Here is a 576,716-nt window from a genome sequence, read left to right on the forward strand (position 1 = left end):
AGAGAAGATGAAGTTACTAGCAATGATAGTGTGCATAGATTTGAATCACAGCAGATAAAGTAAGAATTATAATGAAGTGAGATTTAGCATTTACTACTATCCTAATGAACATAGATCTTCAGCACAAAAGAAAGTGCTAATTACAAGCTATTCAGAAAGCATAAAGATATGAATGATATATTTTCTCTTTGCTTCTACACCTACTTTACAGGCTGGGCTTCATAATGATTAGTCCTTGACAAGACATTTATATCAATGCTACAATCATATGCCAGCTAAGGAAGTTTCTCCAAGGTTGATAAGAAACAGGAAATAAAGGCAGATACTAATAATCATATTGTGACCTATCAGAAACCCATTTAGAGACATCCTCCCTCCTCAACCCTCCCTGCACCTGATCAGCTTCTTTTGTCTCCTTCCTGGTTCTGACAAAGGGTCTTCAGCCTGAAACATTAACTCTGTTTCTCTTCCTACAATTGCAGTCTGGCCTACTGAGTAGTTCCAGCATTTTCTGTTTTTATACTGATCATATTGTGCTTGATTTTCTTACTGATTGTCCAAGTTAAATGAGTTTGCATCCAAAGACTTATAGAGCCAATGGGAATAGTGATGTGAATTGTATTAATTGACTCAACAATAAAACATGGGGCAATTAATTAATTAATTAGCTTGAATAGGGCAGCAATGGTTACCAGAGTTTCACAGCAAACAGATGAAATTCCTTCCACATCTTATTGAACGGCTGGCTTTGCCAGTGATGTCCACCTTCTAAGAATGATAAGCCAGAAATTAACTTACTGACTGTATAATTCTACATTAAACAAAGGCTCAAAGTGTTTTTTTTCCCCCAAAAGAAGTATGTTTGATTACTGAGCAAGAAGATTTTGATTGAGAAATCAAAGGCACAATGAAAGGTTATTGAAACCAGAAGAAGAGATAAAGTATTTTAGGGAAGTTTTTCCAGAGGGGAAGGCCCTAGTACTTGAGGGTTCTGCTTTAAGTAGTGGAACAAAGTAATGGCAACAAATTGTAGTCTACAATTGAAGAAGAGGAGGAAGAATATGGACAGAGACATATCATGAAAGAGTGTCCTTCAAATACAAACAATTGATGTAATATGAGGCATTCAAAGATGAGGACAGTGTCTCTGAAACGAACCACTTGGAGAAAGTGGAGCAGCAACAATACAGAACATAGCATAGGATTCAAAGCAGGAGTTACCTGGTTTGTGATATGGTGGAGTTTATGGAAGTTATGGCTACGGAGACCATGAAGAAGGTGATGAATGGAGAAATTATCCCTCAAATTGATGACAATTAGGCTTCAACTCTAGGCCTCAACTCTTTTATCACAGAAGTTCTCAACCAGAGAAAATCTGTGATGAAAGAAAGAAATCTTGATAATAAACGAGTCAAAACTGAGATTAAGGTTGAGTTTTTGTGCTACTGAGTTTAGTTTGAGATGACTGTTGCAATTCAAGCACATTCCTGTCTTGTTTCTTATGCATGCATTGCACTGGAAAAGCTGCAGCCTGTGAATTAAGTGAAGCATGACCTTATGCAGAAGTAACCAGGGACAGCAGGTTCCGGGCAAGTAACAAACCATGATTTGATGTTAGAAAGTATATTGGAATTTCAGAAAATCTGTGTTTCTTAAGAAGATGGATAATTCGAATATGCCATGTACTTTTCCTAACAAAGTTATAGAAGTTGGGATGTGGTGACACAGGGAAAGTATTTATTTCTCATTTCCCAACTGTGAGTAAAGCAAAAAAATCTAAACTATAGACGAAATCGAGTTTTCACAGAAGCAGTAATATATTGAATCCAGAAACTTGTGACAATCCACCAAGAGTTAAGCAGACAACCCAGTGGGCCATGACAGGAGAGGGAATGGCCCTTGGCAAGAGCAGTGAGTGGGTTTGGCAGGAACTCATTAATGTGGCCTTGGATGGTACTGAGCTGCAGGATATTGTGATATATTGATAGGATTCTTGGAAAAACAAGTTGTAGTCTTGCATATTGAGACCTACAAATAACTGAATTTTAGTATGGAAGGCTAACTTGCGAACTTCAATTTTGTTTTCAGCAACCACCTCAGAAGAGGCAAGTTATTAATTTCCATATGCTAATCACTCAATTAGAGAAATATGGATACACTGTTTCGACTTTAATGTTGGGTCCACAAGTATCTGAGCTTCCTGAAATTTGCCAGTGAAAGCTGGCTTGATAAGTAATAATCACAGCTGTATTTTTACATTGTTCATTTCACAGTGTTTTTTGCTGAAAGATTGCTTTGCACAATTTAGAGGTTATAATCTACATGCTGCAGTAACATATCAGAACAGGTGGCACTTATGACGAACAGGTTCCATGGCAGCCTGCCGCTCACATCAACCGTACAGCAGTTTACCCATGAGAAGATAAGATATCTTTATTAGTCACATGTACATCAAAACACACAGTGAAATGCATCTTTTGCATAGAGTGTTCTGGGGCAGCCCGCAAGTGTCACCATGCTTCTGGCACCAACATAACATGCCCGTAACTTCATAACCTGTACGTCTTTGGAATGTGGAAAGAAACCGGAGCACCCAGAAGAAACCAACGCACACACGGGGAAACAGGCAAAGTTCGGTTTCCTCCATATATCTGCACATCAGTGTCTTATGAGGCTCAGGATATCATGTCAGGTAGAGTCAGAAATGTGCAGAACCTTCTAAGAAAGCTTGATTGGGGACAAAATGTTACCTATGGCTGTCAAAGGCATCACTGCCCTCAATTTTTTGCAACTGCATATTTTCAAGACTGCTACAAATATATGCAAGATTTCAGTTAGCCAAGCTCAACAGATGGCTAATTGGTTGTTTGCCAAGCCAGCAAATTTATTTAACATAGAGCATAGAACAGCACAGCACAGGAGCAGGCCCTTTGGCCCACTATGTTGTGCTGAACTAATCAAACTAATAACACCCTTCTGCCTGCACACAGTCCATATCCCTCCATTCTCTGCACATTCATGTGCCCATCTAAGAGCCTCTTAAGTGCCTCTATCATATCTGCCTCCACTACCACTGCTGGCAGCGCATTCCAGGTACCCACCATTCCCTGTGTAAAAAAAAAACTTGCCTCACACATCTTTGAACTTTCCCCTTCTCACCTTAAATGCATGCCCTCTAGTATTAAACATTTTGACCCTGGGAAAATGATACTAGCTCAGAATCAGGTTCATTATCACTGACTTATGTTGTTTTGCGGCAGCAGTACAGTGCAAGACATAAAAATTACTGTAAGTTACACAAATAGTGCAAAAGAGGAATAACGAGGTAGTGTTCATGGGTACATGGACTGTTCAGAAATCTGATGGCAGAGGGGAAGAAGCTGTTCCTGAAATGGTGAGTGTGGGTCTTCAGGCTCCTGTACCTCCTCCCTGATGGTAGCAACGTAAAGAGGGCATGTCCTGGGTGGTGAGGCTCCTTAATCATAGAATCATAATACAGTACAGCACAATACAGGCCCTTCGGGCCACAATTCTGTGCCAAACTTTAAACCTTGCCTAACACTATCTAACCCCTTCCTCCCACATATCCCTCTATTTTAAATTCCTCCATATGCTTATCTAGTAATCTCTTGAATTTGACCAACGTACCTGCCTCCACCACCGCCCCAGGCAGCGCATTCCATGCCCCAACCACTCTCTGGGTAAAAAACCTTCCTCTGATATCTCCCTTGAACTTCCTACCCCTTACTTTAAAGCCATGCCCTCTTGTATTGAGCTTTGGTGCCCTGGGAAAGAGGTGCTGGGTGTCTACTCTATCTATTCCTCTTAATATTTTGTACACCTCTATCATGTCTCCCCTCATCCTCCTTCTCTCCAAAGAGTAAAGCCCTAGCTCCTTTAGTCTCTCCTCATAACTGCATACTCTCCAAACCAGGCAGCATCCTGGTAAATCTCTTCTGCACCCTTTCCTGTGCTTCCACATCCTTCCTATAATGAGGCGACCAGAACTGGACACAGTACTCTAAGTGCTGCCTTCTTAAGGCACCGCCTCTTGAAGATGTCCTCGATGGCAGGGACGGTTGTGTCCGTGATGGAGCTGGCTGAGTCTATAATCTTCTGCAGCCTCTTTCGATCCTGCACATTGGTGCGTCCATACCAGGCAGCGATGCAACCAGTTAGAATGCCCTCCACTGTACATCTGTAGAAATTTGCAAGAGTCTTTGGTGACGTACCAAATCTCCTCAAACTCCAAGTGAAGAGGAGCTGCTGACATGTCTTCTTCGCGTTTGCATCAATGTGTTGGGCCCAGGATAGATCCTCTGAGATGTTGACGCCCAGGAACTTGAAGCTGCTCACCCTTGCCACCACTGACCCCTCAAATGAGGACTGGTGCGTGTTCTCCCGACTTCCCCTTCCCGAAGTCCACAATCAATTCCTTGGTCTTACTCATGTTGAGTGTGAGGTTGTTGTTGCAACACCACTCAACCAGCCAACCTATCTTACTCCTGTACGCCTCCTCACCATCATCTGAGATTCTGCCAACAACAGTGATGTCATCGGCTGCGCTGGGGACGAGACAGTCGCCCACCTCTTTGCGGGCTGTGGGTTTGCGAGGAGGGTGTGGCGAAAGATGCAAGGGTCCTTGTCACAGTTCATCCTCAACAGCTGCGTAACAGGATTCTCTGATCTACGGGCTGTTCCCGGGGACACACACAGAGACGGACATCAACTGCTGCTGGAAGGTCATCAACTCGGTGAAAGACGCCCTTTGGTCAGCCTGAAACTTGTTGGTCTTCCAGCACTGCGAGATGTCCATAGGGGAATGCTGCCGGCTGGCACATTCCAGGCTGCAGGAGTACGTGCTGAGGGACGCACTGACGCTGGGTACAGTCAACGCAAAGGCTTGGTGGGGAAGACTACAGTTTAAGGTTCTTCTGCCACTGGAGAGAGGGAGGGGCGGGGTCAGGCAAGAAAGCCCCTAAATATTGTATATACGGGACTGGGTAGCCCCCAGGGAGCCACACGTGTGGCATCGGTGCTGTGTTTTTTTATATAAAAAGGTAACACTAATGAATGATCTGTACAAGAACGTAAAGGCTTGCACTGTTTTATTGTTGTATATAGTTTGTCTTTTAATATGAATAAAGTTTATTTTGGTAAAAAAAACAACAGTGGTGTCATCGGCAAATTTATAGATAGCGTTTGAGCTGTACCTAGCAAAGAGAGTAGAAGAGTGTACTAAGCATGCATCCTTGAGGTATGCCTGTATAGATTGTCAGGAGGAGATAATATGACGGATCTGCACTGACTGTGGTTTCCTGATAAGGAAGTCAAGGATCCAGTTGCAGAGGAAGGTACAGAGGCCCAGGTTTTGAAGCTTGTTGATTAATACTGTGGGGATGATGGTGTTGAATGCTGAGCTGTAATTGATAAACAGCAGCCTGACATGTGCTTTGCTGTTGTCTCAGTGCTCCAAAGCCAAATGGAGAGCCAGTGAGATTGCGTCTGCTGTAGACCTGTTGTGGTCCAGGTCCTTGCTCAGGCAGGAGTTAATTCTAGCCGTGACCAACGTCTCAAAGGACTTCATCACAGTAGATGTGAGTGTTACCGGGCAATGGTCCTTTAGGCAGCTCACCCTGCTCTTCTCGGGCACCAGTATGATTGATGCTCTTTTGAAGCAGGAGGGAACCTCTGACTGCAGCAGTGAGAGGTTGAAGATGTCCTTGAACACTCCAGCCAGTTGGTCAGCACAGATTTTCAGTATGCTGCCAGGTACACTGTCGAGGCCTGATGCCTTGCGAGGGTTCACCCTCTTGAAGGATGTTCTGACATTTCAGAGTTGCCAGATGCTGTGGGGATTCACACAGGTGTAGTGTTATTCTCCCTTTCAAGGCATGGATAAAATGCATTGAGCACATCAGGGAGTGAAACATCACTGTTAGGTTTTGCCTTATGGGATGTAATGGCATGCCAACCCTGTCACAGCTGTCGTGCATCCGATTGTGTCTCTAACTTCACACAGAATTGCCTTTCTGCTCTCACGATGGCCTTCTGTAGGTCATACCTGGACTTCCTGTATGGTTCTGGATCGCCGGTCTTGAATGCCACGGATCTAGCCCTCAGCAGACTGCGAATCTCCTGGTTCATCCAGGGCTTCTGATTTGGGAAAACTCTGTTTGTTCTCAACAGCACACATTCATCCACACGAGTCTTGATGAAGTCAGTGATGGCCGTGGCATATTCATTCAGATCCGATGAGGAGGCCCTGAATATGGCCCAGTCCACCAATTCAAAGCAGTCCTGTAAATGTCCCTCTGCCTCCCTTGACCATACCTTCGCGGTCCTCACCACTGGTGCTGTGGTCCTCGGTCTCTGCCTCTACGCTGGGAGTAGAAGTTCAGCCAAGTAATGGGACTTGCCAAAGTGCGGGCGCGGGATGGCACGGTAAATGTTCTTGATGGTGGTGTAACAGTGATCAAGTGTGTTGGCTCCTCTGGTTCAACAGGTAATATGTTGGTGGTAGTTTGTCAGACACTTCTTCCAGCTGGCCTGGTTGAAGTCCCCCATGATGATTGGGAAGGCATCAGGGTGCGCTGTCTCGTGACTGTTGATCACGGTGCTCAGCTCCTCCAGTGCCAGCTTGACATTTGCCAGGGGTGGAATGGACACTGCTACCAGGATAACGGCAGAGAAGATAAAACAGATGACACTTAACCCCCAGATGTTCCAGGTCAGGGGAACAGGACTATGATAGAACCACCACATCTGTGTCCCACGATGAGTTAATCATGGAGCAAATGCCGCCGCCTCTGCCTTTACCTGATGCCACTGTCTGGTCCGTGGGGTGGATGGCGAAGCCCTTGGGCTGGGGCGCTGTGTGCGGAGTGCTGGGGGGTGGGGGGGGAGCCATGTCTCTGTGAAGCAGAGTACACAACGGTCCCTGATGTCCCTCTGGGACTGCAGCCTTGCTTGGAGGTCTTCAGTTTTATTTTCCAGAGACTGTACATTAACCAGGAGGATGGTAGGAATGGGGGGCCTCAGGACCCTGCATTTCAGTTTTACCTGCAGCCATGTTTCCTGAAACAATGGACAGGTTCCCTGAGCTTTCAACTGCTGCACTCACTCCCTGGGAGTCCAGAGTCTGTCGGTTCTGAAGATCGCCAGTTTTTTTAAATGACTTGAAACACTGTTGCTTACTGCAGCCTCTGTGGCTGCAGATTTCAGCCATAGTGGTTGTAAATGGGAGTATTTGATAATTCCCTTGGGAGCTGCATGCAAAAAGTCGCCTTTCTCCAGAGCCATCTTTCTGAAGTTGTCAGATACCAGCTGTCTATACCTCCCATGATCTTATAAACTTCAGTCAGGTCTCCCTCAGCCTCTGTCGCTCCAGAGGAAACAAGTTTGTCCAACCTCTCCTTGTAGCACATATCCTCTAATTCAGGCAGCCTCTTCTGCACCCTCTCCATAACCTCCACAACTTCCCTATAATGGGGTGACCAGCATTGAATGCAATCGTCCTGATGGCATTCGAAAAGCAACAGGCAAAATGTTATTAATGAACATTAAGTTTGGCAAATTGAGTATAGTAGTATTTTGCCTGATACTCAGTTGGTGGAGTGTTGGAGACAGCAGGTAACCATGTGTAACTGTAGCTCTGATTATCAGGTATACTTTTATACTCAGGTGGCAGGAGCTGGAAGTCATTGACATAATGCTAGCATAGTTTGAGACTATAAACAATTGTTTCACATCTGGAGGTACTGTAGCATTTGCTTCACCCCTGGTTTCAAGCCCTAGCTGATCATTCTCATTACACCATTGATTTGCCTGTTGATAAGTTTTATACATGACTGTTACACCAGAGTGGAGAACAATATTCTGCCATTGTTAGCAGAGGTGCTTGTGTTGAGCATCCAGAGAGTCTGAGACTTCTCTCCCCCTGTGTTGTTCTGCTCGATGTTGTTTCTTACCCATGTTGTTCCTGTTTGCTTCTGAAAGATTTCACTCAAGACTTCATCTTGTTGCTAATGTTTGCAAAGTCATAGAGACATACAGCAAGGAAACTGGCCCTGCAGCCCAATGAGTCTGCACCAACCATCAAGCACCCATTTTTATTCTAATCCTACCCTCACCCATTCTTTTATTCTTCCCCCCCACCACCACCAAAAATTCTACCACTCATCCACACACTAAGGATAATTTACAATGTTGAATTAGGCTACCAACTCACACATCTTTGGGATATGGGAGATAACTGGAGCACCCAAAGGACACTCACACAGTCAAATGGAGATCATGCAAACTCCACACAGACAGGGTAGAAATGAACCCATGTTGCTGGAGCTGTGAAGCAGCAAGTCTGTTAGGTGCACCTCTGTGCCATCCCAAACTCTTGGGCATGTGCGAGCATCTGAGGTAACATGGTAAGTAAGTACTTCAGCTTATAAGTTTGTACAGGAGGAACACCATAGAATCTATATTGAGCAGTCAAGTGGCCCTGGAGTTATTAGAGGGAATCAGGGAGACCAAGGTCTTAGCTGCATTGGGTTTCAAGTACCAGTTCTTGAAGTAGCACACTGGCTCCTACCTCAAGGGAGGACGTGTGCCTTGCAAACAATATATCACCCACATAAACAAATTTGCATGAACTGACTGTGGTGAAGTTGCTAGTGTAAAGATTAGAAAGGATTTGTGCCGGGATAGAGCCCTGCAGCAGACCACTTTCACAGCTGGTCTTGTTCACCAAGTAGAGGTGGAATTTCAGTCAATCAACATGTTGTTAAGTAGATTGACGGCTGAGGGCCTCCAATAGTTTTGGCAGCAACACAGAAGAAGTCAATCAGTGCCACAGCTGTTTTTAATTTGCATTGAACTCTGATTTGTATCTGATTCATCAGCATTGGCACCTGTTCAGAGCAGTTACAATCATTTCTAAAGCCAACTTGTTCCTTTGGGATCTTTTCCAGGTGGAGCTGCTTCATGACTATAAAGAGGAACTGAGGAGTGATTTGCCAGTAGTATCATAGGTCAGTGGTGTCTGTGCTTGGTTTGAGAAAGGCTCCTTTGGTACTGCAATCTTGTCAACTTTACCTACCTGCAACTGGAATGAATAAACATTTGGCCTTATAACTTTGTTTGGTTTTCCACTGGTTCAGAGCATCATCAATTGAACACACTGGAAAGCTAGGCATCTCCAAAGAACAGGAGAATTTGGCAAAAGCAAGGGTTTCCACTGTGTTAATGAGCAACCGGTGTGCAAACACAAAATGATCTTTAAGCAGATGCGCACAAGATTACCAGGCAACTATCATGAGACATATTTCCTATGGTAGTCTGAGCTTCTTGCAGACCTAAAAGGTAGCTGCCACTTAAAATGGGACACCCAGTGTAAACATGGCTCATATCAAGATGCTTTGAGCAGTGTTCTTATTTCCTTGAATTTTTCCATTATTCATCTTGAAGTTCAACTGCACTTCACTCTTCCATTTTGCTGGAGAACATTTTGGTACTAGTGGAGTGTTGAAGAGAACTGACAGAAATGCTAGCACTGTGGAGTTAATTGTAATGCTGATTTGTGAACTTGAATTTTGTTTTCAGCAACCACATCAAAAGAGGTAGGTTATTAACTTCCATATTTATGTAGGGGGGAGGGAAATCCAAGAAACTGGATACAGGTCCTCCCCAGATACGAACACGCGACTTGTGTACAGCTCGCACATATAAGATATCTTTATTAGTCACATGTACATCGAAACACACAGTAAAATGCATCTTTTTGCGTAGAGTGTTCTGGGGCAGCCCGCAAGTGTTGCCACATTTCCGACTCCAACGTAGCATACCCACAACTTCCTAACCCATACGTCTTTGGAATGTGGAAGGAAACCAGAGCACCCGAAGGAAACCCATGCAGACACGGGGAGAAGGTACAAACTCCTTACAGACAGTGGCCGGAATTGAAACTGGGTGGCTGGCGCTATAATAGCGTTATGCTAACTGCTACACTACCGTGCTTGATTAAGCATTCGGGAGACCAGAAGGATGGATTTACCAGCTGCTGCAGGGCTGTAGGCATCTTTTGGCGTGTGAGAACTCAGTTTGCAGCAATATCTGAATGGCTGAGTTAAACACCCTGGTTTAACTACACATTGCCCTTGTTCAACCTATGTTTTTTATTTAAATATTTTGCTGGGTGGACACATTTCTGACTTGCGAACTGTTTGGGTTAGGAACCGTTCTCAGAACAGAGCCCTGTTGTAACCTAAGGAGGACCTGTACCAGAAGTCTGAAATAAAAAACAGATGATGCTGGAACCATTCAGCGGATCAGGAAACATCTGTGGAAAGAGAAACATTTCAGGTCCAGCACCCTTCCTCAAAAGGGAAAGATAGTAAGAACAAGTTGTCTATCAGTAGCAGAGAAGGTGGGGGAGGCGTGGGTAGAACAAAGAGAATATTTCTGATAGTGTGGGACCAAATGAGCTAATGTAGCAATCAGAGTAGCAGTTAGGATCAGATTATATTTCTCTGTGTAATGTTTTGCTAACAGTGAGGCTGTGGGACATACCCAACAGGTCAGGATGTACAAATAGTAAAAGAAAAACTGAGCCAAAACGAGAACAGGCAAAAGTGGCCAGTTCTGATATCAAGAAGAGTGAATTACCTGAAGTTGGAGATTTTAATATTTAGGCTACAATGTGCCCAGATGGAAGACAGGGCTTTGTTTCTCAAGCTTGCTTTGGGCCTTGTTATAACACTGTAGCCTTGCTATTAGCAACACAGTACACAGAGAAGCATAATTTAACGCTAATGGCTAATCCTCCTACTACACTACCTCATTTAGTCATATCCTATCAGAGCTCTTCCTCCAACAGAAAGGAAAAGAACAGACTACTGAGTGTCTGAATGAGCGTAATGCTATGGCAAGGATAGAGTTGCCAGCAGTCCTATATTGAACTGTGCTTTTCTTTCACCTAATGATCTGTTCCATATAAGATCAGTGAAAATCCCCTATTATGATTTTCCTGATGTGGATACTTTATCCAAAACATGCTATAAAAGACTGAATGGCCACTGTCAGAGAGTGTTGCCTGCCTCCCATACACCTACTGCAAAAGTACACAGAAATACTGCAAAATTCCCAGAGAATCTTGTACTTCCTGGTGAAGCACACGCCCTGACAGGCATCCTGGCCTCAACTTCAACCCAGGCAGCTGCCAAAGACTGATGGTTGATGCCAATGCTGCAGAGAAGAGAGGAGAAAGTGTAGGTGAGTGGGGAAGGTAGGGAGGTGCAGTGACTGTAGGCTCTTTGGCATTGCGCTTGCAAAAAGACAAATAAATTGAGGAAATGCTATCAACTGATGTCTATTGAAGGCAATACACTCCCAATTAAATTGCAGTGCCAAAGTCCAGTATTTTCAGGCAGTGATTCCCAGCAGTCAATGGGGATATAGCATTCTTGCAAGGGGTCTTTAATCATATCCTTGAATCTTTTCTTCTGTTCACCTGGGATCTCTCCCCTTGACAGAGCTCAGAATAGAGTGTCTGTTTTCAGAGGCTGATGTCAGGCTTACAAATGATGTGGCCTGCTGAAGGAACTGACAAAGCGTAGTTCGGACCTCCAGGCTGGGGATGTTGTCCTTGGAGCAAACACTGATGTTGGTGTACTTAGTCCTCTGATTTGTAGAGCTAGCATAGTTGGTATCTTTCCATTGCTTTGAGGTACCTGCTTTAGGTAGTCCAGACCTCTGAAGCATGTAGGAGTATCACTATTGCCCAGTAAATTATGGTAGGTTTGTGTCCTTGATCTTCTACCTTTCCTCAATTGACCCGTGCTTGTATATTGAAGGTGATGATCAATTTATCATCGACATCTGCCTTCATTGAGGTTTGGCTCCTGGATTATGAGAAATGGTCCACGTTTTCCTGGGTTTCACCATGAATCTTTATTATTGGAGGACAGTGTTGTGCAGCAGGGGCAGATTGGTAGAGGATCTGTGCCTTGCAAATTTTGAGTGCAAGGCCCCTCATGATGTACACTTCAGTAAATTCATCAATGACAGCTTGGAGCTCAGCCTCCAAGTGCACACAAACTCAAATATTGATTGCAGAGGTTTGGGCAACTCGACTCTGGAGTATAATCGCGAACATTTAACAGTTTCCGATTGATTCTGAAGATTAGCTCCACTCGCATGGAAGTTTCTGGAGGAGAGGTGCAACACTGTAGTGAGAAAGCTTGTAAAAAAATGTTGGGCCAGTGACACAGCTGGGTTGGACACTAGTGTTCAATTGATACCACTTCACAACTGTATCCATGCAAAGCCTTTTACTTTTATTTCTGTAATTCTTGCAATAGCTCAGCTATTGTTCAGAAACCTCTGTGAAGTGGTTCTCCCTCATTCTGTTTGAATGGTTTATGGACTCTTCCTCTGAACTGTTTGCATCAAAGTTTGTCAATAGTCACATTGTTTTGAAGTGGACAAGTAATTCTCCAAGTGATGCTTTTGGAGTTGAGCTACTCATCATTAAACATCTTTCACCGGCCTAGAGAGAGAGAACATCTTTCCTTCAGGGACACCTCACCCAGCCTAATTTTTTGGCCAGCATGTAACTACGCCTTGTGGGGCTGTTTCTCAATTTTGTAGTTTCCTCTGCCAGCAGCATCTTTACCATGGTCTTACTGCTGTCATTATGCAATACTGGCTTTACTCATTGAACAACAACAACATTGCAGACTTGTGCTTTGAAACTCTGGGGACAGATAAAAATGCCAGAAATACTACAGGCAGCTGTGAACAATGATGGTTTGGTGCTGATCCCAAATAATGCCAACTTATCAACAACAACGATGAGTTGGAGTACAGGAAGGAGATAGAGAGCTTAGTAACATGGTGCCATGACAACAACCTTTCCCTCAATGTCAGCAGAACAAAAGAGCTAATCATTGACTTCAGGAAGGGGGGAGGTGCAGATGCTCCTGTCAACATCAACAGTGCTGAGGTCGAGAGGGTGGAGAGCTTCACGTTCCTAGGAGTGAACATCACTAACAGCCTGTCCTTGTCCAACCACATAGATGCCATGACCAAGAAAGCTCACCAGTGCCTCTCCTTCCTCAGGAGGCTAAATAAATTTGCCATGTCCCCATCGACCCTCACCAATTTTTATTGATGCACCATAGAAAACATCCTATCTGGATGCGTCATAGCTTGGTATGGCAAGTGCTCTGCCCGTGACTGCAAGAAACTGTACAGAGTTGTGGACACAGCTCAGCACATCAGCCTCCCCTCCATTGACTCTGTCTACACTTCTTGCTGCCTCGGTAAAGCAACCAACATAATCAAAGACCCCACCCACTCCAGACATTCTCTCTTCTCCCATCAGGCAGAAGATACAAAAGCCTTAAAGTACATACCACTTGGCCCAAGCACTTCTATCCCGCTGTTATAAGACTGTTGAACAGTTCCCCAGTACGATAAGATGGACTCTTAACCTCACAATCTACCTCGTTTTGACCTTGCACCTTATTGCCTACCTGCACTGCACTTTCTCTGTAGCTGTTATACTTTATTCTGCATTCTGTTATCATTTTACCTTGTACTACCTCAATGCACTGTGAAATGAATTGATCTGTATGATCGGTATGCAAGACAAGTCTTTCACTGTATCTTGGTACATGTGACAATAATAAACCAATTTCAAAATTCCAATTCCAACCTTGGAATCTTCCTCCCAACAAACTTATGAATCTGTCCCTATCTGGCAAGTTGAGCTCTGACGACAGACTTTCCCTTTTTGTTGAAGTGTGTTGTTGGTGACAGTGATTGACGGTAAGGGATGGAATTGCTTGAGGATATCTGTCAGTAGAAATGGTGGATGAATAGATGGAGACACACGAGGAAGTGAATAAAAAGAGAAAGTCCTACATGCAAAGAAAATGGGTCTAAGAGTGATCTGCTGGAGTAGGCTTGAGAGAGTGACGGGGTGGGGCCAAAAGTACAGCAGGATAAAAGTTAACGAACCACTATACTATGACCTTTCCCGAACCAAAGTACTCGTTGCACATGATTCAAGAGCGTGGCCTTCCCCTCCTGCTCTCTACAACAATGACCTGTCTCCACAAAAGGTTCTACTTGTTTTTGTAGAAAATAATTCCTGCTGGGGTCTGAAGAAGAAGGTAGCAAGCTTGGGCATAGCTGCCCCTTCCCCAGTAGTCAGTTAGTAAAGTTGTCAGACTGTGGATAACAGTGTACTGAGCACTGCACAATATTAAAGATGTGTGCATGTTCTCTCCAAAAGTTGGCAGATTTAAATTGGAAGTCTGAAATAAAAACTGAAAATGCTGGAAAGACTCAGCAGGTCAGGGAGCATCTGGGGAAAGGCAAACAGTTAATGTTTTGGGTCTGTGACCCTTTGTCAGACTGGAATAAAGAAACATGCATTAGTTTTAAGTAAGACAAATGATGGGGAAGGGGTGTAAATAACAAAGGGGATGTCTATGATAGGCTGAGTCAAAATGGCTCATTAGGAGTAGCTATCAGCACATTAAGCTTCTTGGTCTGTGCAAGGTGAAGATTGTGAAACCTGCCCAACAAACCAGGCCTAAAGGAGGAGGTTAGGAAAAACTGAGCCAACATGATATAGAAACAGAAAATGCAAAATGCTGGAAAAACTCAGGTCAGGCAGCATCAGTGGAAAGCAAAACAGTTAATGTTTCAGATTATGCATCCTCTTCAGACCTGAGAATGAGGGAGGCAAGTTAGTGTAGGCAGCAGCAACTGGGGATGATGGAATAGAAGGGATTTCTCTTAGATGGTGAAGCCATGTGGCAGGTAGGATCAGATTAGGTTATTATGTGTAATTTTGTTGCTAATGACCAGCAGGCTAGACTATACACAGAGAAAAAATGAAAAAAAAGGATGGCAGGCAAAAATGGTTTTGCATAGGCAGGACAAAAGAGCAACTTACCTGAAGTTGGAGAATTTGATATTGAGTCTAGAAGATTGTAACATGCCCAGATGGAAGATGAGCTGTTGTTCCTCAAGTTTGCATTATAACAGTGCAGGAGGACACAGACAGAGGTCAGAGTGAGAGTGGGATGGAGAATTAAAGTGGCAGGCAACTGAATCTGAGGTTCACTCTCGCACATGTGCTCCACAAAGTGATCACCCAATCTGTGCTTGGTTTCTCCAGTGTAGAGGAGGCCACATTGTGAACACCAAATGCTGCACACTAGACTGGAAGAAATAGGCATTGCCCAATGAATCTCCATCAGCTCTGTACACTCCTCACTAAAACGTCAATGGAATAGACCAGAACCTTTATTCTAACTAACGCTTCAAATTGCTTCTCAGCTCCAAACTCCTTAAACTTGCAAACATGGAGTTGAGATCACTGAGTGTGTCTACATCAGACCAGCTGCTGTTGATTCAGGAGAAAGTCCAGAGGTAAAATGATACGGTTAAAATGCTGTTAGCAGAAGTGGCTTACTTAATTCTGGCCTTCCTTATGTCTGAGCCACTGTTGCTGCAGTTGTAGAATTAAGATCAATGTCAAGTGACTCTGGATCAATCTGCAATCCTACCTGGTGCTACAGAAATTGCAGGTAAAGTTGGGCTGAGTTATTTTCAAACCATGGAATAGCCTATGGTCAAGCTCTATATGTAAATAATGGCTTAACCCAATGCTGAACATCTCTTGTGGTTCCTGAACAACTGTTGTAACTTTAAATCTTAAGCAGAGCTCTCAATTCAAGTGAAGTACTCCTACTTTCATTCCCATCTCAAAATAAAGATGGAAATGGATATCGTATTGTTCAAATAAAGCACCATAAATTATAGATTCACACTTACTATTGAGACTCTTACATTTATTCCATGTTCCTCCTGCCCAGGATTCTTATTTTCCATTAATATATAATTAAAACCTTTCAAATGATCATTTTAATCTTGATTTTTATCTCTCTGCCATTCCATTTTTATGTGTAAATTGAAGACAAAGTCAAACAAATAGCTTCCTGAAACCTATCCATGATTTTGAAGCATGCTTTCATTTAGTTGGTTAATGGTCCCATCAGAAAGAGCCAATCTGTTTACTTTCTTCACATTATTGACCTATCAGCAAGGTCCCAGCTCCAGTATAAAGTAATTCATGGTACAGGGCTGGAAGTCACCAGGACCCAAATAATACAAATGGTCACAGTCATTTAAAAAAAATACACACACATGCTGGAAATCTGAAAAAGAAACAGAACTGTGAAAATACCCAGCAGATCAGGCAGCATCTGTTTAGAGAGAAAAACAGAGTTAATGTCTTCAGAAGGTCAATGATCTTTCTAGCATTGTGTGATTATTAGTTGATTGCTTGGGAAGTTTTGAACCCTTAAAGTCACCTTATGTTTCTTCTACCTCCTTCAAAAACCTCAGCTCCATCATCCTTGCTCAGAACCTGCCCATTCTCCCTATGACATGCTGTTGCAGGCCCAGTCTCCATGCCTGACCTAATAGACTTGCATCCTTTCCAAAATAATGGTTCATGTTCAAAACAAATCATGGACTTGATACACAGATCCAGACGTGACCTTTAAGGATGAAACATTAGCAATTCCGATATATTGTCAGGGAAAATAATGAATTGCTTAGTACTGTGAATGAAGATAATGACATGTTCTAATTGACTACATATTATGAATAAATTATACTTATAGAATTTGTTTTAGAAAAACAAACACAAATCTGCAAATCCCTGTAGGCCACTGACAGCATAGGTCCCAGACCTACTGCCTTTTATCTCAGAGGTTTCAGATGACAGCAGGCGGGAGAGACTGGATCAACCATTGACCTGGTTGAGCAGACAAGGTCAGTCCTTTCCATCGAAGCAAGTAAGATTTTTGGAAGCGACAGCTTACCAGTGGAGTTGTACTTCTCATATGGGGCTGGATCAGCCCTGACCTCCTGATGGCCTTTGTGTCTAGCTATGCTTCTAGCTGGCAAGTGTCAAAATTTGTGAGGAAGGGCATGGGGGAGAGAGAGGAAATCAGAAATTGTTGACCCATCCCTGTGGGTTACAGGATTCTGTCCAAGTCCATCGCAACGGAGTCATGGTCTCTGGTTCTGGATTCATCCAGAGCAAAATGATGCCATACCAGGTAGGAAGGTCTCTGACAGTCTTCCACTGCTCAGGGATATGATCACCTACATACTGGACAGAGGGCTGGGCATTTGCCTGGTCATCTTATACCAGGAGAAGCTGTTTGTTAGAATATTGCATATGTACATGATGGACATGCACTCCAAAATGTGCTTTGGGGAGGGAATCTATAATTGGATATAACTGCTTTACGCAGACATCTGTAGCACAGTCCCAATCAATCAATGGGAAACAGAATTTTCTGATCATAGATTTAAGACAAGGCTGCCCTGTCTCCTCTGTCTTCTTTGTGTGTTGCGTAGACCTTTTTGCCAAGTCCATCAGGAAGGATGCAGGTGTAAGAGGGATGACAATCATGGCAAGTGGAAGCAACGAGGTTAAAGCCGCCCTACACAGGAATGGCATTGCCACCTTCTTTTCAGACCCACTGTCGGTATACAGATTGATGGGTATCAAAGTGACCAATCTGAAATGGCCTCAGAGGCCAGAATCAATCACAGCAAAAGCAAGGCCATGTTCTTTGGCAACTGGGCCTACCGATCCTTCACTCCCTTCACCATCAGGTCCGATTACCAGGAAGGTGCTGGGAATTTGGTTCAAAGGAACAAGGATATGCAGCTGGGTGGAGAGTATAGATACGCTAAAGAAAAAACTGGTATGCTAGCAATAGCACTCACTCTTGATCACAGGAATGAATGTGGTCTTCAGGTGTGAGGTGCTCTCATTGCTGTAGTTAGTGTGTGTGTGTGTGTGTCCTGTCTACCCCACAAATTTGCTGCGACAGTCATCTGAGACCATTTCCAGAACCTCAGTGTATAAAGCATCAGCCAACGATGGGAGAAATATATCCAATGTGGCCCTCATTCTGATTGCTACCTTTCTGTGTGGCTACTGGGCATGTAAACATCATGTGTCACTAAGTGGAAATCAAAAAAACTGCTGGAAATACGAAATAAAGTCAGAAAATGCAGAAAAAGCTCGGCAGGTCAGGCAGTTTTTGTGGAAAATGAAAGAGAATTAGATTTTCAGGTTGAAGACCCTTTGTTCTGACCTGTTGGGTGTTTCCAGCATTTTCCGTCAAGTTTTCACCATGTATTGAGATTCTATCTGTCCACAATGCTGCAAAGGATCAGACACATTGCCTGCGAATGTTCCTTTTAATTGGAACAATCCACACCACCTGTTTCTCATAGAACATGTTATCCAAGTCAGTCAAGTAGTGATTTGCATGAAATGTCATCAGAGCCCTGCAGTAAAAGATGGTGCCCTGAGTTAACTGTCAAAATGATTTGTAGAGTGCCTTATAAATAAAGTTTTCAAACAAGTCCTGAGAAAAGCCTCCCTCATCAGATGCTGGGGGATGTGCCAAAGCAGGGCTACAGTTTAGGGCCCTCCTGCCAATGTACACTAATTAGCTGAAAGCTGTGTTAAAATCCCACAAACTATTTGCTCAGGGGTTGTGTATAAATGTTAACTGATGAGATGCTAACATTAAGCATTGGTAATAATATCATTTGTGATGAAAATATTGACTTAAATGTTTTGTATTACATACATTTGGACTTTTATGAATAAAGTATGTCTTGAAATAAAAATAAACATGAGGTTTAACATTGATGGAATATTTGGGAGTATATTGATGCTACATTAACATAATGTAAATATTATAAGTGAATATATTTGGTAGGGTGAATGAAGCCAATGCAATGTTTCATGTTGTATAACTATATTTTATGTATAAAGTAGACTTTTGGTTAAAAAAAAACACATTTCAACATAATGATTCTCAAAAATTAAAATGATTTTAAACCCTGTGACAAGGACATTTGGACTACTTACTGTTTCAATAAAGAGCAAAATTGGCATACTATTATTATTTATAAATAGCAAATCATTGCAGGATATCCAGAGAAGCATTCTCTCATACCTATTGACAGGAGTTTTTGAAATGATAGAAGTGGCAGTTCATCTTCTTCCCATGTAGCTCAGAAAATCTTTTCTATTCAATGATCTTTTGAAAGTTTCTTTTGAAGTTCATCCCTGTTGAACTTCTAAAACTTGGAGGAGTGGAACTTTTGATCCAAATTCACAGCTTCATTTCCCTCAACCGGGCCAAGTATGACATGACAAAGGAAACCTCAGAGATGTGGTAATCCTGACCATCAACATGAAAGGAGACAACTCTGATTGTAGAAAGTACAGAGGGGTCTCCCTGCTGTCTGCCAAAGGTAAAGTCTTTGCTCAGCTTCGTAGGTATTATAGGGATCAATTTGTAGGCCTTTGTAGGGATCAATGTCCTTTCCATCTTAAATAATGATCATTCCGTAAGACAGCTTCTACTAATCCTCATCAAGCACAACTGCTACATTTCTTATATACATGTATAATTAGTTTCTTTAAAAAGTCAAATAAATTTGGCAGATGAGTTGTCTCTATTGATTTTTTTCATTATTATCTAATTTTACATTAAATTTACATCCTGAATTGTGCACACTATAATTTTGACCATGGAATCAGTCATAATCATAGACTACAGAACCAAGATAAGAGGATGTTCAGTTCTTTATGCTTGTGTCGTCTCTTTAAGAAACATTTATCTTTAAGAAACATTTGTGTTTAGTCCACACACTTGCCTTTTTGTTTTCTATAACCCAGTAAATTCCTTATCCTCAAGTATTGGTACAATTGCTATCTAAAATTTTTTTGTAGGATTAGCTACCACTTCCTATTCTGGTAGAGGATTTGAGATGCAGTCAAGTTTTCAAGGGATAACAGACTAATAATCAAATAGGCAGGATGTGACCAGTGCTATCCCACAAGTGTCTACATTGCGCTGCAAGTATTCACTGTATTTATAATTTGTAAGATCATGGGATAGATATGAGTTTGTCAATGACATAAAATTAAAGCATTGTTAGTAATAGATGGAAGCAAAGAAAAGATATTAATAGACAAAGGAACTAAGCTGTGGCAAATGGATTTCCATATTAGCAATGTGAGACCACACATTTCAGAGTTAAGAAGAATGATTTGGAGTAGCCTCTGAAATGGAAGGGTTGATTAGGGGTTGCCAGCATAGCTTTGTGCATGGGAAACCTTGTCTTACAAATTTGATTGAGTTTTTTGATGAAGTGATGAGGAAGGTTGATGAGGGGAGGGTGGTAGATATGGTATATATTTATGGATTTCGGTAAGGCTTTTGATAAGGTTCCACTTGGTAGGCTGCTCTGGAAGGTTAGATCACATGGCATCCAAGGAGAGCTAGCAAACTGGATACAAAATTGGCTGGATGGTAGGAAACAGAGGGTGATGGTGGAAGGATGTTTCTCAGACCGGAGGTCTGTGACTTGTGGTGTGCGCCATGGGTCAGTGCTGGGCCCATTATTATTTGTCATCTATATTAACCATTTGGATGCAAATATATGAAGAATAATTAATAAGTTGGCAAATGACACTAAAATAGGTGGTGTCACTGACAGTGGAGTATCAAGAGTTGCAGCGGATCTTGATCGGCTGGGTAGGTGTGCTGAGGAATGGCAAATGGAATTGAATTCAGATAAGTGTGAAGTGTTACATTTTGGAAGGATATATCAAAGTAGGACTTTTACATTGAATGGAAGGGCCCTGGGTACTGCTGTAGAACAGAGAGACTTTGGAGTACAGGTGCATAGTTCCCTTAAAATGGAATCATAGGTAGACAGGGTAGTGAAGGCGGCTTTCGACACACTGGCCTTCATCAGTCAGGGCATTGAATATAAAAGTTGGGAGGTTATGTTGCGATGGTACAAGTCGTTGGTGAGTCCACACTTGGAGTATTGTGTTCAGTTTTGGTCAGCCTATTATAGGAAGGATGTGACTAAACTGGAAAGAGTGCAAAAAGAGATTTACAATGTGTAACCAAGATTCAAGGGACTGAGTTATAGAGAGACATAACTCAGGGATAGGGGTAGGGAGACATAGGGAGAATAATGAGACAGGCTGCGCCTTTACTCCTTGGACCGTAGGAGACTGAGAGATGATCTCATAGAGGTGTATAAAATCATGAAGGGCATAGATAGGGTGAACGGTCTTTTTTCCAGACTGGGGAATCAAAAACTAGAGGGCATAGTTTTAAGGTTAGAGGTGAAAGGTTTAATAAGAACCTGAGGGGCAACTTTTTTACTCAGCAGGTGCTAGATATATGGAACCAGCTGCCAGAAGAAATGATTGAGGCAGGTACATTAGATACATTTAAGAAGTATGTGGACAGGTACATGGATGAGAAGAGTTTAGAGGGATATGGACCAAGTGCTGGGAAATGGGATTAGCTTGAATATACATCTTGGTTGGCATGGACAAGTATGGGCCAAAGGGGCCTTTTTCTGTGCTGTACAACTTTATGACTTTATGTGAAAAACTAAAAGCAATGGAGGTCAGAAGAGAGTTGTGGGTGAGGACATTTTATATACACAGCCCATTTAAATAACATGGAGAGGTCCAGAAAATAATCAACATTGCTAATGAAAATTTCCCTTTATATCTAGTGCAAAGGGGTAGGAGTTCTGCTATCGCCACAGATTCGACTTCACCTGGACTACTGTGGGTGTTCTGCATGCCACATCTTAGGTAGGATTTTGGTGTAAGAGTAGGATTCCTTTTAAGGAAGCTTCAATTTACTGCAAAACATCAGTCTGAGGAACAGATAGGGGAAAGTTGAGCTTTCAACTGCAATAGGATGTTTTCAAAATTTGACTGATTATTTAACTACAAGAAATACCATACGAGTTTGCAGTTTCCCTCTCCTTGAATTTAAAAAAAATACACATATGCAGCACTCATCCTCACTGTGACACTGCAATATCTGCTGGTTAATTTTATAACTAGTCTTTTAAAACAGAGTTCTGCATTTCCGCAGTTGGCTTTTCATGTGACAAGTTCCAGACCTAACCTTACATATGTGTAAGGTTTATGAAACTTGTATTGGAATCTGCAAGAAATAAACTGAAGTTTACCAGTTTAACATGGACTTACTGTTAAACCATCAGCAGAACTAATTGTTTGACCACAAATAACTCTATGTTGCTGTTTTGTTTGGAACCTGTTCATCCACAATTCTTACTGAAGCAAATGATTTGGACACAATTTCAACAAGAAGGCTGAATTCTTATGAACTGAAGCTTACACTTTTTGCTGAAGTTAGCCCACGCTCAGCCTAAGCATTGGCTGAAAGGGTCTTGGAAAGAAGATTTAATACATTCCCCACCTCTTTAAATAAGTTATTTAAATAACTTTCTAAAAATGATTACCATTAGCAGTTTGCATTAGCATCAGATAGCACAGAAACAGCCCCTTTAGCCCATCATTCCATACTATCAAGCACATATCTGTATTAATCTCATTTACCAGCACATTGTCCATAGCCTACTCTGCCCTGGTGGTTCAAATACTTGTCCAAATGTTTAAGTGTTGTGACAGTTTTTGCCACCACCATCTTCTTACAGTGCATTCTGGGTGAAAAAGTTCTTCTTCAGATCCCCTGTAAACTTCTTATGCCTCACTTTAAATCTATGCCCTCTGATCTTAGACACTTCTGCCGTGGGGAAAAGTTTAGTAGTGTCTACCCTCTCACTGTTTTGTATACTTCTATCAGATTCTCCATGTCAGCCTCCTCTGTTCTATCAATTTAAAGTCTGCCAATTACAGAGTTTTAAGTGCTTTGTTATTTTTATGGAAGACTTATGCAATTCCAGCTTTTTTTTACATTAAACTTAGCAAGGCTCAATTTCTTTTGCTGAATTCTTATGCAGCATTTTTACCTGCCAAGCAGTTATACAGCCATACAATGCAGTGTGGATACAGGCCCTTCAGCCCAACAAGTCCGTGCTGAGTTCTTTGAGAAGATTATCTGCCAGCTGAGCTTCACCATGTTGCACAGAGACATGGGTTGCAAATGTACTGACAAGATCCACTTGAATTAGTGGCACATTCAATTCACATGCCTTCTATGTTTCACAAGTTGCTTATTTACCACACATGTATGTGAACTAAGGATATGAATATAATCCTTAATCAGCAATATCCAAACCAGGGCTCAACATTTTACTATGCAAAGCTATACATGGAGTTTTCAAAAGTGTATGATAACTGCACATGGTATAAAACTGGTCAGCATGTTTACAACAAAATCTGAACCTGCTTGTGGCATTCTGTGCAGAGTTAACCTTTCAGATCAAGTCTGATCTGATGAAAGATCATTGATCTGAAATGTTAACTCTGTTCCTTTCTCCACAAATGCCACATTGTGCAATGAGGGCAGATTGTCAGAGGAGTTATGTTTTATGCTTGTTTAACATAAGGCTTAATGTAATGAAAGTGTCAGCTTCCAAGTTTGGTGTTGCAAGCATTGTCGTGTACTGCAGCTCGATGACCAAGGTTGGGTGACTGTGATGCTGCAGTAGAGATGATGGGAAATTGAAGAGTTTTTCATTTGTTCCACAGACTAGCCCCATTCCAATAGGAACCTTATTGAAGATAAGGTGAAATACCGCAGTGAAAAAGATTAAGATAGTTGAAGCAATGACAATCTTGTTTGTCCCCAGCACGCACTGGGATTGGGTCTGCCTACAATCATAGCTAGTATGTCATTAGGTGTAGGATAGAGATGAATCTCTGATGCATCCAAATTTGGGAAGAATTTTGCACAGTTTTCCTAAGTTGACAGAGTGAAAGGTTTTAGTAAGTTTCAGAAAGGTCATGCATGGTGGTTGATTCTAGTCTCTAGATTTTTTTGGAGTTATTGTGCAGTGAGGAAAAGGTGCACTGCACCTCCAGATTGAGGAAATCCACATTGTAAGTTTGGGAGCAGCTCTTTGGCCACTGGAAGGATGCAGCTCAGAGGGAAACATCTTAGAGTCATAGTTTTTTTTATATATAGGGAAGAACAGATACCTATTCATTATCTATTGCAGCTTTCTCTGTAGACCAGATTAAAGCAATCATCTCTATAATTGAGCAGAAATATTTCAATCACATTATATCTGTCTGAACCTTACGCAAGAGAGATGATTCACATTTTGTGACACTACTGATGATGTGGGAACAAGGAAGCTTCATAAATCTCACCATGATTACTAAACTGGATTAAAGTAATTTGAACTAAGATCCAAACAAGCAATTCTGCTTTCAATGTCCCTTTGAATCAGGTATCCAGAAATGATGTGGAAACAGTACAGTTTGTATTTTAATGAAATTTACAAAAAATATTTGCTTCCACAGGGAGCATGGTTTCTGTTTTAGTGAGAAAATGATGTGCATTATTTCAGATAAAAGTATTCTAAAATATTGTTTCAAACTATTCTTGTGAAGATCTCCCCACATTTAATCCTATCATTGTTATTCAACTTCAGGCCTCTTGCAAACAAAAGTGGTATTTTTAATATTGATTCATGTTGCACTTTTGAAGAAACTACCCAAACTTAGCAACTGAGAATTGATTTTCAACATTTGTACAGAAGAATACAGGAAGCTGCAGTATTAGTAATTCAATATTTTTTAAGACGAGCTGAATCTTGATATTCTGTTGCATTGTCATCTGGTGCATGCTCTCTTCCCAATAACTTTTAATGCTTTGGAACTTCTTGTATGACCTGTGTTACTTGTAATGAAAATCATTTTCAACTTCATTTCTTCCCCAGTTTTGAACATATCCAGAGGTTAATAGATGGATTAAAATGAAGGAAATTTTCAATTAATGAAAGCAGAGAATTGTGGTGCTTAATATGTTGAGTTTATCTTTCTTCATGAAGATTACTGTTTCACGGCAGCATTACTTGGAGTAAAACACGCAGACTTTCGACATTGAGATGGCAGCTATTTCTTAAAAAGTACGTAAGACCAAAACGCTTAATTCATTTCAATGCCAACCACAAACTTAAATGAGTAAGAATGTTTTGGAATAACCCATTGCCATCTGTTGAATATGGAACATATAGTATGAGTCATCTCCTCAGTACTATTAAGCATACTGGCCAAACCACAAAGACATATTTTGTAAAAATTCATGGTTTTCTGTTTTGTGCAGAATAATCAATACCAATCTGGATTAATTGTCCCATTTTACCTTTAGTTGTACTTTACTATCAATGTGCTCAGTGCACAAGGCTGATGGGTTTATCAATCCACAGCTGACACAAATTAGTGGGAGTTGGCAATCAGCAATGTTCTCCACTTTTTCTTAAAAAAGCAGAACACACTACACACAATTGTTTTTTTTTTGTTCTAAAGCCAAAAAATGCTGTTTCTGATCTCTAAAAATGCTAAAGATCTTAGAATATACTTTGGGCATGAAATCTCTACTCGTTGAGACAGCTGGCCTTTTGTGATCATCTGCTCTCAATTAAAAGGGAAAATTATAATTATTGCAAGCAGTTTGATTTATATTTCCTTTACTATTTAAATTTCAACTGTAAAGTGATTGTTTAAGTATGTAGCTCCACACATGTAAATAATTATAGAAGGTCTACAACTTAAAATTACACCCAATTTCATAGCTACACAAGATCTGAACCTATAATTACTAATCAGCATGGTTCACATATGAATATTTATCACATTCATGTAGGTACAGTTTTTATAAAGCTGAATATATTTATATTAATTGTAACTTTCATATAGAAAGTCTGACCCTCTAGTAAATAAATGCTGGGTGTATCTTATTGCTGTGAATATTGCAGTAAGTCATAGTAAAATTATCTTAGTCTGTTAAACTCCTGCTGATCTACATCAATATGTTAAGTAACTAGTAAAAGTTAAACATTCTGAAAGTAAGATAATGTTACAGATCTTGCAGGAAAGGAGCACAGCTTATCCCATTGGTTAGACTCTTCCAGTTCCCTGCAACTTAAGAATGTTTTGACAGTGCAGGGGGACATCTGACACCCTAGTGAATGGACGGACCAACATTATCTCCTTAACCAAAGAGATTTAAGGACTGAGGGGGAACTAGAGGAACGACAAAAAAGTGAAAAGTCTGGGTAGGTCCTAAATGGAGACAATAAATTGCAGCTGGAGTTGGAGGCCTTCACTGAGCCAACAAGAAGGAAAAAGAAATAAAAGGAATTTTTAAAAAATATTTGCAGGAATAAGATTGAACATTTTGAATTGCTCCATATCTGGATGATATTGGTTGATTGGTTTTTGATTAGCAATTTTCACATTAAAGTAGCACAGTATTAATTATCAGGCTTAACTTGTTGGTGATTTTAATTGACAATTAATCTGCATATACAACAAGTTCATGAAAATAATGGGGAGGCGGAGGATGAAATGCCACCTGTGTGAACCAAAGACAAGAGCAGCTGTAATAAGTTCTGCAAAATTCATAAGTCACAGCATACAGTAATTCTTAATCCCCTGAATAGGTCAGCTGATTTACCAGTTAATAATAACATGCATCTTAACATATTTTCCAGCAAGATCCAGTCCAATACATTTACCGTAAAAACACAAGAACAACTTTATTTATTAGGCACCTCTTTGTTATCGAAATAAGTTAGTAAATGATACTCATTGATATTGCTGTGACTTGGTCTAAGACAAACCCACTTGCTCTACTTTTCAGCCCCTCTCCCTTTCTTACTACCTCTCTCCACAAATATTTCTTCTACTCTCTCCTAGCTCTGACCATCTCTTTTCATTTCTTTCTTCTCCAAACTCATTCTTAAAATTTTTCATTATCTTATCCTTCCTTGCTTTCTCTGGTCTAACCCTCCCTGTCTTTCTCGTTCCTCCCCTATCTTTTTTTTTAATTTTATTTACAGCGTGGTATAACAGGCCCTTCCGGCCCAATGAGTCCGCGCTGCCCATTTTAAACCCAAATTAACCTACCCGTACGTCTTTGCAATGTAGGAGGAAACCAGAGCACCCGGAGGAAACCCACACAGACACGGGAGAACGTACAAACTCCTCACAGATAGCAATGTGAATCGAACCCCGATCGCTGGCGCTGTAATAGCTTCGCGCTAACCGCTACGCTACCGTGCCGCCCTTTTCCACCTTTTCTTTAAAAGAATCTCTCATTCCCATTTTCTCATACAAACCATTCTCTTCCATTTTGTCAGTTTCTTTTGCATCGTACTGCCTTTGGTTAACTAGTTTAGAACTTCCTGTGCCTTTTTTGTCTGTTCCATTCATGTTTTCTTAACACTGCTGTCATCGTCTATGACTTACACTTCCAAGTTTTAAAACTCGAACTACAAATCTGGTTTAAATAACTATCAATGAACTATTTCAGGGTACATAATGATGAATATTAATAGTGTTGATTATTCCACAACAAAACATAGCCCTATGTTTACAAGTGCTTTACAAAGATCCAGTTTCAAAGAACACAATTATACAACTGGAAATGCTCGTTAAACTGGTCAGTCAATATTCAGAAACAATTGGAGGATAATTATGATATTTTGAGCAGTATTTTCCAAATAATAGGTTTTTTCAGCTCAGTTTTGGGCAAATGCAATTCTACAATAGTGGGACAAAGGCTATTTTCTTCCTATTTATTCCCAGGATGTGATGTCCATGAGAAGGTACAAGTCAGTCTCCTTCTTGAACCATGGTGAAGAGTCTCTGAAAGTCAAGAGGGAATTTTAAGATTTTGATGCAGTGCTGATGAGGAAATGGAGATAAATTTCCCAGTCAGTGTGATGTTGAACTTGTAGGGGAAATTACAGGTGGTGGTGTTCCATGTGTCTGTTAGCATTTTGGGCAAGAGAGATGCCAAATTGCCAGAGGAGCAGGTTACACTTGGGTTCTCCTGCAGAAGACTTAGGTGAGGTCTTTGGTGGGCCAGGCTAGAGAAGGAACACACCATACATTGAAATATCTGTACATTAGAAAGCATCCCCCCCCACCCCCTCCAACCAGGAACCTTGTAATCAATGTCAAGAATAAGATATCTTTATTAGTCACATGTACATCGAAACACACAGTGAAATACATCTTTTTACGTGGAGTGTTCTGGGGGCAGCCCGCAAGTGTCACCACGCTTCTGGTGCCAACATAGAATGCCCACAACTTCCTAACCCATATGTCTTTGGAAACTGCAGCACCCGGAGGAAACCCACGCAGACACGGGGAGAATGTACAAACTCCTTACAGACAGTGGCTGGATTTGAACCGGGTCGCTGGCGCTTTAAAGTGTTACGCTAACCGCTACACTACCGTGGCAGAAGCCAACACTAACGTGGCACAGGGCTTTGCAGAGAGCTTGGATCCCATCCTTTCCTGTGTGGAAGCAAACACAACCGTGAGGTGGCAATCGCCAATGTCTCTGCTTCACTTGTAACAAAAGAAGCAGCCTTCAAATGTCCATGTCCTGCAGCGAAAGCCTGGATTCCTGCCATGCAAGGCCAGCTTATTGCCTTGCAAGCCCAGAAGGCTGGCAGCATGCATTCATCGTCTTTCGTGATGCAAAAGGAGCTGCAGGATATCACAGCAGGTGGCAGTCCATCCTTTAACAGATTACCAGGATTGGCGAGGGCTCTCTGGAGGGAGTAAGTGGCCCAACGGAGAATGGGCATGCAGTTTTCATTCAGGGAAACACATCCCCTCCTCCCCCCCTCCCTAACCACTCTGCCAATGGCCTTGCCAGCAGCTCAGATTGCTGCCACCCTTGCGAGATGGTTATGTTGCCACCAAGCCTTCTTCACCTGGAGTCAGCTGCAGTCACATCCACTGCAAGTCAGCAGGCTTCCATCACCAGACTCAAGAACAGCTGCTAGCCCACTGTTATCAGACTCTTGAATGGACATCTCATATGCTGAAGACAAATTCTTGATCTTCCAATCCACCTTGTCACGGCCCTTACACTTTACTTGTTTACTGGCTCTGCACCTTCTCTGTAGCTGCAACACTGTATTCTGCATTCTGTTTTTCTTTTCACTACCTCAATGTACTTATGTATGGCATGATCTGTCTGGATGGCACGCACACAAAAGCCTTTCACTGTACCTTGGTACATGTGACAATAAAAAGAAACAATACCAATAGAAATTAATCAACAATGACAGGCAAAGGTAGACACAAAACAGCCACTAAAGCAATGCACAGGAGTCAACTTTTATACACAATATCGTATGGTTTTACTCACTTTGGAAGGTCTATTTTGCAGAGGTTTTACTTTTTGCCTTGTACCCCAACAGGCATTATCAACAGAAACAGAGGGAAGGTAACAGGGCAAAACACAAAAATTGCTGGAGGAACTCAGCAGGTCAGGCAGCATCCATGGAGGGAAATAAACAGTCCATGTTTCGGGCTGAGACCCTTTATCAGGACTGGAAAGGAACAGGGTAGAAGCCAGAATAAGAAGGTGGGGGAGGGGGAGGAGAGGAGCACATGCAGGCAGGGGATAGGTGAGTCCAGGTGAGAAAGGGATAGATAAGTGGGTGGGGGGGGGGGGAGATGTCATAAGCTGAAAGGTGATAGAAGAGGCAAAGGGCTGAAGAAGGGCAGTGGACCATGGAACAAAGGATGGGGGAGGGGAGGAGAGGAGATGGGCAGGTCATCAAGGCAGGGGAAGGGAGCCACAGGAATAAGGGAAGACAAAGGAATGGGGAGGGAAGAAAAAGAAGGGGAGGGGTTACCAGAAGTTGGAGAAATCGATGTTGAGGCGAGACCCTAAAGGCGGAATATGAGGTGTTGTTCCTCCAATCTGCATCTGGCCTCAATGTGGCAGTGGAGGAGGCCATGGATAGATATGTCAGTACGGGAATGGGATGTGGAATTGAAGTGGGTGGCCACCGGGAAGTCCTGGCTATTGCGGCGGACGGAGCGAAGGTGCTCGACAAAGCGGTCACCCAATCTGTGTCAGGTCTCACTGATGTACTGGAGGCCGCACTGGGAGCGCCAGATACACTGACACCCTTGGACTCACAGGTGAAGCGCTGCCTCACCTGGAAGGATTGTCTGAGACCCTGAATGGTAATGAGGGAGGAGGTGTAGGGACAGATGTAGCACTTGGTGCAGTTGCAGGGATGAATGCCGGGGGGTTATCAGTGGGGAGGGACGAGTGGACAAGGGAGTCGTGGAGAGAGCGGTCCCTGCAGAAAGCAGAGAGGGGGTGGGGGAAGATGTGCCTGGTGGTAGGACCCCGTTGGGGGTGGCGGAAGTTGCGGAGAATGATGTGTTGGATACGGAGGCTCATGGGGTGGCAGGTGAGGACAAAGGGAACCCTGTCTCTGTTATGTCGGGGTGGGGGAGGGGCGAGGGCAGACGTGAGGGAAGTGGAGGAGATACGGGTAAGGGCAGCACTGATGGCGATGGAAGGGAAACACTGGTTACTGAAAGGAGGACACCTCTGATGTCCTAGAATGGAAAGCCTCATCATGGGAACAGATGCGGTGGGGGCAGAGGAACTGGGAGAAGGGGATGGCGAAGGTGTCTCCAAAGGTAACAGGGCAAATGGGGAATTGGTATTGTAGTTACTTGGTTAACACTCAGAAGGTGCCAGCTCAGGTATAAAGGGTCTGTCATCCTTTCCTCCTCCTCTTTATCCTCATGGCCCTCTTCCTTGTCATTATTTGCTTGCCATATATCTAGTAGCAAGGGCTGATCCCTCTTGACAGTGAAGTGGGCGCAGGTGCAGAAGAACCTTTGTGCCCATTCTGTCAAGGACAGCAGGGTTGCTCTGCAAGCGCAAGTGTTGTTTTAACATATCCACATTTCTTTACAACATTTGCCCCATCAAGTCTGTGCCAGCTCACACAGCAATTCCATTCCCCGCAGCCTATTCTATTCACATTCGCATTAATTCTCCCACTCACCTACACACTAGGGGCAATTTACAGTGGCTAATTATCCTACCAACTCATACCTTTGGGTTCTGGGACGAAACTGGAGGAAGTCCGTGCAGTCGCAGGGAGAATGTGCAAATTCCACTCGGACAGCATCAGAGGTCAGGATTGAACCCACATCTCTGGATCTGTGAGGCAGCAGCACTACCAGGAGCATCACTGTGCCACCTATGTCAAGCTTTTCTGTAAGATTGTTGTATAGGTGTTTTGGAGTCAACAGCCACTGCTTCAGCAGATAGCCATTTTCACTCAGTAGCCACCTTTCTGTTTGCTGTGGTGACTCAGTTGTGGCTGGCATGGACAATACCTGCAGAATGAAGGCACTGTGACTACTGCCAGGATACCCAGCAGTGACGCGCAAGTGATCTGCTGCCTATAGTTACATGCCAGCTGGTGACGGATGGACTGGAACTGCTTTTCTGGCTTATGGCAGAATTGGCATGCACCACCAGCAAAGTAATGCCCATGCAGTCAACAGTACACTTACCTTGGGAAGCATGGAGTAGAGGAAGCTGTGTGCTCTCTCCAGCTGCAGGTCTCTGACAAGAGAAAATAAAATGTAATTAGATATCCTTGGAAAGAATAACTTCCCATAAGCAACAGAAGACTGAAAATCATTGCAAATATCCCCAGGTCAAGTCTGGAATGATCCAGACACAATACTGCGGTGAACTTCATGTCGACTGGCGATTCAGTCAGAGTTCTGCTCACAGTTGCAGCAAGTGGCAGATTTCAAATGGGGACATCTCACACACCATTCCTCACTGAAGTTCAGGTAGAATTGCTTCCCAGAACCCTTGATGGATATGACCTTTGCTAGAAGCACTCTCTCCATTTCTCTCAGACAGTTTATCTTGCTCTGCATACACTCCGCTCGTTATGCTGGTCCAATGGGAATGTCTACTAATCAAACCATAAATGAGAGAAGCAGCACCTGCTGCACCACCTCTCATGAGCTTTTCCAACAAAACTATTTTAAAGTAAAATCTTTTGTGGAATTATAGCACTATCAAGCCATTAATCTTTAAATAAGAACATAAGAAACAGGAGCAGGAGTAGGCCATCCGGCCCGTCGAGCCTGCTCCACCATTCAATAAAAACATGGCTGCTCTGGCTGTGGTCTCAGATCCACCTACCTGCTTTTTCCCCCGTAACTCTTAATTCCCCTACTATGCAAAAATCTATCTAACTGTGTCTTAAATATATTTAATGAGGTAGCCTGAATCTATTCCCCTGAATCTTGAGGCTATGTCCCCTAGTTCTAGTCTCACCTACCAGTGGAAACAACCTTCTTGCTTCTATCTTATTTATCCCTTTCATAATTTTATTTGTTTTGATAAGATCCCCTCTCATTCTTCTGAATTCCAGCGAGTATAGTCCCAAGCCACTCAATCTCTCCTCATTGGCTAACCCCCTCATCTCTGGAATCAACCTAGTGAACCTCATCTGCACGGCCTCCAAAGCCAGTACATCTTTCCTCAAGTAAGGAGACCCGAACTGCACGCAAAACTCCAGGGGCGGCCTCGTCTGTACCCTGTACAGTTGCAACATAACCTCCCTGCTCATAAATTCAATCCCTCTAGCAATGAAGGCCAACATTCCATTTGCCCTGTTGATAACCTGTTGCACCTGCAAATCAACCTTTTGCGATTCATGCACAAGCACTCCCAAGTCCTTCTGCACAACAGCGTGCTGCAATCTTTCACCATTTAAATAATAATCTGATCTTCTATTTTTCCTTCCAAAGTGGATGACCTTGCATTTACCAATATTGTACTCCATCTGCCAGACCCTTGTCCACTCACTTAGCCTATCGATATCTCTCTGCAGACTCTCCACATCCTCTGCACAAATTGCTTTTTCACTCAATTTAGTGTCATCAGCAAACTTACATACGCTACACTCTGTCTCCTCTTCCAAATCATTAACGTATATTGTGAGCAGTTACGGGCCCAGCACCAACCCCTGCGGTACCCTGCTCACCACTGATTGCCAACCAGAGAAACACCCATTTATCCCAACTCTCTGGCTTCTATTGGTTAACCAATCCTCTATTCATGCTAATACATTACCCCCATCTCCATGCATCCTTATCTTATGGATAAGTCTTTTATGCGGCACCTTATCAAACGCGTTCTGGAAGTATACAACATCCACCTGTATCCAAGTATACAATATCCACCTGTTCCTCTCTATCCACTGCACTCATTACATCCTCAAAGAACTCCAGTAAGTTTGTCAAATTGGATCTGCCCTTCCTGAATCCATGCTGTGTCTGCCTGATGGAACCCCTTCTATCCAAATGTCTCACTATTTTTTTCCTTAATGATAGCTTCAAGCATTTTCCCGACTACAGACGTTAAGCTAACTGGCCTATTCTCTACATCCTTTTTTTAAACAGTGGCATGACATTCACAGTCTTCCAATCCACCGGGACCTACCCAGAGTCCAGACAATTTTGGTAAATTATCACAAGCATATCTACTATAACTTCCACCATTTCTTTCAGTACCCTGAGATGCATCCCATCAGGACCAGGGGACTTTAGGCCCACTAGTTTGCTCATCACTACCTGTTTAGTGACAGCGATTGTATAGAGGTCCTCACCTCCCATCGCATCCATAACATCTCACTTTGGTATATTAGATGTGTCCTCCACCGTGAAGACTGGCACAAAATAGTCATTCAAAGCCTTGGCCATTTCCACATTAGCCAATATTAATTTCCCCTTCTCATCTTCCAAGGGACCTATGTTCACTTTAGCCACCCTTTTCCATTTTATATAATTATAAAAACTTTTACTGTTTTTATATTTTGTGTTAGTTTACTTCATAATCTATCTTCCCTTTCCTTATTGCTTGCTTAGTGGTTCTTTGATGCTTTTTGAAGTTTTCCTAATCTTCCAGTTTCCCACTACTCTTGGCGACTTTGTATGCATGAGGTTTCAGCTTGATGCCTTCTTTTATTTCCATAGTTATCCAAGGCTGGGTCTCCCCACCTTTCCTGTCCTTGCTTTTAACTGGAATATACCTTTGCTGAGCACCGTGAAAAATCTTTTTGAAAGTCTTCCACTGTTCCACAACTGTCCCACCATATAGCCAACTCCTCCCTCATCCCGTTATAGTCTCCCTTGTTTAGGCATAATACACTGGTTTCATATCGAACTATTGCACCCTCCTTTTGTATGAGAAATTCAATAATACTATGATCACTCTTTCCAAAAGGATCCCTAACTACAAGATCATTAATTTTGCCTGTCTCATTGTACAGGACCAAATCTAAGATAGCATTTTCCCTAATATGCTGTTCAAGAAAGCTATCAAGGATGGATTCTATGAAGTCCTCCTGAGGACTGCCTTGACCAACTTGATTCACCCAATCTATGTGCAAGTTAAAGTCCCCCATGACAGCTGCCATTCCATTCTTACATGCATCAAATATTTTTTGGATTATTGCCTGTGCCACTGTAATGTTATTATTTGGTGGCCTATAGACAACTCCCACCAGTGATTTTTTTTCCCTTTACTCGTCCTTATCTCTACCCAGATGGACTCACATTCTGCTCCTTGGATTTTATATTGTCTCTTACTATTGCCCTGATCTCATCCTTAATTGAGAGTGCTACCCCACCTCCGTTACCTTCCTGCCTATCCTTCTGTATTACCTGATGCTCTTGGATATTTAATTCCCACTCATCTCCACCTTGCAACCACGTTTCTGTAATGGCCACTAACTCATACCCCTTTGTACTGATTTGTACCACAAGTTCACTGACCCTGTTTCGAATACTATGGGGATTCTGATACAGTGCCCTTACATTCATTGTCCTTTTAGAATCTTGTAAAGTTTGTGTCCTTTGTGTTTGACTTTTCTGTACTCCACTCTTACTTTTCTCTTTTCTAATTTTTGCTCTGGTCCCTGCTTTGGTTCCCTCTGTCTTTCTGCATGGATTCCCATCCCCCGCCATATTAGTTTAAACCCTCCCCAACGGCACTAGCAACCAATCCCACTAGGACATCGATCCCAGTCCTGCCCACGTGTAGACCATCCCACCTCCCCCAGAACCAGTTCCAATGCCCCAGGAATATGAAACCCTCCCTCCTGCACCACTGCTCAAGCCACATATTCATCCTAACTATGCTGCTATTCGTACTCTGACTTGCACGTGGCACAGGTAGTAATCTGAGATTATTACCTTTGAGTTCCTACTTTTTAATCTAATCTCCCTAGCTCCCTAAATTCGGCTTGTAGGACCTCATCCCGCTTTTTTCCTACATTGTTGGTACCTACATGCACCATGACAACTGGCTGTTCACCCTCCCCTTCCAGAATGCTCTGCAGCTGTTCCGGGACATCCCTGACCCTTGCACCTGGGAGGCAACACATCAACCAGGAGTCACGTTTGCAGCCACAGAAGCTCCTGTCTATCCCCTTACCACTATAGCTCTGCCACTCTTTTTCCCGCCCTCCTATGCAGCAGAGCCACCCACGGTGCCATGATGCTGGCTACATGCCTGCCTTGCCCTGATGAGCCATCTCCCCCAACAGTATCCAAAGCAGTATATCTGTTTTGGAGGGAGATGACTGCAGGGGACTCCTGCACTACCTTCCCTGCTACTCCTTTGCCCGTTGGTCACCCATTCCCTATCCTTCCCTAGGCCTTTAAACTGCAGTGTGATCAACTCACAAAGTGTGCTATCCACAACATTCTCAGCATTGCGGATGCTCCAAAGTGAACCCATGCGCAGCTCCAGTGCTGTCATGCGGTCTGTCAGGAGCTGCAGCGGGATACACTTCCTGCGCACGTAGTCATCAGGGACACTGGCAGCCTCCGAGTTCCCACATTGTGCAGAAAGAGCATAACACAGGTCTGAACACCCCTGCCGTGACTAAAAAGCTTTGAGGGAAAATAAAGAGACAGAAAATATGAATAAAACCTACCCTCACCTTACCTTAGTGTTGCTCGCCCTCCTCATTGAAGCCTGGTATTTACAGGTTGGTATTCACTCTCAAAATGGCCACTCCGCTTGACGCTTACTTCTTTTTATTGGCTGCTGTTAACTAGCCAATGAGCCAATCAACTATTAACAACTTGCAAATGTGCCACTTTTAGACTCCTGCAAGGCAAAACTCCCAAGCACAAGCATAAGCACAGAGACTCACCTCTTTTCAAATCTCCTGCTCCAAATCCTGACTCCTGCAAGGTGAAACTCACTAGCATACAGACTCACCTCTTTTCAAATCTCCCACTCCAAATCTCACTCCAAAATAGTGATAGTAGGAGCCCTTCCTTTTAAATATATGCTTGCCCAGTGTGGACAACTTATCTCCAAAACGGCAACATATAATCTGCTATCTCTGTAAATTTACAGCAGACAAGGTAAGAGCACATGGGTTTGGGCCATTATGTTAGCATAGATTCCCCCCTTTCCCCAACCTCCTCCCTCACTCTTTCAGTCTCCCACCCACCCTCATTCCCCTTCCCCTCTCTCTCATATCCATTTCTCCTTTTCATATTCCTTCCCTTTTCCCATCCCCACCACCATGCTCTGTCGTCCCCCTCCTCTTTCCCACTATTCCAGCCCCACCACTCTCTTCAACTCAATCTCACTCTGTACTCCCATCCCTTGTCCACCGCTGTTCTCTCCCCTCTCTAATGGACCCCCAGCTCTCATGTCCTTGCTGTCCTAGACCTGCAGCCTTGTAGAGCAATTCCATTCCCCCACTCATTTTTGTACCCCAGGCCTCTGCAAATTTTTGGAATAGCTGGTGGGCTCTGGTAGCTGTGACAGTGGGTTTAACACAATATGTCCAGTCTCACTGCTACCAGAGCCCATCAAGAGGTTGAAAAGGCTATGTTCGCTGGAAAATAAAGCCTGTGGAATGGATGGTATCCTGTTGAAATTATAAAACTTACTGGATAGGAAATTCTGACTCAAATTCACAGCTTTGTCTCCTCTTTTGAGAAAAGGACATCCCAGGAGAGCTCATAGGTGCTGTGGTTGTGACCATCTTCAACAATGGAGACATATCTGGCTGCAGTAACTATAGATGGGAAATCTCTGCTGTCTGACACAAGGAAGAATGCTCTTTAATTGCTTCTCCCCATGGCCACAGAGCCACTCCCTAAATCACAGGGTGGATTCCATCCATCTAGAGGTACAATGCAAATAACTTTCACTACATGGCAATTCCATGAAAGCTGCCTGGAACAGCTCAAACACTTGATCTCACAAAAGCCTTTGATTCCCTCAAACAAGGATTATGGAGAATGCTTCTCAAATCTGGCTGCCCTCATGAATTCATTCCATTCTACACCTGCTGTGGTCTACTGGGCAGTATTAATCCCACCTCCCTGTATGCTTTTGGACACAGACCATCTGTCACACCTAGTAAACACCTCACAGCACTGGAGAGGTGCCATCAAACACTGTCCCCACAAAACTCTTTCAATGTTTTGACGGGAGAACCAAACCAAAGTCAGTGTCTTCTCCCAAGCCAATATCCCCAACATCAATAATAGATACAGAAAGCACTATGTGGATAGAGGTAAAAAAAAATAAAGGATCAATCAGTAATGTATAGTGGAATGGAGGCTGCACGAAAAATATGTAGACAGATTAGGGAAAGGTACGAAAAACATAGACTAATAACGTAGGGAAAGTTCAACTACCCCAATATTAATTGGATGGATGAGATAGGTAAAGGGGATAAGGGAATGGAGTTTCTACAATGTATACAGGACAGCTTTCTCATCTAATATGTAAAAAGTCTATCAAGGGAGGGTTTGCTCTTGAATCTAGTATTGAGCAATAAAGCAGAATTGATAAATAAAACCAGGAAAACATTTAGAGAATAGCAATGATTCAAAGATGAAAAAAGGGTTTATATTAAATAAGCTAATCAAACTCAAATAGGCTAAAATCCTTGGCTGGGATCCATTTTATCCAAGCATTTTCACAGGATCTTGGGAACAGAAAGCAAGAGCATTATAGTATATTTTTAATAACTCAGTAGAAAAATATTTAATGTCAGAAGATGAGGGGATAACTGCTGTAGTAACTATGGGGACTAGAACAAATCCAGGGAATTAGAGAACAGTCAGCTTACAATCAGTGGTAGGAAACATAATGTAAACCTACCAAAGGAGATAATGGAACATCTAGCAAGATATAATAATAAGTAGTTGTCATGGATTTGAGAAGGGAATATCATACATAACAGATATTATTAAATTTTTTAAGGGGGTAACAGAAAGAGTAGAAGCGATAATGCAGCAGATTGAATTTATGTAGATTTTCAATAGGTCTTCAGAAAAGTAACCCATAATAGATAATTAATTAATGAATAGATACATAATAAATGAATAAATTCAGAATATCTGGAGTCAGGGGACAAATAGTAGGATGGATTGCTAACTGACTTCAAGATAGAAAATAGAGAGTGGGAGTAAAGTGTGCAGAAGGTGGGTAGTCCTGTTCCATTGGAATCAATAAACTTCACAATTTACATTAATGATAGTGCCTCTTGAATCAAAGACACAGTTTCAAATTTGTGGATGATGACATCAAATTGGGGGGAGAATGTTAATACTGAGGAAGACTGTAACAAATTATAGGAAGACTTTAATGAGTAATTTGTTAATGTAGTTCAACACGGATAAATGTGAGGTCGATAGATGCCATATCATCTGCATATGTGACACCAAACTCCCATAATACGCACTCTGCTCTAAGCTCTGTCATGGCAAGGGATTTTCAGGAGGGCAGAGGAAATGCATCAAGGATGTTCTTAAAGCCTCTTTGAAAAAGATACAATATCCTCCCTGAGTCATGGGAATCTCTGGGACAAGAATGATCAAAATGGCGAATGAGTATCTGAGAAGACACTGAGTCTTTCTTTTAAAAAAATAATGAAGGCAAGACTTTTTGCCTTTATTATTTCCTTAGTCACCCAAACCATAACGTCATCCTGGTTTCATGATTTTGTGTCATCCCTTTCTATCATGCTACGACCATTATTAATTAACAGAGCCACTCCTCTGCTTTCTTTCCTCACTTTTTGTCCTTCCTAAATGTCATGTAGTCTGCAATATTTAGGCCCCAATCTAAGCCATGTGTCTGCAATAACTATCAGATCATACTTATTGCTATTTGCACTTTCAATCCATCTGTTTTGTCTTGAATGCTCTGTGCATTCAAATACAGAGAGTTCAGTTTTAACCTTTAATTATACTTGTAATATCTAGGCTCATTTGTTGATTCACTATTTCCCATATTAATAGCCCGGCCTCTAGCCATATTTGATTTACCACCTCTTTGTTATATTGACCCTTTGCTCCCACTATGTTATGCAGCTTGCTTCAACACTAGTCCCAGGATGGTTCAGATATAGCCTAATGGTACAGCTCCCAGTTTTTCTGGTGCTGTGTCAATGCCCTATGAACTGGATCCCACTTTTAGCACTTGATTCTTTGAGCCTTGCATTCTTTTCTCTGACCTTTATTTGCTCTATGCCATTTTGCACATGGCTTAAGTAATAACAGAGATTATTACCTTTGAGGACCTGCTTCTTAATTTGGTGCCCAGTTCCTCATACAGAACCCCTTTCGTTATCCTGCCTACATTGCTGGTGCTGACAGATACCACAATGACTGAATCCTCCCCTTCCCACTGAAGGTTTCTCTCAGGCCTGACCAGATATGAGGAACACTGACACCAATCAGGTAACAAAGCCTCCTGAACTCTTGAAATGTGCTATGGAGCACTGTGAGGTTATGTGCTTTAGTTGGAATAATAGAAAAGCAGAATGATAAATGAAGAGAAACTACAGAATGTTGCTGTACAGAATAATTTTGGTGTACATGAAACAAAGAAAGTGATCATGAAGACACTCCAAGTAATTAGGAAACCAAATGGAATGTTGGCCTTTATTGCAAGGTGGATGAAATATAAAAGCAGGAAAGTCTTGCTACAACTCTCACAGTATTGGTGAGACCATTCCTGAAGTACTATGTACAGTTTTGGTCTCCTTATCTAGAAAGGGCTACACTTATACTGGTGGTAGCTCTGAGAGGTTCACTAGGTTGGTTTCTGGCCTTAAGGTGTTGCCTGATGAGTCTAAATTGAGCAGATTGGGCCTAATTAGAGTTTAGAAGAATGAGAGATGATTTTGTTGAAAAAAAATCGACGATTCTGAGAGAGCTTGTAAACATAGATGCTGAGATGTTTTACCTTGTGGGAGAATCTAGAAAAGGGGGCATAGTTTCACAATAAAGAGTCAGTCATTTAAGACTGAGAAGAGGAATTTGATGAATATGAAATTTTCTACTCAGTGAAGGCTGAGTCATTGTATAGGTTAAGAAAGACAGATCTTGGGGGCAAGGATTGTGGGAACAGTCTGGATAGTGGAGTTGAGGTTTTACTGAATGGGGGAGAAGGCTCAAGAGGACAAACAGCATGGAAACTGGCTCGTTGGCCCAACTGGTCCATGCCAACCAAGATTCCCATCTAAGTTAGTCTCATTTGTCCACGTTTGGCCCATATCCCTCTAAACCTTTCCTATCCATGTACCCATCCAAGTGCCTTATAAATGTTGTTAATGTATCTGCCTCAACCACTTCCTCTGGCAGCTCATTCCATATACAGACCACCCCCAGGTGAAAAAAATTCCCTTAGGTTCCTATTAAATCTTTCCCCTCTCACCCGAAACCTATGACCATTTTCCCATTTCCTATGTTCTTCCGTGGACTGTGCAGGTACCAACACCTTCAACAATAAGATGTCGATGCAGACACAAGAGACTGCCGATGCTGGAATCAGAGCAACAAACAATCTGCTGGAGGAACTCGAGCAGCATTATTTGGGGGGGGAAGGGGGCAGGGTGGGGAGATTTGTTGACATTTTGGATCGAAACCCCTGTGTCCTGCTGTAGGGTTTTGACACAAACCATTGACAGTTCTTACCCCACCTCCCACCACAGATGCTGTTTGTCCAACTGAGCTCCTCTAGCAGAGTGTCCATGCACACATCATTGCTTTCCTTTGGATGCTCTAATGGTAGTCATAGTGTCCAGTAATCACATGCAATTGATCCCATTTCCCATTGAGTTCAACTTACTCAATTACTTCTTCATAGCCCTGTGTTAGGTGAAATAAGCCTTTCCCATGTTCTCACCGTTGACTGTAAAGATCCACACACACCTTTCCATCAGTCAAACTTCAGGTCTTACCTGCCCAAGTTTAAAGAACAATAAACTCAATCATTTTCATTGGGGAAAATTAAAAACACCTACAAAATGTAACAGGTCGTTGCAAACACAACAACGAACACAAAAGATCCGGGCTGCCCCGTTATTCCATCCAAAAACGAACAGCAGATGACTCGTGAAAATGCAACACGCTTTCATGCACGTGTAGTTTACAGTGGCACAAATAACTCATTGTTAAATAATACGCTATTACGATACTAAGTTACAGTCAACACCACCATTAAATAATTAATATGAAGGTAAAAGAAACTGGGTACATCGCGATGCAGCAACAGAGCGCGGACAATTGCAGCAGGTTGTTGTGTGAGCCCAAAGTCGATTTATTGTTTCACTTTTGGTCCTTTTGAAGCACCGGGTAGTGGATTTCCGTTTGCAGCTTTCCAACCTTCAGGGTCATGCAATCAGAAGCCATTTTGTTAGTAAGCACCGCCCTTGAGCGCAACTCTTGCCTGAGCTCAGGAACGGTATTGTGCGGGGAATGAGGAGGAGGGCTTAAAATGAGCGCTTACTACGACCCAGAGCAGGACTTTGTGGTTGTGGCTCTCGGGGCTCAGCCGTGTGTGAATGAGGTTCTGATGGAAAAGCCCAGCGGAGGAGCAGCAGCGAATGCTGAGTGCAATGGGATCCCAGAGACAGGGCACCGGGCAGCAGCCAGGGAAGACTTCAACTTTGCTGCTTGCTGTCACTCTCAGAGAGTCGGACACTCAGCTGATGAGGAGACCTCAAGTGACCCGCCAGGTACTGTATTCAAGGACTTCTCTCGTCCCCCACTCCCATAGACTTTTTGAAACTCTTTTATATGGTTTACTTGTCTGGTGTGGAGTTAAACACTTGTACTGCTCAAATTACTGCTGTGAAGTACACTGCTTCAAGGAAGCTAACTTTTATATTTTAGGATGACTAGACAAAACACGATGGATGAGTCATGAGGTTTGCAGGGTTAGGTTACTTGCCAACAGTGATGCGTGTTAATGTATTCATCAGGATGTTCTTTGTAGGTGAGTGGTGACTCAAATAGAGTGTAAGTCTTATTTTGCCAAGTGGCAATTACTTTTGAGGGTGACTTAACACAGAAGGCACAGAGTATTAGTATTAGCCAACAGTTTTCAATAGTCTTTCATAATTTGCCATATGTGGAAACTTAACTTTAAAATGTTCTAACCCAATTTTTCATGATCACAACTAATAAATGGAAAATGTTATCATTACAGAAAACTTCCCTTTATTCCATGGGCCACTGTCCTCTCCCGTTGGATTCCATCTTCTTCAGCCCTTTGCCTCTTCCACCTCTCACCTCCCAGCTCATTCCCACCTACCCCCCCCTCTCCCCCACCTACCTACCTACCTACCTACCTACCTTTTACCTTTCACCTGGATTCGCCTATCACCTGCCACTTCACGCTCCTTCCCTTCCTCCTTTATTCTGGCTCCCGCCCTCTTTCTTTCCAGTCCTGGTGAAGGGTCTCGGCCCGAAATGTTAACTGTTCATTTCCCTCCATAGACGCTGCCTGACCTGAGTTCCTCCAGCATTTTTTCTGTGCATCATTAAAGAAAACATGTTTTTTCCAATGTCTGTGAATTGATATGGTAGGTCTTAATGAAAAGTCTTGAATTGATTAATTAGCCAAGCTAACAAAAATCTGTCCAAGGAGGTGTTTTATGTAAAGTTATTACAGATGTTGAGCAGAAAAGGTTTAAGGTTGGAATTCTAGAACATGAGGTTGAGATAGTTGAAGACTTGTAGGCAATAGCAGGATGGAGGAGGATCCATAAGAAGCTGATAGTAGAGGATTTTTTGTTTGAGGCTGGCAGTGGCATTGTTACAGGATTAGGAATGGGGGTGGAGAGGACACAGGGAGGGTAAAGGATGAGACACTGAGTTTCAAATGCAAGGGCAAGAATTTTCAATGTACATGCTGATGTGCATTAGTGTGAACAAACACTTCTTTATTAAGGACATTCATCTAAAAGTTGCAGTTTTGTTGCGTGGCCAGGAATTATAAATAGGAAATGGGCTTGAGTTTTGTGTTGGGAGCAGGGTAAAGAAGAATGGGTGATTGGCCGGTAAGTCATTTACAATAGTCAAACCTGGAGCTGATGGACAAGAATTTCCATAGCAGACAGGCTGAAGTAGGGTTGGAAGTGAGCAATGGGATGGAAGTTGGAATGTCTTAGTGATGGAAATATTGTGGTGTTGGCTTGGTGTGGAAGCACCTGAATTATTGATCTCAATCTTGTTGGCAAAGTACATTCTTGCCAGAGGTGATAGTGAGTAGGGTAATAGCTGGTAGTGGATCTAAATATCTTTATTAACCAGGGTTAATGGTTAGTTTTGGGAGAGGAGAGTGAATACCATAGGCATTTAGTCAAGCTAGACGTGATAGGTGACCAATCCACTTCTGTGCTCCACACAATGAAGTCTGTATTCCTTGCACTTGAAGGAGTGAAGAAGAGGGTCATATAAAGTGGAGTGAGCAGAGTATGAAACTGTAAAGGTTTAGCTGAGTGCAAGAGCATCAATGGGAAGATATATGGTTGAGAAAATAAGTAACTGCAGAAGTATCCTGGCCAACTGCAGTTTGAGTTGTAATGAAAATCTTTATTCCTGGGGAGATGCAGAGGAAGTGAAGGTGAGAGGCAAGAACTTCAGGAAATAGATGGGAAGTGGATGGAGTTGGAGACTGCAATCAGTGAGGATGAACAGTTGGGTTGGTCCCAGAGCTGGGAGAAACTTGGGATGAGATTGGAGCGATTGTTGGAAAGGATTTTCATGAAGGTTGGAGGAAGTTGATATTTGGTTTAAAAAAAGTCACATGAGCAAGGGAAATAATGCAACTTGCTGTTGAGAGGGAAGTTATCTAGAAAATTAAATCTCAGCTAGCAAGGCTAGTTTATAGTGAACAGAGAAGGCAGAGAATTTCTGCAGGAAAGTTCATAGCAGGGAGCTGATTGTTAGCCAATGGTAGAGTTAACAGGTGGGGTGAATTGCCATCCTGGGGTGAGTATCAATCGTCATTAGGTAGAGGCAGAAAATTGGCAAATAAGGGTGGGGGAAAAATGGGCTTGCTACTGTTGGTGCCTCAAAGGACCATTTGGAGATTCTGGGGAGGCCCAGTTGGGAGCTGTGAGCTTATTCAGGTATCTGTCATTGGAAAGGTACAGTATATAAACAGACCCTTTGACCCACAAATCCACATCAACCACTGATTTACACTAATCCCATTTTGTTTTTATTCTCATCGACTCTCCCCAGATTCTTTCACTCACCTATACACTAGGAGCAATTTACAGTGGTCAAATAACCTACTAACCAGCACATCTTTGGGGAAACCCAAGCACTTGGGGCAAACCCATGTGGTTTCAGGGAGAACATGCAAACTCCACACCAACAGCACCCAGGATCAGGATTCAACCTGGGTCCCTGGTGCTGTGAGACAGCAGCTCTACTAGCTGTCCCACTGTGGTGCCTGGACTGAGGTCAGAAGTGTAGGAGGATAGAGCAGCAGTAATGGGTTAGGTTGAAGATTTGAAGGGGCAGAGTACATGAAGGGGGATGACTAGGAGAGAGGGGAAAATATTAATAAGCTTGGGCCTGCAGAGTTGTTAAGTTATTTTGGAATATTTCCTTTTCAAGAATCTTGGCCACAGTTTACAAGATACATACTGGTTGTTATCAGAGGACCTTCCCCTCCTGGCTGTTTGCATGGAATATTGTTATATCATGGTACACTGAGTACAATAAAGGTTACAATGTCAAATTGGCCAACTGTCAGCCTACAGGGTGCTGTACTCTACCAGATCTGTAAACTCCAAAGCACTGCACAATGCTGGGTGTCATTTTCCACAAGAAATCCCCCCCTGTCTCCCATCAATCAGTGAGTTTCTCCCCTGAAAGATGGAAACTGTGAACAAAGCTTCAAAAACCATGTTAACTGCATTCTGTGTGGTTAGTTTGTCTGCAAAGTGTGAGCTGGAGGTGACCTGTTGAAAGAAAATAGAAGATAATGTTCACTCAACAGACCTGCGATTAATCCTGGATCATTGATTAGCATTTAAGTAAAGTCTTAAAGTTAACACAGAAAATTACAGTTCCCTTAGGGAGCAAACTATCTGGCATTGCCTAGTGATCAGTGGCCTGAATCCTACAAATAGCAATGGCAGCCTTCATGTACTCTACAGTGGTTCATACTGTACATATGTGCTCCTGAGTACTTGGCCAGCCATCTCGTAAAGGTCATTGATGCACTTAAAATAACCCCTGTTGAATAGCGACCAACTGTGAGCCTCTTTCTACCTCCTGACCTCCAATGTGTTTTCCTCTCTGCCTCTGTCTTTCATTGAGTTTCTTCCTCTTCGGAAATAGAGGTGATAGACAGAAGCCTGATAACTTTCAGCAACCCTCAAAGATCACCTCATGGGCTCTAATTTGAAAGGCTTTTATAAACTTGCTGCTCTGGCACCTCTTCCTAACTCTGTGGAGTTGTATAGCATGAAAATGGGCCCTTCAGCCCAACTTGTACATGCCAACTTGAGCTAAGCCTATATGACTGATTTTTGGCCCATATCCCTTGAAACCTTTCCTATCCATATACCTGTCTAAATGTCTTTTAAACATCGTAATTGTCCCCACCTCTACCATGTCCTCTGGCAGCTCGTTCCACATACCCACCCCCCTCTGTGGAGAAAAACTTGCCTCTCAGGTTCCCTTTAAAACTTTTCCCTTTCGCCTTAAACCCCTGCGCCCCCCTACCCTGGGCAAAAGACTGTGACCGTTCACCTTATCTATGCCCCTCGTGATTTTGTATACCTCTACAAGGTCACCCCTCAGCTTCCTAAGCAGGGAATACGGCCTTAACCTATCCAATCCCTCCTTGTAGCTCAAGCCCTCCAGTCCCGGCAGCATTCTTGTGATTTTATATTTTTCTGCACCCTTTCCACAATTGGTATTCTAATGACGAATCTCAACACGGTCTATGAAGTCAAGTTATTGCTGTAGAGACCTTGGATCTTAGCAAAGTGAGTCAGATTTCCAATTTATTGCTGTTGTTCTATGAAACTGAGAGAATATTACTGTGGGGGGGGAAGGGTGTTCTCCCTTATCTCTGTCTTGTATGATACCAGCCCACAGTTGCATTTAACTTCAGCAGGCAACACAATGTATTTTAATATAATGTGCAAGGTAAACTTAACCCTTGATTGCCTGTGCTGGTGATACCAACTTCAGTCTGTCCCACCTCACTAACTTGCTACATTCCAGTTCACCCTCTTCTCTATGCCGACCTACATTCACTACCAGACAACGTCTTTGCTTTTTAAAATTCGTTATCCTTGTTTTCAACCAGCGCCTCAGCAGAGGTGTCAATCTTTATGGTAGTAACAGTGATAACAGAAGCTGAGGTGAGTAAGGATTCAGTTTATTATTTCCTAATCTCTGGAAACCCCTGTCTGTCTTCCCTCTTTTTACATTTATTAAGAGGCATCTATATGGTGTCCTTGTTTGTTTGATGCTGCCAATGTGAAATGCCTTGTGATATCTTACTGTGTTAAAATTGACTAAATAAATACATGCAAGTTCTGCTTTTCTGATATACTTCATACTTCCTTATGACAAAGAAGGAGGCCATTCAACCCCTTTGAGTCTATGACACCTCTTGGGTAATCCCATCAATACCATTTCCCACTTATTTCTTTGTAACTTATTCCTTCACGCACACCCATTCATACTGTCCCTGTTTTTTTTCCACCAGCTGCCAACACCAAAGTTGAGTTACAATGGCCAGTTAACCTAACAACCAGCACATCTTTGCGATGTGGAGGAAAACTTGCATGGTCACAAGGAAACCACAGCGGAGTGCTGACTTTTTAGTGAAATTACTTTTGTCTTGAGATCTTGGGCTCAGAGTACCAGAGTTGTGATTAGTAGAAATGCACTTTTCTTTTTTAAAAAAAAGACAGTGAGGCTTCACTTATGTTGATAATTTGGTAACCCAACACTCCTCCTAAAGGAGTAAACTAACTGGAATTGCCTGTCATGCTGACCAATCATGTTAATGTTGCTGTCTATGATTGTACTTTTAATCTTTCCATTATCACTGAGAATCACCTGCACCTCCCTTAATATCATCTACTGCATTTGGTTCTCCAAGTGTGGCCTCCTCTACGTTGGTGAGACCAAACACAGACTAGGTGACCATGTCGCAGAACACCTGCGCTCTGTCTGTAACCGTGACCTGCATCTCCCTGTTGCCAGTCACTTCAACTCCCCATCCCACACTATCACTGATATGTCAGTCCTCGACCTCCTCCACTGCCAGGAGAATTCCAAGCGCAAAGTGGAGGAACAGCACCTCATTTTCCTTCTTGGAACCTTGCAGCCTAATGGCATGAATATTGAATTCTCCCACTTCAGGTAATCCCACCCACCATGCTTCTTCTCTTCCCTTTCCTAGCCCCCTTTTTTTCCCTCTCTTCTTACTTTTGACCCATCCCCTGGTGGATCTGCTCTCTCTTCCCCCACATCTGCCTATCGCCATCTTGGTATTGGTTTATTATTGTCACTTGTACTGAGGTACAGTGAAAAGCTTGTCTTACAAACTGATCATACAGGTCAATTCATTACAAAGTGCAGTTACACTGAGTTAGTACAAAGTGCATTGATGCAGTACAGGTAAAAACAGTAACAGTACAATGTAAAGTGTCACAGCTACAGAGAAAGTGCAGTGCAATAAGGTGCAAGGTCACAACAAGGTAGATCGTGAGGTCATAGTCCATCTCATTGTATAAGGGAACCGTTCAATAGTCTTATCACAGTGGGGTAGAAGCTGTCCCTAAGTCTGATGGTACGTGCCCTCAGGCACCTGTATCTTCTACCCGATGGAAGAGGAGAGAAGAGAGAATGTCCCAGGTGGGTGGGGTCTTTGATTATGCTGGCTGCTACACCAAGACAACAAGAGGTAAAGACAGAGTCCAAGGAGGGGAGGCTGGTGTCCATGATGCGCTGGGCTGTGTCCACAACTCTCTGCAGCTTCTTGTGGTCCTGGGCAAAGCAGTTGCTGTACCAAGCTGTGATACATCCAGATAGGATGCTTTCTATGGTGCTTTGGTAAAAGTTGGTGAGAGTCAAAGGGGACAAACCAAATTTCTTTAGCCTCCTGAGGAAGTAGAGGTGCTGGTGAGCTTTCTTGGCTGTGGCATCTACGTGATTTGACCAGGACAGGCTGTTGGTGATGTTCACTCCCAGGAACTTGAAGCTCTCAACCCCCTCGACCTCAGCACCATTGATGTAGACAGGTGCATGTACACCGCCCCCTTTCCTGAAGTCAATGACCAGCTCTTTTGTTTAGTTGACATTGAGGGAAAGGTTGTTGTCATGACACCATTCCACTAAGCTCTCTATCTCCTTCCTGTACTCCGACTCATCGCTGTTTGAGATACGGCGTACAGTGGTGGTATCATCTGCAAACTTGTAGATGGAGTTAGAGCAGAATCTGGCCACACAGTCGTGAGTGTATAGGGAGTAAAGGCTGAAGACGCAGCCTTGTGGGGCAGCAGTGTTGAGGATAATCGTGTCGGAGTTATTGCTGCCTATCCTCACCGATTGCGGTCTGTTTGTTAGAAAGTCAAAGATCCAGTTACAGAGGGAGGTGTTGAGTCCTAGGTCTCGGAGTTTGGTGACAAGCTTGCTTGGAATTATTGTATTGAAGGTAGAGCTGTAGTCAATAAGCAATAGTCTACCGTATGTGTCTTTACTGTCCAGATGCTCCAGAGCTGCGTGTAGGGCCAGGGAGATGGCATCTGCTGTAGACCTGTTTTGCCGATAGGCGAATTGCAGTGGGTCCAGGTTGTCTGGTAGGCTGGAGTTGATGCGAGCCATGACCAACCTCTCAAAGCACTTCATGATGGTGGATGTCAGAGCCACTGGTCGGTAGTCATTGAGGCATGTTATCTTGCTTTTCTTTGGTACCGGAATGATAGTGGTCTCCTTAAAACAGGAGGTAACCTGAGACTGAAGCAGGGAGACGTTGAATATGTCCACAAGTACTTCTGCCAGCTGATCAGCACAAGATCTGAGCACGCGGCCAGGGACACCGTCTGGGCCAGGTACTTTCCTTGTCTTCACTCTCCGGAAGACTGATCTTATGTCCTCCAATGTGATCACGGGTTCAGCTGCGTTGGTGGCTGTCAGGGTGGATGGTGACAATCCACTTCCCTTTTGTTCAAAACGTGCATAGAATGTGTTAAGTTCATCAGGAAGGGATGTGCTGTTGTTAGCTATGCAGCCTGTCTTCGTCTTATAGCCTGTTATGGCATGTAAGCCCCGCCATAACTGGCGGCTGGTCAGGGACTCTATTTTGAGTTGGTATTGCCTCTTGGCATCCCTGATAGCTTTCTGAAGTCATACCTCGATTTCTTGCACAGATCAGGATCACCAGATTTGTGTGCAGCAGTCTTCTCCTTCAGTAGGGAGTGGATTTCCTGGTTCATCCATAGTTTCCTGTTTGGGAACACCCGCATTGTCCTCTTTGGTACACAGTCCTCCACACACTTGCTGATAAAGTCTGTGATGGTGGTGGCATACTCATCAAGGCTGGCAGCTGAGTCTTTGAACATGGACCAGTCCACTGTCTCAAAGCAGTCACTTAGGAGCTCATCTGCTTCCTCAGACCAGCACTGCACGACTCTCTGTACCGGATCCTCCTGTTTCAGTTTCTGTTTGTATGCAGGGAGAAGGAGCACAGCCTGGTGGTCTGATTTCCCAAAGTGAGGACGAGGGGTGGCTCGGAAGGCATCTTTGATGGTTGTATAGCAGTGGTCAAGGGTGTTGGTGCCCCTGGTGGAGCAGGAGATGTGCTGATAGTATTTTGGTAACACATTCTTGAAGTTGGCCTGATTGAAGTCCCCTGCGATGATGAAGAGGGCCTCAGGGTATCCTGTCTCAAGGTTGTTGACCATGGAGTATAGCTTATTGAGTGCAGGCTTCATGTCTGTCTGTGGTGGTATGTAGACTGCCATCAGGATAGCTGAAGCGAACTCCCTTGGCAGATAGAATGGTCGACACTTCACCGTTAGATATTCCAGGCTGGGTGAGCAGGAGCTCGCCAGGACCGTCACGTCTGAGCACCACAAGTTATTGACCAAGAAGCAGACCCCTCCACCTTTAACTTTGCCTGAGGACTCTGTGTGGTCCATTCTATGAATTGAGAAGCTGTCAGGTTGAATAGCAGAGTCAGGTGAGGCAGGTGTGAGCCACGTTTCAGTGAGGCATAGTACACAACAGTCCCTCAATTCTCTTTGGTAGGTCAGTCTTGCCCTTAGTTCATCAACTTTGTTCTCAATGGACTGGACGTTAGCTAGTAGTATGGAGAGGGGGGTCTTGTAACCACACTGTTTCAGCCTCGTCTGCAGCCCAGCCCTCTTGCCACATTTCCGAGATACGCGTCAGCGACTCTTCGTTCTTGAAGAGATCTCTTACCTGCGTCTACCATCACCTTCCTGTGCCCACCCTGCCTCTCCTCTTTTGTCCACCTATCACTACTCTGCTTTTCCCTCCTATGTACTGGGCTTCCCCTTTTCCTATCTTCAGTCCTGAAGAAGGGTCCTGACCTGAAACATTAACCGCCTGCTTTTCTCCACAGTTGCTCCCTGGTCTGCTGAGTTCCTCCAGCATCTTCATGTTTTTCATCTAGATTCCAGCAGCTGCAGTCCTTTGTTTCTCTTTTTACTGAGATTTATCTGTTCTGCTAAAATTTAATTTCCTTAAGTTGTTGGAACTTGGATGCTGCAGCTTCCCTGATTTCACTTTACCAACTTAACTACAACTCCTCTGTTCTGCTTCTTAGGCAGCCCCTCAGGTCAAGGATGAGTTAATTCCACTCCTGCTCTGCGATGGCTGATGTGTGCGCGGTTGTTTGGGAGCTTCTGTGCTCCTTCTGCTGTTTTTGCTCGGCCTTCACGTGCTCATACTGAAGAAAGTTGAGATGCTTCCTTCCCTGATGTTCCTCCTCCATGTTGATAAGTCATGGGCCAGGGAGTCCCCTGAGTCACTGAGGATGTTACATTTATTCCAGGAGACTTTGCCATATTTTGAAGAATTTGCTGGAAACCTCTTGCCATTGATTAATTCTGGAGCCGATGGCTGATTTGGGCGTCTGGTGTGGGCCATGTAGATGACATGGACTCTCTGTCAGAGCATAATTAATAACTCCATACTGGAGATTTTGGTCCAGGAAAGGATCCTGATGTGGGTTCATTTATCCTAATGGATTGGGAGGATTCTGTTGCATCGTTGGTACCCCTCCAGTGCCCTGAAGTGGCTGCCATAGATAGTCCATGTCCTTGAAGCATACAGTGGGACAGAAATTACTGCAGTAGAAAATAAGCTTGATACCAGATTTGGGGTCTTCATCTACAAATGTGTTTCTCTTTGAATCATGGAAGGCCATGCTAGCACATTGCAGTGATGAATTTCCTCATTGATATTTGCCTTCACTGAGAAATTATTCTTGAGATGTTATAGAAAGTGGTTCAGGATCTTGTGAATATTTTAGCAGGATGATGTTGTGCAGACAGCAAGAAACTGCAGAGTCGTGGAGTTAGCTCAGCACATCACAAAAATCAGCCTCCCCTCCACGGACTCTCTCGCTGCCTCAGTAGAGCAGCCAGCATAATCAAAGACCCCACCCACCCGAGTTATTCTCTCTTCTCCCCTCTCCCATTGGGCAGAAGATATGAAAGCATGTACTACCAGGCTCAAGGACAGCTTCTATCCCGCTGTTATAAAACTATTGAACAGATCCCTTGTACGTTAAGATGGGCTCTTAACCTCACAATCTACCTCATCATGGCCTTGCACCTTATTGTTTGCCTGCACTGCACTTTCTCTGTAATTGTAACACTATATTCTGCTATTGCTTTTCCCTTATAGTACCTCATTATATTGGTATGATGAAATGATCTGTATGGATGGCATGCAGAACAAAGTTTTTCACTGTTCCTCGATACATGTGACAACAATAAATCAATTTACCAGTGGGGACATGTTGGCGGAGGACCTTTTGTCTAAGGGATGACTAGTATGAGGCAGATTCTCTCATGTGCATCAGTGAATGTTTTAATCATGACTTGGAGTTCAGCCTCCAGGTTTGTACATGTGCAAGCTCAATGACTGAGGTTGGGGTGGCCTTGGTTCTGGAGCAGAAGTGCTGGAGGTTGAACTTTATCTGTACATTAGGCCAATTGCAGTGGAGGCTTGTTGGAGGTCAGATGCAATATTAGAGAAAAGTATTGCAGAGGAATTAGGTCTGTGGTGGACCCTCTGGTTAAAATTGCAGCTTGCCTATTATTACACAACAGGTGTAGAACTGTGAAGCCACATTTGGTAAAGATTCTCCACAGACCCCGGCTGATAGAGTTGGAGGCTTTTTGAGGTCAAGGAAGACAACGTGTGGTCATTGCTGCTTTCTGCATTTTACTTGGATTTGTCGTGTGGCGAAGATGGTATATGGTATCCAAGTTGCTGTAAGGAATCTGCATCGTGACTCAAAGGGCACAGTGAGATTGAGATGGGGACATTGACAGGCAGTTGAAGTTTGATAAAGTTTTTTTTAAAAATCTATCTATGTCATTGGTATCGATTTGCATCACAACATTTACACTCTCCCTCCAGAATGTGCTGTGGCTGGTCAGTGATATCCTTGACCTGGCACCAGGGAGGCAATAAACCGTTCTGGAACTGCATCTGTACTGCAGAAGCTTCTGTTTGCTCCCCTGACGACAGGATCACCTTTCACTTGCTATCTTGATCCTTCTCCTTCCCTGAAAAGTTGAGGTCCCCGTGGTGCTTTGGGATTTGGCTGTCTTTGAACTTCCTGGGCGAAACCCTCTCCTCTATAACTTCTCACAAGAACTTCTCCCCAGCTTGTTCTGGCTTCTGCCCTCTTCCTTTCCAGTCCTGAGGAAGGGTCTCAACCTGAAACGTCGACTGTTTATTTCCCTCCATAGATGCTGCCTGACCTGCTGACTTCCTCCAGCATTTTGTGTGTTGCTCTTACAAGAAAGTACTTGGAGCATGATGCTCTGTGGGAGTGAGAGGGGCATTCCAGAACTACCTGCTGCCTATCTGGTGATTGCCCATTTTCCATCCCTGCATTTTGATCAATGGGATAACCCTCTCCCAACATGTACGGTTCCTAACAATCAGCCTCATGGATGGTCTGCTGTGGGGACAACTGTTACTCCAGCTCCAAAACCTGATCATGCTTCCCCCACCTGTGGTGCCCAGAATGTGGGAAGCATCCTGGGAGTTCTTGCTTGGCATGGGATTCGTGCTCCCGAGCTCTGAAATGCTTTGCAATGTTACTAATTATTAGACCGATTCACAAAGAAGAAATTCTGTTGTTGCATTAAATTGCTGCACTTGCTAAAATCACAAGCTTTGTTGCTGTGTGGGGTTGGACTCAGCACTGCTTCCTGTGTGTGTTAGTTAAAACCTGTGTTGAAAGCAATCAAGAAGTAAAAAATTGCAGATATTGGAAATCTTATAAACACAAAAATTGTGGGAAATACTCAGATGAGGCAGCATTTGTGGAGTTAAAAAGTTATTTTTTTCCAGGTGATTGATCTTTTATCAGAACTGGTAAAATTTTAAAAGGTTACTTTAAAAGCTGTAGAGAAGTGTGTGTGTGTGTGTGTGTGTGGCGGGGGGGGGGGGGGGGGGGGGGGGCAGCAGTGCGGAGAACAAAGGGCATGTCTGATGTTGTGATGACCAAGAGAAAGTGAATGACATGGGCTGAAGAGTTAGCAAAAGTCTGTTAACAAGAAACCCAGAGTTTAATACTCTGTAAATTCAAGTATGAAACTTAGGATGAATGCTTTTCAATCAGTCTGGAGGGGGTATAAAAAGAGTAAATGAAATTGGGGGGTGCGGGGGAAAAAGCCTTGCTGGAATTGTATGATACAGAAGACAATAGTTGCTGGAAATTTGAAATGGAGAATATTGGAAAAGTCCAGCAGGTTAGGCAGCATCTGCTGAGGGAACAATTGAGTAACATAATGTCTGATGTTTAATGTAGAGTTTTGTCCCATGTATTTGCAGATTTGCACAACTATTGTCCCTAATTCCTCCATTACAATCCTTGGTTTGACCTATTCCAGGGCAGGACAGATGCATCATGAGTGGCTGTGCAGAGGTATACAGTTGGAATGGAATGGCCCTGAAAGTCCTCGCCCTTGATTCCTAGTGTCGGGTCAAACACTGGCAAAGAAATCTCATGTTGAATACAACTACTCCTCTTAGCTGAAAAATTAGAGAGCTATATGGTTTTTTAAAATTCTGATTCCTTTCCTTATTTTCATAACAAATTAAATCTTTATTTTTTCATTATTGTCTGCCTGCACTTTTGCTGTAACTGTAAAACTATGCTGCATTTTGTTATTGTTTTCCCTTGTACTAACTCAATGTACTGATGTGATGAAATGATCTGTATGGATGGCATGTAAAACAAAGTTTTTTTTTCCCACTGTACCTTGGTACATATGACCATAATAAATGAATTACCAATTTTAGTTTAGCAAATTCTTTCAGATGTAAATGTTCTAAAAATCTTTAACATTTTTTTAAATCCCCTAATCTCTTTTTGTAGCATTCATCAATTTACAATCTCTGGTCACCTTACCAAAGGTCTTCATTTGTTCAAATTTCTTATCAGACCTGCATAGTTACTGTTGATCACTTTATCATGGCTTCTGTTTATCACTTGACTGATTACTAGAAATTTTATTCCAATATGCACTTTGATTTATGGGGGAAAATGCCTCTTGAGTTGGAAGATTGTATGTTTAAGTCCCAGACTTCTGCACGTATCAAGCTTGTTTCTTCTGTGCAGTACTGAGGGTGTGCAGCAATACTAGAAGTGTTGGTCCGTCCTCTCAATATGAAAGATCCTACAACACTTTTTGGAGAAGCTCTCTCTTCTGGCTTAGCCAAGGTTGATCTCATAACCAGCTCAATGAAAACATATTAGATCATCATCTCATTGCTGTTTATAGGATCATGTGCAATTTGGCTGTTGTGCTTCCAAGCTACCCCAGTGTCTATATATAAAAACCATTGAAAGCTCTTTGGTATATACTGAGTATATGAAGGATGCAATGTGAGTGTAAATCAAAATAAACTCCCAGATGCTGGAAATCTAAAATAAAAATGAAAAACGCTGGAAATACTTGGGTCAGGCCACATTTGTGGAAGAGAAGTGGGGTTAACATATCAGGTTGAAGACCCTTTGCCATGAGGAGAGAAAAGAAGTTCATTAAACTGTAGGGAGGTTTGGGTGGGGGGGAGGTGGGAGGAGAAGGGGGATGATTGTGATAGGATAAAACTGGGGTGACCAAGGGAATAAGCTGTAACCACAGTTATCTGGTCAGTGAGTGAATTGGGAGCAGGTAGAGAGTAATAACATAGACAAAAGAAGACAATGGAGTGTAGAATTTGTGAATTGTAGAGCAGGAATAGAGATCAAGCTGGGTATGCTCTCCACTCCCAGAGGTAAGAGGGGTGGGGCTGTGTGGAAGCATGAGCTAAGCCAATAATCACAGATGGACAATTGATACGGATGGAGAAATCAAGTTACCTGAAATTTTGCAGAATTCACTATTGAGTCCACAAAGCTGCATTGTGCCCAGATGGAAGATGAGGAGCTGTTCCTCAACCTTGTATTGGGTCTCAATGTAATAGTGCAGGAGGCCATGGACTGAGGCCAGAGTGGGATGGAGAATTAAAGTGTCAGGCAACAGGAAGTTCCAGCAGCCCTATGGACCGAATGCAGGTGCTCTGCAAATCTGTGTTTGGCTTCTCCATTGTAGAGGAGACCATATTGCGAACACTGAATGTAGTTGCCTCAGGTTGCTTGTTTTCTTCTCCCTTTTTTTTCCTCTGGAAGTGGAGGACTTGCTGAGCCTGACCTGCCGGTCACATCTTCCTGCTCTGTATTTTGCAACTCCTACATTGTTTTGTCCCTGTTCTCACTCTCTAATTGCTCCCATTCACTCTTTGACCAGATAACCTTGTTTACAGCTTATCCCCCGGTCACCACAGTTGTACTCTGGCTGGGACTTTTCCCCCCTCCTCTCCTCCACCCTCCCTGCAGTTTAACAAGCTGCTTTTGTCTACTTCCCGGTTCCAACAAACCCTTCAATGTGTGATGTAGCTGAATATAGAAAATTAACATTCTGTGTTTGAGTTGCAGGATAGAGACTGGTTAATATTAACCAGTCTATGGTAGATTGTTTTAGTCCCTCGGAGCCATAATAATAGGAATCGGTGACATTGAACCAGGCAACACTTCACATATCAAAAGTTGTTGGATTACTTAACTTGGTTCCATCGGTGTCATAACTTAGACTTTAGAGGGTGAGGATAAAACTGACATGATTTTAATGAAAAACAAAAATGGGACTTCATTCACAGCATTTTTACCATGCGGCTCAAAGGTTTAGATGTTTGGCTGCTTATTCCAGAGAGAAATATGGAGGAAGGATTTTTAGTAACAAACCTTAGTTGTCCTTTTCCAGATGCTCTGATATATTTGTTTCAGAGAGAAATGATTGGATAAATTGACAGTTTTCAAGACAAAAACAAAGCGGTTTTAAAGTTATTTTACATGAAAATAATACAGCACTTAAAGATTGAGAATAAACACCAAGGATGAGGGGTGTAAGTTTTGGCTTCATTATTGTCAGTGACTGGAAGGTAAGCAGAATATGAGGTCAGTGAGGGTAGATTAGACAGAGAAATGACCTTCCTGGTGAGGGACAAGGCAGCAGCCATAATAAGGCTGAATAACTGGGTGGAAGGGAGATGGCAGAAACAAAAGTAATGATTATTGTCAGTGACTGGAAGGTAAGCAGAATATGAGGTCAGTGAGGGTAGATTAGACAGAGAAATGACCTTCCTGATGAGGGACAAGGCAGCAGCCATAATAAGGCTGAATAACTGGGTGGAAGGAAGATGGCAGAAACAAAAGTAATGATTAGGTAATGTCCTACTTTTGGAGATGCCATCAATTAATGTTTCATGTCCATGATCATGTTGTAAGTGATATGGAAAAGTAATTTATAAAGAATGAAGAGGTTGCAATAATTGGAAATTTCCAAGAGTGATTGAAATAATGAGCCACTTCCTTGTGTTTATTTAGGGCAGGTGTCAATGGTGTTTAGTTAAACATAGAATATTACAGCACAGCACAGTACAGGCCCTTCGGCCCACAATGTCGTGCTGACATTTTATCCTGCTCGAGGATCTATCTAACCCTTCCCTCCCACACAGCCCTTCATTTCTCTATCATTCATGTTGCTCTCTAAGAGTCTCTTAAATGTCCCTAATGTATCTGCCCCCACACCTCTGCTGGCAATGCATTCCACACACCCATGACTGTGTTTAAAAAAAACACAAAACACTTACCTCTGACATCTCCCTTATCTTCCTGGGGAAAGTCTCTGTCCACTCCATCTATGCCTCTTATCTTGTACACCTCTATCAAGTTACCTCTTATCCTCTTCCTCTCCAAAGAGAAAAGTCCTAGCTTACTCAACCTATCCTCACATGCTCTCCAATCCAGGCAGCATCCTGGTAAATCTCCTCTGCACCCTCTCTGATGCTTCTAAATCCTTACTACAATGAGGTGACAAGAACTGAACACAATACTCCAAGTAAGATGAGATAAGATACCTTTATTAGTCACATGGTACAGTGAACTACACCTTTTTCATAGTGTTCTGTGGGCAGCCTGCAAGTGTCACCACGCTTCCGGTGCCAACATAGCATGCCCACAACTTCCTAACCTGTACATCTTTGGAATGTGGGAGGAAACCAGAGCACCCTGAGGAAACCCACACAGACACGGGGAGAACGTACAAACTCCTTAGAGAGTGGCTGGATTTGAACCCAGGTCACTGACGCTGTAAAGCTTTATGCTAACCGTTACACTACCGTGCCTGGGTCTAACCAGAGTTTTATAGAGCTTCAACATTACCTCGCGGCTCTTGAACTCAATACCCTGACTAATGAAGGCCAATACACCATACACCTTCTTAACAACCCTATTGACCTGCGCGGCAACCTTGAAGGATCTATGGACGTGGACCAAGGTCCCTCTATTCCTCCACACTGTTAAGAGTCCTGCCATTAAAGCTTTATTTAGTTTAAAGGCAGGTGGAATGTTGGTGCCAGTGATGTAATAGCATTGATTTAGCAACCGAATGTAGATGAGTAATTATCAGGTCTCACGATCTATTAATGCCTCAGAGATTCAAGGTTTTGGAACAGACTTTGGGATGTTGAAAAGTTTGAGAACTTTTCAAGTTTATCACAAGGGCTTCAGAACGATATGTTTCCATATTCTCCATCTGACTACGTGGGTTTCCCCCCACATCCCAAAGATATGTGGATTGGTTGGTAAACTGGCCACTGTAAATTGCACACAGAGTGTAGGTGAGTGGTAGAATCTAGGGGGAGTTGATGGGAATGTGGGGAGAATAAAATGGGATTGGTATGGATAGGTGCATGATGGTCAGTACAGACTTTGTGGGCTGAAGGGCCTGTATGATTCTCTGACTCTGTGACTCTTTCTTGAGGAAAGCATGACTCCAGGTTGTTGAATACCTCAGTGCTGTACAATGCTGTGTTGTCAAAGCAGTTTTGAGTTGCTTTCTTTTGGAGTTTGTTAAAGGTTCTATCTTGATATTTGAAGAAAAGCAGGAGAATGCTCCTAGTAAACCTTTCAATCAGCATTGAAATAGAGTATCCAAAATGCCTTTTTAATACTTTGAATCCAGCTGTGTAAAATTTGGCTGCTAGATTTCTATAATTCACTGTTCAAAAGCTAGCGCCCCCCCACCCCCCTTGCTGTAAAGTGCTTTACAATGGCAAGTCAAAAAAGTGCTTCCAAATTTCCTTACCTTTCTTGCTCTTGTTCCTTGACATTTCCTAAAATGACTAAAGTTACAATGCTGACTCTGTTCTACTCCCTGCTACAAACACCCCATGATCCCATTTGCCTACTTACTTTACGCCTGTACCTAAATAAGCAACAGTCAAACAATGTGGTCCACTGTAGGCTGCAGGGGAAAAAAAATCATACTGTAAACAAGTTGAACAGACTTGCAATTGGAAGGATTCCTGAAGTTTCCTGGGATTTTTTAAACATATGACTCTTTGACAGCTCTCTACTTCTGTAACCTAAGTCATTTTTTTCTGAAACAGCAATTTTTCAGTGGGCTTTATTATTAGGTTGTTGATTGGTAACATGATAAAACATGCGCCTTTTAAATTTAAAATACTTAAAGAAAGTAGCAGAATACTATGCTAGTATTTGATGCTAGCAGACTCGATGGGCCGAATGGCCTACTTCTGCTCCCTTGTGATCTTGTGACTATGCACGTCTTAATGTGATTTAACTCCGTGCAGCTTTGTATTGTAATAGCAGTGCTGCCATTAAATAGTTTCTGTGTAGCTTGGTGAAAACAGTATATCCAGGGAGGAACCCAGACACCCATGTAGAAAACTTGGCTCCACATGTACAGATGAGGTTTCATAAACCAATGAGCTCTTAGAGTTCTTAATGTTAAGAATGTGGTTGTGCCTTAAGTATAGTACTTTGTTTACTACACTGGTGTGGAAGTCTGGGTGGGAGAAATGATTTACTGCAAGCCAACTATATAAATAGATTGTGAAGTTACAATTTACTCTGCATATTAATGACGCTGCTGGAATAAAGTAGAAAGAATGATTATAAGCCAGTTGCTGTGAATGGCCTGTTCCTGCACTGTAAATTCAATGATCCTGCATTGCTAAATTATTCTGGTAAATGTAGTTTTCTTGTTTTGCAGCAACAGAGAAGAAACCTAAGTGGGTGGGCCTTGGGTTATGTTATGCGTTGCTCTCCTGTTTATTCTTTTCGGTCCTTGCTCTTCTGGTGAAGAAAATTGAAGGAATCCATGCTCTGGAAATCAGTGGGATTCGATGTTTATTTCAGTGGCTATTTACATTCCCAATTATTATCTACAATGAGTAAGTATGAAATGTGCATCTTGTAGCTTGCTATGTATTGCATGCATTAAGCTTGAAATTGCCACAGCATGAGGCACAGAATCCATTTACCCAGAGTTAAGAGATTCCATTATGTTTCTCAGTGTATCTTGTAGGCCATCAAGTGAAAGGGCAGATTTAAATGTGCAGGAAAATTAGAGATACGAGATCAATAGTGCAGTGAAACTGCAGCAATTCAGTTTGAGAGTGTTTATTTTCATTTAAGGAAGTAAGTACGAGGTCACGGGCTTTACAAATAAAGGCAAAGAACACAAAAACTAGGAGTTTGAGTATTGCATCCAATTCTGATCACCTCAATATTGGGGTAGATATAGGGATCCAAAAGAGGGTGCAGAGTAGATGTTCCATGGCATCAAAGGCTTCAGTTATATGGATAGACTGGAGATAGATTGTTCTTCAGTTGGTTGAGGACTTGGGAAGGAACATGATCTTCCAGAGGAAACTCCACATAGAGAGCACCAGAGGTCAGGATTGAACCTGGGCCACTGGAGCTGTGAGTTATAGCAGCTCTATTAGCAGTGCCATTGTGTGACCCATAGCTAATCATTAATTTATTCCAGCAATTGGCAAGAGCAAGGAATTGGTTCTTCTCAAATGTTGAGATGTTACTGATGCACAGGCATGCTTATATTTCATGGAAATGGAAGGTTAATTTTTAAATATTTTTTGTTAGGTTTTTAAAAGAATTGGTGGGTTGGATAGAAATATTTTCTGCTACTAGGGTTGTCTTGTAACCTTAAAATCACAAGTTTTAAAAAAAAAATACTCAAAAGGGTGGAAGAAAAGCTGCAATCACACTTGTAAAACTCTGGAGTCAGTAATTCAATTGATAACTTCATTGGGTGATGTAATAAAATGATGTGGAACCAAAGTCTGAATGTTGGGATAATGATCAACCACAGAATGGCAGAAAAGGCTTTAAGGCTGAAAAGCATATTCCTGTTACATTTGCCTTTACTTTTATTTATTAAATGGGTTTTGTCCCAAGGAAATAGGAGAAAAGTGTGGGTAAGTGGTCTTCAATGATGAATTGAGACATGCAAACCAAGAGTATCATAATGAATAATCCTGAAACATGTCAAGTTGCGATGTACGAGAATTTGTCCTTGTGTCATGCACTTGAATAGTATTGAACTGGAGGTAACTTTGGTTTTGCCCTTTCCTCTGCACTCATGAGTTATGTGCTAGCATCTGCTGTGCGTGCTTGGACATAATGGCTGCTGACTTGGATGGGACCAACTTTGTGTGATACCAAATGCAGCGTGAGCCAGCACTATTGACAGTGCAGGCATTAAAACTGAAAAATTAGTAGAGGTTTTTTTGGGTGGATTCCATGCTTTCCATAATTTCATTTGAAAACAAATTGGCCCTTTTAAGTAATGCAGAAAATATTTCTTATTTTATCTTTCAACTAAACTAAGTAACTGAAAAAGGCTGTAAATATGTACTTGGGCTGAGAGATCTGCTTTCTTCGTACTTTAATGCTTTTAAAAATCTGTCACATTGTTTTGCAGAGAGGATATTCTGGGACCAAAAGGCCTAAGACTGTTGCTTTTCTTACGAGGGCTCCTCGGTGCTACAGCCATGATGTTGCTCTTCTATGCCATTCAACAGATGCATTTGGCTGATGCTACTGTCATTATGTTTAGTAACCCAGTCTTTGTCTCTATATTTGCATGGATTTTTCTGAAGGAAAAGTGCACTTTGTTGGATCCCATCTTCATCAGTTTTACTTTGGTCGGCGTCGTTCTTATTGCTAGACCACAGTTTCTCTTTGGCTCTCAAATTTCTGGATTTGAAAATAACTACAAGGATCACATCAGGGGAACGGCTGCTGCTTTTGCAAGTGCAATCTGTGTGGCATTGACATTGATAGTGATTCGTAAAATGGGCAAATCTGTAAATTATTTCCTCTCCATCTGGTACTACTCAGTGGTTGGATCGGTCCTGAGCATGAGTGTGGTCTTGATAATTCGGGAATGGAGCTTACCCTTCTGTGGGATGGATCGAGCGTTTTTAATCCTGATTGGCATACTGGGGATAGGAGGGCAAGCCTTTCTCACAAAAGCTTTGCAGATAGAGAAGGCTGCGTCTGTGGCTCTTATAAAGACAATGGAAGTAGTCCTAGCCTTTATATTGCAATATTTATTCCTAAATCGTTCTCCTACCTGGTGGAGTTTGGGAGGAGCACTTTGTGTGACAAGTGGCACCAGTGGAGTTGCTATTCAGAAGTGGTACACCAGCACCAGAAAAGGAAAGAAAGATCAAAATTAACCAAAGTCTTTGATATTTGAAAATGATGGAGATCTGCTCAGGAACATGGCTAAAATTTGAATATAGTTATTGTTCATTGATCTGTTTTCCGAACGCTGACTAAATATTCAGAATGATAACCCCAGATTTTCTCAGGATAATCAACAATTAAAACACAATTATTTAAATTGTGCATATTTAATTTGGAATTGTAATAATTTGGACTTCTGACATGTAAAATCGAGTTGCGATAATATTGTGTAAGTAACTGTCAGATTTTGCACTACATACTAAGTTTGAAAAATGATTTGCATTCTCTTTCAGATTCCAGAAACTGGGCTGGAACTCTGTTAATCCAGTCATGGTTCAGTTTTGACACTGTTGCCTCCAAGTCAGCAGGCCATGGTTTCAAGCCTCTCTCCAGGGACTTGTGCACACAGTCTGTACTGAGAGAGAGCCTTGTAAATGAGGCAATAAACTGAGACCCTGGCTGCCCTCTCAGGGATGTAAAAGACATGAAAGGTCTCATGATACTCCAAAGACAATCCAATTAAATTCTCATTGTGTCCAGGTCAACATTTATCCCTCACAAATCAAAAGCTGATTACCTTGTTCATTTTATTTTCTACATTGGAGACTTATTGGTGTTCTGCCACTGGTGATTACACTAAGTAACTCCATGGTTGTAAAGTACTTTAGAATATCCTGGGATTATGAAAGGTGCTCCATTTATGTACCATTTCTTGCTTTGTATCCAAATGAGGCTGCTGAACAATACTGACCACGTACTTGCTGTGGGTGATAGATTTGTAATACTTTCTTTACTTAGTTTCTAAAACTGCACTTGTAGTTTGTAGTTATGCAATAATTAATTACAGAATATTTATAAAAATATTTAATAGAAGATTTATCTCATTTTGATATTTGAAAGTAAAATTTCAATTTAGCTTGAAGATAAAATGTTATGGTAGAATATTTAGTTGATGCCTTCTTTTGTTTCTGTTGCATAATCATCTGGCAACATACTGATTTTTATCAAAATAATAACTGAAAGTGTTGCCCCAGAGATCTTCTGTACCAGATCCCAAACAGTGACTGGAACTGCTGAGTCTATAGCTGGCTTGTTCCATGTGGAATACTAAATATCATCAGGCAATGTGGTACATCAAATTGGAATTATAGCCTGCATGTTAAAGGATTATTAAAATTTGTAAAAGATAATTCACTATTTTTGACCATTTGTGCAATTAGCTTTTTGGAGCAGCTACCAAAATGTGCATGTGGAGGGTTTAACATCATGCCAAGGCCAAATATACTTGTTGCTGAGTATTTATTCGTATTGTTAAATAATTACAGTTTATATGGCATGAAACAGAAGAATTCTATGTAAAGTGCAATGATATAAGAAGGTTTCAAATTATTAACAGACTCTGGTATTGAGAGTCTTTTTGCCTTTTTCCCCCAAATTGAAGTGGGGAAGTTGTTGTAATACCAACACTTGACATGTTGCATCAAATTCCTCCCACAACTATTTTTGTTGAATTGTTGTTCCTCCAAAATAAACAAAATAGTATCTCCATTCAAGAAGCACTGAGAAGAACTTGACACGTATTTGCTAAGTTGCTGCATGATAACATTGCTCACAGGAATGCCTGGGCTTTGGTCTCTCTGCTTCTCTTGCATCTTACTACTGCCAACTGTTTCAAATGCAATCTAGGCTACAAAATAGTGGCATATGTAAGTGAGAAGAGTCCACGTGATGAATATTGAGGGGAATAAGGTTCTGGTCACTAAAGGTACTATGCAATCAAATCTACCTCAGAGCAAATGGGAAATATTTATTAGGTGTTTCACTCAAAAAGTTGACCAGACACGAGACTGCAGATGCTGGAATCTGGAGCAAAAAAAATCTACTGGAGGAACTCAGTGGGTCAGGCAGCAACTGGAGGCAAAGGGATAGTCATTTCTGGTCGAGACCTTGCATAAGTATTTCCTGGTGTGAGTCACCCGAGCAACTGGTGTAATTTTAGCAGCAAGGGAACACTGGGTGATATCAGTGCAGTACTCTTTTTGAAGTATACGGAACTTGTCCTGAGGGCTTACATTGTTGGATACACTCGGGACAACAATCTTACTTCAGTCTTGCTTGCATGTTACCAGCTGGGAGGCCCACAACACAGGGAAAATACTTGCCTAGATCTGTGTGGACCACCCAGCCCCCATCTCTAGGTACTGAAACAAACCCGTGGGTCACCCCTTGGTGTATTGCCAATTCTGTTTTAGTTCCTTTTCCTGCCTCCTCTCAACCACTCCAACATACTGCCAATATCCTGCTTTCTTTTTTTTCCCCTCCCTCTGCAAACAAACACATTCTTCAAAAAAAAGTTGGTTCCTCCAATAAGATAGTAGGGAGAGCTCTTTAATATACATTTGTTCCACAATAATATTGCTTACAGTAATTCCTAGGCTTTGGCCTCTTGCGTTAGTCTGCCACCACTGATTACACATGTAAACCAAACTAGAAAATGACCTCATATTTATGAGGGGAGAGAAAATGGGGCTTGTGAGTTGGTCTCCTGAGCTTTGCTTGGGTAAGGAGAACTGGGTGGAATTGGAATGAAAATGTGCAACACCTGTTCTGTTTTGGCCTCGGGTGCAAGTTTTCCTCAGAACATCACCAACCCATAGTCGCTGATGCTCTGCTACTGCACCAGCATTTCTCCTGTTTCATTGGCTTTAAGCCTTTGTTCCTTTTTTTTCCTGTAACTTTCCACAATTTTCTTTGAATTAAGGGACATAAAATAATAAGAGTTGAGGAAATGATGCTGTTGACCTTCCACGTCTTTTGTTTAACAACAGGTTTTGTTGTCCCTGTCTCCTGTTTACTGAGCTCCCTTTTCCATTTCCTCTGGGAATCAAATGCCCCTCCTCCTAGTCTGGCTTCTTGCATATCCCTGACTCTTTGTTTTCCCCAGTTGTTTGCTAGTGAAAGCCTTGCTGTCAATTGTCTCAGCCTTTTAAATTCTGGAATTCCACCCATTAGCTGCCTTTTTAACTTTCTTCTTTTGAGTGACTTCTTAAACACAGCAGTTTGATCTTTTAGTCACCTGGTTTTAATATTTCCTTGCATGGGAGATGTCAAATAGTGTCTGATAATCACACCTGTGAAGCATTTAAATATAAAGCCTATAGTACAACTACAGTGTTCTAATGCAGCCTCTTGTGTGATGTATCTGTACCTTGAGGCCTTAGGACAGGGTACCTGTGATATTCACTGGTCAGCTTAGGATCGAGATGAAAGTAACTTCAATTTTTTTTTACCGGTATGGTCATATCACAAACATACAATTTCAGCTGTTTCCTCAAGTACACCATACCGGCTTGCTTTTACCTTTTGGCTTTCAGTCTACAGGTACTGTGAGTTGCTGCGGGAAACTGTCTTTTGACATTGACATAATTATGATATCTACATTGAATTTATTTATTTTGTCATAAGATTTTATGTTTAATTATATGATAGAGTTTGTACTTTGAGGCCATACTTGTGCAGTTGTACAGTGAGTGTCCTCTGTTTACTGAAGCATCTTCTGATAGGCAAGACAAATACTTGCCAACATCTTTAGCAATCCATTAAATATTTGATGTCTTCCCTTGAATGACCAGTCATATTTTCTGTCCACTTATGGAATGGGATTGCATTGTTTCCTGTTTTGTTTTCATTCTTGGTCTGTGGGGAGGAAATTTTTGACCCCCTCCTATCCTTTACTCTTGCCTTCCCCTTGTTCTCTCCCTCTCTCCTCTCTCATACAACAACATCTAGGGCATTTGTATTTCCACCCATGTGTGTGCAATTTTACTCGTTTTTTCCATAAACTCAATAGATTGTGAACAATATTTGCGAAGTCTCTTCAAAGATCGTGAACAGGATTGCCAGCACCAACTTCGCCAAAGACATGGAATGCTTTGTGTGGGAAGGGAGGCATGTGCTTCTGATGTAATGACATTCTCACTGCTAGCTTACTATTCTGTGCATCACCAAGTCCTGTTTGGTGTGAAATTAGTTAATATGATGTACAAGCATAACACTATTCATTTGCTACAATAAAAGACATTTTTCACTGGATAGTTTTCTGGTAAAGGTGTCTGGTGTTGTGAATTTATTGTGAGAAAACTTCAGTGTGGTTGGGGAGATCACTGTGGATGTACTCTTGGATGTGTAAGGTTTGCACTTGCTGAAAACAGTTGGCGATGTGTTTTTTAAATCCAATTGTAATTAATGGGTCATGGTTTAACAAAAACTGGATAGTTAATCCTTCTCCACACCATGTTAAAATTCAGTCTGGATTGTATACATTGCCTGATGTTTGAGGCCACAAATTGCCAGCATCTATCACACTTAAACTTTTATAGTTCAGTCCTCATGGATTGGAGAAATAATTTTTAAAAAAACTCATCTTGTGCTTAGATGCTCCTGGGACATTTCTTCCGCATCCATGAGTGACAGCCCTTGCTACAATGCCCTACTGCCCATCAGTGCTTGGTGTGTTGGCCTCTCTTGGCACACTCCACCCCATCTCCTTCCCCCTCTTTTTTTTTAATGAGTTGCTTGCCAGATATACACACTCTCACCTCTTACCAGCATAGATCATCCAGTCCAAATGGTTTCTAATCTTTGAATAGTAAGTTTTATGTAACATCCACAATCTCACAGGCAATCTTAAGAGTTCAAAATTATATTAACATCACATCTAAGCTTGTATTTTAAAGTGGACACAAAGCCCTAAGAAAAGGAGATGTCTGAGGAACATGTGATAGTGGGGGGGGGGGGGGGGGGGGGAGATGATCAATCAGTGGAACATTCAGTGTGAATCCAGGGTGGCTGAAATCAGGACTGAGAAACAGCAGGATATGGGGGAAAACCGAACAAAATATCTGCTTCGTGCCCTTTTGATGTGACTGAGTACAGTTATCTTTAGATTACACAAAGCTTTTTAACATCTCATAATTTTACAATAGTACAATCTTGCAAAATACAAAGTTTTTAAATCATGGCCCAGATTTTGTTAAATGAGGCTTGTCTCCCATGCTGGCTGCTGAGATCTGCACTTCTTGTGTTTCTCCCTGAAGAGGAGCTCACTGGCCAAGAATAGCCTGGACCTGAGCAATGCCAGGGCCCAGTGCAATGTAAAAGGGTTAGCTTGGGCAATATCAGAATAAGCCCTCCCTAAAAAATGACTCAGAAAACTGAATGGATGGCAAGCCTGAAGTCCCATACCACCTGGTTCAAGAACAGCTACTTCCCTTCAACCATTCAGTTCTTGAACCAACCGGCAAACCCCTAATTACCACTACAGTTTAGCAACGCTATGACCACCCTGATCACTTTGCACTAAAATTGACTTTGTTTTGTTTTTGTTCTACTTGTGTATTTTTTTCTTGTAAACATTGTGTATAATTTATGTTTCTCTTGTGAAAGCTGCTTATTTGATGCTATGTGCCTGTGATGCTGCTGCAAGTAAGTTTTACATTGCACCTATGCATACATGTACTTAAACTGACTTTTTTTTACTTTGTGGTTGGTCTGTCAATGCTATCACTGAAATTCTGAAGCACTTAAAAATTAAAAAATCAACTTATTGAAAAAAACCAAAATCATCTGGAAACACGAAAAGCACTTAAATAATATTACTGCACATTGCAAATAATTAAACAATATGCCTTACCCTATTCTTCCTCAGAGCAATAAAAGCTCCATTGAAATGCAGACCCGGTGTCAAGTCTAACCTGGTGTGGTAATTGAGAATGATTCCTAGGGATAAATGTTGGGGAGTTCCTGCAAGTTTCTGTTGTACCACTGGACTCCATACAAAGCTCCAATAACGGAGCTGGGAAAGTGTTAGTCGAGCTGAGCAGGTTTGGGATTTCTATGTTTATGCAGGAGTCAGAACATTGCATCTCTAGCCAAGGTAATGAAAAATCTAGGTTCATGTTCTACTTTTAATCCTCACACTAAAGTTATTTTAATGTTTCTCCAATGGTGTATTTAAAAAATATATTTTCAAAATTTTTGAATAACTGACTTCATGACATGGTTAGATTTATATTTGAATTCAACTTTTCAACACACAATGTAGATGTAGTTGAGGAAAACCAAGAATTATTAGGGCTATAATGGTGGGGATTTCAACTATCTTAATTGGGACAGAAAAATTATAAAAGGTTTACAAGGCACAGAACTCTTTAAATGCTTTCAGGAGAACTCTTTTTATTCCACTAATCTGTAGCAAATTGAACAAAAGAGGTGCCAGTTCTGGACATGGTTTTGCAGAATGAAACTTGGCAGAACATTTTTATGGTCATGATTATTTTAAAGTTAGGTTTGGCATGGTCACGGAGAAATACAAAAATAGACCAGGAGTTAAAGATTTCTTCTGAGGAAAGGACAATATTTCTAGACTTACATGATTTAGCAAGAGTGAATGGTAAGTTGCCACTTGGTAAATCAATGGCAAAGTAATGATAGCTTTCAAGGATATGATGAGAGGTCAGATCATATAGGACTCCCAAATCTAAAACACTAGTGGATGTCAAGGAACATACAGGATGAGATATGGCAAAAAGGTCAACCTTGTGTCTAATATTGAGAGATCAATACTCCAGAAAGTCTAAAGTATAGAAACAGCAAGAATGAAAGTAAAAAAGAAGTTAGGGAAGCAAAGTGAACATGAAGTCATAAATCAAATAGAGGTAAGTTTAAACAATTAAAGAGCAAAGAAATGTAGGATGTATCAAGGATCAAGAGGGCAAAGTTGGAAAATGTGTATATGGTTCTTAATTTGTGATAGTCTTCAAAAAAGAGGAACAATGAATACATTAGCTGAAAGGAGAATGAGTATGAAATACTTAACGGGATAAATATAATCAGACAGGAAATATTAAGTGTAGTTAAAAACTTTAAAAGTAGCCGAGTTGGCAGTGATGAATGAAATGTATTCTAGGCTGTTAAGAGAAGCAAGGAATTAAATAGCTGAGGTCTGACCATTTTCCAATCGTTTCTGGCTATAGTTATGGTACTGGTAGATTGGAGTGTGCTAATGCTGTACAGAAAAGAATGGACTGTGTTCTTATAGGGCAATCAGCCTAATTTCAGTGGTGAGCAAATCATTTAGAAAATTCTGATGGATAGTTCTAATGATCATTTAAAAGGATCAGAAGCCACAGTAGATATTGCAAGAGAAAATTGTGTCTTTTTATCCTGATTTGAATTTTTGAGGTGGTAATGAGCATGGTTGGTAAAAGTGGCATATTTGATATGGTGTATGTGGATTTTAGCAAAGCTTTCAACAAAGCCCCACATAACTGGCAGGTGAAGAAATGAAAAGCTTGTGGGATCCAACTGAAGGTAACAGTTGAATCCAAAACTACCTTAGTGGCAAGAAACTGCAGGTTAATGGTCAGTGGGAAGTTAATGGCAGAATGTTGTCGGGTTATACATAGTAGTGGTAGGCCCCTTTTTTTTGGTGTAGTAATACAAATGATTTAAACTTGTCAGGATCCAATCAAGAAGTTTGCAATAATACACAAAATAACCATATAGCTGATATTAAGGAAAATTACTGAAATAGATCATTGGACTGTTTAGGTGGGCACAATAGTGGCAAATGGAGGTCGATCTGTCAAAGTGTGGGATAATGCATTTCGAGAGGACCAGTAAAACCAGGGAATACACAATAAACAGTGAGACACTGAGATTTAGAGGAATCGGGGGAGAACGTCCATAGATAGGAGAACTGGTAAATAATGTGGTTACGAAGGCAAGAGGGAAACTTTCTTTTATTAAATACAGAGGCTCCCTTGCTAGAACGGTGTAAAGCACCAATTATGCCATGGTTAGGGTTCAGTTCTGCTCACTACAATACAGAAAGGATGTAATGGCATTAGAGAGGATGAAGAGTATATTTGCAAAGACGTTGTTGTTTGCTAGTCCAGAAAAGCTTGTGAATGAAGCATCTTTTCAATTTTGCCTGTTTATGAACAATCATGAGGGCTGACAAAGTCTGGAGATGTGAGGTTCATTTATGCACTACTAACACTCAACTCTATCACTCACCCACCGTTCAACCGCCTGGACACGGGTTCCTATCCTCACCTGTGCAAGACCAGCAACCAGCATTACTGTGAGCCAGAGAGAAGGCAAAGATGATTTATGGTTAATGGCTTGTTTGTAAATTTAATTTCAATTCAATTTTCTAATATCTTTTTCTGACCTAATTTGAAGCCAGCCTTTGAAACGTTTGTTGTGGGGTTGCCATTTTCTCCACCGAATATTTTACACAAGACATGTTGTAGTTTCCATTGGGAATTCTCTTCTTTTGTTGCTCTTTTAGAAGAAGACAGGGGAAGCAGGAAGCAGAGGCAGTACCAGTGGTATGTGACACTAACCACCAGAACTGCACAACAGTATGCTTACAGCTGGACGTTCATTGCAGCATCACCTGCTTTACCAAGGACACCACATTTGTTCACACCACATGTCAACACATTTTAAGCAACAGGATCATTCCAGACTGTCATGAAGGATGTCACCAGGAACAATTGGCAGCATCATACAAGGACATTGTGCTTTCACAGAGTGGCAGGTGTCACAAAACTCCAAGGTGCCATGGATTCCCTTTAAAACCTCTTTTGCTTAATAACATGACCTATGTCTAGAGTAATGTATTTCAGTCGGTGTTTGGTTAGCATCACGTACAACTGAAAGCTTAGCCCCCCGCGAGTTGCCACCAGGCCTTTACTGTCAGGCAGTCCCATCTGTTAGCCTTCGTCAAGACAAAAAAGTCAGTTGCCGAGCCGATGCTTGCGCATATCCCAGAAGACATCGCATCATGCCGCTCTGAAGAATGCCTTTTGAACTGAAAAGTTAACTCCTGTTTCTCTTTCCACAAATGCTGCCTAACCTGCTGACTTTCTCTAAGTGCAGTGCAGGTAGATAATTGCGTCTTAATTATCTACCTACACTGCACTCTCTCTGTAACTGTAACACTATATTCTGTATTCTGTTGTTCTTTTTCCTTTTGTACTACCCTGATGTACTTATGTATGGAATGATCTGTGTGGACGGCATGCAAACAAATCTTTTCACTGCATCTCGGTACATGTGACAATAATAAACCAATTAATTCATTGATCGTTTGTCTTCTCCATTTATGCCTCAGCATGTCTCTAGATGGCGCCATTGATCATGTTACTAAGGCAGTGCCACAGTCTTGATACCAGATGTTTACTGGTGGCAGTAAAAGATTATAACAATGTGACTTCGAATCTTCTTCAACAATGACCACACTTCACAAAGTCCTACATTGGCGATAAAACACTTTGGGACATCCTGACTTTGTGAAAAAATTGAGTGCAATTGTTTTAATTTTCAAATACTCTGTCCAAATGAAGTAAAATGATAAACTTCAAGTAAATTGAGAAACTGAGTTTAATACTTATAATTTTTGTTTTGATTCTTAACTTAGTTTCACTTTGTTAATTTCTGAAATAGGACTATAATCGTTTGAAAAATAAATTGTTTTTTGCTGCATGCAATCACTTTCTCTGGTATTTTTTCTCAAAATCTCTCCACAAAAGTCAACAATCATCTTAACTTGCATATGCATTATATCCCTATTTGCATTTAGAATTAATCTGTTTCCGTCACATAGCCTGAAGTGCTCCTGATTACCTGCTGTTCCTCTGTTTCTTAAGGAAATCAAGGAGCATGGGGTTAGTGAAGGGAATGTGGTGCTGAGATGAAGATCAGCCATCATTTTATTGAGTGGTGATGCAGGATGAGGGATTGAATGGTTTATGCCTGATTGAACTTCTGTTCCCCACCCCTCTATTGTCCTGTGTGGTTTATGAACCAAGGGTAGGAAAAAAAATGTAAAAAAGGCCAAGTAATCAGGGTAGAAGCTGGACAGCTTGCTGGATAGGTGTTGTAGGAACAGTTGGAAGCTATTGTTTGACAGAGGGGTGAGGGATCCTGAAGTTTAGCAAATATACTGGTTATGCTAAAATGTATTTAAAGCTAGGGGACTTGTGATAATAAAGCAACAAGTTGTTTGAAGAAAAACCCTGGTTCATTAGTGCCTTCTTGGAAGAAAGTTCTGCTGTGTTTACTTAGTCCAGCCGAAATGTGACACCAGTTACATACGCATGTATGATCCTTCTCAGCCTCCCGAGATGGCACAACAAGCACTCAGTTTGACAGAGCATTGAACATAAGAATATATAAAATAGAAGCAGGAACAGGAAGGTATCTCCACATTGCTGTTGGGTAGGGAGTTCCAGGATTTGAAGCTAGTGACAATGAAGGAATGACGATATACTTGTGTGACTTGGAGGGGAGACGGTAGTGATGTTGTTTCCATGCATCAGAGGCTCTCATCTTTCTTGGTGGTAGAGGTTGCAGGTTTGGAAGGTGCTGTCAGAATAGCCTTGGGGAGTAACTGGGGTAAATGGTACACACTGCAGCCACTGCCTGGTGGTGGAGGGAATGAATGTTCAGAGTGCTGGACAGGGAACCAATCAAATGGACTGTTTTGTCCTGTATGGTACTGAGCATTTTGAGTGATGTAGACCTTTATGTAGCTTGTCCATTTAGTTTCAGATCAATGGTGATCCCCAGAATATTGATGATGGGGGAACTGGGCAATGGTAATGCAATTGAATGCCAAGGGTAAGCTGTTAGATTCACTCTTGTTGGAGTTGATCATCCACCTGGCTGCTTTGAATAGCTGTGATGCTTTGGATTGGTATAGCTGACAACACTGCCAATGATCAAATGTGACAAAATGGCTAACTTCTGCATTATAATTGTAGTTTAGTCATTGTGATAAATAGATTGATAAATTTCTTAATGCTCAAGGGATATGGGGGGATGCAGGAACAGGGTACTGAAGTGGATACACAAGAGACTGCTGATACCGGAATCTTGTGCAACAGACAATCTGCTGGAGGAACTCAGTGGATTGAGGAGCATCTGTGGGAGGAAAGGAATTGATGTCAGGAACTGTGGGAGGAAAGATCCTGATGCAGGGTTTCAATTCCTTTCCTCCCACAGATGCTGCTCGACCTACTGAGTTCCTCCAGCAGATTGTTTTTTGCTACCGGTGGATGATTGTCCATTATCATACCGAATGGTGTAGCAGATCTGAAGGGCCAAATGGCCTACACTTGCTCCTATTTTCTATGTTGCTGTGGAATATAAAATTGTGCCTAAAAAGGGAATTTTTTTTTATATAATACTTGAAGAAATTAATGGATTTTTAATTTCTTGTGATGGTAAAATGGTAACTACTTGAGTGGAAATTCCTAATCTGTGCTGACAGGAGAGAAAACCATTGGAATTACAAATCATTATATGCACATTTTGCAGTACCGATGGTGGAAAGCCAGGAGAAGGTAACTCATTCTCTTGAGTGACATGTGATATATCATGTTGTGAACTAAAGAGAAAAAATGTGATAATCAGAAAACAAGGAAACTTTGTGGAATGGACAAGGTGGATTTTAATGGATTTATATTTTCGTGATGACATTTACAAAATCACGGAAAAGTTGAAGCAATATTATAAAACACATGAAAATGCTCATCTAATTCCAACCCTCTTGAATAACAATATGGATTTTTCTCTTTATTTACACAGGAATTCACCATGTTACATGTAGTATGTGATGATGTCTTTGCATTACTGATATCATCATACTGCTGTTATCCAAACAATGGAGTTATTGGCCCCAGAAGAACGGCTAACTTACAGGAAGATCAAGCCAATGATCTTAAGAAACCCAGAGTGTTCAGCTGGCTGTGTAAAGAACTAGGCAACAATAACATAAAAGTGACCATTGACAGAACGTGGCACGGAACAGCAAGCATAACTCATTCCAAACAGCACTTCCATAATTTTAATAATCTACAACAATTTCCTTCCACCTTCTAAGTAGGAAAAAAAATTAATGAGTTTACGCAGCTGCTGTTTATAGATTTGTTATTAAATAGGGCTCATTGTATGAATCAACAATAGATATTCGATTCATTTAAATTCATGGCATACTCAGCATAGTGCTTAGTATTATAGGGTCGCCTCCCTTCGAGACAAGAAAGTTTAATGTCTGGGGCCTTTAAACTACACTCAGCAAATGTCAGCCTTTATTTTATGTGATTTAAAGTGGCCACAGCAAAACCAGGTTTTACAAATGATTTTAGCAGACGTGACTCTGAGACATCTGTGTGAAGTATTTTGCTGTGTGTCAATGTTAGTCTGGAGGTAATCATTGAATTTCGCAACAGTACCAAGTATAAGCAGATAAAATGTCTTTCCATATTGCCACGCACATCATGCAATCCATTTATTTCCTGCCTATGGGCTACTCTGCGCTGCTGCTTTGTCTTTGCCTGCTGGTTGCTTTCTCAAATGTAATTTCCCGTTTTCTCAGAGTCAGGAATGGGAAGGGGTGGAAAAGTGTGGACGCAGTAGAGATGGAAATCAGTAATGATGACTGAAACTGTCAGACTGCTATTCCTTTAGTGAAAGAAACCTGCCGCACTTACTGTCTCTAGTCTTTAGGTTACACAATACTGACAATAATTGGCTAATTTTTAACAAACCTTAGAAATGACCCATTCACTTGTGCTGAAGTGCTATGACACAATAATAATTCCCTATGTGCACATTTTGAGAAGTGTAAGTAAGTGAGAGAGCTGTACCACATAGTCAAACAAAAGGCTGATATGGTCAATTTCTCAATCAAACTTTTCACCCATTCTCCTAGACCCATCCTTCATCATCCCAAGTATGTTCTGTCCTAACATTCAGACAGGTCCTGCAGGGTTGATGGCATTATGGCATACATAGTGACACTGTGAGTCTTCAACTTTGGGTGGACACTGCTTGAGCATCTCAGGAAGTTGCATGACATTGGCCAAAGGCAGGGCAGGAAATCTGCTAATTACCACATACTACCAATTGGTTAGTCAGCAGTATTCCTCTACGTTGAACACCACTTGGAAGAAATGTTACTAATATTCACGGGCACTAGATGATGAATAATATTCACCATGTGTGTGCACCATCACTGACGGAGTTGGCAGAGGTCTGAATGGCTTAGCTACCAGACTGGTAGCAGGCAGTGAGAGGCATCATACAAGAAAAATCTATTTGATCTTGTCCTCACTAACGAGCTAGTGCAGATGCATTTGCCCATGACAGTGGTGGTAGGAATGACCACTGCACCATCCTTGTGGAGATAAAGTTCCACCTTCACATCCTGATGTTGTGTGGCTCATACTAAAGTTAAAGAGGGTATACTCAATAGATTTAGCAACTCAATGCTGGGCAACTACCTGGACATCAGCAGGTTTGGTTCAGCTCACAAATCCTACAACAAGCTGAGACACCCAGTCATGAATGGTGGTGGCAAATTACAGTTCATGAGAGGATGTACCACTGATGATCATGCAGCCCATCACATGAGTGCAAAAAACTAGATGAAGTGTTTACAATCATCTTCAGTTGGAAATGCCAAGTGCATGATTTGCTGGCCTTCACCTGGAGTGCTCACCATCAAAGAAGCAAGACTTTGATTCTTTCCACAAGATGTAAACAATTGGCTGAGTGCACAGAAGAAAAAATCTATGGACCCTGTTAGTGTCCTAGCTGTATTGCTGAAGTTTTGTGTCCCTGAAGGAGCCATACCCCCAGCCAACCTGTTCCAGTACAATTGTGAAATCTCCGTGAAAATGTAGTAAAGTTACCAGGGTATGTCCTGCCCAATGACTCTCCCATCAATCTACTCTTAATCACTAGCAAAGTGTTGGAAGGTGGAGGTCTGCTCAAATCATAAAGCTAAAACCTGACCCAACCATGGTGAATTCAATCCCAATTTAAGCCTGGTATTTACGATATTTTCCATACCCAACAGAACCATAATTACTCCAAACCTGACTCAAACCTGAGTATTCATAACACTTTCCATACCCAACCCAACCACAGCCAACCCAAAGCTAGCTCAAGTCTGAGTATTCATACCATTTTCCATACCCAACTCAAACTAACCCAGTCCTGAGGCATTTAGTGAAAGGTGGAAAAATAGATGGAATACATTGCAGAAGAACAAAGGACAGGAAGTAGTGCTAAGTACAATATCGACATCTGGATAAAGTACTGAAGGGGCTGGAATGGCTTGACCTTACCTGAACTTAAATGTTAAATCAGAATTTGCACCCAACTTAACCCAAACCAGGCATATATCATTGCAGTTACATCGGGTAGATGAGCTGTGATAGAAGGTAACATTGACAATGCTATTAAGTAACACCAACCTGGTCACTGTTGTTTAGTTTGGGGTTTCACCATAACTACTCAGCAGTTATCATTACAGCCTTGATCCAAATACACACCAAAGAGCTGAATTTTAGAGCTTAGTCGAGTGTGGGTACCATCAACATGTAAGCAACATCTGCTTAAATGCTGTTCATGGAACACTAATAAAATTATCCAGCACAAAGGAAGAGAGTTGTGATTGTTGGAGGTCAGATTATAGGACATTTTTCAGGTTATTGAGTTAGACCCAGCAATATTCAACCACTTCACCCATGATCTGCACATTGTAAATTTAAAAGTGGAATGTGTTCAGTATCCAGTGTTCAAATCCATTTACGATGCCTCAGATGAGAAGCAGCCTTTGCCTCGTGTGCAGCAACACCTGGAAATTATTTAGGCTTGGCCGAATAAGTGAACAGCAACTGGAGTACTTCCCCTCATTCTGCAACCTAATACCAACAATAACTTCCTATGTGTGCGTCATCAGCAACCAGAGATTTAACCGGACTAGTCATATAAATAAAACAATAGCAAGCCAGTTACTCTGTGGACGGTGATTCACCTCCTGTCTGTCCAAGCCCCATTGATAAGAATGAAATACTCTCCATTTGCCTGGATAAGTACTGTGCTAATGACACTCAGGAAGCTCAACACCCAAAGAATCTGCTTCATTGGCATCCCTTCCATCACTTAACACTCATACCCTCCACTACTGCTGCATAATAGTTGGGGTATTTACTCTCTTCAAGATACATTGCAGGAGCTCATCAAGACTTCTTTGATAGCACTTCCCAAACCTGCAAATCAACTATCACAAAGGGCAAGGACTGCAATTACGTGCATATGCCACTTTCAAGTTTCCCTCCGAGTCATATACAAACCTCATATGGAAATATTCCACCATTCCTTCATTTCATTGCGTGAAAATCTTGGGATCCCCCAACCTATCAATGCTGAGGAAATGCTTTCACTATAATGACTGCAGTGGTTTAAGAAGGTGATTGCCACCAGTTTTCAAACCATTAAGGATGGGCATTGATTTCTCTATCCGTTGTATGAATAAAACTAACAGGGCAATACTGGTGCACATGTGCAACATGCCACTTTCTCTGAATGAGATTGACAACGGACAGCATGTAGATGAGAAACATGAGAGAACCAAGAATACACTCTCATGAGGTAGCAGTGGTAAGGATGCTGGAGTCGAAGAGAAAATGTTGAAGGTGATCTTCCGATTATGTTGTCAGGTATGTTGTAACGGAAGCAGCAGTCTCACCCAACAGAACAATGCTGGAGATGCATTGCAGGAAGATGGTGTAGTACACCAAGAGAGACAGTACTCAAAGAGAAACAACCATTAACAATAACAACTGATATGGGGGGCCACAGATGGAAGTTGTTCAGCAGCTTGGTAAGAATAGAGTTGATTGTTGCGGGTATAAAAGTAGATAGGAGGGAAACTAAAGAAAGCTGTTCGGGCAGTAGCAAGTCTTAGGAGTATAGTCTGGTGCTCTGTGATGGTGAGGAAGTCAGAGGTAATGGTGGGGGATATAGTGGAAGGTAATGTTGGAGTCACTGAGTACAGACACAGGCTCCTCAGCCCACCATCCCCATGGCAATCATCGAATACCCATCTATACTAATCCTATTTGTCAACTCTTGGTCTGTAGCTTTCTATACATTGGGTGATCCAAGTGCTTGCACACATATTTTGTACTTGTTGTGTGAGTACCTGCCTCCATCATCCCCTCGGGCAGAGTGTTACAGACACCTGCTGGCTCAAAAAAATTCTTCCTTATATCTGCTCTAAATCTCCTGTTCCTAATCATATACCTATGCCCTCTGGTTTTGGACTCTGCTGTGCGGAAGGCTTTCCTACCATCTACTCTATCTAAGCCCTCATAATTTTGCATACCTCTATCTGGTCCTCTCCCAGCCTCCTCTGCTACAAGGAAAGCAAATGTGATCTAGATATCTCTTAACTGAAAGGCTCCATCCCAGGCAATATCCTGGTGAATCTCCTCTGCATCCTCTCCAATGAAGCGAGGGAATATTCTTACATTCTGGGATCAGCCTGGAATAGTGAGCTATTTTCAAAGAGAAAAGGGCCCAACATTGTTTTCTCTACCTCAGCCCGATCTGGCATTGAATGGATATACATGTTCACTCTACACTTCTTGAACTGGGAGATGAAATTTGGACTGGGGACAAAGGCAGGGCAAGGGACACCCACAGTTTAATGGGACTAAGATAACAAAGATTGAAATTAGAGTATGATTAAGCAGATCAGTAGCTACTGAATGTTAGCTTAAATTGAGGATTAAAAGAGTTTCTTTACTCAGGCAAAATCAGGAGGAAGTAGAGTTGGGAGAGTAAAGGGAAATGAGGGTAGAGAGCAGTACAAGGGAAAGTTCAGCATTGGCTTATTCATGATTGAGATGATGGAGACATTGATGTTATGTAAGAAGGCAAGGTCAATATATCCCGTTATATGCGTTGGAAGATTACTTGGATGAAAAATAAAGGGAGGATGGGAGACAGTGAACTGTGAGGATGGATACAGATGAAGACTGAATCACCAAGAACAATTAGCTGCTTGGTGGAGAGGTAAAAGGGAAGGAAGAAATCTCAGTGTGAAGACTTTTTTGATTATGAGCGAGCAGCAAAGAACAAGGAATTTAAAGGAGGCAAAGGAGTGGAGAAGGGTGAGATCCTCAATGTAGGAGGGAGTAGCAAAGGACGACAGGGTAATGTGTCACACTACTACCATAAGGGTATAGCCAGGCTTTCCATTTAAATCAATGAAGAAGAATTATAGCAAGAAATCTGAATGCATTCATTTCAAACAGTCAAAGCAACTAATGAAATGCAGAAGTTTGCTTTCTATAGCGATGTACTATTTTAGTTTGCAATCTCTTTTTATCTTAATAAATCTGGACACATTTTTAGCCAGTGCACAGTGGCCAAGGGGATGCCACTTTTGTCTTCAATGGTACCAATCCTAGCAACTATTCACGAGGAAAGTTCCTGCAATTTTCAGTTAATAGACCTGAGCCATGCTAACCCCTGTTTGGTACAGATTAAGGATTTAAGCTTTGGTTTGTAAAAGACTTAAGGCTTGATTCCGTGTTTGGGTGACTCCCAGAAAGTTGTGGTTATCTTAGCATTTCCTTCCAGCTTCTGGTTTTCTGCCTCTGAATTTCAATGTATAGAAAAGCAGGTAATTTTTTTTTGGAGGTCTTTTTTAGGTTTAAAATTGGCCTTTCCAACTTGGGTGTTCCTTGCCCCCAGATTTGCTAAAGAAAGAAATATGTCACATGCCAAATTTCTGTCATTTGCATCTAATTTTAATACACCCACACATACCTAGGCAGATTTAATGCTTGGCATCAGTTCCAATGGAAGATGCCAGAGGTAGCAAGGGAAAATAGGGAACTGACAGAACAGCACTTGAAGACATTTCCATAACTGGAATGGAAAATCTGGGTTATAGTTTCTGAAATGTACGCCAAGTTTACTCCAATGTGTAACAGGAAGCTTAGCAATACTCATGTTTTCCAGGTGCTTCCTAATATCAAACCATTGTGACTCAAGTTTGTTCACTTTATGACACCCAGAACTGGCCTCAGCTTGGTCACATTGATTCGTCAAACTCGGGACAGTTGGAATATTGCATCAGTGCCACGACACGTAGGAGGTGGTAACAATGATCCACGTATCAATTGTCTGTTTGACACTCATCTGGAGAACACCTTTGCAGAGGTTCCAGTGTTGTCCTGGAATGGGCCATAGGTAGACTTTGCGTGCAGGGTAACCCTACCAACAAGAGCCAATGTTAGACCCTTTTGGCAAACGGCAAAGGGCTATAAGTGGCTCCCAGAGGAACCAATCCAACTAAACCAGAAATATGAGGATGCACATGCCAGGAAAGTATGAACACACTGGGTGTCTTTAATGAGAAAAGGGGGTGGAGGAGCAACATATAGTTTTTTTAAAAATTGAAGTCTTTAAAAATTATGGAAAGTTTTGACAAAATGGATACAGAAGAAATATTTCCACTTGTGGGGAAGATCATAACTAGAGACCAGTAATAACAGATAATCAACAAGAATTCTAACAGGGAATTCAGAAGGAACTTCTTTCTCCAAAGAGTGGTGAAAATGTGAAATTTGCTACCACAGGGAGTGACTGAAGTGAATAGTATGGATACACTTAAGAGATAGCTATACAAGCATATGAGGAAATATAGAATAGAGGGTTATGCTGATAGATTTAGGTGAAGATAGACAGCACGAGGCTCAAGTATAGCATAAACACCAACATGAACTGGTTGGTCAAAAAGCCCATTTCTGTGCTGCATATCCTACATGATCTGATGAAAAGCCAGTTGACCTCAGTGTTTTATTTTAATACATTAGTCTATATATGGTCTTGCTACATGAAGTAAACTTAACTCAACGCACAATTTGACAACATTTGTAATACATAATGTGGTTGGAATGCACCAAAATTGAAGGCAGGATATTCCTATACCTGTAGCTCTTAAAGGGATGATGGCTGGTCTCAAGGTTGTAATGGAAAATGGTTAAAATGACTGGGCACAATTGCACCATGTTGCTGAGTTCCCCATGGCAGTAATTCCCTCAGCAACTTGTAGCCCTAATTGAAGAGTATCCAGTTTCAGATTTCAGTCTGGACAGAATTTCCAAAGGTGATAGAGCACATTGATGTAGTTTTACCTGGGTGTAGGCAAGTAATAACTTCTTCTGCCTATATATAGGTGCCAGGAAACCTATATGGGTTGCAGTACCAAAACTGATTATTGTTCCCTGCTGTAAGCATGACACCAGAAACAGAGAATGCCAGGCATGCTGCCCACTGCTGATCTTCATGAATGCACAGCATGGTCATTGTTTTGCTTCACTGGCTAATGTTGCCATGACAGAGTACTTCTGTGTTGGCTATGAAATGGGTCAAGTAGTGTGCTGGTCCAAAGTTCCTTCCAACTTCATCTTATTCACACAACGTGCTTGCTGCCATTGACATTTTAATACGATTCATTCTATATACAGATTGCTATATCTGGTTACAGAAGATTGGTGCACCTGAGGAGACTAGTGCTTGCAGAGATTAGAAGTGTCAGCAGTGCTCACTTTTATTAAGACAGCTGTTGAGATTGTGAGTGGCATCAAGGGTAGGGGAGTGGGAGTGAGTCTAGGGATTGAGGATGTTGAATTCATTTCTTTATTGTGTGCTCTATTTATGGCTACAGGCCATTGCCAGATAACAAACGGATTCTGTTTTTACAGAAGTCCATAGTCAATTTTGTCCGTACATTGGAAAATACACAAAAATTATTCCATATGGTAACCAGACCTCCACAATATTGTATGGCATAAATGGCATAAAAAGTACATAAAACTGATAATAAATAACAATTACCAAAAGTGGGGAGAGAGGAAACTAGTTCTGTTGTTTGTAGGAACAAACATGTAGATACATCAAATTTTTTAATTTAATAATATTATAGGAGTTTATTCATATGTCCATTAGTCAGGCATTCTTAAAGCAGGGATGGTCTGTACATCATTATTTTAGAGATGGGCCAAAGGCAGGATTAATTGCTAGCAAAGAAAACATTTATTTCCTTTTTCATAAAGTTTTGATCAAGTCACTTGAATAACATTTTTGACAACTATTGCAGCAAATATTTTATCAGAACATAAGAAATGGAAGGTGTAGGCCATTTGGCCCCTCATGCCTGCTACACTATTCAATAAGATCACAGCAGATCGTTTACCTCAGTGCCACTTTCCTGCACTTATCCCACATTTCTTGATTTCCTTAATATCTAACTAATCAGGCTCTATCAGCTGAACACTCAATGTAAAATGCAGAGAAGGTAGTGAGATATTTTTGATTCATTTATAGACATGGCATTAATCCTCCTTGACAAAGTGATGGTTTCCATTGCAGCCCCATTGTGCATATCCACAGCATTGCTGGTGCAATCCCAGAAGACGGTTAACATTGGAAGTCTTTTCTCTTTGCAATGTTTTAATGCTGCACATTTCTCCTGGACACCATTCCTAGACTGAACAGAGGGAGTGACACACAATAGGAAATAACTGCTGATATTTATAAGCTGACAGTCTCAATTGTAGTACGTTACCCTATTTATTAGTTCACAACTTGTAAATTCTGTCTTTGTCATTGTAGTAGGAAATCCAGACATGGGGAAACGGCATGCAAGATTAGCTTGTGCATCATTATGTGATACTACATAGTAGGGCAACACAGATGAGGATTTGATTGGCATTTCTGGAGCCACTAGTATATGACAAACTTTCACAGAATTATCAGGCTTTGAGTTAATAGATCAATTTCCAGAATAAAGGCACTTAAAAGAAGTGGTATAGAGATCTCATTTTTTTCCTGAAACAATTGATCTCTGCAGAAGTGCATATAGATGGTAAACCTGTAAACACAGATGGTGGCTAGAAATAACAGGCCTGTTGAGTACAAATGACTTCCTGAGAGTGTGTATAATAAAAGGAACAGCTTGTTACGACGAAATATTGACCAGTCAGGGTTCTCCAAGTAACACTGGACTCACAGGGAAAGTGATATCAGAAGTAGCTGATCATGCACCTTATTGTTAGTTGTCAATTTGTTGTACCTCACCTCCAAAGACCTGTATAAAAATGTTATACTTTGCACAATTTAGTACGTGTTGACTGCACTATAAACACAGTTGGGCCTCTCTCTCTCTCCTGCAAAAGGAAGATGGATCAAATAAATATTCTTCTGTTTAAATGGAGAATGGACTTATGAGACTTATTCTTTTGCTCCACAAAGTCATTTTGTTGCTGAATAAGATTTTTCTAACTTTCTGCTTATTTCATTATTTTTTTAACCCCCTTTTTCTGATTCCAGTTCTTTCACATAATTGCTATTGTTGAATTGTTTCTGCAGCTGAAACGAGTACAATTTTCTTCAGCAAGCCAACTCCTCCTGTAGGATGACTTGCACTTCAAATTTCTCACTCCTCCATAGTCTCACCACAGCCCCAGATTACTGGGGATACTGGACTAAAATGGCTGAGTGAACAAGGACCAGTGGAGGAGGATACTGGTGAATGGGGATGGTGAAATAGAGGAAAGTAAGGACAGAGTAAGGAATAGGGTTGGGCAGGGTGGGGTGGGGGTGGAATAGAGTGGAGAAGGCTGTTAGTGCAAGGAGGGTTGTGTAGAGATAAGGGAATCAAAAGGGAGGATAAAGAAAGGGTTAAGAGAGTGGAAGCAAAGGGGGATTGGGAGGGAGGGAGGGAGGTAGGTAGAGCGAGAATGGATGGAGAAATGGTATGGGGAAAGGTAAATGGGGTGGACAGGGTACTTGAGGGGGATGGGTCCACTCAGAGTGGAGAGAAAAATCAGAGGAGCTCAGAAGGTTGAAATTTGGAGGCAGTGGCTTAGAGGAGGGAAATGGAAAAGACACAGGAAATGGTTAGAATGGTGTGGAGAGAATGGTGTGAAATGATGGAATGAGTGTGGGGAGAAAATGGGATATGGATGGGTAGTTGCTTGTCAGGGGCGAATATGGAGGGGCATTTGGGTTGAATGAAATCAAGAGAGGAGGTAGAGATGGAGATGGAGCTGAGGAAACTTGGGGAGACAGGGCTTGTCGGGAGGAAGCTGTGATTCGGGAAGGAGGTTGGAAGGGAAACTGACAAGAAAATTTTGCAGGGAGATTGGGGTGGACATTTGGAGAAAGGAAGTTGCAGGCAGAGAAATAGGTGGAGAGAAATAGGAATGAGGCATGATGGTGGGGGAGCAGGAGGAAAGGAGGAATTGGGTGGGAGGGGTCTTGGTGGGGGGAAAATTAATGGGGAGGGCAAGGATGGCTGCTAAATGGAGAGGTGGGGTTAGATAGGAGGGAATGGGGAAAAGAAAGAGCTCAGTGGGTGAGTGAAATTAGAGTCAGAGATAGATACAGCATGGAAACAGGCCCCTCAGCCCAACGCACCCATGCCGACCAAGTTGTCTACTTGAGCTAGCTGCATTTCCCTGCATTTGGCCCATGTCCCTCTAAACTTTTCCTATCCACGTACCTGTATAAATGTCTTTTAAACATTATAATAGTACCCACCCTGGCAGCTCGTTCCATACACACACCACCCTCTTGAAAAAGTTGACCCTCAGATCCCTTTGGGAACTGAAAGAAGTGGGAAAGAAATTGGAAGCCTGGAGGGAAAAGGTGCTTGAGGGGACTTTGAGAAGGCTGGAGTGAGACGGAACAGAGGGGCTTGGTGAGGCAAGTGGGGTATAGAGAGTGAGCAGTGAAATTGAGGGGGGCAGGTATTGAATAGAGGGAAATTTGAGTTGAGAGTGAAATGGCTGTAAATGGGCATGGAGGACAGAGAGATAGGGGTAGGGTGGCTCAGGGCAGGGAAATGGAGGGGAAGAGGATGTTTGGGTGGGAGCAAAATGGGAGGTGTTATCTCAGAGGGGATAGAAAATGGTGGGTGCGGTACTGAAGAAACAGAATAGGAAAGGTGTGAGTTGGGGATCTCCTCAGTAAGCGAAGTCGTTCATGCTTGCACGCAGCAAGACTTAGACATAGGCTGCTATGGCAAATAGCATTCTACCACAATAACCATCTGCAATAAGACAGAGTCCAACCACCTAACTATGACATTGAAAGGCAATAGTACTGCCAAGTCCCCCACCATCAATATCCAAGAGGTCATCACTGGCCAGAAACTCAATTGGTCCAGCCACCTAAAAAAGACATGGCCACAGGAGCAAGTCAAAGGCTGGGTATCCTGCAGTGTACAACTCTCAACAAGCTTGGTTGGCAAATTCTTTGGGTGCGGATTCCAACAATTCTGGTGAGTCTAGAGCAGCAGGACCTAAAAGCATGGTGCTTGGGTAATGCACTGTGGGCTTACAGTGAAGGATGACATTCACTAGTGCCAAATAAGTAAACAGTAATTGGAAAACAAGGATCCTCCCAGGAAGAATTAAGGGGAAGGAATGTTGTTAAACCAAGGGACCGTTGAATTCTTCACTGTGTGTGGGTACGTAAACCAGGACAGAAACATAATTGCTTGGACTAGATACATGAAGTGCAGGAATATACAATGATCTGGAGGGAAAAGGGTGCTGTATGTAGAACATTCTCATTCATTGAGAACTTGTATTTACTGACTGATGTCAAAATGCTGGTGCCGAACTAATCTCTTGATTCAGTCTGTGAATCTCTCTTCCTCCTCCTGCCTCTCCCTTCCCTTCTCCTCCCTGGGCTGACCTTTGCCAGATGAACAAAGGTATTCAATGATGGGAGACCTAATCTTTGCACATAACATCTGTGCATTTCATTTGATGAGATGTAATTCAACTAACCAATCCATTACTCCGGTGCAAAAATTATGGCAATGAAAAGACTCAGCTTACCTCCTAAAATCTTTTAAAAAAGGGTGGGATATTTCTAAGCATTACTGTTTACTTTAACCAATCAAATATTCTGCAGCAACAAGTGTATGGATATAGTGCCATTAACGTAGATAAAAATGCCAGATCAACGACAGGAGTTTTAGCTGAGAGTTTTATTTTAATATACACAGAACCATGAGTAGATTTGAGACAGGTAAATTAAAACTTGGTCAAAGGGACAGGTTTTAAGGAGCACCATACAGGAGAAGCACGATACAGAAGTTTCATGAGGGAATTTCAGAGGTTAGAGCCTAGGCAGCTAAAACCATGGTTACCGTTGCTGGAGTGATTTAAAACAGGGGAGGAGCAAGTGGCTGGAATGTAGAGTGCATTGATCTGTAAGACCTGTGGTAGTTGCAAAGGTTGCATGTTTAAAGACAGAAAAAACTGTGATAGGATTTGAGAATTTTAAAATTAACGTGTTGATGGACTGGGAGCTAATGAAGCAAAGGAAAGAAATATAATCAGCAAAGCTCATACATTTTAAATCCTGTAAAACTCCAATATATCCTGCCCAGAGCCATTTCTTTCATTCATATTCTTTGGTAACAGACTGCTTTGTCTTTCTACTTAAGCATTGATTAATGCACAGTTCATCATCCTGTAGAGATTGGGACACCACATTCATAAACAACTCACCAGGCCAGAAATATTGTTTAAAAATTCTGACATAGTATGCTGTAAAAACTGTTAATCCTGACTGATCAAGGCTGCAGTTATTTATTTATCTTTTGTGTGAGCAGTGGGCAATTATCCTGTGTACATCATTAATGTGATTTGTGCAGATTTCATTAGTGAACAGTTCAATAGCACTGCACAAGGAGGACTAGGTTATCACTGACTTCAGCCTGCAGATTTCAGTATTTAACTGCACCTACAGTTATCTTAAGTCCTTTTCCTTTTATCCCGTAATAAGTGATTGTTGATAACTTTTCTTTATTGTTCAACAAATTCCAGGTCAATGGATTGGCCCTGTGAGAAGACAGCACCCTATGCTTAGTGGTAGCACCCTTGACTCTAATTAATATGGGTTCAAGTCTCATTGAACATCATCTAGCTTTTTACTTGTTACCTGATACAGATGCTTCTTCTGGATGAAGCATTAAGCTGAAGCTCTGAAAGATCCCTCAACGCTGTACAGAGCACAGAGGTTCAGTGCACAGTCAGCATTTATCAACAAACCAGAGTCACAGAGCTTTGCAGCACAGAAACAGGCCCTTCGGCCAACTTGTCAATGCCGACCAAGTTGCCTAACTGAGCTAGTCCCATATGCCTGCACTTGGCCCATATCCCTCTAAACTTTTCCCAGCCATGTACTTGTCCAAATGTCTTTTAAATGTCGTAACGGTACTTGCCTCTACCACTTCTTCTGGCAGCTTGTTCCATAGACACACCAGCTTCTGCAGGAAGAAGTTATCCCTCAAGTCCCTTTTAAATCTTTCCCCTTTCACTTTAAACCTATCCCCTCTAGTTTTGGACTCCCCTACCCTAGGTGAAAGACTGTGTGTGGCTATTCACCTATCTATGCCACTCATGATTTTATAAACATCAATGAGGGCACCCCTCAGCTTCCTACACTCCAGGGAGAAAAGTCCTAGCCTATCCAGCCTCTCCTTACAACTCAAGCCCTCCAGTCCAAGTAACATCCTTGTAAATATTTTTTGCAGCCTCTCCAGTTTAATGACATTATTAACATCTTGAATTTTTATAAATGTTAAAATTTTGGTGGAATCTTGCAGTACACAAGTTGGTTGCTCTATTTCCCACATTATAAACATTATACATATTCAGTTTGGAGATGAAAGGCATAATGCAAATAAGGGTTCTCTTTTTCTTTTGTTACTTTATTGGAGGTAGAGAGGCAAAGCATTTCATCAGAAGGCAACTTGCCAGCAGCATTTGGAAACTTGTTGCCTGGTTGTTGTTTTCACTGGGGAATTGTTCATCAAGTAATCTAAGGAACCTGGAGAAAATAAATTATTCAGTACTGTAGATGAAGGGAAAGAGGAAAAAAAGTGCAAAAAAATTGCTGCAGTGATTGCTGAATAATTTGTTGAATAAGACCTGAACTCTGCACAAAATGTACGAGGATCTCAGAAATCCTGCAGCGAACACATTCACTGACAAAGACGTGAGGCCGTGGTCGGGCTGTGCCTGTGCAACATTAACTACTTTTAAAGTAATCCTCAAATTAAGTCCCTGTACTGAAAAAAAATTGTCAAATCCATCTTGAGATGGGAGCAATGGTGGCAGGTTAGTATCGTCCATCAGCTGAGGGTTGCCACTTGTAGTGATATTGTTCCCACCATTCTATTTAGAACATAGAACATTACAGCCCTTTGGCCCACGATGTTGTGCTGACATTTATCCTGCTCTAAGATCTATCTAACCCTTCCCTCCCACATAGCCCTCCATTTTTCTATCATTCATGTGCCTATCTAAGAGTCTCTCAAATGTCCCTGATATATCTGCCTCCACCACCTCTGCTAGCAGTGTGTTCCACATACCCACCACTCTCTGTGGATAAAACTTACCTCTGACATCCCACCCATACCTTCCTCCAATCACCTTAAAATATGCCCCCTCGTGTTAGCCATTTTCGCCCTGGGGAAAAAAGCCTCTGAATGTCCACTTGATCTATGCTTCTTATCATCTTGTACACCTCTATCAAGTTACCTCTCATCCTCCTTCCCTCCAAAGAGAAAAGCCTTAGCTCGCTCAACCTATCCTCATGAAACATGCTCTCCAATCCAGGCAGTATCCTGGTAAATCTCCTCTGCACCCTCTCTAAAGCTTCCACATCCTTTCTATAATGAGGTGACCAGAACTGAACACAATACTCCAAGTGTGGTCTAACCAGAGTTTTATAGAGCTGCAACATTACCTGGTGGCTCTTGAACTCATTACCCCAATTACTGAAGGTCAACACACCATACACCTTCTTAACAACACTATCAACCTGCGCGGCAACCTTGAGGGATCTATATGGACGTGGACCCCAAGAGCCCTCCATTCCTCCACACTGCTAAGAGTCCTGCCATTAACCTTGTATTCTGCCTTCAAATTTGATTTTCCAAAGTGTATCACTTCACACTTTTCCAGGTTGAACTCCATCTGCCACTTCTCAGCCCAGCTCTGCATTCTATCAATGTCCTATTGTAACCTACAGCAAACTTCTACACTATCCATAATACCACCAACCTTTGAGTCATCTGCAAACTTACTAACCCACCATTCTACTTTCTCATCCAAGTCATTTATCAAAATCACAAAGAGCAGGGACCCAGAACAGATCCCTGTAGAACACCACTGGTTACCAACCTCCAGGCAGAATACACTCCACCTACAACCACCCTCTCTTCTATGGGTGAACCAATTCTGAATCCACACAGCCAAGTTTTCCCTGGATCCCATGCCTCCTGACTTTCTGAATGAGCTTTCCATGAGGAACCTTATCAAACACCTTAATAAAATCTATGTACACCACATCCACTGCTCTACCTTCATCAATGTGCTTTGCCACATCCTCAAAGAATTCAATCAGGCTCATGAGGCATAATCTACCCCTCACAAGGCCATGCTGACTGTCCCTAATCAGTTTATGCATCTCCAAATGCCCATAAATCCTGGCCTATAATTCCCAGGGTTATCCCTACTCCCTTTCTTGAACAAAAGAACATTTGCCACCCTCCAATCATCTAGCACTACTCCTGTGGCTAGTGAGGATGCAAAGATCATCGCCAAAGGCACAGCAATCTCTTTCCTCCCTTCCCGTAATAACCTTAGATATATCCTGTCTGGCCCAGGTGACTTATCTATCCTAATGTTTTCCAAAAGTTCCAGCACATCCTCTTTCCTCACATTGATATGCCCTAGCTAATCAGCCTGTTGTACGCCATCCTCACAAACATCAAGGTCTCTCTCACTGGTGAATACTGAAGCAAAGTATTCCTTAAGGACCTCCCCTACCTCTTCCAACTCCAAGCACGTTTCCTCTTTTATCCCTGAATGGTCCTATCCCCACTCTAGTCATCCTCCTATTCTTCACATACATGTAGAACACCTTGGGGTTTTCTTTAATCCTACTTGCCAAGGCCTTCTCATGCCCCATTCTAGCTCTCCTAAGCTCCCTCCTGGCTACCTTGTAACTCTCCAGAGCCCTGTCTGATCCTTGCTTTCTAAACCTTAGGTAAGCTTCTTTCATCCTCTTGACAAGATATTCTACATCTCGTCAATCATGGTTCCTTCACTCTACCATCTTTATCCTGCCTCAATGAGACAAACCTATCCAGAACCCCATGCAAGTACTCCCTAAACAACCTCCACATTTCTGTAGTGCACTTCCCCAAGAACATCTGTTCCCAATTTACGCTCCCAGGTTCCCGCCTAATAGCATTATAATTCCCCCTCCCCCAATTAAATACTTTCCCATATCACCTGCTCCTATCCCTTTACCATAAAGTTCAAGGAGTTATGGTCACTATCTCCAAAATGATCTCCCATTGAGAGATCTGAAACCTGATCAGGCTCATTGTCTAGTACCAGGTCCAGTATGGCCTCTCCTCTAGTTGGCCTGTCCACATAGTGTCAGGAATCCCTCCTGGACACACCTAACAAACTCTGCCTCATCTATCCCCTTTACACTAAGGAGATGCCAATCTTTATTAGGGAAATTGAAATCACCCATGACAACAACCCTGTTATTTTTGCACCTTTCCAAAATCTGCCTTCTAATCTGCTCCTCAGTGTCTCTGCTGCTATTGGAGGGTCTGTAGAATACTTTCAATAGGGTGATCGCTCCCTTCCTGTTTCTGACTTCCACCCACACTGACTCAGTAGATGATCCCTCCAGAACATCCTCCCTTTCTACAGCTGCGATACTGGTATTGGTATTGGTTTATTATTGTCACTTGTACTGAGGTACAGTGAAAAACTTGTCTTACAAACCGATCTTACAGGTCAATTCATTACACAGTGCAGTTACATCAAGTTAGTACTGAGTGCATTGATGTAGTAAGGTAAAATAAACAATAACAGTATTGTCCCTGATAAGCAAAGCCACTCCCTCACCTCTTTTACCTCCATCCCTGTCCCTTTTGAAACATCTAAGCCCCGGAATATCCAGCAGCCATTCCTGCCCTAGTGACAGCCACGTCTCTGGAATGCCCACAATGTCGGAGTTCCATGTACTTACCTATGCTCTAAGTTCATCAGCCTTGTTCCTGATACTTCTCGCATTAAAGTAGACACACTTCAGCCCATCCAACTGACTGCAATTTTGCCTCTTCAACTGCCTATCCTTCCTCAGTCTTTCCATACGCTGCATCTACCTGGACACGAAATGCACCAACCTCTGACCTATCACTCTGGTTCCCATCCCCCTTTTGGTAGGAAATTCCAAAATATTGATGAGGTGATCATCAAGGAACAAGGATATACTTCCAAGTCTGAATTCTGTGTGGCCTGAAGGGAAACCAGATGTTATGGTGATTTTGCAACACTGCAGTTTTATTTTAATTTCTCACGATGAGAAATCATGCAAGAAGAAACCCTGTCAAAGTTACTGTGGAAATGAGTGAGTGCATCCTTTAGAGCATGGATAGTAACAAAGCAACCACTCTGTCCTTAATGGTGTTTAGATTTTTAATGTTGGATTCAACTTGGAAAATGGTGGCAATGTAATCATTTTTCTGCTTTCAGTCTTGTTTTGAAATTGTTGGTGTCAGATTTAAAATTAATAGTTGACCCTGTATTAAGTTATGTCTTGTGTGCAGAAATGTTTTTCTAAAAAAATATCCATCAGGTCAGCCAGTAACCATGGAGAAACAATTTTACATTTCAGGTCATTTTTCCTTATGACGTAGGAGGCTGTTTGGCCCATCAACTTCATATCAGTTTTAAGTGCAATCACTTCAGAACCATTGTCTCCATTTCCCTGTATAGTATTCTCTCTTAAATACCCTTAATTTCCTTCCAATTCTCTTTTAATTCCACACCAGTCTTGATTCGTATTTCCAGTTAACCTAGCAACAGATCTTTGGAATGTGGAAGGAAACTAAGAGCAGCTGGGGGAAATCCACATCATCATAGAGAGGAAGTGCAAACTCCACACAAACAGCACCAGAGGTCAGCTTTGAACCCAGGTCTGGAGCTATGAGGCAACAGTGTTAGGGGAAGCAGCCATAATTAAAGATTATAGTGTAGTGGCCATTAAAACAGCAAAGAACTGCCCTTACACTGCTTTCAAATGTAACCTGCAAGCAGTAATCAGCTTTGAAATTACAAAGACAACTGAATAAATAAACACTACTGTCTATGAAGGGAGCTGGCTACTAGATCACAGCAGGAGGCCACATAAGAATTATGCTTTGGAAACTGACAGGACAATGAGACAAAAACAGAAAAATGCTGGAAATACTTAGCAGGTTAGGCTGTATCCATGGGAAGCAAAAGTTAACATGTCAGGTTGAAGATCTGGGAAAGATTTTTTTTAAAAAAGCAGTTTATTAACTGCAGGGAGGGTAGGGAGGGGGGTGTCTCTGATAGGGTAAAACTAGCGTGACCAGGGGGATAACATGATTATCTGTTCAATGAGTAAATTGGAGTAGTTAGAGAGTGAGAACATAGAAAAAGAACATGGAGAAAAGAATGTGGGAGTTGCAAAATGCAGAGCAGAAAGACATGCCCAGCAGGTCAGGCAATGCATGTCCTGAACTCCCAGAAGAAAGGAAAAGAACAAACAAGCTGAGCCAACATCACAGATGGATGACTGATACAAACAGAAGTCAAATTACCCGAGATTATAGAATTCAAAATGGGGTCCAGAAAGCTGCACAGTGCCCAGGCAGAAAATAGGGTGTTGCTCTCCAAGCTTGCAATGGATCTCATTGTAACAGTACAGGAGGTCACAGACTGATAAATTAGAGGGGGAGTGGGATGGAGAATTAAACTGGCAGGCAATGGGAACAGCACCTTTTCTTCCAATCAAATTCTGACTGAGATTGAAGCAAATTATCTGGGTACATGTCTTCTGGCCTGATGTGTCAGAGTATTTTGAAATTACACATCAGTTTTAAGAATGATTGATTCAAGGCAGAGACAGTTATTGTGGGAATATTCAAGTGGGCAGTTACATGCTCCAGAAACTCCTACATTCTCCAGTTGAAACACATAGCCTGCTGTGACTTACATATTATTTATATTTTACTTGAGTGGCATGACATTCTTAAATTAAACTCACATTTTTACTGAGCTATAAATATTGACCAAGCATTAAAGTGCTTACTGAGTCACGTTTATAAAAACCACAAGCATTGTAGACAAGTAACAGCAATTCTTTTCTTCCCCTATTCCAATTTGCTCTGACTAAATTCTAAATGACACAATTTATGAAGGAACTGTTCAGATGTATTGCTTTTCTATAGAAACTGTTTATATACCACTTCGAGCCATACCCAAGTCATGTGATAACTCAGTTCTTTGTTCACTCCCTATTCAGACAGCATTCATCGTTGGTTATCTGCTAACAGTTGGAGTTAATTTGTGAACAGTGCCCACAACAAGCCACAGATATCTTGACTGTATTTTGTCCCACTCTAAGTACTCCATTCCATTGTTCTGGTTTCTCTATCCGTTACCACCTTACCAGTGCTCTGATATGTCCTCCTGTTTTCCTTAACCAAGGAATCCCCTCCACTATAGTTGAAAGTGCCCTCGATTATGTCCATTCCATTTCCTGCGCAGTTTCTCATTACTTCTTCTCCCTTGCAGAACCAGAATGGGATTCCCATTACCCTTATCATCCACCCCAAGTCTTCATATTCAACAGATTATCCCCTGCAACTTCTGATATCTCTGAATACATTTCTCTCTATTTTAGCATTCCAAAGGGACCATTCCCTCTAAGATATGCTGGTTCATTTTTCCATCACCACCAGTGTCCACTCCCTTTTTCCCCATGCAATCACAAGAGTTGCAACACTTATCCTTTTATCTCCCTTCAAGGCACCCAGGGTCCAAAGCACTTCTTTCTGGTGGAAAAGGCTATTGGTTTATTGCCCCATGTTCATTGTTCATGATGCAATCTCCTAAATTGGAGAAATTTGTTTGCTATTCCACATCTATGATCACATTAGCTTAAATATCCATCCTGCTCCCTTTCATCTCTCCGTCCTCAGAACCGAAAACATTAGAATATGCCAAACATACCACCACAATTCATGACCAGTGACATTATAGCCTTCCAGACTCAACACTGAATCCCACAATTTCAGATAATACATACTTTCTGCATTTTCTGTTTCTAGCACCTTCAATATTTTCCTTAGATAATTTCACATAAAAATTCAATTTCTCCCATTTGCACTGCCTCAGGACTGATCTATTGTTTCTTCATCTGTCTTATGCCTTGTACTATCATCCTTTCCGTCACTTAATCCTGCCTTCTATCATAAGACATACCTTCCCTTTTAATGTCCTCCCTCTATTTGAAACTGTTTCTTTCCAACATTCCCAATTCTGAGGAAAGCTCATTAATTGGAAATGTTAACTATTTCTCTCTTTGTTTGCTGTCTAATCTACTGACATGTCCAGTATTTTGTGCTTTTAAAAAATGTTTACTGCTTTTGGAGTTCTAAGTTAAATATTGTCCTAAATCCTTATGAACTCCCAAATTAAATTTCAGTTACCACTAGCCCGTGAATTTCCACACTTGATCAAATTCTCAACTCCACATTGTTAAACACACCGGTTTGAACACTCAGCGTGACTACTCTCTAGCTGGATGGGACTTCCTTTACCTAATTCCATAATTAACAACAACTAAGCTGTGGTCAGAAAATTACCCGAAAAGTCTTTCCTTCTCGTTCCAGCTTTATCGCCTCCGGAATCTTCCAAGTTCCTATATCTGTTCCCCTTCAACCTTCTGTGCTGTTCGTTAGCACCACCCAACCATGCATCATTTAATTTATTATCTCCAATTTCTCAAACTGCTGTGACATTCCTCCTGCATTGGAAGGGCAGAAATTTTCTCCATTCAATTACTACAAAGACTGAAGCCTTAGTCTTTGGTCTTCACTATAATCACCAGCCCTTGACTCCACCTCTTTCCCGGTAACAGTCTTGAGCCTCAACAGGGCCGTTTGCAACCCTGGTGTCATATTTGACTTTGAGATGAGCTTCGATCACCACGTCTGCTCTATCAACAGTAACGCCTACTTGCAGCTTCGTAGCACAAAAGTTCATTGCATCCTTACCTCAGCATATCTGCTAAAACAGTCCTTGTTATCTCTTGACCCTAGCAGGCTTTTCAATGCCTTTCCTGTTCAACGAGGGACAGCACTAAACTCTTGCTTCTTGCATTCAATCTTTCACCAGATCCCATCCACCTGCCCCAATAACATGGGCATCATCCGGATGTGTGGGTGGGTGTTGACCGGACCAGGTTCCAATTGCGTGTCACTTTTGTTTTACTGACTTTCAACCTATGCCATTTGGTCACCTCGGGTAACCAGAGCATAGTGAAAGCCCCAGTGTTGTTTGGAGTACTGCGAAATGTAACTGGGCGCACGAAGTGTGCGCTGATTGGCCACTCCCGTAATAGATGGAGTTGGGCCATACTGATTGGTTAAGCATAGGTTCGATTGCGAGATGCCAAATGCCTCCGCTCCCGCCAACAGCTGTCAAGGTGGGTATGTCCTGTGTTCTTCTAAGTAGACAGGAGACTTTGTCCTTCCATCCTAGGGATGGGCGAATGCCACAAGCCATGCCCGGACGATGTGAGGAAGAGAAGAAACCGAGGGAGGAAAGAGCTGCTCGTCTCGGTTTGGTCTGACTTCCCCTTTCTATTTTGACACCAACTCTATCCCCATCCTTTTCCTTTGGTACTGGCTCCTGTGCTAAATTGAAGTCTAATACATTCCGTGGACTGTGTTTATAATCCGTTATTAATAGTGTTGCATCTGAACATTAAGATGAACTGAACATGATGATGAGAGAATCACAATAGTTACAACATTTATGGTGGATGAAGTGGGAGGCCTTGTTTCCTTGCACGATTCCTCAGCCAAGCGATCAATGTGCTGTAACTTAAGAAAGCCTGGAGATTTGGAAGGATACAAATCGTTGAAAGACATAGAAGAGATTGTTGCACGGTAACTTGTTATTAATCGAGCAGCTTCACATGCAATGAATTTTGAAGTGCTGTGGTTACACTGGCAGACACAAAACGTTGGTGACGTTGATTCAGAGCAGAATCTGCACACCAAGATGTGCCATTGGATGTTAATGTTCACATGAATCACAGAAACATACAAGGCTTTTAATTTCGAGAGGTGCCTCTGATAACATCATAGTCATTAACTGATAATTTATGTGCTGAAGTCCTTCTTTGGGACTTAAGCTATAAGACCATAAGTCACGACCAACAACGTTACTAATTGATCCAAGTTATAGTGTTCTGAGGACGTGGTGTTGGTGGGAACATTCCCAAAAGACAATTTACTCTGTGTTAAATTTTACAAATATGAAGGCCTGGGCAAGTGCTCATTATTTCCCAGTGGGCAAGTTTTGCAAAACAAGGAAAATCACTAAACTGGCATAGGTAATTTTGGACCCAAAATACAAAGGGCTGTTTAGTAAACAAATCAGTATCCTGTAGATAATATAATTACAGTAGAATTGTTGAACAATCATAGTTATCAGTTTTTTGAAATTAGTGTTCATTGTGAATTTAGATTGAGACTTTTCTAAACAGGCATAGTCAGCAGTGAAACATATAGCCAGAAACAAATATCCTGAAAGACTACATTTATTTACTCATCCTTCACATCAATATTAACTTTCATTTCTTTCATAGGAGATTTACTAGTTGTTTTTCAGAAATCCCTCAACAGAATGTTTATTTGTTTCTTTTGCTCAGAAGTAATGCCCATTCATCTCTTAGGAAAGATGAAACATTTTCCCTTCTCTTGACTGATATTGGCTATTTTGCCACAAGTGATAATTGTGAATTAAAGAACAGTTTCTGGCATGCTTTTGTAGGATAATGCAAAATAGAATATTTGTTGCTTGGAAACGGAGATGAAAAGCTTTAATCTGCATAAATGAATTACTCAAGAATGCATGTGTGGGTGTACAGAATAATTAATTTCACTGAAAATGCCAAAGTGAAAAAGCAGTTTTCATGTTTCTCTCTTCTTTAGTTCCATTTTCTTCAAACCAGTCTTAAGTTCTCTCCTAGTACAATTATTACACCGGCAGATAACAGGTTCTTTAAAGAATCCCTTAAACTCAAACCTTTGATTGTGTTGGCCAGAAGTAGCAGGAGAGTGCCAAAACTTGAAAGTTCTTTGTCAGCTGCTTTCTCACTTGTAAGAGAATTGAGTCTGTTTTCTCTGCACTGAAAGACTTTTATACCTTTTTTTCTTTCAATGGCTTTACAGACATGATTTTTACTGTTGTAATTGTCTAATTGAAGCTGGCTAAACACAGAAGTGTTTGTTTCACTGAAGATTATGCTTAAAGCAGAATTTCTAGGAAAAGAAATGCATGGAAGGAGCCAATTTGTACCTAGCAATTGAATTTAATCAGAAGTAATGTGAGCCCAGAGCCAAAACATACTTTGCACAATAGTGAATGGAATTTTTGAATATGCTTACCTTCTTTAGGTGAAATGGATTCGGTGCAGTTAGCCTGATTGCTCAGAACACTGGATAAAAGGAACATTCTTTCTTCAGGTCTTGTTAATTGTGTCTTTTAATGCTGAGGTCAAGGAATTTTTGGAAAAAAAGTAAGGAATAGAATTGTTTAGAACCTATTATCTGCAGAGTGAATGGGAACCCCATTGGCCTTATAAGATTTCTTGCTTGATGAAGCTTAACTCGAACAGCAATCTCAAAGTAATTATTTAACATAGAGTGGGAGAAATGCAAGTGATGCTTTCCTCTTATGAAGTGGTTTCATCCAGCACATCATTGACATTTCAAACAGAAACTACAATAGCCATTTCCTAATAAACTGTAAATAAAGTAGCAGGCAGGCTTAAATTACAGCTGTTCATGTTTGTCTAGTTTGGCTACAGCCAACAATTGGCTTATATTGGAAAAAGCATTGAGACTAATAGCAGAGCTATTAAAATGACTGCAGTGGAGCTTAGCTTTATGGTGTTGAGGGCAGTTGTACCTTTGAGCCAGATGGATGTGGGTTCAAAACCGTTTCAGAGAATATCGGTGGATATTTCAGAGCACTGTCAGAGATCCTACCTTTCAATTCAGGTTTAAACTAAGGCCTATCTTTTCTGTCAAGTGGATAAAAGATCCAGTAACACTATTTCAAGCGGAACAATGACATTCTCCCCATTGAACCTGGCTAATATTTATCCCTTGATCAACATCACTGGAGAAAGTGCAGGGAATATTCACCAGGATGTGGCCAAGATTGGAGGATTTTAGTCATGGAGAGAGACTGGATAGGCTGGGTTTGTTTATCCTGGAGCAAAAGAGGCTGAGGGGTGACCTGATCGAGGTATATATTAGAAGCATAGATAGGGTAGAAAGTCAGAATCTTTTCCCATGGTAGGGGTATCAAAAACAGGAGGGCATAGGTTTAAGGTGAGAGGAAGGTGCTTTAAAAGGGATCTGAGGGGTAAGTTTTTTTTATATGGAGTGTGGTTGATATCTGCAATGTGCTGCCGGAGGAGGTGGTGGAATTGGATACAATAACTATATTTAAGAGATATTTAGATCGGCACGAATAGGCAAGGCATAGATGGATATGGACTTAATGCAGGCAAGTGTGATTAGTGTAGATGGACAAAAAGGTTGACATAGACATGGTGGGTCATAGGGTCTGTTCCTGTGCTGTATAACAATGACTCTATTGTAAAAAGATATTACAGTAATACTCTGATAATCTGGCATTTGATTGGAAATCCTGATATTCTGGCAACTGGCTTGCTCATTAGTCCAGAATGTGAGCCAGGGGTTCGGAGTGCAAGTGAGCTGTGCAGCCAGATCTGTGGATCTGGTGTGCATGTGGGCTAGGTGCATGACTGGATCCAGGGTTGAGGTCCAGAACACCAGGCATCAGGACATGGTTGAAGCCATGGTCTGGAGAGCTTGTATATTTCCAGGTCCCTTTACACTCAAATTGGAAAATTTATTATATTACTGTGTAGCTGACAAAAAAGTGAAATAAAAGTGTGTGTTGTGTGTTGTGTGTTAATAGAAGCAACATCCCATCCAGTAGTCCAGAAACTCACTATAGTCTGGCACTACTAAAGTCCTGAGGGCACTGGATTATTGGAGTTTTACTCTATTTAGTTATTATCATGTTGCTGTTTATGGGAGCTTGTTGTGCATAAATTGGTTGCCATGATGCCACAACAACAATTGCGTTCAAAAGCCCTTTGTTGGCTGTATGACTCTTTGGAAGCATAATAATAATTAAACACACTGTACTGGAGCATCATGAGGTTGGCTTCTGACCTGTAGTGGAATTAACATGCTGTCACATGTCACAATGGCTTAGTTTACTCACAAGTGGAATATTGCATGGAGGGAATGACAAGAAATTGAGAACAATATATATAATTAAAGTTTAGTTCACTGGGAGTTATACTTGCATTTCTAAAATGTATTGCTTGTGCTATTTTTGAAAGATGGCCAGATTTGGTGAAACAGAATACAGTTATATGCATAGATATGGTAAATTAGCAGTCTCCTCACAAAGTCCATCTTACCAACTTGCACTAATTTGTTATCTGCAAATTTGGACTATGTGGGAAGTAAATTTCCCAGACTTGAAGTTGTTAAATTCTCTCAGGCCAGTTGTATTATTTATCCACAATTAACAACATAATATTAGGGGATATTACAAATACCAGTAAAGTGGTTATGATCTCAGATTTGTTCAGGTCTTATAGTCCTTTATGTTTTTAATCGGCTAGTTACTAGTTTCCTGAACTCTGCCCTATTTCTAGGCTAATTAAACTGGTCAGCTGCAACTCGACTCTGTGTCAACAACTTGAAGCTAGATAATGAAAAGAGTTTTCATTTTAATTCTAACCAAAATTAGCTCAGTATTTTTCTCTCCACCAATGCTGCCTCATTTGTTGGGTCTTTCCAGCATTCCCAGATTCCCAGCAACCACTACATCTTGCAGTTCTGGCATGTCTCTTATATCTTTTCTCTCTTTAATTGCTGGCACCTCGGACAGCTTTGGATTCCATTCTATCACAGACATTCACTTTGTTCTTTCACTGCTCCCCCTGTCCGCAACTTAAAACATGCTATCCACTATAACACTTTTCCAGTTCTGATGAAGGGTCTTTGACTTGAAACTTTGACTTTGTTTCTCACTCCGCAGATGCTATCTGCCCTGCAGAGTGTTTTTATTTTCCCTTTATTCTTGATATATTGCATTGTAAATCTTTGTTTTGCATAGTAATTGTGAACTGTTTTGATTTCCTAGTATTGATGTCAATCAATAAGTTATTTTTCTGTATGAAATAGTCACTTTTGGTGCCACAAGGTAAATTATATTTGCTTCACTTTATAGATTATATAATGATGATAGGACTTATGTATTACAATTCTTTCAGAACTGTAGGTTAGATAGTTCTCTGGACTATTTTAAGAAAAAAACTTCTGAGCATTCAACAATTCTAATCATTATAGAAGACATTTTGATAAACCATGCCTCTTACGCATTCCTATCTCTCCTTTCTTGGTTATCAAGTTCCAATGTCACTTGCAAGATTGAAGACTTTAGATTATGGATTACACCAATTTTGATTTAATTCATAAGAACATAAGAAAATCGAACAGAAGTAGATCATTTGGCCTTATGAACCTGCTCTGCTACTCATCAAGATCATAGCTGATCTCCCTCAATACCATTTTCCTGCACTATCCTCACTGCTGGAGGAACTCAGCGGATCAGGCAGCATCTGTGGAGGGAAATAGAAAGTCAACATTTTGGATCGAAACCTTCCATCTGGACTGAAAGATAGAGGGGAGATAGCCAGTATAAAGAGGTGAGGGGAAGGGGTGGAGCAAGAGCTGGCAAGTGATAGCTGGATCCAGATGGGGAGGGGTGATAGGCAGATGGAGAATGGAGGAGTGGAAATAGTGACTGAGGCTGGGAGGTGGAGGCAACAAAGGGCTGCAGATGATGGAATATGATAGGAAGGGAAGTTGGAGCATGGAGCCAAATAAGGGAGGTTGAGGGCAGCTTCTGATGCATTGCTGCGCAGCAATTACATATGGCTTTTGCCCTTAAAGACACACTCCCCTTGGCAGCCAGACAGCAGCAACTCCACAGTGGATGCCAAAGAATAGAGAGGAGCTTCAGTGGAAGGAGATCCAACATTCATTCTAAGACCATGGAAGTTCTAGTCAACAGGATGTGGGTCCTGTGTGATAAAGGAGCAGATAGACTTACCAAGCCATCATATGAAGAGCATGGCAAGAGGTGACTCTAGCTGTCTCCTCCAGGAGCAGTGCAGGAATATAAAACTTTGATTAGGCCACATTTGAAGTATTATGTGCAGTTCTGGTCATCACACTATAGGAAGGATGTGTAGGCTTTGGAGGGGGTGCAGAAGAGGTTCACCAGGATGTTGCCTGAATTGGAATGTATTAGCCATAAGGAGAGGTTGGACAAACATGGATTGTTTTCTTTGAAGCGTTGGAGGCTGAGGGACGACCTGATAGAAATGTATGAAATTGTGAGAGGCCTACATGTGATAGATAATCAGTCTTTTTCCCAGGGTGGAAATGTCCAATATTAGAGGGCATAGATTTAAGGTGAAGGGGGTGGGGTGGGGGAGGGGTTTGGATGTTTAAAGGAGATGTGCGAGACATGTTTTTTTTTCATAGAGTGGGAGGTGCCTGGAACATACTGCCAGAGGAGGTGGTAGAAGCAGATATGATAGCAAAGTTCTGAAGCATCTAGACAGACACATGAACAGGCAGGGGCAGGGAACAGAGGGACACAGACCGTGTGCAGACAGATGGGGATTTATTTGATTGACCTCATGATGGGTTGAAGGGCCTATTCCTGTTGTACTGTTCTGTGTATGGTCTGTGTTATGTCCTTACAAGATATGTCACAGTGAACAACAGACAGTTGAAGACACTCTCTCACATGCATACACAAGTACATATATGTACTGTATATACACCTTGAATTGCACTAACAATTACTCATCTGCAGTCCCCCACACACTTCCTACACCAACCCTCACCTTATCCTACCATTGATAATCTACTATACCTAACCTGATAGATGCTGCCTGAGCTGCTGGATATTTCCAACTCCCACAGAAGTGTCAGGTAGGCCCTCCCACCAGCTTATTGGTGTATGATTTTGGTGGTTAGAATTGAACTTGGAAAGGATCACTTGGCTTCCATTGGAGATTGATTTTGTAGACTTCTTACGAGATGTGACTCTCTATTAGGAGGTCCCCATCACCTGTATGACCAATGCCAGCCTGTTCCGATCAGCTGGGAAATGAATAGGGATGGTCCCCTGCTAACCTTCTTCCTCCTTCTGGTCCTCTTTGCTCCTGCTGCTCTTCAGGCTCCACCTCACAGCCCTCAGACTCTGATTCTCTTGTTGCTCTTGCTCCAGAACTGGCAGTTGTCTTCAATTGTTAAGGTGGTGCAGCATGTAGCAATCAACGGTGAAATCTCCACAGCTACCTGGCTGGTACTGCAATGCACCCATGCACTGCTGCAGGCAGCAACATCTTGCCTTGCGAGCAATTTAGCACTGCTTTCCTGGTACTTTTTATTTTGCACTTGCTGTGATAGGTCAAGAGTGAACTGGAGTGATCAACCAGGGAAGAAGAGAATAGTTCTTCTCTCTCAGAATCCAACCCTCAGGGTAGTGCCAGATAATGAAAATGTTTGTCAGTGAGGACTGCCTCAGGGTGAAGTTGTCTTGCATGGCATCTACCATGTGGACATTTTTTGTCATGATCTACAACAATTTGCCATGTGAGGAAATAGAAATCTTCCTTGTTTATGAAAAGACTTGGGTTCTTAAAGGGTCTCAATTGCCACCTGCACTCATGGGAAGCCACCATAGCTGGCAAATCCCACTGCCTAAGCTATCACTTTCCCCTCATGGAATTGAAAGTAAATGAAATTCCTTTTGTGAGTGCAGTGACTTCTCTGTGGCAAGGAATTTAAGAGGCTAGGTGAGCTTGTTTTCCACAGAGATAGTAGTCCAGACACAAAAGAGTAGCTGAACATCTTCTCAGAGCATTTCACACACCTCAGTGAGAGCAGCGTGAGCCTGTGGATACATTGTTCATCAGAGAGGTCCAGACAAGATGTGGTATTTCTGAAGACTCTATGGGGGTAGGCTGTTCATCAATGGACATCTCTTTGCTACCTGCTCCTAGATCCCTGAGCCAACCTGAGTAGCCAGTTAAGGCTTCGCTGATATCTCTAGTGATGAGGTGCTGCCAGTGATGTGGAGCACCTGTGCAGAATATTTCAGCATTAACTGCTGGAAAAGACACTACTAGTGGACTTTGGAAAGTGGTTAAACAGTCTCCTGTCAGGTCGCCCAGTATCAGCAGAGTATCCCTTTAAATAGTTTAAAAAAAAGACAGCAAAGTAGCCCAATGTAGTCCTAGTTTGCACGAGACTGTTCCATGATGGTTGTAACATGAAGCTCAGCGCTCCAGTTTATGTTACATGAACAGTGACATCATAAGGTGTGTGCCTGATGCTGGGAAAATGTCAGATGATTAATTGTGCATTGTGACCAGAATTGTCTGATACAATTTCACCACATGCTTGATTTCACCCAGAAAAGATAGCTAATGTGAATTATCTGGTTAAATTGAAATTGGATTGTGTAGCAATGAAGAAAACAGTGCCATAAAATACAATTTCCAGGAGGAATGAGTGCTTTATTTTCCAGCAATCTACTGGTTCCTGCATTTGTCCTCTTCAGTATTTTTTAAGCTTAGTTAGCCTCATGTATTTGATAATTGGGCAGTTTTATCTCTGCATAAAATTGGCTTATTTGAACATTAGTTATTGAAGTAAATTATTCTAAATCATTCTGAACCCTAGACCAGACACAACACAGTTTTCTGAAACTATCTGCAATGGATTCATAATAAAAACATAGCGTGCACAAATTCCCTGACAGAAAACAATATTGGTATTGATACAGTGGAGCTGCTAAACAGTATATACATAGAGAGGAGAGTTTCTCCCCACTTCAGATGCAGGTGCGGAAATCCTGATAACTTTCTGCTGAGAACAGATTTATGGGGTATGTTTTCCAAATTGACTAACAATAAACCTCTTGTTCCAGGCAAATAGATCCTATTCTGCACCAGAGCACAGTAAAAATATGCTTTATTCCGTGCAACTGTGCAAACAGACTGCAACAGATAAGTTCATTTAAATACTGTTTTTTTGCGGGTGCCAGTAAAACAAGACTGCAGAACTTGTTTCCTAACTCATAAGGCTTTCCTCTTCCACCCCCCCCCCCTCCCACCACCCTCCCCAACATCACGTTTTCTTTCTTAACTTAAATTCTTTCTGTCAGGAGAGAATGGTTGGCAACCCTGAGCAGAGTAGAGGTTGCAGCGTTGTACTTCTGAGGAAACTGTTGAATCGAGGCATTGTTTTCTTGAGATAGCATACATATTTCACTGGACAGGGGAAACAGGGCGTAAAAAGGCACCTTGTGTGTGACTGCTGGCAGATCATTGGAAGTGAATAAAATGCGAACAAGGTCTAGGCAACCCAGTGCAAATCACTATTCAAAACCCCTCGCAAGTGGAGTTAGCTCAGACATTCCAAAGTTCTGACACAGCCCAGGGAACTCTGCTTCACAGCTTATCTGAGGTTAGCCTGGTATTTCACATGCTGAATCTGCCACTGAACTTTCACTCACTGTAGTGCAATGGCTGCAGCTCACTCTGCACAGTATCGTCTGTAACAAGCAGAGCACTCACCCCTGGACAGAGGCACACAGCAGCAGCTTGTGTGAAATAGGTTACAGCTGGAAGGTAAGAGAAGGCTCGTGCACGATGCTTCTGAAGGGATCATGGGTAAATAAGATGTCTTGGGATGGAACTTTGTAATGTTCTTGGATTCTGGACTTATTGCCTTACTGATTGATGCTGACTGAGTAGGGTGCTAGATTGCAAGATGAATGAATCTGGATAAATGCACAATAGGAACTTATGGATTTTTAAAATATTGATAACAATACCTTATTAGGCATCTATTTAATCAATATTGTTGTCAGAGAAAAATTGCCGACTTACAATGCTGAAAATTGTAGCACCAAATGTTAATGCTCCAGTTCCTTTGAATATTAATAGTTTGACACGCACTAATCCATATACTTCATCACAGGCACCATGCTTTTTACACCAATTATTGTTTGACTGCTGCGTTCATTCAGCCGCTTTTCTTGCAGTACCACTTGTTTCTTTTACGACAACTGAAAGGTTATAGCTGAACCTTTTTAACTATGAGTGCAAATTTTCTGTTTGTTATTCTTATCAAATCACAGCATTACTTGGAATGACTTTGCAGTACTTATCAGGATGTATGAAAAGTATGTCATTATCGCCACCCCCCCCTTCCTCAATTTTGACTGCTTAACTGCAGAAGTGATAGAAAACAAGAAATGTTTTTTTTCTGCATTCTTGGGGTAAAAAGTCACATGAAATATCATATAACAAAAAGGGAAATTGAATGTAGGAACAGCCCAAAGAGGAACAGTTGGAACTTTTCAGAATAAATTTCAGGTTATTCTTTGGATAGATTCACATTCACCCCTCAGGTTTTGCACATCCACATACATACAATTTCCTAACAACTATTGTTTTCATATTGGTAGCTTCAATAATGTATAACAGTTATGAGCTAGTACTGGTTAATTACCAAATACTAAACAATTAATACTATGCACACATGCCAGGGACTCTTTATTTCAGTTCTTAAAGGGGCAATGTATATATAAGAACCTCTTCAGTCTTTTACAAATATCTAAAGCAGTGATGTTGGGCACATTATTGTGCCACATGCTGGTGATGCCATTTTGAGGAAAAACTGCATATTTCCTGTAGTTATTTTCCTTCTTGAGCAAACATTAGAAAGTTAAATGGTTTGAATGACGATGGTGCCCCTTTTAAATTTTAAGCTTTGCTCTGCAATTAATTAGTTCATCTTGGTGCACAATCAGGAAATAGATTAGGATGTGGCAGGTAGATGATGGAAGTGACTCTCCTGTGGCAGTAAGTAAAAATGATTGCGAGGACTATGCTTGTCATATCTTGATGTGTGCATAGTCACAGGAAGGTAGGCTGTGCTTTAGAAATCTGAGGGAAAGCAACTGGTTATTGGTGTTGTAGTAGTTTGAATAAGCTCTTGTTTCTAACTTGATGTTCCAAAGTGAGAAGTTATTGATGTAGGATTTGTTAATTTTAAGATAGTTAATTAGTAAAAGAATGAGATTAGAAGTGAGAACTTGATTTTTCAGTGGTGAGTTATGAGTTGAATGAGTATGGAGCACATTTAATAATCCTTATGAAGGAGTTGGCATATCACTAAAAAGAATATAATGGAATAGAGCGGAATAATTGAATACTTCCTTTCAAGTGGAAAGGACGGGTTAAAAAAACAAATTGATTCCTCTTGTGCTTTATAATTATACACATACGCATGTAGGGCTTTCCTTGTAAAGGTTCTGGGTTCTTGTCTTGACTGCTGTTGTGATTTTTTTCTTTTTGTTCAACTAATTTTTGCTCGTTAATTTGCAATGTATTGTCCTGCACATACTGCCCAGCTCGCTAGTGTAGTAGCCATTCTGTTACACAGGCTTATGATTATGCAGCCTAATCAGTGTCTGGAATGTAAAGTTTGAGGCACCACTGTTGCTAACTCTTCCAAAATTGTTATGTACCATTGTTTAAGCCCACACAGGGAATTGGGGTATTTATCAGTCTCTATTGTAGTCACAGCAGATTTCCAACTACTCCTCGTCCCTTTTCATCACTGACATGCCACTGACATCACCCAATTAGCCTGTGGTTGCTAGGGATTGAGATGAACTCTTTGCAGTGCTGGAAACTCAGAAAAGGCCTCTTAGCAGCTTTTGCCTTGTTAGTGTTTACCTTTTAAGGAATTTTAAATAGTATAGTCAACATAAAATACCCCTTTTTTTATGTGGCAAGCAGTGAAGAGATTAAAATTTAAACAATTTTTTTTAAGGCACGTGGGATCTACAGAGTCTTGGAAGATTGAATTCAAAATTGGCTTTGCCATAGAAGATGGGATAGTGATGGAGGGGTGTTATGTTGATTGGAGGTCTGTGGCCAATAGTGTTCCACAGGGATCAATGCTGGGACCTCTGACTTGGGCAAAAACCTAGGTGGGCTGATTAGTAAGTTTGCAGCTGACACGAAAATTGGCAGAACTGTGGTTAATGAAGAAGTTTTCAAAGGATGAAGTGGGATATGGATCACTTGGACATATAGGTAGAGAAATGGTAGATGGAGTTTAAGTTGTGTAATATTATCCACATAATATGTTCAATATTACCCAAGTGTAAACTGTAAGAAGCAAGTATATATGCCCTTAGGAGCATTGATGTACAAATGGATCTTGGGTGCAAGTCCATAGCTCCCTGAAAGTGGCAACACAAGTAGATAAGAGGGTAAAGAAAGTGTACGGCCCTGAATATAAATGTTGGCAAGTCATGTTGCAGCTGTATAAAATTTTGGTTACACTACACTTGGAGTATTGTGTCAATCTGGTTGCTGCATTATATGAAGGATGTGGAAGCTTTAGAGACTGTGCAAAAGAGGTTCACCAGGATGTTGCCTGGATTAGAGAGCATTCTCTGTAAGGAGAGGTTGGACAAACCTGGATTGTTTTCTCTGGAGTATTTGAGACTGAGGGTGACCTGATAGAAATGGATTAAAATTATGAGAGGCATAATTTTTTCCTGAGGGTGGAAGTGCCCAAAACTAGAGGGCATTTAACTCGAGGGCTTTAACGTGAGAGGAGGAAAATTTATTTTATTTTCACAGAGAGTGGTAGATGCCTGGGATACTTTTGGGTGAGGTGGTGGAAGTAGATGCGATAGCAAAGTTTGAGGCTTTTAGACAGACAAATGAACAGGTGGGGAATGGATATGGACCATGTGCAAGCAGATGGGATTAGTTTAGTTTGGGATTGTGGTTGGCACAGATATCATAGGCTGAAGAACCCTCTTGCTGCCTCGGTAAAGCAGCCAGCATAATCAAAGACCTCACCCACCCTGGATATTCTCTCTTCTCCTCTCTCCCATTGGGCAGCAGATACAAAAGCCTGAAAGTGTGTACCACCAGGCTCAAGGACAGCTTCTATCCCACTGTTATAAGACTATTGAATGATTCCCTAGCACCATAAGATGGACTCCTGACCACACAATCTACCTCATTTTGACTTTGCACCTTATTGTCTGTCTGCACTGTACTTTCTCTGTAGCTGTGACACTTTAGTCTGCATTCTGTATTGTTTTACCTTGTACTACTTCAATGCACTGTGTAATGAATTGATCTGTATGAATGGTATGCAAGACAAGTGACAATAATATTCCAATTCCTGTGGTTTACTGTTCTGTTAACTTATAATGTAGTGTGTGGGCTTTTAGTTAAAATGAAGCTACATATTTAGAAGAAAAATCAGTCTTCGTAAAGTATAAAGATTTCTTTATTTGGTTTAAGAAATAATTACCATCTTTGAATTGATTTGAATCTTTTGTTTACGTGATTTCCTGTTGAATTGAGGTATGTTTCCAATAGGCAGAAAAGAAGAGGCATCTGGAATAATAATGATAGATTAAGATAGGGTTTTGGTATCCCTTGATGTTGTGAATTTTGAAGAGAGTGATGATAAGTATGAGGCTGCTAATTTGTCTTATCCTCGATCATGTTAAAAGGTCTGTGCCTTTTATCATCGTATTCCCATGACAGATAAGCTGTGTTTTGTATGTGGGTTCTTGACTGTAAATGACAGATAAGACCATTTAATGAGATGCATCAAGCCAATGTCATCCATCTGAAACTAGGTCCTATGGTTTGCCATTGTCTGATATCTTTCTGCAATAATATGTGAAATTCAGAAGAGCATTTTGAGTGACAGGATTTGGATGGCTCCATAAGGCCCTGGTGAACAGGAGCCTCTGATAGCAACTTGACAGAGATGTACTATCTTTGTTCAAACACTTTTTCAAATATTACAATTCAGCTCTAATGTAAAGGATTCTGTTGCCTTCCTACAATGGCTTTCATTAATATAGTGCTTTTCGCATGGCAGAACATCTCTAGGCACTTTGCATTACAAAACACAATTTGATTCTGACCAATGTAAGATGTTTGGGCACAGGATCAAAAAGGTGGTCAAAGAGGTAGACTTCAAGTAGCATCTTAAAAACCAAAAGAGACAATGAGGAAAAGAACTTCAGAGTGTAGGGCCTTGGCAGCTGATGGCATGTCAATCAATGGTGCATTGGTTATATTTGGGGGGTGATCAAGAAAGCAGGATTGGAGGAGTGTTGATTCACTAGAGGGTTAAATAACCAGAGGAATATGCACAGGGAGATGCTGAAAACTGATATGTTAAAAAAAATTAAAAATTCACTTGCATTTCAAAGAATTGTCAAATTTTGAGCAATGTTATTTCACTTTCTGAAACAAACTCTGGTAGTTTATTTGCAGAAATATTAGACTTGGAAACTATTTGTAATCTTTTGATGCTAGTTTCCTCCATGTTACCCTTTTATAAAGGAGTTCTATCATTGCTAAAGGAAGCTGGCATTGTAGAAAATTGGTAAACTAATTCTTGATATGGCCATAAACATAAATTTCTTTTGAAAAGTTGCCTGTTAATGCCACTTGTGTTACAGGAGAATTATACAAAGACAACATTTGTTCAGGCACAGATTTACTCAGTGTAAACGTTAGAGAAAGAAAGGCTGTCCCATGGGAACATTTTAGTCCATTTGCCATATGGTTATTGTAAGGCTGACCATATAACCTAGAGTGAATACTGAAAGTTCTTACGATTGCTCTCAGTTGTTTGTGGCTGGGTATTTGTAGTACAATTATGCAGTATAAACCACTTTTCAAGGGTTTGAATTTTTATTTTCTATATATTCACATGAACAAATAATTTGTGCATTTTTAGGTTAAAGTCCATTTTGTTTTTTGTCTTTTAAGCATACCATTGGAGCAAGAGCTTGTTTGTCTGACATTGTTGTACATACAGTTTGTACCAGGTTTCTGGTATGACTTCAAGTTTTCTGTATTTCATTGTGTTCCTGGCACTTCCTGGGATCCACCCATTGAGACCCAAGTGACCTCATTAGTACCATAACTAGATAATTAGGAAGAACCATAAAGTATACAAAGGTAGGTAAAGAATGCATACATGTAAGTGCACAGTGTTGTGAATAGGGTTGTTGAGTTCCAAGCATAAATGTGTGGGAGGATGATGTAATGGTAATAATGAAAACATAAAAGTAGCAATTTTTGAGGGGACAAAGTATTTGCCATCAGGTTTAACCTGGTTCTGAGCCAACAATTCATCAACATCTCATCCAGTGGTAGAACGGTGTGTTGTCTGACACATCAGCAGGAAGATTACAATTTTGTATTGCATGGGTCTGTCTGACTTGTTGTTTAACAACTGTTTTTATAAAATCTCCTCCATGGGCCAAACTAACCATTCTGCTTCTGCATTCAAGGCAGGCTGATATGAATATGCAAGATTACTCTATGCTGCTGTTGTGCATAAATTTCCCAAATTGGTTGGTACAGAACTGTAGCCCATTGTCTGAGATTAGTACTTCTAGCAATCCAGACATAGCAAGAGGAAGTGATAATGAACAGAAGCCATTTGCGAATAGAAGAGAGCTATTTATTTTAAGTAGGAATAGGGGTGAATACCTACACAATGCTAGTTAATTTATTAGCACCTCGTGGGACAATTGATACATTATTCAATGAAGCTATCCTGAGCAACACCTGGGTTGGAACAAAAATTTGTCGGAAGGGTGTCAACCCATGGGTACAAGCAGAATTTGAAGAATGGGATGTACACTGGTTTCTTCAGATCTCAGTGTTGGGATCGCTGCCACTTCTAATTTACATGAATGACTTGGATTCAGAAACTCAGTTAAATTTATCAATAGTGCTAAACTAGGAAGATCTGGAGGATTGGAAGAAATACTTAGACATTGTTAAATGAACTTGGCAAGACAGGCCAGCTAGACAAGATCTAAAAATCACATTGATTAATGTTTTATAACATCAATTTGTGTTTATTTGTTATTTTTTTTATTTATTAGTCACATGTACATTGAAACACACAGTGAAATGTCTTTCTGTGTTACTGAGAATGTGTTGTGGCAGCCTGCTAGTGTCGCCACTCTTCTGCCGCCAACATATCATGCCCACAACTCCTAACCCGTACGTCTTTGGAATATGGGAGAAAACCAGAGCACTCTGAGGAAACCCACACAGTCATGGGGAGAACATACAAACTCCTTGCAGACAGTGGCGGAATTGAACCTGAGTCGCTGGCGCTGTAATAGTGTTATGCTAACCACTACACTACCGTGCTGCCATTGTCATATTTGCCACTAAGTGCTATGGGTTTTTGTTGATCTCACTTACAGATTTCATTTTAAGAGAATGTATAACTTATCTGTGTCTTCCCTGGTGAATGCGGTCTCCACATAATTTAGAGTTGTGTGCAAATAACACTTTAGAATATTAATAAAGGTGCACATTGCACCTTACTGCACCTGTTAAGGAAATGTGACTCATCTTATTTAACGGTGCACCTATATGGTGTGAAAGGTATGTGATGATCTCCAGCAGTGCTCTTGAGGCTTGGCTGTAAGACAGTTGATGAAAAGGTTGCAGAAATGTACCCAGCAGATTAGATCATCTTGGCCTGGACTTGTTTGATTTGAGTGTCAGTATGACCTTGATATTAAGCTTGGTCATGCATGTTATTCAGGCTTGGCCTAGGCTTGTTAATCCTGCTCAGTTTTAGTCTGGGCTTGTGTATGATTGTTTCTGCCTTGTTCACAATATGTTTTCTTTTCTTTTAAAAAAAAGTCCATTTGACATTACAGCTGTTTACTAGGAACAAATTGGATTCCTAAGTACCTATTATGGTTTACAAAGTGCCCAAGTGCATTTTGCTTGTAAATGCCCTGCCAACCTCTTAAAATCTTCATTGAGAAATGGGATGTATGTATATCCAAAACAACTAATGTAAATTTACAAGACAACATACTAATGTTGAGTCTCTAAGCTCCTGGTGTAAACTGAATGTCTGTGAAACTGTTACATCGCTTGAGGATCAGGCACATATGACTCTGCTGTCTGAAAGGATCAAAATACAAATATTCATAGATACCAAGAAAACACTGTTCCATGCTTAAAAATGCATTATCAATGTACATAAATGAACAACAATTATAAATTTAGTTTTATAACTGGTTTTCAGAGTTTGAGTTCCTTTTGGATTTTGGTGTTCAGTCCACTCTTGGGCTGTCTGTTTCTGGATTTGAACTCTGATTGATTGTTCTGTTCCTTCATCAGACATGCTTGGATTTACTGCATCATTTCTTGATGTTTGCACTGGATCCAACTCGAGCACAACTTCATATTTGGTTGCTTCACTATCCAGACTTGGTTGGCTTGTAGCTGAAATCAAGTGATCTAAATGAAAAGATTTGTCACTAATTTCAACCATGTAGTTCTTGGTTCTGGAAACTTCTAGTATATTTTCCAACTTCCACTTGTGTAAGTTGGACCTGCTGATGTTGGGAGGAGGGTTTGGGGTTTAAGAATACAAACTCAGTTGTTATACTTAAAACTGTTCCTTCTGATTTAGTGAAGTGCTGTATTTTTACTCCATGGTGTTGTCCAACTTTAGAAGCCGGATTGGGTTGAACAAGGCTCAAGTGTGTTCTCAACCTTCCTTCAAGAGTTCTACGTATGTACCTGTGGTAGTGTGTGGAGTTGTTCTACACTTAAGCAATTTTTCATCCTGAGTTTTAAATGACCCTGGAACACTTGCTTCTTGACAGCTTCCTTACTCTGCTGACTGACCTTTTGGCTGCTCTGTATGAAGCTGGATGATGTGAAGTAAATTTGATGCCATTCCACTTGCAGATTGAAGTTCGGGGCCATTGTCAGAAACAAGCACTTCCTGCAAGTTACGACATGCACAGATGGACCTTGAATCTTCTATTGTACGTTTATTGATGGTACATGAACTTCATTCTTTTACTTCAACCCACCAACCCACTTTGAGTGACTATTGATCAGTACCAGCATCACTTCACTAATCAGAAGGAACAGTTTTAAACATAACAAGTAAGTTTGTATTCTTAAACCCCAAGCCCCACCCCCAACACCAGTAGGTCGACCTTGAATCTTCTATTGTACATTTATCAATGCTACAGAAACTATAATAGAAGTTTCCAGAACCAAGAACTACATGGTTGAAATTGGTGACAGAAGTCTATTTGACTATGACTGCAAAAGTGATTTTTGGTTTGTTCCCACAGCTGAGAGAAATACTGCATTTGCTTGCCAATCATTTTAGTCACTATCCAAACAGGGTAGTAAACCGTGCTGCTTAGAGTTTTCGTCATATTGATTTATTCCTGTATGTTCAGTGTGAAGTTTGGCCAAAATCTTTTATTCTCAACATGGTATGTATTTGCATTCTATGATCCCATAATGCAGGCTTGCTCACATAACCTTGTGGTCTTGGATAGATGAAATTCTCTAGAATTTTGGACATCATTTGCTTTGATGCAACAACTTCACTTGCAAGCTCAAATATAAAGGTTTGTGCTCAATATATTTGACTGAATTTGTTCATCTGTTAGTTCATACACAGATCTGTTATGTAGGCCTGATCCCAAAAAAAAATGCATCTAAATTGCAACATGAGAATGTTTGTTTTTTAATGAAATGATGTCTTCACTAAACGCCTCACCTTGTTTCTGTCTCCTTGTCCCAAACTAGCTTCATAGAGTTGTACAGCATGGAGAAAGGCTCTTCAGCTCAATCAATCTATCCTGACCAAGATGTATATTCAAGCTAATCCCATTTCCTGGCACTTGGCCCACATCCCTCTAAACTCTTGTCATCCATATACCTGTGCAGATACTACTTAAACATGTCTAATGTACTTGCCTCAACCACTTTGTCTGGCAGCAGGTTCCATATATCTACCACCCGTTGTGTGTTTTATTTTAAAAGTTGTTCCTCAGGTGCTCTCACCTGTAAACTTAAAACTGTCCTCTAGTTTTCAATTCCCCAACCCTGGAAAAAAGACTGCTCACTCTACCTATGCCCCCCCATGATTTTATATACCTCCAATGAGATCCCCACCTCGGCCTGGACTCCTACACTACAAGAAATTAAAGCCCAGTCTGTCTATCCTCTCCCTATAACTCAAGTCCTGGCAACACATTGTAAATCGTTTTTGCACTCTTTCCAGTTTAGTCACATCCTTCCTATAGCATAGTGACCAAAACTGAACACAATACTCCCAGTGTGGCCACACTGATGTCTTGTACAACCACAGTATAACCTCCCAATTTCAATACTCAATGCCCTGACTGATGAAGGGCAGCATGCCAAAAGCCACCTTCACCATTCCTATCCTACACGCTTGTATTCTAAGGTCCCTCTGTTCTACAATAGTACCCAGGGCTTGTCTGTGCAATGTAAAAGTCCTACCTTGATTTGTCCTTCCAAAATGTAACACTTCACACATCTGAATTAAATTCCATTTTCCATTCCTTGGCCCACCTACCCAGCCAATCGAGATCCCACTGCATTTCTTGATACTCTTCTTCACTCTTTACGACACCACCTATTTTAGTGTCATCAGCAAACTTGCTAACTGTTCCTTGTAAGTTCTCATCCAAATCATTAATATAGATGACAAATAACAATGGGGCCCAGCACTGACCCCCGGGGCACACCACTTGTTCCAGACCTCCAGTCTGAGAAACCTCCTTCTACCATCACCCTGTTTTCTACCATCACCCTGTTTTCTACCATCCAGCCAACTTTGTGTCCAGTTTGTTAGCTCTCCTTGGATGCCATGTGATCTAATCTTCCAGAGCAGGCTACCATATGGAACCATTTCAAATGCCTTGCTGAAATCCATATATACTACATCTACTACCCTCCCCTCATCAACTTTCCTTGTCACTTCATCAAAAAAAACTCAATCAAATTCGTAAGACAAGATCTCTCATGCACAAAGCTACACGGGTTACCCCCTAATCAACTCCTGCCTTTCCAAATGCAAATATATCTCGTCCCTCAGAATGCTCTCCAACATCTTGCCTACCACAGATGTTCAGCTAATGGGTATATAATTGCCAGGTCTATCCTTGCAGTCCTTCTTAAATATCAGAGTGATCTTCCAGTTTCTGCAAGTCATCTTAAGCTTTCACCTTTCCCTTTGTGTGGTGAAGGAAGATTTGTCAACTGCCTGTGCTTCTGGCTCAAACCCAGTAAGGAGCAATTATTTTATATTTATCATACATTTCACTGTGAGAGCCTAAAATGATGCATTGCTTCCTTCAGCCCTGGGACAACGTCGGTTTCTTAGAATGTAGATCAGCTGAATGGTCATTGAGCTGGGTCATGTATGCCAAGGCTCCCAATGTAGCAATTTAGGGCAGATGTTTCACCCAGTCCATTCAACAATGATATAGCTGACTTTTTTTCCCCATATGTGACAGTCCAGTGAGAAGTTGTTGCAGCTGTTCCTTGCCACTTTGTTCTGTGAATCATGCAAAGATCTTCAATGGATTTTTTTAAAAAAATTGTTTTTGTACTATGAACTCACCTAAAATGTGTTCACTGAGAGTTAATAATGTTCTTTAACAACCTCACTTTGCACTTCTAAGTCTCAGTGGAAATGGATTGTCTGTAAACTTGCATTGTTGGGGGAAAAAAAAAACAGGGACACCACGTAAATGCACACATGCAGAGAAAACATGTTCTATACTTAAAGATGTATTACAGCCACATTGATTTAAAACAAAATTTAGGTGTCTGGAGATGGTGCCTGCCTATTCTGGGATCTCTTACTGAAACTGGGTTGTCTAGAAAAACGTTGGCACTGGGTCAGCTACGTTAAGGATAGCCAAGTCTGCATGTGGTTTCTGAAACTAGGAGCTGGAATGGTCTTCCAAGAGTCATTGTTGGCTGCTACTTGGTTCAGTCCCAATAGCTTTAACCGCCCCCATACTTCCTCCCAGGACCACGTTATCGGCAATATAACTGCCTTAAGTTTGCATCTCATTTGCCCACAAGCAGCCAGAAATTGCACAGCAAGTGTCAGAGGTTTTTATGGTCTAATTTAAATGAAGCTTGGGGCCCAGTATTGAATTTAGCCTTGGGCCATATGTTCTGTTACAGTGATTGAACCATGCCTAGTTCAGGCTACTATTAAAATTCACTCCTGATACACTCATGAAGTAAAGTCAGGGTCCAGATTTTTCCCTTTTTTAAATATATTTTTTAATTTTTTCTTTTTTTTTGTGTATTGCTTCTGCTGTTGTGCTTTCCCAATGTAAAGCCCTCTGAGATTCAATGTGAATGGTTCATTGAATGGGCCAAATGCTTTATTCCTGTTCTTGTGTGTTCTTTCTGGCCTCAATTTTTATTTTCATACTGCCAGCAGCCTCCAGTAAAAGTGATGCATAAAGAAGGAAAAAGAAGCTTAATTATTTTCATCAGTGGGATCTGGGGCAGGATACCAGAGGAATCTTCACAAAGATGGAGTAAATACACATTAATATCCACATTTTTTAATGAATCTACTGGCAGCACTGGCATTTGTCCATCTCTAATTTCCCCAGACTTGAGGCAGTTAAGCGTTGGCTACAAATTACAACCATTTCTGGGAGTTTTGGAAGTGCCTTGTAGTGGGAGCCAAGTATAAATGGCAATATAGCAACATGACTGCTGCAAGGGCCCTGACCACCAACATGCATCATCCATGGTGGTGTATGATCACGCAGTAGCTGGATGCTGGGGGGGTGGGGGGAGATATTACTTAAGAATGTAGGATCCAGAGTTGGAATATAGTGTGAAATTATGTCCTCTTTAGAGCATTTGATGAACTAAGATTAGAGTTGGGTTTTGGAATGGCCTAAAATGAGATTGTCTGGATTGGCAATGTGAGTAAACCATGAGTTCAGGTATGCTGTTCACGGGGGTGTTCATGAGCTACATTGGCCCAGTGAAATCCAGACTTGGCAAGTGTCCTGAACATCCAAATAAGACATTTAAAACATTAATTAAATTTTCAAACACTTAATGATTTACTACCTTGCTCAGTGGCTGCTAAGAGTTAATGGGAATCATTGGCCAAAGAACTTGACTGTGTTGCCCCTTGCTTGGGTGCTATAGTGCCACTGGGGTTCCACTGTAACTGATGTGCATATCTGTAGTTAAGGTGTGCAGGCAGGAAGGAATTTAGTGGGTGTGACATTAAAACCCACTGGATGTGATAATGATGCCAGATTACTGCCCTTTTGTTAATCTTGAATGGCAGCATGAAGACTTTTACCCATAGAGTTGTTCAGCGCAGAAGCAGGCTTTCTGGCCCACTGTGTGAATGCTGACCATCATACCCATCTATACTAATCCCACTTGCCTGCATTAATTTCATATCCCTCTATGCTCTGTTCATTCAAGTATCTGTCAAGATGCTGCTTAAATATTGTTATTGTTCCTCCTCTGGCAGTTCATTCCAGATACCAAATACTCTTTCATGTGGGAAGAATTTACCCCTCAGGTCCCCTTTAAACCTCCTCCCTCTCACCTTAAACCTATACCAACTAGTTTTAGACACCCCCCCTCCCCCCAAATAGGAAAGAGACATTGCTACCTGTCCTACCTATGCCTCTCATAATTTTATGTACCTGCTATCATGTCATCTCTCAGCCTCCTTCCCTCCAGGGAAAACAGACCTAGCCTATCCAATCTCTCCTGATGCCTCAATCCCCCAAATCCAGGCAATATCCTTGTGAATCTTTTCTGCACCCTCTATAGCTTAATTGCATCCTTCCAATACTGCTCTGATGTTCTCACTAATCAATAGTGCAACACACCCTCCCCTCTAGGCTCCACCTCTATCATGCTAGAAGCATTGATACCTTGAACGTTGAGTTGCCAGTTCTGCCCATCCTTCAACCATGTTTCCGTAATGGCTATAATATCACATTCCTATGTGCTGATCCATGCTCTGAGCTCGTCTGCCTTGCATTAAAGTTGATTATTGTTTAGCCCATCAGACCTTCTGCACTCTATCCTGCCCCTGTTTACTGGACTTGCTTGCTCTAACCTCCATACTTGCTTCAACTTTCTCATCTATTAGACTACTGCTTTGGGCCCTATCCCCTAGCCAGACTGTTTTAAATGCACATGAGTAACACTAATAAATCTTCCTGCAAGGATATTGATCCCTCTCCTGTTCAGATGCAACTATACCTCTTGTACAAGTTACCACTGCACCAGAAGTGTCATCCTGCCTGCAGTAGCTCTTCAGCTACATGTTCATTTGCTTTATCCTCCTACTTCTACCCTCATTAGCATGTGGAATAGGGAGTAATCCTGAGATTACAACCTTAGAGGTGATGCTTCTTAATTTTTTGTCTAACTCCTGATATTCATTTTGGCAGGGACCTCCTCCCTCTTCTTGCCTTTCTAATGAATGCCATGTAATATTACAGATTCAACAAGCAGCAGGCTCAAATGTGATACACCTGCAGGACTCTTGTAGCACTCAGCAGGGTAGGGCTCAATATTTGTGTAGCATGCTGTGTGCTGCGTAGCCTTTACCATGGTGAGGACTCGGACTTGCAACCAGCAAAAAAGGAAGAAAGTGCAGAGCAGGAGAAGGGTTTACCCTTCTCTGGCTGGCTGGATGCCAATGACCAACTCATTAGGTTTGTCCTACCAACAAACCCAATTCTTCCCCTCTGCCACTATAATAGTGCCCCCTTGACCAGAATGCCTGAATAAACCCAACACCAAACCATCAATTCAATTCACATCAAAATACACAAAACAGTACGCAAACATTAACTAAATATCTTTGTGCATTCCTGTAAAGCCTTATTATGACTTTAAGCAAAGGAGATCTGGTTGCCTTGGAGATTGATATTGAGCAGCTCTGGGTCAACAAGGCTCAGCTGCACCTACTCTACATGAGTGACAGTGGTCTGGGCTGGCAACACCAAAGGCACTAGTGGAAGGGAACTGTTGGGATAACGCTGTCCTCTTGAGAGAGGTATTGTATGACATAGAGCCCCTTGCTCTCTGGGTTTGGACTGGTGGAGGGATTGTGTATGCTGAGCAGGGAAATGCCTCAACAATCAAAGTAATCCTTAATGCCCGATGATTATCCATGTTTGATAGTTGGGTCCTCAAGTGTGCTCATTTCACTGTCTCACATCATACAAACCCTTTCGCCTGTATTTGTGGCCACCCCATTAAGTTTGTTACCTTGCATGACCTTGCTAGTCCAAATGATGGTTTTAGCCAGTTCCTTTTTTTTACTTTCAGTTCCTTGTATATTTTACTTCTTTAAACAAAAGTTACAAATTTGAAATTGAAACTTGCAATTAAAATTATATTTAGGAAAAATGCATATGCACAGGATTGCCCTTAATTCTAATGTAGTTGTGGGTTTCTATGTACTTCACTGTAATGTCATTATTGGGAGTTGTAAATTGAAAAGAGATGTACATCTGCAATAAGAAAACTAAATCTAATATAAGGAGACACAAGATTCTGCAGATGCTGGGATCTGGAGCAACACGCACACAATGCTAGAATATTGTTTATTTCCCTCCATAGATGCTGCCTGACCTGCTGAGTTTCTCCAGCATTTTGTGTGTGTGTGTGTAAATCTGATATAAGATATGCAAAAGTGCTGGAGAAGCAGAACAAATGAGTCAGAGTGGGAAGAAGAAAACCAAGTTTGCCTTTCAAATGTGACTCTTCACTGAGGCAGACAATTGAGCTGGAAGAAACAATTGTATAGAATTAAAACCAGAAAGTGCTGGAAAAACTCAGTAGGTTAGGCATAATCTGTGGAAAGAGAAATGGTTAATGTTTTGGGTTGAAGACTTTTATCAGTTCTGATTTTTTTTAATTCTTTGAACATCTGCAGTTCTTTTGATTTTCATGTACTATTGTATAGAATTTACATGGAACAGTACAGTACTGGACAAGCCATTCGGCCCACGATGTTGTGGTGATCTTGATGCCAATTTATATGAAATGTCCTCCTGTTTATTATCCATATCCCTCCATTCTTTTCATATTCATGTGTCTATCTAAAAGATTCTTAAACTCCACTAAATTGTCTGCCTGATTCCACTACTACTCCCTGGTAACCCATTCCAGGCACCTATCACTCTCTGTGTACGTTTGGGGGGGGGGAAAAGAAACTTGCTCCACACATCATCTTTTAACCCCCCCCCCCCCAAAATCTTAAAGGCATGTCCTCTGGTGTTTGACATTTCTACCCTGGGGAACAGATTCTGACTGTCTGCTCTATCTATCTATCTATGCCCCTCATAATTAAAAAAAAACTCCCATCATGTTTCCCCTCCTCCTCTGACGCTCTAAGGAGAACAACCCAAGTTTGTCCAATCTGTCCTTTTTAGCTCATACCTTCTAATCCAGGCAGCACCCTCCCCACAGTCTCCACATCCTTCCTTCCTATAGTGGGGCAATCAGAACTGCACACAACACCAAGTGTGGTCTGATTAAAGGTTTATATTGCTGCAGCAAGACTTCCTTACTCTTGTACTCAACACCCCTACCAATGAAGGCAAGCATGCCATATGCCTTCTTTACCATCTTATCCACATGAACTATGGAGTTGGACGCCAAGATCCCTCTGTACCTTAAGGGCCCTACTGTATACTGTATGCTTTCTCCCTTCATTTAACCTCCCAAAGTGCAAAACCTCACACTTGCCTGGATTAAACTCCATCTGCCACTTCTCTGCCCATATCTGTAACTGATCTATATCACATTGTGTTCTTTGATAGTCCTTTACACTGTCCACAGCTCCACCAATCTTGGTGTCATCTGCAAATTTGCTAATCCATCCATCTATACTTTCATCCAAATAATTGATATATTACAAACAACAGGGGCCCAGTACAGATCCTTGCCGATCACAGACTTCCTGCTAGAATATCAGTCTTCCACCCCTACTGTGTCTTCTATGGGCAAGCCAGTTCCAAATCCAAACCTGCAAATTACCCTAGATCTCATGCATCTTTATCTTCAGAATCAACCTACCATGAGGGGCCTTGTCAAATGCCTTACTAAAGTCCATTTGGGTAACATCCACTGCCTTACCCTCATCACGCACCTTTGTCACTTCCTCAAAAAAAAACTCAATCACGTTTGTAAGTCGTGACCTGCCCTACACAAAGCCATGCTGACTGTCCCGAAGTAGGGCATGCCTTTCCAAATGTGCATAAATCCCATCCCTCTGTCCTCTCCAATAGCTTCCCTACTACTGATGTGAGGCTCGCTGGCCTATAATTACCTGGATTATCCCTATTACCCTTATTGAACAAAGGCACAAACACCTGCTTCTTTCAATATTCTGGGATATATGCCATCAGGCCCTGGGGATTTATCCACCTTTAATGCTTTTCAGAAGACCCAGCACTACCTTCTCCTTAATCTCAATGTTTTAGCACATTAGCATGCCCCACTCTGTTTTCACTATCCTCCAAGTTCTTCTTCGTAAATACTAACACAAAGTACTCATTTAATACCTCAGCCACTTCCTCTGACTTAAAGTACAAATTCACTCCTTTACCCTTGAGTGGACCTACCCTCTCCTTAATTATCCTTTTTCTAATATAAGTATAAAGTGCCTTGGGATTATCCTGACACTTCATGACCTCTTTTGGTCTTTCTAATTGCCTGCTTGAGCACTTTCCTGCTATCTTTATATTTCACAAGGGCCCAGTCTGTTTTTTTTTTGCTTCCTAAACCTTACTTGTGCTTCGTTTTGTTTTCTTGATTAAATTTAGGAGCTCTCGGGTCATCCAAGGTTCCCTTACCTTGCCATCCTTTTCCTTGATCCTTACTGGAATGTGCCAATCCTGAACTCTGATCAGCTGGTCCTTGAACAACTCCCACATGTCAGACATGGACTTGTCCAACAGCAGCTGCTCCCAATCAGTGCCCCTAGGCTCCTGTCTTATCCTGTCGTAATTTGCCCTCCCTCAATTTAGTACCTTCCCACAAGATCCAATTTTTATCCTCACTCATTTTAAAACATAGTGAGTTGTGGTCACTATTCCCAAATGTTCGCCCCCTATCAGGTCTGTCACCTGGCCTGGTTTATTTCCCAAAACCAAGTCCAGTATGTTCCCTCCTCAAGTTAGACATTCCACATACTGTTTCAAGAACCTCTCTTAGATGCACTGAAGAAATCCTGCCCCATCTAAGCTGCTTGTATTAAAGAAGTTCTAATCAACACTGGGGAAGTTAAAGCCCCCACTATGACAACCCTATTGTTTCTGCACCTTTACATAATCTGTCTACATATCTGTTCCTCCACCTCTCAGTGGCTACTGGGGGGGGGGGGGGGGGGGGGGGTGCGGGCCTATAGTATAATCCCATAGTGTAACTGCACCTATCTGGTTTCTGAGCTCCACCTAAATGGTTTCTGTGGATGAGCCTTCCAGTGTGTCCTCTCTGAGTACTGCTGTGACATTCTCCCTTATCAGTAGTGTAACTCCTCCACCTCGTTTTACCCCCCCCCCCCACCCCCCCATCATGTCTAAAACAACGAAACCCAGGAGTGTTTTACAGCCAGTTCTGTCCTTCGTGCATCCGGGTCTCCATAATGGCAATAACACCATAATTTTATGTACTGATCCAGGCTCTAAGTTCATCCTCCTCACCCATAATACTCCTAGCATTGAAATGAACACATTTCAGCCCATCAGTCCCACTGTCATCCTGAAATCAATTTTCCCTTTCCGTCCGCTGTAAATAACACAGTGCCACAAGGTCGATTCGAACAAGTACCTTTATTAGCAGTGCACCGCTAGGAGAATTCTCTTCAGCACTCACTAAGAGTCGCTTCCCGAGTTCTTCCCGAACAAAGGGCAGACAGATATTTATACAGGAATTGTCACGCACATCCCATGCAAACGGCGCCGCGAGTTTCGGTCAAGCTATAGAGATCCCGAGACAGCTATCACACCTTTGTCTTAGTATAATTGAGTTATAATCAAGGCTTTCAAAGGCAGGTATCACTCTTCATTGTTCAGACCAAGTCTTCACCTTGATGTTAATTACACTCAGTATCGCCACTGTCTGACATATCGGAATGGTTTGTTACCCGAAACAAAGGCAGTTAACATCCAACCTAACTAGTGGGTCAGCAGCTTGCTAGTCCTTGCAGAAGAAATATAAATGCATATATTAAACTAGAGCGGCACTGAGAACGGGGCCGAGAGCTTATTAATAAGGACCTTGCAACAGGTATTTAGACAGGCCAGCACCACAGAGCATACTATTATAGTCACGATTAGTCCCACAGCTCCATGCAGCAGGTATGATGCCCACGACCCTCCTAGCAGCCACCCCAACCAACTTGTCCCTCCTGTAATTCCCTGCCTAAAGCTATCTACTTGCTTCTGAATGTCCTGAATTGCATGGGAGATGTAGGACTCGTCTCTCACGTTGGTGATACATTTGTCCCCAACTATAGCACATACTCCTCCTTGCTGAGCCAACTGGTAGTCCACAGCATACCAGGTCTGCTGGGCATAAAGTTGAAGCTCTGCCAGTTCCTGGTTCACCGCCTTCAGGCCCTCCACAGTATTGTTTCCCAGTGCAGCCAGTCCACAAATAAGGTAGTTCCAGTTTTTTGCGGCTATAGTTCCTGCCGAACCCCCCAGAGAGAGAGTACTCAGGAATCCATAGCCTAATGATGCTAAGGGAGATCCCAATAACATAGGATCCCTCCAATCCTCACAGAACTCCTCACTAACTGACCGCACCACAAGTCTTCGTCGGACATGAGCCTTCTGGGGGCAGGGGACCGTGACCGGCCCGATCGTTCCTATTGCAAACCAGGCTGGCAGAGTGGGGGTGGCTGTGGTGTAAGTGCCATTAAAGAGGAACACATACCCTTCCTTAGCCCGGTAGCATGTTACATTACCCGACTGCTGTGGACTGAGCATTTGAGAATACCAAGAGATCCCAGCAACATTTCTCCCATGCTCCCTCAGGTAATTCTCCCTGGTTAGCCTTTCTAAAGAGACATTAGACAATCTCACGTGGGTCCCGTTCCCTTCTCCACAAACCCATCGCTCTCCTGCAAGTAACATAGCACACCTAGTGGCAGCGCACTCACAGCTAAACCATCCCCCTTTAAACCCGCAATTCCTCTCTGTACAGGTAGTGGTGGCACATGCTATCGTATGCTGTACAATTGCTAGCCCACAACCCCACCCTATGCCGATGAAACAGTGGGAGAAGGACTGGTGGTGGGCTGTACTACTAGGTGCTGTTACTGTTCCTTGCAAGCATTTACCCGGCAGCACCCTCCTGTAAGTTCCCATCTGTCCAACACACTTTGTTTTTGAAAATTCATACTTTAAGAGGGCCCTGGGGCTCCAGCTTGGTGTGGCTATAAAAAGGCCTTCCACTGACTCTGCCAAGGGGTAACAAACGGTGCGATTCCCATGTAGCTGCATATGTATTTTGTAAAACAAATTATCCTCTAACGCCCACACAAGAGTACTGGTAATGGTGAGGAGTCCGAATTTAAAAGGTATTAGCTTTCCTCCGGTGGCCATTGTTTGCAGTTGCTCAGATGAATCCAACGTTCCTGGCCTCTTACTTTCATGGCTGTCGGTGTTTGGAGTAGTATCTGGAAGGGGCCTTTCCACCGAGGTCCCAGTTTAGGGCTCTCCCAATCCCGTATCAGTACCGAGTCTCCGATTTCCAGGTCAGGCAATTCCGTGTTCTGCTCTTCAGGTGGTTAAAAGGCACTCTCCACCTGCGAATGAAAAAACTTTAAAGAGGACGTAGGTTGTCTGAAATACCTTTGTAGTTCATCCCCCATGATATTAAGGCCAACCTGTGTGGGGAGTTGGGTGGTGGCGTCCCATGGGGTTCTTCCCAGACGCCCATAGACTATTTTTGCAGCCGATACCCCGGTGGCTGAGTGGGGGGTGATTCTCATATGGTATGATGCTAAGGGGAGAACCTTCAACCAGTTTAGACCTGTCTCTGACACTAATTTGGTTAGTTTATTCTTAAGGGTGCTGTTAGCTCTCTCTACTACACCCGCTGACTGAGGATGGTAGGTGCAGTGGAACTGCTGTTCGATATGCAGTGCCTCGCACAATTCCTTATTTATTTTCCCTATGAAGTGGGGGCCATTGTCAGAACTTATCTGTCGGGGTACCCCAAACCTTGGTATAACCTCTGTGAGCAATAACTTTACCACCGTTGAGGCCTTATTGTTGGTGGTTGGAAAAGCTTCAATCCATCTACTAAATACATCAACAATAATAAGACAGTACTTGTAACAATGTACACGCGGTAATTCAATAAAGTAGAGTTGTATGCATTCAAAAGGACCACCTGGCAAGGGGGTTTTGCCTGGGGTGCACTTCACCCCTTTCCCAGCATTGGTTTGTTGGCATATCAAACACGACCGTATTTTGCGTTGTGCTGCTTCCTCCAATCTGGGGTGCCGCCAGGTACATAGTAAAATGTTACTCATTCCCTCCTTGCCAAGATGGGTGTCAGAATGTAGGCAGTCAATAAGCATTGGTAACAAAGAATCAGGTATACATACTTGACTGACTGGAGTAACCCAGAGGCCGTGTAGCGCAGAGTGCGTACACCCGTGCACCTTCCACATGTGCTTTTCTGAGTCAGGGGCGTCTCCCTGTAAGTGCTGCACAGTGACCGTGTCTGGGGTGCCCGGCGTTGCTATCTTTGGCTTGCAAACAACTGCTTGTTTTTCCATAGTAGAAACGATTTTAGACCCCTGGCGTGCTGCCAATTTCGCTTCTGTATCTGCCCTGTTATTGCCCTGGGTTATTAGGGAGGCATCTGAAAGGTGAGCGGAGCATTTAATGATGGCCAATTTGTTTGGGAGGAGGATGGCTTGGAGGAGGTTCTTTACATAAACCGCATTCTGTATGGGGCTACCTGTAGAGGTCAGAAATCCCCTGTGTGCCCAGAGTTGGCCAAAATCATGGGCAACTCCAAAAGCATAGCGGGAGTCAGTGAAAACATTAGCTACTTTGTCCTTGGCTAAAATGCAAGCTCTGGTCAGGGCAAAGAGTTCTGCTTTTTGGGCAGAGACTGGGGGCTGCAGAGATGCAGATTCCACACTCTGGGAGTCGTTTACCACGGCATAGCCGCTAAGGCGGATGCCCTGTTCAGAAATGTAGGAACTACCGTCGACGTACAAGTTTAAGTCGGCTGACTGGATGGCCTTATCTGAAAGGTTCGGGCGGGGTGCAGTTAAAAAGTGGCTACACATTAGACAGTCATGAGGTGGGTCCGCAAGATCCTCACTTGGGGCCTCTAGGAAGGTGGCGGGATTAATGGTCGTACAGTAGGCAAAAGTGAGGAGTGGGTTATTCAGGAATGCTACCTCGTATCTGTTTAAGCGGGCCTGGGTAAGGTGTTGCGTCTGGTGAGAAGTTAAGAGTGCCGTTACGGTATGGGAGGAATAAACCATCACTGCCTGTTGCAGGGTTATATTGGAGGCTGCTGTTACTAGGGAATAAATGGCTGGAAGCATTTGTGAGCATGGTGGAAGTCCCCTTGCAACTGGGTCCAGCCGAGTTGAGTAGTATGCCACCGGTCTTTTCCTATCCCCATGGGTTTGAGTAAGGACGGCTGTAGCGCAGTCCTCTAGCCCATTCACGAAGAGCTGAAATGGGTGATCATACAAAGGGCGTCCCAGGGCCGGGGTGCTGGCAAGGGCCTGTTTGAGGCTATCAAAGGCCTCCCTTTGTTCCTTGGTAAGTTCAAAGGGTCCCACGGACTGGCTTGAGGCCAAGGGTGTGAGGTGCTTAGTAAGGAGCGCCACGTTAGGTAGCCACTGTCTGCAGAAATTTACTAACCCTAAGAAGGCGCGCATACCCTTTGGGGTAGTGGGCGGTGGGGTGGCAATGATGGGCATAATACGTTCAGGAGTGAGCCGTCGCTCGGTAGCTCTTAAGAGGGTGCCCAGAAATTTCACCTGGCGCTGGGATTGTTTTACTTTCTGTGGAGGTATTACGTATCCCCAAGAGTGGAGCACGTTAAGTAGTCTATTTGTGTCCGCGATGTTGGCAGGCTCCGAGGGGCTTGCTAGTAAAAGGTCATCTACATACTGAACAACGGTGGATTTCTCAGCAAGGTGCAACCCTTGGAGTTGATTATGTAAAACTTGGGGGAAAAAATAGTTGGCGTGTGTATAAAACCTTGCGGGAGGCGCGTCCAAGTGTATTGCTGACCTTGGAAGGTGAAAGCAAACAGGTACTGCGAGTTGGGAGAGAGGAATTGCGAAAAATGCATGCTGCAAATCCACAATGGTAAAAATGCAAGAGTTGGCAGGGATATTGCTGAGAATGGTAGTTGGATTTGGGACCACGGGATGTAGTGGCTCCACTACCTTGTTGACCTTGCGTAGGTCTTGTACAAGGCGCCACTCTGTTCGTCCGGGTTTGGGGACAGGTAAAATGGGGGTGTTACAAGGTGATTGGCAACGAACCAGGATGCCCTGTTTGCAGAACGAATCTATTAACTGAGTTATTCCGTCGACTGCCTCTCTCCGAAGGGGATACTGTGGGACGGAAGGCAGTTGTGCTCCCGGTCTTGCACGGATCTGGACTGGGGTCACTGGGGTGTACCCTACCTCGGACTTCGATGCGGCCCATAAATCGGGGGTGGGTTCATCCGAAGGGAATCGATGGGGCTGGTGATGTTGTAAACAGCCCGTCACCGAGAAAGGGACGAGGTAATAAGTCAGGGTCCCCCCTGGCAGAGCCTGAGGAACCCTGAAAAGGCCTTTGTCTGCCTGTACCTCAAGCCGGTGGGCTAGGAATCCCAGTTCCTTTGGTCTATGTCCCTCGTTAACTGACAGGGTAATGTGAGGGGACATCAAGCCTGACTGATTCCACAATTCATTAGGCACTTGAACTAGAAGTGCTGCCCCCTCCTTTCCCACTACTTCCCCTAAAATAGTGACGGTCACCATGCTACCCAGGAGAGGAGCATAGAACCCTTCTAGTTCCCTTGAGGCCCCGGTGGGGTCGTAAGCTAGCGTCACATGAGGGTCAGTGGTTTCCAAGGGTGGGTTAAAATCACTGCTCATGAAGTTCACCGTCCACCACTGAGGAGGCTGGTGAATCCAGAGGATCCTATGGTTTTTAGGACCAGTAATGGTAATACCGTCATCCAGGCATTGTATTTTGAGTTGGAAGGAGCACAGCAGGTCCCTCTTGGCTAGGTTAACCCCCAGGTTTGTGGTTACCGCAAACTGGATCAGGCATTCCCGATCTTCAAATTTAACTTGTAAGGGTTCAGTTAAGGGGTAGGATCTTTCTTGTCCCTCCAGTCCGCTCAGTGGAACTGAAGCAGTGGACAGTTTAAAATCATGCTGGGTAATACAAGGGGCTTCAAGGGTCGAGGTATTTGCTCCCGTGTCTATCATAAAGGGAATCGGCTTTCCTTCAACTAAGAAATTGACGATGGGTTCATCGTCCGGGTTATTGGTGAGGGCAGGGTACATGGAGAGGCTACTCTCCACGTCTAGTCAGGCAGAAAACGGGTTGTTGGTTGAAAAAGGTTGTCGTCTACCGGGGGTCTGGTCTGCCGATGACGGTAGTGGGGGCAGTCCCTCCGCCAATGGTCAGGTGCCCCACAAAGGTAGCATCCCGTCGGCCTGGCGCTCACCGGTGTGGGTTGTTGGGGTCCCCTGGATCCTAGGTAATTACGAGAGGCTGGTGGTGGTGGCTCACAAGGGGGCCCGTACACTGGGGCTCTTAAGTCATTGGGGTACAGTGGGTATCCTTTACCGGACCAGTCAACCCCTTCTGGAATGCAAAATTGCCGCTCCATTTGATAGCCCGTATTGTCGGAGTAGGAAGGTTGGGGCCGAGGGGGTCTCTGCACCATTTCCTATTTTGCCTTTGTGGCTTTCGACTTGCGCCCGTTACTCCAGAAGTGGACTAGCGCCCTCCTCATGGCTTGTCGTGTGTGGTCAGGCCAGTTCATGTCATTAGTGCGAATAGCTGAGGCCACTCCCACAGGGATGCATTGTAATAGGAGGGCGTTAAACTGGGGGGAGGCATTGCCTCTGTTGTAGGCATCATCCCCCGCATAGGTACTGTAGAGTGAACAGAAACGGTCCCAAAAGTCTGGGCCGTCCTCACCTTGTTTCGGTCGGCATTCTAAAACTTTAATTATGTCAATAGGCTGTTGGAGGGTTTTTACGAAGGGCAGTTCTAATAGTGGCCACCTGGTCCTGAGGCCGGATGGCTGCCTGAAAGGCTGTCCAGTCAGCATAGTTCCCCAGGTGTTCTTTCCACTGTGCCACTTTATTAGTCATAAGGGCCATGCAACAAAGACTGAAAAGGTCTTGGGGGGCGGCCTGATACATCTGAATTGTTCCAATCACATAATCTATGAAATCCTCTGGGTTGGTTTTACGGTTGGGTGCCTGACTCATGATTAAGCACATCTCCTGAGGCTTCCAAGGGGTGTAAATTTGGATCGTAGGATTAGCGCTGGCTTGGGCTGGATCAGGATTGGGAACACTCCTGTTGGGGAATTGTTTCTCAACCTTGGCTCCCTTAACCCCGTTCAACATGGTTGGTAGGCTGGGATCTGTAGGATCGCCATAATCAGTGGTAGAATCAGAGTCGGTGTCCGTCTGAGAAACTATTGAAGGACCGTCCCTTGCCAAAAAGCTTCGTCGTTTGTCTGTGGCCTTAGAGCCACCTGTCTGTGGGCTTTCCCTTCGACTAAGCCGCATCCTGGTTCGGGACGCAATAGGGCCATGGACTTGTCCTGTGGGCGGGACTTGGCTAGCAGTCGCTGGTGGTAAGGGCGGGATGGCTGGGGGGCTAGCCGCATTATATGGGGGCGGCAATGAAACCGGGGGTGGGGGGGGGCCGGGTAGGTAGGGGCTGTGGGTCGGACCATCCAATCCTCCTCCTCTTCGTCCGTATCATTACTTTGGAACAACAGGGGCACGCCAGACATGTCGGGAGGTACCTCCACTTTATCCTTACTACTTTTATTTTTATTTCTGCTCTTCTGCTTATACACCTCATTTACCTCTTCTCTTTCCCTTCTGCTCTTTTCAGCATCATGGTCTCCGCACTGAGACTTCAGGACTTCCCAACTCTTAGGATTTCCCTGTTCATCACACACTAATTCCCCTTCTGCGTGCATTATGTTCCCAGCTAGCCTGCTTAGATTTATTTGTTAGGTCTTCGGCCATTTTTCTCCAAGTGGACATTAATAATTTCCATTTTTCCCCTGTATTCCGCTCCCAAATTGCCTTTTCTGCCTTTAGGCATTTATCTACATCCCAAGTTTTCCCCAATGGCCATATTTCGTTTCCCAATTTCTTATTGAGGCATGCTGATAATTTACGGAAGTTACTCTTGTTCTTCGGATCATCTTTACATAACTTAGATAGTGGGGTATTGGACCCAGACTTAGAGAGTTTGTCCCATTTTTGTATTCTACCCGATCGGACTGTACGAATCGCTGCGATTACCTATAAGATCAGTCTCTTTCCTTCAACCACTTCAGGTTCCTGACCTTCCCGTGGGGGATTTCCCCTCTTAAGAACTGGTCTATGGCAGGGTGGTAGTACCGGAGAACCGATCTCAGAACTTAGAGCTCAAAACCTTGAAATTCACAACTTAAAATCCCAAACCCAAAACTGGGGACTCGAACCCCGAACAGAACTTAACTTAACTTAACTTAACTGGGGACTCGAACCCCGAACAGAACTTAACTTAACTTAACTGGGGACTCGAACCCCTCCTTACCTGTGGCACTCGGACAGGTTCGCGAGGAGTCCGTCAGAGGATTGTCGGTAAGCGAAGGGATCGATCAGGTGTCCGACTGTCTGAGAGGGATCAAGGTGACTTGTACCTTGTGGGCCCGTCCGTCTCAGGTGGCCGTTATCCCCGTCGGTCGCTCACGCCGCTTCCGAAACCTCGTCTTGGACTCCTGGCTGGCTCGCCAAATTGTCGTCCCGAAATCAATTTTCCCTTTCCGTCCACTGTAAATAACACAGTGCCACAAGGTTGATTCGAACAAGTACCTTTATTAACAGTGCACCACTAGGAGAATTCTCTTCAGCACTCACTAAGAGTTGCTTCCCGAGTTCTCCCCGAACAAAGGGCAGACAGACATTTATACAGGAATTGTCACGCACATCCCATGCAAACGGCGCCGCGAGTTTCGGTCAAGCTATAGAGATCCCGAGACAGCTATCACACCTTTTGTCTTAGTATAATTGAGTTATAATCAAGGCTTTCAAAGGCAGGTATCACCCTTCATTGTTCAGACCAAGTCTTCACCTTGATGTAAATTACACTCAGTATCGCCACCGTCTGACATATCGGAATGGTTTGTTACCCGAAACAAAGGCAGTTAACATAGTTAACATTCCAGTTTGCTAGTCCTTGCTAAAGAAATATAAATGCGTGTATGTATGTGTGTGTGTGTATGTGTGTGTGTGTGTGTATGCAGATATTGATTTTTATCTGAAAACTTTTGCAGATTGGGCATGTGATTCATATATAAAATATTTTATTTGCCAGTTATAGGTATGGTTGCAATTCTTAACCCTTCACTTCCTCACCACCATGTTTATTAGCCTGTCCCTTGCTGTCCTTCCTTTCAGTCCTGCTTGTCACACCATCTTTCGCACCTCATTAATATGTAGTACAGGTAGTAATCCTGAGATTACAACCCCAGAAGTCCTTATTAACTTTCTACCTAGCTCCCTAAAATCATTTTGCAGGACCATGTCATTATTCCTGCCTATGTCATTGGTACCTATATAGACCATGACCTCTGGCTGCTCACCCTCCCCTCTTAGAATGTCCTGTACCTGCTGTGAGACATCCTTGACCCCGGCACCAGGGAGGCAACGCACTAATGTCCTGTACCTGCTGTGAGACATCCTTGACCCCGGCACCAGGGAGGCAACGCACTAACCTGGAGTCGTTCATTACAGCCACAGAAATGACTATCTGCACCCCTTATTATAGAGTCTAAAATGAAATGGAAAGAAATGCAGATATTGATTTTTATCTGAAAACTTTTGCAGATTGGGCATGTGATTCATTGTCATAAGCTTGGCTGTAGTGGTTTCAATGCTGTATTTTTTCGTGTGGCTCCTTTGTTATGACAGGACATTGATTGCAGCTTCTGTATAATGTTTTCTCATTATGTTAATGTCCTTATTGTTGGATGACTGGATTTATTTGAACTTTCTGATTCAATGATCTATTTTACTACTTACTGATTTATTCTTGAAGGATCTTAATGTTCCTCATCAGACACGCTCAGGTTAGTGTGGCTTCAGGTCACTGTTCAGGGGAATGAGGGTGAATGGACTGTTTTCCAGTCCTGTTGCACATGGTGAAATTATGTAAGTACTACTCCTAACTCCATTTCCGTCTTGAACAATAGACCCTTGGCCACATGGTGTAGAGGTCAGGGGGAAAAGGTGAGACCAAGTTCTGGTATGTCTGTGCCTGGATCTGGCTACAGTGACCTGCAAATTCAGGTTGGATGCAGGCCATGGGTATTTGGACTGCTCGCCTCTATTCCATAGTATTTTCTATGTCTGTATCAAGTGTATGATGTCTGCCTGTACTCCTGAGATCTTTTATGACCTAGGAGAACCAAGGGGGTTGGATTCAGGACATGAAAACATGCAGAAAAATTGGTTATTCTTCATCAGTTGTTCCCTTCCACCTCCACCCCTGAAGGGATATCTTTTTTTTTGTTTGTTGGTATTACAATTCCAGTTTCTGAGTTTATTTAGGCATGATTTATCTCTGATTTGCTATTTAATGGAGTGTAATTGCACGTAACTGATGCTTTTCACAACTTAAGGATGTCAAGAACACTTAACAACCAATTAGTACTTTTGAAGTGTAGTCCTTATTATAATGTTGAAAATGTAGCAGCCACCTGGCACATAGTAAGCAGCTAAAAGATAGATACTGTATCTTTGTGTTGGTCGATTGAATAAGTATTAGGACATTGGAGAGAATTACCCTGTTCCTCTACAAATAGTGTTTGGAACCTTTCACATGGACACAGCTGATTTAGAGTTCCAAATGAACCAAATGTTTGTAGTTATGAGTCTCGCTTACTGGATGGCAGTACACATCTTGAAAGTGATTTATTTCTTGTCCATGCTCCTTTGAGTAGGTGAAACCATCTTGCCTCATAATCAAGTAGTTTCAAGGAACTTCTTAAAATCCTTCCCTGAGTCAATTCACTGCTAACTCAGGTTGAATTTAGGTGTAATTTTGGCTCTGAAACCATGCGCAGAAGCTCTTCACACACTTAATAAATCAGGAATTAAGATTCTTGTACCCTTGCATCTAGAGGGTCTTTGAAAAGATAACAAGAGCAATTTCTAATTAAAATCATGGTCATAAAGGTAGGTTAAAAGGCATGTATTAAGAGGACTGAGAGGTAGAGGTGGAGAGGATAAGGGAGAGCATTTCAGCACTTAATGCCTCAAGTTTTCAGAGTGTAGAATGAGGGAAGCTGACAAGAATTGTATTGGAATAGTCAAGTCCAGAGATAACAAAGTCATGGCTGAGAGTTTTCGTAGCACGTGAGCTGAAGCAGAAGAAAGCGAGGCGGTATCATAAAAGTGGGAGTGAGATGTGGGGGAGTGGTGTCCTTGTGTACAATAAATTACTGTTTTCTTTCCTGTGTACCTATATCAGAATGTATGTAGATAATTTCAGAAATGCAGTTATAGTTGAATTCCGAGCTGAACTTGAAGCTCCGCATCCTAACCTTTTTGACTAAAATACCTCTGCTCTAAGTCTGCAAAAATATACAATTGTAATACACCCTCACTTCAGTTGCTACTAACAACCTTCATTACACCATTGCTTTTCTAAATTCTATCCTTTACAAACTTCAATATGGCCAAATCTCCACTATTATATTGATATCTTGTCTTGCATTAATTACTGTTCTCTATCAACTCTGCCCATAAAAAGCCTTCATTGGTTTTCTATCACTCAGACCATTGATTCCAAAACAATTTTCTCTTTTAATTTTCTCCATAACCCCATTCCACTTGAGCTCTGTATTTTCAACTTTTGTGTTCATGTATTATAACCTACTGACTTCTGACTGGGGCTTTTTATTTTGGAATTTCCTCTCTGCTTTTGTGTTGTTTCGAAGTACCTTGATATCCCTTCATAGGTGTCAGGAAAATGCTGGAATCTGAGCTAAAGGGTCTGTAGTTGTTTTGCTGCTTGTTCCTTTCACTTATTTCTGGTAATGGACACTTCAGCTACCCTGCTTCTGCATGACAAATATTCATCCCATAAGATGTGCAGACTTGTGGAGTTAAGATAAAATATTAGACGGTGCAATGTTTTTGAAGGATTTGGTTACATGGCATTGCCAATATTTGCAATGAATGGTTGCTGGCAGATTAGTGAGGCCAAATCTAGTTCAAGAACTTTCTCTTTGAAACAGGCAGGTCCTGTACCAGAATTTCTTTGCTTTAGCCCTGCCCCCAGATTTAGTGACTATCAAGGAGGTTGACTGTATCTAGAAAAAAATTACTATGTCAATTAGTGGGATTAAGGGCTGACGTATCTCTGGACCTGATGGTCTACATCATAAGAGTTTTTTTTCAAGAAAAAAAGTGGTCAGAAAGTTACAGAATACCTTGCTTGGCATCCTCCAAAATTCCATAGATCCTGGAAAGATTTCAATGCTTGCAAAATAGGAAATGTAGTACTGCTATACAGGAAAGCAGAGAAAAGGAGGGTGGGGAACTCTAGGCCATTTAGCCTAAAATGATTAGGAAACTGCTGGAATCTACGATTAAGGAATTCGTGACAGACAGTGCAGTTAGAAAAACATAATGTAGTTAGATAGAACCAGCATGATCTGGTAAAGAGGAAATCAAGTTTATCAAATTTAATAGTTCTTTTGAAGATAAAACTAATGGGAGAGATGAATGGCAGCCAGTTGATAGAGTATTTGGATTTTGAAGAGGCATTTGATAAAGTGCAACATAAAGTACAAATGCATAAACTCAGGGCTTGAGGATAATGTATAGATTGGTTAGCAGACAGGAAGAGGCAATATGTTATTGAAGGGCACTATGGCCTATTGTTCCTATTTCTTGTGTTTGACTTTCCTTTCACTCTTGTATTCTGCTGACCATATTGCTGTCCTCTGCTCACTGCAATTTTCTGATGAAATTAATTGTTTTATTTGAGAGTTGAAAGTTCTGTTTCCTCTGCTGTGAAATGTATTCTGTATTCCAACCAAATTGACTTTAGTTTCTGTGAGCCCAAATATGTCCTTCCCTGCTTCCAACTGATTTGGCTGACACAGTTTACAATAAACACTGTTATTTTATGCATTGTAACATTTGGTTTTCTATGTGCTAATTATATGCTTCCCCCCATTCTATTAAATTCAAAACTCCTGAGGACTTGTGGTCAGTTGTACCAACATGTGAAATTATTAGAAGCAATAGAAACGGTTTGCTAAATTTAGGCTGCGGTTTGGGAAGGGTATTGGGAATGGTGTATCAGCATTGTCACTAGATATTCAATTACTTAACACTGTTTTTGACTTTCCAGTGTTTGCCACTGAAATTTTACTTTTTTTTCTTGGAGTGAAGTGTGATGGTTGTGCACAGAGATTGGGAAGCTTGCTGGAAAAATGAAATAATTTGTGTTCGTTGTTGGTCCCCTACACTCTGCATACTCCCCTCACCCCATCTCTGTGCTGTAACAGCAGCTCCCTCTCACATTGCAATCTCCACTGCTGTCCTGACATCATAGTGCCACTCTACAACTGCTGGTCTTCTGATTTCTTCCAAGCTTGCCCAAATACCAGACACTTATTTCTTCCCTTTCTCATCCAATCCCACTAATCTATTAGAAGCCCAACTGTCAATCTTCTGATTTTTTTTTCCTCACTGCAGCTCCCACCCCACCTCTGCACTGAATTGGACCCCGATGTCAGCTCTTTTCACCCTGGCTACAGCATAAATACAATTAGGACTATAGCTACCAAACCTCTCTGCACATCCTCAATCAGCCTGGCTCACTACCCTGCACCTGATCCCAGCCTCCGTGGGGAGTATTGGGAGGCATATTGTTGAATCTGAAAATGAGGCCTTGGGCACATATGAAGTTTCTAGTGGTTAGGCCAATGACTGGAATGGAGTTGTTGCCTCCATGTAGCACACTAGCTTGGGTGCAGTAGAATTTTAGGCATTGATGATCCACTACTTAATGTAAGTTTGGCTTGTGTGATCTCCTGAATTAATTTTGATTGTTCAAGGGTCACAAAAATTTTCCAAATGTAACTTGTTTTGGATTCGGGTTTTCCTTTGTGGTTTTTCTTCTTTTCACTCATTGCTCAGGAATTACAAGATGACTTGGTGTATGGGATGCGGTTGACAGTCTCTTGTTGTGACATTTCCAATATCTTGATTTGAGTGAACTGGATTGACCAGTTGGTCCTTTCGTGCCCAATATTTCTTTTTGGTGAAGTGTTTACTTTATTCTTGGCCTCAAACCAAATTTGTTAAAATTTAAATGGTGCCAAAAGTACAGAACAGACTGAAAAAGAAGCTCTTGTAGCGGCTAGCTACACTACTACAGAATAAAGACACGGAGTCTGTTGCTTGGAGTCAGAAGTGGATTGCTCAACAGGGGCACGGTGCGCCTTTTAATCCTGAAACTCTTCCTGTGCTTCAGTTCCCACGTTGATGTCATGCGCGGGTCACCTGACCCTCCCACGCGCGGGCTTTCCTAGCCCAACAATGGAGAAGGAGGGCCCCGCACCATCTTGAGTCGGGGCCTCTAGCGACACTCGATCTCGGGAGCCAGTTCGATACCAGTAAGGTGAGTCGCCACATAACCTTCCCTGCTCTTCCCCCCACCACCCCCCAGAACTGGCGATACTGTCGTGAAAGCCAGAATTAAATAAACTATGACTTGGGTGGCCTGCCCCTGCGTCGCGCTCGCTGGACCACTACTGGTTGGTCCAGGTCTAAATGAGCTGGCTTCAGCCAGTCAATTGTAAAAAAAAAACATCTCCTTGCGCCCTCCAATGTCCAGCACAAACGTAGACCCATTGTTCTTGACGACCCAGAATGGCCCTTCGTACGGTCGCTGCAGTGGTGTTCGGTGCGTGGCCCTCCTGACAAAGACAAACTTACAGTCTCGGAGGGACGTTGGCCTACAGGTTGGGGTCTATCCATGTCACGAGGTGGGTATCGGGGCCAGGTTGCCAAGCCAGTTGAGTGTTGCAGCAGGTTCTTCCTCTGGCCCCTGAGGGGCTGGTAGGAACTTGCCTGGACGACCAAGGGCATTCCGTAGACCATCTCCGCGGACGAGGCATGCAGGTCCTCTTTTGGCGTGGTACGTATCCCCTGCAGGACCCGGGGAGTTCGTCCACCCAGTTGGGCCCCTTAAGGTGGGCCATGAGTGCTGACTTCAGGTGTCGATGGAACCTCTCCACTAGCCCATTGGTTTGCGGATGATAGGCAGTGGTGAGGTGGATCCGGGAACCCCACAAGTCGGTGTTGGCAGACCACAGGCCAGAGGTGAATTGAGCTCCCCTGTCTGAGGTGATATGGGCTGGGACACCGAAACGGGCCACCCAAGTTGACAAAAGGGCCTGTGCGCAGGACTGGGTGGAGGTGTCCGCGAGGGGAATGGCTTCGGGCCAGCGGGTAAAGTGGTCGACAATCGTGAGGAGGTACCGCGCTCCTCGGGAGACTGGGAGGGGACTGACAAGGTCGACGTGGATATGGTCGAACCTCTGGCGGGTAGGTTGAAAGTCCTGCAAAGGGGCCTTGACATGCTGCTTGTACTTTCGAGGTTTGGCGGTGTGTGCAGGACCAGCCCAGTCGGAAACCTGTTTACACAGGCCATGCCAGACAAACTTGTCGGACACCATCCGGACAGTAGTCCGGATGGATGGGTTTGCCAGGCCGTGGATGGAATCAAACACCTGTCGATACCAGCCAGCTAGAACGATGGGGCAGGGTTTACCAGTGGAGATATCGCAGAGCAGGGTGTGCTTACCGGGGCCTACCAGTAGGTCTTGCAGTTGCAGGCCCGAGACTGCAGTGCGATAGCTGGGCATCTCCATGTCCGTCTGTTGTGCCTCTGCCAAGGCGCCGAAATCCACCCCCGGGACAAAACTTGGATGATGGGCCGTGAAAGTACATCTGTGACCACATTCTTTTTCCCGGACAGATGGTGGACGTCAATGGTGTGCTCTGAGATGTACGACAAGTGCCGCTGCTGCCGTGCTGACCAGGGATCTGAGACCTTGTTGAAAGCGAAGGTCAATGGCTTGTGGTCAGTGAAAGCTGTAAATGACCTGCCCTCTAAGAAGTATCGGAAGTGTCTGATGGCCAGGTACAACGCCAACAGCTCGTGGTCGAAGGCATTATATTTGAGCTCTGGTGGTCGAAGGTGTCTGCTGAAGAACGCCAGCGGTTGCCAACGCCCTTTGGTGAGCTGCTTTAGAATGCCTCTGACCGCTGTGCTGGAGGCGTCGACCGTGAGGGCAGTCGGGACGTCCGTACGAGGATGTACCAACGTGACCACGTCCGCTAAGGCCTGCTTGGTCTTGACAAACGCGGTGTCAGCCTCCTCTGACCAAACCATGTCCTCGCTTCCGCCCAACAGGAGAGCAAACAATGGGCACATGATGTGGGCCGCGGATGGTATGAACTGGTGATAAAAGTTTACCATACTGAGAAATTCTTGCAGGCCCTTGATGGAGGTGGGTCTGGCAAAGTGGCGGATGGTGTCGACCTTTGCAGGCAGGGGCGAGGCACCGTGTTTGTCGATCTGATGGCCCAGGAAATAGATTGTCTCGAGCCCAAACTGGCATTTGGCTGTGTTGATGGTCAGGCCAAGATCCCTCAGGCGAGAACAGAGTTGGCGGAGGTGCGTGGGATGTTCCTGGCGGCTGCTGCTGGCGATCAAGATGTCGTCGAGGTATATGAAGATGAAGTCAAGGTCGAGCCCGACCGCGTCCATCAGTCGTTGGAAGGGCTGAGCAGCGTTCTTGAGACCAAAGGGCATCCGGACGAATTCAGAGGCCGAAAGGTGTCATCGGTGCCGTCTTTGGAATGTCGTCCGGATGTACTGGGATCTGATGATAGCCACGGACGAGGTCGACCTTGGGGGGGGGGGGGGGGGGGAAGAAATGGACTGCCTGTGCAGGTTGGCAGTGAAGTCCTGAATATGCGCCATGGGGTACCAGTCCGGGGTAGTTATGTCGTTCAGGTGTTGGTAGTCGCTGCAGGGTCGCCAGCCTCTGGCTGCCTTGGGGACCATGTGTAGTAGAGAGGCCCATGGGCTGTCCAACCTGCAGATGATCCCCAACTCCTCCATCTTCCTGAATTCCTCCTTCGTGAGGTGGAGCTTGTCTGGGGGTAGCTGTCGGGCGTGGAGGGGTGGGCCCTGGGTGGGGATGTGATGCTGGACGTTGTGCTTGGGCAAGGTGGTGGAGAACTGGGGCTTTAGTACAGGTGGGAACTCTGCCAGGACCCTGGTGAACTTGTTGGTCAACATGGTGACTGAGTTGAGGTGTGGGGCCGGTAGCTTGGCCTCACCCAACGAGAACATTTGGAAGGTCCTGGCATGTACCAAATGCTTACCCTGCAGGTCAACCAGCAGACAGTTAGCACAAAGGAAATCTGCCCCGAGGAGTGGTTGCGCAACGGCAGCCATGGTGAATTTCCAGGTAAAGTTGCTGGTGCTGAACTGGAATTGAACCGAATGGGTGCCAAAGGTCCAGATGGCGCTGCTGTTGGTGGCTCTGAGGGCGGGGCCTGGTGTGCGATTGAGAGTCTCATGGCTGTTGGGAGGCATGACGCTGGTCTCGGCCCCGGTATCTACCCAGGAAACGACATCGGCGGCTGGCCCTGGTGTTGCCCAGAAACCTGCATGGTGGCCGGAACTTGCAGGTGTCTGTGCCCCACCGCTGGTGGTAGAAACACCATTGGTCGGTCGTTGTCTCAGACCTGGTGGCGGGTGGGGTGCAGTTGATTGCCGGGTCTGGCCTGCTGGGCCGCTGGGTATGTGGCGTGGCAACGCGCTCAACAGACGCCCCCGCTCTCCTTCGCCCACTAAAGGACATCAGCCTGGAGCAGGTGGATGTCGTCAGGTAACTGCTCTAGAAAGGCCTGCTCGAACATCAGGCAGGGCTTGTGGCCATCTGCCAGGGCCAACATCTCGTTCATGAGCGCAGAGGCGGGTCTGTCACCCAACTCATCGAGGTGGAGGAGGCAGGAAGCCCATTCGCGTCGGGAAAGGCTGAAAGTCTCAAGAAGGAGGGTCTTGAACTTATCATACTTCTCCGGGGGTGCCTGGATGAAGTCCTCAACCTGGGCTGCAGTGTCTTGGTCGAGGGCGCTCACCACGTAGTAGTACTTGGTGTCGTCCCTGGTGATCTGACGAATCTGGAACTGGGCCTCAGCCTGGTTGAACCAGACACGTGGCCGGAGGGTCCAAAAGGTGGGCAGTTTAAGGGCTACTGCCTGTACCTCTTGTTGCGCAGACATCGTGGGTCCAAAAATGTTTGGGCCCGTCGGGGTCACCAATGTAGCAGCTAGCTACACTACTATAGAATAAGACACTGAGTCTGTTGCTTGGAGTCAGAAGTCGATTGCTCAACAGGGGCGCGGTGCACCTTTTTAATACCGAAACTCTTCCCGCGCTGACATCACGTGTGGGTCACCTGACCTTCCCGCGCGCAGGCTTTCCTAGCCCAATGATGGAGAAGGAGGAGGGGCCTGCGCCATCTTGGGTCGGGGCCTCTGACGCTCGCGATCTCGGGAGCTGGTTCAATACCAATAAGGTGAGTCGCCACATTCTAAAATTTAAAAGTTGACTAAAAGGTGAGAGTGGACTGAGCGATTATGGATCAAATACAAGGAAACGTAGCGTCCTGCGATCAGAGGAAAGAATGGGACGTATATGGTATCAATAAATTACTGAAAAAATGAATGAAGTGAGCATTTCTAATAGACTTAAGTAGGATAGTTCCGAGGTGCTAGCACGGAAGCCTTGTGTGCAGAAGCAGGTCATTAATTCTTCTATGTCCAGCAAATGCTTAACAGTAATCAAGACCAATAGAATGTCAAATCTACATGCTTTAAAAAAAATAGGGTACATGTCAGAGGAAATCAAAGAGAATGGTCACACATAATGGTTAATGCTTCACCACCTTTGTTCAGGAGGTAATGGTTAATTGAGTTGAATAACAAAGGCATAGGTCCAGGTAACACTATGGCCTGAATTTTCTTTTTGAGTTGTGTTTTAATACTGATGACTTGAGCCATTGAGCATAGTGACCTGCTCAGTTATAGAACCTAAATCATGTCTGATACAAACCCAACTCCATGTCCAGCACTTAGAGTTTTATTTACTTATTACAACACAGAAGGAGGCCTTTCTGTCCATTGGGTTCATGTGGCTCCCAGCAGAGCAATCTCATCAATTTCTATCTGCCCCCGTATTTCCCTGTAATACTGCAACTTGTTCTCTCATCAGTTTCCCCCACACCTTCCTTCCCACCCCCCCCTTAATTGTTTTGTCACTTGGGGTAATTTACAGTAACCAATTAACATACCCCACACTTAACCCAACCCAGAGACATATGTAGAAAAACAGGAAGAGAGACTTAAAAATACTGCAAGAACATTGCTATTGATCAAGAATGGAGACATTTGAAATAGTAAGCAAACTGAATAAAGTATTGATCTGGTTCAACCTGGTCCAAACCCAAATGTTTTAACAGATCATGCACACAACAGACCCAATCGCCATGCATAGCTTGAGGTAGGTAGCCAGGCTCTAAATAAGATGCCTTTTCTGTTAAAATGAGGCCAACCTTTAGATCTGGGTTTCACTGTCGGCATGCAAGAGAAGCAGTGTGTGGGATTCTACATCAAACCAATATAAACAGAAGAAGAATGCATGTGGATGACATTTTGGCATGATGAAACTTAAAAGAATCATTTAAAAATGTCATTATACACTTCATTAGGTAATATGAGCACGTCTAAACAGTGGAAAGCAGTAGGTGTCTTTGTAACTGAAATTTGTATTATAGTAATAAATCTTAGGGAATTTTCTGTTTTGGAAAATGCAAGATATTCTTTTAAAGTGTAGACGTGTGTCTTTTGGAGACTACAGCATTGAATGTTTAGTAAATGTTTGGGGAATCCCTATTGATATGTAGAATGAAGTCCTTCCTTTATCTTTTTCAAAATTAACTACGTTGCTTTAGTGTGACACACAAGTCATAGCACAGGAAAAGAAATTCATTCTGTGGGTATATAATAAATATGTTCCTTATCATAGTCACTTGTATGATACTATTGATTGCAGTTCTCCAGAAGTCAGTAGTAATTAGATTTTTAAAGATGAATTGGCCTTTAATTTCTCAGTTCATACAACAATATAAAAAATGTACTAGAAACAACTTTAACTCCCTCTGTTTGGTGGGAATGAGGTTGTAGTAGAATTACAAACTCAAGTGGCATTGCTCTTAGGAGATGTACTGTAGAAAAGAGTGATGCACACTTTACCAGCAAGAATTTAAGAAAATAGTCATACAACACTGAAACAGGACCTTTGACTCACCATTGAAGCAGCCAGCATAATCAAAGACCCCACCCAGGTCATTTTCTCTTCTCTCCTCTCCCATCAGGCAGAAGATACAGGAGCTGAGGGCACATACCATCAGGCTCAAGGAAAGCTTCTATTCCCACTGTGATAACACTATTGAATGATAATACAATGAGATGGACTCTTGACCTCACACTCTACCTTGTTTGACCTTGCACCTTATTGTCTACCTGCAATGCACTTCCCTATAGCTGTGACTCTGCATTGTTATTGTTTTACCTTGTACTACCTCAATGCACAGTGTAATGAATTGATCTGTATAAACAGTATGCAAAACAAGTTTTTCACTGTACCTTGGTACAAGTGACAATAATAAACCAATACCATCTATACCAATCCCATTCACTAGAACTTCTATGCCTTAATGTTTACTAACATTTCTTTGGAGTCAGCAATGTCTTTTTAATTAGTTGCTGCAATTTACTAACTGTAAATTTAAAAAAAACAAAAGAAATGCAAATTGTTCTGTCCACTTAGAATCTGTAACAAATAAATACTTTGCAGTTCAGCCTGGCCATTTCTAGTGGTCTAGCACAGGAATCCATGCTGGGCCATTACTGTTTTTTATGTACATTAATGACTAGGATATGAATGTAGGAGGTATGATTAGTAAATTTGCAGTTGGTGTTCTAGATAATGAGGAGGGTAGATTTAGGCTACAAAATGATTGATGAGTTGCTAGGTTGGGTAAAACAATAGCAGATGGAATGTAATCTTGATAAGTGTAAGGTGATGTATCGGGTGGTTGAATAAGGGTAGGACATGAACAATGAATGATAGGGCCCTCGGGTGTATTGAAGAACGGAGGGTGCTTGGTATACAAGTACACCGATTGGGGAAAAGTGGTAGCACAGGTGGATGAGGTGATGAAGTCATTCAGGATGCTTGTCTTCATTAGCCAGGCACAGAATATAAGAGCATGGAGATCATGTTACAACTTTAAAGCTTTGGTTAGGCCACAGTTGGAGCATTGTGTGCATTGCTGGTTGTCACACAACAGAAAGGACATGATTGCACTGGAGAAGATAGAGGATATTTACCAAGTTGTCTTCTGGGATGGAGCATCTTGGTTATGAGGAGAGACTGGAGAAGGTAGGTTTGTTTTCCATGGAGTAGAAGAAATGAAGGGTGGATCTGATAGAAGTGTACAAAATTTGAGGCATGTGGATAGAGTAGAAAATAGGAAGTTTTCCCTCAGCAATGGTATCTAAAATAGAGGACATAGGTTTAGGGTTATTGATATTGGTTTATTATTGTCACTTGTACTGAGGTACAGTGAAAAACTTGTCTTGCATACTGTTCGTACAGATCAATTCGTTACGGAGTGCATTTAGGTAGTACAGAGTAAAAACAATAACAGAATACTGGGACTGGTCCCGCTGCTCAGAAGGGAAGGGAGGAGAAGAGGAGGGCAATAGTGATAGGGGACTCAATAGGCAGGGAAACAAACAGGAGGTTCTGTGGACGTGAGCGATAATCCCAGATGGTATGTTGCCTCCCAGGTGCCAGGGTCCAGGATGTCTCTGATTGGGTTTACAGCATTCTTGAGTGGGAGGGAAAACAGCCAGAAGTCGTGGTACATGTTGGTACCAATGACATAAGTAGGAAGAGGGATGAGGTCCTGAAAAGTGAGTTTAGGGAGCTAGGCAGAAGGCTGAAGAACAGGACCTCAGGGGTAGCAATCACAGGATTGCTGCAGTGCCACGTGATAGTGAAGGTAAGAATAGGAGGAGATGGCAGATGAATGTGTGGCTGAGGAGTTGATGCAGGAGGAAAGGTTTTAGATTTTTGGATAATTGGGATCTCTTCTGGGGAAGGTGGGATCTGTACAGAGTGGATGGGTTACACTGGAACCTGAGGGGGACCAATATCCTTGCAGGCAGGTTTGCTAGTGTGGTTCAGGAGGGTTTAAACTAGTTTGTAAGGGGGATGGGAGCCAGAGGGGTAGGTCAGTGGATGAAGTGCATGGGGTAAAGTCAGATCTAACATGTAGAGAGGCTTTGAGGAAGGAGAAGCAGAGCATAGGGTATAAAAGTAGAAAGGTGGATGGGCTAAAGTGCATTTACTTAAATGCAAGAAGTATCAGGAATAAGGGTGATGAACTGAGAACTTGGATAAGTACCATAGAACAATACAGGCCCTTTGGCCCACCATGTTGTGCCAACCTTCAAACCACTCCTAAGACTATCTAACCCCTTCCTCCCACATATCCTTCTATCTTAAATTCCTCCATATGCTTAACTAACAATCTCTTGAACTTGACCAACGTATCAGCCTCCACCACCACCCCAGGCAGTGCATTCCATGCACCAACCACGCTCTGGGTGAAAAACTTCCCTCTGACGTCTCCCTTGAACTCCACACCCCCACCCATTACCTTACAGCCATGCCCTCTTGTATTGAGCATTGGTGCCCTGGGAAAGAGGTGCTGGCTGTCTACTCTTCCACTCTATCTTAATATTTTGTATACCCCTACCATGTGTCCCCTCATCATCCTTCTCTCCAATGAGTAAAGCCCCAGCTCTCTTAGTCTCTCCTCATAATCCGTACTCTCCAATCCAGGCAGCATCCTGGTAAATCTCCTCTGCTCCCTCTCCAACGCCTCCACATCCTTCCTATAATGAGGTGAACAGAACTGGATGCTACTCTGTACGTGGGACTATGATATTGTGGCTCTTGCAGAGACTTGGCTGTCACCAGGGCAGGAATGGATATTGAATATTCCTGGATTTCAGTGTTTCAAAAGGGATGGGGGGGGGGTGCAGGAGAAGAGGAGGAGGGGTGGCGTGAACTGGTCAGGGATACTATTACGGCTGCAGAAAGGGTGGATAATGTAGAAGGATCCTCTCTCGAGTCAGTATGGGTGGAAGTTAGGAAGAAGAAAGGAGCAGTTAATCTGCTGGGAGTATTCTATAGGTCCCCTGGTAGCAGTAGGGATACTGAGGAGCAGATTGGGAGGCAGATTTTGGAAAGGTGCAAGAATAACAGGGTTGTTATCATGGGGGACTTCAACTTCCCAAATATTGATTGGCACCTGCTTAGTACCAAAGGTTTAGACAGGACAGAGTTTAAGTGTGTCCAGGATGGATTCCTGTCACAATATGTTGATAGGCCGACTAGAGGGAATGCCATATTAGATCTAGTATTAGGTAATGAACCAGGTCGGGTGATAGATCTCTCAGTGGGTGAGCATTTGGGGGACAGTGACCACCACTCCCTAACATTTAGCATTGTCATGGACAAGGATAGGAGCAAAGAGGACAGGAAGATATTTAATTGGGGAAGGGCAAATTATGAGGCTAGAACTTGCGAGAGTAAATTGGGATGACATTTTTGAAGGGAAATGTACTATGGAGATGTGGTCATTATTCAGGGATCTCTTGCGGGATGTTAGGGATAAATTTGTCCTGGTGAGGCAGAGAAAGAATGGCAGGGTGAAGGAACCATGGGTGACGAGAGGTGGAACAACTAGTTAGGAGGAAGAAGGCAGCATACATAAGGTTTAGGAAGCAAGGATCAGATAGGTCTCTTGAGGAATATAGGGTAGCAAGGAAGGAACTTAAGAAGGGGCTGAGGAGAGCAAGAGGGGGACAAGTAGGGTTAAGGAGAATCCCAAGACTTTTTTCACGTATGTGAAGAGCAGAAGGATGACGAGAGTAAAGGTAGGACCGATTAGAGACAAAGGTGGGAAGATGTGCCTGGAAGCTATGGAAGGGGGTGAGGTTCTCAATGAATACTTCTTGTCAGTATTCACCAAGGAGAGGGGCCTTGATGACGCTGAGGACAGTGTTGATAGGGTTAATATTCTAGAGCATGTAGATATCAGGAGAGGATGTGTTGGAGCTGTTAAAAAATATTAGGACAAATAAGTCCCCGCAGCCTGACAGAATATTCCCTAGGCTGCTCCGCGAGGCGAGGGAGGAGATTGCTGAGCTGTTGGCTAGGATCTTTGAGTCCTTGTTGTCCATGGGAATGGTACCGGAGGATTGGAGGGTGGCAAGTGTTGTTCCCTTATTCAAAAAAGGTAGTAGGGTTAGTCCAGGGAATTACAGACCAGTGAGCCTTGCGTCTGTGGTGGGCAAACTGTTGGAAAGGATTCTTAAAGATCTATGATCATTTACAGAATCATGGACTGTTTAGGGACAGCCAGCATGGCTTTGAGGGGCAGATCATGTCTCACAAGCCTGACAGGATTCTTTGAGGAGGTGACCAGGCAGATTGATGAGGATAGTGCAGTAGATGTAGTCTACATGGATTTTTAGTAAGGTGTTTGACAAGGTTCCACATGGTAGGCTTCTTCAGAAGATCAGAGGGCATGGGATCCAGGGAGGCTTGGCTGTGTGGATTCAAAATTGGCTTGCCTATAGAAAGCAGAGGGTTGTGGTGGAGGGAGTGCATTCAGATTGGAGGGCTGTGACTAGTGGTGTCCCACAAGGATCTGTTCTGGGATCTCTACTTGTGACATTTATTAGTGACTTGGATGAGGGGATGGAAGGGTGGGTTGGCAAGGTTGCAGATGACAAAGATTGGTGGTGTTGTGGATAGTGTGGAGGACTGTTGAAGACTGCAGAGGAATATTGATAGGATGCAGAGCTGGGCTGAGAAGTGGCAGATGGAGTTCAATCTGGAGAAGTGTAAGGTGGTACACTTTGGAAGGACAAACTCCAAGGCAGAGTACAAGGTTGATGGCAGGATGCTGGGTAGTGTGGAGGAGCAGAGGGATCTGGGGGTTCATATCCACAGATCCCTGAAAGTTGCCTCACAGGTGGATGGGGTAGTTAAGAAAGCTTATGGGATGTTAGCTTTCATAAGTCGTGGGATCGTGTTTAAGAGCTGTGAAGTAATGATGCAGCTCTAGAAAATTCTGGTTAGACCACACTTGGAGTACTGTGTCCAGTTCTGGTCACCTCATTATAGGAAGAATGTGGAAGCATTGAAAAGGGTGCAGAGGAGATTTACCAGGATGCTGCCTGGTTTGGAGAGTATGGATTATGTGGAGAGACTAAGGGAGCTAAGGCTTCTCTCTTTGGAGAGAAGGAGAATGAGAGGAGACATGATAGAGGTATACAAGATATTAAGAGGAATAGATAGAGTGGACAGCCAGTGCCTCTTTCTCAGGGCACCAATGCTCAATACAAAAGGGCATGGCTTTAAATTAATGGGTGGGAAGTTCAAGGGAAATATCTCTTGAACTTCCCTCTGTTTTTTACCCAGAGTGGCTGGGGCATGGAATGTGCTGCCTGGGGTGGTGGTGGAGGCAGGTACATTGGTCAAGTTCAAGAGCTTGTTAGATAAGCATATGGAGGAATTTAAAATAGGGGGACATGTGGGAGGAAGGGGTTAGATAGTCTTGGGTGAGCTTTAAAGGTCGGCACAACGTGGTGGGCCGAAGGGCCTGTATTGCACTGTACTGTTCTATGGTAAAGTGTCACAGCTATAGGGAAGTGCAGTGCAAGGTCATAACAAGGTAGATTGCCAGGTCAATAGTCCATCTCATCGTATAAGAGAGCCGTTCAATAGTCTTTTCACTGTGGGATAGAAGCTTTCCTTAAGCCTGGTGGTATGTGCCCTCAGGCTTCTGTATCTTCTGCCTGATGGGAGAAGAGAGAATGACCTGGGTGGGTGGGGTCTTTGATTATCTGAATGCTTCACCAAGGCAGCGAGAGGTAAAGACAGTCCATGGAGGAGAGGCTGATTTCCGTGACGTGCTGGGCTGTGTCCACAACTCTCTGCAATTTCTTGCAGTCCTGGGCAGAGCAGTTGCCATGCCAAGCCATGATGCATCTCGATAGGATGCTTTCTATGGTGCATTGGTAAAAGTTGATGAGTGTCAAAGGGGACATGCCAAATTTCTTTAGCCTCCTGAGGAAGTAGAGGCACTAGTGAGCTTTCTCGGCTGTGGCATCTGTGGGTGGACCAGCACAGGCTATAGGTGATGTTCACTCCTAGGAACTTGAAGCTCTCAACCCTCTCGACCTCAGCACCATTGATGTAGACATGTGCATGTACACCGCTTCCTTTCCTGAAGTCAATGACCAGCTCTTTTGTTTAGCTGACATTGAGGGAAAGGTTGTTGTCATGACACCATATCACTTAGCTCTCTAACTCCTTCCTGTACTCCAACTCATCATTATTTGAGGTACAGCCTACTGCGATGGTATCATCTGCAAACTTGTAGATGAGTTAGAGCAGAATTTGGATACACAGTCATGAATATATAGGGAGTAGAGGGCTGAGGATGCAGCCTTGTGGGGCACCAGTGTTTAGAATAATTGTGCCGGCGGTGTAGCCATCTATCCTCACTGATTGTGGTTTGTTGGTCAGAAATTCAAGGATCCTGTTGCAGAGGGAGGTGTTGAGTCCCAGATCTTAGAGTTTGGTGATGAGTTTGCTTAGAATTTGTAGTATTGAAGGTGGAGTGTAGTCAATAAACAGTAGTTTCACTTTGGTGTCTTTACTGTCCAGATGCTCCAGAGATGAGTGTAGGGCCAGGAAGATGGCATCCACAGTAGACCTGTTTCGGTGCTTGGCGAATTGCAGTGGGTCGAGGTTGTCTGGGAGGCTGTAGTTAATGTATGCTATGACCAACCTTTCAAAGCACTTTGTGATGGTGGAGCCACTGGTTGGTAGTCATTAAGGCATGTTACCTTGTTTTTCTTAGGTACTGGGATGATGGTGGTCATCTTAAAAAGGGAGGGAACCTCTAATTGAAGAAGAGAAAAATTAAATACATCTGCAAATACCTCCACCAGCTGAACAGCACAAGGTCGAAGCACACGGCCAAGGACACTGTCCAGGCCAGATGCTTTCCTCGGGTTCACTCTCAGGAAGACTGATCTTGCGTCCTTGACGGTGATCATGGGTTCAGTTGCATTGGAGGCTGTCAGGGTGGGTGGTGACAATTCACTCCCCTTCTGTTCAAAATGCACATAGAATGTGGTAAGCTCATCAGGAAGGGATGCGCTGTTGTTAACTATGCTGCCCAACTTTGTTTTGTAGCCTGTTATAGCACGTAAGCTCTGCCACAACTGATGGCTGGTCTGGGACTGGTATTGTCTCTTGGCATTCCTGATAGCTTTCCGGAGGTCGTATCTTGATCTCTTGTAAAGGTCAGGGTCACCTGATTTGAATGCGGCAGTCCTTGACTTCATTAGGGAGTGGCTCTCCCAGTTTGTGCATGGTTTCCAGTTTGGGAGCAAGATTTTTTTTCCCCCCTCCATTCCGGTGGTTAGAATCTGCCTGAGTGAGAGGTGGAGGCAGGTACTCTTAGATACTATGAAAACATTGAATGAGCATTTGAATTGCCAAGGTGTAAAAATGCTACAGGCCACATGCTATAAAATGGGATTAGTATAGATGGGTACTTGATGGTCAGCTAGGACATAGTGGGCCAAAGGGCCTGTGCTGTATGTCTCTGAATCTATGATTAGTACTCTCTCCAGCACCCTAAACATTTGCTCCCTCCGCACTGTCATCAGGGGACTACAGGTTGCAATATTTAAAAGAGTGCACTGCAACAATTTAGCAATGCTTCGACAACATCCCACAGTCCTTACCAACAGTTCACAACATCCTGTTCTGGAAAGATATTCTTGTTCCTTCATTATTGCCAGGGCAATACCTAAAACTTCCTAACTCTCAGTGCTCTGGGAGAACCTTCACCACAAGTGTTGCAGTGCTTTAATAGGGAGATGCAACATCAAATCATCATCAGTTTGGGATGGGCTGTGAATGAGATGAATACCTTTTTTAAAAAAAAGTTGGAACTATATGATATGGTTTTAAAATGGAGACTGAATTATATCTGCAAACCCTGGTCCAAATATCCTCTTTCAAATCGTGCTACACCTCATTTACCCTTGGTTTCCTGGGAAACTAGCTTGTGCTAGGGCAGGTTGTTTTTGGGTTTTTGCGGGGGGGGGGGGTGGTGGGTGTGTGGCGGCTAGTGATTGCAAATGTGTAACCCATAGGTAGGACAGCTTTTTTTAAGGGTGTCATTCCTGAGCTGATTTTTAAAAAATATTTACTTTTAAAGTGTTGTTTTACAAATACTTCACTGTACAATTTTAACCTTGTGTCTGTTGGATTGCCATTAAAGTTCAGTCAGCCATTCAATACAGACGAACCCATTTTGAAGCTAGTGACATGAGATGCTGAGTGATGTGAGTTTTGTTTTTGCTGTATGGAGATGTGCTATGAAATCAGGCAAATAGTGGTTATTGGCTGCAATCCAGGTTCTTGCTTACGGTTAGATTGGTGAATGGAGTGTTGACACAGCGACAGCCTACCAGATGATGAGTTCCAGCATTAGAGATATTGATGAATTTGCTGTGACAAGTTATTACAAAACACAGCTGGATGAACCATGTGGATTGCAATTACTGCTGTGTGAACTGCAACCCATTGTTGGAAATCCAAATGTGTTGTGAGCTGTTGCTATGGGAAATATTATTTACAGAGTACAGTACACCAGTGTTCCTACTCCAACAGAGTCCCTCCAATATCTTTAGAACAATAGATCATATTTTCTATAGCTATAATATTTCATTTTATGGCAATGTCTACTAAAAGTTGAACTTGTAGCCAACAACGATGAATCACGTAAAAGAATGACTGATTGTAATCTGGTTTGATCCATTGGAATCTAAATTGCCAAAGCACACAAAAACCAAAATGCGAAAAGTCAAATCTTTTGAATAGTTAAACCTGATACTTTTTAGATCTGCCATGGTAAGGCTTTTTCTATCAACCATACAATTAGTGCTTCTGTAAGGACAGTGATCAAGCTAAAAGATTGTGAAGATCACAAAATAATTGTGAGGAAAACGATTAATCCATCCAGAAAGACCCTAAAAATGTACACTCCCACTTGCCCATCCAGTTGTTTCTGGCATGATTATAAGGCTTTGAAGTCCACTATTCTATCCGGCAACACTTTGTTTCCATGTGTCGACAACTGTGTGTGGGCAGCTTCCTGATTATTTCCCCTTAATTGACTTCCTTCAAGTTTTAAATCTGCGGATTTTTTTTCTTACTGTGGCAATTTGATTGAATGTAATTCTCCAAGGAGATCTTTTCCATTTCATTTTCTGTAGATTTTAAGTTCTCCTGGATGTTTCCCTTAAGGCAAAAAAGCCTTGGTGTATCCTGAGGTTTCCTTGTAAATCACACTCTTGACACTGGGGATTAAATTCTTCATTTCTTCTCTGCACTCCAACATTCCCTTGATCTAAACCAGACACTGTATTGAAGATGTGCCCTGACCAAAGTCTTGTACATTTGATTTCCTCTGTGTATTTTACTGTTTTGGCAATGTAGTTTAGAGGTAGTTAATATGTTATTAGCAGTATCAGCATGTCAAAATTCAGTTCCATAATGGGGATGAATTTCTAAGCCTTAAGTTTTTCCAAAAGTAAACTATCATGGATGCTGCAACTCTGAAATAAGAGCAGAAAATGCTGAAAATTGTCTGTAGATCAGGCAGCATCAATGTAAAGAGAAGCTAGCATTTCTGGGTCAATGACATTTCACTAATGCTATTCTATTTATTTTGTTGCATGCTACTCCATATTGGCTAGACATTGACTTCTGAGCTTAGTAATTTCTTTGGCCTATTTCATCTTCCTCCTTAGTTACTTTAGCCTTTCCTCACTGCTTCTGGATCCTTTTGCTGTAACGTAGCTACTCTAAATCCTTAAATAATTTCTCACATTTGCCTGGTATCATCACAAGATAAGATTAGTCGCGTGTACATCAAAACACACAGTGAAATGCATCTTTTGCATAGAGTGTTCTGGGGACAGCCCGCAAGTTTGCTACGCTTCCAGTGCCAACAAAGCATGCCCACAACTTGATCAGAATTAATTCTTTAGTTCAAATATTGTTCTTATCAGCCTGATTTTTTTTTTAAAAGATCAGAATAAAGGATGAAAAGAAATTGGTTTTGTTCTCCATTTTTATGCTCATCAGCACAATCTTTTTGGTTTTTGAGGGGCCTGACGACTTCATTTCTGAAATCAACCAAACACCCTAATAGCAGCATATGGTTTTCCTTTTGTGCACAGAGGGAAGATTCCTTAAATGTTATGATATCATTGATAGATCAAGTGATGCTGATGATTTTTTTTGATTATTGTATTAGGTTGCAATTGTATTGCAAAGCCATATTTGATTTTAGGAGGTTCAGAAGCTTCATGTTTTTCACCCTTTCCTGACTTCAAGCCTATGCCTCAAATGTATTAGGATTTGCAGTCAATGTGGCACTCAACTAATGACACGCTGTCAAAACAAGTAATTTCAAAGCTCAGTACTTTGAAAGTACTTGTTATGAGAGTAATCTGTCTGGGTCCGAACCATCTACCATAGGTTTGAGTTTTGGCATTAAAGCACAAAATGGAAAGTGTCAGATGGAGCTAATCTACTTTGAGGCAGGATGAGCAAGGAAAGAGTACACAAGGTGTTAATCTGTGTCATGCACTTTGGTTAAAGGCAATTTTTTTTTCTTTGTTTTATTGTTCAGAAATGGCCTTTTGAGTAAATTGTGACAATCTCAGTAAAGTAAAGAACCTAATTTTTGTTTTGTCCTGTGTAGTTGCTGGAGAAACTCATCAGGGTATGCTGCATCTGTGGAGGGAGAAACAGTTAATGTTTCAGATGATGAACATTATCAGAACTGAAATTTGCATGTTATGTTGCAGGGAAGAGATGGAGAGAACAAGGGAATGCCTGTGATAGGGTGGAGATTGAATTTGTCTAGGCAACACAGTTCTTTATAATCCTCATTTGCTGATACTGCTTAATCAGTGCAACTCAGTTTCTCACAACCTTAGCCCAAGAACTTGGTAAGGACTTTAGAAGAATCAGACTAACCTACTGGCTGTACTGATACATATCATTCATATAATGTGTTGCATTGTAGTTTATGTACTACAATCGATATTAAAGCTCATTTACAGTTTTAGATTGAAAGCACAATTCAACTATTTAGCAGATGTAAATATGCTTGAATTGAGTGAATTATGCAGCTTGCTGTGCTACATCTAAATAGTGGAGAGCCACTTGATCACTGGTTTTTGGTTTAAACTAATGGTTTCATATTTCATGGTATTGCACAAAACAAGTTTTGCTTTTTGACAGGGGTGTCCCTGTGAAGAATCGTTTTTACTTTGCAGGTTAAGTTGACTTTGGTATCCTGACCCAGCATCCACTGAAATAAAAACGCTACATAATTCGTAAACAATGAAATGTTTTGAAAGGAAATTGGACTAATTGGTCCCACCCTAACAACCTCAAAACAAAACATTGGTGCTGCTGGAAATAAAGTGTTGTTCACTTGTGCAGATGTAATTTGCATATTTAACAAGGGATATCTATTTTGAAGTATGTTACTCAACTATTAGATGCAAAGTGATCAGTATGCCAGTGAAATTTAGATAGGATTTACCTTTTGATTCCTAAAAATATGTGGTTCCCCATATTTTTAGTCTAGCATGGATCTGAGGGAAATATTGGTCAGTTGTACAATGAAAGTAATACCCAATCAAATTATGACAAACTGAACATATTAGGGAACATGATCTCCATTCTTATCCGTGCATCACCTACTGATGCTCATAGGAGTTTAGTGTTCCAATCTGTCTACTGCTGTGAACTTGAATAATTTTTCTGTGTTATTATACATACAAACATTCAACTTTTGCAATACACAAATAATCACAATGGAAGTTAAATCTGGGATATTTATTTACAAACAATCATTCCAATTCAAGCTCTGCCTTTCTAAGCCACTTGCAATGTTCTAGGGTTGTTTTGTAAGGCACATTTTACACTACTATTGTAACTTTGTGTATTTTACTACTGTGGCTATACATTTTCATTAGTTGTTTTAATAGCTGTGTTCACCTTGTAAAGATGTATAATGTGATAAGCTTACTATTATTATGAATTTGTCCCCAAGCCATGTTCCTTCTGTTCTTTGCAATTTGTGCTTCACTTGTGTCTTAGAATTCTATTTCACTTACATTTGGTCCTCATTTGAATAACATTGCAAGTTAGTGCACGAGAGCCAATGGCAACAAGTTGTATTTATGTAGAGCCTTTAATGCAGTGGTATGTCTCTCAGCCCTACCAAATGACTGGTTCTGGGACAGGTTCTAGCCTTATTAAGGAACCCTGTCCTTTGCATCTCTCTTGAACATCAGTGAAATTTTGCTAATGGATCATGGGAACAGGTATTGAGGACTTTTGGGATTAGAGGAAGGAGGGCCTGTGGCCATGGTCTATTTGGGACCAATGGGGAGGAGGAATAGGTATGGACCAATTGGGGTCTGTGATCAGGTGTGGGAGATGTCTGGATAGATTGGGGGCTGTGCTGAACAGCAACATAGAAATGTCTGGGCTGATCAGAGCCTGTAATCAGAAGTTTTCTACATTTAGTCTATATTCATAAAAGGAGAGAGAAACAAATAACAAGTAACCACAAGTAAGTTTGCCTGACATTTGTTATTGGGGAAAATGCTAGAAATCACTATTGATGCTAGGACCAGGATATTTAAAGTTGTAATACAATTGAAAAGAGTTGGTATGGTTTTGTGAAAAAAAAATTCTGTTCGTTAACTTTATTAGTTCTTTGAGAATGTAATATGCAGAATGGACAAATGGGAGCTAGTATGTACGGTTGTTTTGGTTTTCTAAAAGGCATTCATTTAGATGTCATGCAGGTAAAAGTTCTTGGGGGATTGGGGTATAATATTAGCAGGCATGAGAGATTGGTTAAGTAACAGTCAGGGTAAATATATAATTTTCATCTTGAAGTAATAACTAGTAGGGTGCCAGAAGGATCAGTACTGAAGCTTCAGCCACTTATACTCCATTTAAGACGAAGGGATTGAATGTATTGTAGTTGTATTTGCTGATGATGCAAAGATGGGTAGATAAGCCAGTTAGGAATATGTAGAATCTGCAAAGGGATATGTAGGTTAAGCGAATGGGTGAAAATTTGGCAGGTGGAATATAACATGAGGTCATGCAGTTTGCTAGAAGGAATCGAAAAGCAGAATGTTATTTGAATAGAGAGAAACTACAGAATTCTGCAGGATGGAAAGATTTGGGTGTCCTAGCCCATGAAACAGAAAATGATCATGCAGGTACAGCAAGAAATTAGGAAGACTAATGGAATGTTAGCCCTTATTTCAAAGCTGATGGTGTGCTTTTCAAAAACAAACAGGGAAGCCCCTTTACGGTTGTATAGAGTGTTGGTGAGACTAATTCTGAAGTACTAAGAACAGTTTTGGCCATATTTAAAGAGGGACGTATGGTAGGTTGATTCATGGATGTTACCTTTTGAGAAAAGGTTATGTGGGTTGGATCTAAACACTAGAGTTTAGAAGCTAGAGGGCCGCTCTTATTGAATTGCACAGGGTAGGTCCTGTGAGGATGTTTTTTTTTCATTCATGTGGGAACATACTTTCAGAGTACAATTGAGATGAAGAAAAAATTTCTCCTGGTATGAATTTATGGAGTTTTGTCTAAAAAAAATCTATGGAGAGAGTCATGTATGAGAGTTGCAGATTTTTTGGTGTATTTCAGAATGGGCTAGAAAGTAGGCAGAGGTCAAGATTGGATCAGATGGTCTTGTGGACTGTTTGATTTGTATTTCATATGCGTCATCTGGACCAGTCAGAGACTGAGCTTGGGTGGGTGGAAGTTATTTGGACCAATCGGTTACTATGACTTTGAATGGCTTGGTAAGACTTTGAAAGAATTGGAGGTGGTGATTCTATGAAATGTATTGTGGCTGAATTTTTAGACTAGTATATTCTTATGTTTTGGTCTGGTCACCCTTTGGATGTTGTCAACCATTCAAATAGCCCAAAATAATTTTAAAAATGTTACCGTAAAGTTGTGTTTGAGGCAGTAATAAGATAATATGGTCTCTCTCATGCACTGCTGTATTTCTTAGTTTTTATTCTGAACAAGAAGGTGCAAAGCAAGCGAAAGTTTGGGAAAAGAGCACTAAGGATCCTTATCAGGATTATTACTAGGGTGGGGGTGCCTCAGTTATGAGGTGAAGCCAGAACTTGGAACAGAGAAGATAGAAAGGTGTCTTAATAGAAATATGAAAGGTAATGAGAGGTTTTGAATAGGGGGGAAAAAAAATATTCCCACTGACTAGTAGGCCGGAAACTTGAGATTCAAAATTATCAGTCAACATTCTAGAGGAGAGTAGAAGAATCTTTATTTGCTCACTCTTTCGGCTCACTTTTTTGGCCTACTGGAATGCTTTATCTGGAAAGGAGGCGATTCCATCCCTTTTCCTTTTGAAAGGGATTTGGACATGTACAATAAAATTCCAATAATTTGGCATGCTCGGGACCTTGGTGTCAAATTGGCAGGTTTTCTAGACTTATTGAATGCTATTCCAATTAATACTCCAGTACACTTTTTTAATTTAGATTTTTTTTAAGACATTGCACAGTACATAATAAATATTCCAGCAAACCTGGACCCATGCCCTAGGATACCAATAAAGGCCTTTTTAAAGGTTTTTAAATATTAATAAAAATACTTAAAATGGCTATTGTGTATTAGTGTACCTGGTTCTGTATATTTCAAAATATTTTCAGTTATTTAAAACCATGCTGTAGGTGGAGGACTTGGATTAAAAATGCTTATTTTGGTTACTAAACTACTTTCCAATCTTTAAAATTAAATAACACCAAATTTCCTCTCTTTTTTTAAAAAATGAAGGAATATTTCCAGAAGCAAAATTAAAAAAAATACAATCTAAATGCTGCCTGTGCACTGGTTCATGCAAGAATAAGTTTGAGCAGACACAGGAACAAAAAATTAATTTTGGGGAAAACCAGCACAGGTTGCACCCTGATTGCTGCTGATTGTACTCAACAAGCCTCACCTTGTACTGTACTATGCACTGGCATTCCGTTTTTGAAGATGTATACCTTATAACGTCTATAACTTATTTATCTTTTTTCTTGTTTTTACAGTGATAATTTGAAGATTGCAAAAGGAAAAATCACTAACTACCAAGCAACAGAATCATTTTCACTAAATGGTTTATAATATCCATCTTGAAGGAAGCAATATGAATTTTTAGAGCTGCAAAACGGCTGATTTTGCACAGTAAATGATCTCTAATATACTGAGCAGAACTCTGTTATGTCATACAATACTTGAGAGTCCAGCTCTTCACAGTTTGAATGATCATGGACTTTATCAACTGGTAGTTTCTCTGGCTTTTACTTAGACTCCCACAAAAGGGGTAGACTCTAAGTTCAGCCTTTCTATTATTACCGGGCTTCAGCAGGGATATCTTGAGAACCGCCACTGCAAAGGCCATGCTATGACAGTCAAAGAAAAGAATCAGATGAATACTGAGAGTCGTTTTTTCAAGATGACCTCTGAAGAAATAGTTTCTCCTGTGTTTGCAACCATGGGATCAGGAAAGATGATATCGGCCCAGTCAGCTGAAGATGAAAATAGGTTGGGTAATTCAGGCTGTGATGTTAAAATAAGGCATGTTGTCAATGAGGGAATGCTGGCTGCAGATCCTATGTCAGTCCTTCAGAGTCCTTCTGAGGCTCCTACAGAGTTGCAGGGGATAGCACACAGCACACGGCCGGCAATGACTGTGGCACAACTGACAGCAAAATATAATGCTGCGAGTGGAATGGAACTTAAGGGTAGTGCAATGGGAACTGCAAGCTCAAACATGGGGTGCCACAATGGAAATGGATGCTTATCTAGACAGAAAAATTGTGATTCCAGCTTGTTTTCAGAGAAACTCAAGCCATGTCAATTGCAAACAGATGAAGGTGTACACTGGAACCCCAAGATTCGCCCCTCATTCTTGGGTGAAGGGATCAAAAGAGGTGAGAATGACTCAACAGAAGAAAAGTCTTCCGTAGATATGCCATTATTGTGCAGCCAAACAGCAATGGAAGACAGTTGTTCAAATGGTGGCTTGAAGATAAAGCACCATGCCAGCTGTGAGAATAAGCAGAAACATGTCTTTTATCCTGGACAGTGTTCACAGGAGACTTCCATTTTCCATGTTGAAGATGACTATCAATCCTCAACCTTTACTTGTGCATCAAATATGTTATTTCCAAAAGACTACATTGGAGAAGGTGTCCACAACAATAATTACAGTTGTCCAAGCTTGAATGTTACACAAGCAGGATTAGGCACAGACCAAAGAAAGCTGAAGATGAAACCCTTGACTGTTGCAGGCCATTTGATCGATCGATTTCCTCTAAAACCTCCCAATAGCTATTTTGAAGATTCAGATGATGCCTGTGATGAAGGGATGGAAGATGAATTTAACCGAAACAAAAAAGAGCGGTCCACTTTGCTGTTTAGAAGATACAATAAGAATAACCGAGAAGTGAAGAAATCTGTTTATACAGGATCCAAAGCACGGACAAGGAGGTTACCATCAGGACACATAGGTGCAAAAGCCAGGAAGGCTGTCAGCCAAAAGAGAAACATTAGTCATGATGTCAAAGTTCCTAAGGTTCCCAGTGAGAAACTCCTGATATGCCAAGCTATGCTTCTGATGGATAACTGGACCAGACCCAGCAGGTACAAGGTAAGATGCCACAGATGGTGCTACTTTAATTTACTGTATTTTTGGGTATTTTTTATTTGAGATGAGAAGCCATGGATTCAGTTGGTGGGTTGACAAACAACATTAAGAAATAACTGCAAAGTTTTGGGATGTTAACTGTTGATAACCCTGACATGTTGGCTGATGTAAGATGTTTCTTGTCTATGTAGTTGGAATTGAGATATTAATGTTGGCTTGGTCTTCAGAAATTCCAATGTTGGAATCTGTAGTGAAGCATTCACCAGGCAGACTAGTCAGAATAGAAATGTTGATGTGGGCTTGAATTGCATTTGATGAACAAGTGCTAACTGCAACAGAGTTAACTTTTGTTTTCCATATATCTACACTTGCCATAAAACACCTGTGTAAATATTGAGGTGAAGCAGGAGAATTGGTGTAGAATGTATGTGAAAGACTCGGGAGTGACTCTGCAGGAATACTAAACCAGCAGCAATTGTTTGTTATGTGCAATGATTTTTAGGAATGTTCAATCAGCTTCACATGTAATAAAATCATGTTTTGTGACTTTCCTGGTGATTTTATTCCTTTTTATTCAAATCTAATGAACTGTAAGTAGTAGGTAAGAGGAGATTTTGATTTGTGGTAGCTGAACTTCAACATAGCTGAGTTGATTACTGGTGGTGGTTTAGAAGATGAAGGTAATTATTTAACAAAATTTAACTGAGAATTGTACATCACAGATGGAGACTATAATTTCGTATTATTTTCCCTTTCAACAGAAATGTTCTTTATTTGGTTGCTTTAATTGCTTTCTTCCATTGTACCAAATTAAAGAAATTATACAGAATTAGAGCAAAGTGAGAAATATTGCCCTATTTGAGGCTGCCACCTCCAGCTTCCATCCCTTCTTTTTCTCAGAACCAAATCCTCCCTGACCAAAATCATCCAAATGACTAATCTGGATTATACGTTCATGTGCTAGTCTGGTACTTGGATCACCTGACCTACTAATACAGAGGTGAGGGAGTTCATATTGATCCATGTAGACACAATATAAAACTTGTTAATGCTACTTGGATAATCTATGACCTCAGTCACAATGTAAAGTGTATAAGTGTAAACTTGCTTGGCAATGGAAACACATACTTCACATGTAATTTAGTGCTTCATCACATTTGGAGCACTTTGATATTATCAGTAGGTATAAAGGTTAAATGCTCTATTCACTACCATTGTTATACAATCCGAGCAGGGAAAGTTCAAGCTCAATTGCACGTAAATAAAGCAAAATTTATTAGTGTTAGTTCTAGATCACTGTAGGACATCTGTTAAAAGGGAATTATTTTTGCCTGAAGGAGCAAATATCTTTAACAAATAACTTCCAGTTGCTCCGCAGGGTGCATCCCTGTGATCCAAACAGGCAACAGTGATGACAACAGCCTTAGAACTCTTCTCTTTGTAGTGAGAAAATCAAGTTTTGTTTTTTTTCTCTGTTCAAGTTTGTTGCTTCTCTGCTTCATTCTCAAGATCTGTTTTTGATAAAGATGAGAGCAAAATGTATTTTGTAATGGTTAACAGTATAAACATGTTGTCATGTGACTTTCAGAAGTTTAAGAAATGATTGAATATGAATAAACATGACAGCTGTGTGATAGCTGCTTTTATGGAAGATACAATAGAAGTACAAACTATATGTCTGTAAGGGCTGCAGGTTCTACATTACTATTTGTAAAGAAGGTAACAAGGAGAGCTAAACAAATATCAGTGCAACAATGTGCTTAAAAATCATCCGCATGGTTTTCATATTCCTTAAAAGTGCATGCATGCTCAATATATACCACTTTCCTCTTTTTTAAAAAAAGTTACAAAGCCATTTTAACAATACCAATCTACTTATTATATGATCAATTGGCTATTAACATTGTACATCATATTCTTATGTAAATACTCAGTCAAATTTAATCTGTGTACAGATTTCTTTAAACTCTCAGATCTCCTTAAGCGAAAGGTGTTTTTGTTACTCCCTGAAGTGTTTGCTCTGAACATCCTTGAATGACCTCCTCTTGTAGGCTGTGTCTCATCCTGATTTTGGATCTCCAGTGTCTCCTGACTGGTGTCTCATCCAACATTTGGTTGCATTGTAATTCCAATCTTTTCTGCACAGTTCCTCAGTCACCATTCTGTTGAGGTGCTTTTCAACATAGTTGCCCATCTTCACCATGTTGTTCCTGACTCCCACTATTTCTATGATCACTCTCCAGCCTGGGAGTCAGAGCACTCATGACCCCACCTGAAACCAAATCTCCTGACCTTGTAACTTCTGCCACCCATTTTGGCTCCTTTTCTTTCCCTTCACCTGTACTCTGTCTTGGGATGTGCCAAACTTTGCTGCAACCAGTGACTCATTAGCATCTCAGCTGGGGAATATCCCATGATGGAGTAAGGGGTGGTTCCATATACTTAGCAGGAATAATGCCAGCCAATGACATATGGTTCACTTGGGACCCTTTTCCAGTAAATTCCACTTCGCTGTCTCTGATCACTATGCAGATGAATCATTCAACCTCCCTGTTGGACTCTGGGTGATGTGGATATGTTACAATATCTTGGATTTCATTGAACTGGAAGAATATGATAAACTGTAGCAACCTAAACTGTGACCTGAATTAGAACCCTGTTCCTCCCACTGCTCATACATGTCACAAGCCAGTAATGGAGCGATCAAGTCATTTCTCAGGAGTGGTAGAGGCCAAGAGGAGACCTGATTTATTAAAATTGAGAGGCATAGATAGGGTAAACAGTCAGAATCTTTGTCCCAGGGTAGAAATGTCAAATACTAGAGGATGTGTAGTGAGAGGGGGAAAGTTTTTGTTTTTGCAGAGTTGTAGGTGCCTGGAACAGACTGCCAGGGACAGTGGTGGAAGCAGATATGATGATAGTATTTAAGAAGCTTTTAGGCACATGAATATGCAGGGAATGGAGGTGTATGGATCATGTACAGGCAGAAGAGGTTTAGTGTAATTTGGCATGTTCTGCCCAAACATCGTGGGTTAAAAGGCCTGTTCCTGTGCTGTACTGTTCTATGTGCTAAGCTCTATACATTACCACCAATAGAATTGCCCATTAAGTATGTTGGACTTTCACCAACACCCCACTCTTTGCTAACTTGCCTTGATGGCATGGAGAATTAGTTTTGGCTATTGTTAAATGGGCTTGGCCTCTGGACAACTGTGAATGTGGGTCTTTTTCAATGATACAATTGAACAAGTCAGTAAAAAGATTATTGCACAGCATCCAGGGCTTATGCACACTTATTGATACTGTGCCAATGTTATAGAACTTCACCGAGCCACTATGTGGTCCCTCCAGTCAGTCCTTCCCAATTAATATCCGCATCACTTGGAGTTCTTGACTGTATCCTTGTACCGGATGGTGCACAACAATTCACCCAGAAGTTGCAGTGCTTCTGGCTAAGCACAGCTCCAGTGCCATATAAATTCACTGATGACACCACTATTGGTGGACCAATCACAGGTGATAAGTCAGCTTACCAGAGCGAGACAGGACACCTAGATGAGTGGTGCCGCACTGACAACCTCTTGCTCAATGTCTTTAAAACTAAAGAGCCGATTCGTTGACTTCAGTAAGGGGAAGGAGGGTGAACATGTGCCAGTCTACACTGGGGAATCAGCAGTGGAGAGAGTCAGCAGCTTTAAATTCCTGGGTGTTAACATATCGGATGACCTGTCCTGGGCCCAGCACATAGATGCAATCATGACGAAAGAACACCTGTGTCTTTACTTTCTTAGGAGGTTTGGCTCATCACTGAACACTCTAACAAACTTCTACAGATGTACTGCTGAAAGTATTCTGACTTGTTGCATCATAGTCTGGTACGGCAATCTGAATGTCCAGGAACATAAGAAGCTGCAGGGAGTAGTGGACTCAGCCCAATACATCTTGGGCACATCCCTTCCCACCATTGGTAGTATCTACAGGAGGCGTGGCCTCAAGGTAACATCCATCATCAAAGATTCTCACCATCCAGGCCATGCCATCTTCTTGCAGCCACCATCAAGCAGAAGGTACAGAAATATGAAGTCCCACACCACCAGGTTCAAGAACAGCTACTTCCCTTCAACCATTCAGTTCTTGAACCAACTGGCAGAACCCTAATCACTGCGGTTTAGCAACACTATGACCACTTTGATCACCGTACACTAAAATGGGCTTTTTTTTGGTTCTAATTGTGTTCTTTTAAATTTGTTTTTCTTGTGAATGCTGCCTTTATGATGCTATGTACCTGTGATGCTGCTGCAAGCAAGTTTTTCATTGCACCTGTACCTACATGTACTTGTGCATATGACAGTAAACTATGACTTTGAGTACATTGCAAAACAATGCTACATTTTCCCAGTGGTGTCTCGTAGGACAATTCTTATGTGTCACAAGCCAGTGATGGAGTGATCAAGCCACTCCCCTGGAGCGCGCAGGCTGAGAGGAGACCTGATAGAAGTGTATAAAATTTAAGAGGCATAGATTGACTTAGACAGAGAGTATCTTTTTCCCAGGGTTGAAATGCCTCTGTACTAGAGGGCATACTTTCAAGGTGAGGGGGAAAGTTTGAAGGAGATGTGCAGGGCAAGTTTATTTTTGCACAGGGAGTGGTGGGTGCCTGGAATATGCTGCCAGGGGTGGTGGTGGTGGAGGCAGATATGATGGAGGTGTTTAAGAGGCTCTTAAATAGGCATATGAATATGCAGAGAATGGAGGGATATGGATCATGGGCAGGCAGGAGGAATTAACTTAATTATGCATCATTATCTTAATTAGTTCAGCACAACATTGAGCTGAAGGGCCTGTTTTTGTGCTGTGCTGTACTGTTCGATGTTCTAATGAGTGACCATATTCTGTTCTGTGTTCTCCTCTGGGACCTCAATGACATAATTTGCACTTGAGAACAATGCAATTTATTCTATGTACAGGGTAAATAGTTGAGACATACTGTACTTTTAAAGATCACCATATCCATTACACACACTGCCTGACAAGATCATCACTCTCTACCTTGAGAATCCTATCTTCCATTACTTTGCACTTGATTGCTGCCACGCTGCTTCCATCTTTGTTCCCAATGTAGCATCCATGGACTCTTCTTTTTGCTGTCAGTAAAGCTACTAACAAGGCTAGAATTTCTCAACAAATATTCTCTCCTGAATGCAAACACTCAACTAACAATCACTGACACAACAATGAACACCACAACAATGAATAAATGTGACACCACATGGTACATGTCGTTCTTGTATATAGCACACATATTTCATATATAGCACACATTATATGATCTTTTTCCTTCTCTTGCCTCTTTTTGATGTCTCCATCCAACCCTTTTGAATCTCAGCTGCACTCTTGAAGCATGCAGTCATGTGATCCTGCTGTCATGAGCGTGAGATCCCTTGCCGAGATCCCTTCAAGTTAGATTATCATTTTACATTAAAAAAAAATTATGGTCTAGATTTTGCTGATAGATGCTGGCAGTTCTGAGGTAGTCAAATACAGAAAATTCAGCATTACTGAACAGAAGAGATAGCCATATATGAATATATTCCAGTGAGTGCAGGGGTGAAGCTCCATCTCACTGAGGTTTCCTGCACTTACACAGGGGAATCAGACCTTGGGTTCTGCATCATGTTAGATCTGATACAGGATCTATGACTCCATTGATTTCATTGGGGATTGTGAGGTTATGGAAAAGGAAAAAGGGAAGATGTATCCTTTTTAATTATTTTTGATTTCATAATGTTAACTTCAGGCTAAGGGAACTTCCGATATGAATGATTATGTTCTGTTGATATCATTCAAGGCATGTGTCATTTTCACTGAGCCATACATTCCCAGACCCATCAGTGAGAAAAGGCAGCCAATGTCATTCTCATCTAGATAAACTAAAAGAAAAATTAATAGCTCTCCCACTGCCACTAGCTGCCCTCTATATCATCCCCATTGGCTTTGGACAAAAGTTGATGTCATGAGCTGAAGGTGAGTCCTTGAACTTAAAAGCATGCTTGCTTCAGCTCTTTCAGCTTCAATTCTTGTTCCAAGATAGAATTGATTCCTTTGTAAAGGTCATCTTGTTTAAAAATGCCAGACAACTTCTTTGTGCTAAAGAAAATTAGGAAATGAACAACAAAAGGGCCAGTGAGAAGAGAATGTAATAGCAGACAAGTCAACTGAAACCTACTGGCTGTTGACTGATCTACACACTCTCATAATTTTGGATTTCTCCATATTGTGATCATGCTCTAGTTAAATTCTTTTGAATTGCATACTGCAGCCTCCAGTAGTGCATTGAATCATGTAGTGTAGAATCAGCCCAGTTTTGGTGGAACTACAGCAAATATTTTTATTCCTTATTCATTCCACTGCCTATATTTTTTTCCTTTGAAATACGCCACCTATTCTCTTTTGGGAGGTTGCTCTTTAATCTGTTTGTTTTTACCATACTTTCAGGCAGTGTATTCTGGGTCATAACTTGTTGACTAAAATTGTTTCAGTATTTTCCTCGTGTGGTTCTTTTTAGGCCTTCCAAATACCGTAAAGCTCACATATTTTGGTTTTAAAATGTTACATTTTCAGATTCATCTCACATTTATGTTGAAAAGAAATACAGTAAGCAGACTTGTGTATTGTGGGTCCAGGGAGTGCTGAACTGTCAGAATGTCTGCTCTCTCAGGTGAACATAATGCATTCCCTGGGTATATCAGTAGAAAAGTGGAGTATTTCCCAGCGCCCTTTCTAATATTTATTCCCTAACAAGCAAGTAATTTGGTTGTTATCAAATTTGTTTGTTGAACCCTTGCTTGACTATACTTCAAAAGTGTTTCAAATACCGTAAAAACACTTTGGGATATCCTGAAATGTTGAAAATTACTTAAATGCAATTATTCCTTTTAACGTTTTCATAGTATTTCTGATTTGCTTTGATTTGAGTCTTGGTCCTGATACCTACATAATGTTAAAGGCCTCCTTTATTGAAATGAAATGTAGCATTCAAGCTAATTTACTGTTGTAACTTGCCTATAATTCACCATGGGCTGCACTTTTTCTGCTTTGCAAGCATTATTTTTCTCCCAAAAGAATGCTCTAATCATGTTTGAAAGGTAGCACAAACTCTTTGTGAATTTCAACTAGTTATTGAGCCTTTTGGGCAAAGCTGTTTGCAATTGCTGTATAGTGACTTTCTGAAACAAAAGGGCATTCAATTTTTATTAATGTAAGTTATTATTAAAAATAAAAATTGGAAATCCATGCAGCTCCTGCCATTTATTAACAAATAGACTGCTTATTGTATGTTTTGCAAATAGGCTTTTGTCATTCTTTCATGTGACCTGAAACTTGACTTCATCTCAATTAAAATCACAGTAAAAGCAACATAAACCATTAACTATCTCTGGCAGTTTTCTGTATGAGTGGGGGTATCAAACAAAGACCAGTTACGTATGTTTTGGTGACTGGTCCTTTCTTCGTAGAATGGATGTGTGTGCAATGATGATCAATTGGGTCATGCTGTAGATGTTTTTATATATTCCATTTGAGATGGATGCTGCTGCCAAGCTCAGCATTTGTAGCCCTAATTGCCCTGAGAAGTTGGTAATGCGAAGCAGCCTTCTGAGTTACTGCACTCTATGATGAATGTAATTCCTCAATGCTGCTCAGTTGGAGGTTAAGATTTTGCCCCACTGACGGTGAAGACATCGTTTTCAAATCAAGAATGTGTGCAAATTGAAGATGACATTGTACCCATGTGCTTGCCTTCCCAGGTGGTAAAGGTTGTGGGTTTGGAAGGAGCTGTCTGAGAACCTTTGGCAAGCCATAGCCATGCATCCAGAATGCATTAGCAGTATGCTGATAGAGAACAAGAGAGCCTTGAGGATGTTGAATTGAGAGCTAATCAAATGTTCACTTTGCCTCGTATGAGGGTAGAGCTTTTTGAGTGTTGTTGATGCTGTACTCATCTAGACAATTGAATGTCATTCCATCAGAATTCTGACATGCCTTGAAGGAAATCAAATGTTTTGAAGTCAGGAAATGAGTCAGTCACCACAGGATAACCTGGCTCTGAGCTCTTTTAGCCATAGTATTTATGGCCTGGTATGGTTAATGTTCTGGTCAACCGTGACCTTGAGGATGTTGATTGTGGAATATCTGATGATGGAAATGCTGCTGAATGTAAAGATGTTTGATTAGACTTTCTCTTGTTGTAAATGATCATTACCTGGCACTTATGTAGTACAAATTATTTGTTGCTTACCAGTTCATTCCTGAATGATGTCCAGGTCTTGGTGCATACCTACTCTGTTTGCTCTATTGTTTGACGTGTTCTGAATAGGAACTATTCAGTAAATGCAAGTCCACATAAAAAGAAACAAATTGACAAAATTATTTTGGAAGATTAAAGGACAGGATTTTCTTAAAATTCATCTCACTTTCCCAGAGTAATAATAAAATCCAGTGTTTAAAATGAGTTGAAAATGCATTCTGTTGCAGTACTTTAGTGCACACTTCAATTAAGTTAAAGCACAAAGTAGTGTCTCTTAGAGTTTTGTGACTAAACTCCCTGAGCTCCAGAATGATTTGGTTTTGGCTGCAGTGGAAGCCATTGCAGAAGTGATTGGATCTTTCCAGAAGACACTTAGCACAGTACAGAAGGAGGGTTTCACAAATTTTGGAAGAGGTGGAGAGGAGAAGAGAAGAGGTCTTGTATCCCAAAGAATCAGGAGGCCCTCTAGTTAATTGACAAAGTATGTGAGAGGACTTAGCTGTGGCTGCCATTGTTGAAAGATGAGAGTGCTGCAAGATCTTTGACTTCATGCATAAAGATAAGTGATGGCATCTTCAAATACCAACACCAGCTTCATTACTTGCATTCCATAATAAACAATGTGCTATATCAATTGCTCACCCACCTAAAGCCCTATCAATCAGGACTTGGTCCTTACTTGTACTCTACTAAAACCTTAGTCAACAACTTAATCAATTGAATCATCTTGTCCTTCCCTCTTGGAAGGAAGAGTGTTTACCATCTGAGTGATCCAAATAGCAGATTTGTTATTCAAAGCTGCCTATTGTACCAGAATATAGGTGATAATATGGCATTTGTCATTTTGTGAAGATCATTGACCTGAAATGTTTTCCTGATGCTGCGCAACCTCCTGCAATTTCTGTCCATAACTTGTTACGTGCAAATTGGTCCACGTGTGGGACGTGGATAGCAGTAAGTCCTTGTTGTCCAGCAACCACCATTTCATTTGCTATAGAGCTCAAATACAGGTGGTAGAGTGGTGGTGGACTGCTGCAGAAGGAAGGCATTGTGACAGCAGCCAGGATGCCTGGCAGTGACGTGAAGTACAGAGACGTGAAGCCAGTTGAACATTGAGGTGGAATTCCTTGTTACGTCAACAAGAGGACCTATGCTGCCCGCAGTGGGACACTTGAAATCAATACACCACTGGAAAAGCTGCTTTGTAAGCTTATTCCTTAATTTGTTTCCTGCTCTGAGGGAGAAGGATTGAAAGCATTTTTGACATCCTCCTCCAAGTTTGTAATCTGCTGTTACGTGTATCATGGACATTCTGCTCTTCCACCAAAGGAGCTCTGTGCATAGATGTCCTTTCTGAAGCATGGATGCTCATGCATTGTCATTTGTTGAGGTTCATAGAGAAAGAGTGCTTGCTCAAAATTGCTTCAGAGTACTTCTCTGCACTGTCTCCCCTTCCCACTCTTCACCTGTGTCCGGCTCTGAGAACCTGCTGCTTATTTTCTATCGTGCTTTATTCCAGGGAGAATGCCTACTAATGCACTCATCTGGCAAAAGCTTTCAAGTGAAGACAAAGCTGCTGGTGCACCTCTGTAAATTCCAGCACCAGATTCTCAAGGAATATAGTAGAAATTAAGTTGGCATCTAAGCTGCAAGTATTTGGTTGCATCTCTCCCTCTCCTTCTGATCTTCCCCCAGTGTTCCCATTTTTTTTTGGTTCTCTTCGCCACCTCCCTCCCCCCACCCCTGGCCTCTCTTCACCTGTCTTGGTCCCCCTCTGCCTCCTGGTTCCACCCACCCACCCACTTCACATACAGATTCCCACCCCCATCCCCACCCCAATCTGGTTCCAAGTGCAGTTCATCTCTCTCCTAATGGTTCCCATTCTCGCCTCCTTTACTGATCAGAATCTAGCACTGGTAGCATGTTGTGTTCCTCTCTCTCTCTCTTTGTCTGCCTGCATCCATAACTCACCTGCCACTATCTTCCAACTCAACCCCTGCTCGCCTCCCCTACCTGGCACTACCTGCCTGTCATCTTGTACCCCTCCTCAGTCGACCAATTGCCTCTGAATCCTTTCTCACCACTCCCCCTCTCTTTTATACTGGCCAGCTCGCCTCTCCGATCTCAGTCCTGATTCAGGGTTTCGACCCAAAACGTCAACAATTTCTTTCCTCCCACAGATGCTGCTTGACCCACTGAGTTCCTCCAGCAGACTGCGTTGCTCCAGATTCCAGCATCTGCAGTCTCTTGTGTCTGCAGTATTTGGTTTCCCTTGAAATGGTGGGTAAGATTGCCTTGGGTGTGTCACCTCCAATTTGTGATTGAGTAATTTCACATACTGTGCACGTTGCCTTCGTTGCACTGTGAGCTTTAATCTGGCAATTATGGGCTCAAATTGGTATTGCATGTGCCATTGCCCTCCCCTCTTTGGTAGAGAGCTCAGCCCACCCTTCAAATGTGCTTGCCTGTGTCCAATTGGAGACGCATGATCCAAACAATGGGCATGCAGCTGAATTTTATGGCTGAACTGTTTTGAAAAGTTGATTTATCAGAGGACACAGATTTCAGGTGATTGGTAAAAGATCCAGAAATAGGGATGTGGAGAAACATCTTTATGCAAGAAATGTCAGAACTAGTAATGCACTGATAACAGGTGGTGAACACAGACTGAATAGTAGCAATCAGTTGAAAAATGGATAAAAACTTGGAAAAACAAAGAATTACAAAGATTTGGAGGAAAGAAACTCTGAATGGGACTAGCTGGATTACTGTTTCATAAATTTGGCACAGTCATAAGCGGGTTGAGGCTGTGGTCTTTTGTAAGATGTTCGGCTTTTTTGTTGTTGAGCTATGTGATGGAACTATGTTATTGCTACACTGTATTGAGGCTGCAGAGCATCAATATACACACACTTATAAAAACAAATACCACCCTGGGTCATAAATGACAGGAAATAGTGAACTCAATAATTGGGGGATTGAAGGGGCCATTCCACTATCTTGGACCATATTGCTGCTGTTAAGATACTTATTCTAGTTACATTTTCAAAGAACTCTAGCAACTTTGTTATGCATGATTTCCCTTTTTGTTTAAACCATGTTTAATAGAGGGATATGGATCATATGCAGGCAATTCATGTTCAGATTTAGTTTAAATTGTCACCGTGATTGGCATGGACATTGTGGGCCAAAGGGCCCATTCCTGTACTGTACTGTTCTATGAATCGTATTATGATTTTCCAAGTATCCTATTGTCACTTCCTTAAAATGGACTTCTGTATTTCTGCTGATGGGTGATAGTCTAAAATGCCTATGGTTTCCTGCTTACCTTTTCTTGAATAAAGGTGTTACACCCTATTGGGACCTCTGGAATTTAGGAAATTTTCGAAAGGTCAAGAACAGTATTTTTGTCGCCACATTTGTTTTGGAATATAGAACATTAAGTCCAGGAGACCTGTCCGTCTTTAGTCCCATTAGTTTGTCATTAGAAAAAAAGATGTAGGGCAATGTTTGTTTTGAGTTTCACCTCCTTTTACTCTCATTTTGTATACTTAATTTAATTTCATTGCATTCAGCTGTGAAAATGTGCAAAATCGTTTCTTTGTTTCCCATTATAAATTGCCTCTGCTTCTGAGGGATGAACTTATTTTTTGCCACTCTCTTCCATTTCACATACTTGTAGAACCTCATTTTAAATTACTTCCTGGTTTGCCCTCAATATTTTATTTTCTGCCTCCTGTAACATTTTTTAGCCAGCCTTTGCTGGTATCTTAAAATCTCCCAGTTCTCAGGATTACTTCTAATTTTTACAACATTGTAAGTCTTTTCTTGCAGTTGAAGATAATCCTTAACTTTAACTAACCCTAGATGGTCTTCCTCTTTTCAAAGACTCTTAATTTCTCAGTGGTATCCTTGTTTAAAAATAAGGAAATATTTATTATATTTGCTGTTGCTTATCTATTAACAAAGCTTTTAATCAAATTTCTCAATACACTTTAGCCCATTTTCCTTTCATACCAACATAATTAACTTTTTTCATTTGAAGATCTTGGTTTTTGACCTATGTTAGTGATTCCAAAACTGAATATGAAATTTTGTCCTGTTTTGGTTACTGTAACTCAGAGAATCCTTTTCTGCAGGATCAATAATTAATCTATTTTATTAGGGGGAAAAAAACAGATCTAAAATTCCCTGGTTGAGTCCACAACATATCATAGAAAATTTAGGAGGAGGCCATTAGGTCCATTTGTGTCTTTGCCAGTCAAGAAAGAGCCAATCTAAGCCCACCTTCCAGTTCTAAGCCCTTGGCCTCACAGGTCACTGCTTTTAAGTTGCTTATCCAAGCACGTTGTAAATGTGATTTAAGGATTCTGCTTCTGTCACTCTTTCAGGTGAGTTCCAGGCTCCTAACATCCTCTGGGTAAAAAAAAAATCTGTTCCTTAACACCCCTCTGATCTTTCTACCAATTACTCTAAATCTATGTCCCTAGTTTTTGACTTCTTGCCTCGGTGAAGAATTTTTTTTTCCCTATTTATTTCATCCAAGCTGTTCTCCATTTTACACACCTATTCTCAGCCTCCCTTAGTCAGCCTTGTTCTTGTATTTTATGCCTCAGTTAATAAATGAAAGTGTTCTGTGTGCCTTTTTAATTACCTTTTAATATACCTGTCCGGTTAACCTTGAGGAACTGAGAACCAGATCCTCCATACCTCTCAATATTGCTTGTCAATTTAACTTCCTATGTTCCCTTGGCAGAACCTCCTTCTTAGTCCTACCTATGACATTTAGTTTCAACAAAAAGCACACATTCAATCCTCCCCCTCCTACTCCAGGTTCCTCTCCATCCCTGAACAGATGTTCTTCACTCTGGCATTGGACAGATGATACAGGCTTGTGGATTGGCATTGTCAACTGCTGGCAGTGGTATTTATCCACCTGTGTATACTGTCTCCTATCAGTAAACATTCCTCTTTATGCACCTACCCCATTGAATGCCCTGCTAGTACTATGATCAGTTGTTTAATTCCTGCATTCCTTCACACAGCCTGCAAAAATTTCATGCCTGTTTGATAAGTGCATGGATTGAGGCTCCTCCAAATACCTCTTCCTCAGTCCTTACTAAGTACTTGTAAATTGACTTTTTGTCACTCCCTCCTTACCCGGACCATTATCCAAATCTCGAAGAAAAGAACATGAAGATACCAGATTAGAGATGTGGAAAAGGAGCTTGTTTCCTTTAAACAATAAGTTTTTGTGGCCAGGAGTATAAAAAGGTTTTCCTGAGGCTAAAATATTCTCTGATTCAGTCTTCTGCTCAGTTTTGTATTGCAAGTCTGAGAGATCACAGTAGTTGCCTTGTTTTCTGCAAGGGTGCTACATAACTTTCCACAGAATTCTGGCTCCTAAATTAAAAATAATATTTATTATTCTTACCGAGCCAAAACTCTGAGGAAAGTTACATTGCACAGCTGCAAGTCAATCAGCTTGGATGATGTCATTTAACTTGGAATGCATTAAAATGTAGGAAGAAGCTTTGATATGCCTGATGCTGAAATGGATGAAATCTTCCTCCAAGTGTGGTCACACATGGCTTTGAGAGCTTGGGAGAAGTATTGCTGTACTGAGTATTAAATTTGTTGTAGTCTGTCATCTTGCTTTATTCCAGTTATAGCTCCACTCTAATTACTACAAACTTGGCCCAAATACCAACAAAGCATTGATCAACAAGTTAAATAGGAAAGGGAATTATCTCTCAACTCCAGCAGTTAATGATCTTCCCATTGAGTCTGAGCAGTTGGTTGGATGGGATACCAGTCTGAAGGAGGAGGAAATAGTGCTAGCCTTCCGCTCTGACAAGCCCTGTCACTTGGCTGATTTGTTCAGCCCCACACTACACCCTACCTTCCCTCTCACCCACCCCATAATAAACAACAAGCTGTGAAAGAACAGAACTAATGGTAGAATATTATAGGATTGAACTAGAAACCAAATATCCCTCATTGCTTTGCCTATAGCTCTATAAAGGCATAAGCATGATAGTTACCTCCTAACAAAGTCTGTTTTCCAGGAAAATAAATGAAACACCCTTCTGTGCATCCAGTTGGATTTGAAAGAAAACCTCAGTTGACTGTACTATGAATCATAAATAGAGCCCCTCTCACTGAAGGGGATTTCTGGTTAGATTCATAATTTTTTCCAGCTGGCGACTGAAAGTCATTTTAAGTCCAAACACAATGCGCTACAATCACAGAATGCTGTCTCCAGATAGTCTGCAGTGACTTGATTGGGAACAATATTAAACAGCAAAACTCGATGTTTTAAGATCTCAACTTTATTGTGTGCTAGGTAGCTGAGACACTTGAAATGGAAACTTTTCTGAACAATAGAAAGACTCTTTCTGGAGCATTTGATGACTTTAGTTGGAAGAAGGGAATTGAATTATGCAGGAAACATGATGTAAAATATTTGGGTTTTTTCAAGACCCAGGAAACTGACAGAAGACAAGAAGCTATTGGTTTGGTAAGTAATCATTATTAATGTACGTATTTTTCAATGCTGCTGAATAATTCTTTTGTACTCTGTTTAAAAAGTTCTAGATCAATCGTATCATTAGATCATATCCAGGGTTTTTGAATCTTAAATTATAGTCTTCCCTGGATTAGATTGGAATGAAAGCACATGATGGGCATTAGCAACATTCTGCCATCTGCTAAAATTCTGTAGAGCTGAAGTGGGGTGGGGGATGACAGGTTTTGTGTCAGCTCTCACACTTGTGCTAATAATGTTGTGATCCATCTCTCCTCCACCTTGGAAAAAAATTCCACTGCCTCACCTTATTGTCTACCTGCACTGTACTTTCTCTGTAACGCTAACACTATATTCTGCATTCTGTTATTGCTTTTCCCTTGTTCTATCTCGATGTACTTGTGTTTTGAAATTATCTGTATGGATGGCATGCAAATCAAAGTTTTTCCACTGTACATGTAGTCACTTGGTACATGTGATAATAATTACCAGATGAGGCAAAATTTCCTCACTGAGCTATTGAGAGGGCTAATATCATCATCATCAACGTTATTCTCCACCATTCCATTCCCCCTTTCTTCCTCCCCAGCCATTGTCTTCAGCTGAACCAGAAAATCAAATTGTGTTATTATAAAACTCTGGTTAGACCACACTTAGTACCGTGTCCAGTTCTGGTCGCCTGTGGAAGGATGTGGAAGTGATGGAAAGGGTGCAGGGGAGATTTACCAGGATGCTGCCTGGTTTAGAGAATATGAATTATGAGGAGAGACTAAGGGAGCTGGGGCTTTACTCTTTGGAGAGGAGGAGGATGAGAGGAGACATGATAGATGTGTACAAAATAGTAAGAGGAATAGATAGAGTGGACAGCCAGCGCCTCTTTCCCAGGGCACCAATGCTCAATACAAGAGGGCATGGCTTTAAAGTAATGGGTGGGAAGTTTAAGGGAGCTATCAGAGGAATGTTTTTTACCCAGAGAGTGGTTGGCGCATGGAATGCGCTGCCTGGAGCGGTGGTGGAGGCAGGTACATTGGTCAATTTAAGAGATTACTAGATAAGCATATGGAGGAATTTAAAATAGATGGATATGTGGGAGGAAGGGGTTAGATAGTCTTAGGTGAGGTTTAAAGGTCGGCACAACATTGTGGACCGAAGGGCCTGTATTGTGCTGTACTGTTCTATGTTCTATTGTCACATGTACTGAGGTACAGTGAAAAACTTTGTTTTGCATGTCATCCATTCAGATAATTTTCATCACATCAGTACATCAAATTAGTACAAGGGAAAAGTAATAATAGAATGTAGAATATAGTGTTACAGTTACAGAGAAAGTGCAGGCAGACGATAAGGTGCAAGACGAGGTAACTTGTGAGGTCGAGTCCATCTTGTCATATAAGAGGTCTGCTCAATGGTCTTATAACATCAGGATAGAAGGTATGCCTGCCTGGTACATGCTTTCAGGCTTTAGTATCTTCTGCTCGACGGGAGGGGGGAGAAGAGAGAATGTCTGGGGTGGGAGGGGTCTTTGATTATGTTGACTGCTTTACCAAGGCAGAGAGAAGTGTAGACAGTCCACGGAAGGGTGGATGGTTTTTTGTGATGTGCTAAGCTGTGTCCACAACTCTGCAGTTTCTTGTGGTCTTGGGCAGAGAGTTATGCATCTGGATAGTATGCTTTCTATGGTGTATCTACAAAAATTTGTGAGGGTCAATGGGGACACTTCTTTAGCCTCCCGAGGAAGTACCTGGGTGGGTAGTGACATTCCATTTGCCTTCTATTCAAAAGGTACATAGAATGCACTAAGCTCATCAGGAATGCGCTGTTGTTGGTGATGCTGCTCAACTTTGTTTTGTAGCCTGCTACAACTGAGTCTGGGACTCTGTTTTTTGGATTGATATTCCTGATAGCTTCACAAAGGTTATATCTCGATTTCTTGGATAGGTCAGGATCACCTGATTTGAATGCCACAGACCTGGACTTCGATAGGGAGTGGATCTCCTGGTTCAGCCATGGTTTTCAGTTTGGGAACACCTGGATTGACTACTTTTGATAGACTGTTATTCTTATTGTGGGTATTAATTTTACAGAAGCTTAATAATCCATAGGGAAATAATGTCCTTGGATGTTGTTTGGCCCACTTACCAGCTTGAAACAATTGTGAAAAATACACTGCATACCAATGGATGAGGTTCACTTTAAGAATAATAAAGTATCAAGGCATTATTCCCGATGTCAATTGGAATGATATTTAATTCGAGTTTTGTTTTCCTTCTGAGTATACTAACATATGGTAATTCTGTGAGACAATCTGCTAAGCTTCAGAAATGCAGTTTAAATAATTAGGCAATATTTAGTTGCCATTCTATAATGATTGTTTATGCTAATATGACATGCCCTGAAAAATTATGGGTTAGTAATAACTTGAAATTAGAAGTGATTAGATCTAATTGAGTAATTCCATGGCTCAGACTATTATCTTTTAAAATACTATTTGACCTAAGTAAATTCATCGGGAATCTGACTTTTGTAAGACTAATTTTAACAATACTCCATGCTAAAGAATAACAAAACGACAAGAAGCAAACTGGATTCTGAGGGGTCTTGACAAAGTAGATGCTGGGAGGATGTTAAGATGTTTCTGCTTTGAGGTGGGGTGGGGGGGTAGAATCTAGAATTAGGGGCATGGTTTTGCATTCAGTGGGGGTATTCAGAATTTCAGATGAAGATTAGGAGGAATTTCTTCTCCTGGATGGTCATGAATCTCTGGAATTCTCTGCCCCAGAGGTGTGGAGGCTGAATCATTGAATATGTTCGAGGCTGAGACTGCTTTTACATCTGCAGGGGAGTTGGGGGTCATGGGAAAGAGCTGAGGCCATGATCTTCTTGAATGGTGGAGCAAGCTTAAAGAGCCACATGGCCTACTACTATTTCTTGTGTTCTTTAAGAATTACATATTTTGGTAACTGTGGTTTCGAGTAGGAGGGTCTGTGTAAGCTGTCTTCGGCTGAGTCACTTTGCAAGAATGCCTGAGATCTGACTTCTTTTCAAACTGTATTCTCTTCAGGGAGAAATAATGCAGCGCTCCCCTAGAGTGGGTTTACCTGGACTCTGCAGTAAGACCCACACTAGTGATCTTTGATATCCTTTGTCCATATTTTAAATATTCCAATGATTTTGTTCATCTTGTAAGGAACATATCTGAATTTTTAATATTCTCTCTGGTCTGACACCCTTCATTAATACAATCATTTCCAACATTTTAAGACATGCATATATGCAAACTGGATTCACGACACTAGGGTAAATCCTGCATGCTCATCTGTTAACCCTTGAATTTCTACACATTGTCTAGTTCAAATGATGTTAATTATATGAATGCCAATTTCATCACGTCCAAGTTCAGAATAATGCTGATTGAAAGGAGCTAACTTTGTCAAATGTTGATTCATTGAACTCCTTTTAAGCAAAATCATGGCCTGTTTTTGGCTGATGTAGAGATCACCTTGTACAGTAGATAAACCCTACATAATATTAATCATATGAAAAATGAAAATAAGACTGCAGCTGCAGGAAATCTGAAATAAAAATAGAAAATGCTGAATTTTCTCAGCAGTTCAGACAGCATCTGTAGAAAGAGAAACTATTAATATTTCAGGCCCAGGTCCCTTCAGAATTGATCTGGGCTAATTTACATTACTGCATATAGGACATTTACAGATTTTTTTTTTCCTGAATTAGGCTGAGGTTTTTGATGTTGGCTCTCTGGCTTAAGCTGGAAATGGCAGGACCCTTTGGATCATTGATATACAGAGAGATCTTGGGGTGACAGTCCACCGCTCCCTGAAAGTGGCAACACAGTGGCTAGGGTGGTAAAGAAGGCGCATGGCATGTTTGACTTCATCAGTCAGCACGGACTATAAAAGTCGGCAAGTTATGTTGCAGTTGTATAAACCATTAGTTAGGTCACATTTGGAGTATTGTGCGCGGTTCTGGTCACTACATCTTACTAGTATGTGGAGGTCTTTGAGAAGGTGAAGAAGAGGTTTGCCAGGATGTTGCCTGCATTAGAGAGTATTAGGTATAAAGAGTGCTTGGCAAACATGGATTGTTTTCTCTGGCTGAAGGAGACCTGATAGAAGTTCAAACATTTGTGAAAGACATGTATAGTCTTTTTCCCAGGGTGGAAATGTCAAATACTAGAGGGCATGTGTTTAAGGTGAGAGGGGGAAAGTTTAAAGGAGATTTGAGGCAAGTTTTGTTCTTTTTTAGAGAGAGTGGTAGGTGCCTGAATACACTGCCAGGGAAGTGGTGGAAGCAGATATAATAGTAACGTTTAAGAGGAATGAATAGGCAGGGAATTGAGGGACACAGATCACATGCAAACAGATGGGATGACTGATGTTGTGGTCGGCACAAACATGGTGAGCTGAAGGGTCTGTTCCTGTGCTGTACTGTCCTATGTTTATGGTAACTCAAATAGCATCATAGTTGCATACAAGTTGGATCTGCCAAATGTCTGTTTCTCTTTCTGTCTGTGTTCCAATGTAACTTCTTGCCAGGATCACTTCCAGTGTAATCGGAAACTGTCAAAGATTATGTCATATTGTATGTAACGGCATCTAGGATAATATATCTCATGCCAGTGCAAGTAATGTGTATAATTGCCTTATTTTTCATAACTGAGTCATGGATACAATTGCAACAAATGTATGGCAATCTCTCTGCTTTTAATTGTGGTCTGTTAGTCCTAGTATAACACATTTATGTTCTGTTTCTTAAATTATTGAGTAGTTTAGCAAGGGAATGTATTGTTGATAAAATTCCAGTTTTGTCAAGCTAACCGCGAGTGGTTTGAACACAAATATATGTTCTTATCCTCCTAGTAGATTGGCTTTTGTGACATTGTCTGTGCTGCTCAGTCTCATCATGGAGTCACTCCTGTGGCTCTCGTCTACTTTCTCAGATTGTCTTTTTTCATCATAACCATATGTTCCTCTGTATTGTGATACTGCTTCCTTTCCCAATGCTAGACTGAGTTGTTAAATTCTTTTTGTCATAAGTTTTATTTTGTTAGATTTAAAGTTTAACCCTTTATTGAATATTAAGAGTCAATATTTGTTTAACAGATTTAAACTAATCTTCTCGGACATTCTCAAAAATTCTTACCTCTTTACAACAGATTCCAGTTTAGATTTGCAAAGAATAGGCTGGATTTTGTTGTGAGCCACTAATCAACAGCACCAAGCATTTGTTAGACTTCTGTTCTGATGAAGAGTGTTGCACCTGAAACCTTAACTCTGTTCCTCTTCCCATAGATGCTGCCTGACCTGCTGAGTGTTCCCAGCATTCTCTGATGTTTATTTCAGATTTCCAGTATCTGCAGCTTTTGTTTAATGTTCATTTGTAAAACCAGCAACTATTTGCAGATATTCTATAGTATTTACATGGCAAGTTGTCATAAGTCATAACTGAAATGACAATGGTTAAATTCAGAATATCTTGATGAGGACCAGATCTTTCAATCAGGTACCATAAGTTCTAACCCAGCACCTAAGTTATGAAAAGGAAAAAAATGGTCTGACATTAAAATTCTCTTTAAAATCTTGTTTATTACACACTTGTTTATTCAGACATGGTGATCTATCTATTAAATTTGCAATCTTGACAGATTTACCTCAACATGGCTCCAGGCTTAACTCAGAACATTAGATGACTGTGATTTTTTTTTTCTCTTGTTCCTCATCTTCTGTATCATGCATACATTATTAATGTGCGGCATTCTCTTGAGTTCAGTTTAATGCTTTAGCAAGGTATAAAGGTCTTTGTCCTTCCTGACCCTGAGGAATGATTGCTTGCTTCGAACTCTGTCTTGGGGCATTTGCTGGACCCTTTAATTTTTTTTTCTGGAGTCATGTCCTTGGTAGGAGGTAGGACCTTTAGTGGGTCGAGCAGCATCTGTAGGAGCCCCAAGAGTACTGGTCAACCTCTGAGTCCTTTAGCAGATTGTTATAGAAACTTGGATTTGTTCCACTTTTATTGCTGAGAACTAAGGATGAAAGGAGTTGGTGTGGCAATATAATGACCAAATATGTGATTTTATTGCTGGAAACCAAGGACAAAAGAGGAGTTAAAACGTTGGTATATGTCTTCATTGTCTTGCAGTACAATTGTTGTTACAATATTATGAAACCACATTAAGGTATTAACTAGCTGTTTGTGATTAACCAAGTGAGCAAACAAAAACCCAGCTGAGATAGAGTCAAGTCTAAAACATTTGGATGCTGGTGGGGGTGAATGAGGATTGTTTTTATTTTGCCAGCATTGAGTTGGAGGTAACCTTGACTGATACAGATTTCATGGTCAAACCAGCAGTTCAAGAAAAATCTGCAACCTTTGGATTTGTGGGGGTACCAGTGACCTACATCTGAGTGTCATTAGCATGCATGTGAAAGCTATCAACATGTATATTGATGATAATGCAAAGTGATGGCATGTAAATTGTGATAAGGTATGAATGAAGAAGAAACTTTCTTCTGAAGTGATTAGGCCTAAAAAATGTTTCTCCTTAGCAACCAGTTGTGATTGGAAGGCAAAGAAAAACTGTTTGAAATCTGAAATAAAAATAGAAAATACTGGAAGTACTCAGCAGATCAAGTGGATCTGTGGAGAGAAAAATGGTGTCCATCTTTCAGGTGAAAGGTCATTGATCTGAAATATTGCTTCTCTCTCCACAGGTGCTGTTTGACCTTCTCATTATTTCCAATATTTTCCATTTTTATTTAAGATTTCAAGCACTTGCAGCTTTTTGCCTCCAATCATACCTGGTTGCTAAAGTTGGAACCAGGTGGTAGACTTTAGAAGAAGATGCAATTCATGATGTCTAATGCAATTCGAGAAGGTAAGCAAGTTGAAAACAGCCAGAAGGCTATAATCATATTCAGACAAGGGGTGATTTCTGTAAATGAAAAGAAACTGCAGACGCTAGAAAAATAAAACAAAAACAGAAAACACTGGAAATACTCAGCAGGTCAGGCTGTATCTGTGGGAACAGAAACAGAGTTAACATTTCAGGTTGAAGACTTGTCAGAGCAGGGAAGGAGACAAAAGGGGCTTGTTAAACTGTAGGGAAGATGAGGGAAATGGTTTTGCCTCTGATAGAGCAATATATGACTTGGTCTTCGTGATGTGTGTTGGGCAGAAGCTGGATTGAAGCTATAAGAGGTGAGAATCTGTTTAATGGGCAAGAACGTTCCCGCTATTTTAAAGAGAAAGATATATGTATAGAGGGAGGGCGTAAGCTAAAGATTGTAAAGCTAGCCATTTTGGTAAGAGAAGTTATGTCAGGATGTTGAAAGTGCAGGCAATGCTGGAGGAAAGAAATCTGAATATATAATTTAAGAAATATAAGAACTAAAGCATGATTTGAGAACATGAATATGATCTCTGGAATTATATTTGCTGTCTTAAACTCTTCATTCCAGTATTTCTGGAATTTTTGAACATGTATTCTATACTTCAAAAGTAAAATAGTGAAGGGTTACACTATTGCTGATGCATAGAAGGTCATTGGCCTGGATTTTGTGAACAAATTATATTAAATCTTATACTTGCACTTGCCCACAGACCTTTTGCATTGTAATTTGAGGTAAACGAAAAGTTGAAATGGTTCAGATCTCTTAATAAGGGATCTGGGGACTTGGTGAATGTGGCTACCAGTAGTATATTTTCTTATCAATCCAATCCTAACTAATGTATTCAAAATTAAAACCAGAAAGTGTAAGTTGGAGTATATAATGTAAATCTATGTAAAGAAAGTGAAATACAGAAAGAAGAAAAATTGGGGAAGAGATGAAGAGGAGCAGAAAAGGCACAGAAAACTTTTTGTTCCTTTTGTTGGAGATATTAAAAATCAAAATAAGACTTATTACTAATAACATAACCTGTAAAAGTTATTTTTCATAACCAGGGTGATTGTTTGGCAACAATTAAAACTCCTTGCCCCCACTTGAATAAACAAACCTTAATGCTTTCTATGCATTTTGTGGGTATCTAGTGAATTACATGTGTTTAAACACCAACTGCCTCAGTGCAGTACCAGTGAAGCAAAGCTGGTGAAGGAGTTGAGCAATTAAGTCATTGTATTTCTTTGTTTAACGGTATTGTGCAAAGAACCTAGTAAGATGGCTGCTACGTAATCTCTGATTTGAGTAATGTGGGTTTTATCTTCCCGTTCAGATAACATGCTGCCTCTTGAATTCAAGGCCACTGTGAAGAGCAGAGTTATCAAAGTCAAAATACCTAAGTAATTCTGTAGGTGTTGCAATAAGTGCAGCTCGAGACATTCATCCATATGCCAAAATGTCAAAGATGACCAATCGCTTTTGGTTAAAATACAATTAAACAAGCCACTTATCTTCTTGTTGGGCCTGTTTCCATGCAGGTGCAAAGTATTTATTCAGAACTTTAAATGTATCTTCCTCCTCCACAATCAGACTGTCATTTGGTCTTTTAGAAGATCTATTGTTATCCTCTTTCCCTTTGTATATTTTCTTTATTCTTATATGCCAATATTTTTATGCATCCTCTTGTCTGTCTTATTTCCTTTTTTATTTCACCCCTGTATTTTTCACGCTCCACCATGCTTTCATATCAGTCCAGGTTCTATAATAGTCCCTTTTTTTTGTTTTATCCTCCTGCCTTGTATGTTCCTCAGCATCCAAGGGGATATATACTTAGGAGTTCCCCCTTATCCTCTTGATAGGAATAAATATGGACTGAACCAACTTTCCTGTTACTAACTACCACTTACTGCTCTGACACTGACACTTTTCGTCAATCTCTATACTCACTTGCTCGTGCCGCCAGTAGTAATCCAAAATTTACTGACTTTTAAGTATGTTCTTTAGCCTCCTCCCTCATTCCTAGTAATCTACCTGTAGGACCTCATTCTTCCCTCTGCCCATTTCATTGGTACCAATGTGGACCATAACCACCACCTCAGGATATTCTGCATTGACCTCCCGGAAGCATGTTTATGGCCACAGAAACCCCCTCTGCTGCCTTTCATAATAAGAATCTCCTCTCATTGTAATTCTTCAATTTTTGTTTTCTCTCCTCCTCCTGAGCTGAGTCACCCATGGTACTGTGGACTAGGTGGTGGCTGTGCTCCCTTTTTTTAAAAAAAACTATCGCCTTTTTGAGCTGAATACCAGTTAGAGAGTATGGTACCCCATACTTCCAAAGATGGCAGAATTTAGGCTGAAAGTTGCACTTTGCAGCAAGTAATTTCAAGCAGAAGAATTTACAATAACTTTATAATACAACTATTTAGTTATTGTATTCCATTTGCCTTGTTAAGTAATGCTATGCTTACCTCTCTCACTGTAATGTTTTGGATGCCCATTTTATGCAAAGCTGGTATCCATCAGGCACAGTCCATGAGAATTCAACAAAGTTGTATGTGTTGTCACATGCTCACATTTATGACCTTTTTGAAAGTGCAATGTTTTACCAAATCTGAATGAATTACATTTGATAATCTTGATGGCAGGAGTTATGGGACCTGGTTATGCAATGGAGCTGGGTTAACAGACACAGACACACTTGTACAAAGTATTGCCTGTTTTTTAGGTTAAGTAATTTTAGTTTTCTCATCTTCCTCAATGACTTGGTCTAGTAAATAACTTGTAAAATCTGATGGCAAATAAAACAAATTAGATGGTTCAGGTTCAATTTTGGTTGTGTGATCACCCAGACAGAAGAATGTTACAACCTATCTTGCGCCACTACCCCACCCCCCCCACCCCCAGGCTAGAGAGGAGAAAAGTCAGCCAGGCTTGACCACTGTTTGGTGATATCTTTTGAAATGGGTGAGTGAAAACAGAATTGGATTGATTCTCAGTCCCACACAGTTCAGCAGCTTGTTGGCAAACATAGTTCATGCTCACATTTTAAGAGTGAGCACTTTGCTGTTAACAATCATTACTTCTATAAATTAACAATTTAAGAAAAATTGAAATGCAATATTCCTTATTATGTTGGGTGTTGCATGCCCTGGAGGTTAAACATTCTCTGGTGTTATTTCACATTTCCACACCTGCAGTAATTTGTTTTTGTCTACATTGCTGAAAACAAATACTGAATTTCATGCTTTTTGCAAGATTATGCTAATAGAATGGTGATAACATTTGTTAAGTTTTCATCAGGTTATATGTTACTATTGCAGTAATCTATTGAGAACAATTATTTTAATTAATACAATTCACAGGAGATCAAAGAGAACAATGAGGCTGAAATTTGTTTTGGACAGGAGGGTAAAGATGAATTGACAGCCATGTAATACACAATCAAGTTTTCTTTAACATGCTCTTCAACAAGATGGCTCCAATTAGTAACATGTGTTTCTTGCTGCTTCTCAGGGTGAATTCACTCTCCTATTTTTCTTTCCTGGCAAGTTTTTACATGATCACAAAATATTGACAATGTTGTTGGCTATAGAGAGAGCTGAAGTACAATCATGAGTAATGAAACCCTGAAAATCAATTAAATACTGATATTATTATGTCATTCCTGAATCCACAGCCAAAATGCAAAGAAACTAAAACTCCTGTCTGCTGTATGGCATTACAGTGGAATTGTATTGTTGCAGAATTAACCTTTACATCGAATACTAGTTTTTGTTATTGATCTACTCCATGTACAGGTTTGATTGGACAAACTGCTGATTTGTTTTCTGACCTGACAGTCCAGAACATTTGTGTCAAGTTCTAAGGAAATGTTTTTGTCTTTAAGCAAACTGTTCAGATGATTGAATCACAGCTGAGCAGGTCATTGTTTATCTGCAAAGTATTATACATGCTGTTCCTTTCTAGAGCTAGACAAGAACAACTGATCTCAGCTGGATGAGAATGTGTCATTAAATTTCATCTGAACTCTCAACTAACTTGACATTCTGTATTGTTCCTGTCTGGCACAGTTCCTGCCATCAGTACTTCAAACGGGCAAGAGTTATTGAAATATGCAAAAATTACCAGTAGTTTAAGATGGATTAATGGTGCAGATGGTTGGAGAACTAATGCATGGCATCGCATGTTTAACATTCAGCCCCTTCGCACTAGGAGCTAGACATTTATCTCTGGTGATTAACAGGCATAATAGTAAAGGCTGCCACTGAAGTTATGTTGAGGCCTTTCCTGCAGGTCTCTGTATTATTCTCTGTAACCTCCTCTGATTACGCATTGAAGTGGCGAGAACATAATTCAAGTCTAACTCCCATAGATGACTTGAATATTTGGATGCTAGACTCCCCAAATTAAATTGTGTTTTTAATTAATGAGCTCATGAATGAAACACAAATGCTTCACCGGGAGCTTGGAAATCCAGTCACAGTTTAGGAACAAAAGAAGAGCCCCTTCTTCTGCAGAAGAAATTCTCTAACCTATTGAGGCTTTATCCTGTTGATCTACCTTACAGGGATGGTATCCGGAGGAACTCTCTCGTCCATCTACCGTATCAATTTAATCTTGAGATATTTTTGTTTGCTTTTGGTATATAAGCACTGATAGCCAGAGCCTCTATCGTTAATAGGTCAAGGATTTGAGACCAATTTTGAGACTTGTACACATAATCCAGGATGACATCTTGAGTATGATATTGTGAACTATACTGTGGTGAAAGATAAACTTGGGGAGATTTATGAGATCCCACTGCATTATTCAGGTTAGAGCAGAGGAGTGCTTTTTGGTTCTTTTAATCCTCAAATGACATCTGAAACAGTGATCTATTTCTTTAGTGTTGGTAGGATATACTTGAATTTAAATGATTGCCACATTTTGTACATTATCACTGTGGTCATAGTAACTATGTAAATGTACTTTATTTCTTTTAATATTAGCAAGGCAGTCATTGCATTGAAAACCCTCAGCACATTAAATCGATCGTAGTGTGAGATGGGAGTTGTGTGTCAGCCAGACCAGTTGGAGAGTCGATTGCCTTCCTTAAAGACTGAGTTCCTCCAGCATCCTAGTGTCCTTCCTTGAAGGAAGTTTAGCTTGTACAACAGTTCAGCAGATTTCATGGCCAATTTCTGGTGTTGGCCCATAATTCTTAGATAATTAGATTTATTGATAACAATTTAGAAAAAAAAAATTCAAAGATCATTGCATGCAGAGATTAAAAATTAACTTCAGTTTTTGGATAATATTTGTACTTGGGAAGATTCATTTTGGAAGAGATGATAATGTGCTTCAATAATGTTACAATTTCTTCAAAAAATAGCAAAGACCAGGGATTGGATCCTGACAGTAGTTTCAGAAAGGAGGAAAGCAAAACTGGATATGGAAGGTGTGAGTTTAATTAACAGAAGGGAGTGGAATTAAAGACAGGAATAACAGGGAGCAAAAAAGCTTGGCAGTGTTTTGTTGCATATGATCTAATGCAATAAATATCAGAAGCAAAGATGACGAATAGGGGGGCTCAGGTAATTCTGTCCATGACTAAAACAAGACTTAAAAGATTATCAAGAAAAACAACTCCATACTCCTATTTCCAGGAATAGACAATGTGTTGGGAGAGGTTTTTTTCTTTTTTAAAAAAAGGTGGGGTATAGCAATGTTGGTTAAGGGAATATTTACAGCTGGGAGGAGGAATAAAATGGTGGAGAGATGAGCTCACAAAGGTTGAAGAGAAACAAAAGGGCAATTGCTTTACTGGAGTATGCCACTGACCCCAAGCAATGGGGGAGATAGAGAAGAGAAAATACAGATGTACATTTCTGAGAGTATAAAAGCAACAAGGCAGAAATAGCAGGTGATTTTAACTACCTTAATATTGACTGGGCACTAAGACTATAAAAGGTATAGAAAATGTATAGGTTTTAAAATGCTTTCAAGAAAATGTTTGTTTCAAATCAGTTCATGGTAAACAACAAAGGCAGGGTCAGTACTGAGTAATTTTAGGACTCTAACCTTGTGCAAGTAGGAAGGATGTGAGTGAGAGAACATTTTGATAGGAACAATCATAATTCATCCAAATGTATCATTGTGATGGAAAATGACTAAGATCATCCAGGAATAAAAATTCTAAATTGGGTAAAGTCTATTTTACTAGGTTGAGGTATAACTTAGCAAAACTTGACCTGGCACAGCTAGTTGAAGTGTCAGAGTAGTAGGAGGGACATAGTAATTTCAGAACAAATATTCTGAACAAAAAAAAATCTCAAGTCCTACATTATGCTGGTTATAAGGCACATACAATATAGCTTTAGGCAAAAAAGGGAAACTTATGATAGATACAACATAGAACAACTAGAGAAGCATAGAAAGTGCAGATGTGAAAATAAGAAGGTAATTCTGTCAAAATGGGTACAAAAAAATTATTGGCTGTAAAGTTGAGCAAAATCCTTTGTTATTCAGGCAAACTCTTTAAGAGAAATTTGAGAGAAGAGTGGGCCTATTAGGTACGAAAATGGTAGCTTGACTGTGGAGGTGGAAGATTTGCATAGTTCTAAAATATTTTGTATCCCTCTTTGTGGAAGAGGAGTGTAATACAGACATTGATATTGGGGAAGGAGATATGAAAATTGAATGTGATATGCATACAGATGACATTTTAAGCAGTCTGACATCCTTAAAAGTAGATCTTAAGAAAAAAGGTCCAATTTTGTGTAATTTAAAAAAAATTGAGAAAGACAAGGGAAGAAATAGGAAAGACCATTTTCCAACCACCTTTGGCTGTAACTATGGTGTTAGGGAACTGGAAGATTGGTAATGTAGTATTGTTTAAAAAGGAGAAATAGGTAGACACTGGCCAGTCAACCTAATATTGGTGTGGGACAAATTATTGGAAAAAGTTCTGAGAGGCAGAATAAATCAACATTTAGAGGTACAGATCAGTTAAGGTCATTGGGCTTGTATGTATTAAGGGAATGTTGTATCTGATGAAGTTGACATTGAGGTAACAAAGAGGATCAATGAGAGTAAAACATTGATTTAGTCTGCATAAATCTTTGCAAGTTTTTTGACGAAGTCCACAAGGCAAACTGATCAGGAAAGTGAAAGCCCATGGGATCCAAAGTATTAAAGTCTGGATTAAAGTTTGGCTCAGTGGGATAAAGCAAAAAGTGATTGTCAACAAAAACTTCAGTGATTTAGATGGCTGAAAAACAGCAGGGATCCTCGGGTCTCAAAGCTAAGTTCATGCTTGTTTCTCAGTTGAATGAAGTTAAATGTATGAACTATACTTAAGAAGTTTGGTGATACTAAAAGCAGCAATATGACTTGCAGTGAGGAAGTTCCAGCCTGCAGAAAGACATCAATGTACTGGATAAGTTGGTAAAAAGTGACAACTTGTGTTCAATCCAGAGATGTGAAGTGATGCATTTCAAGGGATAAACAAGACAAGGAATGCACCAAGGGTAAGATACCAAGATGAATAAGGAAGTGCATGCTGGAGTGTACATTCGCTGATTCCTGAAGGTAGATGAGTGTTTAAGAAAGGCTTAAAAGATACTTGTCCTTTAGCAATCAAGGTGTAGAAGGCAGGAAGATCATGATAAAATTGAACCCTAAGTTAACTTAATTTCTGGGCATAACATCATTTTGTTCCCATTACCATTCTTAAAACAGTTGGATCACACAACAGATTCAGATTCTGAACTTCTGAGCCAGCATACTGCAAGAGCTTCTCCAACGGTTGGCACAGAAAAGAGATTATAAAATAATGCATGAAAAATAAAAAACACTACTGATCCTAGAATTTTGACAAAGGGTTGAACACCTGAAATATTGATTGTTTCTCTTATCACAGATGCTGCCTGATCTGAGTTTTTCCAGCATTTTCAGTTTTTGTTTCTTAAAATAAAATTACTGCATTATTTTAGAAAAACATCAGTGACTTAATATGGTTGTCCATGAGGAATGATCTGGTCGTTGGAAAAGTGAGGGCCTGATCTCGTGTACCTACTAACTTTCATGCCTAATATTGCATGTCATCCATGTTACTTCAGACTGCTGTCTTGGAGAACCAAAGCAAGATTTATTGCTTCAAGTAAATGCCAAAAGCCAACTTTTCTCCCCCAGGCCACAATGGAGGAATTCTACCAACCACAAGTCTGATGTGATCAGTTGTGCTCCACATGCCAATGATGTACATAAAAAGGTATCAGCCCATGCAAAAGTATAGTTACATTCATATGAGAGCTTTGATACTTTCACCAAGAAACCTGCGGTATTTGATCAAATGCACAGAAGTTTCTTCGAATATCTTTGCACTGCAGCTATCGACTCCACTTGCACAGAAGAATTGTGCAAATGCATTATGGCTTAGTTGACCACTTTGGGCTAATGTAGCAATGATTACATTATTTACCCCATTCTAAGTTGATTTCGAATCTCCTAGAATTTCTATTTGATAAATAAAAATGGAATCTTCTTCATTTTTTTGTGTTGGGGATATTGCTGTCAAGACTATCACTTATTGCCCATTGATTATTGCCTTAAACTGTTGCTGTAATGTCATAATATATCTGAATGGCTGGACCATTTCATAGGGATTTAAAAGTCAAATACATTGCTATAAGGCTAGATTTATGTGCAGGCCAGAGTAGGTAAAGGTGACAGATTTTGTGTCTAAAGGAGAGTAGTGAACCACTTGTGTAGCGGTTAGCTTTGTATACTTTGGTAATGCAGGTCTCTCCATAGGAGAGGCTTTTCTATCTTGCCTGCAAAAACCTCTGGAGCCTGCCTGCTTATCAGAAATTATGGGCTTTGTCCACAGTTTGCATAAGTTGAGGGTTCCTCCCTCACCTTATAAAGTTTATAGATGAGGCCTCCATCCTGCACCTCAGAGAGAGGTTACACTAAAATGCTTATAGAAAGTTTGCACTTTAGCACAGTTTTCTTGAAGGTCAGTGGCATTCCTGGCTCCATGTACTTTCTTGTGAGCAGTTCAACAAGATTTACTTTTAATGCTTAACTTTTCGTGAATGGTTTCCTGGCTTTTGACAAAACTTCAACTCAATTCGGAATCACAATTTATTTTGAAAACCACTTTGATGTCTCAGCAAGAGCTCCCTCTACAGTAAGGCTGAAACATGGTATGGCTGCACCACTGTGAGCAATAAGGGAAAATTACATGGCTTGTGCAAGTGCTTTCTCATGTTCTTTGGCCCAGAGGTGGACTCTGGGCTTTTGGGCCATGCCTTGTATTCCCTCCATGGATTGTGCAGGCAGACAAAGACTCAACACCATCAGGCCACAAGAGGAGTATAATTTAAGCTCATTTTGTCCAACGTTATTATGATCATTATTGAATTCTCTTGCATCTTAGAGATGACTTCTTGCTCTTTTCCTTGGTTGTAACATACCCACTCATGCCCTCACTAGGAGCACAACTTTTCTTATTGATAAAAGTCGTGGCATCAAATAATGACATATTTAAAATTATTGATTCATGTTTTCATTGTTTGCTAAACATGTGGATTTATTTGAAATGCTCGGCTTTGCAGTTCAAACATTTTGCATCTGCCCTTGTGTGTGTTCCCTGTCACCTAGTGTGCAATGTTCCTGACCATGCATTACCTATTCCAGGGTGTGTGCCTATAGAGGTTAATATTTTTTTTACAAACCTTATTTAACCTCACGACCTACCTTGTTGTGACCTTGCACCTTATGGCACTGCATGTAGCAGGCACGGTAGCATAGTGATTACCATAATGCTTTACAGCGCCAGAGACCCAGGTTCAAATCCGGCCACTGTCTGTAAGGAGTTTGTACATTCTCCCCATGTCTCTGTGGGTTTCCTCCGGGTGCTCTGGTTTCCTCCCACATTCCAAAGATGTACAGGTTAGGAAGTTATGGGCATGCTATGTTGGTGCTGGAAGCGTGGCGACACTTGCGGGCTGCCCTCCAAAATCACTATGCAAAAAGATGTATTTCACTGTGTGTTTCGATGTACATGTGACTAATAAAGATCTTATCTATCTTATCTAACCCTTGATATTCAGGCTACAAAACAATCCTCAACTTGCAGGTGTTTTCAACCTGTGCTGAGAGAAGATGTCAGTAAACATTTTTGATTAACTAGGTAAGAACAGTGCTTTTAATCCTTTTAATTGAATTCTGAGGCTTTCTGCTAATTTAAGTTGAGGCTTCACCTGGTAGCAAACAGCAGTTGTTACACAGGCAAGATCATATTTGCTAGTGGTTGTAAATGAAATGTACTTTTACCGTAAGAGGATTAAGGCTGATCTTTGTCAAAACAAGCATTATTATTGGGCAAGAATGTGGTTAATCATCATGAAACAAAATGAGCATTATTATTTGTGCTCCAACTGATTTCGTGTCCATAAGCAGAATGAACATGAAATCAGTTGAAGGAGAGGCATTTTAAGTATATTCTAATCACTGTATGCAGAATACAGTTGGATACAGTAACAGAAACTTCAGTAACTTTGATTTTGCTTATAAATGTCATGCCCCTATTGGCACTGTGATTTACAGCAGGTTGGTTAACCAGTGTGGGAGATGGAACACTCTGATTATGTTATGTGTTTAATACTTGTTGATAGACAAGTTATCACAAGGGAAATTAAATGTCTTTTTCCCATACAGTGTAGGAAGTATTGCTAGTAGTTTTGAGTGCCCTATTTTAAATAAACTGCAAGTGGGACACTGCTAGTTTGATGATCTAATTTTCTTCATGCTACCAGAGCTAGTTATTAGCTAATTAATTCATCTACTCCCTGGCACAATGGAAGACAATAACAGATACAGTGCAAAATAGGTTCATTTTATTCTAGGATATAAATATTTTAAAAATATCTGAAAACACCACACAGTTTGAATCCGGAAAGCTGACCCATTGGATTCTGCAACATTAATAGCTGCCTTAGAAAAAATCCATGGTAGGAAAATAGAACTGAATTAAATATAAACAGAAATCAAATAACCAAGTATTCCAGCTGCTGGTTGAAAATCAGTTGGATCTGGCATCAATTAACATTCTGTCCATATAAATGGCCCATTCATAGAACTATTCCTCTACATGGTCCATAATTCTTTGTGTGATGCCAAATGTGTGAACACGATACAGATGTGCTGTACAAAGTAACACATGACATGTTCTTCAACTATCTCGCCAATGCTGTCCAATGTTAATAACTTTAGTAAGATGCATGAGAAGATTGTGTGCATTTGATGGAGCTCTCACTTTGCTGTGCTTTCTGATTTATTCAATTTGGTATTGGTTTATTATTGTCACTTGTACGAAGGTACAGTGAAAAACTTGTCTTACAAACTGATCGTACAGGTCAATTCATTACACAGTGCTGTTACATTGAGTCAGTACAGAGTGCATTGATGTAGTACAGGTAAAAACAATAACAGTGCAGAGTAAAGTGTCACAGCTACAGAGAAAGTGCAGTACCATAAGGTGCAAGGTCACAACAAGGTAGGTCGTGAGGTCAGAGTCCATCTCATTGTATAAGGGAACCGTTCAACAGTCTTATCACAATGGGGTGGTATGTGCCCTCGGGCTCCTGTATCTTCTACCCGATGGAAGAGGAGAAAAGAAAGTTTGTCCCGGGTAGGTGGAGTCTTTGATTATGCTGGCTGCTACACCAAGACAATGAAAGGTAAAGACAGAGTCCAAGGAGGGGAGGCTGGTGTCTGTGAGGCACTGGGCTGTGTCCACAACTCTCTGCAGCTTCTTGCAGTCCTGGGCAGAGCAGTTGCCGTACCAAGCTGTGATACATCCAGATAGGATGTTTTCTATGGTGCATCGGTAAAAGTTGGTGACAGTCAAAGGGGACAAACCAAATTTCTTTAGCCTCCTGAGGAAGTAGAGGTGCTGGTGAGCTTTCTTGGCCGTGGCATCTACGTGATTTGACCAGGACAGGCTGTTGGTGATGTTCACTCCCAGGAACTTGAAGCTCTCAACCCTCTCGACCTCAGCACCATTGATGTAGACAGGTGCATGTACATCGCCCCCTTTCCTGAAGTCAATGACCAGCTCTTTTGTTTAGTTGACATTGAGGGAAAGGTTGTTGTCATGACACCATTCCACTAAGCTCTGTATCTCTTTCCTGTACTCTGACTCATTGTTGTTTTGAGATGTGGCCTACAACGGTGGTGTCATCTGCAAACTTGTAGATAGATTTAGAGCGGAACCTGGCCACAGTCATGAGTGTATAGGGAGTAGAGTAGAGGGCTGAGGACGCAGCCTTGTGGGGCACCAGTGTTGAGAATAATCGTGCCAGAGGTATTGCTGCCTATCCTCACTGATTTGCGGTCTGTTTGTTAGAAAGTCAAGGATCCAGTTACAGAGGGAGGTGTTGAGTCCTAGGTCTCAGAGTTTGGTGACAAGCTTGCTTGGAATTATTGTATTGAAGGCAGAGCTGTAGTCAATCAACAATAGTCTAACGTATGTGCTTTGTTTGATATATATCCAAGGATAGTTGACACAATGTAATTAACATCTCTGACCAGAGTTAAAAGAACACAAATAATTTGAGTGTATTATAACAACGAAAGGTTTACTGGTTTCTATCATGTTTTTTTTAGTTTTAAACAGGAATAACACCAATTGTAGTAATGATCCAATTGAAAGAGCTTTAATTAATAGTTAGCTGTTATCAAGTTTTAGGCATTCCTACTTGCTGTGGATCCCCAGAGATATCATCAGTGTCAACTCTAATTAATAAAAATCAACAAAAAGGATTTCTAAAATGTTTACCAAAGATAAAGTTAAATTCAAGATGAGGACTTGCTTGCCATCAGCTATTTATTGTATTAAGCCATACCACCTGAAGTGGTCGATTTCCTGCTACTCCAGTCTGTTTTGTTCCACTTGGACCTTCCATTGTTCCAACTATTACCTGAGGTGTATTGCTGAAGTTTCCTTGATTTGAGTGGTAGTTTTGGCATGCTTTCTATCCTGCTGTGGATTGGGTGTGACAGGCTTCCAAGGATTAAATCAATAAGTCAGGCAACAGAAGTTTTTCTTCTAATGTTGGGGGAGTGATGCCTGCCAGATTTGGGAGTCAGTTGCTTGCTATTGATTTCAATAATGCACATGGCTGCATTAAGCTATGCATTCACTGACTTCCCGTGGCAGCTGTCTACCCATAGAGGAGCCAGCAAACTTGGTTGACTACACCAAGGCCAAAGTTGTTTTTGTTTTTGGAGAATCCTTGTCCCAGTGCCCCATGCAATCCTGAGAGATGAGGTTGGCATTGGATGATCCTAAAACTTTTAAGCCAACCTCTATTGCTAGTCTATGTCTTAGGTTGAAGAAAAGTTGGTGAAAATGCTGCTGGTCTTCCTTCACTGCTGGAACCCTTCTCAGATAAAAGTAGTGAGGGGGGTGGATCTTGCTGTAGCAGCTGCGGTTAGGCCTCACCTCTGCTTGATCTTCAGTGGCTTCTTCAGTGATGCAGGGAGACGGGTTAGAAGAGCCCTCTCAGTTCTGCAGCTGAAGTGAATAACAGTGAGAGGTTGGTAGGAAGTGGTGGGTCCTTTTCCATTTCTGGTTGTAGTTGGGCAATGAGGTTGGCTTGCTTCCATTCCTTTAGCACTCTCTTAGTTTGGTGGATATCTGTGGAAATGCCCTCTCACCCTGATTCTCCAAAATTACAGGATATAATTCTGCCTGATGTGGCATTGTTTTTGTTTATCATAGCAGCAAATGTTGCATTTTTCTCACTCTATGGGGAGGAATGGTCTGCATTTAGTGGACTATTCCACAGTATTCCTCATTACCTCCATTCATTGCTGCTTATTCTTCTGAGTGGAGGTGGGAAGCATTTGCATTTTCAGTGACTTCAAGGGGAGAGGTGCTGGGAGGTTGGATAAACCCAAGGTGCTGGAAAAGTAGCCAGGTTTGGGGGCTGATTGGGTGAAATTCTTGTTTTCCATTGCCTCATTCCAAGGCTTGAAGCAGTTGGAGTTAGGAATTCTAGCAGAGTGGCTTCCTTATCCAGGTCACTATTTCTGTGGCATTTCCATGAGATATTCTTTGATTCTTGTTTTGATGAAGAGGTGGATCCCTTGCAATCGCTGTAGGACATGTGCCTTTTTAAATGGTTTAGCACAAAGTTAATGTATTTTGGGGAACTTCAGGAGCGCTTTGAGATGTAGAATCTGACTTTCAATGTCTTTGGCAAAAACTGATGAATCTACACATCCAAACTTTCAGCAAAGAAATGACCAGGAGGAATTGACTGAAATTACTACTCAGGCTGATGATAGCTAGGCAGTGTTGGCTGCAGGGAGATAGTTTGCAACGGATTGTTTTCCTGGAACCAGGTTTCCCTTTTGGTCTTGAGTGAGGAAACAACAGCTTCTGATTTGTTCCTATTTGGCAGACACTGAAAGGTTAGTGTTGATTGGGGTCGAGGAGCAGGAAGCATCAGCAGCTGATGACCAATGCAACAGCAGCTTGCCTGCCAGGATATTCAAGCCATAGACCCAGTTGTGGCGGTAACTGTTAAGGTCACTTACATTGGTGGTTAGGTAGAAAAGAGTGGGGAGCTTTGATTTTGACCACTCATTCTGAAAGTTGTAGACAATGGCAATGATAACCATCCTCACTTTTAACTAGTGTCTCTTGAGGCATATCATTTGAGTACAACGAAGAGAACTTTGTTGCTTGATATACTAGACGTGCCCTTGGCACCTAAGACACAGATGATGCAGACCTTTGTCAGTTTTGTACTTATTGGTTTGTTCTTGCAGATTTCTTGGATGGCAAGAACATTGGTGTTGTCTCTTGGTGTCCATTATAGGTACTCAAATTTGTAGGGAGGCAATCCTTCTTTATTGATCTGATTCTTGCTGCTGATGGTGTTGTATTGATTCTGAGAATAACTGTTTATGATCTGTCATGTTAACTGAGATCCTCAATGGCCATGTGATAGGGCTTGTTGATTTCATCGATGTGAGATTGCTCTTTCCAAGAAAATATAACCAGATCAGTGTACAAACGGACAGAGATGTAGTGGTAGGGAGAATGCGGTATGTGAAAAGAGATCAGTATCACGGTAGACAGTCATAGAATCGATGAGTAATTTTTGGAGGCTCAGGTGGGGATTTCTGTGATATGGGTCTATGACACCCACTTAGTAAGGTCAGAGTTGGAGAGGATTGCTGATTGGGACAAGGGTTACTCGGTCTTCTGGGGGGATTTTCAGGTCTGGGGTGGGCCAATAATTTGGAGGAGTGACATGATGTTACTGAATTGTGATTGAGTTCACTCTTAAGATTAAGGCCTGGGATTTTTCATGTTTGCTTACGACAAAGGGTCATCTATATATTGAGTCTTAAAATCTCTTAATGATTTCAAGAATTCTATTCCTTCAAGATATTTCTGGTACATTCCCAGTTAATGCAAGGATAATTGAAATTACCAACAATTATTGCTTTGCTTTTTATACTTCCCAGAAATTTGCCTGCAATATTTTTGATTTTCTATGTCCCTCTGTTTGGAGCCCAATAGTGCACCCTCACCAATGCAATTGTCTTTTTCAGTTCCTCAATTTAACCTATGATATTATTTGTTATCTTTCTTAGTATATTATCCCTTCTCACAGCTCTGATTGTTTCCTTAACCAATATTGCTATGTTTCCTCCATTTTATCCCTTTATCTGTCAAAGTTGAGTTTATTGTCATATGCACAAGTGCAATGAAAGACTTACTTGCAGCAGCATCATAGGCACATAGCATCATATAAGCAGCATTCACAAGAAGAGCATAAATTAAAAACATACACAATTTGTACAAGAGAGAATACAATTAGGACAAAAGTCCATTTTAGTGCAGTGATCAAAGTGGTCGTAGTGTTGCTAAACTGCAGTGACTAGGGTTGTGCTGGTTAGTTCAAGAACCAAATGGTTGAAGAGGAGTAGCTGCAAGAACCTGGTGGTGTGGGACTTCGGGCTTCTGTACTTTCTGCCTGATGGTAACTGCAAGAAGATGGCATGGCCATGATGGTGGGGGTCTTTGATGTTGCCTTGAGTCAGTGACTCCTGTAGATACTAAAGTTGGGGAGGGATGTGCCTGTGATGTATTGGGCAGAGTCCACTACTCTCTGCAGCTGCTTGTGTTCCTGCACATTCAAATTGCTGTACCAGACCATGATGCAACCAGTCAGGATACTTTCAGCAGTACATCCATAGAAGTGTGTTATAGTGTTTGGTGACAAGCTGAAGCTCCTTAACCCCTTAAATTAAAGACATTGGTGCGCATTCCTTATGATTGCATCTGTGTGCTGTGCCCAGGATAGGTCATCCGATATGTTAACACCCAGGAATTTAAAGCTGCTGACTCTATCCATCTTGTTATAAACCCTGTAACCAGGAACATTCAGCTGTTTCACCTGCCCATCTTTAAACCATGTTTCAGTGATGGCTATTATGTTGCATTCCCACAACAAATGTGCCCTCAGTTCATCCTCTTTCCTAGATTCCTTGCTTCACAGGACTGTCAAAGCTTTTTCTTTTTACCCAGTCTTTATTTCCTTTGCCTTCCTGGCTTTTTGCTTAACCCCTGCCTTTCATTTTTTTCCTTGTCTTCTGAAACTGCTGTGAGGGTTCCTTTTGCTTGATGATCTCATTTAAACCCTTCTAGTGGCAGCACAGACCTAATCTCAAGCATATTGATACCTGCCCTGTGGTGATGCAACCCATGTATCAGAATCAAGTCTCATCTCCCCCAAAACCTGTTCCAAGAATCCAAAGCCCGCCGTCCTGTTTTTCCTCAGCCATTTGCACTATTTATGTACTTCTGCACTCACTGCTGTGTGGCACTTTTTGAAATTGCTACTGTTTGAAGTCCCCTTTAATCTCCACTCTAGATTCCTGTAAACAGACTGCAGAACATCCTCCTCCTTTCTACGAAATTATAGTTACTGGCTGGATCTCTGGCTGTTGGCTCTACCAGCTGGAACATTCCACAGCTGCTCCATGACATCCCTGAGCCTGGGAGACGGCCTGAATTCGTGCTTGTGGCCAAAAAAACTCCTTTCTGTTACCCCAGCTATTGAATCTCTTGTCACCATTCTTTCCCTTTCTTTCCACCCTGCTCTATACAGCTGAGTCAATTGGTAATTGGTATAGTATTGTCAAGTGTACTGAGATACAGTGGAATAACTGTGAAATGATCTGTATGAATGGCATGCAAAGCAAAAAGTACATCAAGGAAGTACAAAAAGAAAGGCAATAGCAGAATGCAGAATAATGTTACAGTTACGGAGGAAGTACAGGTAGACAAAAAGGTGCAAGGGCCATGATTGTGAGGTAAAGAATTCATCATGGTGCAATGAGATTACTACTTTGAACTCTCACCTTCCCCAATATTTTGAGCCGAGTACTAGTTAGAGTGTGAGATAATCAAGAGGCTCCTGCATTACCTGCTGCTGCTTCTACTGCCTGGAGGTCATCTATTCCTGCAAAACCTTAACCACCTGGAATGTGCCATCCACATAACATTCAGCCTTGCTTGCAAAGGCACTCAGCTGTTGCTCAAGTTTGAAAATGTATATCTTGAGATCTTCCAGTTGAAGACTCTTCTGGTATGTGTAGTATCCGAGAAGCTGGAAGCATCCTCGACTTCCCACATGACACTGGATACACGTACCACTGGGCTGAGGAGCACTGCAAGTGTCTGCTTTTGAGAAGAATTAAAATTCAACAATTGTCCTAAGTGAACAGTTGCTTATCAAATTAACCATTGACTCAGGCAGCAGCTAAAATAATTCCTTGTATCAATATAAGGAATATCAATATGAATCTTCTTTGAATTCCAAACAGCACCTTTTCACTTCATTGACTTCTTTGATCACCATATTCCCATCCTTAGGGTTCTGTAGAAGGTGCATTCCATTGACACTGCAGTCCATCCTACTGACGATGATGAGAATATTAATCATTAATTTTGAAGAGCAATATTATAATCAGATAACCTTGATGATGGCCTTTATATACATTTGTGTAATCATGAGCTGATGAACTTGCAGAGCAATAACAATCTCTCGACTTCCATTAATGTTTCAAATGGTGTTTGAAATACTGAATATTATATTGGGCACTGACATTGAGAGGAATTCCTGTAGTATATATCCTTCTACAAATTGTGTTGGTTTGAACACAACATTAATAGGAGTCTAGTAATGAACTCCTTTCACAAACAAGATACTGGCATTTTCAGAGAAAAGAACCTTCCACTTTTTAACTATATGTTAAGTCTTCCACTTGATACTTAAATGGATACTAAGATATGCAGATGGAAAATTGGTTGTGCTGGTTGCATGTTCTTGATACAGCTCAACATCCAAATTTTTCAAACTTCTTCAATTGCCAGTTCTGATGTTATCTGTTTAAGCTGAGGTCAGTGTTTCCAATTTACTTGCACAGGTGTACATCAATATTCCAGAGGTTCACATTACAGTTTGTAAAGATAGTTTAGAACTGATTTTTAATAATGCATGAAGTACTGGTATTTTACAAGTGTGAAAGATACATCTATCATTAAACTACCTTGAGCTCCCAGTAATTTAATTTAATGTAAGCAGAATGCTTTATAGCATGTCAGCAAGCAGAACTCTAGGCTGCAATGTATGCACAGTTATCATGATATCTGCATATAGTTAGCTTTGGCACAAATTCATGAAGTTTCAATGTGTTTATTCACTTAAGCTGGATCTGCAGAGGACCCTCATGGGTGTTGTATTAAACCATGGGTGGTGATGCAGCCATGATTACTTGCTCAATATCATATGACATGGAAACATGACCACACTAACCAGTGGTCACCCATCTATATTAATGCCGTCTTCCAGCACTTGAACCATAGTCCTCAATGCCTAGGCAATTCGAGTGCTCATCGGCACACTTAAATGCAGTTAGCAATTCTGCTTCCACCACTCTCTCCAGCAGTGCATTGCAGGTACTTACCACTCTCTAGCTGAAAAAAGCCTCCCTCAAATCCCCTCTAAATCTCTTGGCCCTTACTCCATGTTCCCTAGTTTTATTTACCTCTAAGGGCAAACATTCTTGCAGTCTACCCTATCTATTACCACCCATAAATTTATATACCTCGGATGACCTGGAGGAAACCCATGCGGTCACAGGGAGAGTCTGCAAGCTCCACACAGATGGCACCCACAGTCAGGATTGAACCTGGGTCTCTGGCACTGTGAAGCAACAGCACTGCTAGCTGCACCACTGTGCCACCCAAATATGTTAAAGATATTAAACTTTCTTTATGCCTTTTTGTGGTGAAAGCCCAGAATAAACCCAATTTTTAATTTAATTCCCATTAGAAGAATTCTTAAAAAATCTCTGCAAATTTCACATGCTTGAAAGATATGGAATGGCCAAAGGCAGGCTGACAAATACTCAAGATTCTAGGACACTATTCAAAAGTCAAACCAGAATGCTGAGAATGCTCAACATGCTGAGTATTTTCAGAATTTTTATTTCAGATTTCCACCATCTGCAGATTTTTCATTCCAAAAGAATTGACAAAAGGAGCTTCTTTCTTAAAACTGTAATCTAGGTATAAAGCAAATAGATTTTTTAAAGCATTTTTGTCATGGTGTGGAAGTCTTGATGTGTTACCGATGGGTATTAACAGGTAGAAGTTTGATTTGCCCTGTTTAACTACAGTCTCCAGTTTTTGTCTGACTCTCAAGGGGAAGGTTGTAGGTTTATTAATCAAATTAATCTAAAATGTTGACAAATTCCCTCCTTTTGACTAAAATATTGTAAATGAATAGGCCTTTTGATATATTGGATTTGCCACTTAAATAAAATTGATTCTACTTGTGATAAACTTCATGCAGACTTGTTGATTCTCATTATTTTCTGTTTTCATTAAAGTAAACGTGGCTGTGTTCAATTTGAGGCATTTACAGTGATTTTCAATATTCTAAGGAGACTGATTATTAACCACTATCAAGCCTTAAGTTGCAATGGAAGCCAGTGAGGATAAAATATTTGTTCAAATGGGGACTTGAGCCACTGGATGGAGCCAGAGCTTTCTATTCTAAAACTGTGTGAACTTGCCTTTGCTGGAGGTTTATTTTTGTTCTGTGACCATTGTTGGGGTTTTTAGGTTGCTGCGTTGTGGCACTGAATTGCCCACATCAAATTGTGTCATAAGCTAGGATGCCAGCTGGATAATTTGCATACATGGGAGCCTCTTCAATTTTTGTGGAGAGATGAGGTCAGAGGGAAGGTCACCTTGGTATCCATCAGAAAACTGTGGCTGAACATCATCAAATCAAGGGATTGCCACTGATAATATTAATAGCCAAGTGTTTACCAGGTAAACATAAAGATTCAATGATGTGCTCAAAGTTTCCTTGAAGTACGACATTCCCACTAACTCCTAGGAACCTCTGGCCTTGACTGCTCAACATGGAGAAGGAGCATTCTGGATGGCACAAGGGAGTATATAGAAGCCTTGCGTAAGTGGTGGAATACATACACCACCTCTCAAACCATCCATTTGTCCACCTCTGTCAACCACCACCTGCCCAGTCTGTGGATCTCATTGGTCTCATTTAGCTAGCTCAGAACCCACAAAACTGGAGTGGAAGCAAGTCAACCTCATTTCTGAAGGACTGCCAATGAGGAAGGAATCAAGACATAATGGCCTAGAAGTGCCATCACATTGGAAGTATTTTTGTGCTACAAAATGCATTATACTGTAAACTTGGTCTCTGTATGTGATTGTAACACCTGAGGTGCAAATTACAACTTTCAGTTGTGTGTAATGTGCACACACAGGAAGCTCTTAGTGTGATGCCTCCCCTGTGAAATTAGTTCATGAATATGCATGCATGATAAAGTAATCATCATTTCAAAGTGGAGACACAAGAGACTGCAGATTCTGGAATCTGGAGCAACAAACACACTCTGCTTGGCAGGTCGAGCAGCATCTGTGGGAGGAAAGGAATTGTCAGTGTCTTGGGTCAAAACCCTGCATCGGGAATGAGTGGAGGATCAAGATGGCCAATATGAAGAGGGGAAGGGGAGTGCTGAGACCGGAGCCAGAGGTGATTGGTGGACTGAGGAGGGGTGTAAGGTGATGCACAGGTTGTGCCAGGTAGGGGAGGGGAGCAGGGGTAGAGTTGGGATGAATTAGCTGGTGAATCATAGATGGAGACAGAAAGAGAGGGAGGAAAAATATTAAGAGGCAGATGGAGCAAGGTGGGGGAAGGGGAGTGTGAAGATAGGAAACAGCTGCTAGAGGGAGATGAGCAAGAACACAAAAAGCTACCAGTGCTGGACTCTGATAAGTAAAGGTGAGAATGGGAATCATGAGGGGAGAAGTGAATGGCAGTTGGAACCGGGAAGGGGAGGGTGACGGACACTTTGGGTGAACTCTGTGTGTGTGTGTGTGTGTGTGTGTGTGTGTGTGTGTGTGTGTGTGTGTGTAGTGGGAGGATGGAATCGAGGGAAATTATTTTAAAGTGCCCTCTTTAGAGCCACAACATTAAAGCTGCAACAGTTTTAGAACACTGTAAAGGAAAATTGGTATGTTTGTTACATAAAGCACTGTGCTTTGATTGTGATTTATTGGACCTGCAGCATAATCAAGAGCTGGAGAAAAGGATTCTTTGCAGAGAAGACCAAAAAAGGATGGAAAGAGAAGCTCTGACTGAGATGGCATATTCCCCAAAGGTTTTCCAAGAGCATTGCTCCTACACCAACCTGTCTGAAGAGCAACTAAGGTGGTAGCTAATTTAGGTTCTGTCCAGAAGTGCTGTCAGGATGTGCCTTACAGCTCCAAGGTTCACACAAGAATTCTTTCCTATTTAACTCAGGGTTAAAACAGAGGGGCAATCTATTCGTCAAGTAGCAGGACCTTACCACCATTCTGACTTTGAATAATAAGTGGCAGTACTACTGTTCAACAGTAGTTCCTAGTCAGGACCACTTCCAACAAACAAATCTCACCATTTCTCTCTGATAAATGGCAAACATTATCATTGCTCATTACCCCAACTAAAACATCTTTGACCAGGAGTGAATTTTTAATTACTGTGGCTGCACAAATATGATGGAGTCAGCACCTGCCTCTTTGAGTGGTTCAACCTGCTTCACAAAGTCATTCCAGCATCTGCAAGACACAAGTCTAGCTTGTGAGTTCACTTCAATTTCAAAGACACTTAAGAATAATTTGCACTTGTCTCTGTAAATGTAGCTCCAATCATTAGTGAACATCCCTATTTCTGTATTTGGGGGAAGAAATAGTTTGTTTTTGAAGCAGCTGAAGATGTTTGGGCCTTGGACATTCTCCAGAGAAATTCTCAGTGATGTCCTAGACCTGAGAGAGTGACCTCCAACAATCACAACTGTCTTCCATTCACCACTCTTCTCCAACAGTCAATGGAACATCATATTATTGGTGTGCACCAGGGAGAATAATCTCCATCCTTCCTGTTATACCCCTACCATACCCAGCAGTCCACCAAAGGACATAGGCCTTCAAATACTGGAGACATCTGGGCCATCTCGGAAGATTTCATAGTTGTCAGCAATAGATCCTCTGACAACAGGGAATCGGACAAAGATGGGCTCCCTGACTTGTGCTCAGTTAGGCCTCCTTTCATCTGATAAGATTTGTCCTACCAGCTGCATTTCAAGTGGTTTCTTGCATAGAAGCAGTGACATCAAACAAATTCCAGATGAAGGGTCTCGACACGAAACGTCAACTGTCAGTTTCCCTCCATAGATGCTGCCGGGCCCCCTGAGTTCCTCCAGTGTCTTGTGTTACTCCAGATTCCAGCGTCTGTAGTCTCTTGCATTTCCATACTTTATTCCATGGATTGGTTTCACTGCTGCACTTCCAGTGGCCTCTGTACTGCAGGCTGTTACATCCATGAAGGACCCTGATATCATTTTCCTGTAAGTGCTTATGGAAGTGCTAATCACCGTTCACAATCAAATTTGCACTTCAAACTGATCAAGTAGTGAATACAAAGATGGGTGCAATGTGATAGAATTTCTCAGCTATCAGGTTCATGTTGTTACACTTTTCAAAGGAAACACAATCTGCTATTTATAATCCTAAATTCTTGTAATACAATAAAAATTGTCTATGTTTTATTTATAAAATCTATTAGCGGACATAGATTAATCACGAGCTAAGCAAACATTCGTACTCGAAGCTCGTGTAGAGAATATAGAGCAGAAAACGTGGTTTGTTATAATTGTAACCTACAGAGGGAGACAAGCTGGAATTAATTTGCATTTAATTTTGAGTTTATAATCTGCTATATGCTGCTGGTGGGTTTAGAATTTTTAGATAAATTCAAACTTTGGATTGGAGCAAAACCTGAACACCAAGGTCACAGCAAAACATGACTTCCTTCATCCACTGGGGATCTAAGCAATTACTTATTGTCAGATCTCTTCCAGTTATAAACTTTCTGGCAATTATGTGAATATGTTTACAAAAACATTAAATCCAACTTCTCAGCCAGATGACTTGACAACAACATAAAGGCAGTTTCAGGAGAAATCTTTTATTAGGTGTTGCTACATGGATTCTGCCCACCCTTTGTAAGATTAACATTACTTCTAATGTCTCCTATACTAAAAATAATTACATGTATATGAACAGTATTTTGAACATCAGGTCTCTTGGCTTGATTGCAGGAGTGTGAGAGTGAAAGAGGAATCCTTTCCTGCCTAGATTGTATTCATCCTTTGAAGTAATCTTATTAAACAGCTCTTTCCTAAATCTTTTACTTACCATTTCCCAGGTGGTAATATTTTAAGTTTTTTGCCGTGACATCAATGGAGACTGATGAATTGCCTAGCCGATAGTGCGCCTTTCTGTTGGGCAGTGTCCATAATTGTACTTTATACTGTAGTACTTATGCTAACATGCATACCTAAATGGTTACTTGTAGTTAAAAATATTTATTCCACATTACATTGCAATGTGTGATTTCACTGATAATTGTTTCACTGTGTAGATCAAAGTTGATATGCCATACTTTATTGAATTGCACTGTTTAATGTGGTCCATAAGCATTGTGACTGGCTTTATCTCCATATCTAAAAACAAACAAGTCATGTAATCATGAATCAAAGGCAGAGGAAAATAAAAGGAGATAGCATAAACAAAATGGAACATGAACAATTCCACATCCCACCAGCAGCACAGCCAATGTTACTGGTAGCACTTAATTCACAGTAACACTACCTATACCACAGGTAACAATGACCATATCATTAGTATCATTATTCATATCATTTGTAATAATTAGTAACACAGGTTCATCTCGTGTGCTTCAGTGAAAGCATGGCTTGTAGATCTGCCTCTAAACATGCCATCTGTAGCTAGACTAAGATTTAGTTAATCTTGGTTCTGGAGTGTCATTGTATGTTGATCAGCTTCCCTTTAGTTCTGAAGATTAGTGGCACTCCTGTGGAAGTTTGCTGGAAGTGAGATGCAACATTTTAGCAATGAAGATTAAGAGAAGTATATGGCCAATGGCATAACCAAACTTCTCCTGAGGAAGTAGAGGCTCTAGTGAGCTTTCTTGGTTATGGCATCTATGTGGTTGGACCAGGGCAGGCTATTAGTAATGTTCACTCCTAGGAACTTGAAGCTCTCCATCCTCTCAAACTCAGCACAGTTGATGTAAACAGGAGCATGTGTACTGTCTCTCCACCCCCCCACCTTCCTGAAGTCAATGACCAGCTTTTTTGTTTTGCTGACATTGTGAGGGAAAGGCTGTTGTCATAACACCATGTCACTAGGCTCTCTATCTCCTTCCTGTATACCAACTCATTGTTATTTGAGATTTGGCCCACTATGGTGGTATCATCTGCAAACTTGTAGATGGAGTTAGAGCAGAATCTGGCCATGCAGTCATGAGTGTATAGAGGGCAGAGTAGAGGGCTGAGGACATAACCTTGTGGGGCACCAGTGTTGAGAATAATCATGGTGGAGCTGTTGTTGCCTATCCTTACTGATTGTGGTCTGTTGGTTAGGAAGTCAATAAAAGGAGGTGTTGAGTCCCAGGTCCAGGAGTTTGGAGATGAGTTTGCTTGGGATTATAGTATTGAAGGTGGAGCTGCAGCACAGTCAACACTGCAGAACACACTGTCTGCACCATTGGTACACTCTATCGATAAAGTTGTTCATATCAAACACAGCACAGCAGAAAAAAGAAACACCACTACTAATACCATCAGCATCGTGGCCTGTGCCATCTGTAAGAATGGCATTGCACCAGTAACACTGCTGTTATCACATGTATCTCTGCATACAATTGGATTGCCTGCCAACAACTTGCACCTTACTGCCAATTCCATTGGGAACTCTGCAAGCACCATACATAACAACATTCCCAGTTGTAAATTTGCCAGTGCCACAAGTAATGCTACTACATTCCACCTGTAATGCTGGGTACCTTATGGAAGCTGGAATGGAATCTTGTAAAACATAAATATTAATTGTGAGCAATAATTGTTGCATTCTTTCCTCCATATTAACAGGATGTACCCTAAACTATAATCTAATATTTTTAAAACTAAATTAGGGAACATAATAGGTCAGTATAAATATTTAGTCAATAACTAATTGATTGATTAAATTGATTAACTAAGACAGATGCTGAGACAGGTGATATGTTGCAGCTGGAATATGTGGGAACTGTTGGAAGCCACTCACAGCTGTGACATTCACACTGGCAGTAAGTGGCAACGCTTGGAGGAAATTCGGCTTGGAGTTGATGAGCTGGAATCTGAACTTCAGTTGCTGCAATGCATCAGGGAGGAAGAAAGTTACCTGGACACTTTGTTTCAAGAGACAGTCATACCCTTCTTAGAATAACTATTGCAGAGCTGCAGGAAGTAGCATCAGAGGAGCCTTAGTACTTGCACATCCAATAGTGGGGGCTGCTGGAGGAGTATGGTCTCTGAATTTCCCCAGAAGAACTCATTTGCTGCCTATGGGACACACTCGCTCATTGTTATCACCTCCAGGACCCTGCTCCCCCAGCTGCCTCCACTTCCTGGATGCACTCCCCTAATGACTGCTGCTTTTGGGACCCCACTCCCCCTTGCTGTACCATAGGACTCTCTCCCCAGGCTGCTGCCACTTCCAGGACCTTGCTCCCCTGCCACTTAGCATCTTTGGGACCCCAGTCCCCAAGTTGCTTTGGTCTCCAGGACCTCCAGGTATTGACATGTGCTGTGAGAAGACACAGACAGTGACACAAACAGGCTAAGTGAATGGGTGAGGGTAGATGAAATATAATGTGGAAAAGTATAAGGTCATCCATTTTGGTTAAAAAAAAAATTGAAAAAGTGGTGTATCTTTTCACATGGCGAGAGATTGAAAAGTATTAGTGTTCAGAGGGACTCCGGTGTCCTTTTGCACAAATCACTCGAAGTTAATATGCGGATACAGCAAGCAATTAGGAGTGTTGGCCTTTATTGCAATAGGAACTGAGTACAATGGTAACAATATTATACTGAAATTATTTAATTTAATTATTTAATCTCAGTATAAAATTATTTATACTGAGACCACACCCACCTCAGGGAGGATATACTTGAAACGGAGGGAATGCAATGAGGATTCACTAGATTGATTTGTGGAAGGGGGTGGGGTGGGGAAGACATTAAGCAGACAGTACTTACACTTTAGAAGAATGTGGGGTGATCTCTTTGAAACATTTTCCAGGGCTTGACAGTGTAGATGCAGGGATGATGTTTTCTCTGGCTGGGTTGTTTAAGAACCAAGGTCCACAGTCTCAAAGGGGTCAGTCATTCAGGAGTCAATGGAGAATGCACATCCCACACTTGCTGATTAAATCTTCAAACCCTGAGAGGTCCTACTCAATAAGTTTCGGCCCATTGCTCCTGGTTTCTAAATCTAAGTATTGTTTTGTAACATGATAGAGAAGCTGAAGTCACAGCAGTATGTATGGGCAAATTTACTGATATTTTACTACCCTCTTGAGAACACTGTGTTCCTCCTCCTTTTTGAAATGCATCTTTAAAATTTTACACATTTGGCTGAGTTTTTAGTAACCTGTCCTAGTTCCTTCTCCTGATTTGTTTGCAGTTTTTATAATTGCGCCCTCATGAAACCTTCCCATGTTTAAGGTGCTGTATGCAAGTTGTTGTCACCTAGGCTGAGCCTACAAAATCCTAAAACCAATTTCTACCTGACTGTACAGGGCAGCTAAGTTAAGATGATGCACTGTTAACAAGGGGTTTGGCTGACAGTCACTCAACTTCCCAAAGCTTCTGAAATCTGGAGAGTCCAAACATGTGTTAGGTTTTCTGGTCTGGCGGTGTGCCAGAGGCTGGCTCCACCTCATTTTGATCCTGGGAAATTTGGAACCCTGCACTTCATGAGAACACACTGTCATGCTGCTGTGGTTAGCTCACTGGCCAGATTTGGATTCTTTTCAAAAAACCGGCTGAGCCATCCCATCGTGCAGCACTGTAGCCAACATGGTGACATTCTCACAGTAGCTGATGCTGATAGTCTCCTGTTCCTCCAGATGATTTGAGGGTCAATTGGTAATGAAGCTGACTAATTTTCATAACACATTCTCACCCACTCAATGAGTTGCTATTTACTTGTGATCATTTACCAGCATCATTTTCAACATGAGGGGTGAACGTATGGTGCACTTACATTAATTAAGCAGTGTAACCAATTGTACGTGACAGTTGAATTAACATTAACTGCTTGACAAGAGCTTATGAAGGTGGTTACAATTTTGGGATTTTGTGCTTGCAGGTAGCAACAACTGGCTTTAAAAAAAAGAATAAATACTGCCAGAAACTGCTTGGGCTTAACCAGATCTGTTTTCATAGTAATTTCAAAGAGTAGGGGGTAGTGAGACAGCTGTGGATAACATTTAAATGGAGTCAGCATTATGGAAATAAGAGTAATGAAGTTTGCAAAAATAGAGAACTGGAACAATGAAAGCAGGTGAGGGAAAGCTGTGAGAAACTGATGTCAAATTAGGGATGATAGAAATTTAACCAGCATGCAATCACTGTAGCTTGGATATTTAAAACAACGTTGTTTAAATTGTAACTTAAATAATACTGAGACATGGCATGTGATTGAACTGTAATTTAATGTTGCCAATCACACTGAACTTGGAATTCAGTGATGTCTCCTATTCAGTTTGCTAGCTAGGTGCTTTGATGTTTGTTTATTTCTGAATTCTTTTATTTTCAAGTTTCGGGTAGTATTGGAAAGCAGGCATTTTAACTGAACATCCCAAAGGTGGGCTGCCTTGAACTACTTCAGTCCATGTGATGAAAGTGCTCCTATAGTATTTAGGGTGGAAGCTCAACTTTTCACCAAATGAGAGATTGAGATTGTCCAGGTGACACCATTGCTTTTGGTGTTGTCAAGGAGAGGGAAATTAATGCTTGCCAATCATAGCTATTCTCATTAAAAGAGCTAATAGAGAAAGAAGAATGAGGGTAATGGAGAGAGAAACAATGCTCTAACTGGGATGCAGAACCCAGCATTTGCTGAAAATCTGAAATAAAAGGTGCTGGAAATAACATCAGATGGCTCCTGTGGGGAGAGAAAAACTGAGTTAATGTTACAGGTGGATCTTGTATCAGAAATGGCATCAGATATATCTTCCCCTTCTCTCCCTTTCTGAATGACCTGTACCTTCCTTGGTTTGTTCTTCCATTTCCACAAGCCATTCTCACAGCACTTTCCCATGCAGCACTTCCTCTTTTATCTCATCCCTTCCCACCATCCTGGGACCTGAACAATCCTCCTAGGTGAAGCAGCAATTCACTTGCACTTTCAATTTATTGTATTGCATGTGGTGCTTACTATATGGTGTCCTCTGTGTTAGAGGAACCAAATATAAATTTGGTGACCACTTCGCATAACATCTCCATTCATTCCACAAGGGTGATCCTGAGCTTCTGGTTGCCTGTCACTTTACTTTTTCATCCCACTTCCGCTCTGATCTCTCTGTCCTTAGAACTCTTACATTGTGCTTCGCTGGAACAGTATAAGATGTGGAACGTCACCATCTTCCATCTAGGCATGCTGCAGCTTTTGGAAACTCACTATTGAATTCAACAGTTTCCTGGCTAGTAGTGATGCAAGTTCAGCTGTAATGTTATTTAAACTACTTCTACATCCTCTTGAAAACTTTCACATCTTTACTAAAATGTGGTGTTCAGATCTGGATGCAATACTCAAATTGTAGCCAAACCAGTGTTTGTTAAAGGTTTATTATGCTTCCTTGCATTTCTACTGTGTGCATTTTTTTTTATCAAGCCCTGGGTCCACTTGCTTTTTTTAAACTGCCTTCTCAATCTGCCTCACCACATCTAAAGAGTTATGCACATATATCCCCAGATTTCTTTCCACCTGAACCTTTATTTAAGTTTTGCCCTGTGGTAAATTGCTAGAAATTGTAAACAGATCTTTGGATATAATCTAGGAATGTCCAGTAGATACAAAACCAGATTCAACTTGGATTCCACTTTGCTCGTGGAGCTTGAAGTCGGCAGATAATCTTCCTGCCCCTCTGCATTGGGTAAGTGTATTGGGTGGGTTCCAGCCAGACCCAGGGGTTCTCCATGAGGCAGCCTGAAAAGGCTTCAAATCTCTTGGTAACTGAGATGTGGCAATGATCTTAGAAAGGCCCTAGACTGTACAAGACTGGTGGGAGCTTCCTGTGTGCAAATTAGTTGCTATGTTTCCAAGATTGCAACAAATCAATACAAAATTATTTCATTGATTATAAAAAGCTTTGAGAAATTCTGAACTTGTAAAAGGCTTTAAATGGATGTAGGTCTTTGTTTCTTTCTTTAGTTGATCCTGGGAGGTTTGATTACCTTAATTTAAACAATAATTAATCCCATTAACATTGGAGTTTTTTAAGTCATTAGACTTGGTGCCCAGAAAGCCATTAAAGGATATCAGAGCAGATAATGTCCCCTGAGCTGATTTATACCCTTAATGATATTTAGGACCTCGTTTCCCTTAACAGAGGTTACTTCAGTTTAATTACAAGTATGCCCAGTCTATATCCACATTCTCCACCCCCCCCCCCCCCATTCTCAAATTCTTTAATATCCCAGCAGTCTAAACTCACTTTCATCTTGTTTCTCACAACATTTAATATCTGACCTAGTCCAATCCCATGATCCCGTTACTCCCTCCAAACAGAGACCATTTTAAGTTGTCTATCTGGATGCTGCTCCCACAGATGCTGGCTCCTAGAGGACCCCACTCAGCCACTAACTGCTCCAGAACTCCAACCTCTAGCTGCAGACCCTTCCAGGACACCAACCTCAGCTACTTCCACTTTTTCAGGACCTCACTTCATCAGTCACTACCTCCTATGGGACTCTACTTTCCCAGCTGTTGCTGCACTGGGATCCTACTTCCCTTTCTAATCCCACCTCCAGGTAATATCCAACTTGCCTTCGCTTCCGAGACCTAACGGCCCTCACACTCCCCCTCCCCCGCCCAACGTGACTGTTGCCAGCGGTCTCTGGGACCCCAGCCCCTAAGATGCTGCCTTCCCTGGTATCCCACTCTTATCACCATCACCTAGACTTTTACTGCCACCTCCCAGACTCTGCACCCCCATTGCCTCCAATTTCTCTGCTGTCACCATCAGGATCCTGCTCTCTTCACTGCCATCTGCAGGATGCCCTGTTCCCATTATACCACCCCTCACCACACACCATTGCCATTCCTGCGATACCCACATACTTGGACCACTTAATGTGTCTGGAAAGTTAGGCTGCATAGCTTGGTTTTTATTCAGAGTGTGTGCTCTAGTTCCAACCATAGAGCTAGAAATTGTCCCATGTATTTTTGTGTCATATGACTGCATTTGATTTAAAACCCTATCACTAGTATAATTCACTTCCCGAAGCTTGATCCAAATTCTTCATGTGTATGATTTACAAATGCACAGAATCCACCTGATTGTGTACAGTGAGGTTAAATGGTATTGAGCACATGTAATGACATAACTTGCATAAAACTGTGTTTTGCACATTTGAGGGCCTTGAATGGTATTGTACATAAATCTAGTACAGTGAGTTGAAATTTACTTCCAGATTCATTAAGGATGATCAAGATTACCAATATTGTGGTAAGTTTAGGGTGGCACACTGGTGCAGCTTGCAGGGTTAAATCCAGATCTCTGGTGCTGTCTGTATGGAGTTTGTAAGTTCTCTCTACTGCTTCTGGCTGTTCTGGTTTCCTCCCACATCCAAAGTACTTGCCATTTGGTTGGTTAACTGGCTGCCATAAATTGCCCCTAGTGTGTAGGTGAGTGGGACTATCTGAGGGGAGTTTTTAAGAATGTGAAGAGAATATAATAGGATTAGTGCAAGATGAGGACTCAGTAGGGTAAAGGGCCTATCACTGTGATGTATGACCCTAAGTTTTTCTTCATGTCCCCTGATATTTACCACTATCACCCCTCCTCCCACTCATTCTCATACTGCCAGTGTCTTTTGGGCCCCTTCTCATATGTCCAACTATCTCCTGAATCCCACTCTCCCCTTGCATCTACCTATTCGGCTCCATTCTCAGATAGTCATAGTCATACAGCATGGAAAGAGGCCCACTTAGTCTGTGCTGAACATTGAGCACCCATCCACATGAATCCCATTTTTCTTGCATCCCTATCAAGTCTGCCTCTGTTGTAATTCTCTTCTCATCTACACGAGTGGCAATAGCCAAATAACCTTCAAACCAGCATGTCTTCGGCAGGTGGAAGGAAATCTGAGTAATCGATAGGAAACCCACATGGGGAATATACAAATTCCACACAGACAGCATTCTGTGTATGCACTGAGACACGTGTTCAGTTTGTGCATCAATGCTAATATGCAGCAACATACAAAATGCTGGAAGAACTCAGCAGGTCAGGCAGCATCTATGGAAGGAAGTCGACGTTTCAGGTTGAGACCTTTTCATCTGGACAACCTGGGTTCCTCCTGTGTCTGCAGTCCCTTGTGTCTCCAGTGCTAATGTGCACTCAGAACACCCAATATATTTGCCCACCAGTTCCAGGACACCTAAAGCAAAATGTCACTCCTGGTAGACACAGTCTCTTGCTGGTAACCTTTCATCAGGAACAGAAAAGTAGCTTCCATCTAGACGAATCTTTACACCAGTCAAATGGACTTTCCTGTAAAAGGGTCCTTAAAAGTGCTGAGAAGGAATGAATTCACTGGGCATGATCCTCTATCGCCCTAACAAATTAGGAGCTCTTTCATGTTCTACTTTAGTTTCCCTTGCTGCAGAATGTACAGGATGACTGGACCATTAGTACACAAATACCTAATTAATGCTTTTAATATGCTGAAGCTAAACTATTTCAGCATTTATCACCAAAACTCATGCCATGCCTAAATTGCTTAGTGATTGCAGTCCTCCTGTGTTTTGAACAAAGTATATTTGCTGAATGTTATATAGAATTACCTAAACTCAGGAAATTACTTACAACAGAGCTTGTAATTTGAATACATTAGGCAGTAAGGCAACAGAATGAAGTCAGTCACCATTGACTACTTTGACATTTCCCTAGAAAATGAGTAAGAACTAATTTGAAACTGAATGAACTGTGATAACATTATGGTGATGTACTTGGGATTCAGTGCAAGACTGTAATGGCAAATGAGTAACTTCATTCAAAGGTTCTTGGTGCTTGTGTCAGGTGGAAGGAGTTCTCCTGATCAAAGTTGTATTCAAAGCTGTACTTTCCCATGCACGGATTTGTGATGCACATCAAGGTCAAATTGCTGTCCAATGTTATGTATTCAAAATTCATATGTGAAGAATGGTCACCTGAGAAAGGTAGTGGAAGACAATTGGCTCCTGTAGGTGCTTGTATCAGCATAACTCAGCGACTTTTGGAAGCAGGAGGGGGCGAGAATTTGGAAAGAGAAGGAGATGTCCAAGATTCAGAATTTCTGAATCTCACAACGCTTCTCTGCAGCTGGTTAAGACTGCCCTCAAGTGTTTCTGTTTCTATTTATCCAGTCATGGTCATAGAAACGTCTGCAATGTCACCGCCTTCTCTCCTTCGATTACCACTGCACTCCAAGTAACTGACCATACCCCTTCTATATTTTATCCAAATGCTGCCCCTCAGTAACACCAATTTAAAATACCGGATCAGTCTCCTCATTTATGCTGACACCATTCAACTCTACTTCATCACCTCAACATCCCAAGTGCCTTTGATTGGCCATGTTGCTTGTCTAACATCCAGTCCTGGATGAACTGAATGTTGCCGAACTAAATGTTGGGAGCATCCAAACTTTAGTCTCTGCCAAAATTTGTTTCCCATTTGCCAACTTAATCTCTCTTCCTGGCTAAAATGAAACAGAACCAGGTTGTTCAAACCTTGATGTTCTCTTTGCATCTAAGATGAATTTGTGAGCAGATATCATCACCAAAATTACTTCCTCTTTCATAACATTGCCCGTCCCTCACTTGGTTCTGCGCATCTCTGCTGAAGCCCCTATTCAAACCTTTGTAAACTAGACAAATATTCCACTGGCCGGCCACTCATCATAAGTCTGAACTCATCTAAAGTCTTTTGGCTTGAAGTCCTGTCCATCACACCTGAACACACTGCCCCACATTTGCATCTGGACAATCAAAATGTTTAAAATTCTCATTCTTGTTTTCAAATTTTTCCACCTTATTTTCCTTATCTCTGCACCTTCTCTTGCCCTCAACCTTGCAAGGTTTTTTTTGCATTGGTGCAAATTTAGTCACCTGTGCATTCCAAATTTTAATTGCTCTACTGTTGGCAATGATGCCTTCAACTGTCAGGTCCCCAAGGTCCAGAATTCCCTTCCTAAATCTTTCCACCTCTTGACAATTATTTAAGGCATTCCTTGAAATCTGCCAACAACTATCTCCTCGTGTGGCTCAATGGCAAACTTTGATAACATTCCTGTGAAGCACTATGGAACATTTTACTATGTTAAAGACATTGTACAAATTCAATTTCCTATTCAACCTTGATTTCCTGAGAAAGACTAGTGTCACCTCTGTGTTGTAATGTGCATCACTTGATAAATTTCTATAAGTCAACGTGAAAGTGCAGCAGGGGCACAAATCTGTGTCTTTACCAGTCCACTTGATGTTGTATTTCTTGACAGTAAGCCAGAGAATATTTGGATTTGCAGAGGTTAACAGAAGAGCACGTTTTCTGGCTGCAAGTTAATGGGCAATAATACCACAAACTAGATTTCAATAAACAAATGAGTGCAACCACTTTGCATATAAAAGACAAAGAACATATGCCCATGAAGTCTGGTCACTAGCACTAAATACTGAAAAGTGAACTTCAGGGCTGGAATACATGAGGGTTAGTGAGACTTTATAGAGTACCAGGTGGAATGATTTTTTTGATACATTGTTGTACCAGCTAAAGCTGTTGGGGGTTTACTGCCTTTAATAAAGGATGTTTTGTTACTTCTATCCCTGTTATTTGCCCTACTGAGCAGCAGCACTAAAGAGCCCATGGACATTACACTGCTGAGTAACCATATGATGCAGTAAGTGTTCTGACTGGGGATAAATTTCTAGCAAGAGTATTTTCCAAAGAATGAAAACTATCATAGGCATGAAATAATAAAAACAGCAGATGGAATTGTGGCCTTTATATATAGATCATTGTATAAACAAATTGAAGTTATGCTATACATAGAATACTGAACATTTCTGGATCCCTTTTAGGAAGGATATATTGGCCTTAGAGTGGCTACAGTGTAGATTTAATGGACTTTCAATTGTAAAATTATAAAGATATTTTCACAAACTAGTGTTGTATTTTGGTTATTGGAGGGTGATTTGATTGATGTTTTCAAACTATGGAGGTGGGTCAGTGGAGAGAAACTATTTCTATTTGTTGACCCAGGGACATAATTGAAAAATTAGAGACATGCTTTTCAAGGAAGAAATTAAGAAACTCTTGCACCTATAGAGAGCAGGGAAATGTAGAATACTGTCCACAAATAGCAATTAATGCAAAGCCAATTATTAATTTTAATTTTGAGACTGATAACTTTTTAAACTAAGGTGTTAAGGGATATGAGGAAAAAGGTTGAAATATGGAATTATGTCATGGGTCAGACATGAGGGGCTAACTGGTGCTATTATTAAATGAAGCTTTAACTGAACTGTGGTGTTGTGAAATATTGCTTGTTCTTGAAATTCACTCTTGGGGTATGTAAATTATTTGTTAAGCTATTAAAAGTTATGAATTCAGATAATGTATTTAATTAGTTTAATGCAAGAGGAACAATACATCATATATGGAGAAGAATCCGAAACCTGAAACCTGAAACTTAAATTTCTTCTAGCGGGTAATCCCTTGCCCTTGAGGCCTTCTGGGAAATCTCATGGACCTCTCCTCGTACACACTTGTTTATAATTCTGATGTATTTGTTAAGATAGTATCGTTTTGGTTCACTCTTATTCTAAATTTGTGGGTAAACCTAATGAAACACATGACTTTGACTTCAACCACCTTGTAACCCGAAACTGGGTGGCTCTGATGTGAATTTACCAAAGGGGGACAAAAAAATGCATTTCAAAGTTCATCCACCATGGTGCCATTGACCCTTTTGTAGAGTTTGTGTGCTTTGTCATTTCCTTACTTCATCCATTAAAACATGTGGTACTGCCTTCATGAAATAGTATGGCACAGAATGAGGCAGGTCAATCCACTGAATCCATGCAATCTTTTGGGAATAGCAATCGAGCTGGTCCTCCTCCTCTACTGGACTCGTATCCCTGCAGTTTTTCTGAACACTTATCAATTCCTTTTGGAAAGCAACTATTGATTTATTTTTCCCCCGCCAACAAGTCATTGGACAAAGTGGCTTTCTTCTTGTCACCTCTGGTTTTTGTTTGACAGTTGCCTTAAATCCGTGACCTCTAGTTATCAATCCATCAGCTGTTCCAATTATTAGCATCCAAAACCCAACAGTAAGGGTGGTGGATAAGCAGGTTACTGTGCCAAAGATGATTATTAAATGCTTCACCTGTCTGCCTCCATAGCTCCCCAACCTCAAGTGAAATTCTCACATTTATCCAATTCCTAAACTTGTTAAGGATTTTTTTCATATCTTACAGTGTTTACTAACTTTAGCCCAAGTTTTTCTGATGATCTTATTTGGTTCTTCCAATACCAGATGGGGGGTAAAAAGGTTGTCATCAGCAGAGAACAACTTCAAGACTTGATGTGCAATACACAACTCTGATTCTTTCCTCAAATCTTGAAACTCCTTACCTCCTTTTACCCATTTAAACCCCAAACTGGATGTCTTCTAATCACTATGAACTGATTTACTGCAACTTCCTTTTCACTTTTCAAATTGGATGGTATCCTACTCTGTGGCCTTTTGACCGAGTCATTAAATGGAGGAGCCATTCCTCTTAGAGGTAAATAATTCCATGGGACCACTTTGAAGAAGAGCAGGGGTCCTGGTCAGTATTTATTCTCAACCAATGTCACTTTTTTAAAAAAAAAAGTAATTGAAAATGGTCTCATTGGTCTCTCTGGGAACTTGGTGTGCGTCTTGAAAAGTCTTGAGGCCCGAGAGGTATGATATGAATGGAAGCTCTTTCTTTCCTTAAACTGCTGCGATCTGAACATTGACTTAGTTTATGTTACAGAGAAATAAAGCATCCTATATTTGGTCCATTGGCAAAGAATAAGTCAACCTTAAATTGAAATTGGCATACATACAGTGCAGAAAAAATAATCTCAAAGTTTTCATAGTTGTTTCAAAGGACCATTGATTTGGCAGATATATGGATGATCTGAATTACTAAATAATATATAAAATCAGGGCTTCTGCAGAACATCAAACCCTTTTATCAGTTCTGCAGATGTCACAAAGGCTTTTACTCCCATGGATATTCTGCGTGGAGGTAACCTTCAGGAGATGAAAACTGAATACTGAAGTATTAAGTTGTGATAGGCTTTGTTTTTATATGGCCTCCGGTATAGTTGGCAACATATTTCAGATGCTGAACTACACGAAATTATAGCACAATTACATTTAAAGCATACCAAATATTTCACAAATGATGAAAACAAAATGACGACTCAAGGTAATTGACTCAATAGATGACAAAATAAGTATAGAAAATCTGTGGCTATGAAACCAAAATTACCTTTAGCTTTATGAAAACTGTTTAAATGGATCATCTAACTCTTTATCAAACAATGCCAATCACAGCATGCCAACAATTTAGTCATAATGTAATAAATCTTACCCACACTTGGTAATGCTTTCTTTGTCAAGGAATCAAGCATATACACATGTATTTCCACCCCACCCCCCTTTCAGCTAGCTTTTGATCCTATTGGGCATTAGCTTGCTACGCAATTTTATTTAGCTCAAACTGATAATTTCAATCAGTGGGATCATCTAGGGAAATGAAACATGTCACAGTGGTGTATGTTATGAGGTTTTTTTTTGACTTGTGTCTTTATGGTTTGACAACTCAGTGACAGAAAATGGAGAACACTTCAGTATTAACCACACAAAATAAACTAAATCTCTGTGTTTCTCCCTGATTAATTAGCATTGTATTGACAATTTAGGGCAAATTGTGTACTAGGAAGTTGATGCTAGGAAGAAATTCCACATCACCCCCAACCCTGCTCCACCTCTACTCAGTAGCCACCCAACTTGCTGTTGGGTGCACAATGGCTATCTTCAAGCCTTTGCTCCACACTGTGGACTACTTCTGCTCTAACATGGATCTTCCAGCATATGTCATGTATTACTGACTCTCTCCAAAGCATTATTCAAACTGCTTCTTTTCTCTTTGCTGATATTTACTGTTTTGCTCATTGGAGGTCACCTTCATATTCCATTGCTTTTATTTTGCTCCCCCCAAACTACTTCCTCCTGATGCTGTGACCCAAACAAAGTTTCATTTCAAATTCCTTCTGACTTCTTGATTTCTCTCATTGAATGATAAATACAAAGAATTCCCTGATGTCGAAGAATATCAAAAGAGAAAAAGAGTCGACCTGAAGGTAAGCAATAGGTGACAATATATAAACTAAAAGTGGTAATGACTTTCGTTTGTATATTCTGCCAGTCACATTTAAGTGATTAAAAACATTTTGTAAAAGCAATCAGTGAAATAACATGTTTCAAGCATATAGTTGCAGGACAATGAATATGAATTAGCTTTGAAATCTGTTGCTCATATTTCTGTTCTCTGTCAAGCAGACTAGTGCTAATTTGAGCCATGGATAATTGGGTGCTCAATACACCTCATAATCTTTTATGGAATGGCAATTCATAAATAAGCTTTAAAAGTCTGAACAATGAACACTTTTATTTTCTAGATGAAAAGGGCTGCTCCAGACCTGAGGACACCAGTTTCCTTTTCTTTCCCTAATCCTGTTTACTTTTCTACAATGCACATTTTGGCACATTGTCATAGCTAGCTGCATTTGCCTTTTGAGAAAACTAAATACAGCTTGAGAGTCAGTATTTGCAAATCTTCCTGTTTGTTTTGCTGAGAATTCCTTGTGCTCGCTTCTCTTCAGTCTGCAGTTGTCATATGAATGTGTTCCTTTAGCTGTTTACAATGATTTGAGGTTTGCCTGAACCATGGTTTTGATGACCTTTTAAGGTATGAATATACATAGTTGATTATTGCTGTTGCTTTGCCAATACTGATTTGTATTTGTGAAAGCACATTATGTTTAGTGCAAACCAAAAAAAATTATACTGGGCATTGTTCAATTGGTGGCTTCCAGGTTTTCTTTTCTGCAAATTTCCATTAAACTGCTACCAGTAACCAGTAGGAGAAATGTATTTTTATTCCACAGTGACTTAAGAGGTGAGGCAGTGCTGTGTGAAATTCAGTATGGGATTAAAACTTGGCAAGAAGCTCAGTTCCCTCCAGGCTGCTAACACTGCCTCTGCAGGGAGAGTAAGATAAATGTCTTTGTGTAGTGGACTGCAGCTCTCAAATATCTGTGAGTCCTCTTAATCTCCAGACGATTGACTCCAGTGGAAGTATCCAAACACCAGGATGGACTGACAGGTAGGCAACAGGTGTCAACAACTGTTGTTTTTCTACTAAAGCAAGGAGATCTTTCTTTTGTAAAGCATTTCACTATATGCATCAATGAACAGTGTGTGCTAAGCCAAGCCTCTACCACAGAATGTTTCATTTCTCTATAGTCCATAACAGATTTCACTCCTTAATAGTTTCATGAGGTGTTTTTACAATTTAATAGAATAGTTGCTCATTTAAAGCAAACATTTAAGTCTTTGTATTACAGTTTATTAAAAAAACAAAGTTATTTAAATGCCTGCAGCAAACCTTGCAGGCTTTGGCAAACACTGAGACTTGCTTAGCAAACAATAGAGAGTAAGTTTTAACTTTCTGCCTGGAAATAATCTGCTGTTTGAGGGCAAACCATTTCAAGTATTTGTTGAGCATTTAAATTTCACTGTACTCATGTAATTATGATTTACCAATATATCTGTGATTTGTTTTAAACATTCTGATTATTAGTACTTTTTCATTGCTGTTATGCTTTCAATGTTTGTTTTTTCACTTGGACACTGCAAATAATTTAAAATCAACCTCTCACTTAAGTGGATGTTTTGATTTTGGTTCAGATTAATCTTCCAGTTCAAAATTATTCTGAATTGCAAGGTGCTAGTCTATGTTTTGTGAAGCTGAGTGTTCTGAGAATTTCACTTATGCAGCTGTCCGACCATAGGACTGGTGCTACACCTTCCTTCGGCTGAATGTACTGCAGCTGGTCAAAACTATCATTTTTACTTGATTAGAAATGTGACTGGACTTCCTACAATTATAACTGGCCGATATAAGCTAGAACTTGCAGTACATTGGTGGCTGATCTACCTTGCTGTGAAATTTCCTTCTGTAGAATTTAGTGCTTTTTGATCAAATGGATTCCATAATTGAACTGAATCTACTGTTCATATTTGCATGTTTAACAGGGTAAAATGCAGAGGAGAATGTAATATTGATAATTTATAACAGTTGCTTTGTAGTTTTGTTTGTAACTGATGGCAGTAAGTTCTCAGGCAAAGAGAAAACATTGATTTGAATGGTGATATTCTGCTTATGGTTCTGTTTGTTTCCCCACAGCTGGATGGGTTTAGATAATGGCAGCTGGAATCAATCAACTTGGTAATTCAATGATGTTCTGGGAAAATTTAAAAGCATCGGGTTTGTCCTGGTAGGAAACAATGCAATTCCATGGGGTGGAGCTGGCAGAGTGATACCAGGCCAGATAAATACTTAGTTATAGCTGCTGGTCATGTGGGGTGGTGGGGGGTAAGAGACATTGCAACAAACTTAACACCAAACAGAGTAAAACCAATGCAATGCAATGAAAGCCATGCAGATGGTGGGAGAAATTTGAAAGTGGTAACTCGGTCTTGAGATTCAAATAAACCAGTGGTGTTTTATTGTGATTAAACTCATCTGAACTCAATCAGATTAGTATCCTGCAACCCCTGCCCTATAGCTACCAGGCTGTATAGATACACAAGAGTGTAGTTCGTTTGTGAGAAGAACATCTCTTCCTTCTGGGGCAGTCACTTTTCTTTGATGTTTAAAGACACATACAAAGCAATGGTTTTAAAAAAGCCACTCTCCACTTAAGTGCCGTGGCATACATTCTCACGTCTACTTCCATTGTTTGCAAGTAACGCCCATGACTTACATTTTATATGGTGTCCCAAGTCACTTAATATTATCAAATTTAAATACTGATAGAAGCAAAGCTTGAGGATGCAGCATTGGTACAGTATAGTTGATTGAGGCTAGGCACAATCAATTAATCATCAGAATTCTACCTGATCAGCAATACAAGGACAAAATGAAATTTAACCAGATTTAAAGTCAGTCATAGAGACATACTGCACAGAAACAGGTTCTTCGACCCACTGAGTCTATGCCAACCATTAAATACCCACCTACACTAATCCCATTTACCAGCACTTTATTTGTACTTTCTTGCATGCTTGCAGGACTTCCCAAAGCACTTTACAGCCAACTAATATACTTTGAAGTATCACTATTTTAATATGGGAAATGCAGTGTGCAGTTTGTACACAGCAAGCTTCCGTAACTACCAATGTGGTAATTTCAGATAACAACATTTAAATGGGGGTTGAGAAATATGTTTTGGCCAAGCTATTTGGGAACAAATCCCTTTTCAGGGCACCATGATGTAGCCAAGTAAGGCTATCCACTGGAAGAGATGCCCAAGGTTATGTGAGATGTGAATGTAATTTGCTGATCAGACTTTGAATGTACTACAATTCTGCAGATATGGCAATTTTGAAATCGTGCCATTCAATCTTCTAGACTTGTATGAGGGTAGCAGATGTGCTTTTTACTGCCTCATCACATGATCTCTGACAATATTGTACTCAAGTGTCAGCCAGTCTTTTGTACTAAAGTTTCTAAGTGGCTCTTGAACCTAGAACCTTCTGACTCAAAGTGAGAGTGCTAACAACTGCACCACCTCTATAACCTAAATTTTAAGAACAAATAAAGTGCTCTTCATCACAACATTAGACAGTGAATATGCTTTCGATTCCAATTAAAGTAAGTAAATGTAACAACCTGTAAACCTATAAAACTGCCAGTTCTTCATTCATATTTATTAAAAGCTGTAGAGTTGCAATCAAGAAACCATGGCTTTGACAGAGGGCTGGTGCCATCCCTCTAAGTAAAAGCTTCTATACATCTGTTCCATCCTGATCATTGATGTGGTATATGTCTTTACCACTATGTCATGGTGTCCTCTGCCACTTTCTTCTCCTTTGACTATCTTGCCTCATCGACCTCTTCTGTCCCATCACATTTGGTCCTCAACCAACTCCATGTCTCCTGGATTGCACCTTAAACTGGATCAGATTCTCTGCACGTGTGGTGTCATATTTGACCACCCCCCCCTCCCAATAAGCTTCAGACCACATCCACTCCACCATTTTGCTTTCCATTTCTGTCTCTGCAACATCATCTAACTGCATTCCTATCTCGACTCATTCACTGCTGAGACTGTCATCCATGTCTCGACTTGACTCTTTGAATGCATTCCTGGCCAACCTTCCTGATTTTATTCTTCATAAATGAGGTCAGCTAAAACTCTCCAGCCTACTCACAGTAAGTCCTAGTCAGTCATCATATGTCCTAGCTCATCTAAATTGACTCACAGTTAAGTAAGACTTTTAAAATTTTCATCCTTCCAAACTCCATGTTGTCAACTGTCTGTATCTCTAAATTCTTCAGGCCCTGTTCTTCTAATTCCAGCATCTTGATCATCATCAGTTTTACTTGCTCCATCACTGGTGGCCGTGCCTTCAGCTGCTAACACTCTAAGTTCTAGAGTCCCCTCCCAAAACTTCTCCGCTTCTATCTTGAAGCCCCCTAAAAGGTACTGCCTCATTCTGCTCTGTGTCAGATTTTGTTTCATAACACTTAAATATGTTTGGAATTTTTTGCTGCATTAAAGGCACTAAGCAAGTGCAAATTGTGGTTATGATTTCTGTTGTATTTGCTTGCCTTCATGCTTTGAATTGCCTAGCTCTTTGCATTATATTGTTATTAATGCTGAATCTTCCCCAAAGCTAATAAAGAGTGATGGCAAGTCACTGAATGCCAGCAGAAGTAGGAAAGACTGCACCATAGCAAATTTGTTTATTTGAGGGTTTCTTCCAGTGGCCAGTCCTAGGTGACAGAATAGCTGCTGTAATTGTGCTACAGTTTCATGCTTCTCATTCCTTCGGATGCCATATCTGCAGAAATTAGTACATGCAATATCTGATTAACAAATCACATTCACATCTCTCTCACCCTTGTGCATCTCTTCCATAGGTAACCTTGCTTGGCTATGTCATGGTGTCCTGAAAAGATTAATGTGGTCTAAACAACTACAGATGCTGTAATATGAATTTAAAAATGCTGCAGATACTCAGCAGGTCAGGCAATAATTGTGGAGAGAGAAACAGTTAATGTTTCAGGTCAATGGCCCTTTGTCAAAACTAAATTTTGACTTTAAAGGGCTGCTCAGTTTCTCAATTCTGAGTTTAAGCAACAAGGGGAAGATTCTAACCAGTAGAGTTCTGCGAATGATGGATTTGCAACATTCCCAGCAATTACTGCAGCAAACTAGTTCATGGTCTGATTTGGAAAGACTTTACAAACCTGGTGTGGACATGTTTCTTTTCTTGGGTGTAAAGTTCTTCCTCTTGTGAAGTTCTTCCTCTTTTTGTCTGAACCTCCATGGTAGTTATACAGTGGGTAGATCCTCACTGAATTCATGTAAAAACTTGGGGTCCATAAACGGTCCAATTTATAGATGTTTTTCTTGGGCAGTTTAGTGGGATGGAGGATGGCTTCTGCTTTGGGGGAACTACACACTCTTCCACAGATGGAGCAGGTGAAGGCTGACAGACATGGACATTGCTGCACTCAGCAAGACTCAGCCACTCACTCATTCTAAGCGTCTGAGTTCCTGACCCATGACAGTGAACTAGAGTTCAGGCTCATCCCTGCTGGGATTGTCTCTGCTCCTTCTGATATTCCAGGACCAAAACTTCATAGTGCACGATTTGTTTTAATGTGGGGTAGCTGTTTCACACCAGCTATCATCTGGGCGGCACAGAGTAAGTAATTGATTCAGTGGCAAGGGGGTCCATAGGGGCTGGAGACAAGTAGTTGCACGGACATTCATGCTTACATATTAGTGGGTGCAGGAGCTGGTTGCCACATGTGCACTCATTTGATCTTGCATATATGGGATGAAGCTCAGGAACCCATGTCCACTGCCCCCCTCCTGGTTTCTGAACACTCCTCTCTTCCTCCCTTCCAACCATGTCCCATTCACGAGTGCCTGAGTCTGGCTGTGTACTGGACAACATTCCCAGTCCCTGGTTCTGCCTGCACACCTAACTGCATCCCTGATTCTCACTCTAGCTATACACCTATCTGCATTCCTGGACCCCAGTTCCAGCCTTGTACCTAACCAAGTTCCCAACCCTTGTCTCCAGCTACACACCAAAATATGTTGTCGATCCCTAGTTACAGTCATGCATCTAGCCACTTACCTGGCCTCTGGCTCTGGTTGTACACCTTAGTGCATTGATACTCTATTCTGGCCACACATCTAACTGCACCAGTGCCTGGCTCCAGCCATGCATCTAATGGCTGAATACACCATCACTAAAAATGTGTCCCTCTGGTGGAAGGGACTTTATAAACTTTTCCTTCAGCTAATAGTTTACATGAAACTTCCTGTTATCCCAAGCTTCTTCAATCAGACCTACTTTCATCAAGTTAACAATTTAGATATCCATCTGTATCGGTACCAAAGGAAATAATTAGGGTAAGTTGAATGGAATCATTGCAACTTCCGACTAAGTTTATTATTGACAACTTACTGTTAAAGAAATTTCACAGAAATCGTTTTTAAAAAGTCAATTCTTGAATAGTCCAAATGCAAAATATAAGATATCTTTATTAGTCAATGTGCATCGAAACACAGTGAAATGCATCTTTTGTGTAGTGTTCTGAGGGCAGCCCACAAGTGTTGCCACACTTCCGGCGCCAACATAGCATGCCCACAACTTCCTAACCCATACGTCTTTGGAATGTGGGAGGAAACCGGAGATGTTTATTGCAGCAAAAAAACTGCAGATGCTGGAAATCTGCAAAATATTTAAAACACTCAACAAGTTGGGCAGCATTCTGTGGAGAGGGAAACAGTCAACCTCATGGGTCAAGGATCCTTCATCAAAACTGGACAAGTCAGAGAACCTGTTTCTTTTTCTCAAAACTGGTTCTGACGTAGAGTCCTTGATGTGAAACATCTGCTCTGTTTCTCTCCCCAGTGATGCTGCCTGACCCAGTGAGTGCTCCCAGCATTTCTGTTTTGCACCAGGCTATAGCGAACTTAATATTTACTAATGGTCTTATTTTGCATAAGGATTTTTAGAAGTTTATCTCCATCTCTAACTTTCCTAGGCCTCTCTAAAAGTAAGCAAGTTTTGTATCAGGTAGACTAGCAATTATTTCTCTCTATCATTGTGTGTCAACCTGCTCTGTACTTGGAGCTCTTCCTGCAGGCATCATGCTTGAATTTTACCTAGGCTGACCTTGGCAGGAATCCTACTGTATGTTGACTACCTCTTAAAAGAAAACCACCACCTGTTTGCTCTGTTGGCTGATACCTCTCTCATTTTGGCAATAAGCACTCGTATAGATACATGAATTACAAGGAAGAGGAGGTTGCTTGGCCCCTCAAATCTGCTCTGCCATTTTATAAGATCATGGCTGATTGTAATCTCAACTCTGAATCATCTTGAGTGTGAGTAAAGATCACTTCACCTTAAAATTTTGAACTGCTTTGAGTATAACTAAGATTTGACACTGTTCCTCCAGCCGCAGCTCATTCCAAGTACTTATTGACATTTAAATGAGTCTTTCCGATATTTATTTTAAATTTGCTTTTTACTCATTTGGACATGTATTCACTAGCCTATCTTGCTTGATTTATTTTGACCCAGTTGGAGTGCTGAGAAGCGATCAGTCACTGGGCTTTCCTATCTATCCTGTTTTATGATTTTGCACATCTAATAATATCACCATTTCAACTACACCCCATTCAGACAATAAAACTGGTGCTTCACCCGTGTTTCTAAAAGCACATTCCTTTTACATTTGAATTAATTCCTGTGACATGTTTCTCTGTTACACCATATTTGTTGGAGTGATTGTTGTCTCAACACAAAAATGTTAGTAGCACATAGAAAAGGCAGATGAGTGCAAGAGTCAAAGGCTGCAGAAATTAAGCACTCTATTGATAGAAACAAGGCAAAAATATATTTTGGTTCTCTGAAAACATTTTGAAGATTATCCAGATCTGACAAACCCCCCCTTGAAATCAGCAGATGGCACATCCCTCATCAAAGGTGTGGAAGAAATTGTACGGAATTGGGCTGAACGTATTGACAGTCCACTTAAAAGACCAGAACACACGAGTGCTGTGGATGAACTATCCAGGGAAAAAGTGAGAGGATCTTTTGAAAAGATCAATAATAGTCATAAACAATAGAATTATGGCTAGGTGCTGACTAAAGCACCAGGTGCATAGTCTATCAAGGTGTTCCACAGCACCCTGAGAATTTGGGAGAGAGAAGAAATGCATAAGATTTCAAGGATACTATCACCATTCAAAAACAAAAGGAGCAAAATTCACTTGGATTTTATTTCTCTGTACAGCAGTTAAAATCTTTCTCATTCTACTGAACAGGCTCATTGCAAACATATCTAAGGAGAATCTGCTAAAAGCACGGTATAGTTTTAGACCAAGTCACAGCACCACGGATATTGATATTTACTGTGAGGCAAATACAGAAAAATTGCTTGGAATATAATGTAGTATCGTAGAGTGGTTCAGTTAAATCATGTGTCTGTTCCAGAACCATATCTGGCCAGGTGCTTTCCAATGGCTTCATTTCAGACGTATTCAAAATTTTGAATGGTGTGAAACATGGTTGATTCTTGTTCTTTTCCTGTGACCTTGTCATTTCATAGGGGAATTGGGTTGAAGATATGCAATACAATACCACAAATTCAATGGTTTCCCCTTTCATTTTCAAAAACTGAACACTAGGTCCAAGATGCTGGAGAAATTTCTCAACCAAACTCTTTGAGAATGACTGACTACATCCTAAAAGCCCACAGATAACAACCTTCAGTTGACCACTGACATATTTTGTGAAACATTTCTTTTTCTATCTTCACCGTCCATCACGGTAAGACAGTACCTGCAAATTTTACTTTAAGACTTTATTAGGTTTTACTTATTTAGATCAGATTTATGGCCACTTTGGAACATAGTTGTGATTTTTGTTTAGTTCTACTCGTGAGGAATTTTACCCATACCAGTAATTAATTTTGCTGATGGGAAGCATAGTGCCAAGTATTGCCCCAGCTAGCTCATTTGATAAGTTGAAGAGACTGCAGATTAACTAATATATTGCTATACTGACTCCAATATCCTCTGTAATATTGGACACATATCTTCCTTGGTGAACACTTAACTTTTATGTAATTAATGTAATATTTATTTGTATCCAGAGATTGCCAGCTGTCAACACCACAAATGGGAGATATGGTTCTTGTTAGCCCACATGGGAAGTAAAATGTTAAAAAATTGAAATTTTCACTTGCACACACCTTCTACATATTTTGACTTGTCACGCAATCTCCTCTAATTTCAAATCATTATGGTTTACAGGGATTGTGCAACGATGTTTTCAGTTTTAAAAAGACAGCATTTCATTTCTCTGATTGGAATGGATGTGGCTCACTTAGCAAATTTAATGACTAAGCATCTTAAGGTCATTCTTATATTTTTACCTCCTGCACGGTGGTTCACACTAATGTTTATTGCATATTTGGAATTCTTTATTGTGCTAGCTAATATGAAACTTATTGTGAGCTAGTGTGATGACTAGAAGGAGAATTTGAGGGTGAGAAAAGACTCATTGATTCTGTGGGAGGGAACAGTAAGTTCTCCATTCAGGCATTTGGTTGTAGTTCTCTTAGACTATTTTCATCTTAGTGTGACTTTGGTTTGATAAGTTACAAAATGCTTTGTTCTGTAGAATGATTGATTTGTTTAAAATTCATTTTGCATTAAAACTCTGGTGTTTGGATAAAGAATGCACAATTATACTTTTGATTCCTTAACTCAGACTTTTTCATTTGTATTTAAAAATTGAAAGCATAACTGGGCTGATTAGATCTCAAATTTAGTCTCTTAACTAAATGTATAAGGTCCCATAGCTCTGGAAAAAGAACAAGGAGTTCTCTCTTTGCCCTAGCCAACATTTCTTCCTCAACCAACATCACCAAAACCGACACTTGATCATTGATATTGTGTTCTGTTTTATGGACTTGCAATGAGTAAATTTGCTGTTCTGTTTGTATTCATAACATTAGCTTCACTTCAAAGTAATTCATAGGTTGTGAAGGATTGCTGGATGTCCTGACGATGTCCTTTCTTTTCTCAAACTGGTCGTAATACACTGACTAAAATCTGATCTGGCTGTGCCTGAATGAGTTTGGAATTTGTACAGTGTTCAGGATAAGTTTGTAAACTGTAGGTTTAGGAGTGGTTAGGGATGTCAGAAGACTACCAGCACAGTTAGGTAAAGAACAGGACAACATGTTCAAAATAAAGATAACTCCTTACTTAAGGTCTTTTAGCACAATAACTTTAATATGTAGCTGAAGAAGTTTCCTCCTGAAAACAGATTTCATGATGGAGCTGTATCTAATTGTTACATCTGAATTTGTATTCCTGCCTAGATGGGCTACAGAAAATGAATATTAACTCTTTGACTCAAAAATATTAAGTAGTTACCTACTTGAATGTAAATAATCATTTCACCCTTGTGAATCCACTGGTGAAAAGCAAGTAATTGAGTCATTTTTTAAAAATTCCAATATTTTGTGATCTTCTGTTTCCAACTTCCTCCCACCTACACACCTATTTGCCCCCCCTTTCCCCCAACCACTCCCCAACATCCTACCAACCAACTCTGAACATTCTTTTCAATTTGCGTTTCATTTCTTCTGTCAATGTTCCAGATGGAATGAGTTCAGGAGCAAACTGATGCATTGACCTCACTCTCAGTTCAGTTGGAAAAGCTGCTACAGTTCTTAAAGTGGACTTAAGCTTATCCATACAAAAATCCTTCCAAACCAAAAAGCTGAGTTTTACTTTTCTCCATTCTCTGTATCCCTCATTCCCATTCATTTGGTGGAATGCTTTCAGAATTGTTCATCGTGGATATGTAGTTATGTTCCTGAACTTTCACCATAAAGGTTACGTTAAAGGCCCATCATCTTAATGTGTACACTTGGAACTTTGCATTATTTAGTTTTTTGGTTGTTAGCTTCCCTTCCAATTTAACAATAGTGTTTTGAAAACTTATTTGTGACGTGCTCCAAATTTATTTTCTGTATGCCTTAATAGAAGTGCTTTTTCATGTAAAATCAAAGAGCAAATAGTTTAATTATTTGAACGAATGGAGGAGGGGTGTTTGGACAGCTCAACTGTAGTTGATTGTTTGCAGATGTTTTCAGCCAGAGATATGCTGTGCTCGCTCCCTTTCTCTCATACTAGAGTAAAACTTGTACAAGAAGGTGCAGCATGTAAATTAACTTTCAGAGTATAATAGAGCATTGGCAATTTCTTAATCAAACACAAAGGATGAAACAGTCCAGGTAATTGTAGTTTTAAGAGAATCATCTATTGTTGAACATTAGATTTAAAAAATATTTTTTGGTCTGTAGAAAAGAAAAGATGTTGGGTATGCTTTTGTGTAGAGGAGTGAAATATTCTAAATAGTTTCTATTAATTGATTCAGTGAAAATTTAAAATGATAAGATGACACCCTTCCCCTAAGTCAGGTTTTCTGAATGAAACATTATATTTGACAAGAATCTGAACCTCATGGTTCAAGAGTTTTCTATTTTGTTGATGCATAAGTAATACAGGTTAACAGTTAGTCTTTTATAACTGGTGTTTGCAGTGTCAGTATATATCAAGCAGAGTTCACCAAGCTGACTTTTCACCAGTAGTCACATTGGATGCAAGATATTTTTTTTGTCTAGCAATTTTTCTTGAGTAGCATGATTATCTGACACTGCTGTGGTTTACGCTGCCAATTATTTTTGCAGGCACTTCTCTTTTGCTTAACTGCAATTTTAGACATAGTTTCTTTTGATTAGATTATTGTGTCAAATTGCAGTTGTGAGACTAAGCTTCTGAAATTGTTCTTTTAGTTTGGCAGAACTGCATTGTTGCAAAAGGATCAATTATATTCTTCACGTTTGCTGTAAGTGATTTCAGTTGTTTTTGCAAATGTTATATTGTACAGGATCCTCCAAAGGGTGCTGCCTTTTTTTGAAAGAAAATGTCTGCAAAGCTTTCTCTGTTTATAAACACAATGGTATTTGGTGTCATGCTAGTGCGCATGATCTTGTTCATGACAAACATCAAACATTCCTGCTTTCTTCCAAAAGATTTTGCCAGAGGTATTTTGTGAGGAAAATTTGGGGGAGAATTTCATCCATTGCTACTGATATTCTCATGCACGTTTAAGGCAAGGACCAGAGACCAATTTCTCCTCCAAAATGCTTTTGGGGTGAAAACAGTAATTCCTACTATGCAAAATATTGTCCTATACATTAGCTTATTAACCACTTAAAAATTTACTTTCATCTTGTACTTTTAATCTTGTTCAAATTAGATATTAGAGTTTTATCTTAACATTTTAAAACTAATTACTTGTCGATGAATGTTCACGTTAATATTGCAGAATGGCCATAAATAATCCTGGTGCAGGAATCTCCTTGTTTGAAGATGAAACCAAATCAGTAGATGTAATGGTAGAAAATATAGTAGAATAGCCTCTGCAGTCCAGTGTTTGAGCTTGCTATTTCATGTTGGTGAGGAGCAATAGGGGTCAATGGGAACATGAGCCACAGGGAAGGAATATTCGTCGCAAAAACTCAGTGGGTCAGGCAGCATGTATGGAGGAAAATGGACAGTCAGTGTTTTGGGTCAAGACCTTTCGTCTGGACTGGGGGACCCTTCAACTAACATTAGTTAATATTACACTGGTTGGTGAGAATGTGCTGAATTTCTTAGATTAAACATTTCCAAATAAGGAATTATTATAGATGTATATTGCAGACTTGTCTGTGATGACAATCATGTTTTATGTGAATAGAATTAATTTTTCAGGAGACCAAAACCTTTAATGCTTTTACACTTTACACAATGGAGTGTTGTGTGTGTGTGTGTGTGTGTTTGTTAATTCAAACCCAGCACCTGATTTGTTCTTGTAGCCAAAGTATTTGTGGCTGATCCTCCTGTGTTTCCAATGGATGGTGATGCCCAGGATATTGGTGATGTGGGATCTGTCAATAGAACAAAATGTGGAATGTCAAAGGAAGGTGGTTCAACTCCTTTCTTGAAGAAGATGGCCATTGTCTGGCTGTTCTGTGGCAGAAATCTAACTTGACACTTAGCAGGCCATGCTTGAATATTATCTGTGTCTCAGTGCATCCAGGTGCAGACAGCTCCATTATCTCAGGAGTAGAAAGCTGAATTGAACATCTTGCAATTATCAGCAAAGATTCTCACTTCTGACCTTGGAATGGAGAGTAGGTCATCAGTGAAATTACTGAAGATGGCTGGGCCTAGGACAGTGCACTGAGGAACACCTGCAACAAAGTATAGGGGCTGAGATGATTGAGTTACCAGATTTACATTGCTAGATCTTCCTTTTTATTGCTAGATACAATTCCAGTCAGTGGAGAATTTTCCATTTGATTCCCATTGGCTTCAGTTTTATCAGGACTCGTGGATACCACAGTCTGTCAAATGCTGTTTTGAATTCCAGGGTGGTCACTCTGGTCTCGCCTGTAGAATTGCTCTTTTTTTTGAATGTTTGCATCATGGGTATAAAATGAAGCCTAAGCTGTGAGTGGTCTTGGTGGAGCCAAAGTTGAACATCAATGTGCTCATTGTTGGTGAGTAAATGCTGCTTGATAACATTGTTAACACATTTCCACCATGCTGCTGACTTAGAGTAGATGGATTAAATTAGTTCTCCATTTTTGGACAGGGTGTATCTGGGCAATTTTCCACATAGCCACATTGAACATCTTTACTGGAGGTGCAGCAAGTTCTGGAGCACAGACCTTCAGCATTACTAGAAGTTGCTGGATCCTGAGCCTCTATAGTATCCAATGCTCTCAGCCATTTCTTAAGATCACATGGAATGAAATCAATAGCCTGAAGCTGATTTCTGTAATGGTGGAGTCCTCAAGAACAGAAAGGGAGAGGAATCAAGCGTCTAAAGACGGTGAAGAACTTAAGTAATTGATGTAATTAAAGAGAATGGGGCAAAGAAATTAGGACAAAAGCTAGGCTAATGCTCTGAATATGAAATCCAGTGTCCCAAAAGAAGTGGCTGCAGAAAGAACAAGGTGCTTGCATGATCATCTTCCTAAATTTCCTAAATTCTGGATGTGTTCCGACAGATTGGAAGATTGCAAATGTAATACCAATATACAATAGAGAAAAGAAAGGCAACCCTAAATCAGTTAGGTTGACATTGCTGTTAGCGAAATCTTGTAATCCATTGTTAGAAACATGGTAACAGGACATTTAGACAATCGTAATTTGATTAGACAGAGTCTGCACTGTTTCATGGAGAACAAATTGTGTTTGACAAATTTAATAGATTTTTCTGAGGATGTAATTAATAAGATAGATAATGGAGAACCAGTGGATAAAGTGTATCTGAATTTTCAAAGGATTTTGATAAAATGCCACACAACCGGTTGTTACATAAAATGAAGAATTGCAGGATTGGGTTAATGCTGGATAGACCTTGGATAGAGAATTTGTCAAAGGACAGAAAACAGTAAGAATAAAAAGAGTATTTTCAGCTCATTAAACAGCTACTATTGGGCTGCCTCAAGGATCAGTACTGGGCCTTCAGCTACTCACAATTTACATTAACAAAAGATGAAAAGACACTAATGCATTATAGGTTGCTATTAAAACAATCCTTGGGTTTGTTAAGGAGGATGCAGATAATCTGCAAAAGAATATAAGCAGGTTTAGTCAATGGGCAAGGAGTTGGTAGGGAAATTGTTAGGTTTTTAACTTCGATAGGAAGAATACCCTTTAAATGGTGAGAAAGTAGTAAATGTTGATGCACAGCAAGGTCTTGTGTTGATTCCTGAGGCTCTGCATGTAAACATGCAAGTACAACAAACAATTAACAAGGTAGTAACTGTGTTGGACTTTATTGCAAAGAGTTCGGAGCATAGATGTAAGGAAGTCTTCCTGAGATTGTCCACAGGTTTAGGGAGGCCTTATCTGGGGGACTGCTTGAATGATATAATTCCTTTGGTCAGTTTTGATAGATTCATTAATGTATATTAATTTCTTTGAAAAGGGGTTTGTCATATCAAGAGAGAGTGCTGTGTACTGAGTGGAGAAGTGAGATACACAAGATTGTGTGAGAGAGACTACCACTTAGAAGCTGGGAGGCAAAGGACAAATGAGATGTGATTTCTGGATAAGAGGTCAGTTACTTAGGTCTGAGATAAGGGGGAATTTACTTACCCTGAATCTTTGGAATTCTCCATCTCTGTGACTACTTGGTTGTTTAGTATAGAGGGATGAGATTGGTAGGTTTTTGAACAGTAGAGGGATTGAAGGAGCAAAAAATAAACTGCTGCAAGAGCTCATTGGGTCAAACAGCATCTGTGGAGGCAAAAAAGATGTGTTGATGTTTCGGGTCAAGCCCCTGCATCAGGACTAGAGAGGAAAGATGACCAGCATATAGAAATACAGGGGAGGGGTGGGTTCAGAGCTGGTAGTTGACAGATGGACCCAAATGAGAGGGCTAGGGGGTGATGTGCAGGTGGGGGAAAGGGGGAGGGATGAAAAAGGGAGCAAGATCCTGGGAGGACTGGTGGGAGTGGGAAAGGAAGATGGAGGGGAGGGGGTGTAGGTTACCTGAAATTGGAAAGCTCAATGCTTATAACATTGGGTTGTAGACTACCTAAGTGGAACATGAGGTGTTGTTTCTCTAGCTTGCACTTGGTCTCCACATGGCAGTGGAGAAAGTCATGGATAGACAGGTTGATGTGGGAAGGGGATATTCAATACAGGTGCTCTGCAAAATGGTCACCCAGTCTACTCTTGGTCTTGCTGATGTAGAGGAGGCCACATTGCGAGCTCTGAAAGCAATCAACCAGTTTGAAGGAAGTGGAGAGTGAGTGTGGTAGTGAATATAGGGCACAGGACCAACCATAGTCCCACTGAATGGCAGATCTGGCTCAAGTTAAGTGATATACTTTGGTTACAACAACATAGGCTAAAAGGTGTGTGGAATAAATAGACCTGGGTGCTTTTGTGTGCATGTCCTTGAAAGTGGGAGGACTTGATTGAAAGTGGTTAGTAAAGCATATGGGATCTTGTGATGGAAGCAACAGAATACAAATTGTCCTATATCTTGCACTCTTAGAGGATTGCAATGGACTATTGGCCTGGCACTTGTACAGCAATACGGTTGCCTTTGTCCTCTGATCAGTTCCACTGTCAATAGGCGATGAATATTCACGGAGAAGCCTCTGTCTATATTCACTCTCTAGTTTTCCACTATTATTCATGACTGGATGTGCAGGAGACCAGAATTTGGATCCAATCAGTTGGATGCAGAATGGCTTGCCTCGTGCTGCTGTATCTGCACTTGACCTTGTAGTTATGTGGTATTGCTTCACCAGGTCTGCATCTCATTTTTGGGTACACCTGATGTCGCTCCTGGGATGCTCTTCTACACTCCTTGTTGAAAGGAAGTTAGTTCCCTTGATTGACATCAATGATAGAATAAAAGAGATGGCGGGCCATGATGTTACAGATTGTAGTGAAATCTTTAGGTCCCTAGGGTAAGGATGATTTCCATTCCAGGTCATTAGGTTCGGCGCTGATGAGGCCAATGTGAGATCTGTGGACTCTGCCACAGAAGCCCCTTGATGTGGTAGGTGGGTAGACTGGGAAATAGTGAGCTTCTTCCACCATTTTCATTGCATTATTGCACTTCCACATTCTCTTCACAAGGGAGCGGTTGTCAAGGACTCTGGCAGTAATCATCCCAGTAGCAGACAGCAGGGAAGTTGTTCTGTAGTTACTGCATTCATGTCTGTATACTTTCTTGAAGATGGTTCTAATTATGGTGTCCCTAACATGCCTTTCTCTTTATAGATAAGGGTGATGAAGGTGTGTATTAGTGTAAGAAATTCCACTCCATCAACTTCTAGAACTTCAAAAGGGATGCTATCCACTGCTGAAACCCTAACGCTAACTCTAACCAGTTGACATACCATCTTCACAAATTCTTGTCTCTCTGGGGGTAGCCTGAATGTGATAGGATACTTGTATCAAGAACTGAGTCTCAGGGGCTTCTCTAAGTGCTGCTTTGACCTTGTCTCTACCCTTGACAATCTCTCCTTTGCTCTTGGCTCTGGTGGGATAAAGCCTTAGGATTTTGGACTGCAGGTGGTTTCCAAAGCACTGAAGGATTCAGGCATGTTACAGATACTTTTGGATTCTGCAAATCTTTTTTCAGTGGTAATTCCCCAAGCGTGCTTCACTATGTTAATTCTCCAATGTTACAGTGTTTCATGTAATGAATCTGCGTTTTCATTGTGAGCTTATGTGTTGTACCTTTGGGTACATGTTGCACAATAGTGCGTTTGGTTAAAATGTGATTACCAATTGAAGATAAATGAATTTTTAAAAAAAAGTTAGATTTGGGAACCTGAAAGAAACTACTTTCAAGCAGTTTTGCAAATGGACAAGCATCACAAACAAAAGTGAAGTACAAAAGAAATGGGTTAGAGACTCCAGGGCACTTGAATGTGCGATGTTCACTACAATAGGGCAAGCTTGACTGTTTCACTTGTGGGCCTCCATTGCAAATTTCAGCAATGCTTGAGATTGACTGCCACTGAAAGAGCACTGTAGTGGTAAATTTGCAAGTTGTGGCTCAGGCTGCACTTGTGGTAAGTATACGCATAGAGGCAGGTTCAGTAGGGTGTCGTCTGACACGACTACTGAGGTAAGACAGTCATCAAGAAGGATCAAGGGTTATGGTCAGATAAGTGGCAAGAGTGTGGGGGCAGTGAAGACTGGAACTTCCATCAGTGGGGTCTAAAGGATTTGTAGTGTTAGGGCTCGGGGATGATCAATTGACCATTGAGGAGAACAGTTAGTTGACTAATGTCATGGTCTCAAGAAATCAATGGGTTGGAGAAGGGGAGTGGTGACTGGAACATTGGTGTTTGGAAACATGGGGGAATTAGGGGATTAGAAGGTTAGGGACTTATGGGTTCAGAAAGTAGTGTCTGGATCTTTGGATAATCAGGCATGAGATCAGGATGGGGTACAGAGCTGTATTAGGGAGATGGCGTGTTGGGCACCAAGGATAAAATGTAAACTTGGTATTTACCTCCGTATTCTAAGTGGTTGCTGTACTATTGTAAGTTTCTTGCCATTTAAAAAAAAAGACATTGGAGAGATGAGCAGGCAACATTTAAAACACTCATTAGAGCTGGCTACAATAACAGTTCATCCATTAGGGCAGATAACTTGCAAATATTTCTGAAGTTTGATACTGAGATTTTTGAGCATTGCTTAAATATTTACTGGTGACCATTAAAAATGACCTAGGATATAAAAAGGAAAGTCTAGTATGAAAACATTCCTTTTGATGACATTCATGATTTAATGAAATGACCACAAGCTAAATTTTTATCTGCAGCGTTCCCTAAATAGCAATTTGTGTTGACAGTGAAAATCTGAACAATTATTGCACAGGCAGAATCAGATTTTATTATCACTGACTTGTATGACATGAAATTTGTTGTTTTGGAGCAGCAAAGACATAAACATTACTAAAAATTACAAAATAAATAGTGCAAAAAAAAGGAATAGAGGTAGTGTTCATGGGTTTGTGGACCATTCAGAAATCTAATGGCAGAGGGGAAGAAGCTGTTCCTAAGTCATTGAGTGTGGGTCTTCAGGCCCCTATACTTCCTTCCCAATGGTAGTAACGAGAAGAAGGCATGTCCTGGATGGTGAGGGTCCTTGGTGATAGATGCTGCTTTCTTAAGGTGCTGCCTCTTGAAGATTCCTCAAAATATCAACATAAACTTAAACCTCCAGTCAGAAGACATTTGATCTTCTCCTGTCTGTTTAATTGATTCTTTTAATTACGCTTTTAAAAGGGCATTGCCCTTGGGAGAATGCCATGAAAATGTTTTGCCCAAGTACATGATGTAGTTGAACTAGTAATGTTAAAACCTGCTGCTTTGATGACAACAAAGTACAATATTCCTTGTCCTCTTCTATTTCTGGCAAAAAAAAAGTAAGCATTCCTTTCACAAACAAAAATAAAAGAACTTGTGACCTAGCACAAATATCTATCAGATTAATTGTATTTCACAACAAATGGATCAGATCAAGGTTCTGCAGTCCTAGTTCTGAATGGTATGAAAAATTAAACAGCAAATGGGAAGAGGAGGCCCCAAGAACATTCCCATCCTCACCAATGGTGGAGTCCAGCCTAGGAGTGCTAAACAAAAGGTTGAAGCAATTACAAGAATGTTTGGCATGAGTGTTGAATTAATGACCAATCTCAGCTTCCTTCTGCAATCTTCACCATCACAAAAAGCAGTCTCCAGCCAATTTAATTCATTGCACATAATATTAAGGAACAGCTGAGAGCACTGGATACAGCATAGGCTATGAGACCAGGCAACATCCCATCTGTGGTACTGAAGGCTTGTGGTTGGAATCGTACTACTCCCAAAAAATGGTTATAGTTGTCTGAAGTCAATCATCCAGCCCTGGGACATCACTGTAGGAGTTCCTCAGTGCATTGCTCTCGGCTTAACCATTTTCAGCTGCTAAATGCTGACTTTGCCAACAATTCTCAGATCCCAAAAGTTTTCTGGAAAAAAAAAGCATGCCTTTCTGCAGATGGCAGGGATTTCCTGGTTGACTTGTAAAGGGGCAGATAATTGCTTTCCACCCCATACAAAGCTGGGACCCCATTCCTTGGGTTAAAGTAGGATCCTTTGTGCCTGGGTGGTCAGAATGCTCGGTGGTTATTGGCCGTGGTACTTTACCCAACTGATGACACATACTTAGGGCAAATATTCAGATTATCGTTGCAGGATTTTCAGCTCCAGAATATTTGCCTCCCAAAGAAAATGAAAATGTAACATTTCTTTGCAGTACTGTGTTAAGAATTAAACAACAAAGAATCTGAGGAACATGCATAATACTGTACCATATTTTATTTGCTGAAATGTTAAATCAACTATCAGTAAAACAGTACTGTATCTGAAGGATTCTGGCACCACAGGGAAAGTGTATCAGTGTTTCTTTTGACATTTTTGTGGAATTGTAAATGCACATTAAGATGGCGGATTGAGAGAACAGGCAGTGGTGCTGATCTGTATCCATAAAGTAATGTTACATATTACTTTATGGAAGTTATATCCACATGCTTAAAACAATGACCCATAGGCCCATAAGATTTTGCACAAATAAATATTTTTGGTCTGGCATGAATAGTGTTTTGCGTGCTTTATTATTTATTTTCATTAGGCCAGAGACTGTAGCCTCGGTGACACACTGAACAATAATCAATCAGTCTTGTTGAACGATATTTATTGCATAGGTAGTCGTGAAATTTTCGAAAGGATGTTTCGAGATCTTGACATGACAACATTGTAACTAGTCTTATGATGGGAGGGGGAACTGGACAGTTGTCGAACTGTGGTGCTTAAATGTTGTGTGACTTACGATGCTGAGCATTACAAATGAAACCTATTCTGGGTTGATGTTTTATCTGAGCTAACATAACCAGCCCCAAACAGAACAGCACTCAAAGCAGCAGAATTATTTCATAGGCCCTCTGGACTCTGGCTACTTAATTGCTTTTTACGGAAAGAATTGCAAGTATATAATGCCTTTTACAACATCAAAACATTCGAAGCATGTTACAGTCATGGCTTCTAAGCATGTATCCAGTGTATTCATTGTTGACGTAACTGAAACACAGCAGCCAGTTTGTGCATTGCAAGTAGTTTTAAGATGATGACTGTATAATTGCCTTGAAATTGGATTTTGCGTCTGGTAAATGGACACCATGTTTTTTGCCCCATCTTTAAATTGGGAGTTACCAAATAGTGGTAAAATTGGTGTATCTTTGAGAATCATGAATTTATATTCAATTGAGAAATAAAGACCATAGGAAAAGTGAACAATTTTTGACTAAGTAAAGATGCTAAGGATGGTATTACATAGAGAGAAAAGTCTTATAAATTTGTGAATATAGCAGTCCTGAGGACTGGGGAGTTAAAGAAACAAGCAGAGGATGATTTAAAAATTGATCTGATCCATTTGTTGGAGAAAATAGAATTGGGAGTAAATGTTGGTCACTGAGAAAGAGGAATTAGTAATGGGGGAATAAGGAAATGGCAGAGATCGATCTGCCTTCACAGTAGTAGGCACAAAAGCATACCAAGAAAAGAAGGTAATCCGGAGACAAAAGAGTGAGGAGGTTAAAGCAATGGGCATCATTAATTCCACATACAGGTTCTCTCCAGGTTATGACAGCCTTCCGCTCCTAAGAACTGTGGCTGTGAACTGGGTTCCCACATGGCAGAAGATGCCTGCAGTCCCGCAGCAGCCAGTAAATCCACCCCACTGGTCTCCCAAACACTCACTTGTATGTAAGGGCTGTGCATAAGTTGGGTGATCATAAGGTAGGGAGGACCTGTACTCTTAATTTTGTTGGCAGTCCCATTAACATCAATGGTGGCAGTCTTGAGAGCTGTGTGTCCTGGAGGCCCTGAAAAACGTGGACCACTTCCCCCTATCTCGGGAATCACCTTTCGGTGAAAGCAGGTGTCAATGATGAAACTCTCCATGGGTAGCAGTCTTGAGCAAAGTCCCTGATCTTAGTCATGGTCTTAACCAAGGATTATAGGTTAAATCTGCATTTTCACCACATGAGCAGTTATATGGCAGGATGATTTGAACCCCTCCACTCACCCATAACTCTCCTTTATAAAATTATGCTCCAAAAGATCTGATTGATCTGTTGTTCCAGAAACTGCCCCAGGAAGTTGAGATAAAAATCCACCTTTGCATCTCAGTAAAGAATCTTAGACAAATGACAACTGCTGTGCACTGGAATCACTGCACAGACATATTAAAGATGAATAAGTTTCAGCAATGGACATGGCAATTCTGTGCTAATTAAATAGATATAGTGTGAATCTACTTGCTCTTCCTCTTCATCTTCCTCTTTTTTTCCCCCTCCACTCACAGGATCAAAGCTGACTGACTTCCACTCAGGTTTTGTGGGTTCTGAGGCTGATGTGGGAACCACATGCCCTTCTACAGGTGGCTGACACAGTAGGCAATTGGTTTTTTTTTAAGGCAGTCTGCTCCTACTCCATATGCAGGGCCTCTGTGTGCTCCTGATCCAAGACCTTGATGTTCTCAGTACCCCAAATGTTACTTCTCCATTTTGAGCAGTCATGGGTCAGATTCCCAGGAGTTGGTGGGGATGTTGCATTTCTTCAAGGAGACTTTTAGCACATCCATTAAATTTTACCCCTCTCCGCTGGGTAATCTACTCCCATGACAGAACTTGGAATAGATTGTTTTGGGGGTCTTGTGTTGAGCATGCGAATGACATAGCCTACCAATATAGTCAATTGAGCATCACTGAGGCTCAATACTGGAATATCATGTCCTGGGAGAGGGCACTGATGTTGGTTTGCTTGTCCTTCCAGTGAATTTGAAGGATTTTGCAGAGGCAGCATGTGTGGTGCTTTTCTAGTGCCTTGAGCTGCATGCTGTATGTAGTCCAGGTCTCGGAAGCGTATAAGAGGGCAGGAATCATCGCGGCCTAGTAGACCAGGAATTTTGTGCCCAGTCTATCATCTTTAAATACCCCTTTCTTCAATTGGTTAAAGGTTGTGCTGGTATATTGAAGGGGGTGGTGACTTTCACTGTTGACGTCTGCCTTCACCAAAAGGTGGTTCCCGAGATAAGGGAAGTGGACCACGTTTTCCAGGGTCTCATTGCCCTAATGTCTACTGGGCATGCAGCTCTCTGCCTGCTTATCGAAAGTAGACACAAAGTTTGGACTTTGCAAGTAACCGGGAATTGTACCATCACCTCTCCCATTCACACCTCCTTTACAGAATCCAGCTCTGGTAGTGCTTTGTGTTCCTGCTTATCTCCCACCAGCAGCTGTCTCCAATCTTCACACTCCCCTCCCCCCACCTTGCTCCATCTGTTTTTTTTCCCCCTCTCTGCCTCCATCTGTCATTCATCTGCCACTGTCTTCCAACTCCACCCCTGCTAACTTCCCCTACCTGGCACTACCTGCCTGTCATCTTACACCCCTCCTCAGTCCACCAGTCACCTCAGAATCCTTTCTCGCAACTCCCCTTCTTTTTCTGCTGGCCATCTTGCCTCTCCACTCTCAGTCCTAATGCAGGGTTTCAAACCAAAATGTTGACAGTTCCTTTCCTCCCACGGATGCTGTTTAGCCTGCTGAGTTCCTCCAGTGGATTGTTTTTTGCTCCAGATTCCAGCATCTGTGGTCTCTTGTGTCTCAACCAGTTATCACTTCTCCTTTTGAGTTTTACTTCCATGTCCATGGGGATAAAAGATGCTCTCTCAGTGCAGCAGCTGGAACATGGAGTTGTGTTAAGAATCCGGGTGCAAACCACAGTGCAGTGCTCTTATGAACATTGATGCTGTAAATTTGAACAAGGCAGCAACTGCAGACACACCACGTGCTAAATCTCTAAATCTTTGCAATATTACCCCCCCCCCCACCGCTTTACACTCCATTCTACCCTCTCTTGTGTTTGATCTTCTGCCTCAGACTGCCCCCTGAGATTCTTGCTAAGGTTATTGATTCTCACAATGTCACACTTAATGTATCCCTGGCCAGATTTCATTCAGTAAGTTTTCTCAGCAACTTGAAGAATGGAGGTTAGTTTGCACATAAACAAAGCTGCCACTTCATAGTAGTATTGGGAATGTGCTATTTTATCTGTGCCACTGCCAGTCAGATGAGAAGTTGAAGAAGAGCCTGTCTACTTTAGATGGATGCTAAAGATGCATTGGCTTTGTTCACAGAAAAGAAGTGTGGTTCCTTTTATTCTGCCCCAAAATATCACTCTGCCCTAGCTCCCAGCCCCCAGCCCCCAGCCCCCAGAAAGTTAACTGTTTATTTTGGGGTTATTTTTACCTCTGTGCTATACTAAACAGGCACTACATTTGTCTGGATAATAACTGTAATTGCAATTCAAAATCATTCATGTATACAGATTGCTCTGGGACATTTCTGAGGTATGATAATGTGTTTTTAAAAATGCAAGTTCTTTCTTTCTTTCCTTCCTCTCTCTCTAAGACTCACTTGGGAAGCGCTGCCCTTTCCTGAAATTTTCTCTGCTTCTCATTGAACACGTATCTACATTTTTATTTAATCCCTCCCAGGCTATTTAACAGCCTGTGCTTTTAGGAGTGTACAGGCAAAGCACTCATAAGGCCCCACTGTGCACTCACCATTTTTGTATGGCTGGCAGTTGGCATCCAGGACCTACTGTAGATCTCAATGGAATTATGGGATTGCATTTACATTCAACTACTCGCATTTTCTTTGAGAACCAGTACTGATCATATAAATACAATACTTGATTCTGAGCCTGTCCCAGTTTGGCCAAGTTCCAATTGGTTGTTATTTGATCTTGGTGTACGCTTATCCCCAGAAATTTATTCTCAAGCCTTTATTTTAGCTTTTAAATTGCTGTGGTGTAAAGAATTTGCCAGACTCTGTGGATCATCTGTAAGCAAGTTGTACAAAACCTATTTTTGCATCATTTTTGTGTTTACAAAAATTCTTCACATGATGAACATGAAAGTTACCAGCTGAGACCTGCAAGGACTGATGTTTCTTTAAACAAATAACTACCCATGGCCTAAATTTGTCTCACTATCTGAGACCCAATAGTATTGTCTCTTATCTTGACAAGCAGATGTTCCTTCTCATGTGCACCCGAACAACTGTCATTCATTATCCTTTCTGCCTGCAATCTTTACTTTCATTGTGGTGACAGAACTGGGTACAACATACGCTAGAATTGTAAGGTCACAGGGATCACTATAATATTACACTACAGATTGGTGCTTCAGATAAAGCTGCTTATGATAAGTACAATTTAGTTTGTATTCAGAAATATGTAAAAATAACAAAATTGAAAAATTAAATGTTTCATTTTGTAAAACATGAAGATAATTACTTTAAAAACTTAATTGATTTGAGAAGACTTGCTATTTTCTCAGGACAAGAATGAAGCTTGTCCAGTGTTGCCAACAACCTGAGAACAAACAAGGGTTGTAAAAGAGGTGGGTACAAGAATGAATTTCATCTGTGTCTTCTCCAAACAATTCAGATTTTCCAAACTTTTTTTAAGGAAAAACATTTGGAGTCAAACTTTTACGTATTTGTAAAGATGGCATATCTATCTAGCGCTTGACCGGTCTGATCATTTAAAGCCAACTGACTTGGATCTGTTGTTGTTACTGCATTTATTTCTTGGCCAAATTCTTCCACTGTGCCAGCATTGTTCCCCAATCCAAGAATGATCAAAGGCACCTTGCTTCATAATTAAAGTGCCTCAAGCCTTTTTCTAAGAAATAAACTAGCTTTTGAAGGGTAAGACACATAATGCAAATCTTTCCATGCTCACGGTCCTTCCAAACTCTGAAATCTCCTCTAACTCAGTGGTGCTGGCAGCAAACCATTTGCAAACCGTGAATCATACTTGGCCACATTAACCTGGAATAAGTTCCTGAAGTCAGCTCCTGACTGGCAATCCATTGCATCATGCTAGCCATCCCCGGTAAGCTGCAGGCCATACTCCAGAAAAGCTACGACAGGTAGCAGAGCCATATTCAGTTTTGATGGCCGTCAAAGGAATTTTTGTGAATGCCTCTGATATTCACAAATACTGAAAAGCATTCAAAATCTATTAAATGTTAAGCATACTATTAATAATGTTCTCAGTTGTATCAAGGTTTTAAAAAATAGAATGCTTAGAATACTAGAGAAAAAGGCAATCATCTGCAAGTTTCGGTCTCTCATGGAGCTATTCTTCCATTGAAATTATGGAATCATTGAATCTATTAGGCATGAAACGAGCCCCATATTTCCTGGTGTATCTGCTGGGAGGCTATCAGAAGTTGACACTATGCTGATGGGACTCCATAAGGAATCCAGCTTCAAGTCAAACTAAAATAACAGCAACAGATATGTCAAGAAGTTTGAGACTTCAGTGATCAGGCGAAGGTCTTTGGAAGTAATTCTGATTCTTAATCTGACCTCTCCCCATCCCTCTTCTATCCGTAAAAACCTTGTAGATAACTATGCTGCTTTATTTCCAGCATCTTGATCATGGCTGAATCCTGGAATTCCCTCCCCATCCTCCTTTACTTGCTCAACTGTCTTCCCTCCTTTAAGAAACTTATTAAAACATAACTCTGACTAAGCTTTTTATCATCTTCCTGAAGAGTCTGACTTCCATTTGTGTTTGAAAGTACTCCTGTAAAGTATCTAAAACTACTGTGTAACATTAAAGGCATTACATCAATGGAAATAGTTGTATAAAGCACCATATCTAATTATCCTGTGTGTTTTATTTACAGTGTGGGAAGTGTGAAAATTAATACTTTATGGAAATCCCATTCAATAAAAATTCCCACAATGCAGCTGCGTAAAGTAAAATTCACATAGCCATGGTAATGTTTTATTAAAGTTCCTGTGGCAGTACTTGGAGGGGCATTCAGAGCTGGACTGTTTACCTGTTCTTGGGTTGTTAGACTATGTGGGTCAAACAAAGGATTGAATCTGTTGAAAATTATACTTCCAAGCCAAGCTCCCCTTTGGTCAAAAATCCAAATGATTAAATGGGTTCACACTGACATATCTTGAGAGTATATGGAAGCTTTGTATTAAATTGTCTTGAGTTTTCTGTATTTTGCTGACTTGATGCCAGTGTGTGCAAGAAAGAAACCAGGAAAGGGGAGAACAGTATTTAAATCTGTGGCACTCTGAACCTTGAAGTTCTTTGAAATATATTGTGATTAAAAACTGACTTGGGTAGACTTGGCCAGAAGCAGTAGGGGAAAAAAAGTGAAGCAGGGAAAATCATATTTTCTGCTACTGAGTCTGACTTTGACAAACACAGAATGTCTTTACGAATATTAATACAGCCATATGGAAGAGATGATGCAGACAATTGCAGCAACAACAAGCCCATGTTTACCTAATTCTCATTCGAAAACTTGTAAGTTAATCTGATATCTAGTTTTGTGTAACAGGATAATGTTTAGATGCATTTGAATAAATACTTACTACCCCAAGGCACTATACTGAGACATAAGCAGACAAAAGTAGGCGATGAGCCAAGTGGTGTAACAATTAAACTATTTTAACATGTGTTGTATAAAAGTAATGCTATTTACAGCTTGTCATGAGTTGTTAAAAGGCAGGCACGGTAGTGTAGCGGTTAGCGTAATTCTTTACAGCGCCAGCGACCAGTGTTCAATTCCCGCCGCTGTCTGTAAGGAGTTTTTACGTTCTCCCCGTGTCTGAGTGGGTTTCCTCCAGTGCTCCGAATTCCTCCCACTTTCCAAAGACATGCAGGTTAGGAAGTTGTGGGCATGCTATATTGGCGCTGGAAGTGTGGCGACACTTGCGGGCTGCCCCCAGAACACTACACAAGAAGATGTATTTCACTGTGTGTTTCGATGTACATGTGACTAATAAAGGTATCGTAAAGTATTTTTCAGCCATAGTCTGGTCCCCATTGTAATGTAGAAGATGTGCTAGATGTTTTGCAAACAGTAAGCTTCCAGAAACATCAATGCTATATTGATCAGAGATTGTGCTTCAGTGCTGCTAATTAAGGAATAAATGTTGGGAAAGATAGTTACTGTTTGAAGCAGTGGGGTAATAGTGTAATTTTTTGCATCCATTACAGAGAGATCCAATGGATCCTTGGTTTAAGCTGTCATCTGAAGGACACCATGTGCAGCACTTTGGCACTGGACTGGAAGGATAGCCCAGTTGTTTTTTTTCTACTCAAATCTCTAGGGTTGAGACTTGAACCCATTACCTTCTGACTCACTCTCAGTGAGGATGCGCTGTGGCAGCCTTTCCCACGTATTTAAAAAGTCTCTGACCCAGCATAAAGAAAATGACATTGGTGCTCATGCCTTCATATAAATTCTTTGGTGTTCTTGTATGAACAAACAACTTTGTCTCTGGTATCTATCACCATATTTCTGCCATTACTTGCAAAAAATGGTAGGGATGTTGCCAGATAAATCACTGTGAACCCATTTAACCGCTTAGATTTTTGACCAAAAGGGAGCTTAGCTTGAAGCAGTTTTTAACAGATTCATGAGCAATTCAGCAATCCTTTGATCATGAAAATATGAAAGCTTCAGTTGATATTTAGCATGGCACCATCAGCTGTGTTTGCTCACCTTTTGTTAAGGTATGGGTGGCATTTCAGAGCAGATTTGGCAATCTCTCTCCTTGCAGATATAGGATGGTATTGCCAAATAATGATGGGAGTGACTAGTTTTCCAGTTGCTGCTATCCATGTGATTGTTCCTGTCTTCCTTAAGTGTCTACTGTGTGGGGCTTTCTAGCCTGCAGAAATGGTACCTGGAATCGGGACCTTGTTAGATACAAGTCTGGATGCTCTGATGTACTTTGGAACACCACTGGCATTTTAGGACAGAATTGGGAGCACAGTGTCCCACATATAGTCAACACAATTTCAATTAGGACTCCAACTGAAGGCATGGTAATTTTCTGTTGGTGCTTAATCACGTACATGACATATTCTCTGAAAAATAAACTGCTTCGACCTTTAAATAGCTTTCTAGGAAATACTTCACCCACTTCCTGATAGAAAAATATAGCTGCATCCTTTTATCTAATTTCAGTTATTCAGTTTGTGGATCTGTTTAATTTGTTCAGGAGGGAATGAAGCATTTTTAATGCAATAGAGCTTTGCAGTCCCATATTTCTTTCTAATTGCTCCCTGCTGCTTTAATTGATTGACCAGATATTACCAAAGAAGATGATTAAAAAATGTGCTGCTCCCTGCCCACCTTCTTCCACAGTAATCCTGAAATCTATTGTCTTTTTAAAAAAAAATCCAAATGTATTTATTTATATAGCTTAGGTGTGTATTCTAAGCCAGGCAATATCACTTTTAGTGTATATTAGTGTTCAGTTAAAGGTGAGGTAAACTAGTAATGTAAAACATGTTTTAGTCTTTGTGTCCATTTATGATCATTGTTGTCGTTATCATGAGTTCCCTGCTGGGATTGGTGTGGTGGAGGTGGAATGTACTGTGTAGTTTCTAATTTTGAAATTAAGTGGTTTAGCAACCTGCTGAACAACTTCACTTCTTTACCTATTGTTGAGATGGTCTGAAGTCTGTACTGATGTGTTCCATTGGAATACTAAAACTTTATCCAAAGGACATATTGGAGTCATTTTTATTCCCCATGTTTGAGTGTGAATGGGACATTCTGAACCCAAACCGTAGCACAGCAGTAGCATTTCATGTTGTTATTCTTCCTGACTTCTGCAGTAGTCCAAGGCAAATAATATTCTTGCCCAAAACAAGCAGGATGTACTTAATTGTGCAGATTGGGATCCTACATGACGATCACTGAATGCTAGTTTGACATTGCCTTTGGGCAGAGCTCAATAGTGTGCTCCACTCAGTGGGGCAGAGTGTTGAACAGTTGAAGCAGAAGTCCTTGGATAAACCACTGCAGATCAGACCGAAGACCATCATTGGACTGATTCTTGTAAGCTGCTGCTAACCCCACATAACTGGAATTGCCCCAGGTTTTATCTTTGGTTCCACACTGTGGATGAACTGCTAGATGTTACTCCACAACCTGGTTAGAGACCCACTGGTTGGCACATGTTTATTGCTAGGACCTATTGGTGTTATTCAAATGAGAACTGACCATCAAGCTCTCTGGCGTGTCACATGAATTCCTTGGGCCAAAAGTAAACTCAAACCTGAATGAAGTTGGGCTCACAAAAATTAACTCTGTTGTCAGAATAGTTTAATGTATTTTCTGAGCAAACTCAAGAACCCATTCTTACAAGTAAGGCAGCTACATGAGGAAAAGTAACCCAGGCATCAGCAAAGAAATATTTGCTCTGTCACCACGGCAGCTGTGCTTTTAGGCACCGAAGAAATAAACAATAAGAACTTGACAAAAAGAATAAAAGAAGAGAAAGCACTCCCACGTGAGCATTCTAACATCTGGTTAATATCCTAAATGTTGCAACATTTATCTTGGAAAAGCTGCTGCTTTATATTTGCCAGTTGTTCAACACCGTCAATTAGTTTTAGATAGAGCTTCTGATTTTATGCCTGAACAACCAACTTTATGGAAAATGGAGTGAATGCAAAACCTTTTACAGATTGGCTGGCTTCATTGCTTTTCATACTTCGGGAAATGTCTAAAGAATATATGAAGGTAATTTCTTTCCTTACCAACTTTTTTGCCTTTTCATTTATCCTTCTAAAGAAACAGCTAAAAGAAATGAACTGGTAACCTACCTCCTACTGAGCAAGTTGCCATGGATAGCTATCTAACTGACATCTATTGACAACATTAATTGCCATAAAGGTTGTGAAGAGCTTTGGATGTTCTGAGGACAGGAAATGCAGAAAGCAAACATGTTCTTTTCGTTTTTTTTAACTCACTTCCCTGCTTTCCCCACTTTCTCTGCTTTTCTTCTTGTTTCCCTTTTTCCTCTCTCCTGTTCCTTCTTCACAATTCTTTCCTTTCCTCCCTACCTTCACAATGTTTCCCCTTTCCCAACAACCCTCTTTCTTTACTACCTCTTTTCTTCTCTTCCTCTCTTCATGCTCTTCTGTTGATTCCCATCTTCTTTTCCACACTTATCACCTTGTCATTATCCAATCACCCATCATAGGACAGTGTGGAATACTGAGAAATTTGGCAAAATCTCCAAAAGCATGAAAGAATTTGAATAATTTATTATTCTTCCACTAACAAACCACAGAGCAAAGCCTGATAATTTTGAATCATGATCTTCCTCCCTGCACTAATAAAGGCCTGAACTTTGCTGTATGTGGCCACCAGTTATGAGGCGATTATTTGCATTCAGTACTTTAAACTGACTTATCCACACATGCTGAGAGTCTAATACCCACTGAAAGATCCTGAAGGCTGAATCCATTGCTCCATCCCACCGCTAGAACTACAACAGTGGGACCTAACCTTGCTAGGAATTCTCAGTATACAATGGAAATGCCTATCAAAACCTGTTTTAAGTTGGACTTGGAACAGAATGACAGAGAGAGAGTTATAGAGTTGTACAGCACAGAAGCAGGCCCTTTGGCCCAATGTCCACGCATGCCAACCTAGTTGACTACCTGAGCTAATCCCCTTTGCCTGTGTTTGATCCATATCTATCTAAACTTTTCTTATCCATGTACCTGTCTAAATGTCTCTTAAACAGTATAATTATTCTGTTCTTCATAGTCTGAATGTTAGTAGTCAATGCCACAAAATGTAACCTGCAGCATCAGTGTCCACCTGCCACATGTGTACTGGACTCCACTGAACTACATTTGTTTGAGACAAGAGAAATGTACCTATTTCTTACTGCTCTACCTTCATCGATGTGCTTTGTCACATCCTTAAAGAATTCAATCAGGTTCGTGAGGCATGACCTTCCCCTCACAAAGCCATGCTGACTGTCCCTAATCAGCCTATGCTTCTCTAAATGCCCATAAATCCTGTCTCTAAGAATCTTCTCCAGTAATTTGCCCAACACTGGAGTAAGACTCACTGGTCTGTAATTCCCAGGGTTATCCCTACTCCCTTTCTTAAACAAAGGAACAACATTTGCCACCCTCCAATCATCTGGCACTCCTCCTGTGGCCAGTGAGGACACAAAGATCATCGCCAAAGGCACAGTAATCTCTTCCCTACCTTCCCATAATAACCTTGGATATATCCCGTCCGGCCCCAGTGACTTATCTATCCTAATGTTTCTTCAATAGTTCCAGCACATCCTCTTTCCTCACATCGACATGCCCTAGCATATCAGTCTGTCGTATGCCATCCTCACAAATGTCAAGGTCTCTCTCTCTGGTGAATACTGAAGCAAAGTATTCATTAAGGACCTTCCCTACCTCTTCTGACTCCAGGCACATGTTTCCTCTTTTATCCCTGATCGGTCCTGCCCTCACTTTTGTCATCCTCCTATTCTTCACATATGTGTAGAACGCCTTGGGCTTTTCCTTGATCCTACTCGCCAAGGACTTCTCATGCCCCTTCTAGCTCTCCTAAGTCCATTCTGAAGCTCCCTCCTTACTACCTTGTAACTCTCCAGAGCCCTGTCTGATCCATGCTTTCTAAACCTTAGGTAAGCTGCTTTCTTCCTCTTGACAAGAAACTCTACATCTCGTGTCAACCATTGTTCCTTCACTCTACCATCCTTGCCCTGCCTCAATGGGACAAACTTATCCAGAGCCCCATGAAAGTATTCCTTAAACAACCTCGACATTTCCGCTGTGCACTTCCTCATGAACATCTGTTCTCAATTTACGATCCCAAGTTCCTGTCTAATAGCATCATAATTCCCCCTCCCCCAGTTAAATACTTTCCCATATCGTCTGCTCCTGTCCCTCTCCAAGGCTATGGTAAAGGTCAAGGAGTTATGGTCACTATCTCCAAAATGCTCTCCCACTGGGAGATCTGAAACCTGATCAGGCTCATTGCCTAGTACCAGCTCCAGTATGGCCTCTCTTCTAGCCGGCCTGTCCACATACTGCCAGGAATCCTTCCTGTACACACCGAACAAACTCTGGCCCATCTATCCCTTTTACATTAAGGAGGTGCCAATCAATATTAGGGAAGTTGAAATCACCCATGACAACAACCCTGTTATTTTTGCACCTCTCTAAAATCTGCCTCCTGATCTGCTCCTCAGCATCTCTGCTGCTATTGGGGGGGGTCTGTAGAATACTCCCAATAGAGTGATAGCTCCCTTTCTGTTTCTGACGTCCACCCACGCTGACTCAGTGGACGATTCCTCCAGGACATCCTCCTTTTCTACAGCTGTGACGCTGTCCCTGATCAGCAAAGCCACTCCCCCACCTCTTTTAGCTCCGTCCCTGTCCCTTTTGAAACATATAAACCCGGGAATATCCAGCAGCATTCCTGCCCTTGTGACAGCCAGTTCTCTGGAACGGCCACAACGTCGTAGTTCCATGTACTTACCCATGCTCTAAGTTCATCAGCCTTGTTCCCGATAATTCTCGTATTAAAGTAAACACACTTCAGCTCATCCAACTGACTGCAATTTTGCCCTTTCAACTGCTTATACTTCCTCAGTCTTTCTACACTCTGCATCTACTTGTACAGTAAATGAACCAAGCTCTGACCTATCACTCTGGTTCCCATCCCCCGCTAAACTAGTTTAAACCTTCCCCAACAGTTCTAGCAAATCTGCCCGCAAGAATATTGGTCCCCCTCCAGTTCAGGTGTAACCCGTCCCTTTTGTACAGGTCGTACCTTACCCAGAAGAGATCCCAATGATCAACAAATCTGAAACCCTGCCCTCTGCACCAATTCCTGAGCCATGCATTCATCTGCCAAATCATCCTATTCTTACCCTCACTGGCACGTGGCACAGGCAGCAATCCAGAGATTACTCCCTTTAGTTCCTGCTTTTCAGCTTCCTACCTAACTCCCTATTTTCCCTCTTCAGGACCTCATCTCTTTTTCTACCAATGTCATTGGTACCAATATGTACCACGACCTCTGGCTGTTCACCCTCCCATCCTCCCCCCTTCAGAATGCTGTAGACCTGATCCAAGACATCCCTGACCCTGGTACCAGGGAGGCAACATACCATCTGGGAGTCTCTTTCACGTCCACAGAATCTGTCTGCCCCCCTTACTATGGAATCCCCTATTACCACCACTCTCCTCTTCTCCTCCCTTCCCTTCTGCACCACATGACCAGGCACAGTGCCAGAGACTTGGTCACTGCAGCTTCCTCTGGTAGGCCATTCCTCCCAGCAGTATCCAAAGTGGTATACCTGTTAGTGCAGAGTACCCCTGTGGCTATTCCCCTCAATATCTGTCTGTTCTCTGTCCTTCTGACAGTCACCCAGCTACCTGCCTCCTGCAGCTTTGGAGTGACTGCCTCCCTCTAGCTCTTGTCTATGTACTTCTCTGTATCCCGTAGGAGCCGAAGGTCATCCAGCTGCAGCTCCAGTTCCCTGACACGGTCTGTAAGGAGCTGCAGTTGAATGTACCTCGTGCAGATGTAGTCATCAGGGAGACTGGATGTCTCCCAGTACTCACATATCTCACAAGCTGAACACACCACTGACCCTGGAACCATTCTCACTACTCTGCACTACAAGGAGCACCAAATCAAAGAAAAAGAAACTTACAGGAGACTTACTTTTGTCTCTTCTCACCGAAGCCTCTTGAACCAAAGCCTCAGCTCCCCACTCCAACACTGGCCACTCACACAATAGCCGCTCCCAAAATGGCCGCTGTGCTTATACTTGCCTTACCTTTATTTGCTGAGGATGTGGAAGGGTGGGTTAGTAAGTTTGCTGATGATACAAAGGTTGGTGGTGTTGTGGATATTGTAGAAGGTTTCTGTAGATTACAACAGGATATTGATAGGATGCAGAGCTGGGCTGAGAAGTGGCAGATGGAGTTTAACCTGGATAAGTGTGATGTAATACACTTTGGGAGATCAAATTCGAAGGCAGAATACAAGGTTAATGGCAGGACTCTCAGCAGTGTGGAGGAACAGAGGGATCTTGGGGTCCACATCCATAGATTCCTTGAGGTTGCTACGCAGGTTGATAGGGTTGTTAAGAAGGCGTATGGAGTGTTGGCCTTCATTAGTCAGGGTATTGAGTTCAAGAGCCACGAGGTGATGTTGCAGCTCTATAGAACTCTGGTCAGACCACACTTGGAGTATTGTGTTCAGTACTGGTCGCCTCATTATAGAAAGGATAAGGAAGGTTTAGAGAAGGTGCAGAGGAGATTTACCAGGATGTTGCCTGGATTGGAGACAATGTCTTACGAGGATAGGTTAAGTGAGCTAGGGCTTTTCTCTTTTGAGAGGAGGAGGATGAGAGGTGACTTGATAGAGGTGTAAGGATGGTAAGAGGCATAGATAGAGTGGACAGTCAGAGACTTTCTCCCAGTATGACAATGGGTAACACGAGGGGACATAATTTTAAGGTGATTAGAGGAAAGTATAAGGGGGATGTCAGGGGTAAGTTTTTTTTTACAGAGTGGTGGGTGCGTGGAACTCGCTGCCGGCAGAGGTTGTGGCGGCAGATACATTAGGGACATTTAATAGACCCTTAACTAGACACATGAGTGTTTAAAAAAAAATGGAGGACTATGTGAGAGGGAAGGGTTAGATAGATCTTAGAGTGGGATAAAATGTCAGCACAACATTGTGGGCTGAAGGGCCTGTACTGTGCTGGAGTGTTCTGTTATTGAACAAATGGGAACATAAGACGACCATTATTGACCCATGCCATTGGCCATCTCACCAAAGTCAAAAGATCGCTAGTTCTAATCCTAGACTTGATCAGGTCTTGCTCCCCCAGATTGTTTGAGGGATTGGTGCACTGTCAGGAGTGTCAATCATATTTCTTATAACAGAATAGTGGCCTCCTATGCTGTAATTTCAATAAGTTTTCCAGATCTGGTTGTTGGGTCTTTTTTAATAACTATTTTTACTTTTGTTTAATGTTTCAATAGTTTCTATCATTTTAAAAGTACTATTACTTATATTTTTCAGAAAAGTGTTATAATTGTTTAATTAATTCAAAGATGCTTTAAGAAATATCAATATCTATGATGCCTGTGCCTTAAGGTAAAGCTCTTCCTACTGCTTAAAACCTGCTAGAACCAGCCTAGGGCTGGGCCTCTGTACTAACTGCCCAAGCCCCAGTTGCTGTCCAGACTTGGCTGCCTTACTGATGGATAAGGAGGACCAAGGAGCTGGGCTTTCCTCATCTGGCCCAGGTAACAGCAAGAATCTGGAGATCATTGGCAGCAATTCTAGCAGCAGGCCGGTTCCAGCAAATTCTGGTCCCATGAACAAATAACAAAACGTGTGATTTAATATGATGTCATAGCTCACGATTGGCATTGAACCTGCATATTATGATATAATGTACTAGAAATGGTGGGTGAATTGAATGTAATTGGAACCAGCTTGTTGCCCAGCATCAACATTTCCTTATAACATAAAAGGAGGTCATTTTGGCCCATCCAGTCTATGATGGCTCACAAAGCAATGTTATCACTACTAACTTACCCTGTAATCCATTTTCTCCACATTTTCATCAAATCCCACCAGCTTCTACCATCACCTATGTACTAGGAATAATTTAGAGTGGTCAATTAACCTACTAACCTGTATGTCTTTGGGTTGTGGGAGTAAACAGTAGCAGATGGAGGAAACCCATGCAGTTACAAGGAGAATGTGCAAGCTCCACATGAACAGTATCCTGGTTGCTGGAGCCATAGGGTAGCAGCTCTACTATCTGTGCCATTGTGTTCCTATTCATCACAGCTTACCTGGGCTGGATAGTGAGGGCAGATTGTATAGCCGGGAGGCATCTGGAAAGGCATAGTGAGGCCTCAGCTACTTTAGTGCTGAAACCCTGTCGCCTTTGTCAGGGTCAAAGTTGGAGGTGGAACCTTGCCTTCTGCAAATGCTGTCAAGACTTTGTAACAGTTTTTAAATATCTCTGATTTCCATTAAGATTGGAGTAATTTTTAAAAAAGCTTAAAAATTTTCAAAACACATTTGGGGATACTGAAATCATTATAAGAATATTGAATTGCTGAACATGAATAACTAACATCCTTTCTCATTTAATCTATAGGGCCAGGAATTCTCGTTCAAACCAGTGGGTTTGCAGCTCCTGTGTCAGGTATAGCTCTCATAGGATGAGAAAGGTGGATTTCCTAGAGTAATCCCAGCATGACTAGACTCTCCTGTCGAGCTCCATGTGGAGTCGATGATGGATCAGTGACAGATGAGCCAACATCCATCACTCAGCACATCCCAGAATTACAGCAGGTTCAGCTAAACTGGGGACTTACCTGGGAGCAGCCAAATACCAGTATTATGCAAGATGGTAAATGCGACATTTGTCATGCCATTATATTTAGCCTAACACTTGAATACACCTCTTTAAATAGGAACAGGCACATGCAGAAATATTCTGTTAGGATAAATAGTTAAAGCATGATTAAGTCAATTCACAACATTGTAAAATTGTTTATTTAGTGCTGTTAGTCATCTGGTTGATAATCTTACGATCTTTGGACTGTCCTTGTGTAGACATCATGAGGTGAAGATTAGGCGGATGAGGCAACTTTCTTGCAAGCTTTGGAACATGTGCTGATGCCCAAAAAGTTATCAAATTGAATTTATAAGAACATCTTGATCACTAAAGAAATTGATATGAACAAATACTTGTTTCTCCCTCACTTGCCTTTTCTCTTTATCCCTCTCTCTTGCTTTACCTCTCTCTCACTTGTTAATCCTCCCTCTCTCACTCCCTTCCTCTTTGTTCACATTGTTTCACTGGGATTAGTGACAATCATCTGGCGAAGTTTTGGCAGTCAATTGGAAGAATCCTTGCAGAAGTTCTCGGCAGTTAATTTTTCATTGCATTCCAATATCAAGTGGATTTTCACCGTTAAGATGCGGGTAAATTAATAACGAATGTTTCAAGGCTCTTCTTTTCATGCAAGGTGTATTTCAAAGTTTGTGGACTGACATGTGACCTAGCACCAAAGAAGTGAAAAGAGACTGTCTACTTCTATTTGTCTGTCTGCCACCAGGGATGTACTAAAGATAAAAATCCCATTATACCTACCACTGTCTCCTTTTCTTTCAACTAGAGCTCATTTTTCAATTGCACACCACTATCTAGTCCTTTGATTGTATAACAGTGCTCTAATTAAAACTCCAAAGACTATGAACTTGTGCATGTTTACTAGATTGTCATGTTAAGTAAAGGCTTTGTTTAGGTGGAACTTTCCCTTATCTCTTTCATGTCCTTTCTGGTGAAATGACTTGTTGACCTTCAGAATATTTCTGCATTGATGTGCATCAGCAGTCAGAAACTAGAGTCAGTGGATGTGCTGTGTGTGCATACTGAGAATTAATAGGTAATATGATACGGACTGAAATGACTTGACCTGATAAATGCAATAAGAGTGTCTCAAGGACCATCAACTTTCAACATTCAGAGTGATCCCTTTATGTAAACTGTAGCAGCACCCTGAATAAAATGATTTAGGTTTAGAAATGTTCCATGCTTCAGAGGTTTTTAAACAAGATCTATACTTAGACCCCTACTTTTCAATTAGTGGTACAGTAGTTAACACTCTATTGTTTCTGAGTAAATTTAAAACAATCTGAAAACATTGTTCAGTGATTCAAAACAAGTCTTGTGTTCCCAAGTAGCTGATGTTGAAGGTGTAGAGTGGACAAGAGGAAAGAAACTCAAGTGGCAATTAGAGTTATCATATTTCCACCCATTGTGTGTAGCATGCATTCTGCCGGCCACCATTTTAGCTACTGTTTAGCGCATCTTCCTGACTGACAACATCAATTTTCCACCTCCATGATATTCTCTTCATCCCCAGCCTCAGCTCACTTGCTGCTGAAATCCACATCCATGTGTTCGTTAACCAATAAACTTGACCATTTCAACACCATTCTGTTTAGTCTCCCTTGTTTGACTCTCCATGAACTTTGCTGCCTTAAGACCAAATCCTGTTCACCCATCAGCCCTGTATTGCTGACTTGCATTAGCTCTCAGTTAAGTAATGCTTCAAATTTAAGACTATCTCCCTCATTAAGAAATTCCTGTAAAGCCCCATCTCCTCCAGCAACACAACCCTCGGGTACCACTGTGCATCTGGCCCCTTCATCATTCCTCAATGTAATCTCTTTAATCTCTTCACTTTTTGGGAACCAAGGCCTTGAACTCTGGAATTCCCTTGCTAAACCTTTTTGTTTAGCTACCTGTAACCTCTAAGATGCTACTTTAAACCTACTTTGACTAAGCTTTTGTTCACCTGCCTTGGTAATTCCTTATGTGATTTGGTTTCATTGTTTTGACAATGTTTCTGTGGCGAGTCTTGTGACATTTTGTTATAATGAAAGCATTAGATGAATACTAACAACTGTCTCAGAGCTTCATTTTGAATATTAAAACACATTTCTTTTTTGTTATATGTAGATTGCAAGTAGTATATCTTCTCTGATCTCCAAAAGCTGGGGGCAATTGCTATGTTAAACCAGTTATTGATTTTTCTTGGACAGTGCATTAAGTATTTTTTTAGCCAAAGCAAGTGGATAAGGATAAGATGTTGATCGCCCATGATCTAATTGGACTGCGAAGCATATTCAAGGGGCTGAGCTCCTGTTCCTGTCTTGCAAGCCAGTTTGCTCAATAAGAACAGGAAATTGGGGGTTTGAATACTTTTGGGTTGGGGATACTTTTGGTAAATATCTTTTCATTAAAATTTGGAAATTACAGAGGACCTTTTGGTTTTTGATAACTGTAGATTCAGCATAAACAGAAATATGGCAGTTGGTAAAGTGGTATTTCCTTTTGAGTAGTTTTTATTTTGTAGAAGGATGAATTACTTCATTTTGCTCAGGTTAAATCCTTCCAGATAAAATGTCTACAAATTCCTGCAGTATTATTCTCTGCTTATTGTTATATCTCCATGATGTCACACCAACATTAGTATAAAGTCTAAGTAAGTGTCTGTATTCAGCCACTTTCATTGTGATTGTGACAAAAGACCTCTAAAATATACAGGTTTGAAAGCAAAACTTCTGATGATTTGCACTGTTTTTATTATCATTAATTTTCTACTCTTGGTGTGACTGAGAACAGTTTGATTAAGTTCCATAATAGATGTGCCCTTCCCACTCTCAGTGGGATGACATAATGCCCTAGATACATACTTCAGCAAAGCTGACACAGATACCACCAAAATTCATAATCTATTGCCTCTATATATAAAGGTTGCTTTTCTTTTACTTTTCAAAGGCAGAAAATGCTGCTTTGCATATTCAGCCTTTGAAAAGGCTGCAAGCAGATTTTGGAATGCTGCTGAATCGTTCAGACCTTTTTACTCTCTTTTTTGCTACTCTGCATCAAGTATCCCCTAATTATTTGGGAATGAAATTCCTCTTCAGTGGCAACAGAAAATGGCCAATAATTAATCAGTAGCCTGTTCTATGCCTTTAGGCCAATTGAACAGAAAATTGGGTAGGTGTGAAACAGGCAATTAATGTGTTATTTCCCACTTTGCATTCTCTCGATTATTAATATAACCCCTTATAAATCTCAGGTGAATGCAATTTTTTCATCTGCCCCACTCGTGCTTCTGTTCTATGCTCGCTCCAGCCTATAGCTAGATTTGTATATAATGGTGCAAGATCTCTCAAACCTGACTTCCATAAAAAGAGGAGTATTTGCCACTGTTGTTGCTGCCTCACTGGTTGGGGAAAAGGGATTGCCTAATAATTGCATAGAACAGCAATTGTGGTTAAATAGTAGTCTTCTGAAGATGGATTTGGCATAAGTCTTTAAGGATCAGGAAGTACTAATTCAGAGTTTTCTATCGAGAACACAACACAGTAACTTTTGGAGGACCAGTGAAAAGAGTGATTTTAATGGATCTGATAAACCTTTGGTTGATGCTTCATATTGCCTTAGGAGAAAGATCGGGCCTGGAATTAATTCTCACCTCACTGGTGCATTACACACCTGAGGTGTGTGATGAACCCACACTTGTTCATGTTGGTGGGTCATGTTCACACATGTACACACGGACATATGAATTTGGAGCAGAGTAGGTTGGTTGGACCCTTGAGTCTGCTCTGTCATTTAATCATGGCTGATTGCATTGTCCATCAGCTTGGACAAAGCATGAGTGTTTATGGGATTCACAGCAAGGGCATTTTCGGTGTACATGATGGGTTCCCAGAGCAGCTTCCCACCGTTGGTTAACAGTGGCTCTGGTGTGTGTCTTGTCTGTGAACGCAGGCAGAAGGTGCTTGATTGACTGTAGGCTCTTATGAATTGGCAAGAGCTGACTTTGTGTAGTGATGCTGAAACCATAGTTTAGTGAAGGGAAAGATCCTGTGGTGTTTCAATTAAATTGTGGTTGTGCCTTACCTAGCATTTGATGGAGAGGTGAAGGCAATTGTTGACCTACATTTTTACACTGTCTTCCCAGAAAGTCTTCCAAGATTCCAATTTGTTTTCTGTATGAAATCACTCAATGTTTAATCTACACTGGCTGCTGTAATGTTTAAATGGGTAGTTGCTGTTGTTGGTACTACTTGCTGTCAAGTCCTTAAGATTACCCTTGTTTTATGGTTGGATAGACAATATCAGAGATACCAGAGAAGTCCAGCCCCTTACACTTGGCATAATCTCCATTCTTTGCTCTTGTTTGCTCAGAACTGAGTGTGTCATTAATTTTCTTCTCATTCCACAAAGAATCAATGCTGATTCCTCGGGAAGTAACACTAATTTGGCAACTCACATTCCTTAACAGCTGTTGAACCTTTGATAATTGAATTGAAAGAGTCACTGATTAAGTCACCCTGCTGTCATTAATACACAGAGTAAAGTGCCAATAGTGGTCCAGTTCCAAGTGTAAAAAGTTTAATCATGCTTTCTAAGTACCTTCTAAGAAACCCATCCATTGCGTCTAATAATTCCTCTCGGTATGCTGAAAATCTTCATGTCCGTGATAAAGATTTCCAGTCAGAACTATTGGCTCTGTTTGACTACTTAATGCAGAGAATCCTTCTCAAGTTGTGGAGATCTTGCTGATGAAAGTGCCTTTTCACTTTCCTGAGGAACTAAAGAGGAGGTAGTTCTCTGCTGAAATATGTTTACTTGTCATCCTCAGCATCTTGTAAGTTGGTCTTGGCTTTTATTGCAAACATTAGTCATGGTTTGCAGAAGTCACTGTTGGTGAGATCTAGTCTATTGCAGTGAAAGTGCATGGTGCAAGTCACTCAGTAAGCTTTTGACATGGGACCATTAGCCGTTAAATCCCAGAGCTAGGTGGGCTATCATTATCCCAGTTATTACCTACGTATCCGAGAGCAGAGTCAGTGGAGTGAGGTTCTCGAGCATGCCCAGAAAGGGTATTTATTCATCACTGTTTTCCAATATTCTCCTGTCACCTCCTGTGCAAGTTCCTCCTCTTCCTTCCACATCTCCTCTACATTCTCATCCTCTTGGATGGTTTCTAGCAAAGCCTTTGCCTTTGAGGTGCGGTTATAAAGTATGCATCAGATGGCAATGAAGTATCTAGCCCTCTCGGGGATATTGCAGGGTACCTCTGAGTAATGCTGACTCCATATTCTCATCCTAAATACTGCTTCTGTTTCTTCATGGTCTAGCATCTACCATTACAAAAGTTCTCTGCACTTGGGCTATGCTCTGCCTCCTGTGCATTCTCCTAGTCCCCCTAGAACCATCACTCCATGCATCAGTTGTATGGTGGGTACCCAAGAATAAATGAGTCGCACAGACTTCACAGGCCATGAGAATTCTATTTTCATGGCTAAACATTTAGGCAGTGATAATTTGCAATGCACATGGAGTTCCTGGTTCTCAAGGGTCCCTAAAGTAGCACATGAATACAAGTTATGACCTCTTGAATCTTCAGGAATGCTGCATTCCTTGGAAATCCACTTGATTGCTATGATGGTCCTTGCTCAAGGGAAAGGTGACAAATCACCTCTTAGAGTAGTAATCTCCCCAGTCCTGTGGAATGCAGGAAACTGGGTATATAGGATAAGTGTGCTGCTGCTGTCTGGAGTAATCAGAAGGCTAAGAAATACAGGGTGACAATAGCCTTGACCTCTACAGGTAGAGTAGTTAAGTCATGATGGAGCTCAGCCTGTAGAATGTCAATATCATCATGCACTTGGAAGTCCTTAGCCTCTGTATCAGTTGCTTATTTGAGAGTTGTAGGTAGGGATAGGGTTGACTGACTGGAGCCCTTCTTCCCCTCCTACAGAGTCCGTGGACATGTCTGTCCTGCTTTTGACACCTGACCAGCACACCAAGAGGAACTGCCACTGGAGCAGAAATTAGAAAGAGGAAATAACTAGAGAAATGGAGATGTATCACACCAGCTTAGTCACCTACTGAATCCACAACATCTAACTGCAATGGAGCAGATCGCAGAAGTGGGTGAAACGGAGCTGAGTGGCCCCTTAAGTAGTACAGTAGAGGTGAAAAAAAATCTAGTTCCTTGTGAGTGCCCGACAATGTTTCTAAAACAGGAAAATGGAACCCAATGTCAACCTTTAAGCTGTAAGGGAGCATTGCACAATGAATGTTGTTATTTGCATGTGCTGCTGATATGCCAAATATTGTTTGTGCCAGTGCTTACCACACGTGGATATACTGGGTTGAATTGCACAAATCATGCAGGGTGTACAGATTGACATTCTTTCCTTGATTAATATACAAAGATATTGAAATTCAATTGTACAGGTCAAAGATGTAGCATTGTGCATGAGACTTTTTATACTATATAATTTTATTGAAAATGCTGTGGTAAAGTTTAGAGTATTGTTGGGTAATGGTGATGTTAAGGGAGGGGGGTGAGAGGGATAATGTGAGTGGAATCTTCGATGTTGTCATTCACATTTAATCAGTCAACTGCAGATTTATCTTTAGATAAACAGTTAACTTATGCTACTGTAATATGCTTGCATTCTGGGATTGTACATTTGCTTGAGAGGTGCTGGCTGTGCATTCAAATGCCTGGAGCAGTTCCACAATCTAAGCCTGACCTATTAAGTTAAGGCCATACATGTAAACTGGAAATTGGTGCTGACATTCTTGTTGCACATGAGGAATCTAATTTCTGACTGTAATGCCATCTCAATTTAGTTGGGTATTCAGTTCTGAAGACTTGCTTGGTTCAATTATGATTTGATTTTTGTATTAAAACATTGGAACAGATGTATTAGTGATTCAAACAAAATAGGGTGGGTTTGACAGTGCTTCTAAACAGTATTCAATGCAGTAGGCGACTTTATAAACAAAATTCATTTTGATCAAATATTATAAGTTGAGCCAAACAATACACATGGTGTGATTCACAGCAGAACTATTAGAAATCTATGGTTGAGTTTAAAGAACAGATTTGGTGGGGGGGGGGGGGGGGGGTGGGAGGGAAGGGGGTTATGACATGAGAGAGGGAATAAAACATGATGGTTTAAAAGTAAGCTTTTGGGTATTAACTAGTGTAATATTTTTGATTTAAAACCTTGAAGGCTACAAAATATTCTAAAATGTGCCAACAGTTAATTATTCATCTCTCTGATGCCTTAACAATGTTTCCTTTCACTTTTATGTTCTCTACCCTAGAATTAACACAATTAAAAAATTTTAAGTTTGTGGGTGGCCCTGAAGTAGTTTTAATTTTGGAGGGCTGAGTTCAGTTGGTCAACTTGGAGGATATTTAGTGGCTTGAGGCCTGCCAGTAAAGTCAGCTATTGAAGAAAGGGTTTTGTACATGTTAAGTGCAAAATGTGTACATTGCTTTGTACCTAAATACTTAGAGTATACTTCATATTTGTATTCTTCTTTAGGAGAAAAACTTTACAGGTAATATCAGTTTGCTTGCTTTTCTGTCCTTTGTTTTGCTCAGAGCATTATATTAAAAGTCTACTATTTCTATCTATCTTGCCCTGTGAAGGTGCTATGTAATGCTGTATTCAGACTAGAGGTCCTGATTTGATTGTCAATCTGCAGTCAGATAGCTGTTGACATCTGGAACAATGGGTAGGGTACTAACAGGCCGTGGATTAGGGAGGCGACAAAAATCAGTGAAAAATATTCACACTCCTGTTTATAATAAGTTCTGTTGGAAAGTTGGGTTTTGTGTGTGTGGCTTTTTAGTGCAAAGTAGGATCAGATGATGGATCTCAAATTAACCTTGAGGGGGTTATTCGGCAGGAGAAGCTGCAGTTGGTCCCAGTTTACGTCCTGTATGTGTAAATGTTGATTCTGGGAAATTGGTCATAATCATCAACCTGGGCATGGGTTAAATAGAAGTTCATCCTGCAAAAGTCCTGACCCCATTCCGTCCCACAGGAATATCAACTCCCATGTGTATAGTTATTGAATGTTTTTCATTAGCCCAATAAAATGTATTTAAGCCACAGTGAGTTGGGTTGATACTTTTGAAATGTTTCTCAGTGTTTTGAGATAGCTGGCACCTGAATTCCAAAACTGCATCAGTTGAAACGCTGGTCCTGGTTAATCGCTCCTTGGGGAGGGTAGTTCTTAATGCAAGACCTACAAATTCCACTGAAGCAGTGTGGTGGAGTTGGAGAAACTACACTGGAACAGACAGTGTGAGAGTAGTACAGGAGGGTGCAACAGAAGCAAGATGCTTCTGCCCCCTCCTATACTAGTCCCACACTGCACATAAAGCCTGTTGCAGTGGGTTTTACTGCAAGGGGCTTTATGTGCATGCAAGTGGCTGTGTGGTCCTGAAGTGAAACTTTGAAGATTGCCTGTTACAATTAGCTTTGCAATGGCAATACAAGGCTGTGGTTTGCCATTTCCTTTCTCCCTGGTTAATACATTCCAGTATAAGGATGTGGAGTTTATTATTTTGCATCAGGAGTGCAATAAATTATTATTTTATGTCTTTTGCCATCCAGTTAATTACCCGTGGCCAAATAAGTTTCAAGTGTAACCAGGCTATTCCACATGACTATCTTCTAAAGTCTAAAAAATGAAGCGGTTTGACATTTTCTGGTTGTGCATTGATGATCGGATCGCTAATGACAAAGTATCTGCATGCTGTTTGAGATCTGTTGCTGCCTTCATGAGGCCCCAAGTAGTTAAAACTTCAGGGGAACATCTATAATGACCAGAAGGTTGTGGAGCTGGAGCCCCTGGCCTAAGCTGTGCATCCTATCCCAATGTACAGATTTAGCTCTGCATCACATAATGTTTGGAGTGAGATACAAAGGCAGATTTACATTAGAACTGGGTTCCATTTATACCTGCACGTGACACTCCATCCTCAATCAGAGCTGGAATCTAAATGCTGAAGATTTTGCAATGGTGAGTAATTTCCTGAATATATCACTTAAGTGAGCCACCTAAGTTCCTTTGGCTGAACCTGTATCTTCCAGAGCTGCCCCTTTTGTCCTTGAAGTGATTTAATGGTTCAATTAGTGAGTATTTATCCATTGAGAACTTTCTCTTGCAAATAGTGGCTGGATTTCTCTCAGCAGAACTGAGGGATAGTGTTTCAAAACAACATTCGGAAATGCTACATTGCCAAGGTGTCCTTTTATAAAGCACTTACTTTTTTTGACCTTTTGACTTTGTAATAAAGGACTATGGTTTATAGGTGCAGCTGCATCTGAGGATCTATCCTGCATCCGACATATTGATGCAATCACAAAGAAGGCATGCCAGTGGCTCTACTTTGTTTGGAGTTTGAGGAGATTTGGTATGTTACCAAAGACTCTTGCAAATTTCTATAGATGTAAGGTGGAGAGCATTCTGACTGGTTGCATCACAGCCTGGTATGGAGGCTTCAATGCACAGGATTGCAAGAGGCTGCAGACGGTTGTAGACTTTGCCAGCTTCTTCATGGGCACAACTCTCCTCACCATTGAGAACATCTTCAAGAGCCGGTGCCTCAAGAAAGTGGCATCCATCACCAAGGACCCTCACCATCTAGGACATGCCCTCTTCTTGTTACTACCATCGGGCAAGAGATACAAGAGCCTGAAGACCCACACTCAACGTTTCAGGAACAGCTTCTTCCCCTCTGCCATCAGATTTCTGAATGGTTCATGAACACTACTTTGTTATTCCTTTTGCACTATTTATTTATTTTGTAATTTATAGTAATTTTATGTCTTTGCACTGTACTGCTGCTAAAAAACAAATTTCATGACGTACAAGTCAGTGATAATGAACCTGATTCTGATTCACAATTTAAAAAAAGAAATAAATTAAAAGCAGTTTTGTCTAAAGTTAAATACTTATTCCTGACTGGATCTTGCAAATTTTTTTTCTTAAAACTAATGTAATGCTTCACCCCCCCCCCCCCCCACCTCACCTCTTAAAGGGAATTATAGTTAATTTGGAAAATAAGCTTGTAGATAATCCATCTAAATATTTAGGAATTACTAATCATGACACATTCAGTCTTGAGCCATGTTTCAAGTGCTTCATCCCAAGAAATATACATATTTTTCCAGAGACTATAACAAAACTGCAGCCTTACTTTATAAACTGATTACTTATATTAATTTTACTACTTTTCAAAGACCCCAGTCCGTGGTCAAGCAAACCTATCTTCGTTCAAGAGTTTCACATTGATAAATGACATTAGTTAAGATGGAATCTAATTCTGTGAGATGTGAGATTTGCCTCTGTTGGGGATTTCTGCTGTTAGTGATATTTGCCTGAGTTTCTACTGACCTTTCACTGGAGAGTTGAGTGAGAGAATGAAGAAAGAATCTGCAGAATTTTGAGGCCATAATTTTTAAAGTTAGGATAACCGTAGGCATAAATGATAGCAGAGTGGCTGCCTATTATACTCCATCCCAAGTTCCATTAAAACCAGGACTTCTCCTCTGACCACCACATAGAAATCTTAGGCAACCCCTGCCATCGATTTGCCTCCCACTTCTTCCTGCCTGGTTGTCCTCTCAAGTTCCTGGTGGTGGTATTTGTCAAGTGGAATTCAGCTCCCACTCACTAGCTACTCCACCGCCACTAAATTCCCTTTTGATTTTGGTTATTTGAATGTTCAGTGACATTCAATTATACATACTGTTATAACCTGGTGCCATCAGATTTATAGAGCTTTTTCACCAAGCCTGCCTTGAACTTAAGTTTCTTAAATTTATGGTCAACCTGAAAAATTGGAAGCCTTCAGTGAACATAACACTGAAAACAAAAGTGATGAATACAGTACCAACTCTTCAAACTGATATGTTAGATAATGGCAGTGATTTTCCAGCAAGTTCAAGGTCAAATATCATTTATAAGTACACATAAATGTAGTCACCAACTTATTTTCTTTTGTGTTCATTTTTCGTTTATTTATATAGGTTTATAATTATAAACTTTTATACAATTATAAACATTTATGATTATAACTTTATAAAGGTTTAAATAATTATTTTTCTTTACTTTTTCTTATGAAATATAGGCAGACATTCCCTTTTTAAAATATATCCAGATCTTGCAATGGACCATTGACAGACATAGTTTCAGTTATTGATACTACTGCAGATATCTTCCTTGGCAGAAGTACAGCCCAACCTGCAAACGTCACTTGTTCTCATTTTGAAAACTTCCCTTACTGCTCACACTGGGCAGTTTTCTATCAGTTGACGCATCAAGGGATGTCACATTTTGATTTGCTTTTCTGTGGGAAAAGAATGTCCTGAAGCATTGCCAAAAGATGTGTTCTATCTCATATTACCAAGCAAGAAGAATTATTTGAACCGCAGCCATCTCTTCCAACACTCATCACCTGTTAAAAGTACTGTCCAGTTCCCAGGGCTCAAATTTTCCCTCTGATTTTTCTCTTCTACTTGCTATATGATATCAATGAGTATAATTTAAATTAATTCATATGAACCTGCTGCAACATTTCTCCTCCTCCTCATAAATGTAATTTTATTTAATCACTCTTGCCAGAAAACTACTTTGCTGATGTAATAAGCAACCATAATGTCAAATGCATCAGGGATATTGCAGAGTGGGAAAGATAACTCCAGTCAATAGATCACCAAAAATAATGCTTTGGTAGATCAACAAACAGGGTAACTATAAAGTAAACCATAAAGATCTATCTGGATTAAGGAAACCACAAATATAATGTTACCTTTATGCCCAACATTGCATACACAATTACTTGGAATATCTATATCACAACTTTTAAACAATATGTATGCCATCCTCTTGCGCTATAGTATTAGTAATTTCTTTAAACAAACCTTCCTTTTGTGCAAGGCTATTATCCTTCATTCATTGGAAAACACTGCATTTTTAAAATAGACCTAAATTTGTGTTTGATAAGTACAATTTCTTATGAAAAGATATACAAAATTGTATCATCGCTTGAGGAAGATTATGATTAGTAAAGAGACTTTACTGAGGTTTAATGAAAGGAAATAACAACAAACTTCTGGAGGTAATTGGGTGGTCAAGGTAGCTCTCTGGAGAAGAAGAAAACACCTGCTTCAGGTCAGTGATCTGTCATATGAACTCGTAAAGATTAAGAATTAAAACGTGTTTTAGGATGCAGATAAAGTTGGGGGTGGAGGATGGAGAAAGGAACAAGAAGAAAAGTGTGTGTGATCGCCCAAAAGTGAAATACTGCAAATGATGGAAATCTGACATAAAACAAAATGCTGGAAGCACACAGCAGGCCAGGCTGCTTCTGTGGAGAAAGAAGCAGTTAATGTTTCAGGTTGATGACCTTTCATCATAATTAATTGATTTTCAATCTGTGATCAACAGGAAAGAAAGCAGAAGAAACTAAATGACTAAAGGGGGGATGATGGTACAAGTTAAAAGGGGAAGGTAAAGAAAAATGAATTAGAGGGAGATTTAGATGAATAGATCAAAGCCATTATTTGAAATTGAACTCTTATTTGGTTCAGGAGGCCGCAAATTATTCATTAAACTTTTATTACATCCAGGTACAATCCTCTTGGATTATTAGAAAGAGAATTTTTTTTCTGATCTGTTTCACCACTGCAGTGCAATGGGTTGGCAAAGCCATTCTACAGAGGACCTGCATGCTGCAAAGCATTTGGCGGCAGAGATAAAAATTTTACTTTGAACTGCAGCTCTTTAAACTGTTGTTGCAAAGCCAGATTTGCAGCTCCCAAATTAGCCACTTCACTGCAATATGCAATTATATAGCAGATGCTCACCGCAATTATCTAATTGAGATGATCTAGAAAGATGTATCAGAGTTGATCTTATTTTCTCAAGCAAGTCTGTGCCATAGTGTTTCAACACCATTTGCGACCAATGTAAGAAAAAAATTGTCACTGTTGTAGGATACTAATCCATGTCTAAATAAATTTGACCCCTTGCAGCTGATAGACTGAGGAATCTTTCAACTCATTGCCTTGGATTGGATTCAATCCCTGTATTTATCAACAAATGGAGGTTGTGCTAACTCAATGCAACATCCATTTCCTTTCCTATAGTTTCTAATATGTTGGATATTAAAAGAAAGCATTTGATAATACATAAGAGGCACCAAAGTTAGTAGACTTCAGTTCCTTATATTTAATTCTTTATGGTCATTTCCATAAAATAAACACCTTTTCTAAACTGACATTAAATATACTTCCATTGGGTGTAAGAACAGCAGCAGGTTGTGGAAAAAAACCTTAAATTATCTGCTAAATATTAAAAGAAAAAGTCACTAGATTTTAGATTATGAAACCCGTGAGAAAACGCACATTGGGACATCATCCAAGTTTTGTTTGGAGACTAAACTGTAGAATGCTCAGCTGGACACAACATGGTAACATGTGTGATTGGAAAGACCAGCAAAAACTAATGGTTAGCAGCTAGCCTGCTGGACTTCTAAGGAAATTGACTGTTTGGTCCCATTCCAGGAAATAATTGTGCAGATGCATATATGCAATGTGATTTTGGAATTAGAGAGAGGCTCCAGCAATAAAAGGAAATCCTAGTATCAACAAAAAGACAGCTCCAGAACTGGAGCAGAATTTATTTTGAGAGTTATTTATGTGGTTGAAATGGTAGTGACTGAAATCGAAAGGGTTCCTCTTTTCTCATTTCTGGCATTTTGCTGTATGATTTTGTTTGTACAGAGGCAGTTCAGAGTTTCAGCTTTAATTCGGTGGCAGCACCTTTGTCTCTGAATCAGAAAGTTGTACTTTTAAGTTGCACTCCAGAACAGCTGCGCACAATTTTTATTGCAGGAAGAGTGAGATTGACAATTTGAATCATTTGAGGGCCAGTCTTGCTAACATGGAAGTGCTGAACTTTGTGAGTGCTGAACTTTGTGAGGGGTCCTCTCAGAGGTTAGCCGTGGTGTAGGTTCAGTGACTGCATTCATTTCAGTGGAGAAGAAGAGTTCCAAGAAAGAGGAGAACAGTGCAGGTATTCTAGTTTCCTGGTATTTTAAATGTTTTGTTTCTTTTGACTTAAATTTTGATTTTTTCTTAAGCTTTAATGTTTTTTATTTTTGAACACTTTTTTCAATTTTTATGAATGTTGGAGTCTTTTGATAATTTTGACAGTTGTTAACCTATGGGCCTGACTTTGCTGGCTTTCAAACAAGAAGTGGTGGGCTTACCAGTAGTGACAGTGCAAGTATTTTCCTGGAAGCACCATCAATTGGATAAGATGTCAAGCCCTGTCTATCTTTCATGTGAAAGATCCAGTCTATTAGCAACACTCAACTAAATCATAAAATAGATTCTCTGATCATTTATTTAATTGCTATTTTGTAGGAAATGACTGTGTGCAAATTTGTTGCCTTGTTTACTCAATTTGCTGCCATGTTTGTTCTCATTACTCTCCTTTTCACATTGGCCATCTCGCCTTTCCACTCTCAGTCCTGATGCAGGGTTTTGACCTGAAATGTCGACATTTTTTTCCTCCCCTCAGATGCTGCTTGACCCGCTGAGTTCTTCCAGCAGATTGTTTGTTACTAAGCTACAACTGTGACTGTACTTCCCAAAAGTACTTCATTGACTGTAAAGTATTTTGAATGTCCTAATTTTGGGTAAAGTGCTAATTAAATTCAAGTAGTTTAGTCTTTTTTTCCCCAATGTATATAATTTGAGATAGTCCTTTCTTATCAGTGTGGCTTAATTGCAGTTGCTAATTTTTGTGTGGTGATGAGCACCAGAGTTTCCTTCTGTTTTGATCATTTTGTTCCCAAGCTCCATTGATCTGTTTCATAAAACGATTAATCCCCTTCTCGGGCAGTTTACTTAAAAATGGGGAATTCATGATGTTGAGAATCCATCCTTCTGAGTCAGAGATTCTGTCCTTGCTGTTTCTCATTTATACTCCATCTATTTTCTATAAACTTTTTTGCTCTTGTTTATCCTCAGTTTATACTTGAGAATTCCTGTAACTAATAATATAAAACCCCATGCATTGCTTGGCAGATTTTAAGTTTAGAACGTGGTGCAGACCTACCACATTTTCCACATTTGTAATCACTGCGATTAAAATACTTTGTTTAATTCTTTGAACAGCACCTTGTTTAGAAGAATCATAATGTTTCAACATTGATTAACAAAACTTGTCTGGCTCCAAAAGATGTACAATGTTGACTAAAGAATTTAATAGTTGATTTTGGCCTAAAAATATTTAAATAATAATTACAGTTCCCATGAAAGCACTAATTTGATACTGTAATCACTCTTTTTGAGAATTGATTTGTAACAAGAGTTCTAATGAAGATAAATGTGGATTAAGTGGATGTGCACAGATGTGATTAGCCTTTGGCTTGGTAGAGCAGGGACCCTCCAGTGGCTCAGTTGCCAGTTCACTGCCTAGTGTGGAGTTGAATCAGTTGACCAGGAAAATTCCCTGTTTGATTCCTGGAATGATGATCTAAGGAATGATGGAACCATACAGAACAGAAGGAAGTCATTTGCCCATCATGTATGTCGCTAACTCCTTGAACATACTTTGCAATTAATCCCACTCTGCTGGTTTCATCTCATAGACTTGCAAATTCTTCCCTTCAAAGTATGAATCAAATTCCCTTTTGAAAGTTACTATTGGATTCGCTTCCATGACCTTTCCATGTTCCAGATCATAACATTTTATAAAAACTTTCTTCATGTGTGATAGGGTGGGATTAATAAAAGATGTGGTTAAGGATCCACTTGGGCATAGTGATCACAACATGGTAGAGGGCAAAACATCTGGGGTGCAGAACCAACACCCTCAATTTAAGTTAAGGGTAATTATAATGCTACAAAGGTAGGCTTGCCTGGAGTGAACTGAGTAAATTGGGTAAGGGGTAGGTTAGTGGATGAGCAGTGGCAAACATTTTAACAGCTGGTTCATAATGCTCAGCCAACATGTATCTCAACTAGAAAAAGGTGTCCCAGGAGAAAAATGAACCAAGATGTCTATGGTTAAAAAAGGTAAATGAAAATATTAAATCAAAGATTAGAGCATTTGAAATGGCAAGGGCTAGTGGAAGACAAGATGACTAGGAAATTTACAAAAGCCAGCAATTAGAGTCAGAAAAGTCAGTAATGAAGGAGAAAATTAATTCTGAGGGAAAACTGAAAAGCAGTATCAAACAAATGGCAAGGGATATGTAAAATGGAAGGGGGTAGCTAGGGTAAGTGTGGGACCTATAAGGGCAAGACTGGGGAATTACTAATAGGAAACAATGAAATGGCAGACAAGTTAATGAATACTTTGCATTGGTCTTAAGGGTGGAGAACACTGCAAATACCCCAAAGATTTCTGATGGACTAGTTTCAAATAGTATGGAAGGAATTGTAACCATTGCTATTAGGTGGGAAAAGGTATTGGAAAAATTAATGGGACTAAAGACAGCTAAGTTACCAGGTCCTGATGGCCTCTCCCAGAGGGTTTCAAAGGAGATGGCTGCAGAGATGGTGAAACTATTGGTTGAAGTTTTTCTCTCTCAGCCAAACTGAGATATGTGAAGTTACCAGCGGATTACAAAACTGCAAATGTGAATCCATTATTTAAGAAAGCAGGCAACTATTGGCCTGCTAGCTTAATATCTGTCATTGACAAGATGTTGGAGTCTAATCAAGGAAGAAATAGCTAGTCATTTAGATAATGTGTTCAAACTAAGTCATCATGGTTTTATGAAAAGTGAATCATGTTTGACAAATTTATTAGAGTCTTGGAGGATGTAACGAGGAGGGTTGATTAAGGGGAACTTGTAGATATGATTGATTTAGATTTTCAGAAGGCACTTCATAAAGTGCCACATAAAAGTCTGGTGCACAAGATAAGAACTTGTGGTTTAGGGGAAGTGTGTTAGTATGGATTGAAAACTATTTATCCCACTGAAGACGGAATCAGAATAAGTGGGTCTTTTTTTAAACTGGAAGGATGTATTAGTGGACTGCCACAAGGATCAGTTCTTGGCCTTTAATTATTTATGATTTGTATTAGTGACCAGGAGATCAGGGGAAGAGTGGAAAGTATCCAAGTTTTCCGATGACAGGAAAATAAATGGTTTGGCATTTTGCAATAAGGATATTGGGATTCCGAAGCTGGATATCAATAGGTTGAGTGGGTGAAAACTTGGCAAATGGAGTTTAGTGTGGGAAGTGTGAGGTTATGTACTTCTGTTGGAGGAATCTGAAGGCGGACTAATATTTAAATGAAGGAAGATTGCAGATGAGCGAAGTAAAGAGGGATCTTGAAGTTCACAATAAGTTAGCAGGCAGGTGGTTAGGAAGGCAAATGCATAGTGGTCTTCATTGCAAGAGGGTTGGAGCCTTAGAAATAGGGAAGTATTTCTACAATTGATTGGTTCAGCCACATTCAGGTATTGTGCATAGTCTTGATCCCTTTATTTAAGAAAGCATATGTTAGCTTTAGACAGTTTAAAAGAGATTTAGTTGGCTAATTCTTGGAATGAGAGGTTGTACTATCATGAGCAGATAAGAAATTAGATCTATATTGGTGTTCAGAAGAATGAGGGGTGATCTTATTGAAACATACAAGACCTGCAGCGCACCTGACAGGTAGATATTGAGGAGTTTCTACTAGTGGGAGAATCTTGAACGAGGGGACATGGTTACAAGATTAGTAAATGGTCATTTAAAACTGAACTGTGCAGGAACATCTTCTCACAAAGGGTGACAAATCTTGGGATTGTCTCCCCTGGCAATTGTGGAGACTGAATCATTGCAGCAATTTAAAGAGGAAGTAGATAATTATTTTTGAAAGATCAGGTAATTGAAGGCTATGGGGAACTGGCACAGAAGAGTAGATGAGACTTGGGGCAGATTAGCCATGATCATATTGAAACACAGGGCAGGCTTAAGGGCTGAGTGACCCATTCCTGCTCCTATTTTCTCATGTCCTTATGTTGTGGTTCTTTTGTCAGTTACAGTAAAAGCCTGTGTACACTTAATAGGGTCCTATGAACAATAATTGACAATGAGGGATAATTATTGACCAGCATGCTGAGGAAATCATCTGATTTTCTTCAATATAATACCATTGTATCTTTTGCAGCCACTGGAGAGAGCCAAAAAGTTCAAGGTTTAGCATCAATTTTTTCAGATGGTACTTCAGAGTGTTAGCCTGGATTTAATGTACTTGTGTCTCTGGAGCAGGATTTGAACTTAGAACTTCTGCCTCAGAGGCAAAAATACCACCACTGAGCCACACAGTTCCTTTGAGCCGGTAAGTGAAATAACTCAGCCAGGGTAGCAATGTGACTGTTCAAGGCTCCTAGTGGTAAGTGTACTCAATGATGATCCAGTGTTATGATATGGCAATGTTTTCTGTGTGATTAAATGATCACTTGCGTGAAGCAGTGCTGCACTGTTTGTCAACATTACTCAACATTATAAGAACATGGGGGAAGAAAGTTGATTGGACAAAAAGTAGTAAATATAACCTTTGCATAGGCTGGTCACATGACACCAGTGTTATATTATAAATACTGTAAATACCTGGGAGTTCTCCTCTTTCTCAAAATTATACACACAAAATTCTATTTAAAAGTGAAATTACCTCCCACATTCAATTTGTGGCTAATTGTTCAAACTTTGCAAACCCAATTGCATACATTGAAAAAAGATTAATTTATTAAGAGTTGCTGAACTCTGGCTGGTGTAATCACAACTAGCGAGTAACTTGCTATTTGGTCTGTCTTCCATATGCAATATAGGTCATTTCACTATGTTGGTTATATAACAAACAGAAGGTGGTCTTCTCTTTGCCTTTGCAAAATCCATTAGGAGCTGCTTTCAAATGGAAATGTAGTGCTAAAAATCCAGGTTCCCTGCTTTTGTAGCAGGCTGAAGTGATGGTTGGATGATTCCCAATTCACTTTGTTCTGAACAAGGGGTAGTCAGTTCATGCCAAGTTGTTGGTGTGTAGCTGCCATTAAGATACAGCTACTGGTGCTTTGATCTTATTTCCTTATTATTTTCAATATTTTTTTTTACTGTTCATATAGTAGCATTCTAAGATTCCAGCACAAAAACTGACCAATTTACTAATTTTAGGATTACTGAACTGAATGCAAACTCTGGGTGCAAAGCATGCTTACATGGTATTAAAGTCAAAGTTGAGTTTATTGTCATATGCACAAGTACATGTTTGCACAAGTGCAACAAAAACTTACTTGCAGCAGTATCACAGGCACATAGCATCAAAGGCACAACATTGACAAGAAAAACCTAAATTAAGCATAAATTATACAAAATTATACAAGAAAGAACACAATTAGAACATAAAATACAAAGTCTTTATCCTGATGTCAGTGAAGTCCCTATTTTGATGATTACCATCTGCTCAATCACCATATGAGAGATCCAATATATAAAGATTTATCTTAAAAGGGGACGTATTCAGAGGGATTATGTTAAGATTAAAAGTCACTGAAATTGACTCTGTCCTGTAACATAGACCTAATACTACTTGGCTTTAAAGTGATGAAATGTGAGGTGATAATAATAATGAACCAAATAAGGAATCAAAAGAAAATGTAATGAATAGATCTGCTGCAAGTAGCTTGCAAAGAGCCACCATGCTCCGGTGCCATCAGTGTTGTGAGGTTTTGTAAAATTCATTTCAATGCTGTAGTACTTGTTGCTTGGGGTTTAAATTGAGCCCACAAACTGAATTATTTACAATATGAAATAAGTAACCTATTAATAACTTCACTTTTAGCTAAGAATAGTTTCTGCCCCTTTCACATACATTTGCATTTGAGGTTTCTAGTTATAGTGATGTTTTCTTAAATGAGCTGCCACAGTGGATATATGGAACTGTGAGGCAGTGGTCCCACTTATCATTACTGTAAAACCATGGAATGGGACCTCAAAAAAAAAATCACCATTTGTTCAAAACTGTTGTGGCATAAACTTGCCTAGACACAATCAGTGAAATCCTCACAATCCAGTTTCTGCTAACCTGTGTTCAATCCAATAGATGGGTTCTATGGACAAGTCCATGTGAGTAAGCAAGTTTACTGTATGTAGCTGAATTATATCCTATGGTAGGATTACCATTTGACACAATGCCTGCACATGAGGTGCAAGGGGAGTTGAGACTATTAACCTCAGTGTAATGACACCAGTCTGACATCTGACCTGGTAATCTTCCACAGGTTTCAGTTCATTACTGTTTGCACTTTACTTCCAATTTAGAAGGATGAGACTCTAGCAATGTAAATATTACAGAACTTGAAATTTCAAAAGAAAACATTTTTCAACAGTTTTGCCTGTTTTAATCTGTATATAGTGAATACCATGAGATACTGTAGATTTTACGTACCGTTAATGTTTCCATATTAAAGGAATCATTATCTTCATGAACAAATTTTGGCATTCTTTGTGTACCAGATTGAAAATTCTGATAGTGAAGGAAAGTGGATCAAATGCTTCCAATATGCACTGCACACACTATTAAGTTGTCTTCTAATAACTAAATATTTTATAGATGATCAATTTTTAAAGAAATGTTGCATTAAGATTTTGAAAAGAACTATTTTGCAGCAGGCCTATGTTTATAATCTCAGATGATTTCCTTCTATTCCAAGATTGTTGACATAACAGAAGATCTTTAAGAAATAAGAACAGGATTAAGTCATACATTCCTCAATCCTACTCTGCCATTCAGTAGTGTTATAGATAATCGGATCTTTGGCCTCAGTGTTTATCTGCCTTGAATATGGTTAATAACCCATAGTGTTCTGTGTTAGAGAATTCCAAGGATTCACCATTCTCTATCCCAGTAATTCCTCTTCATCTCTGACTTGTGGTTGATCCTCTATCTTCGGGCTGTGTCCCCTGGTTTTAGACACCCTCACCAGGGGAAACATCTTCACAGCATCAACCGCTTCAAGCTTCCTCAGAGCCTTGTGTGTTTTGATTAGATTGCTTCCCTTTCATCTGAACTCCCAGAGAGTTTAGATCCATTCTATTCAACCTTTTCTCATTTTTTTAAAAAAAAAACCTCTGATCCCAGGACCCCAGCAAGTAAACTTTCATTTGCACCAAATCTAAAGCAGGTACATTCTTCTATAAACAGACCAAAACTCTAGATATGGTTTCACCAAAGCCATGTAGAGTTGCAGCAGAACTTTTTTTTACTCTTGTGTGTCTTTCTCCTTACAATGAAAGCCAATGTACCATTTGTCGCCTTAATTACTTCCTATACTGCATGCTAATTTCCTGTGTTTCTTGTGCAAGAGCACCCGGACAAAAATGTAGAAAACGGGAACTGGAGGTCACCAGACAGTTCTTCAAGCCCGTTCTGTCTTTCCAGTTCAATCAGCGTTAAACCTGTTTCTTGACACCAGTTCTCTTGAAGCATTTTGTTTAGAAATACATCTACCTCCTCCTTAACTATATTTGACAACTTGGCCTCCACTGCCTTCTCTGATCTCATGGACACCAAGTTTTAATAGTCTTGTACTACTTGCATAATACCTTGCTTTTCTATTCATGTTTCCCATCATTATGTGATATCTTCCAATTTTTTCATCTACTCAATAAACCTGTTTAAATCCTTTTGTCTACACTTCATTCATTCATGACAACTTACTTTCCCACCTATCTTTGTATTACCAGCAAAAAAAATAGCTGAATTATGCTTAGTCCCTTCATCTCAGCCAATAAACTGTAAATAGCTGAGACTCTAACACTAATCCCTGAGGCCTTCCTATTAGTATCAGCTTGCCAACTTTAAAAAGACCTGTTTATCCTTGCCTTCTATTTTTCAGCCCTTAACCAATTCTCTATCCAAAATAATGTTACTGTACTTTTAATTGTTTAGTGAAAGGGGTACTGTTATATTTGCAAAGATTTTTCTGCAGCAAATCTTAATGGTTATTCTCTGAATTTGATGCATATCGTTTGATGAAACTTCTGGCTGGAAGGAAAGGATTCCCACCTGGAAATACTTTACTTGAGTGTGTTAATCAAAATGTTTCCTTTTATTTTGGATATTTTACACTGGTGGCAACTTTTTGAACTTTGGTCATTTCCCACATGTACTGATCACTCACTTGGTATGCAGCAAACAAAATGGCAAAACTCCATGTTTGGTTTAAGGCTTAAATTCTCAGTAGATGATTCAATAAGAGGGAATTCATAAAGTTTGGGAAGCTGAAATGTGTTTTATTTAAGAAGTTCTCTGCAGTTTACATAGAAGCAATAATTGTTGTATGCCTAAATTTTCAACCAATATTGTAAACAGAATAAAGTCAGAAGGCTTGGTTGATCAGGTTTACAAAAATTAAATGTAATGAAATTCTATCTTGTGCATATCAGCTCTGGTTAACCTGTAGAAGATATCGCATGTATGCATTAGGTTATTGCTGAGCTGCCTCTCCCGATGTTGGTTATGTAGAGTGTTGAACCGTGGGAATTAGTTCCCAAGTTCATTGGGGTATTTTGGGCAAGGGCTTCCTGAAAAGCAGGGTTTTCACCCCTTCCTACAGACATTTGAATGTCGGAAAATACCACAGCAAAATCTGGTTCTGATTTTACACAGCAGCTGGAAGTCACTGGATAGGGATCAAGGGAGGCTAAGTTTGGTAGTGCCTAAAAGTGGATACGTGGATTAAAATGTAAAATGCGCAACTTATGCGCATCGGAACTGCTACAACCAACATTTAAAATTCATACTGCCTGCTTAGTATGATGATTCCAGCATCTTGGAAGTGCTGATTGCATTGTGCCTTGCCTTGTTTCTTCAGCCTAGGACCCAATTTTGTGAGAGGTCAGCATAAGTTCAAACTAGCTTGGACTGCTTAAGGTCAACCTGTACTGCTTAAAGGTGAGATGCAATGTGTCTGCATTATTGTCAAATTAATTGCAACTTAAAAGATATGGCACAGGCTGAGAGAAATATTCTGCACTGGAGGCCTTGGTGGATGAAATGGAGTAGAAGAGTGATGTGTTGTATCCTCCAGATGCAACTCAAAAGGGGAGATTATTCCAAGCTGTGAGGTCATTCTCAGTAATCAAGCCCGAAGTACCTGGCTATAGTACTGCATTTAATGTGTTCAGTGACTCTATCATCAAATATCATATACCCACACCAGGGAATGAAATGCACTACACCCCCATCAATTATCTACCATCAATCTTCAACATTCCACAATGTGACCCAACATCTTTAAATACTCACCACAACTCCAAGCTGCACATCTCACAGCTTGTATCAACAGGTAACTATTCAGCCATGAAAGCCACATCACCCTACACATTGCACAGTACCCCATAATAAACATCCTTGTCTTTCACGGTCAAGGTGATGCACAGTTGGTGATAGGCTGTAATAACTTGCTAAATTAGGAGAATGAAAGAGGGCATGAAATACCATTGGTAGACAATATTAAGGAAAATTCCAAAGCCTTTAAGTATATTAAGGGCAAGAGAAAAAACAGAGAGAGTTTGACTCATTGGGGACTGCAAAGGACAATCTATATGTGAAGCTAGAGATCCTAAATAAATATTTCTCATCTGTATTCATTAAGGAGGACGTTGTTGGAAAATTCAGGGAGGGGTAGAGTGAAATTCTCGAACAAATTACCATAGAAAATGAGGTATTAGATGTCTTAGCAAGCTTAAAGGGAGATCTACCCCTAACAATCTCCTAACAATCTCACCTCTCCCCCCCCCCCCCCCCCCCCCCACATGGCCTGATGAGATGTATCTGGTACTACAGTGGGAGGCAAGGGGGGGAAATTGTTAGGATTCTGACAGATTTTTAAAATTTAGTTGACCACATGTGAGGTGCCAGATGACTGGAGGACAGCAAATTTGTTTTATTCAAGAAGGGCAGCAGTAATTACAGGATTAATCTACATTTGGAAAAGGAGGGATTAACCAAGAATAGTCATCTTGGCTTTGTTAGGGGGAGATCCTGTCTGACCAAGTTGAATTTTTTGAAGCAGTAACAAAGTATATTGACGAGTACAGTGTGATTGATGTCATCTGCTTGGACTTCAGTGAGACCTTTGTCAATGTCCCACGTGGGAGATTTGTCCAAAGGTTGGAACCCATGGGATCCATGGCAAATTGGGTTCAAAATTGCCTTGGTAATTAGAGCAGGGGTGATGGTGGAGGGTTGCTTTTGTGATTGGAAGCCAGTGCCACAGGGATTGGTGCTGGGGCCCTTGCTGTTTATTTTATACATTAATGATTTGGAAGTGAATGTAAGAGTTATGTTTGTATGTTTGCAAATGACACAAAATTGGTGATGATGTTGATAGTGAAGAGGGTCGTTTTAGGCTACTGCTGGATATTGTTGAGTTGGTAAAATGGGAAGAGCAATGGCAGATGGAACTTAATCCTGAAGTGTGAGGTGATGCATTTTGGGAGGACTAATTAGGGAAACTCTGTGAAGAGCTCTTTAACTGGGCTGGCAGGATGAGCTGTCAGTCGGTTGTACTAACACTGTACTCTGCACAGGACAAAGTGATGGTGATTAACACCAGCGTGAACAAATTAACCTGTCAGTTTTGGGGGCTTCAACCATTGCTCATGTAAGCCGATCCTAATGGATAACCAGGGGTTCAGGTGGCTCCTGTCTGCTCACGTTGAACAGCAACACTCTGTTGAACTAACTAGTGAAAGCGCAACTGATGCGCATAGTAGTAACGAGTTTACACTCCCGATTTCCCCCTGCACTTGTCCCTTGTCCAATATTGTGGAGGTGGTAGGCCGCTCTAAGATGGTACCTGGAGATTTCCCTGCCCCAGTTCTTTTTAAAGCAAAAAGCTTGAAGAAACAAACACCAAGTTGATATTTAGCAAATGAGCTGCTGGGGTGGAAGCACAATGTAGTCGCCTTTATGGGGCCAGGCTGGAATCACCACTTCAGGAAGCAGGTTCTACCGAGACTGGGGCTTCGTACAGGTGTCGCCAATGTCAAGGCTGGGCTGCCAGAGCAAGCTGCCTGCTTAAGTGAAGCATTTGGGGTTTGCTCGGGGAAGAGCTGTTGTGTAAACATTTATCTGCACACCTTCCCCCAGTGGGCCATCGTCCAGAGCTGAGAAGTCGCTCTCAAGGTGTGCGCCAGTTTGGGTTAACATGTTGATGAGTATTAGACACACAAGAAATTCTGCAGCTGCTGGATGTATCTGGAGCAATACACAAAGTGCTGGAGGAACCCAGGTCAGGCAGCATCTATGGAGGGAAATAAACAGTCGATGTTTCGGGCCAAGACCTTCATCAGGACTGGAAATAAGAGGGCAGAAGCCAGAATAAGAAGGTGGGGGGAGGGGGAGGAGCACATGCAGGCAGGAGATAGGCGAGTTCAGGTGAGAGGGGGAAGGTAGGTGGGTGAGGGAGGGGGAGAAGATGTAATAAGCTGAGAGGTGATAGGTAGAAGAGGCCGAGGGCTAAAGGAGGAATCTGGTAGGAGGGCAGTGGACCATGGAATAAAGAATGGGGGAGGAGAGGAGATGGGCAGGTCATTAAGGCAGATATTTAACTATGATAACAATGAAAGGGTCATTTATTTGAATGGCTTCACCTTTGACTCTTGTTAAAATTTCAATTCCTTACTTTTCGTATTCCTTATTGGCAACCAGGTGATTGATATCCAGGAATGTGGCTTCTATAGTTTGAATGTGTTTCTTGAAGGATCTCTTGCAGCAGGACAGTGTCCATGTTAGTGTTGCAGAATTCCTTTGGAAATAAATTGTATTTCTCTATGAATAAGCCTTCGCTAAAGTAATCTACTCTTGTCACTGATACTTTTTTAATCTTTATGAATGGGGTCTCAATCTGGTTCTAACTTGTTCTTTCAGTCAGAAGGTCTCCACCTTGGGAGTGTTAATCAACAGGTTTATTGGGTCAAGCAGGCAGAGTACATGATGGATGTTACCACCCACCCAGACTGCAAACTGATCTGCAAAGTTCAGTTCCACTAAAAGTTTTTCCAAAGTTATTTAAGCAATGTTCTGGCACAACTTCTATGAAGAAAACTTAAGAAGAAGACATCTTTTTAAGGCTGCAATATTTGTATACAGATTGGCATTTTAGGTATCTCACTGGCATTTTAGGGAGCCCAGGAAATTTGCATGTACTTGTTTTTAAAGCCCCACACTCTTTAATCTTACTCTTAATGAGCTGTCATCATATTGATATTGGTAACCCATCACTCCTTGAGGAATTTCTCACAGGCAGGCTGATGTGTTCAGATTAAATGTGGAAGTCAAAGAATTGTTGTCATCCTCCCAACTCTATCTCATCACGCAAGTTAACATTTCCTCCGAAGGACAAGAAGGTCTCGCCCACTGAATTTACTTTGTATTGAAGAATTTCATGTATCACCACTAAACAAAATGCAGAAGAAAAATGCCCAGTCTAGTCCAGCAGAGTTCTCCATGTTCACATTATGTGGAATTTTTATCCAAGTATGATAGAAAAAGATCAGAAATGCACATACATAGCAAATGGGTAGCAAGAGTAGATTTTGTAGGTGCGGAAAATAAGAGAGAACATCATCTGTTCTTTTTTGTTTTAAAGCAAACACTGTGCTCAGATTTTCTGCTTCTGTGAGATGCCAGTAGGAGTGTGGCACCAGTATAGTTCTAGGCAAGTAGAATGATTCAACACACTGCTAAAGGTTGTGCTTCAGTAACAAATAACAGGGAATTGTCAGGGTAAGTGCAGAAAATGAGCCTAAAAATGGGCTGGGCAGGTCATTCTTTATGTTCCTGTTGTAATGATTAAACTCATTTTACAGTGGGACAATTAGCAAGAGCAAGTTAGCAGAGAATAGGTTGATACAGAAACTAAAGGCACAAACAGTTTTTCAAGAGACTTTTTCAAAGAAGACAGGAAAGTCCAGAGCATGAACATAGCTGAGTGCAGGTGGCTGATTGAAGAGAGTGAAGGGGTAAAAGGTTCACTGTAAGAAGAATAAAGTATCAGTGCAAGGATGTATGCTAGGAAGGGTTCATTCATGAAGTAGGAGACATGTTTCCATACTGTATAACTCTATAATTAATCAGCTGTAACATTGCCATGAGGGCTTCTCAAATCCTAACTGCTATCGAGGAAAATATATATAAAGTCAAGGTCAAATGATCTAAAACAGTTAAAAGAATATTGCTCTGACCATTGCTAAAAAGAAGTACTAAAAAATATAATTGTAGGTTTACCAAATATGAATGTTTGGAAATTGTGTGCAGGAGATAGCCACCTGATTTCAGTTACGTACAACATACTCATACAATGACAGAAGCAGGTTACATAGAACATACAACAGAAGCAGACCATTTAGCTCAACTGGTCTGTGCTTCATCTTATGTTTTAAAGAGAATCCTTCAACAATTTTTTGTCTAACTCTATCAGCATATCGTTCAGTGCCTTTCTTCCTTCATACCCTTATCTAGCTTCCCCTTTCAGTCATCTCAAACCACACCATATGGTAACAAGTTCCATATTCTTAACTCTCTGGACAAATAAGTTTCTGCTCAATTTCATATTAGATGTTATTGTAATTAACTTGTTTTTCTAACTCCAAACAAATCCAGAACAGCCAGAAATGGCGATCTTCATAATTTCTACTTCCTAATCTCCCAATCAGAACCCTTATTCTAGTCAAACAATGCATCACAACTTCGAACTAAAGGAAAAATATCCCCATTATATGAATTAACATTTGTATCATTTTCACAAAAGCCTAACTGTGACACCTTAAAATTGTCAGGATAATAGTCGTTAATGCCACAGTAAGAGCAGTTTTCTACTTTGGGCATATAATCATTTATATTTTTTACTGTATCTGATATACCTGATGATATAATGACATAACTGATCAAATGTTTGTTGTGAATGTGATTTTGTGGAATCTGGCATACAGGTGTTACACAACATATAGAAAGGAAACCAAGTACTTGTACACTTCTCCCAACAGTGTGACTTGAACATGCCTAAAACCAGGTAGCACATTCAACAAATGTAGAGAGAAGATGTTGCATCCCAAACATCAGGACTGTTTTTTTTTGAAGCTAGAAGCAAAGAACAGTGTTTTAATTTATTGCATTTCTTAGTATATCACCCTGGTTAATTGGACATTGAAATTAAATGTATAATTGGCAGTTGTTGTTGGCTTGATCTCAGTGCTAATTATTTTATTTACCTCAGTTCATTAAGGCAGTTTGTTAATTTAATGCAATCTCATTCCTTGCCACAGTAAGAAAAGCTTGTTTGAATTTTAGGCTTTGGTTTTATAATTAATGAGTCATTTGTGGTGGTTTTATGGAAAGCTGTTAGCTCAATGTGTGATTAAGATGATGGCAGGTTTTGTGAGAGTTAATAGCATTTTCTTCCCACTATGACTGCAGCGTTAATTGAGAATGTACACAGTAATAATGAAAATAACTATCAACAATACAAAGAACAGGTGGCACTGAACACTTCCTTCTGCAAGACTCAGGATTTTCATGCATGGAGGAATTGCTGAATCTGTTTTGCAAATGATTAAATACCAATTGCCTTTACACAAAGCAATTTTTTTTTCTCCAAGGTGCATTCTTGCACTGACCAAGATGCAAGTTTTGGATGATGGTATCTTTTTCCAGTTATCAGATGAGCATCACAATGGACACTGTGCAGGCTGGAAGCAGTGTGAATCTTCATTTCCCCTGTCAAACTCCATCCAATAAAAAATACCTTCAATGGGATCAGGGATTTCCACACCAGGCTCCTTCACGGATCTGTGAAATGGCATGGGTAGTTAATGAGTTGATAATTCCTACTTTTTTTTAAAACTTGGATTCTGTACATTTGGAACTGGGGAGAATTTTATTCCATTAGCCTGTTGGATTAAAACTAATTTCAGAATGAAAGGGCATACTCTGTTATTTCGCCATCCTTCTTAGCACAGTTTGTTAACCTGCTCTACAACTTGCTTGCCCCCATTGAATATTCTTAGATGGGAAATGCATAAGATGTAGGGATAAACAACAAAGAAATCATATCTGATGGTATGAACAGCACAATCGGGATATGCTAAAATAGTACATCATTCTTGTTTAGTACTAGTTTGAACCTGTCATGATCATATAATTTTCCCGACGGATTTCAGAAACAAAACAGTGAAATAATTAAACAGTATGACTTCTTCTGGAATCATGTACCCATGGTTTTATTGGCAGTTCATACATTTGTGACTTTTACATGATCACGTGAGCAAAAACATGCTCTCTCTTAGCAATACTTAATCTCTTTAGCCAAACTTCCAACTCAAATCAAATGTAGTATTTGGCACTGAAAAAATACTTTCTATAAACGAATTGCTAAGATTTTTGCTTTCAGCCTTTGGACATGATTCAAAAATGTTGCCCTACAGAGTTACCCAGAGAAATAAAAGGGCAAGGGTTTAGATTGTTCAGTCTTGACTCTAAGTTAAGAATCTCATTGAAAAATCGGAAGAGAGTAAAACTTCAATACTTTGTGGAAACTGGTAGAGATCTATTTGAAAGCATTTCTATTATAAGTCTCCACTGTACTCCAGTGTTAATGACCTGTGCATCTTGTATCTAATTTTCCAAGGTTTTAAAAACATGAGATGGAAAAGCTCTGAGGAAAATGTAACAAAAAGGGTACTAAATAGTTGAAAGGATTATATGCTATTGTTGGTGTGTAATTGTTATGGCATGCAACAAAAAATTACATATTTTATTAGATCTGTAAGATGGTTATGTCAGAGTAACAGAGAGACACTTTTACTGAAGTCTTTTCATACCCTTTTAGCTTTTTTTTCAAAAAACAATCATCAGTAATTATGTCTGTTTTTCGGTGCCTTCAGTTTTATTTAACAATCAAAATGTCCATTAAGATTCTGCAGCGATCCATTGATGCAATTTATTTTGCAGATTCAGTATACACTGAGAGGACCAGGGGCAGTAGAATCACACGATTACCTTCTGCATCCTTTGAGAAAGATCTTGGCTTCAACGGTCAACAACAGAAGCCCGGGAAGTGGAACTTACCTCAAACTATGTGCCGATGGTTCCGTGCCTAAGATACGTGCCACCTTGTACAGGACCACTGTTTCTGACCACGTGGCTGGCGCTCTGCTAGAAGCAACTGCGGTCACTGGGACAAGGAACACGCTTCTGAGTCCTTCGGGGATACCCACAGGCAGAGCAATGCTCAAAGGTAAGTGTCATAAATATCTTGTGTCTTTGATGCTAATTAAGACTATTAAGATTATAAATGCATCATGTTGGGTTTAACTAACTCTGGTTAGGAAATGCTTTGAATAATATGCCATGTTTTCTGAAATTTTAATTTCTGCTTTTCAACGCAGTTGGAAATTAAATGAATTCTTTCTTGCTCCTCACAATGAGATTTAAAACAAAATATTAAATCCTAGGATAAACTTCCTGGTAGAATGATATTTTGTCTGCAAATTGAACTAATTTATGGAGAATGAAGCTACTCCATATTGCTGAGATTGGTTGTTTAGGTTTTCCTTTCTGTCATCACTGAATTGCTGCAGAGAGCAATCAACCCACAGTTTTGTCAAAGTTGTTGATGTTTCTGGTGTGTGCTGAGAATTATGCTCAATGTGCTGCACAAATAGAACTAAGAAGTGTGCAATTCTATTAATGAAATGACAGATGGAATTCATCCTGACACATTCCTATTTTGCGTAGGAAGTTTCCGTTATATTATGGAAGTGTTGACAATTTCATATATTTGAAAACACTGAGAGCAAAACAGTCCAGAGAGGTTGAAGGTTGAAATTCTCTGTGTTGTGAAGTAATAAATTGGAATATTGAGGTATCATTAGGGGCACTTGGTGTCTGTGGAAGAATTATTGGGACAATCTTCATATCAAAATAAAGCCTGAAAAGGGGTGCCACCTGGCAGCTTACTACCTGCTGCAAACCCCTGATGATGGTTTACACTGAATTCTTCCTACTTCAAAAGGAGAAGCTATTTATGCGACATTTGTGGTTTTATGCGCAAAAAAAGGTAGTTACTTTAATAGCCTGTGCTAATATCTTGTCAAGTCCACATTTTCCCCTCTGGAACAGGTTGCAACAGAGTAAGGTGTTACCAGCAGGGATTAGCTTCTGTAGAGTACAATAAAATGTTGGCATAGAACCTGTTGAATGAATCCACAAGCTGTACTTGGAATTGCAGTGACAGTGCTTGATTCCTTACTGACACTTCATTTGATTGACTTGAGACTTCAGCCACCTGACTTGAAATAAGTGTTTCAAATCCTAGTGTTTTCTGTTTTTAACGTGCTGTGTCCTCTGGTACTATTGTTAAACTTATCCTGCAGAGCATCATGGACTTGCTTGGAATAATAACATCCGTGAAACAGAAAAATGTACTTTCAAGCAGTCTGAAGCATCTAGTTTAGTGTTCTGTCAATAGATGGTAAGATGTAAATGATTAAGCTACCTTCCCAAAAAGTAAGTTGTGGCTTAATGAGGAAAGGGCTAACACTTCATGACCCAAAGAGTATTCTGGCAACATTGCTTGGGTAGTTGAGAAGAATATTTTGGTAGGTACTTGATTACACTGAGTTTTTGGGCACTGATACCAATTTTGCTAAGTTCCAGTCAAAGTGCCAGTAAAGTGGTTCTTGAGTCTGCTCTTAACATATGGCCTCTTTTTTAAAAAAAAACGGGCAAGTGTGACAAGCCAATGTCACCAGTAGAGCATCTCCTGATTTGTGAAGCCACGTTAAGGCAAATTAGTGTGCCTGATGGGTGTTGCCCTTATTAAATGCTGGATACAATAGTTGAGCATGGATGATCGACAGCAGTGGGAAAAGTGGGGAAATTTGAAACCATAGCATTTCCATGAAGGATCTTGCTTGCACACCTGGACAACTTGCATTGTGTATAGATAGCCCATCAGCAGGGTGAGGTAGACTCCACCTATGATGCTGAACCGGATTGGTAGTTATTCAGTATATGTTTAATTTAACTACTTTAGGTAATTTTTCATGTTATATTTAAATTAAGCATGTTATTTTTTAAGTTTCCCACCATTGTCCAAAAACTACCATGAATATTGAATAACAGCAGACTATATTCATATAATACCTTTGGCCTACCAAGAAATCTTTCTGCTTAGATTTGCAGAAAGGATGGGACCATAAGTAATTTGAACTGTAAATGCTATATGTAGTCCAAATGGCAATCTTGTTATTTGACTTCAGAAGACAGGATGTTATGTGGTGTTTTAGTTTTTAAGTGTTTTAAAATTCATGAACAAATTCATCATTTTTTTTACACAGAGATTTTTGGGATAAATTCAATTTCTGTTTGAAGATCATATTTTAAACTCTCCAGAGCCTCTGTCAAAACAAATGTTGTGGCAATTATGAATGGGAAATCTACCCATAATCTGCTGTTTCCATTCATGCTGCAGTATTACAGTATCTAAGAATTACCACTTCAGTGCTCTGAAGCAGTAATTCTTTGGTCCCACGCTCCCAGGAAGGGAAACACCCTTAGAGAGAACATGGGTCAGAGAATCATCTGGAATCTGCAGCTAATGTTCCTTGCAAGTGGCTCTATGGCTGTGAATTGGGAATTGCACTTGAAATATCTTTTCCCAGACTGACTCAACTTCATGAATAAAACCAATGCAGTGAGAGATGGTTGAAAGCTGCCAATGTTTGCAAATAGCTTGTTTTGTAACATCTAAGAACAGTTCAACAAAATTTGCATCTTTTTTTACTCTTTTTTTTCCCTTTTTTTTACTGCTCCATCAAGAAAATCATGGATAAAGATCCCAGCATGTTATTCAGTGGAATACAAGAGCTTGCACTGTAAACTAAGTTACACTAAGCCTGGGGTCTTCTGCTCAAAAGCCAATGGAATATAAACTGCATAGCCATGAAACATTGATATGAGTAAAAGAGAATGTTAAGGCAGTGCAACCTGATGGGTCACAACAATTTTGTGCAAGGGCCCTTGACTCTGATAGTCTGTAGAATAGGTTCTCTATACGTAGAAATGGACAAAGGCATTTCCTCAGTGAACCATGACGTTGCAGAGAGTTCAGTAAGTGGATCTCACTGAGAAAGAATGATGGGGTGTGGATTAAGAGTGGGGAAGGGGATGAGATGATCTGGGGAAGGTGACTGGCGGTGGGGTTTAGAAAGGGGAGTTGTGAGTTATTGTGGAGGAAGATTGTGGGAGGGGATAGGGTGGCAGAGGGGTGGTGTTGGAGGAGGATGGTCCGGACGAGGTGCTGGGGACAGTCAGGAAGGTGATTGAGAGGATCATGGTGAGTCTCAGGATTTTGGCAGGAGAGACACTGATGGGAGTCCATCATTGACCATGATAATTTAAGGAAAGAAGTTCTTTTTATGGAAGGTGGAAACCTGGACTCCCCAGGCATGATGGAGGTAAGACTGAGCCCTTTTAGCTAATGTTGATCCAGGCCGCAACATTACACTTAAGATCAGCTTCAGTGTTTCAAATCCTTGCCATTCATAGGTCTCAAATACATAGTGGCATTTAGCAGAGATGATGTCAATCATAAAACATACATGGATAAATATCCTTGAACGTGACCAGGGTCCTTTGTGCACATACTCTTCATATGCACAGAGAACTCTGTCAATTCGGAAGCTTTTTCATTTGTTCATTTTCTGGGATATGAAGATCATTGGCAAGACCAGCATTCATTGGCCATTCCTAATTGCCCTTGAGCAAGCGGTGGTGAACTTTTGAACAGCTGCAGTCCTTCTGGTGACATTAATCCCACATAATGTTGTATTGGGGGGGGGGGGGTCGTTCTATGATTTAGATTCACGAACAATGAAACACCTGCGACACATTTCCAAATCAAGATGGTATGTGACTTGAAGGTGAACCTACAGGTGGTGGTGTTCCCATGTACCTGCTGCACTTGTCCTTAATGGAAGAGGTTGCAGTTTTGAGAGGTGCTGTTTAAGTAACTGGGGTCAGTAATTACAGTACATTTTGTAAATGGGACAGCATGTAGCCACTGTGCCCAGGTGGTAGAGGGAATGAATATATTTGGGTGGTTGATGGGGTTCTATTCAAGTGGGCTGCTTTGCCCTGGATGGTGAGGAGTTTCTAGAGTTGTTGGGACTGCACTCATCCAGTCTGTTGGAAGGTGTTCCATCATACTCCAGACTTGTACCTAGCAGATGGTGGATAGGCTTTGAGGTGTCAGGAGCTGATTCACTCACTGCAAGTTTCCCAGCCTCTGACCTCATGTAGCGACTGTATTCACGTGGCTGGTCCAGTTGAGCTTTTCCTCAGTGGTGATCCTCAGTTTATTGATGTTGAGCAATTTGCTGATGGTGGTAACATTTAAATATCAAGGATAGGTGATTAGACTCTGTCTTGTTGGAGATGATTATTGCCTGACAATTTTGTGGCGCAAATGTTACTTGCTACATTTCAGGCCATGCCCGGATACAGCAAGACTGAGACAACGTTCAGACATGGACCACTTTATTTGGTGACAAGTTCTGAATGGGGAATAAAAATTATGAAATCATCAGTGACATCCCCACTCCTGACCTGTTGGCTATTTAATTGTCCACCACCATTCATGGCTATATACCACCTATCACAGAGCCAGTCTGGCAGCTATGTCCTTCAGAACTTGCCCAGCTTGGTCAGTGGTGCCTCAACTGTTGGAGGTAGGCATTGAAGTTCTCTACCTGTTGTTCTCTACCTGCCTGTTGTTCAGAATGGAGGAGCCCTGATTCATCAGCTGAGGGAGAGCAGTAGGTGATAATCAAGAGGTTTCCTTGCCTATGTTTGACCTGGTGCCATGAGATTTTCTGTGGTTTGGAGAAAATGTTGAGGACTCCCTACCACTTGTACACCAATGTGCCATCATCTTTGGTGGGTCTTTCCTGTCAGTGGGACAAGATGGAGTCAAAGCTGTACAACATAGAAACAGGCCCTTCAGCCCACTGCATCTATGCTGACCAGCATGCCTATCAACACTCACTTGCCCGCATTAATTCCATATGTCTCTATGCCCTGCTCATTCAAGTACCTGTTAAGATGCCTTTTAAGTGATGTCACTGTTCCTGCCTCCACCACCACCATCTCTGCCAACTCATTCCGGATACCAACTATTTTGTGTGAAAAATTCACCCCTCGGATCTCACTTAAACCTTCTACTTCTCACCTTAAACCTATGCCCTCTAGTTTTAGTCTCCCCTACCATGGGAGATGTATGCTGGCTATGTACACTTTTCAATTTTATATACCTCTATCATGTCACCTCTCAGCCTCAGTTGCTCGAGGGAAAACAGATATAGCCTACCCAATCTCTCCTGAAACTCGAGCCTTCCAATCCAGGTAACATAATTGTGAATCTTTTCAGCACCCTCTCTAGTTTAATCACATTCTTCCTATAGTGTGGTGACCAGAACTGCACACAAATCTCCAAGTCTGGCCTAACCTACATTTTGTACAACTGTAACATGACGTCCCAACTCTCATACTTAGTGCCTTGACTGATGAAGCCAAGCATGCCATACATCTTCCTCACCACTCTGTCTACCTGTGTTTGCATTTTCGGGGAACTATGCACTTGTGTCCCAAGGTCTCTGTTTAACAACACTCCCCAGAGGCCTGCCATTCACAGTGTATGTCCTGTCCTGGTTTAACTTCCCAAACTGCGTCATGTCACACTTGTCCAAGTTAAATTCCATCTGCCATTCCCTTTCCCACTTTCCCAGGTGATCGATATCCTGCTGTAACCTTAGACAACCTTCACTGTCCAGTGTACCACCAACAGTTCTGTTGTACATCACATTAAAAACATTGGGCCATTTACTGAATTTTTAGCCTGTTTATGCTGAAAATGGTGAAATACTTTAATGATCTCATGGACTGAGTCAGAAGCCCAATTTATTTTAAAGTTATAATTTAATCAGATAGTTTGCAGACTCATTACAAAAAGCCTCTTCCATATCTTCCTTGGCTGAATGTACAGTGGTTTTAGCAGCTGAAGAACCCAAACAATCACAAATGTGTGCTGACAGGCTGTGGCCTTGTCCTCCATTGTGCCAGCACAGTTTACAAGGAAATTGAATATTTTCAATTCATAGCTGAATTTTATTATGCTGTCACCTACACAGCAGTAAGTTATGTCCCATGTTGTTTTGCAACCTGCTTCAAAGTTCTCTTAAAATTGGTTGAAGGCTGAAATTCTCCTTTGAAATCATGAGGTGCATCTACCATAATGAATACTTCAGCACTGTGTGCTTGTCAGCATGGTACTAAGGCATTGAATATCACTGTAATGTCACACCAGCATACTGTCCTGTGACATTTCTGAAAACTACAATGCATATTAAAGACAATGGCTAATAAATAAATTAAACCTACAATTCACAAAGATGCTGTTTCCCAATGTTTTTGTTTTCCATCACGTGGTGAGAGGATTCTGAATTTTAGTTCCTGACTTGCTATTTTCAGTTGTGTCCTTGAATATGAAAGGCTGCCAAGTGACACTTATTCTCCTTATGGAAAAAGGTGTGGTGTGTGGGAGTTTTGCTGGCAGAGTGCATTGATTGATGCTTGCATCCATTTGTTATCAACCGCACTGAGGGTAATTGATTGTGTTTTCTGCCTGTATCAGAGACTTCATGTGCAGCTGTCCATAGCTAACCATGAAATGAGCTGTTGCTCAGCACATTTTATAACTATTTATTATGTTAAAGTGTGCTTCAAGGACAAAATATTCTGATGCTTATTTACTTTGAAAGCTAATGGGATGGATTGCACTGGTGATCAGAGACATTGAAGAAGAGTTGAAAAAATAAATAATTAAAATATATTAATAAAAGATTAAAACACTGTGTAAAATTAATTAAAATATTAATACTAATTAAAATAAAATTGAAGTTCCTTAAAGGGGTGGTACAGCAATAGTGGATGCATTGGCTGTAATCTTCCAAAAATCCTTGGGTTCTGGAGAGTTACTAAAGGATAGGAAAACTGCCAATGTGTTACCCTTATTTGGAAAGGGTGGGAGGCAAAAAAACAACTAACTAGACACAAGTCAGCCTAACATTTATTATTGGAAATGCATTTGAATCGATCAATAAGGAGGTAATAGCAAAACATTTGCAAAGTCATAATTTGATTCACCAGAGTCAACATAATTCCTAGTGGGGAAACAATGTTTGACAAATCTGAAGTATCAGCCAGAATGATTGGAGGAGAATCAGTTTACACATTTGTCATTCAAAAGTGTTCAACAATATGCCACACAAAAGGTTACTTTACAAGATGAGAGTTCATGGTGTAGGATGTAATATATTGGTACGGATAGAGGATTGGCTAACTAGCAGGAAGCACGATTAGGGGAATATTTTCAGGTTGGCAACTTGTACCCAGTGGGGTGCCACTGGAATTAGTGCTTTACTGCAGTTATTTAGAATACATATTAGAGAAGTAAGCAAATATGATGTAGTCTTATTTGTGGATCATACAAATGTAGGGGAGCAGGCAAGCTATGAGGAAAATACAAATGGTTTACAGAGAGCCATTGATGGATTAAGCAAGTGAGCAAAAAATTGACAAGTTGAATATAATTTTGGAAAATGTGAAGCTATTCACTTTGGAAGGAAGAATGATAAAACAGATTGTAATTTAAATGGAGAAAAACTGCAGGCAGCTACAACAAAGGGATTTGGGGGTCCTCATACATGAGTCATCGTGAAGACCAATGCAATGCTGGTGTTTATTTCAAGGGGGTTGTCATAAATGTAGGAAATTCATACTATAACTGTACAAAGACCTAGAACACACCATGAGTGCTATGCACAGTCTGATCCCCTAATTTAAAGGGGCAATTCAGAGAATGTTAACTAGGATTATCCAGGATATGGAGGGACTGCCTTGTGGGGAGGGTTTGAACAGGTTGGGTCTGTACTCATTGTAATTCAGAAGAATGAAAAATGATCTTATTGAAATATGTAAGATTTTTAGGGGGCTTGATAGGATAAGTGCTAAGTGGATATTTCCCTGCATGGAGTCTAGGACCAGAGGACGACATCTCAAAATAAGAGGATGCTTATTAAAAAATGAGATGAGAAGAGATTTCTTCTCTCAAAAGACTGTCTTTGGAATTCTTTGTGTCAGAAAGTGGTGGAGGCTGAATATTTGAAAACATTCAAAGCTGAGGTAGAATTATGGAGATTGGCTGGAAAAGTGGACTTGAGCAAAGTTGCATCAGCCTTGATCGTATTGAATGGCAGAGCAGCTGTGAGGGACCAAATGGCCTACTTGTGATCCTGTTTCCTATGATCTTATGGTCTTAAAAGCCAAAAACACCTACTTTCACTTAACTTTTTGTTTAGTGATTTTTGGCTACATTCAGATGAATGAGACCTACTGAATCTGTCATCTATAGTTGACCTGAAGCTAAGGGGGCAAGATGCAAAATGTATCATATCCCTCGGCTTAGGTCATTATGGAATATCCATGGACTTGATAGTAAATCCAGGGAGAAGACTGAAAGGCTTGGGGAGCCATATGGTCTCATCTTGCTCCTACCTCTTTCATGCTTGTGTAATAACAGTCTTTAGTCTAAGCCCATATCCTTCACATTCAGCAGCATTCTCATCAATATCCAGGGATCAACACTGAACAGAAACTTTGCAGGCAACATGTAATAATTTCTGTCTGACAAATGTACTCGAGTTCTTTGAAGAAATGGCTAAATTAGAGAATAGATGATATGAAATGTATATAGTTCACATGATCATTCAGGTAATTTTGAGCAAGTTTCATCTGAGCTTTCTGAAAGACTCTGAAGCTCACATTAACTGCATAGTTACGTCACATTAACTGCATCGTAACAAACTTCCTTGATAATTATGAAGATGATAACTAACAACAACTAATACTCTAAGTGATATGCTGGGCCTCACTGGCGAATGCCAGTTGATCCGAAAAGAATTTTAGCTGCTGAAATGGCAATAAGACCAGACGTTTTGTGCATGCCTTGTCAAGTATGGACCACCTGAACTTGTTGACTGACAGATGGTGCTGCATCTGTCTACATGTTCTGTCCATGGGCTCCATGGGGAATTGGCTCTCACATGCTAGCACAGGATCTGTGACCCCATTTCATTTGGGGTTTTAATGCTGTGAATATTAAAGCAAAAAGAATTTAATTTTATCAATTGATTAAAGTTGTATTAATGTTTTTTTAGTTAAGCTTTTATGTTTCCTTAGCTTTTCAAATACAGTAATTTTTAAAAATTATTTACTTCAATTTTAATGTGTGTCAGAAATGTCTAAAAGATATTGAAAGATCCCTCAGTTTTGAAAGCCTGCAAGACTGGGGATAAGGCTTTTTGCTCAATGGCTCATCACAAGTTCTTTTGTTGCTCTCCAGGAGTCTTGAGCAAGTAAGATTTTGCCTTTTACATCCAGATTAAGTTTTTAAAAAAAACAATACTGGGGGACTGCAAGGGATGATTCCAGGCAACAGATGTGGGTCAACTAGTGTTGTCTTAAGTTGTTCTGTATTCTTTGTAATCAGTTGTACAACACAGCAAGCTATTCCAAGAGTAGATTTAAAAACATTGATAAACATAAAATTGATAAACATAAAATTTTCCCTCTGACTTGCTAATAATTAGTGAAAGACTCCTGATGAAATTTTTTTCTATGTAGTACACAAGGATTGGAGATGATGCATTATTTTGAGGACTTGTAGGCATTAAGATAAAGTGGAAGTAGCTGTTCACAGTAAGGAGAAGTACTGGATGGTGGTGCCAGTTAATAGATTTTTCTTCCTCATTGTCAGTGTCAGGTACTCCTCAGTTTGATATGACAAGGGTTAACTGCAGGGTAAAATTTTTTCAACTTTATCCCTTCAATTATAACCTTGGAAATGAACTCCCTACTGCACCAGTACGAATTGTAGGCTAATGATTCTTAACTAGGTTGAAAATCCCCAAACTAATTTTGTGCAGACTTTCAGTAGGCACAAGAGAGAAATCATTTCTTGCCACCTTCCAACAGAAAGAGCACTGGATTGCAGGATTCAGGGGAGTATTTCCATCAGGGTTCTCCACAAGTTTGCCATAAGACCAGCAGAAGCCACAGGAATATGCCAATTTACAGTGGCAATCAAGGCAGGTTTGCAGAACCCTATCTCTGATATTTTATGCATTTGAAAAAATTAAGGCTATTTTAATATCAACAAAGGAACATTGACATGAATATGCGATCAAAATAAGTAAGTGCTTTGATAGCGCAGATTGGGAGAAAATGTATCATTGACAGGAGTGTTAGTAACAGTCCACGTGGATTAAAGATAATTTGCAAAATGAAACTGCAGAAATATAAGTAGTATTATTTCATTTATTAACATGTTATGACCTGAATGCACTCAGTGGAAAGTTTCACAAGTGTCATTCAACAAATATGGTCTCCATCTATGGTGTATGATTTTGCAATTATGGAATGCATGTAGATATTAATACATAAAGGATATTTTCAGTAGTCTCCAACTACAGACTTTTGGCAGATCAGTGCACCAAATCAATTTTCTTCTGGATATGTCAGCACTATGATATTGTAAATGTACTTCAGGTGAAGCAAAATAAATCATTTCCATATTTGTTTTGCATCACTCTGGAAATTTGACTCAATCTTGCTCCCGCTTGCACATTGAATACAATCTTTGTGTCAAGTGTGCGCAAATGATATCAGTCCCCATGTAACATTCTACCAACTGAAATACCTAGGTTTTACTAGCGTGATGCAGTCTAGGGCACTATGAAGGTAAGTCCATTGCTTATCTTCTACCCTTTGGGGTCCATGTTCCCAGGCCCTCAATTATAACATTGACCTTTTCTCCTCGATCTTTCACTGACAATACTCACAGTGGCCCTGGTCTTTATGACTTTTGATCCTCTAGCCCTCTCATGCTTGCTGATAGAGGCCCTGAACTGATCCCACCAACCTCCTCCTCCAAGGAGGTCCGAATGAGGCCATCCAACTGCTGAACCTCCCTCCCTCCCTTTTTGAACTTGGTCTTGGTTCAGGCTAGAGCACCCCGCAGCCCACTTGGGCTCCGCTAAAGTTTGCAGTGACAAAACAATCACAAGCCCACCGCAGAATAAGCATTCCACATGCCCACAGCAGCACACTACAATTTCCAGACCATATTCTCATGATCAGTCAACTTTTCATTCTCACCAACTGAAGAATATTAATATTGAGATGAGCACATTTCTGTCTTTCAGTATCAGAAGTTAGCATGCTCTAATCAAATATACCGAAGATAAAACTACTTTGACTCCAGATGAAACTGCCCCCAATCCCTCTGCCAAAGAACACCTGTTCCTGCACCACATTGCCAGACTCACCACCTGAAACTGCCAGTTTGTGGAAAAGTTGGAAAAAGGCTTTGAGTCCAGGTAACAAGTTGAGGTTCTGTCACATGGCATCTTTACAGCTAATGGTAAGAAAGGTAAGTTATTTCCTCTATCAGATAGGGCTGCATTGGAACCCTGGCCCCAAACATTTTAAAAAAAAATCAAAGATCTGACCTTTGTTATATGACCATAATATGGTCTATTAGGATCATATAGCACCCGGCTAATGACCATTGAAGCCATTTGTTATATAGCACATAAAACTATTCTTGGGAGATGCACTTTTGGCAGTATAATGCTTCATGCACTCTGAGGCAAAGTGCCAGAGTATCACTGCTAGTGTGACTTGAGGGACGAATATTCAGGAATCTACTGAAAATATTTTTCTCCTTGCCTCACTTTGTAAGAAAAATGAACAAGGCAAAGTGACTGGGAGTGAATCCAAATGGAGAAGTAGGCTGGTGGGGATTGATGTTGATGAGGCTTTATTTATTTCAAGTATGACTGAATGATGACTTGCACAAGGTGAAAGAAAACTTCATGAAGTATTTCTGCATTTGAAACAACTGGGTAACTCAGTAAGTCTCTTTTGCAATTTCTATGGTGTTCATCTAAATGTGGAGCTGTCACTTAGCATTTTTGTATTTGTAATTCTGACAGAAGTTTTCTTCTGATCAAAGCAAATCTCCTGTATACTTTGATTTTGCTCAACCACATTGCTGTCTGCATACATCTCTCTAATCAACCCAGCTATCTCTCTATAACTTGCTCTGCTGACTGTCCCTCCAACACACTTTTAGCTCATTCTGCCATTCCTTTCTCTAATGTCATCCTGCCTATCTTCTTTGCCCTGCCTGTTTCCCTCACCCACCTGTTACTTCACCTTGCTGACATATTTTGCTGCCCATCTCTCTCAAAGGGCATAAGAAGTAGGAACATTATTAGGCCATGTGGACTTCTGAGCCTGTCGCACCATTCAATAATATCGTGGTGTGTTGTGTTTTAATCTACTTTACTGCTTCTCCATAATCTTAACCTCTACCCCCGAGTCCAAAAATCAATCTTAGCCTTGAATATTTTAATGACACAGCTTCCACTGCTTTCTGTGGTAGATCTCCAAAAATTCACAACTCAGTCAAGGAGATTCCTCCTCTTCTCCATCTTAAATGGGTGATCCTTCGTTCAGAAACTATGCCACCCACCCCCCCTGCACAAGTTCTGGATGCCTCCTTGAGAGGAAACATCTTTTTGCCATCTGCTCTGTTAAGTACCTTCAGAATCCCGTATGTTTCAATAACATCTTCTTTCATTCTTATAAATTCCAATGAGCATAGCCTGACCCTGCTCATTCTTTCTTCATATCTCTTTCATCCCAGGAAGTGAAGCCTTTCTGCAGTGCCACTAAAGCATGTACTGTATATCCCTCCTTAAATAAGGAGAGTAAAATTGTACATAGTATTTTCACCCACACCCTGTACAGTTTTAGCAAGGCTTTTCCACTTTAATATTCCTTCCCTTTTACAATATTCCATTTGTTGGAATATTCCATTTCCATTCCATACAACATTCCATCATTCCATTTGATTTCCTAATTACTTGCTGTGCTTGCATGCTGACTTTGTGTTTCACGTGACGACACCTAGATCACTCTGTACAACAGCATTTTGTTGTCTCTCTATTTAACAATGTTCTGCTCTTCCATTCCTATTAAATGGATATGCTCAAATTTCGCCATTTAATACTCCCTCTGCCAAATTTCTGCCCATTCACTCAACCCACCTATATCCCTTTGCAAACTCTTTACCTCCTCCCAACAGGCTTTCCCATTGATCTTTTGTATCAACAATAAGTGGGTGTCACTGTTTGAAAATAAGTAGTTGGCCGTCTCAGGCATCTTTTTCTGTGTCTTTTGTATTTGGAACACTGTTTCGTCAAAGAAAGGTGGAACCAGACTATTAAGGCGGAGGTAGATGGGTACTTCCTAAGCTTCTTATAATCATATCAGCCATAAAATTCGTGCCGGTTAGTTTAACTTCAGAGGTGGGCAAATTATTGGAGTCTATTCTAAGGCCCAGTGTAAACCTTCCTTTGGAAAGGCGCAGATTAATCAGGGACAGGGGTGTGGACGGGGACCGTACCCGGGGTGTGGGACGCACGCACAGACCGGACCGGGAGTACCCGGGTTGTCTAGGAGGCTGAGGGTGACCTTACAGAGGTTTATAAAATCATTAGAGGCATAGATAATGTGGATGGTCACAGACTTCCTCAGGGTGGGGGAGTCTAAAACTTGAGGGCGTGGGTTTAAGGTGAGAGCAGGAAGACTTAAAGGGGACCTGAGGGGTTAGTTTTCCACCCAGAGGGTGGTGGGCGTGTGGAATGAACCGATAGTGGGGGAACAATAACAACATTTGAAAGCCATTTGGACAGGCACATGAGGGATACAGGCCCCACACAGGCAAATGGAAATAGTTCAGTCCGGCACTTTGGTCAGCACGGATGAGTTGGGCCACAGGGACTGTTTCCATGATGGGCACCTCTCTCTGGATCTATTAAACACAGGAGAAGACTGAAGGGCTGTGTGGCTTAATCTTGCTCCTCACTTACCTTTCATCTTTCTGGACCTCCCACCTACATCAGAGTCATGATTGCCCCCACTAATCCCAGACTCACCAATCCCCCCCCCCCCCCCCGGTCCTGGTTGTTTGATCACCCCCAGTCCCACCTCTTCCATCATCCTCACCCCAAATTTATAATCACTCCTTATCCACCCCATCGCCTGGCCACATATCCCCAGCCATTCCTGGCACCGAATGCCTGATCGGTCTCTAGCTCTGCCACCTCCATCACCCTGTCCTCGATCTCCCCTTCTCCCCTTCACTTCCACCCCCCCCCCCAAATATCCTTTGGACCTGTCTCCTCCATCGCTCTGACTCATTAATCGTCTCAAGACCCAACTCCCTGATCATCCTGACCCCGACTGACTGATCGGCTTCTGGCTCTGGCTCTGGCTCTGCCTCTGCCTCCTCCATCTCCTGTGACCTGGTCAAGCTTCTGATGCAGCATCCTCACTTTAGACCAAAAGTGATGCAGAACTCAACCCCAAGTACTACAGCATGGCAGCCCTTTGACTGCTGGCCCTTTCTCCCACCCCAGATCCCCTGGACCTGAGTCTGCCCCAGATGTTGCATTTTCCTGTGCATGGTCCAAAGTGCAGGAAGTGTTGCAGCAGTCCAGTTGTGCAGAAAGCCACTGATGTTTGCCACACCAATCATACAACTGAAACTACACACAACAACCTTTAATGGTATGCTACAATTTCTAGGGTAGTGTGCTGGAGGACAAGTTGTAAATATAACATGGGAAATTGAGTGATTGGGACTTAATGTAGGACAGGTTATATTTGCACAAATTGAACTGCAGCTTGAGTTACATTGATTTTAAATCATTTTTATCATATTTCAATCTCTGTATCATATTCTGTTTATTTGCTTGAAAATAGCCAATATTGAAGTCTATTTCAGGAAATCGGAGGTCTCTTCTTCGAATGTGAATTTTTGGAATAGTGAGGCAGTGAAAATAGTCATGTTTTACATAAGAGCATAAACATACACGATTTCTTTAAATTTGTGTTTTGTGCTTGCTTTTTTGATCCCAGGGAGAAACTGGCATCTGCATATGTTGAGCGTCAATGTGATGCTGTTTCCTCTTGTTTGTGTGCAGTGTTCCAGCACACAAATGTGAAGCAATGACTAAAATAGCCGTATTACTAATTTTAATAGCAATATTAATTTGGTAGAATAGAATGGCACAGATTTTAGCAGTATATCGTATCAGCAAAACCAATGCCCAGGGGATTGAAGCAAGTTGATTGAACCAAGTAGATGCAGAAATCTGAAGTAAAATTCAGGCCCGTATGTTGTGATATAATTTAACCATTGATATAACTTCAATGTCTCAATGTTTCTAGTTCTCAATCTGACCTTGCTTTTTGTATTTCAAACCTAATCCTGCTGTTCTCCTTGAAGCAGTGTGTTTGTGATGTGTGACTGAACAATAAATAATACACAAATAAAACCACAGTATGTTTGCGTAATATGAAGGGAGCATTTTGGCAGATTTGGGAAAGTTATTATCTTTGGTCCAAATATGCATGGATTTGGCACCTACCCCAAGTCACCATCAAGAGGCTGTTTTCAGATTTGGCATTATTTTAATTTAACTGTCAAACTGTGAACACTGAGCAGATGCTTGGCTGTAGTTCATTCTACTCTAAAGGCTGCTGTAGCTTTAATCTGGGAAGAATACACCTCAAGTACATACTCACCCCAAATACTTCCCGGTCCTGTATTAGATACATAATTAGCTTTAAGGACCATTATGATGACAGCCTAGTACCTGGTACAAGTTAGCTTGGCATGCATGGCAAGACTGTTTGTTTGCACGTGGAAATTGCAATTGGGGCCCTACAACTGTCAAAGGATACTAGTAAGTATACTTTGTTTAAACAACCCTTTGTATGTTTACAGGAAGGCTCGAGTGTAAATGTAAAAGGCAGCCTGAAAATTTAAGAGGTTGAACAGAGCAATCAATGCTTGACTGTTAAGTGTCTGTCCAAAATCCCACCAATTTGGCTCAGCCAATTGCTCACTGTTTTGTTTAGATGAGAAAAGCATGCAAGCACCCATTGTCCTAAATCTTTAGTCTGAGTCTGAAAATTGTTGCTGAAGCCCCACTTCAGAATCTTGGTTGACAGTTTGCTATAGTACAGTGGGAGCATCACACAATTGGAGAGTACTGATTTTCAGATGAGTCATTAAAAAAGCTGACGGTAAATGTGATGTTCTCTGTCTCCCCCCTCAGAGGTGTTATGATGCCCTGATGCTACTTCAGAAGCAAAGCAGAGGATCTCTGTCTGTTGATATTTATCCTCCTCAGCATCATGAAATGAGCTCTTTATCTGACTGGGTAGTAGGAACTTGCTTTGAACATATTGGCCACTCACTGGCCTCTAATGCAGCAGTTACCAGATTTTAAAATACTAAGTGGCTTGCGACTGAGTCTTGAGATTTTGACAGGCATTGCATAAATGTTTTTTTTTTCCCTTTCACATCAATGTAAAATGTCTGAGCACTTTTAACCAGTGTCCATCATATGTGAATGCATAAAATGGCACCAAACCAATAACCACCATCAGAGAGGCCTCCCGCAGTGGGGAGCATACACTGCTCCCTCTTTCTGGAAGATGAATTCTTCTTTCCAATCGAAGTTGGAATGTATTTTTGGATCAGTAGGGATACTGTGAACTTCTATTACATCTGGGCATGATATACCTGATATTCCAGTGACTGGCATTGATACTGGCTACATAAGATGGGCAGTAAAGCAGATTGCTTCCCACGTTCCTGTAATTGCTTGAAGAGATTCACAAAGAGGTATAGTAACCATCCACCTCACCCAATGTTGTAATTTTTTAAAATCAGAGTTATAAATGCAGTTTCCTCTCTTCACCACCCTTACCTCCAACTCTGTCCCTGCTTCCAGACCAATTCAATCTTCTCTCCTCCTACCTTATCCACACTTAAAACTTCCAATTACAGTTCTGGATATGGGACTAGGCAGAGGATCATTTGAGACATTTTGACGAATTGCAATTATTCTTCAGTCCTTAATTTCAAGGAGGGTTTACAGTGGGGCATGCCTTTTGATCTTGCCTTCCTGGATAGCTTTTCTAAAACTCAGTAAGCTCACCAAGATATTTGTGAAATCAAAACTATTATGTACTTCATTTGGAACACCACATTTTATTCTTTCATATATTGCCTTCCAAAGTAGATTTTATTTCAGTAAAGCCAGAAAAATGGAAGTCGTTAACCTGTTTCATACTGGGAGATGAATCATCATTGACATAATCACAGAGTCAACTCCATTTTTGTATTATTGTGATTTATACTTATCCTGAAAATTAATTAACAGTACATCTATGTTGCTACCAAGGCCAGCATTTATTGCTCTTGAAAAAGTGGTGGTGAACTACCTTCCTGAAATGTTGCAGTCCATCTCGTGAAAGCATCCTCACGTGGCTGTTAGATTGGGAGTTCCAGGATTTAGACCCAGCAGTGATGAAGGTCCAGTGGTATATTTCTAAATCAGAATGATGTGTAATTTGTAGAGGATCCCACAGCTGGTGGTATTTCCATGCACCTGCTGACTTTGTAATTCATGGCGGCAGAGCTTGTGGATTTGAGAAGTGCTGATGGAGTAGCCTGGGCAAGTAACTGCAATGCATTTTGTAGATGGTATGAGCTGCAGCATTGGTGCACTGGTGGGCAGATTATGAATGTTTAGGTAGTTGATGGGGTGCCAATTAAGCAGACTGCTTTATCGTAGGTGGTGGTGTGCTTCTTGAGAGTTGCTTGCATTGTATTCATCCAGGTAGAGTGTAGCATTACACTCCTGATTTGTGGTTTTTAGATGCTGCAAAGGTCTTGTATCAGGAGGTGAATCATTTGTTGCAGGATACTCAGCCTCTGAGCAGTCATGATATTTATGTGGCTGGTCCAGTTAAATTTTCAGTAAATAGTGGCCCCCAAAGTATTGATAACAGGGGACCTGGTGATGATGATGCAACTGAATGTAAAGGGTAGATGGTTGAACACCGTCTTGATGGAATTAGCCATTCCCTGACACTTCTGTAGCATGAATTTTACTCGTCAATTACCAGTCCCTGCTTGAATGTTGTTGAGATCTTGCTGCATGCAGGCATGGTAATGGAAACAGTATTGTGCTTGGTGCTAGAAATGCAGCTTGAAATGGATAAGACAATGGCTTTGATTTTTTTTTGTTAGTGGTATGGGGACATGTGCTAGAGATGGTATTGGGATTGTTTCTGTTCTGGTACATGTACTGATACTAGCTCTGCTATAGGCTTTGGTTCTCATGCTTGTAATGGAATTGTTACACTGGTATGGGGATATGTGCTGTCTCTGTTATTAGCCACATTATAGCTCTTCAATGGGGATACGTAGAGACACTGAGTTTGTTGCTGATAATGTTTTGGGGTTAGTGCTGATACTTGTTTTGGTGTTGATGCTGGCAGTTGCATTGCGATTGTGAATCTATGTTATGATAGATAGGTATTGGGATTGATACTAACAATAGTATTTGTATTGTTGCTGGAACTGATTTGATGGGCTCAGTACAGGTAAAGGAATTGATGTTGATATTGAGATTGCTGTTTGCACTGGTGTTTGAAATTGATGCAGTTTTCTGGGATCGGGAATTGGTGCAATTTCTAGGGATTGGGAATTGATGGCCAGCACTGATTTTTGAATTAGTGTTTTTGAATTTTGAATTTGTATTAGTGTTGACAATGATATTGGAACTGATCTGGAATTGGGTTTAGCATTGGTATTAGGATTGGGGTTGATGCTGGTACTGAGACTGGTGCTGACACTAGCTTTGAGATTGTTGCTGGAAATTGGTTCAGTGTAGTTGCCAGGAGTTGCAGTGTGTGATTTAGTTCCCTGCTACAATTGTCCCTTATGGGTTGCTACCCCAGAGATGAATGCCTTGAAATATATAGATTATGGGGAATTGTCTGAAAGAGTGGTTCCTGAGTTTAGGGAGAGCTTTTGATGGTATATTGTGAAATTCAGGGATGCAGCAGCTGCATTCTCCCAGAGGAGGAAGAAAACGGACAGTGAACCATAATGGAAAGAGCAGTAGGATGTGGCTGGAAGAGTTCATGGGCGTAATGTTAAACGTGGAGAGGATTTGAAGTCAATGCATTGTGAAGGGGGAGTGTGAATGAAAGAGATAAGGTGATAGATGAGTGGAATTTGGCACAGCAAAAGATGCATTCTGAATGATTGTGCCCTAGTTTTTCAATGTCCTGCAAATAATATTAAATAAGAAGCCTGGAATGTCAGAAAGCACGTTTTGTAGTTCTTTTTTTAAAGATGAATTAACACCTTGTTATAAACATTATTTTGATGTGAATGTGCATTTTTAGTGCTGAGAAAAATATTTGGTCATATTTCAAATGATTCAAAAAGCTGAATTATTTGTGTATTGAATGAGCCTTTTTTGTTGAAGGTTCCTTTTTCTGTGGGATTGGTTTAAGGGCTGACCTAGGGTGAACTAAATTGTAAATCCACCCTTTGGTGGAGGAGTTTTACAGGTTTGATTGCTTAGGGAAGATTAACTTAACTTCTGGCAAGTTATGGGCTGCAAGTGGGAAAAGTCGGACGTAGGAAAACGTTATGAAGAGAATAAGTGAAGAAGCTTATTGTGAATTAACCAGTCTGCAAATTAGCTGCAAACTGTGACGCACAACCTGAACTACAATGTGATGTATTATAGAGCTTGCAGTACCAAATGCTGGCTTCAGTAGTTCGAGTCGGTGTTGCAATGTGTGATAGTCCCCTTTGGAGCCACGCAATCTGAGCTCTTATCTGTAAGTGTTGGTAACCTGATCTACTTTAGAAGATCTGAATGCCTTCATAGCTTGCATAAAGCATGATAAATATGTGTTTTTGTCACAGTGTGATGCACTGATCCAGGCAGCTGCAGCTTGACAGCTAGCATAGTGTGTTGTCATTCTGCAAGCTTGAAGTACCTGTCTCTGGTTTTATGGTGACTTGCTGTGATTTGCCATGTGAACAGAATGGATAATTCCTTCATAAGTGAGTTGCTGCATTTTTTATTAAAAAATCTTCTATGGTGTTTGCAATCTGTCAAGCATTTTTGTAAAAAAAAACTCAGCTTTTGGTCTTTAACGGAAATTGTGATTCAGTGATTGACGAATTGTGATTTGAGTTTGCATTCTGTTGAACAGGAGAAGTAATTGTGTGCCCTAAACTACAATAAGGGTTCTACCAAATGTGTGACTCCTTTTCTAAAATTATCACTTATTTTTTTCGCTCCTGTTACATACACACTTAGTCTGTGCAGAAATGTTATCTTTTCAGTTAGAAATTCACAAGGTATGCTTATAACTGTGAATGTCAGTGCCTACAAGTAAACACTATTCATCTCAGATTCTGCCTGTTTTCTCGCATGTGTACTGTATTATTGTGCAAAGCTGAACAAAAGGTTTGTTGATTTCATAATTAATATTTAATTACACTGAGAATATTACAGTGTCGCTGCCAATGAAGTGGTTGCTGTTTAAAAATTTATTCTTGGGATCTGAGCAATACATTTATATTACTCATTCTGGGTTGCCCTGAGGATATTAACCACCTGGCACCTGATTGAAATCAAACATGACCAGTTAGCTCCTACCCCTGAAGGACATGATCCAGTAGATTTTTAATACTGCCATTAATTTGTTGAATTTGACTTTGCAATTTGTCAGAATGAGGTTCAAATCCGTGAACTCTGGGCAGTAGTATACTCAGCTACCTTACCAAGCCAATGTGGCTGAAATGTGCTTTATAGTTCCTGTGATTCCAGTAATGGAAAGGAGCATCATGACAACTGTATACTTTTCAGTGAAATGGGATTTGTCAATTTATTTTGACTATTCCTCTCAATGAATTGTTCTGGTATTTTGTGCAACTCTTCTGACAATTAGGGAATATATCTTTAACTTTAGAAAAGGTAAAGCTCCCCATAACCTCTGTACAATTATTTCTGTGGTAAACCTGTAACGCTTAATGGGTCAAAATTGACCTTGAGAACATGGGGACTGGAAACATGACAACATTTCAGGAATAAACTGTACTGCAAAGGCAAGCTGCAGTGGGAAATGTCTTGTTAATATGATGTTGAGAAAGGATCTAACCACAAACTGAAGCTTATTCAGTAAATTTGGTATGGGATCACAGATGGGTATGCTATGTGCGAATTACTGAGTATGAAATGGGAATGACATAGCTTATTTCTTGTATTTTGTTCTTATATATTAAGAAGAAGCAGGGCAAAGAAAGAAATACAGTACAGAAACATATCATCTTGGACCAAATGATCCATTGTGGTGTTTATGTCCTACCATTTACTTTTCCATACAGTTAGTTCCTGTAATGTTACCCATTTGTAATCTTCCTGCTTCAGCAAACCTTACATATCTCATTCCTCTTTATAAATTTATTGAGTGAATATGAGATAGACTTTGATTAAGATGATTAATATCCCTTAATACTGCACAGGTTTAAGTTATATAGATTGTCAAGATGTTTTCAGTGAAGAAATGCTAATACCCCTAAACAAGTGTTTCGGAAAAGACTGTCACTTGATTCTCATCTGGTGCATAACACTGCACCACCTGGTGCATTTACAAGGGAGGAGATACGTACCTTGGAAATGGGCTTTCATCCTTTTTCTTGGTGCACTAAACGTACTGCACGTAGTACAAATATCTGGTTGGATACCCCACCAAACTATAGTGAAATTACCCAACATTACATTGGAAAGAGTTCTATGGTGGTTTACACCCAGAATAATGTGCCAAAATGTGTCCTGAGCAATTCAAGATGGGACCTCATCTGATTTTGTACCACTGCAGATGCATTATTACACACTTGAGAAAGTGGTCGGCCCTTAAAGGCACACTCCAAATGCAGTCATAGACTGGTAATGCACACTCTTGCTGTCATGGAGGAGACAAAGGCTGCAGGGGACATGGAATGAGACCACAATTTTGAGAGACCTGAGCATTCTCATCAGTGAAATACATGTCAGGGGGGTGATCCTATGTGCGAGAGGAAGCCAGGAGATCCACTGGGGCCATCATTATATGATCCTGAGAGGAGGTGGATCCAGCTGTCTCCTTGAGATATGAGAATCTGTAGTTGTACAAGTAACGCACAATGAATTTCACATCTTCATGTTGTCAGGATGAACTGCCCACACTGAAGAAAGTTGTAGTGAGCCGCTTCAATAAAGGGATCAGGGATTCATTCACTGATGTATTATGATCAATGCAAGGAAGGATGTGAGCCATTATTTTTGTCATCTGGCCTCTCTCAGCTGATTACTGGTATTTATGTTGGTTTTAAAGATTGGAGTGTGGAGATGATACTTTATCTGGATTTAACAAGCTCCTTGTGAAAAGTGTTGACCTTTGAGAGAGTCCATTATTGTTCAGTCAATGCCTCCCTTTTTCTCTGTTGGGAGATAAGGTTGTTGTCATTCTGTGAGACTTCCCCCTGGGTAGTCTGTCGTGTCATCCTGCTTCTCTTGTTCCACTGCTCTTCAGATTGGGCTCCAGATATGGTGCCAATGGAGCCAACTTTCCGACAATGGACTTTGAGGTCAGGGCCAAAGAATTGGGCTCAAGCAGCAGAATATCATACATCTACCATCGTGGTGGCTTTTTCCACAGCAGGTTTGGTACTGATGCTTCTCGTTTCAGCAAACTGGACATTTGTGGTAGGACTGTGAATTGGGATGAGGAGCCAGAGAAGCAGAGGGTCGCCTCTATCCCCCGGATCCATCTCCGTGGATAGTGCTGGCCCTGAAAAATGCCTGACTACTTAGTATACCTGAGAATTCCTGAAAAAAAATTGACATCGGGAAAATCTGATGAAAACTGCTTCCTGAACAATCTAAAGAAAAGGTCCAAGTAATCAAGGGGAAACTTTTTGGACCCTGAGTGTGATCTGAAGCTGCTCAGTCAAGTCTCCCAATGTCAGCAGTGTACCTGTGAATGGACATAGCTGCAGCAGAGTATCACCATGTGCTTCCAGTTGTTCTGAGACCATTAAACAAGAGTTGTAGGTGCACCCTAAATCTCTCTATGCTGTAAAGGAAGAAACCTGTCATAGTGACTGGTGATGTCATTAAAAGTGTGTCTGATAGTGGGCTGGCCAGCCAATCCAAATGAAGAAGCCTTAGTCTTATCTATGTAGGGCCAGCTGCTCACTGACTGATCTCTCAATGACTTATTGTTGAATAGAGGTCTACCAAATACAACATTTCAGTCAGTCCACTTTATGTAAGTATGATGAACATCAATCCTATTTTAAGATCATGAATTCAAAAACTAGATAATATAGCAGTTTATTTAAGTACAAGGTAAGGGAAAATGCATTTTGTCCAGAAAGAAATGTGATAAGAACTAGTGTGGCTCCAGAAATTTGAACCGAAATTTTCCAGAATGAGTCATGTTTGCGTTGGACAAAAATTCAGCTTCAGACAAGCAGTGATGATGTCATTCCCTGTGCAGTAATGAAGCATTGCAGTGAAACTTAGACCATATTGTTCCGTCAGTGACAAACTAGTGGAACCAGATTAGAATTCTATTAAGGCAAGCCCCATGCCTACTTTCTATATATAGGGCCATCCCACTCACTGACCTCACTCTTGACTTCAAACCACCCATCAATCTGAGATTATCAACCCAGGCTTTGACAGCCCAACTCTCCAACACCATCCCCACTTGATTAGCCCATGATCCAATTGTCGATCACCAGCTCTTCAACTCCCACCCCTGTCTGACCAATCTGACCACTGACCCTCATTGTCCTGACCTCAACTCCAGCCCAAATCTCTCTGCCACCCCCTCTTGCCCGACCCTCTTATCACTGAACACCTCCCCAAACCTCACTCCAGCCTGACTGATCACTCAGCACCTCCCCACAACCCCCCACTCTCACCTGATCCTTCAATCACTGAACACATCCACCCCCCACAACCCCCCCCCCCCCCCCATACCCTACCCTGTCACCCTCTGATTGCTGACCTCAGCCCCACCTCATTGCTCTGAATTAGACAGCCCTCTAAACCTGGTCTTGGTCATCTTTTGGCAGTCCTCCCTCCAACCACTCTGCTATTGCTCTGAATTACACAGCCCTCCAAACCTGGTCTTGGTCATCTTTTGGCAGTCCTCCCTCCAACCACTCTGCATCATGACCCCTTGACTGATTACTGAACAACCCCTGTGCCCGACCTCGGTTGCTATTCCACTACCCTAACCTCCCCACATTTTCCAACCTGACTCGACACCTACATGCTCTCCCACCAGATAGGACCTTTGTCCATTGGCAATCCCTGCCCCCTGCCCTTTCTCTAGTTGACCCCTTGAACTAGGTGCCAGTCCCAAGCAGTGCATCTTTATTCATGAATGCCTGTTCGGTTTGTGGGGCGGGGGGGGGGGGGGTTGCGCGCAGGGAGCCCTCACCAAGGTGGCTATTGCCAAGCATTACAACAGCCCTGTAGAGCATTTGCAACACTGCACAATAACTTCTAGGTCTGAATGCAATCACTTCAGATTAAGATTCAATTGGATTTGTTACCTATCCTTTTGAAATATTGCTTTATCTAGCAACAGCATTGTTTCTGGTACCCATGTCATTTTCTGCTTGCAAGCACAACAGACATGTCTTGCAGTGGATATGAACCTGGTCTCTGTTCTGACTTCTTCATGGAATGAAGTGATGAGGCACAGAGAAGAAGATTCAAGAGAATACACAAAACTTCCTTGAAGTGCGTCATGTCCACTTACTCCTTTGAACTTCTGGCTCATGAATGCTCAAAGTGAGGAGGAGGACTTGGAATGGTGTTGAGAATCCCAAGGCCATGCATTGGGATGACACAGAAGCTCTGCATAAGTGCCAGAAGAAGCACACAACCTGACAAACTGTCCAATCACCTTCCCTAGGAGCCACTCCTACCCTATTAGTGGAAGGTTCTGTGCCTATATTGACCTGCTTAGCCATCTCAGAACCCACAAAAATGGAGTGGAAGCAAGTCAACCTTGATCCTGACAGACTGCCTAAGAAAAAGAAACCTTGTCTTTTTTACCACAGCAGAGAGATCCTATCATTAGAGGAGGATATTTCATGGAATTAGTCATAATGGCATTGAGAAATATTCATGTTGTTTGGATTCATTCTGTTCATCTGATGGAGAGTTCATTAATTTCCAGACTTTGGTACTTTTTTGGTAATGAGATCTTGAATGGAATCACTAGTATTCTAATGTGGAGAGCATCTGTGCATCAGTTTCCCTGCCAATTAGTAGTGTTGATGAATAAGGATCTGTTTCCCGAGCCTGATTAGTCTATATTGGGAGAGATGGTAAATATTCAGTCACCAAGTGAAAGTAATGTTTTTTTAAGTGTTATAAATAACTTATTGCAAACATCATAGCCATTTCATGGACACCAATATTAACTGCATTCAGATAATTAGATGACTGATTTTAAATGAGGGGCTAATGTTAGCCAAGGTAGGTGTAGGGCTATGAAAGGTGCTACACATATGCAGTTGCTTTCTTTTTGGTGACCTTCCCATGCCATCCATTGTGCCCTAAGGAAATTGGTGACCTGCCCATGCCATCCATTGCACCCTGAGGAAACCAGTAATCAGTGTCTTTCATTGTATCTAATTTGAATTACTGATCTGCCACCTGGTATTTGGAAGCACGACTTCACTAGCCATTTCAAAAACATGAGGGATTAGGTCATATAGAAAAGATGGAATATAAATAAATGTCGGCTTACAGAAGTGAAAAGGTTTCTTCTTCAGCTGTGTTTTGCCTTGTTTTCACTCTCACAATTAAATCTGAACCTGAAGGAGTCAGGATTTGCCAAATTTAGGATTTTTTTCATGTAGGACCAAAATAATGGCTATTTTATATGACTTAATGTCTGGAATTTGTACATTGGTGCTTAGGATTTCAGATCTGCAATAACTGGAATACTTTGGGTTTTTATTATTTGTGATGCAGAGTTGTTTCTAGTGATGCATGAAAACTAGAGGGCTTGAGATAATATGTCAGGTGCGACTGCAATATTGGAACTACTTATTACTTCCAACATGAATTCTGATGTTTTATTGCATATTTCAGACAGCTTTGTGTACCTCTTCACAGAGCAATGTTTCTTTCACCCTATTCCATAACAGGTAAATGAGTAGGAGCTGAATGTAATACTGCAATACAGGGGTGAACACTGGCAACACAACAACCAGTCTTCTTAATTCTCAAATTTTGCTCAGATAATATTTTCAGGTGCTTCAAATTGTCTCATTATTGTACCGCTTCTTCTGTAGGTTTCAATACTTAACCTGGACATGTTTGAAATTTATAGTAAATTAATTTCATTGTATGAGCCACAATCGGTATACAGTTTTACTAAAAGTGTAAAACAGTATGTCTCTGGAATGTTAGTTTCACAATTAAATTAATCCATATTTAATTTGATTCTGTTAGGCCAGATTTCATGAAGGAAATGATGGATTTAGAAGAGAATTTATATTTGTGTTCTGCTTTACATTAATTCTTTGAGCATCGCAATAACGTATGTAAGTAATTTTGACTAAACACTGTCTGTTATTAAGCCAAGAACATGACAAATTATATAAAAAGTGAAGGGTTGAAGTCAAATTCTGACCTGTCCTTGATGTATGTGCAAGTCTTTGCTTTTCAAGACTGTCCTCTGGCTGGATCGTTTAATCACCATATATGGAACACACAACACAGTTGAATCCTTGTCCATGTTTTATATTTAACTATTAATGCTTTTTTAAAAAAAGTGACCAATTGATTTGTCAATCTTAAAATGATGTCCCATGGATAAGATAGACCATTGCAGCAGGATCTAACATTTGCTTTCGCTGTAATTCAGATTAAACGTCCTGCTTCTTTCTTTACACAAATTTTGAAAAGCCTATGGAGGTAAAAGTCAATAAATACAATCAATAAATGCTCAGTACATTAAATTAGACTTCTTTCAGGCGTTATGGTGTCACTTGGTTGTTAAAGAGATTAATGATCCTTGTTCTTCTAAGCCACCTTTGAATGACAACCAAATTATTTACCTTTTTTGTGCTCTCTGCCTTTGCTCAGTGCACCTCTTGAGGGAAGTCGTTTCATTGAGAAACAGGTAAGCACTTTATTTTAAGGGACAAAATTTTGCAAACATTTTACCAGAAAGGAAGATGCAGTAGAATCCAGCATCTACTTGCACCATTGTTAGGTTCTGTATACATACTGGAAGCCATGTCTCTGTGCTCATTGACTTGTGCATTTTCCTGTTACCTAAATAAGAACTGATAACGAGCTGGGCAGCTGAGTTAGCAAGAACTAGGGCTGTGTATGCTGGAAACATGTCAGGGAAGGTGGTGCACAGATCTAATACAGGCCAAATGTTAGGACTCATTTAGTAAAACAACTTGCCATTAATTAGATCTATTAATAAACTAGTGTCCTCAATACATTTAAAGCAGCTCATTTTGTATATCGATTGGCATAGGACTAATAGTTCAATTTTCAGGAATTTCCTTATGAATAATGTTTTAACCATCATACATTAATACTGTAGAACATCAAATATAATGCACAATCGTTGAAAGAAAATAGCCATGATATAATTTTCATCAATCTGCCATCCTTGCTAGCTCATGATTCTGTATGTTGTCAGGGTGCAGCAATGCAGTTTTGGAAACTATTTGCACAATGGTCACTTCATTTTTGTGGTTTTATCTCTCATTCATTACCCTGATTATATGTGATTCTGATTATCTGAAGGGCATAATTATGAGAATTGAGGACAATATTTTCTTCTACTCGGTTGCAGTACTTTCAGACCTCTAGGTTTTCAAAGAGCTGGCTCAAGGTTGATTAGAGCAATGATGCTCAGTGCATTCTCATGGCAAAGATCAATAGGAATAAAAGAGATTTTGTAAGTGTCTACAGTACATGGATCAGATTCTGTCAATCCCAACGGATCCCCACAAATCATTGTTAAAACTTGGTATCAATCTGTATATGTAAAATACATCTTGAGGGTGGGGTGTGGGTGGGTGGAGAGTGGGAAATCAATAATAGAAGTCAGCATATCAAAAGTGAGACTGGTGACTCAAAACCTGATTTTGATGGAAACTTGTCTACTGATAAAAATAAATCCCAGGAACTTGATGGGATGAACTTACTCTAAATGTTGCACAATTTGATGCTTCAATGAAATTTAAGGGATCCTACTCAAATGCCTGGGATGTACATGTTCTATGTGCCTAAAATCTAGTGCAGCATAATGATTAATATGTTAGAAGTCACATTTACACTGAGATGAGTCAATTCTGCCTTGTATCTCACAATAATGGATATTTATACAAGCGATGGCCAAGAAATGTTTTGATTTTATCGGCAGGAAGTGATAGGTCTGCCATCTGCTAGATTCAGCCCTGTGACTTGGTTCTACTAGTGTAGAAAAGTAATGAGAAGGTGGTTCAGTCTTCTAATGACAAATTCCAGATGAGTACTGCAGCCCCTAAAATAGAAAGGCTTAAACTGGTGATGCACAGCCTCTGAAGCTTAAGAAAATGCTGGAAAATTTGTGGCACTTTTTTGTTTGTTACCAATGTTATTGTTGTTTGTTATCCTCTATCAGTAACATTTCATCATCAAATATTAAACAGTTTCTGCAGGTCTAAATCTGTTTTCAGAGAAGTTGGAGTAAACCAAGAATGTATATTAGCCTAGTTGCAACGACTTAATCCGATTACATTGCAGAAAAACCAGACAGTAATTACAATATTTCAGACTGTCTCCTCTTGTATTCCACTACCCATTCTCACATAATACAGATCAGAGTTATGAGTTAATCATTCTTCTTGATGTGATGGCTTGAACAATTACAAATATTGCCAGACCTTTTCTGAAATGTCACCCTTTACATTTAAGCAAACTTTGGGCCTACCTCTAACAGAGGCTGTCAGCTGAAGGAAAGGTTTTGGAATAAAACCAAAAAATGCTGGAAATATCAGCAGGTTAAATGGCGTCTGTGGGGAGAGAGGCAGCATCTCGAGCAATGACCTTGTATCAAAACTGGAAGAGGTTTCCAGCAGCTGGTGTATTTTGCTCTGTTTCATAAAGTTATTTTTCCAAGTGCACTTTCCAATGGGGCTAGTGAAGGTGAGGAATTTCACCTTTGCCTACATTGCTATTGCATGTTAGTACATTCATACATTATGGGCACGACAGAGTTTGGAGGTTGGGCAATTATTTCCAGTAACATTTGTAGAATCACAGAATTCTTAAAGCTGAGAAAGAGGCCATTCAGTTCATTGAATCTTTTCCAACTCCAAGAAGAGCATCTGGTGCTCCCGGTGCGGCCTCCTGTACATCGGTGAACGCAGATTGGGTGACTGCTTTGAGCACCTTCATTCCATCCACCGCAATAGCCAGGACCTCCTGGTGGCCACCCACTTCAACTCCACATCCTACTCCCATACTGACGTGTCTATCCATGGCTGGCTCTACTGCCACGTTGAGGCCAGACGCAGGTTGGAGGGACAACACCTCATATTCCACCTTGGGAGTCTCCAACCTGATGGCCTCAACATTTATTTATCTAACTTCTGGTAACCCCACCCCTTCTTTTTCTCTCCACCCCCCCCCCCCCCCACAAACAAAAGTCTTCCCTTATTCCTATGGCTCCCTTCCCCCAGCTTGATGACCCGCCCATCTCCTCTCCTCCCCTCCCCCATCCTTTTATTCCATGGTCCACAGCCCTCTCCTACTGGATTCCTCCTTCATTCCTTGGCGTCTTCTATCCACCACCTCTCAGCTTATTACATCTTCTGTCCCCTCCCCTCACCTGGACTCAGCTATCACCTGCCTGGACTCACCTATCCCCTGCCTGTGTGTGCTCCTCCCCCTCCCCCCACCTTCTTATTCTGGCTTCTGTCCTCTTCCTTTCCAGTCCTGATGAAGGGTCTCATCTTGAAACATCGACTGTTTATTTCCCTCCATGGATGCTGCCTGACCTGCTGAGTTCCTCCAGCACTTTTTGTGTACTTCTCCCCCCCCCCCCACCCACACACACACTTTTTCCATAGACCTGCAAAGAATTATCTCTAAAGTGTCTAACCAGTTTCCTTTGAAAACACTGGTTTCTTCTATTTCTGGTGTCCTTATAGATTATCGTTTCCAGATCATAATTATCCTTCTGCATTTTTTAAAAGTCCTTCCTCACACCCCTACCCTTGTATTTGTTTTAATTAATTTACTTTTCAGGATTTGAGCGCTGCTGACAAGGCCAACATTTGTTGGTCATCTGTATTTGCACTCGAGAAGATGGTGCTGTGCCAGAGCCCTGAATGGCTGCAGTTCTTCTGGTAAAGGTACTCCCACAGTGCTGTTAGAAAGGGAGTTCCAGGATTTAAACCCAGCAATGTTGTAAGACCAGTGATTATTTTTTCCAAGAAATGGTGTGCCACTTCGAGGGAAACATGCAGGTGGTGGTGTTATAATGCATCTGCTGCCTGTGTCCTCCTTGGTGGTAGAGGTCATGTGAATGCGAGGTATATGGGATATTGGAGTAGCCTAGACAAGCTGTTGCACTTCCATCTGTAGATGGTACATACTGCAGCCATTGTGTGGTGGTAGTGGGGCAAAGGAATGTTTAGGGCAGTAGAAGAATCAACTCTTTATCCTTTATGTTATTGGAGCTACACTCATCCAAACTAGTGGAGAATATTCTGTCACACTCCTGATGTGCACGGTGTAGATGATGGAAAGTGACTGGGGTGTCAGCAGGTCAATAACAACTATAAGATACTTAAAAGGACTGCTCTCTGGAAAATGCTGCAGAATTTGTTGTTGTTACTTATACCATTTCATGATGTCTCTAATGGCTGCTCCTAAACTTTAAGGAAATCTGGCATACTTTTTCCTTCAAAGGAGTTCTGTAGGCAATTTTATACTGTAAGGACAAGGAGGGGAAAGGTGCTGCATGCTGATGACTTCATCTATAAATGCTTCCATTGGGAAACCATGGAGCCACAAGAAAATAAGAGCAGCAATATGGTACATCCCATCGAGCCTTCTCCAACATTCAATGTGATCGTGGCTGATCTTCCCCAAGCCCCAGTTCCTCTTCTGTGCCTGTTCTCCATAGCCCTCAATTCCCTGATCTTTCAAAAAAAATTATTTGCTTCCACCTTAAATACTTCCCAATAATCTAGTCTTCATCAACCTCTGGGTCAGAGAATTCCAGAGATTCACCACCCTCTGCGAGAAGCTCCTAGATACCTTCCTTTATAAATGACCACTTCCTTATCTTATCACTATGTACCCTCACTCAAGACTGTCCCACTAGTGGAAACTTCTCAACATCTACCCTGTCGTGCCCTGTGTTTCAGTACGATCGCCCCTCATTCTTCTAAACTACAAAGGATACAGATTAACTTTGTTAGCCTCTCATGACAGAACAGCCCTCTCATCCCAAGAATTAGCCTGTTGAATCTCTTTGGGGCTGCCTCCAATGCTACTATATCCTTTCTTAAATAAAACTGTGCATAATACTCTAGTAAGGCTGCCTGCAAGTATACATGTGTCCACAATCCAATACTGAAGTATGTGTCTCCCTTTTAAGGATTTGGAGCTTGCATCATTCCAGTTAATGGATTGTATACTTCAGGAAACAAAGTTCACCATCCTTCCCCAATCTGGCCTCTGATTGCAGATCCACTAATATGGTCTCTTTAATGACCCAGCAAGCCATTACAGAATAAGCTCTGTTAAAGAGGCAATTAGAACGGGACAATAAATGCTGCCATTGCCAGAAATGTCTAAATCGTGTAAACAAATGAAAAAGTGTTGGAGCTGAACACTCCAGGTAAACATGCATGAAGGATCAAGTGTTCAGTTATAACAGCTATTTAAATAGATCAATAACTAGATGCACTTTGTAGACTGATTTCTATATGCTGCTGCTTCAATTGAGTAATGGTTTGGTGCTTTGTAGATTTCTTTAAAATCGCTTAACTCTTCAGGACAAGTTTGTCAGGTGCTGAAGAAAGTTGTCTTGATCTGAAAGCTTCTGCAACAAGCAAAACAAAAACACAAAATGCTGGGGGAAAATTAGCAGGTCAGGCGACATATGTGGAAGGAGAAATCTGATCTGCTGAATGCTTCCAGCATTTTCTGGTTTTATTTTAGTTTTCTAGCATCTGGAGTTTTTTTCTGATTTGCGCAATAAGCAGTTGCTCTTGATCATGGGCGGATTAGATCACATGGGATCCAGGGAGAGAGAACTAATTGCACTTATAATTGGCTTGATGGTAGGAAGTAGAGAGTGATGGTTGAAAGTTGTTTCTTGGACTGGAGGCCTGTGATTAGTAGTGTGCCACAGGGATCAATGCTGGGACCTTTGTTGTTTGTTATTTATATAAGTGTTTTGGATGCAAATGTACAGGCATGGTTAGTAAGTTTGTGGGTGATACTAAAATAGGTGGTATCATAGACAGTGAAGTGAAAAATTACAAGAGGGTCTTAGCTAGGTAAGTTGGCCCAGGATTGGCAAAAGGCTTTCAATTCAGGCAAGTGCAAGGTGTTGCGCTTTTGGAAGTGAAACCAGGGTAGGACTTGCGCAGTGAATGGTTGGGCCTTGGGAAGTGCTATGCAATAGAGAGACCTCGGAGTACAAGTACATAGTTCACTGAAAGTGGTGTCTCAGCTAGACAGCGTGTCACAGGTAAAGGCATGCTGGCCTTTCATCAGTCAGGGCACTGAGTATAGGAATTGGGACATTATGTTGCAGTTGTAAAATATGTTGGTGAGATCACACTTGGAGTATTGTGCACAGTTTTGGCTCCCTATTGTATGAAAGACATCATTAAATTGAAAAGAGAGTGCTAAAAGGATTTAAAAGGATGCTGCCAGGGCTCAAGGGCCTGAGTTATGGGGAGAGGTTCAGTAGACTAGGACTTTATACCTTGGAACATAGGAGATTGAGGGATGACCTTATGGAGGTGTATAAAATCATGAGGGGTATAGGTGAGGTGAATGCACATGGTCTTTTTCTAAGGGAAGGGGAACTAAAAACTAAAGAGCATGTGTTTAAGGTGAGAGGTGATTTTAAAAAGGACTTGGTCAACATCTTCACACAGACCATAGTGTGTACATGGAATGAGCTGGCAGAGAAAGTGGTTGAGGCAGGTACAATAATATTTAAAATACATTTGGATAAGTACATGGTTAGGGGGAGTTTAGAGGGATATGGGCCAAACATGAGCCAATGGGATTAGCCTGGTGGGCTCCATGGTAAGCATGGATAAGTTGGGCCGAAGAGCCTTTTTCCATGCTGTATTACCCTGACTATGACTCTATTAGTCAACATTCCATTTGGAGTGAGACTTGATGAGAAGAATGAAAGAGGACGAGAAGAAGTTGTTGGATGAGGGAGAAGAGAAGGGCCCTCAGAGGCTGGCCATATCTACTCAGCCTTTATGGAACAATTTTCTTGAGGGCTTCAGCAAAAATAATGCCTGAGATTTCTTAAGCATTCACTCAGTGAAATATTCCAAATGGACCAGCCACAAATGCAAGCTCTGGGTGAGGGCTGCTTTATCAATGGTTGTCAAGGTCACAGTCGTCATGAACATCTCTACACCTTTGTCTTTGCCGAGTGGAATAGGAAGTATTTGTAACATCTCACAGTTCGCATTCACTGTTGCATAAGGGAGGTCAGTAGCACGCTCTGTTCCAAGTAAGCTGAGTGCTTATCGTTCGCTCTTGTCAGAGACTTTCATGTAGAGTGGGGAAAATGGCTTCCTGAGGACTGCAGACTTCCTCATTGTGTGAGGTGCCAATAACCTTGAATTTAACCTTGCAAGTGCTGCCTGTCAACTTTCTCATTTTTGCAGCCAGAAAGAATTGCACTCCCACAGTCTCCTTTGATGTGTGCCCCATATCTAATTTCAGGATGTGTGCCACGTGTACAGATTGTGTTAAGCAATCATGTTTATTAAGAAACCCAATCATGCGAGTGACTGCCTATTGGCAGCAGTTCTGATACCTTAACTCTATTACAATGCTGTGTGCCTTTTTGAGTCTCCATGTTAAACTATGGGATAGCTACTAGGTGACAAGGACTGGCTGCTGAACACATGCCTCTTGACTCCTGTGTGCAACCCATTCATAGTAGAACAAGATGAAGTTGACATACTATGGTACAAAATGTAACAGAGCAAACCATTTAGAACATAAGAAATAGAAGTAGGAAGAGACCATTCGGCCTATTGTGCCTGCCCTACCGTTTAGTAGGTCACGGTGAATCTTTTACATTAACTCCACTTACCTGACCTAAACCCTTATTCTTTGATTATCTTTCATTATCAACAGATCTATTTATGTGCTTACGATGTCAGTACTGCTGCTTGGAGTTCTAGAAATACTAGATAGAGCAGGTTTCAGGATTCATGGTCACCTGGTGTTTGCTGCACAAAGTTGTTCCTGCCAGCAGTTGCATGGTGAGTAGGGGGGAGGTGGCGAATAAATAGCGAGTTGAGGAATAGGATATCCCCTTTATGGCTGGATTTTCTGTGACTATTTTATGTCATTGCACTAACAATAAACACAACATCAATTCCCCTTTACTTAAAGCCTGTGATCTTAATTCTCTTGTTGACTACCAGTGACCACTTGACCAAATGCCAAAATGTCACCAAAACAAACAATCCAAAACAAATTCATAAACCAAATCTTGCTGTGTACAAGGCAAACATTGTCTAATCACCCTTTATGCATTCTGTTTGTGTCTGCCTTCCATGTAGATTTGCCTTCCTGGTGCTCCTGGGCTGCCTGCTATTTCCTGGTGCATACAAAATGGCTGAGAGAAAGCTGCTATTGTGTAGTGGATGGGCCTGAGAGAGTCCACCAGGATGACTTTGGCTAGGTCCATGTCTGCAAGGGCTGGCTGCTAACTGTTCATTCTTGTCATGACCAGCAGCAGTTTGGATTAGCTACCCAACAGGCAGCAGGTATACTAACAACAAGTTAGCTGCTCAACTTGGAATCGAGTGCTGCTGTCTTTGATTGTCCTTATTCTGCCATAGAGAAAGAAGTGTGTCTTGCAGTGTGTCTGGATGATGTGCCTCTTATGGTTGAATAAGGGCTGTGTACGTAAGCTGTGAGTGTGCAGGTTTAAGTCTTGGTGTATTGGTAAATGTGTGCAGGTGGGAGGTACCATGTGCATGTTGGGTATGAGTTCTGATGAAAATTATCAAGTAAATGATGGGAATATATTGCACTAAAGCAATAGTGATGCAGCTGATAAGATTGGTGACCTTGACCACGCATGCATCTGAGGTCTTTGAAATTCTTATGAGCTTGCATCCACTTTCTTAGGTGATGTTGACTCTCGCTGCTATCTCCTGCCTTTGGAACACCTGTCTGGACTCTGCGACTATTGTATGCCATTGAACTAATGATGAGCACAACATCAATTCCCCTTTACTAAAGCCTGTGACCTTACTCTTGTTGACTACCACAGTGACAACTTGACTAAATGCTTGTATCCATCAGAAATTGCACATCTCCTCCTCCTCTCCATATCCTCCACCAAAGCTTCCATTGCAGCACCAGAAAACCCATTCTCTCCTGTATGGTGAGATCAATCTTTTGGCAAGGAGCAGTTACCCTGCAATGCCTTCCATATCCTAACGCAGCAACAGAAAACCTTCCTCTCAAGAGGTGCAAGGTTGCTTTAAGTAATTAAGACTGGCTTTAACTGGTTTTAAACACTCGCAAATTTAAATCCCTTGCTGAGGCAATAAACCATTTAACTTTTTATTTCTGGTGGCTGTGTGCCAAAATTAATAAAATGGGTATACATTTGGAGTCCTGCCTACTAGCAGATCAAACATTGCATTGTAATGCATTTATTTTCTGAGGCTGCCCATTTTAGCCCATCATGGCGTACAATTTCCACAGTGCCTGCATATGCACATTGCACACCCACAACCTCTTGGGTCTTGGAACTGCTGCCCAAGGTAATTAGTTAACTTTGTGGCTAGGGTTAAGTCTAGGGGGATGTGAGCTGAAGAGTCCAGTGATATGGGGACCAGAAGTGGGGTTTGGGGTGATGATTGGCTGCTGGCAGTCAGTGGTGGGGTGGAAGCCTGTGATGGTCATTTGGGTGATTTCTGGGCGGTGGTGTCTGGTCAATTAATCGGTGGACAGGAAGAGGTGAGAGATTTGGTTCTTGCGGAGTGTGGGTTGCTACCGAGGTAGAACTGGTAAGTAAGGCAAGTAGGTCACAAGGAAGGAAACCTCACAAACACTGTGAAAAGGCCAGTCCAACTCAAAAGATGATCCCAGAAATTGTAATGGCCATCATGTGCAAATCATGGACTCAGTGCACTCACACACCCAGGACTTATCTTTCATAGATATTGAATCAAATAGTACAAAATAAAAATGAAGCAACACAATCTAATTTCTAAGTGCCAGAGCCCACATGCATAATGCTTGAGAATATGGACACTCCCTATTAGAAATATGAATATAAGCATTAATAGAGAAAATTGAAAAGGACTTGTATATGACCGTTCAATATGGTTTGTGCTTGTTTGGGTTGATTAAAGTCTCAGGTAGCTCTGTGGCTATCTGGGTTAAAACTAGGTTGGAGAGGCAGATTCAATGTGCAATTAAATTACAAATGCAGACAGATTGTCAAACAGATTGAATTTGACATGCATGCAAGGTAATTGCATCTTAGAATCAATAACTCCAGAAACAACAATTGTTGTTTGATACAGTTGAATATCTGTTGTAGTCTGATTTGGAATTTGTTTTGTACTTCAAACTATCCACTATTTCAGCTTTTCTGCTTGCTTTATCAAAATAGATTATGGGCTACTTTATAAGATTGCTGTGTATTTTGACAGTATTCTCTAAAATAGAACTGATCATTTCAGAACTAGTGTATGTAAGCTTACTTTTTTCCCTTTTAATGAAAACTATTTCTGTTAATTGATGGGCTAAACAGCATATCTCTCTCATGATTTTGATTCAAAGCAAATCATCAATTTCCCTTTTTATTTCAATGATATACAATCTTCATATTGTACCATGTTTTTCAATATTATTTTGCCTTTGTATGAACAAAATAATTTCTCATATACACAACTCAGTTTTCTGCAACGTACTAATATCCTTTTACATTTGTAAATGTCAATTTTTTTTCATTTTTCCATAGTGTATTAGAGCTGTCATTTTGTCACAGCCTGTATTAATTGCATAAGTAATAATTTATAATAAGTAGATTGGTTTTATCCATTGTTTCTTCGTTAATGCTTCAAAAGTGCATCAAATTGATAGAAAATTATTATTTCGTGTTAACAACATGAAGTCTGAAAACTACTGTATTCTGCAATAGTTTAACAAAATATCTTAGAAAACATCTAGCATGTATGGTATGGTGAATAAGTATCTTTTCTCAAGTTGACTAACATTAAATTGTCCTCAAAGACAATGAGGGAAGCCTTGCTGGCTGGAGTCATTGCCTCTGATGAAACTTCAGTAAGTCTTAGGCTTACAGGAAAGTGCTGTTGAATGTGGAAATCTGAAACTTACTGAATGACAGATGGCGCCGGATCTGTGCTCCACCTTTGCACTCCACACACAGTCTAAGGGCTGAGCACAGTCCTGTGAAATTCCCCAGCACTTCACTGGAGAATTGCTGCTCAAATCCCACCCCAGGCCATTGTTTCCATTTTTAATATTTACTTCAATTTTAATAGTTCTTAAACGTTTCTGAATTTTAGAAACTTTGATTGCTTCGGCAGCTGATGAAGCTCCACTCCCAGCTGCTCCTTCTGTTAAGGTCTCTGTCAGGATTTTTCCAGGAGTGGACCCTCTGCACCATGTTTCCTGAGGTCTTGTCACCTGGCTCCCTGATTCATGGGAATGGAGAACCAGTGAAATGGCTCTCCCATATACATCCAGGTGAGCGTGGATATGAGCAGTCCAGAGCAGCACTTGAGATCCAGCTTCATCTGTCCCATTACTAAATATTCAAGTCAGGAAATGTGCAGATGTAACAACAGTGATTAGTCATTATGTAACTTGCCTTATCAATTGAAATGAGATGAATCTTTGTGTAGGTGGTATTAAGTGGCTGGAATTATTGCTGCTCCGTGCTGAGCCAGTTGGGCAGTCACTAGCTTAGAACTAATATGGGCTTTCTTGTTTTCACACCAGGGCACCCTGCCATCAGGGGTCACTAGATGCGCAGTAATGCTGTACTGAAACTACCAAGGTTAACTAGATAAGGGATTCAGTCTAGGTCATTTTAAATAATTTGCTCCATATATATAAAAAAGTATTCAACTCTCAAGCATAATTTGGTAGGGTTTCCAATGTTCTTACTGGAAATGTTTTCTAACTTCAGTCTTGATTTCACTGCAACTCTCCTGAATCACTTAACATAAGAATATAACGTTCTGAAACTTTCTTCAAGCAGGTCACCACCCTTGCTCAGCAGGCTCCTGCCTGTTCGACTTGATTATACTTCGGATGGGTCTGGTGGTGTGAACTTCCTTAGTGAAGCTGGCTCCCACCTGATCAACAAGCCTCTCTGCAACACAACTGCCAATCCCACAAGCATGCATTGAAAGTTGCAACCCAGGGCTGAACTGACTGCCAAAGCTGTCTGAGCATTTGAATGTGTCTAATATTTGTATAGATTCTAAAAATGTTCATGGCATACCTACTGGTACATTCTGAATGTGATTGGTCTACGTATTCAACGTTTGGTGCTCTGTTTGACCATTGCAGGTAGAGCCATCTGCTCTCCTTGTTGTAGCAGATTTTAATATCTGACCCATCTGTAAACAAATGTGAGGATGTGCTTGCAGATCTGAAATTTGCATTGATTCACTTTAATGGTCAGAAAATCATGGGCTGGTGAGGGAAACAGAAAACCTAGACCAATTAAGTGCTGAATCCATTAGTGCTTCAGACCTGACCTCAAGGTTGGCAATTTCTGCAACATTTCCAGAGTAGGTGGATTTCTCCTCTTTTTGTTTATATTTCAGTCTGCATTCACTTAATGTACCGTTCGTCTCCCCACTTATGGATCCAACACCAGGTGAAAGGCTCCTGGCAGTATTCAAAATCTATTCATATTTCACCCCCACCCCAACTCTTGCACTCGTTCTCAAATGTACTTTGTGTCATCACTGAATTTTACCACTTCAGGGAAATATGTTCAAGTTTATTTGAATGTGAAATAAAATAGGGATTCAATACTTATTTGTTGGATTTTCAAAAATTTAGGTGCATGTGTGGCCAGAAATTCAAACCTGGTCAGTAGCAATACACATGCTGCATGGTAATAGCAATGCATTGAGCCAGCCTCTGATCTTCAGTTCCATTAGTATAGCAGATAGTGCTACCATGTGGGTATGATTTTCTGGGCAATAATAGTAATTTCTTTTAAAGCCTTCAATTGCTATAACCATGTATTTTCCTATTTTTCACTTCAGAAAATATTAGTGCATTTTTATGCCTCTCTTTTCTGTTCTATCTTGGTGCTCCTATTTGTGTATGTGGCTTTGCACTTCAGAATTCATGCCACAGTGCACACGGCACATTAGGTCATAGGTTTGCTTTGTAACAAGGCAGTTTCTCTGAGCATTGTCACAAACAATAGCAGAATTGAACTGACCTTTCTATCATGCACGATAGGTCAGCTGATTGAGGGACTGTTACCAGACTGCTGTTGAACAGTAATTAAAATTGTGGACGGCACAGAAATAGGAAACCTACGCTCTGTAGTTAGGTTTTCAATCAGTGGTAAATACATTATGTACGCTCCACAATAACAAAAGCAAGCTTTGGGTTCAATCTTTTTTTTGCATTTGCAGAATGTTGAGACATTTGTCAGTGACACAAGAACCAAAAGTAAACATTTCAACGAGCACACCCATATTTATGTTTCAGTTTGAGAATATGTAATGATTTTCAAAATGGTACTTGTGTAACATGATCTGTTAATTATTTTTCCTGGATTAGAGAAAGCAGCATTGGCCATAAAACTGATGATTAAATCTCATTGGCAAAGTTTAATATTGCAGATTATTCTGGATTATTATTTTGTGTATCCAGAAATTCATCCAGCCTAGAAATTCATCCTCTGCCAGTAATACTTTGTAATACTGACATTACTTTGCATTCTACATCCAAAATTCAGTTCCAGTGATTCGGCATTTAGTGTGACCAACCAGGCATGAATTTCAAGTCAATAACAATAACCTAATTTAAAGTACTTCAGATGTTAGGATATGTGTTCTTATAAAATCACTTGGGAGCATTTCAGATATTGAACACAAAACACTTTGTCTATTAGGTCAGTAACTGCCTCGACCACTGGCATACTCTTGCTGTAGTGTCGGTCACCTACATAATGCACTGTGGTTTCTTGCCAATGTCACTTTGGCAGCACCTCCCAAACCTATGACATCCACCACCAAGGGGGACAAGGACAACAAATATATGGGAACATAGGTTCCCCTTCAAGTTGCACACAATCCTGAATTGGAAATTCAGGGGAACCATCCAATTCGGGATGAATTAGAAATGTATCATTCTCCCTACATCATTGCTGGATCTAAATCTTGAAATTCTCTGCCAAACAGGAGAGAAATGAGTATAGAAGATTGCTTCAAGTAGGAATCAGGATTGACCATCCTTGATTTCTCTAGAAATTCCTTGGAGTCACTCTTAATTTTATTGAGAACAATGGATCACAACAACAAGAAATTTGAGAGAACGTCCACAGACCATGCCGGACACTGACACTTTGCTAGCTGGCTCATATGACAAGACCATTTTACTGAAGGTTGTGCTTTATAGCCAATTCAAGAGTTTTGGCAGAAGACCATAGTTCACCTCAGCATAGTTCCACACAGTGAGATAGCCAAACATGTTTCCAGAAATTCAGCATTCACCTGGACAACTTGGAGAACCACCTTGTCTGGAGAAGCAAGACCAAGGCTGGCGCAGTCATTGTGAAGAGCTCAGGCTGAAGTCTGTAGATGTGCCAAGAAGCAAAGTACAGTATGATCTCCATCTGCTGAGTGAACCTGTAGCCACTGCTGGAGGTTTGCTGCTCACACGTTGATTCCTTCTCCCACACTACCGCCAGAGTTTGTCATTAACTCCTTTCATCTGTCATGATGCTGATATCTTATAAAAGGAGGTGAGTTGCTGTGTAACAACAAAGCAAGTTGTGGAATGCATAGCACTAGGTGGCAGGTACAATTTAAAAGGCAAAAGAGTATAATGATATAATCTGGTGGGGGGGCGGGGGGGGGGGGGGAGAAGAGAAATCAGGAGTCAAAACCAAATGCAAAAACACAAAAGGTGTGGAAGAACAGAAAAACCTAAAGAATCAATCACGTTATTCCTTGAAAGTGAGAGTGCAGATAGCCAAACCTCTGCATTATCCCAGTAACGCTTCAGGTTTTGTAAATGAGGACCTAAAAGACAGCAGCAAGATATTGATGTTTATTTTTACAAGGAAATGATTAAGGGCCAGAGTACTGTTTGCAGTTGTTGAAGCCTGATTACAAAAGAGCATTAAAACTGTGCACAGTGTGTTTTCATTTGGATGATACTGGAGCTAAGAACTTAAAGTTCTGAGGGGAGATTTGAGATGCTGAGAGTGGCAAAGACTAAGCCGATACTTAAAGGCTATTAAAATTATGAAGGTTTTTTTGTTGTAATCAGGGAAAGTCTATGTCACCAGAGTCGATGACGAGGAGTTGTCAACTTGTATTTACTACACAGGCCATGAAGATAAATGGTTAGCATTTTCTCTTCACAGTTGTTAGAACATGGAAAACTTTCTAGTTAAGGGAGAGACTAGTGGACCTTTTAAGGAAGAGCATTTAAAAATATGAAGCAGAGAAAGATGAAGTGATATCTAGAGGGACTTGGGGAGTGGAATTATTTTCTGATTCCCTTAGCAGAGAGTCAACTCAGTGGATTGAATGTTTTCTTTAAGCGCTGTGAACCCTAATGATTCTATGGAACTTTCCATGCTGAATTGTATCTTTGTAATGATTTACTGATCTCAGATGTTTTACCACTTTGCTGTCAAATAAACTTAGAAACATTTAACATTTGGTTATTTCAAAAAGTAATCACAAGCACAACTAAGAAGAACCTAAGTTTCTCACCGCAGATTATTTCTGTACCTAAATCTGCAACAAAACATGAAGCTGGTCATATGACTTTGTTTGTAAATAAGTAGTTTATTTTTGTTCATCAGTTGGGTGAGGAGTTTTTTTTTTGAGCCAAGGTGCCATGTGAATGTAATGCTTTAATGTTTGAATTATCTTGAAAAATATGGAACTTTATTAGGGTTTATACAAGGGGTGATGTGGACATGGGGTGGGGAGGGGGAGTGATTTAGATTATTACTGTATGTAAAAGCAAAACCCTGCAGATACTAGAAATAAAATAAAAACAGTGTATGCTGGAAATATTCTGGACATCAGAGAGCATCTATAATGAGGAAAATAGAGCTGGCATTTTGGTAAGGATCTGGCAGATTCAGATAAATGGTCATCACCCTGAAGCATCAATTCTGTTTCTATCTTGCAGAGGTTGCTGTGTATTTTTTTTTTAGCATTTTCTGTGTTCATTTGACTGCTGTAACATGTACCTTTTAATATGTACGTATGCTGTTAGATATAATGGCACAGCAGGTTATAAGCTGTTAGTCCCTCAAGCATATCAGCGATTATTTAAAAACTTTTCAAAGGTTTCCAATTTAAGCTCAGAAATTCTTTATTCTGTGTATTATTTCCAGTTGATAGAACTCATTGGCAAACTTTCTTTATTTTCTAGAGCGGCAACTCTGCATAACCATGGCTGGCTCAAGCACACTGCCATCCAATGTGGCTGGCATCAGCAAGGAGCTGACGGACCTTCGACACCTGATCCAATTCCCTGAAGAAATTGCCAGTATTTTGACCGAGCAAGAGCAGGAACTCTATCGCAAGGTCTTACCGCTTGACTACCTCTGCTTTCTGACCAGGGATTTAGTAAATCCCAGTTGCCCCAGCAGACCATCCCCCCTCAAAACCTCCACCTTGGCACCTGATCTGGATAGCAAAAGTAGGGAGCACAATGCAATTGAAGACCTGGTGGCAAGATTTAATGAGGTAGGCTTTAGCTGGTATGGCTGATTTGATCCAGTTTTACTTACTGTGGCTAATGGTTGTGGTGCTAAACTCACAGGCTCCGATTTTCCTTGCATCTGTTTCCAATCTGCCTCTGTAACTTTGCCATGAATACAAAGAATATGGAATTTGTACCACACTTATAGCATACCTACAATGATAGTGTTGAAGTACTTCTATGAACTTCCAAGCCAGGCTCATTTTGTGGTGCGTATTTTCTTTCAAAAGCATTTAAATTTGATTAATGTAAAGAAACAAAGTGAGTAAGACTGGGTGCAAGTGTACAAAGTGAGTAAGACTGCGATTTATCAAATCTTTCTGTCAATACCTTTATGAAACAATTCTCTTCCATTCCTCCCCAAACTCAGCAGCATTGATTCTTTTCTGGATGTATTGGTAAGTGGCTACCTGCCGTACCTCACCAGGGTGACTGTTACGTACCCTGGAGGCTTGAATGTCAGAATGTTTTGAGCTTCAGTGGAATGGAGTTTCAGATGCAGAATGTAGTGCACAGTCACTATCATGCAGCACATTTAGTGATATTGAAGGGGATGAATTTTTAGCCATTGTAAATTCTTTCTTTATTGACTACTTTACGTCAATAGCAATGAATAGCAGTACGTGTGCACTCCAAGTCCAAGTGCTTTCCAATTAAGGATTCAAAACAAAAAAAATAGGGTCAGGATTGTTTTTTTTTACATGTGAAAGAATGAAGAAAAAAAGAATGAAGTTTAATAAGTAGAAGGTTTAATGAGAAGGAATGGTGTATAAAGATAGGAGCAAAATCCAGGATCAAGATGCTTCCTTTAATTTTCCTGAACTTTTAAGCTTTTCTATGTCAACTTAATTTTCTCGTTTACTTTGTCCACTTGTTATACCTACTGCTTTGCTTTCACTATAGTTTGTCATATTTTACTCCACTTTGTAATTGCCATTTTTCTCATTCCTTTGTTTGACTTGCAAATCTCTCTTTTGAATCACATTCCTTTTGTTACCTGTATGACAATAAGATTGTCTTAGTGAAGCTTTGCACAATACAGTAGCATTTTGGTTTAGTTACTGGGCTCATAGCCATAGTTTCTGGGTCACTAATCCAGTATTATGAGTTGGAGTCCCTCCATGGCAACTGGTTCCATGTAAATATGGAACTTTTATATTTAAAAAAAAACTAGCCTCAGTATTGGTAAATTTCAAACTGCTAAATGTTTGTTTACAAAATTTACCCGTCTGTTCACTAATGCCCTTCAGGGAAAGATTTCTGCCATCCTTACCCAGTCTAGTATATAGGTGACTGCAGACCTACCACTGTGATTGACTATTAACAACTTCTTCATTAATTTGTAACATAAGTGTAGGAGCTCCCCAGGTTAGGAGTGACCTGACTTACAAAAATTGGACTTCACGCAATTCTCCTGTACATCTTTAAAGCGTCTTTCAATAATAAAATGTTTTGGGTATTCATTAATAACTGGATAAAGTATATATTCCATAAGGTTAATTATGGGTAGCATTAGGGTAAATATTCGAAATGAAAGAATTATAGCGAGTGTGTGTCGAGTGATCTGATATGGATAGCTACAGAAATTCGATGTTTCTGACTTGCGGAGAAATCTGCTTACAGGTAGTTCTGAGGAATAAAACCCGTATGTAACCTGGAACTGCCTGTACTACCAACAGCCTGATATACTCTTGTATATATTCGCTCTTGAATCAAAGATGTCCCCTAACACTGAAGGTTGTATTTTACCATACTAATTAGCCATTAAGATTGGCAGTAACCTTGGTTTGAAATTCAATTTTATGGTTAAGATTTCCTGGTCGATCAGTGAGATTTCCATCAGCCCTTGAGCTTACAGATGTTAGGGCTGAATTTATGATAGAAGGGTCTTCACAAAGGGCAAGTGGTATTTTTTGCAAATGTAAAATCATTACCAGTTATAAGTTTTCTGACCATTCTCATCTTCTGTAGTTACAATTACAAAATGTGGTGAATGTTTCCTCTTTGAAAACAACTGTTATTTTACCTTAATTTATATTAATGCTTGTGCTGCATGCTCCTATTTGTTTGTGGACCATAACTAATCATGGCAAGTGGAAAATGTAAACCTTGAGAGATTACTTTCTCCAGCCATATTTTCAATCAAAATCTTCATCACTCACCTTCAGTTTTGTTTGAGTTGGCAAAGTTGATGTAAGTGATTGACAATCTCACAAGGAACTGAAATAGGTCATATATCAAGGTACATATTGGAAAAAATAATTTGTTTTGGATTATTAAGCTTAGGAAAATTCTTGTCTTGTCAGTTTGTATGTTTTCAGTAGAGTTGCTATGGCAATGAAAGCCTAATATTACAGTAATGATGTTACTCCAGGTAGATATAGCTTTCTGCTGTCATACAAGCACCAAAACAGTATTTTGTTAAAATTTAAACATATTATTTCTGTTCACACCATTGTATCGCTTCTAATAGTGCCTGTCTGATTTTTTTAACTTTTCATTTTTATTGTAGGAAGTCTCTTTTTCTATTAGTTATTTCTTTAAAATCAGATCTTAGGTTTAATATTAAACTGACTTTCCCTTCCAGGCAGAAATGGAATGGGTTCCAGTTCAAACACCATTCATAATCTCATTAATTTTATCTCCATTGAAACTAATGAAACCCAAAGTCAGGTGGAGAATTCGACTTGTTGTGCAATTTGATCGTGTAAACCCATTAGGCTGATTATGTTAAAATTAGGCTCTCATTTTAAAATACTTGATGTGCCTGCCTGCTACCGTTCCAAGCTTTCACCATCCTTTTAGGCAATGGTAATGCTGTCTTTATCAAACAATTTTTTTTTATTGGTTGATAACAGATTTTAAAGTTCTAAATGTTGAAGTCTGACCAGATTTGTCTTTAATGCCAAAAGCGAAATATGATTGTATCTTGCCTTTTTGGCCAGATGAACTCCTAATTTTGCTGTAATGATTAAAATGTCCTGTGGTATGATATTATCTTGTCAATATTAAAAATCCTACAGAATCACAATTGATTGGGGAGGGTCATTCACTGTGAATTCAATGCAATTTAATTTCAGTGATCAGTAAGATCCAAATGTAAATAACTTCACTTTAATCTAAAGGGCCAGAACAGCTTTACTATGATGATCATGGTTTCCAGGTCATTTTTTTAAAACTATAAAACCAAACTAGTTTTTATTGAAAAACATTTATAAACATGGAAGAAAATACATATCTTAGCCACTGACATCATTTAACACGAGCATTCATCTTATTTATCAACTATTTAATGTTAATAAAATTATAAGGTCTGGATTGAGGAAAAAGTTCTGATAACCCCGCAAGCTGCCTCAATTTGAAATTCATGTAGGATAATTCTATCATGGAGTCCTCTTTCCTTTATCACCACTTATGGATCCACTAGTTTAAAGAGTACTAAATATCTTCTTCTCCCTGCCCTCAAGATTAAAATCAAGCTTTATTATCCCACTAACTCTGTCTTTCCTTTCAGGCAGATTTGGATGTGTTTTGTTCATGAGTTGGATATCCTGACTACCAATACCTCGCCTTGGCAGCTGAAAAGTAAAATACAACAGACTATCCAGATGATCACCTTTTTGATCCACCACAACTCCCATAGCTGTCAAAAGTGGAGTCAAAATTGATAAAAGCTGAAATAGCAGCACAAAGAAGCTGCCAGAGTACACTCCCTTCTATGAAGTCATGCACAACTCACATCTGTTTAATCTCCACTGTTATCCTTGATGACGACAGACTGAAAAGTTAATGTATATTCCTCTTCACTTACCAGTATTTCTTTATGATTAGTTATCAATCTTGCCAATTTTTTATGAGCTCCAACCAGTTGCTGGAACTGAGTGAAAGGTGAAAAAGACTGACCTTTTTTTTAAGGCTAAGCAGAGCTTGCCCATTTTGAGGGCTGCACTAAATCAAAAACCGTGCCAAGTCAAATGCAGAATTTATAAGTGTTCTTTCATAAACAGATAATCAGGAAACAGAAATGTGTCAGCAGCTGCACATTATATCTTCAACATTTCAAGCTCACCTGGACTTAAGGGTGGAAAATAATTTTGACATTGCTGTAACGTGCTCATACTATTGTTTCGCTGATTTAAAAAAAAAGGATAATAGAAATCCCAGCAGGTCAGTCAGCATGTGTGGGGAGGGAAAAATATTTAATATTTCAGGACTGGCAAGAGGTCATCAACCTGCAATGTTAACTGTTTCTCTCTCCACAGGTTCTGACTGACCTGATGAGTATTTCAAGCATCTTCTCTTTTTGATTCAGATTTCCATCATCAGTAATGTTTCACTGCTTCCATTATTTTGCAAAAGTTTAAAATGCCAATAAGTTTCCAATAAGGAGTCCAATGGCTTTGGTAAGGTTCCCACCTGCCACAGTGAAAGAAATTGACTTCAACTACCATGTCTTAATAATCCCATCCTAAATTGCCAGAAAGCTGCTGGAAATGAAGTACTTCAATGCTCCTTAGCCTTTTACAGACACTCAGAGAAGTTCCAGTCTGTGTCTCATTGCAGGATAGGGTGAAAAGATGTGACCAGGGAGTTCTAAATGGCCCACACAGTCAGATACGAGAAATTCCTTTGCCTTGGTCAAAATAGACTAGCAGTCAGGGCCTCGTGATGCTCTGCTAAACTCCATTAACAACTCTGAATGTTTAAATGAGGGCATTTTGCTGGCTTGAATCAGGAGAGCAGATTACAGAGAAATTGTCTACCTGTTTTCTGCCTGCAAATCAGTTAGTAATTTGAGATTAATTGTGTGATTTTTTTTTAATGCCAAATGATACCATGTGAAAGCTCCAGGAAAAATAATTGCCTCAGCATTAGTAGGGAGTACATGAATAGTGTTGGGAGAAGTGGTGATAATGGTGGATGCAATATTGTTTTTAATAGTAGGGACCCATTATCATGTCTTACACCATTTCCCACTCTGCAACTGACTGCTGAAAGACCACAAAGCCAGTGGTAGGAGGCTGCAATGATATCCTGTTTAGGATGATCACTGGCAACAATGAGACTTTGGAATGCAGCAGTTGGAATTGCATCAGCAATTGGGTGGAAGAGGCAGTCAGGAGAGATTGCAGAACAGAAGAGGAGGGGAGATTGGACTTGCATTTGGGAGGAAGTTTATGAGGCAGAGTGGGTGTGGTCAGACAAGCAATAAGAAGAGAAGTGGGTTCAATGGGAATTGTGGTGGAGTGATGGGTAGGGGAGTTGTGGGGAGGGGGTGGTGTGGGGAGGTGAAGATGGATGAGAAATCGCAAGGTATACATGACTGGAAGATTCTGGAGGGCCAAAGGAGATGGAGGGAATTTGAAGTGACAATCAGAGGATTGGGGATCAGGCCCACAATGCAGGATGTAGTGGCAGATCTTTTTAATGCGATGAGGGAGTCACTCCTCCACCTCCTGACCAGCAAGTGGTGTTTTTAGCTGTATGTAACTGATTTGACAGGCTACTACTGACTACATTTTATTTTCTCCCAGGAATATCAACCAGTGCTAGATTTAAGTCAGGTTCCTATTTGCATTGTGAGAGGCTGGTTTAAATATTATCATCATATGACCCATGATCATGGGAAGGGCAATGTAACCTGCCACCAAAATAAAGGTGACAGGCAAATTGTCAGGCAACACAATTTCTAATATTTTAAGCATCCTCTCCCTGCAAACCCTTGCCCAACCCGACCATACTGTGTATTCTAAGTGTTTTATTTCACCAGTCAGTAGCGTGAATGTGAAATGATGATAGGGAACTTCAGAATTTTTAAACAGTTTTCTTGACAAAGTCGTCTTGCAACAGAAAATGCAAACCTCGGTGAACATTTATCACAAGCTGATAAAATGTTGGCCCAGAATGATGAATCCGTCATAATATCTTTTGTTGAAGCAATGTGATTTACTGAGAGATCCCAATGCCATTCATAATTACAATTACCTTGAAGTGCCTAATTCTAAGTTACCAAGCAAAGGATCTTCACCTGGAAGACTGGTTAAAAAAAATTAATTTGCAGTTTGATTGGCCAGCATTCTATGGAGAAGTCAAATTGCTGGCTTCTTGCCCAGCAAGGCTATAAGCCTGGTCTATAGAAATTGTAATGGATGTAGTCACAAAACAAGCGGTCTGTCTGTCTTCTAACTCAAGTTTTTATGTTCATTTACATGTTGCACGGAGAGTAAACTAGATGTTTCTATTTCATTGGAGCATTTTTTTTTAGAAATTCATCTTGAAATTTGGATTGCAAGCAAAAACAATACTTATCACTAACTCTAATTCCAGTAACAGTGAAGCTACTGTGATGTATGTACAAACCAGGAAGGCGTGGCATGGGATGATGGAATTCTCTTGCACTTGGCACCTTTCCCCCACAGTTTACAAATAGGAGTCATAGGCTGGAGAAGCACTGTTAAGGAAAAAAAAAGTAATCATTCTATCTTCCGTGTATAAGATATAGTAACATATACTGTATGCACTTTGAGAGGTACTTTTGTTATGAATGCAAACTCATTCTTTTGGAAATAAAGCCATAGTTTTCCAAGGCCGTGGATTTTTCTTGCTGTCATCTATTTGGTACCCAGAGTGAAAAATGGGTGAAGTGGTATTAATAATGAGTGGAATAAAATATTCCATCTCATGTTACTTCTCTATCAGTTTTTGGCATGTATCAGAGTTGGCATCATTCTTGAGGTTAGTTTGATTCGAGCTGGAAACAGTTGGGTACACACAAATCATCTGAATTTGACGAACTGTAGGTTAACTTTTGGAACAAAGTATGCCACTGCACTCAGATGCCTTGGAATGGAATTGCACACATTTTGGCAGCTATATGTACACTAAAAATACTGTCAACCTGAAATCAGCAAAAAAAAAATTGCAAAGTAGGTACCTCCTTGCATTAAGAAAGCATTAGTATTATCAGTTAAAATGTGACCTATGTTGTTTTAAAAAGGTTGCTTCCAAACTCATTGCAAAATGACATTTGCTCATTGTCCCATGGGAAATGAGTTGGTGCCATTAGTGTGATCTCTCCATTTGCTGTGGAAAATAATGAGGAAACAGGAGGAGGCTGGAAACGTTGGGGTGCAGAGGTGGTGAAAATTGGAGGGATGGGGGCACTGAAGTGAGGGATCCATCACCTGAGCTTTGGACTGGCTGTGATGGGCTGAGGGGGTGAGAAACATCATCACAGAGGAGGCAAGTATATATCCAGCTGTGAGTCAACTGGTGGACTATGGAATGAACAAGGGTCTGTGATCCCATCTCATGTCATGAGTGGTTTTATAATGAACTGTAAAACTATTGCTGCTTTATTAAATATAAAGGCAATGTCTCTTTAAACTACTGTAAAGCGCCATTAATTTGGCACACTCTGGACTCTAGTTAGACCAACAGTTTTTTTTTTCTGGACTATTGGATGTTATTCAATATTAATGCTCCAACAGATTTTAAGTCACTTTTTGTAGGTTAAGTTGCAGAATGATAAATGTTCTACTGAGCCTCAAGTTTAATGGGAGTGTGGGAAATAAGGCCCTGGTAGGTTTCAAAGGAATGTGAGAAACACAACCAGGTCAGTTTCAAGGGACCATGGAAGACAGAAGGGAGCCAGGGCCCCAGAAAGTCGGACAGGAATGCGGGCACCAGGGCCCCAGTGTATGAAAGGGAGAGTGGGAAAACTTTACCTGGTGAGCCAGATGCTGAACCATTGGGATTTCTGTTCAAAAATGGTGTATTAGAGTTTTATTGTACAGATTTACTACTTTCATCATAAAGTACTCCTTATTGAATTGTTATCAGTATAGGATGCAAATTTCAACCTTTTAATCCAATTTCTGCCATTAAGCAAATAAGCCATGATGGTCATGTTGATAACATCACTAGTTTCGCAAAATAAAGCAGGAAGATGACATTGGTATAAAGATGAATGACAGCGAGAAGTGCCTGGTGTAATATCTCAACCTCTAATAGCATTGTGGGTACACCCACACCTCAAGGACTTCAGCAGTTCAAGAAGGCAGCTCACCATCACCTTCTCAAGGGCAGCTAGGGATGGGAAATTAAATGCTGGCTCAGCTTGTGAAGCCCGTGTCCCTTGAATGAATATATAAAAAGAAAGGTGGGATTTCATCAGGAAATATGCATTAAAAGATGGCAAACGTGCCCAAAATCCCATGCTATATACTTCTAAAACCTAAAAATGGGTGCAAAAATATTTTCTCTAGTCCATTTTCTAAGTTTTAATCTTTATTTTCTCTCATCATACTTCTATAGGCCTGCAACTGCTAAACAAGGTAATAATTTGATTGTCTGTTGCTTTGGGTTTTGACATTTGTTAAACCTCCTGTAAGCAATTAAAATGTCCAGTAATTATTCATAGCTACTTGTCATGGCAATGCCGCCTTCGCTCACTGCTAAAGGATTTTCTCCTTATTTTATGTGGCTGCTCTTGTAATCCATCATTTGTCAACATGTCGAGGAAGCAAATCTCTTCAGTAGGCAGCTAGAAGCACTGCCAGATTCAGAGTTTTCACCACCTTTTATAAAGGCACAGTGCAAAATAATTGGAAGTACTAGCAACAAGGAGAGACACGAGTGAAAATAAGCCCAAGTCTCTGCATTTTCAGTGTCACCAAGAAACATTATTACATTGAAGATATTCTTGATTTTTTAAATTTTTTGTTGTTGTAATTCTTAGGTCTTTGTTCCACTACATCTATGGTGCAATGCATTTGATGATTCCGTAGTTCAATAATGTCCCAAATCCCACCTTCCAAAACTAAAACCTTACTCAAACAAAATGTTATTTTCATATCCCAAACTCGATGTTTTTGACCTTTCTGAATAAGATGGGAAGCTAGTACAAAATATAAGGACTGTTTTATGCTCAGAACTTGCATTGACAAAGAATTTAACTGAGAAGCTTTACTATAATCTTTCTGGTTGGGTAAATTTTTATTTGGGTGTAGGTGATAATGGAAAGATGTATTTTTACAACTCTTCTCACTATATATTAAAAAAACAACCATATTTTGATGAGACTGGAGTTGTGCATACACCAGAACAAGGTCTCTTTCTTGAAGACTTGAAAGACCAGCATATTTTGTGGTTGTTATTTGGCCATTGCCCATAAACTAGATTCATTGAATTCACAAATGCATGCCACTAAGACCGTCTACTTCCCCCTCTACAACATTGCTCAACTGCACCCTGGCCTTAGTTCGCTTGCTGTTGAAACCCTTGCATGCCTCTTCATTGCCTTTTGGAGTTGAACGTCCTTGTCCATTCATATCTCGTCCTCTTCCTATCCTCCATGTATATTCAGGATCAATCAAAACTCAGCTGCCTGATTCTAAATGCACTAAGTCTTATTCTTGTCTCACAGTGTGCTTTGTGACCTTCATTGACTCCTGGTTGAGTGACATCGATTGCCCTCCTGTGCTCCTCCAGTTTTGGCTTCCTACTTGTCTCTGACTATAATTTTTAATTTTAATTGAAGGCACTTTCTTTAAAGTGCCTTCAGTTCTCAAGCCTCAAAACACTAGAATTTCCTCCTTAAACTTCCCAGCCTCTCTATCTCTTTTCTTTGTTTAAAAAGCCCTTTTAAACCTTCCATTTTGACCTAACTTTTGGTTATTTCCCCAATATCTCCTTAACTGGTTTAAATGTCGAGCTTTCTTTAATAACTCTTCTGGAAAGCACCGCAGGACATTTTATTCCCTATATACAAATATTTGCAGTTGTTTTGTACTCACTGTGGGTTTTATTTGAACAATTATTCCAGTTTCATAATAAATGTTTGAAACCAAGGTTTGAAAAAAATAGGACTGATATCAGAAGCAATTTTTTAATCAGATGTGATCAGTGCATGGACTGCATTTCTGAATGATTGTGGAGATAAAGTTCTGAAGCAATTTGAGAAAAAAATTGGATTTTTCTAGGACAGGTGGACTGATCTGAGAGCGAAGGGTTTTGTTCTCTCTCCATCAACAATATTCTAATCTAAGTCCTAAAAATATTGGTTCAATGTACATCTAATGTTCTGTAGCGCCAGTTCAAGTATTGGCATGAGGTTGCAGGTAATTGTGTTCCAATACAGCTGTCCATAATTCACATGGATCCTTTTATGGTTTGTGCACCAAATCATTTTTGCAGAAGTGCACATTGGACAGAAAGAATACCAGACAACTCTGAATACTTCCACAAAACCATTTTATGTAGCTTTTTAATTTTCTCTGTAGCCCATACAAGTGATTGAGAACACTTTTATCTTTGTGCTGTGCCACTGCTTGAATTAACATACATACTGAATCAATTATATTCACAAATGCCATGTTTAAATCCATTGGCAGGAAAGGCATCTTTTATTCATTACCTCCAAAGGCCAACATACAGTATTCATGTATTCATTGAAGCCTTTAACAATTTACAGATCTTCCTTTCAGTAAACTAATAAGCAATAGTTTGAAGTCTATATTTCTCACAGAATTCAGCAAATGTAATTTAGAAACAGCACAGCTTTACTCGGGGCAGAATGATGTTAGATTTCATATTGTGGAGGAGTAGCTAGTTTAAAACCTTTTTAGTTTACAGCTGTTTCAGATAAATACAGAGGAGAAAAAAAACTATTGCAGATATTCACTCTCACAACAAAATATAACTTCTGTTATAATAAACAAAAATCAGCAAGCACACAGCAAACTTTGTCACCAGGATTGTGAGAATATTTTGGGAAACTTTGTTTTCAACTCGCAATCCTTTGACAAGGCCCTTCAAGGTAGATTGATCCAGAAGATTGTCACATAGCATCCATGATGAGTTGGTAAATTGAATGCAAAATTGGCTTGGTCATAGAATACAGAGGGTAGTGGTGGAGGGTGTTTTTCTGACAGGAGGTATGTGACCAGTAGTGTGCCGCAGGGTTGGTGCTGGGACCTCTGTTGTTTGTAGTATATAAATAATGAGTTGGATAAAGATTTAGGTGGTCTGATTCGTAGTACAGTTCAGTTGGAAATTTCAGTGGAGAAATGACTAATCCAGAGAAGTGTAAGGTGATGCATTCAAATGCAAGAAATCCAAGGTTTCTTAGGGAGATTGACATACAGAGGGATCTTGGGGTGCAAGCCCATAGTTCTCTGAAAGTGGTAACACAAGTGGATAGGATGGTAAAGATGGTGTATGATATACTTGCTTTCATCAGTCCAGGCATTGAGTATAAAAGTTAGGAAGTCATGTTGCAGCTGTTTAAAACTTTGGTTAGGCCACATGTGGAGTATTGTATGCAATTCTGGTCGCCATACTTTAGGAAGAATGCGGAGGCTTTGGACAGGGTGCAGAGGAGATTCACTGGGATGTTGCCTGGATTGGAGTGTATTAGCTATAAGGAGAGGTTGGACAAACTTTTGTTTTCTCTGGAGTGTAGGCAGCTGAGGGATGACCTGATAGAGTACATAAAATTATGAGAGGCATAGATAGGGTAGATAGTCAGAGACTTTTTCCCAGGGTGGAAATGTCAAATGTTAGAGAGGATAGGTTTAAGGTGAGAGGGGGAAAGATTAAAGAAAATGTGTGAGGCAAGTTTTTTTTTACACAGAGTGGTAGACGTTAAAACATGCTGCTAGGGGAAGTGGTAGAAGCAGACTTGATAGTAATGTTTTAGAGACAGGCACACGAACAGGCAGGGAATTGAAGGTTAGACCATGTGCAAGCAGGTGATATTAGTTTAGAATAGCAACTTGTTTGGCAGAGATATGGTGGGTCAAGGGGCTATTCCTGTCCTTTGTTACCAAGTTGGTTTAATAGAACATCGATGTTCCAATTACCTGGTGTATAGGAATTGAAAATTGGGCCTTATCACTTTTGATCCTCAAAATGACCAGGAAGCCACTTGTGAAACTAACCCATCATTTCTAAATCATGCTGATGATTGTTGTCCAACTGAATTAACAGTAGAAGTTGATGACTTGTATCTTGGCCAGTTCTGAAACTTGTTCCCTAAAATTGTTGAATTAGATGTAGAATCCTAAAGGTTCTAACCTGCCTGGACAGAAAATCAGAGGTTGTTCTTTGAACTTGTATTGAGCTTCATTGGAACTGTGCAAGAGGTCAAAGAGAGAAGTCAGTGAGGATGGAATGGAGAATTAAAGTGATGGACAACTGTAAGCTTAGGAGAGGGTGCAGAAGAGATTCACCAAGATGTTGCCTGGGATGGAGTGCTCTACTTATGAGGAGAGTCTGTGTAGGCTGTGTTTCTGCTACTTGGGGTGGAGAAAGCTCAGTGGGGACCAAATGGAGGCTCAGATAGCAAGAAACTTTCCCCATAAACTAGGGTGCCTTAAAATAGAGTACATAGGTTTGGAATAAGAGGTTTAGAGAGGATCTGAGGAAGATTTTTTTTCACCCAGAGACGACTGAAGTGGGTAGTGGAGGCAGGGTCTCTTATGATATTTAAGAAGTGTTTAGGCAAGCTTTTTAATCAGCAAGGCATGGAAGACTATGGACCAAGTGTTCATAAATGAGATTGGTACAGAAGGCTCTTTGATGGTTGGTATGAGCATGGACTGAGGGGCCTGTTTCTGTGCTATATGATTCTATGACTTGCCCTCACAGACTGAACAAAGGTGTTCTGTAAAGTGGTTGCACCACCTGCATTTGTTTTCCTCATGTGAGCATCAGATGCATCACGTGTAATTGGAAGAAGTGCAGTGAATTGCAGCTGTTTCTGGATGGTGGGAACAGAGGAGATGAAAGAGCAGTTGTTGCAACTTCTGCAGTTGCATGGGAAGGTATCATGAAAACAGGTACTAGATGTTGACTGAGATGGAAGAATGGACCAGGGAATCACAGAGGCTCCATTCTAAATGCTGAAAGGGGAGGAGGGGGAAGATGTGGTTGGTAATGGCATCGTGTTGAATGTGGGGAATATTATGGATAAAGAACAAGTGAATAGGGAGACTTGTAGGGTGGTCTGTAAAGATAAGGGAAACCCTATCCTTTCTCTGGACAGCAGGGGAAGAATTGAATGCTGGAGGAGCCCTGGTTATGGGATAAAAGAATATAGCTTGCAGCCACTGGTGTGGAAAGTGTTGTCATTTGCTCAGGTACAATGTAGTGAATGGAATGGAGTCTGATCTACAAAGGTTAGGTTCAAGCTTAGGTCCAGGATTTCAGTACAGTACTGAAGGAACGCCACATTCATACAGGAACTCCTGTACCTTAAAATGCCTCCACCATTTTGATAACTTCCAATTCCCTGGTCCCAACAGCCTCATCTTTACAATGGATGTATTGTCTCCATACATCTCCATAGAGGAAGGTCTTGGAGCCTTCTGCTTTCTGGAACAGACCAAACCAGTACCCCTCCACTAACACTCTTATTTGCCTGGCAGAACTTGTTCTTGCCCTCAACAACTTATCTTTCGATTCCTCCCACTTTCTATAAATCTAAGGTGTAACCATGGGCACTGGCATGGGCCCCAGCTACATGGAACAGTTCTTGTTCCAAACCTACTGTGGCACCCCTCCACAACTCTTTCTCCACTATATTGATCACTGCATTGGTGCTGCTTCCTGCATTCATGCAGAACATCAATTTTATCACCTTTCCCACCAACTTCCACACTGCCCTCAAGTTCACCTGCACTATCTCTGACACTCCTCTTCCTTTTCTGAACCTCTTTCTCCCTCTGTCTTGGGAGACAAAGTAACCATCAATTTCCACTATAAACCCACAGACTCCTTCAGCTACCTCAGTTGTATCTCCTCCCACCCTGTCGCCTTTAAGGATGCCATCCCTTTTTCTCAGTTCCCATGTCTCCACTGCATCTGTACTTGATGAGGCTTTCTGTTCTAGGACTTCTGGAATATCCTCCTTATCCAGGAAACATGGCTTCCCCTCTGCTGTTATTGATGGAATCCTCACTCACATTTCATCCATTTGCCACACATCTCTTATCTGCCCCCCCCTCTCCAGACAGAACAGAGGGAGATTTCCCTTGGTCCACACCTTTTCCCTCGTCCATTCATCCCTTCTTACCCACCCCTCCCTGACACTTTCCCCTGCAACTGTAGGAGGTGCAGCACATGTTCCTACTCCTCCTCCCTCACCACCATCCAGGGACTTTAAACAGCCCCTCCATGTGAGGCAAAAATTCACGTGAACCTCCTCCTACTTGGTCTATTGTATTTAGTACTTGTGACGTGACCTTGGTTGGAGAAAGTTGTATGAACAGGTGCCTTCAAGTGGTAGCAGAACTTGAGACATATCAAGGGATAGGCATTTGTGAGTTTGTGTAGTTTAGTGAACATTCGACTGGCATGGACTGGAAAACCTGTATAAACTACTGAGAATACCCTCTGATATCTTGCTAGGATGAAAGGAGTAGCCCTGTTCAAACTGCAGCCAACTTAATAACATTTGGTTCTCTTTTAAATAACCACAAGCAGGATGGGTGTACAGGAGATGGTGATAAGCTGAAATAAAATAAAGTGAGAAGGGGCTTGTGTGGACCATAAACACCAGTGTAGACCTGCTGGATTGATAGGCCTGTTTCTTGGCTATAAATTCTTTTAAACTGTATTAGCAGTGCTTGCATCTGGACTCTGACTCTCTCTTCCCTTTCTCTGTAACCTCTTCCAGTCTTGCAAATCTTCCTTTGCAAAATTATCCACTCTCCTGACTCTAGACTCTAATGCATCCCTCCTCCCTTAGCTGCATCATTAATATCCGCACAGGCTCCAAGCTCACAGCTTCAGGGACTCGGGTTCAATCCTGATCTTGGGTGCTTTGTGGACTTTGCATCTTCCCCCCGTGACCGAGTGGGTTTCCACTGAATGCCCTGGTTTCTTCCTGTAAATTACCGTAAAATACCCCTCAGTGTGGGTAAGTGAAAAAGGAATCAAAGAGAAGTTGATGGGCAGGTGACAGAGAATAAGTTACAGGGCATTAAGGAGAGGGGGAGTAGGACTGATGGAATTGCTCCACTGGGGTCAGCGGAGATCCCTTGGGACAAATGACTATGTGTTCTCATAAGTGAGTATGGAAATATGGTCAAAGAAAACCATGAGGCAGAAAGGTTGAATGTAGGTTATTATCAGTCTGCGTGTGATGGCAGGGTGGAAAATATGCCTGAAGTAATCAAAGGCTATGTACTGAGACTAAAATCTTTTCCAGGTTGAAGTGCCAACCTGATTATCAGAGCAGCTGACTAATGCATCAAAGATGAAATAATTTCTGCATTTTTGGTACTTTAATCCTTAACTACAGGAGCCATAAATGCCAGAGTTGCAGGGAACAGCAATTTATTTCAATAATAATTGAAAATTGCCTCATCATTACCAGATGTTGCTTTAAGTACGCAGGGCTATTTTCAACATTTGGACGGACCTACCTTCATATTCTGCATCAACTAGGTTGCTGGAGTGTCACACTGGGAATGGCATTGGTTTTCAATGTGTCAAGGAATTCATTTTAGACTGCATTTGCTTAATAGTAATTTTTGACTGAAATGCTTAGTGTTTCCAGCTGGATTTTAATTGACTTAGACTTTGCTCTTTACACCTAAATTTACAAAAATATTTACAGTTGGCTTTTTGTTTGCAATTCTGTTTCTACCTGTTTGGGCATGAAATGCAAGGTGGAATTATTGCCATGTGCCTTTGTACTGCTACTTGTCCATGATCTTGCTCAGCTGCTGTACTAAGTCTCTATAGTCTGCTCAGTGATGTCTGTTTGTAAGAATGTAATTTGTGGCACCAGTGGTCACTTCAAGTAAGTGTTCTGACTCAGTGTACAGAAAGGATGGATTACTTCCAGTAATGCAGAGAATGCAGGTCATTAAACATTTGGACTCTGAAGCATGATCCTTACAGTATTAAAAGCTGTGTGTGAAAATAACATAAGAACCTTCAGCAGAGAACATGAAAATATAAGGGTGAAAGCAGTTCACTGACAAAATTGTGTTGAATGTTCCAGGATAAGCAAAATTACAAGGTTCATAGAAAAGAATATCTTTCTGCAAACCATGTAATTTCATCTGTTTACTCAATTTCAGTTCCCTTGTCACAGATTATCCACTTATTACATACAGTCTCCGATCATAGACCGAAATATTCGTTCCATTCAGCATCCCTGCTCTGCAGGCCCACACGGTGGAGACCCAGGTGGTGGCTGTAGGAGGGTGGGGACAGGAAATGCATTCCCCTTTCAACCATCCAGAATCGACTCAGCTTTTTCTTTATGGAAAATGAAGGGAATAACATGTTTCCCTGATTTACTCATTGATAACTGTTTTTTATCTTTTGAACAGTTGTCTAATAAATACAATTTGCCTAGATCACACTTTTTTCTATACTTACAGGTTAGAAATTTTTTAAAAGTTACTATGCCTTCTTTTCCGACTCCATATAAAATTGAAATCACGGAAAAAATTTCAGGCTTTAATCCCTATCAGAAGGGCTTGATAAGAAATGCATTCCCCATTCTCCCAGTCACCCATAATGGCTGTGGGATAATTTGCATGCCATTACATTTAAACTTTTAAGTGACACCATGTACACCGATTTTGTTTTTCCCCTGGGCATTCAAACACAGAAGGTAGTTTCCCCGAGGTGAATCTATCCACAGTTGCCTAGCAATTAGATTAGTTGAAAGTGGACTTAAGCACATGAGAATTTAGAGCAGGAATAAACCATCCAGCCCTTCTAGCCTGCTTTGAAATGGCTGGTCTTTCACCTCTGCACATCCCTATATCCCTTGATTCTAGAAAACTATCAATTTGTCACCGAGTTTCATGTAATTCCTGGCACTTGTCGTGCTTGCACCTATGACGCGGTTTCTGCTTCTGATGTGTGTTGAATTATATTATTCCAGGCAAGGTCTGTCTAGAGCGCAGCAGGGGAGATCAGATCAAGTTGTATCAGTAATTAAGAAGGCTAATGGAATGTTTTCCTTTTCTGCAAGTTGTATGGAGTATAAAAGTAAGGAAGTATTGATACAAATTTACAGGGCACTAGTAAGATTTGCCCCAGAGTGCAATGTAGCTTTAGTTTCAATATTTAAGGAATGATTTGCTTGCTTTGGAGTTAGTGCAGAGGGAGTTCACAATATTGATTACTGGAAGGAAGGGGTTGATGTACGAAGAAAGGTTGAGCCTATACTCCAATGAGTTTAGGAAATTGAGAGAGCTCACTGAAATGGATAAGATTCTGAGGGAGATTGACAGAGTGCATGCTCACAGTGGGAGTATCTAGAACAAGGGAACATGGTTTCAGAATAAGGATTCACCCATTTCAGACAGAAATGAGGAGAAGTTTCATCTTTCTGAGCTTGTGAAACTTTTGAAATCTCTACCCTAGAGAGTTCTGGAGGTGAAGTCATTGAATATATTTAAGGTGAGATGGACAGGCATATCAATTCAAGGTTATTGTTATCATAGGCATACATGCACAGTGTATAAATGCCATGAAAATAAGCTTTCTACAGCAGCAGCATGGTACATTACAAGATGAGGACAAACATAAGTTAACATAAATTTAAATTAACATAAATTATACGTAATTTATACGTGTGCAAAATAAGCTACAGAATAAACATAACATTAGTGCCAGATTGTGAGTGAGAGAGAAATATACTCCGAGGTAGTGTTAAGGTTGTTCAGGTTGATTTCAAGAACCTAATGGCAGTGGGGAAGAAGCTGTTGTTGAACCCTGAAGTATGGGTCTTCAGGCTCCTGTACCTCCTGCCTAATGGCAGCATCAAGAAGAGAGTGTGGGCTGGATGGTAGGTGTCCCTGATGATGGATGCTGCCTTCCTGTGACTACAATGGAGTTGACAAGTGTGGGGAGAGAGCACGAGAGTGGTGTTAAGGGCAAGATTGAATCAACCATGATCTTGTTGAAATGCAGAGCAGGCTTGAGCGGCGAACTAAGCTGCTACTCCTGTTTCTCATGTCAGTTTTGTGGAGTGAGTGGGAGTGCACTGCGAGTTTTTGACAGTGAGTTGGTAAACTGTAATAAAAATGCTGGAGTTGCTCAGTAGGCCAAGCAATAATTGTTCGAGCAATCGCCTTTCATCGGAGTACATCTTGAGTTCCTGAGGTGACTGAGTACATTGTCATTCAGTCACTGTCCTTCCACTTTTGCAGATCAGCTTGAAATCCAATCTGTATCAACAGTCTCTTCTTTCCTGCAGTTGTCTTAAATGAAAGCAGTTCAGGTTTTATAAAGATATCTTGTAAATGGCCTTCCACCGTTAACTTGCCTGTTTTCAATCTGCCCAAAATCAAAGCAATGCAATAAATAAAACCAATAACAAAAACTCACTGTTAAAAATTTCCATCTTGTGCCGACTTTCGTTGTGTTTGAAAAGTGTTAATATATCACATTTATTTGTTTGTTCAGTTACCCAGTGCTGTAAGCTGATAGTCTTGGATATATATTTGAATGTTGGAGCAGTGGAGTTGCATATCTGATCCTGTGGTGTAGTATTTGTCTGGTTAGACTGAATGAATGCCAGCCTGTTACATTTCATTGACATTGAGACATGATGCCTGCTGCCCTTCTTTATATATTCAGCCTTAGAAAGGACATCTGCAAACTTCTTAACTGTTTGTCCCCCAGGACCTGGAACAGTTTAACCGCTGATGCTTAGTCACTCTCCTCTATTAGGGTTGGCAGTGGGGGACGATGGTAGTCTTCAGCTGTCCACCTGGTGCATGGTGTGCGGTAGTTACATACCTGACACTATATCGCCTTATTATTCCCATATGGGTAAGGTTTGTTATACCTGATATCCCACTGCACGAATTCATGGCATTATACTATAGAGCAGCCAAGGACCCCCAATGTTAAGGATGTCTTCCTTAAGCATGATGGGAAATAAAAATTAAAATTGATGTTGGGCAGGATGAAAAGCAAAATAAGAGTAGTTTAAGCTTTTCCAATGATGGGAACCCCTACATCAAAACACTGTTGATTATTCATCCTTTTAATGGCCAGTTTGTGACAAAAGTGGGTTGTGGGGCATTTGAAATTGTAGTCTCTGGGGTCATACTTGTTCTGTATTATTTCATTTAAGCACAAGAGTTTTGCATAAGCTAAGATTTTCCTCAGTTTTTCATAAATCAACCTGAGATAGAGATTTTAATAGGGGTTGAGTTGTACAGTTCACTTATGTAAATGGCAGTCTAGCTATTTCTTCAGCTATTACAGAAATTTAAGGCACAAAAGGTCAACACATCCATGCTGGCCAAGAACAGAATATTTGGGTTAATTCAGATTCCTAGCTTCTGACCTGTAGTCTTGATTCTATGGAGCATCAAATTCTCACACACTTTCTCTTTAAGTATGAGGGCTTCTGCCTCTACCACCCTTTCAGGAAGTGAATTCCAGATACCTGCCACTCTTTAAATGGAAATCAAAATTTCTGAGCTCCCCTAATTCTTGTACATCACCTTGAATCTCTGCAGAAGGGGCCAATAACTAGAGACAGAGGGAAATTTGTCCTTCCAATATACTTCATTTGTGCCTCTTGGAATTTGGACTGCTTTATTAAGTATCCCCGAAACCTCTCTTCTTCCAAAATAAACGACTCCAGCTTAATAGATTTCTGTTCATAACTTGTGTTCCATAGCCTCTTCAGTGTCCTCATAAAGCTCTGAGTTGTCATCAGATCCTTCCTGTAATGTGATGACCAAAACTATATATGGTACTTCAGTTGTGGCTTAACTGGTATTTATATAACTCCAGCATGACCTCCCTGCTCTGATGTATTTTGTGATGCCTCAACATTAGTGTGCACTGAATTCTAGTCACAGCAAATGCTAAGGAAGTGATGAAGTTAAACAACTTTTGGTGTTTTCATGTGAATGCTATGAATCAAAATTTCCATACTGGTATTCTTCCCTAAATGAACCAGTTTTGTCTCTATAGTTCTGCAAAAAGGAACATGATTCCAAGTAACATTGTTGTTTTAAATGCAGTTAATTTCCATTCATGGAAATAAGAAAGTTAGCACAAGGGCCTCTATTTTCTACAGTTCCTTCCCCAGCATGAATTAGGCATGCAGTGTGAATATCCATCCATATTCTGGGGAATTCAGATCAGTGACTATGAACTAGCCTCAACAGGGATGGAATTTTACACTGCTGCAGGCTTGAAATAACTGTAGATGTACTTATTCCCAGCAACATTCTGGTGACCAAGTTTCCCTGAAGAACAGCATTCAAATTGATCCCAGCCCTACAGTGCAGTCTTTGAAATGAGTCGTCTGGAGAATACTGACTGCCCCTTTTAAAGAATCTCCAATCTGAGGAGGAAACTCCCAATATCTAGTTTTTGATGAGTGTTGGGAAAGAGTTCACTAAACAGAATCCCTAGAAAATGGAAAATATCCTGGAAGGTGTGAGTTATAAACTTGGAATTTATGTCCTCTACCCATTGAGATGGGCCGGAATGCCACAGGAAATGGGTTTCAAGTATTAACAGTACATTGTGGAAAGAAGCAATTGACTCATAGTTCTTACTTCTATTACTTTCACTTAATTTTTAATGCTTTGGAAACTGGCAAACATTGACCAATAGGCAGAGGGAAATGGACTAGAGTCCTCTCTGTAATGTATTTGGCTGAGAAGCCAGATATAAACCTTCACAAAGTGTTTATTTTTCTGCTTTATGTTGTGCCAAGCTGGACACAATCCCAGGTAGTAACGAACTGATTTCCACAAATGAAGGTTTAGTTTACCATTCAGAAAGCAATGAGCTTATTTTCCCAGCTGGAACATGGGAGTAACATCAGCCTTTTCTATTGTGCTTTATGTGAGTTCTTCATTTAACCTTGTTGTGCAGTTCATGTGTATTTTGTTCTGCTCCTCTCTGCAGATACTGGTCTGTGATTCTTCAGCTATTATGGAAATTTATGGTACAAAAGGACACTGCAACCACACTGGCCAAAAAAAATGTTTGAACTAATTCCAGTTCCTAGCCTTTGGTCTGTAGTTCTGAAGGCTATGAAGCATCAAGTGCTCAACAAGGTTTTTTTTTAAATATGATAGGGGCTTTTACATCCACCATCTTTTCAAGAAGTGAATTCCAGAATCCCACTACTATTTGCGTGGAAATTAAAACTCCTCAACTGTCCTCAAGTCCTTTCAACTGTTGCCTTGAATCTGTACTCTTGGTTACTGACTTCTCTTCAAAAAAAAGGGGTGAAATTAAACTTCTGCAAGGGTGGAAAAACAGGCTGTTTATAAGCCCCACTGGTTTTCCTTTCTATTTCTCTTGGCATTCCAGATGTTGGGAGTGGTTTCTTATTAGTTCTGTTTATTTCTGTCAATACGGTATTTTGCCCAGTGCATGAGATACTTGGCTAATTTCAGCAAAAGAAGCATTCAATAGTAAAGGCTTTGTCATGTATCTTATAATTGTTACCCCCTTCGTTAATGGATTTATAAAAAGAATAAATTTAACTTGTTAATTGGAATTTGTGAAAACTCATGGAGAATTATGCTCCTCAATGGACCATTGAAAAGTGGATGTTTTACTTAAACATAATGTTGTATTAGTGAGTTTAACAAAAGTGAAGATTTCAACTAACACCTTAGTAAAGCAGTTTACTAGAAGTGCTGATTTGCAAGTTTTATATAGCCCTTTTGCTAACTTTTCCTGCAATAAACGTATGTAGTTTATTCTCAGAGTTGGAAAGCATAGTTAAGACCTCCTCTATTGGCCATAAAGGTGATTGTGCATTACTGTTAGGGAATTCCAAGATTTTAATATGGCTGTAATGTAAGAAGAAAAATGCATATCCATATTATAGTGATGTGTAATTTGGAGGGGAACTTGGAGGTGATGGTGTTTTTCTCTGCATCGCTCTCTTGTCCTTTTCAGTGAGAAAGGTGATATGGCTTAGATGTTGTTGAAGTAAGCTTGTTATAATAGTAGGGATGTGATGCATTCTGTAAATCATACACACTGCAGTCATAGTTTGGAAATTGAATCAGGTTTATTATCATGACTTGCATGAAGTGAAATTTGTTGTTTTGTGGCAGCAAATCAATGCAATGGCCACTGAAAGTATTCTGTCCTGAATAGTGCTTGTACAGCTGAATTGATTAAGGCAAATGGTGAGCATTCTATTATTGTTTTGACCTGTGGATTGAAGAAGAGCTTTGAAGTGCCTCAGTGGCCATGAACTTGATTTGGCTGACTAGGTAAACTTCTAGTCAGTGGTGACCCTAGAATGTTGATGGTAGGTCGAATGATGGTGGTGTAGTTGCAGGTCAAAGTCAAGTTTATTGTCTTATGCACAAGTACATGTATGCACAGGTGCAATGAAAAACTTGCAGCAGCATCACAGGCACGCAGCATCACAGGCACACAGCATCATATAAGCAGCATTCACAAGAAAAACATAAATTAAACAAATTATACACAATTTTTATAAGAGAGAACACAACTAGAACAAAAAAAAACAAAGTGGTCATAGTGTTGCTAGACTGTAGTGATTAGGGTTTTGCCATTTGATTCAAGAACCGAATGGTTGAAGAGAAGTAGGTGTTAGGAAGAAAGGGAACGAATTTGCAATTTAGTGGCTTTCATGTCTTGAGCTCAAAAAAGAATTAATTATTTTAAGGTCTGGTAATTATCCTCAAAGTTCATGCAGCTGCTAATTACCTCGTAGCAAGGTCCACAAACAATAAACCGCAGTGACAAAAATTGCTGGTTAGTGCATTTTTATAGTATTCCTTGAAATGGAACAATTGGTGAGAGCACTAGGAAATGTTCTTGCATTACTTTGGGGAAAATGCTTTTGGATCTTCAACTTCACCAGTTCAAGGCCTTTGTTTAACATCTCACCCAAAAGATGGCACCATAAATCTCTTGCTTGTTTTTCTTTTGCACATCTATCCACAGAGAGGAGAATAAACCTGAGTATTAATGGAATAAAGACTTTTCAGATACTGTCAACCATTTGTTATGCCTATTCATTAATGAAGCTCTGATACCACACATCTTAGCACAAATTGAGCAGATGCAAAAGGTATCAATGTTTAAAAAGGAATGGATTTTTTTCTATCATATTCCTTCATGTGCAAATCTCATGCACCAGAATGGAAAATCACCTACCTCAGTGTGCACTTCTAAAGAACTTGTCACTCTAAGGCAATCACTATTGGTGCAGTATTTTGACAAAAGACAATACAATTTTGAACATTTTGGCTAATGTGAAAGCTCTGCGTGTCATCCATCCAGTAGTGTAATGCAAAATACTCTGAATATTGGGTATCTGAAGTGAAAATGGAAAATACTCAGCAGTTCAGGGATCATCTGTGGTGAGAGAGACCGAGTTTATGCTTCCAATCAGTTACATTAACCTGGATTTAAAATCGAAGATTGAGTTCAAATCCCTCAGTAATAATTTGAATTTGCATACCATTTAATGAAATAATCATGAAAGAAATAGTTCTTAGCAGAAAAAGTGATTGTTGGACCATCTTAAAAACCCAAATGGTAAGCTAGTTTCCAGTAAAGGAAATTTTATTCTCCCAAGAATGGCAAGATATTAATGCCACAGTACCTGTGTAATTATATCTATTATTTTTAGCACAGTAGCATTTCCCAATTAATGATTGATAAATATTTTAAATGGGGTGGGGGGCAATGGGTTGTGCATTGATGTAAACAATGAACCTGTTGAACATGAGCTTAAATTTGATTTGGATAAGATGAAAACTTCTGTCTCGGGCTGGACAGTATTCACGCAATGCGTAGTTAGCAGGATGTCATAGTAAGAGAGCACTAAACTGGCAGTGTTTTCATGGAAATCTTCAACAGGATAAAGAAAAGGACATGAACTATCAACGTGGTGTTGCTGAGGAATGAGTATTGGCAAATTTATTTTTCGTTCTACATTGCTACATGTGGCTTTCTTGACAGTGAGTGCCCTGAGTGCAAACTGTTCTACTCTGCAGTACCACCATTCCTCAATTTTCTAAAGGTTTCAAAGTCTCTGTGCAATGTGGATGGAAGGCATTACCATCTGAATTCTGTACTCTCACCAGAATCCGATGCGAATCACTTATTTATGTTTTTTATAGTAACAAGTGATACAATTAGTAGATTTGATAATGGATGGATTCAGTGCATTAATGAATGCAAACTCATCATATTTCAGGTGAGCTCCTGGGTGACATGGCTGATCCTGACAGCTGGTTCCATGGAGGAAAAGAGGGAAGTGTTCTCTTACTTGGTCCATGTGGCCAAGTGTTGCTGGAACATGGGTAATTACAACGCAGTGATGGAATTCTTGGCAGGCCTCAGGTATTGTTGATTTATTGCTCTACTGGAAGAAGTTCAAAGTTAAGATTAGAATGCATTTTTCCATGTTATGTACAAGCTACTTTGATCATGAATTGTTCTTTTGGCACTTAATCAAGAATTGCTTTAGATAAGTTAGGTCAAAACAGCTTTAGTTCCACAGGAATTGAAAGAAGAAACTAGAGTTAAAAGATTATGCAATAATGTTACATTAAAATGAACTGTTTGGGGTAATAGTGGATCTCACAGCCAAACAATTTTACTATTATTATCATCAATCCAAGTGTTGTATATTTGTAAGGAAGAAACCTGTTCTGCAGTTCCTATATTTCCAAGTCCAGTAATTTTTCCCTCATTTAGAAATTGTATCATCAACCAAAAAGGCTTCAAGTGAGGATGAAAATATAAGAAAGGATGCTATAGAACATTGCATCCATTTTCAAACAAACCAATGAGGGGACATAACGCCTCAACTAGATGAAGCCCAAGGCCTGACTTTGTCTGAAACTTGAGCTTCATGGTCCAGATGTACACTGGACATACCATTTCAATTTTGAGCTAAAAATGAAGGGTGAATTTTATTCCAGTGGTGGTTAACTTGGCCTGTGATTGCATAACCAAACAGATAATGGCTGCACTATCAGCCAATTGATTCCAATGGAAAATAGAATGCACCAAAGTGTAAAATGAGTGGGAGTTACCTGCAGCCAATTCTGCACTATTGCCAAAGTTCATTTTCATGACTGATGACATGAGCCGTGGGGACTGGGGCTTCACAATGCCATATTTGAAGATTTTAGTGACAAGGGAAAATGCTGGTGGTCCTGCACAAATATAAGCTCTTCCAATTCAGTGTAAGGACATACCCAAGCGCAGGTCCATCTGTATCCTATTCCACTTGCAATCCCATCGCATCCGTAGCCCATGTAGGGGCATATGTTCCGCTCAGGCAATATCATTGTATGTGTCAGAGTTCTCCTATAGCTTCCATTTTCTCTTAAGTAGAATCAAGACATCCACAAGTATGTCTATTGATTGTTTATTTCACCTCATCAATGTGCAATGAATTATTGTTACAGTATGGTGATACTCATGGCAATGTACTTCCAAAGGAATACATGTTCCGGCTTTTTATATTCACCAGCACATTAGGGCATACTATCAGAGAAAGGTGCTTTCAACTTCACTTTAAATGATTTGGTTGTTGTCGGTTGCAGGTCTAGGAAAGTTCTGAAGATGTGGCAATTTATGGATCAGTCTGACATTGAGACTATGAGAAGCCTCAAAGATGCAATGGCACAACACGAATCATCATCTGAGTACCGGAGAGTGGTAAGCCGTGCTCTAAATATCCCCGGGTGCAAAGTGGTTCCCTTTTGTGGAGTCTTTCTGAAGGAGTTGTGTGATGTCCTGGATGGTGCAGCCACTTTGATGAAATTCCACTCACGCTGCGATTCTCAGGAGGACACCTTTGAGGTAAGAATTCTGTGCATTCATAATGAAAATAAATAATACATTAAATTCATGCAACTGTAGTATTTTCCTTGGAGATTCTGGTGGCAACTTAACCATGTAGAGTTATGAATTCCCCCCACTTTTCTGTTTTATGATGCTCATTTAATTTTTTACTCTCAGCATCCATAACTGACTATAAATTGAAATTGCAAATAATTCACAACACACAAAACAACAGAAAGAAAGACGTGTTTGCTTTACTTTTGCAAGTGCTATTAATAAAATCAGCACTTCTCAATTCATTTAATGTGGAGGGATGTATTCATTCATGCTCACTTCCTGGAGCAATCAGAGCTTCTTAGAAAACACAGGCATCTTATTATTTACCAGGGACATTTGTGGTTAAGCAGACAAAATGTTTCTGCGAGGGGAGAAAAGGAGCCATTATTGAAATGATAGATATGATATTGGTTATTGTATCTTTTTGGCCTTTACATGTGTTAATGAGTACTGAGACCGACCCATGTAGTTTGTTACTTCCTTCACATGCTTTATATAGACGTGGGCTTCCACTGAACGTGTAAAGTGAATTTTAAACTGGGGGCATTATGAAGCATAGAACATAAAGTAACCGTTTATAGGCAGCAAGCTACTTAGTTTGCTCCAAATACATGGAGCGCTTCCACAAGGTTCGGACTTCAAGCTGTGCTGATGTGGAGATTGCTAATTGCATTTGTTATTTTTCTGGCATTCATTTCTTCTAAAATGTAATTTCCAGTTTTATGGTTTGCTTGTGGTTGGGATTAGTAGCAGCTTCTCACTGAGGCATATGGATGTTCCTAGTTTATTGCAGACTACAATGGCCAGGAACATTTTTTGCAGCGAATTGGAAAAGATGGACTCAATAATACAGAGAAAGAGTCCACAGTGAATAACATTCTCCAGACCATTCGAAGCTGTAACAGAAGCCTGGAGTGTGAAGAAGGGGAAGAAAGTAGTGGTGATGGTGGCACTTCAAGGAAGAACTCATTCAAAGACAGAAGCAAATATCAGTAAGTGTTAGAACCGATTGCTAATGGTATTTGATTTTTATCCATTGCAGTGTATGGAATACACCTGCAGGTACAGCTCACTGAGATGACTAAACCCAATAACAACAACTACACCCAAGAACAGATTAAAGTTTAATGTAGATTGTGATGTTGCTCACAGTACTAGTGTCTCACTTAGAGATCTTCATTGGTTGTTGGACCTCATTAAATTCTACAAAGATTATCTGTTTGGATCATCTCACCATTCCTTCCCACACTGGCATCACTCTGCTCTGCCTTTATGTCACTCCCTCCTCCTTTCTTATGGTATCATTATATTATGCATTCAGAAGAAACCTTCCTAGAATCTGGTAAAGGAACTTGGTATTTGTTCTTAGGCTTCGAGTTGTACCATTGGTTGGCACTAATGTTAGATGTAGAATTATAAATTGAGTCAGGATCTCTGTGTTAATAAGTCTTTCATATTTATTGGTGCTGATGGATTGGACCTGATTTAACTGAGCAATACTTTTGACAGTGTTGTATTTGTTCAATATTTCTCTGAAATGTCTGTCCAGATGTTGTGCTTAAGTTGTTGATGTGATCATGAACTCACATTTTGGAAGTGGGAGTACAATAGCTCTTTAACCTTTTATTGGGACAGCTGTGTTATGTATGTACAAATACCCTCAATAGAGCCAAAAATGTTCTGTCCCAATATCATATTACAGGTCAATTTTCTTTAATGAACATCATATAGTGAGATTTTCCTGACTGGCATTACTGTCATAGTAACTATCTAAAATAACATGCATACTTCCAGGGTTAGACTAACAGGATGCACTGATCGTAAAATGAGGGTGACCACAAGCATCATTCCCAGTATTAAATTATTATAAATCTGGGATAGCCTGAATCCTGAAAATATTGCATATTTTTGTGGGAGGAAAATGAACAGATAATTTCCTTTTGGCATAAAGCAGGACAATTTTAACATTCTTCTATGTTTAATTTCATTGCTCTGTAAGATATGATGCTTGATTTTGACTTAAGATAAGATATCTTTATTAGTCACATGTACATCAAAACATGATGTATCAGAGCATTTATTCTCTGTCCAGATGTTGTGCTTAAGTTGTTGATGTGATCGTGAACTCACATTTTGGAAGTGGGAGTACAATAGCTCTTTAACCTTTTACTGGGAGTATCAGAGCATTTATTCCCTGCTTGTAGAAACAAAACGTAGTTATGTCTCATTGTGCCACACTCTGATCTATTTAAGAGGTTGTGTGTTCAAGCCCCACTCCAGAATTCTAAGCACACTTCTAGCATACGAGTTTTATCAGAGATTCATGTGGGGCATGAATTCAAACTGCTGCTTGGATTATCGGTTTGCCCAGGCAGCAAGTAGACTGCAGCTGGTATTTCCTGGTAGTCTCCCATCTAAGTACTAACCAGGTACTCGTAGTGAGCATGGTAAGAGCAGAGATGCATTTCACCACCCCCCCCCCCCCCCCCCCAACCCTTTGGTATGGGTTAAGCCCACTGTGCAATTCATGACCAAGGGATTGTTGAAGGTGTGACCCTTCAGTTGAGATATAAACCGTGGCTTCTTTTGCACTCTTCAATGGACACAAAGCTCTTGTGTACTTATTTCGATGAAGAATAGATGACTTCCCTCAAGCATCCTGGTTAATATTTATCCCTCACCGACATTAGAAATGGATAATCTGATTATTACCTCACTGCTGTTTGTGGAATCTTGGTGTGTGTAATTTGGCTAACACTTTTCCAACATTACAATACTAAATAAGCAACAAAAGTAGTTAATTGACTGCAAAACACTGTGCTATGTTTGAGATCATTGAAGGCACCATCTAAATTCAGTATTTGTTTAATTATAATGGAAGGGACTGGATAAAATAATATCGGATCTTCAAACTCTTATCTTGGTCTTATGTTACAAAGCAGAAATTAGTTGGGTGCAACAACTGATCACAACTAAATCCTTTGTAAAATGAAGCAGGCACTCTGCAAAACTGTTAGCATTAAACTATTCTAAACAAGCATTACTCCATGTCTCACAATAGCTTTTGGCCAAATGATTAGGAATTGCGCAGCTGGGCACAAATTGGATCCAGGCACCTAACAATGAGGCTGATGCATAATATACTTGTACAAATGTTTGAGAGGTTTTTTTTATTATATGAGCTCAGAAGGATTTTGTTACATGTTATTTTGCATGCAGCAACCTATCACCTAGCCTTTTGCTTCCTTCACTGGCTGTCTAATTATCTCTTCTTTCATTGTGATCCAAGTGGTTTTCTGTTTCTGTATCTTATTTTCTCCATACTTTTACTTCTGAAGCACAACCAGAGCAAAGAAATCTTCAGAATCAAATCAAGTGTCGTAAGTTGAATGCCTGCCTTGCTGCATCATCCACAAAGAAAAAATAAACAAGTTTGCATGAAGTGTATGTTTTCATGTTTGTTCATGCAGCTGCTATGAATGTGTGCTGTTTCCATGACCGTTGACTGGCTGTGATTAAACTTAAACCCTGATTTTAATCCCATAGGAGTAATCTACTAAAATTCCCATTCATTCTGTACTCTTGCCCACCACCATTTTAATACAAGGGTTTCAGGTGGCAGGAAGCTGTTGCTGGGACTGATCCCTGGCACTCTGGTGAGGGGCTTGCTGGTGAAGCATTCATTTGTGGTAGGGGAGAAAAGCCTGATCAGAGAAGTCCCAGAGCTTGATTCCATGAGCAAATTACCAACAGCCAGCCTTACTCCAACATGATTACTCCCATCATGATGGACCAAAGGCAAAGGATCCATTGGATTTAAGCAGCAGCTTCCTCTCTTGCTTTCTGACCTGTCCCTTGCCTTCTGTCAAAGTCATAATTCTTACCAGGTTAGATGCAAGCCTCATTTCCAAGACTTCTGAGACGTAGGAGGTTTAAATTTTTCCAGCATCAAAATTGTGCGGGAATTCTGCTTGCCCAAATCCCATGCATCATACCCATTCACAGTTAACTCCCAGATTTAAATATTTCACAATGGGATTAGAACTATATTCATTTTTGGGGCCTATTTCTGTTTTGACTCTGGGAGATATTTACTTGGATTGAGAATTATTGCAGATTATAAATTAGGGATTTGGTGGAGGCCAGTTTTTGATGAAAAATAGGGAAGGAACAATGCCATTAACAACAGAAAATTTCTCAATGTATTAGGGTAGCAAACCTAAGATTCAGGTTTTTTTTTCATACAGTGGGTTGCAGGGACTGATGCACTGAATAGGCTTCAATGCTCAGGAATGAAATCAGGAATTCTTCCATGGACGATGGATTAGTTGGATTTTGACAACCAAGACTGATAGATTTTTCTTATCTTAAATGGCATTAATTGATTTGGACATAAAGAAGGAAAATGTAGTTCAATTACAGCAATCTTGATCTGCTGGAACAGCAGGCATATTAAAGGGGCTGAATGGTCTTTTGTTTCTCATGTTTCTATCCCCCTGAAAGCTGATTTAGACCTTTATCCAGACAGGGGATTCAAAGCCTGGACCCTCAGGTTAAAAGTCTGACGCTATACCAACTGGGCTACATGGGCTGCCTGAGATGTATTTTGGAGATAAGTACATGCAATATCATTGTGCATTTAATGGGGAAAATCTCCAAAACATTTTCCTGACCTGCTGCCATTAATTTTGAAATCAGATTGGCAGAAATCATGAACATTGTGGAAGGGGTTGTTTTACTCTGTTTCTCTTCATGTTCTGCCAGAAGTTGCCTTGAAAATTCCAAGCGAGTATATCTGGTGCAGGTAAGCTGAGGACACTGCAGTGTGTAGCTGACCACAATTAAAATAGTGTTTGGTTGTTTCTCAGAACTTGAACCCCCAAAGGAGGCCCACAGTCACTATTTCAGAAGCTGGTCTTTCTCATTCCGCTGGACACCTTAGTCACTGACTCCATCACTGGCATGATCTGGGCTGGGATGTCAGCAGCCTTGGCATGAAATCCGTGCCTTCCCACTCTAGTCCTTCTATGCCAGTTTTTTTTTCTGGAAGGTGAAAGTCAAGCAAGAACTTTCAAAATCAGGTCAGGACCTTGCATATCTAGGTGCTGGTCTAATTTCAGACCATGTTGGTGTATTTCTGCCAAAGCTGGTGGGAGTGTGCAGGATAGGCTGAGGCTTATTGGTTCAAAATGTATGGTTAAGTATTACTGCGTTTTAAATTTAAGTACTTTTGAGTTTCAAAATGTCTTGGTTGGATTCAATACCCTTAAGCTTTTGAACACCCTTAAGCTTTTGAACCTGCTCCATGCTGAAGATATTTAATACAAAGGCCTCTATATGTTGTTTTAATAGAGTATTACATGGTACATTGTGGCTTCCGTCAGCTTCAGCACTTATGAGATTTCTCAAGTAACAAACCAAGCCATTCTGTCTCAAATAAAAGTTAACATTGCTTCTTTATACGATTGCATTATTTTGTTTCATTCATATATGAACTAATTATAAAACTAGAAGTGCTACTTAATAAATGATAATACGGTGTGACTTCCATGTCCTATGAAAATTGAATGTGGAGTCACTATAGTGGAGTGACTAAATGGAATGGTGCTAATACAGAAGGTAATGGAGGGGTTCACGCCTATTGGCAGCCAGAGGAACAGGTGCATGCATTCATCAGAGGCACCTCTCAGTTTTCTTCTCCTTCGTTGCACAGGTTCATTGTTGGAGATCTGTCAGATTCTGAAAGTGATTCCTTTGAGCAGTCCAGTGAGTTTGACCTGAGTGGGACAGAGGACCAGCAGAAAGCATTTAATCATGAAACAGAACTTATTCCTTGGTACGTTTTGTCCATTAGAGCTGACGTCCATCAGTTTCTTCTGCAAGGGTCCACAGTCATACATTATGACCAGGAGGCTCACCTATCAGCACGCTGTTTTCTCAAACTGGAAGCTGACAACTGTACTCTGACTTGGTCAAAACCACCTACAGCCAGCCCAACCAATGCCAAGGTGAAAAGCATTGTACCGGGTAATAGTACAGATCTTGGTAATACTAAATTCCAGCTGTATGGGCAAATCGCATTAAATGGACTTGTAGAAGGTTTCTTGGACATGTCTGTGGTGAAAGCTGTCTACATGGGACATTCAGGAATTGATCTTAATACTGTTTGCATTCAAAACAAACTTTCCCATATGACCCTGGAGGACAATTGCATAACGTTGCTGTATGGGGTCCATACAACCGATAATCGCTTGTTGCACTTTGTGGCTCCTAAGTACACTGCTAAGATGGTGCATGATGGATTACAGGAATTAGTGACGGCTGTGAGAAAAATGAAGAGGTTTCCTGACCAGAGACTGCAGTGGCTGAGGAAGCAGTATGTCAGCTTGTATCAGGTATGTGGACAATAATCACCTGCAGCTAATATTTCTAAAGAATGCTAAGTATTATAAGATTGGAAATACCTGTTGATTTCAGTGAATAAGCATTTATCATATTCATATAATGTCAGCATTAGCCTGCATATTTTAAATAGAGGATAAAGGAATATTATAAAAACACTTGTTTGTTGACATTGCCAAACACTGGGCATTGATTTAATGTTAACATCTGCTTTCTTGTATATTTTGATGTCCTGACATCAACGACGTAGGTAGGGAAAGAAATGAGGTCCTGAAAAGAGACTATAGAGAATTAGGAAGGAAGTTGAGAAGCAGGACCTCAAAGGTGGTAATTTCCGGATTACTGCCTGTGCTAAGTGACAGTGGGTATAGGAACAGAATGAGGAGGAGGTTCAATGCGTGGTTGAGGGATTGGCGTGAGGAGCAGGGATTCAGTTTTCTGGATCATTGGGGCCTCTTTTGGGGCAGGTATGACCTGTTCAAAGAGGATGGGTTGCACTTGAATCCCAGGGGGACCAACATTACTGGTGGGGAGGTTTGCTAAGGCTACTGGGAAGAGTTTAAACTAGAATTGTTGGGGGGTGGGATCCGTACTGGAGAGACTGGGGAAGAGGTGTTTGGCTCTCAAATAGAGGAAGCTAGGAGTAAGTACCATAGGCAGGTGATAGAGAAGGGAAGTGTTCAGACCAGCTTGAGATGTGTCTATTTTAACGCAAGGAGTATTGTGAACAAGGCAGATGAGCTTAGAGCTTGGATCGACACTTGGAGCTATGATGTGGTGGCCATTACGGAGACTTGGATGGCTCCGGGGCTGGAACGGTTGATTCAAGTGATGGGTTTCGGATGTTTCAGAAAGGACGAGGAGGGAGGCAAAAGAGGTGGGGAAGTGGCACTGTTGATCAGAGATAGTGTCACGGCTGCGGAAAAGGTGGACATTGTGGAGGAGTTGTTGACGGAGTCTCTGTGGGTGGAGGTTAGGAACAGGAAGGGGTCGATAACTTTACTGGGTGTTTTGTATAGGCCGCCCAATAGTGACAGGGTTATTGAGGAGCAGGTAGGGAAGCAGATCCTAGAAAGGTGTGAGAATAACAGAGTTGTTGTGATGGGGGATTTTAATTTCCCAAACATCGATTGGCATCTCCAGACAGTGAGGGGTTTAGATGGGGTGGAGTTTAAGTGTGTTCAGGAAGGGTTCTTGACACAGTATGTGACCTGCAAGAGGAGAGGCTGTGCTTGATTTGATATTGGGAAATGAACCTGGTCAGGTGTCAGATCTCTGTGGGTGAACCTTTTGGTGATAGTGATCATAATTCTTTCTCCTTTACATTAGCACTGGAGAGAGATAGGAACAGACAGACTAGAAAGGCATTTACTTGGAGTAAAGGGAATTATGAGGCTCTCAGGCAGGAAATTGGAATATTAAATTGGGAACAGATTTTCTCTGGGAAAAGTACGGAAGATATGTGGCAAATATTCAGGGGGTATTTGTGTGGAGTTCTGCATAGACATGTTCCGATGAGACAGGGGAGTCACGAGAGGATACAGGAACTGTGGTGTACGAAGGCTATAATAAATCTAGTCAAAAGGAAAAGAAAAGCATACAAAAGGTACAGAGAGCTAGGTAATGTTAGAGATCTGGAAGAGTACAAGGCTAAAAGGAAGGAACTTAAGAAAGAGATTAGGAGAGCCAGAAGGGGACATGAGAAGGCCCTGGCGGGCAGGATTAAGGAAAACCCCAAGGTGTTCTACAAGTATGTGAAGAGTAAGAAGATGAGATGCAAAAGGATAGGGCCTATCAAGTGCAGCAGTGGGAAAGTGTGTATGGATCCAGAAGAAATAGTGGAGGTACTTAATGAATACTTTACGTCAGTATTCGCTACGGAAAAAGATCTAGGGGATTGTAGTGGGGACTTGCAGTGGCCTGAAAAGCTTGAGCATGTAGATATTAGAAAAGAGGTGGTGCTAAAACTTTTGGAAAGCATCAAGTTAGATAAGTCGCTGGGACTGGATGAGATGTACCCCAGGTTGCCATGGGAGGCAAAGGAGGAGTTTGCGGAGCCTCTGACGATGATCTTTGCGTCGTCGATGGAGACGGGAGAGGTTCCGGAAGATTGGAGGGTTGCAGATGTTGTTCCCTTATTCAAGAAGGGGAGTAGGGATAGCCCAGGAAATTATAGACTGGTGAGTCTTTCCTTAGTGGTTGGTAAGCTAATGGAAAAGATCCTGAGAGGCAGGATTTATGAACATTTGGAGAGGTATAATATGATTAGGAATAGTCAGCATGGCTTTGTCAAGGGCAGGTCCTGCTGTACGAGCCTGATTGAATTTTTTGAGGATGTGACTAAGCACATCAATGAAGGGAGAGCAGTAGATGTAGTGTATGTGGACTTCAGCAAGGCGTTTGATAAGGTACCCCATGCAAGGATTATGGAGAAGGTGAGGAGACATGGGATCCAAGGGGACATTGCAGTGTGGATCCAGAACTGGCTGGCCCACAGAAGGCAAAGAGTGGTGGTTGAAGGGTTGTATTCTGAGTGGAGGTCAGTGACCAGTGGTGTACTTCAGGGATCTGTACTGGGACCCTTACTCTTTCTGATTTTTATAAACGAACTGGATGAGGAAGTGGAGGGATAGGTTAGTAAGTTTGCGGATGACACAAAGGTTGGGGGTGTTGTGGATAGTTTGGAGGGCTGTCAGTGGTAACAGAGGGACATAGATAGGATGCAGAATTGGGCTGAGAAGTGGCAGATGCAGTTCAACCCAGATAAGTCTGAAGTGGTTCATTTTGGTAGGTCAAATATTTTGGCGGAACATAGTATTAATAGTAGTACTCTTGGCAGTGTGGAGGATCAGAGGGATCTTGGGGTCCGAGTCCATAGGACGCTCAAAGCGGCTGCGCAGGTTGACTCTGGTTAAGAAGGCACATGGTGTATTGTCCTTCATCAATCGGGGAGAGGTATTGTTGTAGCTATGTAGGTCCCTGGTCAGACCCCACTTGGAGTATTGTGCTCAGTTCCGGTCGCCTCACTACAGGAAAGATGTGGAAGCCATAGAGAGAGTGCAGAGGAGACTTACAAGGATGTTGCCTGGAATGCAGAGCATGCCTTATGAAAGCAGGCTGAGGGAACTCGGCCTTTTCTCCTTGGAGAGATGGAGGATGAGGGGGGACCTGATAGAGGTGTATAAGATGATGAGAGGTATTGATCGGGTAGATAGTTAGAGGCTTTTCCCTAGAGCTGAAATGGTGGCCACAAGAAGACATAGGTTTAAGGTGCTGGGGAGTAGATATAGAGGAGATGTCAGGGGTAAGTTTTTTTTACTCAGAGTGGTGAGTGCGTGGAATGGGCTGCTGGAAACGGTGGTGGAGGCGGATACGATAGGGTCTTTCAAGAGACTGTTAGATAGGTACATGGAGCTGAGTACAATAGAGGGCTATGGGTAAGCCTAGTAATTTCTAGGGTAGGGACATGTTCAGCACAGCTTTGTGGGCCAAAGGGCCTGAATTGTGCTGTAGTTTTTCTATGTTTCTAAATATGCAAAAAGAAATTAAAGAAAATTATAATGAAAAAACAAATTCGGCTTAAGAGTTAATCTTCAATCTTCTATTGTAACTTATTAAAAGTGATAACAGTTATAAGGTAAAGAAGTTACTCTGAACTTCAATACTCTCTAGAATCAATATATCATAACATGAAGATGCAAAGAAAGAGGAATTTGGCCAGAAATAAAAATGAAAATAGTTGCTAATTCTATTCTGTATTATTGGACTTCCAAACCACATGGGACTAACTGAATAGACTATTAATTATTGGATGAGAAACTAAACAAGCTAATTAAAAAAGATGCAAATTATTAAGTAACTAAGAGGAAAGAATAAAGAGATGGCAGCTGAGTGGGAGTGTTCAGAAATCAATGCACTAATGCACTAAAGTAAATGCCTATGCCACATAGTAAGCAATTCAATTTACCCCAAACAAAGGAAGATCAATGATGAACTCAGAAAACAGCCAAAATTTTACAAAGAAAGCTCATTAGAATCAAATTAAATGCACTTCAATCAAACACAAGAAACTGTTGGAAGCGAAGTATCAATTATGTGCTCAGTGAGTGGAAAAGAAATTCCCAAGAGTGAAGTTGAAAGTGATCTAGGTCGGAAATAATTTGAGTCATGTTCTCATTGGCTGTAGTATTCTGGTCATACTACATTTTGTGTGTGAAATACCGCTTTGATTTCTATGACATAGTACTGTAGTTTATCCAAGCCCTAGAGCTTGGTAAGAGAAAGAAATAAAAGTATCCATTGGTGTTTGAGGGATGTGTTGGGAGAAATTGATAGGTGAGAACAGCTTATTCAAAAAGGGGCATGACATGGTGAACATAAGAGATTTACTTTGCTAGTAGATGAGATAAATAAGGTTTGAGCTGAACCAATATTTTGCTGGAGGTCATTCTTCCCAATGTAATGCAGTAATGCTCAAGATTTTACTATTGAGTGGAGAGTGAAAATTTTATAAAGAGTGGAGTGAGGGAGTCTTTTAAAGAAGAGTGTTTGTGTCATTGTGATAAGTAGTGCTGAGAAGTAAAACTTTCATTTTGGGCACTTGATGTTAACATCAAAAACTCTTTGGTGTAGAAAAGAGTCTCCTTTATTCTCCTTCAATAGGTTCAATGCCGAATGAAAAAAAAAACTGCAGATGCTGGAAATCTGAAAGCTGAAATGGAAGCAGAAAATGCTGGACAGGTCTGACACTCAACAGGTCAGGCAGCATCTATAGAAAGAGAAAAAGAGTGAAAGTTTCCAGTCTGAGACCCTTTGTCTCAGTGCTAACTTTACAAGAGTGACCTATTGGATTCCATGTGACACTCCAAATCCGTCAGTAAATCCTGGCTTAACAGTGTATGCAAGTGGTTGCAGACCTACTTCAGTCTGAATAGCTGAATGCTGGTGGAAAATACTGGCCAAAGGCAGCACAATTTGGTGCATCATATTTCAAGATCAGTACCATTTTACTAGGCACAACTGTAAAAGGACAAAAATATTTTGATAGCTATGAAAATGTAAATATTTAGTCTTCAGGTCTAAACCCATCACAGCATTTACTTTAGGGTAATATTTCTGTAAATTCAAAGGTCACAAATTCTATTCATCATGCAAGGGAGACAGAATGTGCAATTCATTTTAAACAGGAGGAGAGATAACTTAACTACCTGGCTTGGATTGACAGAAAAAAATAAAGAAATTATACTAAAACCTATTGATCCACACTGTTTTGAAATTTGTGATTCATTTACTTGGCTTGATATAGAATTTTACTTGAAATAAATACAAATGTTAAAGTAATAGTTTCTAGGTTTAAAAAAAAAACCCAAATTGGAAAAACTAACTTTGTGAGAGTGAAGGCAAGAAATGAGATTAAGAAAAAAGCTGAGTGGAGGTTGCTAAACTGTAGTGCACATAACACACTGGGTTGTGCACATCATCCCTCAAAGAGGTGTGGGGAAAATTATAAGATGGCTGATTTAATTTCATTGGACTATTAGGCCGTAGGTACTTAGCAACAAGTCAACCTGCTGACATCCAGCTGGACATGGCAGAACTAACTAAAGGTGACTTACCTAGCCTCCTCTTCTCTCCCCCTTGAACTCTTGTCTGTCTGTCTTTGCTAAGGTATGTTGGTAGGGCACCTAGGCAGCTGGTAAGTCTAGAAGGAAATGGATGTTAAGAAAAGTTTGGCAACCTCTAGAAAATGCAAAAGTATGATTAACATGTGAAGATTAAAGCTTAAGAGGAATGTCAGTGAGTGGATGAGGAGGAAGGAATAGAAGGTGATAGCATGAAATGAAATGAGGTGGGAGGAGATGTGCGTGGAGCCCGAATGCCAGTTAGTTCATATGGCTAACATGACAATGGCTAACACAAGGGGACATAATTTTAAGGTGATCGGAGGAAGGTATGGGGGGATGTCAGGGGTAATTTTTTTTTACACAGAGTGGTGGGTGTGTGGAACGCACTGCCTGCAGAGGTTGTGGGGGCAGATACATTAGGGACATTTAATAGACTCTTAGATAGACACATGAATGATAGAAAAATAGGGGGCTATCAGATCAGATTATCTTTATTAGTCACATGTACATCAAAACACCAGTGAAATGCATCTTTTGCGTGGAGTGTTCAGGGGGCAGCCCACAAGTGTCGCCACACTTCCAGCGCCAAAATAGCATGCCCACAACTTCCTAACCCGTACGTCTTTAGAATGTGGGAGGAAACCGGAGCACCCAGAGGAAACCCACAAAGGCACGGAGAGAACATACAAACTCCTTACAGGCAGCGGCGGGAATTGAACCCCAGTTGCTGGCGCTGTAATAACGTTACACTAACCGCTACACTACTGTGCATGCCAATGTCTATGTGGGAGGGAAGGGTTAGATAGATCTTAGAGCAGGATAAAATGTTGGCACAACATTGTGGGCTGAAGGGCCTGTACTGTGCTGTTATGTTCTATATGGGTAAGTGGCTTGTTTAATGCTGTACAATTCTATGTTTTAATCTGTGTAGGAGGAAGGCAAGTTTGAGGGACCAACATTGGCTCAGGTTATTGAACTCTTTGGAGGCAGACGATGGATCACAAGAAACACAGCGACAGCGACTTTGAACAAAAACACAGAAAAATCCAACCTACAGCGCAACAACACACTGGGAATGAACACGGCCAAAAAGATAAAGAAATCACTCATCAGGGTATGAAATGAGACTCCCATAAGTAACTGTATGGTGTGCTTTTGATCAGGGATTAATTAACTGAAAAATTTGGTTCTGTGCAGGGAGACAGTGGGGAGATTACTGATGAGGAGATCGGCACACGCAAGGCTCGAAGCTGCAAAGAATCTCGAAGCAGGAGTGGATCTGACCCAGCAGACTTTGATGAACAAGAAGAATCAGGTAACAAACTTCTTCCCGTAAATATCTGCGGTACTCATGGATCAGGAGTTCTAGTTCATATTTTAAGAAAATTTGTTATAAATGGATGTACCTGAGATGGAGGAGAATGGCACAGCTGGGCAACACAACTAGCTGAGCCACTGCCTCCCAGCTTCAATGGCTCAGGTTCAATCCCGACTTCCAGTGGAGTTTGCATGTTCTTTCTGTGATTGTATGGGTTTCCTCTGGATGCTCTGATTTCCTTCCACATCCTAAAGGTGTGCTGGTTGGTTGGCTAATTGGCCATTATGAATTCCCCCTAGTGTGTGAGTGATAAAATATGTGAGAAGTTGATGGGAATGTGGTAAAATACATGTAGAATTAGTATAAATGCATTGGTTGATGTTTGGTGCAGACTCAGTTGGTTGACCAACCTGTTTTGGTGTTCCCTAATTCTATGACACTCTGAGACCAAATGTTGTTATGTTATTTAGTAGAGAGTGGTTGGTTCTGGGAAAAAAATACTGATTGTGGGTTGACTGGTTATGCTGGAGGATGTAGGTAGGTTTAGAGGAAAGTTATAATATCAGATCATGATACCAGGTTGCAACATGTAATTGTAATGGTAATTCATAAGGTAGACTGAAACATGTGATTATAAATATAAGGCTAGAAATCAACAATAGATTGCAACATTAGGTTGATGTTCTTGCAATCAATCTTTTTTTTTGTTTTTAATAATGCCTTTTTATTGGTTTGACTAGTGAAGAATTGCTTTCAGTTGACCATAATTTAGTGCATTTTTTAAATATTTAACTTCAGAATTTGAAGAAAACATGTAATGTAAACTACGAAACATGAGCTTAGATTTTGCTGAATGATCCTGGTGGTTCCATTCAGAACAATCAGCACTTCCCCATACAAATATCAGCAACTCTATGGAAATTTGAAGTAAATCACAGATAGTTGGATAGTGGAAGCTGCTATCTCCCCTCTCTTTGTTGGCTGTGCAGTTCTCCCCAGCCCTGAGATTTCTCTATGGTACTAAGCTCAATGGTCTGCTACCACTGTTGAGCTTGTTAGCCCATACATTTTAATTGAGATCAGGAGAGTGGTGATTAAGGACTCCAGATTTGTACCAGTGAATTCTGGGCCAGTATCTGCTAAAATTTATTTGACATGTTTATCCTTTTCAGATTTGACGATCGCAATGGCTTCTCCTGGTTCCTGTACGCTTCCTACCAGAGCCCGTTCTCTCACCACTCCAACATCAACCACATTAGGCCCTCCAACATCTACACCAGTGAGACCTGCCTCCTCTCCAGTCCTTTCAACTGTCAGCAAGACCAAAACTGGGTATGAGAGAATAAATGATCACTGATTCTCACATTTTTCTTCCCATCAATGCATCGTTTGGTATAGTTTTCCTTATTTAAAGTTTCATATGAAAAGTAAACTTTTAAACCTCAGAGATGGCCAAAGCAGTTAGAACATAGAACAGTACACCACAGGGACAGAACTTTCAGCCCATGATGTCTGTGCTGACCATGCCAATACAGTTTCTACTGTATTTCAGTATTCAGTATGTAAGTCAAGTCAAGTTACTTTATTGTCATTCACCCATATGCTATAAAAACACATGGAGGAACGAAATGGTGTTTCCCCCACACTCACAACAGAGGACATACATAAAAATGCAGACAAAAAAAATGTGCAAGTACAAACAGTGCAAAAAAAAGGGTATATACAGAATACAAATTTAGTGCAGAGTTAGTGCAAAACCAAGTTGGTCAAAGAAAATACAGAACTGTGTTGCACTAACTGTATAAATGTGTTCAGCAGCAGCCAAAGTTCTTGTACGCCGTTGTGCAAACCAGGGCTTTTGATGCAGCATTTGTCTGAAACTGTCTCCAGGGTATTCAGGAGCCTGACAGCCTGGGGGGATAAAGCTGTTGTACAGTCTAGTAGTTCTGGCCTGGATGCTCCAGTACTGCTTGCCAGACAGTAGTGGGGCAAATAGGTTGTGGGAGGGATGAGAAGGGTCATCTATGATTCTGCAGATGAGTGGTCAGCCTGGGCCTTTCTAAAATCCACAATCATCTCCCTTGTTTTATCCACGTTCAAGGATAGATTGTTGACTGAGCACCAATCCGCCAGCCTCTCAACCTCCTCTCTGTAAGCTGTTTCATCAAATGACTCTATGTGTGAGTGCAGAACATTGAGGAAACATATACAACACTCAGCAATTTACACAGGAGAAGCCAAGGCTAAGGGGAATGATACAAATCGAGATACTTGTTACTACTGAGATAAGTAAGGATGACTATCACTTTTGTTTGCAGAGACAGTGGTGCTGGAGGAGGGGGATTATTAAGTCACAGAAATGTGAGGTGTTAAGGGGAACTTCTTTCTGCTACAATTGTTGGAGCATGGAATTCTGTGGCACAGGGTAGAGCTAGGTGGAGGCCATATTATAGTTTAGTGGGAAATTGGATAAACATTTGAAGTAGAGGGTGCAACTCTATGGGAATAGAACCCCAACATGACAAAATGGTCCATTTGGTTATATTCTGTAATTTAGTCTATATTTGAATATTTCTATTTTCTGTCCAAAGATAAGTGGCTTTATAATATAGAAAACAAAACTCAGTTTCATAAGTATTTAACCTCATGCAGTTCCATATGCTTTTGTACTTTTGTGAAATATTGACTTGGCACATGATAACATGGTTTATGTTATTTATGGTGGATATTTTATATTGTGAGATCTTGCTTCTTAGACATGTATCCCAGATTGACATCATCATTTTTGTGAAGTTAGTAATTTCCGCACATGACCTCAGTGAAATATGGCTCAGGAAACAGCAGGACTGGGCACTTCATATTTGTGATAGAAGGTGTAAAGAGAAGATGGTGAAGAGAAAAGGAGGAGATGGGATGGTATTAATTGTGGAGAGAGGTGCGATGCACAGAATTCATTTGTTTTTGTCAGGAAGCAAGTAGGAAGCGATCATGTTTACTTCGATATTCCAAAGACTGCCAAATAGTGAGAGAGATGGAGGTGCAGCCCTGCAGGCTAATGACAGAAATGTACAGGAACTCCAGAGTGGTGGTACCGGGGGACTTCAGTTACCTGAATATTGATTGAGATAAAAGGAAAAGAAAAGTTGATATTTCTGAGATGTGTTCAGGGGAACTTCATTAGCATGCTTTTGTCCCAACTAGGAAGGAAGCATTCTGAGGAACAAAGTGAAGTGTCAGTGGGAGTAAATTTGGGTACTGAAAGTTTTAGTTTGGGAATGAGGAAAGGATCAGAACAAACTGAGAGAGACCTCCTTAATGGAAGAAGGCCTAACTTCAGTGAGATGAGAGGCAATCTGGCCAGAGTAAAGTAGAATCAAAAATTGGCAGGTAAATCTGTAATGGATAATGATTGACCTCAACAAAGAGATGTAGGCCGGATACTTTCCTACAAGAAAGGTGGAGGAGCCAAAGCTAGCATCCCCTGATGACAAAGGAGACAAAGAATATGATAAAAGAGGGAATATGATGCATGTCATATCAATAATTAAAGTAGCAAGGAGGCTGAGTAAAGCGAGATGAAAAGGAAATTAAAATGGAACAAAAGAGAATAGATTAGCTGTTATAATAAGAGAATCCACAAGCCTCTATAGGCATGAAAATAGTAAGTGGTAGTCAGAACAGGCATTGGACCTCCAGGGGACCAACAAGGTGTTCCAAGCAAAGAAATGGAGGACCTGGCTGGAATATTGAATGAGTACTTTATATCAGACTTTCCTAAAGAAGAGGATGGGTTTATACAGGAACTTGCCACTAACGTAAAGGATCAGCCATGATCCTATTGAAAGGCCAACTCTGGCTTTTGACTCTTTATATCCTTGTGTCCTTTCCTCGCTGCATTGATCAGCTAACCACTTCATCCCTTTTCCTGATTTTAAGCCTCCATCCCTCAGTAATCTCTCCTGATTGCAGCCATGGCTCTATAATGCATTATATGCTTGACTTTCCCTTGCATCTTATTTCTTTTAAAACCTTTTATCTCATTGAAAAGAACTTGTATTTAAAAAAAACAGGAAAGTAGTGGATGATATTGACATAGACCCAGCTCTTGAGAGTGAATATGAAGTAACAACCTCTCTGCCCTCTCTGTTTCCCCCTTTAGCTTAAGAAATGCTAAAGTGAAAACAATTAGCCATTCATTTTCAATCTATGGTCCATGTCTAAGGAGTCCACCACATTGTACCTTTTTAGATGTTAGACTTCACCACCACACCCACACTTGCCTTAGATTTCACTACAGCCATTCCCCTTGCCCCACAAAGGCTGCCTTAGATATTTACCCCCACAGTTCACCTCCATACACCCTCATTTCATCCTGGCCGTTGCCTTAGACTCATTCTAAAACATCCCCTTCCAGCCGTCCTCCAGTCATTGCATCAGAATCCTTCTCACGCGCATTTATTTACTTTAGTACATTCTTTCTAGTCTTTCTAAAAGCAACATCTCAACAACTAACTGAAGATATATTTTACACTACAACATGCCTTGAAGCTGCCATGCTTCAGAGTCCAAGTTAAAAGTCACTACCCATTTTGTTTTCCTGATTTGTTTTATGCTTTTATCTAACCTGGTTGTGTGGTCTTCAAATAGCACAAGAGGGAGTAACAGCTGGCATGGACGGGTGAAAGGAGGGCTGAAAGGATTTCAGGACTTCATGGTCTCTGATAGCAACATGAGTTTTGTTGAGTTCGTCGAACTTTTCAAATCATTCAGGTAAATATGATCTCACTGGTGCCTTGAATGAAATATCTGCATCGTTTTCATATTGGGACAGCACAATGATTAATGCCAATAAACAAATTTTGAAAGCGAAACCCAACTCTTTGAGGAAAAATGAAGTAAAAACAAAATGCTGGAAATTCTCAACTAGTCAGGCAGCATCTGGCGAGAGAGAGAAATAGTTAATATTTCAGGTCAATAACCTTTCCTCAAAAACAAATTCCTTGCTTTAGTTGAATGATGCTTTGTGCTTAGCAAGTGTGCATGTAGTCAACGAGATTCACTCTGTTTGTTTATGGACTAGTGTACGAAGTCGGAAGGACCTGAAGGATCTTTTTGACCTTTACTCTGTGTCGTGCAATCGCTCTGGCTCAGAATCTACCCCACTATACACAAACCTGACGATAGATGACAACATCACTGGGCTGCAGCCTGACCTAGGTCAGTGATTTCCAGCAATAATATTTCAATTACTTACTTGATAATTTTTGAATCTGGGCACTTCTTTGAGGTTAGTAAAGGTTCTTCTCCTGATAGGAGATTTCACAGTTTAGGAATATTCTGCCTAAAATATGTTCTTTCAATTCACCCTTACATTGTTTACTGGGAAAGATACATATACAGAGAGAGAGGAGCAGAAGGGTTGTACAGAGAGAGGCAGGTGCAGGAGAATGCAGACAGACACAAGAGTAGGAGAGATGGGTGGAGAGAGAGAAAGACGAGGAACAGGAAAATTGTTCACATATGCATGCACACGTGAATGCGCACGCACACACATATACTCGCGTGCACACATACATGCGTGCACAAACATTTGGGGGGGAGTTTATAGAAATGCAGAAATAGGAACAGGAACGACAGGAATATAGTGGCAGATGTACAGCAAGGAAAGCAGCACGAGAAACAGTTGCAGAAACAACTGACAAAAAGGACATGGATGCACAGAAATTTGATATTTGGCATAAAAGAAAATAGAACATGCAAGCGATTTAAGATTAGAAATTGATTTTGATAAGGTTGCAGTGCAAACATAATTTAGACAAAGTTACTCTTTCTGCTTACTTTATAAAACACTCTTGTATACAGATTATGTACAAATAGGTTAAATCTTCACAAAACATTATTATTTTCAGTCTGTCTAATTCCTACTGTAATTTGTATCCTCTGTCATATTGTAAAAGAAATAAGTAAGAATATTGATAATGTAAATTAGAGTAAATTTGCTTGGTACTTGGAGGAAGAAATGCCATAAAACATACCAAAAAGTCATTTTATTTGTTGAATTTCTCAAAGAAATGTTAGTGCATGCATCTATTCATGCATGTGTGTATCAATTTAACTGCTGATTTTGAAATATAATACATAATAGAGAATGAAAAACTTCACTCCTGTTTGTTTAGACCTTTTGACAAGAAATGTGTCGGATCTTGGCCTGTTTATAAAGAGTCGACAGCAAATATCAGATAATCAGAGACAAATTTCTGATTACATCGCTGCTACCAGCATTGTGACCAATCGAGTGGAAATCGCTTCCCTGGGAGAGAGTGAAATGGGAATTCAGCAACTGAATGACTTCCTGGTCAACTGTCAAGGGGAGAATCACACCTATGATGAAATTCTCAGCATTATTCAGGTTTCAGAGATTCATTATCCTAAAGATACCTCAATGTACAAAATGAGAGTACAGGACTGAATAGAGCTTTAGTGTCATATTGGCACTTGATATGTGTAATCAAACTCTTATGAATATAAATGTGCAAATTACTATGATGACAATTGATAATCTGCTGCCAAGCTTTAAATTAGTCTATGATAATTGTCTGTTGGGCGATCTGTACCAGTTTTTGAGATTGCCATATTATTAACACTGCTGAACCTGCAACTAAATTTGTTCTATACATTTATCCCTTTTGGAACTGAGAAAATTGCCAAATTATTTTATATGTAATACATATAGTGACACATAAAAAGACCATTTGGCTCATCAGAGCTATGCTGTTTCCCAGGGGAGCAATCCCATTGGTCCCATTCCCCTTCTTCCTGTACCCCTGTAACTTATTCCCTCTCACCTATGCTCATTGACTCCTCTTTGATTTTTTTTCCCCCCATTAACCTTCACTAAGGAGTAATTTACAGTAGCCAAGCACATCTTTGAGATGTGATAGGAAACTGGAACGCCTGGAGGAAGCTGCACAGTCACGGAGAGAACATGCAAACTCTTGCACACACAGATCAACTTGGGTCACTGGAGTTGTGAGACAGCAGCATTAATTGTTCTCTCATCTTGCCTGGCTTTTGTGAGTCCTTGAGCAGCAGATGGAGCACCCAATCAGCCAGAGGATGATGCCATTGAAAGCAGACAGTGTAATAGTCTGTAATTATATTATATTGTGACGTTTTATGTCCAAAATATAATGTGACCTTTTTGAAGCCCTCTAGCCTTCATTACCAGGCGCACAAAACTCAGCCAGCATCATTCTATTTTATTGCTTTTTTTTATTTGCTGATTTAATCTTTGAAAATGATTGGCCTTAAAAATTTCGAAAGGGCTGCTTTTAACAGTGTTACTGCATGAATCCTAAATCGGAACATCAAGATCTTTTTGCGGATGTGGTGATTAACATGTACTCATAAAGGCTACACAATGCACATCAACACAACCCACAGACAAAATTCTAGCTTAATACTCTATCCAGTCTCTATGTTAGCCATTGTAATTATTGCAGAAAACTGCTATGTATTAACATTGTAAATTTTGTTAGAAAAAATAATAAATTCATTCTCTTACAGAAATTTGAGCCATCTGTCAACATGCGCCAGCAGGGACTGATGTCATTTGAAGGGTTTGCAAGGTAATGCATTATTTTATTATACATCTGGTTTATTTGAATCCTGAAGCAGAAAAGACAATCAAACCAAAAGCTCTCGTCCTTGAACTTCAGCTGGTTATAGCTGTACACACCAACCAGTGTTCTATTGGTGTCTGTGGATCATTTCTACTCTTGTCATTTTTTTTATCCTGAAGGCCCAATTTTTTTTTACCCACTGTTAATAAATGATGTAATATCAAGACCTGGTCAAGGTGTATTCCAAAGTTACCACACTCACTGGCACTAATTCCCATCCAGATTCCAGGATATCATTAATGCTGCTTTCCATTGTGGCAGGAAGCATTTTGATATAAGATGATTCCAGGATTGTGCGGATCAATGTTCATGGCTGTTTAGAACAACATAAAATAGAAGGGGAATGGGGGTATTTACGGAAGAAAGAGAAACAAGGTGAATAGAAATGTGTGTTTAATGAGCAACTCTATTCTGTTAATATGTATTTCTAATTCTAGTTTTATGTTATGTATCTTTTATAAACTACTATATTCAGGTTTCTAATGGACAAGGAGAATGTTGCTTCAAAGAATGATGAATCTCAAGTTAATATTGAGGATTTACAGTATCCACTTTCCTACTATTACATCGAATCCTCTCATAATACGTACCTTACTGGCCATCAACTGAAAGGAGAATCCTCAGTTGAACTTTACAGCCAGGTATCAGATATTCTCTACTTATCTCTTCTCCTCATGTTTTTTATCCCTTCTGAACCACTTGATTTTTATCTCATTTTGTCTGATCTTTTCTGCCTTTCTGTCTCTCAGTTTCTTGCGACTCTTGTCTGTTTCTTGCTCTTCCTCATTTTCTGTCTCACATCCTTTCTTTGTCTGTCTCTTTCCTTGGTCTCCTTTCTCCTTTTCTGCTTTGCCCTTCCCCCACCCCTCACTCTCTGGCGCTCACTTTCTGATGAAAAATTATTGACTTGAAACCATAAGTCCTCTCTCCACAGATGCCTGACAAGTCTCATTTTCTCATCCTGTCTTTTCTAATTTCCATCTCAAATACTTCTTGAGTTCTATTATTTCTCCAGTTAGTTATTGCTTGTTTCCCATTTTAAGGTGCTGTTGCAAGGATGCCGAAGTGTGGAGCTGGACTGTTGGGATGGAGATGATGGTATGCCAATCATATATCATGGACACACTCTCACCACCAAGATCCCATTTAAGGTGCAATTTGATTTAGTTTGCTTGAAAATATTTTAGCCTGTGTAAATAGGCAACAATTACTGGTAAAATGGTGGTTTAAATGTTGTACTTTCCTTCACAGGATGTCATCGAATCAATCAATCGCAATGCCTTTGTAAATTCTGAGATGCCGGTGATTTTGTCAATTGAGAATCACTGCTCGTTGCCCCAGCAGCGGAAGATGGCAGAAATTGTTAAGGTAAGTATCTTAGCTCTGCAGCCTGCACCGTGGTACTCCCCTAAAGCAACTGCTGAGTCAGCTTAAATCTACATTCACAGGAGCTTTCTCTGTTTTTTTTTGTAGACTGTATTTGGAGACAAGCTGGTGACAAAATTTTTGTTTGAGAGTGATTTTGCAGATAATCCAATGCTCCCATCTGTATGGCAGCTCAAAGGAAAAATCCTCCTCAAAAACAAAAAACTGAAGGCCCATCAGACTCCAGTAGATATACTTAAACAAAAGGTAAGCTGGCTGGAAATGCAGAATTGCAAACTTTTACATGATTTCTGGGGATCTTCTCTGAAGGGGCATGATTTGGTGTTTCTTTTGGAACAGTAGAATAGGGATAGGCCAATCAACTCCTTGAGCCTATTGATTCATTCAACTGAGATTGTAGTTGATCTTGATTTCAACCACTCCCTTGGTTCAGTGTACAACCTTTAATAAATATCACAGTCCCAGGAGTTTCAGAAAGGACTGTATTCCAGATTTCTATTACTGTTCAAACGAAGGAGTACTTCCTGGCATTTTTATGCTTGACTCATTTGTACTATAAGCTTTTGTCCGGAAGTTGCTTCACTGACAACGTGCTATATCCTGCAGGCACATCAGCTTGCAAACCTGCAAGCACAGTCGAGCAATGGCAGCCTGACCGGCGCAGGTACCTCCAACAATGACGAGGAAGATGATGAAGATGATGAATACGACTATGACTATGAATCTCTCTCTGACGGTACAAAACTTGTTATGTTGGCTCCTATTCACAGTTTGAAACAATATTTTTGGCACAAGCATTTCTTCATTTTCATTACTTGTTCTGTTTGACATTCTTTGGAAACATCTGTATTCTAGTATGTCTATAAATTGATATAATCATCATTTTCTCCTTGAGATAGTTAGACAAGATCAAATAAAGTGGGAGAGTAACTGAAAGGTCACACTGAGTGATTGAGAGTGTGAGTTTGGAGAGAAAGTTTTGCTTATTTGCTACTGATATTGCACACTGCACTATTACGAGTTAGTTACTGGTTCTAGGGAATGGGTGCCAGTTCATTATTTCCCACTAGGAAATTTCCAGTCTCAGTTGTTGGAGGCCAGTCGAGGCTAGATCATCCTATCATGAAAGAAGCAGGATCTAATACTGTTTTAACGGAGTCAGGAAATGAAGAGGAAAGAATAAATAGAAAAGATTTTTTCCTTAAAGATTGTTTTCTCACACACCTATGTAATCCAATGTATAGCAACAATTAGCATTTGTATTGCATCATTAACCTAGAATAGGGGGGGTTCTAATTTGACAAAAAAAAAATGATCTGGAAGAGATATTAAGCCAGGTGGCTAAAAACATGGAGAAATGGTGAGGTTTGAAGGATGGTCTTAAAATAGGAGAGAGAGGGAGCTGGATCTTAACTTCGGGACATAAGCATTTGTTGGGGTGAGAGGAATGGGAAAGAGTTGAGAATTAGAAGAAAGTAGTGCTCTGAGTTGTAGACTGGAGGAGGCCAGAAAAACTGTATATTTTACCAGTCCCTCCTTATCTTCCCAGTGCTCTTTCAATTAGTCTGAAACGCACAAAAATATACTGGCCTTGAAATTGCTTTACCCAGCATTAATGAAGTTAACAACATTTGTCTGTCACTTGACACTACTTTAAAAAGGCTTTGCATATTTCAATTTGTTGACATCATCTAGGGGGAGCTTTAGATTGGGGGGAACAAAGGTAGTAGCTCAAACAAAAATCCCACCAAAAAGACTGAAATTAGCTGCCAGGGACTTCCAGAAATGGGCACAATTCCCTTCTACTCTGGGTTTAGCTAATTTTCAGTTCCATAGCATTGATATTGCTCTCCACCCCCCCCCCCCCACAGAGTTTTGCAATTGAATTTTGAGATATGTAAATGTAATCATTTCATATTAATTTCATGGAGAGCTTTACAACTTAAAAAAACATTCAGCAGATCAGTGATAATTCTATCAGTCAATCTAATTCTGGCTCCAGTTTCTGGATGTGGACCGGTGTTTGAGACAAGTTAATGTGGTGCTGGTTTAATTTTCAAAAAGTAGCTGGGCCTGTACACAACCCAGTGATCTCATGATATTTCTGCTGCCAAGCAAATTCTTGTATAACAATCCCAGCTGCAATTGTGTTTGAGCAAACGCATAAAACTACGTTGCTGCTCCTGAAATCTGAACTAGTTGCGAATTGATTGTTGTCTTTTGGTGCCTTGACACTTAATTGAATGTCACTGACCTAGGTGGGAAGTCATGGGCAAGGCTGAGATTTCTGGTAGATGCAAGTTTTGTTTGGCTGTGGTTTACAATTTTGCCTTTTTGTTGCATTTTGCAGTACTTACAATTTGTCTTAACGTGGTTTGTAAATAAAGCTACGAAGGGAATATGATTGGTGTTGAGACCATGACATTCTTCAAGTTACTTTTTATAAATTTTGACTAAGAGTTTTAAGACAAGGCAATGATCTGCCAGCACAGCATTGTACAAGTGTGACCCAGTCCCAGTAGGCAACAGACTGGCACTTAGTCAAAGGTGTTTCAGTAATTGTTCCTGAGATTTAAATTGCCTGAAAATATCAATCTCCTAACACCTCATAAAAGTCAATTTTCTGATTATCGCAACCATATAAGATCATTATCTTGGTGGAAAGACCAGATAATTCAATTCAGGCCTCCCACAGCTGATGGTCAAACCACATTTACAGTACCCACAATGACGGTCTAAACCACATTAACAGGTGTTCGTCAGTATGCATGGTACTGTGACACATTGCTTGTTTAAGCTATAGATTGTATCTCAGGAACTGGCCACTGCTGCTTCTGATGAAAATGAAATGGAAACAAGGAAGTTAGGAATTTAAGCTGTCTAAAACACGCAGTGCTGGTGTCATCAATGACAATGCTGTTGTTCATATACAGAATTTGTAGGAAACTGAAACCATCGCAAAATATCTCTGAAATCACTCTTGTGCTCCTGTTTCAATGATACTCCAGATGTTTCCAATTGTCAGAACAACATTCCTGGTGCTGTTGGAAGGGCAGAATGTACAGCAGGTTGCTGATTTCCTTGCAATTACTTTTCTCTCCATCTTTTCTTTATTTGGTAGACTGCAAAAACAAAAGTTTAACTGAATTAGACTGTTGCTTATTTTCTCTTTTCAGAGCATGCTGGCTTAATCGTTAATGTCATTACTTGGTGTGTGACCCTCATGTTCTACAATTAGAGTTATTAATTTTGCTACAGTCTGACTAATATTTAATCTTTCATAATCTGATTGTGCTAACTAATTTCTGACTCTTTGCTCTTATTCCCTCCCTGTTCTTGTGTTCTTCTCCTGTAGCTGATGCCCTTATTGCTTCCCTCTCCTCTGCCGTGAATGATCAAGAAGGTAAACACCCCAGTTTCGGCACTAATTAATGTGAAATATGAGTGCTGTGCTGTGGGATGGGAGGGGAAAGGAAAAATCGGATACCAATATAAACTATAATATTTTTCTGTTATCAATTGCAAGTTCAGTGGAGGTTCACACAATATGGAGAAGCTTTATCTATTTTAGGGTGAACAGATACTGTCTTTGAGCAAGTCAACTGATGGTTTTGATAGGTGAACCTGCCACAGCAGTTACTGTTACCACATACTATCTGGAAAATAGGTAGAGCCTACATGTGAACTGTTATTTCATATTTTTCATATTTCCTTATGACATAAAACATAAGGAGTAATGTACAGTAGCTAAGTAACCTTCCAGCATGTGGGAGAAAACTGAAGCATCTGGGCAAACCCATATGCTCACAAGGAGAACATGCAAACTCTACACAGGCAGCGCTAGAGATCAGGATTGAACCTGGGTCACAGGAGCTGTGAAGCAGCAGCTGTACCTGCAGCCTGTATCATCCTCTTTATAAGCAGTGACTAAGTGTCCTTGCCTTGAAGTGTGATCTTTGTAAGTAGCAGAAGTGCCGATTAGTATGTAGTCACTGATACTACAATGATATAGAACTTGATTTGGAAATAAAACTGGGTTGCCTGTGTTGTGACGTGAGATTTGATCTGGACAATCATTCTAATGTATTTCTGAGTACTTTTACAATGCAGATAACAGTGGTTTATGTATTGGCTTGTGTAGTTAATAAATGGTAATGTCCATAGTGAACGGTTAATGACAGTAGCAAGCAACTGCCATGCATGAATGGCATGAGATTTAATGAAATTGAGATCTGGACAGTATGAGTATCATACAAGTAGTTATTAATATCTTCTAGTATCACTGCAACACAATATAACCAACGAAGTTGTAATTTTCTTTCTTTTTTATGTTCAGCGCTACTGCTTTTTTACTTTTTTAAGCACAACTTTCAGTGGCGACAGATGTTCAGCCCCTCCTTGCTCACCATATGTTTGGGCTAGAGATACTGAGATAAATTTTACTGGCTAACTCACAGATTAATGCAACTATTATACATAAATATTTCACTTGACATAATGTTGGCAGTATATTCACAACATTAATCATTTGTCACCATCCATGCCAACTAAGGAACTTTTCCATTATAGCTGTTTTCCAAATGCTTTCTTTCCCCCAAATGAATAGGTTGCACTAACCTATGATATTCGGAAAAATATAAATATTAAAAAAACAGTAGAATCTGATCCAAATATCACACTTTGAATGCTGTCAAATTGTTTTAGATATAGAATAATTTTAAAATGCTGTGTCCCTTCACTGCTTCTCGACTCTTAATGAGCACATTACAAACCACAAACTGGATTGATTTAGCAATCAGACTGCATGTGCTTAGACAGGTGCAGCTCCACTTTAGCAGAATACTGCATTGTGCCTCAGGTGGTAGACCATTCTTCATCTAATCTACTATGGCTGTTCCCAACACCCACCTCAACCTTCACACATCAGGCATCACAGACGCAGTGCATCTACACGCTGGTACATGTGGCAATGGCACATTCCTAATTTGCTTGAGTGTTTGACCCACACCTTGGCATCTAACTAAAATGAGGGTGGGCTTCTATATTGTGGAGTTTTTCTCCCGCAGTTTACTAGCTCTTGCTCACCCCCCCACCCCCCCTCCAGTTTCCCTTCTTCCTCCACCTGGACTTAGGAACATAAGAAATAGAAACTGGATTAGGCTGTTCAGCCCCTTGTTCTGCCATTCAATAAGGATCTGGCTGGTCTTTTACCTCAGACTTAATAAATGAAGGGCTCTGATTGGCACCTGCAGTAACTGCAGTTAATCCAGTTTATGGGGGCTCTTTGTTCTCTACGCACTCATTGGCATGAAGAGAATCACATCCCTCCTGTTATTGCACACTACAGAAGTGACGTCCTTAAGAACTGTAACTACAGCCACTTAAACAATATCGAAACACTCAAATTGTTCCATATTTCTTGAAAGGCCTTTTTACAATTACTTAATGTATTTAATAAGGTAAATAAACGCTACCAGAATAATAGATGTTTGTAATATAATAAAAATATAAAAAATGACAGCATTTCCAAAAAAAATGAAATGAACTTTCAAATAATATTTGTGTGTCTGAAATGCCCAGCCCTTTATTTCCTTTAAATGTCTGTGCCTCCATGGTAAACCTGAGCCTCAAGTTCATGCAGGCTATTATATTCATTAGTGATAGGTGTGAGAATTTGCACTCACAGGCTACTGCTTCTGGTATACACGTGTGCAAAGGTATTTCAAGTTTTTTTTATGGCTGACAACCAGGGTTGCCAACTAGAAGTGTTTGGAACATCCTTTATTTGTATAGAAAATTGTTTGTCCTGTGTAAGATCAATACAGGAGACCCTTTTAGTCTTTTGATTTTGCCTTCCTGGGCAAAAACTACAAAGATTGAGTACAAAACCTGGAAATGATAAGACTTAGGGCTGCAAAAATAAACTTGGGTTTACCTTAAAGCAAAAAGTGACCCTTTCAGCAGGAACTTCTGGGAACTGCTATGAAGAATCATGCACGGTGAGACACATACCCCACCCAGAAAGACCAATAACTGACAACACTAAAGCCGCATCCTAGTCAGCTGTCATGGTTTGATATTTAATTATTAATGCTGCAGGAGGAGAAAGGGAGTAGGAGAGGGGTGTGAGGGGAAAAGAGCAGGGTCAAAGGAAAGGGAGCTAGAAAAGGGAGAGAGAAAGGGTAGAGGGAGGGAGAATGTGAGAAGGGAGCAAGGAGGAAGGGGAGAAAAAGTAGAATTGCTGGCAGTTTTCTACTGGAAGTGAGATCCTGTATTTAATTGGGAATTTGGCTGCCTAGTAGAATCTCAATTGGAAATTCCCTGTTTTCCACATAATTTTCTTGACCTACGAAGCTCATGTCCGGTTTGGTCCAGTCCTATGCCAGGTTACGGCAGTATTTGTCACTGAATCACCCAAGGGATCATTGCTTGCTTGCTGCTGACCTCTCAACAAATTGATTATCCTTGACCCAATCTTCCCAGTGGAAACTTCCAGAAAGCATTGGAATCGTATCCATAAAGGCAGACCAAGCAGCACCCCTATCCACTCCACCCACTAGCTATTTCTTATCATTTGAAATGACAATAAGTATGACTATTAACAGATTGCACCACTATTTCTGTTAGCCACAACTATTCCAAAGAAAACTCTTTGTAACTTTGATTATTAAACAAAGATAAGCATAAACTTTTAAAATTTTATTGAGCTGATTTACTTGAAGGGGATAAAAAACATTTCATTTTACAACATCCAACAGTTGTTCACATTCTTTTACATGTGCTATGAATAATATTTAATATTAAATTTCAAAGCAGGGGGATCTTTAGATTTATATATTCCAAATGCTTCTGGAAGCTGTTTTTTGGACTATAATAACTCAAACAATTATTCACGCAAGCAGTATGAACTATATTATGTAAATTTGCACCAAAGTTCTAAGTGACTGTTATGAATTTAAAATGTTTAAAAATACTTGCTCATTTTATTACAAAGATATTGAGTTAAGGAAATATGTAAATAAAGGACCAAACTAAAATTATTTATACTTACACCTTTTGCTACTACATTCTGTAACCTAAACTCATTGACCTACATCACATATTGCGTGTAGTGACTTATGAACCATGATATTTATTTACCTAACTGTAAAATATTAAGGTTTATGCACCTAGAAATTGGGCAGAATCGGCAGAGGCTCTTGAACAGTTGATGCAGACCAGTGAATAGATTGTTGATGAGCTCATGAAGGTCAAACACTGAACAAGGCCCAAGATAAAGACAAACACAACAGCCTTTCGTTCTTGGGATCCAAAGTCTGGCCAGGGGGTAGCATCCTGGATGGTCGGCATCTGGTGATCTGCAGAGATGCAAGTGTATGGGGATTGGAAGGGATGTCTGTGTTCAGGGATGCAATGAAGACTCTACTCCAGGAAGAGAACCATTGTATTCCCAGAATGCCAACATCTAGGGTTTGGAAGCAGTGCTAGTGTTTTGGAATTGGAGGGGAAGTCACTACTCTGGGATCAGAAGAGTATCAGTGTTTTGGGATTGGAAGATGTGTCATTATTTCCAGATTGGAATGGGTGTCAGTGTCTGGGGATCAGAATGGGTGTTCATGTCTGGAGGTAGGAAGGAATGTCAGGATGTAGTGGTTGTAATATGTTTTGGTGGTCAGGAAACAGAAGGGATTGAAGGTTAATAGTTGATAGGGGAGGGAGGGGATATTGGGGCTTTCAGTAGACCAGCAATTGGGGACAGATCTGTAGATCAGTTATCAGGGCAGGTCAGGTAAGAGTTGTGAGCTAGAGTTGGGAAACAGTTGGCCGAAGCTAGCTGTGACTATATAGGTGTGGATGCAAATCTCTGAAGTAGTGTCAACTGAGCGATGTGTGTGTCCTGACTTCCCTTGCTTTAGTACATCGGAGGAGCTGGAAGGAAAGTTGCCCATTTTGTGTGATTACTAGTTGGTTCCTGATTTTCTTTAATGACATTTTCCTCATATTATCGCATAGCCCACAAAATCATAAAAACTTGCAATCAATATCCAGGCAAAGGTCTTCTATTTTCCATGCTGCTTCATCTTCCATTCATTCAAAGCTGTACTACCCATAACCTGATGTGCAACAAGTCATATTCACTCATCACCCCTGCACACTAACTGATATATGTCTGGCAATGCCTCCTTATTGTTTTCTAATCCCCCTGTGACCTAGCCCCTCTCTGTTTCTGATACGACCCACTGAGATAACGGTATTCCTCCCATTCTGACCTGTGCATGTTTTTAATTGTTGCACCTATATATTACTGGGCCTTCAGTTGCCTAGTTCCTAAGCTCCAGAAATCACTCACCCACTGCTCTGTTTTTACTGATTTGCTCTCTTTAAGATTTTTTTTTGTTTGCCAGGCTTTAGGCCTACTGTCTCCATACAAAGTTCATGGTCAACCTTTGCTCTGTAAAAGGCCTTGGAATACAGTACTATGTTAAAGGCCCCATATAAATTCAAGACGTTGTTCCTGTGTTCTCTTGTGTGGTAGTTCTAGCTCGACATTAACTTATTCTAAGGCTGTAGAATGAACCTAAAGTATTTGTATATGAATTTTACTTCTGGAAACTGTTATTTCCTATATATTTATTGTCTGTGAGCCAGTCAGGAAGTAAAGCTATTTTGTTGTTTGTAGGCAGATTGTCTTTTACCCTTATTCCAAATTCTTTCAATGGAAAGATTCACAGTCCAACTTACCATGAGCAAAGGATCAGGAGATTTTCTGTAATTAACATAAAACTGTGCACTAAAATGTGGAACCATTCCAAACAATAACCAAATATATCACCTGTATGAAGGAGAAATAATGTTTGGGAAAACTAATAGTTTTACAACCCTACTGTTGCAAAATGTGATATCAGAATTCCATTTTTCTCTTGAGTTGGTTTTAATTGGTGCTTTTTGATGATACTCAAACCCAGACACTGCAGTTTTTGTGGATCCCAATTTACAATGCTGCAGATAAGATTTGTCTTGTGAAGTTAATAGATCACTGATAATTACAAGACTCAGTCAAAGTAGGCCACGTGTTTCCCTGAACTGGGAAAACAATGACATGTGCTGCCAAGCTCTACACTGTCTATTCATATCTATTGATACATATGCATTTTGCAGCATTCACTGAATGCTGTATTAAGGTGCCTGAGCAAAACAGATACTGAATAAATTGAAAATATTCATTGGATCAGTGGCATATGTGGAGAAAGAAATGGAGTATCAGGTTGACAACCTTTTATCCGAGTTCTCAAGACTTGCTGTCTAGACCTCCATGTGAAGAATGGGGACTTGTGTTAATCTCTGGAGGGTCTAACCGGTCTTACGTCGAGGATAGATGAAACCTCATTGCAAAGTCTTTGCCATTATTTTGGTTATAAGTTGATTAATTTGTCATAGAACAGAAAAAATGCCATTTATGTGGCAGGTATGAAATAAGCAAAAAGGATAATACAGATGATGTTTCCCAATAGTTTGAGTTTATAGTAGCATATTATGAGATTATCAGTAAATGTGCATTCCCTCACACTGCACCTTGCTGGAGAAACTTGCATGGTTTTGTCTGAGATTGAAGTAACATGATGAACAAAACAATGTTTTTTTAAAAAAGGAAAATCTTGCATGCTTGGTTGGACTGATTGTTCCTGTTGGGAAAGCAGCTTGAGTGACATATGTGATAGGGGTTTATTGCTTCTGTCCTTGTACCACGTGTTGCCAGAAACCAGGGTCATCTACAGGGAACTGGAAATGTTCAGCAACCCCTCCCCCATCCTCCACCCAATACATGTCAGATGCAGGATTGTTATACCATTTGTTTAAAGTTGAAATACTCACATGCATCCATTCTGCAGGTTAGAAACACATTACTATGCAGAATGGTCACAGTAAAGAAGGAGGCCATCTGACTCAATGAGTCTATGCCAGATCCTAACAGAGCAATGCTGGCAGTCCCATTCCCTACCTGAGCCTCATTACTGTGCAAGTTATTCTTTCTTTGATGTTACAGATCATAATTGCTCTGTGTTTAAGAAGGTCTTGTTCACAACTCCCTTGTATCTTTTGCTCAAAATTTTAAATCTACTAATGGGAACAGCTACCCTCTTTACCCAATTGTAACCGGTCATGATCTCGTACACCTCTATCAAATCTCCTCTGTGCCTTCTTTATTCAAAACAGAACAACTCCAATTTCTCCAATCTAAACTGTTGGCTCAAATCCTTTGCCCCATAACCTTTCTACTAAATCTTTCCCTCCCCTTCTCTCATCCTTCATATCCTTTCCAAAGTTAGATGACAAAATTAGACACACTGCTGCAGTTGTGGCTTAGCCGATGTCTTATACAGATTCAACATAACTTTTGCATCTGTGCCTTTATGCATTATTATCTACTCTGTCGACATTTCCTGCTGCTTTTAAGGATTTATGCACTAATACACCCAGGTTCCCCTTCCTGCACACCCTTTAGAACAGTGCTATTAATCTGCTGTTTTGCGTTCTTTTTTGCCAAAGTGTATCACATCACACTTCTCTGTATCAAGTTGCTTCCGGTACTTGTCTGGCATTCACCCAGGCATGTAATCTTATTGCAATCTATTTCTATTTTCCTCACTGTTTACCACACTTCCAAACTATGTGTCACTGGTAAATTTGGAAATTTTGTACTGCACATTAATATTTATCAAAAAAAGTCCAACAGTGATCCCTGTTAATCATGCTCCAATTTAAAAAAAACAACTTACCACTCCTGCTTTCTACCTTTTCAATAAATCCTATGTCTATGTTGCCATTGCCCCTTTCAATTCCATAAGATTTAATTTTGCTAACTAGAATCTTCCGTGGGTCTTCATTAACTGCTTCCTGAAAATCCATGCAGAAAACATCTACTGCATTCTGAAAATCAAAAGGCTGCAGATGCTAGAAATCTGAATTTAAAAAAACAGAAAATGCTGGAAACACTCAACAGGTCAGGCAGCATCTGTGGAAAGAGAATGAGGGTTAATGTTTCAGGTCAAAGACCCTTCATTCAAAATGAAAGGTGGAAAACAAGTTAGTTTTAAGTTGCAGAAAGAGTAGGGTAAGGGAGTGTTTCAAAGCATTTTCTGTTTTTATCTATTGTGTTCCCTTCATCAGTCTTCTGACCCTCATTTAAAAAAAACACTCAGGGTTAGTTAAGACAATTCGCCTTTAACAGATCCATTGTGGCTCATGTTCATCAAATATGATAAATGAAAGCTTGATGAAATAAACCAGATTTCAAAAGTATACTGGGAAGTTGTTATCTATGCTACCTTCTCATCTGTTGATGAACTGGGAACATCTGTCCAGTATGAGCTTTTGATTATTTCAAAGAGTAGCACGTTAATTGCCATTGACTTGAAAATTGCTTTGCATATTATATGATCGGGAGCAATCTGCTCAAATCACGTGCCTGGTTTGATTTCATTCTGTATGTAACATGAAATTATCTAGCAATAATTTGCCCTTTCCTTTCTAGACAATATCCTTGACGAAAGGCCTGAAACCAAACCTTCAAGTGATAAATTCCAGTTTGAGTACACAGAAGAAACTCCACGCAGAATTAAGAAAATATCGTCTGATGCAATGTTGCTTAGCAAAGAAAAGACAAAGCAAAAAAGATTTATTGTAAGAAATGGCACATATACACTATATTTATAATCACATTTAATTGCTATTATTCTGGAAGAATTTGCATAATAATGTCATAAAATAGTAATTCTACCTTTTCATAAGGTATATTAGAAGCAAGAGCATAGCTAAGGAAAGGGTAGGTCTCCTCAGGGTTTAGAGTAGGGTTATGACTGGGGTCTGGAATGAATACTTTTCATTGGTATTCACCAGGGAGAAGGATGTGGAGGCTGGAGATTTATGGAAGGGGCACACTGATATTCTGGAGCATGTCTGACATCATGAGGAAGTTTTGGGTATGTTGGCACACATTAGGGTGGATAAATCTCCAGCACCTGAGAGGATCTATCCTAGGATACTAAGGGAAGCAAGAGAGGAGATTGCTGGGGCTCTGACACAGATTTTTGCAGCTTCATTAGTCATGGGTGAGGTACCAGAAGACTGGAGGATGGCTAATGTTGTCCCCTTGTTCAAAAAGAGCAATAGCAATAAGTCTGGAAATTACGGGCCAGTGAGTCTCACGTCGGTGGTAGGAAGTTGTTGGAAAGGTCCTGAGGGACAGGATTTATGTTCACTTGGAAAAGCAGGGACTGATTAAGAGGAGTCAGCCAAGTGATGTGGGTAATAGAGAGAGTGCAGAATAGATTCACCTGGATGTTGCCTGGAATGGAGGGCTGCAGTTATAAGGAGAGATTAGATCAGCTGGGTTTATTCTCACTGAAATGTAGAAGGTTGAGGAGTGATCTTATTGAGGTTTATAAAATTATGAGGGGCATAGATAGGATGGATAGTCTTTTTACCAGGGCGGGAAGGAGATCTGAGCAGTGTTTTTTTTCCACACAGAGGATGCTAATTATCTGGAGTGAGCTGCCAGAGGAAATGGTGCAGATGGATACAATATTTAAAAGGCATTTGGACAGGTATTTAGACAGGAGAGATGTAGAGGAATACGGGCCTAATGCCGGCAAATGGGATTAGCATAGGTAGTCATCACAGTCGGTATGGATGAGGTGGGTTGAAAGAGCTTGTTTCTCTGCTGTATTATTCTATGATACTAGGTGTCATTGTCCAGGAATAGCTGGCCACTGCTGACATTTAACAGGATAAAGTAAATAAAACTTAAGGTTAGAAATTTCTGTTGGTGGATAGTGCTCAAAGCCTGTGTGTGAATAACTTTGGTATTTTAAAATTGTGTTTGTTTTCTAATAACAACACCTGGGGAGATATTTTGTTGTCCCAGAATTGCTGTCCACTTATCTTGCCTACACTGTCTTTTCCAGACTTACCCCTGGCACGGCCCACTGACCTTGGTATGGCAAAGATGGACAACAGATGCACAAAATCACTGTAACAGCCAGGGAGCAACCCTACATACCCCCCCTCCCCAACTCCTGAATCCAGGGCTGTCAAAGCTGTCGGTGGTTGGGAACATTGAATATTTATCAACATTTTTAACACTCATTTGACATCACTGGGAACACATAAAATCATTAAAATAATGTTTAAAAATGTTTAAAATTTTAAAAACATCATTTGCAATTAAAAGCTAAAACCACATTCACGCACTAAAATTAATTCAAACTTAAAAATAAATAGTAAAAGACTCAGCTACTATGTTTCCCAGGAGCTGGTCTCTCATCCATTCAAACGTGATGGTACCAGGTTTTACCCCAGCACTGGCTCAGAGGCAGATTTCCAAACCTAAGAGTTGGTAAATCTGTGGAAGATCTGCCGCTTTGAATTCCATTAGGGATCCATTGAAATAGGGTGGAACATGCCAAACCAGTGCTGAAAATCTGAAATTTTGTGTGGTTATGCAAGTCCCAATGCTAGCATCGTTGTCAGGATGAAGATATCATGAGTCTTGACTTCGTGCTCTCACCTTTGAGCAAAAAGTCCCAAAACGGACCACTGCATGTATACTTCAAACTGATTCTCCCAATGCAGTACAAAGAAATGGTTTTCCAACCCAGGTATAGTCTTTCAGAAGAGACCTTAAACCTCGGCTGTTCTGCCCAGTAGAGGGGATATAACAGATCCCATTCAAATTATCCTTTATTTCTTGCCATTATTTATCTCTCATTTAACACTACTAAAGAAACAGATCATTTGATTATTTTCCCATTGCCATGTCTATGAAATCACAAATTAACTGATTCATTTCCTATGTTACAACTATAGCTACAGTTCCTTTCTTCCCGCAGATGCTGCTCGACCCACTGAGCTCCTCTAGTAGATTGCTTGTTGCCCTCAATTCCAGCATCTGCAATCTCTTGTGTCTCCTCAAAAGTACTTAATTGGTTATAAAATATATTGGTACATCCTACCGTGAGAAGCATGATATTAATTCTTACTCTTGCAGAATGAATTTTGCCGAATCACCAAGTGAGGTAGCTGTGATGATCTGTGTCACCAATTTATTTATTTGTTTAATTCCCAGGTTTATGACATGGAACTGGGTGAAGAATTCTACTTGCCTCAAAACAAAAAGGAGAGCAGACAGATAGCACCTGAACTTTCAGACCTGGTCATCTACTGTCAGGCCGTCAAGTTTACAGGTCAGCACATCTCGGTGCCCCTCATTCAGACACTCCTTTTGAGATAGCAAATTATGGATTTCTGCCCTTCTGGTCCCCTTTTGTAGTTGAGGGTTTTATTTAGAGATTACCACAGAATGAAGACGAAGCAAATATAGAAGTGTGAGTCATCGGAATTCTGATCAAGGAAGGTCTTCAGTACGGCGTATGAAACCAGAGAGGAAATATGAATGAAGCAGTAAATGAGTGGCTGGCTGAACATCTCCAAACTTCCTCCACCATAGAGGAACATCAAGGAAATTCTGCTCCATGCATGTTTTTCATTGAAATGTAGCTCTGTTGTGTACTGAGAATCTTACTAGGTAAAGGCACTTAGTTTTGAAGATAGAGAGCTAAATTAGAACCCTGCATGTGCATCAGGAGGAATGATTTCGCTACTCTTGCCATTTTCCTGTGGCAATCAATGGTCTGACTGTATTACATGAAGAAACCCAGCAGAAAGCAATGTTTTCACGTAGGTTGGAAGGGCAAGGATGTAAGTTGCTTAAAATATAAACTAAGTTAATGTCTTTTGGAAAAATATGAACCCTCTAGTTTTGACCCTTTCCTCTTTTCAATGGGAACAGGCCTTTCGACTTTAAATGCCACAGGATCAAACAGAGGCAAAGTGAAACCCAACAGGAAGTCTAACAGAATGAGCCCTGGGGAATCGATGACATCAATTAAGACATCTGGGAGAGGTAAGTGGCTCATTTAGCTGCTTCCCACACCAGATTTAAATTTGGTTACAAAATGATTTGATTCAAAGTTAATTGATTTGATTTAAAGTGCATAAAATAAAATTATTATTGGTGAATTAACATTCTTTAATCTGTTGCTGTAATTCTAAAACCAGAAAGAAATTAGTGTTATACTTTAATTATCATGCTTTAATCTTGCGCTTGCTTAACAATTGGAGGAATTTTGTTTGGTAGCTAATGTAGTAACTAATATCAGCATTATCAAATTTGAATTTCCTTAAGTGAAAATATTCTCTACTACACTAAGAAATGCAGTATTAAGCTGGTTACATCTGTATAATGCTTTTTGTGTGTAGAAACTTGGATGGGTCTTTTTTCACATGTACTGAAATAGAACAGGAGTGATAATTATGTACTAATCCTTTCGCTGTAAACTACTGGATAATTTCCTTTTGCTTCCAGGCAGGTGACAAAATAGACGCTCTGTCCAGTGTCCAACTGAACCAAAATACTCAAAACAAATAGAAACTCCAGAATTATTTCATAGTCTGTTGGTTGATGCCCTGGATAAGCTCCTAGAGGGGTTATTCTATTTATTTTTCTAGATGTTTTGGGGTTTATGAAGTTGTACCTCCAGAAATGGGCTTAATATTTAGTGATTGGTGAAGTAGCAGTGCATTATTTAATTATAATACTAATAGTTGACAGAATCACATTTAATAATCTGTGACAGAAAAGCTTGTTCTTAAATAAATATAATAACTACGTCTTTCATGATCATGCTTTAAGTTGCTAGAGCCCTAAATTCTGGAATTTCCCTCCCTAAACCTCTCTACCTCTCCACTTTTTCTTTCTCCTCTGAGATGTTCCTTAATCTACTTTTTGGTCAGCAGTCCTAAAATCTCTTTGTGTTTATGATATCAATCTTTGATAATGCTTCTGTGAAGGCTTTGGACTATTCATTAACTGTGTTGGATGAATTCAAGTTGATACTGCTGTTCAAATCTTTATTATTTTAAGATTTGAATATTGGGTATTTTTGGTTTTAATAAACCTAGAGATTTTCTTTGCACACAGCAACGTCTTTTGAAGCTATAAGAAAGAACTGTGATGAACCACCTTCTCCTCCATTTAATCCAACCACCTCTCTCAGCGCTATCATCAGAACACCCAAGTGTTATCACATATCGTCAGTGAATGAGAACACTGCCAAGAGACTGTGCAGGCGCTATTCCCAGGAATTGATCCAACATACAGTGTGCCAGTTACTCCGAACATATCCGGCTGCAACCCGGATTGACTCCTCGAACCCATCACCTCTCATGTTCTGGCTCCATGGGATACAGTTGGTTGCTCTCAATTATCAAACAGATGGTGAGTGGCTAGTTTTCTAAGCCTTGTTCAAAGACTTAATTTGCTTGAGAGTGTACACTGGAGATTCCATGAAGTAAGTCTTCAGGATTTCAGGGTCAAAAATTGTTTGTGGCTTTCAGAACACTGGGATGTGATTTCCAACCGCCCTTCAGTCTCAATATCAGAATTATTAAACCTGTTTGAAAGTGCTATTACATTTTGTATAATTCAACTACAAGCATTAGGCAGGGAGTAGTTGGGAAGGTGCCTGTTACTAACTCAAATCTCCACAGTGCTGGCTTGGGTTCATTTTTGTTCCTCCACCACTGTTTGTGTTTTTTTTTGTGTGGGCTTTATTCTAGTCTGTATTTGCCAGCAAAACAGTAGGACTTGAGAATGTAATAATGAAACTCCCTTAATATGTGGACTGGATCTCAGTCTTAAAGGACATGTTTTCCTTTCATCCTTCCAGTGGATGACTGTGCTAATACTCAGTGAGGTTTGTCTGCTTTATAAGATTTCTTTGACTTGGTTTCTTTGACTTGGTTTATAAATTGTTTTATTCCAAGCAGAAACTTGCCTGACAATTGTTTTGATGCTGGACACTTGGTGTAATCAATACAAGCTCTGTTCACATGCTATTACAAAACAAATTCCTATTACTCTACCCCCTTTAGATCAATCATTTTTTTAATGTCTGCCCTATACAGGGTGACAAAGTGGTGCAGATGGTTGAGCTGCTGCCCCACAGCTCTAGTGACCTGGGTTAAAACAGGACCTTTGTTCTGTGTGGAGTTTGTGTGGATTTCTTCCCCCAGGGTACTCCAGTTTCCTCCCACATCCCAAAGACGTGTGGGTTGGTAGGTTAATTAGCCACTGTAAATTGCCCCTAGTGTGTAGATGAGTGGTAGAGTCTGGCAGGAGTTAATGGCAATGGGAGCAAAATAAAATGGTATTAGTGAATGATTGGTGTAAAATGGGCTTTTGACAGTTGGTGTGACCTCAATGGGCCAAAGGGCCTGTTTCTCTGCTGTATGGCTAATCTTTCCAAACAACTGAATGACAATTGCTTTTCCTCCACAGTTTTTCTGTGACCTGACCTGAATTTACAGTTTCTATATTGATTTTTAAGTAAGACAGCATACAGAAATGCTGCAAATCCTAATCCTAACTCCTGACAGTATGTAACTGGGATTGATACTGCTTACATAATTATAGAACCATCTTCCATTCCCTGCACTTTGGTAGAGAATTCTAATGTACCCAGGAGACTCTGCTGTAGTCTGGGTCATTAGACTCAGCTGTAGTAGCTTCAGCCTGTTCTTAAAAAAAAGCCACTCTTTGATACCCAGCTCAGTAGATATCAAAGCAATTTACCAGCAACTAGGTATGACGTGTCACCAGGGCAATCAGAAATTCTCATGCAGTGGTCATAGTTTGGAAACTCGTTTAAAAACTAGGAATATCCCATGATTAATGTTCCTGTCAATCATCACCAGATTAATAATTTGACATGGTACTATCCTAGACAATTAACCACTTCAGGCAAGGTTCTGCTTGAACAGGCAAGGTTCTGCTTGAAATACATTTAAAAACATTTCATGTATCTTGAGCCTTATTTGTGGTGGAAATGGGGATAGAATACTGAATTGTGACAGTGCACAAAATGTCAAGGATAGGTGGTTGTTTAGTACATTTAAACGATAATTGAAAATTTGATGCTTCAGCTAAGCATCTATTCTCTATCATGACCATTAATGCTCTTTCAATTCCAATTCTGAAGGTTATTACAGTTTTGCAATCACTAGAAGTATCTGCAGTAAATACAACAATCCACTTTCACGTAATTACTAGTGAAAGTGCTGACACAGTTGGGCTGACTGGTTTACTAAAGCGCTCTGTTCCTACGTTTACAACACATATATACTGTGAGGCAACATCACGTTTTAGAATTTGAAATACAAGGTGAAGGAATCGGCTGCAAAGGCCAGGTTTACTGCAGAGTTTGGTTAATGTTAACTGTTTCACTGACAATAGATACCAATTATTTAAAAAGAATAAAATCTGAGTATTGTCATAAAATAAGCTAAATTAGATTGCTCAGTTATTTGGAGGTTTTATCACGGTTCAAGTAATTACTTTATAACTGGGCATCAGTGCAAAAATTTTTGAAGTAATGAACTTTATTTCCATGGCGGGTTTCGTTTGATAATTGCATATTAAGTAAAGGGTTACCCACACAGTGAAGCACCAAGTTCAGAAATACATGGAAGATACAGACTTTTAATAAGCTAAGCTTTAAATTGTTTTACCTACTCTTGAGTTATCCACAATGTGCACTTTAATCAGAATGGCAAAAATTGCCAAGCAATAGGTCACTTTTTATAGCATTCTCTCTCACCTCTTAGATCTCCCAATGCATCTGAACACCGCCATGTTTGAAGCCAATGGTGGATGCGGTTATGTGCTAAAATCGTCAGTTTTATGGGACAGAAACTGCCGCATGAACAATCAGTTTTCTCCTCTAGAACGAATAGAGAATATGAGTCCATCCTTATATTCCTTAACAGTAAGTGGAAAGAAAAGTTTTCACATTGTTCCAGCAGTACCAAAGAAAGAGTTGAGTTGATTTACTGGGTTTGCAATGTAGAGAGGGTGACACCATCTGCCTTCCAATTGTATCTTTGTTAGCTGTTTTATATATATATTGAATCTTCTTATTTGATATTAAGTTGCTTCAGCTTGTATATTATCACTAACCTCTCTCAAATTTATCAACTACTTGTCTCCTTCCTGATTTACACTAATCAAATCTATCCACACTCTTTAGCAAACTTTGTTCATGGAGCGATATTAAGTGAATAAGCTTTGACTCTCTATGCAACACTGTTAGTTGTAGATATTCTTTCAGAAGCTGTTTTTGCTTGACATGGGGGAAAATGGGTTAACAACTTTACAAACTCCTGGGACCTCATTGCATGGATTTGTTGTGGGATTGTCATGTCTAATGAATTTTTTGAGGTGGTTGAAAGGAAGGTCATATATTTAAATTTGGAAAGCTTTTGATAAGGCCCCATTTGGCAGACTGACTTGAAAAATAAAAACCCATGGGACACAAGGGAATGTAGCATTTTTTGATTCAAAACTGAAGCAAAGGGCAATGGTTGAGTGGTTTTGTGAATGGAAAGTTATCTCCAGTAATTATATGGAAGGTTCAGTTTCTGCAGGGTTTAGTACTAAGTCCTTTGATTTTGGGGATATATATATATGATTCACACTTAAATGTAAAGGGCATGATTGAGAGGTTTGTCAATGATATGAATATTGGTAATGAGGGTGACAAGGAGGAAGAAAGCAATAGACTAGAGAAGGCTCATTGGATAGGAAAGTGCCAAATGAAATTCAGCGTTGAGAATTGCGAGGCTATGCATTTAGTGAGGCAAAGTAGGCAAGGCAATACACCATGAATGCTGGGATACTGAGAGATGTATGGATTCAGAGGGAGCATTGAGAGACTGGTGGGTAGTTAAGGTGTCCTAATATAGATTTTTCCTTTATTGACTAAGGCATAGAATGTAAAAGTAGGAAGGCTATGCTAGAAAATAATAAAACATTGGTTAGACCATTGCTCCATATTACGTTCAGTCCTGGATACCATATAAGGAGGATATAATTGCATTGCGGAGAACAGAGAAGATCAATAAGGATGTTAGCTGGACTTGAAATTTTAGCTGCAAGGAAAGATTGGATAAGTTAGAGTAGTTCTCATCGAAACAGTGAAGGCTGAGGAGAGATAATGTCAAGGTGTTTAAAGATATATAGGGCCCAGATAGAGAAGGAGGAGGAGTTATTTCCTTTAGCAGATGAATTAATGATGAGGGACGTAGCTTTAAGGGAAGTGATAAAAAGATAAGAGGTAAGCTAAGGAAAAATGCTTTTACTCAGAGTGGAGATGGTCTGGAGGCAGAAATGTGTTTTTTTTTCCAGAAGTGTTTGGCCAAGTGTGTAACCTACAAGGCTGCAAACCAAAAATTGGGAAGTAGAATAGAGTAGATAGCTCTGTTTTGACTGGTGCAGACATGATATACTGAAAAACCACCTCTTCTATGAATCTCTGCTTTGAGATTTATCACTTAGTTTAATTATTTGAACAAACATAACTATCTTGCTGCTACAGAACGTAACTTTGAGCTGTGGATCAGTTTAATTAAATGTGAGAACCTATTTCAGCTGTGTCCTGGCACACACTTTTCTGTAACCTCCCCCAATCCAACCACCCTTATCTAAATGCGTGAGGCCTTGATGTTCATTAGCACCAATTCCTTAAATTGGTTTAAAAAAAAGCTTCTGCACTAGTGGAGTTTATGAATGGTTACAGAGTATGTATAAAAGACAATCTTGTTAGAACCTCATGAATTTTTGATTAGGCCTCAGCTGGAGGAAAATAGACAATTCTGGCCACCATTCTTGGAAAAGATGAAGAGGTGTTAGAAAATCTATGCAGCAAGTTTACCAGGACGTTATTTGGGATAAGGGACGTCAGTTATGAGGAGAGGTTAGAAAAACCAGGCCTAGTCTCTTAAAAGATGACTCAAGGGAGACTTTCAATATGTTGCAGGGGTTTTGTTAGAGAAACGTTGTTCCCTCTGTTTGGTAGGTCACTAACAAGAAGGACATAAATTTAATATTATTGGTAAGCAATCTGAAAGGAAGACAAGCAGGAATTATTTTAGGTCAAAGAATTGATGGGAGCTGGAACTCTCTATCTGAAGTGGTGGCAGAGGTTAATTCCTTAACTCCTTTTAAAGTAGGTTGGACAGAAACTTGAAAATGAGAAACTTAAGGGGTTACAAATAAAAAGCATGAATGTTAGACTAAGCATGTCATCTCCTTCAAACAGCCAGCATGGCTACACATATTGATTGGCCATCTCCTTTTCTTCAAGTTTGTATGATTCAATGAATTGTAGCAAGTCAATGAAGTTTAATGCACCCAGAAATTAGAGTCTTCTCTCCCTGTTTCACCACTACTCATCAGAAATTGCAGGCACAGCTAGTTGACAATGACTTTTTTTTGAGCAACATAACATGCTGCTTTTGCAATTTGGCATTTACTTCCACTTTTTACTTAAAAAATCACCTGAGAGATCAGTTTTGAGTGACAATCAGATAAAGTATTGGGATAAAATTATCAGACGTTTCTTGAATAGGCGGATGGCTTGTGGTCTATTATATAATTCTCCTAGCTACTGAGCCAGACATTTTTAAAACGACTTTAGCCTCTCCTTGACTCAGAAATATTCCCAACTTCAGTACATACACAATTTCACTGCATTTTAACAAATCCCACCGATTGTGCCAGAATACATCAACTATTAATTAAGACAACACAAAAGCAACTACAAGCTGCACATTTTTTTTCCCAAAGCCAAATCATTTCTTTTTTTGCCAATCTGGCAAAATGGACTGAGAGGAATTTGATAGAACCAAGATAAAGCATGTTTTATACAAATCTGAATTAGGATGAGGACTCCTAGTGAGCTCAGTTTTAACTATTTTTGTTTTACCACTAAACTGGAGTTAATTATAAAAAAAACATATTTTCCATATGAGGGAAGCTAATATTCTTTACCTTTTAACATTTTTTTTTCTAGATTATTTCTGGGCAGTATGTCTGCCCCAGCAACACATCAGGGAGTCCATGTATTGAAATTGACGTGCTTGGTATGCCACAGGACAGCAGCCACTTTCGCACTAAACCCATTCATCGCAACACTCTGAACCCCATGTGGAATGAGCAATTCTTCTTCCACATTTACTTTGAAGACCTCGTTTTCTTACGTTTTGCAGTAGTGGAAAATAACAGCTCCACTGTAACAGCACAAAGAGTGATCCAGTTAAAAGCACTTAAAGGAGGTAAAAGCTTTTACTTATGTCACTGCTCTTTTGCTTTGAGAAGTTTGATCATGCTGGGAACAAAATGATTGCTGGATACCATGGAAAATAAGGAGTGGGGCATTTAAAACTGCAGGAATTTATGAAAATGAGCATTATTGTAATTGACAGCTATACATTCCATTTGGAACATAGAATACTAGAGCACAGTACAGGCCCTTCAGCCCACAATGTGCTGACATCTTATCCTGCTCTAAGATCTATCTAACCCTTCCCTCCCACATAGCCCTCCATTTCTCTATCATTCATGTGACTATCTAAGAGTCTCTTAAATGTCTCTAATGTATCTGCCCCCACAACCTCTGCTGGCAGTGCATTCCTCACACCCACCACGCTCTGTGTAAGAAAAAAAACTTACCCCTAATATCTTCCTCCATTCACCTTAAAATTATGGCCCCTCATGTTAACCATCTAATTTTATGTCCCTACTCACTTCTCTCTCTTGTTATCCTCAAAGAAGGTAAACAGCATTTTAACTTTTATTGAGAAAAGGTTGGAGTTTAAGAATTGGCAAGTTTTATTACAGTTGAGCAGAGTGTTGGTGAGGCCACACCTGGAATACTGTGCACAGTTTTTGCCCCCTTACCTAAACAAAAAGGGATTGGAAGATTGGTAATAAGTAGCATTGGAGGCAGTCCTAAAGAGATTCATCAGGCTAATTCCTGGGATGAGAGGGGTGCCCTATTGTGAGGGGCTAGACAGTTTGGGGGGGGGGGTCTCAGAAAATGAGGGGTGACCTTATTCAAATATATACGATCCTACTGGGGGTTGACAGGGTAGATGTTGAAACATTTTCTCGAGTGGGAGAATCTTGAAAAAGGGGCAACGTACACAAAGTGCTGGAGGAACTCAGCAGGTCAGTCAGTATCTATGGAGGGAAATAAACAGTCAACGTTTCAGGTCAAGACTCTTCATCAGGACTGGAAAGGAAGAGGGCTACCAAATTTCTCCTCCTTCAGCCCTTTGCCTCTTCTCCCTATTACCTCTCAGCTTGCATCACTCCCTTTCATCCCCCTCCCCCACCCACCTTCCCCCTCTCAGTTGGGCTCACCTATAACCTGCCAGCTTGTGTTCCTCCCCCTCCCCTGACCACCTTATTCTGGCTTCTGCTCTCTTCCTTTCCAGTTAGAACTTCATAAATTTTTGATAAGGCCTCAGCTAGAGGAAAATGGACAATTCTGGCCACCACTCTTGGAAGAGATTGCTCCAGATTCCAGTATCTGTAGAATCTCTTGTGTCTACGTCATGAATAAGGGGGCATAGTTGTAAAATAAGGGACCAGTCACTTAAAACTGAGATGTGTAGAAATGTCTTCTCTCAGAGGGTAGTGAATCTCTGGAATTATCTACCCCAGAGGGTGGTGGAAGCCAGATCATTTGATATACTCCAGGTGAAGATGGATAAGTATTTGAAAGTTCAAGGAATTGAAGGTTATGCCAGCATAGATCAATTGTGATCGTATTAAATTGCTTGGAGGCCTACTCTCGCTTCTATCTTCTTGTGTTCTTCTTTAAGATACCCTTCGGAACCCTACCTCTTTGACCTATCTTTTGGTCATCTGTCCTAATATCTCCTTGTGTGGCTTGCCGCCATATCTTATTTGATAACACTCCAGTGAAGTTCTAGGGATATGTTGCTGGGTTAAAGACCCTAAACGATTAGGTGCTCCTGTTACAGGAAGTTGGTGGATGAGCTGAAGGTCAGGTGTTGTCAATTTCTGCCACAGTTCAATGTTTTTCAAATTGCATTTGGTAACATAGAGTAACATTTGGTAACATAAATTCAACTTAAAAGTGGGAAATGCGAGATAAAGAAATAATGTAATTAGTAACCAGCCAAGCCAGCTATCTCTTTGTCAAGGAGGAGAATGCAAGTTACCAGGTGAAAGCCATGTTTCTGGGAATAACAAAAGAGAAGGAGCTTGATAAAAGCCTATCAACGGGAGAAATTTTCATTAACGAGTCATTCAGTAGATGCATTTGTATTCGTGAAAGCTGCCCATTACTCTTTTGTTAATAACTGCAACAAATTCTTGAGAATTGGAAAGTAGCTAACTTAACATTTTTTTAAGCTGAGGGTCAAAGATAATTTTCTTTCAACTAAAGACAGCTATATTTATATTTAACAGCTGTTGCACTGAAAAGTCTTTGAAGCATTTTTGACAGATCTGATAAATGAACATGTTGAAAAGTAGATCTTGTTAAAGAGAGTTGCTGTGTGTTTGGAGAAGGAGGTTATTTAAGTAACCTGTCACTACTTTACAAAGGGTTGGTGCATAGGGAATACAGCTAATACTATACACATTATATTCATAAAGCTTTTGACAAAGTTCTTTGTCAGCAACTAATGAGCAAATTAATGAGCCTCTTCATAAGAGGTTGATAGAAAATTAATTTAGGGAAAGAAAACATCAGCTAATCAGAAATGAGAACTTTCAAGGTGGAAAGAGATCGGAAGGAAGGTTCTCCAAGGATCATTATTAGGAACATTAGTACTATTAACATGTAGTAATGATTTGGATGAGGGATTAATTATACAATAAATATGATGTTCAAGTTTGCAGATGGTACTAAAATGAGGTCAGAGCAAACAAGAAAGTCAATGAACAACTCCATAATTGAGCCAACTACTAATCAAAGCTGATAATTATAGAATAATTAGACTGGGATCAAGGCATATGAAGTGGCAGTATGTTCTGAATGGTATGCCATTCTGATCAGGAAAGGGATGGCAAGCTGATTAGGAAAGGGATTGAGGGCTTATAATTCATAAATCTATGAAATGATTAGCATACCACTTAGTATGAGCTGGAATGTCATGAAGACATGGCTGTCTCTAATTACTATAATTATAGCTATAATTTGCAAGGTCACAAATTGAAACCACTGCCTGTTCATTTTAACACAGCCTTTAACATTACAAATGTAAACTAAAGCACTGGGTTCACCTGCAGCACAAGGTATTGGCTTTGAACCCAGTCTGCAGCTGTAAGATTTTGAAGTATGGGCTGTAGTTGAGTATCTAATACATCACAATATGCTGGCAGTCCAGATATGAGCCTTCATTGTTCTCACTCCATCAGTATTCCCTGCCTTGGGTCAGAAGACCAGTCTTTATGCAATAGTCCAGGTGCAGTCTGACCAGTCCCTTGCATAATATCATTTTGGTACCTTCTCTCAAGTCATCTTGCAACAAAGGCCAACATAACATCTGCCTTCCTAAATGCTGGAAGTCAGTGGCATACCTCTTTATTTTGATGAATACAAACTCCAATGTGACTAAAGAGCTTGAGTCTCTTTATCCAGTATCTCCTCCCATGGGTGAAGCAATATTCAAAAGCAATTATTCTGCTACGTTGCATTAGAGAAAAGTAATAATGTGCTCTCTTTCTGGAGGTCATCAGGTAAAATGCAGTCTGAATCAGGCTGTTTAAAATTTCTAATTCTCAATGCTTCTGTCTTGAAACAGAATAAGGTTTCATCTCCTTTGCATGGATAATTAGTTAACTGTGCATTGTTGCATATTTACAGTGACAGAAGTAACCTGAAGGGCCATTCAGGACTATCTTTCCAGTATCTGGTTTCAGAGCAGCCTTCACCAAGGGCTCCCAACTGTGTACCTACTCTGTTTGCTTGATGGATGAGCTTATCAAGGAGATGCATAAAAAAGTGAAAAGCTCAAAAAATGAATTAGTTATTAGTATCAGGAAGGTCTGATAATCTTTGATGAAGTATAATGATGACATGGACAGAGTTTGATGCTCAAGGTATTTAACTTTGTCACTTTTTTCTGCTTAGGGTACAGACATCTACAGCTAAGAAACTCTCATAATGAACCTCTGGAGATATCCAGTCTCTTCATTTACAGTCGACGAATGGAAGAAAACAACTCTGGAAATCTACCACTGGCATCAATGGTAATCTGAGTGAACCTATTCATCCTCAACTTTCATTTCATGAATTACAGATCTTAATTGGAATCCAATTGAACATGTTTCTTTACATAAATTTTTTGGGATCGGGACATCCCTGGTGAAGTCAGCGTTTATTACGCAACCTAATTGGCCTCAAAGTTGATTGACACTCACCTCCATAAACCAACTGGTACAACTGAATGGCTTACTAGGTCACTTCAGTGGCAACTAAGACTCAATCATGTAGGGTGGGTTAGCAGTCACTCATGGCCTGGAGCGGGTAAGGATAACAGATTTCTCTCCCGAAGGATATTAGTGAATAACAATCCAGTAGGTTTTTTTGTGGTCATCGTTATTAAGACCAGTTGTTGTTTTTCAAGGCAGAGCTAATACTATTTTTATTCCAAACAGCTGTTTAACACAGAAGACCAAAGATCTGCTATCAGTTACCATGTTACAGTTTATGGAGTTCCGGGTCCTGAACCATTCAGCGTTTTTGTTGTCCATGAGAAGACCACGGCCAGGCAGTTAATGTACAAAGTGAGTCACTAAGTAGTCGGGTTACTCAGAAGGTCAAGGGAACCCATGGAAAGTTGTGCCTTCTAACAAAAAAAAAGCTTGGAAACTTTGCTGAGTGGCCATGCGTGTTTTCTTTAATTTGTTTAGGAATTTAAAAAAAAGTCTGAAATGGAATCCAGATTTTGTGCTTTTGTGCTCCTTAAGAATTGATTTCTGGCTTGTTTGTAGATCGATCAAACAGATTTAATGGTTCGTGGATATTTTGGCATACAGCAGAAAGAGATGATGATCTTGAGTTTATATTTTTATATTATTTTGTTCTCAAGTGGGATATCATTGCTGGAATATAGAATATGTAGGCTGTCCAGTGCTTAGGACAACCACTCTATTGTCAGAAGTAGCAAGAACAGACAACGAATGAAGTATCCCCTTCTCTGACCCAAGTGTATGTTAACTCCTGTCTCAGAGTGGGGTCTCCTGCTTCAGGTGTATGGGGCATTGATGAGACCAGATATGGAGTCCTTCAGTTATATAGAGTATTAATAAGGCCACATCTCAAGTGCTTCATTTATACAGGACATTGATGAGAAACTGGGCAAAGAAATGGTCTCCTTGTCTAAGGAAGGATGCTATTGCTTTGAAAGCAGTTCAGAGAAAGTTTACTAGACTGATACCTGGGATTGGTGGATTGTCTCATGAAGAAAGGTAGAACAGACTCGGCTTGTATCTACTGGAGTTTAGAAGACAGACATTTTATATTGAAAGATATTAGATCTTGAAGGGCCTTGATAAAGACTGTTCCTGAAGACTGGAAGGTGGCTAATGTTGTTCCGTTGTTTAGGAAGGGTAGCAAGGACAAGCCAGGGAACTACAGGCCAGTCAGCCTGACATCAGTAGTGGGGAAGTTACTGGAGGGAATTCTGAGAGACAGGATCTACCAGCATTTGGATAGACAAAGACTGATTAGAAGGAGTTAGCATGGCTTTGTGCATGGAAAGTCTTGTTTCATGAACCTTTTAGAGTTTTCTGAAGAGGTAACCAAAAAAGGTAGATGAAGATAGGGCAGTGGATGTTGTCTATTTGGACTTTAGTAAGGCCTTCAACAAGATCCTGAATGGCAAGCTGGTCTGGAAGGTTAGGTCCCATGGAATCCAGGGAGAGCCAGTCGGGTGGATTCAAAATTGGTTCTGAGGTAGGAAGCAGAGGGTGGTGGTTGAAGGTTGTTTCTCAGAATGTTTCCTAATGACTAGTGGTGTGCTGCCAGGGTCGGTGTTGGGACCCTTGTCATTTGCTATTTATATAGATGGTTTGGATGCAAATGCACGAGGCTTGATCAGTAAGTTTGCGGATGACGTGAAATTAGGAGGTATTGTTGATGGTGAAGAAGGTTATCGTAGATTACAGGGGGATCGTGATCAGTTAGGGAAGTGGGCCAAGGAGTGGCAAATGGATTTCAGTATTGATAAGTGTGAGGTGATGTGTTTTGGAAAGTCAAACCAGCATAGGACTTGTACTATAAATGGTAGGGCACTAGGGAGTGTAATGGAACTGAGAGGCCTTAGAGTTTAAGTACATAGTTTATTGAAAGCGGCTTCACAGGTAGGCAGGGTGGTGAAAAAGGCATTTAGCACGCTGGTCTTCATCAGTCAGGGCATTGAGTATAGGAATTGGGACATCATGTTGCAGTTGTATATGTCATTGGTGAGGCCGCACTTGTGAGTACTGTGTACGGTTTTGGTCACCCTGCTATAGGAAAGACATGGTTAAACAGAAAGAGTGCAGAAAAGAATTACGAGGATGTTGCCAGGACTAGAGGGCCTGAATTATAGGGAGAGGTTGGCCAGGCTAAGTCTTTATTCCTTGGAATGTGGGAGAATGAGGGGTGACCTTATAGAAATGTTTAAAATTATGAGAAGCATAGATAGGGTGAATGGTAACAGTCTTTTTCCCAGGGTAGTGGAGTCCAAAACTAGGGGGAATAGGTTTGGAGTAGGAGGGGAAAGATTTAAAAGGGAAACTGAGGGGTAACTTTTTCACACAGAGGGTGATGAGTACATGGAACGAGCTGCCAGAGGAAGTAGTTGAGGCAGGTTAAATAGTATCATTTAAGAAGCACTTGGATAGGTACTGGCAGGGGTGGGGCTCAGAGGGATATGGGCCAAACGCAGGAAATTGGGACTAGCTGGTTGGGCACTGTGGTAGGCGTGGACTGGTTGGGCCCCCAGGGCCTGTATCCATGCTGTATTGCTCTATGACTCAATGACAGAGTGGATGGAAAAGATGTTTCCTCTTGCTGCAGAATGTAGAAGTAGGCATCACTGCTTAAACTTGGAGGTTGCCAATTTAAGATAAGAATGGGAATTTATTTACCCTCAGCTGTAAGTTTTTTTTAAATTCTCTTGTGCAAAGGGCAATGGAAACAGTCTTAGAGTGTTTTTAAGGCAGATTAGATAGAATGTTAATAATCAAGGAGGTGAAAGGTTTCCTGGAGTAGGTGGAAATGCAGAGTTAAGGTGATGGTCAGGTCAGCTGTGATCTTATTAAATAGTGGAGCAGGTACAAAGGGCTAAGTTCTCTCCAACTTCTCCTCGTTTTTCTTCTGTACACATCATGAATTGCCCTCCTTACACTCCCTCTGGGATAGTGAACGTATTCTGTTATGAAATATCCCAAAGTTCATTCCGCAGAAATCCCTTATAATTGACAGGAGGAGAAAAGCTTCCCAGCAGCCTGTGCTGTATTCAAACCCTGAGAAGGATGGGCAATGGTGTAATGTATTGTTCTTTTCCAACTTCACTCGGTTGTTTCTTGAAAATTCACAGATGTTCAGATAACTGGACGAGAATTTGAAGGTGTCAGTTAAGCAAAGATATACGGCAGTAGCTCAGTGGATCTGATTTATAAAATGTCAAAACTAACAATGCCACAAGACAACTGTGATTTTAAATTCCTGAGATGTGTAAAAAATTGCATTAGCTACATTTTTCTGTGAACACTGGACAAATACAAGAACCATTTCTAAGAAAATATGTTGGTTTAGGATTTTATTGTAAAGGACTGGCAGATGCAAATCAATGTTAGAAATAATCCCATGGGAAGAAAAAATCTTTGCAAGTTATCCAACAGGTCCATAGCCAGAGCCATGGAGTAAGTAATAAAGCATAAGCAGTGAAATTTTCCCAAATGCATTTAGAAACTGGAACATTTATAGAAACATGAAGCAACCATTTACTGTAAACTCCTGAGCCACTTTTTGTTTCACAGAACCCATCACACTGCTAATTTTTATACAGCTCAGAGTTGTGGCCAATTGGGAACAAATTAACAATTACACCTAGGACATTAAAGAAGATTGCAAGACAAGATTTGAGTATAATGGATGATTTTCACCTGAAGGGGCATTTAAACAGGAAACTAGCTGAACTGGACATTGGTTTATAGAAGTGAGATGTATTTATTTGAAAATTAAAACTGAATTAAGTTTTTTTTTTAGTGAGATTCATTTCTCTCCAGGAGGTTGAATGACTCTAATTGATCTTTGCAGATTGTAGGCTCAGCAGGTGGCTCAGAGACAGACATTGCTGACTACTTTCTTCTGGAAGAGAAAACCTCCCTTTCTAAAGAAAAGAGTGAACACAAGAAACAGCCATTCCAGAGAGTCATTAGTCCAGAGGAGGAAATCCTAAAAATTCCACAATGTTGGCTTCTAGAGGAAGGATTTATTGGAAAAATTATCTTTAAAACCAAAGAAGAGGTATGTTGATTTCTTTTGCACAAGACAATCTTCTACAACACATTATTAATAATTCTGCAGTGCATAGGATATTTTTCATATCCCATGTACCAACTCAATCTGGCAATGGAAGGGTTCTAATTTTGATTGACAAATGGCCTTTTGTATCCTGATGATTTGGGTAATTTTGAATATCCATTCACTATCATGATCATTGCCTATCGCTTATCAGGATGCATTCAGAGCCACCTCTCACAGTTGTGCTGGGGAAGCAGGAATGTAACTGAGGTTGACGCTTGCACTTCCTATTTGAAGACGGTTGTTTCATGCTTGAATATTGTAGGGGATCAGGAGGAAAGCCTGTCAAGCAAAGGGATGAAACTAACAGAGGCCACTAGAATGCTTCAAACCAAATAAAACTGAATAATCATCCGATCCAAAGAACGATTCAATACTAAGAGATTAGAAATGACAGAAGTAGAAGGACCAACTTCACAAAAAAGGGGCAACTGAGACAGTTTTAGTATTATTTGCTGGCACAGAGTGCTGGAGGCCTAATACATCAATAGTTGTGTGCCAAGCCAAACAAATGCTATACTGAGACCCGTGCACTGGCACTGCAAGCTCCCGTGATCCTAGTTTAGCCTCGTAAGGACATTGGGTGCAACTGGCAATCTAATGCACTGACTCTGATACCAGAGTTTCACTCCCTTTTGATGCATGCCTATGTCACTGGCACCAAAGGTGGAATTTTATCCCCATTGTTGTAATTTCAGGAACCACAAACTAGTGCCAGTAGGAGAGGAGTCCTACCTTTAATGGTGGCCATTGGTTCAGAATGAAAACACCTTATGGAAATGTTGAGAAGCCAGAACTTGAAAATTCATACTTAAAACACAAGTAGCTTTGTTGAACAGAACCATTGCATGGAGGGTAGGTTTGATACTTTGCAAATTCCTTAACTGGTCTTGTCCAGCGAAGCCAAGGGAACATGCTTCTTTCCCACAGCTTGAATAGGTGCATGAAAAGGGTAAGCAAGAAGAGACAATAACCTAGTGACAAAAGTGTTTGGAATCTTGTATGTACGTGCACATACTCTCACACACATGCATACATACCTGCACTCACCTATTCACTCATCCAGATACAGACATGCTGAAGAATGCATGCAGCTACTGACCTCAGAATAACATACTGGGGACCAATTGTGAAGATTATCAATGAAAGTTGCTATGGAAACTTGCTTATTGAGCATGGTTAGTAGAATTGCCAAGTAACAACATGTAATGGAAAGTCTATTGACATTAAATGTTCAGCAGGAGCTAAATCAAAGGAACTTCACAAATGAAAAACAAGATGATGTGAGTTACAACAGCAGCCCAACAGAGGATGATAGCTTCTTGGTTCAGGTGCACGATGTCTCCCCAGAACAGCCTCGTACGGTCATCAGGGCTTCAAAGTTCAGTACAGCCCAAGACATTATTCTGCAGGTTGGTCACAATTTGAGAACAAAGACTGTGCAAAGTGAGTTCAAAGAATGTGCGTGCAATTGCTGAGTTAACCTTGAGCCAGCTGTAAGCAAGATTAAAATCTGCATTTTTGTAAAATATCCACAGTTAACTAATATGCTGCAGACATTAGACTTGGTTTTACACTTTTTATGGAGGCGGGGGATGTGGGTGGGAGGGGACTTGCCAGGGTTCAGGTCAAGAGTACAGAGCTGCTTTTTTGCCAATAATCTTACATTAATTTTAAAATAATTTTACCAGTCTTATCTGAATTCAAATGGTCTTCCTCATTTCCAGCTAGTTGCAGTATCAGTATAGATTTGCTCACTTTACAGAATTTTGTTCAGAGCACAGATCCTTGGTTTTATCAGCCCATTAATTTGGAAACAAGAGCTCCACCAACTGTTAATAGAAGTATAATGTTTAAAATATACTGAGCAAACCACTGTGGCAGTTAGGAAGCAGAATAGACCAAGGAGCTAGGAAATGCAAAACTTACCTGCCACAACACTGGCACTGGTGAGAGGGTGTAATTACCAAGTGTTGTTTGTGAAGAGTTGTGGTAGAAAAGTTTCACACAAATGTTTAGAGTGAAAATAAAGACAGGAAGACAAAGTTTGCAGATGGGCAGTGTGCACAGGCAATAAAAGTTATAATAATATGCATTTTCAATGGTAAATTACCGGTAAAACTCAGTATTAAAAATATTGATTGGTAGTAAATTAATTCATAGTACATCTAAGCTTATATGATCGTAGTACTTTCAAAAAAGTTAAATACAGGTAATGTCATCCACAGTGTGTCAAAATTATATTTCTTTTAAAGTTCTGCTAGGAACTGGCATAGACTTGATGGGCTGAATGGCCTTCTGCACCAGTAACAAGTCTTTGATGTTTAATTTGTTAATTTATTCCACAGGCATTGAGTAAAGCCAAATATTCTTATAGCATCCTGAGCAACCCAAATCCCAGTGACTATGTCCTTGTGGAGGAAGTCACAAAAGAGCCATTAAACAAGAAATCGTCGATGGCGAAGCCGGCTCTTCGAATTCTTTCTGAGAATGAGTGTGTGTTTGTAGCCCAGAACAGGTGGAAAGGAGCAGGGAAATTCATCCTCAAGCTGAAAGAACAAGTGCAGGTGAGCAGCCAGAAATTCAGGATGTCAAAAGGGGGTGGATAGGTTTGTTTCAGAGGAGCTGTTACCCCGGAACCAATGAAGTTTTAGAGTAGTCAACACTGCAAGTTAAGAACAATGGTGGAAGCCAGTGGGTACGTAACAAGGTCTCACAAACAATCTACTACATGTCCAGGTCATCTCTTTTACATTGGTTCAGTGATAAACATGGTTAAGGACACCAGGGGAACTCTGCTCTTCTTTGTGGTGTCCTTCACTTCGACTAAGAAGCCAGATTTAACATTGCACCTGCACCTCTAAAACCTCAGCACTCTCTCATTACTGTATTGAAGTGTCCACCTGTATTATATGCTCGGGTATCTGGAGCAATCTTGAACTTGAAGCTTCTTATAAATATAGTATATTTACCTTTTGTTTCTCCTTGGCAGTGTACTATGTACAGAAGTGTATTTAAATCACCTCTATTGACTTGGTGTATATTGACATTAAGCAATTTTTTATCTGTGCTGTCACCAAATTATGCAGTTTGATCAATATAGTAGTGTTCAGCAATACCCTGGAAACTAAACCCAATGTTACCAGGGAGTAGGATAAGGAACTGAAGCAATCTAAGAAAACTCTACTCCACACCACAGGGCAACTAGGCACTGGCAATGTGTGACCTTGAAAGCATCACCCAAACAAAAGAAACTTGGTAGTATGTTGGGTGAAAAAGGAATTAATGTACCAGAAAGAAATCCAGAAGACCTTAGCGAATTTCCATTTCAGAAACTGTGGAATTATGGTATCCTATATACATAGAACAATGCACATGTTTAGCATTATGTGTAATACTTTCCCAATAAACTGCAATATGCTAAATCTCATTGTATAACATGTTAAGATAGTTCAGAAATGGTACCATCTGTGGGCAAGGCCTGGATAATTTCATTTCTTTGTTTCCAAGCCAAAAAAGCAAGAAGTCTGCTTTGCTTTTATTGAAGTGACACAATGATTGACCTGCTCCAGATGTCATTGTATATTTATAATACTAATTTCTTGCCTGTACTGTTTGTGATTGCTTGGTTTGATCAATAAATTTTGGAATGTGTTGGCAGGTTGCGCAGGAGAAGAAGAAAGGTCTTTCTTTTGCTAACGAACTGAAGAGATTAACAAAATCAAGCAAACCAAGTCGGAGTTTCTCAATCCCACTTCAGACAACCTCCCCTGAAAGCAGCCAGAGTAAGGATGAAAAAGCTGCATGTAGTGTGTCATTTGCTGAGATCATTGAATAAAACCTCTTACATGATTGCAGCATGTGACTGCCCAGGTATGGCTTAGCATTTAACTCCTTATTGACTTTGCCAACATCAGTTTGTAGAGTAGTTTCAGTTGCCAAAATAGTGAGTAGTTGAAGTTAATTCTCTAATCAAGTTATGGGACAAAGGGAGACATTTTTTACTTGGGTGGTGTGGTGGATGAGACAGAAAGCAGAGTCGAGTGCAAGAATAGGTTACCTCTATGCCCCACAACTTTCCAATGTACAGGTTTTGGGGATCAGTAGCAAGCTTTTGAAAAATCTTGTAATTTATATTCTCACTGTAATTGGAGAACTTTTGTACTCCTTGTACTCATTGATCCAGTTTATATGCGGAAGAAAGCAACAGGTTTGTAAAGACTAATTTGTGGTACAGTTCAGAGCCTGACATGGAATATGATGGAAGGCAAGGAAAGAGCTTGAACCCTATAGCCAGTTCAGCAGTGTGTAGAACTATCGGGTGTGGTGTGCTTTAGAAATTAACCTTGGCAGTTTTAACTCTGTAGCATTTTATTGTAAGGGACTGTTACAGTGTTAATTAGAACACTACCGGTGTTGGATGAAAACATCATAATTTGTTTTGGTCCTAGTAAATAAGTTTTTAAAAAATCATTAACAATGATCACAAGATACAGTGGAAATTGGATGAGACTATTTTGCTAAATATGCTTTTACTTTTCAAAGTGGCGCACTAAATTCAGGTAACGCACATTGTGGCATGCATACCATTTAGCAGAATTATTGTTGACTTTAGCCAGTGATGTTGTCTTGCCTGCTGTGTGTTACATGATTGTTGTACTGCACTTTGCTCCTTCACTGCTGACAGTAACCCTGACTAAGCGGCCTGCCAATGGAGGAAGAGGTTGTGATTCTTTGGCTGCCAGCTAATGGTGGAAGTGGAGGCCTGGCAGATAATCACAGATTCATTGGCATTAAATTAGTTGCACTTGATTTGTCAGCTGAAGAGTCAGTTGTGTGCTATAAACAAAGCTGCTCTACAGCAATAGGAGCTGGAGATAAACGGCAAAACCAATTTCACAATTTTAAAGAGGCATCTGTCCTGGGAATTGCTTTAGGCTTGATGAGAACCCTGAGATATATTGGTTCCTGTGGTGGATGGAAATGGAAATTTTATCCATTGTATGATTAAAAAGGCTTTTGTTGGTATTTATTAAAAACATCCTTTCAATTTCTTTTTGTTCCATTCATTGAGAGGAAAGGTGTTCTTTCAAAGTTTTCTTCATGTGATGTAGATTATTTGTATTATGGAGTTATAGTATGTGGCATAAAATCCACTCAAAATAGCAAAATAAAATTAACTTAGCACCATCATGAAGAAAGTAACTGACAGCACGTGGTCATTAGTCTGCCCCTACTGCACTATCATCTCTGACATGCCGATTACAGCCAAAGTCAAAGGCAAAACCATGATATTTCTGAGGAAATGACATCTTGCTTCTGGCTATTTCTCATGACTTTTCTTTCACTTTATGTTCCTAGTCCCAGAGGGAAAGACGGTGTGCAATTTAATTTGTAATTGAGGCAATGACCCTGCATTGTTTCCATTGATAACTTATCTCCCATCATTCTATTTTGCAACACAGTGAGAAAAGCAAAATTTTCCATTAACCTCAGCTATTTTGAACTACTGTGTGAAAGAATGACAGAACTTCTTCTGATATTACATGGCTATTTAGATTCCTGCTCCTCATTGGTCCTCAGAACCATTGAGATTTGCAGCACAAAGGAAGCAGTTTGCCCCTTAATATCACTGCCAATTAATTGCTAGAGCACACCAACACTGTTGGATCATGGCATTGTCTTATTTAAAAAGGATTTCTTTACTCTTCACTGCCAGGTGCCAAAGTGATTTTTACTGACTGTGTCTTGCTGGCCCAAAATGCATCAATTTGTAAACTTAACTTCCTGTAAGGCTTTACTTTATTCTAAATCAGTCATTAGAAACTAACTTTCTCCTATGAAAAAGCAGATTATTTTTGAATGAATTGATGGTTTTGGGTGATTTCAGTTGCATCTTAATGATTGTCTCAAAATAAAATGCAAATTCTAAACGTAATTTAAATTCAACATTACATGTGGTTTTAAAAATGTTATTTTTAGAGATTTCTGTATTATTATTTTATTTGTAGGCTTCATTTTTAAATTTTATTTTGGATTCAGTCTCAATGTGTCTCTTTCTTTCTTTTTCAATCTTTTTATTAGTTTCCAAATTAATACAGATTAATATATAACATCGATGTCTGTACATGTAACGAGATCAAGAGAACAATCCTTGCATAGGTAATCATAAAGAATAATAAAATATAAAAAAAACTGTAGATCTCACGATCTCTTAGTAAATGAATATAAGAGAAAGGAAAGAAAAAGATTTATTGTGTATATAAAAGAAAAAAATCCCCAAATCAATTAATAAAAAATTATAAACAATATATCAAACTAAACTAAAAAGAAAAAATTTTAAAAAAGACAAAAAATAAGGAAAAAAAAAGACTGGACTGAAATTTCTCAATAAAAACAGAGCAATATTATGTCGTCAAATCAGTTCCTCTAAATTGGAAAGTTATTGAAAAGGGATCTATATCATATGAAAATATTGAATAAATGGACTCCAAATATCTTCAAATTTAAGCAAAGGATCAACAGTACCGCTCCTAATTTTTTCCAAGTCTAAACATGATATAGTTTGAGAGAACCATTGAAAAGTAGTAGGGGGTATTGGATCCTTCCATTTAAACAAAATGGATCATTTGGCCATTAATGTAACAAAGGCAATCATACGGTAAGCGGAAGCAGATAAATGGCCAGACTCTGTCCTTGGTAATCCAAAAATAGCAGTGATAGGGTGAGGTTTTAAATCAATATTCAATACAGTTGAGATAATGTCAAAAATGTCTTTCCAATATTTTTCCAAAAGAGGACAGGACCAAAACACGTGTCAGAGAAGCCACATTCGATTTACATCTGTCACATATAGGATTTATATGGTGATAAAAACGGGCTAGCTTATCTGTGGACTACCTTAAACCGTATCAAAGAGTGTCTGGCACACATTGAAGATGTATTAACTAAATGAAGAATTTTCTTCCATGTCTCTGTAGGTAAAGATGTCTGGAGTTCACTTTCCCATTCATTCTTAATTTTGTCCAGTAATTCTGGACATATTTTCATAATTAAATCATAAATTATTGCTATCAAGCCCTTCTGATAAGGATTAAGTCCTAAAATTTTTTCCGTAATTTCAGTTTTGTATGGTGTTGGAAAAGAGGGTATAGTAGCTTTTAAAAAAAATTCTAATCTGCAAATATTGAAAGAAGTGTGATCTAGGCAAATTGTATTTGTTAGTTGTTCAAAAGATGAAAAACGGTTATCAATGAATAAATCACAGAAACATACTATTCCCTTCCTTTACCATATAGAGAAAGCTGAGTCAACTCTGGATGGTTGAAAGAAAAAATTAGATTGAATGGGACTTGACAAGTTAAATTTATTCAATCCAAAAAATTTACAAAATTGAAACCATATTCATATTGTATGCTTAACAATTAGGTTAATCATATGTTTACTTAATTTGGTAAGTACAAAAGGGAGTGAAGCTCCTAAAATAGAAACTAACGAAAATCCAAGTACTGATTGATGCTCAAGGTGTTACCCATTTGGGACATTGAATTACATCTAAATCTTGTATCCAAAAGATTAAATATCTGATATTAATTGCCCAATAATATAATCTAAAGTTAGGCAGGGCCATACCACCATCCTTTTTTAGTTTTTGTAAATATTTCTTAACCTAGGGTATTTATTCTGCCAAATATATGAAAGAATTTTAGAATTGATAGTGTCAACAAAAGATTTCAGGATGAAAGTTGGAATCGCTTGAAATAAATATAAAAATTTTGGTAAAACATTCATCTTAACCGCATTAATTCAGCCTACCAATGATAGAGACAATGGGGACCATTTAGTAAATAATTGTTTAACATGGTCAATTAAAGGCAATAAATTAACTTTAAATAAGTCCTTATGTTTCTTGGTAATTTTAACACCTAAATACATAAAATAGTCAGTTACCAATCTAAAAGGTAATTGCCTGTAAATTGGGGTTTGCATATTTAATGGAAAAAGTTCATTCTTATTAAGATTTAATCTATAGCCAGAAAAAACACTAAACTGATCTAGTAGTGATAGTACTGCGGGGATAGATTCCAATGTGTCTCTTATTCACTCTCTGGGATACAAGAAATAGCCAGTAATTTGAGCTATTAATCAAGATAATGCATGAAACAACTTACAGAGCACAGGCAGCCTTACAGTTGCCTTCTTTCCAACAGCTTCCTTCAAGAACTTTCTGTTCCCAAACACTGTCAGTTAGTCACATGAAACAAACCTTAAAAGGGGTAACAGTAATAAAGGAACAACTGTTGTCCACGGACCGATATTACATATGACATTTATTTCACAGCCACCTCTTTGAGGTAAGGATGATATCCTTAGTGTGAATACATCAACTGACCTTATTTGAGCCTCCTGTCATTCCCCTTGCATATTTGCCCAAATGAAACAAAAATGTAACCAGCAATTAAATGACACTTCTGACATCTCCCCCAGGAAAATGAATCAACAGCCCAAGAATCAACATCTCCCGGGTTCCTAATCCCTTCAGTGCTGTAGATTCATAGTCCAAGGGTCTGCAACCAAAGATCAAGAGCTTTTCTTTCATGAGTTTCACCAAAAAAGCAATATCTTAACAGTAGTAAAGTATGTGACCCCCATTTCAGTAAATGAATAATAGGAGGGAGGGGTGGTACTTTATTGATCAGTGGCACATGACATTTTTGCAGGGAGGATCAGATTTACAAGCCAGATCACTACCAGTGACTGCTCACATTTTACCTTAACCATGTACTTTTTTCAGTGTTGTCTAAAGACACATATATCATAGCACTCATAGCTCAGCCAGCTGCTCACCACACCGCTACTGCCACACCTCTGCACCTCCCCCACGCTGCCCCCCCCCCCCCCCCAGTCACCTTCTGATGTTCTTTTTCATCTCACCAAAATTTTGGCATCTCCCATAAACCTGAAACTTCAGTAATGGTGCAGTAATTCAGGCACTATTGACGGGGAGAGAAACTGTTAACATTTCTTTCTCTAATGATGCTGCCTGACTTGTTGGGTATTTCCACAATCGGCTGCCTTATTTCAGATTTCCAGCATCTGTCGTATTTTGCTGGGTTTTTTTGTTCCTCCTGTTTGATACAGAGAAAGGAATTTTAATAGAATGGTCCTGGTAAAACTCCACTCTCACTAGGGTTGAGTGGAGTCCCCTGAGGCAGAGGTAAACCACATTTGGGGGTAACTTCTAAAGGCAACACTCCAAGCCCTTCAAAAATACATAAAAAGGGCCATAAAACTCTCACACCACCTCCTTCCTCAGAGGGTAAATATTACCCATACTCCTAAGTCAGAAAGCTGGATAAAATTTCTCCTTGACCACCCTCAGAAACCACTGAGTTTTGCAGCATCTGCTTATCTGTGAATCCCTTGAGTTCACATACACTTGCCTGCCTCTAACAAGAGTAGAATCTGAGAATAGGGCTGTGACAGGGACAGTAATTCACAGAATCTTCAACTCCATCAAACCTATACTAGCTCTTTTTAAAAAAAAAAGCTCTTTGAGATGACAGAGAGAGCCAGAGAAATCTGTATCTACCAGTTACAGAACCCGAATGTAATAGGTTACCTGTGCCCCCATTACTGTACCCATTGGTTCGGACATGTAACCACCAGTGCTGTACCAGTGTTAGTTACACATCTGTGCCCAATACAATACACCTGTTATACAGTGACCTCTGTGTCCAGTATTGCATCCTAGTGTTACTCAGTGACAGACCTGTGCCCTCTCTCACCCTCAACTTATGTCCTCTAGTTATTAATTCCCTAAGCTTGGGAAAAAGACTGTGCACATTCACGGTCTCTATGCCCCTCATGATTTTGTACACCTCTATAAGATTGCCCCTTTCACCTAGTTTATATGCCTGGAAATTAGATTGCATAATGTTGTTTCTTTTGGCGCTATATGATTCAAAGCAGTTTTTACTCAAAATAGATTAGTGACCACTTCTGAGTGAAATCACATTAATCCTGACATCAGATCCAGTGTTTCTGGTTGGAATCCATGTTAAGGTAATTGGATAAATTTCCCAGTGTTGTACACGTGCCTAACAACGGCAACTATCCTGCAATGGATGTTTCAATCTATTCCGACATAAATTGGATCTCAACACTCCATAGGACAACCATTGTGGAATGATCACAGGAAAATGGTGCACCATGGCTGCATTCTTCATTTAGTCATGATTTAAAAGGGCACTCTGCTGACATTGGGGCAGCTCCAGAACTAACTACTGACAGCTCGGACACTTCCCAGAGCCCACAAGATGTGTTCAAGCTAACAGTGAGCTGCTGACCAACTTACTCAATGAGTGCCTGAGATGTCATAAGCACCCATTATTCAGATAGATATTGCAGGTGGTTCAGGGAGGGTCAGGGACCTTGAGACAGGAGGCACACAAAGACACTCGTGCTAAGGTTCACGATCATACCAAGGAGCATTGTGCAGGCAGGCTCAGGTTTTTGAAGACTGCTGTCACTCAGATACGTGATGTTCTGTGGGGTGATCTTCAGCCACACTCCCAGGACTGGACTGCCCTCAACGAGGTGGTCAAGGTCATTGTACTCTCCATTTCCTAGAATTGCCACAGAATCCTTCCAGGCAGCTGCTGATCTCTGTCATATATCTCAGTTTGCTGCTCACCGCACCATTAGGAAAGGTCACCCAGGCCCTTCGTTCACTGAGGAATGAGTTCTTTGGCTCCAGTGAGGAGCAGGTGGCATCACGTGAACTGGGAGCTGCCAGCATTGCTGCTACCCCAAGGTACAGCTGCCATCGATCGGACACTCAGAGCTCTTCCTCAATAGAATTTCCACTCCCTATATGTGCCGGTGTAGCACTGCCATATTTGGTGCCATGTTTCCTGGCAGCTCCCACCATTCCTTTAATATTGAAGAGTTCAATTCGTCCGACACCTTCAGCAGACGGCATTGCCCTTGGAGCTAGGGTTACTCACTATTTCCATGGTTTCTGACCTCAATGCACATGCCGACCATTCCAGCTGAGCACTGATACAATAGCAGCCATGGGAAAAATGAGGATAATTGTGGAGAATACAATCAGACTCCCAAATTTTCATCAATCTGGTCGCACACAGTGGTCCACTCCCGGCTGGGCCAGAGATTCCACTGCAGAGCCCTGCATGCTGTGTACCTGACCAACACTACACACCAGGTGGTACTCCAGGAAGAAGAGCTAGGAAACCCCGAGCTTAAGAACCAGGAAGTGCAACAGGTGCAGGAGGGCCAAGGGGGTTGCAGAGGGGATCCTCCTGTACAATCTTGCCAGCTGGATGATGCCAAGTGCAGGAGAGACCCTTTGGCAACCTAGCGAGGGATTTGTATGTTGAGAGTCAACTCTACTGGACACCCTGCGTGTTTGTCAAGCCTTCCTGCAAAATAGCTGTCTCTCTCTCTACATTCTATTAGTAACCACTACCACAGTACACTGCTTAAACAGCTGAGAGAACTTCAATGAGGCACCATGTTCATGTTGTGCTACATATAACACACCAAGGAATTAAATTGCTGTTTCATTTATTTAAATTTTCTCACCACAGCCTCTCTCCATTTCCTGATGAATGATATCTTGCTTAAAGCACTCTGACTTCCTCACAAAATCCATTTTTCTTGGAAGAGTTCCATCCTGTTGGCATAAACACTGGTCCAAAGCTTTAAAACTTTGGTCTGCTGATCAGCATGAAGGGTGGACATTCACTGTTGCTGCCAGTGCAACTGAGACTAGTGGCCATCTCAACGTCTTTAGCAGATTGGCAGTCAAGTGTTAAGGAGGTACTTGAAGGATTAACATTTCAAGTCATTCAGTGATAAGGAAACCCTTTTGGAATGTGTGGAGTCAGGAGGGTCAATTTATGCCATTGAACCAATTGACACCGTGGGGAAGTATGGTTCAAGTCCCAGCTGAAGAAAACCACATTAACCTGTTTACACTCATCAGAAATTATCACTGTATTGTCACAATATCCTGCTTGGGATTTGCTTCTGAGTAATTCTAGTTCACCAGTTCATGGAGCTTCTAACCATGCCAGAAATCAAGGCTCTCAGAAAAAACAGAGACACTATCATTGTTTCAACCTCCAGACCAAAAGCTAAGTCAGATAAGAGATCCTGAAACATAGTCATCTAGGCCATGCTATGCTCACACCCTTCCACAAAGCCAGTGCTCTGTGCTATCAGAGATCGCTATCCTAAGGAGCAGAGAGGTGGGAGGGGTGAACGCATATCATGCACCCTTGTTGTGCACTGTGTCATGCAGGAGAGCAAGTTGCTGATGTGCAGCATCTGAAAATTGTCAGCTGCTCACAGAAAGGTTCCCTCTGCATTGAGACAGACTTCCTCCCGGTGAAGTTCTGCACTCAAGATTCCCCTCTGCCTGGATAATCTCCCCACTGTTCCTTGTGGTTTTAGCCTAAATGGAGACGATGATCATTGATATGCACTTTATTCTTTTGTATCTGGGGGCCTTATCTGTTTGTTGGGTCTTGAGGGAGTTAAATGTCTGTGCTAGGATAAGGGCAGGGAATTTGGAGGTAGGGTCAGAAGAAGTGGAATCCTTATGCGTGGAGCTAAGAAATGGCAAGGGTAAAAGGACAATAATAGCAGTGATATATTGGCCCCCTAACAGCAGCCGGGATGTGGACTATTAGTTACAGCTAGAAATAGAAAAAGCGTGTCAGAGAGACAACGTCAAGATAATTATGGGGGATTTTAACACGAAGGTGGATTGGGAAAGCCAGGAAGGCAGTGGATCTCAGGAGATCGAGTTTGTGAAGTGTCTACGGGATGGCTTTTTGGAACAACTTGTCGATGAGCCCACCAGGGGATCAGCTGTTTTGGATTGGGTGCTGTGTAATGAACCAGAGGTGATTAGGGAACTAAAGGTAAAGAAACCATTAAGAGCTAGTGATCACAATATGGTTGAGTTCAGTTTCAGATTTGAAAAGGAGACGCTGATATCAGATGTGTCAATATTTCAGTGGAACAAAGGAAATTAGAGTGGCATAAGAGGGGAACTGGCCCAAATTGATTGGAAGAGTAAGCTAGTTGGAGGAACAGCAGAGCAGAAATGGATGAAGTAAGGAAAATGCAGGATATATTCCAAGAAAAAAGGTTATGAATGGAAAAATGGCCCAAATGTGGATAACGAGAGAGGTGAAGGCTAAAATAAAACCAAAAGGGAGGGCATACAAGGAAGCAAAAATTAGTGGGAAAACAGAAGACTGGGAAACTTTTAAAAACTTACAGAAAGAAACTAAGAAGGTCGTTAGGAAAGAAAAGATGTATTATGAAAGGAAGTTGGCAGATAACATTCAAAAAGATACCAAGAGGTTTTTTTTTAAATATGAAGAGTAAAAGAGAGACCAATTGAAAATGGTGTGGGAGAGATTATAATGGTTAACAGAGAGATGGCAGAGGAACTAAATGAGTATTTTGCATTGGTCTTCACTGTGGAGGACATCAGCAATATACCGGATAGTCAAGGGTCTCAGGGGATAGAACTGAATTCAGTTAAGATTAATAGAGAGAAGGTGCTCGGGAAGCTAAATGGACTAAAGACAGATAAGTCTCCCGAACTGGATGAGGTGCACCCCTGGGTTCTGAAGGAGCGTTGGTGATAATTTTCCAGGAATCAATAGACTCCGGCATGGTTCCAGAGGACTGGAAGGTCGCAAATGTAGTTCCGCTGTATAAGAAGGGTGGGAGGCAGCATAAAGGAAATTACAGATCTATTAGTCTGACATCAGTGGTGGGAAAGTTATTGGAATCGATCCTCAAGGATGAGGTTATGGAATACCCAGAGGTGCAAGGCAAGATAGGCCCAAGCCAACATGGTTTCGTGAAGGGAAGATCCTGCCTGACCAATCTATTGGAGTTTTTTGAGGAAATCTCAGGTAGGGTGGATAAGGGAGAGGCTGTGGATGTTGTGTATTAAGACTTTCAAAAGGCCTTTGACAAGGTGCCGCACAAGAGGCCAATTAATAAGATGAGAGCTCATGGAATTACAGGTAGGATATTGGAATGGGTGGAGCATTGGCTGGTAGGCAGAAAGCAAAGGGTGGGAATAAAGGGATCCTGTTCTGCTTGGCTACCGGTTACTAGTGGTGTTCCGCAGGGGTCGGTGTTGGAGCTGCTTCTTTTTACTTTGTACATTAATGATTTGGATTATGGAGTAAATGGTTTTGTGGCTAAGTTTGCAGATGACACCAAGGTAGGTGGAGGAGTAGGGAGTATTGAAGAAACAGGAAGGTTGCAGAAAGACTTAGATAGTTTAGGAGAATGGGCAAAGAAATGGCAGATGAGATTCAATGTTGAGAAATGTGACGTTGTACACATTGGAAAAACAAATAAACGGGCAGATTATTATCTAGATGGGGAGAAAATTCAAAGTCCAGAAGTACAAAGAGACTTGGTACTCGTGCAGGATACCCTAAAGGTTAACTACCAGGTCGGATTGGTGGTAAGGAAAGCGAATGCTATGTTAGCGTTCATTTCAAGAGGTATAGTGTATAAAAGTAAGGAAGTGTTGATGAGGCTCTATGGGGCACTGGTGAGGCCTCATTTGGAATACTGTGTGCAGTTTTGGGCCCCTTAGGAAGGATGTACTCATGTTGGAGAGGGTTCAGAAAAGATTTACGAGGATGATTTCCGGAATGAAACGGCTTACTTGTGACGAGCGTTTGTCAGCTCTTGGACTGTCCTCACTGGAGTACAGAAGAATGAGGAGGGACCTCATAGAAACATATAGAATGTTGAAAGGACTGGACAGAGTAGACGTGGATAAGCTGTTTCCCCTGGTGGGTGAGTCCAGGACTAGAGAGCACAATCTTAGAATTAGAGGGTAACAGTTTAAAACAGAAATGAGGAGAAATTTCTTTAGCCAGAGGGTAGTGAAATTATGGAAATCTTTGCCACATACAGCTGTGGAGGCCCGATCATTGGGGGCGTTTAAGGAGGAGATTGACAGGTATCTAATTAGTCAAGGTATCAAGGGATATGGGGATAAGGCCAGAAATTGGGGCTAGATAGGAATAGTTTTCGTTTAGCTCATGGAGCACTCAGTGGACCGAATGGCCTACTTCTGCTCCTTTGTCTTGTGATCTTGTGTGCGTCCTTCTGTTTGTCTGCCCCCCCAATTTAATCTTTTTTTTCCCTCCATCTCAATGTTTTGTTTTGAGGACATACAGTTGGTGGGAGAACTAAATGTGGCAATGTTTTAGAATACCAGAAAGAATAAACCCTGATTTTTAAGCAGTGGAATTTTCTGAGACCCCGGTCTCTGATTCTTTAACAGTCATTGTAACGTTTTAGGATTTCGTGAAAGGGTTTGTGAGAAAGAATCCTCCTTTGTTCTGTTAGGGCAGAAGGTGCCTGACTTCTGCTACTTATGCAGGGCTTCAATGTGCTTCCAATGTATGGACTTAATACCATCCTGAATTGGAGGTAATATTGCAGTTAGAATGATTGGAAAAAAGTGTTGGGGTAATATTGCAGCCTTATTCACACCAGAAACAAAATAGCAGGTAAACAGCTGCATTAAATGTGTAGTAGTTAATTACCAAAAGTTACACTGCTTTAGTGCCTTATTATGACAATTGATCTGGTTGTGATCACGTAGCATAGTTTAAACTGCTGCACTCTTCTGGAAGAGAAGATATTGTGGAGACTCTCTGTATTTGCATTATTTGAAAACCAAAACTAAATACATCAAGATTAGATTAGATTAAGATTAGATACCTTTATTAGTCACATGTACATCCAAACACAGTGAAATGCATCTTTGTGTAGAGTGTTCTGGGGGCAGCCCACAACTTAAATAAACTGTAGTTTGGATTGTGAAGAGTTTAGTTTTAACTCAACAAAGCATTTCAACTAATTGGACAAAAGGTCATAGTGAGCCATATATGCTAAAAGGACATAACAATTGTAATCTAATGAAATGAAGTGCTGTTTGAAGTTGTATTTGTATCTGACAAACCAAAATAGATCCAGAAAGTTATTAAGTTCTCATTTTACTTGGAAAAATGCTCAACCATGCTTAAGAATTCCTCACAGTTCAAAATGCATGATTTTTCTCTTATAAAATATGGTTGTTTGCAAATGTTTTAATACTTCTGGAACTTTTTATCTTGGTGTCAGAAGTAGCTTTCAGATTAACTCAAAATAGGAGCTTCTTTCTTCTTAATGTCACTATCCTTATGGGCTATTTTTATCTATTTATTCATTTTCACTAATGCCCAGCAGCATTTCACTTTTATTTAATCCTGTTATATTGCTCATTAATCCATTGGTTTTGGGTGGTATTTTTAACATAGCTGCACAAGCAGTTCTCAAATATTTATTGATTGCAGAAAATTGAATGAAAAGTGTATTTTCAATGATTTAAAATTTTAAAATATTACTGGAAAAAATAGAAATTACACTTATAAAATTGGAGATCATGAGAATTTTGTTAAGTGTAATGTATTACCTCTTATCTGTATATTACCAAACAGTTTAAAATAAACCTCCTTGTAGGAGGTATGCTAATCAAAAACATTCATTCCTCTTCTGCCACTAAGACCATGACTTTCTTTTCAAAGCAGTGGGTGGCTTCCTATGATACATTTGCACAGATATTCATAACCATAAAATGTTTGAGACCTTATGTAGAAGTCATTACTGGCTGTATGTATCCTGGGTTCTAAAATTGATTGGGGGAGAGGGAATTGGAGGATGAGTAAATTTAGAAGGGGTTGGGGGGGGGGGGGGGGGGGGGAGGCTTGCAGTTGTAACTTAAGTTTTATGCTTTTATGATTGGAATTGAGAACTGAGGGATGGGCAAGGCTAGAGAAAAAAATTCTGTTTTACATGCCTTGGATAATGTTTAGTATTAATGCTTGAGCTATAAATTAGTAACCAGTCCATTCAGCCTAAACCTGATGATATAAATGACAACCTTCAAGAAAAAGATCATAAATATCTGGTTTTATCAGTTGCATTTTGACATGATGATTCTTCTATGTGGAATTCTTTCATGCTTCAGAACTGTTTTCCTGAGGTAATATTGGAAGTCAAAATTTTTCTTTTTATTTACAGGCCGTTTTAAAGTTGACTTGGATAATTTTTTAGTACTGCTATCTCAAGATGAAGCACAGAAGCCTTTAACCAATGCTGGAGAAGACCAAAAACAATGTAATGTTTGTCCCTTCTCTGCTTCCTGTACAGCCCTTTTGAAAAACTGGAAATTACACAAATAACTTTTTTTTAAAGATAACGAAATCCAATCTTTGGAATGAAACACATCACCCAGTAAGGGTCACACACAGGAGCACGAGTCAGCAACAGGTTTCAAACAAGCGGGCTTGTTTCAATGTTAATTGTTCAACCAAGAAAGAATGTGTGTGAGCAAACAGCCACGACTACTGTTGGACTATTCAGACACACTTGAGATGTTGACTTCAAATTATACTGGGTATGAAGACATACAGGTGCAGAACCTTAAATTGTTTTAATTTGCAAGTGTGATAGTGCACTTTTCAAAACCACTTATTAGTCATTTGCAGGTTTTAAAGGTTCCTATATCCAATATGAACCCAGATCATGGTAGAAGCTAGCATTTTAGTAACATTAAGCTGAATTGTCCCATATTGTTCATTTTAGTTGATGTTTACAAAGTATTTACATCTTGATTTAGGGAATAAATCCTTGTAGAATATGTTGGATTCGTGCATAAAATATGAAAAGCAGTGTTAACATAGATGTGGATTATTTTTACTGGAGTAGAAAATTGTGTAAATTTCTAGGTATATAAAACTGTGCTATGATTGTATTAATATAATTATTAGGTTGAATTATTTATTTAAGCAGAGATTTAACACTGTTTTCAGTTAAATTTGCTACATTCTCCTGTTTCAGTTCCAGGTGGTATAACACAACTTGTATTTTTAGTTTCAATTGCTTTACTTTCCTCACGCACGTCTGATAATATATTCAGTTTAATTTTTCTTATATTAAAATGAAACCAAACAGTAAATTTTAAGTACTGAGTCAATTTCTTTAATTTTTCATGATGTATTTTCATTTCTTGCATCAGTATGTACTGTTCATCAAGAGGCAATATTTTTAAAGCAATGTAATGTACAGAAGTTTTGCCTGCCTCACTACATGTAAATGCTCTAATTATATGGCTAGGTGATAAGATTGTGATTTTTGAAACAGAAAACATTGAACAGTTATGAATAGAGCTACATCAGTGACAAATCAAAAATTAACAACAGGACTGATTGTGGTAAATGAACCAAATACCAGACTACCGAAGATGACCAAATCAGCAGGAGCAGCAAAACACCCTAAAACAAAACATCCCTTTAAAGCTGCAGCTGTCATACTATAAGTACACCTGACTACGGAATAACTAAGTATCAACAATGAACCTCCAACAAAGAAAAGCAAACTGTAGAATCGTGGATATGACAAAATAAAAAGGTATCATAATTTGGTTATATATTTAATTGTTGAAATGCTTATAGATAAAATCTGTGAATTGCAATCAGCTATTTCAAAATATCCAAGTAAAAGCTAACTCTTAAATACTTAACGTTGCCTCTATCTCAGCTGTGGATTATCTGTTATTTTTCTTGCACTTTCCATTTTCTTTTCCCTACTTACTGTTTTGCTCCTTTTCCTTGTTTAAAAAAACAGAACAATGTGAGAATTTTAATTCTTGTTTCTCTCTCTCCACTAGAAAATCCAATTAAAACTGGCTGTATAATTTTAATCCACAAGCTAATTAATCAAACTAGTTTAAACTGAAACCTTAAGTTGACGGAGCTATACCCCGGTTGCAAGCAGATGGAATATTAGATGGAACGTTAGCTATCTCAGGATGTGGCTCTCCATACCATTTATTTGTAGAGGTGAAGTTGTAGGTTCTTTCAATATAAACTTTCCCATTTACTTTCTCACAAAAATTTACTGTTTAGGAGGAAGTTATCAGATGACATTTAACAGGTAATAGCCCACTTTCCAGTGGGGGGGGGGGGGGGGGGGGGGGGGGGTGGAAATAAGGGCCCAAGGTTGGAAGCTTGCTTCAAGTTGGTGTGATTTCATTTAACATCTTAATGTGGTTATTTATTCATTTTCCTATTGATTCCTGTACAAATAAGTTTAAATCTCACTTGGACACTAGCATTATCAAACTTTTTCATTATCTTAAATCTCTTTATAAATGGTGGATTGGTGGATTGCTGAATTTAATGGATGTTCCCATCTAAGATTTTTCAATGAAGATTTTATTCTTTTAAGCTGTGGCTAGTGCTCTGCCACAACATATTGCTCCTCCCAAAAGTATTAATTGTATATCTTCAGTGAAAATTAAACTAACTTGTACCCTTGAACATGCATCCAATGAAGACACCTAATATACAATAAATATTGTGACAGCAATTGATTTCAGATTTGTGCCAGGTTTTATCAGATTACTTTGACTGAACATTTATTATAAAATAACTAATAAATATGGTCTTAAGTTTTGTAAATACTACAGTTGAACTGTATAATGCATTTTTCCTTATTTTGTAGTTAACATTATCAGATTGTACTATTGGGTAACTACTAAACAGAAATTATTATTGTTAGCAAATTGTCTCTCTGAAATCCACAACTTTATGTACTTCATTCTATCAATATGCAAAGGACATATTGCAATTACTGAAGGTGTTGGTATTTTTATAATGTAAACAGTACAAACGCTAAGGGTGGTAACATTGGCTCAGAATTTGCGGTTTAGACAAACAAAACTGTCAACACCCTTCACTGTTATAATGCAAAACCAACAGCAGCTTCTGGTGTACAGATTTTCTCAGTTAAATGCGGCAATCCAAAAGCAGCTGTAAGTGACAAACTGCCCCTCCTTGGGCATACAGAATCAGAGACTTGATGTGAAATGTAATTTTTCACACACTATTCTCACTGTAAAAGATTGGAAATGTTAAGACCTGCTTTGAGCAAGGTAACAGTTTTCAATATATAACTAAAATCAGCTATAATTACTGCCTGGCCCTTGAAACCTATTACAGTAAACCTATTACAGTGCATCATCACCTCCATAAATATTATTTTACCTTCCACAAAGATTAGAGCATACAGATAAAATTCTATCACTTTTCATAGTTAAATTTCATGTTTATTACTTAAAAATTAAATCTGATTGTTTGACCTGCTGGTGCCAGAGGTGAAAAATTCAGAAGCAGTGGAAACTGACACTATAAAACAGGTTATATCATGATGGGCAATTTTCTTTAAGAGCAATGGTGAATGTCATTCCTTCACTGCCAACCGTGAAATCTGGGCCACTGTGACAGAAAAGTCATCTTTTTTTATACAAATCATTTGTTTGAAGATTATTTTGAATGTGTTGTTTTTATCTATAACTGACTGAAAATTAGTGTATTAATGTTGAATGGATCAGAATAAATATTAGATTGGTTCATCTTTAATAAAAAAAAAGTCTGTATTTTATCCACTGTGCCCACCTCAGTTCAAATGCTGATATGATGCATCTCTGGACTCATTTATTTCACACATACTCATTGCTAGTCTCCCTCATCCAGTTTGTATAGAGTGGAAACTACAAAACACTGTTGCTGTATCCTGACTCCCACTATTACCTCTGAATAAACAATATCTCAAATTTCACTTGATCTTGTTGTTCAGTTACCCCTCTCATCTCTCGCAACCCTCAAATATTTGTAGTTCTCCAATTCTGGTCTCTTGATCATCCCCAAATTTAATCACTCCATTACTGGCGATTGAGCCTAATCTGTGGAGTTGAAGCAAAAGATCAGGTCATGCATGATCTTATTGAACGCAGCAGGCTTGAGGGTCCATGTGGTCAATTCCTATTATTCAACAAAATACAAAAGAAAGGTCAAGGAAACAAATGTTATTGCTCCATTCAGAGATCAGGCTGCAATGTTTCAGCTACATGTTACTGTTTGGCTTCATTTTCTCTCACCAAATTAACATTGCCATCATAATTTCAAGCAATTTAATATATATAATCAGAATAAATAAATATCTAGAAAATTTGGGCACTGTGTTTATACCAGAGGAAAGAAACTGTAAAACAATAAGGTCTAAGATAGATAGGATGCTGTTTAAACATGAATTGGTCTATGAGCTACATAGCACCACCAACTGGATAAAATAAACACCTGACATTTCTTATAATCTAGACAGCAATCAATATAACATGGTAAGTCTGCCTTTACAGATGTACTGTAGCTACACAGATGTGAATTTTTGCAAGAACTCTCACCCAGCAGTAACATACTTACAAATGAGCATTTTGAATTCATTGCTGTTCATTTGCTTTCATACATATGTTTCTCATTGTTAAACATTAAACAATAAGCACCTAATAGTTCTCCAATTTTGTGCTGTAACCAACCTTGTATATAGTAAACTTTAAAGACAATGTGCTTTTAATGATAATGGGAGAATAACTTTATGTGACTGAAATCAGAAAGTTGGAATGAAGGTATTCTAGGTTAAGTAGATAATATTTTGTGAAATTTTGAAGTGACTTATTTCTGCAAAGAAGCATAAAACAACAAGTTTCAGGCAACTATAAAAAGTGTTTTTTAGATTCCATGTTAAAGAACAAGGTTGCATTAGTGGTTTTCAGATCCTCAGGATGTCAAAGCACAGAAAATGAACATTAGTCAAGGTTATGCCATATATTTATTACTTAAAAGTAATAAGTCAACATTATGAATTATTACAAAGTTTGCATGTTACTATCACTGAAGGCAAGAAATTTTATACTAATCCATACAAAATTCAAGAATTTTTTTGTTGTCACAATCTTATCTGTCCAATAAAAATAAAGCAAAGGTTGCCATTTAACTTAATTTATACATACAACCTGTTATTCTTGCCATTTCATCTGAATTAACAAGGGTATTCTAGATTCACAAGTGTTTACATATATACATTCACCATGGATGCCATGAATAACCTAGAACTGCAGAGCAAACTTAACACTGATAAACCAATCTTCAGCTATTCAAGCTATGCTTATAATCTTTGTTTAGTAATTACCATTATGTGCATGACTGTTTGTGCAAGTCTTCAGCAAATTTGAGATCATCGACGTTGGAAGGATTTTCAAGAAGCAGGTTTATTTGATTTTGTAACTCTGAATCAAGGAATGCACCCTGCATTGCCGACTTCTGAAATCAGAACAGCACAAGTTTTTAGTCTAGAATGGCAAGAACATATTATTAAGCACAACAACAATACAAAACAACAATCTTAATGATGACAAAAACACACAACTTTCTAACCTGAATGAATCAAAGTTGCAATGAAAGGCTTATGGTTCAGGCATATTGTCTTTGTAAAATTATTTCTTTCCTCAGGCAAGAACTATTAGTGAAATTTCATGCCATGGTACAAAGTCACTTTAAGATTCTATATAATCAGGTTGTTGGTATCACAGATCAGACCTTGCTGAGAGGCAGGCCTCCTGTCACTACCAGGAGAAGGACCCATCCTGCTGGCCTGAAATTACCTGGACCCCAGCACCATATGGCCTGAGCACCAACAGAGCCTCCAATGGTGCAGTGAAGCATTGTCCCCAGATCACACTCAACCTAACCCCATCCTCCACCCAAAAATCTTTGGCAGTTTTTTTTAAAAAGCCAATCATTTAAAAACCTTATTTTAATGGGAAAATTAATTACCTAAAACCAAAGTCATTGAAAGGGGAACTAAACTTCTCCTTTGCTTTATAATCTGTAAACTACAGTCCCCACTGGAATGAATGAGGTTGTGGAACCTCCAGCACGTCAAGCCTTATAATAGAATCCAAGAGGTGATTAACCAGCATATGTGAAGGTGAACCTCCGTAAAACAGAGCTCTGCTTCTACATCCCACAAGCAAATCAACAAATTTGGCATCATAAATCTGTCAGTGTAATGGGGACTTCTGTACTGACAATACATGAAGAATCCCAAGACTTGCTTCCATTAAACTACTAAATATGGAATAGGCCCTTCAGCCAATGATGTCTGTGCTGACCATGATGCCAATCTAAACTAATCCCAACTGCCTGCAAAAGGTCCTGCCTCAATGCTTCTTAAACATTGCTATTGTATCTGCTTCTAGCACCTCCCCGGCAGCAGGTTCCAGACACCTACTGCCTTCTGTGTGTAAAAAAAATGCCTTGTAAATCTCCTTCAAACTTTCCCCATCACCTTAAACCTACGAGTCAGAGTCATACAGTATGGAAACAGGCCCTTGGGCCCTACTCGTCCATGCCAACGGTGTTGCCCAGCGAGCTAATCCCATCTGCCTGCATTTAGCCCATAGCCCTCTAAATCATCCATGTATTTATCTAGACGGCTTTTAAATGTTGCTAGTGTGCCCACCTCAACCACTATTTCTGGCAGCTCATTCCAAATACGCACCACCCTTTGCGTGAAGAAGCTGCCCCTGATGCCCCTTTTAAATCTCTCGCCCCTGATCTTAAACCTAGGCCCTCTTTGTTTTTAGCACCTCTCCCCGGGAAAAAGACTGTGCTTTCACCCTGTCTATGCCCCTCATGATCTTATATACCTCTATCAGGTTATCCCTCAATCTCCTATGTTCCAGGGAATACATTCCACTCTACACAACCTCTCCTTGTAACTCAGGCCCCTAAGTCCAGGCAACATCCTGGTAAATCTTTTCTGCATTCTTTCTAGTTTAATAACATCTTTCCTATAACAGGGCGACCAAAACGATACACAATACTCCAACTGCGGCCTCACCAATGTCTTCTATAACTGCATTATAATTTCCAAACTCTTATACTCAGTGCCCTGATCGATGAAGGCCAGTGTGCCAAACGTCATCTTCACCAACCTATCTACCTGTGACGCCACTTTCAGCGAACTATGCACTTGCACCCCTAGCGCCCTCTGTTCCATAACACTCTGCAGGGCCCTACCATTCACTGTACAAGTCCAACCCTGGTTTGATCTCCCATAATGCAATACCTCACATTTATCTGGATTGAAGACCATTAGCCAATCCTCAGCCCACGTACCTAGCCGACCAAGGTCCACTTTTAATTTTGCAAAACCTTCTACACTATTTTAACTATTTGTTTATTAGTTTAATTTTAGTTAATTTTAGTTTAGTATATTAACTATACTATTTTAGTATCATCGACAAACTTATTAACAATGCCTTATATATTCACATCAAAATTACTTATATAGATAACAAACAACAGAAGTCCCAGCACCAACCTGTGGCACACCACTAATCACAGGCTTCCAGTCTGAGAAACTATGCCCTCTAGTATTTGACATTTCCATCCTGGGAAAACTCTCAACTATCGACCACATCTATGCCTCTCATAATGTTATATATTTCTATCAGATCTCCCCTCAGCCCCCAACACTCCAGAGAAAATGATCCAACTTTGTCCAACCTTTCCTTATAACTAACTCTCTCCAGTCCTGGCAACATCCTGGTGAACCTCTTCTGCACCCTCTCCAAAGTCTCCACATTTTTATTGTAATGCGATGACCAGAACGGCACACAATACTCCATATATAGACTAAACAATGTTTTTTGCACAGCTGCAATATGACTTGCCAACTTTTATACTCAGTACCCCAACTGATGAAGGCAAGCATATGCCTAGATGTCCTAGCACTGGTCCTTGTGGAACACTACTGGACACAGACCTTCAGTCAGAATAACACCCCTCCCACCACTGCCCTGTTTTCTATGACCAAGCCATTTTTGTATCCAGTTTACCAATTCACTGTGGATCCCATGTGACCTAATCTTCTGGACCAGCCTAATATGAGGGATCTTGGCAAATACTTTACTAAAGTTCATGTAGACAACATCCACAGTCCTACCCCCAATCATCTTTGCCACCTCCTTAAAAAGTTCAATCAAGTTTGAGAGACATGACCTCCCCTGCACAAAGCCATGCTGACTGTCCCTAATAAGTCCATTCTTTTCCAAATGCGAGTAAATCCTGTCCCTAAGAATCTTCTCCATTAATTTCCCTGCCACTGATGCAAGGCTCACAGGCCTACAGTTTCCTGGATATCCTGATTGCCCTTTTTAAACAAACGAACAACACTGGCTATTCTCCAGTCTTCTGGGAACTCGCCTGTGGCTAGAGAGATTACAAAGATCAAGAATCCACCCTGATGCCGGTTCTCGACCTGAACTGTTGAGAATTCCTTTCCCCTACAGATGCTGTACAACCCGCTGAGTTCCTCCAACAGTTTTTATGCTCGAGATTCCAGCGCCTGCAGCCTCGAGTCTCCGAGGATACAAGGATCTTTTTCGAGGATACAAGGATCTCTTTCAAGGCCCCAGCAATCTCCTCCCTTGCCTCCGTCAGTATTCTGGGATAGATCCCATCAGGCCCTGGGGAGTTATCCACCTGTTAATATTCTTCAACAGACAACAGCTGCTCCTCCTCCTCCTTAATCCCAACATGCCCTTGAATATCAACATATATTTCCCTGATCCCACTATCATGCATATCCTTCTCCTTGGTGAATACTGACAGAGTACTCATTTAGTACCTTGCCCACTTCCTCTGGCTCCCAGCATATATTCCTTCCTTCGTCTTTGAGTGCTCCTACCCTTTCCCTAGCTACCCTCTTGCTTTTAAATCTATGTGTAAAATGCCTTGAGATTTTCCTTAATCCTATTTGCCAAGGACATTTCATTGCCCTTTATAGCCCTCCTGGTTGCCTGTTTAAATTCTTTCCTGATTCCTTTATGTTCCTCAAGGGCATTGTCTGATTTCAACTCCCTAAACCTTTTACTAAACTTGCAACATTTCTTATTATCCAAGGTTGCCAAACTTTCCCACCCTTATCTTTCATCTTCATTGAATCATTTAGTTGTAAGGCACAGAAACAGGCCCTTCAGCCCAATTAGTCCGTGCCGGCCAAGTTGCCTCCCTGAGCTAGTCCCAGTTGCCTGTGTTTGACCCATATCCCTCTATACCTGCCCATCCATGTACCTGTCTAAATGTCTTTTAAATGTAACTGCACCTGCCTCTACCAGCTCATTCCACATAACCGCCACCCTATGTGTGAAAAATTTGCCCCTCAGAACCTCTAAATGTTTCCCTCTCATCTTAAATCTATGCCTTCTATTTTTAGATTCTCCTACCTGGGGAAAAAGGCTGTGCACATTCACCATATCTATGCCCCGCATGATTTTACATACTCCTACAAGGTCATCCCTCAGCCTCCTACACTCCAGGGAAAACAATCCCATCCCACCCAGTCTCTCCCTACAACTCAAGCTCTCCAAGTCCAGGTAACATCCTTGTGAATCCTTTCTGCACCTTTCCAGCTTAACAACATCCTTCCTACAACTAAGTGACCAGAACTGCACACAGTACTCCAAGTGTGGTCTCAGCAACATATTGTACAGCTGTAACATGACGTCCCAACTCTTGTACACAATGCCCTGATCGATGAAGGCAAACATACCAAACACCTTCTTCACCACCCTGTCTACCTGTGTCGTCACTTTCAGGGAACAATGTACTTATACCCCTAGGTCTTTCTGTTTATTGACACTCCCCAGGGCCCTGCCATTACTGTGCAAGTCCTGCCCTGGTTTAACTTCCCAAAATACATCGCTTCACACTTGTCCAAGTTAAGTTCCATCTGCTATTCTTTGTCCCACTTTCCCAGTTGATCTAAATCCTTTTGTAATCTTAGATAACCTTCTTCATTGTCCCGGTGTCATCCACAAACATATTAACCATGCCAACTACATTCTCATTCAAATCATTAACAAATATGACAAACTACAGTGACTCCAGCACGGATCCCTGCAGCACATGACTGGTCACAGGCCTCTGAGCTGAATAACAATCCTCCACTACCACTCTCAGACTCCTTCCCCCAAGCCAATTTTGCATCCAATTGGCTTGCTCACCCTGGATCTCATGCAATCTAACCTTCTAGACCAGCCTACCACGTGGGACCTTGTCAAAGTCCTTGCTAAAGTCTATGTAGACTACTGCCCTGCCCTCATCAATCTTCTTGGTCATTTTTCAAACCCTCAATCCTATACATGAGACACGATTACACACACACAAAGCCATGGTGACTATCCCAAATTGGTCCTTGCCTTTCCAAATGCAAGTAGATCCTCTCAGAATCCCCTCAGTAAACTTTCCCACCACTGATATTGGGCTCACTGGCCTGTAGTTCCCTGGCTTGTCCTTGTAGCCCTTCTTAAATAAAGGCACCAACATTAGCCACCCTCCAGTCTTCAGATACCTTACCCCTAGCTAATGATGATACAAATATCTCTGCCAGGGCCCCAGCCATATTTTCCCTACCTTCCCACAATGGCCTTGGATACACCTGGTCAGGCCCTGGGGATCTATCCACCTTTATGCACTTTAAGACCTCTAGCACCTCCTCTTTTGTAATGTGGATCCATGCTGATCCTGAATTCTAACCAGCTGGTCTTAAAACACTCCCACACCAACTGTGGGTTTACTTCCAAACAACTGTTCCAATTTACTTTCCCCAGTTCCTGCCTAATACTGTTGTAATTAGCCCTCTTCCAATTGTGCTCTACCTATATGGCCTCACTGGATGAGCCCTCCACAATGCTGTCTGAGTGCAGCTGTGATATTCTCCAAGATTGGTAGTGCACTCCCCTACCTCCTTTATAGCCCTCTCTATCACATCTGAAACATGTAAATCCTGGAACGTTGAGCTGCCAGTCCTGTCCTTCTCTCAACCAAGTTTCTGTATTGGCCACAACATCATAGTTCCATGTACTAATCCAAGCTCTAAGTTCATCTGCCTTACTCATAATACTCCTTGCACTGAAATAAATGTACTTCAGACCTTCAGTCCCACCGTGTTCATAAACCTGGCCCAGCCTGTCCTCCTGTTAGACTTACTTGAACTTTAGTTGATAAACTGATAATTTAGTTGATAATAATGTTTATGCTTCTTTTACCTTCTTGTTTGATGTGACAGATGAGATTGGAGGATTGAAGGTCATCGCTTTCATGCTGAACTCTTCAAAAAGCTCAGTAGCATGTCTAAATGAAAGAAATACATTTAGTCTCTGTTCAAATTTTAAAATTTGGTCGAAATATGACTCACAGCACAAAGAACAAATATGTAACAGCCACTGTGCTGTCAGGGAAATCTAGGATTATTTTGCAATCTATGAATTTATTTTGAAGTTAGTGTTATATAGGCAAAAGTGGCAAACCATTTCCAAAATGCAAATGAACAAATAATCTCTTTTGACATTACTGGTTGGGGAAGGCAAATTTCCTGCTCTAAAATCAGAGCAGATGAACTAACATGTTCAACTGAGCAGATAGATTTGATCCTGATTCAATGTCACAGCCAAAATTAACACCCATCACAATGGTCCTCTGTATTATATGCAATGAGCTTTTATGTGCAGTGATATCTGGGTGCAGATACATTTCTAGGAGATGCTGCATAGAAACTGTCTTACCATCTTCAAGGATTCATGAAATAAAACAGGACAAAAAAAATCAGTAACTTTGACATTAGTTTAACGTTATGCGTAGAGCAAAATTCCTTACTTTCTGCTTAGTTCAGCTCTCAGGGCTCCAGAGCCTTCTGATGGTGCACCCACACTAAGATGCGCTGCAAACCTTTGCACCACAGGATGAAAGTGTCTCTGCAATTAAAATAAAAAGTGCAGGGAAAACAGGGTATTATGGTGAGTCCTGATTCATGTTACAAGGAAAATGTTGGGACTAAGATTGTTTACTGATTTTTTTTCCATTTTTGTACACCCAATCCAGTATTAATCCAAATGACATACTTAAATCAAAAATTCTATCCATAAACTCTCAAATTATCATTGCGCAAGCTTAAAGAATATAATTGATGTGGAATTAAACATGAATTGTAAAATTATGTGATCAAGGTTGCTTAATTACATTGCACTGTCAGTTGAGTTGATGGCCAGAACACTGTTACACAATTACCCAACAGCCTGCAGTGCCCACATTCATCAACTTTTTTCATGCCTGTCCCAGAGCTTCCACTGTGGCAGTCAGGGCTGCATGGACAGGAGGCCCTATTGATTGCCTCTTTTCCTTCCACAAGAATGTCAATCTTTTAACACTCCCAAGTTTATTACTTAAGATGTGACCCCTTAAAGAATTTGAAAACCCTCTATAATGCAAATGTACAGGAAATCTTATAATTAGCTATAACTGCTAATTGTCAGCTTCAGTCATTGCATTGAGTGTGCTGGTGGGAAGCACTAAGAGGATTCCATGCCATTACACTTCAACTCTTTCATTGATCCAGTGACCCTGATATGTTTAGCTTGTTCTTCATCTTGAAGTTATCACCCAAATTTTGCAGTAACAGTGATGAACTCCATTTGCTGTACTGCAGAGGTCCAGCTGTACTTCCAGCAAACAGTGAAACATTGTAGGGGTGGACAGGGTGGCATACGTGCTTGCTCTGTAAGTAGAGAATAGACTAGAAACTATGGTTGGAGCTAGACAGGCACTGGAAAATTGCAAGTTTGAGAAGATTTAAAGAAAATTGAAATTAGATTAAAAACCAATTTCTCGTATTCCCAAGCTTAGACAATTACATGAGGTTCCGGGTTGGTTTGCACTGGCCCTGTAGTGGGGCATGGTGGTAATGTTGTTGGTGGGAAGGAAGAGTTACAACCGGCAGAGTGGGTTCTCCTTTTCTACTGCATGGTCTGGAGAAATACCTTCTACACGGTTCATCTATGGAGGATTCAAGGGGAAATTTACGGACAGTATCTAAATGCGCTCGGTGCCTTGTGGACCTATGCTTGTTCATGCATCCCCACGAAACATTGTGGACCACTGGTAAAGAAATACTTCACTTAGGTAAAAGCTGCATTTCAACGTACTTAAGTACCCGATTAACAATGCAAAACAAGCATACCTGGAGATAATGCAACTCCCACAAAGCAGTGTTCTGCGCATTGCAGTATTCAGGTTCATCAAGCTCTGGGAGATAAAGTCCACTACCTTGAGATTCACTATCGAGCAAAATATCTGTCTTTGGAAATGACTAACAGATGGAAAAATTTTAAATAAAACATTGTGTAACTTAATTCCTGCAAGGAAATAGCTAGATTTAGTAACTAATATGCAATTTCATTTCTGAATAAGTTCTCTGTTCCAGTATTATTCAGTTGATTCTTTGTGTACTTTTTTTTAAAAAAAACTTGCAGTTCCAGCAAAGTGCAACATTTTTATAGGTAAATGCCAGCACTCACTTTATCTGACATGGGCAAAGCAACAGCACTAATAGGCAAACCTTCTATAAATCTAACAGTGTAATTCATGTAATTTATGAATATGCAAAGCAGAACTTCCTGAAAGATCAGGCATACAAAGAAAATACAGGTAACACACTCATTACTGGAAAATACAAATAATGTACAAATAACTGCAGCCAAATTAAGGATTCTACACTACCCTGAACAAGAAAAATAACAGCTATCCAGCAGTTTTAAAGAATGGGAAGAAACAGAGATCTCAGAATTTAAAGGAGAAAATAAATGCTAGCCCAAAGAGGAAAATATTAAGGGTGGGGCAGTGGGTAGTTGACCAAAACCATGCTTGGAGGTTTAAAGAGCAAAGCAAAGGAATTTAGGCAAGTCATTTTCAAAGTTTGTGGATACACACCTGAAGGTACAGCTGCCCTGGTTGGATGAGAGCAGCTCAGGGAGCCTGAGAACAGAGAACCGAGAGGGTAGATGGGGCAAAGAAGTGGAGATTCAAGACTGGAGGCTTAGAAGGTGGGAAGGAGATATACCATAACAAGGTTTAAGCACCTGGATGAGAATTTTAAATTTAAGACACTGGGAGCATATTAAAAGATGAAGCTCAGTGAGGTCAGGTCGATGGATCAGTGGTGCTTAACTGAAAGCAGTGTTTGGATTAGTTGAAGCTGATGGAGAGCGAAGGGCAAGAGACCGGCTAGGACAGCATTCATCCAGCTATCTGGTCTGTCAAAAGCTTGGCAATGTGAGCAGAAGATGGGCTGAAGTATTAAAAGAGATGGATATAGGAACAGATGCTCGGTTCTGACATAAATGGAAACAGCCAGATTCTCTTAGAAAGAGTGCACTTACATTCATTAATATTCTGCTTAGTTGCCAAGATACCAATGGCAGAATTGGGTAGAACATTAAGTGCCAGAGTAGTCAGACGTTTAATATAAAGCGAATGCACGTTGCAGAGAAAACTTGCTTCCTGCGTTTTTATCAGCATCACGTCTAGACACTGCAGGCAGGATCAAAACTTCTTCATTTGGTTTCCTGAAAAACAGAACCAATAATGTTCAAGTTACACTAATGATGAGGAGAAATGTCAAATTGTCATTTTGGCAAGAAAAATTAAAACAAAACATTTTTATATGATTAAAAATGGGCTTCCATCACCAAGTTAAATTAAGGTTTGTGGACTGTTTAACATCATACTTCTTTTGCAGGGTCGGCACCAGAGAAAAACTGTTTGAGAGCTAACTATATTACCTGATCAAATGCAACTTTACTATGTTAACACATTATTACCAAAAAAACTAAGAGAAACATTTTTAACTTACTTACCAGCATGTAGTGCAAACAACATTTTGTAAAGGTGAGTGTAGAATTTCATAGGATCAATATTCAGCACATCACCTGAAGTGCAAAATAGCAAGTTAAACTATGTAGACTTGGAATTGCTATTAAATTATGAATAGCTTTGAGGAAGTGAAAACTACAAGGATAAAATGTACTTGTGAAATACAGGAGCAAAGACCTCCTTCACAGTTCCGCAATACAACTGAAGATCTGCTTGTAAAGGCAGCCTACCTTGACCAGAAAGAATGTGAAAAGCAGCTTGAATGCAGTGAAGGCGCTCTCTGTAACTAAGGCTCTGCAGTGAAAAAAATGTTCAGACTAATATATACAGCAATCAAAACATTACAATGTGGAGTAGAGAATCTCTCCGCTTAAATTCAAAACTTGTACTCACCCCAGAGTCAATGAGAGAATATAGTACAACCAGAAGATCGTCAAAGAATTCCACATTAATGAGATGAGCAAATCTGAGAGAAAATATGCAAGGTTACATTCTATGTTTGTAAATAACACTTAAAAACAATTTTAAGTGAACGCTAAAATCGAATCATACAACTTAAATGCTTAAGTTGGAGTACTAGATTCAAATAAATAAATTGTCCGCAAAATACAAACAATTAAAAGTGCTCCCTTACTTGGCAAGACCCTCCAGAACTGCAGGGAGAACAATAGATTTTTGTGCTTTCTTCAGGATTCTGAAGTATGTCAGAAAGACAATGTTGAGGATTTCAGTGTGCTGTCAATAAGATAGAAAATTCCATTAGTATGAACTAGGAGCAAGGGTAGGCTACTCGGTCCCTCAAATCTACTCCATACTTGAATAAAATCAAGGCTGAGCTGATTGTAACCTCAACTTCATTTTCTGCCTACCCTGGTTAACTTCCTTTCCTTGCTTATAAAAAATCTATCTCTGCTTTACAAATATTCAAAGACTCTGCTTTCACCACACTTTGAAGAAAAGAGCTCCACAGTCTCACCGCTCTCAAAGAATTTTCCCTCATCTTTATGTTAAATAGGCAACCCTTTAACTTTAAAACAGTGACTCCCTGGTTTTTGACTCTCCCTATATCCATCCTGTCAAGACCCGTCAGGATCTCATGTTTCAATCAAGTCGCCTCTCATTGAAAATCCGAAGGATACAAACGTAGTCTGTCCAACCCGTCCATTCCTGGTAACAGTACAATAAACTCCCTTTCTGCTTTCATCACATTTATATCCTTCCTTAAACAATGCTGTACAAAGTACTACAGTTAAGACCCCACCATTGCCTCATATAATTCAAGCATAAGATCGCTACTTTTATATTCAATTCCTCTCACAATAGCTTTCTTGATTATTGCTGATATCTATGTACTTGCCTTTTTCAAATCATGCTCATGGATACCCAGAACCCTCTGCATCTCAAAGCACCACAATCTTTCATCATTCAAATAATGTGCTTGTATTTATTTTTTCTGCCAAAATGGACAAGTTGACATTTTTCCTCATCATTAGTGTGGATGGGCAAAAAAGTCAGTGTGGACATGGTAGGCCAAAGGGCCTGTTTCTGTGCTGGATGAATCAATAATCCATTTGCCTGATCTCTAACTATTAATTTAACCTATCCATATTCTTTTGTAGCCTTCTGATGTCCTCTACACAACTTTCCTACTTACCTTTATTTTGGACTAATTAAAAATAAACTTGCACAGGAATTCAACATTACATAAATTAATAAAACAACCAAATATAACCACAATTGCTCAAATAAAGCAAATAACAAAGACTACATTTAGCAGATCACTATGCTGCTAACTTGTAATATACACACAAAAAAACTTACATCAGGCAAGGGGATGCCAGCCCACAAAGCAAGCAATCTTATAAGTTGATGCTGTCTGCTAATGTTTTGATTAAAAATTTGGCAAAGAAAGATGCTTTCTGTACAACAGGCAAAATGCTGTGCCAACAGCAAACATTGTAGTGGTTATGTCAAATGAGGACCAAAAAGCAGTGATGATATGGTACATAAACTATGACACATTTGCAGATTGTCAACAGGCCAGCCAACATACATCTTTAGTGGTCACTGAGCAAATAAAAACTCCAAAGATGTATGACATTTAGCATTTTTTCTGTCTGCCAAAAATGCACATTCCATTTCTACTTACAGCTCACCCCTAATGTTTTATATTTTTTTCTTTCACATCATCTCTTAACAGTTCCAGCACAAACACTTCAACTTTAGTACAGTATTGTACAATCTGCATTCAGTCATTCTTTTAATCACTTAAAATTATTTCAGCATCCTTCTTCCCCCACCACAAGTCACAATAGCTGTCATGTGGTCAACAGAACTCTAACTGTGCCAACTTTGTTTCAGTACCTTTCCAATCTATGGTAGATTTCATTTTCAGACCTGGTTGGATTGGAAATGTTGGTAAAGTACTTCCAAAAAAGACTTAGTAAATTAGACACTTTAGGCATGTTGCACCAAGGAGTGAAACACAGAAACCACATACCAATTTTAGTTTTTTGTCTTTACTTTCTGCAGCTTCTGTTTCTAGAAGTTCTTTCTCAAGTTTCTCCTCTGCTTTTTTCCACTGAAAAACAGATTTTTAAATCAAACTGATGTACTTGCAGAATATTAGCAAAATCATTTTAACAGAGCAAGGGTTTTTTCCACTTTTGTCTGACGCTGCAGTGAGAATTAGACAATGGAGACATTACCTTTCTCTGCATCCTGGACAGATTTTTTCTCTTCTCTTTACAAGTCAGAAATCTTTTTTTAGGGGCAATATCTTCTGAATCTTTTTTAACCTCCACTTCTTTAATCCGCAAAGTAAGGAATGTTTTCAGCACCTGAAAGCAAAGTAATAAATTAGCAGAATGCACCTGACTGGAAATTTTGATGGCTATTGCATTATGAATAACCTAACAAATACCATAAAATAACCCACCTCAGATCAGAATCATGTAATCTTACAACACAAACAGGTAATTTATCCTAACATGCTGCAGGGAAAGCCACCAAACAACTGCATAAATGAATTGGGCAAGATAAAATAGATTAATGAGGAATACTAAAGGATGCATGGGAAGGCAAGAAGGTGGGTTGGTCGATAAAAGAGGACAGGTTCACACCGCCCATTATCAAATCTGCACACAAACAAACACTTGTAAGCAAACATAACTATTCATTTTTGTGTGCCAGCCATTAAGTCCGCAAATATCTTGATCAGAGCTGAGGCAAAATTACAGTGAACATTTCTAATACTGACATGATGAAATTACAAAAAGTACTAAATGAAGATTAGAATGCTAATTTTATAACTCATGCATTAAAACTGTGATTAAGATGTTGAATTTTAAAAACTGAAAATGGTAATTGGCTAAAATCAACTACAAAATTATTTTTGAATATAATCTGATTGTCCTAACATAAAAGACAAATAATTTGTTCTCATGGGTTCAGGATTATTTCTGTACTGAACAGTAAAACATTCCTGTCATTGTTTGAATCAAGCTTTTTAAAAAGTTGGCAATGTTTTGTATCACAAGTTTTTAAAGGCAATTACGTTACAACATAATTCTGTAAACTAACAAGATTCATAATAAGGCTGAGGAGTCTACTCACAGCCCAACTAACTCTCACAAGTGGATTTCAAGAATGACTATTCAGGAACATATTTGACTTATTTGGCATCTGTAAATTTTGACTGTCCTCTCTGTAGGCCTGAATTGAGAAGACACTGCAGTTGTGGAACACAAAGGATATAAAAATGGGAAAAGTAAATTTAAGCAGTCTACTATGGGTCTATGCTACAGGCCTCACAAAATGAATTAAAATTCACTGAATTTAGTTATGATCAGATAGATCAGTTGAAGGGTAAAGAACTTTTTGTGTCACAGCAATACAAGAAAACTATGTCATAACATGAAAAGAATTTTACCAACAATGCCTAATACAAAGATGCCAAGAAAATCTAAAATTTAAGACAAGCTAGTCAATTCCCCATACAATGGATGGATGAGTTAATTTAATGGATTAAGGATTCCATTTATGTCTACTTCAAACCATAGGTTTGGCTAAACCAGGGTCAAACATAGACATGCCTAAACATAGAACATTGCAGCACAGTACAGGCCCTTCAGCCCACAATGTTGTGCTGACATTTTATCCTGCTCTAATATCTATCTAACCCTTCCCTCCCACATAGCCCTGCATTTTTCTGACATTCATGTGGCTTTCTAAAAGTCTCTTAAATGTCCCTAATGTATCTGCCCCCACCACCTCTGCCAGTAGTGTGTTCCACACTCCCACCACTCTGTGTAAAAAAAACCTCACCTCTGACATCCCCCTTATACCTTCCTCCAATCACTTTAAAATTATGCCCCCTCATGTTAGCCATTTTCACCTTGGGGAAAAAAAAGTCTCTGACTGTCCACTCAATCTAAGCCTCTTATCATCTTGTTCACCTCTATCAAGTCACCTCTCATCCTCCTTCGCTCCAAACAGAACAGCCCTAGCTCACTCAACCTATCCTCATAAGGCATATTGGATTTTAATTTATAAATTAACACTAAAGGTTAAAACTATGGTTTACAAACACAAGAAAACAGCTAAAACAAAAAACTCATGATTTTTAGATTCAAGTTGAATGTAATTCCTTCATATACTATTTTTGGCAACTCTATATAACTTCACTATATAAATCAACATTTAATTTTTTTAAATGAACCTTTCTGTTTAGAGCACGATTGAAGTTTCAAATGTACTACATGAAATAATACTAATCTAGACCTTTAGAATGGCAGAACTGGTAGGCTTTCTTAAAATAACTTCAACTTATAATGACTGAACTCATTAGAACTTACCTCAGGTCTGAGCTCATAGCTTCTGCTTTTAACAAGACCAGAGATTATTTTGACCAAACAAAGTGAAGCTTGGCCAACTTTGTCCTGTTTGAAAAGAGTTTCCACAGCTTCACAACACATCTGTGAAATCTAAAGAGATACAACTATTAAACATGAGAATATAACAACAGAGTATCATCAAAACAAAACTCAATAGAATCACATTATTTTACAACACAAACAGATCTGTCTTATCTTTCTGCAGGGGCTGTTTGGTTCCTTTTCCTATATTCTTGAAAAAAAAAGATCATTTGAAATATTTTTTCACTTTCCTTTTGGAAGCTAACAAGTATTCAATTTTCAACAGTAATTCCAGTAGAATGTATTATTTCATGATATGGTGTTTTGAAATTATCTGATCTTCCTGACATTTGGATGTTGGTCTTAGAAATATGCCTCTAGTTATCAACTTGTGGAAGTTCTTCCTCCTTTACCCAGTGGTAGTAATCTAGCCTATGAATTAAAAGGTTGAAGGTTCAATCTTCACTCCAGATATGTGTGTACAAATTCCAGACTGATGCTCTGATGTGGCACCACGGGAGTCATCATCGGTGGAATGATATGTTAAAAAGTTTTAAAAATCCATCTTTATTCTCAGGTGACAGTAAGAGATGGGTAAGGTAGTTTCTCTGGTCCCTATTTATCTCTCTAGAAACATTATTAAAACAGATCAGATTAGATTGGGAGAAACTGTTCCCACACTGGTGGAGCATTCAAGAACCTAGGACATAATAAAGATGATTGGCTAAAGAAGCAAAAAAAAAAGTGGCATGAGGAAAAAATGTTTTGATAAATAAAACAAACAATTTGTCTGGAATGCAATGTCCCTACATTTTAGAGATAAAATTATAGTCATTACCCTTGCACAATCTCTTCTAGAATGCTGCAGGCAAATAACATATTGTGAAGGAATCCATTACCTATAGTATCCTACACTTATTTTGAAATTATTTGCATCGTTATGAATGGAATGAAAGTAAACAGATGAATATAAGTATATTAATCAAGACAATTGGATGTCATAAAGGCTAAAGTTATGCAAAGTATTATATGAAAATTAGATCGGCTTTCTACCAAACACTTCAAATCTTTCACTAACTGTATAAAGGCACATTTCCACTGGGGTTTTCTCATTTGCCCATCATAACTTTAATGATGGAACCTCCAGAACGTCAAATAAGGTCACTTTCAATTTTCTTTGTAGAATTCCTCTTAAGTTCTAGCAGATGTATTCCACTGGACATTCACCTGATAAAATCAGTGTTTTTTTTAAATATTTTAAATAATTTTGAAAGGGTACTTCTGATAAGTGTGAACTGCATCACAAGACCTATCTGTGTATAGGAATACACATGCACAGCAAGTTTTACCTTCCTTGACACGTCATTCATAAGTGGTACAATCATCACAGCAACGTTGTTATGGAAGTTAAAATGTGGTAAAGCCACCAGCAAATCACAAAGACATTTGATAGCCACTTCTGCAAGGCCTTTATATGCTTTTAGCGAAACAACATTACTCTTCTTTTTCTTCATCTGCTTCCAGTCTGTTGAAGAAAGAGGAAATAAGTTTAAATTTGAAAATTGGAACAGCACCAAAAGACTAAATTCATGCTTGCTTCCTTTATTAATGTTACTTTTCATTTACCTAATTTCCATGGCAACAAGATTACACAATGCACAGACTGTTCTGAGAGATGGTTTTAAAAAATGTCATCTTTCATCAGCAGAAATTGAATATTCTAACTCATTCACAAAAGGGCAGTATTTAAACACAGGCCTTTTATTTACGTCGTTAAACCCGGGCTGCTAGAGACCTGACTGATATAATTTTATGCAAAAGTCATGCACAAAACCATCAGAACATGATACCACAGCTGAAGTTTTGAATCTATACTCGTTAGCAGACATTTGATTTTTATCAAAATATACATTGTAGTCTGCAATAAACTATTCTTTGCCTCTACAGAAGTCCTACTTTGAAAATTAATTTTCCCAAACTCCCTTTGCTTCTGACTGAAATGATAGATTTGAAAGCAATGTTCTTGGCCACTTGACCATTTAAACTGGCAAAATACACAGGATGAGAGTAAACCCCCATTAATCTGGCATGCTCAGGACTTTGGTGGGCTGGACCAGCATATTTTTTGGACTATTAGATGTAATTTTGATACTCCAACACATTTTTAATCCACAATTTAAAAAAATGTTACACTGTAATATAATAAATCCTCCAGTGAACCCAATAAATTTCATGGCGGCATGGAGATCAGGGCCCAGCACGTCAAAGGGAACGCAGAATCAGTATCCAATGAGCCAGATGCCAATTTGTCAGGATTTCAAACAAAGGGATTAGCAGAATTTTACTGTATTTAGAATCACCAAATGGGCATGTTGTTCTCCCTGTCCAACAAAATATGAAGTCAATGCAACACATTCTATACTTCTACTGTGGTGAAACTCTATATGCCCAAACTGTTTGACTCAGCTTGTACCCCAATAATCTTGAATTATTATTTATTCTTACATGACTTCTAAACCTGATTTCTTCAATGTCCTCTGCTGATCAGCTGAGCTTCATCAAACAGAAAATGCAACTTTCCCAAATTCTATTCTGTAGTGCTACACTAGCTCATCATATCAAATGATTATTTGACATAATACTTATCTACAAATGGGCCTACACAACAATTCTGGAAATCACTAACAAGGAACTATAAGTGCATTAGTTAGACATGAGTAGTAAGGATAACATTGCGATTAATTATTAAGAACAGGGTTTCAGAGCACTAAGAAAATAATGATAAAAAGAGGCAGTCTATATAATGATACGAAAAACAAATTAGTTTAGACTGGAAATCCAGAGTTACTCTCTTTGGAGCAAAGGTGGAAATTTGAAAGGGGTGTAAGAAACTCAAGAGCAGTTAAGAGCTGGAACTCACTACTTGTAAGGGCAGTGAAAACAGAATCAAAGGGAATTGGATACCACTTCAGGAAAGAGAATTTGCCAGGCTACAGAGGAAAGAGTCAGGAACAGGACTAACAGGATTACTTCATAAAAGCTGGATCACACTCTGCCACAGGTGTAATTAATAAACTTAATTTCCCCAAGTATATAATGATGTTAGAAACTTAACTACCTTTAACAGTCTGTTCAAGATTTTCCAGATAAAACTTGTACTGACACACTAATCCTTCTTCAAATTCTCTCAAATGCTGTGTTTCTTTTTTAACCTGAAAATAAAAGATACAATACTTTCATAGCTTCAACTAAGCACTAAATTAAGGAATAAAGTTAACCTATGGCATCACGCTGAAATATGAAATTTATAAACATTTTTACTTCATAGAAACCTAACTTTGATTTGATGTTTCAATTAGCAAGAGAGATTAATTTTTTTTTCCCTCAAAAGTTTTCTGGAGTTACTCAACTGATTTGTAATAACATGTCAAATATATTTCAGGAGCTGTGAAGCTCTTTACAATGTTCAAAAATTATAGAAGGTTCTATGTACTGTTACGAGCCAGGTTGCTACTTGGTGAATGTCCCTTTAAGGCACCTGGACAGTAATGTAGGTGCGTGTGTGTGCGCGTGCGCATGTGTGTGGTTTTATCCAAGGACAGCAAGACTCATAACTGGAGCATACTGGCTATTACACAGAGAGGGAGAGGGAGACACTGACTGCTGGTCTCTGTATCTATGATGAAGAACAATAGCTGTGACTGTCACTATACAATCCACGTATGGATTTTTGGAGCAATCTGCGGAGTCCACTTTGTCATTAACCTGTACTGGAAAGCAGGTATTTCTGTGGGCAACCACATATCGAATGCCCTTGGTGTGGCAGATACTTCAGAACAAAGCAATGGAGATAATCGGTGATTGAGGTGTCGTATGGGTTCCATCGTGGAATATGTGGATTTCGTAAATTCTCTCTCTACATTTTCTGTACATTTTCTCTCCAGTCAACAGTGGTCTTGCAAAAGCCTTTGCTCATGTTCTACCTTATGACTTGCTGAACTGAACTTTGAGAACTATTCCTAGTCTTGGGGTTTGGGAATTTGCCATACACACACTTCGAGTTTATTTTTGGAGTCAATGTTTAACATCTAACGTTTTTATTTCTCTTATTATTACAAGTAGTTATTAATAAATAGATTCTAACACTTATACATGGCTTGTTGTGTTTCTATTATTGCTGGTACGTAACAGTACAAGTCCATTTTTCTTCCCTCTTTTATTGGTAGGTTATAATGGTTTATCATTTAGGACTGATCCTTTCCAAGGATGTTTCACAGAGTCTGGCTCACGAATTTCCGCTTCCACTTTTGTTCAGAGGGTTTCTTATTTTTCAACTTTGATTTGCTTCTTCCTCCCCCAACCCCCACAAGCCAAAATGTCACAGAAAAAGTGAGACACACTAAGTAATAAATAAAACGAAGCTTGCACTCTATGCAATGCTATTTGATAGCTATGGGGATAGATAAATTATTTTATACAACTTGTAATAATGTGATGAAATATCATTGACCTGAAATGCTAACTGTGTTGGCCTCCACAGATCTTAACTAACCAGCATTTTCTGTTGTTATTTCAGATTCGCAGCATCTGAAGTATTTTCCTTTTGTAATAATGTGACAATGATGATAAGTTAATAGGATGGATCCAGGACCGGTATTACACATTCAAATCATCAGGAAAAAAATAATGTAAATGTGGGAGATACAAAGCACAATCAACTTCTAAAATAAGAAATTAAATAGGCCTAAGATACTGTTAAGGTGTCTAGCTTTTTCTGTTTTTCTGTTTTTATTCCATTATAATACTGTGACTTCCTGAATCTGGCAAAAAGAAACAAAGATGCATTACAAACACATTGCTTAGTTTTCCTGATTGTATGCTTCTGAACTTCTGAAGGAGCTCCATTCTAATTAGCAAGCCAGCTTAAAGCTTGAACAGCAAATCCGTACAGTTGCCACTTTCTATACTTAGATTTAAACCAAATTTATTCAACAGGTTAGTTATTTTTATTATTGTAGCACTTCCCCACATTGATCGTTGTTGGCCTCTGAGAAAAGCCATACTGTATTTTAAGAAAAAAGCTGATAAAGTTCCAGTGATCTATATGCTAATGTATCCCACTGGACAAATATTTCACCAGGGGATGGCGACAAAGAGCAAAGTATGCATTCTTCCATAAGTACCACTACAATACACAAGTAAAACTAGTCTGAATCCTGACCACATCTAATTTTAAAAATAATCTTTCTTTAATATTCTTCAAAAGCTGTTATTTTCATTGAATATGAAACACCTCTGACCCCAACACATTTGCAGCAGCATCATTTTCAAACAGAATTGGACAATTTGGATCAATGGCAGCCTACCAGAAAAATGGGCACGAAAGAGACATTATGTGAGTAACACATTCCTAAATGAGACTGGTTTTCTACTTGCATGGTGGAATAATTCAGAAGAAAAACATTTGAAAACAATTCAGGAAGGGAAGAGGAACATTTCTATGGAAGCGTTGCTTTTAGGAAATATGGAGAGTCTGGCTGGATTTTGCTGGATAAAACCAAGAATTTCAAATGTATTGAACCATTCAAATGCAAGTCTGGGAACACCACACACGCATGGACAAAAGCAGAAATCCCAGATTACTAACAGGTTAAGAGAGTCCATATAAAGTCCAGCGGCTGAGCCCAATCTTGCTCCGATTCCTCATTTGCTTGGAAATGTATTTCTAAATGCCAGAGATATTTAGAGTAATAATAATCACACACAGCTTTCCCAGCTAGCAGAAGTGGGGACAGAGTTTAACTAAGTCATATTTTTCAAGTTTGTTTTGGCTACATAGAATCTTCAAGGTAAATCAGATTCTAATAAAATTCAATGTTTAAAGGAAAAACCTGATATTTGATATATTTTGTGTCATGTCTATGAATGATTACCAGCAAGATGCATAAGACGAGTAAAGGGGATTTATTCTATTTACGTTTATTATAGAGATATGAAGTTTTCCCTTAACAATGTTGTCACAAAATAGCAAAGGTGCAGAATTCATACACATAAACCTATAATCTAACTCACTGTTTTCTTGCTGATAATATTTTTATCAAATCCCTTAACTTTTTTTAATTTCTACTGCATCAAAGAATGTTTAAATTTGTGGTGGCATTCTCCTAAATAGTAAATATGGAATCAAATAGTTCAAAAAATATTTTACAAAATTAAAAGTCATACCAAGATGCAGCAAACTCAGTATTCAAATCCTGTACAGGATAAGAATAAAACAGCTTCCATTTAAAAAAGAATGTTCACAATTGCATTATTTTTCAAGGCAATTTACAGGAGCATTATCAGACAGAATAATAGCACAACATACCAATATGCAAATGGAGGAACACAGAGGAGTTTCAGAAATTAAAATTTTCAGTCTTCATTGGATATCCACACAGGTTTGAAAAGATCAAAACCATTGTCCTGAAAATTCCTAAGGCTGGAGGACAATTCTACTTATACCAGCAAAATGACGCTGCAATAACTTCTGGGCCTGCACCTTTGATGCTGCATTTTGCAACATGCAGATTTTCAATTTTTTTTTGAAGCACAGAAGCATATTTTAACACACAAAGTCAACTAGGTGTGGCTTAAATCACATAGTAAGCCACATGGGTAGATTCACCAAGTCTTAAACGGTTGCCATATCTTCAATTCATACAACAAATTTAACAAATTACTGCATGCTGCTTCAGACAAAAAAATAATACCAATCCATACAAGACAACGTTAGGGCAGACCAGTGTCAAGGTGCTGGTCTGAAGAAACACCTTCAATGAAGAAATAGAGGTACAGAGGACGGCAGGCATTGGGAGGGAATTCCAACTTTGGGCTTTGGTGGCTAGAGGCACAGCCATCAAAGCTGTTGTGATTAATTATGGGGATGTTGAATAGACCAGAGCTGTAGAGACACTGATATCTCAGAGGTTTATATCCCTGAAGACTACAGATATGATTAGCGATCATGCTGGGATTTGAAAATCATTAATCTGCCAGTTCTAGTACTCTGTCAGTGTTGGAAAACTGAATGGACATTAGTTTTCTTTATTTATTCATTTTGTTCAGGATCTGGACATCACGAACAAGATTAGCATTTATTGCCCATTCCTATCTGCCCTTGAACTAAGTGGCTTCTGCTGGGCCATTTCACAGGACATTTAAGAGTCAACAATATTGGTGGGTGTGGAATCGCATATGGGCCAGACCAGGCAAGAACAGGAGATTTCCTCCACAGACGGACATTAGTGCACAACAATTTGGCATTTTCATGGTCACGATTACCAAAGTGAACTGTTTTCACTATTTTTTAAATTCCAGATCATTAACTGAGTTTAAATTCCACAACAGCCATTATGGGATTAACTAGTGTATCACCACTCTACCCACCAAACATTAACAAGCTAATATAGGGGTCAGAAAGGAAAGCTGAGTGGTCAGTAATGGGAATTAGGCTGATGGTGTAATAAGTGGCTCTCGTGGATGAATTCTCAGGATGAAAAGAAAATGGAAGCCAGAGAAAGTTACAAGTTTGTGACTAGGACTTGTAGAAGGTCTGGGGTTAGATGGGGAAAATCATTATAAATATCATCGTATGGGTAATAGTAAAGAAAGGAAGCAGTATAAGCAAAACACTGAACATTGTTAATCGTATTGAAAATGCCCACTGCTCCCACTATTTTTTTTTTAAAAAGGTGGGGGTGTGACAGCACTTAGTCATACAGCATGGAATCAGGAATATGCCGCTTTCAGTGAAATATACACTTACACGCCTAGGTCCCTCTGTTCCATAAAAACTCCCCGGGCCCTACCATTCACTGTACAAGTCCTACCTTGGTTTGATCTCCCAAAATGCAATACCTTACATTTACCTGGATTGAAAGCCATTTACCAATCCTCAGCCCACATACCTAGCTGATCAAGATCGTGCAGCGTTCTTATATGGACCAGAAAAAGTGCAAAATTCAAACACAGGCCACTGAAATAGAAAGTCGGTTAGAAAAAAACATCTCTGCTCAGATTTTTCAAAATTCTTCAAATTATTTAAACATACCTGAAAAACTATGAAAAACAGAAGCAGGCAAAAAAACTTTAAAAATCAAATGGCTATAAATAGAAAAATTAGGAAACAGGTGAAAGTAAACCAATAAAGACTCTCAAAAAACATTTTTATAAATCTTTTCTGTTATTTTATTTTGTTACTAACCTTAAAATATAAAACTGAAAAAACAAAGGATTATCACACGATAAATAAATACAACTTATGGCAGCGTGATCATCACAAGGTTTTCCCTTTAAACAAATTTTATTCAAATACCTTTGCTGTCTTCTCAGCTTCAGTTAAAGGGCCGTATCCTGTACGACGGTGTGATATCTTTAAAGACCTCTGACAAAGAAACCATCACCAATTTTCTCACTGTTACTGCAACATGTGGGTCCGTTTCCATTAACATTGAACGTAGTTCCTTCAGCTGTTTAATCTGGGAAGTGTAATGTTTTAAATTTGGTTTAAAACTAGTATCTTTTCAAAATTAAAGATATACTCATTGATATTTACGTTCTTGTACACCGACACTATTTTGGTTCATATTTATTCAGTCAAAATTAAGTCCTCCAAGCTACACAAAATTACAGATCCACTAAAGAATGTTTAAAATTTACTCCAAGAGTTGCATGACATCAAAACCAGTATCAAATGTGCACGACAGACTACTGGATACCAATTTGTAATTTCAGGTCCTAATACAGTATTCTAACACTTAGCCCTGAGAATTCCATCCCTGTATGCTAAGAGAGCTACAGACACATTGATGTTTCTAATTAGTGCCCACTGACAGCACATTTAACACAAGAATGGAAGTAGTAAACCACACCATTCAATTTCAGTTCCTTGTGCAAAAGGAAAGCGACAGTCAAGAAAGGCTGGGGAAATTCATCATTTTCTCCTGTTAACTGCCAGCAACTTCAGGAATTATGCTCAAACACTGGTCAGCTACCTGTGGCTGTTTTCCCAATTGCACTGCTATGCTGGATCCCTTATAAACTCTTCACAGAGTCCAACATGGGATTATGAAATTTTGGCAATTATCTGTCACTTGTGGTTGGAAATCCGCACAATCCTACCTGTGCTGAGTTGAACCATTCTCGTTTCCAATTTGTTTTTCAGGACACATGTAATACTGGCAAAGCCAGCATTTAATGCCCATCCTTAATGATGTTTGAAGTGGTGGTAGTGGTGAGCCATATTCCTGAATCACTGAAGTCCCTCTAGTGAGGGTAGTTCACAGTGCTATGGGGTAGGGAATTCCAGAATTTAAATCCAATGATAATGATGGAAAAGGAAAATATTTCTAAGCCAGGCTGGCATGCGTTGAAGGAGAATGTGCAGGCTGTGGAACCAACATGCACACGCTGCCCACGTCTTCCTTGGTGGTACAGAACATTAGCTCCTATTGAAATAACCAAGGTGAGATGATGGTAGAGAGAATGAATATTTAACAGAATGAGGTTACAACTTGGAGCGGGGTACATTTCTGGTGCTGAGGATTGCCCACAGCTCTCAAACGTGCAAATCTTTAAGCTGCCAGATCTGTTCAGAGTCTATCCCATTTAGGAATATTGTATCATCATACCACATAATGAAGGGGTATAACTTGTTTCCATAAGGACTGTGCAGTGGTCAATCTCACCAATACTGCAATGGACATATACATTTCCCACAGGTGACCAGGAGAAAAATATTCCACTAAAAAGATTAAACTAGCGAGTAAAAAAAAAATCATAAATGAATAAAAACTACAGCATTTAAAGTAAATAAAAATGCACTAAGAATATAGGCAACAATGGAGAGGATGATAAAAGTAATGTTATGAAAAAAAGTAGAAAGCCAAAATGTAAAATTCTAAGTATTAACAGTGACAATACTACATATGTAAAAAGACAATAAAAAAGTAAAAAACTACTGCTGACAACTGACAGAAAACTAACATGCATGAAGATGAAGTCCAGAGAAGAGTTGATCAGTTTGCTGGCAATGGTCAGAATGATGATGCAATGCTTATTCAAGGATATTATGGAAAAGCATCAAAAAACTCAAAACTTTAGAGACTAAACTTCCATTAAAAGCACCTCTGATAATGAAAAATCCCAAAACACTTGACAATACATTGAACACAATTCTATCACTTAGCTAGATAGAACAAATCATGACAGAAGAACAAAGCCTTCATGACATAGGTTTTAGATAAAGATAATATTTATGTCGCTTATGACGCAGAAGTTCAAAATAGTCTCAATCTATTTTGCAATGCCAGCAATAAAATCGAAATGCTTCAATAATTTACTTTTAACTATAAGACTTCTGGTTGTAGAGTCTATCCAGAATGTTCGCAAACCCAATACAGTTAACTTCTCAGGAGTTCTCACTTCATTAATCTGTCACAGCTGAGATTTTTCATACATTACTTAAGTACTTACATTGTTATCTGGTGCAGTCAAGATGGACGAGGCCAAACTGGCGATGCGGATCTTTTTATCTTCCAATGTCTTCCTTCTCAGCAGCAATCTCTCCTCTGTGGTCAACATTTGAAGAGGCTCCACTGTAGCAACTAATTGAAAAGGAAATCAAAGATGAACAAAATGACAAACAAAATTGCTGGAAGTACAGTTCTGTATTGGATGGAATTAGAAATTAAAAATGTGCTTGTTATCACAAATTTTATGCCACAAAATAGAAATTTGAGAGTTATCATTCTTTCAGAGGCTCAAGGTTCAAAGTACATGACTGAAAACCATGAGAGAATCCCACCAGCACTGGAAATATCAAAATGGGGCAAATTGAGAAGCATTAGAGAAGTCCAAGTCACAAAAGAATTGTTTAGGTGGAGAAGAAGGGAATGAATAAAATGACCTTGGTGACAGATTGATTGGGGGTTGAACATTATAACAAGGTTGGAAGTCTTTGGGAAAGCTGAAGATGTTACTGGGTAAGCCTATAGATATTTATGGGTGGTTTTTAAATATTCTAACATTAAATTGTAGATATTCTGGCTCACCCAATCCTTAATACTAGAAGGCATGGCGTTGGGAAAGGAGTTGATGAGATGGCTTAACCGTAAACTTACAACTCATATTAAGATGGATTAATGAGAAGTAAGCTATCTTCATGTTGATGGAAGCACCGCATTAAATCTCTGAATATTACTCAGTCTATTTCAAACTTTTTATTGCTGGCAATGGGCTTGAGCACTTTAATTATACTTGCATTTCAAAATTAGATGGATAAGCTAATGTCAAGACAGTTAAGTGTCAGAGCTGCACATGAGCTAACATTAGCAGTCTTCCCAAAAAGTTAACCAAGACCAACAGGAAAAAGCTGCAATATATACATGTGGATAAGTGAAACAAAGACTCCATATACTTGAAATTATGGAAGTTAGTGCAGGAACAGTTCCTCTTTCCATTCACCAAATCGATGCTAGCAAGAAATAGCTTAACTTCTTGCTCGTGTCTTTACCATTTGCACAGTTAACTGCCTAAAAAAACAATTCACTCCATTACAAAGGTATTTAACTTTGTGAAATGCCTTGCAGTTTGTGATGCAATCTTATTTCTTTCCCAAAAAAAAAAGGCAACCAAATTTTGACAGATTTAGGATTTGTGGAGTATTATTTAAGCCATATTATACAAGCTAATTAAGCACTGGTATAACAAAATTTTTGCAAATGTGAAGTTTAAACATCACAATGCAGTGAAAGCACAAGTTTTCTTTTTATGTATGCAACTGACTTCTACATCATTTTCTTACCTTCTTCATGCTGTTGAACTACCTCAGTCATTTCTTCTTCTTCTTCCTCCATTGCAACTAGTAAAAAAGCACGCCAATTAGTGTCTGCAATGTAGTTAATTAGACAAGATATTTTTTTTAAAAAATGGCACATTTCTCTAGACCAGTTACCAGTGAATGTGTGGTACTAAGAAACTTGAAATTCTTAACTTTAACCTACAAAGCAAATATTTGAACTTGCAATCTGCAATAAACAAAATTACCAGAAGTTTGTAAGCTTGACTCCATTTCCTCAAATCTCTCAACCATATATTCTCCCTTTATGCCCTCATCCAAATTAAGCTCTTCAAAAGCCTTTATTTCGCCCACTCTCTCAACTTCTCTGGACTTAGTAACTTTTACCAAAAATACAACCTCCTTAGTCAGAATCCTTGAAATTTTCATGAACAAGAGGCTTGTAGAGCTGTTGTCTCATAGCTCCAGCAATCAGGGTTCAATCCTGAGTTCTGGCGCTATCTGTGTGGAGTTTGTGCCTTCTACTGGTGACCCTGTGGGTTTCCTCCAGGTGCTCTGGTTTCCTATCACATCACAAAGACATGCTGCTCCGTAGGTTAATTAGCTGCTTTAAATTACCCGCTTTAAATTACCCCTAGTGTGTAGGTGAGTGGCAGTTGATGGGTATGCAGGGAAAACAAAATAGGATTTGTGAAGGATTAATGAAAATGGGCTCTTGATGGTCAACATGGACTTGATGGGTCAAAGAGCCTATAGCCATGCTGTACGACTCCATGACTCTAACTTTGCTCACTCCCTTGGTCAAATATGGTTATACAGGTTTCTGCCCATTCCAAAGCACTAAGACGGCCCTATCCAAAAGGTGCAAACTACATCCTCTATGATTAAGATTGTGGTAAATTATCCCCCTTGACCTATATACACTACAGAGTCATGGGATGAGATACTTGTGCCATAAGAGTTGATTGAATAAGATCAACCTACACACTGTAATTTGATGATTTACTGCATTCTGACAGTGACTAACAGGGTAAATACTAAGAGACTCTTATCCAACATCCAACCAATGACTTCCTTCCCATCCTACATATCATCGCTCACGAAATCCCCCATAAACCATTCCTTTTGCCCCCTTTGTGACAGATAAAATCAGCTTCAATCTGTGTACAGATTAGACCCACCACAAACCCACTGGAAGTTGTGGACAGCTTACCCGAAGTCTCCAAATTCCTTCAGAAAAACATTAAGGTCAATGTTTACAACCCCCACCACAAATTATATCCTCTCATTCTAAGCCCAACTTCCTCTTCTTTACTTGGCCTCAGATGAAATCAAATCACATCACAATGAATAGTATGACCCTCAAGCTGAGCCCTTGATCACAGGTTTACTACTCCTAGCAGCTTATCTCCTACCAATACTTTATTCATGCCTCCAATATCTCTAGATGATTACTCCAATGTTAACCTTCCATATTCCATTAAGAGTCAACATTTTCTTTCCTTTATCCTACCTTGTACTGTCTTACACACATTATCACGATCATCACTCTCGTACATTGGCTCAAAATCACCTGTGTGTTCAAATTGCACCAAGTTGTACCACTTCTCCCTCACTCAGTGTACAGACCTGATTTCTCTATTTCTGTAATTCTGCACTCTACTACATTCTGCAGACTGGAGGTAGGGGTTGCACCTCCTGCTAGCAAGACCCCATTCCCTGGAATTTTCCTTCCAAACCTCCATCTATTGATTTTTCTTTCCTCCTTTCAGACTGTCCTTAAAAAGGCCTCTTTTTGTTCAGTCTTTTGGTCACCGCACCCTTTACTTAGAGCATTTGCATTTTAGTTCATTGGATTTGTTTAACATTGACCTTGCTTTATTACAGATCTTGTGTTTTTCACATTTGTAAACCCCATCAAATATTATTTTAAGGTAGCAATTTTTCAGTTGCAAGTCCACCTGGTAGCCATACCTCTAAAGGCCCTTTGCAAACGGTCTACAGTATTAATGCATTTTAGACAAGGTGTTCAATATTGTAACTACTTCATTAATTTTAAGAAGACCATTATTAACTGGATTTATTCAATATCAATCTTAATTCCTCTGAAGTTATTTAACAGCAATGGAACTCTGTACTATTCTGTAGTTATATGAACCAGTAAACATTATTTATTAAAACTGAATCTTACATAAATGCTCAGTTAAGTGAGAAAAGAGAAACACTATATTCTTACCAGGCTTTTTCTACTGAGCGGGGAATGATACCTCTTTTATCCTTAAAAGGCAGTAATGAATAAGTTCTTTATCAGGTTCAGTATTCAACTGCCTTGGCACTTTCTCATACTGTTCTACCTTATTTTCATGTTTTTCGCTTTTTGACATGGACTTGGTTCACTGCAATACAACAACAATGTATATGAAAGCTTCAATAGCAATGTAAGAGAACTGAACAGCACTTCTGGATACAATAATAAGGCACGTTTTCTAAGCACATTAAAACAATCACTAATCTCCCTAAGCATTGTTCTATTAAATAACACAAAAATGAATAACTTTATTTAATTGTCCAATCAAAAATAACCTTGTGGAAAGTTAATTAGTGCTGGGGAAATGTTGAGAGGAAATTTAAACTAACCTCATGTTTGAGAGGTGAAACACATTTCAGAGGGAAACTGGGAAAGCAAATATGAGTATTTCCTGACTTACTAAAGGGGTGCATTCCAGAAGAATGTTTTATTAAACAAAAATTCATGAATCCTGAAATATAGTGAAACAGAACGATGATGTGAAATAGTAAAGAAAGTACCTTGAATTAAGATCTCTGGTGAGAAAAAGTGCACTTTGGACCCATACTTTGCATATATTCCAAGTCGTCATCCTCTAGCATATCTAAAGGAAGATGGTCCTCATCCATTCTTCCCTCTTCATCTATTCATGTACATGGACAATGTAATGGTTAATAATCTGCCAGTGCAAGATCTTTTGTGTGTTGTTATTCTAAAGAGTCTGGATTACACACTAAAATAACCATGCCCTATTATTACGAAGAAAATTGACAAGCACCTTCTAGAGTCTGCAAAAAAAAGTAATTAAATGCCTGAAATCCAACAGCTGCCGTTAGATTTATCTTGGTCCTCCACAAGTTCCATACTATGGTACCTCTTACGGCAGAAGTTACATTCAAGTCATACAGGGCACAAAGTTCCTAAACTTTCTCACCCGTATACTCACTAAACATGACAAAAATATTGAGCTGGTGCATTCAAATGTGAATGCATTATTAACAACATACAGTTAAAATTCCAACAATCTGCTATCTGACCATTCCAAAATCCCAATGGTTCAATGGTTCACTCGGTATTGTTTGCGCATTCCCTCTGACTTGCCGGGGAACCACTTCCTGCGGTTCCTTTTAACTTACTGAGTTCATGGGAAGTTTATTATAATATTCTGTAACATCTTAAAAAAAGGTGAATTTAAAAATGTGTTGAATTATTAAAAGAATAACATCCAGTAGACCAGAAAATCTGCTAATTCGACATCACTGAAGCCTGGGTGTGCTGGATTGTCAGTTTTACTGTATTAGGGATTAATGCCAAACATGATACCAAAAATCTTGTATTTTTACTTGTTAAATTTCATTCCTTCAGAACCAATTTACTGCTAGAGATTTTTTTTTTGATGTTTCTTTTGTTAATCGTAATCCATCTCTCTTTTCCTATTCTGTACATGATTTTACAATAAAATATTTCAATTTGTTATGCTTTGATGCATCAATGATAATTATTCAAACTGATCACTTTTCTTGCTCACTGACTACATAGATGTAGTGGAGCACTTGACAAAGCTTGCAAGTATTAATAGATTTGCATGCATTTAAAAAGTTATTGTTCCATATGCTACTAAACTACAAGTAGGGTCTAATGAATAATTCTGTAACTGTTTTTGTTAGATCTATGGAAACAGTGTTCAGGTAATTCTAAATGTTATATCTGTATAAAAATACTGTAGTCTAATAAAAATTAAATTTTACAATATCTACTATACCATGGCCCCGCCTTCACTACATGCTACACTGACTCGTTATATGTCAATATAGGATTGAGTAAAGTAACTTGGCCCGGTCTTTTCCTTTTGGGCTGGTCCAATGGCTTTGGTTACTTTAGCTGAAACATCTCGAGCAGCTTGTCGAAGTTGTTTCAGTTCTTTCCTGTATTTCTTTGCCACACTTTGCTGCTTATATTGTTTATTCTTCAATTTATTTGCAAGCTTAACATTACTTGTTTTCAGCAGCCTGCGAAAATTTGGAACTCTCTTTGTGTTTTTTCTCTGTAATAGATGACAGATATTAGGGTTAAAAACCATGAGAAACACACACTGATATACCAGTAAGTTCATTCAATCAAGATCATATAGACCAGCAAATATTTTTGTTTTGTACAATTTACCGTATTACAAATATTGTCTATATCCTGGGTTGGAAAAAATAGGATAAATTACATGTACTTAATCTCCACTGTTCAGCAATTTTCACTGGATAGTGTGTGAAAGCCAATTTATAAAAACATAAGAAATAGAAGCAAGAGTGGGCCATTGGGCTCGTTGAGTCTGCTCTGCCCATCAATAAAGTGATGACTGATCTCATCTTGGCCTCAGCTCCACTTTCTTAACTCTTACCCATAACTCTTCACCCTCATATAATCCAGAAAAGCATCTCAGCCTCAAATACATTCAATGATTCAGACTCCTCAGCTCTTTGGATTAAAGAATTCCCAAGATTCACAACCCTGAGAAGAAATTGCTCTGTATCTCAGTCTTAAAAGGGCAATCCCTTCTTCTGAAACTATGCCCTCTAGATACAGATGACCCCATATCCCACCAAGAGGAGAAACATCCTCTCAGCATCTGTTCTGTCAAGCCCCATCAGAATCTTTTGTTTGAACAAGATCACCTTTCATTCTTCTAAACATTCATGAGTATAGGCCCAAATTGCTCAACCTTTCTTCAAGTTCTTCCCAGGAAACAACCTCGGAACTTTCTCTCAATTGGCTCTTTATTGCTCTTTAACAAAGAGACTTGTAGTGTAGTGGCTAGTGTGACGCTATTACAGCACCAGCTATCGGGGTTCAATTCCCATCGCTGTCTGTAAGGAGTTTGTACGTTCTCCCCATGTCTGTGTGGGTTTCCTCCAGGTGCTTCGATTTCCTCCCACATTCCAAAGACGTACAGGCAGGTTAACATGGGTTTAAATGGGCGGCGCAGACTCAATGGGCCGGAAAGTCCTGTTACTGTGCTGTAAATAAAGTTTTTAAAATTGCAGGGAGTGTTCCAAGTGTAATCATATCAATACCCTATAGAGCTGTAGCAAAATTTCCTTACCTTTATACTTCATTCCCTTTGCAATTAAAGAAAATATTCCATTTACTTTTCTAATTTTATGCTGTACCTGCATGCTTACATTGTACTTCATGCACGAGGGCACCCAGGACTCTAAGTAATGCAACTTTTCTATTCTTCTGACCAAAGTGGATAACCTTCTATTTCCCCACATTTATAGTCCATCTACCCAAATTCTTTGACCACTCACTAAACCTATCTACATCCCTTTGTGCCTGCCTCAAAACTTATTGTTTCACCTATCTTTGTATAATCAGAAAGTCTGATGCAATACATTCACTCCCCTCATCTAGATAATTAATGTAGACTGTAAACAGTTGAGTCTTATAGCACCCCACTACTTACAGCATGCCAACCTGAAAATGACCCATTTGTGCTTGGATATGAAGCCATCGGTTACTGAACAGTTTGCCACAACTTCAAGCGTTTGCATGTGAAAGTTACTCGGGAAGTGATAACATTCAGTGAAAATTGCTGAACAGTGGTGATTAAGTGCATGTAATTTATTATATATTTTTTCCAATCCAAGATGTTGACAATATTTGTAATGTCCCTTTTAATACACTGCTAGGGTATTTAGTTCTCAACTTTGGTCATGATGTAAACACATCTCTGTAACAGCCATCAAGTCAAACCCATTTGTCTCTATTGGTGCTTTTGGTTACTCTGTTATGAACGCTTTGCATTTGCACACGTCATCCACTTTACCTTTTCCCCCACTTCCCTTGAATTTACAAATTTACATTTTTAACACTCTATTAAAGTTGTGCTCCATTCAAGTTCACTCTTCAGGAATACATTTGACATCTGTTTTAATCTTTTTAGTCCAGCAAACTCCTGCTCACTTGGGAATAACCATGCAGATCCCTTCCAACTTTCTATATTAGCTATAATGCTAATTTCTGTGCTGATGCTTATAAAGTCTGAAATAAGTCATAATTCATCTTTGTAAGGATTATCCCCCTAATGTCATTCTATCTGCAGGAAACATTCAAATAGATGAAGCTGGAGAAAGTGCTCAGCGACAACATTAACAGATCAGTAACACTAAAATGCAGCACTGGAATGGTACACAGCCATTAACTAAGATTATTTGACAAAAGAACTCTGAAAACTCTGTATTCCTTCTGCTGTGGTCTCAAGTGTCAACAATTTTATTCACTCCCCTATTAATGGTTGTTCCTCCAATGGCTGTGGGTTAATCCTCTGTAAGATCTTGCTCTTTGAAGACTGTTTTAAATCTACCTGATTGACCAAGTGACCTGTGCTTCCACCTGCCAATACATTTCAATTTAAAATTTGCATGATAATGCTTCCCTTGTGGAACTTCATTACAATAAACATGGAAAAGCCTATATCCAAATGTCATTTGGTATGTCACCAAAGACCCTTGCAAATTTCTATAGATGTATGGTGGAGAGCATTCTGACTGGTTGCATCACATCCTGGTACGGAGGTTCCATTGCACAGGATCGCAAGAGTCTGCAGAGGGTTGTGGACTCAGTCAGCTCCATAATGGGCATGACCCTCCCCACCGTCAAGGACATCTTCAAGACATGGGGCTTCAAGAAGGCAGCATCCATCATTAAGGACCCTCACCGTCTGGGACATGCCCTCTTCTCATTACTACCATCAGGGAGGTGGTGCAGGAGCCTGAAGACCCACATTCAACAATTCAGGAGCAACTTCTTCCCCTCAGTCATCAGATTTCTGAACGGTCCATGAACACTACCTCAATGTTCCTTTTATTTTGCACTATTTACTTACTTTGTGAAAATAAATCACAGACTGGAAGGTTTCTGTACATTAAGGCAATCATCAGCAAAGTGCTGGAAAATGGCATGGAGGTAGATCAGCCACAATCCTGATGAATGGATGACAACGTTGTTACTAAATTTGTGGATATCACCAAAATAGGTGATAGCGTGGACAGTGAAGGTTATCTGAGATTACAAGATCTAGATGAAATGGAGAAGTGGGCCAAGGACTGGAAGATGGAATTTAACTCAGACAAGTGCAAGGTGTTAAGTTAAACCAAGACAGGACTTGCACAGTAAATGGTAGGGCCCTGGTGAGTGTTGTAGAACAGAAAGACCTAGGGGCACAGGTACACAGATCCCTCAAAGTGGTGACATAGGTAGACAGGGTGGTGAAAAAGGCATTTGGCATGCTTGCCTTCATCAGTCAAGGCACTGAGCACAGGAGCTGGAACTGTATGTCTGTGAGTCACTGGTGAGACCACAAATGGAGTATTGCATGCAGTTCTGGTTGCTGACCTATAGGAAGGATGTCATTAAGAAGGGTGCAGAAAAGATTTATAATGATGTTACCGGGACTGGAGGGCTTAAGTTATAAGGAAAGGCTGGATAGGCTGAGGCTTTTTTCTCTGGAACATAAGAGGCTGAGGGGTGATTTGTAGAGGTATATAAAATCATGAAGAGCATAGATAAGGTGAATGGTCACAGTCGTGTCCCAGAGTAGGGAGTCTAAAACTAGAGGACAGATTTAAAGTGATAGTGGAAAGATTATAAAGAACCCAAGGGGAAACTTTCACACAGAGGGTGGTGGGTATATGGAACGAGCTACCAGAAGAAGCTGTAGAGGCGGGTACAATTACAATGTTTAAAAGACATTTAGACAGGTACGTGGATAGAAAAGGTTTATAGGGATGTGGGCCAGAAGGAGGCAAATAGGACTAGCTAGACAACATAGTGGGCATGAACAAGTTGGGCCGAAGGGCCTGCTTCCATGCTGTAGAACTATGACTCTAAGCTAGAGTACATACTGTACATATATGTCAATGGAGGAAACAGGTGATGGGAAGGCAACAGTCTGACAAATAAGTAAAACGTGTTCCCATCTTTGCCACCCAAGGTCAAAGACTGTTAAATAATGCTATCAGATACCATTACACTACAGGCAATTTTTGCTACCCCTATTCAAGTCTGCTGAATTGTCTTGATTAACATCCAATGGGCCAGTGGCCCGTTTAGCCCAGTCATGTATCTGCATCCCCGACCACAGGCTTGATGAAACACATTACCCTGCCTCGTAGGTGTACCGCTACTTACGGGACTGTTTTTCCTGCGTTTCTGTGTCTGGATGCAAACGGCGCTATATCAAGGCAAGCATCGTTCTGTGACTACGATCAATGCCACTTTTCCAGGGTCAGGAGCCCGTCTGACAAAGTGACGGCAACACGGACCCTCGTCCGGGATTCTGCACCAGCGGCCCGGGGCCGGCCTGAGCTCTGGATCCCTAACGACCAGGGAAATGCCCCAAACATTCAGGTGCTGGAAATCTGGAGCAACCCACTCAAAACGCTGGAGGAGCTCAGCAGGTCAGGCAGCAGCTATGGGAGGAAATAAACTGGCGACCCTTCATCGGGGTCGGGACCCTTCATCATGACCGGGGAAATGCCCACTTCCAGCTACCAGCCGGCGGGGCCTTCGACACTAGCTCCCGCCCGCTCCCTTACCGGCCCCATGATGCCGCGACTCCAGGAGTGTGCCTGGGCCTCCCGGTCTTCCGCTCACTGAGAGGCCGCCGCCGGGGCTCCCGGCCTCCCGCTCACTGAGAGGCCGCCGCCGGGGCTCCCGGTCTTCCGCTCGCTAAATCCGCTTCCGCGCACGGGGCCTCGGTGCTCCGTTGCTGCAGCTGCGGCCCCCGGGACTAGCTCGGCAACCGCTGCAGACTGAGGGCAATCCAGACTCCACGTGTGGTCAGCACCGCGTACAAGCGCCAGACCGAGCGGCGCCCCGCGTCGTCTGCTCCCACCCACCACGCTGCAAGAGCAAGCTCCTCCTTCCACCCGCGTAAAAACTCATCTCCGATCATCCGGACTGTGGTGGCATCAAATTGGCAGATTTTCCAAACTATTGGAATGCGGTATCATTAATTCTCCAATGCATTTTAAATTCACCTTTTTTGATTTAAACTTAGCATGTTTGAATTGAATTTAGCATGTGCTATCAGGAGAGGCTGGACAAACTTGGGCTCTTTTCTCTAGAGCAGTGGAGGCTGAGGGGTGATCTGTTGGAAGTGTATAAAATTATGAGCGGCAGGGATAGGGTGGACAAACAATATCTTTTTCCCATTATTAAGTGATCCAATACCAGAGGGCATGCATTTAAGGTGAGAGGGAGTAGGTTCGGAACAGACTTGGGGGGGATGGGGTACATTTTTTAGTGAGAGAATGGTGGATGCCTGGAATGCATTGCCTGATAGGGTGGTGGAGGCAAATTCATTGGGGTCTTTTAAGAGGGGCTTGGATGGGCACATGATTGAGAGGAAAATGGAGGGATATGGGCATTCTGTAGGTAGGTGGGACTAGCTATGTTGGCACAACATTGTGGGCCAAAGGGCCTGTTCCGTGCTGTACTGTTCTATTTAGATATTACATAGTATTAATAATAGATTTTTCAGTGAACCTGATGAGTTTCGGGAGTGTGCAGGCAACAGCATCTGTGAGACAGAATGCCAAACCATTGGGATTTTGGAATAGTCCGACAATTGGAGTGTTACGGTATTCCCTGAATAGCAGTGTAGATTGCATCTATCACGAAGCAGAGTGGATATGATCTTCATCATTATCAATTCCAAGTGCAACCATTACACACGGCTCTTTGGACCTTGCAAAAGTCCTCAGCTCTGTCTATTGAGGAGAACTCTGATGAATCCTACTTTTGTGTTAGCATGGATTGAAATTGGTTAACACATAGAAAACAGAAAACTGAAATAAATTGGTCTGTTTCATGCTGGAAGGATGCAATTAGTGGAGGACCCTCAGTTATCTACTATTGATATTAATAACCTGGAGGAGGGGGCACAATGCAAGGCATCCAGGTTTGTCAATGACTAGAAGATAGGTAGGAGGGCAAATAGTCATCAGGATATTGTGACTGCAGTGAGATATAGATAAAGTGAGTGAGTGAAAACTTGAGTTCAATTTGGAAAGTATGAGGTAATGCAATTTGGTAAGATGAATCAAAAGGCAGGTCATTATCCAAATGGAAAAAAGACTGCAAATGAGTGAAGTACAGAGGGATGCAGGTGTTCTTGAGCATGAATCACAAAAAATTATCAGGAAACTGCAGCAAATAGTTAAGAGGGCAAATGATATATTGGCCTTTATTGCAAAGGGGTTGGAGTTTAGAAATAGGGAAGTTGTGTTACAGCTATATAGGGTGTTGGGGGGTGCCACAGTTTTGGTCCCTTTACCTAAGAAAGGGGAGGCAGTCCAAAAGAGATTCACCAGGCTAATTCCCGAGATGAGAGGATTATTCTGGAGAGGCTGATCAGGTTGGGTCTTTACTCTAGTGTTTAGAAAAATGAGGGGTGATCTTATTAAAAATATAAGATCCTAAGGGGGCATAACAAGGTAGATGTTGAGATGTTTTTATGAGTGGAAAAGTCTGAATTAAGGAGTCATTGGTTCAGGACAAGGGGTCAGTCATTTAAAATTGAGCTATGTAGAAATTTTTTCTCATAGTGAGTGGTGAATCTTGGGAATTCTCTGCCTCAGAGAGAGTTGTGGAAGCCAGATCATTGTAAGTATTTAAACTGGAGATAGATACATTTTTGAAAATTCAAGGGATTGGAGGCTATGGGGATCTGGCACAGAGGAGTTGAGGCCCAGGATAGATCAGCCATTATCATATTTAACAATGGGACAACTTGAGAGAGTAAGTTGCCTACTATTTTCTTGTGTTCTCATGCTCCGGTCTCATTCCACTCCTCATCAGGAGTGGAAGCAAGTCATCCTTGACCCCAAGGGACTACTTAGGAGATGACACAGAGATCCCCTCACTGGAGGAGGAAACAGCTCAGTGGCATTGGGCATCCCACTGCAAACTTTAACATGCCAAGATACTTGAAACTACTTTAATGTAATTGAAACAGATGTTATTCAGAGCCAATGTGGGCAGCATGTTAGAGCATCTATAAACAGAAACTTTGAACTTTAAAGCTGCCTAAGTTAATGACTAGGGAAAATGCCTACAAGTTGTTGACCAAAAAATATCGACTACCTGATTTAAGAAGGGGTGCAGAGAAAATTAGAGCTAATGGAGGAATGAAATTAGAATAGGATCCAAACAACTTTCCTTTTCAAGGTGCAGCTACCATTAACCTGTATTGATCTCTTCCATCAGGATACTGGTCTCTAGGATATAATTTAACAGCACATTTTCCTCATTGCTTTGATCTCTCAATTTCTAAGATCCCAAGCGCAGGATTTCATTTTTTCTTTGCATTTGTAGCTCAGAATTATCAACTGAGTTCATGTTTTGCAACTGAGATGATTTCAGAGATTAGCACCATTTATTGTTACAATGGGTAAATTTGACAGGAACTTCCAGTGTCTATAAATATACAATTAAATACAAAAGTCCACAAGTTGCAGTTGGAGATATCCTACTTCTCTAAAGTTAAATTGTTTACAATCTTCGCTGACAGTTTCTGTAAAAATGAATGTAATAGCATGAACTTTGGGTCCCCCTGAAAAATAGCAAAATTAAGATCTTGCAAGTTCAGAAGCAAGTGAATTTTCAATGACATGCTAATTTCATAAATAAGTCAAAAGTCATCACTGGCCTGAAAACTTAATTTTACAGGTTGAGTCACCTCTGAAAAAGTTAATTCTTGTCAAAAATAAGACAACATTGTCTTAATTACAGTGATGCCTCAAATTGCTAGGTTCAGTTGAGAAAATTAAAATACTCATTCTCATTGCTTAAAAGAATCAATGAATATAGATCTATCTCTTCAAACTTATTAAAGTCACAGCCAACAAACCAAAATCCTTCTCCATTCCTGTCTTTCAGCTTTTCCTCTTTGGAATTCCATAGATTGTTGCCAAGGCCATAATTAGTGAGTAACTGTAACAAGATTATTTCGGTGGGAACTTACTGGGCTACCAGACCTTAGTTATTTTCCCTTTTCCATATTTAGGCTTCCAAATCAAACAAAAGGGCAAATGCCTAGAAATATGTAGTGTGGTGCTATTCTGTCCCCTGGTTCACACACCAGTGGAAGCTATTTTTCAATATTAACTCATAGTAAAGTTCCCAGATTTTACTTATGCTTTTACTGACATCATTTGATGCACTGACACAAATTATGTTGCTGCTGCTGCTGAAAATGCTGGCTCTACCCTATCCCCATTTCCCAGTCCTCTCTCCCACATTTCAGCTTCCATTTCCCTCTTACCTAACTTTTTGCAGTTCCGTTCAACCCTACATTTGTCCCGTTCATGAGTCAGTTCAGTTCCAGTCACTCATGAGCAAGTGGTGGCTCTGTTCTGTCCAGTGGCAGAGGAGGGCTGGAGGAGGGGAAGTTCAAAATGTTATCAAAGCGTTTAGTATTCTAGGAAATATGTACAGGCCACTTCAAATTGTTCCTGGGTTATACATTCAGCTTTCCCAATCTGGCTGGCCTGCAAAATAAATGGACTCCTCGTGATGTTGAAAAGTTAAAATTGATTAAAAAAATATACTGTATACTACCTAATAGTACTGGATTGCTGCCTGCTTCCCAAACTTGTTAAGCTATCAGGAAAAGTGGTCACACAGACTATGCTTTTCAACTCCATTTTGATTATGTTTAATCAGATGCTGTTCCATTTTTATGCCTCGTCATCATTTTGGATTTCATGGCACTGAAAGTTGAAAGTCGAGTTTATTGTCATATGCACAAGTATATGTATGCACAGGTGCAATGAAAAATTTACTTCCAGCAGCATCACAGGCACATAGCGTCATATATTGCAGCACTCGCAAGAAAAACGCAAATAAAACATAAATAAAATACAACTTTTACAAGAAAGAACACAATCAGAACAAAATAAAAAGTCCATTTTAGTGCAAAGTGATCATGGTGTTGCTAAATTCTAGTGATTAGGTTTGTGCCAGTTGGTTCAGGAACCGAATGGTTGAAGGGAAGTAGCTGTTCTTGAACCTGGTGGTGTGGGACTTCTGGCTTCTGTACCTCCTGCCCGATGGTAGCTGTGGAAGGATGGCATGGCCTGGATGGTAGATAGCTTTGATGATGGATGTTGCCTTCTTGAGGCAGCGCTTCCTGTAGATACTACCGATGTGCCCGCAATATATTGGGCTGAGTCCATGACTCACTGCAGCTTCTCACGTTCCTGTGCATTCAAATTGCCGTACCAGACCATGATGCAACCAGTCAGGATACTTTCAACAGTACATCTATAGAAGTTTATTAGAGTGTTCTGTGACAAGCCGAACCTCCTTAACCTCCTAAGAAAGAAGACGCTGGAGCGCCTTCCTTGTGATTGCATCTATGTGCTGGGCCCAGGACAGGTCATCCGATATGTCAACGCCCAGGAATTTAAAGCTGCTGACTCTCTCCACTGCCGATACCCCAATGTAGACTGACACATGTTTGCCCTCCTTCCCCATCCTGAAGTCAACAATCAGCTCTTTGGTTTTACTGAGGTTGAGCGAGAGGTTTTTTTTTATTAAACAAAATAAACTTTATTCATAATAAAAGAAACTATATACAATAATAAAACAGTTCAAACCTTTACATTCTTGTACAGTTCCATTCTTAGTGTTACTTTTTATATATGAAAACACAGCACCGATGCCACTCGTGTGGCTCCCTGGGGTGATACCCCAATCCCATATTTAAAATATTTGAGGGGCTTCCTCGCCTGACCCAGCCCCTCCCTCTCTTGTGGCGGAAGAACCCTAGACTGTCGTCCTTCCCCACTGAGCCCTTGTGTTGGCTGCACCCAGCTTCAGTGCGTCCCTCAACACATACTCCTGCAGCCTGGAATGTGTCAGTCAGCAGCATTCCCTTACGGACATCTCGCAGTGCTGGGAGACCAAAAATTTTCAGGCAGACCAAAGGGCATCTTTCACCGAGTTGATGACCTTCCAGCAGCAGTTGATGTCCGTCTCTGTGCGCGTCCCCGGGAACAGCCCATAGGTCAGAGAATCCTCTGTTACAGCTGCTGGGGATGAAACGTGACAAGGACCCTTGCATCTTTTGCCACACCCTCCTCGCAAACCCACACTCCACAAAGAGGTGGGCAACTGTCTCCTCCCCAGTGCAGTCCTCCCGGGGGCAGTGCGCGCTGGGGGTGATGTTCTGCCCATGCAGGAAGGATCTGACTGGGAGGGCCCCTCTCACCACCAGCCAAGCGAGGTCTTGGTGCTTGTTGGTGAGATCTGGTGATGAGGCATTCTGCCAGATGGTCTGGACAGTCTGCTCAGGGAACCACCCCACAGTGTCCATCGAGTGCTTCTCCTGCAGTGTCTGCAGGATGTTCTGTGCTGACCACTGCCTGATGAACTTGTGGTCAAAGCTGTTGTTCTGGAAGAACTTTTCCACAAAGGACAGGTAGTGTGGCAACGTCTAGCTGACTGGGGCGTTGTGTGGCCATGAGGCCAGGCCCATCTTTCGCAACAGCATGGACAGGTAGAACCTCAGTACATAGTGACACTCGGTGCCCATGTACTTGGGTTCCACACACAGGTTGAGCGAGAGGTTGTTGTTGTGGCACCACTCAACCAGGTGTCCTATCTTGCTCCTGTATGCTGACTCATCACCCCCTATGATTCATCCAACAACAGTGGTGTCGTGGTGATCAAGGTCTTTAGGTGTATGACCACTTTATAAGGTTATTGAATGAGCCAGCATTAGCTGGTGAGTACCATATCCAAATTATCATAGGTTTTAAAATCAGATATATGCTTCAAATTGCCAGAATTATTCATTGAAAGGCAAAGCCGATTTAAGTCATGACATGGACAAAAACTCAAGAATTTTTCTAATGCAATTTGTAAAATCTGTTGCATTTGGATTGATTTAATTTTAATGTGCCGTAATCTGAGATTTTGAGTACAAAAAGCATCTCAAGATATATCAGATAAGCCTTTCAACAACATAGAGACTGCTTGTTCACCATTGGTAAGAGGAGTAAATAGTAACTAAGCTGCTATAGGCATGTTAGCATAAGACCTGTAATTAGGATATTGCTGGAAATCTTGAAGTAATAGCAGAACATTTAGAAAATTATAACTGAAGAGAGTCAACATGTTTTTCTGAAAGAGAAATTATAATTGAACATTTCATCAGACATGAAACAGAGAGGACGTAATTAGCAGGTTGGATAAAGAGGAACCTGTAGCATAATGTATTTGGATTTCCAAAAAGCTTTCGATTAAGTGCTACATAAAATTTTCCCAGGTTTTTATTCATAAAGAACAAGCTCATGCTGTTGGGAGTAATACATCAACATGGATAGAGGATTGATTAGATAACAAAACCGAATCAGGATAGTTTATTTTCAGATTGAGAAGCCAGAACTAGTGGGATGCCATGGGGATCAATGCTGAGGCCTCAATTACCTGCAATCTGCTGTATATTAATGACTTAGGTGAAGGGAGTAAGTGTATCATAGCCCAATATATTGTAATTAAGAAGAGAGGTGTGATAGCAGGTTTCTATGAAAACACAAAAAACCTGCACAGGGCTATGGATAGATTGACTAAGCAAACATTTGGCAGATAGAGTATAATGTGACATGCACTTTTATGGGAGTAATAGCAAAATATTGTTTGAATAGAGGGAGACTACAAAATATTACAATATTGAAGGACCTAGGTATCTGCATGCATGAAGCACAAGGATAGCATATGGATGCAGCAGAAAATTAGGAAGGCAAATAGAATATTGGCCTTAATGCACCTGCACCTGCTGCAGATGTCAGATCAATGTTCTGGAGAGTTAACCCACAGAAAGCATCTGGCCCAGATGGAATTCCTGGCCATGTCCTCAGATCCTGTGCAGATCATCTAGCGGGGATATTTGGAGACATTTTTAACTTCTCCCTACTCCCATCCGAGGTTCCCACCTGCTTTAAGACTACTATCATCCCAGTGCCAAAGAAAAATAAGGTAATGTGCCTTAATGATTATCACCTGACATCCACCAACATGAAGTGCTTTGAGAGGCTGGTCACGACACACATTAACTCCAGCCTCGCAGATAACCTTGACCTACTGCAATTTACCTACTGCCAAAACAGGTCCACGAAGGATGCCATCTCCCTGGCCCTACTCTCATCTCTGGAGCATCTGGATAACAAAGACACCTAAGTCAGACCCCTATTTGTTGACTCCAGATCCACCTTCAATACCATAATTCCAAACAAACGCATCTCCAAACTCCTAGACCTAGGATTCAACACTTCCCTCGACAACTGGATCCTTGACTTCCTGACCAACAGACTGCAATTAGTAAGGATAGGCAGCAACACCTCTGCCACAATTATCCTCAACACTGGTGCCCGCAAGGCTGTGTCCTCAGCCCTCTACTCCCTATATACTCATGACTGTGTGGCCAGATTCTGCTCTAACTCCATCTACAAGCTCGCAGATGACACCATCGTAGTGGGCCAGATCTCAAATAACGTCGAGGTGGAGTACAGGAAGGAGATAGGGAGCCTAGTGGCATGGTGTCAAGACAAAAACCTTTCCCTCAATATCAACAAAACAGCTGATCATTGACTTCAGGAAGCAGGGTGGAACATAGTCCCTATATGTATCAATGGAGCTGAGGTGGAAATGATTATGAACTTCAAGTTCCTAGGTGTAAACATCACCAATAGCTTGTCTTGGTCCAACCACATAGACGCTATGGCCAAGAAAGCATACTAGCGTCTCTACTTTCTCAGAAGGCCAAGGAAATTCAGCATGACCCCATTGACCCTCACCAATTTTTAATCGCTGCACCATTGAAAGCATCACAACTTGGTATGGCAACTGCTCTACCCAAGACTGCAAGAAGTTGCAGAATTGTGGACACAGCTTAATCCATCACAAAAACCAGCCTCCCCTTCATGGACCCTGTCTACACTTTCTACTGCCTTGGGAAAGCAGCTAACATAATCAAAGACCCCTCCCCCCCCCACCCTTCCTTCGGGCAGAAGGTTCAAAAGTTTGAAAAAAAACACGCCACCAGGCTCAAGGATAACTTCTATCCTGCTGTTATAAGACGATTGTTCAAGAACTTCAATCAAGAAAGATGAACTCTTGACCTCACAATCTTTGTCATGGCCCTTGAACCTTACTGCCTACCTGCACTGCACTCTGTAACTGTAACATGACATCTTGCATTGAGGTAGTACAAAGGGAAAAAATAACAATGTATTGATATTTTGAAATGATCTGAATGGATGGCATGCAATAGTTTTTCCACTATCTCAATACATGTGACAGTAATAAACCAATTATCAATAAGGGAGATAGAATATAAATGTAGGGAAATCTTGCAATTAATGGTTTTGCTATTTTGAGATTGTTACGGACTAGGTGAATGTTCCTTTAAGATAGAGCATAGTGGTGTGTGTGGCATGCTTACATCAACAGAAGATGAAGGACGTAATGACGTTGTTGAAGAAGTCAGTTAGAGAAGAGAGAGAGAGGGAGACACACCAGCCTGCTAGTTTTCTCTATTGATGGATGAGAAACAATAACTGTGTTTATTACTACAACCCACTTATGGAAATTGGGAGTAATCCGGTGGAGTTCACTTTGTTGCTGACCTGTGGAGGGAAACAGGTATTTGTGTGGACAGCCACGATTTGGATGCTTTTCGGGGTGAGGAAGTCACTACTGAGTAAACACTGAGGTGTTGTTTGGGTTCCATCAAGGAACATTTGGATTTCGTAATTACTCTATGTTCTCTCTACATCTACGTTTTATCTTCAGACAACGGTGTTTGTTGAAGAAGCCTTTGCTCATGTTTCACCTTATGGCTTGCGGAACTGAACTTTAAGAACCATTCCTGGACTTGGAGTTTGGGACTTTGCCACACACACACACACACACACACACACACACAAAGAGTTTAGTTTTGGGGTTAATGTTCAAGGTTTAACATTTTTACTTTTATTTTTCTTATAAGTAGTTATTAATAAAGTAGTTTTTAACACTTATCACATAACTCGGAGTTATGTTGCTGGTTCGTAACAAGATCATATATGATTTGTGTAGTTTTGCTCTTCTTATACAAAAAAATGTACTTGCACCAGAGAATTCAGAGAAGATTCACTTGGGATGAAGCAGTTGCCTCATGTGGAAAGTATAAGCAGGTTGGGCTTGTACTAATTGGAGTTCAGAAGAATGAGAGATGATCTTATTGAAGCAATCTGTGTTGGCTTAACATTAGATGATGCAAGGATGATTCCTCTTGTGGAAAACTTTAGAACATAGAACAGTACAGCACAGGAACAAGCCTTTCAGCCCATAATGTCTATGCCAACCATAATGCCAATCCAAACTAATCCCATCTGCCTGCACACAGTCTACATCCTTCCATTCTTTGCCTGTTCGTGTCTAAGTGCCTCTTAAACCGTGCTATCATATCTGCTCCACCACATCCCCAGCAGCTACCATTGTGTAAAAAAAAAACTTGCCCTGTAAATCTACTTAATTCCCCCCCTGCCCCCTTAAAGCTATACCCTCTATGATATATTTCCACTCCAGGAAAAATACCAACTATCTACCCTATTATATACCTCTCATAATTTTATATACTTAGATCAGGTTGCCCCTCAGCCCCGGGCACTCCAGAGAAAACAATCCATGTCTGTCCAGCCTCTTTTTATAGATACTCAAATCCAGGCAACATTCTGGTGAACCTCTTCTGCACCCCCTCCAAAGCCTCCACATCTTTTCTGTAATGCAGCAAACAGAACTGCACACAATACTCCAAATGTGGCCAAACCAGTTTTATACAGCTGCAACATGACTTCCCAACTTTTATACTCAACACTCCAACTGATGAAACCAAGTATGCCTTACACCTTCTTTACTATCCTTCCTACTTGCGTTTCCACGTTCAGGGAGCTATAAGCTTGCACCATAAAATCCCTCCATACATCAACTTGGGGGAAATAATTTCAAAATACTTGGTCATCTAGAGGAAGAATTTCTTCCCAGTTTGTAAAAAAAACAAAAGGAATTCCTGATTTTGGCTGCACCATTAAGTTCCACATCCCAAAAATACTTGGTGGTGGCAAGTTTAACAAATGGATCTGAGTAAATGATCTACCAACCTAGCAAACTGAAATGACCAAGAACACATAACTAACATTTGTTGGACCACTTTTCATTAATTGTGTTATGCAGATACAATGGAAACTCAAAACTATAGATGTGCTAAAGGCCACAACATAATGAAGAAATGAGCAGTAGAGGTTCTTTAATAAGTCTGTTTAGTGTGTGATAAACCACCCATAAGTGGGAAAATACACCAAAGAAATATTTTAGCCAGTTTTGCCGATTTGATGCCAATAACCTGGATTTGTGGAAACTGCCAAGAATGAGTCCAACACAAAAATAACTAAGGAATGGTTGTAAGGCAAGAAGAAATATCAATGTACCGAACTGGGAGTGTCAGCTGAGCCATTTTGCTTATTTCTTCTCTGAACCAAGTATTTCGTGTTGTGTTTGGACTACACCAAATAAGATAAATCTATTGAAAGTTATGGAAAACTGAAAAAGCACACATTTGAAGGCACTTGACTTCATACTTTATTTACATATGAAATTGATGTCTAGTGGTATTATCTGTGGACTGTTTCCCTTCTATTTACAATTTGCATATACATTACATTTGAATTCAATATGAAATCTGTACAATAGAAAGCAAGATAAAGAAATTCATTTAACTAAATGAAAGGATACATAAATAAATTGTATATTTCAAAGTATTTTGCACTCCATCTGTAGTACATTAATGCTTAGAGAACATGCCAATTCCTTTAATAAAGATTTCAAAACAAACTCAAAAAGGTAAAAATCCCTACAGAATTCAGTTTTATACTTCAACAATGACTTGCAATACAGGAGCTGATTTTGCTAAAAATACAGGAAAATAAAGTACAAATCCTTTCAAATAAAAAAAAACAGGAAAATATAAGAACGTATACTTTGTAATTTGCACACTAGACAAGTCTCAAATTTACACAAACATCTGTCACCTTTCACTGCAGAAATTGCATCAGGTTAGAAAAAAGCCTGATCGTTAGCCCTCTGCTTTCTCGTGATTACTAACAAATAACTTTGCCTCCTCTTTCCATGGTGAGCAGACAACAATCCTGAGCAATGTAATATAGTACACACTGCAACAGCTTGTAGTTCTCAATTTTCATCACCTGATTTGAAATAAATGTTACAATGTTATCATGGTTTACATTCCAAAACTTTGTGCAAAGCACAGCCATTTTGGGAGTTTTCTGTATTGCACATTATAAAACAAACACAGTTGCTAACGTCAAGCCCATAGCACCTGTCTGAGAACAATCACAAAAAATCATCAGCTGAGACACACCAACTTTTAACTGTAGTAGTATAATATTTGGAATTTTCTAAACCTGGACATTTCACAGTTCTACCATTCTGTTTGCAATTCACCTGTAGGCCTGGAGATTATACAACACCCATATTTCCATTGTTGAAAGCACCCGAAAAACATAGTACTGAAATGACAGTTTTTAAAAAATATCTGTAGTACAGTTCAGTAATCAAAAAAATGCCACAGTTCAGTATTTGAATAAAAAATCGTTTCCAGAAAACAGGAAATACATGGAAATATTAAAAGAGAGAGAATGTTGTGCAATATTTTGAAACCAAGCACTTACAGGTTAACAAATGTGGTGGTTCTGTAAAGCAGAACAGTACTGGTTTTAATGCTCTATCCTCCTTGGCTTTTTATCTCAGAATCTTAAAGCAAAATGACCGTATTAAAAAGTAAAAACCAGCTATTTCCCCAAATAGGATCATCAGTAAAAAGTTACACATGATGGAGGATAGCAATTCAAAATCCATTTGGTCCACTTTAGGTAGTTTCTGGGAATCAGCTGGCTTTGGAGGTATGCTGTGCACCAGAAACATGGTATAGCAAGATGGTTGGTCAATAAGTGCTCAGAAATTTTACATCTCAGTTTTCAATCAGCTAATAAATGCAGAATAAACTATTTTGCACAGGACTCCACTTTTCTTTTAATACTGACATTAGTGTAAACAATTCTTCATTTTTGCTGGGCACAAGCCACAAAAGCTCAACTGCACCATTACTCACTTCCCATCAATGCGTGCAACATACACAGATCTTTGGGTCATCAATAGTCCAAAAATATTCAGTTCTTTAACTCCAACTGACAACAGTTTTAAATAGATGCACTGAAGAAATTTCCATGTAGTATTGCTACACCATTAATTCTAACAGACCCCTGCAAACATCAAAAGTCCCCAAAGGAATATTAACTTTTCAGGGCAGGACTGTGATTCTTCTCAATTTCTTTGTTTTCCTTCATTAGTGAGGCAAACACCTGCAGGTTATAAAAGGGAAGAATGAGGTATCATGCACAAATGATTCAAAACAGACCAATTTATAAATTGACTTAAGAATGGAGCTGCACTGCAACATTAGTCATTAATGTAATTATGTACTTAAGAAAGCAAAATGACAAGTAAAACACCTCAAAATACTGAACCTAGCACATTTTAAAGCAACGCTAAATTTAATTAGATTTGTCTTTTCCATTTCAGATTCTTCTCTGGACAACATTAGAGATGAATTCCACACAGCTGCAGAATTCTTGCCAGAGCACCATAAATCAGTGCTTTAACCGGGCATCCACTGTTAATGGCTGCACTTCAACATTTTACATTATTCCAAAATCTTGAGAGAGAACCAAAGTTTCACTTATCATTCTTCATTATTAATCTCTCTCATGTAATTGGAGGATGGAAGGAGGGATGACCTATACTCATCTCTTGGTGGTGGCAGCCCCCTGGTGGTTGAAATGCTCACTCATGAGAAGTGACCATCATTAGCTTTAGTAGTACACCACACAAACTAACAGATATTCCTTGCTCTTCAAAATCTCTATCAATTTGCAATACACTTACCCTGACTATACTCTACACCATCAATTTGTCTGTAAACTAATAGCAATTCATCTGATCAACTGCTACTCATCCTGGGCTGTTTACAAATCCAGGGGTGATTTTTTTTAAAAGATAGATACAAGACCAAGAAACCTGGAGATTAAAAATTAGTGAAGTCCAAATTAAAGGTGAAACAACATTCCAGGGAATTGAAAAAAAGTAAATAAAGATCAAGTCACGTTGTGGGAGAGCAGACAGCTATTTGACCAAAGAATATCAGATGCATGGCTTTTCAAATTAGGCCACCGCTTTAGATATAACATTAATTCAAAGTATCATCAGAGTCTTCTAGAACCATCCAAATCTAAGTTTGGAGGCAGTCACTTTACAAGTACAGAGTTCAGGAGAATAAATGAATGATCATCCAGAAAGGCAGGATTAAGTAGTGCAGGAAGTCCTCAAGGTGTGCTAGTACCCAGCATGAGGGACCAGCAAGAGCGAGAACACATGGAAGGAGCACAGTCCAGAAAAATGGAATCCGGAACAAAGAATGCACAGGGAAAGAAAAAGCAATAGATATTAATGCAGTAGACATGGGGGATTTTATAGTCAAAGGCAGCAATAGGCATTTCTGTAACAGAGACAGCAGAAACCATCTCAGAGTTGGACCTTTAGGAGCCAGGGTGGAAGTTAAAAGGACCTCAAAAGGTAGTAATTTTTGAAACTTCTAATGTAATGAGTTAAAAGAGAGTAGAAATAGGAATCAAATTAATGGGTGCCTAGACATGTGGTACAAGAGAACAGGCTTCAGGTTCTTAGGACATTGCGAGCAGTAGTGTACCATGTCAAAATATGATGCAATGGCAATAAAGGAGAGGACATGAATGGAATCCTGTTAGCTGAAGTTAAGGTGGCGTTATCCCTCTACTGAGGCCATCAAATAGTGAGGAGGAGCTAGAAGTACAACTTGCATCAATATGCAACTTAGATCAACTGGTGATATTAGGGGATTTCGATTACCTGAAAAAAAATCAATTAGGATTATTTCCACACAGAATACGGAACAAAGAAATATGTTCAAAGGAACTTCCTTGAAAAGCAAGTTTTGAACTCAATGAGGAAGGAGACTTTACTGGATCTGGGCAGGGAAATGTGCCAAGTAGACCAAATATCTTAAAAATAGTAAGCATCATATAAGGTTTAAATTACTGGAAAAGAGCAGGAGCAAGCTAACGTGGAACTTCTTGATGGGAGGGAAGCTTCAGTTTCAACTGGATAAGAGGCTACTTTGTTCAGGTGGCGTGCAACCAAAGATTTCTTGGTAAAACTATAACAAAGCAATGAATGACCTTTAAAAGTCTGCTTCAGGTAAGGGCCATTGACATAGGGGAAAGGCAAGGGAATAAAATCCAGAGGTCTCAAGATGTCAAAGGTAATACAAATTATGATAAAATGAAAAATAAAAAGGGATGTAACACCCCTGGCGAGTAGTTCAAGTGAGAACATAGCTAAGTATAGTATGAAAAGATGAAAGTAAAATTAAGATGGGAAAAGTGAGAATGAAGCCCCCTCTCCAGACCACACTGATGGACTTCTGATAACCTGCCAGTATTAAAGTCCTTTGAACTTCTTTTTAAAATGTCTCATTCCCACCCGTCAGATGTCTGCAGCCCTGCAGCAGTCAGCAAATCCATTCCCATCCATCCCCGTCTCCTAAACAGCCTGTATGTACAGGCTGTCCATACGTTGGGCATACGTAACCTAGAGAGGACTTGTATCTAAGATTGGACAAACTGGGGTTGATTTTTCTAGAACAGAGGGGCTGAAAGGAGAGATCGTAATAGAGCCAAAAGGACAGATTTTCCAAAGTAGAAGGGTCAAAATCTATACCCCTTGGTTTTTAAGTAATTGGTAGGATTAGAGATGAGGAAAGAGAAGATCTACACAAAGGATGGTAGTGGTCTGGAAACTGGTGCCTGAGAGTGTGGATTCTTATATCCAATCTTTATTTTCCCATCTTTTAAAATAAATTAAAAATACAATTAGGATTATTAATATTTGCTTTAATCTTCAAATCTGACTGTCCTCCCAACGTCACTACATCTGGACACACATACCCCACCTGATAGAAAGAGGTTGGAAAAGTCCAAGCCACAGGACTTGCTGCATCTTTGTAGGCTGGTTCTTTCACCAGTGACTTGCCTCCCAATTACCTAATTCACATGATGCTGTCATCCTTCCTTTTCTTCCCAATATAAAATCACTATCTTATTCTCCACGTACTCACTCCAAACTTTAATCTTCTCCTACTGCTTTACACAAAGGCCCAAAAGTTAATACGTAATTTTCAATTTGATTTTATGAATACCTATTACTAGTCACATCCAAAGGATCAGTATTAGACTGATCCCAAGACTGCTGGTACTTAAAGCCTTTTCTAATTGGGCAGGTGTTTGAATAACACGGGTGTCTACTGATCACCCAACTCATCATGTGCCACCATTTACAGGGATCAGAAGGCAAAAGTAAAAATTAGAACAGATTCATTTTTTAATCCATGATATTTTCAAATTATTCTACACTAATTAGACAAAATTAGATTCAAGGTCAACAAAGTTATTCAGCATTAAGGCTCAGTATGCCATTAACAACTTAATTACATTTCATTAAACAATTTGTAACAACATTTTCTTTGACAGCAAAAATAGAGTTAAAAATTATTGGTTCACATCAATTAGTTCACTGATTACACCCCAAGCTTGCTTTACAGCTCAGCAGACCAGTGGTATTTCCCAGCTGTTGCATCAGTGGACAGCACCGGCTACTGGTAATCCAGCCAGAACCAACATTGGTCAACGTAGCCAGTCTACTGACCAGTGTGGGATACATCTGTGTCTTGTGGATCCTCACGAGTAAACACAGGTGTTGAAAATATTTTATTCACTTAATTTTGTGCATCTTCTAAATGTTTGTTCCAAGTGCAGACTGACATGACAAATTAAATATCTATCAACGTCAGTCATTTTATCCTTTAACAATGTAATCAGAAACCTTTAATCAAGTAAAGTGATGTCGTTTCCACAGATCTCCCAATTAGAGCCTTAAATACAGTAATTAAATCTAGTAATTTAAGGAATTTAGGACTAACTCGCTGTATATTGTGTGCAATCTTGATAGTCTCCTTATATTTTGGTGGCCAATGATACAGGGTTACAATTATAATTAAAACAGGTAATTATGCTTTCTATAAAAAGCATCAAAAGTTACAAGGAAATACAATCAGATAAGTTTCATTGTCAAAAACAGTGCATCATATTTAAGTAGATTTTAACTCACAGGAAAATGTGCAATTGTTGATGACAGATAAAAGCTTAAAAACATACACGTCACCAGTCACCAACTGAGAAGGTTCTTATAAATGCAACAAATTATATTGTCCGTTAAAAAAATTCTACACAAACAAAACTTAAGTAAATTTGCTCAAACTCAGTTCACAGCACACTAAAATTTCAAAACGTTTTATACTTTAGAATATTTAAATGACAATCTCATCACTCTTATAATAAATGTTGTGAGTGATCTCTGATTGCTTGGAGGCATAACAAAGTTTATGCTATTCTTAAAATAAAGGCATGTTATATTCTGTGCTACTAATACTTGCAAATTAAATGCAATACTAAATATGCATTTCCTCACCTGTGTCCATTTTTTGTTGCTGCTGTGCATCTGAACAGTAGTAATGCAAGCAAACAGTTTTTCTGATGTGATGTCTTCAGGCAGTTTGGTAAGGAATTGAGCTATGTGAATAAAATCCATTTGCACTAAAATATCCTCATACAACTTGAGAATGCCCAGAGCTGTCCGAAAAAGGAACTCTTCCCCATCACGGCAAAAGACATCCCAGACTCGACAAGCCAGGTCCAGGGGTAGCGATTTACTGTAGAGTGTAAATATCCTGCAATTAAAGAATACAGCAATAAAAGGAATATCATAGTGGTTGCTGTGACTATGCAGTATTAAAATAAGTAACACAGCGCAGTATATACTATATATCACAAATTATACCTCGTCATAAGGAGTGTAATACAATTAGATCAGTTATGATGGCAGTCAACAAGCATACTAAACAATATCCTAAACTGAACAATTTAGCATCTAAAGAAAATGTTATGCACTTACCAGTCTATAAGGTAGATATCAGGAGTCAAATTATTTTTCATGAAGTGCGTAAAAAGTTTTGGAAGATTTTCCTCAAAGAACACTTCAAATGATGCAAAATATTTCAGCATCTGAGGAGAAGAACATTTATTCAATACTTTAAAATTCTACTTGCTGAATTTTAAAAACCTTTAATCCAATTTCAACATTTCTCTGATTAAAATTTATACTTAAAATGCTTCCGAAGGAACACTGGCATTTGTTCAAAATAAAAGCTCCAAGATTTCTAATTTGACTTAAATCAATTCAATTTAGAATAATTAGAGTCAATATGTAGTGTAGAAAATGGCCCAAAAATTCTGGTTACCAATTTCAATGCAACTTTAATTCCTGTGGCCAGTCCACTACAGTGAAGAAAGGACCATCTAATGGGGATGTAGTGTACCACATTTCACATTTATGGCTTAATCAATGAAGTACTCCTTTCACTTTTTTCAAGTTTTTCTCCCTCTGTCCCATGGGCATCATCATTTGAGTTATTATTCTGCAGATATGGTCAGATGTGTTCCTTTACCCAGTTTTTGAGCTATCTTTTGAGACTATGCTAATGCTATTTGACTTATCAGATGAATTAAAGCCAAAGCCAGATATTAAAAAGGAGCATTTTTTTTTAGGCAACACATTATGCCTTCCTATGATACAGTGTTACAAATTTGCAGGTAGCATTCCACACTGATCAAATCAGGAAAAGTGAGCCACAGGTTAGCATTTCACCTCCCACGGGTACAGACCAAAAGCAGAAAGAGCAAAGACAATAAGTTGCTTTGAGGCTCCACAGAAAAGTTTTCTAAACATTTATATACGAATGCCAGATGAAATAGGTTTTTTTGAATTAAGTAATTTTTTCTTAATTACCTAATGTTCTTTGACCTTGTACTGAAAGAAGAAACATGATTTCTAAGACATTTGAGAATAAGGAGCAAGTTTAATCTGGAAAAAATCTACATGTCACAGTTGTTAAAGTTCTCTGGCATAAACAGTCAATTTTCTTATAGAAAATTGAAACAAACCCAAAACTGGTGTTATAGACCAATTGCTGGGGATACACACACACACTACATACCAGATCAAATTGTTCACATTTCATAGGAAATAAGTAGCAGCATGCAATCTGTTTCATGATACATACTGTAATGTCCTTACCATATCATGATCCACACGGAAAAATGCCAGCTGACAGGGTTTGTTCAACAGGTTGGCAAAGGCTATGAAAGCATCAGCTTCTTCTAAATTAAGGATAAGAACAGCAGCAACAAAAGACATTCCTTGGACCTGCAGAAAACAGTACACATTACTAATTATGTTGCTGAAATTTAATAATACAATTTCCATATTGCCTTAACAATGTGCAGGATTTAAGGCATTGTCACATTTCCTCCTTTTTGCAGAAGATTTTAACACTAATCCCAGTTTATTATTTGGTTATCTCCAAATGCCTCAAGCAAACAGAAGTGATAATAACAATGCAACATTCTTCAATAACAAAATTTTTGTTTGTTTAAAATGGTTCAGCCTGTTGAAAGATTAAAGAACCACAGGAATTTACAATATTTATGTTATACAGAAGGGGAAATGTTTTAGATCCCCTGGGTAACGTTTTCATAAGAAATGCGAGTTAGCTCTAGAATGCAAAAGCCATTTGTTATTTCATAAAACATCCAACCAGAATCATTTAATGGACCAGCTGATGTCTGAGATTTAGCAGCTTGCGCCTGAGGTTGAAAAGAAAAAACCTAGTAATAAGCAGTCACTGGCAAAATTCTAGCTGTAATAAATAAAAGAACCATGATAACGTGGCAGCAATCAAAAAGCAAAAACAACCTGCAAATGCTGTAAATTTGAAAAGGAAACAGAAAATGCTAGAAATAGGTCAGAAAGATCAGCAACTTGATATGCTAAATTTGTTCCTCATTCCACAGATGCTCCCTGAACTGTTGAGTATATCTAGCATGTCATCTTTTTATCTGTAATGTGGCACAAAGATTTCAGAAGTCCATGGATTAAATACCTGAAATACTAGGGCATTCTATGAGACTGACTTTTGATATTACAAAGCTATCCCATGTACTCAAGGTATAAAACATGTGCACACCAATACCTTCAGGAGAAACAGAAGAATGCCTTGCAAACCAAATTTTAGGACATTATAAAAAGGCAAAATACTTACATATCCAACATCAGGCCTGTAGCAGGTATATGCCCCAAGAACACTGTGGAGAAGATCATGATATGGTCCACCCTTCAAAATTAACACATGACTGTCAGATCTATTAATATGAATAACAGAAAAACAAATGCAATGAACAATTCCTTTCTCAATGTAACATTCTCTGCCCTCAATTTTTTTTAATGATCAGGTCACGCATTAATCACCCCATTCCCACTGAATTAACTTCCCCTTTAACAACTTTCACAGTGCAATGATTGCCTGAATTATTTGTGAAGGCAGGGATACAGCACACTGAACAGAACACCCTCCTTGGCCCCTCTTTTGTTTTTATTTCTCCAACCACTTTTGTGCACAACTACACAACTATTTATTAGGGATGTTGAAAAATACAGTGTAAATCCACTTTAAGAAATAAAAGCCAGCAAATCTGAAAACAATGATCAAACAAACACAAATCTTAAATGGGTTTTGCCCTGAGCCTTCACTCAAAGAAAAACACTTGCAAAGAATTGATGGACCAAATACTTCATTTCTGTGCCAAGACACATCATTGATGCTACATTTGGACTTTCAATGTGGAGAGAGATTTCATTAATGACATTCTCTCTTACTGAATTTACCACCGTTATTCATAGTTTTGAATGTAGTTTAATTTTGGCATTTGCCATTTTCAGTTCAGCAGAAATGCACCCTGCTTAAAATATGACAATACCACACAGTACAATTTCTTTAAAAGGTCTGTGATTAACATTGTTTGAAGTGAAGTGTCTGGATTGAACCCTTAATCCAAAATGAACAGTAAAGTATTCCACTCGTTTGCCTAGGAAAAGGAATATACAATTGCTGGACGACTTCCACTGACAGAAAAAGTTGTTTAAATTACAGAATCATTGTTTTTAATTTATAATAGAAATGGTGGTTAACCTTAAAGGCAAACAACTTAAGGCATTTTGATTGTTCTGAACAATATATAATCTGGTTGTTTAAACCATTTCTAAATATATTATTGACTAAATTGTTTTAGTACTTCCTCTGTGAGGAAAGATTTTTTTAAATGCACTTACGAGTATAATTTAACTGTAATTATCTGTAAATTTCATTTTCTCAGTCTATCAACTTCCCCAATTTTAACCACAATGTATAACGTAGCAGTTATACACATTTACAAAAGCAGACATAGTGCCATTCCATGGTTTCATTTAAAAAAAACTTATTTTAAAAAATGAAGCATCAGGTCAAATTCCTGCTCAGTTGATTTGCTTAGTTCCCTTTGAATGCACTCCTTCAGATTCACTTTTATCTCAATACATTTTGTCCTTACTAAATTGTTTTGACTAATTTGTTCAGAATTCAAGTCAACATGGTTTCATAAGCCTTTTATATTTATGTATTTTCAGTCAATTGTCATATTTCATGAAACAGCATGAAACAATTCTGACTTAAAATTGTGTGTAATTAAACTTCGAAGCAAAACCACAAACCTTTTGGAAAATGAAGAGAGAAGGGAATGTACGGGAAATATCCAGCTTTATCAATTCAAGACTCGCTTCTCTGTCAGCTCCTGATGCTCCAGGGTCTAGAAATAAATGACAGTGAAATTGTTACTAAAAGTGAAATGTTGAAACCAAATCTACATTGTGGCTTTACGGGCTGTACACAAGACGTACCTGTAGATGTAACACTGCTTCTAATTGCACTAGAACTTGCAGTTTCAAAAAAAACAACTTAAATTTAATTAGCAGCACATAAGATAACAATGATCGTGTTTCATTTTTCATGTCACCACACATCAAGAAAGTATATAACATCTTATTTAGTTATATTAAAAAGATGACAATGAGTAAGAATATGCAAGTAACATATGGTACTGGCAAGGCAGGGAGATGAGCTGTGGAAAGTTTGAAGAGCTTTTGACACTGCCAATGTCATATGTTGCTGACTAGTGAGTTTTAATCCTTTGTTTGGATTGATTTAACCTATTAATATTTAAAATGCACTTCCAAGATATTTGTTTCAAATTGAGCACAAGAATGGAGGCAAGAAAGCTTGTAAATAAATGCAAAGTACCAGAGAATGAAATGCATCTATATTGTATTATTTTCAAAACTGTAGAAAGGAACTGTTCAGCACTTGCCTGCTTTATTTATATTTGAATGAAAGTATTCATAGATCATAAACAGCATCAAAAAAAAGCATGAAAGGATAGTAGGAAGGATACAGCATTAATATCATGTGCAAAATGGTTCCCTAATGCACTTCTTTTAATTAAAATGTTGGTTAGCATTTTTGTTTATGTTGAGTTTGCAAAAGTAGCAATTCCTTCAACAGCAGGTGTATAATGCACAAGCTCCAGCCAGTACAAATCAATATGCTTCATCCACAAAGCCCCAATCCCATAGTATTTTCAAATTACAATGTTCATCACCTACCCTATGGCCTTTGGTGAAATGGGGCAAGTACTTTGTTACAGGAAAGGATCTTGGCAGACAAATGTACCAAGATACTCAATAGTTTAGATATTCGCCAGTCACACTCTGCTTCATCTTCATTTAATGTACTAGGTGATTACATACTCTCAAGTCCTAGTGATGTTCACAAACCCTATTTCTCATTGCACTGAGATGCTAGGTCCCAATGCTTGACCCCACAGTTACCCACATCTTCCACAACTTAACTTAGGTGAATTACTGGGTTTTCAGTGCAAACAGTAAGCATTTTGTGAACTTGAGACAATCCAGGAACTTTCTTAATAAGCAGATGAATTTGGTAGGGCCTGGATGTCATTTCTGACTGAGTACTGCTTTTTCTCCTCAGATGTTAAGGCAAGTTATAAACAAGAACAGGGAAGCAGTGTCAGTGCTGGCTTCAATCTGTGAAGACCTTTCTAGCATTCAGTTGCATGTCAAGATTTGTACATATATTTTCTGTCTAGGTGGCAGCAAAACATCAGGATCCCTTACTACAGGTGGCACAATATGAAGCAACAGGCTATGTATGAATCATACATGGACACTGTAGAAGATTCATTTGCTTTCTCAGTATTATACATAGTTAGATCACACTTGGAGTATTGTGTTCTGTTCTGGTCTCCTAATTATAGGAAGGATATGGAAACTTTAGAGGGTGCAGAGAAGATTTACCAGGATGCTGCCTGGATTGGAAAGCATGTCTTATGAGGATAGGTTGAGTGAGCTAGGGCTTCTCTCTTTGGAGAACAGGAGGATGAGAGGTGATTTGATAGATGTGTACAAGATAATAAGAGGCATAGGTCGAGTGGACAGTCAGACTTATTCCCCCAGGGTGATAATGGCTAACACGAGGGGGGCATAATTTTAAGGTGATTGGAGGAAGGTATAGGGGGATGTCAGGGTAAGGTTTTTTTTAAATACAGAGTGGTGGGTGCGTGGAACACACTGCCAGCAGAGGTTGTGGGGCCAGATACATAAGGGACATTTCAGAGACTCTTAGATAGGCATATGAATGATAGAGAAATGGAGGGCTATGTGGGAAGGAAGGGTTAGATAGATCTTAGAGCAGGATAAAATGTCGGCACAACTTTGCGGGCCGAAGGACCTGTACTGTGCTGGAATGTTCTATATTTCCAAACTGAATCATTTTCTTTTTTAAATTAGAGAAACATGAATACAATCCATGTTTGTAGCTCACAGTGGATGAAGTTTTAAAATCCATATGTACTTTACAGAGCAGTTTTAACCACTTTTTAAAAAAATGTTCATGCATTGGAAAATACTACGCAGTGAAAGCAGATGGGACGAGGCATACAATACTGTACTTGCAACCAATTTTACTGCACAATGAATTGACTATATTAGCCTACTGGTATATGAACAAAAAAAAGCTGCATTTTGAAGCTGCATTTGCCAAATAAAGGAGGGAAATAAAATGGGCAATTATTGGAGTAAATAATACATGGCAGAGTGGAAATACTGTTTCAGCATTGAGGAAGAGATAAAAATAGACCTGTAATAATACAAGCACGCAACAGTGAACGTGGCCTCTTTTCAACATTGATGGTTTACTGACTTGCCCCAGGTGGCGTGCTGAAAAATCCAAGTTTACCTTCAGTTTCATTCTCAGATCCAACCTCACTGAAGTTTTTCCATCGCTCCTTGGCTCTAGACAGGAAAATTTCATAAAGCTCTAAGAAATGAAAGAACACCACAAAATTAAGGCAATTTCGAAACAATGTGATTTGTACCAGTTTCAACCAAGTCAAGCAAACATGGAGCAATTAAAAAAAACCCAAAGTGTGCTATGGCAGGGGTGTGACAGGGGCCCAGAACAGCTAGCTCCCTTCTTGAGCAACAATGGCATACCATTCAGTGTGCCAAGCCAAGATCAGGAAACAGTCTGAAGAATATGCGGCCCCAAATTTATATCAAATTTAGATGCCATTTCCTCGCCATTTAATTATGAAGGTTCGATTATGCTGAAAAAATTGTCAGATCACTTCTAGGCATAGTTCTATTTGAAGAAGCCCAAATACCTGACTGCACCTAATTCTTTACATTCGTTCTTGGTAAGATTTATCAAGAATAGATGTAGTAATATAAATAAGATTGGAACAAGATAAAGGATTATCAAAATAATGACAGTTCAACACAAATTATAATAGTGCAATGAATTAACGAGATTCACCAAAGGCAAAGCCATACAGAAATTTCCAGATTCAATCTTGATCTGTACTGATCATGGATCTCAGTTACCATGAAGGTAGAATTATTATTAGCTTCAACTGCCTGGAAATATTGCAAGAAAATCAAGAATTCCATCTTCGCCTTTTCTGTGAAGCCCAACTCCCCACTTTGTTGGAATAAAAGGTAAAATTCAGTTAGACGTCTTGTCATACAGGCCAAAGTCACCAGTCAAGCTCATGTAAGTAGAAAGACAGTGGAGAACTGTCAAAACAGTACTTCTGAAGCAAAGCATTTTCCTCTATTTATCCCTCAGTTAAGAATTTATGCAGAAATTCAGAGTACATACCGTGAGTGATATTCAGTTCATTACCAACCGCCAACCTCCATACTTTTCCTCGAACACTTGGGGGGATACCCTGCCACCACAGTTCACGTACCTTCCGTGTATTTCGACTGTATATGAGAAACAAAAAGATATTTTCTAATTATCACAATTTAAATTTAATTCTTTTTCCAATAGTGAACTATTAGGATGGCAGTTGCTTCACTTACATAGTTTCCCAGTTGGGAAGAATATCTGTGTTCCAAATTATCATAGCATGAGCAATACTTTCTTCCTGCCTGAATCGCTCCTTCATAATTTTTTTTCTTCGCTGTGCTTCTTTTACCTCTATAATCAAGATTCAAAAGTATATTTCAATTATTGTTCACACAGGTTACAAATTACTAGCAATCAAATCAGCCCAGATTCATACTCTTGAGGTGGCAGACAATTAATCTATTTTCAGAGCTCTGACAATTGTGGCCAAGTTCACTTAAGACAGTAATAGAATACCTATTCTAGAAAGACCACTCCCTTATTTTTCTTCTCTTTACCACTACCATCATTCACATCACCCTGCCTCCAATGGGAACTTGTGTTTGATATGCTGGAACTTGGTTGTGAAACTCAATTTATGACATTGAAATTGTATATTCATTTGTTCTGCACAAGAACAGTTAACAAAGTGTAGCCATACTTATTGATTACAAAGACTAGTTAAAGAAATCCCATGGCAATATAATGAAAAACATATTAATTTTCAGCACAAGGAGACTCCTCCCAAAACATTGTTCGAAGTACAAGGGATGAATCCCATCATGTTGCTTGGAATGTAATAAAGTAACTAACTCAAGTACCTCGTTTCTTTGCTTCTGCCACCATTTCATTGTATTCTTGTCTGTGTCTTTGAGCTTCTTCTGCTGATTTTGCAGGCAGGTGTCTGTAAAAAGATAGTTTTCTAATAGGTATGGGTGTGAAAGCTTCATTATCAAATACCAAAATGAAAACACACAAACTATACTTATGTCCATTTACAATACTAAAATGCCCACAAAAATTATATTTCCAGAGCTTCTGCTAATAATACTTGCTAGTAATATTAGTAATTCTGATAAAAGTGACAACTGGCATTTGTATCCTTATCCTATGCATGTTCTTTCCCATCATAGACATGCAAGTTAGACCAATATTTAATGAATCAAAGCATCTTTGAAATCCAGATGCCATACAGATGAGAGAAAATTCTTTTTACAAGTACACACGCTTTGCCACAGACATTCTTAAGTTGCCACTGAATAGCAGCGGGGGATACACTAACACATGGAATGGAAATACTCAGAGAACAAGGCCACCCACCAACCACTGCTACTCATTATCATCAGGCAGCTCCCCAATTGCTCTCCCCACTAACTCAACTCCCATAAAAGCAGCTGGTACCAGCAGCCTAAAGCTACTGGCTGGCCCAGACTCCCTGAATCTTGTCCAAGACACATCAGTAGAATCTTTAGCTGTCAGATGTTGGTAGATCACCATCTCCCGGTGCTCTGTGGGTGGGTTGTTGAGTCACAATGTGTGATTTTTTTGTCTGACAGAAAGATTCATCCTGAGAGCAGCGACAGCTACATCTCATTCTGCCACCATCACTTACCATTTACAATGACCCAGGGAGTCTCCTGGTCTTATTTTAAACTCAAACAACCTCTCTCCCTTGTTTGTAAGCTCACCATTATGGTGGGACTTTGAGAAGCCAGTTCATCACCACTTTTCCAAAGATCACTTAGGGATGTGGGGGGGTGGGGGCAGATGGGGTCGACCTTTCCCGCTAGGTCCAGTTCCCCAAAAATGAATAAAATTGGATGAAAATGAAAAAACTACAGATGTTGGAAACTTGTAAAATACTAGACAGGCAACATCTGTGGGAAGAAGCAGTTAACATTTCAGGTCCAGGACCGTTCAACAGAACTGATTAAAGAAACAAGTTAGTCTAGGTAGCAGAGTAAGTGGAGCAGGGTGAAGGGTGAAACAAAAGGAATTCTCTGACAGGATGAAATAATGTGGCAGTTAAGAACAGGTCAAACTTTTGTCTGTGTAATGCACTGCTAACATTGTATAATCTATGTAATGTCCCGTCTGGCCTATCGGGAAATGCCCAGCAGGCCAGACTAAAGGTAAAGAAAAAGGGATGGCAGTCAAATTTGCCAGTTCTCATACAAACAGGAAGAAAAGGCGGGTTATCTAGTTGGAAAAGTTCAATATGGAGTCCTGCAGGCTCAATGTGGCAAACGAAAGTTGTTCCTCGAGCTTGTTAGGACTCACGATAACAGTACAGGAGGCAACAAATAGAAAAGTCTAAGTGGGAGTGAGATGGTGAATTAAAGTGGCAGGCAACCAGATGCTCAGGGTCACTCCCGCAGACGGTGGTCCACAAAGTGATCATGCAATCTTCATTTGATTTTTCCAACATAGAGGAGGCAACATTGAAAACACCAAATGTAGTACACTAGATTGGAAAGAGTGCAAGTGAATTGATGATTCACCTGGAAAAACTGTTTGGGTTCCTGGATGGTGGGAAGGGAAAGAGGAAAACTGACAGGTGTTACATTGCCTATCATTGTATGAAAAAGTGATGTACGATGGGAGTGGTAGGCAAAGACGGAAGAGTGGACCAATGAGTCGCTAAGGAAACAATCCCTTCAAAATGTTGAAAGGGGAGTAGAGGGGAATGTGCATCTTGTTGGAGCTACTAGAGATTGTGAAGGCTGATCCATTTAATGCAGAGGCAGTAGGATGGAAGGCAAGGGCCGAGTGATCTTACTCTGTCCAGGAGGAGAGCAGAGTTCTATCCCCCACATTTCTTTTCAAAGCAGGTCTTCAAAAGTTTGAGTGAAGCTCATTGCAAAAGTAATGCAGTTATTTTTAAAAAGCATCTTCGTGAAAAATATCTATCACTTCTAAAACATGAAGTTCAGAAAATAATTCATGAGAATGAATATGGACGAAGAATTTGAGAAGGAATTTAACGCTTGATTCTAGACATTCCATTTTTAAATACACAAAATGCAAAATATTTGAGATAATATAAATTGCCTAAGCACTGAACATATTTGAATTGATAGTTTAATATTGTCCATATACCAAATTCAAAAACAATCCAATTAAAACTATCTTTGTCCTGCATATGGATATAATTACGACTTTCAATACAAAATTATTAAATGGTTAAAATGAAACAGATGCCTGAAGAAACTCTCACTTATTCAAAGTTAAAGAAAATCCTTTGGTGAAGAACAAAGTCAAGATAAAAAATAACCCCTATATATTTTTTTGAAAATATAATCAGACTGGTGTTGAAAAGAATGACCTGTTTCAATAACAAAGCTGTTAATTTATAGCTATTACACTTATCACAGTACAATAGAAAATTTAGAGGTGAACAAGAGGTTTACAATTAAAATACTAGGATTTGCTAAGTTTAACCAATTGGACTTCCTGCATTATATATTTAATTGTTTCACTGCTGCCGCCCCCTCCCCTACCTATGCTTTCTATCAGCATAGTGAGTGAAGATAGTCAAAAGATGTTCACTCAGCCTATGGGGAGCTATACTGAAGCTGTGCAAGCAGGAACACTTTCCCTTGTCAAAAAATGACACTGAAAATGCAAATATTTATTGAGAATAGCTATCAGACTGTCTTATATTTCTTATTTGGATTTACCCCATGATGTAGAATAAGGTTTATCATTAAAATATTGTACAGCTGCAGACAGACAAAAGTTTCAACCAACTTTCACAATGAAAATACTTGCCCATTTCCAAAAGACCACAGCCATCATATACATGCAAGTTAGACAAATATATTTAATAAATTTAATATATTTTGCAACTGAACATTTATGGGTTGTAAATTACAAAAGGAAACTCAGTGCCAAAAGCAATAAATTTACTGGCCACCACGTGAATGTGAATAAAAATATAAACATATTGCTGGAAGCACAACTTAGATATTTTTTGTTTTCCCCCTATTAGTCTGTACTTTTGAAAAACTCACACCATTTAACAGGGTGATGTAGCAAACCAGTTAACCTTGATTTTGAATTCAAGCAACATACGATTTCTCTTCACCCCCAAAGTGTTAACTGTCTTTCTCTCCACAGCTGCTGCCTGAACTGCTGAACATTTCCAGCAGTTTGTTTTTATTGCATTTTTCTTTGATCAGAGCCATAGAGTAATAGCATGGAAATAGGCCCTTCGGCACAACTTATCCATGCCAACCACAATTACCCATCTAAGCCAGTCCCATCTATGTATGGGCCATATCCCTCCAAATCCTTTCCTATCCTAAACACATTTTCTCTGCTTGGCTCTATGGAGGAATTTTCTCTTTTGGGTGAAAGACCTTGCGATTTGGAAGGATCACAGACAAACACTTATTGGCTGATGGCACTATTAATCCTCAAAACAGAATCATTATTTATGTTTCTAGTTAATTTACAGGTACAAACATTTCAAATTATGCCTGCAATGTTATTATAGGCTTTTAAAAAAAAAATGACATTTTCAATAGTTGTTACAAGAAGTGATCACAGCCTTTACAGATACATCTTAGGTTGCATAAATCAGGGCTAATAATGACAACGTTTTCTGCTATCCCAGAAGACAGGAAATAGCAAACTCTATATCCACTTTGTGTTGACTGAAATAATAATTTATTTTCAATTAAATAGCTTATTGAAGAAAAGATGTTGTGGAAGGTATTAAACACAATATAGAAAAAGTCCAGCAGGTTAATTTATACTTCCAATCTTGCCTTCCTTCATTTAAAGCATTCTACACTAGCAATGTCCTTCATTTCTGTTTAGACGTTCTTCATGAAAATAACTTAATATTGTTTTTTGACATTGAGCTTCTTTCTGCTAATGTGCAGAGAATGGAAAAGGACACCAAGCCAGGGATGTGGAACTCAAGAATACTTCCCATGGAAGGCAGAATTATCAAAGCTGTTTTGTCTTATTACACACCCATTATCAGGACTAAGGCAATAACACTTGACCATTGAACCATTTTTATCATATGATGCAATTCAAAAGAGTTGCAAAGCAGAATGAGTATCTCGCAGTCTTTGGCATTTACCTTTATCATATGGACTTTTATTTTGATTAAAGAGAAAATGCTTTCTACACAAGCTTTAAAGCAAACTTCTTCATCCTTTGGTTTGGAAATCCAGTACATACATTTTGAGCGAACAATCACAAGAGGGCTAAATTTCTACATTAATTGAAGTACTATTTCCAAGACATTTGTGCAGTGGAATTATACTTTGTAATAATTTATGCAAAAGTATGCTTGTTAAGATTGGTCAAGTCATTTGACATGTTTTCAATGTAGATTGACACTACATTAATAGAAGGGAAAGAACATTAAAAGGTAGATCTCAAGAGAAGAATTCCAGAAAGCCTTTGAAGACTGCGCAGAGAGATTTCAAATCAGAGCATAAACCTAAACCTGCCAGGAATGAGGTTCAATTTGCTTATTGGTCCAAGACGAATGCCCTGTGGGGTGGGAGTGGGGGAATAGAAACAAAAGGGCTGAATATAATAGTGTGTTCTATAAACACATTAAAGTTTTCTATTTTACACATCTGTCAAACAAATTTGGTTCAAATACTACAAACTGTCAATTTTTCATTGCATTGATGTCAGATCTTCAAAAGTTGATGTCTTCTCTCATAAATACATCATTGTAAATTTGGATTGAATGGTAACAGAATTAAATTCTGTAATGGGCGCAATACATCTTATTGCTGTGTAATTAGTGAGTTGCACCAATCACCTTTCTAAACTGTACAGCATAACAAACTTACGCTGGCCGATCTTCAAGGATCAATGCAGTAGTAGATAGTGGCTCAAATTCAAGATTACGTCGCCGTCCAGACTGGAGTGGGGTTTTAGACATTCGGCCAGTTCTGGCTTCATATTCCTATTTTCAGCAGAAAGAACACATTAACACATAGCAAATATACTTTTAACAATTAAATACATAATGATCAAATTAGTTTGCATCGCCTCCCCACCAACAACCCATTTTCAAGTAAAAGGAAACAAGAACAGCCATTTGGGCAAATCTGCAACAGTTCAAACAATAGTTTCTGATTGTCACAATCAGAAGTCAAAAGTCATGTCTTCAGTGTTAAGGTTAACAAACTTTCAATGGCAAAGCACCGTATTACCATTTTATATTATTTCTTGCAAGCTAAATGGTTATGATACATTAATGCACATTCTTTAAAAATGTAAAACATCCATTTTACAGTAGCATAGCAAATACTTCCAGTTTACAGGTTAGAACAGCAGAGGAAAAAAGATCCTAATAAACCAGCCACAGTAACTGCTCCACATCTACCAACTCGCCTCAAATTTTGTGATAATTATGACGCATTTGATGCTTTCATTTCAACAGTACAACTGCAAGTCAGTTAAAATATCACTGTTTGCAGCACCACTGTGTTTTGGTTGAACCACATAGCATCTAAGTATAATGGTCTTTGAGATATTTTAAAGGACTAATTCAAATAAAAAAGTGATACATTCAACAAAATCCTCTCCTAATTTTCAAAAGTTGTGTGCACATGGCTGGGGCAGCATAACCAGTTGAACCATGAAGAAAAGACCATTGCATGTTTTTAAATGTATTAAGACAAATCCTACAACCTGAGCTGCAATAATTTTTATTTACAATGTTTAATTCAAAAATTTGTTGTAAATAGAAGTACAAGCTAATTTAAAAGGCTGAGCTTAATTATATTTACATAAGAGTTTTCAAAAAATATTTTGCCTGAATAATTGAGCTAAAGTTAGGATTTATATGTAAACTGCCTACTTTAAAAACAACATTCTTAGGAATCAAGATTTGTTGCCTTGAATCTTAGGAAACTCTTTGCCCCATGGGAGGTTGTGGCTTTTGTTCAAGTCATTCCAATGCTGGCAAAATTGGTGATATCACTGCCATTGAATGATACATTTGCTCAGAAATTTTGCTTGCACGAATCATTGATTTTGTAATACAATTTAAATAGCCACTGCCACCCCAGTTATAAAAGTTAAAATACAACTGCAAATCCAGATTTCCATGTTTCATCCTGCCTCCTAAAGAGCAATTGAAAAAGTACCTTTGAAATCTTTTTGGAGCATATTCATGCATAAAAAATACATATTTTCCTAAAATGAAAAATAGTCAAATGACATTTCCATGGGCAAACTCAGACTAGCTGTAATTTAGCATATTAAGAGTACCTGAAGAACCAAAGGATGTGATTTGTTATTAGCGAAGGATGTGTTTTTAAAAATGGCATTTTATGTAATGGACATGCTTGTATAATGATTTCCAGAATAAGAAATGTTTAATTATTTTACTCATATTTTGGCATGGTACCTAACTGTAAATGAGAAGGCCACTCTGCCCATAGTGCCTTCTCCACTATTCAACAAGATCATTGTTGATTTGGTCTTTAATATCAAATCTATTTACCCTCAATTCCCATCAAAAATTCTTCCCATTTTAGCCCTGATTATAATTACTGACTCTGTATCCACAGCAGTTAGGGGGAAAATTCCAATGATTCACAACCATCCAAGGACAAAAATAATCAGCTCTTAGGTAGCAAACCTCTTAACCTGAGACAGTGCCTACTAATTCTGGACTCCATCCCAGGGAAACACCCTCATAGCATCTAACCTTGCAAAGCCATTCAGAATGTAATGTTTCAAGGAGACTGTTTCTCCTTTTAAGCTACAGGGAACCCAGGCATATTCCGATCAATATTTCAAGACAATCTTCAGAATCAATCCAGTCAATTATCACTAAATCATTTCCAACTACTTCTTTTCTCAAATAAGATCAAAACTGTATGCAGTATTCCAGGAGCAACCTAACCAACCATCTTTGTACAGCTATAATACACTTTTCTCACTCTTGTAATAAAGGCCACCATTCCCTACTTGCTGTTCCTTCATGCTAACTATGCCTTTCTTATGCAAAGACATCATTTCTCTAACATTAACATTTAATAGTCTCGCACTATTTAAATTATACTCTGCATTTCTGTTCTACAGTCACTGCGTGGTCCACATAACTTGCATTCTCACCTTGCTACAATTAGCAAAATTAGATACATTATAGCCAGTCCTTTCATCCAAGTTATTAATATAGCTGAAGATTATTTTTGGATTTATGTTACTCTCAAACCAAATATGAAATTCTATCATATTATGATCACTCTTCCTCAGAAGGATCCTCTACTATGATATTGTTAATTAAACCCATCTCATTACACATGACTGGACCCAAATCAGCCTGTTCCTTGGTTGAGTTCACTACATGTTTCAGGAAGCAGTCTCAAATGCATTCCATGGTCTCATCCTCAACACTGCCTTCATGAATTTAAGTTGTCTAGTGAACAAGATTATTAAATTCCTTTTCCTACAAAATCCCATTATTACTTGTTTAATAGTCTGACAACATAGCTACTTTTGGGGAACTGATCGACTACTGTGTTTCTTCCCTTGTTACTCCTCATTCCCCCACTTCTCTCCCACCCCCCCAAAATAAAATCATTCCATTTTCTGACCTTCTGAACTAAGATAAGTTTGCATTACTGGCCTGCCATCATTCTTCATATTCAGAACTAATTCCACTCTTTTCCCATTTTATTTTACTGGAAGAAAATATTTCAAAATATTTAGCCTAACAGTAGACGAACCATTCTATGTTTGCTCGAGGACAGAACAATTATGATCCTATTCAGTTTAGCTATGTAAATACAGGCATTTTATCATGCTACTTGAGATACAGGAAAGGCTCCAGTAACTGTGCTTTGTTGCATTCTGAACAAGAGGCACATTAATTTTTTCCCCAACTGACATGCTTATGCTTCTGGAGGCACAATAATACTATTTCAATTATTAAGCTGATGACACAATATCAAACTACTTCCATATAAATAATGACATAATATTGGAATAAATGGCACAACTTCAAAGATGCTTTATGGGGCCTTTTCAATGTACGGCAAACAAAAATGTACATTTAAGGTTCTTTGTAGAGGATACATGGAAACGAGGTTGTGAGTAGAGACTAATCATCTCAACATCCTTACTTTGCTGCAGCGCTTTAGTTTTACACAGCAAAGTCTGAGGCCCAAGCAAATTCAGCTGTTTAATCTATTACCTAATCTTGCATCACACAATCAAGCAGATGTTTTCAATGATGATTCCAGTGTTCAATTACATGCACAACTCCTCAGGTAAATCACACAAAGCTCTGGAGGAACTCAGCAGGTCAGGCAGCATCTATGAAGGGAAATGGACAATGTGGCCCAGATGAAGGGTCTCGACCCAAAACATCAATTGTCCATTTCCTTCCATAGATTGTGCCTGACCTGCCGAGTTCCTCCAGCACTTTGTATGTTGCTCCAGGTTCCAGCATCTGCAGTCGCATCTCTCCTTGGGTTTTAAGCAGTCCATTTAGCACAATGTGGAGAACACTGGAGTTTGCTATTATAAGTGATAAGCAAGATTAATAACAGTGCCAGCTAAGAGGGGGGTAACATGATTTTCAGTGTTACCACTGACGTGCTGGGAGTCACATTTGACCAGAAACTTGACAAGACTGACCATGAATACTATGAGTACAAGAACACATTGGAGGCTGAGTACAGGTAACCCCTGTATTACAGTCTTTTGGGCTGTGGAAATCTGCCCTTATAGAATTCACAAATAACGACCAAGAATGTGAAATAGGGCTAAAATTTGCTCACTGATTTTGTGTGAAGTAAATATACCAACAAAATTTTGTTTTTGCTCAACTTGCATTTCTTGATGCATGTGCAGATGAGGCTTCACGTTATGGAAGATTGCAACAATGCAATAAATGCTAGCTTTGCCTGCAAATCCTATGTGCCATGGAAGAATCAGAAAATACTAAAGACCAACAAGCATTGAAAATTTAAATGTTGCAGACATTTGTCTGTCAAGTTGCCCATATGAGCAAGAAACAGAAATAATATTTGTTCTGTATTCTAGCTGCTTTGTTGAAATGTAACAGTAGCTATTCTAGATGAATAATTAAAACAATGCCATTTCAAAGCTGCCAAAACCAAAGAAACAATGGGCTTTATGAATTTAACAGCTTTCTGAACAAAGGCACAAACACCAAGTCAGGCAAAGAATGTGGTGTCAGTCAGCTCCTCCAACAGATGATGGCTATTCTTTTAATTCATTCAGCTTTTACCATTTCCTATATTCCCTGGAATGAAGCCTATTAAATACAATTCAGATGCCTATTCATGATAGGGAACTATAAAATGTGCCAATGGACCACTGGTTCTGCAATATTTCAAAGATCATCTTGTTCAATTGGAACATTTAATGCAAAAATCTCTCAAGAATCGACTGTGGAGATAACTGAAATCAGTTATTTGTATTCTGGCAAGATTTCAGGAACAATGAGATGGCATGCCTGATAAAGGTTTAATTGTTCAGATAAACAATTAATTTTGCCTTGGAATTTAACTAGACAATGGGACCATCCTGCCCTAAAAGAAATTAGTATATCATCCAGCCCGGTAGATATATCAAATGGCTAAGTGATTGTAAAGCTCAGAAAAAAAAGAATGCTGGTTTTTGAAATCTTAAATATAACACAAAGCAACAACGTACATTTATAAAAAATGTTGAACATAGAACAGTGCCCTCCACAGAAGCATAATAATAGGACAAATGTTGATAAAGCTAAAGGAAGTATTAAGACGCATGACGAAAGCCTGACCGAAAAGGCTTCATGGGCAAAAGGTACAAGTGCAGGAAGATAAACTCAACTAGATTAGTAACAATGGAAATGAATAAAGGTGGTTCCTTCAGGCTGAAGAGGAAATACACTGGGGGGACAACAGTTCAAAACCAAAAAGGGGATTTATGCATCACGGTCAAAGTTGCTATTTGTGATTTCGATTGTGGTTTCTTCAATACTCTGGCAAGAATGCAAAGAGGACCATTAAAATTCAGAGATTGAGTTGCAGGAAAGATGGGTGTGGATTTGAGAACTGACAAAATAGTCAAAGCTTTGAGGGAAAGAGGAAAGGTGAGCCTGCAGATAGGTGGATTGATTTCCAAGGACATGGTTTCAAGAGTGGGACTTGACGAGAATGTACATATCTGTTTTCAAAAGCAGAGATAAGAACTTAAAATGGAAATGAGAAATAGAAGTTGAGGGTCAACTGTGTAATGGGATTAGGGTCATGGGAGTACAAATAAGCATCATGGGACATGAGAAGGGGAAGGCTCGAGGGAAAATGAGAGAAACAAAGATGAGGGTTAAGGAATAGGTTAAAGACGACCTTAATTGAGTTCTGGCTGGATGGACAATGGGATAAAGACAATGGTAGCCTATCAAATCATCTCAATTTAAGTGACAAGGAGGTCTTGAGTTCTGCAAAATTGATAGGAACTTGATGGTTCGGGGGAAAAGATTTGAAAAAAACATTTGGTCAAGAAGGTTGAGGGTGAGGTGTCTTTACTTTCCAGATTGATCTCAACTCAAGGAATGAAAGGCAAAACTTTTTATATATGTGGTCCAGACAGGTCTGGCAGTGGATGGTTAAACCAGCTGTATGCCAGAAATTGTTCCAATGGAAGTTCAACTCAAATATTGCAAGGTATTGTGCTCTCCTGTAACTTTAGCTATGAAATTCCAACAATGTAGCCATAACAATGTTGTCTTTATTGGGTAAGCACATAAGCAAAGATATACATTTTCAATAACAACTTCAAGAATACTGGAATTTTCTATCTGTGTATTCTACTTTAACTTTGAAAGTACAACTTAAAATATGTAATACTGTATGAGAACTTTTATTGTGTTCTGTGCTTTACCATTATGAATCTGGAACCAGCTGTATGTAGAAGAAAATATGGTTGATAACCTCCAAATAAAAATTGTTATTGTGTTAATAAAAAGAATCAAGTCTGAAATTGACTGGTAGGCCGAATCCTGACAAAGTAATTAGGACTGTAAAACAAAATCTATTAAAATTTTTGCACATCAGCAAAAAAATTATGCTTCCCAAAGCAAATGACAAAGTGGCTCCATGATCCATGTACACCAATACAGTAATAGTTACAGTGGATGATATATTGTAAAATGTGCTGAAAAAGGGAATTTATACTTCTTTAGTTAGCACAACTGCAGATTATTTTCAAAATGCATTTTTGTGCACTATTGTGCAATTACATAGAATACAAATACATGCAAGCTCTTTGCAACAGTGTGGTTAAAGATCTACTACACAAGATTATTCAGGAAATATAGTGTTAATTTAACATCAGATCTGCTTTAAACCACTGCTTCAAAGGTAAGCACATTGAGTTAGATTTAGTTTTGAAAGTGATTCAGGCAAAAAGAATTTCAAGTCAGTATGCTTACCTCAAAACAATTGCTAAATTAGATCTGAAGGCAAGTTATATTTTTTAAGAAGCTTCCCAATATATTTTATCTACCATTGTACTATTGATGCAAAGTGCATTAATGACCACATAAATGGTATTTTGGGTATTAAAAACAATGGCGAGTTTCAATGCATTCTTATAATGCATTCAAATGGGTGTTTCAATGTTCTAATGCCAGTACAGTAATATGAATTGTAACTGTCATGCTTAAATAAAAAAAGGATGACAGGTGAAAAACAAATAGACCAACAGCCACATCATGCATGGGTTCAAAACTGACTGGAAAGAAATGTAGTAATTTCATACCCCTGTATTGAACAGGTTAGGTGCAGACACTGACGCAAGACTGCAACCATTGCTGTCCTGATGAAAGAAACATAGTACAACTTTAGTCATCGACAACAAAAGCACAGAGAGACACACAATCACATCTTTTAAAAGAATTAAGACAAGTGTTCTTTGATACTAAAAACTTTCAAAGTTGAAAAGGTAGTTTTATTATTAGGATGACTTATGACAAGACAATCCAAAATGTATGATCTAGTGTCTATAAAAGGACTTCATAAAACAGCCACGTGTATAAGTAAAATGCAATTTTACCCTTATGTTCTCCCCAATATCCCACCAAATCAGCCAAACACTTGCATACTCAAGGAGCTCTTACTAACAGGCTTATTAAATTATGTGCATCCTGATTCTCTCACATGACAAGACCAAAATAAATATTTCAATTTTTTGCATAATTAACAGATGAAATTGTATTGAAGTAAATCCTTTCCTCATTATAGTCCACATTTCAGGCATATCAAATAAAAATATCAATTCATGGAACCAGAATTTTCAAACCAGGCTCTGAGAGGTTATCCCACATGACCCATAAAATTGTTGAGGGGAAAAAGAACTTGCTCCTCTTGCTGCCCAGCGCTTCAGCACACATGGCATTACCAACCCCATATTCAGGGAGTCAGAAAACCATGTGCCTTGATTGGCATTAGTCAGTCACATAAACCATAGTTTCTATGCTCTGGTTGCGAGAGATGTCAAATTGTGAGGTGGGATCTGAAAAAAAAATGTTAATTTTGTTTGGAAAAAATGGAGCTTTGAATCTATGTATGCAAACAAAGCACAAATCACTTCTGGATTCCAAAACTGATTACATTAGTTGGCTCATTTTTTTAAAAATACAAATTCCCTTGGCCAATTTAGCTTAATTATCTTGTTCAGTGTTTCAATAGAAGCAAAAATTCTTAAATATCTGAGTGAGCAAGAGCATTATAGAAGAGAAAATGTTTCAGCAAAATTTGAAATAGTGTTATGTCAGTGAAACAGTGTCTTAGTGTCTGCTTAAATTGGAGATTCTACGTTATGCTGATTGGTATGATTGCTTTTTGTTATTTCAGTAAACACATCAAAATGTCAATAGTGCTTCTCACATACATCACTGTTGAAGCATGCAGTAATATACCACAGACTCAGGATGACTTGAGCTAAATGTATTACAATTTCCATGAGCCATGGAACTGTTACCATATAATTGACTGGACCATCACAAATTTGACCTGCTCCAATAATATTTAACAAATTAACTTTAATGTTTCCTTCCCTTCACTCCATCTCAAGTCCATATTTCAGTTATGACTCACTTCACCTCTGGAATTTGCTTTTTAAAACAACTTTGTTTTGCCACCAGTGAATCACTAGTGGGCCAGGATACTTTACCACTCACAGCACTTTGTATCTAATAGCACAATCATGTCTTGCGAATTCTATATTAGTATTTTTTAGTACTTTTATTGTCTTTGTCAAACAAGTTCTGTTGCTAATACTGATACTTGGACAGTATATTTTTCCTCTGAATGGCACTACCATTTACTCTTTAGATAGCTGACATGGGAGTGAATCCTTCATGCTCTGACTGGTAGTTGACTTGGACAGAACTACTCCAAGACTTATGCAGACCCAGTACCAAGCCCAGCACTTGCCAAATGACAGGCATCACTGCACACTATTGTTCCACGCCACATGGTGCTGTGGCAAAGTCCAAACTTCCTGGAATTCCCCTGTAATATGTTGGAGAGATAGCTTCCCTGATACTACACCAGGTCAGATATGGCTTAGGAGAGTACGGAATGGAGAAGATAATTGTTTTTGTAATTACTTAAACCCAGTACAATATTTTAAGAAAATTTTATAACGCCTTAAGAACAAGTTTTAAATAAACTATTTACATCAATATTACTAGCTTTTAAAAGCTGTCTCTGAATGCTCCATCCCCACCTTTGCTTTCTGATAAATACCAGTGTTCTGGTATTCTGTTGTTATGGTATTATGTTGCAAGAGGCCTACTGCTGTCTGAACTTTGCTACCTAACATCACAATGTGGAGGGTCAATGCAACTGGTTCTTTTACATCTGAACCAGATGAAAGGGAATAGGACTTCAGTGAGTAGGTCAGATTTGCCGATTATTTGGGGAGACATCTAGGTGACCCTGTTCAAGGGCAAAGTTAGTTTAGTGGGTGCGACCAGAAGTGTCCCACTCAGGACCTGTAGGATGATCAACACCTGCATCCTCTGAAATAAAAACAGAAAACATTGGAAATGCTCGAGAGGTCAGGCAGCACCTGTAGAAAGTTATAAAACAAACTTTATTTCTAACCTGCAGACTGTTTCCAGAATTTTGTGGTTTGATTTCAGAGTTGTACAACAGAAACAGGCTCTTCGCCAACCACATCCATGCCAACCTTTTTGCCCATTTACTAGTGTAGATGGTTTGCCTATTTAAGTGTCTATCTAAATGCCTCTTAATCATAGTAATTGTATCCGATTCCACCACCTCCTCAGGCAACACATTCCAGATATCAACTATTATGTAAAACAAAAAAAACTTACCCTTGGATCCCCTTTAAAACTCCTCTCCCTCACCTTAAAACTATGCATCTTGTTTCTTATACCCTTATCATAGGAAAAAAGATTTTGACCATCCTATTCTTGTCTGTCATAATCTTACATAGTTCTATCAGGTCACCACTCAGCCTTCTTCACTCTGGGGTAAGCCCATGCTATCCAATCTCTCCCATCTCTCCCATCTCGGCAAATCCTAAGATAAGATTTTTATTAGTCACATGTACATTGAAACACACAATGAAATACATTTTTTGCAGAGTGTTCTGGGGTGCAGCCCGCATGTGTCGCCACACTTCCGGCGCCAACATAGCATGCCCACAACTTCCTAACCTGTACATCTTTGGAAAGTGGGAGGAAACCAGCGCACCCGGAGGAAACCCACTCAGGCACGGGGAGAATGTACAAACTCCTTACAGACGGTGGCGGGAATTGAACCCAGGTCGCTGGTGCTGTAAAGCATTACGCTAACCGCTACACTACTGTGCCTGCCTGATCCTGGTGAACTGCCTTTGCACTCTCCAGCATCATTACAGCTTTCCTATAGTGTGGCCACCAGAACTACATACAATACTCCAAGTGCAGCCTAACCAGCATTTTGTTTTTAAAAAGTTGCAACATAATCCCCCAACTCTTATATTCTATGCCCCAAGCTATAAAGAAAAGCATGCTGTATGCCTTCATCACCACCCTATTCACCTTTGTTGTCATTTTCAAGGAACTATGGGCTTGGAGCCTTAGGTCTCTCTTCACAACATTCCTTAGGTCTCTACCATCTACTGTACTTGTTCTATCTCTATTTGACTTCCCAAAATGCATCACCTCATGCTTGTCAGGGTTAAATTCCATCCAACTTTGCAACTGATCTATATCCTGCTGTTTTCACCAATTTTCATGTCATTAGCAAACTTGCTAATTATACCTCTTTCACATTCAAGTCACTAATATACATCACAAAGACCAAAGGTCCTAGCATCAATACCTCAGAGAAACATCCTTCAACTACCCTCAATCTGCTATCACCAAGCCAATTTTAGATCCAATTATCCAGTTTGCTTTGGATCCCATGTACCTTAATCTTCTGGATCAGTTTACCATGCAGGAGCTTGTCTATATGGACTTTAGAAAGGCATTTGACCTCCACCACTCTGCCTTCATTGACCTCCTTTGTTAACTCCTCAAAAAACTCAAGTTAGTGAAACAAGACTTCCCTATCAGAAAGTCATGCTGATTATTCCTAATCAGTCCTTGTCCTTCCAAATGAAAATAAATATGTCCCTTAGAATTTTTTCCAACAGTTTTCCTACCAATGACAAGGCTCACCAGCCTGTAGTTACTTGGCTTTTCCTTGCTAGCCCTTCTGAAATAAAGGAACAACACTAGCCATCCTCTAGTCTTCTGGTACCTTACCTGTGGCTAATAATGATGCAAAAATATCTTCCCTTGTTTCCTATAGCATTCCGGGATACATCTCATCTGGCCCTGGAGATTTGTCCACCTGAGCGCACTCCAAGATATCCAACTCCTCCACCTTAATACCTACATGGTCCAAATAATCAATGCATCCCTCCCTTAACTCACTATCCTTAATGTCCTTCTCCTTAGTGAATAAAGATGAGAAGTATTCTTTTAGGACTTCATCCACATCACCTGGTTCTACACCAATTACCCTTTTGGTCCCTAGGGGGGCCCACTCTTTCACTGCTACCCTCTTGTTCCTGATATACTTATAGAAATAACTTGGCAGGTAAGATTAAGGGGAATTCCAAGGATATTTCATGACTTTTTGTCCTCCTAATTTCCTTCTTAAGTATTCTCCTACAGTCTTTACAGAGACTTGCTTGATTATAGTTGCCTATACCTGTCAATATACTTTTCCTGATCAAGCCTTTTATAACCTTTGTCATCCTTTCCTTTCACCCTTACTGGAATATGTTGTCCCTGAGCCCTTGCCAACTCTTGTAAAAGACTCCCACTCGTACAATGTCATTTTACCCACATGCATCTGCTCCCAATGTACTTTTGCCAGGTCCTCTCTTGTGCTATTGACATCAGCCTTTCCCCAACTCAGGACCTCAACATGTGGACAAACCTCATCCCTTTCCATAACTACCTTGAAACTTACAGAATTGTAGTCACGGTTTCTAAAGTGTTCTCCAACCAACATTTCCACCACCTGCCCAGTTTCATTTCCTAGGTTGAAGTACAGCCCTTTCTCTGGTAGGACTAGCTACATATTGTCTCAAAAACTACCTTGGATGCAATTAACAAATTCCACCCTTAAGCTCCTTACACTGAGGCAATCCCAGTCAACATTGGGAAAGTTAAAATCCCCTATATTACAAGCCTATTGCTTTTACACCTTTCAGTGACCTGCTGCATGTCTATTCATTTAATTCCCACTGACTATGGGAAGGACTATATTTATTCCTAAATTCTACCCATATGGCCTCAGTGGATGATCCCTCCAGGATATCCTCTACATACTGCTGTGATTTTCTCCCTAATCAGTAATGCAACCACAACCCCTCCCCAACTTTTTGTATCCCCATCATCCCTGAAACTTCTAACCCTCAGATCATTAAGCTGCCAGTCCTGCCCTTCACTTAACCATGTTTCCATGATTGCAATGATATCAGTTTTTGACTCATTTCATGAAAGCACCACCTGCTTAAGAACTTCAGTCAACCATCCATCTTCAATGCTATCTCCAGATATGACCCAGGGTACTTCAGAACAAATCATCATTTTCTTAGTCACTGAAGTTACATTTACCACCACTCAACTTCTAAAATTGCTCTAGTTGTGCTATTTGATGGTTCATCTTCTGGATTATGTTCATTTACAATCACAGAATAGTGACAGCACAGGAGATCATACTGCCCTGTGTTCATGCCTACCCTCTGCCAGAGTTATGTAGGTAGCCCTACTCCCTGCCCTTCAATAATGCCCAGCATCTTTCAATCTTCTTTAAAAATTCCCAATCTCTGCTAAGCATCTAAATCTATGGATTTCACAGCATTTATGCCTTTTGTTTGTGTTCTCACTCTCAGTTTTCATTAACCTATCAACCAGATGGCTTCAGCAGTTTATCACCATGACAATCTTGGCTGCTCCGTCAGAGGTATTCCCTTTGTCCCATTCATCCCTCCCCTACCCCCTCTACAACTGAAAACCCACTTGTTTTCTCCCTTTCCCCATTCTGAAGAGTCTTCCATCTGAAACATCAACTCTCTTTCCAAGGATGTTGCCTGACATACTGAGTGTTTCCTGCATCCTCTGGCTTTATCCTAGCCTCTCCCAACTTTTCTCCATGACACAAGTTCCTCATTCCAGAATTACTTAAGTAGATCTTTTCAACATTCTCTCCAAAGTCTTCATATCCTTTCTAAAGTGTAGTGTCCAAAATGGAATACAATCCCGGTTGTAGCCATACACGTTTTATAAAGGTATCATAACTTTCTTGCTTTTGTATTCCTGTGTCTTATGATACCCAGAAACTGTTTACATCTTTCACCTTCAGGAATCCTTCTGCTCCTGCATTCCCTTTCACATTGTATTGTCTCTGGTCATCCTTTCTACCAAGATGTACCATATTTTTGTTTAGATCTATACATTGAGTCAACTAGGGAACAGGCTTGGGTACTGTGCACTAAGGGATTAATTTATAAAACTTTGTTCCTTTATGGAAGAGTGGCCATAATGTAATAGGAATCTTCATCAGCAGACCGTAAACCTGTGGAATTCTCTACCACAGAATGCTGTGAAGTTGCTGAATATTTTTAAGATGGAGATAGATTATAGAAACAACAGGGATCAAGGAGTATGGGGAAATAGTGGAAATATAATAGTGATATAAAGGATCAGCTACAACTGTCTTAAATGACAGGGCAGGCATTAAAGGCTGAATGGTACACTCCAGCTCATATTTTCCATAATTTTTAATTTAATTTCATAGACTATCACCTCTCCCACAGTTCATTTGTTCAATTCTCCACCTGTCATCCAATACTTTTCTAATTATTCAACCACAAAAATACTCCAGTTCTTTCTCAATAGTTAGAAGCCTGGTATTAATTTTAGGTCACATTTAACAATGACCAGAGAGTTGACCGTCTTATAGTTTGAATGTCCAGGATTTCCCCATTATATGGGATTGCACTTCATTGGCATTTTAAAAGTACTTAAAATATAAAACTATTTAGTTTTTTTAGCTTTCAAACTCAATGCCACATCCAAGTGAATTTTAATTCAAGCAACTGAAATACTACATGCATGGATATTTGAAACATTATTTGTCTGTTTTAACATTCAGTTATCTTTGCCAAGGCAATGAGACAGCATCCATTCTAAATCAAGATATCGCGTTACTATTCTACCACATAATATGCTAGAAGATCAGTATACAGAAGCCTCACTGTAGAATAGTCATATTGAATGTAGGAGTAAATTACACCAACAGGGGACAGATAAACTTACTTTCCACAATAGAATCAAAAGAATGCATGAGATAACTTCTGGCAACAATGGTGGAATTTTCCATCTTGCTGATGTCCAAAGGAAATGTCACTTTAGCTTACAATTTTCTCCCCAGTGCCTCAAATTAAATTACTGCAGCCATGAAGCCAAAAAACAGAAATGATCCAATTCTGCAACCACTGCAATTGAAACTGGCAAAATTGGCTATAGATTAAACTATTGTACAATAAATATTTAATTTTTGGATTGAAAGTAGAAGAGGATTGCTCCATGTCACTAAAAGGTCCCAATGCAAGCTAGCATCCAGATGTACTGTATCTATAACACAATTAATGATTCCGTAAGTACAGATACTACATTGAAGTTCAACGGAGTATTACTCAATTGAAATCAAAAAGAAATATTTCAAATGCTCACGAAGAATCACTATCAGATAAAAAGTTTCTTCTTTAAATTGGAACAAAGGGAACCAGAAGTATTCAAAAGTCTCCCAGATCTTAAAAATCAATCATAACATTTGTTTTAAAGGCTCAGTTTACAAACAGCATGAGCATTTTCACACTGATAACTAATTTTCAGATTAAGTCCACTGTATACAAGTATGAAATCATTAGTCTAAAACCAATTTTGTCCTTGACCCACAACCAATTACACTGATGATGCTGTAACCTAAATCCTGAAAGTAAAAGCTTGGTTTACCCATTTCAACAGTGTTCCAGTTCACCTTAACAAAATGAAAAACAAAATCAGGAAAATTTCTGAAACAATCTATACAAAGATAAACTGACAGAACTTTGCAATCAGATTATGTACAGTGCATGGTATTTTTCATCAAATTGGCCTTTCCTCTAAAAATGATTTAACAAGCCTAACGAACATCTTAGAACTTATTTTTCCTGATTTAAAAATTGGCAAAAATGCACAGGGATCTGGTTTATGTTAAGCAGGTCACTTCTCCTGCCATCAACTTCTGAACAAAATTCTATGTTCTGACTGCAACTCAAGTAACAATATTTTCTTACCACAACTCGAAACTAATTTTCTCAGGGCTGCCTTCATTTATTAAAATTTCCATTTACAGAGTCACTTTTTTGCTTCTCTGCAAAAATTTGCAAATCTCTGTAACTGACATGTCAGAATTTGATTCACATTACTGAAAATGAAATTAGTTTTATTTATAAATTACTGCAGCACACTTCCACAGGTTTAATAAGTTACAGTGTTTTCTTTCAGGGTTCTTTTATTACTTTCAATGAAAGGTTCATAGTTTATTCTTTACAAGATTTAGTAATTGAGTGAAAATTTGGCACATAAGAGCACAAAAATTATGATTCAATATTAGCAAATAGTGCAGAGAAAAAAATAACTGAGTTTTAATACAGAAGTCTTGGTGACCTAGGAAAACCATCTCACCAATGATCCTTGATGGTCAAAGATGACCTCCTCCATAAATATGGTGGAGGGGGTGAAGCGGGACAAGGGAGGGAGCGAGGAGGAGTAAGGTAGAGAACAAGGACAGATGAAATAGGAAAGGTAGACACAAAAAGAGGAAATACAGGCACGACAAGCATTTATGGGCAATGTAAGTGAAAGTGGTCTGCCTCAAATATATGCCACAACATTCGTCAGAATTTCAGCTTGAAGAATATCATACAAGTTCTGCTTGTTGATGCAGATATTGTTATCAATGCAAAGGTCTTCCATTCATAAAGCATTTTTAATACCCCTTTCATGACATTCCAAACCACTCGGCAGCAAATGAAAGCTTTAAGTACATTGATTTGTTTTATGTAGAAAATGCAAGAATGACAATGCAAGTATAATCACTGACAATGTCCATTGCCAGCATTCCCCACAATTCAGACAATGCACAGTGCCTTCATGTGGCCTAGTTAGACAATGTAGAGTGCCATTATTCCCCCAGTTTTGACAATGAACAGCTCTGTAAGTCTATTGCTTTGATGATGCACAGCTGTATGACTGCCCAAGGGTTTAACAATACCCAGCATTATTAAGGCCTATTGCAGTCAATGTTGAGTTTTAATGCTCACAACAACCAACCGAGATAATGTTCAGTATAACGGAGTGATAACATCACAATCCGAGTTGTCACTACCCTACCCATCGCTATCCAGTCTGCTTACTAATCCTTTAAATGAAGCATACACCTGGTGTCAACAACTTTTACCTTCTCATCTTCTGTTCCAAGCTGTCTCAGGAAAAGATTACTACATGGATAGAGGAAAAGATTTAAGGATGTTCTCAAAACCTCCTTAAGAAAATAAACATTTTCACTGACCTCTGGAATTCCTCACCCATGATTGCTTAAAGTGCAGAAGCAGCACAAGTTCACAATAAACAACTTTCCAAAATGAGTTGAACTCATACCTGTATGCCAAAGGAGCAATTGTATCTCAACTTCTAGTAATCAAATAAAACAAATATTAATAAAACATTAATAACCTTTCCACTTCAATAGACTATGAATGAGGATATATGATCTCAAATCAAGTGTACCTAACAGGATAGGAACTTAACCACTCCACACAGTTTGATTTATTTTACACAGAGATCAGTTGCTTTATCCTGCACTTTTAACTTCAGATGAGCCATGCCTGCCAAGCCACATAATACTGTAGCTAGTTCTTTTTTTTAAACAAGGTTATCTCTGTTACAGAACACTGGAATCCCTAAATCAATGAGGTAAAATTCAATTATCAAAGCATCTACACAAAGATTAAAAACTGAACACTATGGAAATCTAAAAGAAACAGAAAATGCTGGAAGTGCTTAACAGGTCAGGTCTAACGAAAGGTCTTCGACCCAAAATGTTAACTGTTTCTCTTCCCATAGACGCGACATTACTTGCTGAGTATTTCAGGCACTTTGTTTTTATTTTACACTTGTAGATTCTCAGTGATTTCTCTTTATCCACACACTGCTACAAGCTAAAGTTAAACAATCAAAATCTGCCAAAATGGATGGTGCTAATTATAAGTTATGCAGTAAAGTCTTTTTCAATCTACAAATATAATTGGTAACGCACGTTAGATAAGTTTAGAATTTTCTTTTAAAAGTATACCTGCTGTATTGTTTTGGAATCTTTCTGTGAATTCTCCCTTGGAGGGATCTTCCCAAATAACTTCCAGCCAGGAGCACTAAACGTGGAAGGAATGGGTTCCTTTATCTTCTTATTAAAAAAGTTTCTACAAAGAGCAAGAACAAAGAAATATTGGTCATTGATTTCATTCTATTCAAAATTGCAGAAATTTCTTTAAAAATTGTAAATAATTTCAGATTCACTAGTTCTACTATGCTCTTAAACAGAAAGCAAACAAATTTGTTTCTTGCACCACAGATTTTTGCAGTATACAAGAAACTTAAAAACACTAGGTTGTATTTTACAGGGGAAAGTAATTCTGAACTTGCCACTGATGTTTGAAACCCAGTAGCAGAGTATAAAGTTGTGTCAATCCCCAGCATAAACCCCCGAGGAATTTACCCACTGAACCCATGCCTGGTTAGACATGGCACTTGACCTGTAACATTATTCAAATGAATAGACGAGAACAGCAGCAAAGGAACTATTAGGTAATTACATTATTTTTATTAAATGCAATTAGTTAAATGCTTTTAATTGTTCTGACGTATTAATAATTCATAGATTTTTAATGTTAAATGATGTTTTAACTATATAATTTTAGAATATGTTTGAATGTTGATATTGGACTGATTTGATAATTATCAAAGCTATGACTGATCATCAAGAATGTTTTTTACCCAGCTGTTTCAATATCCTACTAAATGACAGCAATTACATGTGCAAAGTCTTTGTTAATGTGGATCCAAATAGTACTTTACCAAAAAATAGATTACCCTCTAAGATACATCATTTGCAATTCAGTTTAGGAGAATGTTAATGTCCCAAAATTTACCATTAGCCACAATGCTTGCTGATAATCTTGAAAAAAGTTAGCTAACTGTAAACAGTTACTTTTTTCTCCCCAACAAGGAGTTCAAGAAGATCCCTGGCACCCAGCATTGATGTTATTAAACTGCCCAAGTAATCACATTAAAGAATTAATCTCAAACAGCTCACCAGGAAGCATTTTTAATTTAGCATTCCTTAAAACGATTAAGATTGAAACAGTCATGAATAAAAAAAAGTGCAAACAGAAATATCAAATACGCTTAAAACAATATGCATTACATTTTAAAGTTTTCACACAATTACAAGACACTAATTATTTAAAGGCCAGATATTATGCTAAACTGTAATGTTGGATCATATCACTAAAAATTCAGATGTCATATAACCAAGCAGAAGATTTTCAAGATATGAATTAGCTCTGCTATAAAGTAAGTCACTTAAATTTATGTCAGGTTTAGTTATTTTCCTCAGTCTGACAGAAAAGAGTGTTAGTTGGATCACTGACAGCAGGCATGAAAATCCTGAAGCAGTTGTCAGTTCCAGAGTTGAAACATTTAGTTTATAGTTTTTAATTCTGCATTGTGGTTGATCAGCTGCTGCAATATCCAGTAACGGGGAAGGCAGCAAGGCACAAGTGATAAAAAGCCAATTTACAAGCAGGTACTAGAGTTCCACTCTGAGCGAGTTCATCGTGGACTGTCAAGACAAATCAGAAACAAATATTACATCTTTCACTTCCTTCTCCTCCAGCTTCTCAGAGGCAAGGGCTACACCTTCATGATGGCCAGGTCCTCCAGAATGCTCCAGAGAGAAGCACTGTTTCAGCATGCCAGCAGTGGCATAATTGGATTGTGTGTGACAATGATGCCTTTTGTTGTATGCATGATGGCCATGTGTGTACCTGTGCATCAGAGCCAAGTGCTATGTATTGAGAGCACAGATCAACCCCCAGCAATACTGTGCTGATTTAAATGCAGCAGGCAATAGAGCTAGATTAAAAGAGTTGAAGTCTTTCACTGCAGCATAGGGAAGGTGTAAGTAGCAGCAGCTTATAACAATGGGAAGCTTGCATTCCAGTAAATCCAAAAGCTCTCCAATAGTCCCTTCCAAAACAAAGGGAAATATTGTTGGTTCACTGAATAAAGAGCAACAATAACCTTTTGCATGGATGTTTAACATCAAGATCTTGCAAATATCTCCCAACTTCAACCTGGAAGGCATTTGTGTAAGAGGGTATCATCATAGTCCATGCCCCACTGAGGTTTCAGTTAAACATGCAGCAAGCACGAAAACTAAAATGAGATTATCCTTATGGAAGTAGCTTATTACATTGTTCTTTGCTGTGAACGATTTACTCCAAGAAAATACATGTTGAATACAATCTTGTGAAAGCTCTTCTCCTACTATCCCCTGCAGCTAAGTCTGACTACAACCCTTCTGCTCATTCTCGAAATCATTCTGTATTGCAAGGGGAATGCCTTCAAATATCCACATTTATGCAGAGTCCTGAAGAGAGCAAAAAGTCTTTCAGTACCCAGCACACTGCTTCCAGTTCACTCTGCACCTTACAATTAAAGAAAGCCCCAAATACCTGAACAACAGCAAACAGCCAGAAGAAATCCATCAGCAACTAACCTGCAAGTAGTGCAAGATCCCTTAAAGCACTAGCTGATTTGAGCAGATGGGTCATTCCTGCTGCTACATGCACACTTACCCAGCTAAAGTTAGGTGTGTTTGCTGCTGTGCGAGCTGTAAAACAGCAGTGCTGGCACTTTATTAAAATTAGCTAATTTTAATCAGCAGTGAAGGACTGGTACTCAATTTCCATTCAACTGAATATAAGACAACACAATGAAAAATACAATTCCCAATTGATCATGTAGTGATCATATAGAACCCACTTCCTGAAGACAATTCTCTACCATTATCAGGTCAGCTCAAACACCTCCCATCATAGCTATAAATGACATTCCCAGAGACTGATTGTGGCAAACATATGAATATAAGAAATCGGAGCAGGAGTAGGCCATCTGGTCCATCGAGCCTGCTCCGCTATTCAATAAGATCATGGCTGATCTGGCCGTGGACTCAACTCCATCTGCCTTTTCCCCTTATCCCTTAATTTCCCTATATGCAAAAATCTATTGTTACGCATTAGGTTACTATTGGTGAATGTCCCTTTAAGACATAGCACAGTAGCGTGTATGCGTGTTGGCGTGATTACGACAACAGGAGATAAGGACGTAATGACATTTTTGGAGCAGACAGTCGGCGAGAGAGTGCGCGAGAGACCAGCCTGCTGGTCTCTGTATCGATAGATGAGAAACAATAACTGTGTCTGTCACTACAATCCACGTATGGATTTTTGGAATAATCCAGTGGAGTCCACTTAGTCGTTAATCTGTAGAAGGAAACAGGTATTTGTGTGGACGGCCACTTCTCAGATGCCTTTCGGGGTGGCAGGTACTTCGGAACAAAGGAATGGAGATCAGTGATTGAGGTGTTGTATGAGTTCCCAAGTGGAACATTTGGATTTCATAATTACTCTATTTTCTCTCTACATTTCCTCTTCAGTCAACAGTGGTTTTGCAGAAGCCTTTGCTCATGTTTCACCTTACGGCTTGCTGAACCGAACTTTGAGAACTATTCCTGGACTTGGAGTTTGGGAATTTGCCACACACACACATACAGAGTTTAGTTTTGGGGTTAATGTTTAAGATCTAACATTTTTACTTCTAACATTTTTACTTTTATTTTTTCTTATTATAAGTAGTTATTAATAAAATAGCTTTTAACACTTATACATGACTTGGTCTGTTTCTTTTGTTGCTGATACGTGACACTATCTGTGTCTTAAATATATTTAATGAGGTAGCCTCTACTGCTTCCTTGGGCAGAGAATTCCACAGATTCACTACTCCCTGGGAAAAGCAGTTCCTCCTCATCTCCATCCGAAATCTACTCCGCTGAATCTTGAGGCTATGTCCCTTAGCGCTAGTCTCACCTACCAGTGGAAACAACCTTCTTGCCTCTATCTTATCTATCCCTTTCATAATTTTATATGTTTCTATAAGATTTCCTCTCATTCTTCTGAATTCCAGCGAGTATAGTCCCAAGCAACTCAATCCCTCCTCATAAATTAACACCCTCATCTCCAGAATCAACCTGGCGAACCTCCTCTACACCGCCTCCAGAGCCACTATCTTTTCTGATGCCTTCTTGATCTTTCTGCATCTGTCAGAAGTCCGTGACAGGGTTAACTTTACTATTCTCTAACGTGACTCCTCCATTGATCAGTTGAGTTAGACAATTTTTTGCCTAGTTCTATATTTATTTTGTCATTCTACCCAATGAATTAGTTGCAATGTCTTTTTATATTTCTGTAATGTTACCTTGAGAGTCCTCAGAAATATATCCTTGGCTCAATAGTATTTATCAGTGTTCTCTAAAAATATGGCATCAGGTACCATATGGACATGGACAATATTTATCTGTGACCCTTCTTGATCCTATTACAGTCTGATTTATTACATTTTGTATGATATTGAGCAGCACAAAACCACTACCTTCAGCCTAGTCCACATTTCTTGGTCATGGATTCCAAACCTCTCCCTGGCAATTGCCAATCGCTGCACAAAACCATTTAAAATCTTGGCACTGCACTGGAGACCAACAAGAGCCACATCCTTAAGACTTCCTACTTCAATACTCACTCTTCTCAATCCTTCTCCTTCCTCAGCTTAGTGCTCATCCCTTACTACATCTGTTAATACTAGATTTGACAATTCTAATGGTCTCAGCCATCTTCCAGTCCAAGTAAACTGCTTGTTTCCTAAATCCTAACTTGCATCAAGTTTGTCACACATCCTATATTCTTTGATTGACATTGGCTATTGATCTGGTAATGAGCCTTCACCCTTATCTTCCTTTCTTATTCCTCCACAGTCTCACTTTTCCTTATATCTGTGACCTCTTCTGCAATCACTCCACCATTGATAGCAATACTTATCCACAAGCTCTAATCTTTCCTTTCTAAACTTAACTCCTCCCCCTGTAAATCACTTCTTAAATTTTTACTTTTAATCAAACTTCTGATTATCTGTTCAAATATCTTCCTACATGGTTCAATACAAAGTATTTTAATATAACTCTTAAATTATCTTGGATCATTTATAATCAGGCTAAAATGGTGCTATACAAGTACAAATATCTGCTATGTAACCAAATCAAAATCCCATTCTTATGTCACAAAAACAATCTGAAACAGATTTGAGGGGGGGAGAAAATGAACATAATTTAGAAATAACAAACTAAACATTATATACAGTGGCATGCAAAAGTTTGGGCACCCCTGGTCAAAATTTCTGTTACTGTGAATAGCTAAATGAGTAGATGAACTGATCTCCAAAAGTCAAAGTTAAAGATGAAACATTCTTTTCCACATTTAAGCAAGATTAGTGTATTATATTTGTTTTGTACAATTTTAGAGTGAAAAAAGGATAGGAGCACCATGCAAAAGTTTGGGCACCCCAAGAGATTTGAGCTCTCAGATAACTTTTACCAAGGTCTCAGATCTTCATTAGCTTGTTAGGGCTATGGCTTGTTCACAGTCATCATTAGAAAAGGCCAGGTGATGCAAATTTCAAAGCTTTATAAATACCCTGACTCCTCAAACCTTGTCCCAACAATCAGCAGCCATGGGCTCCTCTAAGCAGTTGCTTAGGACTCTGAAAATTAAAATAAATGATGCCCACAAAGCAAGAGAAGGCTATAAGAAGACAGCAAAGCGTTTTAAGGTGGCTGTTTCCTCAGTTCGTAATGTAATTAAGAAATGGCAGTTAACAGGAACAGTGGAGGTCAAGTTGAGGTCTGGAAGACCAAGAAAACTTTGAGAATTGCTCATAGGATTGCTAGAAAGACAAATCAAAACCCCCGTTTAACTGCAAAAGACCTTCAGGAAGATTTAGCAGACTCTGGAGTGGTGGTGCACTGTTCTACTGTGCAGTGACATCTGCACAAATATGACATTCATGGAAGAGTCATCAGAAAACCTTTCCTGCATCCTCACCACAAAATTCAGTGTCAGAAGTTTGCAAAGGAACATCTAAACAAGCCTGATGCATTTTGGAAACAGGTCCTGTGGACTGATGAAATTAAAATAGAACTTTTTGGCCGCAATGAGCAAAGGAGAAAAAAGGGTGTAGAATTTCATGAAAAGAACACCCCTCCAACTGTTAAGCACGGGGGTGGATTGATCACGCTTTGGGCTTGTGTTGCAGCCAGTGGCATGGGGAACATTTCACTGGTAGAGGGAAGAATGAATTCAATTAAATACCAGCAAATTCTGGAAGCAAACATCACACCGTCTGTAAAAAAGCTGAAGATGAAAAGAGGATGGCTTCTACAACAGGATAACAATCCTAAACACACCTCAAAATCCACAATGGACACCTCAAGAGGCACAAGCTGAAGGTTTTGCCATGGCCCTCACAGTCCCGACCTAAACACCGAAAATCTGTGGATAGACCTCAAAAGAGCAGTGCATGCAAGATGGCCCAAGAATCTCACAGAAGTAGAAACCTTTTGCAAGGAAGAATGGGCAAAAATCCCCGAAACAAGAACTGAAAGACTCTTAGCTGGCTACAGAAAGCGTTTACAAGCTGTGATACTTGCCAAAGGGGATGTTACTAAGTACTGACCATGCAGGGTGCCCGAACTTTTGCTTCGGGCCCTTTTGCTTTGTTATTTTGAAACTGTAAAAGATGGAAATAAAAAAAGTAATCTTGCTTAAAATATTAAAGAAATGTGTCATCTTTAACTTTATGCCTTTTGGAAATCAGGTCATCTTTTACTCACTTAGCTATTCATAGTAACAGAAATTTTGACCAGGGGTGCCGAAACTTTTGCATGCCACTGTGAATATCAACATGCCACCATTTTCACTTTTAGCCATTTCTCAAACATTAAGGGTAAAATAATTTTTGTCCCTTTATTTCCTCATCCAGTAACCACATCTAGCAAATTGTATTTAAATTTTCCACCATACTGGAGTGAAGACAATTGACCAAACTTGTTTTTGTACAATGTCAGGTCATTACTACTCCATTATACACTCCAAGGTTTAGGGACCATAAAGGGCTCTGGATTAATCTATTACATAAAAATTAATGATAACATATCAAAAACAATTGCACTGTAATCATCGGAAGACAGGGTCTCTATGATGCAGTCTAAATTATACCATAACAAAGAAATGTGATCTGATACAACATTGAATTACTGTTCCCTAGCCATATCAGGTCCATTTTTCAGTTCTATTGATTATATGAGTTGTTTAATCAATATCACTTCCTTAACAACAGCACACATTACAAACAAACTACAAATTACATGGCACATTTCATCCTCACCCAATATTCAGTCATTCCTGTAATGGAATTCATATATTTATCACAGACAGCTTTTCTAAGCACCCCACAACAGGCCAGAGAAATTAATGTAGCTCTTGCACAATGGCTTCAGCAATAAAAGCACCATATGCTTTAATTTTGTGACTTTGCTAAAATTAGGTCAATACTTAATTTTTTTTAAAATCAGTGCCAAATTTGCCAAGTTGATCGAGCCAATCGTGAAGGCCTCCTTGTACATTCAGAGAAAGGAAAATATCCAAGAGTTTTGCTCCCAATTTTTGTACTGTATTCTTTGCTCTAAAGTTAATGTACAGATTGTGATAAGTAACAAGGACTTATTCTTTTCATGGTCAAACAACGAGATATTCTCAGCATCATAGGATCGAGTGTTCAAGCCTCTGTGCAGGACTTCAGCGCCAATCTGAGGCTCACAGGCAACTGGATGAGATATTAAACTAAGCTCTCAGCTGCACTCACAGGAAAATACAAAAGGATCTTACACTATTATATTAAGAGGAGCCATGCACTATTTTAAGAGAAACAGAATAGTTCTAATATCTTAGTTATTCATCTGTCAATCAACCTGAGCAGAAAAAACAGATCAAAGTTTGCTTCTTGCAAGATACTGATGTACACAAATATTAATAACCAACCTTTAAAACTAATTAAATGCCTTTGAAGTACATTGAGACAATGCATTTATACAGTGCCTTCCAGGCAATCAAAAAGCAAAAAACTTGCAATGCTGGAAAACTAAACAAAAATACTAGAAATACTCAGTAGGTCAAGCAGCAACTGTGGTGAGAGAAATGGAGATAATGTTTCAGGACTATGACTTTTACAAGTTTTTTTTTAAAAAAGGCTCGGAGACAAAGAATGACTTTGTGCAAGATACCTTTGAATTCTCTATGAGCAGGAGCCAGTGTTTTCAAAGACTATTCAAGAGAATTTTCAATTCTTCCACGAATAGCCATTCTCTACCAAAATTTACTAAATATATAAACTAACCACTTTGAAAAGTTGCTGTAATTCTACCCGTGGAGACAATGAGATAGCACATAGAATTGTAATCTGAACATTTATTTCCACAATCTCTACATCCATGCTCAGAGTGCTTTCAGCTACATTTTCCTTAGGCAGTTGAAGAAATCAGCTGAAATAAAATGGAAAGTACAGGAAATGCTCACATCTGACAGCATCTCTTGAAAGAGAAACAGATGATTTGGGTTGATGACATTTCCTCAGAACTGGTCTTAAGATGCAGAGAATGAGAGGAGAGAACAAAAGGCCTAGGATAAATTGCAGGACAAGAAAATTAAATGACAAAAGGTATGATGGAACTGGGTGAATGAGGCTGGTAAAAACAGAGGTACTGATGAACAAAATGGTAGATCTGAAGGTGGTATAGTCAAGGAAGACAAAAAAAAATGAAATTACCAGCAGAAAAGGGGGAAAAAAAAAGCTGGAAATGAGGGAAAGGCTGGAATTACTGGTTAACTGCATTATCTGAAATTGCTGAACTCAAATGACAAGTTCAGAAGGCCACAGCATGCCTGGACAGAAGTTGGTCTTATTCCTCAAGCTTCTGTAGGCTCTGTTTGTAGCGTAGGAAACTGAAAACAAAGGTCAGAGAGAGCATCAGCAATTCTCTTTTGCTGGCAAATTAACAAATGTATTCATCATTTTATTTACACATCTTCCAGACCAACTTTTGTCATTCACTCATGTCTTTACCACCCTCTTTCACACAGCTCTATATCCCATTTTGTAATTTAACTTTTCCTGCCCCACAGACCTGCCCTTTTATTTCCTTTCCACATACCTTCCAACTTTTCTGAATCTTAAAGCTCATTTACTTCCTACTTTTCCCTGTTCTGATGAAAGATCATCCATCCAAAATGTTACTTTTTCTTTCCACAGGTCCTGCTGAGCATTTTGTTTTTTTTAAATTCCCTTTGCAATGTCTGTAGCATTTTGCTTTTGAAGTAATCAGCTGATCAGGTTTCTTTAAAGAACTGTAGTTGTTAAATCCAATTTTGTGTGAAGCATTGAATCATAAATTTAAATATAGAAAGCATCCTATCTGGATGCATCACAGCTTGGTACAGCAACTGCTCTGCCCAGGACTGCAAGAAACTGCAGAGTTGTGGACACAGCCCAGAGCATCACGGACACCAGCCTCCCCTCCTTGGACTCTGTCTTTACCTCTCACAGTCTTAGTGAAGCAGCCAGCATAATCAAAGACCCCACCCACCCGGGTCATTCTCTCTTCTCTCCTCTTCCATCAGGTAGAAGATACAGGTGCCTGAGGGCACGTACCACCAGACTTAAGGACAGCTTCTACCCCACTGCGATAAGACTATTGAACAGTTCCCTTATACGATGAGATGGACTATGACCTCACGATCTACCTTGTTGTGACCTTGCATCTTATTGCACTGCACTTTCTCTGTAGCTGTGACACTTTGTACTGTTATTGTTTTTTTTACCTGTACTACATCAGTGCACTCTGTACTAACCCAACGTAACTGCACTGTGTAATGAATTGACCTGTACGATTGATATGCAAGACAAGTTTTTCACTGTACCTCGGTACAAGTGACAATAATAAACCAATACCAATAAATAGAAATCTGAAATGAGGCAGAACTTTTAATGCTTTTAGAAAAAAATCATTAGCTATTAAAAGTTAAGCATTTTATGTCCTAACAAAATGTTTTCCAAAAGGATCATTTATGTCATTGATTTCCATCTCAAAGTACTTGCATCACATCTTTTCTCTTTGTTCCGTTGAGTGATTTTTGCTTTGCTGCTTAGAAGTTTACAACGCTCACTTAGTTTGGTTATAAGACCCAGTGTGGATTAACAGCATTGTTTGCTGATCAATAGCCTTGTCAACCATACTACTGTTTAGCTACATCTAATACTTAATATACTGTATCCAACAGTATTGATTATATCCTATTTACAGAGACCAATAAAATTTAAAAGTTTTCAAATCATACTATTAGATAAGTACCAAGGAATTAGTTATGGATGTCAAAAATTTAATTTGTTATATTAATAGTCTAATTCCCACATCCTAAATGTTAGCTTCAATTCCCAAGCTGCATAAAATATACTTCACTGTAGGAATTGTCAGGTTATCCTTGCCTTTTGGTACAGCAAGATAATTATTTTGTTGTAATTTCAGCTGGAAAGGGAAGAAAATTATAATTGTTCAACTTTGTTTGCTGATAAGCCCTTGAGCCTTCACTAGCTAATTATATAATGAAAATGCTGTACTGAGCACTATATTGACTGAAGAGGTGAGAGCAGCTGAGTTTTACTAATGAAAGTTGGAAAATAAAAGAAAAATAAGTGTTACTGCATTGAAAACTTAGTCCTAGTTTTTAAACATAGCTAGAGTAAAACTTAGAGGTAAAATTCACAAAAAAATGTATATTTGGTTGATGCACTGTGAGCACTTAATTTTCCAAATGGAAAATATACTTGTCATTTATTTTAACAGCTGCACACAAGTCATCCCACCCCCACTGTTACTGTGTTCTGCTCTGCAATATTTCAATTACCAGTACTACTGCTGCCGGGTCTCCTTAAATTCTGATCACTTAATGCTTATTTCCACCATGAAATGTTTTGTCCCAAGTTATTTCCCACCTTATGTATTTTGCTGAAATGTAATAATACTTTCTACGATAGATGCACTGCTTTCCCAGTGAAACAGATTCAGCCCAAGGTCAGGGAATTCCCAGTGGTAGTTACATGTGTACATGATGAACCATGCAGAATAACTCAGCTAACTGAGACAAGCTATTTTTCCTTGACATGGTAACAAGTCACCAGATGGCATGGTAAATTTGCTTTAACAAAATACTATTAATGGTTTCAATGGACAGGCAAAACTAATTTTCAGTGGGTAATACATCCAACTTTAAAGATCTTGTTTTCTTAGAGAAATAAAGTCATGCATTTACACAACTTGAGTTGTTTAAAGTCAGTTAGAGAACACCTCATTTCGCCAAGCTAGCCATTTTAAAATTTGACTCACTCTCTGCAGCTGGAAAAGCTGAAATTTAATTGTTGCCATGTGTGGATTTGATAATATTCAAGGGCAACAGAACTTAAGAGCTGCAGTAATGGATGGATACATCTGTAGTTGGTTCATTGTGACATTGTGTCATAGTTAGCTCTATTACCAATTAAACAACTGTTACAGTACTAGTCAGCTTAAAGATTTCAATTTTCCCCCATGAGGTGCCTGAAACTGCAGTAGTTGTGAGGGAGGTGGAAGACAAAACAAAAATAGGTCACCACAAGACGACAAATTTTATGCTAACTTGCTTCTAAATCCACAAGGAGATGAAAAGGGAAGTAAACAAAGGAAATTCTAAGTTAAATGAAGTGCTAACCTAGTCAGATATCATTCAAAGAGTGAAGATTAGCATTTCAAGAGCAGACCATAAATCAATCACTGGTCCTGGTCCACAATTCTAAGTAATTACATTCAAAATGTTAAACTCTTTTCAGATACTGACAGGATTACTATTTTTAATGTCTTTGGTTGAGATTTAATGTAGTGCTCAACTGGTTACAGTAGCCTTTATGACAAACTAGAAAGTTTTATGTAACAATATTGGGTGATCCATGCCAAGCAACAGAACTAAATCTACTCTTCTACTTTAGGAAATAGGTAGCATCTTTATCATTGTTTGTGGTAATCTAAGGAAGTGACAGTAATTTAGTAGTGAATTTTCTAAGTGGCCATCATCTACACGGGTTGATGACAATTCAAAATAAAAGATACAATTTGCAAATTAGGCTATTTTTGGAGTTTGCACATGCTGCCAAATAAATCGCCAAACAATCCTTTAAACAAGATTGAAAGCACAGCTCTATACCCTCCTTTCTAATGATCATAGGCTCAGAATTGATTTTTTTAAATTCAAGACAGGAAAATGAGAGACTACGAACAGCCTTGTTGACTTGATAATAGACATTTTACATCATTGCTCAAGGTTAAATTTACCCTATCATTGAACATCTAAATATATTAGTTCATTCAGGTACAATCAGCACTCACATTTACTGGCTAAACAATTCACAAATAAAATGCATTGAAGTACCCAGCAACTAAAACTTTTTGGAAATTATCACATTTAAAATTAAAAACAAAGCACAGGCAACAGTTTGCAAATTTTTAGCTTCACAATTACTTAAATTTAACAGTTGATATCCACTGGTAAATGTGCATTATTTATTTTGCAGTAAAATACCTTGAAATAATGTTACATATTGCAGAATGTTCATGACATTAATCCCATGACATTGACATAATCAGAAACTATAATTACAGTAAAGACAAGTTCAATGCTTTAAAAAAAACATTTTGAGAACATTCATCATTGCAAAACCTAACTTTCCTCTCTGATGTTTCCCAATTTGCCTGCCATTTACAGCATTTTCCAGGTTTGAAAAAAAAGGATATTATTTCCTAGGCAACACTGTCAAAGTTGCTGAAGTTTCATATTATTGGTTATATATTTTCAGCACTCTAAAGGTCTGGAAAATTACCAGCATTAAAGCCCTTCAAAAAAATCATTGTCTTTGCAAAATAAGTATTATTTTCTTTAGAGCATTGTTTCCTTTTTTCATGACATCGTACACGAGATATAAAGGATCATAGTAAATGCATTTAACTCAGGTTGATTGCTGGGTTTTACCAAGATAGAAAATCTGGTAACTTCCAAAGCAGAAAATAATTGCAAAAATGGCTCTTAAAAAAGTATACACATTATAATATGGTAAATGCCAAAGCAATAATTTTAACCCAAGCTAAAAGTCCCAATAAAAACCATTTGTATTACCATGTACCCTGCAATTTAGAATCAACTCATTAGACACCAAGCTGAAAGCTTAATGTTATTTCAAGACTAAAACAAAGTCAAAGTACTTCCAGATCAAATGCCTTCCCCTTTGCTTCAGAATGTTTTGAGTGTTTTTCCACAAACTATTTGTGTGAAAAAAGTTACAGTTTAGGGCTGTGTTTTAAAGCTACCTGTACTGGAACAAGTAAAGGTCAAACAGTGGTTAAAATATAAATGAATTAATCTTGAAAATTATTTCCCTAATGTGTTTAAACAATTAACAATGTTGCCTCTCCACTATCAACAAAGACCTCACACACACTGTTAGGAGATCCTGGTTCCAGGCACAGGAGAAATGATGCCAAGCACAACTTCAAGGTTCTGAATACTGAGACTTAAAAAAAATTAGATTATCAAACACATGCACCCAGTCAGGTGTTTAACCAGAAAACCACAAGGGCAAGTTTTCACCAAACTCAAAGTTGGATTGTAGAAGGCTAATTAAAAGTTGCACTCAAGTTAAACAAAAGACAATCCTTCAACATCAAAATTTTAGCAAGGTGTTCTAAACAGTATTGATTTATTTAAGTCCTATCATGACAGTTGCACTGCATGCTCACTTATGAAATAAAGTAGCTTAATTGGTATTCAGTCTCATTCAAGTAAATATTTTCACCACCTACATTTAAATGGATTGGAAAGGCATGTGCTGGCACATGTAAAGACACAGATGTGGTTCAAATAACAAGGAGGGATATCTAGTTAAGCTTCTTTGTAACAAGATATTCAACCAGTTAATTCAACTCTGATAACTAAGAAATCTGCTTATAGGAATGAAGAATGTTATTGAAAGTATATGCATTCCTTATGAATCACCTTTAGACAATTAAATGTCATACAAAGAAATATCAGTCTCTGGAGTCAATGGAATGCAACTCCCAGACTGATTTTATTCACTTCAGGGTTGGACTATCATTTCAAACCAGCTTGCACACTGAATTGGTACAATCATTCCCCAAAAAAATCCCTCTACTGACCTTTTCCAGCAGAACTAATATAAAGAATGAACAGCTTTGAAACTAATTATGCATGTAACTTGCTCTTCTATAAAAGGGGAAAGGAAAAAACCTCCAAATTTGCTGCCTGCAGCAAGCAGTCTACTATTTCCCCCAATCTACATGGAAATATTAACTTACCTTTGTGCATCCATTATTGCCAATTTGAACTTTTAAGCCCACTTGAACCTTATTGGCAAAGGCCTTGACCACATAAAGACCATCATGTGGGGGACCAGAACAAGTCCTGTCAATGAAACAACTGAAAAGGACTTTCACAGATGGCTAAACCTTGTCCCTATCACTAGGAAGCCTTCAAAATCTATTAATTTAACCAAATTCAATAAAAACTGTAGATTACCTAATACTTACTCTGCTTCCTCTCACCTATACCTCACCAATCAAATGAATGGAGACATCATGCCCACATTAGCTTTAATCAGACACACATCCTCCATTCACACAGAACCCTGAACTTAGTGTCACCTACATAAAGAAATGCCAACATTATCGCATGAAGCCATTGGCAGTTCCTGCAAAATCTAGCCCAAAGGACACCATGAAATCATGAACACAAATCTCAGGGAAAATCCTATTGACATACCAGTTCAAATACTAACATGCAAGCTAGTAAAGCATTTAGCAAAATACAGAAATCAACTCATTTTGACTTTCAAATGAATACTCAGTTTTGGGTGAAGATAATTCTAATATACTATAGATGTCAGAACTGTATTGCATGCAAAGAACTTGGGTTTAGTTTGTAACTGCCTAAAGTTTTCTTTTGGCATCACCTATTTGGTTAAAATTTCCCTTGAAATCTTTATACTCAGCTTCTATTCCCCAAGCAAACATTGCTGTGCTCACATTTATACCCCAGTCAATGCTCCAGATTCTGCCATCACAATCCCCAAGTACACTCTGCCCTATTGGCAGCATAGACCCAGCAGATGTGGTGTCACACTTGGATACAAACAGGAGGGAGTTCCCTGGCCACCCTCAATATCAACTCCAATCTCAAGGCACAAGGTCAGGTAAAACACTGGCCGCGAAACCAGAATGTGGGATTACAATCTCATCACAAGTCACTTGGTGGCACCATCTCTGACTGAGCTAGCCAGTCCTGAATCTACAGCAGGTGGTGAGCACGTGAGATTCATGACATCATTGATGAGAATGACTGCTGCACAGCTCTCATGAAGATAAAAAATAGTCTGTACATTGACCACACCCTCCCTCAATCACACTAAATAGGATAAATCTGGGAGCTCAAAATTAGGAACTAGCACAAACAGAAATATATTCAACTATAATCTATAAGCCAGACATATCACTCCTTACTCTATCCTTACTGCTAAGCTTCATTGATATCCTAGTTTCAATGAATAATGTAGAAGGGCATGCTGGCAGCAGCATCAAATATTCCTGAAACTTATGGTACACAGCAGCAAAATAGAAGATGTCTCCATGCAAACTGAAAAGAATGTGAAAGCCAAAATTAAGTGACCTCATGAATAGATGTACAGCTTTACAGTTCTGCCAAATTGACACATGAAAGGTAATTGACAATTGAACAGAAGTAAGCAGTGCAAGAAAACTAGATCCTCAACAATGCTTCAAATTCAGCAAGAAATTTGGAAGTTAAATAGTACATTGGCTTTTTTTTTGCAAGAGGATTTGAGTGCATGAATAAAGATATCTTATTAGAATAATACACGGCCCTGAAGAGACCCAGACCTGGAGCACTCTGTACATTTTGGGTTTTCTGGAAAGTAGCAAAGATTCAACAGTTGGTTCCTAAGATGGCACGTCCATCACATTATGACAGATTGAGTAGGCTGGGAGTTTAGAAGAATGAGGGATGACTTCACTGAATTGCACAAAAGCTTGATTAGTCAGTTGCAGGGATGATGTTTTCCCTGACTGAGATGACTAAAACTAGGAGTAAACCATTTAGGACTGAAACTAGGAGGAATTTCTTCACTGAAAAAAATGGCATATCTTTGGAAATCTCTATCCCAGAGGGCTGTGAGAATAAGTCAATGATTTCAATCAAAACAGATCAATAGATTTCTGGATGTTGGAGGAATCAAAGGTAAGAAAATGGTATTGTGACAGAAGACACAACCATGACCTTGTCTAACAGTGGAGCAGGCTCAAGAGACAAAATGGCCCTCCTGCTCTCACTTCCCCACTCCGCACCTTCAACATTCATTCCCTCCACAATGACACAATGTGGCTGCATTGTGCACCACCAGTTACTCATTTGGGTTACTCCATCAGCACCTCACAAATTTGTGCTCTCCAACTGAAGACAAGGACATCATGCACGAGTACACTACAAACTGTAGGATCACCACACTATCCTGACATGGAAATATATGACTGTTCCTTTATTATCACCATTTATTGGTTATAATTAATTTCCTAAGAATACACTGAAGGAGCAAACATATACACAAGTCTAAAGAAACCATCAGCTTACCTGAACATTTTTTGGCTGGAGATTGTACTCACCTCAAAAATATGAGAAAGCCTCCTTTTAGTGATACCAATTAAATGACCTGATGAAATAATGTTGATAACTTCCATTTTAAGGAGAATTTTTTTTTCTATACAAAACAAAGATGACTCAAGGGTTAAAGCAGAATTGTTTTACATTTCACCTGCATGATTTCTGCACAAAGGCATTATAGATGCAAAGAAAGAATTTGCACTTATATGCTTTTTGTGACTATAGTCAAGAAATATTTCTTAAGAGTAGTCACTTAAAGTGCTGGAAGTTAGACAACCAGACTACTTGCAGTTTTTTAATAGTTGATAACAATACTAGTTATCTTTAACCAGCTTTATCTAATGTTATAGGCCTTAACTTTAGGATTGCTCTTTCCTTTATTCCTCTTATGAAGATGCATAATCCTGTGCTATCATTCGAGGAAGTGTTTTATTTACATATCAAAAAAAACATTCCAGCAAGGTGATGAATGCAATCAAAACACCCATCAGTTTACCACAGAAACTCATTTATTGAGAATGAGTTCAGTTGAACAATGAACTGGCAAATGTAAGCTTCAAGGTGAAATTTCTAGTTCTATTTGGGCAATTTTGTTCGCATTGATTTAAATACAAGACAGCAGTGCCCTAGTAATAGAAATGATGCCACAAAAAAATCCAAAGTTGGGTTGCACCCAAGGATCCAACTGGATGTAAGATTCAACACGTATAGATATAATGACCAAGTACTTAAAATGGATTAAAAAGAGCTCTGAACAAAACTGCAGTGTGCGCTTCAAATCAAACAGTGAAGAACCTCTGTAAAACCATGCTAAAAAAGAGTATTACACAAGCTTTCACACAGGGCAGGAGGGTGGGTTACATGAAAGACAGTTCTGATTAATCAAAGGAATATGAAATGCTACAGAATGAAGACTAGTTCCCAGGAATATTTGTGTGCAACTTTTGAAGATCAAATTATCAAATTTGTTTTATATCAGATTCCTAGAATGAATAAATCCACCATTAATTTTTCATATATATGCAACTACATATGTAATTTTGATTAATCTCTATTTTAAAAACAGTATTGGAGAGGGTTCAGTGGAGATTTACGAGGATGATTCCCGGAATGAAAGGGTTTACGAATGATGAACGTTTGTTGGCTCTTGGACTGTATTCACTGGAGTACAGAAGAATGAGAGGGGACCTCAGAGACATTTAAAATGTTGAAAGGACTGGACAGAGTAGATATGGCTAGGCTGTTTCCCTTGGTGGGCGAGTCCAGGACTAGAGGGCACAATCTTAGAATTAGAGGGTACAGGTTTAAAACAGAGATGAGGAGAAATTTCTTTAGCCAGAGGTGAATTTGTGGAATTCCTTGCTAGGTACAGCAGTGGAGGCCAGATCATTGGAGGTGTTTAAGGAAGAGATAGATAGATATCTAAATAGTCGGGGTATCAAGGGATATGGGGATGAGGCCGGAAATTGGGGTTAGAATAGTTTTTTTTCACCTGCCCCCCCCCCCCCCCCCAATTTCTCATTTTTTTCTTTTTTCCCTTTCCCTTGGAGCAGACTCGATGGGCCGAATGGCCTACTTCTGCTCCCTTGTTTTGTGATCTAGTCCAATTTAAGATGGAAAGATAATAGCTCAGCCAAAGCAAAAAGTGGTGTAAAAAACTGCTGTAATATCTACACAGAATTGAAATAATGCTTGAAAATTCGAAAGATTTGAAAATCTCACAATTCTCACAGGCTTTCAAAAAAAAATGAATAAATGAATTATGCAATTCTTAGGATCTTAGCATGATCAAAAATACCAATAATGAATTCCAAAACTATCTAGGTAAAATCATGTGAAATAAGAAATCAATTTATTTTTCAAATTGTTCTGTTCTTAATCAAAACTCTTCTGACCATTGATCAAATTTTCTTTTCTAGTTCCTCTCAGTCTGGAAGTCTCTCTTTTCAGTCTGAAATCAAGATAATCTATAATTTTTTTCCCCTAGGATCTCAAAACTTTCAAACTCCTTGGTTGTGTCAGATTTTTCCCTCCAAAATTCATTGTTTTATTATAAAATCGACTACATCTAATTAATACCACTCTGAAATAGCTGGTCCTCTACTTTTAAATTTTGTTCCTCCATCTAATATTCCCCAAGTTTTATTTATTGATCATATAACCTGTAAATTCAAACCCAATGGACTAGTAATGGACTTGTTTATTATTGAGATTACAATAAAACCATACAGCAGTACAGAAAACAGGCCCTTTGGGCTACTATGCCCATACTGACCCTTTTGCCACCTGCATTAATCCCATTTGCCTGCATACGGTCTGTATCCTTATGTGCCTTGTCAATTCAAGTGCTTGTCTAAATGTTTCTCAAACAGTGTTTGTATCTGATTCCACCACTCCTCTGGCAGCAATTTCTAAATATCAACCATGTGTTGAAATTTGCATAAAACAAATGATGTTTAAATGATACAACACAAAACTTATGGTATTTAACTCGCTCTACCGTAAAGTGCATTCTGCTATAGTTAAGAGCAGATAGCTCTCAGAACTTCTTGTCAATCATACATTTCACAAAAATTATCAAAAATCATCAGGCCATCCATTTCAGATAATCATGTGGCATTTTTCTATCCCTAGTTTTAACCATCTGACAGAGGAAATAAATCATGTCCAGTGGACAAAAAAACTAATTTTTGTTCATCAATGCAGTACCTCTTTAGTAATAGAGAGGTATTACAACTACAAATAAACAAAAAAAAAATGCTACAATATAATAATTTGAAAATGTACCTTGCCAATGGAGATGGCTACTAGAAGATAGCAAGTGAGCAGGGAGAGGAGAATAATTAACGGAGGATCCATAGTGTAGGAAAGAAGGGTGGCTCAAGATCTTGTAGCTACCTAATTCTTATCTACTGGGATTGTGTGATGAGTAGTGGCAAATGGTCAATGAATGCATTTTCAGATCCACTTTAGACAGCATACAAGAATGCCCAAAACATAATCCAAACAACTGGTTGGATTTTTAAATCTCATTTCAGGGTGGTACTGTTGCAACGCGTCAAACATGACTGGAAGAGGACAACCTCTGGGATACTATATCATATTTCTGCTTCAATAAAATACCCTCTCACAGATAAACCATTTTCTATTCAAAAATGAGATTTGCTCACCCAGTAGTTATGTTTTTAAGCCAAAAATGTAAATTTCTTTCAATTAAGACTATTGCATGACAGGACCTTCACATTAATAGCTACTGGTGTTCAAAACTTCATTTAAACCTTGGGCTGCACTATAAATGAAAAAACATCTCAGAAGCATTTTTTGGTTTCTGATACAAATCATTTGTAGCTCAGAAAGCAACTAAAAGCCTTTCAAAACACTGATCTTATTTTCACTTTTTGCTAGTTCAGTTTGATGGTCATTTTTCATCTATTTCTCATTCTCTGTAGCAGCTATTCACAAATGTTGCTCTCAATTTCCCCATTTTAAATTGGTTCATTTGCTGGCCTGTGATTTACCATTATTTTAATATGAAATTCGAGCCAATCAAGTGTGAAATACTTTCAATGTATTGTGGCACTTTAAGTCAACTCAATTGAAGTATGACATTTGAAAGCCTATTTTCTCTCTTTTGGGTGCTTATTTGACATGGAGTGACTACTTCTTTGTGCATTTAAGAACATACACAATGCAACCGAAATTATTTCTTGCACTGCTTTACATTCAAAAGACTTTGCTACCGGTTTTTAAACATGTGGATGTATTCATAATTGTTTAATTTGGCCAGGTCCAAATTTTTTATTTCCTGTTCAAAGAAAATGAAAACCAGACCTTAGAAAAGCATACTTCAAGTTATATTAACTGTAAGCCAGAAAACCCACAAATAGTTCAAAAGAAAAACAAGCCAATTAACTTTACTTGTCTGTCTCTTCAACAATTAGTAAAGAAAGCCAATATAGTACCATACCATTAACACTTAGTTTGCAAATCATACTTCTGTTCTTAACATGAGAAATGTGCAAACAAAAATAATAAAACACTCAGGAAAGACAAAAAACAAAATTCCAAAACTATTCCAGGAAAAACAAATTCATTATATTTTAACTTTCATTGTTTTTGTTTCATCATTGCTTCAATTATTACATGGCATTTCAAACATCCAGTACTCTAACATGCATTATTTAGGAAGGTACAGATCAAAATTAAATTTAGATGCAATTTACAGTTTAGTGGAAACAATAGCAATGATTGAAGTGTGAAATCACACAAATCACTCAGCTTCCTGGCAATATTATTTGTATAAAACTATCAGAATTGGTGTATACACAAACAGCAGGTAGACTCCACTGAAAATCAAGAGTCCCAGAGAAGGGTTAAAAAAAATTGCCAGGTGCTTAATACAAGACTTCTGGAAAATGGTGGCCATTGACAGGAAATAATCACAACTGGACTGCAAACAGCTGCAAGCCAGGCCATAAGAAAAAGTTGTGCAAACTGTGGTTGTTCCTTTGAGAAATCTCTAGCTGCTGTTTATAGTAATTTTTTTTTAAAAGAGATTCTACTAACAAAGCAAAATTAAATTTAAGTTGGATGGACAAATTCAAAATGCTAATCACTGCACAAGTTACTGCTGAAATATGAAGAATTCATTCAAATGAGCAGTTTATATAACAAATATGGCATGGTCCTGAAATACAGATCATGAAAATTTATTTGTCCTTCTACAAATCTATTTCTAAAATTTTAAATAAAATTGCCAAATTACACACATTACATGATATTATTCAGATGAAATATCATTCAAATTACAAGACTAAAACACAAAAGTAGATCAAAAGATTACTTTTTCCCCTCACAATCAAAATTGGAATTCAATAGTTTCATTCACAAACCAAGCCTTAGATGTTTCGTCTAAACAGTTACTGCTCCTATCGTCTTTGATGAACCAGATGTACTAGACTGGTCAGATTTACATAGGCACTTGCCGTTATAATACCAAAAGATAACTTGGATCCTGAGAGCTATAGATGCTCAATCACTAAGTAAATTCAAGGTTTCGTTTTTCTTACGATCTTCTTTGTGATTGTGATACCCATTTTGTTTTCGGAAATAAAAGCAAAGTCAGCAAAGTGACATGTACAATGGTGGACAGTGAAGCTAAAGAAAGCTTTTATTTTTGCAATACTTTCCATATCCCCAGAATACCCAAACTGCTTGACAGTCAATAAGATGCAGTCACTGTTATAATTTAGGCAAATTTAGCACAAAGCAGAAATCCCACAAAAAACAATGAGATGAACAGTCAGTTAATTTGTTTTGGAGGCATTAGTTAAATGATTAACACTGGCTAGAAATAAAACTTTCAAAAAACTTATTATCTGCCTCTCTACCAAGAACTTCCATACCAGGGAGATGCAATTTCCAGAAGCTGCTGATGCCTTTGCCATCTGTGAAAGGTGTTGTAGTTCCACAGGAACAAGTTGAAAATTAGAACATTTAAATTGCGCTACTGCAGAATATTCAGTCTTTTTTTAGTTCAAAAGAATCAATATTATAAACATTATAAAAATTAAGCTAATTGCCTTGGGAACTAAGACTGGCCATAGGTTAAGGTGAATATATGCAAGGTATCTTTTGTTATTGGGCAATGCAAACACTGCAGTAAAAATTTAAAATTAGAAAGCGTATGAAAGGATCTGAAAAAAGTTAAAGCGCAAATCCATGAGGAATATGATTTGTTGGACTGTCTAGGAACTATAGGAGTTATACCCCAAGGATCAGTACTGTTTCCAATTTCAAATGGACAGAGGAAGCAAATGTCAAAATCCATACTGATTGCCCTTTATTAACCAAGGTATATACTCTATAATGACATAACAGCTGAAATACTATTGCATTGCTTGAGCAAATATTGATAAGAACTGCAGAAAGACAAACATCGTCATGACCATAGGTGTAAAATGAGGTTTAATATGAAAATGTAATGCCCTACATTTCAGAAATGAAAATGAGTAATAGGACTGTCAACATAGTATAGTTTACTTACATCAGTTTCCCTGTGCTAAGGCCCATGTAAATGCAACAACTCATAAGTTCAAAAAAAGCAACAGCATTCAGAAAGAAGTGCAAAAATAAAACTATTGCACACACAAACATTAAGAAAAATTAAAACCCTAGAGACTGTGTAACATCAAAGTGAGTATTGAATTATGGAAAGCAAATATGAGACTAATGCTATTTCTATAGAAGAGTGAGCTTTAAAGAGAAAACTTCTTTTTAATTAAAGCATTAATGGCAAAGCATCACAGAGACATCAGAAAATATGTTTTATGTTGTTGAAGCATGAATTGATTTATCACAGTATTGTTAGAACATCCCTTGCAACTTTTTGAAGAAAAGGTTAAAAGCTGAGAAAGATGCACAGAGAGAAAACTGGGAAGAAAGTAGTTCTGTATTACCCTACTACACTCCTGGGAAGGTAACTTGAACAGGGTCACCTAGATGTCTCCCCCTTGGCTCCCGTGAGCCATTAGCAGTGGATATTTAAAGATAAACTACATAAATTACTGAATTCATCTTGTCTGAGAGATAAGAGTGGGCCACCTCAAAAACTGTATTTGAAGCTAGAGGGAAATACACTGAGTAAAACAAGATGAAACTGCACTGCTATCTTTATACAAACCTATTGATGTAACACACAGAACATTAAAATGCAAACAGCAAAAGAGAATATAGCTGCATTTAATGAAATGCAAAGTCCATAACTCTTTGATCTCTATAAATAAGTAAAAATATTTAATCTTCTATTTTAAAAACTAAAAATATAGCAATTAATAAAATGAACCCAGCATTTACATTACTGGGAGATACAGTTTGAAAATGAGATATGACACAGTCACATATCTCCCAGGGTAGTACACCAAGAGTATATTAAAGAAACTGGAGTGGTAACAAATGAGTCTTTCAATTAAGGGGAGGGAGTTGAAATCAAGTTCAGATCTGTCAGCTCAGTCACCCCCCGTACCCTCAGTAATCAAGTTTCTATGTTGACTGGTTTATTGCAACATATTCAAGGAAACCGCTTGGGTACATGACTTCAAGTTGACTTAAAATCACAACTCATACACAGTGACTATTCTACCCCAAGCATAGTTGTATATGATCTGTATCAGCCTATTGCAATGTTATACCTCAAGAGAGGAGCATCTTCTTGACTGATACACACAGTTATTATTTCTTGACTGATCCGAGCTGAGACACCTGCCTTGGTCAGTACCTGATCACAACAAAATATCCCTTTGATTTAATCACTCAATGCCACATCTCTTCAAAGATTTTTGCACCAAAGGCCTGTTATCAGTAGCGACATTTCCTCTACTGACCATCTGTGTGAACAATCCTATTGCCTTTTCCTGCAGGGATTAAACATTTTAGGAACAAGCCTGTGGTTCCTTTTATCTCTTTTACATCTTGTAGTTAATTAATAGCCCACCCACCTGAAGCCAAAAGGTTGATCAAGTCTTTCCTATAGATTTCCATCTGTATTGCCATTGATTTAACCTTATAGCTGCTACAGTCAGCTCTCAGTGAAGGAATGTCATCTTCAAGAGGTCAGTCCATTCCTTATTTGCTCCAATTTGTGATCCCATCAGGTCTGAATTGTTCAATTGGTCAGGCACCCTTATTTTTCTCCTACTTCCTCAATAGCTGTGACATCATCCCAAGCACCATAGAAATATTCTCCAAAAAATTCCATAATCCTACAGGTTTCCCTTTTGGTAGTTGGTAAGTATGGTCCTAATTCCTCTGCCCTACAGTAATAGCAATTAGGCACACGGATGGAGGAATCAGTATTACTCCTCTCCTCTTGGGAACATTAGAGAGATTTAATCCACAAATCCTCTGTCAAGTGAGGCAGTCATTATCTTTAGCCCAAACTGCATCTATATGCTGCTGTTGCATATTCTTAGCAGGCTGAGCCACTTGGCACTGTAGAAGCTCAATCTGTTTCGGTGATGAAACTGCTAAAGCCACAGTATGGAGATGAAAGATAACAAGGTGGCTCATTTTGAATGGTTCTTCCTCAGATCCTTTCTCAACCTTTTACCCCTTACACTAAACTTAGCTCTCTAGATTTAGATACATCTGCTATGGGGAAAGCTTTGCCACTATATATCCTATTTACACCCATCATAATTTTGTATACATCCATGAGGTCTCCCTTCAGCTTCTTCCACTCTAAGGAAAACAAACCCAGTCCCTTTTCATAACTGTAATGCTTCATCCCAAGCAACATCCTGGTGAATCTCCCATGTCCTGTAGTGCAATCATCTCCTTCTAATAGTATGGCCCAGAAGTGTACACAGCTGGCGTTGGGTACTTGAACAACATGGCCTCACTAAGTTGATCGAATGTAATTAGGGCATCAATGCTGGTTTGGGAAAGGACATTGACATTGCTTCATTTATCCTTCCAGTGGACTTGGAGGATTTTGTGGAGGCAGCTTTAGTGGTATTTCTGTGTTTTGAGGTGGTTGCAACTGTTATATTGCAACTATACCATGAGTTCTCCAAGAAAACACCACGAAACATTCCATCAGGAAAACAGGGTAGCTAAATGCTAGTATTTAGTCAGCTAAATCAAATCCTTAAGCAAAATCAGAAGCCTACAGGAGATCAGGGGTCAATGCTGTCTAGTAAAACAAATTTCTCTATTATCCAATATGGATAATAGAACACACATCTACAAAAAATTCGTTGCCTCCTGTTAGCCCAGTACATTTTGACTAAGTCTCTGTGCACCCTGCTTCAATGTTGTCCTCTACTGACCTTCGAAAGGATAAAAGTCCTCTTTTGTTCAAGAGTATTTCAAGAAAGATTGAACAATAATAATTTGCAACTCACATGAGAACAGGCACGCTGTTTAACACTCACTGTAATTTGGTAATTACGGCCACATACTTCTACCAACTGTGCTGATGCACTGGATGAGATATTGCATTCCCAAAAAATTCTCCAGCATGTCCTGCTGAGAAAAGGATCAGAAACTGGTATTTGTAGGTTTCCTGGTCTGAGCACCTTTGAAATGGATTACTCAAAATCTCCACTGCTAAAACAAGCTATACTGATTTAGGTTAATATTACAAAGAAAATAGATGAGGGTTTGTAAACAAGGACCCCATTTTGTATGATCCAATATAAATGGAAATAAATTATAAAGCACTGTACAGCAAAAAACAAATACAGAACACAGATCTTTGGCATTAGAATATATCCAAATAAAGTGAGAAATTAGACAAGGCAGTTACTAAAATAAGCAGTGAATTAAAAAGTTGGCTATATATTAGAAAGGCAACACCATTAAAGGAGCAAAATCAACCTATACTCAGCTTGCTGCTGACTGCCCCTGTATGGTCTGAATGCAGAGGGCCAAACAAGCTGACCTTCACCCCAATTGACAGGTGACAAAGTATAACTAAGGAAGCAGAAATCTGCTGATGCTGGAAATGCAATGTCCTCACCTCCCACTCTACCCATTCTCACATTCAATGGATCTTCCATAATTACTGCCATCCTCACCAATCACATCATCCTCTCCCCTTTTAGCTTTCCAAAGAGATGGCTCCCTCTGCAACTCCCTGGTTTGCCCTTCCATCTCCACCAAACATTTACAGCATTTTCTCCATGTAACACCTTCCCTTTACCTCATCCCAGCATCCAAGGACTCAAGTAGTCTTTCATGGTAAAGCAGAAATTCATGTACTTTAATTGTACTGGATTTAGTGCTCATAATGTGGTTTCCTCTAGCAAAACCAAATGAAGATTTGATGACCACTTTCTAGAACACCTCTGTTTAGTACACAAGGACTACTATTGCCTGCAACTTCTCCATCCCATTCCCACTATGACTTCCCAGTCTTTGGTCTGCTACAATGCTCCAATAGTGCCTAAAGCAAACATGAAGAACATCACCTCATCTTCCATCTGGACACATTGAAGTCTTAGCGCATAATACTGAATTTAACAATTTTAGCTAACTATCCTTCCTCACCCCACCACTGTGGCTGGATCTTTCAGTTCCAGTTTTTTTGTTAAAAACCCTCCTGTCACTAGTTGCCAGTTTTAAAGTGATTTGTTACCTTGACAATTTTGGTTTGCACCTTATCACGTGTTTCTTCTATTCTGTCCACCTTTCCAGCTCCCCATAACTTAAAACAATCGTTTTTTCCAGTTCTGATGAGGGGTTTGTGACCCGAAATATTGACTTATAGACCCAAAATATTGTCTATAGATGCTGCCTGACCTGCTGATTGTTTCTGTTTGAGGAATAGCAAGACATCACCTGTGACTGTGCCCCAGCTTCCAGAACATCTTGACTGCCTTTGATAGGAAGTCAAGACTCTCAAGGCTTTGTAAACAGTTTTTAAATGTCTTGGATATTCAAGAATATTTTAGTATTAAAATTGCTTAAAATCATTTGCTAAAATCTAATCTACTAGAAACCAAGAATCCAGTTAAATTGACAGTATTGGCATCAGAAAAGTGGTACCATTCGAGAGAGAATGCCAGATATTTATTCAAGGCCAGTGATGCTTGCTGATGCTCCATCCCCAACTAAAAATTCTAGGCAACAAGAAGACAAACAGAATAATTTTGTGACTTATCAGTTACTTATGGCACACTCCAGTGGCAATGTGTAATTATTAGGCTGGACTGCAGGATGCGGTTGATTCATTTCGAGCAAATTACTTCACTTAAAAGTTAGAGTAGAAATGCATAAGATGTTAATGGAAGGATCAAACTGAAGTATGCCATGTTCATAGCTTTATTTACAATTTTTAAACAGGAAGTCCAGTTCCTTAAATTACACATTTGGAACTCAAAACTGCCAATTTTAAAGCATAAATTCCCACAAGTTCATTGAGAAAACTCCACCGATGTTAATGTTTGGTAATAGTTATCTTTCAATCTAACAAAAGTCATAGACCAGTTATGGACACATTAAAAGGCAGCTGCTCCCACTGAAAAGTTTGTTAGAGAAATCTTTCATCTGAAGATTACACCAATGTATAGATGGAATAAAAGTACACTGCCTTTCATTGCCAATCCATCAAGATTAAAACAATAATTTGCATCAATGTGGAAATTTGACCATACAAAATACATTGCAAACAAAAATAAGGTAACATTTGCTAGGTCATAGGAAAGATGGAGCAAAATTGATTAGTTGGAGCATTAGCTAGATACAGTAAAAAGAAGCACAATGAGCATTAAATTAGTTCCAATGAAATTGAGGAAAAGCTCCAGCACTTGCCCAATCAAGATGTTTGGGCAATAGCTATATACAGGGATGCTGACAGTAGATGAAATGCAGAAGAATATTCTACCAAGATATTATATTCATCCCACAATCATTTCTATTGCCAGCTACCCGATCATCAAAATGACTATTGAGTCACCTCTTCATCTTCTGTTCCAAAGAATAAAAGTCTTAACATTTCCAAATCTCTTCTCATGAGGGAAGTTATCCATCCTTGCTAGAATCACGTTACCCTCTTATGCCATTTCAAAAGGTCTTTCCATCCTTCCCAAGGTGTATCCATCATACTTCAGCTGAGGCCACTGTTGGTAGTTTACAAAAAAAAATTCTGCTAGGATTTTATATGTTCTGTTCCTCTACTTATAAACCCAAGAATTTTTCTTAACTTCTTTTCAACACTAAATTCTCTGCTATTTTACTTGTTTCAAAACTGTATTATGGCATACTGCCTTTTCATATTGTTGAGAATGTCAATTAATAGTTTTAGGCCTCTGGGATAATTAAAGATTATTTACCTTAATACAATCATTTCTCAAATATGTTCATTTAAAAGCTGTTCAATAACTGGCTTTTCAGATGTGAATTCCTGTCACTTAAGTAATTCACTTCTGCTTAATTTTGGCTTACTTAAGTATATATTTTATAGATCTGCTAAGACCTAACACACTTTGCCTATCTGCTCAGACAGACTAGGTTCAATCCATTGCTGCACTGTTGCTTCACAGCCAAGCTCCAACACCAACCAAACTGACAACTCATTAGTATTTATAGTAAAACAGCACCTTTAACTTCTATCATCTTAAACTATAGTTGGAAAGGACTCATTTGCAAATATCCTTCTACATGTTATTGATCCTCTGATACGTCCCTGGCCTTAAACAGCAAACTTTTATACTTTGTAGAAGGGAAATAAAGGACAGATATTTTTTAAACTTGGAGGAAATAAAACTGACAACCCACAATAGCTAAAGGAGGTTCTTTCCATTATTTGTAACACTCATAGTAGTTTTCATATCAAATAACAGACTTTGCAGTTTGTAGGAGAGACTGGGACTGTTTTCCCTGGAGCAAAGGAGGCTGAGGGGTTACCTTAGACATTTATAAAGTCATGAGGGGCATAGATAAGGTAGATGGCTACAGCCTTTTTCCCCAGGGTTTTTACCTTTCTAAAAAAAATAACTTCCTTTGTCCTGTAAATCATACAACTGCCCTACCCAAGCTAACTGCTTCACAATCTTCACAATTGATGTCCTTCAAGCCATGTATTAAAGGGGTCACCCAGACCAGGCTGGAGCAATAAGCTCCAATTTTCTTCCATCTCCTGTTCATTTGTTCAGCACCTCCCCAGCAGTACAGCAATGATATCTGGGGCTGAGAAATTGGAATTACTAATTCATACTCTGTAATTTGAAACAATACACACTGTGGTCCTCATGCACCACACCACCTAGATTTTAGTACATATTTGGCAGAAGTTTAAGTTAATTAATAAGTTATGTCACTAGAGGGATAGGGGAAAATCAGACTTTAGATATCTGCACAACTATAAATATCTAATGGGCTGGATCACACTAGACCCTGCTCATGCCTCAAGGTTGTGCTAACCTTTTGCTATCTTCGTCATTGCGGTTGCTCTGCAAGGCAGAGCAGAGCACGAGCTCCAGAATCTAAGGCAACACCCACACAATGGCCTCATGTTCCCAGAAGATCTTTTCCACTACTTCTCAATATCTCTCTCCGATCTGGAATGGAGAAACAGTGGAAAGGATTTCCACTAAGAAGTTCAAAATAAAATTGTACATTTTAAAATTTTCAATGACATTCAGCTTATTTAAATTTTAAAAATTAAAATGAAGCAAAAAGAAAAACTGCTAACTTGCACCAAACATTCTTGTGAAGATCAACAACTCCATGCCAATGAACAGGGTAGCACTAAAAACATCAGCTTTGACAGATATGAAGGTGAGGGGCCAGATACAAAGTGTATTCAGCCCCACATCTCCACACTTCATGAAACAAACGCTGGACTCAGTGCCAAGTTCAACTGCAGAAAAAGGCCAGATGTGCCAACATCTAATCTCCAGCCCCTTCCATACTTTTGTACAAAGAGCACACACAGAAATCCTGAAAGTACCAGCACAGACTTTGCAGCTACAGAACTGACAGCTAGCTACAAGAACATCCAATGTGCTGTACTGGACAGACCGGTTGCCTCAGCTTTCCATCCAATGAAATGGTTTCACAATGTTTCCATCTAACAGCTCAGCCAAGAAATGCCAGAATACATGCTGGCACACGATCGTTTAGAATGACATAAAAGATCAAATTTTTTTTTGCAAAAGAACATCACCTAGAAATTTAATTGGCTGCTTATTAAAATGAAGAAAATATTCAGAATCACGTAATACAGATCTTGCAATACATCTGGTCTTTGTTGGATCTGAGAGCTATTAATTGGTCCTACTCTTCCCTTTCCCATCCCTTCAATTTTGCTCTTTTAAAAAGAGACTAAATTCACTTTTGAAAGTTATTACTGAGTCTACTTCCAGAGTTTTTCCCAGACATTGCTTTCCAGTTCATAACGACTACTGATACTGTGCTCTCATTTCTCCATGGAATTTCAGAATTTTTTTTAAAACACTATGCTTTTTTAAAAAACCACCCTGTTCGTGGAAACGTTTAGCCTTATCTACTTTACTAAAACCACCCGATTTCAAACACCCAATTTTCCGTTAATCTCCCCGCTCCAAGAAGGCCACACCCCACAGCCTCCGTTTCTGCGCCCCTTTAGAAATGTACTGCTTATACTGCCTCCGTCTTCTTTTCTAAATTGTTCTGAAAGTAAAGGTGGTAAAAATAACATTCCAAAATTTTATAAACGTTACTAAAAAGGGTACACACAATCATTGAACTGCACCTTACATTATTTTAGACGTGTACTAATATTTTTAAACGGTTGTTACATTAGAACTACCCATAAACCATGTTTAACAAGGGCATAAGTAGCGCTTGTGAAAGATGTGCATTATAGACAATTAAGCAGTTAAAATATTTTTTTCAGAGAGGTTTTAAACAAAAACGTGAGACACGGAGGGACGACGTTGGAAATTTGGGGTTGGATTCGGTGACTCTAAAAACTGTCCCGTAATTTGAGAAGATGAAATACGCAAATTTGAAGTTAATGATCTTGTGATGGAAACTCCATTCACTCCCGATGTCCAAGAGCATTTACACCACGCCTTAATCTACAATTTACGATTTCAATGAAACAAAGAAAATAAACTCAATGTTTGAAATGACCTTTAAAAAAAAGATATTTTCACAAGGAAATATATTCCTTGCCCACCCAGGTTCGCATGCTCAAAATATGTACTTAAGGCACTTTTTCTTCAAAAGTACTGCTTGTTTTCTGCTTTTTGGAAAGTATTGTTAATTTCTAATTACGACCTTGCCAACGAGATTTATTAACCCATTGCCACCGAACCGAAGAGAGCTCGAGTTGCTGGTGAACGGGCAATAACTTTACCCGCACCAGAAGGTGACCAAGGACAAACCAGCACCCGCTGTGTCCCTGTGCAAGGGAATGACGGGCTCAGCCCTTGACCTTTGGTCACAGGACGGGCTGTAGCAAGGGTCCCGGGTCCACCTTACCTGCTGATGTAGTCGGCGATGCCGAGTTTCTTGGGCTTGGCTCCCTCGCCGTTGGGTAGTGTTGGCGGCGGCGGCAGGTCGATCCCGTCCGCCAGCTGCTCGGGCGCGCTCTGCCTTCGACTCACTTCCACCGAGTTCCTGGAGTTCAGGCTGACGTCCATAAACTCCAGCGTCTTGTGGCCAGCGGGCCCGGGGCTGTCGGGCGTCTGTCGACCCGGGCTGGCGGTCTCCTCGCCGCTAGTGTCATCGGTCCTGAGCTCCGGACAAGGAGCGGCGCCAGGCCGCTTCCCCGGTTCGTCAGGCCCGGGCGTGGAGGTAGAGGTGACCGGAGTGTTAGTGTTTGCTTCCCTCGGGGAAGGGGAGGAGGTGAGCGACGAGGTCGACGACGAGGAGGCGGAGGAGGTTGAGGAGGCAGAGCCGCCGGTCCGAGGCCGCGACAGCCCCGGCGAGCCGGCGGGAGTGAGCTGGAGCCCGGCGTCCCGCGGCTTAGCCGCCGCCTCTCCCATGGAGCAGCAGCCGTTGATGATGTCGCCTAAAGCGGGGTCGGTGCGAGTGTGGAAGCGGGCCGCCGCTCTCGGTGCGGCGGACTCCCGCAGGCAGCTCTCATGGTGACTCCGGCGATAGATCATGCCCGACATCAGCGGCCGCTCCGCCCGCCCGCACCGCGGCGGCCTCGGCTACAGCCGGGTCCTACCGCCCCTACGCACCGGAACTGCCGCCGCGCTCGCAGGAAACGGAGAGGCAGCCGGCGAACCACGCATGACAGACAGACGGAGGGTGGGAGGGGACGGGTCAGCTGACTGGGCCGGGAGGGAGGGGCCGAGGGGGCGGATCAGCTGACCGGGCCGGGAGGGAGGGGCCGAGGGGGCGGGTCAGCTGACCGGGCCGGGAGGGAGGGGCCGAGGGGGCGGGTCAGCTGATGGGGGCGGGTCAGCTGATCGGGCCGGGGGGTGGGGGGGGTGAGGGGGAGGGGGGGGGGTGGGGGGGGTGAGGGGGAGGGGGGGGGGTGGGGGGGGGTGGGGGGGGGTGAGGGGGAGGGGGGGGGGGTGGGGGGGGGTGAGGGGGAGGGGGGGGGTGGGGGGGGTGAGGGAGAGGGGGGGTGAGGGAGAGGGGGGGGGTGGGGGGGTGAGGGAGGGGGGGGGGTGAGGGAGAGGGGGGGTGGGGGGGTGAGGGAGAGGGGGGGTGGGGGGGTGAGGGAGAGGAGGGGGTGAGGGAGAGGGGGGATGAGGGGGGTGAGGGAGAGGAGGAGGGGGATGAGGGAGAGGATGAGGGGGATGAGGGGGTGAGGGAGAGGATGAGGGGGATGAGGGGGTGAGGGAGAGGGGGGGGTGAGGGAGAGGGGGGGTGGGGGGGGTGAGGGAGAGGGGGGGGTGGGGGTGTGAGGGAGAGGGGGGGGTGAGGGGGTGGGGGGGGTGAGGGAGAGGGGGGATGCGGGGGTGAGGGAGAGGATGGAGAGGGGGGGTGGGTGAGGGAGAGGAGGGAGGGGGGGGTGGGTGAGGGAGAGGGGGGGTGGGGGGGTGAGGGAGAGGGGGGGTGGGGGGGTGAGGGAGAGGGGGGGGTGGGGGGGTGAGGGGGTGAGGGAGGGGGGGTGGGGGGGTGAGGGAGAGGGGGGGTGGGGGGGGTGAGGGGGGGGGGGGTGAGGGAGAGGGGGGGGTGGGGGGGTGAGGGAGGAGGGGGGGGTGAGGGGGTGGGGGGGGGTGAGGGAGAGGGGGGGGTGGGGGGGGTGAGGGAGAGGAGGGAGAGGAGGGGGGGGGGGGTGGGTGAGGGAGAGGAGGGAGGGGGGGGTGGGTGAGGGAGAGGGGGGGTGGGGGGGGTGAGGGAGTGGGGGGGTGAGGGGGTGAGGGAGGGGGGTGAGGGGGTGAGGGAGGGAGGGGGGGGTGAGGGGGAGGGGGGAGGGGGTGAGGGGGAGGGGGGGTGGGGTGAGGGAGGGGGAGGGTGAGAGGGGGAGGGAGGGGGAGGGTGAGAGGGGGAGGGAGGGGGAGGGGGAGGGTGAGAGGGGGGGAGGGGGAGGGTGAGAGGGGGGGGAGGGGGAGGGTGAGAGGGGGGGGAGGGGGAGGGGGAGAGGGGGAGGGAGGGTGAGAGGGGGAGGGAGGGAGGGGGAGGGTGAGAGGGGGAGGGGGGAGGGGGAGAGGGGGAGGGAGGGGGAGAGGGAGGGGGAGAGGGAGGGGGAGGGGGGAGGGAGGGAGAGGGGGAGGGAGGTGGGGGAGAGGGGGGGAGGGAGGGGGAGGGGGAGAGGGGGGGAGAGGGGGGGAGGGAGGGGGGGAGGGGGAGAGGGGGGGAGGGAGAGGGGGGGAGGGAGGGGGGGAGGGAGGGGAGAGGGGAAGGGAGGGGGGGGAGAGAGGGAGGGAGGGGGAGAGAGGGAGAGAGGGAGGGAGAGAGGGAGGGAGGGGGGGAGAGAGGGGGGGGAGGGAGGGAGGGAGGGAGGGGACAGGTCAGCTGACCCGGCCGGGGGTGGGGTGGGAGGGTTGCTTGTCTCCAGTCGTCAGGGGAAGCAATGTTCCTTGGATATCTTCGTCCTTAGTGCCTCATATTGTTCTGCATATCAATTAATATTAGGCTTCTGGGGTGATTAATTTATCTGAACACATAGAATCATTTATCAAATACGTTCATTTAAAAGCTGTTCAATAGCTGGCTTTTCAAATGTAAATTGTTGTCATTTATAAATAATACATTTCTGCTTAATTTCAGCGTACTTATTTATATATTTTATAGATCTTCAAGACCTAACACACTTTGCTTAGACAGACTGGGTTCAATCCATTGCTTGCACTGTTCCTTCACAGCCAAGCTCTAACAGTAACCAAGCTGTCAACTCATTAGCACTTAAGAGCAAAACACTCTGTATGGCCTGATGCCACTCTGTTTCAGGAATACTGCTATTACTGGATAAATTTCTGGCATTGGTCGGACATCGCCTCAGTCCTGAATTCAACAAGGAGCATGCAACAGAAAAGCAGCACTGTCACATCTCTGCAAACATGGTTATCAAGATCTTGGGGAAAGGTTTCTTAGTGAGGCTGATCATAACTGTCAGAGCAGCACAAGCACTTGTGTGAGCTTGTACTTGTGGTTTAGCAGTCACAGATGGGAGTGAAGACATCCCTGTGGGAGGGTGGCCTACAGAGATATTCCTTCTGCGGAAAATGCTGATTAGAGGGTGTCTCCCTGTGAAGCTTGGGCAGAGAGGTATTTGTTACTACCTCTTTGTTGAATGTTATTCTCTTGCAGTCATTTTTGATCAAATGAAAATGGAACCACTGACTGTACAAGATTATTTTCAGGCCACTGATTTTTGAGGGAAGACCTGCTGAAAATATCTAGGGGCATTTTGACTGAGATCCCAGTTTGGGTCAGTTGGCTAGATGTTTTTCTGTGACTTCTGGAAAAAAACACAAGTACAAGATCACACAAGTGTCTGTAGTGCTCTCAGAAAACTTGCCCAGGAACTTTGAAGAATGCCTTTGGAGAGATATGTTGTGTATATGGTGGTTGTTGTCTCAGAAACTTATAGGATGGTAGGGAACCACTGCTGAGCATAAGTGTTGTGTCAACTTTGAGGTCATGATCTGCAAGCATCAATTTTTCTCAGTAAGCCAAAAGCTGTGCTGGTGTACTGAAGGCGAGACTGAAATTCACTATCAACCTCAAAGCACCGGAGAGATATCACCAATGCTATTTCTGCAAAAGATAAGTGAACCAATATCAGTATCATCTCCCAAGCCAACATTCCTAGTACTAAAGTCCTAATTACAACTCAGTGGATTACATTTGGCACCAGATCCTTTTGCGTGCCTGACATCACACCCCCAGAACAGACACACTATTCTGAGCTCTGTCATAGAAAGAGATTACCAGGCGAACAAAGGAAAAGATTTAAAGATAGTCTCAAACCTTCCTTGAAAATGTGCAACATCTCCACCACTTCCTCAGAATCCCTGGACCATGTTTACTCAAAGTGAAGAAGGAGCATTCAAGATTGCACTGAGAACCTTGTCTATGAGTCGAGAAGACATGGGAGCTCAGCTTAAATGGCAAAAGTACAGTCTCTCACAAAATACCCACCTGCCAGCCCCTTCAACCTTCTCCTGCCCCATCTGTGCTGCAAACCCCACACTGGTCTCATTAGTGACCACAAAACCCACAGAACCAGAATGGAAACAAGTCATTTCAACCACAAAGAACTGTTTAAGGAAATGTCACATGTGACACTTTACTGCTCAGTGCTGCATTGCAGAAGTCCAGATAAAGCTCAACCAGGAAAGTTGGGAACCTTTTTTAATATATGTGACTTCTGCATTTAATGAAGAAAACTTTCAAGAATGCAGGCATTCATAGAAGCCACTAATGACCTCACAGCATGTCCCTGGCAACTTCCCACCATGAGTGCCTTTTGCACAAGGAGCCTGCCTCCTTTGCATACTATTCTTAGGGAAACCACACAGACACATCAGCATGAACTACCTACCAATTCTCCCCAGTAATTTAAAGAGTGCAGGTTTTGTTGTTACCCTTCAAGGACTGCTTCCTAGGATCAGAAAAATGGGGAGATATTCCTTGGCGCTTCCTCTTTTGTCAGATGTCTTTCCCCTGTTATGTCCTCATTTCTGATCTGTTGAATTGAACTATTATTTTGGACATTCTGGGATTTCTGGCCATTGACTTTTTCAGGGGAACCTGTTAAAACCACTTGAGGGTGCGATGGCTAGGATTCCATTTTGGATCATTTGCACTGCAGTTTGCTCATAAATGTAGTAGAGACGTGAAATATGTCTGGTGTTTCAAATTAATGTTCAGTTCAAGTCCTCTACAGTGCTGAAAGCTGATTGTCCCATGAAAGAACAGCTTAAGTTTTATTAACATCAATGTGGTAGAAAATCTTGCCAGAACTAACTTTAGGCATTGTACTATTGATGTCATCTGGGCACCATGAATGTCAGGAAAAACAACATAAGGACATGTGAAATTCTCACTCCAAAACAAAATCCTTAACAACTGGGCATTAACTCAGATTGAAAATTGATTACTGCAAAATTCATTGCACAAAATTCATCTCAGAATGCTGTTTTATTATGTTGTTGCGCAGCTGAATTTCTAAACTTCAGTGTCACTTGGGCAGTGTTTCTCAAAGGTAGCACTAAGCATTTTACTATGTGAGTTTCTCCCTTCCCTCTCTTCTGCAGGTGGTAATTTATTATGGTGAACAGTTCCCCAGACTCAGTGTGCTCTTTAATACTATTTCACATAGTTATTTGTACATGATCGTACATGTGGGCTATTTGGCAACTATCAGCCTCGATCCCACAGAATGAATATCAACCCTTTAGAGTAATGTGGTTGGTATATTTATCACCTATTGCAGCACTGCGCAACTCACCAAGATTACTTCAACAACCCCACCCAGCTCCACAAGCTTTACCTCTACCACTAGAAAAAGAACAAAAGAAGTAACATCAGGGAAACACAGTCACAACCAAATTACAAAAATAAAATTAGAACCATGGCATGTTTCCTTCATTAGCATTGCATGTGAAAGCCTGTTGGAGTGATAGATAGCAGAGAAGGGTTCTAAGGATACAGTGAGACATAGGTCAGCTGGAAAGTTGGGCAGTGGTTGCAGATGGAATCTAATCCAGACAAGTGTAAGCTAATGCACTTTGGGAAGTCATGTTCTGCTAGAACATATAGAGTAAATGGCAAGCTCTTAGGAGCATTGACATACAGAGGGACCTTGGGGTGCAAGTCCACAGCTTGCTGAAAGTGGTGATACAGGTGGAGAGGATAGTGAAGGAGGCATTTGGTATGTTTGCCTTCGTGGGCTGAGGCTTTGAGTATAAAAGTTGGGGTATCATTCCAGCTGTACAAAACATTAGTTAGACGCCACTTGGAGTATTGTGTATCATTCTAGTCACCACACTACAGGAAGGATGTGGTAGCAATGGAAAGAGTGCAGAAGAGATTCACTAGCATGTTGCCTGGAATGAACGGCTGTGGTTATAAGGAGAGATTGTTTAGGCTGGGGGCTGGGTTTATTCTCACCAGAACATTAACTGAGGGGTGAGTTTATAGAGGTTTATAAAATTAAAAGGGGCATGAATAGGATAGATGGTCAGAGTCTTTTTCCCAAGACAGGGAAGTCTAGAACTGGAGGGCACAGGTTTAAGGTGAGAGGGGAGAAATTTAAAGAAGATCTGAGAGATAAGTTCTTCATACAGAGCATGGTGGTTATCTGGAATGAGTTGTCAGAGGAGGTGGTAGAGCCAGATACAATCACAATACTTAAAAGGCGGCACAGAGGGATATGGGCCTAATGGAAGCAAATAGGATTAGTGTATCCTATTAGCATCGCAGTTGGTATGGACAAGGTGGACCAAAAGGCCCCATTCCTGTACTGCATGATTCAATGATTGTACTGAGAGCTTTATGAACAAGTGTCATGACGTGAAGCATATGAATTCAGTGCAATGACATGAAGGTCCCACACTGGCTGGCTGCAAGGCTCCACAATAAGAACAATGTCAGTGCTCCAACATACTAGGAAGGAAAAATCTGTGCATTGTAGTTTCAAGTATTCCAATTTAACGCAAGGAGTGCTTACACCAGACTTTTCCAGACATTGGTTCCATTGAGGGCCATTTTTTAGCCACCAAAAGCCATATACCTGTTGAAACTAACTTATAGAAAATTAGTTAATGTTGAATGAGGCAGCTGTCTGACACCCAGGCTCCACTATCGGTAAAAGTTCTTTTAAAATCAAATCTTTTTAGTGCGCCAGGAGGAGCAGGAATCCTTGCAGCCTCACCCAACATCCCACAATCCACAGTTGTCCATAAAGCCTTCTTCCAAGAATTTTTGTAGATTCTGCTGCCAGCCAGGCAGGCAACTAGAATTTGCTTTTCTCATGGGCTCAAATGACTGAGCAGACTAATCACAGTCAGCAGCTCATCAGGAATATGTAGTTATTCCAAAGGATTGATCTCTGGCTATCCTAGAGCATCTAGCTCAGGCACATGCTGTTCAGCAGCATTGAGTTAATACTAAACTAGCAGTTCTCTTTTTTTTAACAATGCAACACCATTGATCTAATTTTAGATTTTCATTGGCATATATCTATATTTCAATGCATTACTGTTTTTGCTAACATTCCAGAAGTAATAGAAGTGTGACAATTATACTGGATACATTCATTTTGTTGTCATAAGCAATAATCAAAGGCATTGAGTGAAGATTATAGTTTGTGAATGGATACAGTAACAGCTGCAACCTCAGCTACAGGCACCTCCCAACACACTCATTATTCTTTGCAATTAGAGTGTTGTGTCTGATTTTCTGTCTCTCATTTGGCATTTAAAAGACAGATTAGACAGGATGGAACTGATTCTTATGAAATTTCACTTAATCACTTTCATCTTGTCTACTCTATTTCAAGAATGGGATATGGCATTTTTACTTCCATTGATATGCAATATTGAAAGACAGTTCCTGCAACAAGAAGTTTAAATGTTTATTTGCCAAAGGTTCCACAGTGCTAATTTTCTTACTCTTATACCTTTGGTTACTGGACTAGGGTCAGTCATAATCCCTTTTCTGAAATCTAAAGCATGAACTTCTGTCTTCTGCCATCTGACTGAGTTTATAATTTTAATTTTTTTCATGTAATTTTGTACTTCATGTACATGTTTTATTAACAAATGTAACAAATTTGTTTGAGAAGAATATTTCCAATAACAGTCAAGTATTGTACCAGAATATACATTCTGGTAGCAATTTGCCACTTTGCTTGACAATTATTTCCAGAAGAAACCAACATTCTCCATATCTTTACTATATATCTTATAGCCATGGGTTAGATTAAAAGCATCTCTCCCAATAAGGGATAATGCCATGTGCACTTATGATGTTACCAGTTGGCCTTCAAAAAATTGTTGCAAAATGTGTGGATTATTGGCATCAAACACGCCTATAAAGTCTGAACCCACTACTGCACACACCAATCCCATAAGCCTCTAACAGTTGGCGAATTAAGATGCGTATTCAAGACATATTGCTTTATAATTACAGCTGCAAAAGTCCATTTACATTGAATTAATGTCTGTTCAACATGAGACCGAAGAGTGAGCTAACCATTCTTCTGCTATATCTAGGTTAGTTTCTTTAGAACCAATTTGTGCATGTCAAATTTTGCTGCAAAGGATACAGATTTTTTTCCAATAAGGTAACTGATGCCTCCAGCAAACTTGTAATACAAATCATGTTAACTCCATTTGGAAAGGGCATGAGCACATGTAATGTTAATGTTCATTAGAAATATACAAAGTAGGCATATCTTGAGATCAATCAGCATGCAACTATGAATTGACATAAGCACTGTTCCTCAATGATACAGCTAACAAAATATATACAGCATGCATAGAGAAGCAAACATTCAGCAGCTGATCACAACCTCCAAAGGGATCATTAAGTACTTGTAGGTTAATTGCTCATTGATTTAATGGTTCATTTGATTCGATTAATGTCACAAGTGGCCATATTAATACAAATGGTTTAGAACCCAAATTGCATGTGCTACCAGATCCATGGAGATACAAACAAGTTCAAGTGCTGCCAAGACAGGCATCCCATGTAGGTACTGAACATTATCACTTACCCCTATTCCTCACTGGGGGAGAAAGTTGCTTGGTGGCATTGGAGGTGTCCCACTGCAAACTGTTATACGTTAGAACATATGAAACATTTTAAAAAATTGAAGCAAGATTATAAGAGCACCAGAACCATCAATTTGGAACTTTCCAAAAAATTAACAGTGAAGCTATTTATTAACCATGAGCTATTGACTACTTGGTTTAGGATGCAGTGCGGAGAAAATCAGAGGTAATGGTGGAGGAACCGAAAATTTTAGAGTGGAATACTGACACCAGGTCACTGCTATCTGGAAAAATTTACATGGACTATCTATTGTGATCTCAGAATCAAAACTTGTGTCAAACAAATCTATTACAATGGTGTTTTCAATCTCAGGAAAATCCATCCCACTGAAAATAAACATGAATTCGATCAATCATTATGAGCAGCAAATACAAAATAGGCAGATTTTAAATCTATACTCACACACACACACACACACACACACACACACACACACACACACACACATATATATATATATATAAAACTAAATACTCAGCTGGATTGGCACTCATGGAACAATATAAATCTGCGCCTTTGGGAGGGGAGTGGAGAAAAAGAGACAGATCAAAATTATTCACAACTTTAGAATAGAATTATTGTTGCTTTGGCTTCAGGCAGGTGAGTCATTTTCCTTGGCCTAATGCCTTAAATTGTCAAGGATTCACTTAAACAGTTTCCAATCACTGTACTTATTACTGGCAATGAAATCAATCATGGCTCTATCAAATTTAGGTGAAATGCCAGGTTTCATTCTAAGAATGATATTTCTTTACTTAACTACGTCATGTTCTCCTGACACTGGATGAGGCAAAAGTCCATAAAATTTCTGAGTGCTGAGTCCAGGTAATGGAACTGTCTGGAGTTGCTCATTGGTTTGAGGGAGTTTCAAGAAGGTTCCTTCTCCTCAGTGACTAGGTAGGGTAACATTTCTGAGAATTAAATGGCCTGATCCAGAGGCAGCATTTATTCCAAACGCTGGAAATGCTTGAAGCCTTGGTGTGCCAAGTTTGCATCCTGCCCTGCACACCTGTATGAAGCACCTCCAGGTTGAACAATGCAAGGCCACAAAACCACTGACCAGGTGATCTTCACAGTCATGAACATTATATCCCTGCTAAAGAATGAACTCTTAGTGGACGTGGATTGTGGCAGAGGAGGGCAATTTACTGAGGCATTGTAGTAACTTCCAGATTTATGGACACAGCTCAGTACATCACGGAAACCAGCTTCCCTCCATGGACTCTGTCTACACTTCTCACTGCCTCAGTAAAGCAGCCAACATTCTCTTTTCACCCCTTTCCCATCAGACAGAAGATACAAAAGCCTGAAAGCATGTACCACCAGGCTCAAGGACAGCTTCTATCCCGCAATTATAAGACTATTGAACAGTCCTCTAGTACGATAAGATGAACTCTTGACCTCACATTCTACTTTGTTATGACCTTGCACCTTATTGTCTGCCTGCACTGCACTTTCTCTGTAACTGTAACACTTTATTCTTCATTCTGTTATTGCTTTTCCCTTGTAAAACCTCAATGTACTGATGTGACGAAATGCTCTGTATGGATGGCATGCAAAACAGTTTTTCACTCTACCTCAGTACATGTGACAACAATAAACCAATTTACCAATTTAATTTAACATCCAAGATCAAGTGCTCTTCCATGAAACTTTGAACAGTCTTCGCTTTGAGCAGGTTTCAGCCAAAATATCAAAGGGAAAACTGGGTCATGGGCCCCACGGTGAGGAGAGGTGAGCACCATTTAATGCCCTGGGCTCAGCTCAGCAACCACAACAAGGTGTCAGAACAGGAGTTTGAAGCGAAAAGCAATGCACTGATGAGGGCAGCGGAAGAGATCAGGCAGTGTTCAATGAGCTCCATCCTCCACCAAAGTGAGGATGGTTATAATGCTCATAACCCAGTTGATGGCTGTGGTTTGTATGCAAGCAATGCACTTCCAGGACATCTAGTGTTCCCTCAAGCCCTCAAGGTATCTCAGCCTGTAGTGAGGGCTCAACACCAATAACCCTGCAGGTCTGACTGCTTTGATGAGACTCCAACTATTCAAAGAGAATCAGCATTTACCGCTTGAAAGGAGCAGTTCTCCTGGACTTAATAGTTTCCAAGATTTGGAGTAAATGCTGCCTCTAGAATTGGTGCTCAGGAGATTTGAATTTCATCTGGGGAAGCACAACACAGGCCAGAAGAAAATGGTTCATCGGTCATTTTTTCAATGCCCAAAACTGGGTTTTGGCAAATTATTTTGGAAAGTCATCCTTTATGTTACTTCCAGACACATCTTCCCCTCTACTTTCCTTTCAGTGCTCATGTTTCCCTGGATCTATCTGCACTAATATTCATTTCCCTACCCACAACGCCCTGCTATGCAAATGCAGGAGCATTAGTACCTGTCCTTTAACCTCTTTCTTCACCATTGTCCTAGATCTCAAACACCCTTTCTGGATGAAACAACACCTTACTCATACTTCTTTCAATTTTGCATACTGTATTCATCGATTACAAATATGGTTTCCTCTACATTGGGGAGAAGAAACACAGAATCTGAGTCTGCTCTGAAGAATAGCTCAAGTCAAAACAGAAGATTGACTCTGAGGTTTTAATTGTCTGTCACTTTAATTCTCTATCTCACCTTTACTCTGACTTTGCCCTTTGCCTCCTACACTTCTCCAATAAAACTCAAAATATGCTTGAGGATGATGCTTCATTTTCCAGCGAGACTAATTACTGCCCTCAGGCTCCAAATTGAGTTCTATAATTTCAGTTAGTCAGGATTTTTTGTTCCATATTACCATTTTGTTTCACTTTGTATGATCCTCCCTTTTCTCATAACAGAAATGCTCCATCTGAGGCAACATCCTGGTGAATCTCTTCTGCATTTTCTCTAGGCAATTACATCCTTCCTACTGTGTGGTAACCAGAACTGTATACAGTACTCCAGCTGTGGCCTAATCTTATGTTTTATAAAGTTGTATCATAGCTCCCTGATCTTGTATCCCACTGCTAATGAAGGTATGCCTTCTTCACCATCTTATCTATCTCTGTTGCCATGGTCACAGTTCCTCAATATTCCCAACATAATTAATAATATACATCCTACCCTTACTAGTTCTCCCAAAGTGCGTCACTTCACACTTAACGGGATTAAATTCCATATGCCTTTCCTCTGCCTATTTTATCAACCGATCACTATCATCTGTAGCCTAATACTATCTTCCTCACTAATAATACCACCACCAATTTTCATGTCATCTGTGAATTTACCTCCTGCATTCAAATCCTTGATCTCATCCCAGGAGTTTCAATGTATTCCAATTAAAAGACATTTACTTATTGTATCCTTTGTATGATATACAATGGTATAAAACTCAGGATGTCCCATGCCTAATGACTGGTTTCAGTGCCTTTAAAGTATCAAAGTCACATTTGAAATTGTGAGAGTGTTGGTTTTTGTTTGTTTTACTGGCTGCTACCCCCATAATACCTGATTAAAGTTACTTCTTGTTTGTATTTCTGGCTAATCCCCCATAACACCTGATTAAAGTTGTCTAACAATCCCTTACAATGGCCTTCTTGCTTTAGAGCCTAAAGATCATGGATTCATGCTCCATTCATTAGTCTTGAGGGCATAATCTAGGCTGACACATTGATGTAGTATGGAATGAATTGTCAGAGTTTTATCGATAAATTGTTAGACCAAAAGGTATCTTCCATCACGATTGCATACTACATTCATGGCACTGAAGGAGAATGGGAAAACTCTCCTGATGTCCTTCAACCAAAACTACCAAATGCAATATCTAGCCATTTATCGCTTCTACTGAACATTGAATTCTCCCACTTTAAGTAATCCCCACCCCCCGTCCCCACAACCCTCCCCCACCAGGCTTCTTCTCTTCTTCCCCTTCCTAGTCTATCTCTCTTTTTTCTACCCTTTTTTTCCTTTCTCTCCTTACCTTTGACCCATCCCCCAGTGGATCTGCTCTCCCCTCCTCCCCCACACCTACCTATCACTATCTCTTACCTGCATCTACCTATCACCACCTTATGCCCATCCCGCCTCCCCTCTTTTGTCCACCTATCACTGCTCTGCTTTTCCCTCCTATATGTTGTGCTTTCCCTTTTCCTATCTTTAGTCCTGAAGAAGAGTCCTGACCCGAAACGTTGACTGCCTGCTTTTCTCCATGGATGTTGTCTGGCCTGCTGAGTTCCTCCAGCATCATAGTGTTTTTTATCCCTTCATATATTTGACTATACAATGATGACTATATTTGGCACATCCTAAGTGTTTTATGAATACTTGTTTATTCATTATTTGTAGGTGATACCTATAACTTGCATGATAGTTTTTATCTACAGGTCCATAACATCATCTTCATGCCACAAGATGTCACTATGGTGCTTTGTTAGAAGTACATGTCAATTTTGATTCTGTTATCCGAAGGAAATCAGATGAATTTTGATGGATGAATTAAACAAATGGCCTGCAGGATTAGCTTGCAGGATATGTACATCAAAATGTACATATCATAATAGACTCATTTTCATTTTATTATGTGCATCTTCAGGAATGGAAAGGAGGAATACTTGGTATTACACATACCAGTCCAGTATCATTGATCATTGTTAATCCCCTTAGGTGAATAAATTATATCCCATGATTCACTGAGTTATATCCCATGGATAACTACTATTTTCTTTGAGTATATGAATCTTATTCTCTGAATTATAAATAATACCTAAGAGGGGATAAATCATTTCTCATGGATCACTGCTGATCACAATGAGTGTATAAATAAATCCCATAAGTGTGTAAGTAATATCCACTGGATCACTGATAATTTCCCTAAGCATATAAATCATTTTCCCCAGGATTTGGTAATGCCCATACTTGTATAAATAATATCCTGCGGAACCTTGGTAATCTTTTCTTTTCCTGTTCTGATACATGTTTGGAGGGAGAGTTGTGATAATCCAGATAATTTTACCCTTGATCATGTTCCTGAATGTGCTCCCTTCTAAACTCCTTTGGCACATCCACACCTTTTCATTTCTATCGTGTTATATGCTGTACTGATGATGATAGGCTGCTTTCTTACCTCTTTCATAACTTTTCCTGATTTTCTGAAACTTAATTTTCCACAATTCTTGGGAAGCAGGAGGGCGTCTTGGACTTTCAATCTGGACTGTAAAAGAGAGTACATCAAATATTGCATAATTACTTCATTCCTAACCAAGTTGATGACAAATCCTACCTTCTGCCACCACCTGAACTATTTCATGTTTTTGGCACCACTGTATTCAATTTGATAGTCACACCAAAAGTCATCATCTTACCCACAAAAAGGCAATCTTCAAATCTATTCTGATCATAGAAAGAACAGGCAACTTGTCCACCAAGCCTGGATCATCATGGTTATATATTTCTTCCTATCTTCCACTTCACCGCATTCTCATCCATCCAGCAGCCATTGGAGCTTCTCTTAGGAGAAGGAAAAGAAAGACCAAAAACACACCAATGACAATTCAAACTGGTCTAGGAGATCGTACTTAGCACATTCCAGTCAAATTCCTGTAACTTTCTGTTCCCACTCTGGGACCAGCTCATAATCAGATGTTGGCTTCTAACTGCCTTTCTCAAATGCCTATCAAAAGTATAGGTCGCATATTGAAAATTTTTACAAATCACTTAAGCTGGAAGTGCATTCTCCAAGCTATTGTGTGATTAACAATATTTAACTAAAACCCAGTTTTATGGTAGGGTGAGGCTACTATTAATAATGCCTGTGAGGGAACAAATCACTTCTAGGAAAAACTAAATTGCATCACATGAAACATTCAACTTTGTTGAAATATTTTAGTTTGTTCTAAACTTTATTTTAGAAACTTGTGCATTTCAGTTACTGAGAAAATAAGATTTGCTTTCAAAACAGTATTGTGAGAAATTCAATTAGTTATTTTTTGATTTACAATCATCCAATTTACAAATTTTCACAATAATGCCATTGACTTATTGATATGTGTCTTAGGTTTACGGAAGTATTCTTGGGTATATTGGCAAATCTGTCACTCTCCATGCATAAGAATATGCTGTATTGGAATGCTCATTATATATTTCACCCACTCTTTAGATTTATGAACTGTCACTCAGAGAAGCATTTTCCAGGAATGCATTGCTTTCATAAATTGGGGAATGGCTGTAGTTCAGTAAATTTACTGGCAACTTTTACATAAAGTTCAATTATAAATTTTACAAATGTAGTCTTCACATGAAATGGAGTTAATTGAATCAGGATGTATAATTGCAATGTATTCCTATGTTAAAGCCAGACGTGGTATCCTTATTTTTATACAATATCTTGATTTCATATTTCTAGTTAAGATACCAACTTTATGAGAACTTGGGAAGCAAAGAAAAGCTGAAGGAAAGAAATTTCCATGTAATAGAGGAAAAGGTGGTGGGAGATAAAACAATGAAGTGCTACAATGCCACCACTAAACAAACTTTTAATACATTATGGCAAATTTAGACAGTACTGATTTCAATACAAAATTAGAAAGTCACACTACAAATATGAAAAGAGAAAGTATATGAAGACAGAATATTTTTAATATATTACTGATCAATCACCCTGGCAGAGTGAATCATCCACCCACTGTCAAATCCCAGCAAAGCAGAAAACTATCTCAATAAAGCAAGAGCCAAAATTTAATATGAAAATAATGGTGAGGTTAATAGCCTTTGTTTAAGCACAAATCAGAAGCAACATCTGGGAAGCATTCAAGTGCAGAAAATCCAGAAATTGCTGATTGAGTTAAGGTGCTCCTCTGAAAGCTTCCCAGAAACAACATCTTCAAAGCTGTTCCCTCACCCCCACAAACCCCAGTTCCAACCCACCCCCACCAATCTCCCATCCACTTCTCCCCATTACATTCAAAGGTATTGAACAGAATGAAGTTCCTGAACTTCCATTATAGATAAGGACCAAGCATACTATAAGAAGTTGGGGCTTACCTTAATTAACCTGAGGAGCCTCTCTTGCCATCTAAAATTTGTGCATTTTAAATTAAGCCAGTTCAACCACTGTTTTTTCGATGGTCAGAGATTGAATGAAACAGGTGGGGGAACTCAGAATCAGATATATCTTAAACCAGGAGTCCTGGATGTCCTTAAGTGGTCTGCAGTTGTAAAAAAAAGAGGAAACCCATTTATGATTCCATTAATTTTATTTTGTACAGTAGGAAATGCAAAATCATGCAGGGCGCTAAAACGGAGAGGCAGGCACCATGCATTTTTTCCTACTCGGCAGAACTATTATCTACCTCTGAAAGGCTACATGGAGATATGTGAGAAGCAATTGTGAGAAAACTTCAAATGCAATATCTCCAGGTTTGGTCAATGGCTGCAATCCTCAAATTTTACAGAGTTGTGTTATTTCATTTAAACACCACTGATAAGCCCAAGGAATGCTATGTGTCTTTTGAAAGATCAGGGAACTGAGGGCTATGGGGAGTTGGCACAGAAGAAGAGATGAGCAGATCAGCAATGATCATGTTCAATGGCAGGATAGGCTTGAGGGCCCATGTGGTCTATTCCTGCTTCTATTTTTTTATGTTTTTATGCTTTAATTATTTCATCAGCTATGATATGCCCCTGGATAAGCAAAAGTAGAAAGCTATCACCTTCCACAGGATTTCCTACTTGCTAAGAGTTCAAGGGCAATTAGCAAAACCATTGTTCTGCTGAAGGCTCCCAATGATGAGTTTCTGACACATATTGGCAGGAAGGTTGCCCTTCGTTAAATGTGATATTTGTCTGTGAGGTCTTGCAGCTGAGATAATTGGCTGTCCAAATCACGGTCATTTTATTTTGTGCTACGTGTGAGGCCAGGCAGTGGACAGAGTTCACCACACACCCCACTCCATCCCTTCATCTCAGACAGCAATTTCTGATTATTTCAGTTTTTGATGCCAAACTCAGTCAAATACTCCATCAATGTCATGCAATCACTTCCATCTTACTCTGGAATCTTGTTCCTTTGTTCTTGTTTGGCCTATGTAAGATGTAACACTAAGTCGCCTTTTGGATCTGGAAACTGAGTATCCATGAGCAGTTATTGGTGAGTAAGCTTTATAAAACGATAGAAAGTGTCATTGAAAGTGCTGTCTAATAATATGTTGGGAGATGGTAATTGTAGCATAAAAGATATGACAAAAATAATTACACAGGAAGATAAATTCTGCAAGACGGAAACAAGTGTCCATGTACAAGGTTGCATTTAAATGCATTATACAATCATTGGCATACCAATTGTCAGTCTCTTGTGTACTTATTCACATTCAGCCATACTTTTGCTGCATTTTTACAAATGGAATTCATGACAATACCTAGCTCAATGTATGGTATTAAAATCTTGACAGAGAAGTTAACAACAGAGATAGTTAAATGTTACAGGACTAATATACTGTATACACAGATAAGCAGCAACTCAGTGGAACACCACAGTTCTATTCATATTAAGACAATGGAAATGTTAACTACGAAGCTGAAATCTACCCACCAAGGTATTTTCAGATTAATATTGAATTTCATGGCCCGTGGAAAAAAATATCTTTTGGGGGGGATATTCACTTTCCTCAGGAGATTAAATAAGTTGTACAGAATCGATTTTGCTTCTGCTAGAGGTATGAGGAAAATTGATGGCTAAGCCAAAGAAGGAGAAAATTGTTATTTAAGGGGAATTTTAAAGGGAGAAGAGACAAGTGGTGAGGCAGTAAAGCAAGGAATACCTGAGCATGGGGGCCTTGACATCTGAAGGTACGGCCAACCATGGGAAAGTGATATGCAAGAGACCAGGTGATTGATGATGGAGTCAGTAGCAAAGGTTGTGGCCAGGGATAAATATGAAACCTTTGATCTTTCTAATCTTTAACATAGAAATTTTATGGCTTATTCAGCATTTGTTATCAAACACATTGCCCAACTCCACAATATCAGTAAAGGTATTTCACTGTGTGTTTTGTTGTACATGTGACTAATAAAGATAACGAGAAAGATGGTGGACAGGAAGAGCTGTATTGTTCCGAATCTACATGTGGAAGCTTACCCCAGTCAAACTATATTGCAAATAGTTCTCAGTTAATTGGAAATAGTTGTTGAGGGAATAACTTGTTTTGTCTTGACACAATTTTTTATGCAGCACTGTTCTGCGGAATAATCTAATAAACTGTCATGCCCTGGAGATATCATTGCCACTCCCCTACCCAAACAGTTAATACTGGTTTGCAGTGACACTGATCACATTAAGTCTGTGGTATTGTTGTATTATTTGGAGTAATATAATGACTGAGATTATTTGTGAGACTGAACTAAAAGAAGTATCATCTTTTGTGGTGGAAACATTCAATATTTAATGGATTTTTTTTAGGAATTGATAAAATAAATATATACCCAGAATAGTTCCTTATTTTAGGTTTGTGATGTATTGTTAAAAAGTTTACATATTGTGTTTTGTGCTTTTCCATTCAAAAACTGAAGCCTTTTGGATTCTAATGCTGTCAGGTTATAGCAAAGTCCAGATTTTTACATCCACTGTTGTCAGACCTCAGTTCTTCTGCAAACATCAAAACCAATTAAGGAAGAAAATCCTTTAAAATTTTGTGTATTGTTGTGGACTTAATTAAGTGAGCAATGTTGAGAGAATGAGTTCTCATTTGAAAGAGGACACTGTAATTATAAATTATGTAGAAATGACAGCACAGAAAGAGGCAATTTGCTTTCATCGGTCTATGCTGGCATTTATGCACCACAATCCTGCCAATCCTTCCTCCAATCCTTCTTCATATCACTTTTTCTGTATAACCATCTCTTTCAGAAACATTTCCAAGAAATTGTTAAGGAAAATACTTTAATAACCATTTTACAAAACAGAGACTTTAACTACTGCTTTAGATGTGCTTGAGTAAAATTGAAGCTGTTTATTAGCATTGCTATTGTGGTTCTGTCTTTGACTCCATTGTCAGTTTCTGTCAGAAAATTCTTTACCAAAGTAAAAGGCTACCTGAAATAATTAATTTTGAGCCAGTGACCAACGCTTGATTTTAAGTATTAGGTGTTGCCATTAAACATCCAATTTTAATATTTAAATGCAACATTTCGTAATGCTTTGGTGAACATGCTGAAAATATAAACCAAATATTGACATTTTTTGAAACAATACAAAGAAGGGAAATCGTAAGTAATTCTCTTTAAACTAGCTTTGGGGAAAGTAACAGATTTGCTGTATTACTATGCAAAAAACATCAAATCTTCAAAAAGAAGGACAGACTGAATTAACATTTCAGTCGAAGAACACAGTTAACTCTTTTTCTCTTTCCACAAATGCTGTCTAACTCAGAGTGTTTTCAGTATTTTCTATTTTCATTTCAGATTTCTAGCATCTGCAGTTGTTCTTGATTCTCATCTATATATCCCTAATTCATAACTATGTGTCAGGTATTTTCTGCAATGTCTCTCTGTTGTGGAACACAACAAATTACATCTGTTAACCACCAAATGTTTAAAAAAAATTAGCAGCTGTTTTGATACAGATGTCTCGGGCCATTTAAGAAAATCTGAGCAAAGGATAAAAAGCTTTCCCAGATGACAAGGTAAAAGAAAATCAACCAGGGAGCTTGGCATGCTGTCCAAACTGCCTCTGGAGTGGAAGATAAGTCACCTGGCTGTAACATGAAGGACTTTAGGGAGCCATTGTTAAAAGCTGAAATGGGAAATGCTAGAAATAAATACTGCATATTAAAAATATTAATTAAGATAGAATGTTACAATGCATTTGTTTCAGGATCAATATTTATTTAATGCAAATAACACAAGTTAATTTAAACATTTTTATATCATAGAAAGACAAATAAGATGCTGTGAATATTTCAAAATATCAAAAGATGATGAACAGGTGTGATAAAGATAAATATGGTTAAATCTGATTTTTTTTAAATGAGTATTTTAAAATTATAAAGTCGATATTTCACAGGTATGAATACAATCTGCTATTATATTATTGATTTACAAAAATAAAACAGTTACAAATGCCAATAACTATACAAAGTGCAGTGGTATAGTAGGGAATGCTGATGCCTCACAGCTCCAGCAGCCCAGGTTTGAACCTAACTTCCATGCTGCCTGTATGGAGTTTGCTTGTTCTTCCTGTGACTACTTGAATTTCCCCCAAATGCTCCACTCCCAAAGATCTGCTGGTTAATTGGCTACTGTAAATTTCTCCTAATGTAAATGGGTGTTAGTCGAGTCAGGTGGGAATTAAAGGGATATGGGAAAGTATAGATTACAGGAAATAAGTGGGGGAATGGCACTGATGGAAATTCTTTGAGAGCTAGCAAAGACTCGATGGGCTGAATTGCCTCCTTCTGTGTAGTAAGAAAATATGAGAAATATTGTCATTAGGGGGACTACTGGAAATAATAATCTAAAAATGATATCCTAAATTTGTAGATATTTTATAAACTGTAACTGATAATTTGGATTATAAAACATGCTTTGTGTACTTGGCAATGAACTCAAATTTCTGTTTCCATTACCAGCAATATGAAATGTCTATTATTCACCTTCCAGTTAAGTATCACAGAGAGGTTCAATAGAAATTCAATGTACTAATGCAAAATATATTAACAAGGAGGCGTGAGACTTAAGTTCATCAGATATATTGTTACTGAATGTTGCATTTGTATTAACTATTGATGTCCAATTAGAGAAATCTTTAAGAAATCCCATGGGTTTACTTGAATAATTGTATTTTTGAGATAATAAATAGCCCCTGCTTTAAAGTAATAAAATTATACAACTTATTGTCAAAGACATTCCGAGAAAACACTGTCATTTTTGCCTTTTATGCTTTAATAGTAAATGGTCATATCAATGTAACAATTCAGATTTTCTCCCCTTAATGCTAACCTCACACAAAGTTCCTAGCAGAAAGTTATTAAAGGAAACTTACATCTTTTGAACTTGTTCATGGCAATAGAACTGTACGTTCTCCCCGTGACTGCATGGGTTTCCTCTGTGTGCATTGGTTTCCTCCCACATTTCAAAGACATACCAAAGGGTTAGGAAGTTGTGGACATGCTATGTTGGCGCCGTAAGTGTGGCAACACTTGTGGGCTGCCCCCAGAACATTCTATGCAAAGATGCATCTCACCGTGTGTTTCGATGTACATGTGACTAATAAAGATATCTTATCTTATATCACACTGGCCAGCATGAGCTGTTCCACATTTTTCTATTCTTTGTAAAAATGAGTTCAATCACAATATACATCAAGGCACAACATGAAAACATGAAAATGTTTTTACAAATGATACCATCTCTTAAGATAATAGGATCCATCAAGATACTCTTGAATTACACATAATGTTATAAAGCAAGAATCTGAAGTTCTATCTTTTCAGACTGTGATGAGCATTATGTGAGAAGGTAACTCATGTGGAGTTTCCTTTAACTTACTTTCACCATTTTGTCTTTAATGCAAAGGCAGATTCTCCATTTCCCATTTATCCATTGATATCTGTGGGTAATTGATAAATGATTTCTTATACAGTTCTCAACCTTTAAACAAATCATAACTCAACCTCTTGAAAAATGCTTCCCTTATGGCTCAACCATTTAAATACATAATTAATCATTTTGCCTTCATCTGAAACCATTTCAATGTCAGCTTCAATGAGTTGGAATCTACATATAAAATCTAGAATAATGTTTATTCATTCTGGTTTATCAGCATTTAAAGAGCCTACCTAAATATTTATTATAGAGATTTATATTAAATTGTAAATAAAGGCAGCTTCACACTTACTCCATATCAAATAATATCAGACACATCTTTTTAGGAAATCAGAGCAAAAATGGTTACAGTGTGGCGGCCTGCACACGTGGGACTCGAACTGCCATCAGGAGCCGTGGGCAGGCACACGGTAGCGCGTTTGGAACTACCCACTCGGGGCGGACCCTCCAGGGACAGTCGGATGTCACGTCCGCCCCGCGGGTTGCAGGGGCCCATGGGATGGGAGATTTAAGCGCGCGATTTTGAATCAGTAAAGGGTTTTTTGAGTACAGCACTCTCTACCTCCGTGCGTTCCTTTAGTAGTGCGTTGTGTGCGGCTACATTGGTGACCCTGACGTTCCAGACGGCATCTGGAGCCGGCGACTCAGCGACCAGCCATGAGTTCGAGCAACTCGCATAGCGCGGTCTCTCTGAAGCTCCCGAGTTTCTGGGCCACTCAGCCCCATGTTTGGTTTGAGCAGGCTGAGGCCCAGTTCAATATCAGAGACACTACAGCCGACGCCATGCGGTACTACTACATGGTCAGCATGCTCGACCAGGACACGGCAGGCCGGATCATCGACTTCCTACGCAAGCCACCAATGGACGTCAGGTACACTAAGCTTAAGGTGCTCCTGATCTGTACCTTTGGACTCTCCTACCACGAACGTGCTGCGCGGCTTCTACACACGGACGGTCTGGGCAACCGCACGCCATCTGAGCTCATGAATGATATGCTGGCGCTTATGGATGGCCATAAGCCATGCCTTTTATTTGAACAGTTGTTCCTCGAGCAAATGCCAGAGGACATTCGCCTCCTCCTCGCGGGTGAGGATTTCAGCGACCCACGCAGGGTCATGGCTAAAGCAGACGTCCTTTGGCAGAGTAAGCAACGTGGAGCAGCCTCCATTGGTCTAGCCACAGTCGTGTGCCCCAAAGCCCAGGCCCCATAACCGAAGCAATTGAGACCCACGGGGGGGGAGAAAGATGAAAATTCAGAACAATGGTGTTTCTATCACCAAAGATGGGGTTCAGGCGCGTGCCGCTGCCATCCACCATGTGCTTTTCCGGGAAACGCCAGGGCCAGCCGTTGCTAATGGCTATGATGGCTGGCCACCGAGACAGCCTCCTGTACCTCTGGGACCGACACTCCAGACGGTGCTTCCTGGTAGACACCGGGGCCGAAGTCAGCGTACTTCCCCCCTGAACATGGACACACGTAATGCGGTCCCAGGCCCCAAACCCACCGCTGCAAATGGCACCAGTATTCGGACGTACAGCCCGCGAACTATCTCACTACGTTTTGGGTCCATCTGCTTCACTTGGACTTTCACGTTAGCAGCAGTGTCACAGCCACTACTAGGGGCAGACATCCTATGAGCCAACTGCCTCCTGGTCGACCTAAAAGGCCAGGGTTTGGCCCATGCCGAGACGTTCCAGACTTTCCAGCTCGGAGAAGCCAAGCTACTGGCCCTCCACCTGTATTCCGTGACCCTCTTGGGTAACGAATTCACCAGGGTGTTGGCGGAATTCCCCTCCATAGTCACCCCGCAGTTCTCCACGGCCAACCCCAAGCATGGTGTGCAGCACTACATGCCCACACAAGGATGACCACTGCACCCCGAGCTCACAGGCTCCCACCCGACAAGCTCCACCTCGCCAAGGAGGAGTTCCGTAAGATGGAAGAGATGGGAATCGTATGCCGCTCAGGCAGCCCGTGGGCATCCCCACTGCACATGGTGCCCAAGTCTGCAGGAGGATGGAGGACCTGCTGAGACTACAGGAGGCTCAACGACGCCACAACTGCCGACAGATACCCGGTACCCCACATCCAGGACTTCACGGCAAACCTGCACGGAGCGACCTTCTTCTCGAAAATCGACCTAGTCAGGGGATACCATCAGATCCCAGTGCACCCCGATGACGTGCCCAAGACAGCCCTCATCACCCCGTTCGGCTTGTCCGAATTCCTGAGATGCCTTTCGGTCTCAAGAATGCAGCCCAAACTACCCAAAGGCTCATGGACTCGGTGGGACGCGGCCTGGATTTCATTTTCATTTACTTGGGACGATATCCTGGTGGCCAGCAGTTTGCACCAAGAGCAAATGGCACATTTGCACCAGCTCTGCCAATGCCTGAGCGACCACAGACTGGCAATCAATCCGGTGAAGTGCCAGTTCGGGCTGATGGAGATCAACCTCTTGGGCCACAGAGTCAACCGACATGGCGCAGTTCCCCTACCGGACAAGGTCCAGGCCATCCGCCAGTTCCCCAAGCTCAGCACGGTCAAGGGCCTGCAGGAGTTTGTAGGGATGGTCAACTTTTATCATTGGTTCGGTGGCGGCACGTATCATGAGACCCTTGTTCAGCCTGATGGCCGGCAAGGCCAAAGACGTGGCATGGGACGCGGAGTCCATGGAGACGTTCGAGCAGGCCAAGGAGGAGCTGGCAAAGGCGGCCCTCCTAGTGCACTCGAGAGTCGATGTACCCACGGCACTCACAGTCGATGCTTCCGACACAGCAGTCGGTGGAGTCCTGGAGCAGCTCGTCAAGGGCCAGTGGCGACCACTTGCTTTCTTCAGCCGGCACCTACGGCCACCAGAGGTGAAGTACAGCGCTTTCGACAGAGAGTTGCTAGCGCTCTACCTGGCTGTCCGGCATTTCCGGTACATCCTCAAGGGAAGGGAGTTCACTGTGTATACGGACTACAAGCCCCTCACCTTCGCACTGGCCAAGGTATCGGACCCATGGTCGGCTCAGCAGCAGAGGCACCTGTCCTTTATTTCAGGATTCGCCACGGACGTCCGCCACATCGCAGGGAAGAACAATGTCGTCGCTGACACACTGTCTCGCCCCTGCCTCCACTCAGCGGGCATATCATCCTCAGGAATAGACTACGTAGCACTGGCGGAAGCACAACGGTCAGACACTGAGATCCCGGCTTACCGCACCATCGTTTCGGGGCTCCAGTTGGAGGACGTCCCCATCGGCCCGGCAGCAGATCGACTCCTGTGTGACGTGTCTACCAGCAAACCCCGACCCGTGGTACCAGCAGCATGGAGGCGCCGGGTGTTCGACATGCTGCACGACCTGGCCCACCCATCCATCCGGGTGTCCATCAAGCTGGTGGTGGACAGATTCATCTGGCACGGCTTGTGCAAACAGGTCAGACACTGGGCCAGGACCTGCGTACACTGCCAGACAGCCAAAGTCCAGCGGCACGTGAAGGCTCCCCTCCAGCAGTTCCAGCTGATGCACAGGAGGTTCCAACACATCCACGTGGACGTCGTTGGCCCCCTGACAGTCTCCCGGGGTGCCAGGTATATCTTTACCATGGTAGGCAGGTTCACCAGATGGCCGGAAGCCTTACCGCTCGCAGACACGTCCACTGAGTCCTGCACCAGGATGCTTACTGCAAACTGGATCGCCAGGTTCGGCCTCCCAGCGGACATCACCTCCGACAGAGGGGCGCAGTTCACGTCTGGTTTGTGGACAGCACTGGCGCAGCTCCTGGGCACCCAGCTGCATCATACCACAGCGTACCATCCCCAGTCCAACGGTTTGGTAGAGCGATTCCACCGGCATCTCAAGTCGGCCTTGATGGCGCATCTCAGGGGCCCCAACTGGACAGATGAGCTTCCCTGGGTCCTACTGGGCATCCGCACAGCCCCCAAGGAGGACCTGGGCACCTCCTCGGTGGAATTGGTCTACTGCGCCTTCCTGACGGTCCCGGGCAAGTTTGTACCAGAGGCCCGAGGTTCGGAAGAAACTCCAGCAGCGGTGCTAATGAGGCTGCGGGACAAGGTAGGGACCCTGGCACCGGTCCCGACCTCCAGGCATGGTCCCACGCCATCCTTCATCCCGAAAGACCTCCGAATCTGTGAGTATGTTTTCATATGCAGGAGCATGCACAGGTCACCTCTACAGTGGCCGTACGAGGGACCCTTCAAGGTGATCTGGCACAACAGATCCACGTGTGTTGTGGAGATGGGTAGCCGGGAAGAGACTTCTACAGTGGACCGCCTCAAACCGGCGCACTTGGACATTGAGCAACCAGTGAGGGTACCCGCACCACGCTGGAAAGGCCGGCCACCCAGGCAAGCCACACGGACTGGGGGCTCCACTTCCCTGATGGACATTTCTGGGGGGGGGGGGGGGGGGGTGGTTGGTGGAGGTGGTGTGTGGCGGCGCACACATGTGGGACTCGAACCGCCATCGGGAGCCGCTGGCAGACACGCGGTAGTGCGTTTGGAACTACCCGCTCGGGGTGGACCCTCCGGCGACAGTTGGACGTCACGTCCAACCCGCGGGTTGCAGGGGCCCATGGGATGGGAGATTTAAGCGCGCGACTTTGAATCAGTAAGGGGTTTTTTGGGTTCAGCGCTCTCTGCCTCCGTGTGTTCCTTTAGTAGCGCATTGCGTGCAGCTACAACAGAAGATTTAAATAACATGCTTCCTTTTAACTTTATCATGGTGCAATGTAGTAAAAGGCATGTTACTACTTAAAACATAAAGGATCATATTGTACAGTTAGTAGAAAGTTCTGTCAGTTTGCCACTGACCTCAGTGAAAAAATGAGCACTTATAATGTGATGGCCCTTCCAGTGGGAACTTGCAGAATGTTTGGTGGGGCTCCTTGGTGATGATGACTTGCACAATATAAAGGTCTTCCATTAATGCAAGGAGCATCTTGGTAAACTTAAAATAAACCTAAAGGACATTAAAATACTGAAAAATACAAGCAGATCTCAGGAATGCTAAGAAATCAGAATGAAGAAATAACTTTTATATGTTTATTCCATATCATTGACATTGAAACGGTTTCAACTGAAGGCAAAATGTGCAAGCACATACTTAAATATATTGCTAATATATTTAAGTAGCTGAGTCATAAAAGCTTTATTTCAACAGGTTAGGTTGTGATTTGTTGAAAAGTTCAAAGGCATGTTTTTAAACATCTTTAAATACTTTAAAATTGTCTAAATTTCAATTAGTAATTTTGAAAGAAAAAGTACCTAAAGTTTTAAATGACTATTTTTGAACAAGCAAGCTATTAGAAAGCCTTTTCACATTTTTAAGTTAACCAACTCTTACCTATGGTTCTCACAGCCATTCTCTTTCATTTAAATCAAAGCTGCCACACTTCCTCAGACCCACTGCAGAATTCTGCAGCGAGTTGTACTGTGAATGTAACGCATTTAATCTAAGATCCCTCTCCCACAATGAACTCCAGAGAGACACAGGAGATTGCAGATACCGGAATCTGGAGCACATCCTTGAATCTTTTCCTCTGTCTGCCTCGTACATATTAGAACTCAGAAAAGCATACCTGTTTTGGGAGTCTGGGGTTGGATATATAAGCAATATGGCCAGCCCATCTAGCCACCTGAGCGTAACTATGGCCTCAATGCCGGGGATGTTGGCCTGGGAGAGGACACTGACTTTGGTTTCCTTATCCTTCCAAGGAATTTGTGATTCTGTGGTGACAGGATTGGTGGCGTCTTTCCAGTGCCTTGATATGTCAGCCATAGGTAGTGCAGGTCTCAGAAGCATATAGGAGGGCAGCGATCACTGCGGCCCAGTGGACCATGAGTACTGAGCCAGGTCTGAGGTCATCACTTCAACTGCCCTTTTCCTCAATTGACCACAGCCACTGCTGGTGCATTGAAGGTGAATTTCCTCATTAATGTCTGCCTTCACCAAGAAGTGGCATCCAAGGAATGGGCAGTGGTCCATGTTTTTCAGGGCTTACCCATGAACCTTTATTGTTGGAGGGGAGTCTGGTGCAGCAGGGACAGATTGGTAGAGCATCTTTGTCTAGTGGATGTTGAGTGTAAGGCCCATCCTCTTTTATGCTTCACTGAATGAGTTGTTGATGGCTTGGAGCTCAACCTTCAAGTACGAAAAATGCAAGCACCATCTGCAGTGCAATCTCAATTACTTAGGATTGGGTGACCTTGGTTCTGGAGTGTAGTCACCACAGAATGAAAAGATTCCAGTTAGTGCTGAAGATTTGCCCCATTCCCACAAGAAGCTTGTTGGAGCTGAGGTGCAGAATTACAGCAAGAAAGACTGGGAAATGTTTTGGGGCAATCATGCAGCCTTGTATGACACTGATTTTCACTGAGATGGCCTCTGGTTGAGACCCACTAGTTAGTATTATGGCTTGCATGCCACCAGGAAGCAAACATGGAAATTAATTTTTGAGGGCAGCTGAATTTGAGGAGAGTATTCCACAGTCCCTCTATATGAATGGTTTTCATGAAGTTGAACAAAGGCTATGCATAATGATTGATGCTGCTCCCTGCATGTTTCTTGAAGTTGTTGGGCACTGATGATCAGGTATCTGTTCCGGTAGATGGACGGAATCCATATTGTGATTAAGGAAGGAGCTCTTCTGCTACTGTGGGAGAAATCTCTGTAATTACTACAGCTGAACTTGTCTCATTTCTTGCCAGATATGGACAATGAAATTGTAGATTCATGACAGAAACTCCTCACTACTGAGTTTCAGAACTTCAATGGGGATGCCATCTGCTCCTGAGTTGGGATATGGCTTTTTCAACCTTGTTCTTCAGGAGTGACGGGAAGGCTGGCCTGAATAGGTTCTGGTAATGGAGTCAAGGGTGTTCATGTCAACGATGGAGTAACGAGTGAGGTGTTTGAGGTATTCCTTCCAGCTTGCATTGACCACATCTCTGTCACCGATGACTTTTCTCCTATTCTTGGCTCTCAGTTGGATAGGGCCTTGGTGGGTGTTTTGGCCTTAGATGGCCTTGACAATGCTAAAGAACTTGCACATGATTGTCAATAAACAGCCCGGTCTGCTGAGCTCTTGCCATCCAACATTCATTCCCTCCACTACATTGCACGGAGGCTGCAGTCTGTGCCATCTACAAAGTAAACTGCAGTCACTCACCTTGGCCACTCTGACAACACCTACCAAACTTGTGACCTCTATCACTAAGAAAGATAAGGGCAGGATAGGAGCATCACTGCCTGACTGTTCCCTTCCAGATTACACAGCATCTTTCATTGGAACCATATCTGCTGCTCCTTCATCACTCTGGAACTCCCCACGCAATAACATTGAGGCAGTACTTTCACCAGATGCACTGGTTCTGGAATATGTCTCACTAACAACCTTTCAAGGCAGATTAAAGATAGCAACAAGGTAGTGATGTCCATCTCCTGAAATATGAAGAAATAGAAGGAAATAAATGTTAAAAAAGTGAGATAATATGAACCGCTGCACTTCATTTGGTAATATTCTTTACACTAAATCAAAATGTAGTAATTTAAATTCTACTGTGACTTCACCACATGGTTGGGAGTTGCATTCTACCATATTGCAGAGGCAGTGGGCCCTTGATGGACATGTTAGCTTTTGAATGAGATCTTAAATGCAAGTCTTGCTTGTTAGCGTAGATGGATGCAAAGGATACCATGCGGCTTATGCAAAAGAGTACTGTGTTCTGTCAATATTCTTCTTTAATCTAATGCTATTGACTATTCATTAAAGTTGCAGTAAATTGATGACTTTTTACAATACAAACCTGTGACTGAACTCCAAAATTAATCTATTAATTAAAAAAACAAAAAAAACTGCAGATGCTGTAAATCCAAAATAAAAACACAAATGTTCGAGATACTCAGCAGGTCAGGCAACATCCATGGAGAGAGAAGCATGATAAATGTTTCGGATTGATAACTTTTGATACCAGTGCTGGCTGAGTCCTAAAGGATATTACTGGCAAAAAAGGCTTGTAGAAGTGTCAAAGAAAAGAAGGGAAACCTATCATCTATCTACCTTTCATATATGCAATATTACGTTACTGTATCTGTAGTGCTGATCGCCATGTAGTTATTTTGGAAAGAAAGTCACATCTTCTGATTTAAGACTCCTTCATCATGTGTGGCCTTACCACTGTACTAAATAGGACAGATTAAGAAGCAATCCAGCGGCTCCAAACTGGATATCCACAAGATACTGTGGGCTCATTATATTCAATATAATGAGGATACAATTCAGGAGTAAAACTGAGTTTCATCACAACTGGCAATGCATTCCCATTGCTCTTCTACAAACATTAACCTAAGCAATCAACCCTGGTTTAATGAATATGCTTTAAGCAACACCAGGTTTATCTGAAAATTAGGTCCTGACTGAAATACATGCATGCTAAAACAGCAAAAAGAACATGATATTAACAGAGCTAAGTGATCCAAAATCAAATGTCAAATCTCTGGAGTCCTCCCATGTCCAATTGTTTGTAACAGTGGGCAATTAAACAACCGGTGTGACAATGAGTCATGTCCCATCCTCAATGCTAGTGGGCCCAGTGTGTGTACACAAAGATAAGACAGAACTGTTCACAACCATCTTCAGCCAGAGATGCTGAATGAATGATCCCTCTGGGTTTCCTTTTGGTATTCAGGGCATTACCGATGGAAGTCTTCAACTAATTAATTTCAATACATACAATATCAAGAAATGAGTGAATGTATTGGAAACCACAAAGACACATGAAAACATTCCAGCAATGGTGCTGAATAAGTTATGCTTCAGAATCACTGTTGCAGTGTAATCACAATACTGGCACCTGTCCTTAAAATGTGGAATTTTTCCCATATATAAAAATAGGAAACATACAAGTCACCAAAAAGTACCACTCCATCAATATGCAGCAAGATGTTGGAAAGCATTAAGCAATACTTAAGAAAATCCTGCTCACTAAGTGCAGTTAGGGTTCTGCTACAAACACATGGGTCCAGACCTCATTGTGTCCATGCACCAAATATGTATGAAAGAAATGAATTCCAGAGGTGAGGTGAGAAAGATTTCCCTTGAAATTAAAGATCTTTGCCTCACTGGCATATTTTTCTGCTTTAAAAAAAGTGTTTTAAGTGCATGTCATTGCATTAATGATGAGAAGTCATTAAAAGACAGAAAATAAAAACAGAAAATGCTGAAAACACTTAGTATTTGAGGCTGCATCTGTGGCAACAGAGGGGGAGTTAATGTCTCAGGTTGGAGACTCTTCATCAGAACTGGGAAAGAGAAAACTTGTTAGTT

The 576,716-nt window shown here is 40.2% G+C and overlaps 4 protein-coding genes across 12 annotated transcripts; 2 read left to right on the forward strand and 2 right to left on the reverse strand.

Annotated features, from left to right (window-relative positions):
- The first annotated feature begins 41,662 nt into the window (after positions 1-41,662).
- Positions 41,663-66,734, forward strand: slc35g1 (solute carrier family 35 member G1). Of its 2 annotated transcripts, none has more exons than XM_052027876.1 (3): positions 41,663-41,979; positions 60,124-60,304; positions 61,858-66,734. In XM_052027876.1, the coding sequence occupies exons 1-3, from the start codon at positions 41,739-41,741 to the stop codon at positions 62,615-62,617; spliced, it is 1,182 nt and encodes a 393-aa protein (XP_051883836.1). In that variant the 5' UTR covers positions 41,663-41,738; the 3' UTR covers positions 62,618-66,734. The 2 variants fall into 2 exon arrangements, with proteins under 2 accessions (XP_051883836.1, XP_051883837.1); XM_052027877.1 differs by lacking the exons at positions 60,124-60,304; positions 61,858-66,734 and adding exons at positions 49,233-49,341; positions 54,335-54,773.
- A 92,303-nt stretch (positions 66,735-159,037) lies between these two features.
- Positions 159,038-428,369, forward strand: plce1 (phospholipase C, epsilon 1). Of its 7 annotated transcripts, none has more exons than XM_052027250.1 (33): positions 159,038-160,166; positions 287,062-287,347; positions 330,156-330,472; positions 354,703-354,848; positions 356,063-356,321; positions 357,144-357,352; positions 362,074-362,755; positions 369,318-369,500; positions 369,584-369,701; positions 370,877-371,036; positions 374,352-374,474; positions 374,785-374,921; positions 375,881-376,113; positions 377,271-377,332; positions 377,862-378,027; positions 378,430-378,537; positions 378,638-378,754; positions 378,860-379,018; positions 379,379-379,508; positions 382,128-382,175; positions 390,306-390,454; positions 392,898-393,015; positions 393,621-393,734; positions 394,812-395,108; positions 397,496-397,656; positions 400,741-401,002; positions 404,839-404,957; positions 405,366-405,494; positions 409,018-409,227; positions 410,523-410,696; positions 411,633-411,851; positions 412,946-413,157; positions 426,433-428,369. In XM_052027250.1, the coding sequence occupies exons 1-32, from the start codon at positions 159,111-159,113 to the stop codon at positions 413,120-413,122; spliced, it is 6,828 nt and encodes a 2,275-aa protein (XP_051883210.1). In that variant the 5' UTR covers positions 159,038-159,110; the 3' UTR covers positions 413,123-413,157; positions 426,433-428,369. The 7 variants fall into 7 exon arrangements, with proteins under 7 accessions (XP_051883210.1, XP_051883211.1, XP_051883213.1 ...); XM_052027251.1 differs by having other exon boundaries at positions 410,526-410,696; XM_052027253.1 differs by lacking the exon at positions 405,366-405,494.
- Positions 428,370-431,060: 2,691 nt separating this feature from the next.
- noc3l (NOC3-like DNA replication regulator) lies at positions 431,061-466,945 on the reverse strand. Its single transcript, XM_052027257.1, is given in 26 exon segments — positions 431,061-431,570; positions 437,366-437,450; positions 437,973-438,070; positions 439,333-439,461; positions 440,531-440,548; positions 440,550-440,716; positions 441,008-441,079; positions 441,254-441,317; positions 441,417-441,489; positions 441,658-441,758; positions 443,524-443,604; positions 443,732-443,863; positions 445,880-446,008; positions 447,289-447,464; positions 449,058-449,151; positions 454,296-454,325; positions 454,327-454,458; positions 456,455-456,585; positions 457,785-457,830; positions 460,002-460,072; positions 460,075-460,165; positions 460,273-460,301; positions 460,610-460,708; positions 461,901-461,937; positions 461,939-462,109; positions 466,656-466,945. Coding segments are annotated over 26 exon segments (2,394 nt in total). The 5' UTR covers positions 466,665-466,945; the 3' UTR covers positions 431,061-431,441.
- Positions 466,946-477,726: 10,781 nt separating this feature from the next.
- tbc1d12b (TBC1 domain family, member 12b) lies at positions 477,727-546,849 on the reverse strand. Of its 2 annotated transcripts, XM_052027249.1 has the most exons (14): positions 546,104-546,849; positions 514,438-514,561; positions 504,281-504,337; positions 497,338-497,453; positions 492,334-492,416; positions 491,707-491,824; positions 491,501-491,607; positions 490,577-490,657; positions 487,978-488,072; positions 486,494-486,565; positions 485,470-485,598; positions 484,288-484,397; positions 483,805-484,063; positions 477,744-479,546 (listed from the first exon to the last, which is right to left on the reverse strand). In XM_052027249.1, exons 1-14 carry the CDS (start codon positions 546,739-546,741, stop codon positions 479,478-479,480), a joined length of 2,058 nt encoding a protein of 685 aa, XP_051883209.1. In that variant the 5' UTR covers positions 546,742-546,849; the 3' UTR covers positions 477,744-479,477. The 2 variants fall into 2 exon arrangements, with proteins under 2 accessions (XP_051883208.1, XP_051883209.1); XM_052027248.1 differs by lacking the exon at positions 504,281-504,337 and having other exon boundaries at positions 477,727-479,546.
- Between the last annotated feature and the right edge of the window lie 29,867 nt (positions 546,850-576,716).

This window comes from Pristis pectinata, chromosome 12, assembly GCF_009764475.1.
Source record: "Pristis pectinata isolate sPriPec2 chromosome 12, sPriPec2.1.pri, whole genome shotgun sequence".
In the NCBI taxonomy this organism is placed as follows: Eukaryota; Metazoa; Chordata; class Chondrichthyes; order Rhinopristiformes; family Pristidae; genus Pristis; species Pristis pectinata.

Bases quoted from the DNA above. Each gene is read 5' to 3' on its own strand.
- slc35g1 (XM_052027876.1), top strand. From the start codon at position 41,739: ATGAGCGCTTACTACGACCCAGAGCAGGACTTTGTGGTTGTGGCTCTC. The intron at 41,980-60,123 runs GTACTGTATTCA...CTTGTTTTGCAG, and splicing joins GACCTCAAGTGACCCGCCAG to CAACAGAGAAGAAACCTAAG. The intron at 60,305-61,857 runs GTAAGTATGAAA...ATTGTTTTGCAG, and splicing joins CCAATTATTATCTACAATGA to AGAGGATATTCTGGGACCAA.
- plce1 (XM_052027250.1), top strand. From the start codon at position 159,111: ATGCTGGCTGCAGATCCTATGTCAGTCCTTCAGAGTCCTTCTGAGGCT. The intron at 390,455-392,897 runs GTAAGAAATGGC...TTTAATTCCCAG, and splicing joins CAAAGCAAAAAAGATTTATT to GTTTATGACATGGAACTGGG. The intron at 393,735-394,811 runs GTAAGTGGCTCA...CTTTGCACACAG, and splicing joins AATTAAGACATCTGGGAGAG to CAACGTCTTTTGAAGCTATA.
- tbc1d12b (XM_052027249.1), bottom strand. From the start codon at position 546,741: ATGTCGGGCATGATCTATCGCCGGAGTCACCATGAGAGCTGCCTGCGG. The intron at 497,454-504,280 runs GTATGAAATTAC...TGCTGAAAATAG, and splicing joins CTAACCTGTTCAATACAGGG to GAATATGAAGCCAGAACTGG. The intron at 486,566-487,977 runs GTTTGTGGTTTT...TTAATTTTGAAG, and splicing joins CTCTCTTCATTTTCCAAAAG to GGTGGACCATATCATGATCT.